The sequence below is a fragment of the Bufo gargarizans genome, chromosome 3 (assembly GCF_014858855.1).
Source record: "Bufo gargarizans isolate SCDJY-AF-19 chromosome 3, ASM1485885v1, whole genome shotgun sequence".
Taxonomy (NCBI): Eukaryota; Metazoa; Chordata; class Amphibia; order Anura; family Bufonidae; genus Bufo; species Bufo gargarizans.
In genome coordinates, this window is record NC_058082.1 from 153,570,154 (window position 1) to 154,146,869 (window position 576,716).

General features: G+C 43.0%; 1 protein-coding gene across 9 annotated transcripts; it reads right to left on the reverse strand.

The window, feature by feature from the left end:
* Nucleotides 1-106,674: 106,674 nt before the first annotated feature.
* On the reverse strand, nt 106,675-359,681 carry KLF12 (Kruppel like factor 12). Of its 9 annotated transcripts, none has more exons than XM_044284574.1 (7): nt 359,582-359,681; nt 333,784-333,870; nt 230,269-230,407; nt 169,756-170,296; nt 158,613-158,748; nt 144,474-144,631; nt 106,675-109,896 (listed from the first exon to the last, which is right to left on the reverse strand). In XM_044284574.1, exons 3-7 carry the CDS (start codon nt 230,383-230,385, stop codon nt 109,715-109,717), a joined length of 1,134 nt encoding a protein of 377 aa, XP_044140509.1. In that variant the 5' UTR covers nt 230,386-230,407; nt 333,784-333,870; nt 359,582-359,681; the 3' UTR covers nt 106,675-109,714. The 9 variants fall into 9 exon arrangements, with proteins under 9 accessions (XP_044140509.1, XP_044140507.1, XP_044140504.1 ...); XM_044284572.1 differs by having other exon boundaries at nt 333,779-333,870; XM_044284569.1 differs by lacking the exon at nt 359,582-359,681 and adding an exon at nt 359,410-359,538 and having other exon boundaries at nt 333,779-333,870.
* Nucleotides 359,682-576,716: the final 217,035 nt, after the last annotated feature.

Consider the following 576,716-nt stretch of genomic DNA (forward strand, 5'->3'; position numbering starts at 1 on the left):
TAATTAAGTTATACGTTTAGTGAGTGTTTGTGAGTAGGTATTGTGGTAAGGTGAACAGAAAAGTGTATGGTAGAGTCCTGGAAGGGGTGTATATCCCACCCAGCCTCCTCAACTGGGTGAGGTAAATAAAATCCAGAAGGTTAAAATGGTCTCAGCAATGTGTAGGTTGCTGAGACAGTTTTGTTAAGTTTATGGGATGTATTTTATTGGACAGGGAGAAGGTAGGATTGGTAGAGGGACCTCCCCAATCCACCCCATTCCGGTTTACCCCTAGCCTGAGGGATCCCCAGCTGAAGCCAGCTGGGATCGTCAAGGGGAAATAAAGCATAGTCCAGGCTGTCAGTCTAGGAGAGTGTGGCCTGGAGAAAGTCTGGGAAGCTGGCTGCCCTGTTGGCTAGATAAGCTGAGTTCTCTGTGTGAACTCTGTTCAATAGGTGAGTTAGGAACTTCACTGTATTAGCCAGAGCTCAGACGGGCAGGTGTTTATTTTGGTTTATGTTTTGTGGTGCTGGACCTTCAGCTTATCCAGTGAATTATAACTGGGGTTGCCTGTATTGCCGGAGTGTGATAAATAAAGCAACATTTGGACTTTAACCCTGCGGTCTGCAAGAGAATCTGTCATCGCCGCCCTACCTGAGAGTGTAACCCCTTACAGTATGTATATAGAAGAGTTGGCAACTCTCCTGAAACATACAGGAGGCTCCCAAAAAGGGAAGACCTCCTGAATTCCCAGAGGGCTTTGTAAATCCCCACACAGGGAATGAAGGACACATCATGAAAGGGGTGGGGGCATACATGGAAGGTGGTGGAGTCTTAGGAAAAGGAGTGTGTCCACAATTTTCTAAAATTTCAGGGTGCAACCACTTATTAATACTGGCAGATATGGTAGTGTATGGTGCACGCTGCATTAACAAATCCTCCTAAATTATTTTAAAGTAGTGTATAAGTCCATATGTCCCTCAGTGTGTGGTGGAGGAAAGCTTTGCTTTAGTGGGCCCCAAGTAAATGGAGTACTTCGTACTTCTGTAACCCTTAATCTGGCACTACCTCCATATGAAATGTCATTTGCCAGCTGCATCCTGATCCGGAAACCATTCTTCTACTGAACATCTTATGTCCCACACTCTCCTTTGATATACTTTCAAGTGTGAAAAAATATCATGTAAAACAGGCGGGTGGTCAATGATTCTGCTCCACTCAAATGAGTTCAAAACTTAGTGGAGGACTAAGGAGCATACTGAACCAATGAGGATATGGAGCAATTTGAAACATAGCTTTTACTAGTTCCAAAAATAAAATAAATGAGGCTCAAACGATTAACCATAAATTAGTAATAAGGAAATCATATAAAATCTTACCACTTCTGGCGTGTGTTGCTGATTCTTTCTTTCCAAGTCCAAAGGGGTAGTAATTATCTTGAAAATCCTGGATCTTTCTGTCCGTAAATAATAATATCTTGGCGGGACGCTGTGATTGTTACATAGGGACAATAACTATCTTACCCTTAAAAAAAGCTATGTGTAAGTAGGGAAGGGGGCTATATGTCCCTGCCTCACAAAAACAGAGCACCTGCCCCATGGGAATAGAGTGAGGGCTTTTTAGGGATACGGTCACTGAAGGACAGGTTCCAGACAAGGTTACCCCTATCAGAGCGGGTGCTCTGTGTTTGTGATGCAAGATTTGCAGGATAATTACTACCCCTTTGGACTTGGAAAGAAAGAATCATCAACACACGCCAGAGGTGGTAATAATCCATTTTCTTCCTTATCACCAATTTATGGTTAATCGTTTGAGCCTCATTTATTTTATTTTTGGAACTAGTAAAAGTTATGTTTTAAATTACTCCATATCCTCATTGGTTCAGTATATTGTATGGTTTTGAGGAGATATTGCTGTTGTAATACTTACCAGCTTGTGTGATAACATGAAGACTAAGGAGCAGCACAACACTGGCAGGGCCGGATTTGCATTAAAAAATCAACTCTGCCACAAAAAAAAAAACACCAGCCCTTGTCCCCCTCCCCTAAGATATAGTGTAAAAATAAATGCCTACAACCTCAATCTCTGGCTTTATATTAGGAGTAATTTGGATAGGAGAGCATCAGGGGTGGATTGACCATAGACCTTACACGGAAATTTCCTGGTGGACCGATGCCCAGAGGGCCAGCCAGTGGAAGTTTTGGGGGATGCATTTTGTACTTCTGGCAGTATTTTGTGATGTACTGTGGTATTTTGCTCTGTTGGGGTGGTATAATGTGCCACAATATAGTATTGCTGCTCCTGCCTTCCATCAATTTGGACCCATTTACAAAACGGGGCCACTTTTCTTATTTTTTCCAGTCTGCCTCTGGAGAGCGGAGATGAGACAGGTAACAATTTCACCCCCAGTGCCATCTGCAGAACCCAGATACCTTCATGGTGCCTTCATTTACTAAATGGAAGAGGCAGAGGGGCAGATATGGCAGCAGGGTTGTCACCTAGTGATATGGTAGTGTGTGATCTGTCATTGTATAACTAAGAGATTCTGCCATTTATAAAGTATATAATAATGAGGACCAATCATATTCAGGCATGTGTGATGATGACACAACATCGATGACATCACAGCAGAAACTAGTGAGGAGCCTGAGGACCAATCAGATTCAATCATATGCGATGACATCACAGAAGCTAGTGACATCACCAAGTTCTGAGCCTAGGAAAACCACTGGCTGACTTTACTTTGGCCAAATTAACTGTGAATACACAGAGAGACAGATTGGCTTTTGCTTTTGCTGAGCAAATCTTTTCTTTGCATAATGGAGATAAAGGGTTTGGCATTCTTGCCTTTCTTCTTGTCCATATGGATGCTATTAGGTCTCTGTTCCACGACCACCATTACTGTCATCTTAGGCCATTCAAAATATCCATACATCAGGTAAGAGGGGACGGGGGCCAGATTCCTGATTGCGTAGTATAATTATTAGTATTACTGCGGTATCATTCCTGGGAGGGTATTATTACATTAGAATTACTATTAGTGGAATATTAATAAGCTCCATCTTATTGTTCATGTGGGAAATATCACAATGACTATAAGTCCATATAACATAAATGTGTCCACTATAAATGTAATAATAATAATAATGGTGGTGATGATAGTGATAATTATTCATTTCTTAACGAGTTTTACCCAGTTCCTCTGCTTCTCCCTAGGGACCATATCACTGGGTGTACTGGGGAAGTAATAGATATATAGCAGGGCAGGTAAAAGTGCATAAATTCTCCTCTGCTCTTGATGAAACATTTCTGACTCATGTCCTAGTAGCTTCCAATATTTTGCTTTATTTCACAGTAACACGGGAGAAGAGTTCCCCGAATCGGTGGTCTTCACAGTCGTCTTCATGGTTATATCCATAGTAGGTAAGTGGATGCAGCTTCCTATAGGGAGACTACATGATGAAGATCTCAGTGACTCCAGATCTATGATCACTATCCAGCACTGAGCCGTGGCCATCACTAGATATTGTAATCATCATTGACTCCTGAAGGTTATTGCAAGTGTTTATAGAAATGACCTATGGAAATCTCTGACTGACAACATGTATTGTCTATTTCAGGAGCTGGCATCGCTTCCGTCAAATACAGGTTCATGATCATTCATTCTGAGCCATCAGAGAAGCGACATATCATCGGCCAGAGAATCCTCTATGCCATGGGATGGCTGGCATGTATTGGGACAGCCTTGACCGGCGCATTTTCGGTTAGTCAGATTTTAGATAAAGTATAAATACACAGAGGAATCAGAACAATTACATGTAGAGTGGTCAATGCTTGGGCTCGGTGTTACATATATACTGGGCTGGGGCCCCATTTAGTGTTTGTTCCATAGAAAATATAGGGGCGGAAATTCTATTTGAAAATGTGCATTTTGCACCAAAAAACTGGTGTCCATGTGTAGCATGACATTGTTTTACAAACTTTGCTAAGCTTTTTATGCCTTGTCCGATAAGGAGGAGTGTTGCCTAAAGGAAAGGGGTGTGGCCTAAATGCATCTTCATGTGCGACAAAACGCACCAAAATCTTGATAAATTTTTTAAGTAAAGCTATAAAGTATAAGACACATTTCTGTCCTGAATCTGGGTCCATACACCAGAATAGTAAATTTGTCTAATAACAAGACTGTAATTCGCATTCTTAGTGTAAATTGTGACACTATTAGTAAATCTCCCCCATAGTGTCTGATGCTCAGTGGCATAGTGCCAAATGAAGCATGCATTACCATGATACCCCCTGGTAACTATCCTTAGGTATTACTGCCCCTGTGTAATTGCACTCCACCTGCAGACTCTGCTCTTCTGCATTCTAACATCTCCATAACAAGCTCATTGTGACATTTATATCTCTCTCTACATTCTAGCTGAAGACCAATCCCCTCGTCCACAGGATCAGCGCAGGAGTGGCATTTTTCAGTTTTGCCATATACAACCTGTGTCAATCTATATGCCTGTACAAGAGATCCCTCAGCAGTCGTTGCATGTGCCACATTAGACTGGCATCAACCTTGGTGACCATTGTGGCACTGATAATCTGTATCCTTTTATAGCCAGCTGGTACAATTATTTGTGTAGATATATTTGCATTTTAAGTTATTAAGAAATACAAGTTACATTTTAATAACATTTTGGTTGGTCCTAAGCGGGAGTTTTTTGGCGTTTTGGCCTTAGTATATCTATATTGATTTCCCTAAGACCTTCCAAGTGGATAACAATATACGTCTTAATGTTGTGTGCTGGATACACTGGTGATTATCTGCTTCCAGTGACTTCATTGCAGCATAGATGAAACATGACAGTATAGAAAACACAATATTAATAGACTTCTGTTACTTCTCCTTAACATCTCCTTCCAGTTGCTGTAGGTTTGGGCAGCTTCTTCCTTCTATGTACCACTGATAGCTGTAAAGAGGTGAGTTTATGTCTCTATTTGCCATCTTAAGTAACCACATGTGTCCTATGTAATAGTGATATAGAAACTCTTGGTGGATATGTGATCCTCCCACCCAACTCCATACCAAAACCACTGGTGAGTACTGCTGGGCACTAATAACTTCTATCCCATCCCGTTCTCTTCTGCAGATCTTCTCTATAACAGGCCTGGTGGGTGAGTGGACAGGATTCTTCGGCTTGACAGTTTACCCTGTCATGAATTATACAGATTTCCAGGTGAGTGGATTATACATGAAGGTCTCATGCACCCAGTAAGTTGTTTAATGATAATATATTGAAGAAAGCCATTTCAAGATAAATTTCCCTTTTCTTTTATTCTCAGTGTTTGTCATTAGAGTTGTCCCGAGAAGGCATCTCCATCGTTCTGAGGAAAAAGACCCAGGACCCAGAAAACCCCCAATAAAATCTAAGGTTAAGAACCAGGGGCGGAGTGCCAGGAAGACAACTAAAACCTGGACATTGCTGGATTTAATACCGAACATGGCATTTACCGGACTTTCCGCAGTTAGATATATATTTTATCTGCTGCATCAAGAGACAGATTCCAGGCTTGGTCTCTGTTCTCACCACTGGACATGGCATTTACCGGACTTTCCGCAGTCAGATACATATATTTTATCTGCTGCATCAAGAGACAGATTCCAGGCTTGGTCTCTGTTCTCACCACTGGACGTGGCAATTACCGGACTTTCCGCAGTTAGATATATATTTTATCTGCTGCATCAAGAGACAGATTCCAGGCTTGGTCTCTGTTCTCGCTACTGGATATGACACTTACCGGACTTTCCGCAGTCAGATGAATATTTAATCTGCTGCATCAAGAGGCAGATTCCGGGCTCGGTCTCTGTTCTCAATTCTGGACATGGCATTTACCTGATTGTCCAGAGCTACTTCACATAAAATGTTGACTTTTTACCCCTTTGCCCAGGGGAGGGGCAGTCCTTCAGCCATGGCTCCCTAGAGGTTTCCTCCACTGGGGGTTTTTCCTCTCCTGAGTGTTGAAGGACGACTCTTTGTGAGTTAGGGGTTTTCCATCAACAGGGTCATTTCAAAATTTCTGCCCTTTTAATAAATAAAAGTCACCAGATGAGGTAGCAAACAATGTGTCTGTGTCTCTTTATCATTCATTGTAGGCAACTTATTATAACTAATATTAGATAATAGAGGATGGAAAACTTCTTGGTGGTGACCAGACCATTCTCTGGAAGTGACACGAAGAGCGTGGTAATGGCAAGGTTAGATTTTTATATATAAGTAAACAGCATGTAAGCAGTGGTTGTCATTTTATGGGCATTATAAATGACATCTTTTTGGAAAAAATATAAAGACATATCAAAAATACCCAGATTTTACACTTCTGATCTGTCAGAAGAACTGAAAAATGAAAAACACAGCAGATTCTGTCTTTGGAGCATCCATAAGGCCTCTATCACACGGTCAGTATTTTGCATCAGGATTTGCTCATGATTTGGAAGCTAAAAGCAGGAGTGGGTACAAAACACAGAAGACATGCAAATATTCCAATCACAAGTCATCTCTGTTTTGGACCCACTCCTGTTTTCTTTTGGCCTTAGCAATACTGATCAATTACTGACCAAATGCTGGAAAAATAAACAGTGACGTCAACACAAACTTACTGCTGACACCCTCTCCACTCTGTCATGGGGGTCATACTTGTATTATCAGCGTGTAACAGAACTGGTTCTCTAGCAATCTATATGGAATCAGCAGACGGTGTAAAAAGATAGGGCTCTTTCACTCTATAGTAGAATCTTGGGCCACTGTAGGTTACGTCCTTGACATGTAAGGCTGATTCTAAGTGTGAACTGATTCTAAGAGTGACGCCTGTCAACTGCCTGTCATACGAATGCACAATAATTATTTCACTACCACAGCGGACTAGCTATGAATGTTTCTGCAATGCACAGTGATGTACACCCATATACACGCACCCTGCAGCCGGCAAATAGCTGATTTTTAACGCGCTTCATCACTAATTAATTCAAATTGAATTTGTTGGAAAAATTCGGTGAAGCGTCCGAATAAAATTTTTGAAAACTTCACTCATCTCTAGTAAAAACATATACATGGATAATTTAATATGACCTATTCTAAGGGAGCATTCACACGACCGTATCCATTTTGCAAACCTCAAATCGTAGATCCGCAAAACATGAATACCAGCCTTGTGCATTCGCATTTGTGGATCAGCACGTCTTGCCCTTTGTTAGAAATGCTTATTCCTGTCTGCTAAACGGATAAGAATAGGACATGCTCTATTTTTATTTTTTTGCAGGGCCCACTGTAATGAATGGGTCCCCATCTTATCCGCAAAAAATGCTGATCCGATGTGGACCGAAAATACGGTCGTGTGAATGCTCTTTCAGTGTTTCAATGGAGCCTCATAGTTACTTCTGCTGTTTGCAATATCTCTTTTGTTAAGCTTTACTTTTTGCATATTTTTGCTCTGTGACAGCATATGTGCTTCATTCTTAGGTGTGACATCACAGTTCATATACTTTGTGCCGCATTTTTTGATTTGGCACACATAAGAGGATATTTTTGTACTGTAATGGGATTGAGCTACAAAAAGGCCATGTGACCAATGGATATGATATCAAAAGATGAGGACGTGGCTGAGATTCTGGAAGTAAGACTCCTGCAGATCACATATTGATGACTTTATAGATAATTTAATTTTGGTGCTGTATTTCTGTAGTGAGCTTGGTTCTGGCACTGTATTTGACTTATAGGCTTAATTCTAGGGCTGCATTTATGTAGTGCACTTGGTTATGGTGTAGTATGTGTGTTATGAGCTTTGTTCTAGTGCTGTATCTACATTCTGTGCTTATTTTCAGCGTTGTAATTATGTAGTTCTAGCACTGCATTTGTGTGCTAAATATGCATCTGATGCTATACTTTGATCTGATACTATCTATCCACATCTGCGTTGTCGGGTCCTCTGTCACAGATTCTGTCAAAAAGACCAGACAAAAAAGTCCTGCATGCTGGATTTTTTTTGTGTCTGGTAAAGAAGCAGCATCCTGAGCAGACCCCGTTATAGTTAATGGCGCCTGCTCCGTTCTTTTACTTTAAGATTTGTGCTCAATTTAGCACTTCCATTATACTTGTTCTTCTGCTCCAGTGAAAGCAGAAGACCAGAGTGTGATAACGCTCTTGTGAACCCAACCTAACAGCAATAGTCCTGTGCCCTCTGTATATCTTTTACCCTTCTCTCAGTGCTTAGTTAACGCCATCATGTCCCAATATTTATGGACCTGACTGTAACTGAATCCTTCACTGGAATGAGACAGAAATCATAGTAGAACCTCCAGCAGCGTCTCTGTGTGTCTGTATCTCTGTTTCCCTCCAGCGGCTCACTCCTCTTCCCACCTTTCCTCTCCATAGACTTTTATAGTTAACTTGTAACCTGATCCCTTAATGAAGTGATACTCTTTCTCATCTCTCAATATGGATTTTAGTTGTGAATTGAGAGTGAGTGATCTGTTTAAGAGGCGACGAGGGAGAAGTGGATCATACGAGTAAAAACATGCATTATTCTCTAATAAGACACATTACGAAGTTTTGTATCTTCACTTGTAATATTGATTTAACCCTTTAAAGGGGTTATCAGGGATTTTGGCATTGATGGCCTATTCTCAGGATAGGTAGATAGGCTGTGGTACCCCCACCAATCAGCTGTTCAAAGAGGCAGCTATGCAACCCTGCAGATAAGCTGCACTTCAATAGATCCACCACTAGAAGTTTGGGCCACTCTATAAAGCTCCATCCATTGTGTAGTGGATGGAGGGGAGTTGGTTACTACAGGATGAGCTGCTCACATTTACTTCAATGAAATAAGAGTAGCGCTGCAGTGACTAGCTCTATCAACCAGAGACAATGGATGGAGCTATGTCGTTTCAGTGCTGACTTCTGGAACTGGAGCTACACCAAAACAATAATAGCCAGTGGGGCATGAGTTGTACCCCCAATGATCAGGTATTGATGGCCTATCATGAGGATAGGACATCAATATAACCACTTTCAGGCTGCAGTGCTTTTTTTAATTTCCTTTATATTTTTCACCTCCACATTGCAAAAGCCATAACTTTTTTTTTTCTGTCAACATAGTCGTATTTATTCTTGTTTATTGTGGAACAAGTTGTACCCAGTGGCGTAACTACCGGGGAAGCAGCTGCTTCGGGGCCCGGCGCCTCGGCAGCGTGTGTGACAGTTTATTTTCAAGTTAGTTAATATCGTGTTCAGGGCCCCTTCACAGCAGCCGCTAGTGTGATCTAATTTTACTGTCTGCTAAAGTCTCCTGGTCTGGGATTCGAACCCACAATCTAGCAGTGTATCAGTGGCAAAGCATTTACCCTCACAGCCATAAAGGCTACATTACAACTCATTGAAAAAATATGAGACTTCTACTGTTATAGCTGGCTAATTGTACATCTATACACATGACAGCTGCCCAAACACACCTAGCACTGCTATATCTCTATATGACAGCTGTCCCTGCAAACCCAGCTCTACTACATCTATACACATGACAGCTATCGAAACACAGCCAGCTCTGCTACATCTATACACATGACAGCTGCCCCAACACACTCAGCTCTGCTATATCTCTATATATGACAGCTGCACCAGCAAACCCAGCTCTACTACATCTATACACATGACAGCTGCCGAAACACAGTCAGCCTGCTACATCTATACACATGACAGCTGCCCCCAACACACCCAGCACTGCTATATCTCTATATGACAGCTGTCCCAGCACAATCAGCTCTGCTATATCTCTATATATGACAGCTGCCCCAGCAAACCCAGCTCTACTACATCTATACACATGACAGCTGCCGAAACACAGTCAGCTCTGCTACATCTATACACATGACAGCTGCCCCAACACACCCAGCACTGCTATATCTCTATATGACAGCTGCACCAGCACACTCAGCTCTGCTATATCTCTATATATGACCGCTGCCCCAGCAAACCCAGCTCTACTACATCTATACACATGACAGATGCCCAAACACACCCAGCTCTGCTACATCTATACACATGACAGCTGCCCCAACACACCCAGCACTGCTATATCTCTATATGACAGCTGTCCCAGCACAATCAGCTCTGCTATATCTCTATATATGACCGCTGCCCCAGCAAACCCAGCTCTACTACATCTATACACATGACAGATGCCCAAACACACCCAGCTCTGCTACATCTATACACATGACAGCTGCACCAGCACACTCAGCTCTGCTATATCTCTATATATGACCGCTGCCCCAGCAAACCCAGCTCTACTACATCTATACACATGACAGATGCCCAAACACACCCAGCTCTGCTACATCTATACACATGACAGCTGCACCAGCACACTCAGCTCTGCTATATCTCTATATATGACAGCTGTATGTAGTAGAGCTGGGTTTGCTGGTGCAGCTGTCATATATAGAGATATAGCAGAGCTGAGTGTGTTGGGGGCAGCTGTCATGTGCATAGATGTACACTTAGCCAGCTATAACAGTAGAAGTCTCATATTTTTTCAATCAGCATCAAGGCAGCTGGTATAGTCTAGTGGTTAGCTGCTTTGCCTCTGAAGCAGAAGGTCGTGGGTTTGAATCCCGGCAGAATCTTTTCTGAAATACAAGCACTGACTCCATATATGGACATACAAGGCGGGGCACAGGAAGAGGCTGCATCGCATCGCTGACATGGAGGTAAGTAGAAGTGTTTATTATTATTTTTTTTTATACCCGACTGTTACTGCCATGGGGGAGCAGGAGGCACCTGATACTGGCAGTGGCACCTGATACTGGCACATGGGGGGAGGGGGGTTGGCACCTGATACTGGAACCTGGGGGGGGAGGGGGGTTGGCACCTGATACTGGCACATGGGGGGGAAGAGGCACCTGATACTGGCACATGGGGGGGAGAGGGGTTGGCACCTGATACTGGCATAGGGGGGGAGGGAGAGTGGCACCTGATACTGGCATAGGGGGGGAGGGAGAGTGGCACCTGATACTGGCATATGGGGGGGAGAGTGGCACCTGATACTGGCACCTGGGGGGGGAGGGGGGGTTGGCACCTGATACTTGCACATGGGGGGGAAGAGGCACCTGATACTGGCACATGGGGGGGGAGAGGGGTTGGCACCTGATACTAGCATATGGGGTGGGGGGGGGGAGAGAGGCACTTGATACTGGCACTTTTTTTGTGTGTGGGGGGGGGAGATGGCACTATGATACTGGGACATGGGGGGGGGGGGAGAGGCACCTGATACTGGCACCTGGAGGGGAGGGGGGGTTGGCACTTGATACTGGCACATGGGGGGGGAGAGAGGAACCTGATACTGGCACATGGGGAGGGGGAGGGAGAGAGGCACTTGATATTGGCACTTTTTTGTGGGGGGGGGGTGGCACTATGATACTGGGACATGGGGGGGAGGAGAGAGGCACTTGATACTGGCATGTGGGGGGGGTTGGCACTATGATACTGGCACATGGGGGGAGAGGTACTTAATACTGGCACTTTTTTGGGGGGGAGATGGCACTATGATAATAGGACATGGGGGGGAAGAGAGAGGCACTTGATACTGGCACATGGGGGGGTTTGGCACTATGATACTGGCACATGGGGGGTGGGAAGGAGAGAGGCACTTGATACTGGCACATGGGGGGAGATGGCACTATGATACTGGGACATGTGCGGGGGGGAGAGGCACTTGATACTGGCACATGATGGGGGGGCATCTATGGGGACACTTACTGGCACATTCGTGGGGGGCATTATGGGGGACACTAGGCCGGCAGCCTATCAGAGGCCGGACATTGAGGGGCATCTACTGGGGCACTATATATGGGGCATTTTATACTGGTACATTATGGGGGGCACTAGCAGGAAGGGGGGAGAGGAGCACAATGGGGGAATTTACTGGGGGCACTATATAGGGGTATTTTATACTGGCACATTATGGGGGCACTATGGGGACATTAGCTCAACTGGGGGCATTACAAGGGGATATTTTTGCACTGTCACATTATAAGGAGAATTATTACTACTGGGTGGGCATTATGGTGGGCTTTATTACTCCCCATGGTATGACCCCCTAGTAGCAGCACCAGCCTCTCCCTGCTCTGCTATCCCTCTGCCCCTTCTCCAAATCCTTATTATAAAATCTTTCTCATTAGGATAAAACACAACATCAGCTCCGCCAAGCCCCCGGCCAAAGTGTGGAAGTGGCGTCCGAGATCCCCAAGGGCCAAGTCAAGAAATTGTAAGTGTTCATATAAAATATGTTTATGTTATACACATATAGCCTACACTGTGCCACACAATATACAGTATACCTCTACACTGTGCCCCACAATATACAGTATACCTCTACACTGTGCCACACAATATACAGTATACCTCTACACTGTGCCCCACAATATACAGCATACCTCTACACTGTGCCCCACAATGTACAGTATACCTCTATATTGTGCCCCACAATGTACAGTATACTGCTACACTGTGCCCCACAATATACAGTATACCTCTACACTGTGCCACACAATATACAGTATACCTCTACACTGTGCCTCACAATATACAGTATACCTCTACACTGTGCCCCACAATGTACAGTATACCGCTACACTGTGCCCCACAATATACAGTATACCTCTACACTGTGCCTCACAATATACAGTATACCTCTACACTGTGCCCCACAATGTACAGTATACCGCTACACTGTGCCACACAATATACAGTATACCTCTACACTGTGCCTCACAATATACAGTATACCTCTACACTGTGCCCCACAATATACAGTATACCGCTACACTGTGCCAAAGGAGTGGGGTTTACAAAGGAGGAGGGAGATGCGAAGCGCGCTGGGGGGGCCCTTACAAATATTTGCTGTGGGGCCCAGTCACTTCTAGTTACGCCCCTGGTTGTACCCTTCTCTCAGTGCTTAGTTAACGCCCTGCCAGTGGCGTAACTTGAAATTACTGGGCCCCACAGCATATTTTTGAATGGGGCCCCCCTCCCCCAGTAATTTTTTCACAACCCCTTCCTTTCATGCTGCCCCCATTCCTGTGGCTAGTAAAGATCGCTCTCTCAGACCAGGCCCGGCAGCTGTTCCATCTATTTTGTACACTGTCTATACTGTCACTGTATATAATTTCTTTGTAATACTGTTGAGGGGGCCCTGACAAAATCTTTTAGTCCTCCTCCTGAAGGGGCCAGGGCCCCAAAGCAGCCGCTTCTCCTGCTTCCCCTATAGTTACTCCCCTGCGCCCTGCCCATTCAAATAATGGACATATAGGTCTGTAATTAAGTTATACGTTTAGTGAGTGTTTGTGAGTAGGTATTGTGGTAAGGTGAACAGAAAAGTGTATGGTAGAGTCCTGGAAGGGGTGTATATCCCACCCAGCTTCCTCAACTGGGTGAGGTAAATAAAATCCAGAAGGTTAAAATGGTCTCAGCAATGTGTAGGTTGCTGAGACAGTTTTGTTAAGTTTATGGGCTGTATTTTATTGGACTGGGAGAAGGTAGGATTGGTAGAGGGACCTCCCCAGTCCACCCCATTCCGGGACAGGTTTACCCCTAGCCTGAGGGATCCCCAGCTGAAGCCAGCTGGGATCGTCAAGGGGAAATAAAGAATAGTCCAGGATGTCAGTCTAGGAGAGTGAGGCCTGGAGAAAGCTGGCTGCCCTGCTGGCTAGAGAAGCCGAGTTCTCTGTGTGAACTCTGTTCAATAGGTGAGTTAGGAACTTCACTTTATTAGCAGGAGCCCAGAAGGGCAGGTGTTTATTTTTATTTATGTTTTGTGGTGCTGGACCTTCAGCTTATTCAGTGAATTATAACTGGGGTTGCCTGTATTGCCGGAGTGTGATAAATAAAGCAACATTTGGACTTTAACCCTGCGGTCTGCAAGAGAATCTGTCATCGCCGCCCTACCTGAGAGTGTAACCCCTTACAGTATGTATATAGAAGAGTTGGCAACTCTCCTGAAACATACAGGAGGCTCCCAAAAAGGGAAGACCTCCTGAATTCCCAGAGGGCTTTGTAAATCCCCACACAGGGAATGAAGGACACATTATGAAAGGGGTGGGGGCATACATGGAAGGTGGTGGAGTCTTAGAAAAAGGAGTGTGTCCACAATTTTCAAAAATTTCAGGGTGCAACCACTTATTAATACTGGCAGATATGGTAGTGTATGGTGCACGCTGCATTAACAAATCCTCCTAAATTATTTTAAAGTAGTGTATAAGTCCATATGTCCCTCAGTGTGTGGTGGAGGAAAGCTTTGCTTTAGTGGGCCCCAAATAAATGGAGTACTTCGTACTTCTGTAACCCTTAATCTGGCACTACCTCCATATGAAATGTCATTTGCCAGCTGCATCCTGATCCGGAAACCATTCTTCTACTGAACATCTTATGTCCCACACTCTCCTTTGATATACTTTCAAGTGTGAAAAAATATCATGTAAAACAGACGGGTGGTCAATGATTCTGCTCCACTCAAATGAGTTCAAAACTTAGTGGAGGACTAAGGAGCATACTGAACCAATGAGGATATGGAGCAATTTGAAACATAGCTTTTACTAGTTCCAAAAATAAAATAAATGAGGCTCAAACGATTAACCATAAATTAGTAATAAGGAAATCATATAAAATCTTACCACTTCTGGCGTGTGTTGCTGATTCTTTCTTTCCAAGTCCAAAGGGGTAGTAATTATCTTGAAAATCCTGGATCTTTCTGTCCGTAAATAATAATATCTTGGCGGGACGCTGTGATTGTTACATAGGACAATAACTATCTTACCCTTAAAAAAAGCTATGTGTAAGTAGGGAAGGGGGCTATATGTCCCTGCCTCACAAAAACAGAGCACCTGCCCCATGGGAATAGAGTGAGGGCTTTTTAGGGATACGGTCACTGAAGGACAGGTTCCAGACAAGGTTACCCCTATCGGAGCGGGTGCTCTGTGTTTGTGACGCAAGATTTGCAGGATAATTACTACCCCTTTGGACTTGGAAAGAAAGAATCATCAACACACGCCAGAGGTGGTAAGAATCCATTTTCTTCCTTATCACCAATTTATGGTTAATCGTTTGAGCCTCATTTATTTAATTTTTGGAACTTGTAAAAGTTATGTTTTAAATTACTCCATATCCTCATTGGTTCAGTATATTGTATGGTTTTGAGGAGATATTGCTGTTGTAATACTTACCAGCTTGTGTGATAACATGAAGACTAAGGAGCAGCACAACACTGGCAGGGCCGGATTTGCATTAAAAAATCAACTCTGCCACAAAAAAAAAAACACCAGCCCTTGTCCCCCTCCCCTAAGATATAGTGTAAAAATAAATGCCTACAACCTCAATCTCTGGCTTTATATTAGGAGTAATTTGGATAGGAGAGCATCAGGGGTGGATTGACCATAGACCTTACACGGAAATTTCCTGGTGGACCGATGCCCAGAGGGCCAGCCAGTGGAAGTTTTTGGGGATGCATTTTGTGCTTCTGGCAGTATTTTGTAATGGACTGTGGTATTTTGCTCTGTTGGGGTGGTATAATGTGCCACAATATAGTATTGCTGCTCCTGCCTTCCATCAATTTGGCCACTTTTCTTATTTTTTCCAGTCTGCCTCTGGAGAGCGGAGATGAGACAGGTAACAATTTCACCCCCAGTGCCATCTGCAGAACCCAGATACCTTCATGGTGCCTTCATTTACTAAATGGAAGAGGCAGAGGGGCAGATATGGCAGCAGGGTTGTCACCTAGTGATATGGTAGTGTGTGATCTGTCATTGTATAACTAAGAGATTCTGCCATTTATAAAGTATATAATAATAAGGACCAATCATATTCAGGCATGTGTGATGATGACACAACATCGATGACATCACAGCAGAAACTAGTGAGGAGCCTGAGGACCAATCAGATTCAAGCATATGTGATGACATCACAGAAGCTAGTGACATCACCAAGTTCTGAGCCTAGGAAAACCACTGGCTGACTTTACTTTGGCCAAATTAACTGTGAATACACAGAGAGACAGATTGGCTTTTGCTTTTGCTGAGCAAATCTTTTCTTTGCATAATGGAGATAAAGGGTTTGGCATTCTTGCCTTTCTTCTTGTCCATATGGATGCTATTAGGTCTCTGTTCCACGACCACCATTACTGTCATCTTAGGCCATTCAAAATATCCATACATCAGGTAAGAGGGGACGGGGGCCAGATTCCTGATTGCGTAGTATAATTATTAGTATTACTGAGGTATCATTCCTGGGAGGGCATTATTACATTAGAATTACTATTAGTGGATTATTAATAAGCTCCATCTTATTGTTCATGTGGGAAATATCACAATGACTATAAGTCCATAGAACATAAATGTGTCCACTATAAATGTCATAATAATAATAATGGTGGAGATGATAGTAATAATTATTCATTTCTTAACGAGTTTTACCCAGTTCCTCTGCTTCTCCGCAGGGACCATATCACTGGGTGTACTGGGGAAGTAATAGATATATAGCAGGGCAGGTAAAAGTGTATAAATTCTCCTCTGCTCTTGATGAAACATTTCTGACTCATGTCCTAGTAGCTTCCAATATTTTGCTTTATTTCACAGTAACACGGGAGAAGAGTTCCCCGAATCGGTGGTCTTCACAGTCGTCTTCATGGTTATATCCATAGTAGGTAAGTGGATGCAGCTTCCTATAGGGAGACTACATGATGAAGATCTCAGTGACTCCAGATCTATGATCACTATCCAGCACTAAGCGGTGGCCATCACTAGAGATTGTAATCATCATTGACTCCTGAAGGTTATTGCAAGTGTTTATAGAAATGACCTATGGAAATCTCTGACTGACAACATGTATTGTCTATTTCAGGAGCTGGCATCGCTTCCGTCAAATACAGGTTCATGATCATTCATTCTGAGCCATCAGAGAAGCGACATATCATCGGCCAGAGAATCCTCTATGCCATGGGATGGCTGGCATGTATTGGGACAGCCTTGACCGGCGCATTTTCGGTTAGTCAGATTTTAGATAAAGTATAAATACACAGAGGAATCAGAACAATTACATGTAGAGTGGTCAATGCTTGGGCCCGGTGTTACATATATACTGGGCTGGGGCCCCATTTAGTGTTTGTTCCATAGAAAATATAGGGGAGGAAATTATATTTGGAAATGTGCATTTTGCACCAAAAAACTGGTGTCCATGTGTAGCATGACATTGTTTTACAAACTTTGCTAAGCTTTTTATGCCTTGTCCGATAAGGAGGAGTGTCGCCTAAAGGAAAGGGGTGTGGCCTAAATGCATCTTCATGTGTGACAAAACGCACCAAAATCTTGATAAATTTTTAAAGTAAAACTATAAAGTATAAGACACATTTCTGTCCTGAATCTGGGTCCATACACCAGAATAGTAAATTTGTCTAATAACAAGACTGTAATTCGCATTCTTAGTGTAAATTGTGACACTATTAGTAAATCTCCCCCATAGTGTCTGATGCTCAGTGGCATAGTGCCAAATGAAGCATACATTACCATGATACCCCCTGGTAACTATCCTTAGGTATTACTGCCCCTGTGTAATTGCACTCCACCTGCAGACTCTGCTCTTCTGCAATCTAAGATCTCCATAACGAGCTCATTGTGACATTTATATCTCTCTCTACATTCTAGCTGAAGACCAATCCCCTAGTCCACAGGATCAGCGCAGGAGTGGCATTTTTCAGTTTTGCCGTATACAACCTGTGTCAGTCTATATGCCTGTACAAGAGATCCCTCAGCAGTCGTTGCATGTGCCACATTAGACTGGCATCAACCTTGGTGACCATTGTGGCACTGATAATCTGTATCCTTTTATAGCCAGCTGGTACAATTATTTGTGTAGATATATTTGCATTTTAAGTTATTAAGAAATACAAGTTACATTTTAATAACATTTTGGTTGGTCCTAAGCGGGAGTTTTTTGGCGTTTTGGCCTTAGTATATCTATATTGATTTCCCTAAGACCTTCCAAGTGGATAACAATATACATCTTAATGTTGTGTGCTGGATACACTGGTGATTATCTGCTTCCAGTGACTTCATTGCAGCATAGATGAAACATGACAGTATAGAAAACACAATATTAATAGACTTCTGTTACTTCTCCTTAACATCTCCTTCCAGTTGCTGTAGGTTTGGGCAGCTTCTTCCTTCTATGTACCACTGATAGCTGTAAAGAGGTGAGTTTATGTCTCTATTTGCCATCTTAAGTAACCACATGTGTCCTATGTAATAGTGATATAGAAACTCTTGGTGGATATGTGATCCTCCCACCCAACTCCATACCAAAACCACTGGTGAGTACCGCTGGGCACTAATATCTTCTATCCCATCCCTCTCTCTTCTGCAGATCTTCTCTATAACAGGCCTGGTGGGTGAGTGGACAGGATTCTTCGGCTTGACAGTTTACCCTGTCATGAATTATACAGATTTCCAGGTGAGTGGATTATACATGAAGGTCTCATGCACCTAGTAAGCTGTTTAATGATAATATATTGAAGAAAGCCATTTCAAGATAAATTTCCCTTTTCTTTTATTCTCAGTGTTTGTCATTAGAGTTGTCCCGAGAAGGCATCTCCATCGTTCTGAGGAAAAAGACCCAGGACCCAGAAAACCCCCAATAAAATCTAAGGTTAAGAACCAGGGGCGGAGTGCCAGGAAGACAACTAAAACCTGGACATTGCTGGATTTAATACCGAACATGGCATTTACCGGACTTTCCGCAGTTAGATATATATTTTATCTGCTGCATCAAGAGACAGATTCCAGGCTTGGTCTCTGTTCTCACCACTGGACATGGCATTTACCGGACTTTCCGCAGTCAGATATATATATTTTATCTGCTGCATCAAGAGACAGATTCCAGGCTTGGTCTCTGTTCTCGCTACTGGATATGACACTTACCGGACTTTCCGCAGTCAGATGAATATTTAATCTGCTGCATCAAGAGGCAGATTCCAGGCTCGGTCTCTGTTCTCAATTCTGGACATGGCATTTACCTGATTGTCCAGAGCTACTTCACATAAAATGTTGACTTTTTACCCCTTTGCCCAGGGGAGGGGCAGTCCTTCAGCCATGGCTCCCTAGAGGTTTCCTCCACTGGGGTTTTTTCCTCTCCTGAGTGTTGAAGGACGACTCTTTGTGAGTTAGGGGTTTTCCATCAACAGGGCCATTTCAAAATTTCTGCCCTTTTAATAAATAAAAGTCACCAGATGAGGTAGCAAACAAAGTGTCTGTGTCTCTTTATCATTCATTGTAGGCAACTTATTATAACAAATATTAGATCATAGAGCAGGGCTGGCCAACCTGTGGCTCTCCAGCTGTTGTAAAACTACAACTCCCACCATGCTTTGCTGTAGGCTGATACCTGTAGGCAGTCTGGGCATGCTGGGGGTTGTATTTTTGCAACAGCTGGAGAGCCTCAGGTTGGCCAGCCCTGTCATAGAGGATGGGAAACTTCTTGGTGGTGACCAGACCATTCTCTAGAAGTGACACGAAGAGCGTGGTAATGGCAAGGTTAGATTTTTATATATAAGTAAACAGCATGTAAGCAGTGGTTGTCATTTTATGGGCATTATAAATGACATCTTTTTGGAAAAAAATATAAAGACATATCAAAAATACCCAGATTTTACACTTCTGATCTGTCAGAAGAACTTAAAAAGGAAAAACACAACAGATTCTGTCTTTGGAGCATCCATAAGGCCTCTATCACACGGTCAGTATTTTGCATCAGGATTTGCTCATGATTTGGAAGCTAAAAGCAGGAGTGGGTTCAAAACACAGAAGACATGCAAATATTCCAATCACAAGTCATCTCTGTTTTGGACCCACTCCTGTTTTCTTTTGGCCTTAGCAATACTGATCAATTACTGACCAAATGCTGGAAAAATAAACAGTGACGTCAACACAAACTTACTGCTGACACCCTCTCCACTCTGTCATGGGGGTCATACTTGTATTATCAGCGTGTAACAGAACTGGTTCTCTAGCAATCTATATGGAATCAGCAGACGGTGTAAAAAGATAGGGCTCTTTCACTCTATAGTAGAATCTTGGGCCACTGTAGGTTACGTCCTTGACATGTAAGGCTGATTCTAAGTGTGAACTGATTCTAAGAGTGACGCCTGTCAACTGCCTGTCATACGAATGCACAATAATTATTTCACTACCACAGCGGACTAGCTATGAATGTTTCTGCAATGCACAGTGATGTACACCCATATACACGCACCCTGCAGCCGGCAAATAGCTGATTTTTAACGCGCTTCATCACTAATTAATTCAAATTGAATTTGTTGGAAAAATTCGGTGAAGCGTCCGAATAAAATTTTTGAAAACTTCACTCATCTCTAGTAAAAACATATACATGGATAATTTAATATGACCTATTCTAAGGGAGCATTCACACGACCGTATCCATTTTGCAAACCTCAAATCGTAGATCCGCAAAACATGAATACCAGCCTTGTGCATTCGCATTTGTGGATCAGCACGTCTTGCCCTTTGTTAGAAATGCTTATTCCTGTCTGCTAAACGGATAAGAATAGGACATGCTCTATTTTTATTTTTTTGCAGGGCCCACTGTAATGAATGGGTCCCCATCTTATCCGCAAAAAATGCTGATCCGATGTGGACCGAAAATACGGTCGTGTGAATGCTCTTTCAGTGTTTCAATGGAGCCTCATAGTTACTTCTGCTGTTTGCAATATCTCTTTTGTTAAGCTTTACTTTTTGCATATTTTTGCTCTGTGACAGCATATGTGCTTCATTCTTAGGTGTGACATCACAGTTCATATACTTTGTGCCGCATTTTTTGATTTGGCACACATAAGAGGATATTTTTGTACTGTAATGGGATTGAGCTACAAAAAGGCCATGTGACCAATGGATATGATATCAAAAGATGAGGACGTGGCTGAGATTCTGGAAGTAAGACTCCTGCAGATCACATATTGATGACTTTATAGATAATTTAATTTTGGTGCTGTATTTCTGTAGTGAGCTTGGTTCTGGCACTGTATTTGACTTATAGGCTTAATTCTAGGGCTGCATTTATGTAGTGCACTTGGTTATGGTGTAGTATGTGTGTTATGAGCTTTGTTCTAGTGCTGTATCTACATTCTGTGCTTATTTTCAGCGTTGTAATTATGTAGTTCTAGCACTGCATTTGTGTGCTAAATATGCATCTGATGCTATACTTTGATCTGATACTATCTATCCACATCTGCGTTGTCGGGTCCTCTGTCACAGATTCTGTCAAAAAGACCAGACAAAAAAGTCCTGCATGCTGGATTTTTTTTGTGTCTGGTAAAGAAGCAGCATCCTGAGCAGACCCCGTTATAGTTAATGGCGCCTGCTCCGTTCTTTTACTTTAAGATTTGTGCTCAATTTAGCACTTCCATTATACTTGTTCTTCTGCTCCAGTGAAAGCAGAAGACCAGAGTGTGATAACGCTCTTGTGAACCCAACCTAACAGCAATAGTCCTGTGCCCTCTGTATATCTTTTACCCTTCTCTCAGTGCTTAGTTAACGCCATCATGTCCCAATATTTATGGACCTGACTGTAACTGAATCCTTCACTGGAATGAGACAGAAATCATAGTAGAACCTCCAGCAGCGTCTCTGTGTGTCTGTATCTCTGTTTCCCTCCAGCGGCTCACTCCTCTTCCCACCTTTCCTCTCCATAGACTTTTATAGTTAACTTGTAACCTGATCCCTTAATGAAGTGATACTCTTTCTCATCTCTCAATATGGATTTTAGTTGTGAATTGAGGGTGAGTGATCTGTTCAAGAGGCGACGAGGGAGAAGTGGATCATACGAGTAAAAACATGCATTATTCTCTAATAAGACACATTACGAAGTTTTGTATCTTCACTTGTAATATTGATTTAACCCTTTAAAGGGGTTATCAGGGATTTTGGCATTGATGGCCTATTCTCAGGATAGGTAGATAGGCTGTGGTACCCCCACCAATCAGCTGTTCAAAGAGGCAGCTATGCAACCCTGCAGATAAGCTGCACTTCAATAGATCCACCACTAGAAGTTTGGGCCACTCTATAAAGCTCCATCCATTGTGTAGTGGATGGAGGGGAGTTGGTTACTACAGGATGAGCTGCTCACATTTACTTCAATGAAATAAGAGTAGCGCTGCAGTGACTAGCTCTATCAACCAGAGACAATGGATGGAGCTATGTCGTTTCAGTGCTGACTTCTGGAACTGGAGCTACACCAAAACAATTAATAGCCAGTGGGGCATGAGTTGTACCCCCAATGATCAGGTATTAATGGCCTATCATGAGGATAGGACATCAATATAACCCCTTTCAGGCTGCAGTGCTTTTTTTTAATTTCCTTTATATTTTTCACCTCCACATTGCAAAAGCCATAACTTTTTTTGTCTGTCAACATAGTCGTATTTATTCTTGTTTATTGTGGAACAAGTTGTATTTTTTTTTATCATTTTGGGTTATTGTGTTTTAGAAGTTTTAAAAATTAGTTTGTGTTTGTTGGTTGACTATGAAAAAACAATGCAATTCCACTATTGTTGTCAGGGTTTTGTTTTCACAGTGTTCACTGTGGGTCTATGGGTCAGAGTGTTTTGCTACTTTAAAACATTTTAAAAGTTTACAAAAAATATTGTTTTGTGTCACCATATTCAGAGACCCATAACTTTTTTATTTTTTTGCTGACCGAGCTCTGTAAGAGCACATTTTTTGGGAGGCACACTGTAGTTTTTATTGATACCATTTTGGGACACATTCAACTTTTTGATAATTCCCCTTAGGCCGCATGAACACAACCCTATTTTTTGTCCGCATCTGATTTGCCATTTTTGCAGATCAGATGCAGACCCATTTATTTCATTGGGGCTGCAAATTTTGCAGACAGCACACGTTTCTGCGGCCCCACAAAAGGATAGACCATGTCTACAATAATACGGAATGTGCAGAAAGGAAAAGTATGGGGCACACACAATCGGTATCTGTGTTTTGCGGATCCACAGTTTGCTAACTGCAAAACAGGTACGGTCATGTGCATCAGGCCCTAGGTGACTTGGACCTACGATCGCCTGATGGCTTATTCCATATACTGTAATACTTCTGGATTACAGTGTCTGGGGATTTTTTACCGACCAAACTCTATGAGGGCTCATTTTTTGGGAGGTTTTCTTGATTTTTTTTTGTTGACAACAGTTTAGGACACAGTTATAATTAGTCACTTCTATAGCGCTGACACATTCCACCAGCACTTTACAGACCTTATCATTCCTTGCAGTCCTTAATGGAGCTCACAACCTTAATTCCCTATCAGTATATCTTTGGAGTTTGTTAGGAAACTGTAGTACCCGGAGGAAACCCAAGCAAACACAAACTCCATGCAGATGTTGTCCATGGTCAGATTTAAACCTAGGACGCCCCTTAGGTGACCTGAACCTGTGATCATCTGATTGCTTGTTCTATATACCATAATACTTATGAATTACAGTGTATAGGTGTCATGCCCTGAGGGTGTTCTTAGGAGATCTGTCAGAGTTGCTGCACGTGACTCAATCTGACAGTTTGTTTTGTTGTTGGTTAGAACTGAATCCCACCTCCTCCCATGTGTTGTTCTTTAGGTAATTGGTGAGGCTATTTATTCCACCCTCTCCCTATAACCTTTGCGGGTTATAGTTCTGCCTTGTGTGAGCTCTGAAGGTTTGGTGGATCGTTTGCTCCAACACATCTCTAGATAAGTCCTTTTTCCTTCTGTGTCTGTTTTTACTAGGCCTCTAGGGTGACGCTAGCTCATTCAGTTGTTGAAGGAGCTGGGTGTCTCTTTCCCTCTTCCTACAGCTGAGGGTTTCGTTTAGTGTGTTACACTCTTAGGACAGGGGCATGTGCATATCTACCATCGAGATATGCACATGGGCATAGCAGCTTAGGGAAAGTGTTGTAGGGATTGCTAGGAGGTTACCCCTTTGGGGCCTAGTCAGTTGTTTTGTTTTCCTTGTCGTGTTCTGTTTCCTTCCCTTATCTTACCTACTGTGACAATAGGGGGTTTCAGGCACTATGCCAGCAACAGGCTGTAGTAGGGGCCAGAACATGGAATGCCTGAGGGCCTTCAGAAGGCCCCTGGCTGCCATGATACCCCATAGCTAGCACCTGCTAGTGAAAGTAGGGGCCCAGCTCTTGAGTCTGCACATCACAGCTAAAGCTATTATGGCACTGTTCATTAACTCAGTATACTTATTAACAGTACAGCGCTGAGTGAGAAGGGGTTAATCGATGAATGTATAGTGCCTATTAATGAATTATTGTGGTTTGCTTTATTTGGACAACTGAGAATTGGAAAATTTCCCAAACTAATTATGTATATATTTCAGATATTTAATAAGCATTGATTTTTACCACATTGCATACATATTTCTATATGCCTCAGACATAGGATTTATATATCTAGTCTTCAGTAGCACTATAACGGATAATATAAAAGATAACAAAACTTAGTTATTCATATATTAATTTAGGTAGAGAAGGCATTCCCAAAAATGCCATTCAACATACTTCATAGATAAAGATGTTTGAACTTATACATATAAACCTTCACTGCAATATCAAATGCATATACTTGTTATGAAATTCTGTGAAACAGATGGCAAGTGTTTGTTTTACTCCCCATTATTGTCCTTAGCTCCAGGTAGTGTTTCTACAGCAGTGTAGAATTGAGTAATGGGGCCACCGCTCAGAGTTTCTGCACTGGTTATCAGTTTGGAAGGTAAGCATAAAACACTTAGGTTCAAATTACTTAATATGTCTTGTCACTGGAATATCAATAATAAATTATGTGCATAAACTGTGGCCGTTGAAAGTAGAGATGTGCAGATAATAAAAGATATGCTTTGCCTTGGATCCACCACATTAAGCAGTGCAATTATGAATCTATTATAAATGGAAAGTATGAGAAGAGGCAGCAGAGGGCTCTTGTGCAGGTGTAAGATGTTGACCTAGCTATGCTGGTGAATCCTTTGCATTGTTCGTTGCATTTGAATATACCTGTTTTAAATCTTTCCTTGGATTACTGGAATATATCAGCCAAGGTCTTTAATTTTGACCATAACATGTCTTTAACCCTTTTTGTTTTTCAGCTAAAGACTTTTAAATGTTATTGCATTGCATATGTTCTTTTGATGCTATTGTGTTATATGTCTCAGGACCTGAGTTCACATGACCATTCTGTACTGGTCCTCAAGTCAGTAAGAATTCACTGTTCTGTGAGGACAGTGATATAAATGACATACTGTGATTGCCAGTCTGATTGGTGGTTCTCCCTCATGATATGCAGATTCAAAACCACATCTTATTTGAATGGCGGCAGCAAAATGTATCTCAAGATACCATCTCTGACAGGACTCAGCTTAGTAGTACAAAACCTATTCTAAGGGGGCCCTGTAGGAAACATAGAAAAGACAGAGGCATGAGAAAGCCATGTTCTCACATTCTTACATGGCCAGAGCCGGTTATAAAAGTGTCCCTAGAGCCAAGGGCTATTGTGTGTATCCCTGTGGTGGAGAAAAGTTCCTCCTGCTGCTAGATGGATCCTAGCACTAACATAGATGTAAAAGGAGAGTTGCAGACAGAGACAGTGTGAGAGACTCTAAAGGAATCTTCTATCAAAGTAATATTGAGTAGATGTAGAGAGGATCTGGAGCCATTGTGAAAGAAAGTCGAAACTCTTGGCTGTGTAGGCTTGCTTAGAGAAGAGGATCTAAGTGAAATTTAACAGAGAAGAGTGTGACTGCCCCAGCTTACCCAGAGGAGGCTTACACCTTCCTCTGATGCCCTGGTGTGTGCCCCCTGACAGAGGTTTAGATACCAATGTAGTTGCCATAAGGAGGATACTGATAAAGAGGTGAGTGGGGAGAGGAGTCTTCCTACAGGTGAGCTACAGCAGAGGTGCTGGAAGATTGATAGCTAATAAGCTGTGGCAGTGTCAGGGCAATATGATCCTTAGCGATAAGAAGCAGGAGACACCACACCAAACCGCTGTAATAAGTTGTGCAAGAGAGACTGTTTCTGTGTTAAAGCAACAATTCTATGTATACTGTGACTCTCTTTGAGAATATCTGTGTGCATATTAATGTTGATTGGCAAAACTGGAGGCCCTGATTCATTATTTCTGGATAGTTCCCCAACTGTTCTGGTCTACAAACAGGATTCAAATCGTGAATAAAAACTGAATGCAATGATGTGGAGGTGCCAACTTCGAATATTTTATTCAGAATAGAACATAAATCACGGAACAAAAGTTTAAACTGAGAAAATGTACAATTTTAAGGGAAAAATATGTTGAATCAGAATTTCATGGTGTCAACAAATCCCCAAAAAGTTGGGACAAGGCCATTTTCACCACTGTGTGGCATCTCCCCTTCTTCTTACAACACTCAACAGACGCCTGGGGACCAAGGAAACCAGTTTCTCAAGTTTAGAAATAGGAATACTCTCCCATTCTTGTCTAATACAGGCCTCTAACTGTTCAATCGTCTTGGGCCTTCTTTGTTGCACCTTCCTCTTTATGATGCGCCAAATGTTCTCTATAGGTGAAAGATCTGGACTGCAGACTGGCCATTTCAGTACCCGGATCCTTCTCCTACGCAGCCATGATGTTGTGATTGATGCAGAATGTGGTCTGGCATTATCTTGTTGAAAAATGCAGGGTCTTCCCTGAAAGAGATGACGTCTGGATGGGAGCATATGTTGTTCTAGAACCGGAATATATTTTTCTGAATTGATGGAGCCTTTGCAGACATGCAAGCTGCCCATGCCACACGCACTCATGCAACCCCATACTATCAGAGATGCAGGCTTCTGAACTGAGCGTTGATAACAACTTGGGTTGTCCTTGTCCTCTTTGGTCCGGATGACATGGCGTCCCAGATTTCCAAAAAGAACTTTGAATCGTGACTCGTCTGACCACAGAACAGTCTTCCATTTTGCCACACTCCATTTTAAATGATCCCTGGCCCAGTGAAAATGCCTGAGCTTGTGGATCTTGCTTAGAAATGGCTTCTTCTTTGCACTGTAGAGTTTCAGCTGGCAACGGCGGATGGCACGGTGGATTGTGTTCACTGACAATGGTTTCTGGAAGTATTCCTGAGCCCATTCTGTGATTTCCTTTACAGTTTGTGGTGCAGTGTCGTTTAAGGGCCCAGAGATCACGGGCATCCAGTATGGTTTTACTGCCTTGACCCTTACGCACAGGGATTGTTCCAGATTCTCTGAATCTTCGGATGATGTTATGCACAGTTGATGATGATAGATGCAAAGTCTTTGCAATTTTTCGCTGGGTAACACCTTTCTGATATTGCTCCACTATCTTTCTGCGCAACATTGTGGGAATTGGTGATCCTCTACCCATCTTGGCATCTGAGAGACACTGCCACTCTGAGAAGCTCTTTTTATACCCAATCATGTTGCCAATTGACCTAATTAGTGTTAATTGGTCTTCCAGCTCTTCGTTATGCTCAAATTTACTTTTTCCAGCCTCTTATTGCTACTCGTCACAACTTTTTGGGGATTTGTTGACACCGTGAAAATTTGAATCAACGTATTTTTCCTTTAAAATGATATGTTTACTCGGATTAAATGTTTGATCTGTCATCTACGTTCTATTACAAATAAAAATTGACATTTGCCATCTCCACATTATTGCATTCAGTTTTTATTCACAATTTGTTTAGTGTCCCAACTTTTTGGGAATCCGGTTTGTATTATACAAGAGCAGTATGCAGGCCCTATGCTCTGAAACCCACTATGAACTATAAAATAATTAATTTAGTCATTTACATGCAATCTAATAGGCAGTAACACGCTGCTTTTAATATGGCAGTGCCCAATACACCTACTAGGTACCAGTGCGAACAAGGTGTGCATAACCCTGATTGGACAAATCTGATATACTGTAAAAAAAAAACTGGAAGAGGCGGGACATGACAGAGAGATTTAAAGTGTCCTTACACATTAGACAGAGGTAGTTTATTGGTTGAACAATCATTTATAAAAGGTTGTTTTGCAGACACAGCCATACAAATTTTGGTTCGTCGACGGACGAGCCATCTTTCTGGGAATCAAATATAACGAAACCACGGCACTCCAATAGTTAATAAAAATAGATGTCAGTAATTTATTAATTCCATCCAAAGTAGTGCATAGACAATGGCCAACGTTTCGGTCTAACCTAAACCTTGTTCACGGCCTAAATGTCATGATCAGGATAAATTAGATGTTCATGACATTAAGGCCATGAACAAGGTCTAGGTTAGACTGAAACGTCGGCCATTGTCTATGCACTACTTTGGATGGAATTAATAAATTACTGATGCCTATATTAATAACTATTGGAGTGCCGTGGTTTCGATATATTTGATTTACTGAAATATTTACCACTGAGCACCACCATATCGACTAGGAGTGCCGACCAACCCTTTATCTATCTTTCTGGGAATGTTCTTGCAAACAATCTAATAACTATGTATAAATATATCACGGGTCAGTCCAGAGATTTTTCCTATTAATTATTTATACCCAGGACATCATGTGACCATGACAAGGGGACATCCTCTACATCTAGAGGAGAGAAGGTTTCTTCATCAACATAGAAGAGGATTCTTTACTGTAAGAGCAGTGAGACTATAGAACTCTCTGCCTGAGGGGTTGGTGATGGTGAATTTAAACAAGTTTAAAAGGGGCCTGGATGCGTTTCTGGAGTGTAATAATGTAGTTTCTGTCCGGCAGCAGTATTTAGTTAAGTGCTTTAGCCTGTGATGTTACATCCATTGGTCACGTGGCCTTTATGCAGCTCAGTGCCATTTATGTGATTGGGACTGAGCTGCAATTTCAAGCACAGCTGCTATATAATGTATGGCACTATGCTTTGGTTTTGGCTGAATATATTCAATATTCATCAGTGCCATAACACTACTATTATAACAATCAGCCACAACCCTTCTCTGCTCCTACCACCACTCCGCACCTTTGAGACTACAGGGGAAAGAAAATAAAATTATCTATATGATGTTCCCAGTGATGCAGCATTGGAGGGTATGTAGCTTTCCAATATTTTTAGATAGATCTACGGACTAATAATAACCCCCTCAGGAACTATTAGCCCTAAGGTCATTAATATTTAACTCCCGGAAAACCGCTTTATCATCTTAGAAATGCCAACATACCACCAGCTCAGTGTGACTTTTTGAGTACATGCTATTCGTACTTAACATGAGACTTACTGAGCCTTTTGTTGTGGAATATACATTTTGGAGAGCCTTTAATGAATAATGATAATTATCTTGATCTTGTTGAAGAATCATAGAATTGTACACTTAGTATCTGGTGCCAGGCTTTAACACAAAAGGCATCAGTGTGTGGAAAACAGAAAGAGACCCACCACTTACCAAACAATAATAAAGAAAAGTTAACAGAAATGTAATATAATACATCAAAGGAACACTTGAGGCAATTAAGTAAGTAACACAGCCATAGCTATTTATAAGGATTTACTTTGTAAAGCTGTGACTACGTTTACAAAGAATGTAAAATATGAATTAATAAGTCTTATGGTAAATTAACATGTATAGACATTAGTATAGTGAAGATAACAAGCAGCAACAATGCAAAATGAATTATGTGTAAGGAACAGAGATGATCAGCTAGTGTCTAGTTAGGGTTGCATTTGTCTATAAGAGCTGTAAGAGTAAGAAAGTTATAAGCCAATGACAATTTCAGCAAGGATGACTTCTCACTTTGGACTGAGAGAAAGTGTGTCCAAGTGTGTCCAAAATTGATTTCTTGTTCCATTTGGTTGGATCAACATCAAATTTGAATTCAGCCCTGTATGACAAATGAAGTTGCAAATGAAGTGTGCACCGGTAGAGATGTACAGTATATGAGATGTATACAAGCATTTAGCAAGCTAAAAAAAAAATGCATAAATATTATTTCATACATCCACTACCATCTAATTGGTAATTTTTTACCACTGTTCTTTTATGAGTATTACTCTAAGCATTTTATAAGAAGTAAGAGGGGCATTAGGCTACCTTGACTGTGTTTGCAATAAGCATATGGTGTATGCGCGGTGTAAGTGTCATATGTATCCACAGGCTTCCATTCATCCAACAGAGACAGTTTGCCAGTGTGCCTCAATAAAACTGCCACAAAAACCAATGTGTGAACCCACCCCTAAGTGGTAGGTCTTGCGTCTACTTCTAGAGGTCAGGGGAACCAAATTAAAATAACATCAGAGTTTAGTGGAACTCTGGCTGGGAAGACACTGGTGTAATATAATAGCAATTTAATTATCTGCTAGGTGAATAAAAAGAATGTTCATTTTGAATATCTGAGAATCATTATTTGCCCTACCTCTGTTTTGTCATATACTGTATGCCACGGAAATGCGTTGTCACAGCAAATGTCACTCTAGTGACATCTAGACAGTGTGTGACTCAGTCTTGCAAGAGAATAAGCAAAACGATGTCATTCAAACAGGCTTGCACAGTACCGTTGTGGGAATGTCTTGCTGGCTGGTCTAGAGCCAAAGATGTACAGAAAATCATTTATCTTTTTCAGTTTATTGAGCAGCTTCAATGTGGTGCTCTTCTATATGGTTTTATTTCCTTCACCATGACAAAGGAAGGTCTACATTATGTCGATCTACTGTAATTCTTCCCTTTATGCTGGGCTCTCTTCATACAAAGAGCAGCATTAACAATAGTCAGCAATAGCCTCCGTGTTTACTTTGATCTGTAAGTAAATCCATTGTAGATGGCCAGTAGTGATGTCATCCCAACAAACACATAAAACATTTCTCAGCATTGTTCCCACAGTAGAAACATTCACTCACTATAGTTACAAAGGACGGCAATTTATTTCATTACTAATACGTTCAATAAAGAGGGAATTGTTTTCTCATCTCCCCTAATAATAATGGAAATACAACCGTTACAGAGTGAAGTGGTTGATCTTCACCTGGTTTCAGGAATGTCTTCCTTGAAATTACTTCTTTATAAGTTTGTGAAGGTTAAGTGGTTTCCATTCTTTAAGTGATGTGGTTACATGTATTTACAACCCTGACGATAGCTGGTTCAACTACAAAGTTACCTGCCTTTCAAAGAATATTTATGCTGGAGCTAGTACAAGGCTCTGGAGTCCCACAGTGCAGAGACAGCGGTTGGAAGGATGTAGCTAGTTGCATCAGTATACACCATTTTTTTTTTTTTTTCTTTTAGTTTCAAATAGAATGTCTTGAAGATTAAATTTTCTTTTATTTAATTAGGTGCAGGTCTGTAGAAAAACAATTATGGGAGTCACTTATTAAGACCAGCAATTTGTACGTTGGTCTTAATACCCCTGCGCTGGCGGTGGTGCACCTAAGTTGCCACGCCCCCTTTTCCATCACCTCGGAAAAGTGGCACGAGCAGGGAAAAGGCATAGATTTTACTGTAAAACCCCTTTGTGACCAAATCTGTGCCTATAATACACCAAAAAGTGGCATATATTTCTTCATAAATGACCCCCTATGTGTTCATTATTTTCTAAGTGGCATGAAAAAAAATGTTTTATTATTTTTAAAAACTTCCCTGGGTGGTGGCTGTATTGGATGAACTGTCCTCCTCAATTGTCTGTATAGACAGTACAACTGAGAATGTCTGTTCATGTGCACTTTATGGCATCTGCATTTGAAGGGGTTATCCAACATTATATCAGACTTCCCAGAGTGGCCCCGGCAGACGTGATTTTAAATGCTCTTGAAAATGTATTTGCACATAATAATATGTCCCATAGAAAAGGACGCGTTTCGGCTCATTTGCCTTTTTCAACAGGTAGATGTACATAGCTAGTAGCTCGTATATATATACACACATCAATGAGTAAGGAAAGGGACCTCCCTGTGATGTCAACGCCCAAAAAGGGGCGGTACATGCAGGTTAACATAGTAACAAAATAGACAATCAAAAAAGGCGGAACAAATATCAAAACATAATTATTTGCTAAATACCAGTGCAGCTGAGATATTCCTTCATTATGTAGTCGATGTCTAGAAAATAATAACAATATAGAAAAATTATAATACAGAAAAAGAAATTTTATGAAAATTTTTGAAATTTATATTGGATGATAGTTAGAAGGCACTGATTAAGTTCAAATATGCATAATTTCGTAGTCTCTATTAAGACCCCTTGGATGCAGGGTGTCAAGGGTGTGAATCCAATAGGCCTCGCGGCGCAAAAGAAGTTTTTTGATGTCACCACCCCGCCTAGGTCTAGTGATCTGCTCTATGACTTGAAATTTTAGTTGTGCTATTGTATGATGATGTTTTTCAAAATGAGAAGGAACAGGTAAAAGAAGATTCTTGGTCCTAATAGTAGATTTATGTTTTCCAATGCGATCTTTTACGCTCTGTATTGTTTCTCCAATATATAGCAGCCCACAAGGACACTTCAATAAGTATATAACATTGGCTGATTCACATGTGAAAAAGCCATTAACTGGGTATGTCTGTCCAGTATGTGGGTGGCAGATATTGGGCTCTTTGATTACGTTTGAGCACTGGAAACAATGCAGACACGGAAAAGTGCCCTTCCGCTGTGTAGCCAGTACTCCCTGTTTGTGGGCTGCTATATATTGGAGAAACAATACAGAGCGTAAAAGATCGCATTGGAAAACATAAATCTACCATTAGGACCAAGAATCTTCTTTTACCTGTTCCTTCTCATTTTGAAAAACATCATCATACAATAGCACAACTAAAATTTCAAGTCATAGAGCAGATCACTAGACCTAGGCGGGGTGGTGACATCAAAAAACTTCTTTTGCGCCGCGAGGCCTATTGGATTCACACCCTTGACACCCTGCATCCAAGGGGTCTTAATAGAGACTACGAAATTATGCATATTTGAACTTAATCAGTGCCTTCTAACTATCATCCAATATAAATTTCAAAAATTTTCATAAAATTTCTTTTTCTGTATTATAATTTTTCTATATTGTTATTATTTTCTAGACATCGACTACATAATGAAGGAATATCTCAGCTGCACTGGTATTTAGCAAATAATTATGTGTTTTGATATTTGTTCCGCCTTTTTTGATTGTCTATTTTGTTACTATGTTAACCTGCATGTACCGCCCCTTTTTGGGCGTTGACATCACAGGGAGGTCCCTTTCCTTACTCATTGATGTGTGTATATATATACGAGCTACTAGCTATGTACATCTACCTGTTGAAAAAGGCAAATGAGCCGAAACGCGTCCTTTTCTATGGGACATATTATTATGTGCAAATAAATTTTCAAGAGCATTGAAAGTCACGTCTGCCGGGATCTTTCTTCAACTACACGTGGAATCAACCCTATCCCTGAGCGGCGTGCATTGTAGCGTGTGCCGGCCGACTTCTCTCTACACTCGTCCATAGGAACGTGCACCGCTCTCAACAGATGGTCTTCCGACGCTTCAACATTGAGTTTTGCAGACATCGATGCTGAAAGGATACTCTCCCAAGTGACATCCACTTCTGAATTCCTGAATATTCCCACTAGCGAATTTCAAAAACGGCACTGGGAACGTGAATGCCGGAGACTTATTTCATATGAGCTACATGCAACGACTCTGGCAGAGTATTTTAAGGTCAAAAGGATCCCCAGAGGTTTAAGGGTCCATCTACGTCCCACTTTCTTCTCCAACGATCCTGAATATACCAGTGACTTTGAGAAAACTATCAATAAATGTTCTTATGACCTTATTCTGCTGACAATCAGACGTCTACATACGGCGATTAACGAACTACAGACACAGAATACAGCCACCGAACAACAGCTGAGAGACTCCTTACCGTCAGAAGAATTCGGCAAACTGAAGGAGACCGTGGAAAATTACATCGCTAAATATCGGAAGGAAACTGAGATAAAGAAAAGGTCCAAGTTCTTGCGAAGATAACGAAGACTATCATCTGAATCGTGTCTACAAATGGCAAGACCCGTCGTGGTACCAGAAACCAGGTTACAGACGTCCTCCAAGGCCCGGATCTTTTACCTCCAGCTCCGGAAGCGAGTCCATGGATTCCCGGTCTGCCCCGTCTTCTTCTTTTTCTCAGAGAGGTCAGCGTCCACGCGGAGGAGGAGGCGCACGGGACGCAAGCACCGCAGCCGCCGCGCCGATGTCGGGACCGAGTCAGGCTGTTCAAACCCGCTCGCAGGTAAGAACCAGTCGCTCCTGATTAATCTCTCTTCACAGATATTGAGTCCCATTCAGATGTCGGCCCTCCAGAAAGGACTGTCATTTAGCCCTTCAACTTATTTTGACACTTTTCAGTTTGATATTGATTTAAATCATTTTTTCCGTAAACTTCGAGTGAAAGCTCATTTTTTGGATCATGGTGGTGGCTGTATTGGATGAACTGTCCTCCTCAATTGTCTGTATAGACAGTACAACTGAGAATGTCTGTTCATGTGCACTTTATGGCATCTGCATTTGAAGGGGTTATCCAGCATAAAACCTTAATTGACCCCCCAGGTCGCCCCATTGTGGCCTCCGTGGGATCCATTTTGTCTCCATTGGCAATAGTGCTCGAGAAGATCCTTACACCATTAATAAAAAATATTCCATCTTATTTGGCAGATACACAAGATTTTTTAGGCACTATTGCACAATTGGGCCCAGTTCCACCAGAAAGTCTGCTGGTGACAATTGACGTGGTCAGCCTGTATACCTCCATAGAACACAATGGAGGTATACAGGCTGTGAAGTCATTCTTGGAAAAAAGTAATTATTCCATTTTAGAACGTGAATTCTTTGTACAACTGCTTCACCTGGTACTGTATGAGAACTATTTCATGTTTGAAGACTCTTACTATTTGCAGAAGCGGGGGACCGCGATGGGGTCGAATGTGGCCCCGCCCTATGCAAATGCATATATGTCAAGCTTTGAAGATGACTTTGTATACAACAGTGATTGGTATCACAACCACATCTTATTGTGGAAAAGATTTATCGACGACATTTTTTGCATATGGGCGGGGCCACATGAGACCCTCATGTCTTTCGTTACACATCTGAACCATGCACGCACTGGTCTACAGTTCACAGTCACAAGTGATAATTACACGGTTAGCTTCCTGGACACAAGGGTAATCAAAGATTCAAATGGTAACCTTTCCATTGATTTATTCCGTAAGGAGACAGATAGGAATAGTATCCTCCACTATACCAGTGCCCACCCACCGTCTCTAAAACGATCTATCCCTAAGTCCCAATACCAGAGAGTTAGACGGATTGTGTCTAATCCTTCAATACGGGAATGTAGAATACAGGAGATGACCAAGAGATTTGAGGAAAGAGGGTATCCATCATCTATCCTAACAAAAACCCTTCAGGAATTAAAAACCCCTTGTAGCCCTGATAAAGAAAAAGAACACGATAAAGGCTCACGAGTGGCGTTGGTTCACAAGTACCATCCATTTAATTCCAAACTAGATAATATTGTAAAGAAACATTGGTATTTGTTAGGAAAAGCATATCCCCAGATTGAAGAATTCCAGAATCCACCCCTTATTTGTAACAAGAAAAATCAAAGTTATAGAGACAAGCTAGTACGGGCGGATATTGGAAGTAATCGTGGCACCCTCAAACAGGGAGTACTGGCTACACAGCGGAAGGGCACTTTTCCGTGTCTGCATTGTTTCCAGTGCTCAAACGTAATCAAAGGGCCCAATATCTACCACCCACATACTGGACAGACATACCCAGTTAATGGCTTTTTCACATGTGAATCAGCCAATGTTATATACTTATTGAAGTGTCCTTGTGGGCTGCTATATATTGGAGAAACAATACAGAGCGTAAAAGATCGCATTGGAAAACATAAATCTACCATTAGGACCAAGAATCTTCTTTTACCTGTTCCTTCTCATTTTGAAAAACATCATCGTACAATAGCACAACTAAAATTTCAAGTCATAGAGCAGATCACTAGACCTAGGCGGGGTGGTGACATCAAAAAACTTATTTTGCGCCGCGAGGCCTATTGGATTCACACCCTTAACACCCTGCATCCAAGGGGTCTTAATAGAGACTACAAAATTATGCATATTTGAACTTAATCAGTGCCTTCTAACTATCATCCAATATAAATTTCAAAAATTTTCATAAAATTTCTTTTTCTGTATTATAATTTTTCTATATTGTTATTATTTTCTAGACATCGACTACATAATAAAGGAATATCTCAGCTGCACTGGTATTTAGCAAATAATTATGTGTTTTGATATTTGTTCCGCCTTTTTTGATTGTCTATTTTGTTACTATGTTAACCTGCATGTACCGCCCCTTTTTGGGCGTTGACATCACAGGGAGGTCCCTTTCCTTACTCATTGATATGTGTATATATATACGAGCTACTAGCTATGTACATCTACCTGTTGAAAAAGGCAAATGAGCCGAAACGCTGTCCTTTTCTATGGGACATATTATTATGTGCAAATAAATTTTCAAGAGCATTGAAAGTCACGTCTGCCGGGATCTTTCTTCAACTACACGTGGAATCAACCCTATCCCTGAGCGGCGTGCATTGTAGCGTGTGCCGGCCGACTTCTCTCTACACTCTTCCCAGAGTGGCCAACCGGCTGCTGGGTCTAGTCCCACTGCTTGGTTTGGTATCTATCTAAGCATCTCCTTAGTGCGCTGATATCAAAATCCTGTTCGTGTGGGAGGAGTTTGCACATGACCACTGCAGCCAATCTCTGGCTTTATCGGTGACCTGCTCCTCTTGTGTCACAACAAATGGTCACATAATGCAAGGGGAACAGGTCACGCTGAGGCCAGCGATTGGCTGCAGTGGTCACGTGTCCCCCCATCAGGATGTTGATATCATAGCATCACGGAGATGAAGAGCCAGCCAGGCAGTGATAGAGGCTGAATGCTGCGGCAGTGACCAACTAAGTATGATCTCCAACACTGGTCTACCACTATGTGAGGTCTGATATAATGTTAGATAACCCCTTTAATTATTATTATTATTATTTTTTTAACGAACACACCTTAATAGCTTGTCCTTAGGATAGGTCAATATCTGATCAGTTATGGTCTGACACCTGGGACCCCTCACCACTCGACAGAATGAAGGAGTCTTGGTGCTGTATTAAGTGCCACAGCCTCTTATATGATTTAGTGGCTCATCAGCAGATGTGGCCATGCCTGGTACTAGGACACAGCTATAATTTTTCTTCGACTGGTAGATTGGTTTCCCACAATTCACACATTGTTGGCCTAAGGTAAGGACACACCAGCTATATGAAGTTATAGAAAATCATGAATACAGTGATAGTCTCCAAATATAGAGTACAGTCCACTCAGTGGCGTAACTACCGGGGAAGCGGCTGCTTCGGGGCCCGGCGCCCAGGCACATAATGCGTGTGTGACAGTTTATTTTCAAGTTAGTTAAATATGATCGATTCTTGTCTTAATGTTCATTTTTTTTAAATACCCGACTGTTACGGCCATGGGGGGAGCGGGAGGCACTTGATACTGGCACATGGGGAGGGGGGTTGGCACCTGATACTGGCACATGGGGGGAGGAGAGGCAATTGATACTGCCACTTTTTTGGGGGGGAGATGGCACTATGATACTGGGACATGGGGGACGAAGAGAGAGGCACTTGATACTGGCACATGGGGGGTTTGGCACTATGATACTGGCACATGGGGGGTGGGAAGGAGAGAGGCACTTGATACTGTCACATTGCTGGGGAGATGGCACTATGATACTGGGACATGTGGGGGGGGAGAGAGGCACTTGATACTGGCACATGATTGGGGGGGCATCTATGGGGACACTTACTGGCACATTATTGGAGGGCATTATGGGGGACACTAGGCCGGCAGCCTATCAGAGGCCGGACACTGAGGGGCATCTACTGGGGCACTATATATGGGGCATTTTATACTGGTACATTATGGGGGGAACTAGCAGGAAGGGGGGAGAGGAGCACTATGGGGGAATTTACTGGGGGCACTATATAGGGGTATTTTATACTGGCACATTATGGGGGCACTATGGGGACATTAGCTCAACTGAGGTCATTACAAAGGGGTATTTTTGCACTGTCACATTATAAGGAGAATTATTACTACGGGGGGGCATTATGGTGGGCTTTATTACTCCCCCTTGGTATGAGCCCCCTAGTAGCAGCACCAGCCTCTCCCGGCTCTGCTATCCCTCTGCCCCTTCTCCAAATCCTTATTATGAAATCTTTCTCATTAGGATAAAGCACAACATCATCTCCACCGAGCCCCCCAGCCAAAGTGTTGAAGTGGCGTCTGAGATCCCCAAGGGCCAAACCAAGTAATTGTAAGTTTTCATATGAAATATGTTTATGTTATATGTAGCCTACACTGTGCCACACAATATACAGTATACCTCTACACTGTGCCAAAGGAGTGGGGTTTACACAGGAGGAGGGAGGTGCGAAGCGCGCTGGAGGGGCCCTTACAAATATTTGCTGTGGGGCCCAGTCACTTCTAGTTACGCCCCTGAGTCCACTCCCATACATCCCACCATTTGAAAACCAACCAGCAAGTCATTTTAATCCACAATAAAAATGCCCCAAAACTTGGGGACACTTTCAAAGTTTTCCCAATTTTTCTGACTGACTGACCTTCATTTCTTAAAGTTATGATGGCCATTCGTTTTTCTTTACTTAGCTGATTTTTTCTTGCCATAATACAAATTCTAACAGTCTATTCAGTAGGACTATCAGCTGTGTATCCACCTGACTTCTCCACAATGCAACTGATGGTCCCAACCCCATTTATAAGGCAAGAAATCCCACTTATTAAACCTGACAGGGCACACCTGTGAAGTGTGCCCTGTCCTCCAAACTTTACTAACTTATACACAAGTAGTGCATATGACTGCTTTATCAAACCAAACCAAAGTGAATATAGACCCCTGGCCAAATCCCAAAGTGTGCTCAGATGCAAACTCCAGAGTAAATACAGACCTCAAACCTGAAAATAAGTACAATCATTGAAATGAATACAGACCCCAGACCAGGCCATAGTCCAGGTTCAACAACCCATTTATTTCTGAAAAAATGAAACAAAAATCATGGATTACCCAATTTTTTTTGCAAACACCTGACCTGTTTTAAAGACCTCGACCCCACATCACACCATCAGTGTAATGCCCTTGAATCGCAAAGATCCCAAAATTAAAAATGCTATCCATTATTTTATTTTTTAAACTGACAGCACCATGTAAAATAAAACCCTTTAATTAAAACCTCTTGCATCGGCCGGGTTTGTTGTGGCCCCAACGCTGTTGAGATGTCACAACATGTTGATGCTCTCCTGAAGGGATGGTAAGGCGTGCTGCATCCCAAAGGGAAATAAGTGCAGAAAGTCAGGGTTTGCTATAAACCAGTGTGCTTTTTTACCAGAAGACCTTAAGTGCAAAACATTACAGGCAAATCCTTGAACTGGCTTCTCCAGAATCTTCCCTGGTAGAAGTTTTCGGGCTGGAGAAATGCCTAAGTTAGATGTCCCTTTCTCTCAGAAGGATGGCTCCGTGTTGGAAGGCTGGTGGCCCTGGGTATGTGGTAGTGTATCCCCATCTCAGTGTCTTCTTCTGTTCACTCATTTACTCACGTAGTCTGGCAGAGTATCTCCTACTAAGCACTGGTCCCTACCTGCAAATAATTATGGGCTCTTACTGCTCTCGTTATATATAGTTTCTAGCTGAACTAGAACCTTCTAGTGGAGGGGTGGAGTGGAGAAGCACAACCTAAACAGAAACATTATTACAATTTCTATCTATCAGTGACTTGTATATAGCTTCAATGCAAGTCTATGCGAATGAATAAGCAGTTGTTCCAGACATAAACAACAGAGCTAAACCAGACAGTCAGAAGGTAACTGTGTCTGGTTTTTTTCCCCTCTAAAACTTTGCATGGGTAGAGTCATAAAGTCTCTCAATATTAGTTGGCTGTGCATTAACCCTTTTCACAGTGCAGTGCAGTTATAGTGTAATAACAGGAACAGGATATATTACAATAAACATATAAATGCAGTGCACATATCAGCATAAATCACAGTGCAGATTAAACCTTTAAAGTTCAATAAAGTAGGAAGTTGATGGCTTTGTACAGTATGCCCATAGTCCAAAGTACTGTTGCACTTGACAATATATATATCTATATATATATATAGAGAGAGAGAGAGAGAGAGATATTCACGCTGAATAAGAGTAGATACAGTCCAGATCAAAAGTTTAAGACCACTTGAAAAATGGCAAAAAATCATATTTAGCAAATGTTTTTCTCGCTCTCATTTCTTCTTGTTGCATGTTGAAGCTCTACTTGGAACCTTGTTAAGATCCAGCCATGCAAAATATGATTGTTTGCAATTTTTCAAGTGGTCTTAAACTTTTGATCAGGACTGTACTAAGAATTGCACTAAATATAAAGGACAAGAGAAGAGGTACTGTGCAGCGTCCATATATACAGAATAAGGGCAGATACTGAGGATTACACCTAGTATACAGGACAAGAAAAGTGGTACTATGCAGTGTCCATATTTACAGAAAAAGAGTAGATACTAAGAATTCCATCCAGTATATTTATTTATTTTATGCATTTATACTATATTTCACAGCGATTTACAGACATTAGCATCACACTGTCCCCAATGGGGCTCACAATTTAAGTTCCCTACCAGTATGTCTTTGGAAACCAGAGTACCTAGAGGAAACCAACGCAACATATAAACTCCATGCAGATCATACCGTGATATGTCATTATGGACTCCTTGGGCCCCCTCCCGATTACCTTTCTATGTATTTACCCAAATGCCACTGTTACCATGGCTACTACTGTCCCTACTGCTATCACCAGGGCTACAAGTACCTCTGCTACTACCACCACTACCAACACAGCTAGGCATTGGGTCCCCTGCCTCCACCTGGATCTCCTCCTTATGGCAGTCCAAACGTGGACAACATAAAGACTATCTTGAGTATCTTACCAAGCACATGGGGTTTCGTTGCCTCTTGTTAGGGAAAACGCACCTCCCCAGGAGGAGGCAGTGTAAACAATAATAATCATAATAATCTGGTGCTTAATGGAAGCAAGGGAGAATTGTGGTCTGCTTATGCTACAACTTGCCGGACGTGTGGTAACAAGTGTGCTGCTATTGCCTTTTGCAGTACTAAAGTCAATCTCATTCTCATTCACGGATGATGAGTCATGGGTCTTTTGTCTTTCACTTTGTCATTTACCAGAGATTTTATTATGGGGCCTATTTGAACAATGGCAAGTGTTACATTTACATTGGCATATTGACACACTAAAATTCACTGAATTAAACTGGTTCCCATATTGATGCACTAAAATATTCTGAATAAAACTGGTATATTGACACACTAAAGTGCACTGAATTCAACTGTTTGGTACATTGTTGCACTAAAATGCTCTGAATTAAACTGGTATTTGACACAAAATATGCACTGAACTTACACTGGAATATTGACACTCTATGTGCAGAACTGTGCAGTTATAAACAGTAGAAAAACTGCAACAGGTTTAGTTTTTTTGGGTAATTAACAGAGATGTCCCTTTCTACGAACACACTGGTATTGACACACTTAAAAGCCCTGAACTGCACAGTTATAAATAGTAGCAAAATTGAAACTGTTTTTTGGAAAGAAAAAGGCACAATTTTGAAGTACTGTATATGCTGCTGGATGTGCCAGTAATATGCCTTTAAAACAGTTGAACTATAGAAGCTTGAGGTTTTAGAAAGGGGGGGGGGGGGGGGGGGATGGCTGCTTATGCAGAAAAAAAAAAGATCTTTGCACAAGTACTGAAGGATTTTTGTGCCTGCAGTACATGATATGAACAACTTTCCAGCAGCTACCCTCACTGTAAGGCCTCATGCACACAGACGTTTTTTTTTGCGGTCCGCAAAAACGGTTTCTGTTGTTCCGCGATCCGTGGCCGTTTTTTCTTCCGTGGGTCTTCCTTGATTTTTGGATGATCCACGGACATGAAAAATGAAAAACAAATCTAAGTCAAGTTTGCCTTTGAAATGATAGGAAAAAACAGACACGGATCACGGACGCGGATGAAAATCTTGTGTGCATCCGTGATTTTTCACAGACCCATTGACTTGAATGGGTCCGTGAACCGTTGTCCGTGAAAAAAATAGGACAGGTTTTTTTGTGAAACTTGTGACAAATCTAATTGGTTTGGAATCAATTTGCTCATCTCTAAAAGTGAGTTTGTCTGCTTTGTAGGGCTAGAGATCAGGTGATTGTAATGGCATCTTTCATTTAGCGATTTGTTGCTTCAATCTGGAGAAAAACTACTTTTAATCAATATGCCAATAAGCAGTTATGAACACTAAGAATTAAGCTACCGTACATATCGCTGAGTCAAAGGCTGCTTTTTTATTAAGCTGAGCTAGCTCCACAAAGCAGTGTGCCTGGTTTAACAGTGAATTTCTGGGTGACAATTAAACTTTATATCATATGTAATTTTGCAATAACACATTCTCTACTACATGGCTCCCAAGTTTTCCATTGCTTGGTGCATAAACTACATACAGTAGTTAACAGTAGTGATGGACGAACATCGGCCCGCAACGATTCGCGAACGCGATCAAATGTTTGCAAACCGAAAGTTTGCGGAGGGCCCCATTCACTTTAATGGCAGGCGAACCTAAAAAACCTTCAGGTCATATTTGCAGCCACCAAATACTTACTAGAAGTGCACAAATAGTCCCACAACATGGGCAGTGAGATACTAGAGGGGGATCAATGACAAAAATTCCCACGGAAAATATGTAATTTAATCAGGGGCCAATTGTATGCGTCTTAAAAGAAAATTCTCAAAAATGTGCCCTGCTGGAGCCCAGAAAAGTTTTATTATAGGCCACAAGAGTACAGGCCCTAAAAATTAGGCATTCACCTGACATAAAAGAAATTGTGATTATATGGCTCGAAGTACATTATGCAGTCACTGACTAAAAATTTTACTGTAGCCCACTGGAGTACAGGCCCCAAACATTAGGCAATCACCATACAGAAAAGATCAAGTGATTATGTGGCTGGAGGTATATTAGACGGTCATTAGATATTAATTTTACTGCAGGCCAGTACAAATACATGTCAAATACATATGTTTAAAAGAACTAAAAATATAAAATTGGTTTAAAACCATGGGTAACGAAATCCCTCCTCTTGAATAAACCCCAACTGATAATAGGTGAAATTCAATAACACGCGGTCATCACAGGTTTTGAATTCCTCCGAGGCCCCAACAATTAGGCATTCACCGTACAGAAAAGATCAAATGATTATGTGGCTGGAGGTATATTAGATGGTCATTGGATATCAATTTTACTGCAGGCCAGTGGAGTACAGGGCCCAAACATTAGGCAATCACAGAAAACAGAAAATATCAAGTGATTATGTGGCTGGAGGCACATTAGGCGGTCACCGTATAGCAATTTTACTGTTAGCCAGTTAGATTATATGACCCAAAAGTGATGCATTCATCGTACAGAAAAGATCAAGTGATTATGTAGCTGGAGGTATATTAGACGGTCATTGGATAACAATTTTAATGCAGGCCAGTGGAGTATAGGCCCCAAACATTAGGCATTCACCGGACAGAAAAGATCAAGTGATTATGTGGCTGGAAGTATATTAGACGTTCATTAGATAACAATTTTACTGCAGGCCAGTGGAGTACAGGGCCCAAATATTGGGCTCATCGCCCAGGAGAATGTGGTCCTCGGTCTCCCCCCCCCCCATCCACGGACAACACCAGGGATCCCATAAAAGTTTCAAGCCTGCTCTTCTTGCTCCTCCACTTCCCCCCAGGGGCACCATCCTCCTCTGACTCCTCTTCAGACTCCTGCTGACTTGTCTCAGATGGAGTAGCCTACCCTGGGAATTCATTCAGCATTGCGACGGTGAAAAGAAACCAAGCTCCACAGAACCTGTCCTGCTGCAGAGTTTGTACAGGTAGTCGTTAACAGCACGTTTCTGCTGGAGCAGCCTATCAAGCATATACAAGGTGGAGTTCCAACGTGTCGGGCTGTCACAAATCAGACGTCTAACGGGCAGGTGGTGTTGCCACTGAACGTCAGCAAGGCGAGCCATGGCCGTGTAAGAATTAAAATGGGCAAAGATTTTCCTGGCCTGCCGCAAGACGTCCTGGCAACAAATCGCTGCACGACTATGTTCAGGACGCAAGCCATGCACGGCACATGTGTCATTTTGCCCTGTTCTCGCACGCCTTTTTACCAACTGTCAAATTTACGTTCGAACATTTGGGCCATGGAAGCCTGCCTATTGCCAGATGAACGCGACGACGGCATGGTGGAAGGTGGAGTGGAGGACAAATGGGAGGAGAGAGGAGAAGGAGAAGAGTCAGGACGTGGAGTGCCGGGAGAGTGGCTTTGTAGGGTTCTGACAGTGTTGCTTCCACTGGGCTCGGTGATGGGAGGCCAGGTGCCTTATTAAGGCGGTCGTCCCTAGGTGAGTGCTAGGCTTACTGCGACTTATGCGTTTACAGCACAGACTGCAGATGGCAACACTATTGTCAGCAGCTGACACGTTATAAAAAGCCCACACTGCGGAGTCATGTGCCGGCGTCCTGGGAGTGCCATGTGTAACCGTGGTGGATGGCTCGCTCCAGATACATTTCACACGTCATCATCGTAATCTTCATCACCACTGACATTTGAGATCTCGGAGTAGGCAACAACAGCAGGGACCTCCATCCTTGGGCTGATCTGGGTACTGTCATCAGACCGCTGGGTGGCAGCCGTTGCTACCTCCTCTTCCTGATCCGATGCCAAGAATGGCTGCGCATTGGTAAGGTCTGTAAATGGATGGGAAAATAATTCCTCTGACTCGAGTGGAGGGGCTATAGTGGTGGTGAGAGGTGGGCGTGAGAGTGAGGAGGGTGCAGATACAGAGGATGAGGAGGGTGCAGAAGCTGAAGGCGGAGTGAGCCACTCAACCAACTCGGGTGCGTACTTTGACGTAATCGCACACACCTTCTCCAACTTCCCACTTAGGCTCTGGCCTGGTGCACCTGCCCGACCCCTACCACCCCTGCGCAATGGCCTGCCTCTGCCTGTCATGTCACCCCTTGAAAAAGCTAAACGCGAAAAGTGCGTTGGGGAGCGGACCGGTGGTGTTCCTGTGTGGTATACTAAAGCTGGTTGGTCAGTATTTTCTATGTGCCTACTATAATTCTAGTCCCCATATTGCCTCAGTTAGCCTTTGTGGTGTGTATCTCCACCCCCAAATTTTGGTAACTGTTGTACAATATATTCATATGGGTTGTATTATGTAGTTTGGAGCCATAGTGGTTAGGTGTAATACACCTTTGTACTGATGACCAATCAAGATTATTGCACGTGCACTTTATTAATATATACCAGCAGTCCACCATCGGTCCTCTTGGTTTTTAATACGTTCATGTATTGTGACCTGTGTTAAATGTCTTTTTGTTACTTGTGTCTATCATGTCTTGTTGTGATTTTCTAATAAAATTATGTTATTTTTGGATTACCTCGGTACTATAAGTGTTTTTGTACTCTATTGACCTACTCCTTCTGGTCGGTTTTCATGCTATAATCAGGGGTGGGCCCTGAACTTGTTTTGGGCTATATACAGTGGGATGCGAAAGTTTGGGCAACCTTGTTAATCGTCATGATTTTCCTGTATAAATCGTTGGTTGTAACGATAAAAAATGTCAGTTAAATATATCATATAGGAGACACACACAGTGATATTTGAGAAGTGAAATTAAGTTTATTGGATTTACAGAAAGTGTGCTATAATTGTTTAAACAAAATTAGGCAGGTGCATAAATTTGGGCACTGTTGTCATTTTATTGATTCCAAAACCTTTAGAACTAATTATTGGAACTCAAATTGACGATTAAAAAGGTTGCCCAAACTTTCGCATCCCACTGTATAGGTTCCTCAATCGATATTGGGTGGAAGCCGGTATATCAATCCCCTCTATCAGTATTTTGTGGAAACAGGTATATAGAATCCCTTAATGAGTATTCGCTGAACGTTGGTAAATCAAACCCCTTTATCAATATTTGGTGGAAGCCGGTGTATCGCAGGCCTCAATCAATATTTAATGGAAGCCAGTATATCAATCCCTCAGAGGGAATTGTCCCACGGAGGTATCAGTAGGAACGAGTGTGATGTCACATGCTTTCCAGGTACACAACGGCTCCTGCGTGCGCGTCTGCCACCAGCTGGGGCGGCACGTGAAACAGCAGTTGAGCTGAAGATTAAAACAGCCCGCAACAAGCTCCCTGGCGCGTGCCCACACAGAAGAATATGGAATCACAACAAGAAATCGCTACACTGTAAGGTAGGAAGTGACATGATTGTACATGCATATTTAGAGGAGCTTGTGAGGGAGGTTATACACTGCCTCAATTAATAAGAGCCTGCGCGGATATACCATTAATATATACACTCACCTAAAGAATTATTAGGAACACCATACTAATATAGTGTTGGACCCCCTTTTGCCTCAGAACTGCCTTAATTCTACGTGGCATTGATTCAACAAGGTGCTGATAGCCTTCTTTAGAAATGTTGGCCCATATTGATAGGATAGCATCTTGCAGTTGATGGAGATTTGAGGGATGCACATCCAGGGCACGAAGCTCCTGTTCCACCACATCCCAAAGATGCTCTATTGAGTTGAGATCTGGTGACTGTGGGGGCCATTTTAGTACAGTGAACTTATTGTCATGTTCAAGAAACCAATTTGAAATGATTCGAGCTTTGTGACATGGTGCATTATCCTGCTGGAATTAGCCATCAGAGGATGGGTACATGGTGGTCATGAAGGGATGGACATGGTCAGAAACAATGCTCAGGTAGCCAGTGGCATTTAAACGATGGCCAATTGGCACTAAGGGGCCTAAAGTGTGCCCAGAAAACATCCCCCACAACCACTACACCACCACCACCAGCCTGCACAGTGGTAACAAGGCATGATGGATACATGTTCTCATTCTGTTTACGCCAAATTCGGACTCTACCATTTAAAGGTCTCAACAGAAATTGAGACTCATCAAACCAGGCAACATTTTTCCAGTCTTTAACAGTCCAATTTTGGTGAGCTCGTGCAAATTGTAGCCTCTTTTTCCTATTTGTAGTGGAGATGAGTGGTACCCAGTGGGGTCTTCTGCTGTTGTAGCCCACCTTTCTTTCCCATTCTGACATTCAGTTTGGAGTTCAGGAGATTGTCTTGACCAGGACCACAACCCTACATGCATTGAAGCAACTGCCATGTGATTGGTTGACTAGATAATCGCATTAATGAGAAATAGAACAGGTGTTCCTAATAATTCTTTAGGTGAGTATGGATATATATATATATATATATATATATATATATATCTACAATTAGTTATTCCAATAGCGTTTGTCCCTCTATCTAGCTGCAGTATCGCAGCAGAACCGCACACAACTGCAGCACAATACAAATGCACCATAATATATTTTCTATGTTAGAAAGTTATTATAAGTATATTACGCCCCTCAGTATATCACACTTATCAATAGCACACCTATACCAGTCCTTAAAAGGACTTTTGTGGCCCTATTAGCTAGCGTTTGGTGTCCTTAACAGTCTGTCCCTGCTCCACACAGCAACTTCTCCCTACACTGGCAAAAAACAGAATGTTAAATGACTGCCATATCGGGTTTATTTATAGGGTAGGGGGTATGTCCATGTGCTGAAATATCTCAATTGGCTGTCCTGCCCCACCTGATGGATGTGTCATGGATCAAAGTTCGGCACTATGCAAAAAAAAAAAAAGGGCGCATGCGAATATCGCCGTTTGTTCGCTGAATCGCGAACGAGCAAAGTTTGCCGTAAAACGACCGCCGGGCGAACCGCAAGGCCATCTCTAGTTAACAGTTATCTTTGTGTAGAACTTCTACATGCAGAGACATGCAAATGGGCAACAGAACATGCTTTCTGTCTTGTCTCTACCAGCTTAATAAGAAACCCCTAGGCATGAAGTAAGAGCACAGCTGTCGATACCATTACTCAATTCAATGGAATTTTCATTAAACTCACGTATTCTAGTTTACACCAATAATCAGCGCTATGAAGTGATTCTTACAGGAAGTCATATAAACACACATAACATAAAGATACATATAAGTGACAGTAATGCATGCATAAACTCTTGGAGAACAACTGGAAAAAAACAAGTTGTTTGATCCTTGTCGGAATCAACAGGCAAAGCCCAAAGCTTTGTCAGAGCTGAGCTGCATCAGTTTTCAACTGATATTATATAACTTTGGCCTTAAAAAAGATCAACATTAAACACTTTTTAAAGAATCTAAATAATATGAATAACATTTGTATGCTGATTTATTTCTGTGTACCGCTTTATTGAGCTCAAAACAGCAAATGTTTGTAGAATGCCTCCTATGGAGAATCACATTGTGTTACTACATATGAAAAAATATGATTATTGATATTTCCATGTAACTTCCTGCTTCTACATAGTGGTGATACTTCAGTCACTAAGGTCTTAAATTGTCAGTGTGATTGCATATTTTACTACATAACTGACTGACCCAATCTACAAAGATTTAATTATTGTTTTCACAATCTGTGGCTGTTGCTGGATGATAAATTTGGTGCATTTTTAGACTGTCTGGTTAAAGTTTACACCGCCTATTAGGTGGTACACTTTGCACCAGAATTTTGTGCCAACATTTTGGCACACATTATTGCATCTTAAAGGGGTTATCCCATGACCAATGTGAAAAATGAAGTTGAGACATCATATAGTACATGGCAATCTCTTTCTAAGATAGCTAGGCCAGCCCTGTATCTCACATGGATCCAGCTCTGCTATATTTACAGTCAGGTCCATAAATATTGGGACATCAACACAATTCTAAAATTTTTGGCTCTATACACCACCACAATGGATTTGAAATAAAACAAACAAGATGTGCTTTAACTGCAGACGGTTAACTTTAATTTGAGGGTATTTACATCCAAATCAGGTGAACGATGTAGGAATTACAACAGTTTGCATATGTGCCTCCCACTTGTTAAGGGACCAAAAGTAATGGGACAGAATAATAATCATAAATAAAACTTTCACTTTTTAATACTTGGTTGAAAATCTATTGCAGTCAATTACAGCCTGAAGTCTGTAACGCATAGACATTACCAGACGCTGGGTTTCATCCCTGGTGAGGCTCTGTCAGGCCTCTACTGCAACTGTCTTCAGGGCCGTCTTTACCAAGGGGCAAAAGGGGCAGCTGCCCCGGGCCCAGTTGCTCCTGGGGGGCCCAAGGCAGCTGCCTCTTGAGCCCTGCTAGCTACTGCCCCGGGTGTCAAGCTGTCTGTGTACTTTAACGTTGTGATCTAGGACCTTAGATGACATCATCACCATGTGACCAGTAACCTAGCAATTACTGGTCACATGGCTATGAGGTCATCACAGGTCCTAGCAGGAGTGTTGCAGAGGTTAACTGTGGAGCTTTTTTTGTGTGAAGATTACATCAGAAAAAGGTGACAGGGGCTGTTATGTTAATATACTGTAAACTACTGTATATTGGGGTGCTGTATATTGTGTGGGGGTCTGTATACTGTGGGGGGCTGTATATTGTGTGGGACTGTATACTGTGTGGTGGGCTGTATACTGTGTGGGGCTGTATACTGTGGGGGGCCTGTATACTGTGGGGGCTGTATACTGTGTGGTGGGCTGTATACTGTGTGGTGGGCTTTATACTGTGTGGGGGCCTGTATACTGTGGGGGGCCTTATACTGTGTGGTGGGCTGTATACTGTGTGGTGGGCTGTATACTGTGTGGGGGGCTGTATACTGTGTGGGGGCCTGTATACTGTGTGGGGGCCTGTATACTGTGGGGGGGACTTATACTGTGTGGTGGGCTGTATACTGTGTGGTGGGCTGTATACTGTGTGGGGGGGCTGTATACTTTTGGTTGGGCAGGGGCTGTATATTGTGTGGGGGACTGTATACTGTGGGGGGCTGTATACTGTGTGGGGGCCGGTATACTGTGTGGGGGGTTGTATACTGTGGGGGGCCTGTATAGTGTGGGGGGCCTGTATAGTGTGGGGGGCTGTATATTGTGGAGTTCTATACTGCTGTACTGTATACTGTGGGGGTCTGTATACTGTGGGTGCGGTATAGTGTGGAGTGCTATACTGCTGTACTGTATAGTGTGGGGGGCTGTATCGTGTATAGTTAGGGGTGCTGTATACAGTGAGGTGTTGTATACTGTGGGGTGCTGTATACTGTGGGCTGCTATACTGCTCTACTATATACTGTGGGGTACTGTATAGTGTGGGGTGCTATACTGCATACTGTGTGGTGCTGTACACTATAGGGTGCTATACTGCATACTGTGGGTTGCTGTATACTATAGGGTGCTATACTGCATACTGTGGGGTGCTGGGGTGCACTGTAACACTAGGGTGAGCCGAGCCCTGGTCTCCTTCCTGCAGAGCGGTGCCGCCCACTTCCAGCCTGAGCCCAGCTGCCCAGAACACTGATCCTGAGCCGCTGCAGTCTTCAGAACTGGAAGTATTTACAGTCATTCACTGTACTCTACCAGATGTGTGGATTGTTTGTGTGTTGTGGTGGAGGGCGTGATTGCCTGCTAAGGTGTGGGAAGGCGGGATCCAGGGGGCCCAAGTAAATTTTTGCCCAGGGTCCAATCAATATTAAAGACGGCCCTGACTGTCTTCAGTTCCTGCTTGTTCTTGGGGCATTTTACCTTCAGTTTTGTCTTCAGCAAGTGAAATGCATGCTCAATCGGATTCAGGTCAGGCGATTGACTTGGCCATTGCATAACATTACACTTCTTTCCCTTAAAAACTCTTTGGTTGCTTTTGCAGTATGCTTTGGGTCATTCTCCATCTGCACTGTTAAGCGCTATCCAATGAGTTCTGAAGCATTTGGCTGAATATGAGCAGATAATATTGCACGAAACACTTCAGAATTCATCCTGCTGCTTTTGTCAGCAGTCACATCATCAATAAATACAAGAGAACCAGTTCCATTGGCAGCAATACATGCCCACACCATGACACTACCACCACCATACTTCACTGATGGTATGCTTAGGATCATGAGCAGTTCCTTTTCGTCTCCATACTCTTCTCTTCCCATCACTCTGGTACAAGTTGATCTTGGTCTCATCTATCCATAGGATGTTGTTCCAGAACTGTGAAGGATTTTTTAGATGTTGTTTGGCAAACTCTAATCTGGCCTTCCTGTTTTTGAGGCTCACCAATGGTTTACATCTTGTGTTGAACCCTCTGTATTCACTCTGGTGAAGTCTTCTCTTGATTGTTGACTTTGACACCTACCTCCTGGAGAGTGTTCTTGATCTGGCCAACTGTTGTGAAGGGTGTTTTCTTCACCAGGGAAATAATTCTTCTGTCATCCACCACAGATTTCTGTGGTCTTCCGGGTGTTTTGGTGTTGCTGAGCTCACCACTGCGTTCCTTCTTTTAAAAAATGTTCCAAACAGTTGTTTTGGCCACGCCTACTGTTTTTGCTATCTCTCTGATGGGTTTGTTTTGTTTTATCAGCCTAATGATGGCTTGCTTCACTGATAGTGATAGCTCTTTTGATCTCATCTTGAGAGTTGACAGCAACAGATTCCAAATGCAAATAGCACACTTGAGATGAACTCTGGACCTTTTATCTGCTCATTGTAATTGGGATAATGAGGTGTAACAAACTTCCTGGCACCCTGACTGGGTACCTCCGTTGATGGATGTTCCTACTGCTTCCCGAGAGCTCCAAGCATTCCACTTGACATTGTAAGCACTGCAGACCCCACGAACCGCCGCAGCTTGGTTGGGGTCTCACCATCTCCTACCCACCCTGGCTCCAGGCTCCAGTGGGTGAACCTCTCTTCCTTCAGAGAGCGATGCAGGAACAAAGAACAGGAACAGCTCTTTCAAGAGCTAGGAATTATTGCCAGGGGAGTATACAGCGTATAGCATTCCCCACACACGAGACAAGGCTCTATTTTGAATAGTGTTGATTATGAATATTCAAATTGCGAATTTTATCACAAATATAGGTACTTTAAAAATTTGTGAATATTTAGAATATAGTGATATACAGGGAGTGCAGAATTATTAGGCAAATGAGTATTTTGACCACATCATCCTCTTTATGCATGTTGTCTTACTCCAAGCTGTATAGGCTCGAAAGCCTACTACCAATTAAGCATATTAGCTGATGTGCATTTCTGTAATGAGAAGGGGTGTGGTCTAATGACATCAACACCCTATATCAGGTGTGCATAATTATTAGGCAACTTCCTTTCCTTTGGCAAAATGGGTCAAAAGAAGGACTTGACAGGCTCAGAAAAGTCAAAAATAGTGAGATATCTTGCAGAGGGATGCAGCATGAATTGCAAAGCTTCTGAAGCGTGATCATCGAACAATCAAGCGTTTCATTCAAAATAGTCAACAGGGTCGCAAGAAGCGTGTGGAAAAACCAAGGTGCAAAATAACTGCCCGTGAACTGAGAAAAGTCAAGCGTGCAGCTGCCAAGATGCCACTTGCCACCAGTTTGGCCATATTTCAGAGCTGCAACATCACTGGAGTGCCCAAAAGCACAAGGTGTGCAACACTCAGAGACATGGGCAAGGTAAGAAAGGCTGAAAGACGACCACCACTGAACAAGACACACAAGCTGAAACGTCAAGACTGGGCCAAGAAATATCTCAAGACTGATTTTTCTAAGGTTTTATGGACTGATGAAATGAGAGTGAGTCTTGATGGGCCAGATGGATGGGCCCGTGGCTGGATTGGTAAAGGGCAGAGAGCTCCAGTCCGACTCAGACGCCAGCAAGGTGGAGGTGGAGTACTGGTTTGGGCTGGTATCATCAAAGATGAGCTTGTGGGGCCTTTTCGGGTTGAGGATGGAGTCAAGCTCAACTCCCAGTCCTACTGCCAGTTTCTGGAAGACACCTTCTTCAAGCAGTGGTACAGGAAGAAGTCTGCATCCTTCAAGAAAAACATGATTTTCATGCAGGACAATGCTCCATCACACGCGTCCAAGTACTCCACAGCGTGGCTGGCAAGAAAGGGTATAAAAGAAGAAAATCTAATGACATGGCCTCCTTGTTCACCTGATCTGAACCCCATTGAGAACCTGTGGTCCATCATCAAATGTGAGATTTACAAGGAGGGAAAACAGTACACCTCTCTGAACAGTGTCTGGGAGGCTGTGGTTGCTGCTGCACGCAATGAACAGATCAAAACACTGACAGAATCCATGGATGGCAGGCTTTTGAGTGTCCTTGCAAAGAAAGGTGGCTATATTGGTCACTGATTTGTTTTTGTTTTGTTTTTGAATGTCAGAAATGTATATTTGTGAATGTTGAGATGTTATATTGGTTTCACTGGTAAAAATAAATAATTGAAATGGGTATATATTTGTTTTTTGTTAAGTTGCCTAATAATTATGCACAGTAATAGTCACCTGCACACACAGATATCCCCCTAAAATAGCTAAAACTAAAAACAAACTAAAAACTACTTCCAAAAATATTCAGCTTTGATATTAATGATTTTTTGGGTTCATTGAGAACATGGTTGTTGTTCAATAATAAAATTAATCCTCAAAAATACAACTTGCCTAATAATTCTGCACTCCCTGTATATTCGTAATTTCGAATATTCGAGATTTTTTTCATTGCGAATTTTCATAATACGAATTTTCGTAATGCAAATTTTTATCGCAAATTTTTTAATTGCCGAGTAAAAACATGATTCCTCCCTGCTTCTTGCTTGTGGGCCAATGACTCATTGGCCCACAAGCAAGAAGTAGGGATGAATTATGACTTTAAATGGGAAAAATTATGAATATTTAAAAAAAACTAATATATAGCACTATATTGAATATATTTGTTTTTTCGAATATTCGTAATATTCTAAAACAAGAATATATATCAATATAGCGAATATTCGGAAAAAAAAACAAATATAGAGCAATTTAGCTAATATAACGCTATAATCTTTGTCCAATAGTTGTCATTTTTCTCTCATCTGAAGTTCAGATTGGAAAAAAATTACAACTATAAAAAAATTATAGCACTATCTTAGTTAAATTGCTCTACATTCAATTTTTTTCGAATAGTCACTATATTGCCATATATTCTTGTTTTAGAATATTACGAATATTCAAAAAAACAAATATATTCGATATAGTGCTATGACTCATTGGCCCACAAGCAAGAAGCAGGGAGAAATCATGTTTTTGCTCGGCAATTGAAAAATTCGAGATAAAAATTAGGATTACGAAAAATTAGCATTACGAAAATTAGCATATTACGCAATCATTACCTTGTCGATGTTTAGGAAGTAAAAAATTTGTAGACTATAACGAATATTCGAATTCGCGAATATTCGCCAAATATTCTACAAAATATTCGCGAAACATCACTAATTTTGAAGCTAAAACAGGAACTGACTTTAATAATGACCAACTCAGTATATATACAGTTCAAGAAGTCTAATAACAGAAATCAATCAACCATGAACAACATGCAAACAGACATCTTCACCCCCTCCCTAATGTATGAATAGGGAGAGAGGAGACACATGTGATGGGATTATCTCCTGAGTGTATTATAGGGTGATCTACTCATCTACACTGGAGTCGGCTACTCCTAGAGTCAGCTATCTTAATCCCATCACTAACACAATCAGTGGGCATCTCAGTGCAGAGTTAACCCTTTTTGTGTTGCTGGATTCACACCCTGCACCTTTAGTGGTCAATAGGAAATATGTGGCATATAAACTCCACACATAAATCAGTGTTCCTAGTTCAGGGTTCATAGTTCTGGGTTCATAGTCTGTAGGAAGGAGGCTGGCCCTCAAGCTTCTTTGGCAGCCCCAGTGACGGTTCAGTCCGTCACATTTCTCCCCTCCCAACAGTAGACTAACCAGGTACCTGACCTCCTGTCAGTCGGTGCTTGAGTTAGTCAAGTAGCCCACCCATAAACAAACACTGGTCCTGTTGAACTCTGGGGCCTGGCTCTGTTCTGTATGTCCCCAGCTGTTGAGTGTGCGTCTGTTACTCCTTGCTGCATTGTTGTTCTCTAGCTTGGAGCTGTGGATACTTGGTGGACAGAGGCCGACTGCGCTCTGCCCAGATCCCAGCTCTTCCGCTGGGGTAGCCTGTGGAAAGTCAGGCTCTGGACAAGAGAATAGGGGAGGGCAGAGGCCGACTGCGCTCTGCCCAGATGCCAGCTCTTCTTCTGGGGTAGCCTGTGGGGAGTCAGCCTCTGGATCAAGGGAAAGGGTAGGGCAGAGGCCAGCAGTGTTCTGCCTGGATGCCAGCTCTTTTGCTGGAAGGGGATCAGTGGATATTAACGTCTCCTCCACTACCCTCAGGCTGCTGCTTGAAAGGGGGACCGATTGTCCCCTCTCTCTGTAACGTACACGGCTGCTGGGTCATGGGACCAGGAGTCTCCACTCCCTGTAGGACACACTGCCGCTGGGGAGAGAGGCTGGTTGTCTTTTCTCCATTTACAAAATACTGCTGCTGGGATGAGGCACCAACAATCTCCTCTCCCTGAAATCCTGTCTGCCACTGGGAAGAGAGACCAGTTGTCCCCACTCCCTGTAAGGTAAGCTGCCGCTGGGGAGCCAGAGCGACTGTTTGGGCTCCGGGTAACACTGACTGTAGCTGGGGATCTGGGCCGGCTGCCCAGCATCCCTGTAAGGCCCGTGGAGAGACTTCGGTCCCATCTCTACCTGCCATCGCGAGGTCTTCCCAGAACCAGTCGATGAAGTTCCCTACTTTGGGAGCTGGTAGGGAAGCAGGGGGTATCGCCGCCCAGTCTTTCCAGTTGTAGGATGGCAGATCTGGCTCTGCTTGTCGGGTAGGTTGGGGATGAACGGAGCTGAGCAGGTGTTGGTAGGTCTGCTCCAGCTCCCACTCCCTTGTTACCAGGTGGGTCATGTCTTTGCTTACCTCCCATCCGTCAGCATAAACATGCATGCCCATCCGGTAGTCGTAGATGTCCCAAAACCTAGACTCCTCTGTGCTGCCGAGATCAATGTCATCCTCCAAAGCCTCCCATAGTAACCCAGGCCCGTCATAATCCTTCACATAATCCTTCACATAATCCTCCTCTGTGCTGCCAAGATCAATGTCATCCTCCAAGGCCTCCCATAGTAACCCAGGCCCATCATAATCCTTCACTTCGGGTAAGTCGTGCTCGGCCGTCCAGGGGGTATGTTGAATGACATGCCACCTTAGGGCCCGGTAAGCGTCCTCTAGCCAAAGCTCCTTACATACCAGGCTCTGGAGCTCTGTTACACATTCGTCCAGGGGCTGCTCTCCCAAGAGACCCATCCGCATCGCCACACGCTTCTGTAGTCGCTGCTCATAACTGGGGAGAGTCTCACCTTGCTGCCGCTGGGCATTTTCCAGGGCATCATCCCAGACTTTCTTTCTGTCTGCATCCCTGTAGTCCACGGCCGCCTCCTCCTCATCATCATGGAATGCTGTCCGAAGACTAGCCGATTCCATCCTGCTGTATCCAGGGGTGCTATACGGATACTAGCGTTGCCCTCAATATACTCCACACGTCACCGGTGTCTCCGAGCTGCTTCTTCTGCACTAGGACACTATCCCACTGCTGCCACAAATGTAACGGACCTTCTGGCACCCTGACTGGGTACCTCCATTGATGGATGCTCCTAGTGCTTCCTGAGGACTCCAAGCACTCCACTTGACACGATAAGCACTGCAGACCCCACAAACCGCCGCTTGGTTCCATAGTCCGTAGGAAGGAGGCTGGCCCTCAGGCTTCTCTAGCAGCCCCAGTGACGGTTCAGTCCGTCACATGAGGGAATAACACACACCTGGCCATGGAACAGCTGAGAAGCCAATTGTCCCATTTCTTTTGCTTCCTTAACAAGTGGGAGGCACATATGCGAACTGTTGTAATTCCTACACCGTTCACCTGATTTGAATGTAAATACCATCTAATTAAAGCTGACAGTCTGCAGTTAAAGCACATCTTGTTCGTTTAATTTCAAATCCATTGTGGTGGTGTATAGAGTCAAAAATGTTAGAATTGTGTTGATGTCACAATATTTATGGACCTGACTGTATGTCAAGCTGAAAGCTCAACTACAGTAGTATGAGATGTGGAGGGTCCAAAGCACCATGGGGGACTGAGAGCAGTCAGCCTCAGTTGAGCCCTGTGTCACAAAAGCCCTGGATCAAGAGTGAATGCCACATCCTAGTTGTGTCATATTTTGTTCAAGAACTGTTCCCTCAGACTTAAATTAGAGACTTCTAACCAGTATGCTTAAAGCCTCTTCACAGGTATTCTACAAGTATGTGAAATTCTAAATGCAAATTGTGGCAACATTTAGGTGCATTACAATTGCCCCTATTTTTTTTATATTCCAGTGCATCAAAATATTAGCCAACTTATTTTATTTTGTGTATACAGCACATATGCAGATCTACATGTCTCCATGCTTACAGATAAATACAGTATGTAGTCTGTTTTTGCAGTCATATGTTGCTCCTTTCCATATGCCCTATTTCTTACTGTCTGTTGGGTAGCAAGGAGGGGCTGAGGAAGTGAAATAACACATATTGCAAAATTAGGCAACACACTGGCTTTGTGTATAGTCTAATATAAACATGTTATAGTACTATTATAGTACAAATTGTTTTTCACCTATCCATTGCATAGGCTATTGTCACGGTCTCTCCCGTGACAGGGGTCAGAAGATCTAAGAGACTGGCTGCATGTGATGTGATCTGACAGCCTTTTTAGTTTCTCTTGTTTCTGTGTTGTTGCTGGTTATGACCACACCTCTTGTCTCAGGTGTAGCTTTAGTGGTCATTCCAACTCCTGTATTTAGTCTGGTCTCACCCATAATGCTATGCAGTTGATAGCTCCTTTCTGGTTGTGGAAATATTGGTGTTTGGTTCTCCTCTGAATTTCTGCTCGTCCATGTACTTTGGAGTAAGGGTCTTTTTCCTATTTCTTTTTTTTTTTTTCATGCTTACTTTTATTTTATTTTTTTCCTTCATCATATATAAAAAGTTCAGAAACAAGACATAACAATAAACAATAATTCATCAGGACATAAACAAAGATAGTTCCTGTATGTACCCGTACATTTGTTGTTCATTTATCCTTAGACATCAGGAGTATATCCCTGTCCTGTTTCTTTCCTCGTGTCATATAAAAAAGAGAGAACCAATATAACCCCTCCCCTTCCCCCCCCTTCCCCCCCCGCCCCCCCCCCCCCATGGTTGTCTTGATGGGTACCGCAAATAGAGAGACAAGGGAAAAAAACAAAATAAGGAAAATAAATAAATAAGTAGCAGAGAAGAGATTGATTTCATGATCTCACATCAGGGTTCTTTCCTTTTCTTTTTCTCTTTCCTCCCTCCCCTCCTTCCTTCCTCTTACCTTCCCTCCCCTCTCTCTTTCCTTCCTTCTTCCACTTCCTCCATTTATTTGTGGGTACCGGCATATTCGTATCTACGTACCCTCCCACATAGGTTCTTCCATGCTTCGATGTTTTTTCCTATTTCTAGTTTGATGTATTCCCCTATCTTTTGGTATTAGGCCTGAGGGAGTCTTTTGCTCCTTCAGCTGGGAAGGAACAGGTCATCTTTTGTCCTGACACTATTTCCAGGGGACTTTAGGGTCAGATAGGGCTATAGGTACCTGCGTATGAACATTCCTACCATTGAGGTCTGTTCATACTGATAGTAGTCAGGGCTCGGTTTTAGGGATTCACTAGGTGGTGACCTTTCCCTAGTTTCCAGGCCTAGCACCTCTTCCCTTCCCTCCTGTGTTCGGTGTGGATTTTACCATAGCGTGACAGCTATAAATATCAAATTGTGATGATGCAGTCCCGAGATCACTTTCTGAAGGGAGAAGTAATGCGCATGTCAGTCCACAATTCCATTCATTTCTATAGGACTAATGTAACAGTGTGGTAGACTGACATGTGCACCACTGACTGCTCCAATTGGTGAGGGAACTGGGGGATTTCTTTTTCAATGAATAGTGGCAGAGTATGACTCTCCCCCCTTCCCCCCCAATCCAATATTCACCTATGCTGTGGATTGGTAATAAATAATTTTTGATGGATAACCCCTTTAACGCATGGCCTAACACTTTCCTGTACCTGTGAGCTCCCCCCTTCAAACTTGAAAAGGTGGACTACACTGGGCTGCAAAAACGGTACTTCTTTGTCAGTATGTGTTGCAAGCAACAAGGATCTCCTGACTGTTTGTCAATACCTTGGCTCGAATTTCCATAAAACTGCCTTACATCTGAATCTGGTTGTGTTAACAACTTGCTCAGGCTAGTGTTTTCAAATTTTTGATTGTTAGGCCTTTAAATACCCTTAGTTTCTATGCCACTTCATGGAGTATAGAGAAAGCTTTGTTTCCAGGGTCTTGAATCTTTGTCCATTTGTTTTGTTTGAGTGTCGATTTTGTGTTCACTGACAGTGGGCACGGCCATTTAAGTGATCGTTCTGTATACATATATATACTTTTATTTATGGCTCCATTCTTAGGGTATCGATAGTCATTCCCTGTGTACTTATAGAGATATGCACTTGCACTTTTATATGATCTGGATACTTGTGATATTTATGTGATATTTCTATATATCAGTGTATTTAGTGTATATTCCAGCCAATTGTGGTTGTCTTATTGCCCTCTACCTACTGGTTTATTGTGTTATGTCCCCTCAGGTGCAGTCCATCTTTTTATCTGATGTATTGCATCATATATATATTTTTTATGAGAATTATTGCATTAAGTATATTTACATTTTGCTACTAAACCCGTTTAGTCTCAGTTTATCCTTTGTGCCTCTCCAGCACGTGAGTAGAGCAGAATTACATAACACCAAAAGTGGAACAGCAAGTCCCAGGATGCACTCAAACAAAACAAATGGACAAAGATTCAAGACTCTGGATCCCCCAGAGGAAGGCATTCTAGCCGAAACGCATCAGGGTACGTGGCTCTCCTGAGGTGGAAACTACTGTTTTATGGGTATGTTACTTTATGGTGTGAGGTCTTTTCTTGCATAAGTGGTTGGTGCCTGCATGTTACTTTTGGTACACTTGGCCATTCGCTATATGTTATAGGAAGATCGATTTTTATATTTACTTTTTGTGTTCACTGACAGTGGGCACGGCCATTTAAGTGATCGATCTGTATACATATATTTGTGGTCGGGGCTATCTAGGAAAGACGAGCCCCTGGACAACTCCCCCACCACCACCTACCTAATTTACTGGACTAAGCGGCTTGGTTTGTGTCATAACCGCTGAGTAGGAAGGACACCTGAAAGAAGGCATACCCTGGAGAATGTAACTAGTATAAGGGCGGGTTGGGAGGGAACGCCGCTCTGATGCAGAACGTGGGGAAGGACGCCTGGTCTGTTAATGAAGGCTCTAGGCGCCCCTCCCACAAACACAGGCCAATAAATCAGCCTTAACACTTGTGGTCGGGGCTATCTAGGAAAGATGAGACGAGCCCCTGGACAACCCCCCACCTACCTAACTAACTGGACCAAGAGGCTTGGTTTGTGCCATAACCGCTGCGTAGGAGGGACCACAACTGCGGAGTAGCTAGTTTATTACCAACAGTATCACATAACCAACTTCTGAAACGCTGACAACATCTCACGTTTAGGCTGCGGAATGTATCTATTAAAACAAGGGGAGCGCCATCGACCGAGCTTATGGATAACATGAGCCAGGACCTTGTTTCTGGAGGCAGCTGAATCAGCCCCTATCCTGAAAGAGTGCCCCGACACGGAAGTAGAATTTAAGCCTAAATTAGACACTAAAATGTGGACATGCACCACAAACTGAGAGTTAGTGAGAGGTGCAATGGGAAAAGGTAACAACTGACTTTTGGGGTCTCGGCCAGCTAAGGTGATCAGTAACTGTCGAAGAACCTGCACCGGGCACCAGAAATGGGAAGTCGGTTAAAAAGTAACCTGAGTGGGGGGACCTGTCTGAGAAGTCTTGGTAACTGGCAACGACAACACAAAACCGCCAGGAGTCTGACTCAACTGTCTGAGGCTGATGAACCTGCTATTAGTGGTAGTTCGAGTAAACTCGCCGGGTCTCATGAAGCCATAAAATGCAAGGTAGACAGCAGCTTTGAGCACCAGACTAGGGAGGACCCCAAAAGGGTCTCTATCCAACATATCGGACAAGTCTTGAAAGACATTACCGGTAATACCCTCTCTGCGCGGTAAGCATTCCGGGAGTGTCTTCTCTAAACCCCTCAAGGTGGCTTTCATGATATGGGTGGAAAACAAGGACCCCCTATCAGGATAACTAAGGTAGAAGTTACCCCATGACAACGCATCAGCCACCACGTTCTGTGAGCCTCGGACATGGGAGCAACAGTAATGAAAATGATGTAGCAGAGAGAGCTGAACTAGACATCTCGCGAGAAACATGCAGTGATTTAGACCTCCCTTTTGTTAAAATATCCACAGTGGATGAATTATCTGAAATAAACACGACTATGGAATTGGCCCACAAGCTACTCCACACATACGCAGTCGCCAAGATAGGGTATAATTCAAACAGAGCAGACATCTGCAGAAAATTCGGAAACCTGCCTAACTTCATTGGGCCAAGTACCCGCCAACCAGTGGGTGCCAAAAATGGCCGCAAAACCATAACCAGCTGCTGCGTCAGAAAAGATCATGGGAGACGAATACTGGTGGCGGGGATGAAAAAAGAAACCCCGTTCCAGTGGCTCAGAAATTGGTCCCACATGGCCAGGTCTGCCATGGCCTGTGCATCTAAGTGCACTGAGCTATCCTGATGCGCTGCCTCGGGAAGGTGGGCCAACAACAAATAAAGGACCTACCCTGGGGAATAATACGTATCGCAAAGTTTAACATGCCCAATAATGACTGTAAATCTGCCTTCTTTGTCACCCTCACTACGGTGAACTTGTGAATGACCTCCTTGATCCTGACTAACTTATATTCTGGCAGTCTGGATAACATATTGTCAGAGTCCAACACAATCCCTAGAAAAGTGATAACAGAGGAAGGGCCTTCAACCTTCTTAGGTGACACCGGCACACCTAGCTGAGAAAAAACAGCCAACAAAGTTTTGAGTCCCTGCGGTGTACCACCTGGGGATTCAATGAATAAAAAGTCATCCAGGTAGCAGGATAACATGCTCGCAGTGGAGCTTGGGCTCCAGGATCCAATGCAGGGCCTGCGCAAACTGATCAAATAACCAAGGGCTACTTTTGGAGCCGAAAGTTAACTTTGTGGCAAAATAATACAAATCCCTCCATTTAATGCATTGCCATTGCCAGAGTGCAGGCATGATGGGAAGGAGTTTAAAAGCTTTAGATATGTCAGCCTTGGATAGATGGGCGCCCGGACTTAACTGCATAATAGTTGCTATGGCCTGGTCTATAGTGGAATACTTCATGCTCACCTCTTCAGACGGGATAAAGAAGTTTAAACTAGCGATATGAGACCCGTGCAGGGCCGATAGATCACAAATCAGCCTTTCGTTCTTGCTAAACTTGCCGGTAACTACACCTATCAGGCTGATCCTCCCCCGTTCAAACAGCGACACTGTGAAGGGCCCTATAAGAAACCCCTTCTCGACCTCAGTCTGTAATAATTTGTCAACTGATTTTGGTGCTCTCTCGGCAGACTGCAAGTTTCTACACTCATGCGTGACCTCAGGCAGCGCGACCAGTCCCGTGTGGAAACCTGCCACGAAACCTGCGACCAGGAAGCTAACATAGAAACATAGAATGTGTCGGCAGATAAGAACCATTTGGCCCATCTAGTCTGCCCAATATACTGAATACTATGAATAGCCCCTGGCCCTATCTTATATGAAGGATGGCCTTATGCCTATCCCATGCATGCTTAAACTCCTTCACTGTATTTGCAGCTACCACTTCTGCAGGAAGGCTATTCCATGCATCCACTACTCTCTCAGTAAAGTAATACTTCCTGATATTACTTTTAAACCTTTGCCCCTCTAATTTAAAATGATATCCTCTTGTAGCAGTTTTTCTTCTTTCATATATTCTCTCCTCTTTTACCTTGTTGATTCCCTTTATGAATTTAAAAGTTTCTATCATATTCCCTCTGTCTCTTCTTTCTTCCAAGCAATACATGTTAAGGTCTTTTAATCTTTCCTGGTAAGTTGTATCCTGCAATCCATGTACTAGTTTAGTAGCCCTTCTCAGAACTCTCTCCAAAGTATCAATATCCTTCTGGAGATATGGTCTCCAGTACTGAGCACAATACTCCAAATGAGGTCTCACTAGTGCTCTGTAGAGCGGCATGAGCACCTCCCTCTTTCTACTGGTAATGCCTCTCCCTATACACCGAAGCATTCTGCTAGCATTTCCTGCTGCTCTATGACATTGTCTGCCTACCTTTAAGTCTTCTGAAATAATGACCCCTAAATCCCTTTCCTCAGATACTGAGGTTAGGACTGTATCACTGATTTTACATTCTGCTCTTGGGTTTTTACGCCCCAGGTGCATTATCTTGCATTATCTAGCACTTATTAACATTACATTTTAGTTGCCAGATTTTTGACCATTCCTCTAGTTTTCCTAAATCCTTTTCCATTTGGTGTATCCCTCCAGGAACATCAACCCTGTTACAAATCTTTGTGTCATCAGCAAAAAGACACACCTTACCACGAGGCCTTCTGCAATTTCGCTGATACAATATGGGTTCCAGAACAGATCCCTTAGGTACCCCACTGGTAACAAGACCATGGTCTGAATATACTCCATTGACTACAACCCTCCGTTGTCTGTCCCTCAGCCACTGCCTAATCCATTCAACAATATGAGAGTCCAAGCACAAAGACTGCAATTTAATGATAAACCTTCTATGTGGGACAGTATCAAAAGCCTTACTAAAGTCTAGATAAGCAATGTCTATTGCACATCCGCCATCTATTATTTTAGTCACCCAATCAAAAAAATCAATAAAATTAGTTTGACATGATCTACCTGAAGTAAACCCATGCTGTTTTTCATTTTTAAATCCGTGGGATTTTAAATTTTCCACAATCCTCTCCTTAAGTATGGTTTCCATTAATTTCCCCACTATTGATGTCAAGCTTACTGGCCTATAGTTGCCCGATTCCTCCCTACTACCTTTCTTGTGAATGGGCACAACATTTGCTAATTTCCAATCTTTTGGGACAACTCCTGTTACCAGTGATTGGTTAAATAAATCTGTTAATGGTTTTGCTAGTTCACCGCTAAGCTCTTTTAATAGCTTTGGGTGTATCCCATCAGGCCCCTGTGACTTATTTGTATTAATTTTAGACAGCTGACTTAGAACCTCTTCCTCAGTAAAGACACATGTATCAAATGATTCAGTAGTCTTCCTTCCTAACCGAGGTCCTTTTCCTTCATTTTCTTTTGTAAAAACTGAACAGAAGTATTTATTGAGGCAGTCAATCTTCTTTTGTTTTTAATTTGGTAATTCCTTGTTTTAGTTTCCTTTTTTCATTTATGTATCTGAAGAATGTCTTATTGCCTTTTTTCACTGACTGAGCTAATTTCCCTTCTGCCTGTGCTTTAGAAGCTCTTATAACTTGCTTGGCCTCTCTCTGCCTAATCTTATACATTTCCCTGTCATCCTTGTTTAGTTTTTTTAAATAATTACTAAATGCTATTGTTTTGTTTTTAATGATTTAAAACAGTGGTTTATTCCTTTTTTTACTTTTACTGACAAGCCTAATGCAATTATCTGTTGCCTTCAATAGTGCCACTTTTTAGTAGTCCCATTTCTCCTGGACTCCATTAAAACTGTTCCAATCTGATAGGGACTCGTATACCTCTAATCTAATTTTAGAAATATCAGTTTTTCTAAAATCTAAAACTTTTGTTTTTGTGTGGTGTGACTCAGTCACTGTACTTATAGTAAACCACACTGACTGGTAATCACTAGATCCCAAGCTTTCCCCTACAGTAATATCAGATACCAAATTCCCATTTGTGAATAGTAAATCTAAAATGGCCTCCTTCTGGGTTGGCTCCTCTACTACTTGCTGTAGAGATAATCCCAGTAGGGAATTTAGAATATCTGTACTCCTGGTAGAACTAGCTATTTTGGTTTTCCAGTTTACATCAGGAAAATTAAAGTTTCCCATAATGATAAATTCAACTTTAAATGTCATTTTAGCTATTTCCTCAACTAGTAGATCCTCTAATTCTTTGACTTAGCTAGGTGGTCTATATATCACACCTACACGAGATACCTTATGATTATCAAGCTGCAACGTAACCCAAACTGACTCTAAATTGGTCTCGCTAACTTGTATTCAATTATATTTTATGCTATCTTTCACACACAGGGCCACCCCTCCCCCTTTCTTACCTTCTCTGTCTTTTCTATACAGAGAGAACCCTGGTATTGTTACATCCCAGTCATTGCTCCCATTGAACCATGTCTCAGTAACAGCCACTAAATCTATATTCTCAGATGCCATTGTAGACTCAGGTTCATTGATCTTTTTCCCTAAACCTATGTGCTACTGGCATCTTCTGGCATTGTTCCAGGGGGCAGTCGGACTGCTGGATTATCACTCTTTTGCCCCCCTTTCTTAGTTTAAATGCTCCTTAGCAAATACTTTAAACTGTTCACTGAGGATATTTGTTCCCTTGAGAAAAAGATGAAAACCATCTTTCTTGAGACACAAAGCCAAACCCTTGGTTCAGACACCATTTACCAAGCCATACATTGAATTCCTTAATGTGCATCTTCCTGTCATGCTGAAGGTTTTGCACAGGCCAAACTGCAGAGAATGAAACAGTCGATGCAACCTCCTGTGTATCATTACCAAGTGTGTGAAAAGCGTCCTTCACCTTTGAAACCTCATTGCAAGCCAGATCATTTGCCCCAAGATGCTTTGCTTGCCTAACAATATTAAGGATGCGTAATCTGTCCCTGCTAGCGGTAGCACCAGGGAGAAATCTCACAAAACCATTTTCCTCAAACTTCACACTTCTTATGATAGAATCGCCCACCAACAGCTTCTTACTATCAGTCCTCACCTTATCCTTTTTGTCTTTGGCTGCAGTCTTGCATACTTTAGGCATAGGAAATGACTGCTCCTCACCCACTGTGCCTGAGCCATCATCCATGTTGCTCTTGTGCTCTGAAAGTGCTGCAAATGAATTATGGAGAGCCACAGACTGTGGGACATGTCTTCTATCAACAACTCTAAGTCTACCAGAACCTGCAGTAACCCATCTTCCATTTCTAGGGGGCCTCTGTGGCCTGAGTTTGTTTAACAGTTAATTTACAAATCTCAGATTTCAAAAATTCTATTTTCTGCTGCATTACGGAGAGCTGTCTACAGATCAGACAGCATCCAAACCTCCGAAGAATGTAACCTGAAATAAAACCACAACAATAAACAAACTCGGGTCATGATGACCTAGCAGACATGACTGTAAATAATCAGTGTTAATGACACGCATGCACGCTTTGTCTGACTTTAATGTACACGCTACCTTAGGATGAGCTCTGAAACCATTGATACACACATGGAGCAGATGGCATTGACCGTAGTTGCAAGCTGCGAAGTTGAACTTGTTACAAATCTGAGATCTCCCTAAAAATTTGATAGGGCGACCTAATTTATCAACCGCACCAGTACCTTTGAGAGCATCCGACGGGCCAGCTGAAGGGGCTCTGGGGGCTGTCTCTGCACCGACGGCAGAAAGATGACACCACTCGGCCGTATGTAATATAGATTGGCACAAAGAACATGCTTTAAGCCCTGCGAAATGTCTGCAGAAGAGCTCAGTATCAATATTAGCCCAATTTGTAGTAAATTGAAACTGACTGAGTGCTGCTGCAGCCTTTGCAGAAAAAGAACAATGATAATCATAGAACGCAGCATCGCCATACTTATGCCCCAAATCAGTAACCCTATAAAGATTCAGATCCAACTCTTCTCTCCTATCTGGGCGGACAGAACAGATGACATCTCTATACAGGCTCAATGCCAGAACGAATCCAAGAATTGATAACTTCTTATTAAGCTTGGGATCGTGGCTCCTAAGAACCATGGAAACATCACCACATGCAATAACTTTGTTATCAGATATGTCTCTGTTAGCAATAAGCAAGGATGCCAGATTCACATCTCTGCCCTCAAGAATGTCCTTCTTGACATTTGCCGGAATAAAATGCGCCGGAGTGATGTTGGGAATGGAGGACACGATACCTGAGGAACCTGCAGCGGACATGGCAGCGACTGGAATATCCTGGGCAAGATTAGCAGCAGTAGTACCTTGAGACTCTACAGTCTGCAGCCTGGCCAGAATATTGTTAATTGACGATGTCAAGTTGTTGACCATCACATTGCAGTTGGGTGAGAGAAGTCTGCAACGTAGCCATCGACACCTCGTCCTGAAAAGCATTACAGTTCTGCCTTTCTCGCCGAGGCAGAGAAAGGTATGCCCCTTTTTAACAGCTCCGATGTGAGCCTAGGAATGGTCCAACTCCGGAGTGATGGAACACTGCCCCCCTCCGACATCTATGGTGACGTTCTCATTCACGGACGCTTCAACGATATCGGACGCGTGTGACATCTATAAACGGGGACAACAACAGAAATCAGGACAACTGCAGGTGCGTGAACCACCACCACCGATAGAACGATCATCAAGGTGGCTGGGGAAACCGAGAGTTATGCATGCACCCCGAAGGCGACTGTGGAGACCAAAACCTCAACAGAGGGCCTCGAGGAGGTGGAAACGTGCAAACCTAGGCCAGCCCTGTGACCATGCAGCTGAACCATGACCCACCCCTGAGCGTGACATTTAGCTTGTGCGAATCACAAATAATATAATTAATATTTTCTGTTTTTTTTGTTATTTTTTATTTATATTTTGTCAGGTGCACTCAATGAAAGAAGTGCCAATGCATGGCAACCGCCAGCTGGCGAATAAATTTACCAGAACCCTGGTGAAAAACAAACTAAATACGATGGAAATAGAGGGTCCAAACCTGCCAATGATTTATACAAGATTGTTTAAGTAACGATGACACGAAACCTTAGCTTAACGTCCACCAAGCTAATAAACAAAAAAATATATGTCCTCCTGTATTTACTACCTGGTCCCATGGAAATAGCTGACAAAGGGAGGGAAAGCTGACCTACAACAAGAAAATGGCTATTATAGCCCCATTGCAGCATGACCATGTAACGGAACCGCTACAAAAACCAAGCAAACCTAAGTGTCTCTACTAAATTAAACTGAACATAGTAAGTGCCCCCTGGAAGCTGTTGCAGCACAAGGACGCAGACCTATGCCAGGAGCATGCCCACCAGAACACACAGAAAACCAGTGAAGACCAGCATTAATCTTAACAAGCTCCCCTCCCCCCATCCCACACCCTACCTCTCTAGGAGCACGACGGCCTGCACGACACTGCCACGTGGGGAGCCGACCGGCTGCCAGGCAGGAAGGTTCTGGTGCTGTGCTGCTCCTCCTCACCTAAGGAGCCGGGCACCGCCAACCGGACTGGACTGTACTGAAGCTGCCAAATGTAGCAGCAACATACCTGAACCAAGCAGCAGCAGTAGAGGACGACTTTTAAGGTCAGAGCCACTGATGACTCGCTAAGCTCCTGAGTTCAGCTGTCACACATCAACACCGCTCTGATGCAGAGCGTAGGGGAAGACGCCTGATTCTTAATGAAGGCTCCAGGCGCCCATCCCACAAACACAGGCCAATAAATTTATGGCTCCATTCTTAGGGTATCGATAGTCATTCCCTAGAGATATGCACTTGCACTTTTCTATGATCTGGATACTTGTGATATTTAGATATTTATGTGGCATTTCTATATATCAGTGTATTTAGTGTATATTCCAGCCAATTGTGGTTGCATTATTGCCCTCTACCTACTGGTTTATTGTGTTATGTCCCCTCAGGTGCAGTCCTTTTTATCTGATGTATTACATCATATATATTTCTTTTATGAGAATTATTGAATAAAGTATATTTACATTTTGCTACTAAACCCGTTTAGTCTCAGTTTATCCTTTGTTTGTGTATGTTGATGTACACTGAGTGGGTACGTTACTGTAGGGTGTTCTTTTTCGCATAGGATTACTATATGTGAACGCAAATCTATGTGTATTTTGTGACTGATATTGTTTAATCAAGTCCTGGAGGTATCTGAGTACCAAGACCCATAGTCTCTACTTAGGAAAGGTGACTGCTGTAAGTGAAGTCAATTTCTGCAGTCTTAAAAACAATTAGCGCCGGAACAGGCTGCCAGATACTAAGCGCTAGTGTGAAAGTAGCCTTAGGGCTCATGCACACGAACTTATCTTCTTTCCATGTCCGTTACGGTTTTTTTTTTGTCTACCATATACAGAACTATTCATTTCAATGGGTCTGCAAAAAAAATGGAAGTTACTCTGTGTGCATTCCGTTTCAGTATGTCCGTATTTCCTTTGCGCAAAAAAAATAGAACATGTCCTATTATTGTCCGCATTACAGGCAAGGATAGTACTGTTCTATTAGGGGCCAGCTGTTCCGTTTGGCAAAATATAGAATGCACACCGACGTCATCCGTATTTTTTATGGATCCATGTTTTGCAGACCGCAAAATACATACGGTTGTGTGCATTAGCCCTTACAGTGAGGTTGAGAAGGTTAACCAGATACTGGAGCAATATCTCTAGTATTTTATTTCAGAACTACATGATAATTGGTCTCGGTTCCCGAGCAGATTTTGCATACAATAATTTGTTTTATTAATCTACTAATGTCTCTCCATTTTTCTGTAGTTATGGTTTTCATCCAAAAACATCTTCATTTATTGGTAGTCTAGTTTTTAAATTCCATTGCTTAGACAGAGCATTGAGATACTAAAGTCAGTGGTGACTAAGGTCCATGGGGCTGCGGGCAGAACTGCTCTATGAGCTACAGTTAGGTCCATATATATTTGGACAGATACAACATTTTTCAAATTTTTGTTCTGTACATTACCACAACGGATTTTGAACAAAGCAATTCAGATGCAGTTTAAGTTCAGACTTTCAGCTTTAATTCAGTGAGTTGAACAAAATGATTGCATAACAATGTGAAGGAACTAACAAATTTATTTAAACTCAATCCCTTCATTTCAGGGTCTCAAAAGTAATTGGACAAATTAAATAATTGTAAATAAAATATTCATTTCTAATACTTGGTTGAAAACCCTTTGTTGGCAATGACTCCCTGAAGTCTTGAACTCATGGACATCACCAGATGCTGTGTTTCCTCCTTTTTAATGCTCTGCCAGGCCTTTACTGCAGCGGTTTTCAGTTGCCGTTTGTTTGAGGGGCTTTCTGCCTGAAGTTTAGTCTTTAAAAAGTGAAATGCTCTATTGGGTTCAGATCTGGTGACTGACTTGGCCATTCAAGAATAGTCCACTCCTTTGCTTTAATAAACTCCTGGGTTGCTTTGGCTTTATGCTTTGGGTCATTGTCCATCTATATTATGAAACGCTGACCAATCAGTTTGGCTGCATTTAGCTAGATTTGAGCACACGGTATGTCTCTGAAAACCCCAGAATTCATCCGGCTGCTTCTGTCCTGTGTCACATCATCAATAAACACTTAGGGACCCAGTGCCACTGGCAGCCATGCATGCACAAGCCATCACTTCTGCTGTGTTTTACAGATGATGTGGTATACTTTGGATCATGAGCTGTACCATGCCTTCGCCATACTTTTTTCTTTCCATCATTCTGGTAGAGGTTGATCTTGGTTTCATCTGTCCAAAGAATGTTCTTCCAGAAGTGTGCTGGTTGTTCCAAATCCAGCCTTCTTATTCTTGAGGCTTATGAGTGGCTTGCACCGTGCAGTGAACCCTCTGTATTTACTCGCATGTGTCTTCGCTTAATGGTAGATTTGGATATTGATACGCCTATATCCTGGATAGTGTTGTTCACTTGGTTGGCTGTTGTGAAGGGGTTTCTCTTCAACATGGTAATTATTCTGCGATTATCCACCACTGTTGTCTTCCAGGTCTTTTTGCATTGTTGAGGTCACCAGTGCTTTCTTTCTTTCCCAGGATGTACCAAACTGTAGATTTTGCCACTCCTAATAGTGTAGCAATTTCTTGGATGTTTTTTTTCTGTTTTCGCAGATGGAGGATAGCTTGTTTCAACTGCATGGAGAGCTCCTTTGACCGCATGTTTACTTCTCAGCAAAATCTTTAGAAAGCAAGCACCACACCTCAAATCAACTCCAGGCCTATTATGTGTTTAATTGAGAATGAAATAATGAAGGAATTGCCCACACCTGCCCATGAAACAGCCGCCTATGAGTCAATTGTACAATTACTTGTGGTCCCTTTAAAAACAGGGTGCCACGTGTAAAATTGTTGAAACTTCTAAACCCTTCATCCAATTTTAATAATACCCTCAAATGAAAGCTAAAAGTCTGGCCTTTATGTCTATGTCCATTATATAACTATAACTTGAATATGTTTTAGTAAACAGGTAATAAAAAGAAAATTTGTGTCAGTGTCCAAATATACATGGACCTAACTGTAAATGCAAGTTCTGCACTGCAGGTCACACAAGTTTGAGGTAGGGGATAGAGTGTGGTTGTCAATTAAGAACATCTGCATGGAAACGGAACAAATCCATCACTAAAAATCATGTAAGTCAATGGACTCCGTTTTGATTTCACACAACTCCGTCCTAACAGAACGGATATATACTGATGTGCAAAATCAAAACTGATCCGTTTAATTCCGGTTTTGAGCTCCTCTGCTGGATCTCAAAACCGGTATTAACAATGCGTGAAACAGGTAGACAGCTTTATGTTGTTGATTGGTTGGGTTATGGCCCAGAGGAAAGGTCCTGGGAACCAGTTTATAAAAGCCCTTCATATGCCTAATCCAGATAAACTCACTCAGTATTAAAGGGAACCTGTCACCAGTTTTATGGTGTCCTAACTAAGGGCAACATAAATAAGTGACTGATTCGCTTAGCAAAATGCTGGGTCACTTTCTTTAATTGACCCAGTCAATCTGCCAACATCTTGTATTGAAAAGCTCCAGCTCATAATGATGAGTCCTGAATATTCATGAGCTCCTGACTCTCCCCGCCCACCTGCTGCTGAATGACAGTTTGTTTCCATATGAAGCAGCAGGTGGGCAAATCCTGGGGGTAGCTGAGAAGCAAGAGCTGGGGATGCAGCTGCTGGGATCTCCACCAATGGAATCCCGTGTGTGAATTGAGTGGTAGTGCTCATGCTAGACCAGTGATCCATTCAATTTCTGCTTGGCAATCCCCAGCAGTCCAATCAAAGTCAATGGTATTATGGTCATGCATGTGTATTACTGCTCCATTCACATAGGGAACTCAGCTACCCAGTTCTTGTGATCAGTGAGGCTCACAGCTAGTGATGATTGACGCGAGCTTCGTACCCTAGATCCGAAGTTGCTTCAGTCAAAATTTCATTCGAATACTGTACGGAGATTTGTCTCCATACAGTATTCAAATGCATGGGCTCTTTGATTTTTTTAAAATTGTAAACCATTTTAACTCCTTAAGTACCAAGCCATTAGTTTTGCAAATCTGACCAGTTTCACTTTATGTGGTGATAACTTTAAAACGCTTTGACTTATCCAGGCCATTCTGAGACAGTTTTTTCATCACATATTGTACTTCATGACACTGGTAAAATGGATTAAAAATGTTTATTTTTATTTATAAAAAAAATACCAAATTTGCCCAAAAATTGGAAAAATTTACAAATTTCCAAGTTTCAATTTCTCTACTTCTATAATACATAGTAATACCTACAAACATAGTTATTACTTTACATTCCCCATATGTCTACTTCATGTTTGGATCATTTTGGGAATGACATTTTATTTTTTGGGATGTTACAAGGCTTAGAAGTTTAGAAGCAAATCTTGACATTTTTCAGAAATTTTCAAAAACCCACTTTTCAAGGACCAGTTCAGATCTGAAGTCACTTTGTGAGGCTTACATAATAGAAACCACCCAAAAATGACCACATTCTATAAACTACACCCCTCAAGGTATTCAAAACTGATTTTACAAACTTAACCCTTTAGGTGTTCCACAAGAATTAATGGAAAATAGAGATACAATTTCAAAATTTAACCTTTTTGGCAGATTTCCCATTTTAATATTTTTTTTCCAGTTACAAAGCAAGGGTTAACAACCAAACAAAACTCAATATTTAGGACTCTGATTCTGTAGTTTACAGAAACACCCCATTTGTGGTCGTAAACCGCTGTACGGGCACACGGCAGGGCGCAGAAGGAATGGAATGTCATACGTTTTTTTGAAGGCAGATTTTGCTGGACTGTTTTTTTGACACCATGTCCCATTTAAATCCCCCCTGATGCACCCCTTGAGTAGAAACTCCAAAAAAATGACCCCATTCTAGAAACTACACCCCTCAAGGTATTCAAAACTGATTTTACAAACTTTGTTAACCCTTTAGGTGTTCCACAAGAATTAATGGAAAATAGAGATACAATTTCAAAATTTCACTTTTTTGGCAGATTTTACATTTTAATATTTTTTTTCCAGTTACAAAGCAAGGGTTAAGAGTCAAACCAAACTCAATATTTATGGCTCTGATTCTGTAGTTTACAGAAACACCCCATATGAGGTCCTAAAATGCTGTTTGGGCACACGGCAGGGCACAGAAGGAAAGGAATGCCATACGGTTTTTGGAAGGCAGATTTTGCTGAACTGTTTTTTTTTTTTACACAATGTCCCATTTGAAGCCCCCCTGATGCACCACTAGAGTAGAAACTCCAAAAAAGTGACCCCATTTTAGAAACTACAGGATAGAGTGGCAGTTTTGTTGGTACTATTTTAGGGTATATATGATTTTTGGTTGCTCTATATTACACTTTTTGTGAGGCAAGGTAACAAGAAATAGCTGTTTTGGCACAGTTTTTATTTTTTGCTATTTACAACATTCATCTGACAGGTTATATCATGTGGTAGTTTTATAGACCAGGTTGTCACGGATGCGGAGATACCTAATATGTATACTTTTTATTTTATTTATGTAAGTTTTACACAATGATTTTTTTATTGAAACAAAAAAAAAACATGTTTTAGTGTTTCTATAGTCTGAGAGCCATAGTTTTTTCAGTTTTTGGGAGATTTTCTTGGGAAGGGTATGATTTTTGCGGGATGAGATGACGGTTTGATTGGCACTATTTTGGGGTGCATGTGACTGTAGCTTGCTACCACACTTTTTATATTTTATTTTTTACGGTGTTCATCTGAGGGGTTAGGTCATGGGATATTTTTATAGTGCCGGTTGATACGGATGCGGCGATACCTAATATGTATACTTTTTATTTATTTATGTAAGTTTTACACAATAACAGCTTTTTTAAAACAAAAAAAATTATGTTTTAGCGTCTCCATATTCTGATCCATATTTTTTATTTCTTTTTGGTGATTGTCTCAGGTAGAGGCTCATTTTTTGCGGGATGAGGTGACGGTTAGATTGGTACTATTTTGGGGGGGTTAGGTCATGTGATATGTTTATAGAGCCAGTCGATACGGACGCGCCGATACCTATTTTTTACCAATTTCTTTTTAACTTTATTTGGGGAAAATGATGTTTTTGTTTATTTTTACTTGAAACTTAATTTTTTGGGGGAAAAACTTAATTTTTTTAACTTTTTTCTAACTGTATTTTTTGTCCCACTTTGGGACTTCAACTTTTGGGGGTCTAATCCTTTACAATGCATTCAAATACTTCTGTTAGACAAAACAAGGAATGTAACAGCTCACTGCAAACCAAATAAAGTACAAATTGCATCATAATATCAAATGCTAAACTAATAAGTTAGAGATACTTGGCAAATCGTTTTGTACAAAATTATTTGAGCCCGTCTGCCGAACGTCAAGGCAATCTCTAGTTAGACGGGTTCCTAACACTAAATATATCTGTTATCTGTTAAAAATTTGAGCAGGAATCGGGTTCCAATCACCGCCCGCCGAGCGGCGGTGATCGGAAATACACAGGACGTACCGGTACGCCCTGTGTCCTTAAGTACCGGGACATCAGGGCGTACCGGTACACCCTGTGTCCTTAAGAGGTTAAACAGGAATCCGAAGTCGGATTCCATACCGGCTGGTGCCTCGGTACCGAAGCTGACTTTGGAACCAAGTTCTAAAATGTTTTTCAAGACTTTGGTGATAACGAATTTTCCTTTCCGGAGCCCATACATTTTAATGCTGTATGGAGACGGATCTCCATACAGCATTAAAACAAACTTTTGAGTGAATCAACTTCGGATCTTGGATCAGAAGCTTTATTCGCTCATCCCTTGTCCCAGCGGTCAGGCTCCCCAGGAATCATGCATTTATGCCCTATCCTGTGGTTACGTGATAAATGCTCTTCATGGGCCAGATTCTTTAAGGTTTATTTTTGGATTTAGTTGTTGTAAAGGGGTGCAAGCTATATATGCATTTCTTTTACAGTATTTGAATTTGAATTTAATATCGCATGAACTTAAAAGAGTCATAGTAAGTTGGGCAGAAAACTGTACAAACAGAAGAGATAACATAACAAAATTTCTCTTTTGTAGAACATCACCTGGACTTCATTAAAATGCAGTTATTTTGACAGAAGCAGCATAGATTCAGGATAAATAATCTGATTAAATTCCTGGGTGACTGCCCAAACAGCACAAAAATAATTTTGAGCTTACAAGACCCTTTTTGCATCTTTTTCATTGCAGGCAACTTCTCTGGAGGTCTGTTTGCTGTTGTGAATGTAGCATGGAAAGAATCTTCGCAGGTGTAGATTGCATGGAGGTGTGTTTCCAAGCAATATGTTTGTTGTGTTGAAATATGTGCCAAATTGGGCTTACCTCCTTGTATTTAGTCATAAGAAAATAATTACTAGATCTGAATAATGCATCCAGTCATAAAAATGTTCCCTTTTTTTTCTCAGTATCTTCGATAAATAAATAAAAAAGCAAAAATTTTCCAAATAAGTTGTGTTCAACATACAGGGCTGGACTAGTCCCCCAGAGTATCACAGCATCACAATAATGGGACACAATATTAATATTGTTGGTCGGTACTCTCACTTATTGGCAGCTTAAAAATAATATTACCATTAGTATTAATTTATGACCAGGCGATTTTTTGTTTTTAATTTTAGTTTTTTACTTCCAGCTATAACTTTTTTATTTTTCCATTCACATAGATGTATGAGGGCTTGTTTTTTGTGAGACACGTTGCACTTTGTAATGCCACTATTCACAGTCGCATACAATGTAGTGGGAAGCAGTAAAAAAAAAATCTAATGGAGTAGAATTATAAAAAAAATAATAATAATATTTCGCTACAGTTTTATGGGTTTTGTTATTATAGCATTTCCTATGCTGTAAAATTGACCTGTTACTTTTATTGTTGGGTCAGTATGATTGCAACAATACCACATATGTATAGTTTTTCTTGCATTTCAATACTGAAAAAAAATAAAAATAAAAATTTTCTTTGCATCATCATATTCTGTCCTCCATAACTTTTTATTTTTACGTGTATGTGTACAAGAGCTGTGTGAGAGATTATTTTTTGCGAGGCAACCTGTACTTTTCATTGATACTATTTTGGAATGTGTATGACTTTTTGATAATTTTTATTAAATTTGTTGTGGGAGGTGAAGTTAAGTGGCCATTTTCACTTTTTTTTCTCTTTCGCCGTTTGCTCTATGGGATAAATATTTTTATATTTTAATAGTACGGGCATTTTTGCATGCGGCGACGCCCATTCTTTTTTTATTGTTTATGTATTTTATTTTCATTTTGGGGAAAGAGGGGTGATTTGAATTTTAATATATATTTTTTTACACTTTTTTTTATAGTTTTTAAGTGAACTTGAACAAGCAATCATCAGATTGCTTCTCTCATAAACTTCAATGCATTAGCATTCAGGAGGACTGAGGCTGCTGCACACACCATCTGGCTCCCCCGATCCTCGCTAGGGGGAGCTGATGCATGGCCGGGAACGCATGCTCCTTTTTTTTTACCTCCCAGATGTGACCACAGCATCCAAGGGGTTAAATGTGTGTGATCTACAGTACAGACCAAAAGTTTGGGCACACCTTCTCATTCAAAGAGTTTTCTTTATTTTCATGACTATGAAAATTGTAGATTCACACTGAAGGCATCAAAACTATGAATTAACACATATGGAATTATATACATAACAAAAAATTGTGAAACAACTGAAAATATGTCATATTCTAGGTTCTTCAAAGTAGCCACCTTTTGCTTTGATTACTGCTTTGCACACTCTTGATGAGCTTCAAGAGGTAGTCACCTGAAATGGTTTTCCCTTCACAGGTGTGCCCTGTCAGGTTTAATAAGTGGGATTTCTTGCCTTATAAATGGGGTTGGGACCATCAGTTGCATTGTGGAGAAGTCAGGTGGATACACAGCTGATAGTCCTACTGAATAGACTGTTAGAATTTGTATTATGGCAAGAAAAAAGCAGCTAAGTAAAGAAAAACAAGTGGCCATCATTACTTTAAGAAATGAAGGTCAGTCAGTCCGAAAAATTGGGAAAACTTTGAAAGTGTCCCCAAGTGCAGTCACAAAAACCATCAAGCGCTACAAAGAAACTGGCTCACATGCGGACCGCCCCAGGAAAGGAAGACCAAGAGTCACCTCTGCTGCGGAGGATAAGTTCATCCGAGTCACCAGCCTCAGAAATCGCAGGTTAACAGCAGCTCAGATTAGAGAGCAGGTCAATGCCACACAAAGCAGCAGACACATCTCTAGAACAACTGTTAAGAGGAGAATGTGTGAATCAGGCCTTCATGGTAGAATATCTGCTAGGAAACCACTGCTAAGGACAGGCAACACGCAGAAGAGACTTGTTTGGGCTAAAGAACACAAGAAATGGACATTAGACCAGTGGAAATCTGTGCTTTGGTCTGATGAGTCCAAATTTGAGATCTTTGGTTCCAACCACCGTGTCTTTGTGCGATGCAGAAAAGGTGAATGGATGAACTCTACATGCCTGGTTCCCACCGTGAAGCATGGAGGAGAAGGTGTGATGGTGTGGGGGTGCTTTGCTTGTGACACTGTTGGGGATTTATTCAAAATTGAAGGCATACTGAACCAGCATGGCTACCACAGCATCTTGCAGCGGCATGCTATTCCATCCGGTTTGTGTTTAGTTGGACCATCATTTATTTTTCAACAGGACAATGACCCCAAACACACCTCCAGGCTGTGTAAGGGCTATTTGACCATGAAGGAGAGTGATGGGGTGCTGCAAAAGATACCTGGCCTCCACAGTCACCGGACCTGAACCCAATCGAGATGGTTTGGGGTGAGCTGGACCGCAGAGTGAAGGCAAAAGGGCCAACAAGTGCTAAGCATCTCTGGGAACTCCTTCAAGACTGTTGGAAGACCATTTCAGGTGACTACCTCTTGAAGCTCATCAAGAGAATGCCAAGAGTGTGCAAAGCAGTAATCAAAGCAAAAGGTGGCTACTTTGAAGAACCTAGAATATGACATATTTTCAGTTGTTTCACACTTTTTTGTTATGTATATAATTCCACATGTGTTAATTCATAGTTTTGATGCCTTCAGTGTGAATCTACAATTTTCATAGTCATGAAAATAAAGAAAACTGAATGAGAAGGTGTGTCCAAACTTTTGGTCTGTACTGTACATTATCGTTGATTGCATATATTAGCCCCAGGTGCCTGCTGTTTAAAACAACACCATATTTAAATACCCAACCACAGAACTACATATACGTTAGGTGGTCGGAAGCGGCCTAAAAAATCCAACTAAAATTCACCCACATACAGACGTGGACAAAATTGTTGGTACCCTTTGGTCAATGAAAGAAAAAGTCACAATGGTCACAGAAATAACTTTAATCTGACAAAAGTAATAATAAATTAAAATTCTATAAATGTTAACCAATGAAAGTCAGACATTGTTTTTCAACCATGCTTCAACAGAATTATGTAAAAAAATAAACTCATGAAACAGGCATGGACAAAAATGATGGTACCCCTAGAAAACACAGAACATAATGTGACCAAAGGGACATGTTAATTCAAGGTGTGTCCACTAATTAGCATCACAGGTGTCTACAACCTTGTAATCAGCCATTGGGCCTATATATATGGCTCCAGGTAATCACTGTGTTGTTTGGTGATATGGTGTGTACCACACTCGACATGGACCAGAGGAAGCAAAGGAAAGAGCTGTCTCAAGAGATCAGAAAGAAAATTATAGACAAGCATGTTAAAGGTAAAGGCTATAAGACCATCTCCAAGCAACTAGATGTTCCTGTGAGTACAGTTGCACATATTATTCATAAGTTTAAGATCCATGGGACTGTAGCCAACCTCCCTGGACGTGGCCGCAGGAGGAAAATTGATGACAAATCTAAGAGACGGATAATCCGAATGGTAACAAAAGAGCCTAGAAAGACTTCTAAAGAGATTCAAGGTGAACTTCATGCTCAAGGAACATCAGTGTCAGATCGCACCATCCGTCGTTGTTTGAGCCAAAGTGGACTACATGGGAGACGACCAAGGAGGACACCATTGTTGAAAACGAATCATAAAAAAGCAAGACTGGAATATGCCAAACTACATGTTGACAAGCCACAAAGCTTCTGGGAGAATGTCCTGTGGACAGATGAGACAAAAATCGAAGTTTTTGCCAAGGCACATCAGCTGTATGTTCACAGACGAAAAAATGAAGCATATCAAGAAAAGAACACTGTCCCTACTGTGAAACATGGAGGAGGCTCTGTTATGTTCTGGGGCTGCTTTGCTGCGTCTGGCACAGGGTGTCTTGAATCTGTGCAGGGTACAATGAAATCTCAAGACTATCAAGGAATTCTAGAGAGAAATGTACTAGCCAGTGTCAGAAAGCTTGGTCTCAGTCGCAGGTCATGGGTCTTGCAACAGGACAATGACCCAAAACACACCGCTAAAAACACCCAAGAATGGCTAAGAGGAAAAAATTGGACTATTCTAAAGTGGCCTTCTATGAGCCCTGACCTCAATCCTATTGAGCATCTTTGGAAGGAGCTGAAACATGCAGTCTGGAAAAGGCACCCTTCAAACCGGACACAACTGGAGCAGTTTGCTCATGAGGAGTGGGCCAAAATACCTGCTGAGAGGTGCAGATGTCTCATTGACAGTTACAGGAAGCGTTTGATTGCAGTGATTGCCTCAAAAGGTTGCGCAACAAAATATTAAGTTAGGGGTACCATCATTTTTGTCCATGCCTGTTTCATGAGTTTATTTTTTTACATAATTCTGTTGAAGCATGGTTGAAAAACAATGTCTGACTTTCATTGGTTAACATTTATAGAATTTTAATTTATTATTACTTTTGTCAGATTAAAGTTATTTCTGTGACCATTGTGACTTTTTCTTTCATTGACCAAAGGGTACCAACAATTTTGTCCACGTCTGTATATATGTATAGTTACATACAGATTTAATTAATTAAACTCATAGGATAAAACTTTACTGATAAACAACAATTGCAGTATAATTAATAGTGGACTGGCAATCCCTCAATATAGTACTTAATTGTCCTTGTGTGCACACATAATATGTTAAAATTTTTTAAAATAAATAAAAAAAGAATGAAAAAATTGAGACAAAAAATATTGATAATATTCACCATATGGTTTCTGCAATAGAATTAGTTGAGGTTAATTGAGTTTGAGGTTAATGACAATATTTTATCCCTCTTATATTGAACAAAATCCAGTTTTCTATCCAGATACTACAGCCAGTTGTTCACATGCAAGTTGTTTTTTCTTTTTCTTTTTTAAATTTTTTTATTGAGAAATCAGGTCGGTGGAGTTTCATCACATGCCTCCTTTGGTGTGTATACAGCAGTTATTAAGATACGGACACCAGACAGTGGCCCGGGTATATTGGTATTATTAAATACAGCGTTAAATGTCACCATCGGATATAGATATCTTCCAGTTGCTGTTGTACTGTTCCTATTTGATACGAGCACACTAAGAATTACAGCTGAGAACAACTCCATTTGAAGTGAAATATTGGAACAGTTCAATAGGTCTAATTCACGGATTGATTCACAAATATACTATTGATTCCAACAAGATTACAATACAATAAAAAATGGGTATGCTTATATGTTGTATATCAGTAGTATGGACCCTCAGACTAATTTCTACTGATGGACCCAGTTACCACATTGTAATACTGTCAACACAGATAGAATCTAGACTTGCAATTAGGGTCCATTTATTATGAATTAATTCACAAATTATATTAACCCTTACATGCACCACGATTGGTGCCCCAGTAGTAAAATTGCCAGACTCCGATCCATACCTATGACAGCCTGGGACATTTAATAGTAGACTGCTATAGTATTCTACGGTAAAAGTGACCAGAAGGGGGACTTAAAATGAAAAATTAGAGCAAAGGTAAAAAAATATTATAATAATTGTTAAAAGTACGTAAAAAAAAATATATATATTCTAATCACCCCCTTTCCCAAGTTTACATGTAAAAATGAATAAACGGTAGGAAAAAAACATCATGGGTATCACTGTGTGCATATTTTTGAGGAGGAGGAACATTATAAAATTGCCAATTTAGTGTTTTTTGTTCACCCCCCAAAGAAAAGACCTCACAAAACCCTGTAGACAGAAAAATATGGTGATGCAAAGAAAAAGAGCAAAACAGAATAAAAACTATACACATTTGGTATCTCCATAATCTGGCAGAACTACAATTCTTTTTCCAATTTCACAAAGACTTCTTTCTATTTTCCAGTACAAGCTATGGTAAATTTAATGGTGCCATTAAAAATACAATTGTCCCCCAAAAACAAGCCCTCATACAAACAGAAAGTTAGAAATGTCTGGCTCTTGGAAAGCGAGGAGGATAAACCGAAAATATGCAGTGTCCTGAAAGGGTTAATAAATTATCTCTTATTGCTCATATAACATACAGTAATGCTATAGTAATAGCAGGAAAAAGAAGTTACTAAGAAGTGGATGGTCACATTTTCAAACTTTTTGCCCCCATTGATGCAGAAAATGAGCCATTCTGCCCTGAAAGCACCACCTCATGAAAACAAAACAGGTTAGTCTGACCACTTATGTCCTTAGTAAAGCCGTGTTGGCTACTAAACCTGTGCTAAAACCATGACTTAGGTGTGCAGTGATAACATCAAAGTGTATGATGCAGGTAACGCTGGATGTGCACATTTTATGGATTGATGATACTTGGGTCCTCAGAATGATTGCCTGTGGTGGACCTCAGGAGCTCCAGTCCAACACTCTGCAGAGTAAGGGCACGTTCACACGAACGTTTTTTGCGTTCTGTATACGGAACCATTCATTTCAATGGTTCTGCAAAAAAAAAAAAACGGAATGTACTACGCATGCATTCCGTTTCCGTATTTCCGTTCCGCTGAAAGATAGAACATGTCCTATTACTGCCCACAAATCACGTTCTGTGGCTCAATTCAAGTCAATGGGTCCGCAAAAAAATGGAACACATACGGAAATGCATCCGTATATCTTCCATATGCGTTCCGTTTTTGCGGAACCAGCTATTGAAAATGTTATGCTCAGCCTAATTTTTTCTATGTAATTACTGTATACGCCATACGGAAAAACGGAACAGAAACGGAAACACAAAGGAAATGGATCCGTGAAAAACGGCCCGCAAAAAAATTATAAAGACGTACGGTCGTGTGAACGAGCCCTAACTGTATACCAGTGAACATGCACATGTCGCCGATCATGCACATGTCCATGTCCATTTTATATGGATGTGGTCCGTGTGCTGTCCGCATTTTTTTTTTTGAAGACCTGTTGAAATCAATGGTCCAAATTTTGCAGAGATATTCTTTTTATGGAATGGAGACACAGATGAGAAAATCACATGGATGATCTGTGTGCTTTCTGAACCTGTATGTCCCTTCTGCAAAAAGATAGCACATATCCTATGCTTGGCCCCAAAATGCAAACCACAAAACCATTAAAGTTTACACTGGACCAATTCAAACCACAAAATACATACAGGCCTTACGTGATCCATTTTAAGTCTTGTTTTAAAATACTGTAAGAACCACTATTTTTTTTTGTAATATAGGAAGGGGGGGAGGGCATTAAAACCAATAAAAGAATCAATCCAATTACAAAATTATTTTTATAGGTTTATTGCTGTGAAATGGTGAAAAGTTTATAACCAAAAACAATGAAGTTAAGAGAAAGAACAGGACCACTCATAAATAGTGAAGCAAATATTATAAGTATTCTCATGTGTTCACATGTGTATCAGTGTCCATAAAAGATCATTAAGCTGTAAGATTTTAAGACATGTTAGCACCATTAAAATGAGACCGAGTGGACATAGCGCAGTTTATAGAAGACTGTAAAACCACACACAATCATACTCCTACAGGACTAAATTATGTGAGAATCATTCCCAACTGTTAATCAAGGAGGTGGTGACAGCTTGGATAAAAACAGAGTATGGAATTACGGATGTTGTTTCTGCCCTTAGCAGAACTTGAATTGGAGAATTGGTTTATTATAATCATATATCTCTCCACAACTTCTTCCTCTTTTTATTTTCATAGCATTTTATATAGAGATTAGATAGACAGACTGGGGTTGCCAGTCTAATAGAGAGTGCTCCGCTTTGCCAGTGGTAGGCAGTATCCAGTGTGCAGCACTTTTGCTAGGGTCAGCTAAACGTTCCCTAATCTCAACATAAATATTTACTATACCAAACCCATGTATATACTTTCATTTATTTTTCATGATTATTTTAAGAGTAACAAATAAAAGTTAACGGGGTTGTCCGAGTTATTTTTATGTTCTTTGTATGCTTCTAACTAATCAAATGTAACAGCTTTACCATGCACTTACTGCATCTGTAGTTGCTCCTTTCTCAGATTTCGCTGAGGGTCACATGACCTGTGATGTCAGCTTCTCTCCCTGCTCTGATGATGTTTCATGCACAAGCCTGAGAGAGCAGATATGAGTCTGTACACGAGACATCACAGTGCTGGCCACACCCCCCTGCACTGGCTGAGCTGCTGCTCTCTGCCCTGTGTCTCCCTCCCACTGGATATTTCAGGAAAGATTAACCCCTTCAGGAGCATAGACTCAGGGCTGAAGGCTTTACTGAGTAACTGCAGGCAGTAAGGAGACAAATGCTGGGCACAGGAGCTCACAGACTAGAGGAGTTCTGCAGAGCATTGCACAAGAACAGGTAGGGGGAAGATCCTGTGTGTATAAGCAGTGTCATTGTACAGTTGGGACTTGTAGTCCTACACATATAACATGCTGTTGAGTATCCCAGTAGTCAGACATGTCACTCAGGGCAGACTTAGGCTTTGTTCACATCACTGTTCAGCCTTTCCGTTCTCCTGCTCCGTTTAGGAGCAGGAGAACGGAAAGGACGGAAAAGGCACATAACTGACGCCAAACTGAGTCAAAAGGAGCCCTTAGGACCCCATAGACTATAATGGGGTCCGTTATGTTTCCGCTCAGAAGATGATTTTTAAGCGGAGACAAAAGTTGTGCATGCAGGACTTTTTTTTGTCTCCGCTTAAAAATCATCTTCTGAGCGGAAACATAACGGAGAGAAATGCTTGTGAGAGAAATGCATCTAGCTTTGCAGCTGAAACAGGGAATAATTGTACAAAAAAGCACAGCAATTATACAACCTTTTTTTTTTTTTGGAAAACTCAGGTACACTTTAAATATGTTAAGGCATAAATAAGGTTCAGGAGGAAAGTGTTTCTAATTTAAAAAAAAAACGACAACTGAAGACTTGCCTGAATGCCGGATCTGGCATTTTATTTCCATAGGAATGTTTTAGTGCCAGATCCGGTATTCAAAATACCGGAGTGCCCGATCCGTCCGCAGACCGAAAAAAAGGTGAAAAAAATAAATGCCGGATTTTACAAATGCCATTAGTTGGCATACGTTTTGCTGAATCCGGCAGGCAGTTCCGGCGAATGAACTGCTTGCAAGATCACTCTGCCGCAAGTGTGAAAGTAGCCTAAACCCTTTTCCACAAATATCTGCACCAGTGAAGTGCATATATTTTTTTATTTCTATAATGAAACAGGCCACTGAATGCTTTTACCACAAATAAGTGCACCAGTGAAGTGTGTATATTTTTTTTCTTTCAATAATGAAATAGGTCCCTAAACCCTTTTGCTACAAATAACTGCACCAGTGAAGTGTGCCGACGTGAACTGAGAATATATTTTTCTTTTTGTACTAAAATAAGCCAGTAAATGCTTTCAACACATATAACTGCAGTAGTGAACTGAGAATATATTTTTCTTTTTTGTACTGAAAAAGGCAAGTAAACGTTTTTAGCAGGAAAAAATGCACTAGTGAAGTGCGTATATATTTTTCATTCTGTACTGAAATAGGCCACTAAACCCTTTTGCCACAAATAACTGCACCAGTGAAGTGCGTATATTTTTTTATTTCTATAATGAAACAGGCCCCTGAATGCTTTTACCACAAATAAGTGCACCAGTGAAGTGCGTATATTTTTTTCTTTCTATAATGAAATAGGCCACTAAACGCTTTTGCCACAAATAAGCGCACCAATTTTTTTTTTCTGTACACTTTCAACACATATAACCGCCGACGTGAACTGAGAATATATTTTTCTTTTTGTACTAAAATAAGCTAGTAAATGCTTTCAACACATATAACTGCAGTAGTGAACTGAGAATATATTTTTCTTTTTTGTACTGAAAAAGGCCAGTAAACATTTTTAGCAGAAAAAAATGCACCAGTGAAGTGCGTATATATTTTTCATTCTGTACTGAAATAGGCCACTAAACCCTTTTGCCACAAATAACTGCACCAGTGAAGTGCGTATATTTTTATATTTTTTTCTTGTTCTAAAAGATATGTCACTAAAGGTTTTTCAACATAGCACTTGCACCCCAAGAACAAATTGATGGAATGACAGAGCCGTATAATCGCTATTTGGATCCCCAAATAATTTTCCCCTGCACTTGTAAATCGCTTTTCTAGCACTGTCCCTAGCGCCTTCTGATGACGCTCCCTGCACTAAGATGCTATGAAATGATTCCTCCCTATCCTTTCCATGCACTTATTAATTGTTTTTCAGTTTTTTTTCACAATCATGTTTTTCTAATTGCTGTCCCTAGTGCCGTCTCACGTCTGTCCCTGCACTCAGAACGCTTGAAAATGTCTGATGGCCACCGTATTTATAGGGCTGTGAGATCACAGGGCTGGCTGGCTGCTGATTGGCTGTATGCATGGCATTATGGGTCAGCCCACCTTCCCAGAGTTCCTTGCCCCATATCCTCACACGTGTATCCGCCTTTGTAGAAAATATTGCGATTAATTACCACAAAGCGCAAGGAAATTCGCATTCGTTGCAAATCAAATTTTTACTGAAATTCAGACTTCGTCTGATTTGATTCACTCATCTCTAGTAATAATATAAAGGTAGATTAGATTGACCTTGTGGTCTTTTTCTACAGTCAATCTTCTATGTTTCTATGTTATGTTGCAACATTGTGCTAAAATAAAAAAAAAGTTCCCTTCATCTGCAGAATTAAAAAAAAAATTGGAAAATATATTTAAAGAAAAACTAAATTTGACCAGGATATAAGTATTTAGACCCTTTGCTATAACACTTAAAATTTAGCTCTGGGAACAATGATTTGAAAAGACACACCCCTGTCTATTTAAGGTCTCAAAGCTGACAGTGCATATCAGAGCAAAAACCAAGCCACGAGGAGGAAAGAGCTACCTGTAGAGATCAGAGGTATGGAGGCACAGATCTGGAGAAGGCTACAAAAACATTTCTACTGCACTGAAAGTTCCCAAGAGCAGAGTGGCCTCCATAACTTTCAACCAGGACTAAACTAAGTAACTGGGGGGAAAGAGTGACGGTGGCTGTGCAGGTGGAACAAATCTTCCAGAAGGTCAATCATCACTGCAACATTCCTCCAATCGGGGCTTTATGGCAGAATGGCCATAAAAAAAAGCCTCTCTTCAGTAAAAGACACATGTACGTTTGAAAAAAAAAAAAAAAAACACCTAAAGGCTGGTTTCACACGGGCGTTGCGTATTGAGGCCGGATGCGTTCAGAGTGCGTTCAGTGAAACTCGCACTATTTTGCAAGCAAGTTCAGTCAGTTTGTCTGCGATTGCGTTTAGTTGTTCAGTTTTTTCTGCGCGGGTGCAATGCGTTTTGATGTGTTTTTCACGCGTGTGATAAAAAACTGAATGTTTACAAACAACATCTCTTAGCAACCATCAGTGAAAAATGCATCGCACCCGTACTTGCTTGCGGATGCAATGCGTTTTTCATGCAGCCCCATTCACTTCTATGGGGCCAGTGCTGCGTGAAAAACGCTGAATATAGAACATGCTGCAGAACTGATGCGTGAAAAACAACGCTCATGTACACTGTCCATTGAAATGAATGGGTCAGGATTCAGTGCGGGTGCTATGCGTTCACGTCACGCATTGCACCCACGCGGAAAACTCGCTCGTGTGAAAGGGACCAAAGGACTCTCAGACTGTGAGAAACAATATTCTCTGGTCTGATGGAAAATAGGTAGAAGAAACCAGATACTGCCCAATACCATCCCTACAGTGAAGCATGGTGGTGGCAGCATCATGTCTTGGCTTTGTTTTTCAGCAGCTGGGACAGGGAGACCGGTCAGAGTTGAGGGAAAGCTGAATGGAGAAAAATATAGAGATATTCTTAATGACAACCTGAGCTGTAATGCTCTGGACCTCAGAATGGGTCAAAGGTTTACCTTCCAACAAGACAATGAACCTAAGCCCACAGCCAAAGCAACACAGAAGTGGTTTGATGACAACTCTGTGAATGTCCTTGAGTGGCCCAGGCCCTGACTTGAACCTAATTGATTAACAATGGAGAGACCTGAAAATGGCTGTCTACTGACGGTCCCTATAAAACCTTACAGAGCTGAAGAGGACCTACAGAAAAAATGTCAGAAAATCCCCAAATCCAGGTGTGCAAAGTACTGAATAAAGGATCTGAATACTTAAGCAACTAATCGGATTCCACCTTTAATTTTGGACTGCTCTTTTTGAAAATAAAAGGTAGAATCTGATTTGTTGCCATGGGCAACTGAGCCAGTTCTACTTTTCACTAGTTTGATAAATGACCCCATTTATTTTTATTTTAGCACAAGGTTGCAACATAAAATGAGAAACAGTGAAAGAATCTGAAGATTTTCTGAATGCACCATATATGTCCTGGTTTCCGTTTATGGTAATGGTGGAGGATGGCGAGTTTCTGGCGGCAGAAAATAACTACAAAATTGAATATTTGTCCCACATGCAGAAAAGCTTAGCTATGCCTCTTATGGAAAGTACGCACTTAACCCAACCAGTCCTGAGAAAGATATAAAAAGCTACTAAGAGACAAATGGATTTAGGGGGTCATTTGCTAAAAGAAATTCACCTATTTTTGGCATATTTCTGCCGCAGACTGCAGTGCATCGGTTATTGGCACCACAATCCGCATCTTTTCCCCCACTTACTCCAGGTCTAAAAACGGGGGCGTGGCATGGACGGAAAAGGGGACGGGCCAGGAGGCCCGTCTGATTTATCATTTTCTAACATAGTAACATAGTTGATAAGGCTGAAATAGGCATCTGTCCATCCAATTCAGCCTGTTATCCTGCAAGTTGATCTAGAGGAAGGCAAAAAAAAACTGTGAGGTAGAAGTAAAATCTCCTCACTTTAGGGGAAACAAGTCCTTCCTGACTCCAATTAGGCAATCAGAATAACTCCCTAGATCAACGAACCCTCTCTAGTAACTATGACCTGTAATATTACACTCCAGAAATACATCCAGGCCCCTCTTGAACTCTTTTAGTGAACTCACCATCACCACCTCCTCAGGCAGAGAGTTCCATAGTCTCACTGCTCTTACCGTAAAGAATCCTCTTCTATGTTTGTGTACAGAGAGTGTCCCCACGTCACAGTCACAGTCCTGGGGATAAATACTGTAGATGATGGGAGAGATCTCTATATTGACTAGGGTTGTAGCGGGTATCAAATTATCAATATCCATTCGATACTTTTGTACTCGGATCGATTCGATACCGGGATTTTACATTTACCTATACTAGGCTGCGCTACTGCGCAGCCTAGTATCAGAGAACATGGCACACACTGCTCTTAGCGCGCTCCATGTTCTCCCCTTGTGCTCCTGCTGCCAATAATAAGAGAGAGGTGTAGAGGAGGGGAGTGGCTGTGGCCTCTGCACCACCAATGATGATAACTCACCCATTAATAAGAATACAGGAGGCAGGTGCCGGTGGCAGAATCACATAGCCGGCACCCGACCACTATGACAGGGAGCTGCGATCAGCGGCAGTTAACTCATTCCCCAGTACTAAAAACATTGGTGGCGCAGTGCGCCCTCCCAACTACCCCAGTATTAAAGTTGTTGGTGGCAGTGGCCAAAGGGTCCCCTCCCCTCCTCCTCATTGGTGGTGCAGTGGCAGCTTCTGATCAGAGCCCCAGCAATGTAATCCGGGGGCTCCGATGGGTTACCATGGCAGCCAGGACACTACTGAAGCCCTGGCTGCGATGGTAAGCTCCCTGATGCTGTGTGTACTATGCACAGGGCAGCAGGGAGAATGTGAGATCCGATTTACCCTGATAGAGCTCTATTAGGGTAAACAGGACAAGGGATGAAAAAAATCCCAGGTTCTAGCGCCTAAGGGGGCTAATAGTTATTAAATAAAAAGAAAAAAAAAGTTAAAAAAAACAACAAATATTAAAGTTTAGATCACCCCTTTCCCAATTTTGCATTTAAAATATATAAACAAATAAATAAACATATTACATATTGCCACGCCCCAAAAAGTGCAAACTATTAAAATATAAAAAATATCTCCTATGCGGTGAACGCTGTAACATAAAAAAATGTATGAAAAACGCGCGATTCGCCATTTTTTTGACACCTTGTCCCCCCCCCCAAAAATAAATCGGACTGTTCGATTAATGGCCAGACGTTCCATAAAATGCGGAATGCAGGCTGGTATCGAGTATCGCAATACTTTTTTATGGTATCGAAATCGAATAAAAATTTTGCAACAACCCTAGTACTGGCCCCTGATATATTTATACATAGTTATTAGATCTCCCCTCAGTCGTCTTTTTTCTAAAGTGAATAACCCTAATTTTGATAATCTTTCAGGGTACTGTAGTCCACCCATTCCAGTTATTACTTTAGTTGCCCTTCTCTGAACCCTCTTGTTCTAGGCATTAAAAATGGTCTAAATTTAAGACGGCTAGGAAGCTGGCGTAGATTTAGACCAGCGGTGGATGCGCCGAAGTTATGTAGAAGTCGGCGCCTCTTCATAACTTCGGCGGATCCACCACCAGCGCACTGGGTTATTAAGATTGGTGTCTAAAATGCTGTTCTTAATAAATGACCCCATAGTTCTCAGCCCAGCAATTCCCAATGATTTTTTATGTTCAGATTACATTTCTATATTTCCATTTTGTTCGGGAATGATATTTTCTTATATATTTAAAGCCTTTTACCGACTTAAAACTGGCTAGTGCACTGTAGCAACATTACTATCATCAGCTGATGATATATAGTACATGATATTCAAAAACCACATGTTACAGAAGATGCACTGTATGTATTTTACTATTGCTGGGTAAATCCCACTAAATTAATTTAAGGACATGTTCTGAGGTGTTTGATTGCCACTGCAAAGGAAGAAAAAGGGGGTTAGCCAGCACATCCCAATGCGCAGGTGCACGTCGCCAGGGCTGAAAGCAAAAAGTAAAATCTATCTACACATTATTTATTACGCATATAGCATGCATTATATATAGACACACACAGTTTTAGTATATTGTAAAAGTGTGGGAAATAGAGCTGCTGATAGTAAAAATTTAACAAAAAAAAAAAAGGAAAGTGATATCACATGGTGTGGTGGGCGAGATTATTAAATCTGTACAAAATCCCTACAGTGCAAGAGCTTTTAGAACATGAAGAGAGTAACTAATCATTTGAGGGCTGTTTAACTTGCATCAAATGTGCACATAAGGAAAGCATTAAATACTTCACTTGGTTGCTGTTTCAGTCATATCTTTGCATGTCAGATAAGTGCCTAGAGATGTTTTCCATGTTTAGTGTGTAGGTTGGGATCCCACCACTTGTGAAATAAAAAGTAGGTTCACACAGTAAAAGTATTTGGTAACCAAGATGAAAACCATACATACTGGGAAAGAAAAGTCCAAAGAGCACCATACAGGCAAGATATAACTGAACGATAAGCAATTATTGATGCTCACAATATTTCATTATGGTTATTAGGTTGTTTCAGCTTACAACTCAGAGCTGGCCGGCCTCATGGGAAAAAAAGAGACTTTCTTTACGCATGAAATCCTGTAAGTAGAAACAGTTTAGTAATTAGGAAAAAATGCTTGCAAATTATTTTTTTAAAATAGGTAGTCCGTTTTAGAGAGGTTTTGTGAGGGCAAAATGCTGTATAAAATATTGAAATAAACATTACTCACTCTGTAAGGCTAGGTCTACGCAGTCGCAGCATGTCGCATGTTGCAGTGCGACACCATAGACTGCCATTATAAAAATTGTCGCACGGCATTGGTGCGACAAATGTTGCAGTGTAGTTGTGCCCTGTCACGTGACAAATGTCGTTGTGTAGACCTAGCCTAAATGTCCTGACGCTTCAGCAATGCCACGACAGTCCCCATTGCTCTAGCAGAGATGACGCTAACTTCACTTACCTCAGTGATCAGGTGTGCATGAATTAGAGCTGCACCGGGTATTAAAGTATCGATACCCAAATAATACTTTTAGACCCGGATCGATACAATACTGGGTCTTACTTCTTACTTACTATTTAACGATACTAGGCTGCTCTACTGCGCAGCCTAGTATCAGTTAGAGAACATGGCATGCGCAGCTCTCTGCGTGTTCTCCTCAGCAGCACAGTGGAGAAGGAGGCAGTCCCTCCCTCCCTTCCCACTGTGCCGCTTCTGCCAATGGGAGTTTAGTACCGAGGAGGATGGGAGGGACTGTGGCCACTGCGCCACCAATGATTATAATAGTAAGAATACCGGGGTTGGGGAGGGGCGCACTGCACCATCAATAAATGTAATTAACACATTAATTCAAGTGTATTCAGCGGGTGGTGGCGGCGGTATCACATACCCGGCCTCTATGACAGGGCACAGCGATCCCGAGAACTGCGACAATTAATCCCTCAGGTGCAGCATCTGAGGGGTTAATTGACGGGGATCGCAGCTCCCTGTCATAGAGGCTAGGTGCCGGGTATGCGATACCGTCACTGGTACCCGCTGCCTACACTTGAACTTAATGTGTTAGTTACATTCATTGGTGGTACAGTGCGCCCCCTCCAACCCCAGTATTGTAACTATTATAATAATTGGTGGCGAAGTGCACCCCCCTCCCCCTCCCCCCCCAGTATTAAAGTCATTAGTGGCAATGGCCACAAGGTCCCTCCTCATTGGTGGCAGTGGCATTTCCAACTGGAGCCCCAGCAGTGTAATCGCAGGGCTCTGATTGGGTTACCATGGCAGCCAGGATGCTACTGAAGCTCTGGCTGCCATGGTAAGCTTCCTGCTGCAGTGTGCATAAAGTACAGGGCAGCATGGAGAGCATAAAGTCCTATTCACCCTAAGGGTCCATTCAGACGTCCCTTGTTGTTTTGCGGTCTGCAAATTGCGAATATGCAAAACACCGGCAATGTGCGTACCGCATTTTGCAGACCGCATATCACCGGCACTATAATAGAAAATGCCTTTTTTCCCCGCAGTTGCAGACAAGAATAGGACATTACAAAAAACAAGATGGCTGCACACTGTTATACAGTCAGGTCCATAAATATTGGGACAGACACAATTCTAACATTTTTGGCTCTATACACCACAATGCATTTGAAATGAAACGAACAAGATGTGCTTTAACTGCAGACTGTCAGCTTTAATTTGAGGCTATTCTCATCCAAATCAGGTGAACGGTGTAGGAATTACAACAGTTTGCATATGTGCCTCCCACTTGTTAAGGAACCAAAAGTAATGGGACAATTGGCTTCTCAGCTGTTCCATGGCCAGGTGTGTGTTATTTCCTCATTATCCTAATTACAATGGGCAGATAAAAAGTCCAGAGTTCATTTCAAGTGTGCTATTTGCATTTGCAATCTGTTGCTGTCAACTCCCAAGATGAGATCCAAAGAGCTATCACTATCAGTGAAGTAAGCCATCATTAGGCTGAAAAAACACAACAAACCCATCAGAAGTATAGCAAAAACATTAGGCGTGGCCAAAACAACTGTTTGGAACATTCTTAAAAAGAAGGAACGCATCGGTGAGCTCAGCAACACCAAAAGACCTGGAAGACCACGGAAAACTGTGGTGGATGACCGAAGAATTATTTCTCTGGTGAAGAAAACACCCTTCAAAACAGTTATCCAGATCAAGAACACTCTCCAGGAGGTAGGTGTATGTGTGTGTCAAAGTCAACAACCAAGAGAAGACTTCACCAGAGTGAATACAGAGGGTTAACCACAAGATGTAAACCATTGGTGAGCCTCAAAAACAGTAAGGCCAGATTAGTTTGCCAAACTACATCTACAAAAGCCTTCACAGTTCTGGAACAACATCCTATAGACAGATGAGACCAAGATCAACTTGTACCACATTGATGGGAAGAGAAGAGTATGTAGAATGAAAGGAACTCCTCATGATCCTAAGCATACCACCTCATCAGTGAAGCATGGTGGTGGTAGTGTGCATGTTTTGCTGCCAAAGGAACTGGTTCACTTGTATTTATTGATGATGTGACTGCTGACAAAAGCAGCAGGATGAATTCTGGAGTGTTTCGGGCAAATTTATCTACTCATATTCAGCCAAATGCTTCAGAACTCATTGGACAGCGCTTCACAGTGCAGATGGACAATGACCCAAAGCATACTGCGAAAGCAACCAAAGAGTTTTTTAAGGGAAAGAAGTGGAATGTTATGCCATGGTCAAGTCAATCACCTGACCTGAATCCGATTGAGCATACATTTCACTTGCTGAAGACAAAACTGAAGGGAAAATGCCCCAAGCAGGAACTGAAGACAGTTGCAGTAGATGCCTGGCAGAGCATCACCAGGGATGAAACCCAGTGTCTGGTGATGTCTATACATTCCAGACTTCAGACTGTAACTGACTGCAAAGGATTTGCAACCAAGTATTAAAAAGTGAAAGTTTAATTTATGATTATTCTGTCCCATTACTTTTGGTTCCTTACCAAGTGGGAGGCACATATGCAAATTGTTCTAATTCCTACACCGTTCACCTGATTTGGATGTAAATGCCCTCAAATTAAAGCTGACAGTGTGTAGTTAAAGCACTTCTTGTTTGTTTCATTTCAAATCCATTGTGGTGATGTAAAGAGCCAAAAGTGTTAGAATTGTGTCGATGTCCCAATATTTATGGACCTGACTGTATATACAAACAATAAAGCTAAGAAATGGGGGTCATTCTAGATAAAAGTGGTACAATACCGACTATAAATTAGTAATGGAAGCTCTTAGCGCACATACGTGTCGGGCCCATCTACCAGGCGTCAAGGTGGCTTCCGCAGATGGGTCTCTAACACTAAATATACTGCCTCACTTTGGACTTACTTAAGCCTACAATATTCAGGGCAGTGTAGGAACCAGCTACAAACGTACTCTGCTCAGAAGTCCCAGGTAGATGGGCGTGTTCAGTCTAAAAGAGGTGCTACCCTCAATATATTGCAATAAAATTTAGACTAGAACCTTCAGAATCACAGGTGCAGACAGCATTAAGAGAAGGGAGAATAAACCCAGCTGTTGCCCATTCAGCCCGATGGCAGACACAAGAAAACAAGTGATTAGGGACAATTGGGAGATCCTATTGAGAGATGATTTGTTGAGGGACTTGATCGATGATAGACCATTAGTGACTTTTAGGAGAACTTGCACATTGAGGGATAAATTGGTTAAAAGCTGTTTTTTGGAAGATGAACCACACACTTGGTTGAGGAATTTTGTACCAAGAGGAAACCGCAGATCCGCTAATTGTTCTTATTGTACATATAACAGTCAACAGACAGTTTTGAATGTCAGGGGCATAAATCATAAAGTAAATAACCTGATAACCTGTAAGAGTAAATATCTAGTATGTACATAGGGAAGGGTTGCCCCCGCTTAATAGAACACATCAGGTCTGCACATGCAGGAAATCCGAAAGTGTTGAGATTTGCTGGATTAGTTAGTCCCATGGCAACCGCAAGGGGGCGATAGACATCACACCTTATTAAGGAGAGAGGCTAAGTGGATCATGCGCTCTGATGCTTTGGGCTCGTTGGGCTTGAATGAAAAAATATGACACCAGTGTGTTTTTATAAGCTTCAGGTATTATATATGTTTGATTAATGCTTGAATCTTTTAAAATTTTATGTTCAATTCACTTTTTGAGTGTATTGTGGCTCTTTAAGTGCGTTTATGGTATAAAAGTTAGGACGTATGTGTGTCCAGACGTCAGTGGCCTGCGGTCAGGCCAGGTCCACTGTTGTGAGGTACGCTAGTCTGCCCTTCATGCTGCACATTTGTATGTAACCTACCTGGATTAATAAAAGAAGATTCCATGAGTATGGTGAGTGCCGCCTTTTTCGTCAGAAGATCAACTGTTACACAGTCTTACTCATAACTAGAGTAAGACTGTGTAACAGTTGAAACGCGTTGACGAATTATAGCAAAGCGGTATGCCCTGGAATGTTTTTAACATGTATCCTCAATAAAGCTGGAAATACTTTTTAACCCTTCAGTGCTGGATAAACTGTTTACTGGATTTCACACACAACTGGAGCGCCGTCCTGTGCACAGAGGGTTCACACTGCTATAGAAGCTGGTGTTTTCTCTTTTGTCCTTTGTGCAGAAATGACGCATGAACTGTGATTCTAGTGACTAGCTGCAGCACTGACATGAATGATCAACGGGATGCATGTCCCAATTATTAACACCTTAATTATGCAGCCTAGTTTGATAGTTAATGAAGCAGCTATTTTTTATTTTATTGTTTGCTTTTCATGTCCTAATTTCCAAAGCTATAACCTTTTTATTTCCCATCAACATAACTTAAAATTTTTGCAGGAGTCGTCCCACTTTTAAATGGTACAATTTTATTTTTATTTTTGGGGGGGGGATGCAATTCCACCAATTGTTGTTTTCACCCTTTTTATTGCGTTTGCCATGCAGTATAAAGGTTACATAATAACTTTATTCTATGGGTCAGTATGATTATGGCAATACCAAATGTATGTTGCACTTTATTTTTATTTTTTTACCTTGCAACCATTGTTTGGTTCCAGGACCACCACAGGAACCATCCGCACTCTGTGAACAGGTTGCTCTGGGTGTCCTGGGGTGAGGTGAGCCCCCTTCCTCTCTCTAACCAGTACAGACCACAGCATCTAAGGGTTTAAACTGCCGAGATCATGTTACCTATGATAGCGGCAGTTGGGGTCCCAGCTTTATAGGACAGCCAGCCAGGGGCTTAACTAACTACCATAGCGGCAGACCAGGTGACTGCTATGGGGCCCAGGGCAAGACGGGGCCCAGTTGGGAACATCTCCTCTTCTACTGGGGGTGAAAGCTTGGTAAGGACTCTACCCTCTAAAGATACAACTTTTAGCAAATGAGGCAGTGGGAAAAATGTCCCAAAGGTAATTGAAAAGGGTTTAGGCAGAAACCCTTCTGTCCTCTGTGGGGAGCCTGGTTTGATCCTTGCTATGGGGCCCTTGCTTCTCTATGTATGCCACTGCAGCCAGCAACAGCAAGTGATGGCATGGGCACAGCTCATGAGCATTGTTTAAGATCAGGCCACATGTGGCCAGAATGTCTAATGGTATTCAGCAACAGCCAAATTTGCACTTCTGCTAAGCTACGCCCCTGTCTAAGTCTCACACCATGCCATGGGAGGGGGCAAAAAGGGCATAATAAACATGGGGGAAAGCGTATCAGGTGAAAGTTAAATGAAGGTTCAAAATAGTGTAGCAAAAATATGCCAACGTTTTGAAGCAAAATTCTGGTGCTAAGTATACCTAGGTGGTGTAAAGTTAGACAAGTGATACATTTTTTTTACATCTTTACACTGTCTGAGTTTACAGTGTCTTTCCCTTACACAAAATTAGTAAATTTGCCTAAATGTATGACATGTTTGTATGTACTGTATATGCAATGATAGCCACTTATAATACTAAACACAAAGCACTGCATAGTTTTACATAAAAAACAATAGAATTATTAATATAGACCTATGGATGCTGCACAGTCAAATTGAAATCATACATATGTAATATGCCCCAAAGTGTACACAAAAATGCAATGAAATCCTTCAACGAAGTAAATTTTATTCAATACAAAATGATGTTTTACCTTCATGCCTCCATTCAAATAATTATACAAATGCATACATTTAAAGTGTTTAAACTAGATTTCAGATCACAGCTCAATCCATAGGAAAGTTGAATACAGAAAAGCAAAGCACCAACATAATAGGTCTGAGACACTATGTAAAACGATAACACTTGTTTATCAAAGTCTCAGAGTAGAGACTGGAATTTTCATCCTCTGACAGAATTTTAATAGGTGTCCCTTTTACAGTGACATAGGGCAAAATCACCATAATACAGTAAAAGAAAGAGAAGTCTTATCCTATTTACAATACGTACACTTTACATAAATACAAGAACAACACGTACATCATATTATAACTTAGAGCAAAGGTATTGCCTAAATTCTACTTAGTATATGATAAGCAGTGAAAACACAAGGGGCCAAAACTTAGGTGATTTCCATTGTGGGACAGGTTAGAATTCTTGTAGAATAAATGTTTGTCATGCTGTCCACATATATGTTTCAGATAAGATCCAATAACTGTACTCTTAATAGACCTGTACACAAAAATGTATACTTTGTTAAATGTTAAACTTCTAAAATTAAGTAAAATCACATATGGGTTTCCTTTATTTAAAAAAAAAAGTTAAACCTTTGGTAAGATTTATTTTATATATTATTTCAATGTCATATTAACCACATTTATAGTAAACAATGCCTTTTCATAGTCATTTATAATATACTGGATTCTGATAAATGTAGTTTTGCTAGCCATTAAATAATTATCTTACATATATAAAGTTAAAAGTTTTATTTTTTTCTCCTGGAAGGTGGCTGCAGTATTTCTGATTGATGACATCTGAAGTTAAAGTCTCTTAAAATTTGACACCAAATATACAATAGGCTTTTTTTTTTATTCATTGGTGTAAAAAGTTGTTAAATTGATGAATTATATAAGATGTCCAATTGCACATTAAAGGGGTTGTCCCCATTTATTTAAGTAACCCACACACCCAGCAGTACCTGTCAAGGGAAGCTCAGTTATAGCCTGTGGGTCCACAACTGTTTTCAATGTGCTTCGTCCCCACATGTAAACAGATACGGATGGGGGTCATGTGTGCCACTGCAGCCAATGACTGGCCACAGCAGTGACATGTCTCCCAAAAGGAATGCCACAGTGCTCCTGTGCTGCTTCGGGGACACCTCACCACTGTGGCCAGTCATTAGCTGCAGAGGCACACTTTGTCCATGCCAGACAGAAGCGCAGTGGAGCCACAAGCTAGAACTGTGCATCAGGGAGCAAGTAAGTATGCTTCCTTTGACAGGTCCTGATAAGTTGGACAACCACTTTAAGGCCTCGGTTCACACCTGAGCGTTTTACAGCGCGTTCCTACTCGCTGTAAAATGCTCAACAGGTGAAAACACATGTTTCCCTATGGGCATGGTTCTCACCTGCAAGTACAGGAGCTTCTTTGGGGCGTATTGTCGCGTGTTCTGTACATAAACACTGTTCATTGGACGCCTCTGTGGTCAATCGTAAGAACTCGCTGTAATACGCCCCGAAAACGTCAGACAAAAACGCGCGTAAAATGCGCGTATCAAGTGTGAACCAGGCCTAAGTGTCAACAGATCCAGAGATTCATCTCCAGATCATTTCTGGTATCAGTGGAGCAGTTCAGTGTACTCACCACTAGAGAAAAGACTAACATTTAGAGAGAATTTGCTTACCTTTGGCAGATTCTCTTTAAGGGGTTGTCCACTATCAGAACATATCCCTTAGGGCTCATGCACATGAACGTATTTTCTTTCTGCTTCCGTTCCTTTTTTTTTTATGGACAGTATGCAGAACCATTCACTTCAATGGGGCTGTAGAAAATACAGAAGTTACTCCATGTGCATTCCCTTTGTTTGTCCACATGGCTGTTCTGCAAAAAAGTAGTCCATGTCCTATTATTGTCCGCAAATCGCGGTCCGAGGTCCCATTCAAGTCAGTGGGTCCGCAAAAAATACGGAACACATCTGTATGTCATCCGTATATCATCCGTATTTTGCAGCTCCATACTGTAGAAATGCAATGCCCAGACCATATTGCTCATGTATTTGGTGATTAATAAGTTATTGTTTCTGTATACGATCCGCAAAAAAACGGATCAAATACGGAAACCATACGGATATGTTTTGTGCAATAACAGAACGGAAGAGGACTTAAATCAGAGAGAAAAAGAAATCAGATACGGAACAACGGATCAGTTAAAAAACGGACCGTAGAATAACAACGGTCGTGTGCATGAGCCCATAGCCACACAATATGCTACATCAGTGGGGGGTCCCAGCAGTCGGATACTTATACGCTAGATATACTTGTATTCTATGCTGTGGATAAGATCTTATGTTGGGACAACCCCCTTAAAGACTATGTAGACCTTTGGGAGCAATTATTTTTATCATTGCATTGTACTTATTTTGAGCTAAAAATTATTTTTTTAATTGTTCTTTATTGAAAATATGGCGTCCTTTTTTCTGTACAGAGCATATATGCTCTAGTAGCAGCCATTGGATTTTCTGTCTTTCCCATCAGACTCCTTATCTCTGATCTTATAAACACATCTTAGTTCTTATCTTACTGATAAGAATGTGGCTTTAAGAAGTGTTTATGACCTCTCAGTAGTTTAGAGATAAGGGTTATTAGATGACCAGCACAAAATGAAACTAAAAGTACCATTCGCACAGCTAGAAAAACAGTTGACCCTTTGTGACAGAACAGCTCAATATTTTTAATAAAGTCCAATTGAGAAAATGTTTTTTTTTTTGCCAAAAATGAGTAACATGCAATCATTAAGAAATTGCCACCAAAGGTGTACATAGCTTTTGAGTTTAAGGGACAAGAATTAGGTGCTGAAATCCCTAGAATGAATGGAGCGACGGTAAAACATGTGCACTGTCGACTGCGGGAAACAGCAGAGCACTGTACTTGGCTTCCCTCCAGCTGGCCAGTAGAGTTGAATAGAGTTGCAGTGCACATGTGTGACTACTGCCCCACTCACTCAAGGAAAGCCGGCATTTCATTCTTGTCATCAGTGGGTGAAAAATTTAGATTTTACTGTACTGTGAGAGTTTGCATTTTTGTGGACTAAATCTTTTCTACAAAGAAATGTATTCCCTAATATATTAGTATCAGACATGACTGTACTTTAATGCAAATAATTTGATTGCATTTGTACTGTCTAATGGCAGTATCATCATTTATAGATGACAATTCTTTGCAATATATGTTCCTATAAAGCATCTATGCCTCCGGGTCCTGTTACATGGGTCGATGCCGGGAATAAGGAGCACTGATCAGTGATATACAAGTTCATTGGCGCTTGTGTAAAGGACCTTTCACGTGGTTCAATGCAAAGCGAATGATAGAAGAACAAGCATTATTATGATCATTCACCCCCACTCAGTTTGCATATTGTCTGCAGAACATCCCCTGTTTACAATGTAGATAATGTGCTGCAGATAAATTAGAATTTTTGGCGTCACCCAAGAAAGATGCAGCTACTTGAAAAAACAAGCATTTGCACATGTGTCAGGTGATCCTTTACACAGCTCTCAATAGCTGGCCAGATAAACTGCGCCCTTAAGAGTTAAGGCAGCAGAATATGACCTGGAGTGAAAATACCATTAAATCAGCCAGGGGAAAGGGGTTAAGGGATAATCTAGAGAGAAGATAGTGGGTATATCAGGACATAAGCAGGGGAGAAATGACTAGGTTATCACTATACAGGAAGATGCTAGTGCATAAGCATTTTTTTCTGGGAAGAAGGTTCCTGGACATGACCTCAAGAGAACATTATCTTGAAAGAAAATACCAGATAAAGATCCAGATCATCAACAGATAGGGAAATTATCTAATAAAAGTAGTATGCAGGCAAGATTTATTTTTTTAATTCAAATATCCCTGTTCAATTTCTTAAGTATTTACTTCCTAAATGCAATACTTGCTGCCTTACACTTATTTTGCCAGACCAAGCTGTCACACATGCCTAGAGATTACTAGAGAGTTAGAGATTGCTGGAGAGTTATTAACAATAGGGTTATCAAACTAACATGACATTTTCTACACCTTCAGACAAAAGTTTCTACTATGGTTCATGTAACTGTGAGGGCTCATGCACATGACCATATGCCCTCCGAGACATACGGTCTGTGAGTGCGCCATGTGTCCCGGAGCTGCATACATCGTGCGCATGGGAGCGCACAGCATCATAGATTACTGTGATACTGTGCGCATAGGGCCGCCTTTGTCCTGCACTCATACGATCATATGATGCACAATAGCCTGACAACTGAAATTTACAACGTCCTAAATACATATCACAGTTTCAAATTTAAGTCCATAAACTGGTTGTAAATATTCCTATGGTGTTTATTGCATCAATATCTTAATATGTGTGTATACAATATGGGACAACACTTCTTTCAATATTTCACAAGGAATAAAAAGGCCAAATACTTTCATTAGTATAAAATAAGAATTATTGAATTAATTCTCCCATACCTGTAGTTCAATCCGAAGCAATCTAATGTGCTTATTTAAATAGGACAAGTCGTTTGTGCTAAATTGATTTTGTGCTTTGCTTACTGTCATGTCAAGAAATAATTTTCTACAGAAATTCATTCATATCCACTTTTAAAATGTAGTGTTAGATGGTTGATAAGTAGTTGTATACTGTATTTTCAGTGGTACACATTAAAAAAGTCATTTTTCAAAAAAATAAATAAAAATACACTAATACATTATTGGTCTTGATGATTTTTGCTCTATTAATCTGTTGTAGCCCTATTATTTGTATTTTGCTTTTGATTGTATAGATTTTAATTTTAACATTTTCCAATCTGTAAAATAGAATAATTTTTAAACAGCTCTACTGGCCAATATTATGTGTGTATGGTAAATATACAGCTGATTTCTATTTATTTTTTAAGGATTCCAAGTCAAAGCCTGATGCCCATGGCTGTATTGCATCTATGTCCAACCTCCCAGTAGGCTTCTATGGGCCCTCCTGGACATCCCCATGCCATTAACATCATTTAGAGGTATACAGAGTTCTTCCTGTCAGATTCTGTACAAAGGTGTATTATGGAGGTATAATCCTATAAGAGCAGTGACTCTAGGGGAGAATATCTTGCTGCAGTCAGCTATCTGCTGTTCCATTCAATCAGGGAAACATGGAGCCCCTCATTTTGTGGTCAGGCCCCAACAAGCATATCCCCTACTCTAGGGGATAGAGGAGTAGGGGATAAGTGTTGCGTATGAAATAACCCCTTTATCACAACAATTCAATTTTTTTTTTATTGCTAGCTACTGTAATAAGAAGTGAAAGCTCTAGAACAGTGATGGCTAACCTTGGCACTCCAGCTGTGGTAAAACTACAACTTCCAAGATGCCCCCCTTGCTTGGCTGCTCTCAGAACTCTATAGAAATAAATGGAGCATGCGGGGAGTCGTAGTTTCACCACAGCTGGAGTGCCAAGGTTAGCCATCAGTGCTCTAGAACAATGGCATAAGTAATACTTAACAAAAAATTTAAGGGTACCTGCCCCGACAAGATGCAGTGAGCATGTTATAGAGCAGAAAGAGCTGAGCAGATTGATATATAATTTTGGTGGTAAAATAGTCAGTGAAATTTGTAATTTACACATTTATATCTCTGCTCTGAGTTCAGTTGTAAACAGGGACTGCCATACAAGTGACTGACAGATATGCATACACACTAACACAGAGAACGCTGTCACTAATAAAATGGCCCCAATGGATAACTGACTTTAGAGATTAAAGTGTATAAATCATAGTTTTTTTTAATCTTTCCAGATAAAACTATATCAATCTGCTCTGCTCCTCTTGCGCTATAACATGCTGTCTGCAGATTGTACTGCAGTTTGTGGGGACAGGTCTTCTTTAAGGGCTGGAGATGAAGAAATGTAGAAGGCTTGCTTATCTAGGAACCACAGATACGTAAGTACACAGTGCATGACTTAATATAGAACTGTATTACTATCACTGTAGGTCACTATAAGTAATATTTATTTTTTGCTAGGGTGTGCCACGTATAACAATAGAAAGCAACCCAGTTTAAAGTTTAATTTGTAAGCATGAGTGACTTTTTTTGGAAGTCCAGCAACACATATATCACCTGTTTTCATTCAACAGTAAGACCAGGGCATTCCGGTTTGACTGGTAGCTAATCATTGATGGAGAAATGCCTCTAAACCAGCTAAAATAGACCACTCAATGTTTGTTGCCACACACTCAGAACAATGACTTAAGGGAGCAACGGATGACATACAAATCATATCTGTCATAATATTTCTACTACCAATGACAAGCCAATTTCTAAAGCATAATCCTAGAATTTCTTGCATTTAAAAATCATATATGTTCATAATAACAATGAGCAAGGCAGAAGATCCCCACTAATCCTAGAAATACCTAGCTACAAGATGTCCCTTGTCCTGCTGGCCATTCACCCTTGTCCTGCTGAGTGAATGGAGAGGTGGCTGCACACATGCATGGCTCTCGCTATGCTAGTTACAGCTCAGTTCTTTTTGGCTTTTTCCATGACTCCCATAAAATTAGAAACCCTAAATGTCTAAGATAGAAATAGCCATTTAGGGTGGCCAAATAACATCGGTGGGGGATCTTCCAATGTTACCTACAATCGGTTTGGATTTGATTCGTTTGGACATGTTAGTTGATGAAAGGGTAATCAGGAGACATAATCACTGGGTAAAAGTGGGAGAAAAGAGTTGGAATGCAAATCTGTTGGATGGCATTATAAACTTTTTAAAGAGGGAGCATTCATTTATTATGTAAAGTGCTAAACCGTATGAATTATTCTTGTAAATTACAATTACAGCTACAAAACAGTAAAGGGTTGTCAGGGATTTTCAAAGCTCAGGTTAGAGTAGGCAATGTGAGAGAATAAACACTAGTTCAATCCCCCTCCACTCCAGTGCCACCGCTTCAATTCTGTATATTATTCACATGACCATGGCAGTCAGACTACTGGCCTCAGCAGTCCCATGCCATACCTGCAGGTATCACTGCAGCAGTCATGTGAATGATCAGCTGCAGGACTGGCATAGGCTACCTGAATGGCAGCACTGGAGCAGTGGGGGATTGCAGCAGTATTAGTTAATTTTCCATTTTATCACATTGCCTATTCATGGTCGGCTCTCCATTCTCTTCATTCACTGTTATGGGACTTCTGAAAATAGCAATGTATGCGTGCTTGGCTATTTTAAGAAGTCCCATAGCAGTGAAAAGAGCGATTCTGCACCTCTCCATAGCAGTACAAGACTGGGTCCAATTCTTGAGATCGGGGTCAGTGGTGAGGATCTGCACCTATCGGACATTTATGGTATATCATGTGGATATAATATTTGTCCTAATCAAATATTGTTAATAATATAGACACTATAGCCAGGGATTAATTCAGTATCTGAATGAATACATATGTTTTAAACCCTAAGGCGTGTCATATACAGTGGTGTGCATGATTCATACTAACGGTAAAAGAGTACTTTAAGTTCTCTCAGTACAGTGTTCTGTTGGTACCTCTTAACATTTATTGCTATGTAGAACACAAGCTATAAGTAGACAAATATTTGATTCTGGGGTCACAATAAAAATATATATATCAACGTACAAAGGAATGATCTCCTACATTAATGACAGTGGATGAGAAAATGGTTCTATGTTATACATGCTAATCCTAGACAGCTATAAGTATAAAACTGATTCCTGTCACACAGTACCATATGCTAACTGTAAAATGTGCCTTTATTAATAAAATCGGTCATATCTGTGCTTTCACATCAAAATACTTCAAATCCAGCAATGTCATGGGATAGGGCCACCAGCAGCACACTTTTACACGAAAATTCAACTCTAAGCACACTCTGATCTCATTTCCAGCTACTCAAGATATGCAAGTTAATGCTTTTTGATTTTTTTCAGTTGTTAGCAAATTGTATATATTAGCTGTCCTCCGAGAGACAATCCACCCACACACTATATATCAATTTGCAGTTCCAGTCTTCATTTATACTGGGAGTTGTCCTGTGTGGGCTAAAATCCATAGCCAGGCATTTTGGTCAAAAGGCTTCTATCACAAACATATGTGGTCGCTTTCCAAATCTGGAATTGTTTTACTGCACAGGGATATTAGAATTTCTACATAAAATACACAATATTCACATTTGTAAATGTCTCCTACGGCACATAACATATCATGTTAATTAGTTGACTTTGTAGGTAAAAAAAATAAAATAAAAAATTAACAACAGTACTGCAGCTTAAAAATGTTTTTCCCACCATTAGAAGGGCTAGCATATCGCTAGGATATGCCATCACTTTCTGATCATTGAGGTTTGCCTGTCTGGACGTCAATGATCCGGATAAAGGGGCTCCTTTCTACAGCAATGTCCGTAGACCACCACTATACAGGAAACTGGAAAATTCCTGCACATCCGGTAGGAATGCCAGAGTGCAAGAGAAATGTCTATGGGACTTCAATTAATTTGTTCTTGAGATTGATGGTGGTGCCAGAGGTCAGACCCCCACCAATTAGAATGTTCTAGCATTTCCTTGCAACTTGTCATACAATCCTAGGATGGGTATCCCCATTAATATGTAGGCTTCTATACTACTAAAATGGCAAATACATGTCAGTACTTTATTTCTGCATGGAGATGTTACAGACTATACTATCCCTGATAACATTCCTGATCCTATGATCAGGATTTGGATACTGATGTGGCTCATGATTTGCATTTACATAATATTCTCAATGTCAACACTGACAAGAGGAAGCACAAGACCAGGAGCACTTTAATAAGGGAAGGGGTTTCTGGAACAAAAATAATGTAACGATAAAAGGGAACTCTGTTCGGGAAAACACTTGATTGTTCCCTTTTAATATAAACACAGTCATGATTTGTACATAATTAACCATCTCACAATCTACCTTGTAGACTGCATATTCTGGATATACCACAGGCTTTCGTATACAGTGTACTGGGTATGCTTTAGGAGTCACTATTATTAAAGTGGATGTCTTGCAATTAAGAAACAGTACAAAATGTGTTTCACAAACATTTAGCAATATTCAACAATATCCCATAAAACATTTCCTATAGTTTCTAAAATCATCTCTTGTGCTTTATTTTTTTTAAATATTAGGTAAATACATACGAGATTTCATACTAAAGTTTTCATACAAAGTCTTGTATTCTTCGTGCCCCAATAGAGAGAAACTGATATTGAGCGTATTAATTCTTCCTTTCTACTGATGCAGAAGAAAAGAGCTGAATTTATCATTTAACACAAGAGGGAACATTTATTAAATATTTTTTTGTATTTTATATAATTTTCCACCTGCACAGATAGGTTATTGATAGAATCTGGCATATAAGTACCAGAAAATCAATCACTGATATTCAGAACATAGGGTATTACAATAGCTTTAACACCCAAAGGTATTGAATAACTGTCCCAATAACTACGGTAAATATAGCTGAACCTTTGCTTGAGCAAAATACAACTGCTATGTATTTTTGGTGCAAAATATTCTCATAAGGGTATGGATCACACATTCAGGTTTCTTCATGCAGTTTTGGAAGCCAAAATCAGGAGTGGATCAGGATCGGGAGTTATAAGGAGAGAAAGTATAATGGACAGATACGACTTCTCTTTTCTAAAGTCATTCCTTGTTTTGGCTTCCAAAACTGCACCAGGAAACCTGACTTTGCGGTTGTAATCCAATAAATAAATAGATGCACCCACAGAGTACGCTACCTCTCACCTGATATGACAGGTTTATACCACATGTACCTGCAACATTTTTGAACAAGCTCACAAATAAAGAGGATCGTTCAGGTGGCTTGTACTGCCACCAAGTTTTCTTAATAGTCCCCATGGTTTCAAATGATAAGCTCAGCTCTGCTACACCTGTAGATATTTGCCTTCGTTAGAATTCATATCTGATTAGTAATACACTGTGTGCAAATATTTTCGTAAAATCTTTTTTTTTTTTTCTTTTTTCTTTTAGCTATTCTGAGTTACAGATAATATCAAGAGGCAGGAAAACATAAAACACAAAACTTCATCTCAGGAACATCACTGAACACAAGTTAAAAAAAATAAAATAAAATAAATCACACAAAAACTTTAAAACACATGTATCCCATCAGTTATAAAACAAGTTGTATATACCGACATATACCGTACATGCTTAAAACTTTTCATCAATTATTTTATCTAGGATCTTAACCCTTTCCCTTCCTGTGTTTAACGGGACAGGCTAGCTGTATGTTACAATACAAAACCTGTAAGTAAAGCTTGACAGGGTCATCAGTACTTGCATGGGCTATTATGTGGTTGTCAGTAATATAGATCAAACAACTGATGCCAACATAACCATATTGCTTGACACTAAAACAATACTAGAATTAGCAAGGAGTGTGCTTAATAGTGGATAAGGCTACAATCTTCAATTTAGGGGTAAACAGAGAATTTATGATATGGCATTTCCGATACTAAATAGTCTATAGCTATATAACACTAAAAACAGACCTTAATGCATATGATCATGCATTTATTTGCAATTAATACTGGCATTGATCACCATTTTATGAATCAGTTTACTCAGATCCTATATTGCTTTCTTTCTTACAGACGCAGCGCAAACTGCTGAATAATAGAGATGCACTGTGAAGCAAATAACACATTGCTCCCTAGGTAAAAGCTGGTGAATATTCCCTTATCTTACACAAAAATTCTGATATGCAGAACGACAAAATATATTTGATCTCAAGGCTAGATTCTGACTGACTTCCATGGGATAATGTTGCATCTATACATTTTATTCACATTTGAAATTGTCAAATCTTTACCATAAGCAGCCTTTTAATCTTGTGTTAGGGTTTTAATATCTAATATACTATATTTAGACAAAGGCCTCCTGTGATGTGGTAAAAAATGCAGTTTAAGTACTTGATCTATAGTAAATCCTTATAAGACAGTCATTATTGCTAATTAGCAGCAAGAAGTGCAACTGTTCCAGTTTGTGCTATCTGATTTCCCCCATATTCCTATTCTGGATGGGGCCAAACTCTGCCATAATACCTCAAATTGTGTTTTTTTTTTAAAACAGAATAATACTGAGAGCCTGTGCATGGTTTTGGATATTTATGTATAAATGTGAAGGAAATATAAGAAGGCTTTAGGCAAGGCCAAGTCAATTCACAAACACAAACAGTACTTTACTTAAGATACCGGCCTATATACTTTCACAGACAACAACGAAAGAGAATAAAAAAAATAATTCAGAATACTCAAAGAAGGAGTAGGATATTGTTATGTCCGCTTTGCTTGATAGAGGGATATCTCATTACCATTGCAGTTATTGCAAAATCCCATGTTCTGATGAAGGAACTTGCTGTCAGTCCATTCTATACATGTACCTGTAGTCAATAGTCCACTATTTCATGGTTACTTTACAAAAAAAAATTCCCAAAAGAGAAAAAAACAAAGTATCAATCAATTGAATGTTTTTCATGATCTGCAAAACAGTCTATGATACATCATTTTTGAAAATTAGGAGAGAATCTTTCAAAAACATCAGTCCATATATAAGGGAAATGTACAATAGATGCTGTGTAAAATGATGCAGGTCATGGCCCATAAAAAGAGCCTGAGTCCTCAGTGTGAAATTGTCTGCGTCTGAGGTATGGACATGTACTGGAGATTCCATGCTTGGACTTGATATTTCAGAAACTTGGGAAGCATGGCACTTCCTGTTATATTCCTTCACTTTGGATCACTTGTGAGCATCCTTGCTTTCATAACACTGTAGGTGGATTCAGCCCAGCTGAATAGATTCATAAGAAAAGAACCCGCTTTTCCGCACGTTTGAAAGATGACCTAGACCAGCATGTGCCTCCGTCGATGCAACGCTAAGTGATCCGAACGAGAGAAACTGCGATCACAGTCTGCACATTTAAATGGCTTCACTCCTGTATGTTTGCGGTAATGCCTTGTTAGTTCATCTGAGCGTGCAAACTTCCAGGTGCATCCTTCCCATGTACACATGTAAGGTTTCTCACCTTTTCAAAAACATAAAAAAAGAACGTTACTTGCATTCACCTTATTCTTTATATCAAGTATATAACATGTCAACACTTTCATTGAAGAGGACCTTGTACACTGTCTGCTGGTTTAGCAATTCTGGATATTTTTTTCCTATAATACTATGATGTGCTCTGTTATTCCCCCTAAAACTTATATAGTGGGGAATACAATTATTTACTCTTTAATTAGACCATTTTAACATGTCCAAAAATTATCAAAGCTTTGCAGAGAGTATAACATTTTGCACTAATCCATCCTGTAACTCTGTCTGTCTGTTCACATAGCCCGTTTGTTTTTTGTTAAAGATTAAATCTAGCAACTCTTTCCAATATAAATCTTCTTGTTTCTAAGCTTTAACAGGACCAGAATCACAGCTTTATCTTCGCTACATCAGCAACAACAGCCTTAAAAAACTGGGTCGGGAGTGACATCAGCTGAAAGTGAAAGAAGATTTCTAAAGGCTTCTTAGATTGCCAGCTTTTAAACAAAACCAGGCGCATATCTCTGTCTTCTACAGAGCCTGAGATATGAAGGCTTAAAGCAGCTCCCCCTTCCGCTGGCTGTGATCTCAGGAGGGGGTAGTAAGAGAGCTCACAGCCTGCAAGGAGAAAAAAATACAATGGTCCTGATTTATCACACCCGCACCCCAGAATGTAAAAAAAAAAAAATCATAAAAATAGGACTTTTGAGACTTTTTGCACTCGATTGTGCTAAAATGTGCTACTTTTTGCATTTTTACACCACTTATTCCAGATCTGTCTCCGTACAGTATTAAAATGTATGAACTCCGATGAGCTGAAGTCAGTTATTCGCAAATTCGTACAAGACTTCATTGAATAACTTAGGCAGTTGATTTTTTAAATCGAAAACCACATTAAAACTTGGAAATGAACTCGGCTTCGGTTCCAACGGTTACCTCGAAACCAAAGCACAGTTTGGTTCAAAGTTTTAAAGTGGTTTTAAAAATCAACTGCCTAAGTTATTCAACTAAATCTCGGGTAACTTTGTGAATAACTAACCTTGGCTCATCGGAGCCCATACTTTTTAAATACTTTACAGAGACTGATATCTGTACAGTATTAATCTGAAGTTTCGAACAAAGCAACTTTGGATGTAGCATCCAAAGCTCGCTTTGGTCATCAGTTATTAGGCCCTCACACAGTTATGTCGTCAGAAAATACATTATTGCTTGCCATACATAAACAATAGGATAACACCTTCAACAATATTCAGCACTGTTACTTCATGTACCATCATTCATTTTTTTTCTTTTGCGTTTATTGCATGAGAGTCTTTAAAGGCTATGGATGTCTTTGCACAGATTTTTTATTTATTTGCTTCCTTAATGCAAACATTAAGCAGCTTCCTAAATAGTCTTCCTAACTTTTTGCATCTGCAAAGTGTGTGCAAATCCTTCACCTAGCTGCTGCTGGTGCTGCTGAACTCGACCTAAATCTGTCAGAGCTCTGCTCCTGTTTCTGATGACTCTCCCTTTCTGCTCTTCCCTCCCTTTCAGCATTAGTAATAGCAGCTGTGGGTTGTACAGGGCAGATGTTTGTATAAAGGGAGAGAAGATGATCTAAAAAGAGCAGCTCAGACAAGCTGTAAGTAGATAGAGAGGAAAGCACATACAGAACAGCATCTTGGACACACAGATCCAGTATATACCGTATAATGGGAGTGAGACACCCACATGAGAAAAGTCTGAAAGGTTGCAAACAGACTATCTGAAAATGAAGGAACTAATGGCCATTTCAAACTGAAACACAGTGCAACTCGCAACTAAAAATCTATTTTTTCCATGTGAAAGGTGTCTATAAAAGTACTTGAATTTATTAGGCATGAGATCCCGTCTGTCAGATGCTTTTATAGCAACCAATAAAAGAGGAAAGGGTTATTCAAAACTTTGCAAAAAGCCACCGTCTTGTTCTACAATAAAGATTTGGTTTCGGTTGCATTAAACACATTAGCTTTGTTTAACATATGTGCGGTTACTGTGTAATAAAAGGAAAGCAAACACGGACTGTTTTTTTAAACCTGTCCCAGCATGGAAGTATACAACTCAACTTTAAAAATCATTCTAAAACGCCTAACAAGCAACTCAAACATTACAGTCAACTTTACCCTGGCACAAGTTTGTATACGGACTCATTAAAAAACAGGAAAAAATGCTGAGCGTCTCATGCCTGTTAACAGAAAAATATAATATTTCTAACAAAGTAGCTCTATAGAAGTCACACATCTTAGATGACTGACACGTTTTAATGATGTTCTAGGTAGTAAAAGCTAGTCACACACAAAGATTTGGCTCTTGGGCAGGGAGTCACATAACTATAGAGCATAAAAACAATGTTAATTAAACTTTGGGCCTATGCCGAAGAAACATGCAGTCCTGAAGTGTACAGAAATACCTGCAGGTCAAAATAGACTATCATATAATTAGTGAACTTTGGCAATTAATGAGGAAGAATAGAAATTACAGTTCTCGAACATGTAATGAAATGTTTTAGCTGCTTTATATGGGCTCAAAATGGAGAGCAGTAACTCCAGGTTTCTAGGAGACACTGGACCTTTATCCTTTATAAATGGAGAAATAACAAAAGTGAAGATTGCAAATGTGAAGGTAAATTAAGGTAAAGGGGGGGGGGGGGGGGCGTGGCTGGGCTGGCAATGTAAGAGAGCCATGGGCGAACTGGTCAGGACTGCAGAGAAGCTTCCTGGTGGGCTAATGGCCACAGGGCTGCCCAAGCCGTCCTTTTGGCCTCCAGCCAGGTAATAAAACTTTGATGCTCTCAGCATTAATTAATGTAGGTAGTATTTTGTTCTGCACTGTGATATTTGATTCTGCTGGGGCAGAACATTGTTCTGCACTACAGTATTGTTTGCCCTGCCTTTTGTCAATTTGGACCCGACTACAAGATGGGGCCACTTCAAGGTTTTTTTCCAGGTCCACTTTAAGTTCTCAGTCCACCTCTGAAGAGAGTAGAGTAGGAGCTCCTGCACAATTTTGCCATACCCTATGCCCAGGCACTAATTATCACTGAAATACAAAGGCATCTCTCTACCTAATATGATCATCTGCCAGTGTGACCGGGAGCAGAGTGCCGACCATAACCATGACTAGAAAGAACAAACTTTGTGCCTGGGACTCATTTCTATCGATTACAATTGTATCAAATTCTTTCCAGAGAGCCATCAGGCCCCTACCTCCTAGAGTTGTCCCAGAGTAGTTGACAGATGACCCACGTCATGGGCCACACCTGTGACAAGTACCGAGGGACAAAGAACATAGTCAGGCACAGGCAGCAAAGGGTCAATACAGTAATCAGACACAAGTCAAGCAGCGAAAAATCAGAGACAGAACAGCACACCTTTTTAGGGAACTAGCAAGATAGATAACTTATTTCTCAGGCACATCTTCCTAGGAAAATGTGCCTTAAGTACCCCCAGGTGCCCAGCCAATGACAGGTGAGTTGAGGTGTGAGTTATGTAGCCAACACAGATGGCTGGATGGAGACGGGCACAAAGCACCGCCATGGGAAGCATAAAGACCAGACTGTTTATCCCAGTGGATTAGTGTTATAATGGTGCTTTGCCTAAGGTGATTGTGTTGAGTAGAGGCACATGGCAGCGTTGCGGCAGTCTCCCCTGCTTTTCGCAATTGCCACTGAACTGCTTGCAGCCTGCATTAGAGCACATGCTCAGAGCTCATTAAGGGCCATCGGCATGGGGACCTGAAAAGGGAGACTTGGTGCAAGTTATTACTGTCAATAGTGGGTCACACCAATCTTATTAAAATATATGGATGCCCCAGTTTTGCACATCCTACATAACTCACCTGTGTGGATATGTTGCAGGGGAGTTGCTAGAATTGAATTAGAACTCTGTAAGTGAAGCATGGATTAGGTGGTCTGGGAGTCCCAGATCCTGATATTTATTATGTAGTAGTCCACCTACAGCACATCTCAGGGGTTTAAAAATAACAAGATAGTGACTCAAGTAAGGCTATGATCTGTAAACGCTCAGCCACTGAGGCGCAAATTCCAAACAAAGTACCTACATTATATATGATCCAAAAGATATGGTGGTGGGCACAAAACATCTTGAATATAGTAAAAACTAGAAAGTCTGGAGGGCTTTAGATGATGGAAATGTAAGTGTAGATGTCACATATTATTGTACATGGAGAAATCAAGCAATATACATGCATTTAACAAACTGAAAATGCAATAAGTGATAAATTATTAGTGACTTGCAATGAGATATTAAACATTCTTGGAAGTGCGGACAGTTTGGCTGGTCTCAATTCTAAGTTATACAAGCATCTTCTCTTTAAGCTACTAGAGGGGTCACCATGGAAAAAAAAGAGAGCATAAGTCCAAGATGAACAGTGGCAGGATATAATAGATAAGCTACCCCAAATGTCTCTTTAGTGATGGCCAGGGGCTTCATACAATATATAAGACAACACTACTTTTTCTTTACATTGGACAAATATCAGATTTGTTAAGGCAATTATTGAGAGCAAATAAATATCAACAATTGCCTGATCATGAGGGCAGTTGAGAACTGCTGTATGCTACTGCGATCTCTCAACCCCTGTTTACACAGCATGAACTGCTACCCAGAAACAAAGATTTTGGCTGCCACATCAACAATACTTTCATCCGATGAACGAGTGTTTGCTCAGGGCAATTATTGAGAACAAGCATTTGTAGGAATGTTCCTGCCTGATAATTGCTCCAATTGTCAGCCTGTGTACATGATTATATCCAAAATTGTAACAATTTTGGGAAGGGGTGGTGAACCTGGAGAACTCTATAGAATGTCTCGCTACTAATCATACACCATACGTATATATCCTTGAATACATGGAGAATTTGTCTGCCTCAAAGCCTGGAAAGGTAGCAGTAGCAAGGATATTATATATGGCCAGAAAAAGAATTGCACAGCACTGGCTATAGGGATCCCCGCTTACAAGACAGAGACAACTAGAGACAGAATTCTTCCCATACAAAATGATGTGGGAGGAATGCCGGTAACACCTCACCCAAAGATATATACATATTCCTGGAACCATGCAAAAAATTATTTTAATGTATGTGATTGCTTGGAATAGACAGTATATTTACAGGAAAAGGACTGTGCTGTCTGGAGCATGAGTAAAGAATTTGTGCTTGTACATAGATGACTAACTGTTGTACCATGTTCACTGGGGAAGGAGGGAGACAGGAATGGGGGGTATGTTGTGTATGTATCTAAAAGCTACATTTTAATAAATACAAATATTTGATATAAAAAAATTAAGGTAAGGTGAAGAGGGTAAGGGTATAGGGTGTACTTTTGTAAATGTGAAGATTATAGTACTTTTGTGGGCCTATTCCATATATGTGCCCTTTAACACTGAAAATATTTGTGTCCATGCTGCATTAACAATAAAATCCAGAGGGCTTTATATGTTTGGCACACCACTTTCTCCAATTGTAAAGCATTAAGGATATATTGACGATGTATCAATTCCAAGTTATACAAGCATCTTGTCTTTAAGCCACAGGAAAGATCACCATGGGTCTTAAAAGAGAAAATCGGAGGGGGACATAAGTCTAATAGATGAGCAGTGGAATGATACATTAAGCACCATAAACTCTGAGGTGTTTACAGGTCTTGGTGTCACCAATGGTGAATTACAATCAGGGTGGATTGGGTGGGCGACCAAAACACTTTATGCAAATTGCTTTGGGGAATGATCTCTAGACCATATGGGCTCCTGGGAGGTTTAGGTCGCATGAATAGGTCATATGACTCAATTTTTCTCATTACACCCACAAACTTAAATGTATTTTATTGGGATTTTATATGATAGACAAACACAAAGTAGCAAGTATGTGTGAAGTGAAACGAAAATGATACATGGTTTTCAAAATGTTTAATAAATAAAAATCTGGAAAGTGTGGCTTTCATTTGTTTGCCCTATATTTAGCTCCATCCATCTTCCTATCAACTCTGACCAGCTTCCTTGTCACTGCTGAAGAAAAATGCTGCCACCACCATGGCATAAAATTGTGAAGAACATATATCACTTTCTTTTCACTTCATGCATACTTTGTGTTGTTTAAGTTTGTGGGTGTAACGTGAAAATAATGTAGAAAAATTCAAGGGGTATGAACACTTTTTCAAGGCACTTTTTCAAAATTAGCAATGTGTTTTCAGAGGCTGTGGGCCTTATATTCAAAGTATTCTGTGTGGTCTGTTGTGCGCCTTAGGATTATGGTTTGGTTTAGTGTAAGGGTAATTTTGTTGGTGGACCCGAGTTCTGAGGATTATGATTATTTTATGGTGGGGTTGCTTAGGGGGCCCATAAACTCTAAGCACAAGTGAACTTAAGATGATCACACAACCTCAGTCTTCAAGCTACAGATGGCAGCAAAGAGGCAGAGGAGGAGCTGATGGGTAAGTGTCAGGGGTATGGCATCTATTTTTAGAGGTTCTGGGGCCTGAATTTATTTAGGTGATCTGCTTTTAGGCCTCATTCACAAATACGTGGACAACGGTCCGTGAAAACCTGGCCTGCCTGGATCTGGTCTAGATCTTTATTTATTAAGTTTATCTAGTTTGGGGGTCTGTATTTATTTAAAGGGCCTGGTTGGGGTCTGCTCTTGGGTCTGTATTTATTAATGGAAAGGTATGGCCTGGGGATTGTAAGGGTAGATCCAAATGGAGCATGTATCCGGTGAATTGCTAGTCATCATTCATGTAGAAAAAAAGTTGGAGGAATACTGTTAAGAACATAGGGCTAAATTGCTTGCATTAGATACCATTGCATTGCGGTGCTTAAGAAAAGACTCTGCATGCTTTGTCCACACTTTAGTTTTGCCTACCAATCATATCTATTTTTAGTAAAATACATTACTAGGTGTATATTGTAAAAGGCTACTGTGATGAATGCCTGCTGACGTCAACCACGTCGAGCTCACGAGACCCGATATGATCACAGGGTTTACCAAAAACGTGAAGTTATGCCCTCCAGAGGAGCACGTAAGGTCAGGCTGGTATAGTTTACACACACACCTCCTGTCCACGCGGGCACAGAGAGGCAACAAGCTGGGAGAGCCTTTTCACTGCCACAGTGAAAACAGCCCACACTCAGCCCGGGTAACTGCCACCAGTTTCTCGTTTGATATAAGCCCGGTCCGCTAACGGGATTCTATAGGGTCAGAAACCAACCCGCGGTAGCTTATAACTAGGCCAAAACACGGGCGTGGGGATTCGTGATCGAGATACAAGATAGCACAAGATTAAATTATAGATTTAATCGCTGTAGGAGCACACTAGATATGACACAATATACACAGACAATATATACAGTGGTCTGAGGTTACAGATACAGATTATATGGGTACAACAGGGTGAAGCAGTGTAAAAGTAAGTTACCAAGTATGATGAAAGTTCCTTGTGATGTCCTGAGCTGGAGGCCACACGAAGGGCTGTGATCTCCTGCTATTTCCTGGGTCCCTCTAAACACATGTGTAGGATGTGACCGCTCTTCAGAGAAAGACCGCGCCTACTTGCTGGCACCAGGGTTTTAACCTGTAGCCGGCCCATCCCCTCCCTGCCTCAGGGAGGGGTCAACTCCCCCTCTTCTGGGCTGACGGTGAATGACCCACAAAACCCTTTAGGGTTCATAGCTCCAGACCAGAGGGTCACAGGGAGATGGTTCTGGGACTAATGGACCTGCCTGGGTTCCGGCTACAAGTAGAGCCCAAACCTGGTACCGGTAGGTGGTTTCTATGGGGAGATATGGGTATCTCCCTACCCCGACTGGGTACGAGTAAACAAAGACCATGGGACCGTACCTCGTGGCCACCGGGACACAAATATGTATCCGGTTTGCGCCTGCGATGGCCGGGCGCTTCATAATTCCTTATGAGAGGTAGGTGCCAATATGTCTGGGAAGTCTCATTGATCCGGGCAAGAGCAGATACCCCCTGCTAAGAGAGTTTTCCTGCCGGATTCAGGTGGCTCCAAACTGGTGCCTGGAGGTGTGAACTTCTCCTTGAAGCTTGGACCCCCTGGGGCGTCTTCCTGGCCCACTGACACTCAGATGGCTGGGGGGGAACTGGAAACTTATTTTGCATATACACTGAATCATGCCAAGAGGTGCATAAAATTACAATCAGGGCTGGGGGCTTTGAAGCAGGGAAATCCTGTGGATTTCCCTACCTCTGCTGTCTGTCAGCAAATGGGGGGTGTGAGGACATGGCTGACAGTAAATATTAATCCATATTCCTCACACCTCCCCCTTTTAGAGGGCGCCAGGGGGCAGCACATTCCTGTGCTCCCCCGTGCGCCCATCCGCCCCCTCCCTGGTGGTTAATGGCAAAGTGGTACGGCCGGAGAGCCAGGCTCCTGCGTACCAACCTCCCATTCGTTCCTGACCCAGGGAGTCACCTGGATTGAGCCTGACCCTGAGGCCACAATGGCTGGCATCAGACAGTACCATAAACAGCCGCGTGCAGTCGGCTGCCTGTAGTACCGGGAAGCTAGAAAGGGCATGCTCCAGCGCCTGGAAGGCCGTCTCGCACCTTCTTCCTGGTGCGGTCCGTCAGGGGCCTCGCCAAGCTACTATAGTGGGGTGCGAACTCCCTATAGTACCCGGCGGAGCCCAGGAAGGACATCGCCTGGTGCTTGTCCCGGAGGGTGATCCAGGATGAGCTGGCATCCCCTCTCCCAGGTTCCGGTTCCGAGGCTTCCCTGCCTGCCCGGGGCCCCTCTCTTATGCCCAGCTGGCACTTTCCTGGCGTAAGGGTCAAGCCTGCCTGGCAGATCTGCCCGAGCATCTGCGCCAGATGCTCTCGGGGATCCTCCCATGTAGGACCGAAGACGGCAATGACCTCCAGGTACGCAGCCGCGTACCCTTCAAGTCCCTTAAGCAGCTTGACCATCCGCTTAGAAGTGGCAGGGGCATACTCCATGCCCAAGGGCATTTTGGTGGACGCAGTCCTTCCATGCGTGTTTGCTAACATTTCCTGGAAGGGGTGGCCTTCTGGGAGGGCACCTGCCTCCCGTGCCTTCTGCCTTCCCCGGGCGTGGTCCAGGGTGACCAGGTACATCCTGGCATTGAGCTGCTGGTGCGCGAGGTACGGTCCCTCCCAGGCCGCCTGAAGCTTAGTCTGAGGTACTGGACCCAGTATCCATGCTTGCGGACCCACGTGATGGGTCCTCTCACAAGCTAACTGGTCGTACCCCTGCTTCTGGACGGTCTGGGCCTGCCCCATGCTGTCGTGCACCAACCGCGACAAGGCCGGCGCTTTTTCCTGGAAGCGCACGACACACTCGATGACCGATGCCCCAGGGGTGGCTATGTCTCCACTCCAAGCCTCTGCCTTAGCGGCCCCTGGGCATCCGGTTACCGGAATCTCATGCACAGCCCACAGAAATTCCGCCCGGTACGGATAGGATACCACAAACTGTCGGTCCCTAGGCCACGCCTCTGGTGAGCCCTGTTGGACTGTTTCCTGGCACAACCTTCCGTGGTCCCAGACCGCCCTCTGGAGGTCTGAATCCAAGGGAGGCCGTGCCACATGCTCTGTGAGAGCTTTCAAGCTGGCGCTAGCCCCTAACGCCACCTGAAACCCCTGGTGGGACGTGGTCAGAATGGATGAGACTGCCACGTCCCCTGTCAATTCTACTAACTGCTGGTCCCTAGGCCACTCCTCCGGTGAGCCCTGCTGGACTGTGACACGGCACAGCCGTCCTTGGTCCCAGACCCCCTGCTTGAGGTCTGAGTCCGAGGGAGGCAGTGCCGCTGGCTCCCTGAGAGCGTTCAGGCTGGCGTCAGCCACTAGCGCCACCTGAAACCCCTGACTGGACGTGGTCAGAATAGATGAGACTGCCACGTCCTCTGTCAGGTCCCTGGGACCTGTCTCTGGGCCTCCATCTGACTTGGCAGCCACTTGGTCAGAAGGGGGAAAGCCCTCAGACCCCTGAGGGGCCCCTAGGGCCCCAGCACTCCCACCGCGCGTGACAGCCGCTGCCACCTCTGGTAGTGCCTGCTTCCCCTCAGCTCCCAACCAAGTCGCCAGTCCAGACGCACTAACCTAGCCCTCTGACATCCCAGTGGTGGAGGAATACTGCACTGAGGCTTTACCTGGGAGCCCTACTTCTCCTGGGACAGCCCTGACCTCATTTGCATCCTCCTCCCCTGCAGCTGTCTGCCCCCTGCTTGTCCCCCCAGTCACCACACTGGAGGACAACAGGTCCCAGCATGCTTGTTGGCTACACCCTGGGGCTTCAGCCCAGCTGACAGGAATGACCCCCTCCCCACTGAGGGGAGAGGCACACATTACATCCCCCACATCCCCATCAACATGCATAATAGGTACATTCACAGTATTATCAGGGGGGGACATTACATCACATTCTGGGGAATTCGGACCTCGGGGTGTCAGCGGCCACGTACTTAGACACAAGCCGCCCCAGGTCCGTCCCCAGCAAAACACTGGCAGGGATATTTGCGGATACCCCCACCTCCCTTACTCCTCGACCGACGCCCCAGTCCAGATAGACCTTGGCGACGGGCAGCGCCGGTTCCACTCCTCCAATCCCGGAGACAGTGAGGGATCTCCCGGGCAGTAAATCAAGGGGGTGCCACCAGTTCAGGCCGTACCAGTGTCATTTCAGCGCCGGTGTCTCTAAGTCCCATGGCCACTGCCTGGCCCACGGTGACCGGTTGAACATTGTCAAGGGACCTCCCACCACCCCCACCCTCACACAACACAGTGGACGATTTCCGGGTTGATGACTGGGACGGATCCCTCGGGCGCTGGGGACACATGGCTTTGAAGTGTCCTGGCTGCTTACACAGGTGACAAAGTCGGGGTTCCCCCACCGACGTGGAAAGTGCAACAGGGGCCGGTGCCCACTTGGGCCTAGGGGTAGCAGGTGCAGCGTGCGTCTTACCCCCTCTCCAGCCGACAGGTTTCCGGGCCTCTGAAGTCCTGTTGTTGGTGCATTCATCGGCCAGGGCTGCTGTTGCGGAGGCCCCCTTTGGCTTCCGGTCACGGAGGTACTGCTGGAGATCCTCTGGGCAGTTCCACAAGAACTGTTCTGTGGCGATGAGCTCCTTCAGCTGCTGGACGGTGCTGAGCTCCAATCCTGTGGTCCATTGGCGACCGCTCTCAGCAAGGCCCGCATGTGATCGACCCAGCTCTGGGTAGAACCCCGGTGCAAATTCCTGAGCCTTTTCCGGTACGACTCAGGGGTTAAGTTATACTGCCTGACCAGAGCCTGTTTGATGTCCTCATAGCTCAGGATGGTCTCGCTGGGCAGGTACCCGAAGATTTCAAGGGCTTTTCCCCTGAGCCGTGGCGTGAGGAATCTGACCCACTGGTCCTCTGGCAGCTGGTATTGATGGCAGGCTGTCTCAAATGCCAACAAAAAGGTGTCCAGGTCCCCATCTTTGTCCAGTAGGGGAAAGTCCTCCGCCCGCAGTTTCGGAATCCGGACCTCTGGAGACTCACATTGGGCTGTGGAGGGCTGCTGGAATTGAAGCTTCAGCTGGAGCATTTCTAGCTGGTGCTCACGCTCGGCCTGGGCTTGCTCGCGACGTTCTGCAGCCTTCTCACGGCGCTCTGCAGCCTCTGCTTGCTCGCGACGCTCTGCAGCCGCCAGTAGGAGCTCAGAGGCGGCCTGGTCTCCAGCCTGGAGACGGTCCATGGCAGCTTGTAGGAGAGCAGCTGAGCCAGCTTGGCTGGGGGGATGGGCAGGTGGAGGGAGGCCCACTGCGGACCTCACTTCTGGCGACTGGCTCCTTGGGGAGCTTTGGCTGTGCTCCCCCTCGCCTTCCACCTCCTCTCCGCCCCCAATTAAAGCATCGGCCATCTCCTTCGATTTGCTCCTTGTGATACTGGCCGGCATTGCAACGGATGGTCACTGACACCACTGCAACCTGATGCACACACACCCTATTGTATCTGCACTCAGACTGTCTAGTGTTGAGCTGATCTTAAGACTCCAGCAGCAAGAGCTACTGCTGGTCGTCTTTAGTGTCTGGAAGTATGGGTCTCACACTCACACAAACTAGTATCTCGATCCCACTTTGCTGCCACCAATATGTGATGAATACCACCCCTCGTGCCTGCTGACGTCAACCACGTCGAGCTCACGAGACCCGGTATGATCACAGGGTTTACCAAAAACGTGAAGTTACGCCCTCCAGAGGAGCACGTAAGGTCAGGCTGGTATAGTTTACACACACACCTCCTGTCCACGCGGGCACAGAGAGGCAACAAGCTGGGAGAGCCTTTTCACTGCCACAGTGAAAACAGCCCACACTCAGCCCGGGTAACTGCCACCAGTTTCTCGTTTGATATAAGCCCGTTCCGCTAACGGGATTCTATAGGGTCAGAAACCAACCCGCGGTAGCTTATAACTAGGCCAAAACACGGACGTGGGGATTCGTGATCGAGATACAAGATAGCACAAGATTAAATTATAGATTTAATCGCTGTAAGAGCACACTAGATATGACACAATATACACAGACAATATATACAGTGGTCTGAGGTTACAGATACAGATTATATGGGTACAACAGGGTGAAGCAGTGTAAAAGTAAGTTACCAAGTATGATGAAAGTTCCTTGTGATGTCCTGAGCTGGAGGCCACACGAAGGGCTGTGATCTCCTGCTATTTCCTGGGTCCCTCTAAACACATGTGTAGGATGTGACCCCTCTTCAGAGAAAGACCGCGCCTACTTGCTGGCACCAGGCTTTTAACCTGTAGCCGGCCCATCCCCTCCCTGCCTCAGGGAGGGGTCAACTCCCCCTCTTCTGGGCTGACGGTGAACGACCCACAAAACCCTTTAGGGTTCATAGCTCCAGACCAGAGGGTCACAGGGAGATGGTTCTGGGACTAATGGACCTGCCTGGGTTCCGGCTACAAGTAGAGCCCAAACCTGGTACCGGTAGGTGGTTTCTATGGGGAGATATGGGTATCTCCCTACCCCGACTGAGTACGAGTAAACAAAGACCATGAGACCGTACCTCGTGGCCACCGGGACACAAATATGTATCCGGTTTGCGCCTGCGATGGCCGGGCGCTTCATAATTCCTTATGAGAGGTAGGTGCCAATATGTCTGGGGAGTCTCATTGATCCGGGCAAGAGCAGATACCCCCTGTTAAGAGAGTTTTCCTGCCGGATTCAGGTGGCTCCAAACTGGTGCCTGGAGGTGTGAACTTCTCCTTGAAGCTTGGACCCCCTGGGGCGTCTTCCTGGTCCACTGACACTCAGATGGCTGGGGGGGGGGGGGGGGGGGGGGCGGTGGAAACTTATTTTGCATATACACTGAATCATGCCAAGAGGTGCATAAAATTACAATCAGGGCTGGGGGCTTTGAAGCAGGGAAATTAATCCACACCTCTGCTGTCTGTCAGCAAATGGGGGGTGTGAGGACATGGCTGACAGTAAATATTAATCCATATTCCTCACAGCTACAGTTAATGATTGATCTGCTCTGCTGTTGTACGTGACCTTAGTAATATTTGTGTACAGAGTCATCTACATGGAATGGATTATCATTGTTATAGACGCTGATAATCTAGCATTTCTTATTTTCAGTCCTCAAGAAACCCCACCAGATCATGCGTTGAGGATTTACTGAACACAAGTAATACAATTCACATTGCAACACCAATAACTACCAAAGGTGTGGCATGTTTCAATAAGAGATCCTCAAGACATGTATCAGGGACGTAATGATCGCGGTCCAGATGGTGCGACCGAGCCTGGCGGGAGGGGGGGGGGCCCCGTCGCCATCGGGGCCTACTTAATTTGCTGGCTGCACTACTGCGCACATCCCCAACAAAACCGGCGCCACAGAGAACACATGACGGGATTGCGCAGAGTCTGACACCTCACTGAAGGCCACAGCCAACAGAATGCGAGTACAGACCGACGGGTGGAGCGTAACAGAGTAGGCAAGTATTTTTTATTTTTAACATATGTCCACACTAGCTTCATACTGGGGGAGAGGGGGCACCTGGCAGTGGCAGCATATAATTAACTAACTAACCCTGGATTCAGAAAGGGGGGTCAAATGAAGGCGGGACACTGGAAGTCTGGCAGCAAATCATTCATTACTCAGGGGCCAAAATGAAATATATAGGGAGCAAAAAAATGAAATCTATAAATTGAGAGAGGGGGCAAAAAATGAAATATATACATTGAGGGAAGGGCCGAAAAGTGAAATATAACATTGAGGGGGGGAACGGTAAAAGGGGGCGGGGTAATGGGGGTGGGGGGCCCCAATCCAAAGTTACACCACTGCATGTACTATTGGGTTCTATGAGAACTGAGAAAGACTTGCACTAAATTATTAAATTTACCTTCATTACTGGATCAAAAGGAATTGTAAAACTGTATAGAACAGTTAATAGCACATACCGTACAGTACGTAAACTTTCATTAGATTTACCTGTAAATGTCATGTAACAAAAACATTGATAAGTCCTCTTGCAGACGAATGGAATTACACTCCGTGTGTGAGCGTGATTTCCTGTTATGGACGCTGCTCATTTTGCAGGCAAGTACGGCATTATAATACTGCTGTCAGTATAATTCTGTAGAAGTAAGGTCATGCAGAGAAACACAGCATTGCACTCCTGCAAAACGAGCAGTGTCCATGATGGGAAATCACTCTCACACACGGAGTGTGATTTCCGCACAGGACATGCTCGTGTGAAAGACATGAAGTGAAAAAAGGTGTGTGCAAGTAGTATGAAAGTCACTCACAAGCAGTGTGACACTGCTATTCAATCAGACATAAACAAGGCACGCTAGCCTTAAAGGACATGTTCTCCTTTGAACATCATTTTACAGTTTAAATACTTTGGTTTCTAATGTTGCATTGGTTCTGATTTAATAATCAGTTACATGTGGGAAAAATGGGATGTGTTTTTGCCATGGAGGACACAGCAGAAATCCTGTTTTGTCATTTTCACGCCAGGGATTGCCACGTGTGGATACTCAACAGGGTTACTATGCAGAAACTGCACGGAAAGCCACATCTTGCTTTTTCTAAAAACAACATGATGGAAACATCTGCATTGTATAACCTATGAGGCAAATTTCCAATTGAAAACAATGGGAGGTGGATTCTGCGTGGATTCCACCATAGACTAAGAGGCAAAATTATCAAGGAAAAGACCACGTAAACATGCCCTTATATACCAGAGATGCACTTACTATAAACTGGTTGTCACTGGAAAGAGTAAGGCTACTTCCACATATGGGTTTTTGCTGGATCTGTCACAGATCAGCAAAAACGCTTCCATCATGATAATACAACCGCCTGCATCAGTTATGGATGGATCTGGTTGCATTACCTTTAAAATAGCCATGACGGATCTGTCATGAACACCATTGAAAGTCAATGGGGGATGGATCCGTTTTCTATTGTGTCAGAGAAAACTGATCCGTAACCATTAACTTAAATTGTGAGTCATGACGGATTCATCTTGATCAGTTTCCCAGGACGCACTCAAACGCTGCTTGCAGCGCTTTTGTGTGCATCATGGGAACGCAATGAAACAGAATGGAATGCATTCTGGTGCACTCCGTTCCCTTCAGTTCCGTTTTGTCCCCATTGACAACGAATGGGGACAAAACTGAAGCGTTTTCTCTCACTATTGAGATCCTATGACGGATCTCAACAGCGGAAAGGGAAATCTCAGATGTGAAAGTAGCCTAAACTAGATCAAGCTCTATGCAGACACTCAGCCATCAAAAAAATGCTTTGAGTTTCAGCTCTGCAGCATTTAGAATTGTGAATGCCCCTCTTGTCTATAATACAAAAGCCGTCCATTCACATTCGATATATGTAAGGTAAAACTGCAGAGCATCAAAGATGTATGGTGGCCCCCCTGATTTTCCATGATGACAGATACTGTACTTCAATATGCCTGATTTTTCTGCTCTCAGGAGATAAGCCATCACCAGAACTCTGCCAACAGCTTACTCTACTGTTTGAGTACACATGGATAAGCTGAGCAGGCATGTAGGTGTCCATGAAAGATCGCCAACTCGCTCAGGCGACAGGTATCTATTATGAATAATCAGCCTAAGGATCAATGTAAGATAAGAAATTCAAAGTATTTACAAAGTTAACAAACTAAAATGGTGATCGAGGGTGGATTAATGTATTAACTTGTGATAGGAACACGTAAAGTCTACGGAACAATGAGTCCTACAGAAACATAAATGTTACATAATGGGTGTGGAACCACTGTATCAGCCAACAATTTGACTTAGTGCTACTCTTATGGACATTATTCTGGCGGTCCCCTGGTATTCACCTTTTAACCCCTGTCAGTGATCTGAACTTCGCTGCAGAGGAACCGCCAAGCCACTACCTCCTGAAGTAGTCTCTGTATGATTGACAGCTGACCCACTGAATTTAACAGACACTAGTGCAGAGCACTGAGGGTTCAGGCAAAACCATAGTCAGGGACTGGCATGGCAGGTGCAATACGGAAAACAGTCTGAGGTCAGGGCGGGCAGCAAGTGTCAGATACGTAAAACAGAAAGTCAGGACACGGGCAGACAAATGTAAACAGCACAGCAAGTAGGAAAATAGGAAGCTATCCAACCTGCTGGTCAGGCAACCACCCATAGAGGAAGGTGCCTTAAGTACGCCAGGGTGACCAGCCATCAGTTGGTGTGAATTACGGTGCACGTGCGCTGGCACTTTAGAAGCTGGAGGGGGCATGCACTCCACAGGCAGAGAAGAAGAGGATGAGCCGGCAAGCAGGGAGAGATAGACCTATCCTGGCCAGGAAGAGGAGAAAAGTTGGATGTGGGCCTGCGCCACCAAGCATCGTTGCAACAACTAATAATTAGTGTAAGGCCAAATGCACACGGCCGTGAGCGGTCCGTGGAACAACTGGCTGAATTCCTGCTGAGAGCAGGAGCGCACGGCGTCATTGGTTGCTATGACGCCGTGCGCTCCCTGCTGCCGCCGCAATACAGTAATACACTGGTATGATCTATACCACTGTATTACTGTACTGTGGCGGCAGCAGGGAGCGCACAGCGTCATAGCAACCAATGACGCCGTGCGCTCATGCTGTCAGGAGGGGTTTCCGCGGTCCGCTCTCAGCCGCGGAACACGGCTGTGTGCATGAGGCCTTAAGCAAATCTGGTTTGGAGTGCTCTATCTGATAACTTTGTTTATAATATGCTCTGGGTACCAAAGTAAAATGTAGGGGCTTCTCCTAGCAACAAGTAACACGTAACTTGCTTAGTCTCGTGCCTGTGACGTTAGTTAGGTTCTGCACATAAATTACTGTTTCAAATGTGTTTGTGCCTCAACGAAACCAAGCTTCGGATTTTGAAATAGTAATGTATGTGCAGAACCGAACTGTAACGTCATAGGCACAAGCAAGTCTTGTGTTACTTGTGGCTAGAAGAAGGCGGCATCAGGAGGACCCATACATTTTACTGCCATTCGGAGCACGCATTATAAATGAAGTTTTGAGACGGATTGGGTTCAGATAGAGCAGTCTGAACCTGATTCGCTCAATGCTACTAAAAATAAATAAAATCTTTTTATTGCACCAAATCTATTGTTAAAGGGGTTCTCCAGTCCCGTAATGATTTTTTACATCTGCTTTCAGTACCCCAAACATGGCATACAGTGCATTCGGAAAGTCTTCAGACTCTTTCACTTTTTCACATTTTGTTATGTTGCAGCATTGTGCTAAAATAAAAAAATAAAACATTTTCCCCTCATTCTGCACTCAAAACCCTATAAGGACAAAGAATGTTTGAAATCTTTGCTAATTTATAGAAAAGGAAAAACTAAAATATTGCATTGACATAAGTATTCAAACCCTTTACTTAGTTGAAGCACCTTTGGCAGTGATTAAAGCACCCAGTCTTCTTGGGTACGATGCCACAAAGTTTGTCTTCATGGCTTGGTTTTTGCTCCGATATGCATTGTCAGCTGTGAGACCTCATATAGACAGGGGTGCATCTTTCCAAATAATGTCCAATGAACTGAATTTATCACAGGTGGACTCCAATCAAGGTGCAGAAACATCTCAAAGATGATCAAGAGAAATCCTCCAAATACCAGCCCTTCATGTCAGCATTTTCTTTCCCCTGTTCTCATCACTGCATTCTGGCAGGATGTTTACATGCAGAACTTCCTGCTTTGCTCAGCTTCCTGTCGGTATTGCTAACCACACCCAGTATGCCTCCTTCTATAATGTTTCTCAGGGTTTTTTCTGTCTGTCGCACTGTTCCAGGTGCAGTAGTTACACCCATACACCACCCCTTTCCATTTTACTTAGAGAAAGCCCTGTGATACAATACAACATGGTGTGTTTGGTTAGAAGGAAGACAGGACGTAAGCCGTGCAAACATCCTGCCAGGATGCAGTGATACCAAGAACATGGCTGAGGGAAAACAGGTACTTTTGCCATAAATATGCAGTGTTTGGGGTAATGAATGCAGATAACAAAAATCATTATGGGAAATAGAGAACCCCTTTAAAAGCATAATCTTCAGTGGATGACATGGACCCTTAATGACAGTTGTACTGATATGACTTTTTGTGCCCTGACACTCATTCAATATGACTGGTCAGCTTTACGGATATGTTTTCAAATACATCTATAAATAATAATGTGCATTCCTCTGTTATTCTTCCTTGAAATGTATCACTACATTGACAATGGGCTGTTACCATGCTCTGTCACTATGGAGAAGGGACATGTAAACACTAATAAAAAAATATAAAAAAAAGGGCAGTAGGTGTACTGAATGGGTTAACAATAAATAACTTAACTTGAGCAATGCATTAGTCAGTGTGCTGCAATCTGCTTTATAGTTATAAAAACATTGCTAATGGATCCTTTAGAAAAGAGAGCAGAAATAAAAGGTTTTCATCGGTAGCACTTCTATCCTTTTAGAGCATTATGAATGCTCATCTTAATTGTGTCTTTTTGAATGAACAAAAGGAATGTGATTAAATGGTAAGGCACACCCTATTTCTAATTTTATATTTAATGCCTTCATACCACTTCTGCTACAAGACATGAGCCTTCACTATGCATTTAGGTCTGTCCCTACAAAAGTCATTTCAGTCCATTGTCTTCTTACTCTGGCTTTATGTCAATGGGCCCAATGTTGAAAGATTGAGAGGATGCCCATTATAGAAGGCAAGGGAGGTGTATAATGTAGTGATAAATCATATGAAGACATGTAAATTATGGTCTTTTATTCCCTGCTCTCTTATAATCACAACTAAAAGTATTGTAACTATTGACTACATTGTCAACAAAACCAGGACATATGAGAAACTGATAGGAGCTTTCACATATTTTCTAGTGTGCAAAAGAATGTGATCTTAAAGGCTAAGAAAAGCACCTTTGGGGGCAATGTTTTTATCATTGCATTTTACTCATTTTGAGCTAAACCAAATTTTTCAATAGGTCTTTTCAACAGTTTTTATTCTACAGTCTTCACTTTCAGTATATCTGCAGACTGGCTTTCTTTCTTTTTTTTTTTACACTGAATCCATCAGATAGCAGCTCTGACAGCTCCATGTGTAGCCCTTATCTCAGAATTCCTGACGGCTCATAAACACTTATTTAAGCCATATTCTTAATTAAACTGGTAGATGTTTAGCTATAATGACTATTTATTAACTGTCAGGGGTTAAAGGGGTATTCCCATCTCATACAATGGGTGCATATTGCTAGGATATGCCCCCATTGTCTGATGTCTGCGGGTCCCACCTCTGGGACCCGCACCTACAACGAGAACAGAGTAGGGAGATTTGTGGCTGGAGGACCCTGTCCACCACCAGGCTCTGCTCCCATAGAAGTGAATGGGAGCGCACGCGCGGCCCCTGCTCCCATTCATTTCTATGGGGCAGACGGAAATAGCCGAGCCAGCGCTTGGCTATTTTTGGTGGCCCCATAGAAACTAATGGAGGGGGGCTGCGCATGCGCAGTGCGCCCTCCGTTCATGTCCCCGCTCTGTTCTCATTGTAGGTGCAGGTCCCAGAGGTGGGACCCGCACCTATCAGACAATGGGGGCATATCCTAGCGATATGCCCCCATTGTCTGAGATGGCAAAACCCCTTTAAGAGATAATGGCTCTGAGCAGTTCTGATGGGATTCACGGTGAAGACAGAACCTGCTAGTCTGCAAATACAGAGAAAATCAAAGCTGTACAGGAAATGTTGTACAGGATTATTTTTATTTTTTTATAAAGACAAACTAAAAAAACCTGATTATATGACAACTTGGAGAACACCTTGGCGCCAATAATCTGGTTAAACAAATCGGGAATCAAAGGAAGCGGGTAAGGATCACGGACAGTAATCTGATTAAGTTCACAGAAATCCAGACATGGCCGAAGACCTCTGTCTTTCTTTTTAACAAAAAAGAACACTGCTGCCACTGGAGACTTGGAAGGTCTTATATGTCCTTTGGCCAAACTCTTTGTAATATACTCTCTCATGGCCTGTCTTTCAGATTCAGAAAGGTTATACAACCTAGATTTAGGCAATTTAGCTTTGAGAATAAGATTGACAGGACAATCATATTCCTAATGTGGAGGTAACTCCTGGCATCCACTCACAGAAAACACATTGGCAAAGTCAGATATAAAACAGGGTAAATTCTTGGGAGTTTCAACAGAAAAAGATGTATTAAGACAATTGTCAATGCAATAATCCCCCCAATCCAGAATCTGCCTAGCCTGCCAATCGATAGTTAGATTGTGCTTACTTAACCACGGTAAACCCAGAACCACCAGAGCAGTGAGACCTTCCAACACAACACACAAGATAAATTCTTGATGAAAGTCAGGTACACCCCTGCCCCACTGTGGATAAACACCTCAATCCCCACATTCTTGGACTCTAGCGCCACCTCGGCAGTCAGGAGAAATCGAGTACTACCAGTAAAAAAGACAAATGCACATTTTCTGTCTCTCCTCTCCAAGAGTCAAATGAGAATTAAATGTCTTTTTTCTCTCCTTTTGCCATTGCATGTCTGGACAAACATTGATAAAATGTCCCTTTTTCCTCAGAAAAAAACTAAATTCCCTTACTATTACTAGTGGATACAGGGGTAGCTCCCCCTAACTGCATGGGTTAGTCTCCCGACCCAAACCCAGGAATAGCTTCACCCCAAGTTTCAGAGGAAGATGATATGTTATGTAATAGAAGATCCTGATAGAGTGGGCCCTTCGATCTCTCTCTCTCTCTAAGGCGTCTATCAATACGTACAGCAAGAGACAGAGGCTTCCAAAGACTCAGGATTCTTATGAAAGGCCAAAGCGTCCTTCAGCCTCTCAGATAATCCCTGAGAGAACTGACTATGGAGAGCCGGATCATATCACTCAGTATTCGTAGCCCACCTCCTAAACTCAGAGCAATAGATCTCCGCAGAACGCTCTGCCTGACGCAGGCCGTGTAACTTGGTCTCGGCCAGGGAGGTCCTATCTGGGTCATCATAGATGAGACCTAAATCTCAGAAAAATTAATCTACCAAGGAACTGTGATCCGGTCGGCAGAGAAAAATCCCAAGACTGGGCGTCCCCTTTAACCTCTTAAGGACATAGGGCGTACAGGTACGCCCTTGTGCCCTGGTACTTAAGGACACAGGGCGTACATGTACGCCCTGTGTATTTCTAATCACTGCCGTGCGGCTGGCAGTGATCGGAACCCGGTGCCTGCTCAAATCATTGAGCAGGCACCTAGGCTAAATGCGCCGGGGGGGTCCCGTGACCCCCCCATGTCGGCGATCGCGGCAAACCGCAGGTCAATTCAGACCTGCGGTTTGCTGCGATTTCTGCAGTTTCTGATCCACGCGGTCCCTGACCGCGGGGATCAGAAACTTTAGTATTCCTAAAATGCATCTGTATCCCCCCCCCTGCACCCCTTAGTGATTTTTGCCGGGTGGGAGGTGCAGGGGGAGGGTTGCGGGCGGTGCGGGAGGCGGGCGGTGCGGCAGGCGGGATCGCAATCCCCCGCCCGCCTCCCATTGCGTAATCGTTGGCGTCTAGTGGGTATACCAGGGTGCCAGCACATTGCTGGCACCCTGGTATAAACGGCTAACATCGGTGATGCGATGTCAGCCGTTTAACCCTTTCCATACAGCGGTCCGTACGGACCGCTGTATGGAAAAGGTTAACAGCACAGGGAGCTCCCTCCCTCTCCCATCGGGGGGCTGCTGTGCCTTTGCAGCCCCTCCGAATGGAGAGGGAGAGAGCTCCCAGACAGCCCCCCAAGCCCCGTCCTTACCCTTCCCCGTCTGCGCAGTTCTGACCATAACTGAGCAGACGGGGAAGGTTCCCATGGCAACAGGACGCCTTCTCAGGCGAAAGGCTGAGAAGGCATAGATCTGTTCAGACAAAGTGTAAAATACAGTACAGTACTATATATTGTACTGTACTGTATTATACAGACATCAGACCCACTGGATCTTCAAGAACCAAGTGGGTCTGGGTCAAAAAGAAAGTGAAAAAAAGTGAAAATAAAGTAAAAATCAAAAAACACATTTATCACTGATTAAAAATAAAAAAAAGGAAATTCCCTACACATGTTTGGTATCGCCGCGTCCGTAACGACCTGATCTATAAAACGGTCATGTTACTTTACCCAAACGGTGAACGCCATAAAAATAAAAAATTTAAAACTATGATGAAATTGAAATTTTGCCCACCTTACTTCCCCAAAAAGTTAATAAAAGTGATCAAAAAAGTTGTATGTACTCCAAAATTGTAACAATCAAACCGTCAACTCATCCCGCAAAAATCATACCCTACCCAAGATAATCGCCCCAAAACTGAAAAAACTATGGCTCTTAGACTATGGAAACACTAAAACATGATTTTTTTTGTTTCAAAAATGAAATCATTGTGTAAAACTTACATAAATAAAAAAAAGTATACATATTGGGTATCGCCGCGTCCGTATCGACCGGCTCTATAAAAATATCACATGACCTAACCCCTCAGGTGACCACCGTAAAAAAAAAAAAAAAAAGAAACGGTGTAAAAAAAGCAATTTTTTGTCATCTTACTTCACAAAAAGTGCAACAGCAAGCGATCAAAAAGTCATATGCACCCCAAAATAGTGCCAATAAAACCGTAATCTCATCCCGCAAAAAATGAGACCCTACTTGAGATAATCGCCCAAAAACTAAAAAAAACTATGGCTCTTAGACTATGGAGACACTAAAACTTTTTTTTGTTTTAAAAATTAATTCATTGTGTAAAACTTACATAAATAAAAAAAATTGTATACATATTAGGTATCGCCGCGTCCGTGACAACCTGCTCTATAAAATTACCACATGATCTAACCTGTCAGATGAATGTTGTAAATAACAAAAAAAAAACGGTGCCAAAAAAGCTATTTCTTGTTACCTTGCCGCACAAAAAGTGTAATATAGAGCAACCAAAAATCATATGTACCCTAAACTAGTACCAACAAAACTGCCACCTTATCCCGTAGTTTCTAAAATGGGGTCACTTTTTTGGAGTTTCTACTCTAGGGGTGCATCAGGGGGGCTTCAAATGGGACATGGTGTCAATAAAACCAGTCCAGCAAAATCTGCCTTTCAAAAACCGTATGGCATTCCTTTCCTTCTGCGTCCTGTCGTGTGCCCGTACAGCAGTTTACGACCACATATGGGGTGTTTCTGTAAACTACAGAATTAGGGCCATAAATAATGAGTTTTGTTTGGCTGTTAACCCTTGCTTTGTAACTGGAAAAAAAATATTAAAATGGAAAATCTGCCAAAAAAGTGAAATTTTGAAATTGTATCTCTATTTTCCATTAAATCTCGTGCAACACCTAAAGGGTTAACAAACTTTGTAAAATCAGTTTTGAATACCTTGAGGGGTGTAGTTTCTTAGATGGGGTCACTTTTTTGGAGTTTCTACTCTAGGGGTGCATCAGGGGGGCTTCAAATGGGACATGGTGTCAAAAAAACTGTCCAGCAAAACCTGCCTTCCAAAAACCATACGGCGCACCTTTCACTCTACGCCCCGCTGTGTGGCCGTACAGTAGTTTACGGCCACATATGGGGTGTTTCTGTAAACGGCAGAGTCAGGGCAATAAAGATACAGTCTTGTTTGGCTGTTAACCCTTGCTTTGTTAGTGGAAAAAATGGGTTAAAATGGAAAATTAGGCAAAAAAAAGAAATTCTCAAATTTCATCCCCATTTGCCAATAACTCTTGTGCAACACCTAAAGGGTTAATGAAGTTAGTAAAATCAGTTTTGAATACCTTGAGGGGTGTAGTTTCTTAGATGGGGTCACTTTTATGGAGTTTCTACTCTAGGGGTGCATCAGGGGGCTTCAAATGGGACATGTTGTCAAAAAAACAGTCCAGCAAAACCTGCCTTCCAAAAACCATATGGCGCACCTTTCACTCTACGCCCCGCTGTCTGGCCGTACAGTAGTTTACGGCCACATATGGGGTGTTTCTGTAAACGGCAGAGTCAGGGCAATAAAGATACAGTCTTGTTTGGCTGTTAACCCTTGCTTTGTTAGTGGAAAAAATGGGTTAAAATGGAAAATTAGCCAAAAAAATGAAATTCTCAAATTTCATCCCCATTTGCCAATAACTCTTGTGCAACACCTAAAGGGTTAACGAAGTTTGTAAAATCAGTTTTGAATACCTTGAGGGGTGTAGTTTATAGAATGGGGTCATTTTTGGGTGGTTTCTATTATGTAAGCCTCGCAAAGTGACTTCAGAGCTGTAGTGGTCCCTAAAAATTGGGTTTTTGTAAATTTCAGAAAAATTTCAAGATTTGCTTCTAAACTTCTAAGCCTTGTAACATCCCCAAAAAATAAAATATCATTCCCAAAATAATTCAAACATGAAGTAGACATATGGGGAATGTAAAGGCATCACAATTTTTAGGGGTATTACTATGTATTACAGAAGTAGAGAAACTGAAACTTTGAAATTTGCTAATTTTTCCAAATTTTTGTTAAATTAGGTATTTTTTGGTGCAAAAAAAATATTTTTTTTAACTTCATTTTACCAGTGTCATGAAGTACAATATGTGACGAAAAAACAATCTCAGAACGGCCTGGATAAGTCAAAGCGTTTTAAAGTTATCAGCACTTATAGTGACACTGGTCAGATTTGCAAAAAATGGCCTGGTCCTAAGGTGTAAAAAGGCTGTGTCCTTAAGGGGTTAAGAAACTAAATAATCACACCCACTCTCTGACTCTCAGGAGTGTGGCCATAGCTTAAAATACAATTTGCACGCTTTCCTGAATCGAATGAAATGATCACTTCCCCCCCCCCCCGAGAATCTATTCAGGAGGGCAACCTTAGGTTCAGGACAGGCCTGGTAACGACCACTAGGATCAGCCGCCTGTGGTCTCTGAATCTTTGAGACGGTCGTGCGGAGGTCAGCTATTTCCAGAAACAGCCCCTGCAGCTTTCCGTCCAGTGCAGCGATCGCATCCATGGCTGAACTGATACAGACAAACAAAAATGACGGTTATTCAGCTGTTTATAATGTCATGGATGCGGTGTGGGTGGAAAACTCCACACCGAGCACAGGAGGAAAGGAACTAGGCCTGGAAACTAGGGTAGAGGAGAAGGTCACCTCCTAGAACAACCCTAATCCAAGTCCTGACTAACTATCAGTATGAACTTACCTTGGTGGTAGGAAAGTTCATACACAGGAACCTAGAGCCCTAACACACCCTGTAGGGCCCTGTTATAGTGACAGGACTTGAGACAACTTATTCATCCCCCAGAAGGATGAACAGGAGTCTCCCTCAGGCCGAGATCCAAAAGACAGGGAAATACAACAAACAAAATACAAATAGGGAAGACGACACTTAACTTCATGTGGAGCAAAGGCAATGCCAGGAGCTCAACAGAGATCCAACAACCAGCTAGCCCAGAGTCCATAAACTGAAGCTATAAACCGCACCCCCAGAAGGGGTAAGTTGAAATAAATAGGGGAAGTTAAGTGACCAAACAAACAACACTTGCAAAAGGTGTGGTCATTACCAAAACAACATAGACACAAATGATCCACAAGGAACCAATCAGATTAACCGACGTGTTGCCAGTCTCTCTGATCTCCTGGCACCTGTCACAGAAGTGTCCGTGACAATATGACTGTACACCAATAATGACCGTATAATCACTAGATATGATTGAACTGTCAGACCCATCCACCACATTATTGCAACTACCTAGAATGAGAACACTTCTCACTATTAAAGGTAGCGTGTTTAAAACCGGGGGAGCAATTCCTCCGCATGTGATCCGTTGCTAGCGGCAATCCCCAGCCAAAAATGCATACAATTGAGGATGTCGGCAGTGGACCACATGCACCACAACGGCATCCTACACAAAATGGAGTAGTGTGTGGATGAAAATATACAAATACATAACTCACTGCAAAAGGTGCACCACAATGATATGCAGCTGACAATACTGGCTAATCCCTCAGGCTGATGTTAAAAACTGAGACTTTAGCCAATATATTCCAGTCAGGAACACAACAGAGCCCTTTTGCACAACAGTCAAGGTATATCAGTGTGGCATGGGTCCTACCACTAGACTACCTATGGTGTGTGAACACAGTCTGAATGGTGCTAAGATCTAACTCACAGCCAAGCTCCCACATACCTCCATAGTGAGATCACTCTTGCACATCATTGTGGTGCACCTTTTGCAGTGATTGATGTATTCTGTGCTGCTGCTTTATTTTGCGATGGACTGTGATATTTGGCTCTGTTGGGGTGGTATAATGTGCCACTATATATGGTATTGTTGGTCCCGTCTTCCATCAATTTGGACACAACTGCAAAACAGGGCCACTTTTTGTATTTTTTCCAGGGCCACTAAGTTCCCAGTCCGCCCCTGCACACCGCACATGAGTGGTCACCCTACTTTCATTCCTATGGAAGAGCATAAAATAACCGAGCTGCGCACTCGCCTATTGTTGGCAATCCTATTGAAATGAAAGGGAAACAAACTGTGCAAGAGCGGCCACTGCTCCATTCACTTCTATGGGGCTGATGGAAATAGCAGAGCCAGCGCTCCTCAATTTACGGCATTCCCCTGGGAGCGAATAGAGGGAGGCCACGCAAGTATGGTGTGCCTTCCTTCACTTTGCAGGCTCCATTTTAAAGATAGGTGCAGGTCCCAGAGGTGGAACCCACACCTATCACACATTGGGGGCATATCCTAGAGATTTGCCTCCAATGTCTGAGGTGAGAAAACCCCTTTAAGTTATACTTCCAGTCAGTGCATTTAAACTGTAATATTTCCATCCAGGGCCAGTCACTCTGCACTGAACTGACTGATGAAACACGTTGCCATGTGGAGCAACACATATTGGACAGGGTATCTTGTAGCTTCTCACAGTAGCATAGGGAATATCCATAGGATATGGAAACGTTGGGACCATATGGCTTAACAGTTTGTAAATTCCTTTCCTGAGTAGCATATTGTCAACACCCCTTGGGGGCCTGCACACACGTTTGATGCCTTGGAATTTGATCACTGAGGCCTAGCCTCCATGTTTTTCCATCAAATGACGTGCTATTAGGGTATCCTCTTGTCTTCTAACATCCCCCAAATACTGTCTAACATTGAGAAAGTGCAAACTTAGACTAGACAGTTTTAAACCGTGCCAGATTTGTTACAGCGAATGACAAATTTTTAACCACATCCCTTTCCCATAAAGTCACATCTCCTTTTGACAAAGTTACAGTTCTTGTTGGGTGAGGTGTAAAAATGTCTAACATAATCTGAAACAGTAAACGTGGTGCAAGGCACGTACACCAGTTTGTATTTACACAAACTGCACTAGACGTTTGGCACATTTTCAATAGTAAATCTACCTCATTGTGTATTTGGGTCCCGACAGCAAGTGTGACATATACTATCTTTATATTTAGAGAAATGTATTTTACTTGCCCACTGGTGGATCCTTTAGTGGGCCCACATTCTTAGACATCAATATACATCTGCCTACTGCATATAGATTATTTATTGTCTCTGACCAATTAGTACAAAGTGGCTTTCAAATGATAGCTGCTTTGACTTCACCCTTATGGGCTTATCACAAAGATACAGTTAAAGGAACATTCAAAGTTCTGGACATCAAGGCCAAACAGATTTGACAAAACCCAAGCACCAGGGACACACTTAGACAAGAAACCATAAAGCCGCCCATACACATTCAATAGCGGCCAGCCAAATGTTTGTTTGGCTGACAGCTATATCTCCAGGCTCCCTCCTGGTTTCACCATACACATTTGGTATGTATATTCTATAGGGAGAGCAGAGAAACCCGCTGCCAAACACTTCTGGTGGCAGCTTATTTCACTGGAGAGCAAAAGGATCGGGCAAAAATATTCATTTCACCCAACATCATATCAGGGGTCAAACCTGCCCTTCTTGATGGGTTCGCCTAACAAAAGACTGTTGTGTATGGCCACCTTAAGACTCTAGACTGAAGAAAAAGAGTTATCTAGTCTCATGATACTGATGACCTGTCCTCAGGATAGGTCATCAATACCAGATCGGTGGGAGTCCAACGCCTGGAACTCCGGTGAACAGCTCTTTCAAAGGGCCACTGCGCTTGTGTGAGTGATGCGTCCTCTTCAATGTTTACCTGCGTCTATTTTATAGTGGCAAATGGCAATGCAGTGTAATCACAGCTGTTCATCCCATCCATTCTTTTAAACAGCTGATTGGCGGGGGTGCCAGGAATCAGACCCCCACAGATCTGATGTTGGTAACCTATGCAGAAGACAGGTCATCAATACCATGAAACCGGACAACCCCTTCAAACCAAGTGTCACCAAGGCATGGGGCACAAAGCCACTGAACATCAAGAACTCAGGTGCTAACCCATGGAAAATGCAGTAGATTCATTGGCAAGCTCGTAAGTGCTCTGCTGTGGGAATGCTTTATAATGTTAACTTCACTCTTGGTATATCAAAAACATGATTAACACTGTTTCTTCACAAAGCTCTCTAGATTTTCATGTCCAGTGCTCCATGTGCAGTAGTTGCATAACTCCAGATTGAGAAGGGAAGCCATTCAAGAAATGATTTCTTATCTATAAAATAGCTAGCAAATGCTAAATTATGTTACTCTGTATAATTATTCTCTCTTTCCATTCTAAAGTGACACAAATTATCCTATATCAAATCACAGACACTAAATACGGACAATTTAGCTCAATATATGGTTTGAGGGGTAAAAACTGAAACTATTACTTTGATTCAATTTGACTTTGATGGATACATTGTTGTCAGGATATATACCAGTTCACCGCTTGGGAATTACTTCTTTGTGGATTGCTGTTATTTCATCAGTCTTTGCCCATCGCCACCCAACGTCAGACTGAAGTCCATCGGGCCCACCAGAGGAAATTATTCTGAGGGCCCACCCTCTGCGCATACAGGACTTTAAGGGCTCTGTTTTATTAGAGGTCCATCATTGTCAGAGTTTGGGCCCACCAGTGGATCCCCTGGCACTCTGGTGGGCCAATCCGACACTGCTACCATCTCACTCTTCCTGGTGTGCACGTAAGGTGTCCAGACATCCGGTTTTAGACCGGATAGTCGGGTTTTTAGACTCCTGGTTCTCTGTCCGGCACAAGGCCAGGACGGACGGCCAAAAGTCCTCCCTTTTTGTGGTTATCGGCAAGTACGGGGCATACTGGTCTGACTCCGTGCTGTGGGAATTGCTGAAAGGGGGGGGAAATAAGTTACAAGAAAGTAACTACTGTGAAAGGCTACCGTCCGTGGCTGGCTGCTGATTTTGAAAGGGGTTAATAACTACTGTGGGAACCGCTGAAAGGGGAATAAATAACTACTGTGAAGAGGGGACTGCTGAAAGGAGTTAATAAATACTGTGAAGGGGGGACTGGCTGCTGAAAGGGGGCAATAAGTTATAACTACTGTGAATGGGCCTGCCCCTATGATATACATGCCAGCCATTCAAAGGTGCACTTCTAGTCTTGTTTGCTCTCCCATGCATTGACTTCTGCCTGCCTCTGTATTTGACTATGTTGCCTGATCTGGCCTCTTCCTGATCTCTGTACTGACCCTGAACTGCCTGCCCTGACCCTTGGACTAACTATGGATTTCTCAAACTCTGTCTGCTCTGACGTTTGCTTGTTAAATGACTATGGTTTTGCCTAACCCCTCAGTGTTTCGCACCAGTGTCTCTTGAACCCTGTGGGTCAGAAGTATACTGAAAAAAAGACTACTCCAAAAGGAAGCCGTCTGGTGGTTCCCCTGCAGCAGAGTCCAGAATCTTATATACAGTTGCAAGAAAAAGTATGTGAACCCTTTGGAATTATATAGATTTCTGCACAAATTGGTCATAAAATCTGATCTGATCTTCATCTAAGTCATAACAATAGACAATCACAGTCTGCTTAAACTAATAACACACAAAGAATTAAATGTTACCATGTTTTTATTGAACACACCATGTAAACATTCACAGTGCAGGTGGAAAAAGTATGTGAACCCTTGGATTTATTAACTGGTTGAACCTCCTTTGGCAGCAATAACTTCAACCAAACGTTTCCTGTAGTTGCAGATCAGACGTGCACAACGGTCAGGAGTAATTCTTGACCATTCCTCTTTACAGAACTGTTTCAGTTCAGCAATATTCTTGGGATGTCTGGTGTGAATTGCTTTCTTGAGGTCATGTCACAGCATCTCAATCGGGTTAAGGTCAGGACTCTGACTGGGCCACTCCAGAAGGCGCATTTTCTTCTGTTTAAGCCATTCTGTTGTTGATTTACTTCTATGCTTTGGGTCATTGTCCTGTTGCAATACCCATCTTCTGTTGAGCTTCAGCTGGTGGACAGATGGCCTTAAGTTTGCCTGCAAAATGTCTTGATAAACTTGGAAATTCATTTTTCCTTCGATGATAGCAATCCGTACAGGCCCTGATGCAGCAAAGCAGCCCCAAACCATGATGCCCCCACCACCATACTTCACAGTTGGGATGAGGTTTTGATGTTGGTGTGCTGTGCCTCTTTTTCTCCACACATAGTGTTGTGTGTTTCTTCCAAACAACTCAACTTTGGTTTCATCTGTCCACAGAATATTTTGCCAGTACTGCTGTGGAACATCCAGGTGCTCTTGTGCAAACTGTAAATGTGCAGCAATGTTGTTTTTGGACATCAGTGGCTTCCTCTGTGGTATCCTCCCATAAAATCCATTCTTGTTTAGTGTTTTACTTATCGTAGATTCGCTAACAGGGATGTTAGCATATGCCAGAGACTTTTGTAAGTATTTAGCTGACACTCTAGGATTCTTCTTCACCTCATTGAGCAGTTTGCGCTGTGCTGTTGAAGTCATCCTTACAGGACGGCCACTCCTAGGGAGAGTAGCAGCAGTGCTGAACTTTCTCCATTTATAGACGATTTGTCTTATCGTGGACTGATGAACAGCAAGGCTTTTGGAGATACTTTTATAACCCTTTCCAGCTTTATGCAAGTCAACAATTCTTAATCGTAGGTCTTCTGAGAGCTCTTTTGTGCAAGTCATCATTCACATCAGGCAATGCTTCTTGTGAAAAGCAAACCCAGAACTGGTGTGTGTTTTTTATAGGGCAGGGCAGCTGTAACCAACATCTCCAATCTCATCTCATTGATTAGACTCCAGTTGGCTGACACCTCACTCCAAATAGCTCTTGGAGATGTCATTAGTCTAGGGGTTCACATACTTTTTCCACCTACACTGTGAATGTTTACATGGTGTGTTCAATAAAAACATAGTAACATTTAATTATTTGTGTGTTATTAGTTTAAGCAGACTGTGATTGTCTATTGTTGTGACTTAGATGAAGATCAGATCACATTTTATGACCAATTTGTGCAGAAATCCATATAATTCCAAAAGGTTCACATACTTTTTCTTGCAACTGTAGATGCTAATGTATGAAGACCGGGGGGAAGGGGGGGGGGGGGGGGGGCACTTATATAGCACCCTTAGCAGTAGCCCCAATCAAATCTGTTCAGTGGCACAGTTTATCCACATTCACGTCCTGCTACTTCACCAATCATCTTATATGGCTCATGAACTGTATATTCCTCAAGTCAAAATAATGTCCAATGACTTTGCATGATATACCATGTATCTACATAATGTCTTTGCCATTATGATTTCATTTGTACTACCTTTTAATATCTGTCCTGCCCTTTATATTCTGACATGTCTATATGTAGCATGTACTCTTTGCATTCTTACATGCCAACACACAGAGGAATTACCTCCACTTAAAAAATGTATTATTAAAGTACCAGTGCCTGCTACGTTCCCCTCACAATAGCTCTTGTTGTGTTGGCTACCATTTAGGGTGGAGTACCGCATAGTGTTTATTTTGCCAAGTCTTGAATATGGTTTTGATCTTTTTATAAAACATTATTATTGGAGAATCCATCGATAACTCACCTAAAATATTCATAGTCATAAGATTAGAAATTTATCAGCACAAAATGTAGGACCTATTTAGATTAAAAAATAAATAAAAGAACGTGGGCAATGGTGGGTTTAAAAAAGGTGGTCATTCACTTGGCTACTGTACTGTCATGATGAAAAGCTAGTCAGTGTTAATGGCACAATAGAATCACACATTTACCATAGACACAGACTAGAACAAATGTCATTGTGAAGCCCGGATTTGTTTATGGCATTTTGTGGATCCTGATATTTTACTTCATTACTTGGAAAGGAATTTGAAGCATTTAAGCTGTATAAAATAAAATAATGAGGTGAAGTTACAATAAAAATTGTGAATGGACAAAAGCTCTTCTTATTCAAGAACTGTGTTTTTCTTGTGCTCTCTTAAATTCATCTCAATTAGCAAGTTATTGATTTCTTTTTTATTTTTCATTATGGACTTGAAGAACAGGCAAGGAGAAGAAACACGTGAGTTGAAGAGATCATTCTCATTGACTGGTAAGGAATTTATAACCTCAAAATGACTATATAACCCCAGGCATTCACAGCATTATGTATTTGCCTATTCGCGTTTGATGTTTTCAGTAAAAATAGCGATGATGTAAGAAAATTAGATCAAACAAAATAATTAAAATAAAAAACCCTATTGTTTCATTATCAAAATAAACCTCTTGTAAAAGACATTACACGGCCATACACAATTCTATTTCACCATCTAGTGGCAGAAGAAGTCATTGCAACATTTCAACAAAACTTCAATCTGAGCTTCCTCAGGGCACCACCAATTACACTTTCATAATCAGTGTCATGGCAGTGCTCTGTGCCAACCACCATCCTGCCATCCAGGGCAGACATGGGTACTGCATCACTCACCCTGCTGCTGCCTGGAGGCCCAGCTCCGCTGAGTCCTTCCTGTTCTCCAGTAGCTGGGGTGGCCTCCAGCATTGGAGGTCATAGGCTAGAACTTCATTCTTTGTGGGCAGCAGATTCCCGCTAACACAGCTGCCCTGAAACAATGATTGAGGTGTCTGCACCTTCTGCGCCCCTTCACATGGGCTAATTATCTAGAATGAGCGTTTGTATGAGCGTTCATAATAATCATCCTGCACATGGTGCAGTGTAAACCTGCCATTATAAATGTGTTCTTATATCTCCAGCAGAGGTATGGCGGGTTTACAATGCCCGATTGTCAGGCAGACTATCAGGAATGAATGTTACTACAAACGCTCATTCCCGTTACTCTGCCAGTATAACAGTGTTGCAGATCACACGATGAACAAGCAAAATGTTCGCTCATTGGGTGAATTCATCTTTCATGCGGACACCTGAATCATCATTTGTGGCCAGCAGATGGTGCTGTGTGAGCAGCACTCTGCTGCCCAGAAACAATGCTGCATATAAATGCAGTTTATTACGTCCACTGACAATTGGGAAGTAAATCCCCATTACTTCCCTGAAGCCAATTTGGCAACCTCAGAGTAAGCAGTAATGCAAACAGCAGTTAGGACAGGACAGTTAGGTTTTTAAAGATGACCTGTCACTTCTCCTGACATGCCTGTTATAAAATAGCTATATGCATTCCCCATGTAACAATAGTTATACACAGTCTAACAATGGCAGCACTGACTGGATAAAGCGAGTTTGTGCAGGTACGCACCCCAACTGGTTAACACCCTCTGTACCCTTACTGCAGACTGCTAGGAATTCAATGATAACTTCTAGTAGAAATAATAAAGGAATGGCACAACATAGAGCAATAAGAATAGAGGATCCAGAATTGGTATTACACGGGGAATGCATGGAGCTATTAAAACAGACATGTCAGCAGTGGTGACAAGTCCTCTTTAAGCTGTAGGAGGGAAATGACTGGTGACCTGAGATATGTGTAGATGAACTATTTTTGCATGTCTTTTCTACATTGACTGTTAGTTCACTGTCAGAGCTAAAACAGCATTGAATGCTTTTACTGAACACTTTGCCTAACATTAGCTAAAAGTTTATCGTTCCTGGAGAAATGTGAAACTGATTGTGAAGATGGCACTCTACCTGTATGAGTTCTTCTATGCGCCTTTAGGTGAGAACTTTTTGTGTAGACCTTGTTACATCCTTCAAAATCACACCTGTGTATTCTTCTCCTCCTGGAGTCCGGAGATTCTGACCTTTGCTGGCGTCTTGTGCTTTCAATAATAAATGGTGAGGTCGAGCTGCAAAAAAGCAAAAACAAAAACTCAAAAGTTCCACAAAAGAAAGTACAAACTGAATCTATGCTGAGAAATACCGTAAAAGCTGCAAATGGATCCTCTCTATCCTATGGACCAGTTCAACAGCTCTTTGCTTAAAGTGCTGTGGACATACAATGAGAATAAAAGTCATCATCCAGGAGGGCTCATCCTTGGGATGTCATACAGAGTTGTGATGATATATGTAGGATGTAAAGGTAGATGATTTTCAAAAAAACTAATCAGAAGCCAGCTAACACATCATATTTAGTAAATAGCACACATCACTGTGAGTACCCACCAACACCACACTTAGCCCCCAGATCACCCTCCATCACTCCAATTAACCCCTTGATCACCCCTTCTTGCCCCTGTCACTAGTGAAAGGGAAAAAAGTGATCAGTGTAAACTGTCACTTTTTTTTTTCACTGGTATTGACTGATAGGTTTTAGGATAGTTTAGGTCTCTTGGTTAGGTAGTTTAGCGATCATTTAGCGCCCAGCCCACCGCACCGCACCGCAGTCACTGATTCGCTGTTAGCGTATCGCTAATCAGCATTTGTACTTTTGTAGTATCTGTAAGTGTTAAAAACTGATCACAGTCAGATCTATAATAGTATTAGTGTCACCTTAGTTCGCCCTCCACCCAAAACGCAGTGTTTGCCCGATCAGGCCTGATCGGTCGCCCACACGTGCGTTCACCCACGCCCGCCCCACCTCAGTGACAAAAAATATATATATTTTTTTATCACTGCACATTCACTTTACAAGCGCTGCGGCGATAAAAAAATCAGTTTTGATATTTTTTTATCAATCGCAGCGGCCTCCGGTACTTCGCTAGCCTCCCATTTGTAAGACAGGCTTGCTTTTTTTCTATAGTAGTCTCAGGGAATACCCCTAAATTTAGTTGCCCAAATGTCAAACAGGGGGTATTCTTCTGAAGAGGCCTACAGGCTTCTGACCCAGTCGGATGAGGAATGGGAACCCTCATCTGATGAATCTAGCGGGTCAGAATATGAACCTGTAGAAAGCAGTGGCAGTCTGACCCAAAGTTCAGACGAGGAGGTTGAGGTCCCTGATAGCACCAGGCGTACCCGGCCCCGTGTCGCTAGACCACAGGTTGCGCAGGATCCGTTTCAAGGGCAGCAGAGTGGGGCTGGCGCTGTCGGATTACGTGAGGCATACACCAGCAGCGCAGCCCATCCTGGACCTAGTACCAGCACTGCCGTACAACATGGTTAAGTGGCGAGCACCAGAAGGGCAGTTGAAGCTGATACGGTGCAACGTGCAATAGTTACCCCGTCGCAGCCACCACACAGACGGGCCCGTAGACCCCCTAGAATCCCTGAGGTGCTGGCAAACCCTGATTGGCAGTCCCCAACTTCAGCCGCACCTGTAGTTCCCCCTTTCACCGCGCAGTCTGGAGTTCGGGTTGAGACAGCTCAGATCGGTTCGGCCTTGGGATTTTTTGAGCTGTTCTTGACTGCGGAGCTCTTGCACTTAGTCGTGGCAGAAACAAATCGGTATGCCACTCAATTTATATCCGCCAACCCGGGAAGCTCTTATGCCCAATCTTTCCGGGGGAAACCAGTCCAAGTTTCCGAATTTAAAATTTTTCTGGGCCTTCTCCTCAACATGGGTCTAACCAAAAAGCATGAATTGCGGTCATATTGGTCCACGAACCTGATTCATCACATGCCCATGTTCTCTGCTGCTATGTCCAGGACACGTTTTGAGACCATCCTGCGTTTCCTGCACTTTAGCGACAACACCACCTCCCGTCCCAGAGGCCACCCAGCTTTTGACCGGCTCCACAAAATTCGGCCCCTCATAGACCACTTCAACCAGAAATTTGCAGATTTGTATACCCCTGAGCAAAACATCTGCGTAGACGAGTCCCTTATACATTTTACCGGGCGCCTTGGCTTCAAACAATACATCCCAAGCAAGCGCGCCCGGTATGGGGTCAAATTGTATAAGCTCTGTGAAAGGGCCACAGGCTATACCCACAAATTTCGGATCTATGAGGGAAAAGATCAGACCCTGGAGCCGGTCGGTTGCCCTGACTACCTGGGGAGCAGTGGGAAGACAGTCTGGGACTTGGTGTCACCCTTATTTGGCAAGGGGTACCATCTTTATGTGGACAATTTCTATAAGTGTGGCCCTCTTCAGGCATTTGTTTCTAGAACAGATTGGCTGCTGTGGCACCGCGCGAACTAGTCGCGCGGGCTTCCCCCAACGGCTCGTTACCACCCGTCTTGCAAGGGGGGAGAGGGCTGCCTTGTGTAACGAAGAACTGCTCGCGGTGAAATGGAGAGACAAGCGTGACATTTACATGCTCTCCTCCATTCACGCAGACACGACAATCCAAATTGAATGGGCAACCAGAGTCATTGAAAAGCCCCTCTCGGTTCACGACTATAATTTGCTCATGGAAGGGGTGGACTTCAATGACCAGATGTTGTCTCCGTATTTAGTGTCCCGCCGCACCAGACGCTGGTATAAGAAGGTGTCTGTATACCTAATTCAATTGGCTCTGTATAATAGCTTTGTTCTGTACAGTAAGGCTGAGAGAACAGGATCCTTCCTCAAATTTCAGGAAGAGATCATCGCGAACCTCCTGTACCCAGGAGGTTCCGTGGCCCCATCCACCAGTGTAGTTAGCCGTCTACACGAGCGACATTTCCCCAGTGTCGTTGCTGGTACCTCAAACCGACCGCCACCCCGAAAAAAATGTTGTGTCTGTAGCAGGAGTGGAATAAGACATGACACCCGCCATTTCTGTCCTGACTGCCCTGACCACCCTGCCCTATGCTTTGGAGAGTGTTTCCGGAAGTACCACACACAGGTACACTTAGCATAGGGATTGCATCTCACAGGACAGGTACACAGGGCTATTAGGGCCCTTTCACTCACAGCTGCTGCAAACCTCTCCTTTCACCTAGGATAAAGTGCATAATGTACTTCGCCACATCTTTGGGCGATTTGTGCTTTGCACATTGTCCCATGGGGAAGGAGAGGTTTGTCCTATAAAAGGTAAAAAATAAAAAAAATAAAAAAAAATCACCGGTAAGCAAAAAAGTTAACGTTCAGTTTCAAAAGTTAAATAAAGTTTATATGTTCTGTTCTAAAGTTATTATAAAGTTAATAAAATTTATTGCGTTGCGGCCTGGTTTTTTCTTTCTTTCTTTTTTTTTTTTACCTTCCAGGTGGACCAACCGATCGACTAGCTGCAGCACTGATGTGCATTCTGACAGAAGCATTGCGCTGCTGTCAGATTACACACAAGTCAGTGTATGCGGCGCTGCAAGACGAGATTTCTCCTCTGCAGTAAAAGATACGTTTGCTGAGGCATATGAGCTGAGGAGGTGGCGGTGTTCATATGCTTTGGCAAACACTTTGTATATAAAAAAAATAAAAAATCCCGGCAATGATTTATTCATCCACATCGATTGATGTGAATGGAGAAATCGGGTTTGCCAGGGCATACTAGCTAAGTGGGTATGGATGTTGGGCGGAGCTCCTATATCCTGGCAGACGCCTTTCCCCTCCTTTTTTTTTTGGCAGAGATTTTTTCATCCACATTGATCGATGCGAATGAAGAAATCTGTGCCGTTCATTTTTTCTTTCAGCCCAGAGGCTGAACGGAAAAAAAAAAATCTCATTACCTGTATGCTCAATATAAGGAGAATAGCAGAAACTCCTAATGCTGGCCATACATGTAATGATTGCGGAGACCCTCAAATGCCAGGGCAGTACAAACACCCCACAAATAACACCAAGAAGACACCCCATGGTATTCGCTGAGGGGCATATTGAGTCCATGAAAGACTGAAATTTTGGTCTCAAGTTAGCGGAAAGGGAGATTTTGTGAGAAAAAAAAAAAATCAATTTCTGCTAACTTGTGCCAATTTTTTTTTTTTTCTATGAACTCGGCATGCCACTCATTGAATACCTTGGGGGTGTCTTCTTTCCAAAATGGGGTCACATGTGGGGTATTTATACTGCCCTGGCTTTTTAGGGACCCTAAAGCGTGAGAAGAAGTCTGGGATCCAAATGTCTAAAAATGCCCTCCTAAAAGGAATTTGGGCCCCTTTGCGCCCCTAGGCTGCAAAAAAGTGTCACACATGTGGTATCGCCGTACTCAGGAGAAGTTGGGGAATGTGTTTTGGGGTGTATTTTTACATATAACCATGCTGGGTGAGAGAAATATCTTGGTCAAATGCCAACTTTGTATAAAAAAAGGGAAAAGTTGACTTTTGCCGAGATATTTATCTCACCCAGCATGGGTATATGTAAAATGACACCCCAAAACACATTCCCTAACTTCTCCTGAGTACGGCGATACCACATGTGTGACACTTTTTTGCAGCCAAGGTGGGCAAAGGGGCACACATTCCAAAGAGCACCTTTCGGATTTCACCGGTCATTTTTTACAGATTTTGATTGCAAACTACTTCTCACGCATATGGGCCCCTAAAATGCCAGGGCAGTATAACTACCCCACAAGTGACCCCATTTTGGAAAGAAGACACCCCAAGGTATTCTGTGAGGGGCATGGCAAGTTCCTAAAATTTTTTATTTTTTGTCACAATTTAGCGGAAAATGATGATTCTTTTTTTTTTTTTCCCCTTACAAAGTCTCATATTCCACTAACTTGTGACAAAAAATAAAAACTTCCATGAACTCACTAGGCCCATCATGAAATACCTTGGGGTGTCTTCTTTCCAAAATGGGGTCACTTGTTGGGTAGTTATACTGCCCTGGCATTTTAGGAGCCCATATGCGTGAGAAGTAGTTTGCAATCAAAATGTGTAAAAAATGGCCTGTGAAATCCAAAAGGTGCTCTTTGGAATGTGTGCCCCTTTACCCACCTTGGCTGCAAAAAAGTGTCACACATGTGGTATCGCCGTACTCAGGAGAAGTTGGGGAATGTGTTTTGGGGTGTCATTTTACATATACCCATGCTGGGTGAGATAAATATCTTGGTCAAATGCCAACTTTGTATAAAAAAATGGGAAATGTTGTCTTTTGCCAAGATATTTCTCTCACCCAGCATGGGTATATGTAAAATGACACGCCAAAACACATTCCCCAACTTCTCCTGAGTACGGCGATACCAGATGTGTGACACTTTTTTGCAGCCTAGGTGGGCAAAGGGGCACACATTCCAAAGAGCCCCTTTCGGATTTCACCTGTCATTTTTTACACATTTTGATTTCAAACTTCTTCTCACGCATCTGGGCAAAATGCCAGAGCAATATAACTACGCCACAAGTGACCCCATTTTGGAAAGAAGACACCCCAAGGTATTTTGTGATGGGCATAGTGAGTTCATGGAAGTTTTTATTTTTTGTCACAAGTTAGTGGAATATGAGACTTTGTAAGAAAAAAAATCATCATTTTCCGCTAACTTGTGACAAAAAATAAAAAGTTCTATGAACTCACTATGCCCATCAGCGAATACCTTAGGGTGTCTACTTACCGAAATGGGGTCATTTGTGGGGTGTTTGTACTGTCTGGGCATTGTAGAACCTCAGGAAACATGACAGGTGCTCAGAAAGTCAGAGCTGCTTCAAAAAGCGGAAATTCACATTTTTGTACCATAGTTTGTAAACGCTATAACTTTTACCCAAACCATTTTATCTTTTTTACCCAAACATTTTTTTTTTTTATCAAAGACATGTAGAACAATAGATTTAGCGAAAAATCTATATATGGATGTCGTTTTTTTTGCAAAATTTTACAACTGAAAGTGAAAAATGTCATTTAAAAAAAAAATCGTTAAATTTCGATTAATAACAAAAAAAGTTAAAATGTCAGCAGCAATAAAATACCACCAAATAAAAGCTCTATTAGTGAGTAGAAAAGGAGGTAAAATTCATTTGGGTGGTAAGTTGCATGACCGAGCAATAAACGGTGAAAGTAGTGTAGTGCAGAAGTGTAAAAAGTGGCCTGGTCATTAAGGGGGTTTCAGTTAGGGGGGCTGAGGTGGTTAATGACAGCACGCTTACCAAGACTGGCGTAGAAAACAATCTTAATAAGTATCCCCCTTAGTTTATAACCCTTTTACAGCTGAGTTACTGAGAGAGACCACCCATTAATATCGCTAGGAATTAGATTATATGTTTGATGTACCGTTCGCCAAAAATTTCACATTATTAGATTTTCTTGAAGTGATGCCAATAGAACCTTCTGTTCCCGGCAGAGCAGGTCTAAGATTCATGGTGTCATAAATTCTAAATCTGGGCTCCATATCTCCACATTATATAATTTATTTCAGGATAAATTTCCTTTCCCTTCAGTTATATCTAATGAGAACAGAACATATATAGCAATAATTCACACATTACATATATCATTAAATAGAAAACATTTACATAGATTTTATATACCATATATGTCAACCAATTTCTTAAAAAAAAAAAAATCTGTCACCAGCGAGCTCCTTATTCAGCATTTTGCATAGACACCTAGCTGTGGTTCATCTGATTAAATTGCTGTTTTTCTCTTGTTGATCTGAGTTCTGATACAGTTTCATAATATGTAAATTAGGCTTTTAGTGCAATGAGGGTGCCGCCACTGCTCTTGTTGCACCCACGCTCCACTTCTTTCCGAGGCCAGCCACTTCCTGGAAGCTTTGATTGACAGGACCAGACAGTGGAGCATGGATTCAACAAAAGCAATGGTGATGCCCTCATTGCACCAAAAACTAAAATTGCATATTAAGAAGCTTAACTCCGGAAAGGAGCCTCAGATCAACAAAAGAAAAACATCACTTTAAGGATCCACGACTAAGTGGCGGTCTGCAAACTGCAGATCCACAAAACAGATACCGGACACATGCGTTTCACATTTTGAGGAATGCACATGGCCGGCCCTATGACAGAAATGCCTACTTTTGTCCGCGGACAAGAATAGGACATGCTCTATCCTTTTCGTGGGGCCAGCGGAACGGAACAATGGATGCGGACAGCACACCCGATCATGAAAGACAAGGACATTTTCTTATATGAAGCAGACTCTGTAAGGGCTTTGTAAATGTAGGCCAGATTTTCCAGCTTTAATAAATAATGCAAATTAAACATTTGTTCAAATTAACATATTTATATTTTTGTTTCCTAATATTTATAATTCAGGAGCCTGGAAAAGCTTTGCGGCAAACATTGTAGAAGCTGCCATATTGCTTATTATACATCTTTCCCAGAAAAAAAGGACTTTTATTAAAAATATCTTGAATGTATTTTCCAAGGGAAATGAATTACCTAAATGCGGTTGCGATGGATTATTTTCAGAGCTTTGATTTACAATATAATGTAGTTTGCTCTCTGCATTCATAAATATGTCCACAAGGGGGAGCAATTGCTATACAGAACCATGTGCTTCTTGCATCTGTTTATATGGGTGTTAAATACTATTTGTCGGGATAATCTAATATAAGCTGTGATGAATATGTATGTAATGCGATGTTGATATTCTATAGAATATTCAGTATTCATTAACTTTTAAATGTCATTATATGCAGAGGTAATGCAGTTCGAAAGTGCAAATCCTCTTGAATCCCACCTGACACAGTCAGTAAGTTGCAAAAAATACATGCAATTATTGTACAGACCTTTACAATGTTTACAATTAGTGTTCAATCAATGAGGCTATAGGACCACATATGAACTATTCAGGAATCTGGACATGTTCCTTCCTCTGGCTCACTATTAGGAGGGGCAGTGCCCCCATTTGAATGGGCACCGTGTATTAATACAAGGGCAGTCGCTGGCAGTTTGTTTCTTCCTGGGGAAAAGGGGCGGCAAGGTGGTTCTGGCATCTAGACCTTCATCAATCAGCTGAATCAAGGCGATGATTTGATTTAAGGAGGGCTATCGATGTGGGACAATCCCTTTAACCTTTAAAGTGTCACTAACTTTTCACACAACTTTTGAAATGTCTTGAGATTGGTGGGGGTCTCAGCACTCAGACAACACCAATCACAACGTTTGATCTGTCTCTATAACAGCAAAAGTTGCATGAAGTTAGTGACAATTTACAGTAAGTCATGCCTTGGACCTCTTCACATAGTGTTTAGCTGTATTTCAGATAATGAGATTAATTATCAAAAGTTTATTAGTTAACCAGAAGGAAGCTAAAGTAGAGCTCAGGCATTAGTTTCCTGGCAAAATGGGAACTATATACCAGGAGTCAGAAAAATGTCTCTCTTTACGGCCACCATTTCGGTCAACGTCTCACCCTTTATAGAGTACTTGCCTTTCTCAGATATTAGCTAATGTGAAGTACCCATCTGTGCACACACCTGTTTCCAGGTAAAAGGGAAAGACAACTCCCTATTAATATACCTTTTTAGGGAATATGGATATATATACAGCAGGGGTTCCTCATCGGCCATCATCCACAACAGAGAACCACTGTTAATTTAAGAGTGGCTCTTTTTTTAAACCAGTTTGTCCAGGAATTACATACTGTACACAGACCTCTGATTTCAATGGGCTCTGTACAATGGTTTCATAATAAGCACAGTGCCGTATAGAATAGGTGCCCTCCAACATAACCATACTTTTCTTGAGAAAATCCGGAGAAGTACTTCTGTTTCTATGCAAATAAGTTTGCAGTGCACAGTGGACGTGGCTGCTCCATTTGGTGCACCATTAATCCACCATAACACCGCCTAGCACCTCACCCTTTTTGAGGTTTCAGAGCGGATAGTGATGGCTCTGGAGAAGCAAGGTGCACTGAATGGATCAGCCCCCTACATGGTGCACAAAAACATTTATTTCCATAAAAGAAGCATTTTTCAGGATTAGAAGACCAGATATGAACAAGAAAAGGTATGGTTATGTTTTTGGTCACCAATCCTACATGTTTACTTTTAAACCGTTTTTGGAGGTGACACACTCTCTTTAATTCCTCTGAGGTGAAATTAGGTTATATGGATGTAATAGAGCAAGGTTCTGGTCAAGACCTTACTATCATTAAAGGGGTCATCCTATCTCAGACATTGGTGGCATATCCTAGAGATATGTCAGATAGGTGAAGCTCCCATCTCTGAGAACTAGCCTAATGTAGGAGGGTCTTAAAAGGGCTTTCTCATCTCAGACAATGGGGGCATATCGCTAGGATATGCCCCCCTTGTCTTATAGGCGCGGGTCCCTATACCTATATATCGAGAACGGAGCCCCGAAAGTGAAGGAGAGCGCACTGCGCATGTGCAGCCGCACTCCATTCATTTCTATAGGGTCGCCGAAAATAGCCGAGCGCTGGCTCGGCTATTGCCGTCTGCCCTATAGAAACGAATGGGAGCATGGGCTGTGCATGTGCGGCACGCTCCCATTTACTTCTATGGGAGAGGTGGGGATTAGCGCTTGGTAGTGGACGGACCCCTGGTCCTCCAGCCACAGCACTCCCTGCTCCGTTCTCTATATAGATGCGGGTCCCAGCAGTGGGACCCGCACCTATCAGACAATGGGGGCATATCCTAGCGATATGCCCCCATTGTCTAAGATGGGAATACCCCTTTAAGATGATATCTATATACACACCTACATTTTGTATTAAACTCCTAATCCCTGACACTATTGGTGTTCTCTTGAGGAAGTTAAATCCATAGTGTATTTTAGGGAGAGTAACATGTGGCTGTCATCTGATGTTTGGGTACTAGAAACTCTGCCTTTCCACTGCTGATTAACCCATTCGCCAACGTTTTATCAATGATATGTTTTAAATACGAAGTGTAATTATCCAAAGGGTTGGAGGAGAATTTCTAATAGCAGCTTAAGGCCTCATGCACACGACTTTTTCATGGTCCGCAAAACTGGGTTCCTTTGTTTCGTGATCCGTGTCCGTTTTTTCTTCCATGTGTCTTCCGTGATTTTTGGAGGATCACCAGACATGAAGGAAAATTTCAAAAAAAGAGTCGTTTTGGTGTCCGCCTGGCCGTGCGGGGCCAAACGGATCCGTCCTGACTTACAATGCAAGTCAATGGGGACGGATCCGTTTGACGTTGACACAATATGGTGCAATTGCAAACGGATCCGTCCCCCATTGACTTTCAATGTAAAGTCAGGAGTCCCTATCGGAGTTTTCTCCAATCTGATGGTATATTTTAACTTGAAGCATCCCCATCACCATGGGAACGCCTCTATGTTAGAATATACCATCGGATTTGAGTTACATCGTGAAAACTCAGATCCGACAGTATATTCTAACACAGAGGCGTTCGCATGGTGATGGGGACGCTTCAAGTTAGAATATACTAAGAACTGTGGCCATAACTGCCCCCTGCTGCCTGGCAGCATCCGATCTCTTACAGGGGGCTGTAATCCGCACAATTAACCCCTCAGGTGCTGCACCTGAGGGGTTAATTGTGCATATCATAGCCCCCTGTAAGAGATCAGGTGCTGCCAGGCAGCAGGGGGCCAGACCCCCCTCCCTCCCCAGTTTTAAATTCATTGGTGGCCAGTGCGGCCCCCCCACTAATTAAAATCCCCCCCATCATTGGTGGCAGCGGACAGTTCCGATCGGAGTCCCAGTTTAATCGCTGGGGCTCCGATTGGTTACCATGGCAACCAGGACACTACTGCAGTCCTGGCTGCCTGGCAGCACCTGATCTCTTACAGGGGGCTATGATACGCACAATTAACCTGAGGGGTTAATTGTGTGGATTACAGCCCCCTCTAAGAGATCGGATGCTGCCAGGCAGCAGGGGGCAGTCATGTACACAGTTCTTAGTATATTCTAACTTGAAGTGTCCCCATCACCATGGGAACGCCTCTGTGTTAGAATATACTGTCGGATCTGAGTTTTCACAATGTGAAAACTCAGCTCTGAAAAAGCTGTATGCAGACGGATCTGCGGATCCGTCTGTGCTAAAGTAGCCTACAGACATGGATCACAGACGCGGATGGCAATCTTGTGTGCCTTCGTGTTTTTTCATGGACCCATTGACTTGAAAGTCAATGGGTCCGCAGAAAATCACGGAAAACGGAACAACGGACACGGATGCACACAACGGTCGTGTGCATGAGGCCTAAGTCGGATAGCAGTGAAAGGCAGAGGTTTTTGTATTGTTCTGTGTCTACTATAACAATGTTCTCTCCTTTGTCAGATGGTTTGATAGTTATGGTTTCAACATTTTGTAGATTACGTTGTGCTGTATTCTCCTGTCTGGTAAGGTTATACCTCAGTGTTCCCATTTTTCAGTTTCCCCAAATTCCTCTAGAACCAATATTTCAATATTCGGATACCGTAATTTAGTGATGGTGGAGTGTGAGTAATACCGCACCTCGCTGCCGCCGGATGTCAAATACGTAGAGCCAGCTACATACGGTATAGTCACTGGTTACCAAGGAGTGGCGTTACGCCGTCCATGAGGAGCAGGTAAGCTCAGCTTGGTACAGTGTTCGCAGACTCCTCCTGTCCACACGGGCACAGAAAGGCAATAAGCTGAGGGAGCCTTTTCAATGCCCCAGTGAAACAGCGCTTCCTCAGCCCGGGTATACTGCCACCAGTTTCTTGTTTGATATAAGCCCGGTCCGCTAACAGGATTATATAGGGTGAGAAATCAACCCGCAGGAGCACATAACTAGGCCAAAACACGGATGTGGGGATTCGTGATCGAGACAGACACAAGACAGCACAAGATTCAATTATATATTTAATCGCCTTAAAGGGCTCACTAGAAATAACACTATATACACACAAAGAATATATACAGTGGTCTAAGGTTGCAAATACAGGTAGTATGGTACAAACAGAGCAAAAAGTCAGTTTATCAGATGGATGAGTCCTTTGGGTTGTGAGGAGTACTTAGCTGTAGTCACATGGGAGGCAGTCCAAGCATGGTACCGTTATTTGGTTTCTGTGGGGAGATATGTATATCTCTCCTCCCTGGCATCCCACCACTAAACTATGACCACAGGCCTGTTCCTCGTGGCCACAGGGACACAAATATGTATCTGGTTTATGTCTGTTATGGACGGGCGATTCATAATTCCTTATGAATCGCCGGTTCCATGATGTCTGATAATGTTCATTGAACTAGGGAATGGCCTAGACCCCCTGCAGGGATTCTTTCCAGGATTCATGCTATCTGAACGGAGGTGAGAAATTGTAAACAAAGGTGGCCTGCTAGAAGTTCTCTGCCATTTGGCTGGGCTTTGAAGCAGGCCCCCCCTGTGGAGTTCACTACCTCTGCTATCTGACAGCAGATGTCTGGTGTGGAAACATGGCTGACATTAAATAATAATCCATATTCCTCACAGGAGATTTTGTACTTTAGTTTTTTAATGACGTGAATAAAAGGTCCATTCCCAATTTCTTTACATACTTCCAGAGTACTTTCTTCAATGTTTTAACTGCATTAAGATCACTTACTTCAATCAAATGTTCTTTGTAGAGTTTTCTATCTTCGATCTGAAAATGTTTGCCCCATTGTAGTTTGCATAGGAATAATGATATATCCTTATTCCACACGAAGGAATCATTTCTTAGTAAGGTAAAATGAGGACTGTCATGTCGCTAGATGTCAGTACACATGGTAAGTTTATTATTCTCATGTTGGTCGGGATCTAACTCCCTAGAGGGTTTGTGTTTCAAAGTTAGTATAGGCTGGGGGTTGGCCTTGTTGTGGAGGTTGGGATAAAAAAAAAAAAAGAGTTCTTATTAGGCTAGCATTCCTAATCCTTTTAGCCAGTGTCAGTGGCTAAAAGGATTTCAGTACAATGTTGTGGGTAATATAATTCTCCAATGATTTGCTCTCCAACCATTTTGCGATAAAATCTTTGTACATTTTTGTTAGTTCTTTAGATACAGTCTTAATGTTAAAAATTGGGATTTTCTGTGTGTACCCTTTCCCAGAAAAAAACAAACAAAAAAAAAACGAACATTTTTGGCTTCAGTGGTCCATGCTTCCAGGTTTGAAGAACCTGGCCATACTTTCTGTAGTGCATAGAGTGAAGAAGATTTCGAAATATACACTAGGGTATGGTCTATGTCAGGAATGCTCAAACTCTGGCCCTCCACAAAACTACAACTCCTATCACGCCCTTCTGAAAAAAACTGAATAGGTAAAATGTTCATGAACACATTAAATATCTTAAAAAGAAAGATACCCGGATCACAAAACATATTTGGGAATCTGTCCATGGTGGTAATATTGGTTCATCACAAGCGTGAGGATAACAAAAATACCTCAAAATATAAGAGGAGGTGACTGGGATCCTTTACTCCTACCAGTGGTTTTTAGGCTCAGATCATGTGCACCCTCTGGACTGAATGAAAATCTAAACTTCAACGGCTTTATTTAAAGGGAATGTGTCATCAAAAATGATTTATTGTATAAATCATGTTTTTAATGTTACATTTTTTTGTTTTGTTTTTCTTTTAGGGTGCTTTTGTTTTATTTTCCACGTTACTATCTATATTTAAATATGTATAACATCCTAGCCACTAGGTCTAATAGGTCATGATTCCTGCTCTGTACAGGTAACTCCTCAGTAGCTATTAATGGATATCAATACGGGGTTTAAAAGGAATGGCAGAGCGGAGGCAGCTAGTCACTGCCATTTACTCTAGCAAAACATGTCTGAAGCAGAGAATAGGCTCCTGTGCCAAACGGGGACACTCAGCCAGAAAACAGGATGAAAGCAGACCCCAGAGATTGTCACAGTAGACGCCTATTACCATGTTTTAATACTTACATGCATAACACATGCATACCAGGAAATCAGCCATTTTTTGTAAAAGGCATGTCTTTATAAGACAATCCTTTAAATACAAATGGCACTTTTTCATGCGGAGACACCAACAACTATTTTTATTTGAAATTCTGAACAGAAAATGATTATCTAGTGACAGTATCAAATGCAGTTATGGTTACTCTCTGTTCAGTAGAGTCTCCAATTCCCAAAGCTTCAGAAAGCATGGTCTTCAATGTCTCTGTATGAGAATATGATACTCACTCTTGTACTGCTCGCGCTATGGAAAGAGCTGTAGATCCAGTTTCATTGACACTATCTAAGGTCACATTTGGCAGATCGTCATCGTCACTATCACTTTTTATCTGTCTAGGAGACAATCCCCGGGGATCCACATGTGCTGAGAAAAATAAAAAATAGTAAATATAAGGTGCACTGCAAATACAATATAAAGTACAGACAGGTACTCAAGGTCAAGGCTGTATTTTGCAGACTTACCCAGTTACATATTGCCAGATGGAGATTAAAAGAGGTATTTTGTTATATTAACACAAAATTGCAATAACAAAAAGGAAATAATATATGCTATAGGGGTTGTTTAGGACAGGCATCAGCAACCTCTAGTACTCCAACTGTTTTGAAAGTAGAGCTCCCAGAATATTCCTTTTATTTCTATGGGGGTTACAAGAACAACTAAGTGTGCATGTTGGGTGGAGTAGTTTCACAGCCGCTGGAGTGCTGAAGGTTGTTTAGACCTGATCTATTATATCAAGTGTCCTATCAGCAGAAAACTGTAAAACAAAAAAAATCATCATTACTCACTTGCCAATTACTGATCTCACTGGTCACAAGCTGTACATGACATTATCTCTGCAGAGCTGGCAGGAACCACCAGAGTGGCAATGCTGGAGCAGCAGGGAATTTAAGGGAAGTCTTGCAGCAGTTTTGAACATGCTAAACTGCTGACACTAATTAATGCTGAAGAAAGAAGTACACATACGTTTGTGCAGCTTTTATTATTAGGAGTAGTTTGAATATGAAGTTTTATTCTGCCAGGTTATGCTCCGGCAAGTGTCCAGGAGGTGGTTCTTCACAGTGTTCTCTTCTGCATGAACTGCTTCAAAATTCTTGCCATCTGTTCTGAGTGACAGCTCTAGAATCCAAACAGGAGACCGCAAAAACAGTCATTCGGAGTATAAGGGGTGGGGCTGTGAAGCAATGCACTTGCAGGAGCAGAACCTGGTAGAATAAAATTTCATATTTACTCTACCCCTGATGATAAAAACCCCACAAAAGGACTGCTCTCCTCAGCCCCTACCTAGTACTGTCAGCAGTTTAGCATTGTCAAAACTACCTACAACCTCCCTTTAACAGGTAATGGTTAATTTTTTTTATGTTATACCATTTCTTGCTCTTAAAAAAAAAAAGTTTGTTAAAATCTTGGATAACCTCCTTTCACATCACAATTCAGCAACGTATCAAATTTACCCAGCTCCTAGCCTGTATTGGCCTATCTCCATAATATGAATTACTAGAAGTTTCAGACAATGTAGAGAACATTGTCATATATACTGCATCTTCTAGGTTCCATAGAGTTGTTACTTTTTAGCTGTGGACTGAAGATCTGGAGAACACCTGCATCGACAGTCACTGTATCACTGCTTGATGTGCACCTGATAATAATTTCAAATGGAAATCCATCTTACCACAATCAATATTAGTAGTAAAATCTTTTCTTCTGCCGGTTCCTTTGGCTTAGACAAACAATACCTATTCCAAAAGTCAACTGATGCAGAGTGCCTTCAATAGGATGTCCATATAATGTAGGGCTGATATGATTACTCGATTAAATCAAGTAATTCAACACAAAAAAATCCTTTATGCAAATGTTTTGCATCGAGGATTCGTTTGTGTCATGTGACCACAGAGCGGAAAGGAAGACCTTGCTATTACTCACTGCTCTGTGGTCACCCACCGGCCCGCACCGCTCTGCACTATATCCGGACACATTGTCAGGTCATAGTGCACGTAAGCGTGCACTATGACCCGACGCTGTCTGACGTCAGGACGACAGTGCAGCACGTGGAGAAGAAGATGGAGGAGCTGTGGAGCGGCGCCCCTACAGGAGAGGTAAGTATTTTATTTCACTGGCGCTGGGGACATGGCTAGCAGGGGGAGATGGTGGTACTGGGGGGCAAGCTGGTGGCACCGGGGGGTCAAGCTGATGACACCGGGGGGCGGGGGGGATTTATTTTTAAATCACGATATAGAAATTAAAAAATAAAAGGAATTCACAATAGTATAACAGGCAGTTATATAGGCATTGGTGTTGGTCAATTGATAATAGGGTGATACTCTGTCAAAGCCGGCACATTTATTTTGATGCCTCTAATGTGCATATCTGAGGAGGTTAATTACCCGCACAGTGTATATGAATGATTGATGTGGGGTATCTGTAAACATTATTTGATGGTTTGTGTAAGGCAGCACATCTATTTTGATATCTGTAATGTACATATGATGGGGGAGATACCCACAATGTTATTTATAAACCATTAACCGTGTCTTTAAGTTTGACCTATACCTATTTTTTAGTGTTTTTGTTTGTCCCCTGATGAGCCCTAGATTGAGTCGGGCGAAACGCGTTGGTGCAGAGATAAGAAGGGACTGATATATGAAACCTTATAGAATACCTATCATTGTATCAACAACTGACCGGGTATGTGAGTTAATGGTGTCGCATTTGGAGTACTGATAGTATTTTATTCATTCACTCTGGGATATCACTCGTGGTGTATTATTTGGAAGAAGCGTGATGGAAAACGTGCGTCGGGATGTCTGATCACTGGTCGGTAATATGTTTGCTTATAGGTTTAGACTTTAATCAAATGTGACTCTCTACCGCTTGATTGAGCGTGATTTTAGAGGCAATATGCACTTTTTATGTAATGTTACCATATAATAGAGCGGTTCAGAGATTTGGGATCCTCTTATTATGTGTTAAAATTGAGCTAACAGGGATTTCCTATTGTTACTACTGACGGTGTATTTTATGTATGTGTGTATGGTCGTCATCGCTATCTACTGTTTTTTTACATATTTGTGTGAATAAATAAAGGTTATACAGGTTTCTGACATTTATGCCGCACTGCGTTGTTGTTCTCTTATTGGCGTTTCAATAGTTGTGGTTTGAGATGCGGTGTATACTGCATTGGAGCCCTGTTTTGTATTGGGGTTTTAAATGGGTAGTAGTCTGAAAATTGGTCGCCAATGTACTATCCGCAGTAATTGCACCCTCTGACAAGTTATTGTCTTAGCTGTGAATTCTAATGGCACTGGAGGGAGCCTGATGGCACTGAGGGGGCAGCTGATGGCACTGAGCGGGCAGCTAATGAGTTTTTATAACAAAAAAATGTTCTTTTAATTCGTTTTTTGCTATTAAAGTACTCGATTAAACGTTGGATTCATCGCTAGAATACTCAATTACAAAAATAGTCGATTGCTGCAGCCCTAATAGAATGCTTGGTAAGTCTCTAGAGGAAGAGCTGCTCTGCACATACAGTAAGGTCTCAGGAAGGTTCATTATTTAAAGGATTTTTTTCAGTAAAAGTGGCATACCACTAGAATATGCCTATTCTTACTGACCTGTAGGGGCTAAACACCTTGAACACAATCGATCCCTAAAACTAAAGGGCTGGTAAGACATAGTGGTTTCTTCAGATTATCTGCATGCAGAGTGCAATCCTCGACCTGAACTTTATAGGTAAATCAACAGAGAAGAGAGAAACCTGAATGTGCAGAAGCCCTTTCCTTTGAGGTAGTGTTAAGGTACCAGGTAGGACACAGATACAAAAATGAATAAAAATGGTAAAAGTCTATTACCAGTAAATATTGCTGTGCCTGTGTCTGCAGAGTACAGCGATAAATAGGTCAATAGGGGGCTATTTAACAGGTTTTCCCATGTAATACATGCATAGGTGTCTGGCAAGTAAACTCTACAATTTTGTGTCTTTGTGGTAAGAGGTTGTTGACTGCAAAATTATTATTTTATGAGGCATATATATTCTTGTTACTTATTTAATGGTGATCTTATAGAGCTGCTAAGAAAAGCAACATATAAATTACTACTGCCTGGTGGAAATGTGCAAACAGTGCCATTATCAATAAGAGATAGTGGTATAACAAGAAAATAGGAAGCTGTGTTTTCCCTTGTGGCTGCATTTAATGTCTTGGTTTAAATGTACATACTAACTATACATTATCCATACAAGCATGTTAAATGAAATACTCAGTGACCCAATGCAACTTAATGGAGTGTGTTTATGCATTATCATAAAGAACTGAAAGAGTTGGAAAAGCTTTTAAAATCCTGCCACTTAGGGTAATGCATGAATTAGTGTAAAATGGTTTGTTTTGAATAAAAATTAGCCTCAGCAAGCTGACTGGCACAAAATACCGCCGCCATTCATGGGCTAAATTTCAGAGTGAATTCCTACACACTGTTACGCACCCTGAACTGCATGATAGGAACAAATACCCTCGTCCCTCAGACTTTATTCTATTGAGCCGTTTCCAATTTTAATTGGCTCCCTACACAGCAAAAGCTGACAACTATTATTGGTAACCATTACAGTACCCACAGGGGATGTCACCCAACTCAAGTCAATGGGGATCCAGCGATGCCAGATATGGTGAACTCTGGCAGGATATTTCTTTTCCAGAGATAGTCTGCTGGATTTCACAACAGAGGTATGAGCTTAGGGTGAGTTCTGAGTTGCATAGAGCAGTTATACAGCACCCATAGAAGTGAAAATGCAGTGCAATCTGCAGGTAGCATATTATATAGCAGAAAGAGAGGAGTAGGTTTATACAGTACAGACCAAAAGTTTGGACACACCTTCTCATTCAAAGAGTTTTCCTTATTTTCATGACTATGAAAATTGTAGATTCACACTGAAGGCATCAAAACTATGAATTAACACATGTGGAATTATATACATAACAAAAAAGTGTGAAACAACTGAAAAGATGTAATTTTCTAGGTTCTTCAAAGTAGCCACCTTTTGCTTTGATTACTGCTTTGCACACTCTTGGCATTCTCTTGATGAGCTTCAAGAGGTAGTCACCTCAAATGGTCTTCCAACAGTCTTGAAGGAGTTCCCAGAGATGCTTAGCACTTGTTGGCCCTTTTGCCTTCACTCTGTGGTCCAGCTCAACCTAAACCATCTTGATTGGGTTCAGGTCCGGTGACTGTGGAGGCCAGGTTATCTGGCGCAGCACCCCATCACTCTCCTTCATGGTCAAATAGCCCTTACACAGCCTGGAGGTGTTTTTGGGGTCATTGTCCTGTTAAAAAATAAATGATGGTCGAACTAAATGCAAATTGGATGGAATAGCATGCCGCTGCAAGATGCTGTGGTAGCCATGCAGTATGCCTTCAATTTTGAATAAATCCCCAACAGTGTCACCAGCAAAGCACCCCCACACCATCACACCTCCTCCATGCTTCACGGTGGGAACCAGGCATGTAGAGTCCATCCGTTCACCTTTTCTGCGTCGCACAAAGACATGGTGGTTGGAACCAAAGATCTCAAATTTGGACTCATCAGACCAAAGCACAGATTTCCACTGGTCTAATGTCCATTCCTTGTGTTCTTTAGCCCAAACAAGTCTCTTCTGCTTGTTGCCTGTCCTTAGCAGTGGTTTCCTAGAAGATATTCTACCATGAAATTCTAACAGTCTATTCAGTAGGACTATCAGCTGTGTATCCACCTGACTTCTCCACAACGCAACTGATGGTCCCAACCCCATTTATAAGGCAAGAAATCCCACTTATTAAACCTGACAGGGCACACCTGTGAAGTGAAAACCATTTCAGGTGACTACCTCTTGAAGCTCATCAAGAGAATGCCAAGAGTGTGCAAAGCAGTAATCAAAGCAAAAGGCGGCTACTTTGAAGAACCTGGAATATGACATTTTCAGTTGTTTCACACTTTTTTGTTATGTATATAATTCCACATGTGTTAATTCATAGTTTTGATGCCTTCAGTGTGAATCTACAATTTTCATAGTCATGAAAATAAAGAAAACTCTTTGAATGAGAAGGTGTGTCCAAACTTTTGGTCTGTACTGTATATTGGCCAGCATTGGAATATACTAGTAAATCGGCCTGGGAGCCTTGTACAGGCTCAGGCCTTTTATTAGCACAGACCTCTTTCCCAGATCTCAGCCAGTGCGTAGCTCCCAGTTTTAGCGTTCCCAGATTCCATGGTCACATTTGATCACTCCAGAATTACCACCAATCGCAGCAATTAGCCCCGGGCCTCTGCTGTTGAAAACAGCAGAAACCCAGCGATCATGGTGCCCACTGTGCTTGCAGGAAGGCGCCTTCTTTAATCCTTTCAGGACCCTGCCATTTTTCACCTTAAGGACCAGGCTCTTTTTTGCAAATCTGACATGACATTTTATGTGGTGATAACTTTAAAACGCTTTTACTTATCCAAGCCATTCTGAGATTGTTTTCTCGTCACATATTGTGCTTCATGACACTGGTAAATTTTTGTCAAAATATTCAATTTTTATTAAAAATACCAAAATTTACCCAAAATTTTGAAAAATTCGCAATTTTGAAAAATTTAATTTCACTTCTTTTAAAAAAAAAGATAGTGATACCGCCTAAAATAGTTATTAATTTACATTTCCCATATGTCTACTTCATGTTTGGATTATTTTGTAAATTATATTTTCTTTTTTTGGGAAGAAAATCTTAACATTTTTAAGAAAATTTCCAAAACCCAATTTTTAAGGACCAGTTCAGGTCTGAAGTCACTTTGTGGGGCTTACATAATAGAAACCACCAATAAATGGCCCCATTTATAAACTACACCCCTCATTCAAAACTGATTTTCCAAACTTTGTTAACCCTTTAGGTGTTCAACAAGAATTAAAGGAAAATGTAGATGTAATATTAGAATATCATTTTTTTGGCAGATTTTAAATTTTTATTACCCCGATTCAGTAGTTTACAGAAACACCCCATTTGTGATCGTAAACTGCTGTATGGGCACACGGCAGGGAGCAGAAGGAAAGGAACGCCATGTGGTTTTTGGAGGTCAGATTTCACTGGGATAATTTTAAGTTGTCATGTCACATTTGAAGACCCCCTGATGCACCCTTCGAGTAGAAACTCCAAAAAAGTGAACCCATGTTGGAAACTATGGGATAAGGTGGCAGTTTTGTTGGTATTATTTTAGGGTACATATGATTTTTGGTTGCTCAATATTACACTTTTTGTGAGGTAAGGTAAAAAATTGCTGTTTTGGCACGGGTTTTATTTTTAGTTTTTTTACAGGTTGTTACGGACGTGAAAATACATTTTTTTTTGGGTTGTTTTCTTCAGCTTTACATACTAAAGCATTTTTGAAAAAAATCATGTTTTAGTGTCTCAATATTCTGAAAGCCATAGTTTTTATTTTTTGGCGACTGTCTTATGTAGGGGCTAATTTTTTTTTATATGAGATGACGGTTTGATTGGTACTATTTCAGGGTGCATATAACTTTTTGATCACTTGGTATTACATTTTGTGATATAAAAGGTGAAAACAATTTTAACTTTTTTTTTTTTATGGTGTTCACCTGAGGTCACGTGATATTTTAATAGACCCGGTTGTTAGGCTACTTTCACACTAGCGCTTGATCGGATCCGTCCTGAACGGATCCGATCATATTAATGCAGACGGAGGCTCCGTTCAGTACGGATCCGTCTGCATTAATAACTTAGAAAATTTTCTAAGTGCGCAAGATGCCTGAGCGGATCCGTTCAGACTTTCAATGTAAAGTCAATGGGGGACGGATCCGCTTGAAGATTGAGCCATTTGGTGACCTCTTCAAGCGGATCCGTTCCCATTGACTTACATTGTAAGTCTGAACGGATCCGCTCGCCTCCGCACGGCCAGGCGGACAGCTGAACGCTGCAAGCAGCGTTCAGCTGTCCGCCTGTCCGTCCGGAGGCGAGCGGAGCGGAGGCTGAACGCCACCAGACTGATGCAGTCTGAGCGGATCCGCTCCATTCAGACTGCATCAGGGCTGGACGGAGGCGTTCGGGTCCGCTCGTGAGCTCCTTCAAACGGAGCTCACGAGCGGACCGACGAACGCTAGTGTGAAACTAGCCTTACATACACGGCGATACCTAATATGTCTACTTTAAAAAAAAATCACTTTTAACACAATAAAAGCAATTTTTAATCAAAAAATAATAATGTTTTAGTATCTCCATATTCTGAGATGCCATAGTGTTTATTTTTTATTTTTTTGCCCAATTGTTTTATGTAGGGGCTCATATTTTGCAGTATGAGCTGATGGTTTGATTGGTACTATTTTGGGGGGCATACACCTTTTTGATCGCTTGGTGTTACACTTTTCGTGATGTAAGGTGATGGTTGTTTTAGCACAGTTTTTTTTTTTTACAGCGTTCAGGTGAGGGGATGTATCATGTGATATTTTTATACAGCCGGTCATTACGGATGTGGCAAGACCAAATATGTCAGTTTTAAATTTTTTAAATTTTATGTGTTTTTATTTATTTTTTACTTTTTTTTTTTTCAACTTCTGGGGTCTGATCCCCTCTGCAATGCAACCTGTATAGTAATGCATTAGCTATCAGCTTTTATGCTGACAGCCTGCCTGTGAGACCTAGCCTAAGGGCTGGATCTCACAGGCTTCCGTCTCTGCCATCAGGTCCCCGCCACTGCAGCGCGGGGACCCGATGGGGAAGCGGAGGGCACCCGTACCCTCTGCATGCCGCGGTCAGCTTTGGGGCTTGGGTGTCAGTGACTGCAGGGTCCGTGCCGCTGATCGGGCGGGTGCAGCTCCTGCACCCAGCCAATCAGCCCACCATACAAGTACGGCGCTGGTCCTTAAGTGGCGTCCACCAGCATCGTACATGTACGACGGGGGTCCTTAAGGGGTTAAAATCTGGACTTCCGCCGTACATGTACAGAAGGCGTTAAAGGGTTCCTGTCAGATGACTTTAGCCCCTCTGAACTGTACACGACCACTTGTATCATATTCAAATGAGCCATGAGTCAAGGAGATGGTGACCTTGCGACTTAAAGTCAAGCTTGCTGTTCCAAATGCCACCTCATCAGTTTTGACCAACATCCCTGAGGACACGGAACATTATCTGCAATACAACACAACAACATGCTTGTGAGAAATCTCATGAGGGTTGCAGAAGACAATACCTGTCCTCAGGGATATCAATCAAGAAAGATGAAGTGGGATTTGCGTGTGCCAAGCCACACTTCTAGTCTTGTCTTAAGGTCTACATGATTAACTGTAAATAGCAAATTTTAATACAGCATAAGCAATGATTGAAGTGGCTTTTCTGTGAAATCCACCATTTTATCAGGCAAATAAGGACACTATTGTGATGTGAGGGCAGAATGGTCAAGTACAGTTTGAGAGGCTGTATGCAACTGATAGGTTCCCTTGCTCACTGCTTGTAGTCATTGTCAGATGGTTCTGAAGCCTTCTGTGGGCCTATCAGTTGTACAATGTCTTCTAGTTCATCAAGGGAAGCCAAGAATAGTAAGGAGAATAAGTGTCCCAAGGCTGCGGTTTTCTTTCTACAATTGGATTAGTGTACAGAAGGTACAGAAAGTCAGGGATTTATCCTTCTTTACATCTAGCGCAAATCAGCAGTTCATTGAATGGAGCTAATGGAGATTTTTTTTCTTCTTCTCAATGGATTGTTCAGTGCACAGAACACATTTTTCTGCAAGGCTTCATACCATAAATACCTATTTTGTCACATCTCAATTTACAGTTTTCCCTTCTACTGTTGCCTGTCACTATAAATCAATGGTATCTGTAAATGTACCAGCTAATAACTGATTCACTAGACAAACTGATTAAGTATCATATATGGATATCAAAATACAACTAGGAAATGGTAATGCTGTAAATGTTCTAAAGTAACACCAAAACAAAGAATTGCAGTTGAAGCAATTTATGGAGCACATCAAAACGAGTGCACTATACCACTGGAGAAATACAAACATAAAAGCCATTCTATGACAAAGATAGCCTTGGGGCTATATACTCCAATCATGTTTCCAGTAACCTCTCAAATGTAAAGAAAAATGCAGACAAGTATTGGGCTATATATCAGATCTTGTAAAATATTGAAATCACTAGAAAAATGTTTTTGCATTTGAAAAAACTTTTTTGTTTTTATTTAGGGGTTGGTCACTTTAAACATACATTTCAAAAAATGCTTCAAACTTCAGATCAAGGCAGAATGTCCAGTAAAAACTTTGGGAAGAGCTGCAGAACTCACAGGTTAAAACAGGACTTGAACAATTTTAAAAACTGAACAATAGAAATCTCAACATCTGCAATTTTTGTTGACTACAGAACTGTTGCATTAAGAATAAAGTTATGACATGGCCAAAGAAAACCCGCTGAAGTCTGCAAGAGAACTGAGACTAAGCAGAAGATCTATTCTACAGCCACATCACATATAGTACACTCAAAGCTACATAGGAATTGCTATCCCTTGCAAAGAAATTTGTATTTATTTTAAAACTATACAGTATTTGTGTTGATCAGTTAAAAAAAGAAAAGTATGGAAAATATCAACTCCATGCCCTCTGCTCGCTACGTCAACTTTGTAAATACAATGTTCCGTCAAGACAAGTTCTTCATGTCAGAAACACAACATTACATGGAAATTGCTACTCGCATTAGTTTTCTCTAACACTCTAGTTTCTAAAACATATCCTAACATCGCATCTTATGCATGTTTTCTTTAGAAAAACACTTAGCAGTTGTCACAGGTTACTTCCCTAGAAGTAGAGATGAGCTAATCGAATCGTACATATCGATTTGTTCATCAAACAGAGTTTGTCCCCACTGCTCAAGAGGCCCTTCCCCCCCTGCCGCTTGACTTACAGGGCTGGACATCTCACCATACAATCTAGTGCCATGCCTGTGCCACACTCTGAGTAGCAGTGCCAAGCACAGAGGCTCTGCTACTGCCACTGTAGCAGCAACTGTGCAGGCGCCATTACCCAGAAGTGGAAGTGTAGCGACGCATGCAAAGTTCCTGCCACAGTGGCAGCAGCAGATCTTCTAGGTTGCAAAGCATAGGCAGGAGATAGAACTCATGCATAACTCTGATGAACGCATCTTTTTGTAAAAATCAAGTGGCTCATCTGTACCCAGTACGTATGTCTTTAATGTGACAATTTCTTTTTATTATGAAATTTGCTAAATTTATTATGAAAGATGGCTTGTCTTACCGCAGTCTGATAGTTTCTTTACACAACACACTATACAATATAAAGATGATAAAAGTGAAAAAGAAAATAAATTCCTATATAAAAAGTTTGCATACAGTATTTACCTTTAAGATGGCTTCTTCCATCCTCCAACAGAGGTACCACAATGGTAGAATTCATGCTCCCTGGTGACCTCACAGCCGTATAAACAACAGGAACGGACTGTACAACCACTGGTATTCTGTGAACATGACTCAGTTTGTTAGACTGCAAGTTTAGAGGACTAGAAGATGGGACGGGGTGAATAATGTGCAAAAACTGCTGTCCACTAACTCCAGATGCTGAAGCTACAAGAGGCCCTGGAGTCAATACTGTTGGCACAGATGCTGTGGATGGTATAGATGTTATCACAGTTGGTGAAGAAGCTGGACGGCTAGATGAAGATGAAGAATTAGAAGAAGGTGAGGCGACTGAAGTAGTAATAAATAGAGGGGAAGAAGACACTCCTCTTGGTGAGGATCGGGCTTTGTTTATGGACAAGTCCACCGGTTCTGTTTGTGTTTGAAAATGGTCTGTTGCTAACAAGTCCTCTGGAGGTTCTTCCTTCACACTGTTGAGGAGGAGGGGGACAGCTTCCATATCCTGGTAGCCGTGGACTTTTGGAGACTGTGGTAAAGGAAAAAAAAAAAAGGCTATTAATTTTTAAAATCCATTGTTCCAATAAAACATTGTGAAATACTAACTGAAGACCAATGAAACAGTTATTTTAGTATTTTTGGTCTGCAGGAAAATAGTTGTTCTAATAAAAATTTCATTAATTTTGATTTATACGACATGCAATTAAAGTGATATAACTGTTCTCTAGGTAACCTATTAGAAAAACCTATAAAACCTGTAGGTTTGTATTATGTGTAGTATAATATGACAGTTATATGGAAAACTGACTTCATAATCACTTTAATTTTATTTAAAAACACAATAAAAACAGTATCACAAGCCCAATATAAAAAAATTTATTAAAAAATTTAAAAGAATCACAGCAATTCCATTTATTTCTATGGGATTACCGATACTCTTCTCTCTTGGCCACGACACATGTCGTGCGACCATTGAAGCCATAATCTAAAAGGCATTTATCATTATGAATTTTTATCATATCAGCTACAGATAAACTGCTGCAAGCCAATTACCGTTCTTACATTGCACTGATATATTACAGATCAGCAGCTGACTTTGCACAGGCACTCTATATTGTGTCCATGGGTAAAACTGTAGTGCAAACTGTAATAATGTTCTGCCGTATAGGAGCTCAATCAAAGGATTAGGGGTATGCCAAATGAAATGCTGTTGATCAGCAATACTGTAAGTGCGGTTCTGGGGTATAAAGCAAGCTACAACCATAAAAATCCCAACATTTTAATCCCTATTAGTGGAGCCATACCATTAAAGCTATGCTCCCAATCCACCCACAAAAATTTGCAGAAAAAATAAATAAAAATCACTGTCTCTCATTTGCCTTTTGCAACCAATTTTGCAGGACAATCACACACACACAAAAAACAAACACAGGACACTTGAGAAGCATGCACCAGCATTTGCTAGTATTGTACATTTAAATCTAAATTTGAACCATGAAATCATAATCTAAGGAAAACCGTAGGTTTTCTATGATTAATGTATAAAGGAGTTGTCCAAATCATAAAAAAACCTCAGGCAACCCCTGCCTAAAATCATAAATTGGATATGGATACTCATCTGATTTCTCCACTGCTTCTTCCCATGCTGTGCTTCGGTCCTCACCGCTGCTCTTTGTTTTTCTGGCCGCAGCAGTAACATTCCGCGCACACAGGTCACCGCTGCAGACAATCACTGGCCTCAGCGGAGATGTCTTGTGCTTGGCTAAGGTCAGCGATTTGTGCATGGAATGTCACTACTGAAGCCAAGGAGATGATATCAACAGTGGATGGATCGAAGCGCAAGTGCTTGAAGAAACAGCGTTTGTAGGGGTTGTCTGGGTTTTCATATAGCTCGTACAACCCCTTTAATAATTATTTAAGTGAAAAGGTCTACAATTTTCCTTTTCCTTGAATAAATCACCACGTTCAAGATATTGGTTTGCTTTTTAAGAATAGGAACTTTGTCATTTACATTCAGAGGCATCAAACTGTTATACATGTATTTCGGCGCTCCCCAACTATGAGATGACGTAGGTCTGAGCTATAATTTACAGCAGTTTCTGGAGTAAACTGTATTAAATTTGCCAAGCGAAGGCAGCCCATGCCTTTTTTGCTAGGTCCATTCCACTCTTTGGAAAAGAGGCGAGTGTGGTGTAAAAGCCCTAAAAGTGGAACATTTGTGAATTTGATAAATGTCCTCTTTAACTTTGCAAAATATTTTAATTCAGTTAAAAGAACCATTTAGTAAATGGCTTCATTCAGGTGACTATAGCGGAGCAGTAATGCCAGATACTGCCAGTGAACAACAATGGTGATAAATAAGCTAACCTTTAAGGCCCCTTTCAGACTAGTTCCACGCTCCGGATTTGCAACGTGAGTATGCAGCAGCTCCCGTCCTGACACCCCAGCACTGACGGGGCCCACATAGCATTATATGATGTTATGTAACCTTTCGAGGTCTGGAATGTATTGGATAACACTGACATAATGCTGTGAGGGGGCCTAAGGCTGGTTGAAACGTTCATCAAATCCATGTTCAAAGGTTATTTTAATTAGGATAAATAGATGGATGCTGTTTTAAATTGCCATGAGCTCTCGTTACAATATCCCTTATTCCCATAAACAGTATATATCCTAGACTTGTGATACCGTTAAGGAGAAGATTGTATCACATTATGCTCATATTTATCATCCAGCTATGTGCTGAGATATAGCTTCGCATTATATTTATTTCTTAAAAGGCTATTGAAGTTTTATTGTGCCCAACCCCACTGTCTTTACTGCAGCCATGCCACAAGTTTTCACAATGTAAAAAGTTTAATAAAGCAAAACCTTTTGTTCCAAGTGAAGTGAAATATATATTGCTTTAATAATAGCAGAATACATATGATGAATAATGCAGGAAAACAAGGGAAAAATGCAGGTCCTGGCACATACCCTGCAGTTTAAATTTATTACAACATATATGGTCTAGCCTGAGTAAAAGGGGAGAAAAAAAATCTTCATACTGTAATGACCGGCGTCATGCAAAGGGAGGGAAAAGGGAAGGCCCTGCCCAAGGGAGAGGGAAAGGTGGTGACCCCTGACTCACCTTGCGGCTGGCACCTGACTGCCCTGACGTCCCTAGACGGGTTCCTCACCCGTACACCGATCACGTGCCTAAACCCTGGCTTTCCCTCAGATGAGCCTTAGGTAGTGAACGGGGCGGTGGGATCACTAGTCCGCACCAATGACACTAAGAGGAAAACACCAAGGAGAGGACAGACAATACAGACAAACATATAATCCCAGGTGGGCGACAACAGCAGACCACAAAGGCCCAACAGGGATCCGGAGGGTAACGTTCTGGAACAACAACCAGGGAACGTAGCAACACAGCTCCAGTGGGTCAGTATAGAAGTCCAGGCAGGAAGCTCTATATCTGGCAACCAGAGAAGTGGGAGAGGGGAATATAAGGAGGTTGGGAGTGCTGGACAAGGAACAGATGAGGAGAAGGAGCTACGGATCCCTGAGTGAGCCAAAAAAGGGTTGCAAAGCAAACCCAGAAAGCTACCATAAAGAAACAGCCCTATCTTTCTACATAGAGCGCGCAGCCAACTGCTGCGATTTCCTGACCCCGAGTATAACAGAGTCAGGCGTGGGTCTTGACACCCTCGTGACAGTACCCCCCTCTCTACGAGGGGCCTCCGGACACTCAGGACCAGGTCTCTCAGGATGAGAGGCATGAAAAGCCTGAACTAGCCTGTCGGCGTTTACTTCAGACGCAGGAACCCACATTCTTTCCTCCGGACCGTAACCTCTCCAATGCACCAGATATTGAAGAGAGTGGCGGACCCGACGAGAATTAACAATTTTTGATATCTGAAACTCTAGATTACTATCCACAACAACAGGAGGGGGTGGCAGCGGTGACGGTTCTAGAGGTGGAACATATTTCTTGAGTAACGACTTATGAAAAACTTTATGGATTTTAAAAGTCTGAGGTAGCTCCAGACGAAAAGCCACAGGGTTAATGATGGCTACAATTTTGTAAGAGCCAATGAACCTAGGATCCAGTTTCCAAGAGGGAACCTTTAATTTAATATTCCTAGTAGACAACCACACATAGTCATTAACTCCTAGGTCCGGACCTGGCGACCGTCTCTTATCAGCCATGCATTTGTATTTACCTCCCATATTTTTCAAGTTAGCTTGCACCTTCTGCCATACCGATGAAAGAGATGACGAAAACCGTTCCTCTTCGGGAACCCCAGAAGACCCCCCCTCTTTGAAAGTACAGAATTGGGGATGAAAACCATATGCACCAAGAAATGGTGACTTGCCAGTGGATTCCTGATTACGATTATTTATGGCAAACTCAGCTAACGGTAAATATGATGACCACAACTCTTGGTTTTCAGACACAAAACATCTTAGATATGTCTCAAGGTTTTGGTTGGTACGCTCAGTCTGTCCATTCAACTGAGGATGGAAAGCTGAGGAAAATGACAAGTGTACCCCCAAATGGGAATAACAAGCTTTCCAAAATTTAGAAATAAACTGGGTACCCCGATCCGAAACAACATCGGAAGGGACCCTGTGAAGCTTCACGATTTCACTGATGAATACCTGAGCAAGAGTCTTAGCATTAGGTAGTGCGGGTAACGCAATGAAGTGTACCATTTTGCTAAACCTGTCCACTACTACCAAAATAACTGCTTTACCCGCAGACAAAGGTAAGTCAGTGATAAAATCCATCGACAGATGTGTCCATGGCCTATTGGGAATGACAAGTGGTAATAAAGACCCTGCAGGACGTGTATGAGAGACTTTCGCGTGCGCACAAGTAGAACAAGAAGACACAAAATCCATTACATCCTGACGCAACCTTGGCCACCAAAAACGACGAGACAATAGCTCCAAAGGTTGCTTTACTACCCGGGTGCCCAGCAAGTGCAGAATTATGATGTTCCTTTAATAATTTGAAACGCAGGTTCAATGGTACAAACAATTTCTCTGAGGGGCAAGAGACCGGGGCGTCCCCCTGGGCCTCTAACACCTTCCCCTCCAGAGCAGAGTGTACTGCAGAGACAACCACTCCTCTTTGTAGAATGGCTACCGGATCACTCACATTACCCCCTCCAGGGAAACAACGAGATAATGCATCAGCCTTGGTAATTTTTGCCCCAGGACGATAGGTAATAACAAAGTTAAACCTGGTAAAAAATAGCGACCACCTAGCTTGTCTAGGGGTGAGACGCTTAGCTGATTCGAGGTACAGAAGGTTTTTGTGGTCCGTAATCGCAGTGACGGGGTGGATTGCCCCCTCTAAAAAGTGACGCCATTCTTCAAACGCTAGTTTAATAGCTAATAGTTCCCTATTTCCAATATCATAGTTCTTTTCTGCTGCAGATAGTTTTTTTAGAAAAGAAAGCACAAGGACGCCATTTGCCAGGAGACGGACCCTGAGACAGCACAGCCCCCACTCCCACCTCTAACGCATCGACTTCAACAATAAAAGGCTGGGAGACATCAGGTTGGACTAGTACAGGTGCCGAGGTAAACCTCTTTTAGAAAGGAAAAAGCAATTTTAGCGGCGTCAGACCATTTAGAAAAATCAGTCCCCTTCCTAGTCATGTCAGTAAGGCCTCTTTCACACTTCAGTGTTTGGTCAGTGATTTCCATCAGTGATTTGTGAGCCAAAACCATAAGTGGAGCCTCCACAGACATGAGGTAGAAGGGAAAGATCTGCTCCTGTTCTGTGTTTAGAGTTGCACCTGGTTTTGGCTCACAAATCACTGATGGAAATCACTGACCAAACACTGAAGTGTGAAAGTAGCCTAAGGGGTTTTACAATAACTGAATAATTTTTAATGAATTTCCTATAGAAATTAGCGAAGCCCAAGAACCGTTGCAGTGCTTTGAGGTTCTCAGGAAGATCCCAATCTAAAATTGCCTGGACCTTCCTTGGATCCATACGGAAACCTGGAGCAGATAATAAATAACCTAGGAATTGTATCTCCTGAACGGCGAAGACGCACTTTTCAATTTTAGCATATAATTTATTTGTCTGTAGGACCTGCAGTACCTGTCTGACATGCACCTCATGTGTTTTCAGATCAGACGAATAAATTAAAATATCATCTAGGTATATTACCACAAACCTGCCGATAAGATGACTAAAAATGTCATTAACGAAATGTTTGAAGACAGCAGGAGCATTGGTCAGACCGAAAGGCATGACTAGATTTTCATAATGCCCCTCAGGGGTGTTAAAAGCTGTCTTCCACTCATCCCCTTCCTTGATACGAATCAGATTGTAGGCCCCCCTAGGATCAAGTTTGGAGAACCACCTAGCACCCGCAATCTGATTAAACAAGTCAGGAATGAGAGGAAGAGGGTATGGGTCTCGGATGGTTATCTGGTTTCATTTGCGAAAATCTAGGCAAGGACGCAGGCCCCCATCTTTCTTTTTAACGAAGAAAAACCCTGCAGCCACGGGTGAAGAAGAGGGTCTGATGTGTCCCTTAGCCAAGCTCTCGGAGATATAATCTTTCATGGCTTGTCTCTCCGGACTCGAAAGATTATATAACCTGGTCTTGGGTAATTTTGCGCCGGGAATAAGGTTAACCGGGCAATCATAAGGACGGTGAGGTGGTAACTTCTGACAACCCTTTTCAGAAAAAACGTCCTCAAAGTCCGAAACAAATGTTGGTAGGGTAGCTATGGAGGCGACTAAGCAATTGCTATTTAAGCAATTTTCTCTACAATGCTCACTCCACTCCAATATCTCCCTGGCCTGCCAATCCACCACTGGATTGTGCGCTACCAACCAGGGAAGGCCCAGCACCACCGGGGTGGGAAGCCCCTCCAGAACATAACATGAAAGCATCTCGTTATGGTGGTCCCCTAGGTGTAAGTTATGGACAATGTGGGTGAGGTTTCTCTGAGACAGAGGAGCAGAATCAATAGCGAAAATGGGAATAGGTCTCTGTAGCGTACAGAGAGACCAACCCAAAGTGTGGGCAAAATGGGCATCTATCAAATTTACTCCTGCTCCACTGTCTAGAAAAAAAGAAATAGTCTGTCTTAACGCCAAAAACAACAACTGCTGGCAACACAAATTGCGATGTTCGTATGGAGGAAACATATACCCCCCGGCTGACATCCTCCACACAGCCTGGGGTTAGTAGTTTTCCGACGGTCTTTTGTTTTTGAGGAAAGAAGGACAGACATTAATGAAATGACCCCTCTCCCCACAGAAAAAACAAACCCCACGCCTACGGCGAACCTCCAAAGGATGGACCTGACGAGTAGTTCCTCCTAGCTGCATAGGCTCGTCTAAGTCCGTACAAACCAACTGCTGCTTGGGAGGGGTTACCAATTGCTCCGGGTCTTTCAACTTGTCCCTAAGGCGTCTCTCTATTCGAATAGAAAGGGACAAAACCGCATCAAGGAAAAAGGGTGTCTCATATAGCGCAAGCGCATCCTTAACCCTTTCGGATAACCCAGAGCAGAACTGACTCCTGAGAGCCGGGTCGTTCCACTGGGTATCTGTAGCCCACCTACGGAACTCAGAGCAATACTCCTCTACTGGCCGCTCTCCCTGTAGGAGTCTCCGTAATTTTGATTCAGCCAGTGCGACTCGTCAGGGTCGTCATATATGAGACCCAAGGCCCCAAAAAATTCATCCACTGACCGGAGAGCCTGGGAATCAGTGGGTAAAGAGAACGCCCAGGATTGTGGGTCCCCCTGCAGCAGGGAAATAACAACCCCCACCCGCCGTTCTTCATTACCAGAGGAGTAATGGCGCAGCTTAAAATATAATTTACAGGCCTCACGGAATGTCACAAACTTGCCCCTTCCCCCAGAAAATCTGTCAGGAAGAGCAACCTTGGGTTCCGCAACAACCTGGTTACCTGTAGCAACCGCTGGGCTTGCGGTCAGTTGTAATTGCTGCTGTTGCTGGAGGACCGACGCCTTCAATCCTGCCACCTCCAAAGACATGCCATGAAATTGCTTTGACAAAGCAGCAATTGGATCCATACTGGATTCTAAGTAGGTAAAAAAAAGTTTTGTTTTTTTTTTGTTTGTTTTTTACCTACACAAAATAAGGGCCAGATATAATGTAATGACTGGCGTCACGCAAAGGGAGGGAAAAGGGAAGGCCCTGCCCAAGGGAGAGGGAAAGGTGGTGACCCCTGACTCACCTTGCGGCTGGCACCTGACTGCCCCGACGTCCCTAGACGGGTTCCTCACCCGTACGCCGATCACGTGCCTAAACCCTGGCTTTCCCTCAGATGAGCCCTAGGTAGTGAACGGGGTGGTGGGATCACTAGTCCGCACCACTAACACTAAAGGAAAACACCAAGGAGAGGACAGACAATACAGACAAACATATAATCCCAGATGGGCGACAACAGCAGACCACAAAGGCCCAACAGGGATCCGGAGGGTAACGTTCTGGAACAACAACCAGGGAACGTAGCAACACAGCTCCAGTGGGTCAGTATAGAAGTCCAGGCAGGAAGCTCTATATCTGGCAACCAGAGAAGTGGGAGAGGGGAATATAAGGAGGTTGGGAGTGCTGGACAAGGAACAACTGAGGAGAAGGAGCTACGGATCCCTGAGTGAGCCAAAAAGGGTTGCAAAGAAAACCCAGAAAGCTACCATAAAGAAACAGCCCTATCTTTCTACATAGAGTACGCAGCCAACCGATGCGACTTCCTGACCCTGGGTATAACGGAGTCAGGCGTGGTTCTTGACACCCTCGTGACACATACTATAAAAACATAAACATAAAATTTACATAAAACAAATATATTTTGTAAATGACAACATGCTCTAATAAAAACACACAAAAAAAAATTGTGCCCATGATGCGGACAATTCAGCAAAATGATGACGCCTAAAATACAACAGCACAGAGCAATATACTGTGTCCTAATATTGGGATTATTCTGTTTCATTTGCACATCTCATTTTCTGTTTGGTCCACTTGCAGTGAATTGTTCTTTACGGTAATAAAATATATTAACATGACGCAAGCAGTCAAACACATCTACAGCTCTCTTTATTTATAAGGTATTAGCTCAGTCATCTGGCTAGCAGAGAAAATTGATTTTATGACATGTTGTAGCACCACTAAGTCACCACTTGATGGAGCTACAACACATCACTTTCAGATGCTAAGCAGACTAATCCAATATTGCAGCTAAATCACCACTCTGTGTTGGAAAAGGTGCAAAATGTTCATCATAAAAGTAGAACACAAAAAAATAACATTTTTGCAATTTAATGATTCATGTTTTATGGATGTAAAGTCACTTAATGTAAAATTAACAACTTGATAACTGACTTAAAGGGAATGTGTCATCAGAAAATTACGGATGCAAAAGATCTCTTCACAAGCTCTGCCTCTAATGCCACCAGATGTAAGGCAACTTTCCTATATGTCAATGTTCAACCCTTTTTTAGGCCTTGAGACATGATTCGGATATTAAATAAGTCAGCAGCTCATCTGCAGACAGCTGTTTTAGGGTGTTTGCCCCTCATCAGTGCAGACCAGAGAGTACTGGCTTAACTGGGTGAGAGGCCTGAGTCAGGATTTGGGGGGTACCACCTCTCCTTGGGGAGAGAGTGCCTTAATCGGCGTTAGGAGACTTATAGGCCATACATGCTCCTCTGGAATCAGTGCACAAAAGAGAGTCATGTCTCAAGGCCCATTTAAAGGGTCGAACATTGACTTATAGAATAGCTGACTTACATCTATTGGCAGTAGAGGCAGAGCTTATTAAGAGCTCAGTTGCATCCCTTTCTTCCCAGAATTCCAGGAGCATGTAAGGCCTATAAGTCTCCTCACTCCGATTAAGAAGCTCTCTCCCCAAGGAGAGATAGTACCCCCCAAATCAGAACGTTACCTATTGGCATAATAGCATAGTGTATACTTCGGTTTCCATGCCTCTATTATAAGATTAAAATCCAGAAATTTTCACACTGGCCATTGAGCCTCATATAAGACTGCCTGTACTGTACAGGTCACTTTTCATCTCATTATCATCACAGGCAGGATTACCATGACAGTTATCACAAGTGGTTTCAAATTCAATACAAACTGCCACTTTTAGTTCCACCCACTGCAGTAGTCATTAACATGTCATTTTGTGTTGAATTTGTGTCATAATATACACCAGTTTCCGGCCTAAATTATAATAAATCTGCTGGGGCATGGGAGCTGCCGACGCACCCACCCGCAGCGTAAAAAACAAAAGTCACAAAATTTGGTACAAATTATGCTTGCTTAAACATCTGCGACTTTTTTTTCCCCCATAAAGGCTATGATAAATTTCCCCTAATAAGTCGTCTACAGGTTCCTATAGTCCATGTGGCTGTTGTAAATCAAGTCTGTAAAGGCGGTTAACAGCAGCTTAGACAACATGGCAGCCCCATAATCACAAAGAAAACCAAATAAAAATATAATCTACAATCAGAAAATAAAAAGAGATTAAAAAAAAATAATGATGTGTTAAAACCTGGTTTGAATATGTTAAGGGGAACCTGTTGGGGCATCTGTCACCAATTTAGGCTGACTGCTGAAACCAATATGAGGTAACATCAGTGCTGCAGCCCCGCAGACAAAGACCAGCAAAAAAAACCTGAAAGAAAACACTGGAGAGGTGGGTGATTATTTTATGCCATCCCCTGCCTGTGCACCAATTTCCCTCTCTCTCTTGAGTTGAATTTTGGAATTAATTTGCTCATCTGTCAGTTACCACAGTCCAGATATAAGTCTGTGACTTATAGCACTGTAATGGCATACAGTTATATATGTTACCCATTGGGGAAAAAGGCTATAGCACATGGAATATATTTTCACTGTATACATCTGTATAGGAAAGTGCAGCAGACTGTAAAAAATTAAAAAAAATTATATATATATATATATATATATATATATATATATATATATCTATCTATATCTGTCTATCTCAAAAGTACGGAGCCATACCAGCCCAGTATATGCGAAAATGTCAGACTTTTTGTATAAGCTGTGGTCATACGGCTTTATGGATGCATTTGGCAGTTGAACTAGAAGCTTTCCCAGTGCAAGATCTAAGCATACCAAATAATATGTGACCAGAGCTTTACATTTCTGCTTATTGGAAAAGTTTATTAGAAATAATATTTTGAAAGCCATTATATACTTGGTACAGTAGATCTCAATATATGATATACATTGTATATTACTATGGCTGAAGTGTTAAAACATGTTGTACAACATCAGCTAAATTCAGATACAAATATCCGCTGGCTTGTTCTGTGCAGCAATTGCTTAGCCATGGATTTCCAGCTATTTCTAGAATCCAGGAAATCCTACGGTACATTGAAATGGAAGGTTGATATTTCAATAACGAAGAGTCATTTCGACAATATTAAAAAAATTAACAAAATAAAAACAGCTGCCATTGTTTCTTTGCTCAGCAACTGCCATGGTGCAGTTCACCATGACAGTTTTGGTCGTATAAGCTGGCTGCATGCTCTCTTGCGTACTGGCTGCAGGCTGAAACCTGTGTATGGTTGCTTGGGGCCGCGTGCTGGCTGCAGTGTCTTGTGAGAACTATGCCTGTGTTTGGGTGTACTCCCTGTGTCTGCATCTCTATGCAGCTCTTGTCTCTGTTGCCGTGTACTGGCTGCAGGCTGACACCGGTGTATGCTGGTTGCTTGGGACTGCGTGCTGGCTGCGGTGTAGTGTCTAATCTGTGGCCTGTGTTTGTGGATTCCCGTGTCTGCATCTCTGTGGCTCCTGTTTCAGATGCCGTGCCGGCTGGCTGCATGTGCTTTGTGCACTGGCTGTGGGTGTTCCTATGTATGCTGGCTCCGCGATGCGTGCTGGTTGTGGCCTTGTGTGTGAACAGGTTCTGAATATAGATGCTTTTCTGTTTGTCACTGTGACACGGGTTGTTTGTGTCATGGCGTACTGGCTGCGGTGGACTCGGTGTATGCTGGTTGCCAGGGGCAACATCCTGTACTGTAGCCTGTGTTCTATGGTTCTGGTACTCCTGTTCTGATGGGGTTAACGTCCCCTGATCTGTTCCTGGGTGTGGCTTATCAAGTGCCCTCGTTATCACATCTATATCGGCTGTGAGCTGTGGGGATTGTGGTCAGTCTATCTTCTGCCTTACTGGGTGTAGCCCCTTTCTGCTGACCCAGGGGGCTTTGCTATCTGCCTTTGTTTGGTGTCACCTGGCAATGTATTGATGTTATGTACCTGTCCTGTATGATGTGTTATCCTTGTCAATGCCTTGCCTGTTCTTCTGTACCTGTTCTCTGTCTGGATCCACTCTGTTCATTGTGTAGCCTAGCAGTATTCTACAGTATTATACTGCATCTGATAGCCTGGCATTGCTACACTGCTTCTGATGTAGTCTGTACCATGTCCTGCCTGGCAGTGCCTACTGCTTCTGATCCTTGTCTGCCTGTAGTTCCTTTCTGCTTCTGTTCCTATCCCATGTTTGTCCTTCCTTTGTGAGAGGGCCCCTGGGTTTTCCGGAGATCTGATCTCTAGTCTGTATGCAGCTCTGCCTGTGACCGCCATGCTTCCATTCCACATGGGGTACAAGCATCTGCTTCTGTGCTGGTTCCCGTTTGTCTTGTTGTCTGATCCATTTCCTGTGTTTGTATGGGTTCCTGTTATTGTTTTTCCGCTGGTTGTTTCACCAGCCTGGTTCTCTGCAGGTAGGGGCCAAGTGTACCGGGATTTTCCTGAGATCATTTCAGTAATCGTCTTGTTAACTCAGGTTAAAAGGAGGGTGATGCTTGAAACCATTGTTCTTCCATTGTTAACCATGGTGACCTGCAAAGAAACACGTGCAGCCATCATCGCGTTGCATAAAAATGGCTTCACAGGCAAGGATATTGTGGCTACTAAGATTGCACCTCAATCAACAATTTATAGGATCATCAAGAACTTCAAGGAAAGAGGTTCAATTCTTGTTAAGGCTTCAGGGCGTCCAAGAAAGTCCAGCAAGCACCAGGATCGTCTCCTAAAGAGGATTCAGCTGCGGGATCGGAGTGCCACCAGTGCAGAGCTTGCTCAAGAAAGGCAGCAGGCAGGTGTGAGCGCATCTGCACGCACAGTGAGGAAGACTTTTGGAAGATGGCCTGGTTTCATGTGTGGGGTTGCTTCTCATCCAAGGGAGTGGGCTCACTCACAATTTTGCCCAAAAACACAGCCATGAATAAAGAATGGTACCAAAACACCCTCCAACAGCAACTTCTTCCAACAATCCAACAACAGTTTGGTGAAGAACAATGCATTTTCCAGCACGATGGAGCACCGTGCCATAAGGCAAAAGTGATAACTAAGTGGCTTGGGGACTAAAACGTTCACATTTTGGGTCCATGGCCTGGAAACTTCCCAAATCTTAATCCCATTAAGAACTTGTGGTCAATCCTCAAGAGGCGGGTGGACAAACAAAAACCCACTAATTCTGACAAACTCTAAGAAGTGATTATGAAAGAATGGGTTGCTATCAGTCAGGAATTGGCCCAGAAGTTGATTGAGAGCATGCCCACTCGAATTGCAGAGGTCCTGAAAAAGAAGGGCCAAGACTGCAAATACTGACTCTGCATAAATGTCATGTAATTGTCGATAAAAGCCTTTGAAACGTTTGAAGTGCGTGTAATTATATTTCACTACATCACAGAAACAACTAAAACAAAGATCTAAAAGCAGTTTAGCAGCAAACTTTGTGAAAACTAATATTTGTGTCATTCTCAAAACTTTTGGCCACGACTGTAGATGTGTCATTTGTGAGAGTTTGCAAACACATATGAGGAGCGTGAAATATGTTCAGGGCTTCTATAAGGGTGGATTCACAACCAGCATTGTTTCAGGAAAAAACATCGCAGTTTTAGTGCTAGTTTTTGCATGAAGTTGTGTGAGCCAAAGTCAGGAATGGTTTCAAAAGTATGGCTTTGGCTACAAACTCTACAAAAACGGCAGTGTCTCAAGCCAGGTTTCAACCTGTCTTAAACCTGTTTTGCGACATCTTAAGCAAAGTTCAAGCAGTTATAAAAAAGATTCTAAAATGCTGTCCTATCATAACTGCAACACCCATACACCATTCAGGCATCTCAAATTGACTCATGGCTGTGTTTTTGTCTAGCCATTTTTGCTAAATTCAGAATATAGCCTTACATGTAAAGGAGCAGAGCAACAGTTTCCATCATATTAAACCATTATATATTCTGAAAGAGAACCAATTCCAGCTCTATTGTGCTTATACCTATGATTTGGTACATAGACAGGTAAGATGATGGCCTCAATTAAATATTTTTTGTGATAAATTAATTTAAGGCACAAGGGTATAAGTAATCCCATCTTGGAAACATAACTAGCTGCTAACAAATTAACCTGTTTTTTTTGAGTAGTCTCCAAGGCATTGCTCCTGGTTAACCAGAATCAAACTCCATACTGATGAGGGGCAACACCCTGAAACAGCTGTCTGTGGATGGATAACTGGCTTAGGTTTTCCCCTGTCACATCCTTAAGGCTTGTAACAGAGCTTAATCTTGACATAGGGGCCACTTAATATGGCGCATCTGGTGATCTCTATAATGGGGACTCCCCTTGGCTTGTTTTTCCTTCTCTGGAAGGATTTTTGGCTTTCACTGTGTTGAAGACCCATAACTGGGGCTCCATGGTTATTTAGCATATTTCTGTTTCCCGGGGAACTTTGCACTTTAGGTTACTGTGTTGAGACTCTCTAATGAGGCTCTGCAGTGTTTTTTTTAGTTGGTCTGCCCAAGATAAGCTATTGTTTTGAGAAGAAGAAATCATTGTAGATAATGGGTTGGGAAAAATTAAGGACTCAGTCCCTAGTTGCTGTTGATGTGCATAGAGGTCTTAAAAAACTGCATTTGGCAGCAATAGTTATATGTTGCAAAAACCACAGAAGAAACGAATACCTCTAGAAAGCTCCTTAAACAGACAATCTTAACCTGCAAAGCCACAATGATATAAATCAGCATCATAGATTGGCCTGTATTAGACCACCAGGACACAGTTACGTGATGATGAGGACACAAGATCTGAGATCGAGGGTGGGCGGCATTGATGACAGCTGGGATCCCACTATAATGGTTGGGATCAGCAATAAATCCAATCCCAGCTGTTTAACTGGCTAGATCCTATAGTCACTGCATCTAAGCAGTTTAAACAGAGGGAGGGGTCTGGGTAAGTAGAAGAATAAGTCAGAGAAAGCGTGACCTAGAGGCTACAATAGGTGGTAGGAACACGGTCAGGAAACAAGCCAGCCACTGAAGAATCAGGTCCATGGTGAGTAGAATGCTGAAGTTTATTGAAATCTCATCAAACAACGGGTTTCGGAGCTCCCGGGCCCCTTTTTCAAGTTGTCCTCAGCGTTACTTACTCATATTGTGGCCTCTGGGTCTCTCTACTTAGTGCGATATAGGGGAGGAATGGTTAACGAGCTTCAAGAGAAAAGCTACTAATATTATTCTTTGGAATTAGCATTTGAAAGGCTGGCTAAACAAATCAGTCAAAAATATACCAGCCAAACAGTCCACCCCCGTTCACCACCTTCTTTTTTTTACCTGATGATAATTACAGATTGGAGAACAAGCAACCTATAATAACCCGCTAAAAGTTTAGGAATCGAGGCATTGGTAAACATCTTCATGTTGCTATGGAAATATCTTCAGACAGCATTGTTTAAAAATTCCCTAAAATTGTGAACTCATTTATCTCTACGAGTGCAGGGAGTATCTAAATGGGAAGGTATTATTATTTAAATCATTCTGGTAACAATTTGGTTATTTATAGTACATTACGCATTCTGATAGGGGCCTGTTTTTCGATTTCAACCATTTAAAGAAGAAGCAACACATAATTTCTAGTTAAGGTTAATTTTTATTTTATTTTTTCAATAAATAAACTGTGATGTCGATAACCATGACTGAACGTTTTTAGGACTGGCTACACACAGACTTTTATTAGCCCAACAGTTCCAATTTAAACACTGCCCAAGGACTATATATAATACAGTCCTGATCAAAAGTTTAAGACAGTTTAAAATATGGCAAAAAATCATATTTAGCATGGCTGGATCTTAACAAGGTTCAAAGTAGAGCTTCAACATGCAACAAGAAAAAATGGGAGTGAGACAAAAAAAAATTTGAGCAATTAAATAAAAAAAACAAATAAAACTGAAACAGGCTGTTTTTCAGCTGATCAAAGTTTAGGACCACATCTCCAAAAAGAACTTAATCCCCCCCCAAAACAGAAATCCAACTTCCAAACATGAACTCAGTAATGAGTAGCTCCGCCGTTATTGTTAAATCACTTCAAAAATTCGTTTTGGCAAGCTTGATGCAAGCGTTTCCATGAGGTGAGTGGGAACATTTCTCTAAGTGGTGAAGACGGCCGCACAACGGCCATCTACTGTCTGGAACTGTTGTCCATTTTTGTAAACTTCCCTTGCCATCCATCCACAAAGGTTCTCAATTGCATTTAGACCAGGGGAACACGCAGGATGGGCCAAAACAGTGATGTTATTCTAATGGAAGGAGTCCCTTGTCCTGCGGGCATTGTGTACTGTAGCGTTGTCCTGTTGAAAAACCCAGTCGTTACCACACAGACGAGGGCCCTCAGTCATGAGGAATGCTCTCAGCAACATCTGGACATAGCTAGCGGCCGTTTGACGCCCCTGCACTTCCTGAAGCTCCATTGTTCCACTGAAGTAAAAAGCACCCCAGATCATTATGGCACCCCCTCCACTGTGGCACGTAGAAAACATCTCAGGTGGGATCTGCTTGTCATGCCAGTAACGTTGGAAACCATCAGGGTAAAAAAAATTCTCATCAGAGAATAAAACTTTCTTCCACCTTTGAATGTCCCATGTTTGGTGCTCTCTTGCAAAGTCCAAACGAGCAGTTCTGTGGCATTCAAGGAGACGAGGTCTTTAAAGACGTTTTTTGTTTTTGAAGCCCTTCAGTCTCAGATGCCGTCTGATGGTTATGGGGCTGCAGTCAGCACCAGTAAGGGCATTCATTTGGGTCGAGGACCGTCCAGTGTCTTGACGGACAGCCAATTGGATCCTCCGGCTCAGTGCTGGTAAAAAAAAATTGGGTCTTCCACTTGACTCTTTTGTTCCATAACCCTCAGGATCATTTAAGAAATTCCATATGACTGTCTCACTGCGTCCCACCTCAGCAGCGATGGCGTGCTGTGAGAGACCCTGCTTATGTAGTTCAACAAACCGACCAAGTTCAAAAAGGGAGAGTTTTTTTGCCTTTGCCATCACAACGTGTGACTACCTGACAGAAAATGAAAATGAATCCACATCTTTTCACAGATTTGGCATTTTAAAAAGGCATGTGGACCTAAAATTTGGATCAGCTGAAAAACAGCCTGCTTCAGTTTAATCGTTATTTTCAATTAATTGAATGCTCAAAATTTTTGGGGTCTCACTCATTTTTCTTGTTGCATGTTGAAGCTCTACTTGGAACCTTGTTAAGATCCAGCCATGCTAAATATGATTTTTTGCCATTTTTCAAGTGGTCTAAAACTTTTGATCAGGACTGTATAAGACAGACATGGACTGAAAGATAAGTTGCAAGAAATTGTGTACAAACTGGAGCTCCTGCGCTACAAAAAGTTTGTGTAACTATAGGCCCCAGTGACTTTATGCAGTACAATGGCTTAAAATTTCACAAAAGTTGCAGTCCAGGAGTAGACCATCAAGTTGCATGTGCAAGCAACTTTTAGGAGAATTATAGACAACTGTCAAACGGAAAGTATGTTAATAAGGAAGGCTTACAAAAATTGCACACAAGTTGCATGAAATTTGCATGATTTGCTGCAATAAACGATTATTTTAGAAATAGAGTACTCTATCGATTATTTTTTTACTATTAATCGAGTACTCCAATAACAAAAAACTAATTGAAAGAATGTTTTTCTTTATAAAAACTCAATTCAACAGCTCACCCCCCCCCCCCCCTCCAGTGCCACCAGCTTGCCAACAGATTCCTAGTCACCAACATTATATAATCGGTAAAAAAAACATCTCTATATACATGTTACATCTGTCAGCGTATACACATTATACTCTCAGTACTTTCCATAATGCAACAGTTCTCTCCGAGAGGTCACTTTCCCGACTAATGTATACAACATAAACATACACACGTAGATCCTGTCATATATATTACAATACATACCATACCAGCAGTGACTGGGAGACATTACAAGGACATGGTGTAGGAGGTCTCATCATAGGGGAACTCTCCAGTCAGTATGGGGGATCATGGACACTGAGGGCACCCCTGTCTACATGACATATAAAGCAATAATATCATTTCCATATATTTTGCTGGGGGTCCTATGGCAATCTAACATAGGGGCCCCGTGTACATGACAAAATATATTTTCCATATAGTTTTCAGGGGGCCCTAAGGCGATCTAACACAGGGGCTCCTAGAATGTAGGATGTGGAATATAAAGGAATAATTTGCATACATTAATTTGGGGACCCCTAACATTAAACAGGGATTCCCCCCAGTCCCTGTGGAATGTAAACCAGTTTGCACACCAGTACATTGGGGGGGAGCTGGGGACCCCACAGCTGACATGACCCAGGGGCTCCCCCCAGTCTATGTGGAACCTAATGTACTGTCTCAGGAGACACCTTGTGTACATCGGGGCCCCTGCAGATGAGGGCCCCCATGATTCAGTGTGCACATATAACTGCCAAGGGCTCACCAGTCGGTGTGGGGGTCATCTACCACCAGCAGGATACGGGACTTGCTCCCGGGGCCCCCTGCACTCTGCTTCCCCAGACCCGCCGAGGTCGCCGTCTGTTTGAACACATTGGTGATGGAAGAGAAGAAGCCCCCCTGCGCCCCGCTCCTGCCCGGTGGGTGGGGGTGGCTAGGGGGATTGGGGGCACTACAGATCGGTCATGTGGCCATTAGGGAGGTTGGAGATGAAGCGCTGTCCGACAGCCGGCGGGGGCAGTGTGGTACGGGACGGCGGGTGACCACGGAGCGGTGAGTAATAGCAATCGCTTCACTTCTGCTCTGTGGTCACATGACACAAACGAATACTCGATGCAAAAAAAATTTGCATCAAGGATTTTTTTGTGTTGAATTACTCAATTCAATCGAGTAATTCGACACAAAAAAAATTCAGCCCTAATCTATAGTGTACAAGTTGGATGACCATTGAAGTTGGAGGGCATGCACTATAAAAAGCTGAATGGGAAACTGGATCCAACAGGAAGGAGAAGGACAAGAAATTCCTTTATAGGTCTCGTTTTGAATCCACTTTTGGCTCTGGCTCAAAAGACTCCAAGAAAAACTGCAGCATTTTTGTGAAACCAACCTTGGTCCCCTTACACACATGAATTTGACACTGGCATTTTTTACCAGTAAAATAATCCAGAACATGCTCAGTTCATTTTTTTTGGACTTTTTTTTTTGCTTTAGTTATTGTGGCTTTTTAGTGGCCTTTTTCCCAGCATGGTGCATTTAAAAAAAAAAAAACATAAAACACAACCTAATAAACAAAAATTCCAGTAGCAAAAAATGTGTTTCACACTTCCCATAGACCTTCACCTAACATCTGGAGCTGGCATGTGTACCACAAAAAAAATAAAAAAATGAAAATACGCAACTCAAAATGTAAATGTGATGAAAAACACCATAAAAAACCTGTCTAAAACCAACCTTAAAAAGAAACATTACTGGTATCTCCTCCTGCTTACCCCCCACCAGCTTCCTTTATCCCTGAAGGTAAGTAAAGCAATTGTCCAAAACTTTATGTAGGATCCGCATTAGGATTGCACAGCCCCCCCCCCAAAAGATGGAGCCCACCAACTAATGCTGTCAGTGGGATCCAGTGGGGCCAGACAAATCTATACACCAAAAAGAATGAATGTCCTCCCACTAATAAAGAACAAATACCAAAAATCCATATCTTTATTCAAATTATGCAAATCGTGAACATATAAAAACAGTCACAACAGCGGCATACATGTGCAAGCAAAGAGGATACATTGGTACAACAGTAAATGGTTATATATATTCAATGAGCTACATTCATCTCAATATAGCATCCCAGTCTACCTCAGGATCACAAAATTTGTTAAAAAATACTTCTAAAGTGCATAGTGATTTTGTGATCTTGAGATGGGATGCTATAATGAGATGGATGTAGCTCATTGACATTATATATATATATATACACACACACACACACACAAATATACACACACCCACATACAGTAACCATTTACTGCTGTACCAATGTGGTGGGCGGACATTCATTCTTTTTGGTGTATAGATTAGGATTGCACAGCAAGCCAAAATTAAATACAAACCGGATCGTGAATAAAAACTGAATGCAATGATGTGGAGGTGCCAACTTCTAATATTTTATTCAGAATAGAACATAAATCACAGAACAAAAGTTTAAACTGAGAAAATGTACCATTTTAAGGGAAAAATATGTTGAATCAGAATTTCATGGTGTCAACAAATCCCCAAAAAGTTGGGACAAGGCCATTTTCACCACTGTGTGGCATCTCCCCTTCTTCTTACAACACTCAACAGACGTCTGGGGACCGAGGAGACCAGTTTCTCAAGTTTAGAAATAGGAATGCTCTCCCATTCTTGTCTAATACAGGCCTCTAACTGTTCAATCGTCTTGGGCCTTCTTTGTTGCACCTTCCTCTTTATGATGCGCCAAATGTTCTCTATAGGTGAAAGATCTGGACTGCAGACTGGCCATTTCCGTACCCGGATCCTTCTCCTATGCAGCCATGATGTTGTGATTGATGCAGAATGTGGTCTGGCATTATCTTGTTGAAAAATGCAGGGTCTTCCCTGAAAGAGATGACGTCTGGATGGGAGCATATGTTGTTCTAGAACCTGAATATATTTTTCTGCATTGATGGTGCCTTTCCAGACATGCAAGCTGCCCATGCCACACGCACTCATGTAACCCCATACCATCAGAGATGCAGGCTTCTGAACTGAGCGTTGATAACAACTTGGGTTGTCCTTGTCCTCTTTGGTCCAGATGACATGGCGTCCCAGATTTCCAAAAAGAACTTTGAATCGTGACTCGTCTGACCACAGAAGTGTCTTCCATTTTGCCACACTCCATTTTAAATGATCCCTGGCCCAGTGAAAAGCCCAGTGAAAACGCCTGAGCTTGTGGATCTTGCTTAGAAATGGTGTCGGGATTCGAACCCGTGACCAGCCACATCCCAGGCAGTAGCCCTGCTTACTAGGCTACCATCCTCTCTGGACATTCCTCCCTGAAACCTATTAGTTAACCTCAGTCTTGCCAAGCCTTGCTCATCACCCTTGATTCCCCACACCTGGTACTTCCCTATATAAGTCCAGCCCCTTGCACTCTAGCTTGCTGATTATTGAGCTCCTGAGCCTTGATCAAGCTTCTCCTCATCTGCTGCTCTTGCTACTTGCTACTACCGCTACTACCACTGCTGACCAGGAATTGCCTACCGACTACTCTTCTGCTTTGCCCCTACCTGCTGAACTGCTACCACCGTTGCCATCCGGATTGTCTGACCACACTTACTGCCGCCTGCCCTGACCTACCGCCTGCCTACCGACTACTCTTCTGCTTTGCCCCTACCTGCTGAACTGCTACCACCGTTGCCATCCGGATTGTCTGACCACGCTTACTACCTGCCTGCGGTCCTTGCCACTGGGCTCCACTCCTACCTCCAGCCAGCTGTCCTCTGACTCAGGTGAGCCTGTAGGACTGTTACAGAATAATCAGCCACACTATGGAGTCCGCAATGGCCACTCTGCGTAAGCAGGTCTCTGAACTTCAAGAATTTGGTACTACATATCAGGAGAAATTTGCCCAGCTCCAAGTCGTAGTCCAAAGCCAACAGAGCGAGATTATTGAACTACAGAGGCAACTCCTGGACGTCCGCGGCACGGCTGCAGACACCCGCATGCCACTCCCATCAAGATTCGGCGGTGACAGACGCCAGTATCGGGGGTTTCTAAACCAATGCCGCATCTATTTTCAGATGTACCCGGCCCCCTTCACCACCGAGAAAAAGAAGGTGCTATTCATGGTCAATCTCCTGACGGATGAAGCATTAGCATGGGCATCACCATACGTGGAGACTAACAGTCAGCTCCTGAACAACCTAAACAACTTCATCACCGCAATGAGCCAAGTCTTCGACGACCCCAACCGCTGTGCGACAGCCGAGGCGCGACTACATAGTCTGCGGCAAGGGAGACGCTCCGTCGCCGAATACACCGCTGAGTTTCGCCGTTGGGTCACGGACACCACCTGGAACCCAGCGGCACAGAGGAGCCAATTCCGGCGAGGCCTGTCCGAATTAATAAAGGACGAACTCGCCAGAGTTGAGGCCCCGGACGATCTGGACGACTTCATTCAGTTATGCATCCGGATAGATCAAAGACTCGCCGAGAGGAAGAAAGAAAGACTCTGGTCCTTGGACCACAGACCCACTTATTCCTTCTCTTCCACCGCCCAGCGCGACCCCCGGTCAGCAACTGAACCTATGCAGATCGACGCTCTTCGTAGGTCTCTATCCACAGCTGAGAAGGAGAGACGGCTGGCCGAAAACCTCTGCCTCTACTGTGGGGAGCCGGGTCATTTTGCCATCAAATGTCCTCATAAGATCCGAAAGACTATTGCCATCACGGAACTAAAGGAGCAACCACAGACTCCAACCCCACCAGCAGCCCCTGAAAATAACAACACGGCGGCTCATGGATCCCACTTCATCGTCCCCATCCTCATCGAAATTTAGGGGCGACAACTCCCCTGTTCAGCGATGTTAGATTCCGGGGCGGGAGGCAACTTCATGGACCTAACCTTCGCCCGCGAAAAGAATATTCCACTGACAATCAAGGCAGCCCCCGTTGACCTGGAAACCGTCGACGGATCCCCACTCTCCTCGGGGCCGGCCACTCACGAGACCACCGAACTACAACTCCTCATAGAACCAGATCACCCTGAAAAGATCCACTTCTCTCTGATCGCCTCCCCGAAGTTCCCAGTGATCTTGGGCATCCCATGGTCGGCCACCCACAACCCCTCGGTGGACTGGGAAACCCGCTGCATACGATTCCCGTCCGAGTTCTGCACGCTAAATTGCTCCCACAAACCCGTCCTTCCACCCGAAGACACCACCATCTCAAAACTATCTGTCAAGGATCTGCTACCCCCTCAATACAGCGAGTTCCAGGATGTCTGCGACAAGAAAAACGCAGACAAGCTGCCACCACACCGACCCTACGACTGCCCTATAGAACTGTTGCCCGGGGCCGAAATACCCTTTGGCAGTATCTACTCCCTCTCAGAGCCTGAACTCAAGGCTCTGAAAGAGTACCTGGACGAGGACCTGAGGAAGGGGTTCATCCGGCCCTCCACCTCTCCCGCGGGAGCCCCCTTTTTCTTCGTAGAGAAAAAAGACTCCTCCCTGCGTCCCTGCATAGACTACAGAAAGCTTAATGACATAACCGTAAAAAAACGGTACCCACTCCCACTGATTTCCGAACTCCTTGAGAGACTCCGGGAAGCGAAGATCTTCACCAAACTCGACCTTCGAGGGGCCTACAACCTCGTCCGAATCCGCCCTGGGGACGAATGGAAGACCGCCTTCCGGACACTTTATGGTCATTTCGAGTACCTGGTCATGCCTTTAGGACTCTGCAATGCTCCTGCCACCTTCCAGCACTTCATTAACGACGTCCTCAGGGACATGCTGGATCTGTTTGTAGTCGTTTACCTGGACGACATCTTGATCTTCTCTGAAGACCTCGAGCAGCACCGCGAACACGTCCGCAGGGTACTGCAGAGGCTCAGACAGAACTCTCTCTATATCAAGCTAGAGAAATGCGAGTTTGAGCGAACCACCACTCAGTTCCTCGGATACATCATCTCCCCAGAGGGCCTAAGTATGGACCCGGGGAAGGTCCAAGCTGTGATGAACTGGCCCGTTCCGAAAAACGAGAAGGAGATACAAAGATTCATTGGCTTCGCCAACTTCTATCGGAAGTTTGTCCGGAACTTTTCCAAGGTCATAGCACCAATCACCCAACTCACCAAGAAGGCAGTCCCCTTCTCCTGGACACCCGAGGCCCAGGAGGCCTTCACCAAGTTGAAACTCCTCTTCACTTCTGCCCCAATCCTAATCCACCCGAACCCCGAGCTCCCATTTACAGTCGAAGTGGATGCATCAGACTCTGCGGTGGGGGCAGTTTTGTCACAACGGACAGGGGAGAGGATGCTATTACACCCGTGCGCATATTTCTCCCGCCAGATGTCCCCCTCTGAGAAGAACTATGACATCGGGAACAAAGAACTACTGGCGATCAAGGATGCCTTCTCCGAGTGGAGACACCTGCTGGAGGGAGCCACCAACCCCATAATCGTACTAACTGACCACAAGAACCTCGAGTTCATCCGCAGCGCTAAGAGACTCTCAGCCAGACAGGCCAGATGGAGCCTATTCTTTTCCCGCTTCAACTATCTCATCACCTATCGCCCTGGATCAAAAAACGGCAAGGCTGACGCCCTTTCCAGAATGCTTTCCGAGCCCTCACAGAGTAACAAGGGCCAAAATAACATCTTGCCCGAGAGAAGGGTCGTAGGGGCCACCTACTCTAAAGAACTCCTGGGCACAATCAAAGAAGGATATGAAAATGACCCCTTCCTCTCCCACCCCACAGGCAATGTCAGCCTTACGTTTAAGAACGGTCATTGGTTTCATCAGGACCTACAACTATATGTACCAGAAATCGCACGGCTCGAAGTGCTCAAACTCAACCATGACTCCAAGGTGGCCGGCCATTTTGGCACAAGAAAGACCCAGGAGCTTCTCTCCCGCTCCTTCTGGTGGCCAACATACAAGGAGGACATCAAGAGGTACATCTCCTCGTGCACGGTCTGTGCCCGCAATAAGACTCCTCGTTCCTCTCCTGTGGGTCTGTTACAACCTCTCCCGATTCCCTCCCGCCCCTGGGGCTCGATCTCCATGGACTTTGTGGTAGACCTTCCTCCTTCAAAAGGGATGAACACCATCCTGGTCGTGGTCGACCGTCTCACCAAGATGGCCCATTTCATCCCCTACAAAGGCCTACCCACAGCCAAACAGACGGCCGATCTTATTCTCAGAGAGGTCTTCAGGCTGCATGGGATCCCGGACGACGTGGTCTCCGACCGAGGTGTACAATTTGCCTCAAAGTTCTGGAAGAACTTCTGCCTGGCGCTCGGGGTTAAAGTGAACCTGTCCTCTGCTTTCCACCCTCAGTCAAACGGGCAGACGGAGAGAACTAATCAGACCCTAGAGCAATACCTACGCTGTTTCAGTTCCCACCTGCAGGATGACTGGCTTGATCATCTCCCCACGGCCGAGTTCGCCTACAACAATGCTGAGCACAGCTCAACCAAGCACAGCCCCTTCTTTGCTAACACAGGCTCGCACCCGGTGTTCATTCCCCACCTACCCGTTGCCTCCACCCTCCCAGCAGTGGCCGAACGCCTAACAACCCTACAGGAGGCACAAGAGAACATTATATTATAGACAACCTCCAGCTTGCCCAGAGGCGCTTTAAACAGGGAGCAGACAGACGTCGCAAACCCACCCCGGGCTTCCATGTGGGAGACAAGGTATGGCTGTCCACCAGGAACCTCAGATTGAAGGTCCCCTCCAAAAAATTTGCCCAAAGATACATGGGTCCGTTCCGGATCACCGCACAAATCAACGAGGTCACGTTCCGGCTCGACCTTCCGGACTCCATTAGGGTGCACCCTGTCTTCCATTGCTCTCTCCTCAAGCCTTACGTGGAGAACACCTTCACAGGCCGCCACTCGCCCCCACCACCACCCGTGAGGGTACAGGGTGAAGAAGAATACGTTGTCGCAAAGATCCTCGACTCCAGGATCCACCGGGGAAGACTACAATACCTAATTGGGTGGGAGGGTTACCCTCCCGAGGATAACTCCTGGGAGCCAGAAGAGAATGTCCACGCCCCCAGACTGGTAAAAGAGTTCCACCAACGGCACCCCGGTAAGCCTGCCCCTGCAGTGCCCGGAGGTCACCTTGGAAGGGGGGGAGTACTGTCAGGATTCGAACCCGTGACCAGCCACATCCCAGGCAGTAGCCCTGCTTACTAGGCTACCATCCTCTCTGGACATTCCTCCCTGAAACCTATTAGTTAACCTCAGTCTTGCCAAGCCTTGCTCATCACCCTTGATTCCCCACACCTGGTACTTCCCTATATAAGTCCAGCCTCTTGCACTCTAGCTTGCTGATTATTGAGCTCCTCATCTGCTGCTCTTTCTACTTGCTACTACCGCTACTACCACTGCTGACCAGGAATTGCCTACCGACTACTCTTCTGCTTTGCCCCTACCTGCTGAACTGCTACCACCGTTGCCATCCGGATTGTCTGACCACGCTTACTGCCGCCTGCCCTGACCTACCACCTGCCTACCGACTACTCTTCTGCTTTGCCCCTACCTGCTGAACTGCTACCACCGTTGCCATCCGGATTGTCTGACCACGCTTACTACCTGCCTGCGGTCCTTGCCACTGGGCTCCACTCCTACCTCCAGCCAGCTGTCCTCTGACTCAGGTGAGCCTGTAGGACTGTTACAAATGGCTTCTTATTTGCACTGTAGAGTTTCAGCTGGCAACGGCGGATGGCACGGTGGATTGTGTTCACTGACAATGGTTTCTTGAAGTATTCCTGAGCCCATTCTGTGATTTCCTTTACAGTAGCTTTCCTGTTTGTGGTGCAGTGTATTTTAAGGGCCCGGAGATCACGGGAATCCAGTATGGTTTTACGGCCTTGACCCTTACGCACAGAGATTGTTCCAGATTCTCTGAATCTTCGGATGATGTTATGCACAGTTGATGATGATAGATGCAAAGTCTTTGCAATTTTTCGCTGGGTAACACCTTTCTGATATTGCTCCACTATCTTTCTGCGCAACATTGTGGGAATTGGTGATCCTCTACCCATCTTGGCTTCTGAGAGACACTGCCACTCTGAGAAGCTCTTTTTATACCCAATAATGTTGCCAATTGACCTAATTAGTGTTAATTGGTCTTCCAGGTCTTCGTTATGCTCAAATTTACTTTTTTCAGCCTCTTATTGCTACTTGTCCCAACTTTTGGGGGATTTGTTGACACCATGAAAATTTGACTCAACGTATTTTTCCTTTAAAATGATACATTTACTCGGATTAAACGTTTGATCTGTCATCTACGTTCTATTACGAATAAAATATTGACATTTGCCATCTCCACATTATTGCATTCAGTTTTTATTCACAATTTGTTTAGTGTCCCAACTTTTTGGGAATCCGGTTTGTAGCAGGAATATATTTCTCAGAGCTGGACACAATTTTCGGCAGCTTGACATCTCCAGTGTCAACTGTTGCACAATAGTTGCAGTGCACAGGAATACCCTGAATTACATGTAATGTCAGAAAATATTTTACGCAATCGCTGCACATCACAAACAATAAGAAAGGCGTCCTTAAAGAGGACCTTTCACTATAAACTGTGAACTGAGTATGCTGCCATATAGAGCGGCGCCCGGGGATCTCACTGCACTTACTATTATCCCCGGGTGCAGCTCCGTTCTCCCGTTATAGGCTCCGGTACCATTGCTCCTTAAGTTATAGTAGGCGGGTCTTCCCTTGTCCTGTGGGCGTCTCCTTCTCCTAGGCTGCAGTGCTGGCCAATCGCAGCGCACAGCTCACAGCCTGGGAGAAAAAAACCTCCCAGGCTGTGAGCTGTGCGCTGCGATTGGCCAGCACTGCAGCTTAGGAGAAGGAGACGCCCACAGGACAAGGGAAGACCCGCCTACTATAACTTAAGGAGCAAAGGTATCGGAGCCTATAAGGGGAGAACGGAGCGGCGCCCGGGGATAATAGTAAGTGCAGTGAGATCCCCGGGCGCCGCTCTATATGGCAGCATACTCAGTTCACATAGTTTATACAAGTGAAAGGTCCTCTTTAACACTAAAAGGTCTGTGTGCCGCACCTAGCCATATTCACCCACAAACACCAGAAATGTGTAAAATTAGGGCATATGGACATCACAGGGGGGGGGGGGGGTGCCATAGACTTCATAGTCCAGGGAGACATTCAGCTGACCACCAATGGTGAGAGAAGTTGGCTTCTTTTTCAAAAAGAGTTGTCTTCATGCCATAATCCCTTTAAGCCCTAATAATTGTCCCTTTAAATGAAGAGCTGTTCAGTCTGAAATTATTTTGAATGCGTCGTACAGTTAAACGATCTTCAAAGACCTTTTTTAATAAAAAAACTGATATCCACAAATAGCGACTAAATGTAAAGGCTAGAAAGTATTGTAGTATACAATCCAAAAAACAGGCATGCAAGTTCTACAAAAATATTTCTTTTCTAAGCCAATTACAGCAGGACCTCCAGATTTATGTATAATGATGAAGCAACATACATCATAGTAAATAGCATTTTATCTCCATTTACTGAATGGAGCACGCATGGAGTTTATCCTGCTGACATATGCCAGACAACATTGCTAGTCTGTTTGTTGCTTTGTCTTGTAAGGCTAAGTGTAAAAACAGATGTAAGAGAAAACTCCAGGCATATGTGTTCCCCGGGTTTGCCAGCCTTCTCACTTCATTCCAAACCACTCTCGCAAATAAATTATTAAAAGGACATAAACACTTTCCAATGTTCCTTTCATAATTTTTTTTCTCAAATGCTTTTTAATTTTTGATGAACTGAGTTAAAGTACTGAGATTTTCATACATGAGATTTATGGAGAAACTGTGCTTTAAATCACAAAGGAAATGCAGATTATTAAAACCGTGTGCTTCCCTTTCCCTTACAAGATATGATTTTATTTAATTGCTTCCCACCCTTTTCGTCATTGCAGATTTTCTCTAGCTAAAGAACTGCTTTGTTTCTATGGGAACGCAATCCCACCCTATAGCTGCTCACGTACATTATGCCTCTGACTCCTCAATACCAACTCTGAAGCTGATGGAACTTCAACTGCAGTCATATCCAAGGTAAAACAGGGACAGCAAGAACGTCTACAACCAAAGGAGTTGAGCAGAATCTCACCTTTTCAGGAGGGAAATGCACAGGCACTTTAAAAATATATGGCGGAATACATAACTATAAATTCCCTAATATAAGGTTATTTTAACCACATAATACTTAGAATATGAACATAAAGGGTAAGCAGGAAATCCACATTTGCAGTTTAAACAGTCTAATGACTACATGAAAATGGTGGTCTAAACTCTGTAGAGGGGGACCTGCTGAAGTTACAGATTACATAGCTGTGTATGGATTTGAGAGTTATGGAATTTTAGTATTTAAAGTGGTTCAAACAGCTTTAATTTAAGCACAGATAGGTAATCAAGGAAATGAATGTTATCTACAGTAAACTTTAATAATAATAAATAACTTCCACTGGTCCAGAAACTCTTCTAATCCTTACTGCAATAAAATAATTTGGCACTGATGGCAGCAGCTATCGGGGTCTAGCTGGGGTAGGTCATGTCTGTTGGCTGCTGGTATCCAATAACCATTTCAGTCCTGGATGGTTTTTAGGGGTTTTCATTTTTCACTGCCGGTCTTTCCGGGACCCTAACTTTTTTACTTTTCCATTCACATAGGGAGCTGTAAAAAATTTCCACATGGGGTGAAAATGGAAAAAAATGCCGTTTTTACAGCGTTCCCTATACGGTAAAAATTACCTGTTACTGTCATTCTCCAGGTCCATATAATTACGGCGATACCACATATGTATAGTTTTTCTTGCGTTTTATACGGGTTATTCACGGCTGCGGGGAAGCGGGGGGGGGGGGGACACACAGGTCACCGTCATGGCCTGTTATTGCCAGCATCCCCTGTCGCCAGATGTGTGATTTGGACGACGGGGAGATACAGCGACGGCCGTGGATGGATCCGGAAAAACACAGTCGTTGGGGACCAGGAAAGTATTCTCTGTATGAGGGGACTGGCCATTGTGGGGAGGTTTACAGCTTTGGATAACCCATTTAATACAAAAAAAAAAAAACTTGAAAAAAAAATATTCTGAGCCCTATAACTTTTTGTAGTCATGTGTATGGCAAATTTTTTTTGTGGGAGGTGAAGTGACTGGCCATTTTGTCTTTTTTTCCAGTCTCACCATATAGGATAAATATTTATTATATTTTAATTGTGTAGGGGTTTTCACATACAGTGATGCCCATGATAGTTATTTTTGTTATTGTTTATTTTTATTTACATATTTTTTTTATTACTTTCAAAAACACATTTTTTTTTTTACACTTTTTTATAGTTCCCATAAGGAACTCTAAAAATAAATCATTAACTTGTTTCTCTCATAACACTCTAATGCATTAGCATTAGAGTGTATGAGAAATACACTATGGGGAACATTTATTATGAATTATACACCACTTTTTTGGCATATTACTGTTGCAGATTTTGTCTCAATCGTTTTTTGCGGTAAAACCTGCAACTTTTTACCACTCATGCCACTTTTTCTGAGTGCCGAGAAAAAGAGGCGTGGCTTGGGTGGGGAAGAGGGAGGGCTGGCTGTCCCTCCAGTGACAGAGGTTAGAAGATCTGAGAGACTGGCTGCACATTAGGTCATCTGACAGCATGTTTTCATTTGTTTCAATGTTGTTGTTTGTAATGACCACACCTCTTGTCTCAGGTGTAACTTGTGGTCATTCCTGCTCCTCTATTTAGTCTGGGGGACAGTCCTATCTCCCACAGCTTTACTATACCAGAAAGCTATTCCAGAGAAGCAGCTTAGGTTGCTGCAACTAAATAGGTATTTCATAGACACTTATGACATTAAAGGGGTTCTCTGGGAATTAGGAAAATGAAAATACTTAAATATTACTTTATTATAAATATATTCCCAAATACCTTTCATTAGAAAAAAATGGCAGCTGTCCTATTAGTACACAGAAAACCTGTCCTAATCACAGAGGAGGACATGCTACTTCAGAGCAGTGAGCCAAAGAGCTGCCTCATCTTCTTCTATGACCCTGAATACAGTTTAATATGATCTTCAGCTAAATCTCTGTAGAAATGGACTTCATTAGGAGGCATAAAGTACACAGAGGAGGGTGGGTATGTGGCTAATAAGCAGCAGCACTTGTGTCTATTACAATAGTCTGTCTTGTCCATGCTCTCTGTACTTCATGTTTCCTCATGAACTCGATTCCCACAGAGATTCAGTTAAAGTTCTTATAACCTGTATTCAGGATCATAACCCCTGACAAGAAGGAGAGGAGGATGAGGCAGAACTTTAGCTCAGTGCTCAGAAGTAACATGTCCTCCTGTAGGATTATGACAGGTTTTGTGTGTATTAGGATGGCGGCTATTTTGTTTCTCCTAATGATGGCTCCTTAAACAAAATGAGCCCTTTAAGTGGCTCCCTGGTCTGTGGGATCTCTTAATTCATTTCTATAGGAATTACAGAAACAGTTTGCCAGGACCTGTAACCAAAAAATTTAACCTGAAAGCACTATGTTATAAAGCAGGAGAAGCTGAGCAGATTAATATATTTTTGTAGGAAAAGATTCAGTAAAACTTGCAATTTACACATTTATATCTTTGCATTTGTGCAGCCATGTAAATGGCTATTGGTACAGGAGGGAGGTGTTATCAGTGATTGACAGCACAGTGTGCATATGAGATTGCTGTCAGGCACTGGTAACCCCTCCTCTCTGTACTGATAGGTATTCAAAGGGCTGCAGATGTAAATGTAACAACTGCAAGTTTTACTGAAACTTTTCCCACAAATGTATACAAATCGATCTTCTCGGCTTCTCCTCCTCTATAACATGGTGCTTTCAGATTGTATTCAGATTGACATATCCTCTTTAGATTGACAGGTCGTCTTTAATGAAGGCAGGATCTCTTTAGTGAAAAAATGACCATAAACTCATATCCTGCACCCCCTACACATCCCAACCTAACTGTACCCACCAGCCCTCTAGCAATGCTACTGTATAAGAAAACACAATTCTAAGCTGTAGGAAAAACCTCAATTAATACATTTACAGTCATAATGTTCACAAATATGCGTACAGTTCTTGAATTTCGTTGTAGAGTACAAGATATTGTTCTCTGTTAGTTTAGACTTTGAACTATTCACTGTGCTAGTAATAGGCTTAAACATAGGAAATAGCATATACATAGAATTCAATGTTCCCCCGTTTGCTAAAAACCCTTATCTGAATATGTTAATTTCAGTAAGCTGCTTTTAAGACAAGGAAGGAAGGCAAAAGACATGAATAAGGGAATACAAGTGTAATATATATTACTGTGTCATCTGTAAAGTCAGCATATTACCCCAAAATTGGTATACCTACCATGTGCTTGTAAATCTGAGAATGTGTTACAGATGTCCCTGCCACGCTAGACCATCTACTAGAATTGTAGCCAATCTTTTGTAAGCAATTGCACAATCTCTAGTGTAGTACTTCTGTATATGTATAAGTATATTCTATGTAACATGGGAATGGTAAAATATGTCTGTATCAAAGCGGGTGAGTGGGGGTGCAACAACCCCTGACAGTTGGTACCACTTGGATTTTATTTTGGCACTCGCAAAATAAGTTAAAAACCATTCTTTGTTTCATCTTGCGAAAAATACAGAGTTATGCACAACCTCCAGAAATACATCTGTGTTTAGTGCTGAAATACAATTGTAACTTTTGTCAATGCAAGCTTGTGACCTGTCTTCCACCATGGAACCTTTTATCCAGAAGCCCTACAAACAAGTTTATATTTGGGGAGTTTATTAACTTATTCAAAACAGGGTGAGCAAATCTCTTATTTATTTTTTTACCATAGAGAAATAATACATAGTATTCTGCCATCATTAGGGGGAGCTCCGCATCTAACTGCAAACTGTTTAAACTCAATAATAAAAACATGCTGTAATACCCAGTAAGCTTTTAAGCTCCGTCTAGTGGTGGCAGAATTTTATTGAACTCTATGGCTACGCAAGGGATATGGAGCTTTGCACCAGAAAACAGAGCTGCAACCACTATTGAGATATATTAACAAATAATTTAGCAATGATGTTCTGGATTAGAGAGTGTGAACCCCAGGGATGCACCTACCCTTTCTGCTGCCGTATTTAGGAGAAAATGGGTAACAAATTATGTGGTCCATTTGCTCCTGTTATTCCTTGTTAAAATAGAAAAATTGTCCTTAACCACCTCCGGACCGCCTAACGCACATGTGCGTTCCGGAGGTGGCAGCGCTGCGCACAGTCACGCATATACGCGTCATCTCGCGAGACGCGAGATGACGCGAATATGCGCGCGCGCATGCGCAGTTCGCGCCGGCATTTCGCACAGCAGTATTTCGTCAGCAACCTGCCAGCCAATGATCGTGGCTGGCAGGTTGCTGATTTTTAAAAAATCCAATCAAAGTGCCAGATAGCAGATCATATTTGTAAATATGATCTGTTATATGGCTGCCTGCTCCTCTGCTGGTTCTTTTCGTCGGTTGGATCCAGCAGAGGAGCAGGCTTCACAGTGAGTACACCAACACTACACTATAGCCCCTGATCACCCCCCTGAACCCCAATTAACCCTTTGATCACCCCTTTGATCACCCCTGTCAATCACAAGTGAAAAGAAAAAAGTGATCAGTGCAAACTGTCACTTTTTTTTTTCACTGTTATTGACCGTTAGGTTTTAGGTATAGTTTAGGCCCCTTGGTTAGGTAGTTAGCGATCAGTTAGCGCCCAGCCCACCGCACCGCAGTCCGTTATTCGCTGATTAGCGTATCGCTAATCAGCATTTGTACTTTTATAGTATCTGGAAGTGATCAAAACTGATCACGGTCAGATCTATAATTGTATTAGTGTCACTTTAGTTCGCCCTCCACCCAAAACGCAGCGTTTGCCCGATCAGGCCTGATCGGTCGCCCACACGTGCGTTCGCCCACACCCGCCCCACCGCAGTGACAAAAAAAAAATTTTTTTTTGATCACTGCACATTCACTTTACACGCACTGCAGCGATAAAAAAATCAGTTTTGATATTTTTTATCAACCGCAGCGGCCTCCGGTACTTCGCTAGCCTCCCCTTTGTAAGACAGGCTTGCTTTTTTTTTCTTGGGTAGTCTCAGGGAATACCCCTAAATTTAGTTGCCCACATGTCTAACAGGGGGTATTCCTCTGAAGAGGCCTACAGGCTTCTGACCCAGTCGGATGAGGAGTGGGAACCCTCATCTGATGAATCCAGCGGGTCAGAATACGAACCTGTAGAAAGCAGTGGCTCTCTGACCCAAAGTTCGGACGAGGAGGCTGAGGTCCCCGATACCACCAGGCGTACCCGGCCCCGTGTCGCTAGACCGCAGGTTGCGCAGGATCCGCTTCAAGAGCAGCAGAGTGGGGCTGGTGCTGTCGGATTACGTGGTGAGGCATACACCAGCAGCCCAGCCCTCCCTGGACCTAGTACCAGCACTGCCGTACAACCTGGTGAAGTAGCGAGCACCAGAAGGGCAGTTGAAGCTGGTACGGTGGCACGTGCAGTAGTGACCCCGTCGCAGCCACCGCAAAGACGTGCCCGTAGAGCCCCTAGAATCCCAGAGGTGCTGGCAAACCCTGATTGGCAGTCCCCAACTTCAGCCGCACCTGTAGTTTTCCCTTTCACTGCCCAGTCTGGAGTTCGGGTTGAGACGGCTCAGATCGGTTCGGCCCTGGGATTTTTTGTGCTGTTCTTGACTGCGGAGCTCTTGGACTTAGTCGTGGCCGAAACAAATCGGTATGCCACACAATTTATCACCGCCAACCCGGGAAGCTTTTATGCCCAGCCTTTCCGGTGGAAACCAGTCCAAGTTTCCGAACTTAAAACTTTTCTGGGCCTCCTCCTCAACATGGGCCTGACAAAAAAGCATGAATTGCGGTCATATTGGTCCACGAACCCGATTCACCACATGCCCATGTTCTCTGCTGCCATGTCCAGGGCACGTTTTGAGGCCATCCTGCGGTTCCTGCACTTTAGTGACAACACCGCCTCCCGTCCCAGGGGCCACCCTGCTTTTGACCGGCTCCACAAAATTCGGCCCCTCATAGACCATTTCAACCAGAAATTTGCAGATATTTATACCCCAGAGCAAAACATCTGCATAGACGAGTCCCTGATACATTTTACCGGGCGCCTTGGCTTCAAACAATACATCCCAAGCAAGCGCGCCCGGTATGGGGTCAAATTGTATAAGCTCTGTGAAAGGGCCACAGGCTATACCCACAAATTTCGGGTCTATGAGGGAAAAGATCAGACCTTGGAGCCGGTCGGTTGCCCTGACTACCTGGGGAGCAGTGGGAAGACAGTTTGGGACTTGGTGTCACCCTTATTCGGCAAGGGGTACCATCTTTATGTGGACAATTTTTACACAAGTGTGGCCCTCTTTAGGCATTTGTTTCTAGAACGGATTGGCGCCTGTGGTACCGCACGAACTAGTCGCGCGGGCTTCCCCCAACGGCTCGTTACCACCCGTCTTGCAAGGGGGCAGAGGGCCGCACTGTGTAACGAAGAACTGCTCGCGGTGAAATGGAGAGACAAGCGTGACGTTTACATGCTCTCCCCCATTCACGCAGACACGACAATACAAATTGAGCGAGCAACCCGTGTCATTGAAAAGCCCCTCTCAGTCCACGACTATAACCTCCACATGGGAGGGGTCGACTTCAATGACCAGATGTTGTCTCCGTATTTAGTTTCCCGACGCACCAGACGCTGGTATAAGAAGGTGTCTGTATATGTAATTCAATTGGCTCTGTACAATAGTTTAGTTCTCTACAGTAAGGCTGGGAGAACTGGATCCTTCCTCAAATTTCAGGAAGAGATCATCGAGAACCTCCTGTATCCAGGAGGTTCCGTGGCCCCAACCACCAGTGTAGTTAGCCGTCTACACGAGCGACATTTCCCCAATGTCGTTCCTGGTACCTCAACCCAACAGTCACCCCGAAAAAGATGTCGTGTCTGTAGCAGGAGTGGAATAAGGCGTGACACCCGCTATTTCTGTCCTGACTGTCCGGACCACCCTGCCCTATGCTTTGGAGAGTGTTTCCGGAAGTACCACTCACAGGTACACTATTAGCATAGGGATCATCTCACCAGGACAGGCACACAGGGCTATTAGGGCCCATTCACCTACTGCTGCTGCAAACGTCTCCTTTAACATGGGACAAAGTGCATAACGCACTTCGCCACATCTTTGGGCGATTTGCGCTTTGCACATTGACCCATGGGGAAGGAGAGGTTTGTTCTATAAAGGTAAAAAAACAAAAAAAAAAACAGGTAAGCAAACAGGTTAATGTTTAGTTCCAAAAGTTAAAGTTACATGTTCTGTTCCAAAGTTAATAAAATTATTGCGTTGTGGCCTGGTTTTTTTTTATTTTATTTTTTTTGGTTTTTTACCTTCCAGGTGGACCAACCGATCTACTAGCTGCAGCACCGATGTGCATTCTGACAGAAGCATTGCGCTGCTGTCAGATTACACGCAAGTCGGTGTATGCGGCGCTGCAAGACGGGATTTTCTCCTCTGCAGTGACAGATAAGTTTGCCGAGGCATACGAGCTGAGGAGGAGGCGGCGTTCCTATGCTTTGGCAAACACTTTGTATGTATATATATATATATATATATATAAAAAAAAATATCCCGGCAATGATTTATTCATCCACATCGATTGATGCGAATGGAGAAATCTGGTTTGCCAGGGCATACGAGCTAAGTGGGTATGGATGTAGGGCGGAGCTCCTATGTCCTGGCAGACGCCTTTCCCCTCCATTTTTTTTTTTGGGCAGAGATTTTTTCATCCACATTGATCGATGCGAATGAAGAAATCTGTGCCGTTCATTTTTTTCTTTCAGCCCAGAGGCTGAACGGAAAAAAAAATCTCATTACCTGTATGCTCAATATAAGGAGAATAGCAGAAACTCCTAATGCTGGCCATACATGTAATGATTGCGGAGACCCTCAAATGCCAGGGCAGTACAAACACCCCACAACTGACCCCATTTTGGAAAGAAGACACCCCAAGGTATTTGCTGAGGGGCATATTGAGTCCATGAAAGATTTAAATTTTTGTCCTAAGTTAGCGGAAAGTGAGACTTTGTGAGAAAAAAACAAAAAAAAAATCAATTTCCGCTAACTTATGCAAAAAAAAAATAATTTCTATGAACTTGCCAGGCCCCTCATTGGATACCTTGGGGTGTCTTCTTTCCAAAGTGGGGTCACATGTGGGGTATTTATACTGCCCTGGCTTTTTAGGGGCCCTAAAGCGTGAGAAGAAGTCTGGGATCCAAATGTCTAAAAATGCCCTCCTAAAAGGAATTTGGGCACCTTTGCCCACCTTGGCAGCAAAAAAGTGTGACACATCTGGTATCGCCGTACTCAGGAGAAGTTGTGGAATGTGTTTTGGGGTGTCATTTTACATATACCCATGCTGGGTGAGAAAAATATCTTGGTCAAATGCCAACTTTGTATAAAAAAATGGGAAAAGTTGTCGTTTGCCAAGATATTTCTCTCACCCAGCATGGGTATATGTAAAATGACACCCCAAAACACATTTCCCAACTTCTCCTGAGTACGGCGATACCAGATGTGTGACACTTTTTTGATGCCAAGGTGGGCAAAGGGGCGCATATTCCAAAGTGCACCTTTCGGATTTCACCGGTCATTTTTTACAGATTTTGATTGCAAAGTACTTCTCACACATATGGGCCCCTAAATTGCCAGGGCAGTATAACTACGCCACAAGTGACCCCATTTTGGAAAGAAGACACCCCAAGGTATTCCGTGAGGGGCACGGCGAGTTCCTAGAATTTTTTATTTTTTGTCGCAAGTTAGTGGAATATGAGACTTTGTAAGGAAAAAAGAGAAAAAAATAAATCATCATTTTCCGCTAACTTGTGACAAAAATAAATAAATTCTAGGAACTCGCAGTGCCCCTCACGGAATACCTTGGGGTGTCTTCTTTCCAAAATGGGGTCACTTGTGGCGTAGTTATACTGCCCTGGCAATTTAGGGGCCCAAATGTGTGAGAAGTACCTTGCAATCAAAATGTGTAAAAAAATGACCGGCGAAACCCGAAAGGTGCACTTTGGAATATGTGCCCCTTTGCCCACCTAGGCTGCAATAAAGTGTCACACATGTGGTATCGCCGTACTCAGGAGAAGTTGGGGAATGTGTTTTGGGGTGTCATTTTACATATACCCATGCTGGGTGAGAAAAATATCTTGGTCAAATGCCAACTTTGTATAAAAAAATGGGAAAAGTTGTCTTTTGCCAAGATATTTCTCTCACCCAGCATGGGTATATGTAAAATGACACCCCAAAACACATTCCCCAACTTCTCCTGAGTACGGCGATACCACATGTGTGACACTTTTTTGCTGCCAAGGTGGGCAAAGGGGCGCATATTCCAAAGTGCACCTTTCGGATTTCACCGGTCATTTCTTACACATTTTGATTGCAAAGTTCTTCTCACACATTTGGGCCCCTAAATTGCCAGGGCAGTATAACTACCCCACAAGTGACCCCATTTTGGAAAGAAGACACCCCAAGGTATTCAGTTTTTTTGTCGCAAGTTAGTGCAATATGAGACTTTGTAAGAAAAAAAAAAAAAAATCATCATCATTTTCCGCTAACTTGTGACAAAAAATAAAAAGTTCTATGAACTCACTATGCCCATCAGCGAATACCTTAGGGTGTCTACTTTCCGAAATGGGGTCATTTGTGGGGTTTTCTACTGTTTGGGCATTGTAGAACCTCAGGAAACATGACAGGTGCTCAGAAAATCAGAGCCGTTTCAAAAAGCGGAAATTCACATTTTTGTACCATAGTTTGTAAATGCTATAACTTTTACCCAAACCATTTTTTTTTTTTTGCCCAAACATTTTTTTTTTATCAAAGACATGTAGAACTATAAATTTAGCGAAAAATTTATATATGGATGTCGTTTTTTTTGCAAAATTTCACAGCTGAAAGTGAAAAATGTCATTTTTTTGCAAAAAAATCATTACATTTTGATTAATAACAAAAAAAGTAAAAATGTCAGCAGCAATAAAATACCACCAAATGAAAGCTCTATTAGTGAGAAGAAAAGGAGGTAAAATTCATTTGGGTGGTAAGTTGCATGACCGAGCGATAAACGGTGAAAGGAGTGTAGTGCCGAAGTGTAAAAAGTGGCCTGGTCATGAAGGGGGTTTCACCTAGCGGGGCTGAAGTGGTTAAGGGACTTTTTCTTGCCAAGTTTACACGACCATTGTTTTATTCCGTGTCCGTTGTACCGTTTTTCGTGATTTTCTGCGGACCCATTGACTTTCAATGGGTCCGTTGAAAACTCGGCTAATGCACTGTTTGCCATCCGCGTCCGTGATCCGTGGTTCCAGTCCGTCAAAAAAATATAACCTGTCCTATTATTTTCACGGAAAACGGTTCACAGACCCATTCAAGTCAATGGGACCACTAAAAAACGTGGAGGCAAACAGGATTGTCATCCGCGTCCGTTTTTTTTCCTATCATTTGCATGGCAAACCTGTCTTAGACTTTTTTTTACTTTCCTTTATGTCTAGTGGTCCTCCAAAAATAAAGGAAGACACACGGAAACAAAAACGGTTGTGTGCATGAGGCCTAACTTGTAGATTTTTCTATCAATGTAGCTGTGTGAGAGTGTGCAAAGCAGTAATCAAAGCAAAAGGTGGCTACTTTGAAGAACCTAGAATATGACATATTTTCAGTTGTTTCACACTTTTTCTGTTATGTATATAATTCATAGTTTTGATGCCTTCAGTGTGAATCTAAAATTTTCATAGTCATGAAAATAAAGAAAACTCTTTGAATGAGAAAGTGTGTCCAAACTTTTGGTCTGTACTGTATATGAATTACCGCAAAATTTGTACTCCTCCTCGGTTAAAAATACTCCTCAAAATTGTTAGGAGGACTAACCAATTGTAGCAATCGTCGACAAGGGACCACTCTGATTGGTCCCTTGCCAGCATTACTGCACTCTGCACTGTCCATTACATCGACAGTGCAGAGGCAGAAGCTTTAAACCAAGCTGCTGATTAAAGCGCTGCCATAACGTTTATATACGTGCTATCTGCACAGAGTATGTGCAGATATGACGTATATAGCCATATGGCAGTCGTGAAGGGGTTAAAGTAAATGTCCACTTTTTATGTAGTTTGTAAGGTAGACTCTATATACCACTCAAGCCTGGAGTAAAACTTGCCTACAATAGACAACATAAAATCATGCTTATGAATTTCAATAAAATTAACACCATTGTACCATGTTTTATTTGATGAAAATAATTTCTGTTTATGCAAAAGGAAATTCACCACAAAACTCTGTTCAATAATCTAAATGTGGCTATGTTCTGGAACATTTCTTCCTCTATTATTTGTAAAAGAATATAACTTTCCTCCCTACATCACAATAAAATTCAATAGATGTTACTGTGTAATGAGCTTACTCAGTGGTACAACCAGGATTGCTTCTACTGTGCATTCTGAAATATATATTTACTGCACAGAAAATTGAAATAGATGGGCTTTTTATTGAGGAAATTATTTGGAATTTTCTAATATGCCTATAGTGTAATAGGGCGAGAGGGAAACCCATCAAGGCAGTCAGCTTTAAATAATGGCTTATTACAACACTTATTTCCGCTTGTAATGAATAGCAATTCAGGCACAGTTAAGTTGCCTCCATAAAGTACCACAGTGAAATACTTTACACCACACAACCATGATGACAATAACCTTATTAAGTATGCATGATCCTTATTTCCTTTCTAGCTACACAATAATACCTTGGAAAAAAGAGTTCTAGTGGAAATCCTATTTATGAAATGCAAAGAAATATAAACTTGTTAGCAGTTTCCTGATTCTGAGTGAGTATTTATATGCACGATATAAATTTTTTTTATATATATATATATAGATATTTATATATTTATATACATACATACACAGTTCGCTTGATATATATTTGGACACTGACAAATGTTTTTATTACCCGTTTACTAAAACATATTCAAGTTATAGTTAGGGTCCATTCACACGTCCGGCACCCCCCATAATAGAACTGCCTATTCTTGTCCGCAATATTTTTTTCCGGAGCAGTGGACCGGAAGATCGGGGGCACGCTCCGGAAATGAGTATGCGGACAGCACACTGTGTGATTATTTATATACACCGTATTTTTCGCCCTATAAGGTGCACCTAGGTTTTTGAGGAGGAAATTAAGAAAAAAAATATTTTGAACCAAAAGGTGTGCTTTTGGTGGCCTTTGAACTTATGGTAGCCTCTGAATGACACTATTATAGGGGATCTGTGGATGACAATATTATGGGGGAGATCTGTGGCTGACACTGTTATGGGGGTCTGTGCATGACACTGTTATGGGGCATCTGTGGATGGCATGACACTGCTATGGGGGGATCTGTGGATGACAGATAAATAGCATTTTATGCTATGTGTCATCCACAGATCCCCCCCCATAACACTGTCCCTGTGTATTGTGAATGACCCCCAATACAGGGGGTGGGGGCTGACCGTTCCGCAGGGATGGTAGGGGTCAGGCAGGTGCACTAGGCCAGAGCCTAAGTGGGAAGTTAGAGAAGGAGCGTGCGATAACTTCAAAGGTCGCACCAGAGTTGGTTGAGTGGCTCACTGCACCCTCCTCACTCTCTGCATCTGCACCCTCCTCACTCTCTGCTGTGTGCACCCCCAAAGACACCACCACCATAGCCCCTCCACTCGAGTCATAGGAATTATTTTCCCATCCATTCCCAGACCTTACTGATGCGCAGCCATTCTTGACATCTGATGAGGAATAGGAGGTGAAGTAGCAATGGCAGCCACCCAGCTGTCTGAAGACAGTACCCAGATCAGCCCAAGGAGGGTGGTCCCCGCTGTTGCTGCCTACTCAGAGATCTCTAATGTCAGTGGTGGTGAAGGTTACGATGATGACGTGTCGATGTATGTCACGTAGGTGCCCACAAGAAAGGAAGAGTAGGGGAGTTCAGAGGGAGAGATGGAGCAGCAGATAGGGAGGAGAAGGAGAAGCACGCAGAACTCGCAGTGCACAGGAGGCAAAAAGCAGACTGCAAATGTATCTGGAGCAAGCCATCCACCATGCACGGTCACATCTTGCGCTCCCAGGACACCGGCACATGGTTCTGCTTTTTTAACGTGTCAGCTGCTGACAATAGTGCTGCCATCTGCAGCCTGTGCTGTCAATGTCAAGTCGCAGTAAACCCAACACTTACCTAGGGACGACTGCCTTAGGCCGCTTTCACACGGGCGTCAGTTTTTTTGCCCGGATAAGAGCCGGGTGCGTTGCGGGAAAATGCGCGATTTTCCCGCGCGAGTGCAAAACACTCCCGCGCGAGTGCACAGCGTGAGAAAAATCGCGCATGTTTCGTACCCAAACCCGAACTTCTTCACAGAAGTTCGGGCTTGGGATTGATGTTCTGAAGATTGTATTATTTTCCCTTATAACATGGTTATAAGGGAAAATAATAGCATTCTGAATACAGAATGCATAGTAAAACAGCGTTAGAGGGGTTAAAAAAAAATAAAAAATAATTTAACTCACCTTAGTCCACTTGATCGCGAAGCCCGGCATCTCCTTGTGTCTCCTCTGCGCTGAACAGGACCTGGGGTGAGCTGCTCCATTAAATACTGGTTAAGGACCTTCGATGACGTCACTCCGGTCATCACATGGTACGTTACATGATCTTTTACCATGGTGATTCACCATGGTAAAAGACCATGTGATGACCGGAGTGACGTCATCAAAGGTCCTTAACCGGTATTTAATGGAGCAGCTCACCCCAGGTCCTGTTCAGCGCAGAGGAGACACAAGGAGATGCCGGGCTTCGCGATCAAGTGGACTAAGGTGAGTTAAATTTTATTTTATTTTTTTTAACCCCTCTAGCGCTGTTTTACTATGCATTCTGTATTCAGAGTGCTATTATTTTCCCTTATAACCATGTTATAAAGGGAAAATAATAATGATTGGGTCTCCATCCCGATAGTCTCCTAGCAACCGTGCGTGAAAATCGCACCGCATCCGTACTTGCTTGCGGATGCTATGCGATTTTCACGCACCCCATTCACTTCTATGGGGCCTGCGTCACGTCAAAATCGGACAACATAGAGCATGCTGCGATTTCAACTGAACGCACAAGGGATACGTGAAAAACAACGCTCATGTGCACAGCCCCATAGAAATGAATGGGTCAGGATTTAGTGCGGGTGCTATACGTTCGCCGCACGGATCGCACCCGCACGGAAAACTCGCCCGTGTGAAAGGGGCCTTAAGAAGGCACCTGGCCTCCCATCACCGAGCCCAATGGAAGCAATGCCGTCAGAACCCACAAAGCCACACTCCCGGCGCTCCACGTCCTGCCTCTTTGCCTCTCTCCTCCCATTTGTCCTCCACTCTACCTTCCACCGTGCCGTTGTTGCGTTCATCTGGCACAAGGCAGGCTTCCGTGGCCCAAATGTTTAAACAGAAAAAAAATACCGCTGGCTTGTCGGAACTGCTAGCCCGCCAACTACTGCCATATAAAATTGGTGGACTCGGAGGCCTTTAGAAAATTTGTGGCCATTGGCACTGGAAGGTTCCCGGAAGGAAATATTTCTCCCAGAAGGGCATCCCTGAACTATATGGCCACGTTCAGTGGCAAGTTAATATATCTCTGGCACACAGTGTTGGTGCCAAGATACATCTGAACACAGAAACGTGGTCTAGCAAACACAGGCAGGAAGGTACATAACTTTTACTGCCCACTAGGAAAACCTTCTGACAGCCGTCAAGCATGTAACCCATGTGAATTTGGTATTACCGCCACGGATTGCAGCGATTCGTTGTCAAATACCCCAGAGTCCAGGACGTCTTGCTGCAGGTCAGGAAAATATTTGGCCATTTTAGAAGTACTTAAACAGCCATGGCTCGCCTTGCTGATGTTCAGTGGCGACACCACTTGCCCGTCAGACATCTGATTTGTGACTGCCCGAATGCGCTGGAACTCCACCTTGTATATGCTCGATAGGCTGCTCCAGCAGAAACGTACCATTAACGACTACCTGTGCGAACTCTGCGGCAGGACAGGTTCTGGGGAGCTTTTTTTTTTTTTTGCTGCGCCAGTGGCTGCTCACGCGTGACGCATGCAGACTTCTACAGCCATTTGATGAGATCACCATACTGGTCAGTCGCAGACAGGGCGACATCAATGACATCATACCTTATGCCTTCTTTCTGGAGCGTGCATTGCGTTGTGTCATTGATCAAGCTGTCGAGGAGCAGGAGCTGGAAGATGAGGAAGTCACAATGCTGAATGAATTTCCAGGGGGGTTACTCCATCTGAGACAAGTAAGCAGGAGTCTGAAGAGGAGTCAGAGGAGGATGAGGAGGAGGAGCAAGAAGAGCAGGCTTTAAACTTTTCGGGGATCCCTGGTGTTGTCCGTGGCTGGGGGGAGGAGACCGAGGACTACATTCTCCTGGGCGATGAGCAGGAGCCAGGGCACTCCAACGCGGCCTTCATGCTCCAGTGTTTGAAGAGGGACCACCGTATAAAAAGCATAAAGGGCAAGGACCAGTACTGAGTGGCAATCTACTTAGACCCCTGTTACAAACATAAAATGGCGGACATGTTACTAGCATCACAGTGGGCTGTCAGAATGCAGCATTTCCAGACCTTGCTGTGAGAGATGCTGCAATCTGCTGTTGCGGGCACTGGCAGAGGAATTTCCACCCACAGCAAAATAGGTGCGGGTACCAATCCTATCGTGCCTGAAAAAAGATGGCGGTTTGAAGATGTGTTGGTCACTTCGGATATAAGTTAATTCTTGCAGCCAACCTATCGACAGCCGCCCTCCACATCCAGCCTCAGAGAACGTCTAGACCGACAGGTGTCCGACTACATCGGGTTAACGGCCGATGTGGACGCTCTGAGAAGCGAAGAACCCCTTGACTACTGGGTGTGGAGGCTAGACCTGTTGCCAGAGCTGCCCCAATTTGCCATGGAACTCTTGGCTTGCCCCTCGTCGAGTGTCCTGTCCAAAGGGACGTTCAGCGCAGTAGGGGGGGTATCATGACCGATAAGCGCACTCACGTAGCTCACTACAGTGTGGACTACCTCACATTTCTAAAAATGAATGAGGCATGGATCTTGGAATAATTCAACACCTGTGATGACCATGTGTAATCGAATTTCACCTATTATCATTTGGGGTTTATTTAAGAGGGGGGATTTTGTTAGCCATGTTTTTAATCCAAATTTATATTTTTAGTTATTTTAAACATCTGTATTTGACATGTATTTGTACTGGCCTACATTATTTTTTTATCCTGTGACCGCCTAACGTACCTCCAGCCACAGAATCCTACAAAGTTCTTGGCTGTCAGGTGAATGCCTATTGCCTAATTTTTGGGGCCTGTATTGGCCGAAAGTTAATTTTTTTTATCCTAGCCACATAATCATACTCCTGTCTCACTACTCTGCCTCTCATTATGGTGGCATGTGAACCGCATTCACCATAAGGACCTTCTAATGTCACAGGATCATGTGACTGTGCCCCCCACGCCATTCTGTGCCCCTCACCCCGTAATGAGCCCCCTTATACTCTGCATTGTGCCCTCTTACCACACCCTGTGTAGTGCTCCTAGTCATTTCCTGTACAGTCCCCTTTATACCCTTTTATCCAGTCACGGTTGGTCACTGTACAGAGGTGTTATCCGGTCAATGTATGCCGGTGATATCCAATAACTGGATGGCCATAACTGTATCCCTTTCCCTGCCCATGCCATCCTTTTTTTAGACCTGCCAAGAGCGGGAAAAATATGCAGATTGCAGTGCTAAGGACCTTTGCACCACAATCTGCGTCAGAAATACGCCTAACAAACATATTTCTATATAATAAATGACAACCAAATTGTATTAATATTCGGGGGTAGTGAGAATATCTTTATATTATATAGATTCTAGTGCATTATACTGTGCCCTGTATTTTCCAGTAGAAAATGATCCTTGGAAAACACAGTCCTCATCCCTGACCACCAGGACCAGGTACATGGCGGCCTCCCCTCTCCTTCACGCTGCTCCTCTGTGTACTGGTGCTTATCCGGAAACTAAGGCTGGCCAGAGGAAGCACTTTGGGCGACGGCCGTTTCGCACCTTTCAGCTGGTTACATTCTTGTACTTGTTGTCCGCTGTCCACTGCCAATAAAAGAAGTTCGTATCCGCGCAAAAAAGGGGTGAGTGCCCTCCCTTTTTTTTACATTTGCCTACTAAGGCTGGGTTCACATCTTATTTTTGCAATGCATTTAATGCATACCAAAAATGTATGCGTTAACAGATGCCTCAGACTGATGCCGAAAACTGATGCCGAAAAAATAAATAAAAAAAATGATGTTAACGTTTGCTGAAAAAGGGCAGTTGTAAGCCCTGAATGTATCGTTGAGCTGTTAGTGTCTCTTGTATCACTAGAAGGGGTGACCGACTGTTTTATGGGATGGCAGGATTGAAGCGCTCACCACCATTCCTCCATATTTCAACCCAGCCGTCATCAGATCCCAAACAGACCCTAGATTTGTTGCTAATGATGATACAGTTCTAGTCGGTAGCAGTCCAGGTTTTTCATTCTCGTGCAAATGAAGGCGACGGTGGCTGGCTGTCAATGGTAGGACATGTAATAGGTACAGTGACAACAATTTATCTTCTGCTAAGCACTTGGAAATGGTCCAAGCAGAGATAGGGGTGTGTAACGAACGTGCCACCTGTGTCTGGATGGTGGACAAAGAAATTGTGGGAGCTAATCATGCTTGTATGTGATTCAAACAATCCTCTCTACTGGTGGTCTGTCTGGGCAATCCAGAGCCTGATCGCCATCATGTATGTGTGCCCTCACACAACCAAAGCTCCCAATACCTCCTTAAAGCAAGGTCAGAAAGGCGAAGTGTGCCATAGAAGCATGCCTTGCAGTCAAACCCTTCACCAAGAGGTACACTACCCAAAAATGGCCTCTGAGAGCCTTCTTATCAGTCAGCAGGGGCACTTTTAAGCCATCAAGTCAAGACAGAGTCTAAATCAGACCACACCTATAATCACTTACTGTATATATCTGCTGAGACATAACTGCAAGCCTTTTTTGAAGCAATCTGACATTTCTATCGGGGTGCGTTATTTTGTTTGCCAATCAGTGTGTAGACAGACAAATAGAATACAGAATTACATCAGTAGATAAATGGGAGCATTGGAAATGGCAGAGTACGATTCTCGGACAGTCATAAAAAGGGTCATATGAGGATAAATATGGGTTATTGTCTGAAAATCATTTTAAGTCCTAAGACTTCCTTCTCCATCTGCTCCCTGTATGTGAAGCTTTGGGAAGGCATATACTCAGTGCTATGTTTATTAGATACAATTCAACCTTTTTTTCACTGTAGATACAAATCCTGCCATGGATACACATGGAAAGTCTCTGAAAGAGTCCAACCATCTCCACTTGACACAATGTTTTGATGGACTCCTCCTCCTTATTCATGCATGCTGGGGAGAATTTCTAAGAGGTTCAAATACCAATTAAGGAACACAATACCCTACCCCTATAGCTTGATCACATAAACCATCCATGTGAACATACACAATAGTCACCTGTAAAGTAAACTTAATGTGACCTTCTCTAAACTTCTCAATGCATATATCTGTAAAGAATAAATCAAGGCAACTGGACGTACTGTAGATTTCTTGAAAACGTTTCACTCGTTCTTCCAACGAGCTTTCTCAATTCTGAGTGATTGTACAAAAATTCTGGGAATAAATATGTAACTGAATCCACATCTGGTAATTATACCCAGCATTGGGTCAAAGGTGTTGATTCCATTATCCTAATTGGAGTCAGTAGGTGATAAAGACTTCCCAGAAAAGGGTGTCAAGACAGCATTATACGTGGCAGACAATAGATGTCTAACCCCCCCACCTCTATTCAAGCTTGGCTTCTCCATTTTTACGTAGATGGCCTCCTTCACGCCTCGTTTGTACCAATCGGCCTCCTTATCCAAAACACGTACTTGACTGTCTTCAAAGGTGTGACCTGTTCCTTTTGAAGACAGTCAAGTACACCTTTGAAGACAGTCAAGTACGTGTTTTGGATAAGGAGGCCGATTGGTACAAACGTTCTTTTAATTAACTAACCTCCCCCTTTTTTTTTTTTGGGAACCAGGCCGTATGTACGGGCCCGGTCGGTTGGACTAACTGCTTGGACTAAATTGTTGATAATATATTAACATTGATAACGCACTAATAATTTCAAACAGTGTCCATAGGTTGGTGATAAGAGAATTTGTAAGAACTGTTGGAAAACACTTGAAAATAATTGAAATAGTTGTGAGAAAGGGAGGGGGGGGGGAAGAGTAGCAGAGGAGGGAGGGAGGAGAGTAGGAGCAAAGAAAAGGGAAAATAACATCAAAAGTATAAGATGCCCCCAAAGAAGAAAGAGGAACAACGCGCTCCTAGCAGCGTCAGTAGTAGGAGATCAATACCAGGGCTAGAGACTGGGCAAAAACAGTACAATTTAAGTAAATATTTGACGCCAAATTCCCCAGTCTCTACCCCTTTACAGAAAGAAAAGATTGGACATACAGAGGCACATACCCTGACACAGGAGAATGGGACCGCAGGCATCACGGGGGATTTAGGAACCCCCGAAGTAGCTCCAGAGATGGATATTAAAATGATGAAAGATATATTTCTGACTGTGTCTAGGACTGAAAATATAGTGGGGAGCATAGTGACACAGATTGGGGCAGTACAAATGGATGTTAGTATAATACGAGGAGATATGGAGAAATTAAGAGAGCGACTACACGAGATGGAAAAAAGGATTCCCTCCTTGGAATATTCGGTAGAGAAGTTAGAGAAAGAGGTGGTAAGTTTAAAAGAGATAAATAATAAAATGGAACAAAAATTAATAAATCAAGAAGATAGATCGAGGAGAGCAAATATAAGATGTGTAGGGATTCCAGAATGGGAAGAAGGGAATAACAGCGTAGACTTTATGGAGCGGTGGATAAAGGAGAATTGTAAGGAGGGAGTTCTTTCGCCCACTTCTGCCATTGAAAGAGCACACAGGGTCCCAGTGAAAAAGAGGGTCCCAGGGGATTATCCCAGACATATGTTGGTGAAATGTGTATTTTCTAAGGACCGGGACACAATACTGTCGGACGCTAGAGTTTCTGACAAATATCAGATTCATGGGGTAAAGATAAGACTATTCCCAGATTACTCGGCAGACACTAATATACGCAGGAAGGAGTTTATCAGTGTAAAGAGGAGATTAAGGGAGGTGGGTTTGAAGTATAGCCTACTTTTTCCTGCAAAGTTAAGGGTGGAGTATAAAGGAAAGGTTGAATTCTTTCAGACACCCATTGAGGTGTTGGTTGGATACGATCGACAGCTGAGGGGGCTGGGGGTGTGAGGGGGGGGGGGGGGTTGGGGAGCCATAATGCTGAGTTATGGAGCTGCCCTGTCTGCTGACCAGCAGAGGGGGGGCATTTCAGAGAGGGGAGAGAGAGGGGTTCCCTTTTTTTTTGTTTCTCTTTCTCTTCTTTTCCTTTCTTTTCTTCTTTTTGTTCTCTTCCCCCTCTGCTAGATGGTTAGGTTTGTCTCGCTGAACGTGAGAGGTTTGCGGGAAAGGATTAAGAGATATGCTGTCTTTGAGTGGATTAGGAGGTTTTTGCCGGCCATCGTCTGCCTCCAAGAGACACACTTAGTTAAAGATTCCCTCATATGGATGGAGAAGGGATGGAGTGCGGAAGGGTATCATTCGGTATATACTACCTATTCTATAGGGGTTTCAATCTTGGTACATAAAAAGATTAAATTTGAGTGTGTTAAATACGAGGCGGACGATTGTGGCAGGTACCTCTTTCTACATTGTAATGTGGAAGGGGTTGGAATGGTAATTGCAAATGTATATATTCCTCCTCCATATAAGTCAGATGTGTTGTACGAGTTGCATAGATTTATGTTGAATAAACAGGAATGTATAATGATTGCGACAGGAGATTTTAATGCTGTAATGGATCCACTCAGAGACAGGGTGTCTGGCGGAGGGGGAAGAGTGCAAAATGTAGATTTTTGTAAAACGGTCCTGGAGTTCAATTGGACTGACGTCTGGCGTTATTTAAATCCAGAGGAAATAATGTACTCTTGTTATTCTAAAACACACCAAACGTGGTCAAGAATAGATATGGTTCTAGGAAATAAAAATTTAATGACCCAAAATAGGATAATGATTAAGTATTTGCCCATGGTTTTATCTGATCATAGTGCTGTTATAATGGATTTGGATTTGAACAAGAGGCAAAATCTGCCACTGTTTAAGTTCAATCCTCATTGGTTAATGTATATTCCAGATAAAGAGAGTATAGGACTGGATTAAAAAAAAAACTTTTTTTTTTTAGAAAATAACGGCTCTGCTAAAAGATCTATAGTGTGGGACACGGCTAAGGCATACTTGAGAGGATGTCTGTTTAAAAAGGTGAACTATTTAAAAAAAAACTACTAAAGAAAAGGGTAAATTATTGGAAAAGAACTTAGAAGAAGCCAGAGTCATATGTATAAGGAATCCAACCGGAAACAATAAGAAGAAATGGGAGCAAGAACAAGAAAATTTAAAAACATATTATATGGATAAAACAAGGAAGGAATTGCTATTCCAGGGGTTTCAGTTTGCATCGGAGGGAGAAAAGGTTGGAAAAATTCTAGCAGGTATAGTGAAAAATCAGAAAGGGAAAACATGGATAGGGGCAGTTAAGGACAATAGAGATGAAATAGTTAGTTCACCCGAGGGAATTAAAAAGGTCTTCGTTGATTATTTTGAGGAACTTTATAAGTCTAGGGTACAATATAACAAAAAAGACCTGGACAATTATTTAGATCAGATTGCTATCCCCGAGATATCTAAAATACAAAAAGAATACCTGGATAAAGAAATTTCTAATTTAGAGATAGAGGAGGTTCTGGGTCAGTTGAAACCACTAAAATCACCGGGGTGTGATAGACTCCCTTTTGAAATATACAAAACTTATTCACAGGTGCCAATACGGGAATTAAGTGCGACATTGCGTGAGGCCCAAAAAACTGGTGAGTTACCAGAGTCAATGAGAGAAGCAATAATAACTTTGATCCCAAAAAAGAGTAAAGATCAATTAGATCTCGGCTCATATAGGCCAATATCCTTGTTGAATACGGATGTGAAAATATTAGAAAAGGTTCTGGCTGGTAGGCTCTCTAAGGTGATTAAAGGTATAATTCATGAAGATCAGACAGGTTTTATACCGGGGAGGACAATATAATCAAATATTAGAAGGTTGTACCTTAATATTGAAGCTAATAAAACAGAAGCTGGCGAAAAAGCTATACTCTCACTGGATGCACAAAAGGCTTTCGATTGCATCGAGTGGGAGTATTTATGGGCAGTATTAAAAAGGGTTGGTATAGGGGAGGGATTTATAAGATGGATCCAACTCATATATTCCAATCCTAGGTCCAGGGTGATGGTGGACGGGAGCTTGTCCCTGCCTTTTGCCCTTCATAGGGGCACCAGGCAGGGATGTCCTCTCTCCCCACTATTATTCGCCATTGCAATAGAACCTTTGGCATGCTTGATAAGAAATAATAAGGAGTATATTGGTTTTCAGTATAAGGATGGAAAGGAAAAATTTATAATGTACGCCGATGATATTTTATTATTTTTGCACAATACGGGGGATGACTTCAATAGAGCTATAGATATAATAGATACGTTTGGATTCTATTCGGGATTAAATATAAATTGGGAGAAATCCCATATGATGTTATTAGGTAAGGGGTCATCACAGAATTCTGCTATGGTGCACGTACTTGAGCAACACGAGAGTTTTAAATATTTAGGCATACAGATTTCCACAAATATTCAAGATTATGAGAAACTAAATGTACTTCCTTTAATAAAAGAACCTAGAACCAAAATACACATCTGGAAAAAATTGCCATTATCAATTCAGGGTCGGGTGAACTTAATAAAAATGATTTTCCTTCCCAAAATTCTATATGTTTTACAAAACTCCCCAATGTGGCTGCCTAGAAAACTTTTTGGGCTGCTAGATAGTTTAATGGGGGATTTTATTTGGAAAGGTGACACTCCCAGGTTAAGGAGAGAGGTCCTTCAACTTGCAGTAAGAGATGGTGGTTTAGCAGTTCCAAATGGCTTTTTTTATTATTTGATAACACAATATACTCAGATAAATGGAACTTTAAAAAGGAATGGTGGGGAGGGATGAGTTAATAAAGATGGGGTGGATAGGGGAAACAAACTATTTAGAGGTTTTGGAGTCAGGAACACTAGGGAAAGATAACATAGGAAATAAGTTAATGAATTTAATGGGAAACACATGGGCGGAACTTAAAAAAATTATGGATATTAAGGGTTTTCTACATTACACACATATTTGGAAAAATATAAACCTAAAGGAAGTGCAAAAGATCAAATCCTATATAGATTGGGAAAAAAAGGGGGTCAAATATTTAGTGCAAATATTTGAGGAAGATAAACTGAAGGACTTCTCCACCTTGGTAACTGAGTTCGGGATTCATCAAAAGGACAGTTTTAAATATCTCCAGTTAAAAAACGCGGTTAGGATACCAGCTAATCCAAATAAATGCAGAAAAGAACAATCAAATAGAATACATAGATTTACTAACGGAGAGGAAAAAAAGGGACTCACAAAAAAAAAAGATATGGAATTTTGATGGAGGAAAAAAAAGAAGGGATCATAATATCAGCTAGAGGAAACTGGGAAAAGGAGCTTCTATCTTTTTCGGAAGAAAAGTGGAACGATGCCCTTAGAAGTTATTCTAGGGTCTCAGAAAGGGCTTCACATAAAATTTCGCAATTTTTTATACTCCATAGGCTACATCGATCTCCCTGGGTGTTAAAGAAAATGGGGGTTAGAACCTCGGATAAGTGTCCAAAATGTAGGGGTGAGAGGGCGGATCTTATACATTGTTTTTGGAGATGCCCAAAATTGATTAGATATTGGAAAGAGATTGTAGAGATTACAGCATTATTTTGGGGTATTCAAGCTCTAAAGGATCCTGTGGTCTGTATACTGGGGGCTACCGCACACATTAAGTTAAATAGAGAGCTACAGTTGGTTTTGAATAAGGTACTGTTTCAGGCCAGAGTGTTGATACTTCGGAAATGGATAAATAAAGACCCCCCTACAGTAGGACAGTGGCAGGAAGCTGTACTCGATTTGATTAGACTGGAACAGGGCTTGGAGAGGTCGAGTGATAGACGGAAAAATTGATAAAATTTGGAAGAAATGGTTGAACCAGGGCCAAGGTGTTTGAATAGAAGGGGAAGGGGGAAAGGAGGAGTCTTCAAATGCTTTCAGTACACTTGCGTTTTTCCGGATCCGGCGTGTAATTCCGGCAAGTGGAGTACACGCCGGATCCGGACAACGCAAGTGTGAAAGAGGCCTAAGACTTACCACTATAAATACATTGTTGCTTTCATATAACTACTCAGATGGTTATGAGCATTCAGCCATATAGCAAAGTGACTATATAGAACTGTCAAATAATAACATCATTGGAACCTTATACTATATTATACTATACTATATTGTAGGGTTCTTTCGATACCAAAATTTTGATTCGGTTTCGATACCATAAAATAGTATTGCGATACTCTATACCACGCAAAAAAAAATATATATATAAAAAACCCCATAAAGCTGCGTGCATTCCACATTTTTTGGAACGTCTGGCCCATAATAGAACAGTCCGATCCTATTTTTTGGGGGGACAAGGTGACAAAAAACAGCGTTCACTGCATAGGAGATTTTTTAAATATATGAGGGGTTAAACTGCCGCTAATCGCAGCTCCCCGCCAGCACCCGCCTCCAGGATTTGTATTAAACAGGACCTTTCATCTGGCAAAAGATTCTGAAGTATCATGATATGTACAGTGGCACCCAGAGATCTCACTGCACTTACTATTATCCCTGGGCACTGCTCCGTTCTCCCGCTATGTCCTCTGGTATCTTCGGGGACTTTGTTATACTGGGCGGAGACTGCCATTGTTCTCCTGGCCAATCGCAGCACGGACCTCACAGCCTGGGAGAAAAAAAAAACTCCCTGGCTTCGAGCTCTGCGCTGCGATTGGCCAGCGCTACAGCCTGGGAGAAGAAGACGCCCAGGAGAACAAGGGCAGTCTCCCTCAGTATATAAAAAAGTCCCCGAAGATACCGACGGACATAGCGGGAGAACAGAGCAGCGCCCAGGAATAATAGTAAGTGCAGTGAGATCTCTGGGCGCTGCTGTACATGAATTCTTTGCCAGATGTAAGATCCTACATTTACTTTCATTGGTGGCGCAGTGCACCCGCCCTCTCTCCTCATTGATGGCAGCAGCAGCACAGGGGGAGGGAGAGTGCTTTCAGTATCATTCATGTTGCTTTAAATGTGTGTTGGATATTTAGCTGGAATAGACCAATACAGGACCACCAGCGGGACATCTACTATTCACATGTTGGTATTATTATTCATGTTATGTTGATGTTTCTAATAGATTACAGGTTTTATATTAATTGACCATTTACATTAATAGAATACTCATTTCCATACAGCGCCGAATAGCTGAGTGCCCCCTAAAACATTTTTACTATATATTCCTCTCTTTACCAACATTGGGTGTGTCGTGGGGAGTGCACCGAACCATTATTTCTCAGATCGGTAGAGCCACTGTATACTATAGTTTCCAAAATTCTGATCCCTGGTCTAGTCAATACAGAGCTGACCTACACTTTGTGAATGGTACAGTGACAAGCCCATTCACCCAAATGCCAAATATCCCCAACTTTTTGTGAGTAGTGTATATATGCTATATTAAAATACCCAATTAAAATGCCCAAACGTGAGTTTATAAACTATCTTCTAATACATTATCAATAATACATAGATCCTACATCATTAGAATACATTGCAACTGCTGGTTTCATTCAGTCCAGTAGGTTCTACTGTTTCCTACATTGTTATACATAACCTCTTTATGTAACAATCTCTTATTCTCACCTTTATTCCTTCCTACCTCGACCTGCTCTAAAACTTGCCATTTCAGTTCACTGACCTGATGAATTAATGCAGAAAAGTGCAGTGCTACATCTGTTTTTATAGACTCTTTCTTCTCTATTTCTTTTTCACTTCCCACCCGCTTCTTTTTCTCCGCCTCACTACCTTTCTGCAGTTTTTTTTTTACATTCCGACATTAGATCAGCGTTCATTTAATCGTGTCTTTATCTGTCTAACAGTCTGTCGCACATACATTTCTTCACATGGACATTTCAATAAATAACATTACTTGTGTCGCATGTGTAGTATAGGAGGTAAAACCTGACAAAATTAAAATGAAAAACAGAAAATTAAAATGCAAATCCTGATTTGACATTTCATTTTCAACCCATGTGTGCAAAATGAGTGCAGAAGCATTGTAACAGTATTTTAAAACCCTTCACAGGGTGATGGGCATAATCTCCCTTAAAGGGTAACTGTCGTGTTTTCATTAAAAAAAATCTGTTTTAGCATATGTTACTGCTGCAGCAGCATTATGCATAAAGCAATCTTTAGTTTCTTCACATACCACCGTTTTCCTTGAGTTTTTCCCTTAGTTACAGCTGTTTAAACATTTACAATATGAGGACCTTCTCAAGATGGCTCCTCTGCTACTTTCCCTCACTTCCGATACACACTTGCTGTAGTCAGCAGCTCCCTGCCAGCCAATCATATTGGATTACTGAGAGACACGCCTCCTCACTCTGAAGCCTAATGCAGGCATGCATTGTGAAGGACCGCCCCTCTGTCTTCTGTTTATACTAAAGGGAAGACAGACAAGCCGTTGCAACATTCTTTTAAGGGAGCAGTGGAATGGGACAGGGGACATTAATGAAAGCTGTTATTATAAAGGTAATTACAGATCTTTTGACGATCATTGACAGACTAACTCAGGTATACATGCCTAGCTCTAATAAACTAGCAAATAAATAAAAAAAATATGACACAGTTACCCTGTAATAGCAATAGCACACCAGTTTTAACAATGTAAACATGCAACAGTGCCCTTCCATTGTGTCACCCAAAAAGTATTTTTACTTACTTTCTTCGACCTAATGTCATTTGTGATCAAGATATTGATAATATATTTACCCTTACCAGAAGCAAAAGGTTGTTCTCGAAACAGGGTTTTAAACTTATGGTCCCACTTAAAGGGAATCCGTCATCTATTTTGACCATATAAAACCGTTAACCTAGCAATGTGCAATAAAGTAAATTCATTCCTGCATGGGTCTTCTTTCTTTTATTCCACTTTTCATTCAGATGAAAAAGCGATTTTTCTGATATGCAAATTAAGTCTCAAGGTGCCCAGAGGGGCGTTATTACTCTGCTCTAGTGCCCTTTCTTCCAAGCCCAGCACGCCTCCTAAGAAATAAATGTACTCCCACATACTTGCCGAACGGCGCCGCCACCTCCCCACTACGTCATTTAATTTATTCACTGCACCGTCCTGGCTTCCTCCTCTCTTTGTCTACGGCTCCGCCCCCTCCACTACGTCATTTAATGTATTCACTGCACCTTCCTTGCTTCCTCCTCTCTTGGCCTCCGAAATCCCGCGCAGGCGCGGTATCGCTCAGTGCCTGCGCCTGTAAGATACTCCTGCTCCTGAGGGAAACAGCGCTCAGATTACGTCACTGGGCTCGGCGCATGCCCAGTGACACTATTGAGGATGTTGCCCTGTGGAGCAGGAGTATAGTACTGGCGCAGGCACTCAGCGATACTGCGCCTGCGTGGGATTTCGGAGGCCAAGAGAGGAGGAAGCAAGGAAGGTGCAGTGAATACATTAAATGACGTAGTGGAGGGGGCGGAGCTGTAGACAAAGAGAGGAGGAAGCAACGACGGTGCAGTGAATAAATTAAATTACGTAGTGGGGAGGTGGTGGCGCCGTTCGGCAAGTATGTGGGAGTACATTTATTTCTTAGGAGGCGTGCTGGGCTTGGAAGAAAGGCGGGATGGGCACTGCAGAGGGGCGTTACTGGACGCTAGATCAGAATAATAACGCCCCTCTGGGCACCTTGAGACTTAATTTGCATATCAGAAATATTGGTTTTTCATCTGAATGAAAAGTGGAATAAAAGAAAGAGGACACATGCAGGAATGAAGGTACTTTATTGCACATTGCTATGTTAACAGTTTTATATGGTCAAAATAGGTGACATATTCCCTTTAAGGATGTCACAAAAAAATATGATTTATTTATTTTTAACTAGTAACACATGTCTATTGTAGGCAGAAATCTACACCATATGATTTTTCTTACTTTGTCTTATTTTTTTTCTCTCTCAATGACACTGTTCATATTCTTCCCATCTCCTGTCCAACTTTCTCAACATCAATTCTTGAATATCCTCTCTGTGTGAACTTCTCTATAATCCTACTCCTGTTTTTGATATACTCCTCACCAACTGACATGCTGCTTGGGGGACACGTCACAGCTGCAGCCAGTCATTGGCTCATCACATGACCTCATCTGTGCTGGAAGTTTACACAAAGGGGGTAGATATATAGGGGGATAGATAATATAGCCTTTGTTGAAATTCTGTTGAAATTTTCTTTATTTCAAAGGTGTGCCCCCTTGTTTGCCATGTCTTCTATGCTGTTCATACCGAGGTCCTGTCTGTAAAGAGGCTGCTGAAGGAGGGTAAGGTGACCCGGTAAATCATCTCTATGTGATGTCTTCTCCATTCATATACACTGTTGGGAGTCTAGTGCAGGTGCAATGTGTCTGAATGGAGGAGGCTGAGTGATGTGTCTGAGCACTTGACTCTCCACTAGCAGCCACCTTATGGACAGAACCTCTATGTGGACAGCACAGAAGATTTGTCTAATAAGGGGAACATGGCTTATGTTACATACACATAGGTCAACAGTAGCCAGAAAGTGACCAACCCTTTTAAATCCAAACAGGAGGATAAAGGAATCCTTTTCCTATGGAAAATAATTATCCCCTGAAGCGGATATTGAATTCTACAAAGAATAATTACAGTTTAGGCCTCATGCACACGACCGTTTAGTTTCTTGCGGTCCCCAAATTGCGGATCCGCAAAACACAGAAGCCGCCTGTGTGCCTTCCGCAATTTGCGGAACTGAACAGGCGGCCCATTGTAGAAATGCCCATTCTTGTCCGCAAAACGGACAAGAATAGGACATGTTCTATTTTTTGGGCGGGGCTACGGAACGGAGCAACTGAATGGGTCCGCACCCAAGCCACAAAAACTGCGGCTCGGATGTGGACCAGAACAACGGTCGTGTGCATGAGGCCTTATTAATAGTACAGTAAACGGATTTGCTGTCGTTTTTCGATACCTTCCATATTTTTTCTATATAAACTTTCGTCCAATAGCAAATTTTGAATGGGCCCAATCCCCCATGACCACCTTGAGCAGCGAGTTCTAAATGTGAAAAGCCTATGATTATTTTGGTCTACCCAATGCATAAGGATAATGCAGAAAAAGTCACTTTGTACACTTTTCATATGGAAAAAAATATATATACACAATGCACATGCAGGTATAATCAATCCTCCAGATGGCGACTGAAATTACGTCATCACACCCGCCTTTGCCAGGATGTAGTGCAGTGACGTGTGTGCATCTTGCCATCTGTGTCCCACCATCCTAGGCCCTTGGACCACAAGAGGTTAGGGTCTGCATCGTGAACAGCCGGCGAACAGGACAAAAGTTAAGTATTGTTTTTTTTTGCTTATTTTTTTTCTTTCACTTGGGGACATAAATACTGAAGGGCATTACTGAGCGACATTACTAGATGGCAATGTGGGGGATATTACTGAAGAGAGAAGGAGAGCACTGTGAGGCTCACTACTAGTGGTGCACTGTGGCAGAAACTACTATCAGACGGGCACTGTGGGGGACATTAATACTGGAGGGGCACTATGGGGGACATTGCTATTGGGGGGGCGGGGCACTAAGGGGGACCCAACTACTGGAGAAGCACTGTGGGGAACATTACTAATGAAGAAGTACTGTGGGAATATTACTACTGGAGGGGCACTGTAAGGGATATTACTACTGGGGGGGGACATAACTGGCAGCATTATTGGGGGCACACTAGGGAAATTTTTTAACTGGGGACAGTATAAGGAGCATTACTGATGGCACTGGGGACTTTTAATACTTAGGCACTATAGGTGGAATTACAGAGACATTTTTTAATACAAAGGCACTATATGGGGCATTACTGGAGGCACTGGGGGCATTTTAATACTGAGGCTCTATAGCAGTATTTTTTGTACAGGGGCATTATTACTGGGGGCAAATAGGGGATATTAATGCTGGAGGCACTGTATGGGCATTTCTATTACAAAGGCATATTAGGAGACATTATTTTGGGGGGACACTATACAGGTATTACTGGGAGCACAATGTAGGGTTTTATTATTACTTCTTGGGCATTTAAGCGGACATTATTATTACTGGGGAACACTCTAGGGGCATAATAATTACGGAGGCACTAAAGGAACACTTATAATTATTATTACTGGCGGCATTTGCAGACATAATTTCTACTGGGCTCAGTATCTTATCAGCAGTATAGTATTTGGGGGATTTGGAGAGTACAGTGGGCACAGTATTGGGAGTGGCAGCAGAATGTCATTGTCAGGACACCAGGCTGGGGAGTTTGATGGAAAAATTTGGAAATCTAACATGTCTGTGTAACAAACTCTACAGAGACGAGACACAGATGAAAGAATTTGTCATAGCGGTTTGGGTCAAACAGAGGAGATGAGGAAAGAGAACATCTACATCACAGTAGATGTCACTGGATGTAAGAGGTGCTGTAGTCTCCTATATGTTTCGCAGAGCTGACTCACTCCTACTTTTTTTTTTAATTATAATTGTATGTATTTTAAATTTGCCGACTAAAAATGAAATTTCGCTCCTAAATTTTTCAGTTTAGGAGCCAATATATCCTTTTTTATTTTTAGTCTGGAGTATTGATAATGCATACTAGATGTCCCAACAAATGGATAATACAGTGATGTCACAACAAAGGAATGATGCAAAAAAAGAATGGCACAGATTATGGCAAAGGAATAATGCAATCAGCAGGGGTAACCATGTGGTAGCCACTTTAATACTCATCACTAAAGGCACTTCTAGGTGAGTACAAGTGGGCCCCCTTAGCAACTGCTATGCCTGCTATCCTGGTAGTTTCTCCCACGATATCTAATAGTCTGCTTACCACTTGCTCAGAATCCAATAACTCTGTTTTGACTCTTGCTGCCGGCATTCCGTCCAGCTCAGATTCCAATGGTTCGGTTTTTACTCTTGCTGCCGGCATCCCGTCCAGCATTAACATTCTGCTTTCAAAGACGTCTGTTCTACAAAAGAATAAAGACTAGTGTGAACCAATGTGCTTTTTGTGTGTTAAATATTTTATATTTCATGTGAAATTCTATTAAACATTTTAGGACAACAGATTTTTAATACCTTACAGGTAGAAAAATAATTTGAAGTAACTGCAATATAAGATGCTTGTAAAACAGAGAATAAGGCTCTATTCACACCACATTTATGAGCTACACCTGAATGACACCATAGGGCACACATACTATTGAGAATGTGCCAGTTTTTGACACAGTTTGCACCACAAAACTGGCATACATGCTTTGTACTGAATGTACCATTTGTTTTGGACACTTTTGCTAACTTTTTTTTATGCCACATCTGACAAGGGGCATGGCTTACTGGGAAGGGATGTGGCTTCTCAGAAAAGGTCATGGCCTAAATGCGCTGGCAAGTTTTTGGCGTATTTTTGTAAAACTAATCTAACTTATTGGTGGTGTAAATGTAGACTAAACAGTCTAAACATGTGACAAATGTATCATCTAGCATCAGCCACTTAATTGCAGATCTGGTGTAGTTTAAAGTATAACTGTCGTATTATTATTTTTTTTTTTGTGGAGTACTGGATTGTGGTGATTAATATCACCTTGGTGGCCCTATTTCAACTTTTCACTGTGTATTCAATTACCTCTTAATTCCATAGTTTTGTTCCCTGTACTGCCTACTTTTACCTGTGCTTAAAATAGGGTTGCTAGGCATAGTCCGTCTATGTGTTGAAGGACAGAGGACGCAGAAGCAGGCTGCGTGCAAGGTCAGATTACTGACAGCCAGGGACTGTAAGTAAATGATTAGAGCCAGGTCCTCCCCAGCGGCTGATAACAGTGCCTGGGCTGTGTGCACTTCTCCCTGTCCCTGCGCTTGGCAGACGCTCCCTCACTCAGCAGAGCTGGACAATGCAGAGTCGAAGCAGCGCAGAGCAGGGAAGGGAGATCTGCCGTCTGCTCAGTGTATAAATGAAAGTAACATGTGGTAAAAGGACCCCTTTGTGCTGCAGGAGATTAACCCTTTAGGGGGGAGGGCTTTGGTTACTGACACTTTTGGGGGGCTATTGTTACTGGCTAGTGAGGGCAGGCGGGATTAGCCTCAGGGTGAGGGCAGTGGCGGCCATCTTAACTGAATAGTGAAATTGCAGTTTTATGCAGACTGGTTGCTAAGGGCTGAATCTTATTAAATATGGGGTAAGTCAGTCTAATAGTAACTGAGTAACTGATTCTTGAATATCATGTTATTAGTAACTACATATATGAAAATTGAAATTAGGGTCTAAGTGTGACAGTTATCCTTTAAGGGCCCGTTTACACAGAGTTTTGCTGATTTTTGGAGCTGGATGTTCAAAATTCATGTGAACATACCGTAAGACCATCTCTAAGTTTTAACTTTTAGACAGTATTAGTAGGTCTGCCCCATAGCATGTTTACTTTGCAAAAAGAAAAAAACACTCCAAACTTATCTTATAAAGTATCCCTTGATAAATATAGGTATACATACATACATACATACACAAAATTCATTAAAGGGTTTGTTTCACTTTAGCAGATGACATTTATCATGTAGACACAGTTAAAAGAAAGCACTTACTAATGTATTGTGATTGTCCATATTGCCTCCTTTGCTGGTTTAATTCATTTTTCCATCACATTATACACTGCAAAGGAGGCAATATGGACAGTGCCTTGTAGTACGGTAACTTTCTCTACATGATAAATGCCATTTTCTGAAGTGAGACAAACCCTTTAAAATACACATTCTCTTGCGGTAAGCAGATCAAAAGGCACCATAAATTGATGCCTCCTGCACTATGGCACTATGCTGGGGGTTGTCAAAATATAACTTCATCAGAGAAGCAAAATGTTGAAAAACCCAGTACAATACACAATCATAGGAATAGATGACAATTGTTAATACGTTACGCAAGTAGTTAAAAAAAACAGACATGTCAGGAGAGGTTAGGTTCTGCAAAGGGTTAGGTGGCACTCCAACTTAAACTTCGAAGCTAGCAGGAGAAGGTTCCCAGGCCAAACGTAATAAATAAAAGATACTCCTGTATTCCATTTGATTGCTTTAAAGTGCTGTATTAATTTATTAGGCGAGTATCCAGTAAATAACTGAACGTTTCCTTCTTCAGAGTACTACAATATATACATAAGGAGTAGTGTTGATCGAGCACCAAAGTGCTTGCGTGCTCGAGTAGAACACTTTGCGATGTTCGGGTGTTCTTCCAAACACAACGAAAGTCAATGGGAGAACCCTAAGCACCCCCTGCTCTGAAGAGGGGAGGGTGTTGGGACTCTAGTTCGGCTTAGGAGTCCCTGCTCTGACTCCATATATAGCTATGTCCATATATGGAGTCAGTGCTTGGGGACACCCCAGTGTATTTAAAGCTAATTTAGCCTTTATTTCAGAAAAGTTTCTGCCGGGATTCGAACTCACGACCTTCTGTATGAGAGGCAAGGCACTTAACCACTCAGCTAAAATAGCTGCATAGTTACTACTAAAAAATAATAAGAGCCTTCCACTGTACTGTACTGTACTTCTACTAAGACCTATAGAATAGATGTCCTTTTTTTTTTTTTTGTCTGGCTATGTAGTGGATAAAGTTCTGGGCTGTGACGCAGAAGCTGCAAGTTCAAATCCTAGTAACATAGTACATAAGGCCGAAAAAAGACATTTGTCCATCCAGTTCGGCCTGTCATCCTGCAAGTTGATCCAGAGGAAGGCAAAAAAAAACTGAGGTAGAAGCCAATTTTCCTTACTTTAGGGGATTAAAAATTCCTTCCCGACTCCAATCAGGCAATCAGAATAAATCCCTGGATCAACAATCTCTCTCTAGTAGCTATAGCCTGTCAAACTTTTTCAGAAATAGAGGTTAAATTAGATTTATATACTTTATATTTTCTTTTATATATAGTCATACTTCTGATATATATGAATGCATAATACAGCACAGCAGTATTATGTGATAACGGGTGATGAAGCGATCCAGACTTCCAATGACAATCCCAGAAAATCCACGACTCTTCCTTAAGTAAAAGCGTGTAGTTTCGGTTTAACCTGCTTGAAAAAGGTTCGAACCGAAACGTTGCTATTGGTGAATAAACGACACGCTTTTACTTAAGGAAGTGCCGTGGATTTTCAGGGATTATATATAATTTTTTAATTTTTTTTTGTAATTACACATTTATTTTGTACGTCATACATTATTTACAATTACAAAAAAATATATAAAATATATAAATCTAATTTAACCTCTATTACTGAAAAAGTTTGTGACGGGATTTGAAATCACAGCTTCTGCATCATAGCCCAGTACTTTAACCACTACACTATATAGCTGCATAGCCAGTCACAAAAAATAAAATATGAGACTTATACTGTATAGGTCTCAGTAGAAGTACAGTAGAAGGATTTTTTTTTTTTGTTTTTTTGTTTTTTAGTGGCTGGCTATGCAGCCATTATAGCCGAGTGGTTAAGTACCTTGCCTTTAATGTAAAAGGTTGTGAGTTCGAATACCGGCAGAAACTTTTCTGAAATACAGGCTAAATTAGATTTAAATACACTGGGGTGTCCCCAAGCACTGACTCCATATATGGACATAGCTTTATATGGAGTCAGGGCAGGGACTCCTAAACTGCAGACTCACACTGAGTGATTCCCTCACTGTACAGCGATCTTCTGCATAAAAAATAGAGGCTAAATTAGATTTAAAATACACTGACTCGAGCATCGCGCTCACGTGGTGTTCGGCCGAGCATGCTCGCTCAACACTAATAAGGAGCAATCAACCCGACAGGTATTTCTTCATGTATCCCTGTATTTTGTAGCTTTTTCTTCCTTTTCTACTCTCTGGTCTTCTTTTCATTTCTGTCTCTCCCCTTCTTCTCACTTCTATTTCTCCTCTTTCTTCGCTGATCGCCCCCTTATCCCTCTGTTGTTTTTTTATAACTATTTTTCTCTTCATTCTGTATTCCCCCACCCAGTAAAACTTGCCCCAGCCTTGTTCTCTGTTATATTCATGTTGCCACATTCTATATTGTGCTGACAACATAACTCCCAGCACCTTGCTTAGATATTACATTGAACAGCGATGTACGGACCTCACGCACTAGCTGCGGCAACCATTTTGTTCACCCTAAGCTTTCCCGGTGGATAGGCCCGAGCTCTCCCTGCCTCTGTGGCCGCCCCTATTCCTCACTCGTTCCAGCACATGGCAATATCTAAATGCCAGATACCCTGCTACCACCAGTGCCATACCTATAGAGCTGTTGCCCATAACTATTAAGCATTGCATTCTATTAGGGCCCATGTGCCCCACTCTACGCTGTTCTTCCCCTCCATCCAGGTAATCTTGACGTAGGGGGGCACTTAATATAGTGGATCTGGTGATCTCTATAATGGGGACTCCCCTTGGCTTGGTTTTTCTTCCCTTGAGGGATATCTGGCTTTCACTTTGTTAAAGACCCATAACTGGGGCACCACGGTTATTTTGCATATTACTGTTTCCCAGGGAGCTTTGCACTTTGGATTGCAGTGTTGAGACTCTTAAATGAGGCTCTACAGCGGTTTTTGTAGTTGGTCTCTCTAACATCAGCTATCGTTTTGTTTGAGTAGTCTCTTATTTATGTCAGGAGAGGGGAAAGGTCCTCTTTAACCGTTTCGCTCTCACATGTCTGGTGTTGGGAGGGTATGTAAGCATTGTGCCCGCTAGCATGTGCAGCTGTAGCTGGCACCATAGCTGGTGGGTCTCTGCCGTTTTAAACAGGAGAAGCGTGTAGCTAATGCCTGTGACCCGCAATGCCGATCACAGGCATTTTAGCCTTTAGGTGCTGTGGTCAAGCATGACCACAGCATCTAAATAGTGTGCTGATCAGGGAAGGGTACTTTCACACTAGTGTTAAAGTTTTCCGGTATTGAGTTCAGTCATAGGGTCTCAATACCGGAAAAAAAATTGTTCAGTTTTGTCCTAATGCATGGAAAGCAATCCCTTCAGTATGCATCAGGATGTCTTCCGTTCCGTCCCTTTTACGGTATTTTGCCGGAGAAAATACCACAGTTCCGAATCCGGCATTCATTTCTATTGAAATGTATTAATGCCGGATCCAGTACAAAGTGTTCAGAAACTTGCCGCATTGACGGATCCAGTTTTCCGGTCTGCACATGTGCAGACCTTTAAAAATGTGAAAAGAAGTAATAACCGGATCAGTTTTTCAAGATGGCACCGGAGAGACGGATCTGATATTTCAATAGATATGTCAGATGAATCCGCATCCAGAAACAAATGATCTCAGTTTGCTCGCGGATTTCAGGATTCGGCAGGTAGTTCCGGCAACAGAACTGCCTGTCGGAATCCAACAACGCTAGTGTGAAAGTAGCCAAAGTCAGTCAATAATTCTAATACGCTGGGTCTCTCTGAAGAGACCTAGCATATTACAGCTGCAGCCTGCCACCTGCTGGCCAAAATAGGATAACAGCAATTGGAGCTTATACTGTAGAACTATGGAAATACAGTATAAGCCATAAAAATACAAATTAGTGGATACTATAGCCTCCTAGAGGGGCTACAAAAAAGAAAAAAAATTAATAAATGTAAATCACCCCCTTATCCCTAGGATAAAATAAAGACATAAAACAATAAAAATTATAAACATCATAAGCATTACCGCATCCGAAAATGCCCGTACTAATAAAATATCAAAATATTTATCCCGTATGGCGAATGGTGTAATAAAAAAAAAAATCAAATTTGCCCATTTGCCATTTTTTCATCATTTCTCTTACCCTTAAAAACTAAATAAAATGTGATCAAAAAGTCACACACTCCCAAATGGTATCAATAAAAACTACACAGATTGTACAGAAAAAATTGATCCCCACACAACTCAGTAGACATAACTACAAAAAAGTTATGGGGGTCAGAATATGGCAATGTAAAAAAAAGTTTTCAAAGTTTTTTTTTATCTTTTCAGTATTAAAACACCAAAAAGCCTACACATGTGATATTGTTGTAATTGTACTGACCCAGAGAAAAATCCGTAGGGACAAAACCCATAAAACTGTGGCAGAATTGCCTGTTTCCAATTCCACCCCAATTGGAATTTTTTTCCTGCTTCCCACCACATTGTATGCCATATTTAATGGTGGCATTTTGTCCCACAAAAAGCAAGCTCTCACATGTGCACGGAAAAATAAAAAAGTTATGTCTCTGGGAAGACATCTTGGTATCCAAATGGTTAAGGACATCTTTCCAGCTATTTTAGGATTAACAGAAGCATGCATCAGAGATGCATTTCAAATACCTGCCAAGGGACTATGGAAACTTCCACAGTAAGTCAGCACTGCAACTCTAACTCCATGGGGAGTTTTCCATTATGCATATTAAAGTATGCTTTACAATGTTTACTTGAGGATCTCTGACTAGATCGTGTTACATCAATACCAGAGTTAAAATAGGATTCTCTAAATGTCTGTTTAACTTGCTAAAATGAATCATAACTACAACTTCATCCAAGTACAAAAGGAACATCAACTTTTACCATTCTGAACATAACCATGCTGCATTGTTTCTGCTCTGTTATAGTGCAATGCACTCTCAGTCCTGTGCCAAATCTTTCTATGTCACTCAATCAATATCTGTATATGTATAAGTGACATAAAGGTTAATATGATTTCTTCTACATTTTTCTTTTAATATTAATTTAAAACAAATAACATACAAATGAAACAGAGGGGCAGATGTTCTAAAACAATTTTTAGACTGTAAAATAGACAGTCTAAAAATGCTATACGAATCCGGCGTCTGACACTGGATGATAACCCTAGCATACCTTTAGACTGGCTAGTCTAAGCTTATACCATTTATCAGCTGCCTTACTTTGCACCAGAATTTGCACCAAATTTTGGCTCTTTGGCTGGCATTTTTGGAGCAAACTACATCACACTCTGTTTCAAGCAGACTGCACCCCTTTCCCGATTGGCCACTCTCCATTGTCAGACAAAGTGCAAAGCATGTACCCAAGTTTTTTGAAGGGGGGGGGGGGGGGGTTGTGTAAAATATGCTAGAGTTCTGGCAGATTTTGATTAGTAAGTTAATTTAAAATGTCCCTATTCTAGTATACAATTACAAAAGATATTACATATCCTCCTGGCTTAACTATATCTTACTATGGAGTACTCTGCCCCTCATCAGTGCAGAGCAGAATCACCCCAAAACAGTTGTCCGCAGATGACATGCTGGTACTCTTTGCCCTGCACTGATGAGGGGCAATCACCCCGGAACAGGTGTCTGCAGATGAGGTGACGGCTTAATTGTTATCCAAGTTATATGTCAAGGTCTGCTTAAAAGGTCGAATATTGACTTATAGGATAGCTACCTTACATCTGGTGGCTAGAGGTGGCGCTTGCTAAGAGCTCATTTGCATACTCTCTTCTGGAGATCAGCAACCTTCGGCACTCCAGCTGTTATGAAACAACTCCCAGCATGCACACTTACTTGGCAGTTCTTCTGCTGACCCTTCCCAGATACTAAGTTATATAACCCTAATAACCTACATGGTTTTCAGAGCAGTTCTCTTGCATCACATATGCCATTCTGGAAGAAGTATTGCATAAATACTCAGGAGAAGACTCTTAAAGGTGTTTTCCGAGATATTTTTATTGATGACTTCTCCTCAGGATAGCTCATCAATATCAGATCAGCGAGGGTCCAACACACGGGACCTCTGATCAGCTGGTTAATGAGAAGGCTACGCACCGTGCCAGCTCAGCCTTCCTTCATTGTTTACCTGCTCACCGTCAACATTGTAACGGCGAGCAGGTGTAATTACAAGAAGCCTACCCATTCACTTCAGTGGGATGGCTCATTCTTCTACACTTGAATAGGAAGGAGCCATCCTATAGAAGTGAGTGGGATGGCTTCTTGTAATTATACCTGCTCACAGCTGCAATGTCAATGGCAAGCAGGGAGGGGGGGTTATCAATAAAAAGTCTCTTGGGAAAACTCCTTTAGGAGGTAAATAAAAAACAAAAACAAAACAAAAAACTATACTAAAACTGAAGTGAGACTACTATGAACATATAATGACATGAGACTTCCCATTTCTTATATATATATATATATATATATATATATATATATGTAAAAATACGTTTCTCTCTGTCTGCCCTTTATGCGCGACCAAACGACTGGACCGATCTTCACCAAATTTGGCACTCAGGTACATATCCCAAGTGCCATACATACGGTCACAAACACACAGTTTTACTCCAGATTTCCATAACAACCCAGCAATTTTTCTTCACTGCTGTAGGTCAGCTTTAGGCTAGGGCTACACGACGACAATGAATCGCACGACACTTAAGGCACAACTACACTGCTATATGTGTTGCGCAACAATTTTTATAATGATAGTCTATGGTGTTGCACTGTGACATGCTGTGACGTGACAGTCGAAGAAAAATCCATCTTGGATGGATTTTTTGCGACTGTCGTGTCGCAGTCGCAGCATGTTGCAGTGTCATGTCATTATAAACGGTCACTGTCAAAGGGACGGGTGCTGTGAAGGTCTCTGTTAAGGGGGCAGGGAACAGTGGAGGTCACAGATAAGAGGACAGTCCCCTATGGAAGTCAGTGTTAAGGGGGCGAGGTGCTGTATAGGTCACTTAAGGCGGCAGGCCCCTGAGGAGGTCACTGTCAAGGGAGTGGGGTGCTGTGAAATTCACTGTTAAAAGGGGCGGGCTGCTGTGAAGGTCAAAGTTAAGAGGGTGGGCTGCTGTGGAGGTCCCATTTTAAGGTCGCGGGGCACTGTTGAGTTCACTGTTAAGGGGGCGGGTGCTGTAAAGGTCACTGTTATGGGGGATACTGTCGATATCTTTTAACACACAAACATTAAATAAAATATTATGAAATATCCCCGTGCGAAGCTGGGTCCTTCTGCTACTAGGTTTATAAAGGTAATATAAGCGATAGGCAAGAGCAAAATGACACTAAGAGGCCCAGTCTTACAGCCCAAATGCACTTAGGCCTCTTTCACACGGGCGTCATATTTTTGGCCCGGATAAGAGGCGGGTGCGTTGCGGGAAAATGCACAATTTTTCTGAGCGAGTGCAAAAACATTGTAATGCATTTTGCACGCGCGTGAGAAAAGTCGGCCTGTTTGGTACCCAAACCTGAACTTCTTCACAGAAGTTCGGGTTTGGGATCGGGGTTGTGTAGATTGTATTATTTTCCCTTATAACATGGTTATAAGCGAAAATAATAGCATTCTGAATACAGAATGCATAGTACAATAGTACTGGAGGGGTTAAAAAAATAAATACAATAATTTAACTCACCTTAATCCACTTGCTCGCGCAGCCCGGCATCTCTTCTGTCTTCTTCTTTGCTGATTGCAGGAAAAGGACCTGTGGTGACATCACTCCGGTCATCACACGGTCCATCACATGATCTTTTACCAAGGTGATGGATCATGTGATGACCGGAGTGACGTCACCACAGGTCCTTTTCCTGCAATCAGCAAAGAAGAAGACAGAAGCGATGCCGGCTGCGCGAGCAAGTGTATTAAGGCGAGTTTAATTATTTTTTTAACCCCTCCAGCACTATTGTACTATACATTCTGTATTCAGAATGCTATTATTTTCCCTTATAACCATGTTATAAGGGAAAATAATAAAATGATCGGGTCCCCATCCCGATAGTCTCCTAGCAATAGTGCGTGAAAATCGCACCGCATCCGCACTTGCTTGCGGATGCTTGTGATTTTCACACAGCCCCATTCACTTCTATGGGGCCTGTGTTGCGTGGAAATTGCACAATATAGAACATGCTGCGATTTACACGCAACACAGAAGTAATGTGTGAAAATCAACGCTCATGTGCACAGCACCATAAAAATGAATGGGTCCGGATTCAGTGCGGGTGCAATGCGTTCACCTCACGCATTGCACCCGCGCAGAATACTCGCCCGTGTGAAAGGGGCCTTAGAGGCCAATAATGCAAACCCATATTGACTTTGTGCCATCACAAAGTGGTCATTAGCTGTCCCTGCCACCATACAATAGCAGCAGGGACAGCTAATGATAAAGAAAAAAAAAAGTGACGCGGTTAAGATGATGGTGGAATATATTTCAGAAACTTAACCTCTTAAGGACATAGGGGACACAGGGCGTACATGTACGCCCTGTGCATTTTCGATCACCGCCGCACGGCGGGCGGTGATCGGAACACCGTGCCTGCTCAAATCATTGAGCAGGCACTTGGAGCAAATGCGCCGGGGGGTCCGGTGACCCCCCCATGTATGCGATCGCAGAAAACCGCAGGTCAATTCAGACCTGCGGTTTTCTGCGTTTCCGGGTTATTCGGGTCTCTGAAGTCCCGATAACCCGGAACAGGATGGTGATGGTGGTGTGATTTCACTCCACCAATCACCATCCAGCGATCCTGAGTGGTGATGGTGACATCACCACTCAGGATCGCTTTCTGATTGGTCTGTGGGCGGTCCGGCGGCAGATTCAAAAGAGGCAGGCGCTCCTCTCCTCCTCCTTTTGTGTTCCGGAGCCGGAGGAGAGAGGAGCTGCCTGCACGTGTCTGCTGCACCCGATCTGTGCCCCCCAGGACCCGATCTGTGCCCCCCAGGACCCCATCAGGTACATAGGGACAGCTAGGGAAAGTTTGGTTTAGGCAGGGAAAAAAAAAGGGAAAGTTAGTTTTTGAACTTTGATTGCATCACCCTAGTTAGGGTGTCTGGGGTCCACAGCACAGCTGTGTGACCCTAGACCCCCCAGGGGTGCTGCCACTTGCCCCCCCCCCCCCTGCCCCCCCCCCCCCCCCACACCTTTTTTGGGGTGCATTTTTTTTTTTTCGTGTACGCTGACTGTGGCCGGCACTTAGTGTCCGGCCACTGTTAGCGCATCGCACACCCCACCGCTGATCAACTTCGGACGGTTGATCAGCGGTTTTGAATTTTTTTCCCCACATTTTTTGCCCTTTTTTTAGTTAGTTTATTTTATTTTTTTTCTGTTAGTTTTAGGGTGAGTTCGTGAACACCCGTGCCCCCACACACACGCACACAAAATAAAGAGTTACACACACGCACATATACACGCAGACACACACTCCCCTATGGCCCGCCGGACGTTCTCGGCCGAGGAGGCATACGCCCAGATTGCCTCTGACTCCGAGAGTCCCAGTGAGGATGAGGATGACCCCACATTCCTGTTGTCATCCGCATCCTCCTCATCATCTAGCGATGATGATGAGCCCCCAAGGCGGCGGAGACGCCGCCAGGCGGAGCAAGGGGACCGCCATGTTAGGGACCCTGTGGCCCACACTAGTACGAGCAGCTCTGGGGCTCGTACTGGTTTCCCGGCCCACCAGTTAAATCCACCGGAGCCCCCTGCCGGTGAACTTGTCTGGTGTAGCCCAGAGCGATACGAGCCTGTGATTCCTGATTTTGTAGGCCAATCAGGAATCCAGATTTCCACAGTGGGCTACACTGAATATGACTTTTTTTGTCATTTTTTCAGTGACCCACTGGTAAATCTGATGGTGGAGCAGACGAATCTGTACGCCCAACAGTTCGTCGCTCAACACCCGGGCTCCTTTTTGGCCAGGCCCGGTGGCTGGACGCCGGTCAGTGCAGCCGAAATGAGGACATTTTGGGGCCTCGTGCTGCATATGGGCCTGGTCAAAAAACCCAGTGTCAGGCTGTACTGGAGTGGGGACGTCCTATACCAGGCCCCACTTTACAGTACAGCCATGACACGCTCCCGGTTTGAGGCCATCCGGAAATGTCTGCATTATTCCGATAATGCAGCATGTCCCCCCCGAGGTGATCCTGCCCATGACCGTCTGTACAAGATACGGCCGGTCATCGATCACTTTGGGGCCAAATTCATGGAGGCCTATGTACCTGGAAGAGAGGTCGCGGTTGATGAGTCTCTCATTGCGTTCAAGGGGAGACTCATTTTCCGCCAGTATGTGCCCTCCAAGCGGGCGAGGTATGGCGTGAAGCTATACAAAATTTGTGAGAGTACCTCAGGGTACACTTACAAATTTCGTGTATACGAGGGGCGAGATTCCCGGATTCAACCCCCAGAATGTCCCCCCACTCTGGGTGTTACCGGGAAACTTGTGTGGGACCTTATGTACCCACTGCTGGATAAGGGTTACCACCTTTACGTGGATAACTTTTATACCAGTATCCCCTTGTTCCAGTCCCTTGCCGCCAGATCCACGTCCGCTTGTGGGACCGTGCGGAAAAATCAACGCGGCCTCCCTGCCCACCCCCTCCAGGTACCTATCCCCAGGGGTGAGACCCGTGCCCTTACCACTGGAAACCTGTTGCTGGTCAGGTATAAGGACAAGAGGGATGTCCTTATGCTGTCCACAATTCATGGTAACGGCATCACCCCTGTCCCTGTGCGAGGTACCGCGGCAACGGTCCTCAAGCCCGATTGTATCGTCGCTTACAATCGGTATATGGGAGGAGTTGATCTCTCTGATCAAGTCCTCAAGCCATATAACGCCATGCGCAAAACCCGGGCATGGTACAAAAAAGTTGCGGTCTACTTGGTGCAGGTTGCCATGTACAACTCTTTTGTACTATCCCGAAGCGCTGGCAGCAGAGGGACATTCCTCCAGTTCTATGAGGCAGTCCTCAAGGCCCTGATCTTTTCGGACCGGGAAAGAGCAGGCCGGAGTACCTCGGGAACTGTAGGTGCCCGGATCGTCCCTGGCCAACACTTTCCAGGTGTGGTCCCCCATACTGGAAAGAAGGGACGAACCCAAAAAAAGTGCAGAGTGTGTCGCAGGAGGGGGATACGGAAGGACACGACTACTCAGTGCGACACTTGCCCCGATCATCCGGGCCTCTGCATTGACGGTTGCTTCAGGGAGTATCACACTTCCATGGAGTACTAAATTTATATCCCAATTTAGCACTGACATCGGATAAAAAAGAAATGGTTCTCAGACTTGAGACACCCAAAAAAACTAAAATAATTTATTAAAAGTAGACATAGGTATTGCCGCGTCGGTAATAATCTCCTCTATAAAAATGCCCCATTACCTAACACCCCAGATTAACACAGTAAAAAAAAAAAAAAAAAATAGGTGCAAAAAAATATTTTTTTTGTCACCTTACATAACAAAAAGTTTAATAGCAAGCGATCAAAAAGTCATATAGCCCCCAAAATAGTGCCAATAAAACCGTCCGCTCATCCCGCAAAAAATGAGCCCCCACATAAGATAATTGGCTAAAAGAAAATAAAAAAAATGACACTTAGACTTTAGAGATACCCAAAAAAAATGTTGTATCAAAAAAGATAATATAGTCAAAAACCTAAATAATTGTAAAAAAAAAGTAGACTTATTAGATATTGCCGCGTCCGTAAGAATCTCCTCTATAACAATATCCCATGACCTAACTACCCAGATTAACACGGTTAAAAAATAAATAAAAAAAACGGTGCCAAAACCGCTATTTTTGGCACTTTTCCATTTCAGTCCGTTTTTTCCGGTAACAAAACAAGGGTTAACAACCAAACAAAAGTTAAAATTTATTACCCTGATACTGCAGTTTACAGAAACGCCACATTTGTGGTCGTAAACTGCTGTATCCGTAAAAGGGAGGCCGCAAAAGGAAAGGACCGACATGGTTTCTGGAAGGCCGATTTTGATGGCCTTTTTTATTGACACCATATCCCTTTTGAAGCCCCCCTGATGCCCCCCTAGAGTAAAAACTCCCTAAAATTGACCCCATCTAAGAAACTACACCCCTCAAGGTATTCAAAAATGATTATACAAACTTTATTAACCCTTTAGGTGTTCCTCAACAGTTAATGGCAAATGGAGATGAAATATCAGAATTTCTATTTTTGGTAACCTTGCCTCACAAAAATGTAATATAGAGCAACCAAAAATTATATTTGCCCTAAAAATACTCCCCCAAAAAATGCCACCTTATCCCGTAGTTTCCAAAATGGGGTCACTTTTAGGGAGTTTCGACTCCAGGGGTGCATCAGGGGGGTTGAAACAGGACACGGTGTAAATAAACCGGTCCATAAAAATCAGCCCTCCAAAAACCAAACGGCGCACCTTTCACTCTACGCCCCGCTGTGTGGCCGTACAGTAGTGTACGGCCACATATTGGGTGTTTCTGTAAACGGCAGAGTCAGGGTAATAAAGATACAGTCTTGTTTGGCTGTTAACCCTTGCTTTGTTAGTAGAAAACATGGGTTAAAATGGAAAATAAGGCAAAAAAATGAAATTTTCCAATTTCATCCCCATTTGCCAATAACTCTTGTGCAACACCTAAAGGGTTAACGACGTATGTAAAACCAGTTTTGAATACCTTGAGGGGTGTAGTTTCTTAGATGGGGTCACTTTTAGGGAGTTTCTACTCCAGGGGTGCATCAGGGGGCTTCAAATGGGACATGGTGTAAATAAACCAGTCCATAAAAATCAGCCCTCCAAAAACCATACGGCGCACCTTTCACTCTACGCCCCGCTGTGTGGCCGTACAGTAGTTTGCGGCCACATATTGGGTGTTTCTGTAAACGGCAGAGTCAGGGCAATAAAGATACAGTCTTGTTTGGCTGTTAACCCTTGATTTGTTAGTGGAAAACATGGGTTAAAATGGAAAATAAGGCAAAAAAAGAAATTTTCTAATTTCATCCCCATTTGCCAATAACTCTTGTGCAACACCTAAAGGGTTAACGACGTATGTAAAACCAGTTTTGAATACCTTGAGGGGTGTAGTTTCTTAGATGGGGTCACTTTTAGGGAGTTTCTACTCTAGGGGTGCATCAGGGGGCTTCAAATGGGACATGGTGTAAATAAACCAGTCCATAAAAATCAACCTTCCAAAAACCATACTGCGCACCTTTCACTCTACGCCCCTCTGTGTGGCCGTACAGTAGTTTACGGCCACATATTGGGTGTTTCTGTAAACTGCAGAGTCAGGGCAATAAAGATACAGTCTTGTTTGGCTGTTAACCCTTGCTTTGTTAGTGGAAAAAATGGGTAAAAATGAAATATTAGACAGAAAAATGAAATTCTCAAATTTCATCCCCATTTGCCAATAACTCTTGTGCAACACCTAAAGGGTTAACAACATATGTAAAATCACTTTTGAATACCTTGAGGGGTGTAGTTTCTTAGATGGGGTCATTTTTGGGTGGTTTCTATTATGTAAGCCTCGCAAAGCGACTTCAGACCTGAAATGGTCCCTAAAAATTTAGTTTTTGTAAATTTCAGAAAAATTTCAAGATTTGCTCCTAAACTTCTAAGCCTTATAACATCCCCAAAAAATAAAATATCATTCCCAAAATAATTCACACATGAAGTAGACATATGGGGAATGTAAAGTCATCACAATTTTTGGGGGTATTACTATGTATTACAGAAGTAGAGAAACTGAAACTTTGAAATTTGCTAATTTTTCAAAATTTTTGATAAATTTGGTATTTTTTGGTGCAAAAAAAAATATTTTTTTGACTTAATTTTACTAGTGTCATGAAGTACAATATGTGACGAAAAAACAATGTCAGAACGGCCTGGATAAGTCAAAGCGTTTTAAAGTTATCAGCACTTAAAGTGACACTGGTCAGATTTGCAAAAAATGGCCTGATCCTAAGGTGTAAAAAGGCTGTGTCCTTAAGGGGTTAAAAATCAAAATTCCTAAAACATGACAAGTAACATGAAAATCCACTCCTCTAATCCTAAAAAATGTTTCTTTGGAGCCAGCAGCACTGATGTACCGTAGGGGAAGCCAAGTGCACAGAATGGAGTGACCCCACCCATGGGGCACTTAAAACCTTATTTGCATAAGAATAAAACACATTTCTTAGGATTAGAGGACCTAATTTTGACATGAAAGGTATGGTTATTTTAGGGTAACTACTCTATATGGTGGCCAGCTTCGTCTGAAATATATTTTTAGGGCACCTATTCCCTTTAAGCACCATTGAGAAAATTATTATTAGATCTGAAGGTTCCTGTATGCACTGATGGAACTTTCCAGCCAAAAAAGCTGGAGCGGTTCTTAATGCATCAGAGTTTATCTAAGGTCATGTATATACTAAACCAGAATTTAGAATGATGGGTAATGCCGTCCTGGGGGGATGCTTGTGAAAGACGTCCTTTCTATTTTTGTGTTCCGATTCTGTTTCCTACTGGATGACCTTAGGTTATAGAATGTTCCTTCTTTAGAAACCCAAAAGCTCTTTCTTATCATTGCCCTCTTCGCAGTAGATATACAGCAGTACACTAATGCACAATAAGACTGAACACCCTTAAATGTCACAGTGAGAATGCTTCAAGCTGGCAATATAAAGCGAGAGAGCGGTATTATCTGCTATTTGTACTTAATGGGAGGTTGCAGTAATTTGTACCAGTGCATTTGAGTGTACAGCACCCATAATTCACAAAGCAGTGTGCTACAGAATGGCAATTATATATCTACTCGAGAGCAATCATGTCTTAGCGAGACTTTAATATCCCTGACAATGTGACAACTCAGCATTGCAAGTTTGGCTGGATTTCAGGGACTTGACCTGCTTCAGACTATCTCACCTCAATATTCTGGCATCACATCCTGTTCTCTACTTCTTCAATTAAGCCTTAAATGGGACACTTTATTTTGCAGTCATCTCGCAGGTTTTTTTTTTAGATTTTTATCTGCTTTAACTGTTGACCTTTCTAAATTTATCAGTCTACAGTTTTTAGAGTGAAGTAGGTCGGTGCTTATTTTAGGTCTGCTGTGCATAAGGAGGCAAATATGGCATTGGATCAGTGCTGGATGCAAGCAGAACAGATTCGTTATCTCCCAAAAGGATTTCCACTGTATCAAATTCTGTTATGTTAATGAAAAGCCACACAAATGAGCAGTTTACACAAGTTCTTTTTTTAACTAGTTGTTAGCTTAAAGTGGGATGGCGGTCAATCTTGGACCCTTTTTTGTACCGGGATTCCCATGTTACAGAAATGTAAGGCTGCTTCACTTGAATCATGACACCCTCAATGTTTGTAGCAAGGACCTAGCAGAGGGAGTATTTCTTTATACCTAGGTTGGGTTATTACAGGCCTTTAGTATAACTACTGAGAAAGTCAGGCTACAAAGGAAGGATGTAGAATGAACTCCCATGTACTCACTATGCTTGATCACAGTGGTATTTGGGGCTGAAGAGGACGGGTTCTGATTTTAATGTCATTAAACCTCTGCAATGGTGTTAAGTTCAGTACCAGAGTCAGGGGTAGCTAGGGGTAAGCTGCATTTAGGTAAAAATGTAGTTGTGCTGTTATGCTACTTACTCACTGCTCTTGGATTAAATTTTTTATAAAAACTCAATTGAAATTGTGCCAATCACAGAACCTCATGGTTCAGAATTTATGGGTTATAGGTCTGATGCAGCAACTGCACATTCATAGGGGATAAGGTAAGGTGAGTACAGAATTATCTGAATGCCCTGAGGCTTAAGGCTAGGGCTGCTCGACATTGACTACATTGTGACATTCATGTCTCATTAATCTCGCGTGACTTTTTTTATAATAATAGGTAGTGTTATCACAGACCTGAAGTTGCTTCAGGTCAAAGCTTTGTTTGACTTTTGTACAGAGATTTGCTTCCGAGATTTTCTCAAGCAAGGCAAATTAGTTAATCCCGAAGTCTTGCGGGAATTTGGTGAATAACTTCGGGATTTGCTTTTTAAACTTTAAAACCATTTTAAAACATGGAGCCTAAGTCTCCTTTAGTACCGAGGTACCAGGCGTTATGTGTCGCAGAAAAGTCGTGCAACATTTTTATAATGATGGTCAATGATGTCCATTGCGACACGACAGTCTCACAGTAATCCAACCTGGATGGATTTTTTGCGACTGTTATGTCCCGGACGCAGTATGTCGCAGTGCAACACCATTGACTATCATTATAAAAATGTTGCGCGACTTTTCTGCGACACATAACGTCTTGTTGTAGCAATATTTATTAGAGTACTGTAATACAATAAGGTTTCTAAATTTCGTGGTGTTGGCCGAGATTTTTATATTTATGGTTTATCCTCAGGAATGGTCAACAATATCAGATTGGTAGGGGTCCAAGCCCCAGAACTCCTAAAATCGGCTTTTGAAGAGGCTGCGGCAACCTGGTGAGTGCTGTTCTTCTTCATGGGGTATTACCAACACGTTCACTGTTACATGGCCTAGGCCAAGTGAATGGACGTGAGCTGCTGGGAGTCAGACCTACACAGATCAGATATTGATGACCTATCCTCAAAATAGGCTATCAAGATCAAGATCTCGGACAACCCCTTTAACAGGTTTAGCTTAAGAAATCTATATTTTATTTTTTCAATTTTTCAGACTGTAGTTATCTTCTATATTGTCTATAGTATGCCTAAAAGCAAACCTCTCTTATTCTGCTGAAGTCACTAGAATGAAAGCAAGAATTGTTCACATGCTGGACAACACAAAAGGTAACATAATCCATGTCATTTTACTTGGCGTTGCCTGTTACTAGGTGTTTCAATTTACAGCACCCTTTCACTTTGCCAGGTAATTGTAATACTGCCATTCGCTCGGTGCAGAAAGAATGGACTTTCTATCCAGCACAGTATTGTTTTCATGTCTCTGGTAATCTAGTTATCTGCAAACAAGCAGTGAAATACAAATATCATTTCTGTTACACGCTTTAGAAACAAAGTCTCACCCAGAATACCATGCCTCGATGATTCTGAAGCCGCACAAGAGCCGTTATAATACACAGTCATTTAATAGGTTCAGCTTAGTGGTCAATATGTGTCATGAGCAGGGCTGGCCAATTTTTATGGGCACTTTTACACCAGCTGAGCATCAGGTCAATTATCAGGAGCAAACGTTCTTACCAATGCTTGTTCCCAATAATTGCCACATGCGAAAGGTGCCACTAACCACCCGATCCAACCTAAAATCTTTCTCCGTAGGCCCATGTAAACAGGGAATCTGGTTGTGCAAAAGGAAATGTGAACGAGCCCTGGGCAGCTTTTATATAATCGATTAGCACTTGTTATTGGCCAAGCACTGGGCCATGTAAAAAGACCCCGAGAGCCAGCTAGAAAGTGCAGGTACAAATTTGTTTCTGCTGCCAGTGTCGGTCTGGTTTTAGGCCCACCAGAATAAACAATTCTGACAGACTAAAGGCACTATACAGAACAAAATTATGCGGTCAGTATGTTTATACACAGATCATAGTAATAACAGATGTGTGAATCAACCCAAAACGTCAGTCTTCAATCAGCTTTAAATGGTGTTGTCTTCTGCTGGACCTTTAGAGCCCAATGGTACTCCGGACTGCTGCTGAAACCTAAGGTCTCAAGCAGAAAAACGTATTGTGGGTCTGATTCTGTGTGTAATACTGTATCATGCACAGAGTTTTTAACTAGAAAACAGTGCTTCTGAGGTTTCCCATGCGTCCATACTCCAGGAAATCTGTGTACCAGTGTACATGTTTGTGCAGGTATGGCTCGTGAAGCCACAGGAAAAAAAAAAGTTTGGGAAGCTCTAATGTGCAGTAGATATTCTCAAATGTATTGAACAGTTGTTCGCTCATTTAATTTACCTGGTTTTCTATTAATTTATTAGTGTCTTCTAAGTATATAGGTGTGGTCCAGAACACTGGGCAATCACTGTTTGGTGGTTTGAAGTAAGTTTGCCAAATAGCATAGAGAATAGAAACCATGAGGATTTTTACATGTGATTTAAGAAGTACGGTGAAGTTTTACTGCATGATCACAGGCACAATGCAATAAAACATCCCTACGGCTGACTAGTTTGCAGACAAAGAAGGATGAGCAAAGGCTGCTATATGTCCCCGAGGAGGCCAAGGCTAGATAGCACACAGATTATCCTACCTTGTGCGGAAAGAATGAAGAGATAAAGTAGACACAAGGAACACTTCCGAAGAGGCAGGTTTAATGAACTGTTAGAATATGATTAGAGCTTAATGTGCCTTTTAGTATTTTGAGGCTATTTACCAAATATGAAGTTTAACTGTTCGTTCACTGTCATCTACTATAATTCCAGTCAGGTTAGAAAAAGAAATATGGGCCTTGAAGCAGAAAAGGCATATTTAATATATATTTTTTTTTTTTTTACTATTGTGCATATTCATTTTATATTGTACTTTCTTTTAGATCAGGCTTTTTTCACCTCCAGTGGAGGTTATTTTTAGATCCTCTGTTGCAGATCATGTTAATATAATGCTGTTCATCATATCCAGCATAGCTTGATAGGGCCGAAGCACCGCCAGACCCTATTGACTATAATGGAACTCGGCAAGGATCCGGCCTGTTTCTGCCAAGAGTGCTGGGATTCGTTCCGGTCCCTGATGGGTCCCATTATATTCAATGGGCTCCACCAGGGAAAGGCAGTATCCAGCTATGCCAGATATGATCACCTCCATCAAGCTGTTCCTCTGCCACACAGTTTTAACACTAGTAAGAAACTAGCCTTATAGTGTGGTGCATATGTTGCATATTAGGCCATGCTCCTTTTTTGGTACACCCATATGAAAAATACAAGATGGCACTGTGGCTTCCATTCTGAAAACTGTGTGTGTATATATATATATATATATATATATATATATATAAAAATTGTTTTACAGATACACTGTATTTTTCACTTTATGAGACGCAGGAGGAAAATAAGAAAAAAAAAATATTTTAAACCTAAAAGGTGTGCTAAATTATTTAATAAAATGACAAAATAATATTTCACAGTTATGAGTGATTTGCTTCTGACACACTGTTATGGGGGATCTGTGGATGAAACACTTATGTTATGTTACCATAACTCCCATCATCCTTAAGATTACACCCAGGCCCTGCAGTACATGAGTGCATTCCTATGGATGAGGGGGGTTATGGTCACATTTATTATAAACACTGTGCAGGGACTGCAACATCATTGGTCTAAGTGTTTATATTAAATGTGACTATGTGGCTCTCCTCTCTCCTCGTCTGGAACGGACCTCGGCTGCACAGCGAGGATGTGCGGGCTGGTGGCATTAAGCTTCACTGTACGCTTCACTGGTGCCGCCTGACCAACACTACAGAACATTTCACCGTCCCTGCCCACCCCACACTACTTCCTTCTAGGTGGCTGGCTCATTTATTACCGGTAATTAGCTTCTGCAATGCGCTGACCCCCATGATTTTGTCACATTCGCTTTATAAGATGCACTCATTTGTTTTATTTATAAAGGGCATCTTATAAAGTGAAAAATATGCATGTATAGATTTATTTTACACACACACACACACACACACACACACAATAAATGTGGGCATTCTTTTAATTAAGAACTAGGACAGAGAAGCCATTATAGAATGTGCTTCACTAAAAAACTGCATTCTCAAGTGTATTGGGACAGAGTAGGACAATGCACTGTAGCTAAGTGATACCTTTAATGCCTGAGTACATTAAAAATGCAAGACAATTTTGGTCTCAGTAGCATGTCAACTCAATGCCTGAAGAATTGACCTAAGCTGTCTTGAAGGTTTGCATCTTTAATCAATTCAGCTAGTCAATAAAACGTATCACTTAATTAGATTGTCCTCTTTCTACTCATTGATTACACAGTACAGCAACCTACTATTATGATGGGTTAGGGTACTTTCACACTAGCGTTGTTCGGATCCGGCAGGCAGTTCTGGCAATGGAACTACCTGCCGGATCCGGCAAACCGTATGCAAACGGAAATATGTTTTTTCCGGATCCGGTGATATTTCTGTCTGTCTCATCCGGAATAACGGATCCGGTAAGCAAAAAAAGACCATAAAAACAGATCAGGCAAGGTGCCAATTTCCGGAACACTCGGTACCGGATCCAGTATTATTAATACATCGCTATGAAAATTAATGATTGACTGATCCGGCAAGTGCGGTAGTGTCCTGGGATTTTGGCTGGAAAAAATACTGCAGCAAGCTGTGGTATTTTGTCTGGTCAAATACCGTACAAGAGACAGAACAGAGGACATCCTGACACATACTGAACAGATTGCTTTCCATTCAGAATGCATTGGGACAAAACGGATGCATTTTTCCGCTATGGAGACCCTTAACCGGATTTCAATACCGCAATAAAATAACGCTAGTGTGAAAGTATCCTTAGGGTATGGCTATAAAATGCCTACACTATACTGCAGATGCTTGAAGTGTAAAGATGGCCATATATCTTGAATTGTTGTCGGCTGCAGGCTCCTTCCATGGACAGCTATTTCTTCTTCCGATTCCTCCTGACACATACATGCTCAGCTCAGACAGGACATTGAAATTTAAATATAATTTACAAATCTGCATTATTTTATAAATTCCTTGAAGGACTCTACATTCATAGCTTTCAATCTTTTCAAATAATATATGCTTTAGGATAATGGGAATGCCATTACAAGGTGTATAATATGTACAAACATTAAAGTAAGGGATCTAAGTCACTGCTTAGGAAAACAGTAAAAAAGAAGCAACGTAGGCTTTGGTGCAGAATGACTTTGATAAACTGGAGAATTCACTATATTTTAACAAGGATTAACAAATATAGAAAATAATGAATTGCATGTCTTTATAAGTCTGCTCTGGTGGCATCCAACATATGCACAGTAAGGGAGACTTCCTGTCCTGGGCTTCATCTGTGCCCGACATCACAGGTAAAGCACACTGATTTAGAACTTCATTTTTATAGTGCTTGAAAAAAGCACTATATTGTAATTCCTCATATTTTATTCTTTGCCAGTTTTTCCCAATTAAGACAGGCTGAACCGATTAACGTACAGACTCCAAACTGTGTTTCCAACCTCTCGGTGCTGACAGCCGTGCAATTTTTTTGGGGGAGTTGATCGAATTTATTGTTTTCAATTAATTTAAGTTTAAATTTAAGAAGCCCCCATAGAAATGAATGGCAGAATGTTTAGTGAATGAAATTTTAACTGCCGTGGATGATGTCCCAAGTACAGTCTAACTACCAGCCAGTCTCACATACACCGCACACGTCTGTTCTCTCTCACCATCACACAAACTGTCAACTCTTTTCAAGCACTATGGGGAAGAGTTATCATCACCCTTGAACCTGAATGTGTTTGCAATTTATAACTGCAATTTTTTTTTAAAACAATCACATCTCCCACTTTTAAACAGGGGGCACAGCTAGGCTTGGGGCGATATCAAAAATATTTCCACATTGTGTGGGCTGAAACGTTGCCAGGGAATAAACAGGTCATCACCTTTCACCACAGTTGGAGTGCTGCCTTTTCTTTGGATATAATATATATTTATTTTATCACGATAAATACCCAGAAAAAAAAACAAAAAAAAACACCTGGGGCTACAAGTAGACATTATACTCTATGGCAGGAATGGCCAACCTGTGGCTCTCTAGCTGTTGTAAAACTACAATTCCCATCATGCCCTGCGGTAGGCTGATAGCGGTAGACCAGGGATCGTCAACCTGCGGCCCTCCAGCTGTTGTAAAACTACTGCTGTAGGACGATAGCTGTAGGCTTTCCGAGCATGCTCGGAGTTGTAGTTTTGCAACAGCTGGAGGGCCACAGGTTGGCCATCCCTGCACTATGGGGCCACAAGGAGACATTAAAATGTAACAAAGCAACAAAGAATCATCATACTGTAGTTATATACAGTATAATGTCACCTTGTTGCCCCCATACATTATGTCTCCTTGTTGCCCCCACGCAGTATACAGTAATGCCTCCTTATTTCCCTCATACATGATGTCTCTTTGTTGCACCCATACAGTATACATTAGGTCTCTTTGTAGCCTTTTTTGAGGGCCACAAGGAGACATTAAACTATATAAGGCTTACACAGTAAAATGTCTGTTTCTCCCATACATTATAGTAATGTGCCACACCATATAAATGAGACCTAGGCACATGGATTTAGAAATGAATCTGCAAAAAATGCAGATCGGATGTGGAATGGAAATACGGTTGTGTGCATGAGGCTTAAAGACTTATCTAGATGGACATTACATACAGTGCTGCTTAACATACAGGGTAATATAGCATCACATACCTCTGAGGGCTCATTCACACGACCGCGAATTTGTTCCACATCCGAGCCGCCGTTTTTTGTTGCTCGGATGCGGACCCATTCACTTCAATGGGGCCGCAAAAGATGCGAATAGCCCTCTGTGTGCTGTCCGCATCCGCTGCTCCATTTCGTGGCCCCGCAGTCATGTCCTATTCTTGCGCGTTTTGTGGACAAGAATAGTCATTTCTATAAAGGGCCGTCCGTTCTGTTCCGCAAATTGCAGAAAGCACACGGGCGGCATCCGTGTTTTGCGGATCCGAGTTTGAGTTCACATTTCAGTTATTTCCATTAGTTATAGTGAGATAAAACCAGTAGGGAAGCCAAGTCAGAGATAAGGTGTAATGATTTGATTTGCATCCCTTCTTGGTTTTGGCTCACAATAACTGATCAAATTAACTGACGCGTCATAAGTTAGGTGCATCCTACGACAGAAGCAGAAGCAGTGCAGGGGATAAAGCGGGATAAAGTGCAGAATGCGCCATCTTAATAAATCTCGCCCTATAAATTTCCTTCAGAAAATGCTAATCTAGCTTATTTTATGCTGCAAGGGTTGTTTCAGGCAGCGACGTCTTTAGAGGCCTATTATCATTCTGTTTAATGCTACGAGGGTGGTTTAAAGCCTAAAAATGTGAAAATAAGTTTCCCTTTTATGAACACACTGAACAAGATGGATTTCTAAGTAAAGTGTTTGTATTTATATATTAACTAGGGGAATGAGAAGAGGACACACAAGATGGTGTACAAGGAAGACGCCGAGGTGCTAGATGTTATGAGAAGTACCTCACAACGTTCTGCTTTTATGTAATAGTAGTCAAACATTTTGAAACCAGACATAAATGGCTGCTAACCATTCAACAAACTTTGCATAACTCAATAGTACAGGTGAGTTAGAGACAAGTGATTCTATTCCAAACCACTTAAATTCAACCCAAATTTTCAAAAAATTGAGGTAAAATATGAATTTTTGGCAATTAGATTTTGGTGAATTTAAAAAAATTGCATTATCCATTTTTCTGAGTACAAGACGGGAAAGATAAATATGAAGGATCACGTGACCCTCCCCAAACTGGTTGTGTGCATACACACACCAGAAGAATTTTGCTTCCCCAAAAAATGAGCATTTTTCTGAAAATTTTTCTTAAACATAAAGAATCCTACAGTTGAATTTTTTTTTAAAGAGACTGTTTGTGTCAAGGACTTCCCGGCGACAGTGAGAGGCAGAAGATCTGTGAGATTGGCAACACGTGGTTTGATCAGACAGTTTTCGTTGTGGATCAATAGGAGTCTGTCTGTGTTCTTTATGATACTGGCCACACCTCTTGCCTCCAGGTGTTGCTATTGTGGTCATTTTACCTTCCTTATTTATTGTTACTTCTCCCACAATTCTGTGCAGTTTATAGCTTCTGTTGGACCTGTGGATAGTTGGTTTTTGGCTCTTGGCTGAGTTCCTCGTACTTCAATAGCTCCTTTATAGTTAAGTCTTTCCTTTCCCTTTTGTATTTTGTTTTGGTTATATGTGTGTTGCATTTCCCTATTGTTTGAATTAGACCTGAGGGACACTCCTGTTCGTCCTTCCTTTTTTAAGGAACAGGTAGTCTTGCCCTTGCCATTAGTACCAGGGTCCTATAGGGCTAGATAGGACTCTAGGTATTCCTGCGTATGAAATTGATTATTATAGACAGGCACTCTTCATTAGGAACCAACCAGAAGCATAAATGTCTATTAAAATATTTAATATGTTCCTAAACAAAATATACTTTTAACAAAATCAAAAAAATAAAATCCCATTGAAGCATCATATGAAAAACTAATTAAGTCAATAAGGTTTCTTGCTATATCAACATCCTGTACGGCTGTATATAGGTCTGCTAATAATATGTACTTATCACTTATGGTATAGTGCAGTATATATATAGCAGTATATATCGCAACCCAAAAAACCTTATAGTTTTGTGCTCAAACGTATTAATGTTGTTTCAATTCATATAGTCCACATATAGCTGTCTCCCTCGGCTGTATACGGGCGCCGTCTATTGTATTGTAGTAGCACTCGCTGAATCGCGAAGACTCACGGGATCGCCACTCTAGCTCGCATCCCATGTGCTGCAGCAGGTTGTGCTTACTGGAGTATTCACAAGGTTCATAAGGTTGTACCAGTATTATCTGTGGAGCACTCCACATATATCCTTATTTTTCCAGCATAAGCAATCAATCAATCTTTTTGAGTGGGTCCTGAGTTTTAAAAGATATCCTGATTAAAACCAAACGTGTTTCGGAGTTAATCCAACTCCTTGTTCAGTGGCCATATTAGCCCAGAAGATCCAACCCATAGTTCAGGTCTCATTTAAAACCCAAAATGGACTTTCCACTTCCACCATTACTCCATATAGTTCTCTTTTCATCTTTGTGGCTATATATATATATATATATATATATATATATATATATATCCTGTTTATCATATAGCTTCACATTCTCACATAATCGTTTTTTCTCATTATCTATTGTTCACATATTGCCTTATAGCTTCCAAAAAAAACGCATTGTGGTTTCAATGCGTTTCCAATGCGTTTCTTAATCTATAAGTGCGTTTTTTTGGGCATGATTATATACCCCCATCAATTGAGATGGGAAGCAGTTACTTTCCTGATACAAGGTGTATAACATATAATAATAAACTGATTATAAATGTATGAAATAAAAAATGAAAATATAAATGAAAATAAGAATATTAAACTGTTTAGATATTGATGTTTTATCATCATCTACTAATTCTATACACATCCCATAATTTATCCTGAGTCATTTTCTTGTGCACCATTTTCTTCATATCCCTCGCTCTATATTTCCATAATCCTTTTATGTATGCTTTCTTACAGCTTTAAATATATAGACGTGTGGGATCGGAGTGCTGGTATAACAGCCTGAGTACGATTTCCCATCAGCGGAGGGCACCCATCCTGATTCTACAGAAATCCGAAGAGTTCTAATTCTGCATTGAGTCCCCCAGGTAAGAGAGTGTCTCCAAATCAAATAATTCTTCTTGATTCCTGCCGTGACATCCTGGCAATGTGATTTCCCCCTCTTCAAAGTTTTGTGACCTTCTCGAAGGCTGCAAATTTTAGGTATGTTAAATGTAATCTTGATTATGAAGCTGTTTAAAATGTTTTGATAGGGAGTCTTTTATAACCATGTTTTATATTTGTTATATGTTAAGATATTCTTTTTTAAAAAGCCCTTTTTCTCCTCCCTATATACTGCTTCTTACAAGGACATTCGATAATGTATAAGACATCAGTTGTACTGCATGTTAAAAATTCATTTATTTCATAAGAAAAATAGTTTAGTGTAGAACTGACCTTGCTCGTCTTCTTTGGAAGTGTAGTATTTTTATAATTGCTAAATTTTTCGCATTTATAGAAGCCTTTTAGATTGAGCCAATTTTGTATAGCGTGTTCCCCTTTTTTATTTGTCTTAATGGATGGAGCTATTTTCAAACCTAAATTTGGGACCTTCGTATAGGTTATCTGTGGGTTAGTAGTTCTCCAAGGGTCAATAGTTTTATCTTTCAGAATATAGTGCCAATGACGTCTTATACTCTTCTATTTATCTTATAACATCATCTTTTTCTCCCTCTCCCACATCAGCAGTGTCTCCTTCAAAAAAAAAGTTTGTCTGTCCATATTTCTCACTCTAGAGAGGGATGTGTCAATGACATCAGATGGATACTCTTATTATAAATTGTTCCCTCAGTTGTTCTGCCTCCTCCTCGAATTTTTGACTTTACAGTTGCGTTTTATCCGACGGAACTGCCCCACTGGTATATTTAAAAGCCATCTAAGTAGATGGCAACTTGAGTACAGAATATAACTGTAAAAACAGGGATCGACCAATATAGATTTTTTAGAGCCAATACCGATAACCTGTGAACTTTCAGGTCGATAACTTATACCGATATTGTGTGCATTTTCATTTTTGAAAAAAAATAAAAAATAATTCTGCTACGGCGTTCACCGCAAAGGAGATTTTTTTGGGACTTTTCGTACGTGGCAATATGTGATATGTTTATTTATTCTTAATATATTTTATATGTAAAATTGGGAAAGGGTGCGATTTTTTTTTTTTTTTTACTTTTTAGTTAATAACTATCACCCCCTTCCCCGGGGGCTAGATTATGGGATCTTTTGATCCCTTGACCTATTCACCCTAATAGAGTTCTATTAGGGTGAATAGGACTTCACACTCTCCCTGCTGCCCTGTGCATAGTACACACAGCAGCAGGGAGATTACCATGGACGGCTTCGGTAGCGTCCTGGCTGCCATGGTAACCGATCATACTGAAGCTCCACTGGACCATAAAAATCAAGTGGGCATGTGGACATGAGGCGCAGGATCACAACCAGGTGCTGAATGTCAAGATATTTATTAGAAGACAACGCATTTCAGGGTTCAGCAGACCCCTTTTTCAAGTCTGTGAGGCTGCAGAGAGAGTACCCCGATCACAGCCGTACGCTGCCGGCACGTGGGGAGTCTGTATCACTGTGCACACAGTGATACAGACGCCCCACGTGCCGGCAGAGTACGCTCTCTGCAGCCTCACAGACTTGAAAAAGGGGTCCACTGAACCCCCGAAACGCACTGTCTTCTAATAAATATCTTGACATTCAACACCTGGTTGTAATCCTGAGCCTCAAGTCCACACGCCCACGACTTTTATGGTCCAGTGGAGCTTCAGTACTATTGTTCACCCGGCTGGCCCCCGCCTAAAGAGATTTTGGACTCAAATCGGCAGCACCAACCAGCTACTTTTCCCAGTTGGCCTTTATTTTGGTTGCGCCCAATACTGGTGCAACCTGAACAGGTGAGTTTAATTAAACCCACCTTTGTCTGGAGGACACTGTTTATTTGACATACTCACCCTATGAGCGCCTTTCTCTCCCTGTGGCCATTTTATGGTAACCAATCGGAGCCCCAGGATTACACTGCTGGGGCTCTGATCAGAAGCTGCCACTGCCAACAATGAAGAGGAGGGGAGGGGACTCTGTGGCCACTGCCACCAATAATGCGGGAGGGGGGTTGGGGGGGCGCACTGTGCCACTAATTATTTTAATACTGGGGGGTTTGAGGACGCACTGCACCACCAATGATTTTTAATACTGGGGGGTGGGAGGGAGGGCGCAGTGCACCACAGATGTTTTTAATACTGGGGAGGGCGCCACCAAGGATAATTAACATTTAATACAGGAGACGCAGAATCACATAGCCGGCACCCTGCCTCTGACAGGGAGCTAGTATCAGGGGCAGAAGTTAACCCCTCAGGTGCGGCACCTGAGGGGTAACTGCTGCTAATTGCAGATTCCTGTCATATAGGCTGGGCACTGCTTCCTTTATTTGTATTAGACGTTAACTTTCATTGGTGGCGCAGTGCGTCCGCCCCTCCTCCTCCCGTCTCTCCTTATTGGCAGCTCAGCACAGGGGGGAGGGAGAGAGTGACTCCTTTTCCCCTGTGCTGCTGGGGGAACATGTGGCGCTCATGTTCTGTGATAGCGCGCTGGACGCATTATCAGCAAGGTTAGATGCCAATAACTTTGAAAATCATGAATATCGGCCGATAATAACGGTAACTCCGATAATCGGTTGATCTCTAGTGTTTAGTTACTGGTTTATTGTAAGTACTACAGGTTAATTTAAGATTCTGTACAGTAATTAGTAAATCCAAAAATTCAATCTGATGTTTACTTACATTTGAAGAGAAACATAGATTATTGGAATTATCATTTATTTCTTCTAAAAAAGGACTGAAGTTCTATTTCAGATTTTTGCCATATAAAAATAATGTCATTCCTGCGTATGAACTCCTCTACCTTTGTGGTCTGTTCATACTGGTAGTCAGTCAGGATTCTGGTTATGGCTTTCACTAGGAGGTGTCCATCTTTCTTCCCTAGTTCTCAGGCCTGATTCCTTGCGCCCCTCTCGCTAGCAACTCGCTCCTCTTTCCCCCACTTCTTTGGGTAACTGTAATCTGAACATTCAATGAGCTGAAAAGTCATCTTAGTCTCTCAAGATGGATTTAGCAGAGAATTTAGAGTGAAGAACCTGATAAGTGGAGAAAGAGGTGATTTTCTTTGATTAGCTATAGTATAAAGTTTCTTGGATAAGCCAAGTTGATGAGGAAGTCCATAAAGCCAAACAATCTGATCCTACTGTCTCCTGAGATGTAGAGGCAACACTGATCTTACTTTGAACACAAATGTTAACAATCTGAATGCACTACATCTGTAGTCAGCACACACTACAGCACAGCCATCTTTTACATTTCAAAGCCATAGTTCATGGGCGCCATAATATGTATTCCCTTTCCTCTATAAAGTGAAGGTGAGAGGAGTACAGGTTTTCTAAATCTGGTGTCACAAACACTGCTGGTAACCGATGTCTGACTGCAGCAGATCTCTAGGTGATTTATTACACTTGCACTGCTTGCCTATACTGTTTCACTGTATTACCTTAGGAATTCAGTCAGCAAGAGCCACTTATACAGATATCATACTGATATACCACATCTTTCTTCTTACAATCGGAAATGGTAAGTGAAGATTTCAACAATGGCCCATTGTACACATAGCATAAATGGTGGTGACATTATATAATTAAATGTTATTTTCTTTGGAGATATAGCCAGACGCTCACAAGTAGCTAGAAGGCCAAACTAGTAACCCTGCACGACAGGAGAGCAAAGTCGCAGCAGGATTAATATATACTTGCAGGTGCAAGGCTTGACAGATGAACCTATTATTGCTCTTTGTTTTCCAGTTCCAGAGGTGACTCACTAGAGGCCAAACAGCCATTTAGACTATTCAGCATGTTTTAACCATGTATGCAATTACAAGAGAGAAGCATAAAAAAAATGATTTATGGCATATATTAGCAGCTAAGGAAAAGGCCTTAAAGCAAAACTAAAGTTCTGTGTGTTTTTTACAACTTATAAATTTAAAAAGGGGTTGTCCAGGTTCAGACCTGAATCAGACATATGCCCTTCTTTACTCATTCAGCATTGGAGCATTTCATGCTCCGATGCTCCCCCTTGCCCTCCGGTGACGTACCGAGCTTTTATGGGTATGCTAGGCGGCGGCTTCCGCCTAGCACTGAGCCTGGTAATGTCACCGGCACTAAAGGGCTAGGGTTGCCAACCAGAATTTTTCTTTTTTCTAGACAATTTATCCCGAAATTACGGTCAGCCAACATTTTTTAAAGACAAATTGGAAAACCATAATGAATGAGATTTTCTAAGTAATACATGTCTTTAGCTCAATATACTGAAAAGAGCTCATTACCAGAATTTACTGTGACCTGCAAAATTATGATAATTACCACTAAAATAATCTAGTCAAGTATCATAAGCTTAAAAAAAAAAAAAAAAGCACGGATGCATCTATTTTCTTCCGTCTATTAGTGATGTTGATGTCACCGGGATCACTGCTAGTGAGAAGCCTACACCTAGCAATGTGACAATGTAAACAAAACAGCCCTTGCCCTGCACAAAGCAGCTCAGGGTAAGAGGGGGGGGGGGGGGGGCATGAAATGCTCCGATAGTCCACTTATTCATGCTGAATGAGTGAAGAAGGGGACATGTCCGGGTTCAGCACTGAACCAATTCCTTTAAGCCCTCAAAACACCAGTTGTATCTACAGTTCCAGGACATTCCCTAAAGTGTAGTAACATACTGTACACTACTGCTTTGCCAAGTATAGTTATTTATCCTGCCTTCCACAATCCTATGCACTGCAAAACATCCCTATCTGGGAGAAACCAAAGGCCCCATTCATGCAAAGCTTCCTATTTAATAAAATAAATATATATATTATATTATATACTCACCTAAAGAATTATTAGGAACACCTGTTCTATTTCTCATTAATGCGATTATCTAGTCAACCAATCACATGGCAGTTGCTTCAATGCATGTAGGGTTGTGGTCCTGGTCAAGACAATCTCCTGAACTCCAAACTGAATGTCAGAATGGGAAAGAAAGGTGATTAAAGCTATTTTGAGCGTGGCATGGTTGTTGGTGCCAGACGGGCCGGTCTGAGCATTTCACAATCTGCTCAGTTACTGGGATTTTCACGCACAACCATTTCTAGGGTTTACAAAGAATGGTGTGAAAAGGGAAAAACATCCAGTATGCGGCAGTCCTGTGGGCGAAAATGCCTTGTTGATGCTAGAGGTCAGAGGAGAATGGGCCGACTGATTCAAGCTGATAGAAGAGCAACGTTGACTGAAATAACCACTCGTTACAACCGAGGTATGCAGCAAAGCATTTGTGAAGCCACAACACGCACAACCTTGAGGCGGATGGGCTACAACAGCAGAAGACCCCACCGGGTACCACTCATCTCCACTACAAATCGGAAAAAGAGGCTACAATTTGCACAAGCTCACACAAATTGGACTGTTGAAGACTGGAAAAATGTTGCCTGGTCTGATGAGTCTCGATTTCTGTTGAGACATTCAAATGGTAGAGCTCGAATTTGGCCTAAACAGAATGAGAACATGTATCCATCATGCCTTGTTACCACTGTGCAGGCTGGTGGTGGTGTAATGGTGTGGGGGATGTTTTCTGGGCACATTTTAGGCCCCTTAGTGCCAATTGGCCATCGTTTAAATGCCACGGGCTACCTGTGCATTGTTTCTGACCATGTCCATCCATTCATGACCACCATGTACCCATCCTCTGATGGCTACTTCCAGCAGGATAATGCACCATGTCACAAAGCTCAAATCATTTCAAATTGGTTTCTTGAACATGACAATGAGTTCACTGTACTAAAATGGCCCCCACAGTCACCAGATCTCAACCCAATAGAGCATCTTTGGGATGTGGTGGAATGGGAGCTTCGTGCCCTGGATGTGCATCCCTCAAATCTCCATCAACTGCAAGATACTATCCTATCAATATGGGCCAACATTTCTAAAGAATGCTATCAGCACCTTGTTGAATCAATGCCACGTAGAATTAAGGCCGTTCTGAAGGCAAAAGGGGGTCCAACACTGTATTAGTATGGTGTTCCTAATAATTCTTTAGGCGAGTGTATATATACCTGGGCCTGTTAAAAACTAGCAACATCCCCTCTGGCACTGTAATACTGTAATTACCATGTGTCAGATCAAGATAGCACTAAGGTTTCATGCACACAAGCGTATGTATTTTGCGGGTCCATGTTGCACCCTTTTCTTTGCGGACCCATTAACTTCCATGGGTCTGTGCATCGCATTTTGCGGCCAGGAAAAGGATAGGTCCTCTCTTTTGCAGAATGGACACACAGATGTGGAAACTATGCGGATCCTCCATGTGCTTTCCACATCTGCGTGTTCGTTTGGCAAAAAGATAGAACATGTCATGTACTTGGCTGCAAAATGCAGACTACTGACCCATTGAAGTCAATGGGTCTGCAAAAAATGGATGCAACCCAGATGTCACACAAACGCAATACAATACAAATAATTGATTGCATGATGCTTAAAATGGATGCATTCAGATACTACAAGACTCACAATTAGTCAACCTAAGGACTTTATTTTCCATTTTTTTTTTTTTTATGTTAATACATGCTATTGTTTTATTAATTATATAGATTTATATTGCTGGGGCTCAAGTTGAGACACCCATTGATCCTAAGAATGAGGAGCATTCACACAACTATATCTGTTTGGCGGTCGTCATGGATCCACAAAATACAGATATGGTTTGCATGCATCCCGCACTTTTCATGGGCCCCATTGAAAAAAAGAATTCCTTTTCTTGTCCACAAAACGGACAAGAATAGGACATGTTCTATAATTTGTGGCTTGGCCACACGGATGTAGACAGGACGCGGATTACATCCGTGTGCTGTCCACTATTTTTTACGGCCCCTATAGAAATGAATGCAGATCGGACGTGGACCTGAAATATGGTTGTGTTAACGCACCCAGAATAAGCAGAAATGCTCAGCTTAGCGATGTGCCCTTTCAGGCTTTATTTCTATATCTCATCTGTGGAAAGCTGTCAATGTGCCACATAAAGGAGAAAGAAATGCCAATGGAAACCAAACGTTTCTGCCCCTTTGTTCCAGTGGTCAAGGAAGTCTCAGCAACCAGATATGTCTTTATTATATTTCAAAAGTTTTATTAAAATCAGAGGTATTGTTTATGGTAAGAGAGATATTTTGGAGTATCGGCTAATTAAGATGTGTTCCACAGAAAATAACCCTTAAAGCCAAAATACGAGAAAGGTTCATGCAGACATGCCCATGTCAATTCGTCCTTTGCAGGAATTCAATACCTGCCCGAGCACATTGTTATCTGACTCAATCCAGGCATCTATCTCTCAGCACGCTATTATGCTGTGGCTAACCACATATTTCCCAAGGCAAATAAATTATGTAAGCAATCATTATACAAATATATACGTTTACCAGCTTCATATGTGGCCTACAGTCCTAGAAGCAAAACCTCAAATGAAGTACCTGCCATGATGTTTATTGGTCCTATTTAGTGCACACTAGATATCCCTCTTGTACTGCAATATAAAAGGCATTATCTTTGAGGACTTACTGCTCTTTAATTATAAGTCAAGCAACAAAATAACGAGTTAACGTTGCAGTCTCCTGATCTGCATCACACAGTCATTCATGTCCTGCCTAGCAATCCAATAGGACACAGAGGTCGACAGTACTACCACCTAGTTTAGCCATCTACACTAACTTCCAGTGCATGACTTGTAGAAATCAAGATGAGACATACATATACTCCAATTTAAAGGGGTTATCCAACCCCTATAGTGACCCTTCACCCCCAATGCCTGGGCACCTCATATAGGTTATAATTATCCAGCTTTCCGGCACCAGTGTCACTCCGGATCCCCCCACGGCCACCGTTGCATCTCCCCATCGGAGGAAGATTGTTTTGACGGCGGTCAGGGTTAGGGCAGCCAATCGCAGGCCGCGACGGAGATGAGCCTCCCTAGCATCCCAATAGCAGGCTGGGAAGCCTCCCTAGAGTCACCCGCTCATTATATGTTTGGCAATATCCAATAAGCTTTTTCTAACTGGTGGTTTAGTCTGTACTTTATAATGATGCCCTTGTTGTAATAAAAGACAGCTCTTCATGCAGAGACTTCCAGGTGAGTATGTGCTGGGCCTGTGGTTATAGACAGCAGCCTATCAGAAGAGAAAGGGGGGCAGCCTGAATTTCAGATTACCCAAGACTCCCTGTAGACACTGTAACGAAGGCTACTTTCACACTCGCGCTTAGGACGGATCCGTCATGGATCTGCACAGACGGATCCGTTCAGATAATACAACCGTCTGCATCCGTTCAGAACGGATCCATGTGTATTATTTTTAACATAACCAAGATGGATCCGTTTGAACACCATTGAAAGTCAATGGAGGACGGATCAGTTTTCTATTGTGTCAGTGAAAACGGATCCATCTCTATGGACTTACATTGTGTGCCAGGACGGATCCGTTTGGCTCAGTTTCATCAGACGGACACCAAAATGTTTCAACAGCGTTTTGGTGTCCATCTCCAAAGCGGAATGGAGACAGAACGGAGGCAAACTGATGAATTCTGAGCAGATCCTTATTCATTCAGAATGCATTAGGGCAAACTGATCCCTTTGGACCACTTGTGAGAGCCCTGAACGGATCTCAGAAACAGAAAGCCAGAACGCGAGTGAAAGTAGACTAAGCTGTAGTCACATATCACAGCTCCTCTGTAAGGGCAGCGAATCTGGACTACCTAAGGAGAATACCGTAAATAGGAGGTAAGCTGACTTTTTGTCATATGCGGTATGCAATTTTTGATCTCACAAATGGATATTCCTTTTAAACTAACACCCCAGGTAAAACGGATACCCAGCATTATGGGTGGTGCCAGTAATGATGGCAGATGATTCAGCAATTGTGCCTTTGGTGTTCTTTGAAACCATTTGCTATGCACTGCCCTTTTAAACCCTGAACTAAATATACAGTAACAGAGTGCATGCATTTTAAACAGATTACTTCTTTAGACTACAGATGTAGCATTTCTCATCTTGATTCTTAACTAGTTAATTGAAAGAAACATTTATTTTTGAATGGATTGCAATGGCTTTTGTGATGTGATATCATCATGAGATGCGATATTCACATTCAAGTTTACAATTGCTGCATCTGTATTGATCAAAATGTAATGAATTGATTCCATTAATTGCACTGGTTGCCTGAACCTACAGGTGAAACTCGAATAATTTGAATATTGTGCAAAGTCCATTTATTTCAGTGATGCAACTTAAAAGGTGAAACTAACATATGAGATAGACTCATTACATGCAAAGCGAGATATTTCAAGCCTTTATTTGTTATAATTTGGATGATTACGGCTTACAGCTTATGAAACCCCAAAGTCACAATCTCAGGTACCCTTTGCTCAGGGGATATGGATTAATTAGCTGACTAGAGTGTGACACTTTGAGCCTAGAATATTGAACCTTTTCACAAAACTCTAATTTTAAGTTGCATTAATGCAATTCCTTTTCAGTTGTATTGCTGAAATAAATGAACTTTTGCACAATATTCTAATTTTTCGAGTTTCACCTGTACTTGAGTCCAACTTATGATCTAGTGACCAAGACTGTAGAAAATGCGATTTCTGGCCAGAGCTTTCTACATTATAAACCTAGGCCCCGTTTAACGCATCCAACAATTTTATTTGACTTATCACCAGCTGACTGGCACTGGTCGCTACAGTTAGGCCTCATGCACATAGTCCCCAAACCGCAGATCCGCAAAAGACGGAAGCCGCCCGTGTGCCTTCCGCAATTTGCAGAACGGAACAGGAGGCCCGTTGTAGAAATGCCCATCCTTGTCCGCAAAACTGACAAGAATAGGACATGCTATATATTTTTTGCAGGGCCACGGAACGGTGCAACGGATGCGGACAGCACACGGAGTGCTGTCCAAATCTTTTGCGGCTCCATTGAAGTGAATGGGTCCGCATCCGACCCGCAAAAACTGCGGCTCGGATGCGGACCCAGAAAAACGGTCGTGTGCATGAGGTCTTAGGGTGAGAGTCTACCAACATGCCCACGACTATTTCAATGACACTTGTATCCAGTGTTTTACCATTTTAGTACATCATTGGAGTTGTTTACATTTTTTTTTTGACACTTCTATACCAAATTCTCTAAACATTTATTTGAACAATTGTTTGGCCAATTATTGGTCTCCCAATCTTCCCATACATATGGATGCTCGGCCAAGTGTGCATATGTATTCAATAAGGAGAAAGCCGCTGCCAGATCACTCTGTCAGGGGCTTAACTCTTGAGAACAAAGGGAATGGGCAGATAGAATCCAACAGCTGTTGGGGGAGAGTCAGGAGGCCCCCTACATATTAATTATATGGTTGGCTGAACCAGTCCGCTCCAGGGAGAGACTAAGAACATGTCACTGCCCAACTGATCTGCCTGGGTCAGTGAGCAATGACCGAATCCAGCACCTGGCCCTGGTGCATGTGCATTCAGCTCTATAGACCCTGTGCTTGCACCAGGACTACTGGATTCAGTCACTGTCTGCTGACCCATGCAAATCAGTTAGGCTCTCAGAATCTTTCCCTGGACTGGAAGAGAGACAAGCTCAGTGATGGGCGTGATGTTGGCAGAGGTGCTTGAGTGGAGTAGTGGACAGGGTCACGTGATTGGAGTTTGGATCTTGTGAGACAGACATTGCAGGTAGATTAAGTATATTAAAAAGTTAAAAGTTGTGTACAAGGCAGGTTTCATGACCATAGGTTAGTTTCGAATGTGCAGCACCATTGCTGCAGAATGCATGGCAGAAATCAAATGCAGACATTTGGACTTCTGCTGCAGATATGTAGTTTGAATGTCAGATCTGCCTCAGTGGCGCTGATCCATGTGTGGACACCCTCTCTGGTTCTAGCTGATCGAAGGATGTATACATGGCATTGCTTTATTTCACATATATACGTGAAACAGATGTCTGATCTGTCCCTGCCTGACCCAACCATGCGCTGTCGGAATTCTGTAAATGGGAATGGACAGAATTCCGGCAGCACAAGGTTGAGTCCGGCAGGGACGGACCAGACAGGCCGTTTCCGGTCAGAACAGCCTGCCTGATCTGTTTTACGGATATGTGAAACAAGCCTAATGCCATTGAAAAAAGCAGGAGGCAGATTCCTTGCATGGAAAATCTGCTGTGTAAACCTATCCTAACTTCTCTAAATCTCTCGGCAATATAATATCATCATCTGTGTTTATTACTCTACAGAGCTTGGTATTATCTGCTAATATTGAAACTTTTCTCCTGTAAGCCATCATCAAGATGATTAAAAGTTAAGATATGATTCAGAGCCTCTTGCATATTGAAGGATTTGTAATCAGAGCAGTTCTCATTACATTATTAGTATTGGAATTTTTTGCTGCAGGGCTAAGTTATTTTAAATTGTCCATGGTTTCATCAGAAGACTTCAGTCACCTATCATGGTCAAGTCTGTGAATTGAGCTGCTCAGGATTGTGGTCATATTAGGCTACTTTCACACTTGCACCAAAGTGACCCGGCGAGCAGTTCAGTCACCGGAACTGCCTGCCGGCAAAACGTATGCCAACTGCCTGATCAGTCAGAAAAATGCATTGAAATGCCGGATCCGTCTTTCCGGTGTCATTCGGCAAAACGGATCCCGCATTTATTTTTTTCACTTGCGCAGACCGGAAGGACAGATCTGGCATTTTGAATGACACTAATACATTCCTATGGAAAAAAATTCAGGCAAGTCTTCCGTTTTTTGGGCCGGAGATAAAACGGCAGCATGCTACGGTTTTATCTTTTGCCTGATCAGTCAAAATGACTGAACTGAACTGAAGACATCCTGAATGGATTACTCTCCATTCAGAATGCATAGGGATATACCTAATCAGTTCTTCTCTGGCATCGAGCCCTTTTGATGGAACTCAGTGCCGGAAAAGAAAAACGCTAGTGTGAAAGTACCCTTACTAGATATACGATTTGGGATTTAAAAAAAATATATGTTTACCTTTTATAATTTAAAAGAATTTTCAAAGATTTTTATACCTCTGGATAGATATACCATCAGGATCTGATCGAAGGGCGTCCAATACCTGGGACCCCCATCAGTCAGATGTTTGGGAAGGCCTCGGCGCTCACAGCACCGTACACTGTATAGCGGCTATACTTGAAATCGCAGCTCAGCCTCATCCACTTCAATGCGCAGGACATGTGACCAATGAATTTGACGTCACTGGTCTAGGCTAAGCTGTGAGAAGGCTGCGGCGCTACTGCACATTTGTATGAACCAGTTTAGTAGTAAATAATGTTTGGTGCCAATATCTGGTAGTGAAGCAAAATTGAAAGCAGTAAAATGGGACTGGATAATCTGTGTTTTCTTTGTGAATTTGAAGCCCAGCACAAAGACTAAGATGTTAAATCATTTCTATAATAGCTACCTTCTATATAATAGGAGCTTTCTTTTACTACAGCAATCATTTAAATATAGGATATGTTAGATCAGAGAGGGTCTGACTGTGAGGCCAAGCATGCACGCCATACAAGTCCATGTTAGGCATAGAAACAGCTGTTGACCTAGTTTAGAGTTCTAAAATGTATCAATAAGTAAAAAAAAAAAATCTGAAGCACCATCTTCTATAGTATCTTGGAATTAAGAATTCTGTGGAATTTATTTTTAGCTAAAATCGAATGACTAGGCTGATTTTCCGTTCAAGAATGTGTAAAATGTGGGCGACAACCCTGACGGAGACAAACAGATTAGCGGTCATTTATCTTTGCCACAAGCAGATACATCTATGAAATGGCTTAGGTACGCACTATAGGTTTTTCCTATTAAATACATCGGTGTTTGATTTAGGCCGCATGCACACAACCGTGGTGTGTTTTGCAGTCCGCAAAACACGGATGGCGTCCGTGCGCGTTCCGCAATTTGCGGAACGGCACGGACAGCCTTCAATATAAATGCCTATTCTTGTCCGCAAAGTGCAGACAAGAATAGGACCGGTAATTTTTTTTTGCGGGGCGGTCCGTATCTTTTGCAGACCCAAACAACGGCCGTGTGCATGAGGTCTTAAAAAGAGTTTTCCTAGGCCAGTGATTGCCAACCTCTGGCACTCCAGCTGTGGTGAAACTACGACTCCCAGCATGTTTCATTCATTTCTATGGATTTTTGAGAACAGCCAAGCAAGTGCACATCTTGGGAGTTGTAGTTTTACCACAGCTGGAGAGGCAGAGGTTAGCCATCACAGCCCTAGGACTTCCTTGATCTAGAGCAAAGAAATTGTTTGGCCCCTTCCACCACAATTGCTGCCCCACGATTAATTCTGATATTGAACAACCATACAAAAAAGGCACGTACATATCAATACCAGGCATGGGATAGTGGCAAGGTCTTCTGAGGCCTAAGACAAACCTGACACTATAGGAAGCATTATGTGAGTAGCTTAATGTAACGTGTCTCCTCATGATCATCGGCAGCAATATAATAATATATCACCTTGGCAAGGAAACAAGGGGCATCCTAGGGCCCTTGGCTCAGGCCTACTTAAGTATTCTATTGGCTGGTTTGCATATTTGCAATAACAAAACTATTTCCGTTTCAGCAATATCTGGTTATAATGGTCATGAAGCATGTTGTGTTACAGGTCATAATCCATTTCACAGCTAATCAATCCAGTGTTCTCATCTTTCATAGATGCCCCAGAGACTGTTTTCTGTGAAGTGTGCAGACGGCTCCGAGGATCAAGAGCAAATGCTTTCCATTGTTGAGTCTGAATCACGGAGAGCACTTTTTATTATAACCGCTGTTCTTCTCCAATGAAAACAATATTCGATCCAAATATAAGTACGTTTTAAATGGCTAAATCTTCAACCGACCCCTTCATCTATGCATTACCATAACTTTTTGGTGCCCAAGGCCCAACATATTGTAAAACACATATTTCGCAAAAAAAAAAAAAAACTACAGAATATAACTAATTAGGTACTAGCTTTCTTAAGTACCGGTATATCAGCTCATGTTCAAAAATGTTCTAAGCATATTAAGTGGATAAATAGTGCACACATACATTATATGGCGAAAAGCATAGCGACAAATCACTGAATGTAGGCGATTCATTCAAAATTTTAATTTAGCACCAGCCATGCACTCTGCCTTTACAAACAATTGATAGAAAAGAATGGATCGTACTAGAGAGCTTATTGAATTCAAATGTGGTTCTGTGATAAGATGCCACCATTGTAAGGAGTCATTTTGTGAAATTTCCTTCTAGGTATTCCATGATCAGCAGTCAGTGGTAGTATTGCAAAGTAAAAGCGTTCAGGAACCATACCAACTCAGACCAGATAAAGCAGGGTCACCGAGTGCTGAGGCCTGTAGTGCATTAAAGTCTACAACATTTAACTGCAGACTTCCAAACCACCTCTGGTATTAACATCAGCATAAAAACTGTGCACCAAGAGCTTCAAGGCAGGGGTTTCCATGACGGAGCAGCTGCATGCAAGCCTTACATGACCAAGCATCAGATGGAGTGGAGTGAAGCTCTCTACCACTGGACTCTGGTAGAGTCCAATCACATTTCTCTATTTGCCAGTCTGATGGACGAGTCTGGGTTTGGCAAATTCCAGGAGAACGTTTCCCGCCTGACTGCATTGTTCCAACTGCAATGTTTGGTGAAGGACGGATAATGCTATGGGATTGTTGTTTAGGGGTTGATCTAGGCCCCTTAAAGGGGTTATCCAAGATCTATAACACCCCCCATATGCCCGAGCCCCTCACACAGATAGTACTTACCTCGTTCCCCGGCACCTGCATTGCTTCTCATACCGGCATAGTGGGTGATGCTAGGGAGACTCGTTACCTTTGAGACCTGCTATTGGCTGCCCCTCCCCAATGCTGGGTGTTTTCATCCGTGAAATGAGTAGATGCAGCGGTGGCCGTGCCGGCATGAAAAGTAGCGCAAGTGCCAGGGAGCGAGGCAAGTACATCCTCTGCGTGGGGCCGGGGCATATGGGTAGGCATTATAGATTTTGGATAACCCTTTAAAATGCAGGTAAGGGTAATCTTAAAGGGGTTGGCCAGTTTATATTACTAGTTGCAAATGTGTTGGGACCAGCACGTTAAATCTGCACTGGTGTCCAATAGTTCAATATGCATAATTCATCTTTACATGCAGTTCCCTTAATCTGTGTGTGATAGCACTGTGCTGGGAATATGGAATCCTCCATCAGCGTCCTCCATTCATTTATACTGGGGGCATGTGCAGTCAGTCCTCAGTGTAAATTATTGCAGGCCACTGATGTAGGATTCCATGTTCCCTGCATCTGAATCAGAGATTTTGTGGCCTAATTAATTCTGGCGAACATCTGAAAATATTTGCATGTAGCTGTAGACATCCGTGATGTGCATGAACTCCACACTGAAGGGGATGTGCATCTTAGGCTCTGCTCAAGTCAGACTTTTAGCCAAAAACATTGTATGCATTTTTTTATTTAAATGTTATCCTTTGATGCTGAATTGCATGAAGGTGGAGGTGAATATAAGGCGCTGAGTGCAATTTTTACAATGTCCCAGGCGTTTACTTTCTGGAAATATGAGTATTGGGGTATAATAATTTTTAAAAATGTGCGTCAAAAACTGTCCTAACAAAAGGGTTAATGTGCTTTGCACTAGGACACTGGGCTTTCTACCATGGAAACATTCAAATTCAAACCTTGAGTAACTCTGTCATGTATTCCACAAAATAAACACATGTTCATTCTGTAGTTCAGGCCGATAGTAATACCTTGAAATAAATATTTAACACAGACTAAATATTAACCCCTTCAGTATGGAGCCACTTTTCACCTTAAATCCCCCGCTGATTTTTGCAAATCTGACATGCGTCACTGTAGTAATATTTCTGGAATGCTTTTAATTATCCAAGCCCTTCTGGGAATGTTTTCTGGTGACACATTGTACTTCATGTTAGTGATACATTTGAACCAATATGTTTTACCTTTATATAGTAAAAAAAAAAAAAAAGGCCAACATTTACAGAAAATTTAGTTAACTCGTTGGTGGCCAGCCCCCCCCCTCCCCTGTAGTTAACTCATTGGTGGCCAGTGGGCGCCCCCTCCCTCCCCTGTAGTTAACGCGTTGGTGGCCAGTGGGCCCTCTCCCCTCCCTCCCCCTCCTAATTAAAATCTCCCCCCTATCATTGGTGGCAGTGGAGAGTACCGATCGGAGTCCCAGTTTAATCGCTGGGGCTCCGATCAGTAACCATAGCAACCGGGACGCTACTGCAGTCCCGGTTGCCATGGTTACTTAGCAATTTTTAGAAGCATCATACTTACCTGCGAGCTGCGATGTCTGTGTCCAGCCGGGAGCTTCTCCTACTGGTAAGTGACAGGTCTGTGCGGTGCATTGCCTAATGATCTGTCACTTACCAGTAGGAGGAGCTCCCGGCCGGACACAGACATCGCAGCTCGCAGGTAAGTATGATGCTTCTACAAATTGCTAAGTAACCATGGCAACCGGGACTGCAGTAGCGTCCCGGTTGCCATAGTTACCGATTGGAGCCCCAGCGATTAAACTGGGACTCTGATCGGTACTCTCCACTGCCACCAATGATAGGGGGGGGGGGGAGATTTTAATTAGGAGGGGGAGGGAGGGGAGAGGGCCCACTAGCCACCAACGAGTTAACTACAGGGGAGGGAGGGGGGCCCACTGGCCACCAATGAGTTAACTACAGGGGGGGGGGGGCGGCCGCACTGGCCACCAATGAGTTAACTACAGGGGGGAGGGGGTCTGCCAGGCAGCAGGGGGCAGTCATGTACACAGTTTTTTTGTATATTCTAACCTGAAGCGTCCCCATCACCATGGGAACGCCTCTGTGTTAGAATATACTGTCGGATCTGAGTTTCACAATGTAACTCATATCCAACAGTATATTCTAACATAGAGGCGTTCCCATGGTGATGGGGACGCTTCAAGTTAAAATATACCATCGGATTGGAGAAAACTCAGATCCGATGGTATAAGAGGGACTCCTGACTTTACATTAAAAGTCAATGAGGGACGGATCTGTTTGCAATTGCACCATATTGTGTCAACGTCAAACGGATCCGTCCCCATTGACTTACATTGTAATTCAGGACGGATCCGTTTGGCTCTGCTCGCCAGGCGGACACCAAAACGACTTTTTTTCCATGTCCGTGGATCCTCCAAAAATCAAGGAAGACCCACGGACGAAAAAACGGTCACGGATCACAGACCTACGGACCCCGTTTTTGCGGACCGTGAAAAAATACTGTCGTGTGCATGAGGCCTTAGGCAGATAGCGATACCTTATAAAATAATTACTTTACATTTCCCATATGTCTACTTCATGTTTGCATCATTTTTTTTTTTTTTAAGTACGTTAGGCTTAAAATTTTAGAAGCAATTCTTAACATTTTTAAGAAAATTTCCAAAACCCACTATTTTTAAGAATCAGTTCAATTATGAAGTCACTATATGGGGTTTATATAGTAGAAACCACCAATAAATAACCCCATATTAGAAACTATACCCCTAAAGTTATTCAAAACAGATTTTACAAACTTTGATCTGTTGGGGATGGGGAGGGTGCCTGTACCCTCCGCAAACCCTGTGTATTCCCAAGTCATCACTGACTGCAACATGCCGGCGTACACAGCAGGGGATCAGCTTTCAGGAACAGCCGAACCCCTGCTGCTAATCGAGAGGTCGCTACTTCGGCACCTGCCCGATCAGAGCTCCATACATGTATGACGCTGGTATCCTACTGGTTAACAATGGAAAGAAGAATATATTTTTCATTTTATGAAGACCTCCACACACACAAAAAAAAAAAAGTACAGCAGGAAATCTAAAAGGTTATTCCCTGTGAATACTGGTGTGATCACACAAGAAGAGAGGTATCACAGAGACATGATGTGGTTATAGGCGTTCTGCAACCATCTCTTCTTCTACAGATATATTTTAATCTTGAACTAACAAAATTTGTATGTACTGGTTGTGATGTTACTAGTGCGCTGTAGGCAAGATTTCACCTTTCAAAAACAGCATCTCTGAAAACAGGAATGTATTTTTGCTATTTTATGCTGTAATATTTCCTACATTTACTCAGCGTTTTTCTGTCTGCGATGCGGTGCGGAGCAAGATGGATCCGTCATGACACACAATGTAAGTCAATGGGGACGGATCAGTTTTCTATTGTCAACCTTCTGCATCCATTCTGAATGGATGCGGTTGTATTATCTTTAAAAATAGCCAAGACGGATCCGTCATGGATCAGAATGGATGCAGAAGGTTGTATTATTATGACAGAAGAGTTTTTGCTGATCCATGACGGATCGAGCAAAAACGCTGGTGTGAAAGTAGCCTAATAATGGTGCGCAGGTTTTCCATTGTATTCCAGTCTTGAGTTTCTATCACACGAGGAGGCTAACTCCTGTCAGCAATCTTAGCTACAATGGGGTTAATATCTTGGGGGGCCAACCAGGCACACTGGTGAAAATTTGCCAATCTTCTAGATGTGGTAAACTTAAAGTCCCTGTACACTGGCCAAACATCAACCAGATAATTGCTAACAAGCGTTCTTACAAACGCTTTTAGAGATCATCTACTGGTCTAAAAAGGTGCCACTGATTAACCAATAAACAAGTGAAATGCTCATTCATTGGGTAATATGATTGTTTGTGTGGTCACGAAAATCATCATCATTTGCTGACAGCATGCCATCTAAACACGCTCTGCTGTGGGCAAACAATGATTCTGTATGGGAACGAGAGATGGAAGGAGCGGTCACTCCTCCCAATACTGTGGAGATCGCTGCATGTACTTGGAGATCGCTGCAGGCGCACTGAGAAGATATCACTGGCTTTATAGACGATCTATCACCTCTCATGGTTTGTCTGCTACAATAAATAATTATATGCCACAAAAAGTCTCCATGTAGCCCAGGTCTATGGCCTGTATTACACAGGTCGATTAAGCAAGCAATTTTTGGCAGGGAAGCGTTCCCTCCAGGCACTTGCCTGCTAGCTAGCGAAGGAGAGCGCTGCTATTACATGAAGCGATCTCCTCCGCAGCATGGGGAGGAGCGATTGATATGCCACAGCTCGTCCTCAAAATGACAATTGCCTGCTGAACGAGCGTTTGTATGTTCACCTGGAACTTGGCGGTATTACACTGCAAGATGATCGCTAAGAAGCATTCATACAAGCGCTTGTTAGCGATCATCTGCTGAAATATGGGCAGGGGTAATACAGCCCTAACAGACAACTAGGTCACACAATCTGATCCTGCATGTAGGGACAAAGCAAATGGTAACAGTCAGTTCTAAATGCAAGCAAAGAAAGGAGGTGTTGACTATAAACGCAGCGTGCCTGATCCACAGTGGGAAAGGGGTGCAACTTTTGAGAAAAGCCCAGGGTCTATAGTCTACTTAATCCACCACTGCTAGTCAACAGTTAAATACATTTTTAAAAAAAAGCACATAATGCAAGTGTTAAAAGCACTAACTGGCTACTACAAAGACAGGTATCAATAGTTTTGCTGTGAATTACACAACCTCTAGATGTGCTTGATGGCCAGTGTAGTTCAGTGATGTCATCACTGATGGAGGACCTTACTGCATGCAAGACATTACATGTGCAGTGTATGTGCAGCCTAGTGGATAGGAAGTAGGTTTCATATTTTTAATAGCTAGTGTAACATCATATGATCCTCTCCAACGTATAAATCCACTACATCACTATAGACAAAATATATCACAGTGGTCGCTAGACAGGCAACGTCGCAGCCCTGTGAAGACACCATGGTGACTATTCTGACACTACTATGAGCACATTTTATTTTTTAAATCAGATCTTTTTTTATTGAAAATTTAGCAGTAACAAACCCCAAACAGCAAATATATTTCTCGCCACCACCCTTGGACAACCTAGTGGATGTATCACAGGCCTCTCATATATGTAAGTTGAGGCATACTTCACAGAAAGAAAATGCAGGTATTGTACCGTATCCTAAAGATACCTTTAAAGGGATTATCCCATGAAAAATACTCTACAGTCGTGGCCAAAAGTTTTGAGAATGACACAAATATTAGTTTTCACAAAGTTTGCTGCTTAACTGCTTTTAGATCTTTGTTTCAGTTGTTTCTGTGATGTAGTGGAATATAATTACACGCACTTCATACGTTTCAAAGGCTTTTATCGACAATTACATGACATTTATGCAAAGAGTCAGTATTTGCAGTGTTGGCCCTTCTTTTTCAGGACCTCTGCAATTCGACTGGGCATGCTCGCAATCAACTTCTGGGCCAATTCCTGACTGATAGCAACCCATTCTTTCATAATCACTTCTTGGAGTTTGTCAGAATTTGTGGGTTTTTGTTTGTCCACCCGCCTCTTGAGGATTGACCACAAGTTTTCAATGGGATTAAGATCTGGGGAGTTTCCATGGCCAGGTCAACGTTTTGGTCCCCGAGCCACTTAGTTATCACTTTTGCCTTATGGCACGGTTCTCCATCGTGCTGGAAAATGCCTTGTTTTTCACCAAACTGTTGTTGGAAGAAGTTGCTGTTGGAGGGTGTTTTGGTACCATTCTTTATTCATGGCTGTGTTTTTGGGCAAAATTGTGAGTGAGCCCACTCCCTTGGATGAGAAGCAACCCCACACATTAATGGTCTCAGGATGCTTTACTGTTGGCATGACACAGGACTGATGGTAGCGCTCACCTTTTCTTCTCCGGACAAGCCTTTTTCCTGATGCCCCAAACAATCGGAAAGAGGCTTCATCAGAGAATATGACTTTGCCCCAGTCCTCAGCAGTCCATTCATCAAATTTTCTGCAGAAGATCAATCTGTCCCTGATGTTTTTTTTGGAGAGAAGTGGTTTCTTTGCTGCCCTTCTTGACACCAGGCCATCTTCCAAAAGTCTTCGCCTCACTGTGCGTGCAGATGCGCTCACACCTGCCTGCTGCCATTCCTGAGCAAGCTCTGCACTGGTGGCACTCCGATCCCGCAGCTGAATCCTCTTTAGGTGACGATCCTGGCGCTTGCTGGACTTTCTTGGACGCATGAAGCCTTCTTAACAAGAATTGAACCTCTTTCCTTGAAATTCTTGATAATCCTATAAATTGTTGATTGAGGTGCAATCTTAGTAGCCACAATATCCTTGCCTGTGAAGCCATTTTTATGCAACGCAATGATGGCTGCACGCGTTTCTTTGCAGGTCACCATGGTTAACAATGGAATAACAATGATTTCAAGCATCACCCTCCTTCTAACAGGTCAAGTCTGCCATTTTAACCCAATCAGCCTGACAGAATGATCTCCAGCCTTGTGCTCGTCAACATTCTCACCTGAGTTAACAAGACGATTACTGAAATGATCTCAGCAGGTCCTTTAATGACAGCAATGAAATGCAGTGGAAAGGTTTTTTGGGGGATTAAGTTAATTTTCATGGCAAAGAAGGACTATGCAATTCATCTGATCACTCTTCATAACATTCTGGAGTATATGCAAATTGCTATTATAAAAACTTAAGCAGCAACTTTTCCAATATTTATGTAATTCTCAAAACTTTTGGCCACGACTGTACATTTTTCAAACCAGCACCTGAAGCTGAGTACTTTTGTAATTGCATGTAATTAAAAATGTGTTCTAGCTACCGAGTTATTCACTGAACTCTAACCGTATAGCACCACCTGCTGCCACCAACTGCAGCGGAGAAGACACACTCTCTGAGAAAGTACACACCTCCTGAACAGACAGCTTGAAATAAATCTAGCAGAAGGATTGAAGCAATAAATGGGGAGATCGTTGGATCCATGTGAGATACAGGACTGGTTCTAGCTTTGTTAAAAAATAATTTTTTTTAAAAAAAGAGAAGAGGTTGTAATCTACTGGATTCATTTTTTACATTAATCATGGGATAACCCCTGTAAGTACGAGACGCCATGGGGAGATCCAGTCCAGATAGTATTTCTTGCAGAACGGGAGGGTAGAGATTATAGCGCACCTTTGAGTCAGGGCAGTTTTCATTAGCATAGTGCTATGAACACATTTTCACTGAGGCCTAGCCCATGTACAGGTCCACAGGGGTCTAAAAGTGAGCCATAGGTCCAAAACAGAGGGGGTCATTTATTATACTGAAATACGTCTATTAAGAAAATAAACAAACTGCATTCGGGTTTTATCTAATTGACTCCCAAAGTCCACGGTCATTTGTTCAGCTCTATACATTATATTTATAGGTCATAGTTAGGCAGGACATTTCTGCACATCATTCTTCACTAATGGGAAAGGCAAATTATATAAGACTTAGGCCTATTTACTAACAGACCTGGGCACTGTAGTGTGTAGACTGCCACAATCCCGCTTATGAGGAAATAACGTCAAACTGCGCTGAAACAAATAACAGGCGGATCAATAAGATGCGACAGGTTCTCAGCTGAATGCTTGGCCTATGGTGACCTGTCACTGCCCTGTGCACAAAGAAGATTTAATGAATGGTCAGAAGCACATCAGATAACTGGTGATTCATTCTGGAAACCTGGATGTGCTAGGAATATAAAACAGATCTCTCCCTGGAGTCTCATTGAAAGCTGACCAATTTACAGATTGTTTCATATCTCATTTGTAGATCATGACGAGTAAAGATCACACCCGGACATTATTTAATAGGGCAGTCCTGATTTATAAGATGGTGTAACTATCAGCAAAGGTTCCTAGGTGCTTATATTTTTATGGGGGTAAGGATCACCGTGCTCCTCTAGTAGGCACCGAGCATACATGGTATCATTCCTTTACTGCTGTATTCATGACTTAAAAAGGAGCTGAGGTTTGGAGCTATATTAAAAGTTTATGTTATTGAACCAAGATATCAGAAATTTCCTAACATGATATTATCTGAATTACCCACTATATATAATCAGGAGTGAGCGAGATAACACCGCAGGCACTGTCAGCGGAGAACAGGCACAAGCCATGCGCAGAATATGGCAGCAATTGCAACGTGGAATTGCTTATAACACATTTCCATCCGGTCTCCCATACCTCTCTTTTTCATAAACGGTGGAGTGGATCTAAGCTTTGCTTCTTTGTACTAGAAGAGCAGATCTTGTGAAGGCAGCGCTAAGCTAGACATGCAATTCAGATCAAACACTCATTCAGCTGCCAGCTACACTCTCAACCCCATACCATATACATGCGTGCTTTGCTTAGCATGTATGTATACTGAATAGGGAGCAGGTAATCAGATACTACCAAACACCCAGGGGAGGACTGGCCATAGACCCTACAGGGAAATGTCCCAGTGGGCCAATGCCCAGGGAATTCGCCTGAGCCCTCCTCACAATCTGATCGTCTCAGCATTAATTAATGCTAGGAGCATCAGGTGCTTATGCACCTGGCCAGCAGTCGCAGGTGTCCTCCTGAATTCAACTGCATCCTCAGGATGGTGATATAGCTGAATACTTCATAGAGGGCTGCAGTATTATGTTCTGCACGGTGATATTTGATTCTGCTGAGGCAGCATTATGTGCTGCACTGTGGTATTTGGTTCTTCAGGGGCGGTACAGTATTGCTGCTGTGCCTACTTATACTGTTTCTACTTATGTTGGCCCGCCTTTAGTCAATTTGAACCTGCCTACAACATGGGGCACATTTTTGTTATTTTTATCAGTGCCACTTTAAGTTCTCAGTCCATACCTACAAACACCTAAAACAGTGGCTTACCTCTCCTGAGAGCCAAGGAGCACATTTATTAAGACCGGTCTTTTAAAGCCGTAAGCTGGCGGAGGATCCGCTGGAGGTATGTAGAGGCGCCGGCCTCATACCGGAGCTCGCTGCGGTTTGTATTTCCATCATGGCATGCGGAGCAAGACGGATCCATCAAAACCCACAATGCAAGTCAATGGGGACGGATCAGTTTTCTCTGACAAAATAGAAAACTGATCCGTCCCCCATTGACTTTCAATGGAGTTCATGACGGATCGGTCTTGGTTATGTTAAATATAATACAACTTGATCCGTTAACAACGGATGCAGATGGTTGTATTTAGGGATGAGCGAATCGACTTCAGATGAAACATCCGAAGTCTATTCGCATAAAACTTAGTTCTAATACTGTACGGAGCAGGAGCTTCGTACAGTATTAGAATGTATTGGCTCCGATGAGCCAAAGTTATTGCTTCGCGAAGTCTCGAGAGACTTCGCGCAATAACTTCACAAATTAATGTGTACTGTAAAAAAAACATTTCCTGAAATCGGGTTTGGTTCAAAGCAAGAACCTAAAGGGGTTATCCCGGGAACTATTTTCAGAACCAAGAGTTTAGAAATTATGTTACCTTGTGTTTTAAAGTAATTTGCAGTGTTCCTAGATTTCAAATCTATTTATCATCTCTTTTATACATCCCTGGAAACCATTGGTGCTGCTAATCTGCACTGCTGTAAGCAGAATCAGTCTCCTCCCCCTCTGGCAGCTAACAATACTATATAGTCCTTCCATTGCAGATTCATACTGTGACGTCCAGATTAGTGAAGCTATATACAGTGGGACATTCACATCGTTCACTAAGGAGGGAAGAAGGCAGAAAACCAGAACCTGGCTAAGGGGAAAGTCAGAATGCATTTTTGCTGGCACTCAGCTCATTAGGTAGTCATGCATACTATTATACACTTTGAACACCAGGTGGCGCCATGCTATGTATATAAATGGTTATAACTCTTAACTGGATCATATTTTTAACAGCATGTACACCGCAGACCTCCCAAGTGTCCCTCTTTAGGAGCGATCTAAAACCTAGATGCGCCCATAAGACGCATCTAGGTTTTAGAGGAGGAAAATAAGAAAAAAAATATTTTTCATTACACCTCGGGTCAGACCACCAATCAAACCCCCAATATTAATCAGACCTCAGCTCACAGCCCCAATAAGATCCCCAATGTTAATAAGACCTCAGATCAGAGCAAAATATAAAGAAGACCCCCAATCAGACCTCAGATCAGTCCTCCATGCCTCATATCAGCCCGCAGCCATAGGTTAATCAGCCCCCAGCCTCAGATTACAAAATAAATAAAGTACTTATCTGTCCTGCTCCAGGACGCCGCCGTTCCTCACCGCCCGCAATCATCTTCATTCGCCCATGTCGGCTGTGCTGTTAACTGGCGTGCACCACGTGAGGACACAGAGCGCCCTCACGCAGTGCGAAGCCTTCACAGCCGACAGCAGAGGACCAGGAAGCAGCGAGTACAGAGTCTTTACCGCTTCCTGGTCCTCCAGTACTAATGGAAGCGCTCATTAGTATTTGCCCCATAAGATGCAGGGGCATTTTTCCCCAGTTTGAGGGGGGGAGTGCATCTTATGAGGCGAAAAATACGGTAAGTTTGTTATTGAAGTTTTCAACAGTAATAAAAGATAAAATACAATATTTGCTTGTCTGGTTCCTCCATATATATTTGAGCACCATTTGTATATTAATTATTTAATTATTTGATGCAGTTGGGATTTTAGAAATTTCTATATTCAGATTATTTTGGCGCCATTTCTTAAGAGAAAACCAAGATATGCAGGAAAAATTAATCTTTCATACAATGAACCATAAATGTCCCTCTTTGACTGTCCAAAAAGTTGGGAGGTATGACACAGTAAACATTAACGGTGATGCAGCAGCCAAGTGGTTTTGTAGTAAATAGTTCACAGAGAGGCAAAGAACATTATCAATCATGTTACTGCTCTGTGTCTCTGCTGTCCGGAATGGGGCTTGGCTCTCTTTCATGCAGCGGATTCCACGCACGGCATCCGCTCGTGTGAAAGAGCTCTTAGGTTCTGTCTATATAACCGGTACAATCTTCTCAAATCCAGCTAAGGGGGTGCAATGTGTCTCTCAACCATTATGTTTCTCTCTGTGCGCAAATGTGTGGCACTACAATGCTCAGCACACTCAATAGGTATTTTTGCTGTACCCACTTAGGGGGGCAGATATTTAACAGGTGATCACGCTTAAGGGCAATTTTTTTTTAAATTATTGCATGGTACTTATTTTGAGTTAAAATAGTTTTTTCAATTGGTCTTTATAAAAAATATGGAATCCTTTTTTCTGTACAGAACGGACATGCTCTACTAGCTGCCTGTGGATTTTTATTTTCGGTCATCTGGGGAGCAGACCGACTTCTTATCTCTTCTCTCTCACAATATAAACACTCATTCAGTGGTGTACCTACCAGGAAAGCAGGGGAAGCAGCTGCTTCGGGGCCCGGAGCAGTAGTAAACAGTCAGACTGGCCACACCCCCCTCTACACTGCTGCTTTAGAATGTCCTCAGAGCAGAGCAGGGAGCTAAGCCCCGCCCATCAGCACGGACCATTAATAGAGGAGCCTGGCTGCTTAATAGTGCAGCCAGGGCTCAGTACAGTGTGCTACAGGGAGATCCTGTCCTAACTATTAGTACAGCCCAGCTTATCCTACAGAGACTGCTTTGTAGTCGGCAGTAACAGGAGGGAGAGGGGACACCAGTATGAGGCCAGAATGGGGACTGGAAGATAATGGAGCGGCGGGGAGCAGGCGAGTATGTTTTGTTTTCAACAACTGTACAATGCACCGCTAGTTCACATCACATTTTTGTCCCACATTTAAGACTGGGTTTACATCACTGTTTTTCCATTCGTTTAACGTATACAAAAAAAAACGTATTCGGATGCCTCATACTGATGGGTTCTCCATAGTGTTTCATTGTAAAAAAAAAAAAATGTATCAATTTTTTTTACCGGATTGTGCAGGCTACAAGAATGTGGAGTACTGCATTTTTGTATTGTGTATGTCATAGTCCAGTAAAAACAAATGTATGTTAAAGAATCAAATGCCACTGTATGACGCCTGCCTGCCCGTTTAAAAATTTGCTGTGGGGCCCAGTCATTTCTAGCTACTCCACTGGTTACCAGGGGCTCAGACCATGGGGACAGAGTACAGTCGGTGTCAGCCCTGCAGCAATACATAGAATGGGCGCCTATCCTACAGGAGGGGTCATACTGTGCTGTACATACAGTGTAGTGTTATGTCATGTTCACCTCTCCGGGTATATTACCCAGGAAAGCACAATTCTGCAAAAAGGACATGTTCTATCCTTTGGTGGAACGGAAGTGCGGAATGGAACTCCACGGTAGCACTGTGTAGTGCTTACGTAGTGTTCCTTTCAGTGATTTCGTTTCGCACCCTTCCGCATCTCCGGATTTGCGGACCCATTGAAGTGAATGGGTCCGCATTTGTGATGCGGAATGCACATGGAAGGGTGCCCATTTATTGCTGATCCGCATATGCTGTCCGCAATCCGGGAATGGCTGGCCCCTTTCACACAAACGATACGGGTTGGCTCCAGATGCGTTCAGGGTGCATTCAGTGAAACTCGCACCATTTTTCAAGCAAGTTCAGTCAGTTTTGTCTATGATTGCTGTCAGTTTTTTCTGCGTGGGTGCAATGCGTTTTGATGCGTTTTGCATGCACGTAATAAAAAAACAAAGTTTACAAACAATATCTCCTAGCAACCTGCAGGTGAGCGTGGTGAATGTCGGCGCAGGCTGAATGAAGATAGAAGATTTCATACAACCCCTATAATGCCCCCTAACATTACCAGGCCCCTTATACTGGTTATACTTACCCCGCTCCCCGGCATCCGCGTCTTTTCTGCTCCCCACAAGGTTGCTGCTGCATCATCCTGTTGCGCGGATGAAAACATCTGGCGACAGAGGACAGCCAATAACATGCCGCGGCAGGAGCGAGCGTCCCTAGCATCGTGGGTGACGCTAGGGAGGGTCATTCCTGTGGAGGCCCGCTATTGGCTGCCCCCCAACCTCCGAATGTTTTGATCCACGTGATGGGGAGATGCAATGGCGGCATCAGGAGAGATGCAGGTGCTGGGGAGCGGGGTAGATCAGGGTTCCTCAACTCCAGTCCTCAGGGCCCACCTGCCGATCAGGTTTTCAGGATTTCCTTAGTATTTAGATATAATTAGTGCCAATGCATCAGAACTTACCGCAGGTATTCATTCTGTGGGATATCCTCAAATCATGACCGGTAGGTGGACAGGAGTTGAGGAACACTGTAATAGATGATTAACACAAAGTTAAAGTACCAGTCACACAGTTAGAAAAACAGTTAACCCTTTGTTACAGAATGGCTCAATTTTTTAAAATAAAGGCCAATAGAATATGATTTTTAGCTAAAAATGAGTAAATTGCATTAATATACAAAAATTGCCTCCAAAAGGTGTACATAGCCTTTAAGCTTGGAGGGGTGTCTGAAACTTCACTCCCTGACCAGTGAAGTCCAAAACACACGTATATCTGTTACCTTTCACGGGCTATTTCTCTGCATTCTCCTAGGTCATGTCTGTCCAGTCTGAAACATACACTCTCCTTTTCTCTCAGACGCTGGTTCACTTTGCTAGATGCTCTTGGCATCCTGGACGATACTGCTGTGTCGCCCTCGCACAGCTCGCTCTCTGCTACACCCTGACCCAGCAGCTTCCTAGCTAGCAGGGTGGAGTCAGCCACACCTCGTTACTGTAGCCTGGGCCTGATAGTTAACCCTCTACTCTCCTCTACACACAACCCTTGAGATACACAGTGCACAAAGAAAAGGACACAAACCCCCTTTTTGCAGTGGGATGAGCCCTTTAACATCAGCAAAAAAAAACTTTTCTTACTGACGGGGCAGCAAGTCAGCACATACAATTCCTACATTTGTAAAAAGAAGACAAAAAGCCTATCCGATCCATGGTTATAGCGTTGTCCAAGACAGGGGTGGGCGATATAGCCTAAAATCTATATTGCAATATAATTTTAAGCATGTGCGATAAATATCGCAATATATTGTTTTCTATATTTGTGGAGGGGGGGAGGGGATGAAACTTTTTTTTTTTTTTACTTTTTATTTAATAACTATTAGCCTCCTTAAGGGCTAGAACCCTTGTCCTATTCACCCTAATAGAGCTCTATTAGGGTGAATAGGACTTTACATTCTCCCTTGCTGCCCTGTGTTTTTTGCACACAACAGTAGGGAGCTGACCAAGGCAGCCAGCCTCTCATGTGCCCCCCAGCCTCTGATCCGCCCCCCAGTCTCTGATCAGCCCCCCAGCCTCTCCCTCTTATCAGCCCCCTCTAGTAACTCAAAACCCACCCCCCCTCCCTCGCCAGTATTAATTATTGGTGGCAGTGGCCACAGGGTCCCCCCCCCCATCATTGGTGGCAGTGGGCAGAGCGACCCCCTCCCTCCCTAGTATTGATCATTGGTGGCAGGGGCCCCCTTCCCCCCCACATCATTGGTGGCAGCAGCAGTTCTGATCGGAGTCCCAGCAATGTAATGCTGGGGCTCCGATCGGTTACCATGGCAGCCAGGACACTACTGAAGTCCTGGCTGCCATGGTATGTCAGTGAGCAGCATTATACTGCCATGGTAACCGATCGGAGCCCTAGCATTACACTGCTGGGACTCGCCACTCCGTGGTCATATCGCAGTCCGGCGATATAGGCGATATGCACAAAATCCATATCGTGGCACAAATTTATATCGCATATCGCCTATACCGCCCACCCCTAGTCCAAGATATAGAATACCAAAGCTGAAGTTAAGAAGTTTAAAACTTTTAAATGTAAAAAAAGTCATACAGAAAACATAAGCTTGAGAAAAGATAAGACACTTCTGCTTGGAAGTCTATAAATGATTACATTTGCAGATGGAAATACGTTTCACACTAGGTTAAATTTGCAGATGGAAATACGTGTAACACTAGGTTAAATTTGTAGATGGAAATACGCGCAACACTAGGTTTTGGTCACTGCAATCACTGAACACATTCCAAAGTTCATCATTTTAATTTAGGACTAAAATTTGCACCTACCACAAAAATGAATAAATTTGATATCTATATAGGGATAGAAAAATTCATTAGAAAACTATGTTTTAAAAAGTATTTTTTTTTTTTCAAACCCCATTACATATGTCTCAGAAGATAAAAATGAAAAATACATACACACGGATCTAAAACAAAAATCAATGAAATTCCCTAGACAAGAAATAAGTCAAGAGATTGCTACTTTCCTCAAATGCATTGAAACTGATATAAGACAAATAAAAAATAACCATATTAGAAATAATCTCTCAAGTCATGAGATTCCAGCAATAAAACAATTACAAACACAAAGTAATATTACCATCCGACTGGCGGATAAGGGAGGAGCTATCATAAGTACAATCAGGAATGCAGGAGACAACTACATACAGAAAATTAACCAATGATCCCACCAAAAGATTTCAATCCGATTCTTTTAAAATTTTGTCAAAAAGATGTAGAAAATAATAACATTTTAGAACAGGAAGCCAAATTCATCTCAAATACAGAACTAAAACTACCAGTCTTCTATTATTTGCCAAAGGTACACAAGAGCCTAATTAATCCGCCTGGACGTCCAATCATTTCGGGCATCGGGTCTTTAACGTCCAATCTATCACAATATGTAGACAAATTACTTCAATCTATGGTCAAATATATACACTAAGGCTCCAAATCTAGGACTGAAGGTTGCACCTTCTATTAAATTGGGACTTAAAAAATAGGAACATTCAATAAAAGGCTGGCTAGGTTTGAAAGGGTTTTACAGATGCAATACATGTAGTAATTGTAAGGTGACTCTTTTGTCCATGCAAAAAACAATATATCGGAAGAACTTAAAGGACATTCAAAAAAATAATATCAAAACACATTAACATTAGGAATGGATAGGAAAAGCATTCACTGTCAAAACACTTTAAAACACACCATAATCAAGATCCAAAGGGTATATTCTTTGCAGCTATTGAACAGGTGGAGGAGCATTGGAGGGGAGGAGATCACATCATGAGAATGTCCCATGCAGAATCTAGATACATCTTTGATTTTAATACCCTTTTACCTAAAGGCCTTAATGCTGAACTTGAGCTATTTGGCTTCCTGTCGAATCGGGGTGGTGCGCCCTGGCCGACGGAGGATCGGTGTTTTATCAGTTACCCCAATCTTCCCGTGGCAGAAGGCCCCCACCCCTTGTCTCCTATTGTCCTCTACCATCTTCTAGTGTCTTAGGGTACTTTCACACTTGCGGCAGGACGGATCTGGCAGGCTGGTCTCCCTGTCGGATCCGTCCTTCCGCTGTTTCACCGCTCCGTCCCCATTGACTATAATGGGGACGGGAGCGGAGCTCCGACGCAGCACGGCGGTGCACGGCGAAAGCCGCCGGACAAAAAAGTCCGGCGGCTTTTGCCGTGCACCGCCGAGCTGCGCCGGAGCCCCGCCCCTGTCCCCATTATAGTCAATGGGGACGGTCCGGGGATACGGCGAAACAGCGGAAGGACGGATCCGACAGGGAGACCAGCCTGCCAGATCCGTCCTGCCGCAAGTGTGAAAGTACCCTTAGCAATATATGCAGTCTTTTAGTGACATATATATGTAGTATACATACCTGAAGAAAAAATACAACTGAATATAATAACACTTGTTATGTTTAATATATATAAGTTTTATATTTTTTATTTCTCTTATACAGGTCCTTCTCAAAAAATTAGCATATTGTGATAAAGTTCATTATTTTCTGTAATGTACTGATAAACATTAGACTTTCATATATTTTAGATTCATTACACACCAACTGAAGTAGTTCAAGCCTTTTATTGTTTTAATATTGATGATTTTGGCATACAGCTCATGAAAACCCAAAATTCCTATCTCAAAAAATTAGCATATCATGAAAAGGTTCTCTAAACAAGCTATTAACCTAATCATCTGAATCAACTAATTAACTCTAAACACCTGCAAAAGATTCCTGAGGCTTTTAAAAACTCCCAGCCTGGTTCATTACTCAAAACCGCAATCATGGGTAAGACCGCCGACCTGACTGCTGTCCAGAAGGCCATCATTGACACCCTCAAGCAAGAGGGTAAGACACAGAAAGAAATTTCTGAACGAATAGGCTGTTCCCAGAGTGCTGTATCAAGGCACCTCAGTGGGAAGTCTGTGGGAAGGAAAAAGTGTGGCAGAAAACGCTGCACAACGAGAAGAGGTGACCGGACCCTGAGGAAGATTGTGGAGAAGGACCGATTCCAGACCTTGGGGGACCTGCGGAAGCAGTGGACTGAGTCTGGAGTAGAAACATCCAGAGCCACCGTGTACAGGCGTGTGCAGGAAATGGGCTACAGGTGCCGCATTCCCCAGGTCAAGCCACTTTTGAACCAGAAACAGTGGCAGAAGCGCCTGACCTGGGCTACAGAGAAGCAGCACTGGACTGTTGCATGTCATTCGGAAATCAAGGTGCCAGAGTCTGTAGGAAGACTGGGGAGAGGGAAATGCCAAAATGCCTGAAGTCCAGTGTCAAGTACCCACAGTCAGTGATGGTCTGGGGTGCCATGTCAGCTGCTGGTGTTGGTCCACTGTGTTTTATCAAGGGCAGGGTCAATGCAGCTAGCTATCAGGAGATTTTGGAGCACTTTATGCTTCCATCTGCTGAAAAGCTTTATGGAGATGAAGATTTCATTTTTCAGCACGACCTGGCACCTGCTCACAGTGCCAAAACCACTGGTAAATGGTTTACTGACCATGGTATTACTGTGCTCAATTGGCCTGCCAACTCTCCTGACCTGAACCCCATAGAGAATCTGTGGGATATTGGGAAGAGAAAGTTGAGAGACGCAAGACCCAACACTCTGGATGAGCTTAAGGCCGCTATCGAAGCATCCTGGGCCTCCATAACACCTCAGCAGTGCCACAGGCTGATTGCCTCCATGCCACGCCGCATTGAAGCAGTCATTTCTGCAAAAGGATTCCCGACCAAGTATTGAGTGCATAACTGAACATAATTATTTGAAGGTTGACTTTTTTTGTATTAAAAACACTTTTCTTTTATTGGTCGGATGAAATATGCTAATTTTTTTAGATAGGAATTTTGGGTTTTCATGAGCTGTATGCCAAAATCATCAATATTAGAACAATAAAAGGCTTGAACTACTTCAGTTGTGTGTAATGAATCTAAAATATATGAAAGTCTAATGTTTATCAGTACATTACAGAAAATAATGAACTTTATCACAATATGCTAATTTTTTGAGAATGACCTGTATATGTTTTTGACCTAATACAAACTCCTGGCCGAAAATATATAAATTTTCTAATTTATGTGTATAAGGCCTCATGCACACGCGGTCCGCAAAAAGGGGTTCAGTTGTTCCATGATCTGTGTCAGTTTTTGTTTCCGTGTGTCTTCCTTTATTTTTGGAGGATCGCCAGACATGAAGGAAAGTAAAAAAAAGTCAAGTTTGCCATGCAAATGATAGGACAATCTTGTGTGCCTCCGTGTTTTTTCACGGACCCATTGACAGGTCCTATTTTTTTCACGGACTGGAAACACGGATCACAGATGCGGATGACAAACGGTGCATTAGTCGAGTTTTCCACGGACCTATTGACTTTCAATGGGTCCGCAGAAAATCACGGAAAACGAGACAACGGACCCGGGACACAACAACGGTCGTGTGCATGAGGCCTAAGGCTGATCTTGTAGCATACCTACACAAAAAGAATGCATGTATAAGAAAAAAAACGCAGTCATACAGCAACAAAAAAGCAATACGTGCAATATATGCACTTAGCTTTATGGATAAAAAGGACCAGTGACATAGGGATTCCAATCATTTAGACCGATAAGCTTTAATATGAATAGCCCAAATAAGAGAGAAAAGAAAAAAGGAAGGATCTTTACTCTCACCGAAAGGACAGTATAAAAGGGGTGAGATGGGTAAAATGCGGGTAACCACTGATGAAGGAGTCAGTTTCAGACTCCGAAATGCGTCTGATGAACTAGCAATGTACCCGCATGTGGAAGGAATATAGTTTAAATTACCTTGTCTGAAGCGCTTTACCTGCTGGCACCTGCTTTCACCGATCCGTATCCACGCAGCCCGCCAACTAGCACACGAGCACCCTACCATCACGTGGAACGCCAACAGCAAGATTCGGACAGAGGACCGGTCTTACACAGCAGGCTGCCAGAACGACGGGACAGGTAATCGCAGTCAGGATACAAATGCCACGTGGGATGCCACTGTAGGCATATCAGTACCTGACTGCCAACTTAACCCTTAAATGAACTGGGTATATATAAATTTTGCACCTGGATGAAATGGGCCCATGATTAACGGTCTCTGGAATAACGCAGCGCAATTCATTCTATGAGACACACACATACTATAGTGTGAACTGCACTTTTATCGGAACATAAGTTAAAAGGAGATTAGCCGATCCATTACATCCCTATACTGGATATTTATGAACTACCAGAAGTGATTTGCTCCACCACACTATGGTATTAAGTGTTGCCAAACTAAGGCTACTTTCACACTTGCGGCAGAGTGATCCGGCAAGCAGTTCCGTCGCTGGAACTGCCTGCTGGATCCGGCAATCTGCATGCAAAACGGACAGCATTTGTAGACTGATCCGGATGCGGATCAGTCTCACAAATGCATTGCAAGAACGGATCCATCTGTCTGGGTGTCATCCGGAGAAACCAATCAGTTATATATATTTTTTTTCACATTTTTACTGGTCTGCGCATTTTTAATGCTGGATCCGCCGGCACTAATACATTTCAATGTAAATTAATGCCAGATCCGGCATTCCGGAAACTGATCCAGATTTTTGGACGGAGATAATATAGCAGCATGCTGCGGTATTTCTTCTGTCCAATACGCCGTTCAGTGACTGAACTGAAGACCTCCTGGTGCATCCTGAACGGATTTCTCTCCATTCAGAATGGATGGGGATAAAACTGATTAGTTATTTTCCGGTATAGAGCCCCTATGACGGAACTCGGTGCCAGAAAAGAAAAACGCTAGTGTGAAAGTACCCTAATAGGAGCAACTTAAACTACATTGTTGGAACATAGTTTTACAAATACTATTTGTAATTGCGACTGCAATTAGGTAGAAGTATTCTCCTATCAACAGAGGTTGGATCCTTTATATGCATTTTTGTAAACTTCACACCAAAAATGTGATATGATCATTTTTATCCTATGTGGCTATTTACAGATCATCTACGTTATTTATCTATATAATTGTTTTTATCTTCATTTAATATTTTTTTGTGCACTTTACAGGTTCCTGTTTGACATTTTCTTTCATATCTTGCTATAATATTTTATACATTAAAAGGTTCTCTTCATCCGACACTACCTCTCCGAGTGTTTGTCTATACACCTATTAAGATTTCATTTTTTTCTGATAGGGCGAGTCAGTTAGACACTGAGCACCTTATACATGAGAGCAGACAGGTGAGCCGCCTCCATTTTGCACCATCATTTTAAATTTAGGTTTACGTTTTAAAGTCTATAAAAGGGCTTAAAAGAATTTTCTCTAGTTTAAAAAAATGATCACATCATACACATAAAATAAGATTTTTGCCAATTCAAATCATGGGGGGATTCTGGTTAGTAACATTGAACACAAAAAAGTGTAGTCAGCTTTTTCTATGTAGATTAATTATGCAAATGCTGTACACGCCACAGCACATTTGATGCAGATGTCAGACAGCACATCACCTGATCTAAAAATACATGAAAATGTGAATTCATAAGGAGAAAAATGGCTAAGAAGAAAAATTAGAAATCACTCCTTCCACCAATGACCTAAAGGGAACTGTGACCAGGAAAATGCAGTGTAATCTGCAGGCAGCAGGTTATAGAGCAGGAGGAGCTGAGCAGATTGATATATAATTATGGGAAAATATTTAGTATAACTTGTATTCATTTAAATTCCTGCTCATTCTGGGCTTTGCAGTCCAGGGTGCGGTCCTATCACTGATTATACAGAGATAGCTGTCACACAGTCATAGAGAGCAGGCTGCAGCTCAGACACTGTGACAGGTTCCCTTTAAAAGGGGTTTCCAACACCGACTTCTCTGTAGGTCCCAATCTGTCGGATATAAACTTCCTACATGGACAGGGTCATGTGTGCTGCAACTGGCCCCAGTAGTCACATGTCGCCAAGCAGCACGTGACCCAACAGTGACATGCTGATTGGGGGGGACACATCACCGCTGAAGTCAGTCATTGGCTGCAGCAGCCTATGTGACCCCGACTCTGCTGCAAGTTTAGTGTAGTAATCATGACTAACAATCAGATATCAAGAACGAATATGCATGCCAAGCTTAAGAAATCTGGTACATTGCCTCAAAACATAAAAATAAATTGGTGGGTCAAACTAAGGCTACTTTCACACTAGCGTTCGATCGGATCCGTTCTGAACGGATCCGATCATAATAATGCAGACGGAGGCTCCGTTCAGTACGGATCCGTCTGCATTAATAACTTAGAAAAAATTCTAAGTGTGAAAGTAGCCTGAGCGGATCCGTTCAGACTTTCAATGTAAAGTCAATGGGGGACGGATCCGCTTGAAGATTGAGCCATATGGTGACATCTTCAAGCGGATCCGTTCCCATTGACTTACATTGCTGAACGCTGCCAGACTGATGCAGTCTGAGCTGATCCGCTCCATTCAGACTGCATCAGGGCTGGACGGAGGCGTTCGGAGCTCACGAACGGACCTATGAACGCTAGTGTGAAAGTAGCCTAAGGGGTTTGGGGTCCACAGTTGATAACTTCATATATGGTTTGTGAAATGTTTTCTTGGCCTCTTACACAGGACCTGTCACTTCTCCTGACATGTTTTATATATTTTTTTAACTACTTGCAGCCCCCATGTGATAATTCTGGAGCATCTATTCTTTTGACTACGTCGTGCCATTCCTTTATTATACCTTGTAGAAGTTATGAATGAATTGCTAGCCGTGTGTAATAGAGGTCCAGCTGAGTGTTACCACTTGTAGGCTTTGCAGTAGTAATAATTCATAATGTTTCATTACTGTCAGAATTGTTCTGTGACGAGCAGACTGCTGATAGTAGGTCCTATAGCTAGACAGACACAGACAGACAGATGAACACTCTTGGAAAAAAATGACTATTTTAGGTGTAGCTCACAAAAGGCTTATATTGGGCGTCTAGCACATGACCGTCTGTATTGGGGTCCGCAAACCATGGTTCCACAAAGTATATGCATACCTTCCATGTGCAATCTTTATGTTTCTCACTCCCATCACTAGAAATGACTATTCTCGTTCACAACAAGGATAGGACTTGTTCTAGAAATGAAAGAATCCACACAAAAAAAAAAAAAGGGGGTCCATCTGCCAACCTCAAAAAATGCAGATTGAACACACGTGCAAAAGGCTTTAAGCCCTATTCACACGTCAGTGTTTGGTCAGTGATTTTCATCAGTGATTGTGAGCCAAAACCAAATGCGGCTCTAAACACAGAAACATAGAGCAGGAGCAGATCTTTTCCTTAGGTCTTTTCCCCATGCACACTGCTCTAATCACTTGAATGGGTCCTCAATCCGGAGATGCGGTGCAGAACGTAGGCACGGAACACCACGGAAGCATTCCAGCATTACGGAGTGCTTCCGTGGCATTTCTGTCCGTGCCTCCACACCGCAAAAAAAAAAAATAGAACATGTTCAATTTTTTTACGGTGCGGACAGATCACAGACCCATTCAAGTTGAATGGGTCTCGATCCATCCCAGCCGCCGCACAGACGTTGTCTGTGCATTGGGGACCGCAAATTGCTATCCCCAATGCATGGAACAGCCACACAACTGCCGTGTGTATGAGGCCTTATACCTGTTTGTGTAGCGTCCACACCAGTGTAGCGTCCATACTGATGGAAATCACTGACGTGTGAATGAGGCTTTATTGTTGCAAGGGTTTTTCTACTACATATCATATATTAAAGTATAGGTCATCAATATCTGGTCTGCGGGGGTCTGATACCCGACTGATCAGCTATTTGAAGAGGAGGCAGAGCTCCATGTGAGCGCTACTTCCTCTTTGTTAGGCCTCTTTCACTCGGGCGAGTTTTCCGCGTGGGTGCGATGCGTGAGGTGAACGCATTGCACCCGCACTGAATCCGGACCCATTCATTTCTAAGGGGCTGTGCACATGAGCAGTGATTTTCACGCATCACTTGTGCGTTGCGTTAAAATCGCAGCATGCTCTATATAGTGCATTTTTCAGGATGCTCTAGAATTCTTACTACGTGGTGAATGCAACCTATGTAAGTTGTTGCTAAAACAGACAAATTAGGAGAGATTATCGGTCCTCTTTCAATGGTTCTCCTGTTGTTGGCGACATTACATTTTTAAAGGACATGAATGCGTATATTCACATAGACTTTCAGCGTTCCATTCATGTGCATGAGGCTGAAATTCAGATGTATGGAAAAGACTTTCAGTTGCAGAAATTTCGGCAATGAGTCTTTGGTGTGTAAATTTAGTGACTTTTCTCATGTCTGCAGAGGCAATTTTGGTAAGATTGGGGTTTGCAGAACATCCCTTCAAATGAGTTTTCTGTTGATCAGTGTAAAGAAGACATTCAGACTGTAAGCTCTTACCTCTCTGCTCATTTGTTCTGATTACGTGTCAATTTACTTCCCCAATGGTAAAGCGCTCCACAATTTGCTAGCGTTATATATAGATTACTATTATTAAATCCACAGTGGTTCAATATTGTACAGAATAAAACAATTTTGCTTGTACAAGGAATATTAGAAACAGAGAAGGAACTTTGACGTGCCTAAAGGGAAGTATGCAACATTACACTGCACAGCTAAAAACAGAGGCAGGAGGAAGCTCCCAAATGAACATGGCATACCCCTCAGCTTCATCTATTTCCTGACTAGCGGAGACTCTCCTACTAATCCCTGTCAGATGAAGTTTCCGGATACGAAGGAATAGTCTAATGCTGGCACATCTAGGTCACATCAAAGGTCCTTGCAGTTGGTACACTAGTATTTTATTTGACCTTTCCTAAATAGAATTATACTACATTGGCTGCGACATCTCAGTAAAGTAGATTAGATGTTAAATTGTACTTGAGATAACAGACTGTGAAGAGCTCACTTCAAAGTATAGTCCTCAGTATGCAGTAATGTCTCCAGTAGGCAATGGAAAAAACAAACCTATATATATCTAATATATAAAGCTAAGTGTGTGTCTGTGTATAGATGTATGTCCGCTAAAGGAATCCGCACCATCGCATTTACAATCACGAAATTTGGCACACAGGTACATCAGGTGTCCAAGAAGGTTTTAGACCGGGTCTCAGCTCTCTAGCACATACCGTTCCTGAGATATGCCCAAAAAATGCATTAGCCAATAGAAGCCTGGTCACATGACCCATATCAGCAAATAGAAGCTCACAGGCCATTAGTCTCCACATACACACAGTTTTACACCAGGTTTCCATAACAACCGAGCCATTTTTCTTCACTGCTGTAGGTCAGCTTTAAAAGGGGCAGGGCGATATGGATGAGTGGAGTGCTGTGGAGCTCACAGTTCAGGGGCAGGTAGGGTGGCCATTAAGGCCACCCTCAAAAGATGTACTTAAGAAGTCTCGCTAAGCCACGCCCCAACCCAGTTAGGCCACTAATTAAAGGGGCAGGATGATGTGGAGGTCACTGGCTAAGTGGCAGGCACATAGTTATTTGAAAATATGTTGTAGAACTATTATTTTATGTGAAATGCAAGTAGGTATTAAAATAGACATGTCAGGTGACAGGTCCTCTTTAGTGACAACTGGAGGCAAGTCGACAGTGACGGAATGACTCATTTGCCTCCTGCCTGCAGCTTTCCTTGTTTATTGTGGTTCTAGACCTATTAAAAATGACAGATGCAATCTATTTGCTTGCTGTGGGGGGGGGGGGGGGGGGGCACTAGTTTCCTTAAGCAAGGATGGCTTGAGTGGAGGTCTCTGTCAAAGGGGCAGAGAATGGTGGAGGTCACAGTTAAGGGGACGGTCCGCTATGGAGGTCAGTGTTAAAGGGCAGGGTGCTGTAGAGGTCACTGTTAAGGGGGCGGGATATTGTGAAAATCACTGTTAAGGAGACGGGTACTGTGGAGGTCACTAATAAAGGGGCAGGCCGCTGTGGAGGTCACTGTTAACAGAGGAGGGGACTGTGGAGGTCACTATTAAAGGGGCAGCAGGATACTGGGAGGTCACTATTAAGGCAGCGGGGATACTGTGGCAGTCACTATTAAGGCAGCGGGGATACTGTGGCAGTCACTATTAAGGCAGCGGGGATACTGTGGCAGTCACTATTAAGGCAGCGGGATACTGTGGCAGTCACTGTTAAAGGGGCAGTCACTGTGGAGGTCTCTGTTAAGAGGGCCAGGAATAGTGGAGCTCACTGTAGAGATCATTGTTAAGGGGGCGGGCCCCTGTGGAGGTAACTGTCAAGGGGGTGGGGTGCTGTGGAACTCACTGTTAAAGGTTGCTGTGAAGGTCAAATTTAAGGGGGTGGGCTGCTGTGAAGGTTCCATTTTAAGGAGACGGGGCAATCCCAGGTTCTAGGCCAGCCCTAAGGACCTTTTCACAGAAACGAGCATTCTGCGCGGGTACAATGCGTCATACGAACGCATTGCGCCCGCATTAAATCCGGACCTATTCATTTCAAGGGGGCTGTGTAAATGAGCGTTGGTTTTCTCGCATCAGTTCTGAGTTTTGTGAAAATCGCAGCATGTTCTAGATTATGCGTTTTTCACGCAACGCTGGCCCCATAGAAGTGAATGGGGCTGCATGAAATTTGCATCACATCCACAAGCAAGTGCAGATGCGATGCATTTTTCACGGATGGTTGCTAAGAGATGTTGTTTGTATACCTTCAGTTTTTTATCACGCGCATGCAAAACGCATTAAATCGCATTGCACCCACGCAATAAAAACTGAACGGGATCGCATGATTGCGATCGCATGTACTCGCTTGTGAAATCGCTCATTTTTCACTAAACACATCCGCAACGCATCCGGACCTAATCAGCTCAAGCTCGTTTGCAAGGGGCCTTACGGGGGCTAAAAGTTATTGTTAAAAAATTTAAAAGTTTAAAGTTAAAATATTTTAAAAAGTTTAACGCATCCCCTATCCCAATTTTACATATAAAAATATATAAAACAATAAAAATAAACATATCAGGTATCACCGCGTCTGAAAAAGTATGAACAATTAAAATAAAACTCTGTAACGGAAAAAAAATTAAGTGAAAAAAAAAAAACGCACAAATTTGCTATTTTCTAGTCACCCTTTCCAATCAAGTCATACGTGCCACAGAAATGGTACTAATAACTACAGTTCGTCCCGCATACAGCTCTCTAGATCGAAATATAAAAAAAAGTTACGGCTGTCAGAAAATGCTAATGCGGTACCATTGACAGTAGTGGCCCCATGATCATGAGTAGGAAGGGTATCAGCAGCAGCGGCAGTTTATTTTTCAGTTCTTCTGATCCGTCAGAACAGAAAAACTAAAAAACAAAATAATGGATCCTGTATTTTGATCATCCGCTTTCACACAGTCAGTATTTGATCAGTAACTGTAAGCCAAAACCAGGAGTGGGTCCAAAACAGAGCTAAAATAAAATGGAAATATTTGCACCTCTTCTGTGTTTTGAAACCACTCCTGCTTTTGGCTTTCAAAACCAGCTGTTTATCATAAGTGCTCAGGTGATCTCTGCAGTGCCTACATTTTGAAAGGGGTTGTCTCATTGACAAAACCCCTTTAACCAATGCATTTTTAAGTGTGCCTAAACTATACAAAAAAGAAAATTGCTAACCATTTTTGTAGGTTGTGCTGCTGGAAACCAAAAATCAGTGTCTCAAATTTCTGAAAGTTCAGCTTTCGATGGAATAAGTGAGCTAATCAAGGAAAATTGTGACCATTAAAAAAGGTGTTTTCCGCGATCCTAAAGATTGTTAGGTTCCCTTAAAATATATATTCTTTTTACTATGACTCTGCTGGAGGAACAAAGAGGAGTCCATGGGCACACAGTCACACTGTAGATTCCCTTTCTACAGGTATAGATGACGATATATAAAGCCAGAGCTGTTTCTCTTATGGTAGCAAAAACTACAGCAGATAAAAGCCATCATTTAAGAACCTGTCTACACAAGCAAGTTCTCATCCTGTGCTCCAAATGTCATACTTTGCCACTGGTTTCATTCAGAGAGCAGTGAAATATACAGAGTAGATGATAATGTCGTCTGTGCTGTCTCTTGCTTCCTTGGCTCTGTCACCTTGTCACGTCTGTTTGGACAGCACACAAGGCACTGCATACAGTAAAGGTTATAAAATTCTATATTATATAGTATAAGACATTCCAGGGATGAATATCCAAGCAAGTTACATTTTATTTGCAGTGCTGGAGTATTCTGGGCTGTAACTTTTATGACCTTGCAGTTAGTGCAGATTTACAGTAGCATTGGAAGGCTGCATTAATACTTCCATTTTATTTAAGCAGAATTGGAAGGGAGCCCAGGAGAAGGAAAGCATACACAAACTTTTGCTTTGGGAATGTGTTTCCTGGATTATCTTTGGAAGGGGAAAATGAAACTCCTTTCTCCAAAGCCAATGAGAAGCTGCACTGAAAGAGGAAGGCATCTCAGACTTGTTTTATTGCATTTTACGATAACTTTAGGATGTTTTTTCTTTTTTGTTGTATAAATGTGTATATTCTGGTTATAAATAAAAGAGCTCTCCAATTCCTGAAATTGCAGAACCTATGATAAGCAGCCCCTGGAAGCTACCATTAATGGAAGAACTCAGATAAGCATGGTTTATTGGGGCTACCATAATAATAATATATGTTAAAGGGCTTCTGTCACCCCCCAAAAGTCATTTTTTATTTTTGGGCTAATTAAAATCCTTATAGTGCGATTATTCAATATATAATGCTCTTACATTTTTCAACCCATTTAAATGTCCAAAGTTGGGGTCATTTGCATCACCCAGGCACATACTGTATACAAATACACTGAAAACATAATGGAGCAGTATATTAGTTTAGATAGATAGCTAAACACCAAAAGGGCCCCTTTACAAAAGGTTGATGATGGGGACAATTCCAATAATTGCCTTGTGTAAAGGTGCCGTCGATGGAGACACAAAAATCCGAATTTCTGGGCAGCAGATTGTGCAATATAAACAAGAAACAATGATTCTCTATGGGAATGAGCAATCGTAGATAGGATGATTTTATGCTTTCCATTTTCAAATCTACTATTTGCTTATGCAACCTAGGACTAGAGAAGAGTGAACAGATTCTAAACTTATAAAGTTTTATAAAAATTCAAGGTGGATCTGAATTTTTGGTGATTTGATTCAGGTGAAAAAAAAATAAAAAATGAAATGAGTGTCATGCACAAATTTTAAGGCCAAATGGAACACTTTTGATTCGGGTAGAATCAATTCGGACCCGTATCGAATCAGTTGACTAAATCTAACCAGAATCAGATCTTGAGCAATTCACTCATCTCTACCTAGAACGTCACAAAATGTATAAAAACAATAAATTATACTTTTTAAAGGCACAATAAGAAAAAAAAAATGTTATCTGTAATGTGTGAAAAGAGAAATAAGATATTTCGAGAGGAGACCTACACGAGACAACTGTGAGCTGGCAGTTTTCAGTGTGCGAAGCTGCTTTCTGCTACTCATAATGAAAGCAGCCATGGAATTTTAACTCGAGACTGCGGTTATTTGACTTCTTGTAAACAAAGTAACTTCCTGTCGCTATATTCTCACCGCTCAGTCAGTTTTTATCATGACATGCAGTCATGACCCCTGCATGCACCCGCATGCTCTTGGCCTGTAACACGGTCTAGAAGTGATAACTGTTACGAGACCGCGCACACCCCCTCCATCATACGTACTGTATGTGACTCTCAGCAGACACGCTTCCTGCTACAGCACCAGTCTAATTTTACACTGTAACAGCCACAATTCTGAAAAATGAACTGTATGTTGAGCAGAGAGGGGTTTTAATATTATTTCAATGTATACCCTCACCCTCTTGTTTTCTTTTCCCTCCTGGATTATGATTCAATCTGCCGTCAAGAAAAAGTAATTATCATCAAACAATGTATATGTCCTCCAAAGCTGGATGGCAAACCCCTGAAGCTGATGGCTCTTTTTTTATGTTTCACAACTTGGAAATGGTTGGATCAAATATCCAGGCAATTTTTAGAAGGAGGCGCTTTTGACTACAGTCAATATCACAACAGAATGAAGACTAATACAAACTGGTGAAACATAGCATCACTTTAAATGGCATATGCAGATTAGCTCTTTGCATATCCTTTTTCCCAGGGAGCACTGACTGACCTAAGAAACTCCTACACCAACCATGGCACTCTCCACAAGGATAAACAGCATCCCACAAGTCCTCTGACTAACATAGAAACTATGTTATGGTTTGTTTTCGTGACAAAATCATACTGAAATACACCATACATATAACTTCTATGTTAAATGGGTCTGTTCTGATCTATTGAAATAGAAATCAAACATACAGACATTAATACACATAAGGATGTTTTTAAAAGGGAGGCAAAGTTGGCAACTGCCTAGAACCCCCATTTCCTGGAGACCCTATCTGAGGACTGGATGCCAAGATGCAACTTGAGAGTAGAGTGGAAAAATATTCCACTCAACTGTCAGTTCCAGTAGTCTCAGAGCGTTTATTTACACTGAATGCTTTGTCTGATAATAAATAAAATGAACCATAAAACGACCCATTATTTTGGGGAAGTGAAGTACAGTGTTATCTGTAAACTATATGGCTATATTATGTGGGTACATTACAAGTCATAATTATTTGAATACTGCATTTTATTTAGGCATTATATAGTGTGTTGGTGTGATGGACCCTATATGGATAAACAGACATTGTATGGCAGTATTACACAGTCAAGTCGCATTATTATGACCTCCATCTAGACAGGCTGGGAGTGACTCAATAAAAGGTCCTGGTAGGTTGTCACAGGTATCTGGGGGCATGTCGGGGAGGATCCATATAGCAAACACGACAATTAAAGGTGGTCACACAGGTGCTCAATTGTGTTCAGGTCTGGGGAATTAGGTGGCCAGGACAGTACTTGTAAGTCTTGGTCCTGCTCTTCCAACCAATGTCAGACATTTCGAGCTGTGTGATATGATGCATTGTCTTGCTAGAGGTTCCCATCCGCATATATGGCTGTACGTGATCCAATTTGGTTATGAATCCATCTGTGCAGTTGAGAGGGCCTTCCAAATGGATGAGGAGGTCCAGAGAATGCCACAAAAACGTTCCCCAGACCTTTATGCTGCCTCCACTAGCTTGTGTTCTTCCAGCAATGGTTGCAAGGTGTTTGATCTCTAATGTTTCTCATCTGACATGCCAAAGTCCATCTGTTTGATGAAGCAGAAAATAGGATTCATCGGAGAAGACAACCCTTTGCCAATCAGTGGAGATCCAATTCCAATACTGCCACAAAAATGTAAGCATTTTCTGCCAATAATACTTAGTTAGCATAGGTGCAGTGATCTGTCGGCACAGGAGAACCATACACAGGAGGGTTCGATTAACAGTTTTAGACATACATTTGGTAGCCCCTGGATCATTTGGAGGTGACCTACTCAACTGTAGCACCTTGGTCCGCCCTAATGCACCTTCCTAGGTGACGTTCACTTCTCACATCAATGATATGTGGATAGAGAGACGCAGATAGATGTGGACATTTCCACGTCCCTTATTCGCAATGGTGTCATTTGTCCACTCACGATACGTTTTCACCATGGCAGCCCAAGAACAGTTCACGAACTGCACAGTTTCAGAAATACTGCCATCCTTGGCCCAAAAGCCAACAACTGCCACTTTTACCCATGACAGCAAAGAGGAATGTGCGCAGACAGCTTATGGCACACATTATATACCCACTAGGCCAGTCCACTACACATGACTATGACTGTCTTCATGAGCTATGTACTGCCAATGTCAAAAGTATGAAGTGGTCATAATAGTGTAGTTGAACATTGAATAGAATCTCAGTTTGAATGGCAGGACTGTGTGGGCATTTGTGCACTATACGCCATCAAATGTATAGTACACAGCTTTGTGTGCAGTTGCTGTATCTCCATTCAGTCATGTGTAAAGTGTTCTGGCTCACTGATTTAGATTATCTATTAAAACTGCTCAACCTTTGTTCCAATGTACTGTCAGACTTCCCTGGACGTGTCAGCACATCAGCAGATTGCTGGGATTGATAGAAGATGAATATGCTGGCACTTTAAAACTGCAATTCTCACAATGAATCCTCATTTTTTTTATACATGGCTGACCTGTCATCTAGTGTTCAGAACACCCTACTACTGGACATTGAGCCACTGTACTTCACAGTTTTTATGAATCTTTATGTACAGTATATAAGGAGCACGTCAGACTGAATTCCATTGGGCCCACCAGAGGAAATGATTGTGAGGGACCACATTCTGTGAATGCAGGACATAGGCATGTTCACATTTAAGTAATTTTTATTAATAAATGTCCTCCCACATACTTGCCGAACGGCGCCATCCCATCCCAATTATGGGGGGCATGCGCCGGGCCCAGTGACACTATTGAGGCTGTTGCCCTCTGGAACAGGAGAATCGTGCAGGCGCAGGCACTCACAGATACTGCGCCTGCGCGGGATTTCGGAGGACAAGAAAGGAGGAAGGGAGGTCCGGTGCAATGAATAAAATAAATGACGTAATGGGGAGGGGGCGGGGCCGTAGGCCAAGAGAGGAATAGGTAACGCCCGATGAAGCGAATAAATTCAATGACATAATTCAGGAGGGTGTAGCGCCGTAGGCCAAGAGAGGAGGAAGCACGATGGTGCAATGAATAAATTAAATGACGTAGTGGGGAGGGGGTGGCGCCATTCGGCAAGTATGTGGGAGTACATTTATTTCTTAGGAGGCATGCTGGGCTTGGAAGAAAGGCGGGCTGGGCACTGCAGGGGGGCGTTACTGGGCACTAGAGCAGAGTAATAACGCCCCTCTGGGCAACTTAGAACCTCATTTGCATATCAGAAAAATCGTTTTTTTTATAAGAATGAAAAGTTGAATAAAAGAAAGAAGACACATGTAGGCAAGAAGGTACTTTATTGCACATTGCTATGTAAACGGTTTGTAGTGTACGGGAGAGTAATACCCCGTCACTACAGAAGGGTCACTTGGGTATTGTCGTTCCCCCTTTAAGGGGAGGTTGGTAAAAACATCTTGTAATGTCATGCTATGTATTTTCCTGTTACTGTGAAACGTGCTTATGCAGGCCGGCTAGGGTGTCATTCCAGCTCTGAGTCACTAGAGGGAGCTAGGGAGCCCTAGGTTATATAAGGCCCAGTCAGGAAGTAACAGGAGTGTGTTCAGACAGTGGGAGCAGAGGTCAGAAATGATCCTGTGTCTGAGAGAAGGCCAGGCTATGGGCCTGTGAGAGCATAGCAGGCCTGAAGCCTGTCGGCTAGGAGAGGGTAGTAAAGGCCCTGTAACCGGGTTCCGGATCCAAGGAAAAGGTTCCCCTCCTGAGTCATCATCCGTTTAGCTGAAGCAGCATAAACAAGCCACAAGCCAAGACACAGATTACCACAGAGGCCGATCAGATAAAGCGAGAGGTACTCAAGATAACAGAGGAGGTACTAGATAAGGACAGCTTCAAGGGTACGCCAGATAAAGGGCATTAGACCTTGGAGAGAAAGTCACATGTAGCAGGACCAGTCAGGAATAGTGAGCAATCCGCCTGTACTGCATCTCCTGAAATCAACACTCTGTATAATTCATCGCTAAGACCGGCCATTCTGTAATGTCAAGAACCACCTGTATTCTTCTAAAACCAACCGTCTTTTATGGAACTGTGCACTACCAGTGTCCGTGTATTATCCTGACTGATATTCAGTAAAAGTTCCAGTTTTTGTTGGCTATCCTGTGCTTGCTTCATTCTTCCACCATACTTTACACGGCGTGTCACCGTTTAATTGACACTGGCGTCACGAACTGTTAAATACCTGCCTGTTCCAGTATTTGCCCCAATTGAAGACGACAGTGGATCCCAGGTTAGTGGTCAATCTGCACTACAAAGCCCAGCATACACTACTGACCCCCTGGGACACTGCAGGTTTTATATGGTCAAAATAGGTGACAGATTCCCTTTAAGGGTTCTGTTTTATAAGGAGCCATGTTTTATAAAGGGGCCCATTATTTTGTTGCAGCTTGGGCCCACTGGAGGATCTTCTGGTACTCTGGAGGGCCAGTCCAACCCTACCTTTAGATTATATCCCTGATATTCTTATTTGCCCGAATGGAACCTATACAAGCAGGAGGTACACATTGAAATCATGACTGCTCCTTTATCCTCGCTACTAAATCATTGCCGGTATCATGAATTAATGAATTATAAAGAGAATTAGACATATATAATAAAAGACTTTCTGTAAATGGAATTCTCATTATAACAGGTGCCAAAGATCAGGAACATGGGGGTAGGGGCTGGCAGGGCATGTGCTCCCGTTACTGAGTCCTAAGGGGAAAGACCCCCAACAAGTCAATCTTCCCATTTCAGGGTACGTAAATGCAGGTGAAAGGCCTGGCTATGGTTCTACCTAGGACAAAAGGTTTTCTACAGCCTATGTCCATCTTGATATTAAATGTAACTTACTGTGAAATAGTGAGTGGTAATGAATTTATGTGTCACAACACTAGCCTAGGAAAAGGGAAAGGAACGTGAAGATCAAATGTGCTTAAAAATGATAACTACAAACTCATTAAAGCCAAAATATAAAGCATAAACCAGATTTAGGCTACTTTCACACTTGCGTTCGGGGTTCCGCTTGTGAGTTCCGTTTGAAGGCTCTCTCAAGCGGCCCCGAACGGATCCGTACAGCCCCAATGCATTCTGAGTGGATGCGGATCCGCTCAGAATGCATCAGTATGGCTCCGTTTGGCCTCCGTTCCGCTCAGCAGGCAGACAACTGAACACAGCTTGCAGCGTTTTCGTGTCTGCCTGGCCGTGCGGAGCCAAACGGATCCGTCCACTCTTACAATGCAAGTCAATGGGGGCGGATCTGTTTGACGTCGACACAATATGGTGCAATTGCAAACGGATCCGTCCCCCATTGACTTTCAATGTAATGTCAGGAGTCCCTATTAATATACCATCGGATCGGAGTTTTCTCCAATCCGATGGTATATTTTAACTTGAAGCGTCCCCATTACCATGGGAACGCCTCTATGTTAGAATATACCATCGGATTTGAGTTAGATCGTGAAAACTCAGATCCGACAGTATATTCTAACACAGAGGCGTTCCCATAGTGATGGGGACGCTTCAAGTTAGAATATACTGAGAACTGTGTACATGACTGCTCCCTGCTGCCTGGCAGTACCCGATCTCTTACAGGGGGCTGTGATCCGCACAATTAACCCCTCAGGTGCCGCACCTGAGGGGTTAATTGTGCAGATCTCAGCCCCCTGATCGGGTGCTGCCAGGCAGCAGGGGCCAGACCCCCCTCCCTCCCCAGTATTAAATTCATTGGTGGCCAGTGCGCGCCTCCCCAGTATTAAATTCATTGGTGGCCAGTGCGGCCCCCCTCCCTGCCTCCCCAGTATTAAATTCATTGGTGGCCAGTGCGGCCCCCCCTGTCCCCCCCCCCCTAATTAAAATCACTCCCCCCTTCAGCTGCAAAAGGGCACTCGACAGGGATGCCCACTGTCCCCACTCCTATTTAATTCAGCGCTAGAGCCACTAGCCAGGAGATTATGTGATTCTAGTGTCTTTGAGGGTATCAAAGTGGGGGGATGTCAGGCAAAAGCGGCATTGTTCGCTGATGACATAATTCTATTTCTGGCCCGCCCGGAACAACAAATAGGAAGGGTGATAGATTTACTTAGTGAATTTGGGAAATACTCGGGGTATTCAATAAATAGGACTACATGTGAAGTGCTCCCCTTGGCACGAGGAGATGATGGGAGAAATATTGACACTAGGAAATTTGGTATAGCCAAACCATCGACCCAAATTACCTATCTGGGGATCAAAATAGGGAAGTTGCCGCATTCCTTATATAGGTTGAACTATCCACCCTTGTTTGTCAAAATTAAAAAAGATTTGGATAGGTGGAAGGATTTGCCCTTGTCTTTAATGGGCAGGTGCCAATTGATAAAGATGATGGGGGCATCGAAGCTAATGTATCCCCTGCAAACGATTCCAGTCCTCCTACGTCACGCTGATATAATGGATCTGGAGAAGAAATTTACTCAATTCCTGTGGAGGGGTAGGAGGGCGAGAATAGCGCTAAAAAAAGTTAAAACTTAGGAAGGAACAGGGGGGTCTTAATTTTCCAGATCTGCGAGGCTATAATCTAGCATGCCTCAGTCGACACATACTGGATTGGGTCAACAAGACTGCATTTTATTCCAACATACGAGTGGAGAGTCAGTTAGCATCACCGTGGAATTTGGCAGCACTAATGCATACTAAAATATCGAAACTGCCAGTTATAGCAAAGAGGTCTCTTATTCTCAGGGACACAATTATTACATGGAAAAATGTGAGGAAATTGTGGAACCTGCCGTATTTGTTCTCCAAGCATCTACCTTTACAGGGTAATCCCAACTTCCCTCCTGGTTACAGTGAGAAATCCTTTCAAGAGTGGGCGCATGAAAGTGGGCGAGTGACTAAGGCAGGAGATTTGTTCCATGAGAAGGAAATTAGATGGGCATCGCTGGGTGAGCTAACAGAGAGGTGGAATCTTCAGAAACCGGCACAGTTACAATATATACAGGTTCTTAGCTATGTGAAGAGTGTTATCAGTGATTTGGCCAAGGAGGGGCAGAGAAACAAATTTGATTCCTTTTTAGGGCATAAGTGTAGAATGTCCATTTCAGAAATTTATATGACACTAAGGACAACCTGGGAAGAACAGTTAGCAGTCAATTTGTTTAAAAAATGGGAGAATCAGTTGGGGGTTGAGGAACTGGAATCGATTGCCAGAACAGGTATCCAGGCGCTCTATAAAGCGGTACCATGCGAACAGATGAGAGAAACCCACTTCAAGATTTTACATAGGGCTATCTATGGATTTAATTTACCGCACTCCCCAGCTAAACCTGATAGAATGACTGCGTGCCCAAAGTGCAACACGCCGGGGACAGACTTGTTCCACGGGATTTGGTCTTGCCCTAGTCTGAGGAGCTTCTGATCTCAAGTGCTTACAATTCTGAGAAAGCTAGGCAATAAACGCAGGGAATTATCCCCCCTTTTTGGTTATATTTCAGGCAGAGGGACAGCAATCATCTGAAGAGGGAAGGGACAGCGAGAGGAAGGGCCTGAATATTCTCGAACATAAGATGATGTTAGAGGCTAAGAGATGCATATTAACACAGTGGCTATCGGCAGACATCCCTAGTGTGGAGATGTGGTTGAATAGTGTGAGACGCTTATTTCATCTGGAGTGGTGCGAGGCTGTGACCAGGAAAGAATTGCTGGGGAAGAAATTGTACAAGGTATGGAGGGGGTTCATGCTACAGTTCATTCCCAATTCAGAATATCCCCAGTTGATGGGACCCTTCAAACTTACAGAGTGGTATCTGCAAGAGGACCTGAAGGGCCAGTTAGGGGATCTGAAAGTGTGAAAAACTGAAATAAAAAGGTTTTAAGTAAAGATAGTGAGATGTTCCTGGTGACCGAGATGTTCAGATTAGACAAAAAAGAGGATGGGGAAGGGGGAGGGGAAGGGGGATACAGGGGAGGGAATAAGGAGCCAGGGGGAAAGGAATCAGACAGTGTTAAAGCAAGTTTATGTGCTTTTGATTTGTTGAGACAAAGATTGGTTTCCAGCCGGAATGGCTATTTGTAAAACCAAAGTGCTTAAGGTTAAATGTTAGCTTTTATATATGTAGAATATTTTGGCTATTATGGGAGGGGGGGGGGGGGAGGGAGAAGGAATTAAAGGGAAAAAATGGGAGGAAAGAGAATACCTGCGTGTCATGATCAGAATGTCAAATATGTATGCATGTATTTAAAAAAAAAAAAATCACTCCCCCCAATCATTGGTGGCAGTGGAGAGTTCCGAATTTTAGAAGCATTATACTTACCTGCGCTGTCTGTGGTCGGCTGGTCGCTCCTCCTACTGGTAAGTGAAAGGTCTGTGCTATAAGCAATGAGCCGCAGAGACCTGTCACTTACCAGTAGGAGGAGCGCCCAGCCGGCCACAGACAGCGCAGGTAAGTATAATGCTTCTAAAATTGCTAAGTAACCATGGCAGCCAGAACTGCAGTAGCATTCAGGCTGCCATGGTAACCGATCGGAGCCCCAGCGATTAAACTGGGACTCCGATCGGAACTCTCCACTGCCACCAATGATGTGGGGGTGATTTGAAATTAGGGGGGGGGGGGGAAGAGGGGGGCCACACTGGCCACCAATGAATTTAATACTGGGTAGGGATGGAGGGGGCCGCATTGGCCACCAATGAATTTAATACAGGGGAGGGAGGGGGGCTGCACTGGCCACCAATGAATTTAATACTGGGGAGGGAGGGAGGGAGGGGGGGCCGCACTGGCCACCAATGAATTTAAAACTGGGGAGGGAGGGGGGTCTGGCCCCCTGCTGCCTGGCAGCACCTGATCTCTTACAGGGGGCTATGATACACACAATTAATTGTGCTGATCACAGTCCCCTGTAAGAGATCGGGTGCTGCCAGGCAGCAGTCATGTACACAGTTCTTAGTATAGTCTAACTTGAAGCGTCCCATCACCATGGGAACGCCTATGTGTTAGAATATACTGTCGTATCGGAGTTTTCACGATGTGAAAACTCAGATCTGAAAAAGATGTTATGCAGACGGATCCGTTCTGAACGGATGCAAGCGTTTGCATTATAGGTGTGGATCCGTCTGTGCAGACACCAGACGGATCCGCACCGAACGCAAGTGTGAAAGTAGCCTAAATGAAGTTTTATGTATTGGTCATGGAAACCTTTCTACTAAACAAGAAACATCAGCACTGATATGTCACAGGAATATGAATTAGAAGACAGGTGTCTTAGCCAATGTGTCACGAAAATGATAGGACAACCACAGACATCACATTTCCTTCCTGAGCTAAAGCGAAAACCCCCCAAACCCATCACTGTTTTTGCATGATCATCCTGTGCCAGAAACAATAACGAGTAAAAGTTATGTGACCGTAGCGGAATGGTCAGCCAATTAAGGAAAAGTATCCCAAGCCATTTTATTATTTGTATAGTAAGTGCTATCACTGACATAGTCAATATTTATACTGGCTACCAAAGATACATTTGATGGGATACATGTTAGGCTACTTTCACACTCGCATTTTGTACGGATCAGTCATGGACGGATCCGTTCAGATGATGCAACTGTCTGCATCTGTTCAGAACGGATCCGTTTGTATTATCTGTAACATAGCCAAGACGGATCCGTCTTGAACACCATTGAAAGTCAATTGAGGACAGATCAGTTTTCTATTGTGCCAGATTGTGTCATAGAAAACTGATCCGTCCCCATTGACTTACATTGTGTGCCAGGACGGATCCGTCTTGAACACCATTGAAAGTCAATGGAGGACAGATCAGTTTTCTATTGTGCCAGATTGTGTCATAGAAAACTGATCCGTCCCCATTGTGTGCCAGGACGGATCAGTATGGCTCAGTTTCATCAGACAGACACCAAAACACTGCAGTGTGGGAGTGAGTCATCAAGGAAGAGGGTAAGTATGATATTTTTTTCCCCATAAAGCTACAAAAAGGGGGCAACAACTAGAGTGAGGGGGCACAAAAGAGCATAACCACTGTCAGGGGCACATATCTGGGTATAACTGCTGTTAGGGGGCACAAGAAGGACATAACTATTTTGAAGGGACCATAAGGTGGGCATTAGTACTGTGAGGGGCCACAATGTGGGCATTAGTACTGTGTAGTAGCATTTAGGGGAAATGTCCTAGATTACCCTGCTATACATGGGCATGACTCATTCTTACAGGCCAGCACAGCGCCCCTGCTGGTGATTTCACAGGGGCAGTCACCAGCCCTTCCTTATGTGATTATTCATTTTTTCTCTATCACCACAGGGACCTTGGATGATGTAGAACTAGAGATTTTATTAGGACTGGGTGAGTGTAGCCATGCATTGGGCTTAGGGCTCTTTAACATGAGCGGATCCTGTGCGGGTAATCCAGTGTGTGAAAGCGAGCCAAGCACCATTCCGGATAGCAGAAAACGGAGCATTAACATGATTGATAATGGTCCGTGCCTCTCTCTGATCTTTTTACTACAAAATCACAGTGACCACTTTATCTCACAGTGATTTTGTAGTAAAAAGATCACAGAGAGGCATGGAGCGTTATCAATCATGTTAATACTCCTTGTCTCTGCTGTCCGGAACGGGGCCTGGCTCTCTTTCACGCAACAGTTTACCTGCACGGCATCCGCTCGTGTGAAAGAGCCCTTAGTGTAAAGAAAATCTGACGCCTCTTTGTAAAAATGGGGGGGGGGGGCATAACACTCTAGTTACGCCACTGAGAGGATGAGATTGTGGACTGGGTGGCTCACTAATACTCTCAGTCACAGCAGAATGATGTCGAGGTCACTTCCGAGTCTGACACTGTGCCTTGAAACTACAGCAGTGGTCACAGCATTCTTCCTGCTACTCCTCCCTCCTCTTACCACTTAGTTGTGGTAAATGTTTTGCAGTTCTGTGCCTTTCCCAAAATGTAATTCAGCAGGCATTACTAGTTTTGTCCAGCTGTACATAAAAATGGTCTCATGATATTGGTCATGTGGCGCACTTCCGTGCATTCATCCAAATTTAATTCAGCAGGCATTACCAGTTCCTGCAAACTGTCTGTTTAAACGGTCTCATCATTTTGGAAATGTGGAGCACTTTTGCCCATCACCCAAATTTTTATCTTCTATATGGCAGTAATACTTCTGGCCAGTTGACTGTAAAAACTGGCTCATTCCGGAAATATAGTGCACTTATATGCCTTCACCCAAATTTAAGTGACCACTCTCCCGCTGTCTCTGCTACAAGCAGCAGAAGCTGCAGCAGCCAGTTCACTTTGCTACTTGATGGAACAGTATTTTACCACTGCTGTGCCACCTGACGCACATCAGCAAATGGACCGGCACCACCTGAACAACTAGGTTTAGCCATAACTGTGCTCTTTGTCTGGCACATATTCTGTTCTGACCCCTTGGACTACTGGGGAGGCGCGTCAGGTGGAGTCATCACACCCAAAATGACAATCTTGTTTTCTGCCATTGTACAAAACTTCTCTTTATACAAGACATGGATCCGTGAGGATTTTCAAACACCACCAGCTGAGACCGATGAACAGATTTGCTAATTGTGGCCCCATCATGCCACTGCTGCGGTCTACCACAATGTTCTAGACTGCTGCCGCCTCAGCTGATACATTACCCCTACACAGTAGAACACACAGCTACGGTCTTGTCTGTTACAGGTTGTGCTGCCACTACTACTACACATATGTACTGCTTTGTCTGTTCCATGCCGTGCAGCTACTATTGCTGCCACACAGAAAAAAAACCTGAAATCCAGCACTTATGTAGATCTTTAGGTCTGGTCTTTATTTCCACCAATATAAAACATCCAGTGGCACCTTCTCCCACTTGCACACATTTACGCGTTTCGAACAATCCTGTTCTTAGTCATATGACTAAGTTATGACTAAGAACAGGATTGTTTACTTACTTGGGTCGTTCTGTGCACTTAGAGGAAAGCTATCGGTGAGCTGGACATTTCTTTTTATTACTATTGCTGCCACATGCCACTATTACTCCTACACACCACATGCACACTGTACAAGTGCTGCTGTTCCCAATTAAAATGGAAAACTTTTTTAAGGGCTCGTTCAGAACAAGCTGCTATTTCTTCTGACACACTAAGGGCTCATGCGCACGACGGTGTGCTGGCTGGGCCCATGCTGCAGTCCGCAATGCACGGGCACGACTGTGGGGCAGCGGCATGTGGATCGCAGACCCATTCATTTGCATGCACTACTTTTTAGCGGTGCAGAGGCACGGCCAGAAACACCATGGAAGCACTCCGTAGTGCTTATGTGGGGTTCCGATCCGTGCCTCTGTTCCGCATCTCTGTGATTGCCGACCCATTGAAGTGAATGGGTTCACGATCCGTGGTGCACACGGCCGATGCCCATGGTCGGGCAACGGTCGTGTGCATGAGCGTTAACACTTGTGTGTATAAACAGGGCTAGACATCTGCCTCAATAAAGACATAATTTTTGTTGAGAACAAACACCGTTTTTTTTACTGATAATGTGCGAATTTAAATACCATCTGTCCCAGTAAAGGACAATTTTTGTGAAAGTTTCTTAATTTAAAAAAGCATAACCAATGAGACAGAGCAGTGTGTTTTTAAGCAGGCTGTTTAACATAGTTAACCATGCATTTATCCACTTTTAAAGAATTGTTTTACAGCAGACCACATGGTCCATAGACACAATGGTCAGGAGCTGACCTAATTGACCTCTATGGGAGAGGTTTCTAGGCATGCTCTGTGACCTGTGCGGAGATCATTGTACAAGGAAAGAATAGATAAAGCTTTGACTATCACTAAGGCCTCTTGCACACAATCGTATGGCTTTTGCTGTATTTTGCGGTCCGTTTTAAACGGATCCGTTTATTTATTTTTTTGTTTTAGTAGGGTTTCCGCTTCCATTGCGTTTTTCCATTTGGTTTCTGTTTGTAATGGATCGCAAACGGAAGCATACAATAATGTTTACAAACAGTAAGTACATTGAAAAATTGGGCTGGGCATAACATTTTCAATAGATGGTTCTGCAAAAACAGAACGGATACAGAAGACATACGAATGCATTCTGTATGCATTGAGGTTTTTTTGCGGAACCACGGAAAGTGATTTGCGGGACATGTTCTATCTTTGAACGGAACAGAAACGGAATGCATATGGAGTACCTTCCGTTGTTTTTGCAGACCCATTGAAGTGAATGGTTCCGCATACGGACCGCAAAAACAGAACGAAAAAAAAATAAAAACAAACACATTCGTGCGCAAGAGGCCTTAGCCAGTGTTATCTTTACACAGAGGTGATATATGCCATTCTAAACCTGCCTGTAATCATAAGGAGATAACTGCAGTAAAGTGATCTGTACAAACCAAGAAGTGGCACCAATTACTAGGCTTAGTGGCCAGTGTGAAAACTGCAGGATTTTATGGTTTTTGCTTAAATATAAATATTGACAAAGAACATTAAAATTATTCCCCAAAAATTCTTTAAAAATGTGTTTAACATAAAAACGGGATTTAAACAATAGGCCTTTTTCTGACAACACATTCCCTTTAAAAGGGGGGGAGGGAGCAAACATTGGAAAAAATTGTGTTATATGCCAATATTAAGGGCATTTGGAGCACTTTTGATTTGGGTAGAAAGGATTTGACAAATTTGACACGAAAAGAATTTCAAGAAATTCACTCATCTATAATCTACAGCTAAAATTTTAAAAAAGAAGCAATCACAGTAATGCACAAGGATAGACACCTGAGCCATTTGTTTCCCTCATGTACTGCATTTTCTTCCTTGGCTTGATATTCTTCTCTATGGGAGTGATACACTTTTATAGACGATCAATGCAATGGAAGGGGAGATTATGTGGTTTCAATAAGACTGAATGTCTGAAAGTGAAGTCATTATTATGTTGTGTTTTTTCCCCTCATTTCCTCCCTGTCTTGATGTTATTCCGCATTATTTTGTCTTCCAGCATGAAGCACAAGCTGTCTCCGTGCACTGAGCTAGTGCCCTAAAATAGAGCTGTGCAATGACCTCACTCACACATGCTGCCATGTAGCAGAATGCGAATATTGTTCCCTGTACGGGAAGATGGACAGTGCATCTATATTATGCAGGAAATTCACTGATGCATTATTTGTTGGACAAGTGCTACATTTTGTGTAAATATTAAAAGAACAAAGTGAATAGATGGTAGATATAATAAATCTGATTTGTACCAGGGGAACAGTCTTGCATATGTACATGCTCGGCAATATTAAGAGTATAGTTAAAGGGCTTTCCAGATTTTTAAAACCCCCAAGGCATTGTTTAACCAAGACGATAGGCTATTCAAGATTCATCTCTGTTAACAGAAACCATCTAACTACAAACTATGAAGATGTGGTTATCCTGCTGACACTGAACTACTTTATTATAAAATAGGCTTTATTTATTGAAAAAGAATGACTGATGTTGCATTGATCTTTTTTGGATACGCTAGTTATCTATTACACTCAGGGATGGAATGATGTGTAGGACAAGTAGGAAGTAGTTTAGCATGGTTCTGAGGGGGTGTAAACTGTAGATGAGAAAAAACTAAGCAAACACTCAAAAAAAAAGTACCTGTATAGACAATAAAACACTTCTGAGAAGCTTATGTCAGGGTTCATGTACCAAAGCGTGGTGACAGCGGACCCTCAAACCACACTCCAAACAGGGCTAAGGTCAGGAATGCAATATCAGTTTAGTATAGTGCACAATAGCAAACAGACAAGAGCCAAGAAAAGTTTGTATCAGGCAATAGGTGTGACGACTACCTGGGTTAAACCACATCAGGACATCAGCTATACATGTATCGTGGATGAGCTGACTTTAAAGATGGTGCCCGCTCAGGAGCTGAGTGGACACTGTAGCTACTGGGTGCCTATTATTCTACTCAGCAGACACCCGGAGGCATTTTTCGAGATCAGCGATAATACTTATCATGGACATCTAACCCCTCAGATGATGTGGTAAATCCCCAGGAGCACTCATGGAGCCCAAACAGCTCTCTTGCACCAAGATCGAGGGAGACAATCTATTGCTATGGCAGCCTCAGGCCTTTTGAAGGCTCAGAGACCTGCCACAGCAAAGTTTCTACGGCGCTCTGCCTTTTTTGGTCACTTCCCCTCCCCCAAAAAATGAATAAAAAGTGATCAAAATGTTACACACAGCAAAATGGTATAAATAAACTACAGATCGGCTTGCAAAAAATGAGCCTTCACACAGCTCCATAGATGCATATGGAAAACCAGTAAAAATTAAGCCCATAAAACTACGGTTCCCCCCCCCCCCCCATTTGGAATTGTTTTTCCATATTCCATGCAATATAAAATGGCGTCATTAAAAAGTACAACTTGTCCCATTTAAAACAAGCGCTTACATGGCTACGTGAACAGGAAAATAAAGTTATGACCCTAGGAAGAAAACGCAAAAACACAAATTTATTAAGGGGTTGAATAACAAGCCAGGATGGCAACATAGAACCCAGAAGAAAGCACTATGTTGCACAGCAAAAGAGCACAAACCAAAATGAGAAAAAACAGTTTTGCTAAGGCAACAGGGTGTGCCAGAGCGAGAGAAAGAAATGTAACAATAAGGTTTCATACATATTCTGTGGTCCACAAACCGTGGATATGCAAAATATGGATACCGGCCATGTGCGTGCCTCATTTTCCTAACAGAACTGCCTATTCTTGTCCACGAATGATTCCATAATTTGTGGAATGGCTGCATGGATGTGGGCAGCTGTCCCCATTTTTTTACTGACCCATAAAAATGAATTGGTTTGTGTACGAGCCCCAAAAAATGCGGATTGGACATTTTCTGGAAAAATTTCAGGGGTGTCAACACTTTCAGCCATGACTTACAGTATATAGACAGACATTACACACAAATAACATGCATATTCAACAAATCCAAACGTGCATGCTACTAGGTGAATTAGAGCTGTTGTAGGCTGAAAAATTATCCATCCTGAGCTCATGCTGAGCATTAAGGCCCCTTGAAGACAAGCGTGTCCGGATTAGGTCCGGATGCGTTCAGTGAAAACTGCGCAATTTCACAAACAAAGTCATTCAGTTTTGTTTGCAATCAAGTGCAGTTGTTCTGTTTTTATCGATCGGGTGCAATACGATTTACTGCGTTTTGCACACGCGTGATAAAAACCGGAATGTTTACAAACAACATCTCGGAATATTTATAAACAACCATCCGTGGAAATCGCATCCGCACTTCTATGGGGCCAGCGTTTGCGTGAAAAAAATAATATATATATTTTTTTTTAAATGCAGAATATAGAACATACTGCGATTTTCACGCAACGCAAAAGTGATGCGTAAAAAACACCGCTCATGTACACAGACCCATTTAAATGAATGGGTCTGGATTCCATGCGGGCGCAATGCGCGGAATTCTCGCTCTTGTGAAAGGGGCCCACAGTGGAAGGGGAACAAAGACCTTTTGAAACCCTTGTCTTGGGTTCCAACACAGCCGGTGCCCCCACTGCTTATACTCCAAGAACACATTGGCAGGCTAATTGGCTTCCTGCAATGTTGCCCCTCCCATGTATGCCTGTGTAGTAGTTGAGTCTTGCACAGGCTAATCATTGGGTCAATTAACGAGGATGAGCCCTGTGTAAAGGTGCCACCCGATGGACGGACAAATGCTCACTAGATGATCATATCTTTTGTCCAGCAACCAAATTCATAGTTTCTAGACAGCAGATCATCTTGTGAAAAAAGGAGAACTGCTGCCCAAAAGCAATGCATCTTTATGGGATCTTTATGACCTATTGCAGTAGTGAACACCCTTCCCCATGTGGAGTAGATGAATGCTGCATGTAAATGTCTTCACCAATGTCCAGACGATTATTTAATTTTGCTAATTCACAATAATTGCTGAAGAAATCACCCTGTGTAAAAAGACCATGCATTACAGAGTTTCCAGCACTTAGATATTGATGGTCTATCCTCAGGAAAGGTCATTAGTACCAGATTGGTGGGGTCTGAGACCCAGCAACCCCACTGATCGGATGTTTCAGGCAGCTGCCACCCTGGAAACTATACAGTGGACAGAACCAGAAGCACAAGGTTCCATCCTCTGTCTGATGGCTGCGCCAGGGTACTGCAGCTCACCTCCCATTCTTGTGAATGGAAACTGAGCTACGGTACTCCAGTGCCTGAAACTACACTCTGGACAAAGCCTTCTGTCCACTTCATAGTTTCTAGGGCTGGCAACTGACTGAAGCAATTTATCTGGCACGTCCCAGATGTCAGACTGGCCAGATATTTATGACCTATCCTAGAGATAGGCCACCAGTATCTAAGTCCTGGAAACCCCTTTAAGATAGTAAGTTGCTCAGTGCATATGTATGAAAATACCTTATGACTATTAAAATAAGAACATGAACAATGCATGTTATTCTTAGGCATCCTTTCTGTATGCTGGGTTTTACAAATGATAGCCTATTCACAGGATAAAGCATCAATATCTGATTGGTGGGGGTCTGACACCACACACATCCTCATAGATCATCTCAGTCCATTGTGCAGTGGATGGAGCTGGTTACTGCAGTGCAGGTGCTGCTGAAGTAAACGGGCGTAGCGCTGCTGTAACCAGCTCCGCCCACGACACAATGGACTGCACTGTGCAGTTCTAGAGCTACTCTGAATCAGCCAGTAGTAGATACACAAGGTCCATCCTGAGGACCACAAATCCTGTACAACCCCTTTAATAAATTTGCATTAAAAAGAGACAGTTTCAGTGTATGTCATTTTAACTGCCTACTAATAGCAGTCTGCTCTAAAAAAAAATAAAAAAAAATAAAAAATGTTTCTCTTTTGTTTCGGTTTCAGTTTCACACATTTCTGTAATTTAAGTAACCTTATTGTCAACATGCTTCTGCTCTGGTGCACGCTATGAATATTGCCACATTTTGAGATGCATTACTTAAATTCTTATCACATAACTTCTGCTTTCCCACACAAAAAGGCTGAAAAAAAAATATATATATATATTTGTCAGCATCTGGTGACCCCACCCAAGTATTACAACAGTGTGGACCGCTCCTATAACAAATAAGGGTTGCTTGCTGTGTTCTGGTGTAATAAATAAGTTGTCAGGCGTAGAAGGGCGTAAAAAGAAGCATTCCTCACTTACGTTTGCAGATATGATGGATCTGTTTGACACTATGATCTGTTATGAGTTATAAGACACATCCACCACAAACCAATATCATCAGTTTTTTGTCTTCACTGACTTATAATGGGCGAGTCAGGTTTCTGTCTTCATACTGGATAGAATACAGTGGCACGCCATGCTATTCTGACTGTTATAAAAAAATAAATAAAAAAAACCTGGTGGAAACCAACTAACGTAAGTGTGAGTAGTGCCGATGTAAGGCCAGCAACAAATAAAAAGATCTCGCCAACTCCAGTTGTTGTGCTGGCTTACCATAGCTGAACGTCCGGCTAGAGCAGCGGGATTGTCCTTTGCTATATAACAAGAAACGTTGAGAGACGCTAAACACTTCCAGCTGTCAGAAGGGTGTGTATATGTGTTCATTCTTCTAGGCTTAGCATTGAAACATAAGGATAGCTGAAGCTGAAATGGTGTCTTCTGCAAGTCTTTCCACAGTTCAGATAAAGTGTCAAAAATTGGTAAGTAGCAGCAAAAAAACCATTTAGTGACCGTGCCCATTTCTTGAGAACGTATATAGGCATTTTCTGTAATTTTATAAAGTATACAGGGTCATGACCTTCACAGGGCTCTGATTGGGAATCACAACTGTAAGAAGAGGTTTGTATGGGTTTCCAGCCTCTGGGCACAAACAATGGAACAATGATGAATCGAATATAAATTATATTACAAAGTTGTCTTCATTACACAGTGATTATAAGCATTTACACAAAACTGAACACCTTCATTAAAAATGTATCTATCACTGTAATTTTTATAATTACCTGTAAGCTATGTCTAAGGCCCCCTGCACACAAACGTGTGCACCCCGTGGTCATGCTGCGGCCCGCAGCAGATCGGACTCATCACTTTAATGGGTCCGCGATCTGGCCGTTCCGCAAAAAGATAGGACATGTTCTATCTTTTTGCGGAACGGAAATACAGGACGAAACCCCACGGAAGCACGCAAATGCGGTCCGCAATACGGCAACGGGAAGCATACGTTCATGTGCAGGGGGCCTAAGGGTATTGCCACATGTTCAGGTTTTGTAATGCCGTTTTTTTAAGCCAAACCCAGGAGTAGATCATAAAAGGAGACACATTGAGGACAAATACAACTTCTCTCTCTTTTTTTATCCACAAAAAGTTCCAGTAGCCTCAGGAAAAAAAAAAAAAAAAACCAACTTCTACGCCTGCTCTGATCCAGTGATTTGCTGCTGTGATATACGGAACATCACTGCAGCAGCCAAACAATACGTCACTAGCAGCAGCCCACTGGATTGGAGCAGGTGTAGGACAGTAAGTTTTGACTGACATCAATAAAAATTAGTGGCTGGTTATAGTGGTGACGTGTGCATGAAGGACATGTGATCCCTGAGCCATTGTTTGCCCATCAGCAGTCAAGTAAGATATAGAACATCACCTGGCAGGGGACCAGTGGGGCTGGAAGTCAAGGCATTAGAAAGTTTGGCCAATAACAAAATTTAAAAACGTCCTTTTTTGTCTCAAATTTTTTTGTCAAATAACAGTATGCTCTGGGTGTGGCTTTTTTTAGGCATTTTCTTCTTTAGAGGAAAAACATGTCTAAATAAAATAAAACAAATGTAAAACTGTAGTGTGATGAAATACCAATACCCCTAAAAAATGTTTGGAAAGAATACAAAAATTTCACGCCATTTTTTAGAAGCCAAAAACAATGTCAAGCAGAAGACACAGTGTGGCAGCACCCTATACCTTTATAATGCTACCGGGAAATAATTGATAATATGCTGTTAAAAACAGCATACTATTAATTATTTCCAGTATTATAATATACTATATATAGGTATAGGGTGCTGCCACACTGTGGCTTGAAGAAGAGTACGTAAAATAATACAAATTAATAATGGAAAATACACTTTTTTTAATAAACATTTGAAACTGCAGCTGGCTTTTTTAGGGAATGCTTCATTTGTAGTGTTTGTAGAGAAAATATCCTTGAGGGGACTGTTTTTCTAAGCATTCCTGGCTTGTTTTTAGCTGCACCAGCTGTAAAGCAAATTGCTCTGAAACTAGAATATGTTGTTTCAACTGTGGCCACACAGAAGCTCTCTTTACTGCGTTTGAATGGCAAAATACGTGTTGGTAGTGCCAGGAGACATAATCATGTAGACCACTCAAATACATGTATTCAGTGCTTACCATACTGTGAAAAGCCAAAACTTGAAAGGGATATGGGTTTAAAAAAATAAATAAAATAAAAAACACAGCAGCAGCCACTAAAAATATTAAAGGCTCCTAAACTATACTAATACGTAGATAGCTGCGGAGAGATGTGTTCCAACGATGTAAATGATCATATCTGAACTTACTTTCACTCACCTGCACTAATCTCGCAAGGGCCTGCGCTGTGTTCTCTAATGACGCATCTAAGAGTCTGCTCTTTGTTGGATCTTAGGAGTCCAAGGGATGCATTTAAGAGGCTGACCCTTTTGGAAGACCCCCCCCCCCCCCCAGCATGGCTGGACCAGTGGTGGGAATCTTACTTCCTTGATCCCTGCTATGGGTTCCATTGCTCTCCCTTGGGCACCCCGGGTTTGAATGGCTGCAGCGGTAACATGTCACATGACCCAGAAAAATGATTGGTGAAAAGTCACCACTGTGGCCAGTCAACATCCAGGTTGACGCAGGGACACCCGAGACCCACAGCGCACAAGAGGGAGCGATGGAGCCAGAATCCAGTGGCAGGGATCATGTAAGCATGATTACCACAGGTCCAGCCATGCTTAGGGGGTCTGCAGAAAGGATCCCCATAACAGGGACCATTTACCAGCTTACTGTTGGGGAGTAAAAGTAAGTTCAGAGATAATAGGTACATCACTGGAATCTGTGTCTCTTCAGGTATCCACAAATGATAGTAATTCAGGACCAGTTTTCCTGTTTTTATCTAAAAAAAAAAGACAGGGTGATGAAAAAAGTCGATATGGACAAACTTTTATTTTTTTACGTTTAAATAAAATTTTGATTAGGAATAACACAAGATTATACCAATATGCATAAGCGTGGTAGTCTTAAAGTGCAGTACAGATGGTAACAATGAAATTCATATTACATTCTAGGGAAAGAGCTACAGTTATAGATTAGTGATTATCTTAGAAGACAAGATGACGTGGCTCATTGCTTGGAAATTTTCAGTAGCAAAAAGATAACTGGATCCACTACACATGCACATCAGCAAAGTAATTACTTTTAAAGCTGGTGAGAACAAGCTCCATTCAAGTGAATGGAGCTTAGCCGCGCCCACGCTAGTTGATACTAGTCGTGACGTCAGTGGGCGGGCGGCCCGGCGGTAAACAGTGAGAAGGCCGCGGCGCTACTTGAGCACCACTGCCTTCTCAAACAGCTGATTGGCGGGGGTCCCGGGTGTCGGACCCCCGCCGATCAGAAGCTGATGATCTATCCAGAGGATAGATCATCAGTTAAATGAAAGTGCAGAACTCCTTTAACTAATAACATAGGTTTGTACTAAAGGCAGGTAGCTACAAAAGTTTCTTAGGTCCACAGTAAACATTTATGTGCATCTACATGCTCACGTGATTATCCATAAATTTCATGAGCTATATGCATGAAAACATGCAGAAATTCACAGGGAACACAGTCCAAATAAGCATGAGGGTATGTATTGAAACTCTTTAGCAAAATCAGGAGGCTCCATTTCCTCAAGGACCAGAACAGAAAATGATATCTAATACATGGGTTTGTAATAATGTCCCCATAGTCATGCTCCATCAGACACAATAAGCTGTGGCACTGGCAGACAATGTTATGTGACGTCACAAAGATGAGGCTCTCATTTAATAGCTTAGTCCAAGGCAGGAACCTCTCCTGCTAATCTTCTGTCCCAGGCTGGTGACCTAAACTTAAAGTTTTAGAAAGGGCTTCTCAAACTTTTTCTCTCGTAACAGCACTCTTGGTCGTCATCCATGCCAAAAAGAGACCATGTAGATGTGGCGTGGATAGTGTGCTGTAACAGACCATCACAGTGCCCCCATAACAATGTCAACCACAGGGCTAGCCAGAATATCCCATGCAAGCCATTGTAATCCAGAATCAGCCATAGGTCTCCCAGTAACAGTCTATTCAAAAATCAGTTTACACATTTGTGAAATAAATAACAGGTTTTAATGGTGCAAAACACCTTTTAAAATGTATTGGTTTAAGAATGGAAGTAATAAAGCCATAGAAGAGGATATGTCAATCACCCTTTGGGAAGACACTATATTTCTTCTGCAAATACGCCAACATGCATCAACTCAAGAGAGTGTACATAGTGGCATTGGCTGCAAAAACGGATAAGAGTAGTAGTAGTAGTAGTAGTAGTAGTAGTATACATCAACTCCACCAAAGGTCAAACTTAACTTAAAGGGAACCTGTCACCTGGATTTTGGGTATAGAGCTGAGGACATGAGTTGCTAGATCGCCGCTAGCACATCCGCAATATCCAGTCCCCATAGCTCTGTGTGCTTTTATTGTGTAATAAAACCGATTTGATACATATGCAAATTAACCTGAGAGGAGTCCTGTCCCTGAGATGAGTCACGTACAGGACTCATCTCAGGTTAATTTGCATATGTATCAAATCGTTTTTTTTACACAATAAAAGCACACAGAGCTATGGGGACTGGGTATTGTGGATGTGCTAGCGGCCATCTAGCAGCCCATGTCCTCAGCTCTATACACAAAATCCCGGTGACAGGTTCCCTTTAAAAAGCCCTACTAAAAACATAACAAATAGGTACAGTACAATAAAATATATATTATGTAGAATGCCTTGACAATCCATACAGAGTACTGTATATTATAAAACATTTACATAAAATGGAAAACTCTTTCAAAAGCAATTGCCTGGGGAAAAAAAAAAAAAAAAAAAAAACGTTGCCTAACTAAAATGTTGGCGCAGAGCCCCCTGGGTTCTCTTCTTTGGCTTTTTTGATATATTAGTCAGCATCAATCCATTAAAGTCAATAAAATGCTATTTTAATCTCATTAAATGAGACATGATCCCAGATAAAACATAATTAAGGAATTAGCATACTCCTACTCTCACTTAAATGTGTGAGCTTATTGTCTACTTGTCACTGGTATAAATGGCAGGTTTAGGAAAGTGGTCATTTACAGTAAGTTCGCAGAAAATCATTTGCTGGGTTGTACAAAAGAATGCTGAGTGAATGTGAAGGAGCTGCCTTGTATAAAAGCTGGTACGGACAAAACACTATCTACTTTCATAAATATGCAGAACAAGGCATTAGGCTACCTTCACACTCGCGTTTGGTGCGGATCCGTCATGGATCTGCACAGATGGATCCGATAATACAACAGTCTGCATCCGTTCAGAACGGATCAGTTTGTATTATCTGTAACATAGGCATGACGTATCCGTCTTGAACACCAATGGAGAACGGATCAGTTTTCTATTGTGCCAGTGAAAACTGATCCGTCCCCACTGCCTTACATTGTGTGCCAGGACGGATCCGTTTGGCTCAGTTTCGTCAGACGGACACCAAAATGCTGCAAGCAGCGTTTTGGTGTCAGTCTCCAAAGCGGAATGGAGACAGAACGGAGGCAAACTGATGCATTCTGAGCGGATCCTTTTCCATTCAGAATGCATTAGGGCAAAACTGATCAGTTTTGGATTCTTGAACAGATCTCACAAACGGAAAGCCAAAACGCCAGTGTGAAAGTAGCCTTACAGTAATAACTAGCTAGCTATAATACTGGCCCTGTTTACACTTGTCTTAGGTAGGGTTGTTTCGGGTATCGAATTTTCAATACTTTTGTCTGGTATCGACCTCGATAGCCGGGAATTGCCTTTTTGATACTAGGCTTCGCTATTGCGCAGTCTAGTATCAGAGAACATGAGCGCGCTGCTCTCAGCGTGCTCCGTGTTCTCCTCAGCAGCACAGGGGAGAAGGAAGCAGTCTCTCCCTCCCCCTGTGCTGCTGCTGCCATTAATGAGGAGAGAGGGGCTGATGCACTGCGCCACCAATGAAAGTAAACGTTTAATATAAATCCAGGAGGCGGGGAGCTGCGATCAATGGCAGTTAACCCCTCAGATGCCGCACTCGCCTCCTGTATTAAATGTTAATTATTATTGGTGGCGCACTGCGCCCTCCCCCCCTCTCCTCCCCAGTATTAGAATCATTGGTGGCACAGTGGGCCCCCTCCCCGCAACCCCCCCAGTATTAAAATCATTGATGGTGCAGTGTGCCCCCCCAGTATTAAAATCATTGGTGGCAGTGGCCACAGGGTCCCCTCTCCCCTCCTCCTCATTGGTGGCAGTGGCCACAGGGTCCCCTCTCTTCTCCTCATTTGTGGTGCAGTGGCAGCTTCTGATCGGAGCCCCAGCAGTGTAAGCCTGGGGCTCCGGTCGGTTACCATGGCAGCCAGGATGCTACTGAAGCCCTGGCTGAAGAACACATAGTGCAACAGAACTCTACAAACCAAAAGTAGAGTACAAAAGTATATTACATTGCAAATGCTATGCTAATAACTTAGAGATGCTTAGCAAATACATTTTGTACAAAATCATTTGAGCCCGTCTGCCGAACACCAAGGCGACCTCTATAAGACGGGTCCTAACACTGCGCATTGGGATGTGCTGACCCCTCCCCCCTTTTTGTGTTTGTAGTATTGTGTATAGGAGTTGTAGCTAACTCCTATGGTCATGCACTCCTTTAGCCCCTCTTCTGCCTCACTGGCTGATTTTTAATTAGCATGAGTATATAGTCTGCTCAGCATGCATGCTGGTATTTGTAGTCCCTGGATTCAATGAAGGCTATTTTGGCTCCACACAGATATAAACCAAAAGGGGCCCAGCATGCATTTGGGACCTGCACCTCCTGGATTTCATGGTCGCTGTTATGGCACCCAACAGGTGAGCTTTAGTGTTAGGACCAGTCTTATAGAGATCGCCTTGGCGTGCGGCAGACGGGCTCAAATGATTTTGTACAAAATGTATTTGCTGAGCATCTCTGAGTTATTAGCATAGCGTTTGCAATGTAATATACTTTTGTACTCTACTTTTGGTTTGTAGAGTGCTGTTGCACTATGTGTTCTTCAGATGTATATTTGCAGCCACAAGCAACGTGCACCTGGCATTGGGATGTGCCGACCCCTCCCCTCCCCTTTTTGTGTTTGTAGTACCGAAGCCCTGGCAAGCTCCCTGCTGCTGTGTGTACTATGCACAGGGAGAGTGTGAAGTCTTATTCACCCTAAGGCTGGGTTCAGACCTGAGCAGTTTACAGCGCGTTCCTACGCGCTGTAAAACGCTCAACATGATTCCCTATGGGAATGGTTCTCACCTGAGCGTTTTACAGCGCGTACGATCGCGCTGTAAAACGCCCGACGCCCCAAGAAGTACATGAGCTTCTTTGGGGCGTCTTGTCGCACGTTCCCGTACATAGACTTCCGGGAACGCGCGACAATGGGCGTTCGCTTGTCTCTGTATGCGCGATTGCAAACGCCAGTACAATCGCGCATACAGAGCGCGACAGCCCGAACGCTCAGGTCTGAACCCAGCGTAAAGCCTCTTGCATACGTCCGTATGGCTTTTTCAGTATTTTGCGGTCCGCAAAAAATATGGATGACATCCATGTGCATTCTGTTTTTTGCGGAACGGAACAGCTGGCCTCTGATAGAAAAGTACTATCCTTGTTCGTTATGCGGACAATGATAGGACAATGATAGGACATGTTCCATCTTTGAATGGAAATATATGGTATACGGAGTACCTTCTGTTTTTTTTTTTTTTTTTGCGGATCCACTGAAATGAATGGTTCCATATATGGAACGCAAAAAACGGAACGTAAACTGAAAAAAAAAAAATGTGCAAGAGGCATAATAGAGCTCTATTAGGGTGACTAGGACAAGAGATTAAAAGATCCCAGGTTCTAGCCCCTAAGGGGGAAAATTGTTATTAAATAAAAAGTAAAAATAAAAAGTAAAAATAAAAATAAACACCAAAATATAAGTATAAATCACCCCCTTTCCTAATTTTACATAGAAAATATATAAACAATAAATAAACACATTACATATCGCCACGTCCGAAAAGTCCAAACTAGTAAAATAAAAAAATAAAATAAAAATGTCCTATGCAGTGAATGCCGTAAAAGAAAAATAAATAAATAAAAACTTTGCAATTCGCCATTTTTTGTAGCCACCTTGGATCGGACTGTTCTATTATGGGCCGGACGTTCCATAAAATGCACATGGCTTTTTTTGTCGTTTTATTTTTTTCACGTGATATTGAGTATCGCAATACTTTTTTATGGTATTGAAACAATCGAAATTTTGGTATCCAAACAACCCTAGTCTTAGAAGCTTTTAGTCAAGGCATCTAGAATTTTTGATATCTATAGAACTAGGATTTAGATTTTTGTATAGAAACTATTCTAAGGGCACTTTTCCAGAACAAAAAAAAAAGTTACATTTGCTGACTTCAGTACAATCATAAAAAATAAAATAAAAATAATTGCATGTGAATAGGATTCAGGGATCCGCATCTTTTTTGGTTGTGTGGACGTGGAACGGATTCTTAACACATAACATTGCAAAGTCTAAACCTCGCCTTATGACTAAATATCTTCTCTGTGATAGCAACAGACCTGGCACAGTGGCCTGGATGTTTCTTTCCTCAATTTCAGTTTTTGCTGATTTTTTTTTGTTCCTATTTTATCTGTTTAAAGAGCTTATTAGGAAGGGGTAGGTCAAAAGTTGTGGTTTACATCGAAAACCAAGTTGAGCTAGCCAGATCCAGATTGCATGGTGGCCCCACAAGGTGGTAAAAGGGTTTTCCAAATTATTCTTTTTTATTTTTATTTTACTGATGACCTATCCTCAGGGATAGATGATCAGTATCTGGTCGGTAGGGGTCTGACACCCGGGGAAGTTAGCGGTGCTTCTGTGAGCATCATGGCCTTCTCGCAGCTTACCAAGCACAGTTTTGCCTCACAAAGGAGCACGTAAAAACAAAACCCATAAAACTGTGGCGGAATTGTTTGTTGGGGTGGAATTGGAAAAAAAACAATGCAAGTCCTCACACATATCAGTCAAGAAAAATAAAAGAAAAAATATAGCGGTCTTTAAATATGGCGACAAAAACAAATGATTTTTAAAAAAAATTTGGTTTTATTTGGTATCTGAAATCAGACTGACCCTCAAACATAAAAAAACAAGGGCAGAATTGCATTACACATACTGAAAATGGTTCTATTTAACAGTACACCTCATTGCGCAAAAAAAAAAAAAAAAATCATATGGTTATGTTAATGGTAAAATAAATAAAAGTTATAGCGGTATTTGTCCTCCCTAAACCTGACATTTGTGCCAGAAAGTGGATCACATTATAGTCAATAGGAATCCCGTAGAATCTGAATCTGGCAATGCTGGGTCCAGTGAACACCAAGAGGCTGTTCTCTGCTGGAAACGTTCAGAGATGTGAACTCAGCCTATATTATAATATATGCCTTCTTACCACACTCCAAAGATATACAGATAGTGAATTTAGATTGCGAGCTCCTTTACGCTGGGTTCACACCGGAGCGTACCCGATAAGCGCCGTTTACAAGGGTGTTTATTGGTTTACATACGTGCGAGGAAACAAGCAAACGCCCATTGTCGCACGTTCCCGCTAAGTCTATGTCACGCGGTCCCGCACAATACGCCCCAAAGAAGCTCCTGTACTTCTTGGGGCGTAGGGCGTTTTACAGCGCGTTCGTACACGCTGTAAAACGCTCAGGTGAGAACCATGCCGATAGGGAAGCATTGGTTTTTGCCTGTTGATCGTTTTACAGCGCGTAGGAATGCGCTGTAAAACTCTCAGGTGTGAACCCAGCCTTAGAGACAGTGAGTGATGTGTACTGTGTTAAAAAAATAAAAATAATACATAGCGCTATATTCTAAATCTCGAAGTGCCGATATTTGCGATAAAAATTTGCTTTTAGAATATTCGCACTGAACACTAATAATGTCTGTAAGGCTCTATGGAATGTCAGTGAAATATTATATTTCTATATACAGTATATCGCTCCCTCTCTCTCATATACAGGGCTTTTTTTAATCAGAGAAAAGGTGGTGGAACTCCCCCCCCCCCCCTCCCCTGGCCATGCCTCTACCCACCCCTAGGACCACCCCCTAAAACCACCCCTTTAGAGAACAGTAAGTAAGCAGCCTAAGCAGCGGGCCGCAGTGGCGACTCTAGGAACAATATATAGGGGGGGGCACAAAGACACCACAGTCAAAAATGGGGGGGCAAAAACAAAATAAGTATATATAAATAAGATTACAAAATACGAGAGAATTGCAGTATGCAGGGATACATTTATAATAAAGCAATTTACTGTCTCTCGTCAGTGCGCAGGCGCACCGTTATGGTGGATCTGTGGAAGACACACTGTTATGGGGGCATCTGTGGGTGACACATTATTCCTCTCATATCAGCCTTTATGCCTCATTAGCCCCCATTGTGCCTCCTATTAGCCCCCATAGTGCCCCCAGCAGCCACATTTTTTATAAAATAAAAAAAACACTTACCTCTCCTGCTCCTGGACGGTAGCCGCCTGCAATTTTCTCCCTCCTCAGTTGACTGTGCGCTAAACTGGCACGCGCAGCGTGAGGTCACAGAGCGACCTCAGGCTGTGGGCAGCCCTGCACAGCCGACAGCCGAGAACCAGGAAGTGGTGAGTACAGAGCGTTCACCACTTCCTGGTCCTTCGGTACTAATGAGCGCTTCCATAATAGAAGCGCTCATTAGTATTCACCTGGGGGAATCATCAGGGGGGCACGGAACAACATGGGGGGGGTGGGGATTGCCCCCCCTCTAGCGACGCCACTACCGGGCCGGCTGGGCCAGTAACTAAAGGGGGGTGGGGCGAGCCGGAGAAAATAGGTGGCTGAACGCCGTTCCAAGGCGTCCAGCGAGAAAAAAAAAGCCCTGCTCATATATATAATATTTATATTTTATATTATACATATAGCGCACACATACTGTATTTACTTGAAAGGGAAGCTAGATTAAAGTTGCAGTGGGAATACAAAGGAGGAGGATGATTCAGTTTAAAGACGTGGTAACTAGTATCCCATGGGACTAATTAACAGTTTCTAGAATTGCTCCACATACATTTCACATTACAGGTCGTCTTACATGATTTTTAGGATACTCATTATGATAAGCAAGGATTTATCTCGAGATAGCCATATATTTTAATGTTTGTCAGTGCTGCATGCACAGTCACAAGTGGAGAATAACATTCATCAATGTAAACTGAAAAGCTGGTTGAAATACTTACAATGGATTTTAAATAAAATTTAAAAAGGGATGCAATATCTGTATTTTTTTTCTAATCGGTTTTATTTCCAGATTGTATTCTGATTTTATATTCAGATTTATTTATTTTTACAAACGATTATCTGGGCAGCTATCAGGGCTGTGGAGTCGGAGTCGAGGAGTCGGAGTCGGAGTCAATTTTGGGTACCTGGAGTCGGAGTCGGCAAAAAATGAACCGACTCCGACTCCTACTAAATTTAAATTGGAATAAAAAAAAAAAAAGCAAGTTTAAATGTCCGAATTCATAAACAGTTATAATTAATGACTTCTCTACTGTAAGAATAAAGGCCAATGCATGCAGTGCCTCACGTAACCGCAAAACAAACGCGTTCAGTGATGTGAAGAAGCATGCTTTTCATATGCTTCACTATATGGCACGCAATGCACAATTTGGAGTGGCAATACATATACTTTCCATTGTGTTGTGTTCTGATGTTACAGGGAACACAATGCCCATGGTTAGCCTAGCCTCTCACTGATAAGGGATTAAGTAAATATGTGTTTTGCAGGACTAGAGACACTTGTATAAGTGAAGGGAATGGAGGGTCAATAGTTCAAGACTGAAGCTGTAAACCATTGGAAAAACTGCTGTCATTCAGCTAAGGCCCCATGCACACGGCCGTGTTTCACGGCCGTGTGCGGGCCGTCGAACCGCGGCCTGGATCCCTCCTGAGAGCAGGAGCGCACGGCGTCACTGGTTGCTATGACGCTGTGCGCTCCCTGCTGCCGGCACAGTACAGTAATACACTGGTATGATCTATACCAGTGTATTACTGTACTGTGCCGGCAGCAGGGAGCGCACGGCGTCATAGCAACCAGTGACGCCGTGCGCTCCTGCTCTCAGGAGGGATCCAGGCCGCGGTTCCACGGCCCGCACACGGCCGTGAAACACGGCCGTGTGCATGGGGCCTAAGGCTATAAAACGTGTAAACTCAGAATGTTATCTTAAACTTTAAACATGACTATGGGATTCTTCTAGGGAAATCATGTTTTAAAATAAATGTCCCTTCCTGGATCCTCCCACTGCCCTATATTCAGCAGAAGATCAGCACACAAAGGAGAAGGCAGCAGCTTCTGCCCAACGACCTCTCTGTGCTAGAAGAGCTTAGAAGAACTTCTTTCTTTCCTTCAAGGAATGTATAAAATACATTTGCATATTAAATACAGAGGAGTCGGAGTCGGGGAGTCGGAGTCGGAGTCGGAGTCGGAAGTACAAAAAACTGAGGAGTCGGAGTCGGAGCATTTATCTACCGACTCCACAGCCCTGGCAGCTATCTTGCTCGAGTTGTTGTCATTCAATATGGCAGGAGCCACCATGGGTCGTAGACACAATAGACTTAATTTATCAAGCCCTATATGCCACAATTGTGGCGTAAAAAGAGCTGCACATTAAGGTGCACGGCATCTGTGCACCATAATGTGTGACTTTCTGAGCTTACCAGCACTTTCCAGAAATGCTGCGAAATAGGGGTATGTCTTAGAGGAAGGGGCGTGGCTTTGCACCACCCGCCGCATTTACTTGGCGGAAGTTATAGCTCAAGCCTACAATATCCTGTCGTTAGCATACACTTCACTTTCTGGTGCACAGCAGGGCAGAGATGCGTCCGATTTATTACAAGGCGTCTGCCTCTTAACAAAACGGGCGCACCTCACACTAGTGCAGGGAGGTCCTGGATGGATCCGCCAGTCTTGATATATCTCCCCCACTGACTTCTTTGGGAGAGTTTTCTGGCATGCCCTGTGACCTGTTAATTACCTATAGTGACTGGTGGATCCTGAGTTATTGATACAGGGGTGTTATGTGTCATGATAATAGGATGACTGATGAAAAGAGATCTGTACAGAACTGGAATTCTCAACAAATGACTAGACCTTTCTTTAAAACTATTGACATAGATAATAATAAAACAAAATAATTTATCAGTCTTAAAATGTCTAAAATAAAATCTCTTATGTAGACAGTAGGTCATTTTCTGATGATGCATTCCCTTTAAAGCACATATAAAATAAAATGTTGCAAAACAGGAACATTTAGGTAAAGACAACCTAGTGCCATGTTTGCAACAATTATATTTTGCATGTAATTTAGTTCATGCAAATAAGTTACTAGCAATATGTAATACGTTTATCTACTGTCAGCAGAATAACGGTGCAGTTTTTCTATGCTTTACAAAAATGAAAAACAGAAAAAAAGTAGTGTGTGTTCCATTCAGAAAAACTGCATGTCATAGTTTTATTCCAGCTGCCTCTCGGCATGTTTGCCGTGCTGCCACAGGACCTCCAGCCCATCCCATTATAGTCAATGGGTCCGGAGCGGACCTCCGGCGGCACGGCACACTAGCAGCAGCACCGTTAATGTGAAAGCTGCCTAAGGCAAATTTTGTGGAGCCCAATTTCCAAAGATTTTAATGGGAAATCATAACCCAAAAATGAAATGCGCATCACAATCTTCAATAAAATCTGTTGCAAAATCTGCATGAACCAATAAATATGCACTTTTTCAGTGCATATGCAACCTCAGAGTTGTAAAGCGACATAATACGACACCCACAGACCTCAAAAGCCCTACTGCACTGTATGTTTCCAATTTCAAAGAGGCAAAGGAAGCCAACGTAATATGCCCTGCTCCGTCAATACAGACACATTTTTCTATCTTTCCTAAATATCCCCCATAATACAGTATTGTATAGAAGCACCGCACAACAACACGCAGAATCTGACATTGCAGCATGGAATTCAAGTCAATGGGTTTGTTCTCTAACAACTTTAGTACACAGCCAAGCTGATGCACAGTACCGAATGTAGTTCACTCTATTACACTGTCACAACTGTGCTGATAAACATGTCCTTAAAGAGCAAAATACCTACCTTACCTCTCCAATACTTCCCAAGTCCCCCTCTCGAAATCTGATCACTCAGTTCACCTCTGTGGCCAGTGACTAGCGGAGAGGTCACATTTACTGTATGGAGAAGGACAAGGAAGTAGATATCAGACATTGGCTCGGGAAGCACTGGATCGCTAGGGCGAGTATTACTTTTTTTTTTATATACATTCTTAAGCCGATTTATTAAAAATTTTACACCAAGTCAAGTCCTTTTAATTTGTACTCAAGAATATTCAAGTACAAAAATGTGACAAAAGTCTGCAATAGAATATAGAGTGTGCAAAAGTGACTTTTTTTAACCAGAGCACAACATTAATAATTTGCATAGTACATACTGCAAATATATGCACCAGGAACTAATGAAGAAATCTAAAGGAGTGTCACATGGCATCATCTTGTCAGCCCATGTATACATTTCAACGAATTATATTCCCCAGCCAATGGATAACTTGACACTTTGGAGAAACCTTAGTTATTTGAGGGGCAGGACTCATTCACATACGAATTGTCCATGGGCAAACACCTCCTGCTCTGCAGACACAGAATCAGTGGCCCGAGACTGAACTGGTACTGACAAGAAGGGGCTCCTGCAGAACATCTTCCAGCCACTTTCATGGCTAGCTGTAGGTCCACAAGTGCCGTTGGCAGAAAATGAGCCCATGTGAACTGGCCACTCATCCTTATACATGTGTGCCGTTCGCATTGCTCAGCGGTAATTTGTGTGATTAGGATTACCGTACTCATTCACTGAGGACATTAAGACCAATACTTCCAGAAAGGAGGGTTCAGTGCTAATTGCTGGACATATCAGATGTTTTCATTAGAAGGAAGAGCCTAGAGGAGCTGCTCCACGACATCCATAAAAGAAGCTATGATTACAATATTTATCTTGTGTGAAGTAAATATATCAATTAAATATGATAACGTAAAACAGAACACCGTAAAACTGGACGGCATTTTCACTAATGCTCTGAACAGAGCCCAATTTAAAGGTACTCTAACCTTATATTTTAAAGTATCACTCTCAAATGAAGGGATAAAGAAATACACAGTCGTTCTCAATGAAGACTTTCTGAGGACACTAATAGGTAACTTGGGTGTGTAAACATATTGGGGGAGAGTTATCAAAACTGGTTTAGTTGCCCATAGCAACCAGTCAGATTCCACCTTTCATTTTTCAGAGCTCCATTGGAAAATGAAAGGTGAAAGCTGATTGGTTGCTATGGGTAACAAAGTTTTCCTTTACACCAGTTTGACAAATCTTCCCCATTACATTTGACTAAAATGATTTTCTGGTGGGAGCTGCACCAATCATCTATTTGCATAGGACACAGGCATATCCTGTGTACATGTGTAAAAAAGAAATACCTCCTTAAAGGCTCTAAACATTTTTGTCATTGTATGTTATCCATTCTGAGCAAAAAAATCATGTTTTTTATTTTCAATTTTTAAACAGTTCTTTCTCTACATATATTTCAGTTTCAGTGCATCTACAGATTCCTGCTCTCTGCCCCACACTGAACCGGCCGGGGAGCTGCTCTGACGGCTCAGTCTGCAGCCCTGGTCTCTGAACCCCTGACAGCTCATAACCACTCATTACAGCTAAATTCTTACCAAACTGATAAGAATATGGCTTAAATCATTATAAATGGTCAGGAGTTCAGAGACAAGGGCTGCAGACAGAGCAGGTCCCCGAAAGATTCAGTGTGAGAAAGGGAGGACTAGCCTGTAGGTGCACTGGTTTACTAAGGCCAATTTAAAAAAAACTTTGACCAAAATGAGTAAAATGCAATGATAAAAAATGCCCTCAAAAAAGGTGTTTATAGCTGTGGCAGGCCTCTCTGCCTTTGGATTACTATATAAAACCTGATTCGTTTTTTCGATATTTGTTCAGCGGTTGCCGGTTGTTCGCCCAGATCAGAGCTATCCAGGGAAGTGTAGTTTATGGAGAGATGCAGAGTTTTGGGGGGGTTTCTGTATTTTATGAAAGGTGTGCGTTTTCTGCCTGTGAGTGATTAAGTTAGCCCATTGTGTTTGTTAATTGTATCACAGGCATGGGAGGTTTGTGTACATTTGTTGGAAGACCTGCATAAAAGGACATTAAACAGTTCCTGCTCGACCCTCAATACAGAGCCTCGTCTCGTACTGGGGGGAGAATTCGTATGATTCCCGTTTGGCGCCTAGTGGTGTTCGGTAGCCGACTTCATATTTGGGAAAAATAACAGATTTGTCGGCGTTAACCCCTTTACCTACTCGGGGTGCAGTAACAATAGCTTTTAACTATATTAGTTATTTGAATTATGAGCAATCTATATAGTATATCATTTCAATCCCTTATTTTATTAGAGGATTCATTCAGCAGGATACAATCTCTATTGGTCTTATAACAAAGTGTCTCCAAACATTTTTTTTATAAATGTTCACTATTTTAATAGTCACTTTAACAGTAAGATCCTACTTTTAATGAAGCAACATCATTTTGGTTAGGCACCAATTAACAAAACTAGAACATCTGATGGCCATGCAGAGCTGGTGCAACATCACTGCAGCAGCTAACATGTCATTTTATACAAACATGAAATCTAAATCAGGGTCAGAGGACATGGAGTATTAGATCAGTCTGCATGGGAAGTAATCATAAGCCTGACAAGAATAGATTGTCACTTGAGCAAGTGCATAAGCCCCTAGCTTATTGAAAGTTTTTTTCCTTTAACAAACTACAGGTAGCTGACAAAGTTGGCTACTTTTCTGCACAGTGTTACCTACTACCAGGCATTGTGCAGACAACTGCAATAAAGCTGCATTCAAGCATACAGAACTGAAGTGGAGTTTCTGCACTGCGCTTGCTCAGTAGTAGCACTGTGTAAACAAGAAAGTAAAATTATGGCACAAAACTAGGATACAACAGAAATTATTCATCAGTGGGCCTCCACCCCTTTGGGACCCCCCCAATCAGTAAGTTAGGATATATGTTATAACTTATGGTATATCTTAATTAAAAAGGTGTTGTCCACAATCTTTTTTTTTTTTGCTAAAATGGTTCCTTCATAATAATCAGCTGCAATTTTGCCACAACAGTTCAGACCCCTACAGCGCCACAAGAGAAGTGTTGAATTTTCTTCTAGAGAATGAACCTATTATTTCAGAGGTTTTCTAATACTTATATATTGATAACCTAAGCTATCAATATCTGACTGATGGGGGTCCAAAACCCCACACCTCTATGATCAACTGATGTGCATTAGCTCTTGCACATGAAGTAGGCACTAGAACTACATGGCTACATCCATTGTGTAGTGGTATATAGTATGAGATCACTGAGTTGAGTGATGGGCTGCTGTGGTCCTGGGGTAGACGGGAATGGCATCCCTGCAGCCAAATAAAAGCATAACAAAGCAGACTGAAGCGGCAGGGGGTAAAATGGGTGAGTATAGTCTCTTTTCTTATTTTATTTTTTAACAACTCAAAGCTTTTGAGAGCCTTTAATTATTTGGAAGCCCCTTTAAACAAGAGAGCCATAATATTAGGTAGGGGCTTTACGGGTCAGACTTGTTTTTCCAGCAAATTCCACAGATCAATCAGATTGAGATCTGGCGAATTATAAGGCCAAGGTAATATCTTGAACTCTTTGACATGTTCCTCAAACTTTTCCTGAACAATTTTTGTAGTGTGGCAGGGTGCATCACCCTGCTGAAAAAGGTCACTGTCATTACAATTAAGGATTAAACATTGCAACAATGTTTAGGTGGGTGATACATGTCAAAGTAGCATCCATATGAATGCCAGGGCCCAGGGTTTCCCAGCAGAACAATGACCAGAGCATCACATTGCCTCCACCGGTTCGATTTCTTCCCATAGTGCATCCTGGTGCAATCTTTTCACCAGATAAGTAATGCACATGCACAGACATTACATGATGTAAAAGAAAAGTGATTCACCAGACCAGGTCGCAGTCTTTATTTATTGTCCAGCAGTCAGCATGGACAACTATGCAGCAAGCTGTGATGCCCTGTGTAATCTGGCACCTTTCAATCACAGCTAGCATTAACTTTTTTCCAACAATACAGGAGCTCTTATGTAGGCAGACCAGACAAGCCTTTACTCCATGATCCCATGGCCAGGTCACAAGTTGTCCTTTCTTGGACACCTTTTGGTAACCACTAATCACTTCACACAACACCATTTGGAGCAGTTCTAACTGCTTCCAATGCATCAGCTTCAAGAACGGAATGTTCACTTACTCACTAATAATACTCTACCCCTCAACAGGTGCCTTGTCAATGTTATGGCTGATCTGCGATTATAGATAGATATCTATTTTACAGGTATAAATACATGCCCACATGATTATTCAATTAGGTAACAATTCAAAATTAAAAAAGTGTAAATACCATACATGATTGTGTTTATAAAGTGAAAACTGTAGTCATAATTCATATAAACAATTGTGCCCAATTCATATACATGAAAAAACAGATGTAAAGTGTAAAAATATAGACAAAATACATAATAATTAAATTATTAAAATCATCTGTAAAGTGCCAGGTGGAAAAATTAAAAACAAGCTTAAAAGGGAGTCTGTCAGCAGATTTACCCCTTTTTAACAGTTGCCATACCGCTGTAGCCGCAAAACAGATGATTAACACAGTACCTTTATATGCTTTGGTGGACTTTTAAATATGCCAAAAACGAACTTTGATGAAGGCTCGCAAGTGCCCAGGGCGGAGTCCACCGGGTTGGAGCCCAGGCAGCTCTGCCTCTTCGGCTCTTATCCCCGCCCAGCCTCCTCCTCTGCCCGCCTATCTGTTGTCTCTCCCCCTCAGCGAGATCCCGCGCCGACGCGATGACTTCCTTGGTCGGGGCATGCGCATAAGCTACCGCGATGCCGTGTCAGCAATGGGCATGGCAGTGCGCATGCCCCGGCCAAGGAAGTTATCGCATCGGCGCGGGATCTCGCTGAGGGGGAGAGACAACAGATAGGCGGGCAGAGGAGGAGGCTGGGCGGGGATAAGAGCCGAAGAGGCAGAGCTGCCTGGGCTCCAACCCGGTGGACTCCGCCCTGGGCACTTGCGAGCCTTCATCAAAGTTCGTTTTTGGCATATTTAAAAGTCCACCAAAGCATATAAAGGTACTGTGTTAATCATCTGTTTTGCGGCTACAGCGGTATGGCAACTGTTAAAAAGGGGTAAATCTGCTGACAGACTCCCTTTAATGAATGAGGGAGATGGATCTGTTACTAACCAGCAAGGAAATATTTGTGCGCCGTTGGCATCTCCTATTGCGAATTGTGCATGTCAGGGAATTAGATAAAAAGGATGCAATAGCATATAGCCTAGATATCGTGAGACCACGCTATGTGGAACGCATATTGAAGAGCACACAGGCGCGCTCGTAATCCAAGTCATGTGACAACCAGTGTGTCACGACCTTGGTCATGGTCGTGACTCTTGTGGCCGCATGCAGTTGCCTGCGGTCTTGGTGTGGTTGCCGCTGGCAACATTAGGTATGTGGCAGCAGTGCAGCCTGAGCGGTGTTAGGCAGCTTGCTGCAGTAGGCATGCGGTTGCACCTGGCAACCTCTCCTATATGTGTGCCTTTTATCAGTGTGCACAGGGTGTTATATGTGTTGTGTGCACTTCCCCTTTAAGTTGATGTTTTCCCTTCCCTGGTGTTGGAAGGGTTAACTTCCTTCCTAGTGTGTGTGTGCACTGGGTGTGTCTGACTGTGGGTGTGGCTACTTGGCCCTATAAAGCCTCAGTGGAAGGCAGTAGTCAGAGAGGGTGCTTCAGAAATGCTTGCTGGAGACATCCTCCTGGTTATTTACCATATGCCAGTGAGGGCCACCCTGGTGGTCATAAACTTTATGTCTGGTGTTAGTTTACGGTTTACGTGTTATTGCAGCATATGGTTTACTGAGTTCCCGTGTGATGTCTGTTGTGTGCTGTGTTCTTGGTGTTGGTTGTGGATAACAGCACTTGCACGTGGGTTCCAGGTTGTGTGTCTGTGGCAGGTAAGTGTGGTACTAGTCTCACTTACCTGTCAATGCCATATGTCTGTTTATGTTCCCCTTTCTATGTAGCTTGGCCAGTGAGACTCCTGTTCCTCCGCGTCTAGGAGGAACAGGGCGTCTTACCCTGCTCCTAGTCCAGGGCCACCCTGAGGGCGAGCAGGAATATCAGGTTCCGGAGTATGAGCCCTCCTACCTTCAGGGTTGGCTCATACGGATAGGAGACAGAGTCAGAATTAGGGATGTGTAGGAGGTGACCAGCTCCCTAATTCTCTGTCCTGGCCTTGCAGCGACTCCATCTGCTGATACCGCACGGCTGGGGGTTTTCCCCATCCTCAACCGTGACAGTATGACCACCAGGGTGGCCCTCACTGGCAGATGGTAAATAACCAGGAGGATGTCTCCAGCAAGCATGGCTGAAGCACCCTCTCTGACTACTGCCTTCCACTGAGGCTTTATAGGGCCAAGTAGCCACACCCACAGTCAGACACACCCAGTGCACACACACACTAGGAACGAAGTTAACCCTTCCAACACCAGGGAAGGGAAAACATCAACTTAAAGGGGAAGTGCATACAACACATATAACACCCTGTGCACACTGATAAAAGGCACACCTATAGGAGAGGTTGCCAGGTGCAACCGCATGCCTACTGCAGCAAGCTGCCTAACACCGCTCAGGCTGCACTGCTGCCACATACCCAATGTTGCCAGCGGCAACCACACCAAGACCGCAGGCAACTGCATGCGGCCACAAGAGTCACGACCATGACCAAGGGTCGTGACAGTGTCACATGACCGAAATAGGCTAGAACGCAAAATAAAGCGCAAGCCAGCGCTTAACAACGTGATCTTGTTACACAAGACAACGCGATCATACTGCGGAGAGCTGGACTCTCTTTTTTGTTGATGTAGAATTTTATATGTTGTTTTGTTCTTTCCCTGACTTTCAATTAGTCATGTCCAGGTTATGTTGAAGAATTATTAATAATGCAGTAACTCTGGATACCATGTGTAAAATACTATATTCTACTATAGAAATAGTTACAAGTCATCTGAAGGCATGTATAAGAAATATAAAGGTATCATAACAAAAGAAAGAAGCCTGTTGTACTGTACATTTTGTAAAAAATAAACCCAAAGCATTTAAAAACAAGTAGGACAAAGAACAAGCTAAAACTTCAGAGTACATAGGTCAATTGGCCTAAAAATAGATCTCTTTCCAGCGGCCGGGTACAGAGAAGAAAGTGAACTGTATAACCTAGGAAGAATAGCACTGGTAATATAATACAGGAGATCTCCTCTCTCTCCTTTCTCTACTTACATCCTTGCAACTCATTATTTCTACTATCCGTGAAAAGAGTCATATAGAGAGATCAAAACATAGGAAATAAATGTATTGTAATGGTTTCCCTTAGCGGTGTGCCGCTACTTGTAGTTCTTGTTTGCTTTTGCATTGCAGCCATGGTAGCGTTAACCTGAATTTCCTTTATAAATAGTTTGGAGGTGCTGGTCTAACTTTTTTACGTTGTATATTTGGAGAAGAAACGTCCCCTATTAGGCTATGGACTCCCGCCTATAGCTAGATTCTACACCACCCTGAAATTTGTAGGCCAAAAGCCCAGGAGAGGCAAGACTGATAGTATACGTCTGATAGAAGCTACCTTGTCGCTGGTAGATGGGCTCACCATATTCTTGATCAAAAATATACGCAAAGAGTTTCTAATTTGCATATAGTAAGTATAGCAGTAATGCAGTTTACCTTTATTCATGTTTTCAATGTTTGCATGTGTCTTTGTGCATAAAGCAGTATGGTGCTACTTGTAGGCCTTGTTTGTTTTTGCATTGCAGCCATGGTGGTATGCACCTGCACTCTCTTTATATATAGTTTGAAGGTGCTAGTTTTACTCTCTTTTGCAAGGATTTCCCTCAGCTTGTTATAGTAAAAAGATGATGAACAGATATATACCAGGATGCATTATGATTCATTAAGTCATTAAGATGTGGAAGCTATGATAACGCCTGGTAAAATACTGCTTAGCTCTACACAGTACTGACCCTGAAGGCCTCAACTAATAGTACATGGCCTGATACAAGTAAAGTACTAGCCTGCAAAACAATGACTTTACTTTAGCTTGATATTTATTCACGTGCAACCATTTTGTTCTATTGCCCCAATTAATCCGAAATAAGTAATGAAGCATCTTTTTTAAGACTAAAAATAACCTACTGTCTATAACTTTCCCAACCTTCATGTTTTCATTTTCACTGTATCCATGGAAACACAGAGGCTTACACAACAGCTGTAGACATAAAACTGCAGGGGAATTATAATCAACAATATTTGAAAAGATGCATTGGAGTCAGAGGATTTCAACGGGCCAGTCCTTCTGTTGTCGAGAAGATAAGGCACTGCCATATTTGTCTATAAGCGGCTGCTTTCCTCTTCTCATTCAGCAAAAATGCATGCTGGGCTAAGAGAAATTGCTTGTGTATGGAGGGGACGAAAGACAGTGGGTGGCCAAACACTCAACGATCTAGTAGTGTGTGTGTGTGTGTGTGGTCAGCCTCATCATTCTCCAATATGACCTGTAACACATTAAATGGGTTCTCTGGGAATTAAAGGGAGTCTGTCACCTCCATATGGCCATATGCAGTGCTTACATGGCTCTGTAGCACACCTATACAGGATTGTAATGGCACCTTTGTTCTTTTCTTTAGACTTGCACCAGCAGGAAAAACTAAGTTTAATTCATATGCAAATGAGCACTCGCAAATGCCCAGGGGCGGCGTTCAGTGTGTAGGTGCCCAGGCTGCTCTGCCTTCTTTTCACTCCTCCCCAGTCTCTGCCTTTGCCCTATCGATGAGGCAAGAGACTTGGAGGGCGGGCAAAGGCAGAGACTGGGGAGGAGTAAAGTGAAAAGAAGGCAGAGCAGCCTGGGCTCCTACACAATGAACGCCGCCCCTGGGCACTTGCGAGTGCTCATTTGCATATGAATTAAACTTCATTTTTCCTGCTGGTGCAAGTCTAAAGAAAAGAACAAAGGTACCGTTACAATCCTGTATAGGTGTGCTACAGAGCCATGCAAGCACTGTATATGGCCATATGGAGGTGACAGACTCCCTTTAAGAGAATGAAAATACTTAAATATTACTTTACTATAAATATATTCCCAAAGACCTTTCATTGGTTACAATAGCTTGTTTTGTCTAGGGAGCACTTATTAGGATAAATAAAATGTCCGCCATCCTATTAGTCCACACAAAACCTGTCCTAATCACACAGGAAGACAAGTTACTTCACAACACTGAGATAAAGAGCTGCCTCATCCTCCTCTCTGCTCTGCTTGTCAAGGATTATGATCCTGTACACAGTTTAATATGATCTTCAGCTAAATCTCTGTAGGAATGGAGTTCATGAAGACCGACCAATAAGAGAACTCCAACAAAGTGCATACAATACACTGGGGTCTAGCGTAACTTACTATGACCAAAAGAACCAAATCAATAACACCACAAAAAATGAGGAAAACACTCATATAAAATATATGTAGTTTTATTAATACATGAGATAATTATACAATAACATAAGGCACATGATACCATGTGCCTTATGTTATTGTAGAATTATCTCATGTATTAATAAAAATACATATATTTTATGAGTGTTTTCCTAATTTTTTGTGGGGTTATTGGTTTGGTTCTTTTGGTCATGGAGTTCATGAGGAGACATGAAGTACAGAGAGAAGGTGGGGATGTGGCTAATGTGCAGCAGCACTAGTATGTAGTCTCCATTACCACAGTCTGTCCTGTCCCTCCTCTGTACTTCATGTCTCCTCATGTACTCCATTTCTACAGAGATTCAGCTGAAGTTCACATTAAACTGTATTCAGAATCATAATCCTTGACCAGCACAAGAGAGGATGAGGCAGCTCTTTAGCTCAGTGTTGTGAAGTAACTTGTTTCCTGTGTGATAAGGACAGGTTTTGTGTTGACTAATGGGACAGCAAACATTTTATTTCTTCTAAAGATTGCTCCCCAGACAAAATGAGCCATTATAACTAATAAAAAAAGGTATTTTGGAATATATTTAGAACAAAGTAATATTTAAGTACCGTATTTTTCGCCGTATAAGACGCACTTTTTCTTCCCCCAAAATGGGGGAGAAATGCCCCTGCGTCTTATACGGCGAATGCAGTCAGTTTTACATCGCTGGCAGCGATGTAAAGAGAGCGAGGACTCGGGGAGGGACTGGGAGGAGGAGCTGGGGCCGGCAATAGCGGCGGGGCGGTGCAGTCACTGTACTAAAGGCCCGCCCCGCCGCTCCGGTGTACTAATAAAATATGTCATATTCAATGAATGGTTATTAAATATGCCCCTTTATGCTTAATAGTACCTTAAATCCTTAGCGCTTCAGTAGTATGCAGGCTGGGCGGGCGGCAGCGTAACTCCCTGATGTCACGTGCCTGCGCCGCCTACTTTATGAATGAAGCAGGCGGCGCAGGCAAGTGACGTCAGTGAGTGACGCGCCGCGCCGGCTGCCCGGCCTGCCGGCATTGTACTGAAGCGCTTCGGATTTAAGGTACTTTTAGGAATAAAGAGGCATATTTAAAAACTATTAATTGAATAAGACATATGATATTAGTATACAGGAGCGGCGGGGGATCTGTGGATGGCACAGTTATGGGCTGGGAGGGTCTGTGGATGACACATGTATAACAGTGCCATCCACAGATCCCCCCCTGTAACAGTGCCAGCCACAGATCCCCCTGTAACAGTGAAAGCCACAGATCCCCCCATAACAGTGTCTGTCATCCACAGTTCCCCCCTAACAGTGTCCGTCATCCACAGTTCCCCCCATAACAGTGTCCGTCATCCACAGTTCCCCCCATAACAGTGTCCGTCATCCACAGATCCCCCCATAAGTGTCCGTCATCCACAGATCCCCCCATAACAGTGTCAGTCATCCACAGATCCCCCCATAACAGTGTCCGTCATCTACAGATCCCCCCATAACAGTGTCCGTCATCCACAGATCCCCCCATAACAGTGTCCGTCATCCACAGATCCCCAGTAATAGTGCCATCCACAGACCACCTAGTTCCAAACCCACAGCACACCTTTTGGTTAAAAATATTTTTTTTCTTATTTTCCTCCCCAAAAACCTAGGTGCGTCTTATACGCCGGTGCGTCTTATACGGCGAAAAATACGGTATTTTCATTTTCTTAATTCTCGGAGAACCCCTTTTATTTAAAGAGGCTATCTGTAATTTTGACATTGATGGCCTATCCCCAGGATGTCATCAATTTTAGATCGGCAGGGGTCAGACACCTGGCACCAGGGCCGTGAAGTTGGTAAACCAAAGCTCTGACTACAACTCTTTCATAAAACGCCCAATACTTTAGTAATAGCAAATTTACTATAATAAAATTATAACATCGGTCTCTCTCTCACCATCATGCAAATAATCAGGCTACTTAAAACATAAATCATATTTCTTGGAATACAATTTCTGAAATCCGTAAAATTTTCTACATTCCTGTAAGAAAATGTGTAATGCACTTTGCATTTAATGACTGGCAAACAGTTATAGACTTAATTTAATGAAATCATTAATTTTTTCTAAGAAAAAGTTAGAAAAGCTCTATATGTATGTCCTGGAAATGCAGATAATCATGTGAAAGTCTAAATGGAAATAAAAGAAAACACTTAAAAAGTGTAGCTGCTATATTCATTGCAGCCATAGAAGGGTTGTCTGGGAATAAATAACTTTTCACAGGTGCCGCTTGCCTCTGGTATAGAAAGATTCATACTTACCTACTATCCGCAGCTCCGGTCCTGCACACTGACTTCTGTGTGTATCTTCCGGTCGTTTACTTCTATACTGGTATGATCATCTGTTCCGCTGCAGCCTATGACTGGATTCAGAGGTGACATGTCCACAAGAGATACCTGACCACTGAAGCCAGTCATTCACTGAAGCAGAGCAAATGATCATGCCCGTGCCGTGGACGAATTAAACAAGCCATGGGCAACACCTTTAGTGCTGTCTTCCTGTTCTGTCTAGCAGGCATGCCCAGTAGGGAACTGATATGACTGCAGGCATGCCCAGTAGTGAACTTCCTCCTCTGATCTTCACTACTGAACATGTGCTGTTCAGGCAATGTAACTAAGGGCCTTGGAGCAGATACCAAGTATAAGGGACAAGGAGACAACACAGGAGATGAGAGGCCTTTTTCTCAGTGATTTTCTGTCACCACTAGAACACCCTGCTTCTTGCCGTTTATAGTATAATGGTCCAGTCACACGTCCGCAGATCCGCAAACCACCGGACCGGCACCCCAATAGAAATGCCTATTCTTGTCCGCAGCTGCAGACAAGAATAGGACATATTCTATTTTTTTGTGGAGCCGTGGACCAGAAGTGCAGATGCGGACAGCACACTGTGTGCTGTCCGCATCTTTTTCGTCCCCATTAAAAGTGAATGAGTCTGCACCTGTTCCGCATAATTGCAGAACGGATCCGGACCCAAAGTGCTGACGTGTGGTGAATGGACCCTAAGCGGCAGGTGAGAACACAGGAAAGGTCAGAACTGATTACCCATCACCACTAGAGCACTCTGCTTTTCACAGGAGAGAACATAAGAGGTGAGAACTGATTATCACTAGAACACCCTGCTCATCACTGTTTGGGGGAGGTGAGAGCTAAATTATCCATCACCAATAAAACACCATGTTTATCACTGATTATAGTAGGAGGACAGGAGAGAACACGGGCTTATCTATCATCATTATAACAGCCTGCTTACTACTGTGGTTTTACAAATAAGGCCCTTAGATTGATAATCATAAATATATTTTATGTTCTAACATTTCTAAACAGTTCTAAATTTATATGAAAGTTAATAAAATACACATTATACAATAATAATATTATACAATAATATTCTCTGTAAGCTGAAGTCAGAGTCGGTACATTTCTAGTTACTCCGACTCAGCTGTTTGAAGAGGCCATTGTGCTCACCAGAGCTCCGGCGAACGCTGAGGCCTATTCGCAGCTTACAAAGCACAGTGTTGTTCTTTGGATAGCAGGTTCACTTGAATGGGACTAAATTGTGTCTAGCCACATGACAGATATATGGTGACGTCGCTGGCCTTGTAAGAGGCTTCACTGGGTGCCAAGACCTCTTTGAACAGCCGACTGGCGGGAGTGCCGGAACTCATACCCCCACTGATCTGATATTGATAATCTATCCTGAGGATATGACATCAATATCAAAATCCCAGATAATCCCTTCAATTAATTTGTATAGAGTGTGGTAGGAAAAGTGAGCAATCAGAGGGAAGCCATGCAGTCACAGGTACCACGAGTAAGGAACTTCTACGGGGTAATAGTTGGTATTTTAAGGGGTTCATGTTTCAGGAGCAATAGTACCCTTTAATGCAAATTTAACACAACCCTTCAGACTCCCCATACTAAGGCTCATGTACTTCAATTATAATCATCTTTTTCTCACTGGCAGTTTGGTGATATGTACATTATAATGATTCTGCCAAGTTTTGTGGAAAAAGATTCAGGAAAACGCAATTTATTCATTCAAATCTCTGCTCTGATCTCATTGTTCACGAGGCGGCGGCGGTCGGGGGGGGGGGGGGGGGGGTCAGTCTTATCAGAGATTGATGGCATTCTCTGAGTAAAGGCTGCATTACACCTGTCCCCGATTGCCCGCTCGTACATCAGGCAATTGTGATTTTTAACCACTAGACAGCGTGATGATGAGCGATGGCAAAGCGATCGCTCCTCCCTATCCTGCGGAAAAGATCACTGAATCAAATAGCAGCGGTCTTCTCAGCTAGCAAGCAGGAGATTGCCAGGAGGCAATGGCTTCCCTCCCGACTAATCACTTGGTCAATTGTCCTGGGTAATACAGGCTTAAGTGTGTATACAACTGATAAGACCACCCACACGAACAATGAAATAGAAGTTAAAACTCTGTATCAATCTGCTCAGCTCCTTCTGCTGTATAACATCTTGCCTACAGATTTCCTTGCATTTCATGGTGATAAGTCTTTAATGTATTTACATTAGTAGATTTTCACTTTGTAGCCAGGTTTCCTCTCAAACTTAATAATCGTTATACAAATTCTATTTTTTTCTTAAAATAACATGTTTTGCTCCTATTTGTATAACTGTTTTATATTGTTTTCCCTTTAGAAAAAACTCAATAAAAATTGGACTATAAATAGGTAAACTGGTTAAAATAATCTCCTCTTGTTAAAAGGTTTCCTGAAAGATAGGTTAATCACAGGGTGTCCCATGTAGATCTGTAACAATCAGCTGTTATCTGCAAGAACATTTACAGCACCACCAGTAGTGGTGTTGTAAGAACCCGACACCAGTCAAGGTGCCCTGAGTTTTCAGGTCAATCTACTCTATATCTGCATCCTCTCCCTCCGCCAGTTCCCCATGGGGCCTCAGCTATTCTCCAAGTGTCACGGTGGGGAGTGGGGGAAACCCCCCACCGTACGATGACTGGGGGATAAGGAAAGCAACTAGGCCTGAACACAAGGATAAGGGAGTAGGTCACCTCCTAATGCATCCCTATACCTAGCCCTAACTCCTCACCGTCTGAGCGGACCTGGATGGTAGGACGGCTCATACCCTGGATACCTAAGGCCCTGAGAATCCTTCACAAAGGAGCTGAGGAGAGGCGCCATGTTCTTCCAGGACACGGAAGAACAGGAGTCTCAAAAGGCCTAGAAGCAGGGAAAGGAAAAGACAATATCCAGCAAGAGAATCGGCAGGTAAGAAAACAAGGCGACACACCCGCCGCTGCCACCACGACTGGAACCCGTGAATACGTACTGGAGTCCTAACACCAAACAGGACACCGTAACAGCAACTCACACAGGTATCCAGCACACCAGACTCCGCCAGGACCCCCATGCATCAAGGTGCATGGCAGCCCCAGGTGGCACTGCATACAGGCTAGGAAGTCTAGTAACCATGCTGGAAGATATCACCAAACATACCAGACAAGGAACACCAGCCTAGACATTACAACACACCAAATCATAACCCGACACCAAACATACAACACATGTAAAGGAGAGAAGACATCGCTGGAGACCTCGATGTCCCACTAGGAGGCCCTCACTCTGGGAAATGGAACATGAAGACCAGGAGCATAACTCCAACACACACCATGGCTGGAGTACCACTGACCCCTGGCCTCTAGCCACAGGTAAGATGAAGCACCTAGTGACCACGCCCAACAAGGTGGTTAACCCCTCCCCCACGTAACAGAGGAGAAAACAACTGAAAGGGGAAGTGCACACACCAGAATGAAAAGCTACACGTTGCCACAGACAACAACATGCAAGGCAACCATGTCACGGCACACACCACAATGGCCATGACACTGACCACGCATTCTGAAACAGCAACACGTTGCCACAGGCAACAGCAAGCATGGCATAAGTGTCACAGCGCACACCAAAGGCCGCGACACCAAGCTTGTCAACACACCAGTATATTACACAATACCCACTGAATTAATAGGCTCTGTATATGGATGTATAAATCTGCCTGGTCCTTCAGACCACGATAGGCTATCAGCTCTGGCTAAGGCTTCTTTCAAACCTGCGGCACAGACTTATAGAAGGTTGTTCTGGCATAGAATGCTGGGAATTTGCCAAACAAAAACCAATGCGTGCAAAACCAAACCTTATTATCCAGTGCTGGATCTGGAGAACTCTCAGCCGGAACAGCCTGCCGAAATGCTGTGCTGCAAATGTGAAACTACTCATACTGAATAGAGTACCCTTAAAAGGGATTGTCCGGGTTCAGAGCTGATCCCCATTTTAACCCAGGCAGCCCCCCTGACTTGAGAATCGGAGCAGTTCATGCTCCGATGCCCTCCTTTGCCTTGCACTGAATCGCGCAGGGCAAAGGCATTTTCTAGCATTCCGGTGATGAACCGATGCTCTCCTTAGGGCTGCCAGGCGGGGGCTTCCGCCCAGCAGTGCGCCCGGTACTGTAAAACGGCTAGGGCAGAACTAAAGCCCGCCCGTCAGAGCTGGTGACATCATCGAACACAGCACTAAAGCCTCCACCCGGCAGTGTGTTATGGTAAATAACACACTGGCTTGGCAAGGGAGCGCATCGGAGCATGAACTGCTCTGATTCTAATATCAGGGGGGCTGCCTGGGTGAAATTATGGGTATGTCCAGGTTCAGCTCTGAACCCGGACAACCCCTTTAACTCTGAATTCCTTAAAAGTTGATAATGTTACTTACATACAGAATTTAGTCGCCCGTTCCCCCTCACAGCAAAAATAGCACATTTTCTAGCCATGACAAATGAATGTCATTCAATGAAAAGTGTTTTCAGTGTGTCCAACCGATAGTCAATTTTCTAGGCTGTTTGTACACAGAATAAAAAGGAACAACTGGCAATTGGTGCAATATTATCCACAACACAGAGACCATACAGTGCAGCAATATTAGGAGGAAATCAAAGGGATGTCAAATGTCAGGTATGACAGATCTGATTGAAAATGGGGGCTTCAAAGGAGAAAAAAGAAAATATACAAACATGAACAATAATGAACATTCAGCAATAACTGTACTCTAGTCATTCACTATATTGTTCTCTTAGCTATAGAACAGGACTAGCTAGGTGCAAAGAGAATAGTAACTGCCCAAACCCAAGGAAAGTGAGCAGTGTAATCCCCATTTATAGATCATGATACTTGGGACACAAAGGACTTCCATGTGTCGACAATGCGTTCACACACCATTCATTTATTTTTACGTTTTAAAGAAACATTTTCAAACGGCAATAAACTTCATCATATCTGCCTCTGGTTAGCTGGTACTTCTACATGAAAATCTATGCAGAAATAGAAAAACGTAACTTCTGTAAGAACAGATACCCTGTATGTATATAGAGATAAAAACACATACCGAGCCTCATTCATAAAAATGTTCTCAATTGTCAATGTTTTCCAGAGCAACTCATCAGATCATGTCTTTTATTCAGATATTTGCTCCAGAAAGATAAAAGCAGTGATCTGATACGGCCGTTTACAGAGCAGCTCTCCATTCTTGCACCTAGAGGGGGATCCCCTCTCCTGTTTATGATGTCCATATGCCATAATAACAATAAAAAAAAAAAGTTGGATGGACAGACAGATTTAGTTATGTGTGTATGGGGTAGGGCCAATGCCCTGTGATATCTTTTGCCAGAAAGGTCAGACATTGGATATGTATCTCTAAGACAGGGCTGGCCAACCTGCGGCTTTCCAGGTGTTGCCAAACTACAACTCCCAGCATGCCCAGTCTGCCTACAGCTATCAGCCTACAGCAGGGAAGGGTGGGAGTTGTAGTTTTACTGCTTCATCATTCAGGGGGAGGTTGGGGGAAAGGGGAGGGGGGGAATTTCCCATGCAAATGAATATTCTGCTAGGGTTACTAAGTCATCTTCACCTAGTCCTTTGGCAGATGAGCAGTGTGCCCAGGATTTACATGGCCTGTCCTGTATATGAACTGCAGCATACTACTGTTATAATTTGGGAAACACTGAGTGGAGCGATCACACACAAGGCTTCGAGGACTTTGGAGAAATGCAGTCGGAAACGTTACATACTGTACATAGACAGATTAGTTAAACCAATGCAAGTTCCAACATGTCATTATTTCATCCCCTCATGGGAAAACCACAAATCTGATCCAATGTCTGCTCACAGTAATGTAACATTATTTAGTGGTACGTGTGTCACATCACTTCAATGCTTATTGATTTTCGTTAATGATGGATATTGTCAGTACCTTCCACAGCATTACCAATATATTACATTTTACCAGTAGAACGGTGTGAGATTAGGATGCTTTCATACAGACCCTAAAACGCAGCACTTATATGATGCTTTAAGGTGGATTAAGAGGTGCTAATAATCGGGAATGATCGTTCCTGCGAGCAGTCGTTCCCAATCATCTGGTTGTCTAAATGTGCCACTGATCACCTGATGAATGAGCGAAACACTCGTTCATCGGGTGATTCTGTCAGTCATGCTGGCACCACCGGTCATAGTTTCTGGCCAGCAGATTGTGCGGTCTAAACAGCGATCTGCTGCTCAGAAGCCATGGTTCTGTATGAGGACGAGGGATCACTATAGCAATCCCCCAGCCTCATACAGTGAAGGGGGAATTGCTGCATGTAAATGCAGTGGTCACCTTCACTGAACGAGCAGCCGCATTCCTTCCCGATAATTGGCCACTCAGTCAGTCCATCTATATCCACCTTTAGGTTTGGGACTGTGTACATTTGTGCAAAACTGGACTTAAAAGTGGTTGTCCTCTTTATATTGATCCTCAGGATAGATCATCAATATCAGATCAGTGGAGGTCCGACTCGAGGCACATCTGCCGATCAGCTATTTAAAGAGACCACAGCGCTCGTACGAGCGCTGCCTTCTCTTCACCGTTTACCTGCTTGCCGTCACAACAGCAGCGCTGAACAGGTGTACCTTCCCATTTACTTCAATGGGATATCTCCTTCCTGTTCAAGTGAATAGGAAGGAGATATCCCATTGAAGTGAATGAGGATGGTATAGTTGTAATTACACCTGCTCACTGCTGTAACATTGATGGTGAGCAGGTAGAGTGAAGAGAAGGCAAAAACAATCCATTTAAGAGCAGAGTAATATTCTCCCCAACCTCTCCCCATCCCACTTTCCTCCTCCTCCTCCTCCTCCTCCCCCGTCCCACTTTCCTACTCCTCCTCCTGTCGGAATTGTGTTCAAATGCATGAAACTGCCCAAAACAGGTATAAAGACAGATGTCACAAAGACTGCTGAAGTGCATATCTGATGAGAGCTCCTTGCAAACAGCACCACATATCTCAGTTTCCTGCATCCCTTAAGGCTGGGTTTATACGTGACTGATTAGCTGCAGATTTTCAGCAGCAGAAAAAAAAAAAAACGTACCAAAGGGCGCATACATATACTGTGGATTATGAAAAGCTGCAGTTTTATTCTCTGAACTGGAAAGGGTGAAACCCACATGAGAAATCCACTGTATAAATTGACATGCTGTAGGTTTCAAATCCACATTATCGCAGCTTTTCTATTTGTTTTTTGTTTTTTTTACGCAGCATGTGGATCAGAATTTGGATATTCTCATCCATTTTGCTGGTACTGTACAACGCTGTAGATTTGCCTCAAGAAAATCCGCAAGGGGAAATCCGCAGCTAATCAGTCATGTGAACCCAGCCTAGGACTACATGCACACGAACGTTGTTTGTTTCTTTGTCCATTCCGGTTTTTTTTGCGGATAGGATGCAAACCCATTCATTTCACTGTGTGCTGTCCGAATCGGTATGTCCCTTCTGTATCCCCGTAAAAAAAATAGTCCTATTATTGTCCATTTTAGGCCTCCTGCACACAACCGTATGGCTTTTTCAGTGTTTTTCGGTCCATTTTTCACTTATCCGTTGTTCCGTTTTTTTCGGATGGCATATACAGTATACAGTTATTACATAGGAAAAATGGGGCTGGGCATAACATTTTCAATAGATGGTTCCGCAAAAATGGAACGGATACGGAAGACATACGGAGTATATTCCGTATGTGTTCCTTTTTTTTGTGGACCCATTGACTTGAATGGAGCCACGGAACGTGATTTGCAGGCAATAATAGGACATGGTCTCTCTTTCAAAGGAACAGAAAAACGGAAATACGGAAACTGAATGCATACGGAGTACATTCTTTTTTTTTTTGCAGAACCATTGAAATGAATGGTTCTGAATACGGAATGCAAAAAATGACACATAAACGGAAAACAAAAACCGGTCTTAGGCCTCTTGCACACAAACTTTTTTTGCGTTCCGTATACAGAGCTATTCAGGTCAATGGTTCCGCCAAAAAAAATTATAAAAAAAAATAATGGAATGTACGCTGTATGCTTTCCGTTTAAAGATAGAACATGTCCTATTATTGTCCGCATAACGGACGAGGATAGTACTGTTCTATCAGGGGCCAGCTGTTCCGTTCCGCAAAAAACGGAATGCACACAGACATCATTCGTATTTTTTGCAGATCCGTTTTTTCGGGACCGCAAAATACTGAAAAAGCCATACAGTCATGTGCAAGAGGCCTTAGGCATTGTTACAATATATTCTCAAAAAATAAAAATAAAAAAAAAATTAAATTAAAAAAGGGGATGGCATACGGATGTCATCCGTTTTTTTTTTTGAAAACCGCAAAACACATACAGTCGTGTGCATGTAGCCTTAGAGCCATGTACCCCACCACAAGCCACATGTTGCTCTCAGGCTGGTTCACCGCTACTGATAATACTGATCTGAACGAATTGCAACAGCAGAACTTAGCACTAGGGTCATCATAAAAGAACCTGTGGATAAGGGCTTGCCTACACCACAACATTTAGGCCTCGCAACATTTTTTGTAATGATAGTCAATGGTGTCGCACTGCAACGCGTCAGCGCACAAAAATCCATCCAAGTTAGATTTTTGTGTGACTGTCGCGTTGTAGTATGTCACAGACAAAGGTCATCGTGTAGCCATACCCTAAAGGACTAGCGCAGGGCATTCCCATGGCTAACAGTTTACATAGATGCTTAATAGTGAACGTATCAAAATCTAACCAACATTTCTCTTTCCCAATATTTTGATTAAAATAGCTTTTCATTTCATATACATTTGCTTCCAAATATAATTTACTGCCCATAAAAAAATTCTACATTAAAAAAAGGGGCATAACAAGTAACAACTAACAGTACACTGCCCATTGTGGGCAGAGGCATTGTGATATGCAGCGCGCAGGTGCCCCCTAAGTAACCTCAAGACCCGGAGGTGGTGCGCGCAGACGCCGGATTTTGGCTGCAGAAAAAGAATTAGGTCACCAGTATACAGGGCAGGCCGGAGGATACACAGGGGCCGAGTTAGGCGCAACTAAGGCCTGGGGGGCCTGGGAACTTGCAGCAAACGGGCTGCCCCATGGCGCTTGCCAAGGCTCATTTGCATATCTTTCAAATTTGTTTTTTGGTGCTTTGGAAACTCTCAAACTACATTTAGCAGGACCTGCGCTGACGTCACCGCGTTCACCACGTGGTGAGCGCGATTACATCAAAGGTCCTTTTGCAGGTCCAGCGCGATCAATTGGATGAGGCGAGTTAATTTTTTAACCCCTTAATCCACATTTTAGTAAGCATTCTGTATAGAGATGAGCGAACTTCTGTTTTAAGTTCGGCGTTTGGATTAGCGGTGAATCCCGATATGGATTCCGACTTCCGTTGTGGTCCGTGGTAGCGGAATCAATAATCGGCCATTATTGATTCCGCTACCACGGACCACAACGGAAGTCGGAATCCATATCGGGAACCATATCGGGATTCTCCGCTAACCGGAAGCCGAACTTTAGACGCCGAACTTAAAACAGAAGTTCGCTCATCACTAATTCTGTATTAAGAATGCTATTATTTTCCCTTCTATCCATGTTATAAGGGAAAATAATAAAATTAATAGAACACCTAACCTAAACCCAAACTTCAGTGAAGAAGTCTGGGTTCGTGTCTGGGTACGACATTCAGTTTTTTTTTTCATGCGCATGAAAAACACATTGCACTCGCGCAAAATAAAAATGAACATCGGAACGCAATCGCAGTCAAAACTGACAGCAATTGCGTGCCTACTTGCACGGTATTCCCGCAATGCACACGCAACGCATCCGGAACAAATCCGGGACGCCCGTGTGAAAGAGGCCTAAGGGTACTTTCACACCTGCGGCAGAGGATTCTGGCAGGCAGTTCCATCTCCGGCAATCTGTACGCAAACGGATGCATTTGTTAGACGGATCCGGATGCAGATCGTCTCATAAATGCATTGCAATACCGGATCCATCTTTCCGGTTGTCATCCAGAAAAAAGGATCCGGTATTCATTTTCTTCTCATTTTTAAAGGATACGCATGCGCAGACCGCAAAACCGGATCCATTTTGCTGGAAAACTTGGGTCTGGATCCGGCATTAATGCATTTCAATTGAAATTAATGCCGGATCCAGCATTCCGGCAAGTGTTCAGGATTTTTGGCCGGAGAGAAAACTGCAGCCCCTAGGACGGAACTCAACACCGGAAAACAAAAACGCTAGTGTAAAAGTACCCTAATACATAAGGCTGAGGGCTGACCAATCATTGGTCAGATGGCCTATTACACACACAGATCTTTTGTTACATACACAGTACACACCAACTATTGGTCTGATTGGACAGAAATTGGTCAGATAATCTGTTGGTATAATACAGCCTTAGGGCCGCATTCTCATCTGCGGCAAGCTAATCCGGCTGTCTGATCCTGCACAAATGCTAGCTGTCAGCTGGAAAAAAAAACGTTGCATGCTATTTTTTTGTCCGGACAAAACACATAATTTATGCCAGAATGCAGACGGTTCATTGTTGGACCTCATTACAGTCAATAGGAATCCGGTGGTGAACTACAGAATCCAGCAATGCTGGATCCGGAGAAATCCAGGAGGCTGCTCTCTGCCGTTACAGCCTGCTGGAGATGTGAACGTGGCCTAATACACACATTCACGGTACAGGGATAATGCACATAGTGATGTCACAGCACAGGGATAATGCACATAGTGATGTCACAGCACAGGGATAATGCACATAGTGATGTCACAGCAGAGGGATAATGCCCATAGTGATGTCACAGCAGAGGGATAATGCCCATAGTGATGTCACAGCAGAGGGATAATGCCCATAGTGATGTCACAGCAGAGGGATAATGCACACATTCACGGTACAGGAATAATGCATACATTGAAGTCATAGTACAGGATAATACACATAGTGATGTCACAGCAGAGGGATAATGCACATAGTGATGTCACAGCAGAGGGATAATGCCCATAGTGATGTCACAGCAGAGGGATAATGCACACATTCACGGTACAGGAATAATGCATACATTGAAGTCATAGTACAGGATAATGCACATAGTGATATCACAGTACAGGCATAATCTGTGATGTTGCAATGCTGGAATTATACAAAACAGCGATGTCACAGCACGGGAATAATGCACACAGCGATGTCACAGCACAGGAATAATGCACACAGCGATGTCACAGCACGGGAATAATGCACACAGCGATGTCACAGCACGGGGATAATGCACACAGCGATGTCACAGCACGGGGATAATGCACACAGCGATGTCACAGCACGGGGATAATGCACACAGCGATGTCACAGCACGGGAATAATGCACACAGCGATGTCACAGCACGGGGATAATGCACACAGCGAAGTCACAGCACGGGGATAATGCACACAGCGAAGTCACAGCACGGGGATAATGCACATAGTGATGTCACAGTACGGGGATAATGCACATAGTGATGTCACAGTACAAAAACAAAAAAAGGAGCAGCAGCACAGTGAAAAAAAACATGGTTAGGGTGCAAGTCCTCTGAAAAGATAGGCAATCTTTCCTCCAATATAGTATATCCAAAGACTAGGCAGCACTCCAAATGTGATAAGAGGCGATGACCCGTTTATTCCCAGGCAACGTTTCAGCCCACTCAATGGGGCCTTTGTCACAGGACAGGCATAATGCAAGTAGTAATGTCACAGTACAGGGATAATGCACATAGTGATGTCACAGTACAGGCATAATCTGTGATGTTACAACGCTGGAATTATACAAACAGTGATGTCACATGCAAGTATAATGCACGTATGATGTCACAGCACAAGAAAAATGCTGCACAGGAGGGATAAGGCAAACAGAAGACGGAACCTTGAGATTCCAGAGTAAAGAATGGGTTGTACTACCTTTTCCATGGCACCTTCTATACATTGTATCACTGCACCTTATTTCTGCATGGAGATGGGCCCCGTAGCAGCTGCTATGAGAGACATGCTTCGTATACGTAGGGTTAAATATAAACAACCATCTCCATTAACATGCTTGTATGTAGATTCATTATTATAGGACTCCTGTAGTAAAGCAAAACGCCTTTCTATAAAGTCAGAAAACACCAACTGCTTAACATTGCAGAAACGTTTCCCCAACGATCTCTGGTATAAAAGGCGGCCGCATCCTGTCAACAAACACACGTTGTTACGAAATTCCGAGCAATTCCAGCACAAGGTTGGATTTTAACATTTCTGCAGCACATGCAATAGGACGTGTCAGCGTCACATGGCTCCGCACCGCATCCAGATATAGTAACAGATCCATGACGACATAGACCGGAGTAAAAAGCGGAATGCAGAAGTCACAATGGATTAGGCTGGTGACGTCCCCTGACTGACAGATGTCTGTGCTGGGACTAGCATTGCACATGCCTGTATTGTAAATGACAGGAGCACATGATGGAGGGGAAGCAATCTTATAACCAATGCTAAACAGATCATTAGTCAGGACTACTAAATACCCATCCAAGACGCAGGCTGCCCTTAAAGACCTCCAGCCAAGCAGCCATGCTAAATGTCCTTTTATCCAGATTACAGCTTTCTGCCTGTGTTAATGCTTCCAACTGAACCCAGCTTTTAGCAGCTGACTGTAAGCAGCTAACACTAAGGTGATCAGCCTCTACAAGGAGACTGCCCAGTGCCTGCTGATGGCTCTTTGTATGGTGGGGGGCTCAGTCACTCCCCAAAATGTCCAGGGCTTTTACACCTCTCTTGCCTTTGATCGCCCCCCCCCCCCCCCCCTTCTAAACTTTGCCATTACGTCAGTATTTACATGGCAAACGCAAACCCAACAACTTCCCGCACGTTGGATCAATATTAGAAATCATATTTGGGATGTCGCCACCAGGGTGAGGGAGTCCTGCAGATAAAGCTGTGGTCATTGCTATGGGCTAGCCTCCAGCCGCTGGGATGAACAGCCTGTATCGGTATATTAGGATAAAGTACCATCCGCATACATCTGCCTGGTGATCTAGTCATAAAATTGCTACAAACTGGACATAAATAAATACCGTACATATAAATAAATACCAAATACACACAATTTATGTATCCCCAAAACCAGGCGCAGACAAAGGAAGATGACAGCTCAAGATGCACCCCTGACCAGCGCCACCACCAACTAATGTCACCGGGTCACCCCTCAGTGGTCTCATTACAGGCCTTTGTATAGTGCTGGCTCCCCTAGAAGACCCTGCTAAATCAACATGCCAACTTAGAAGCTGTCACTGAAGGCTGCTCCATAGGCCAGCCCTCTGACTACTTTTATGAGGCAAGTGACAGTTCTACATCATTACCATGCAGACAATGATGAGTATGGGAGGGGGGGAGGGGTGCTCATGACAAGCAGGTCATCAGCACTTCCAAAACACAACAAGAAAGTCCCAAACCCTCCTGGATGACCTACACCACAGATGACAGGATGCGAAGGAGCAGATCTGCAAGTTGAGACTATGAATAGCAGCAGCAGCATCATGGCAGCATTAACCCTCGCCTCACCGAGCCCTGCAGTGATGACACAGGCATGGAGAAGACACACTGTATGACTGGCCTGGCCACAGATGGAAATGCACGGACTGATAAGAAATGGAAGAGTCACAGACCTGAGTAGAAGCTGCAGAGCAGTAGAATGGGCTTTCGTGTCCCTTACAGAGAATCCCCTGCCTGAGCCTGTTCTCACACATACACATACAGAGACTCCCTCAGCTGCTCAATGCAGTTCTCAGGAAATGAATGGGGGCACACAGAGAACTGTTGTACTTGCAAATGACTTACCGGGATCACGTGATCTGCTAAATCTAGGGTGGGCCGGTGGGTGGAGGCTTCATAAACAAGAGAGGACAATATACTGGGAGCATTAGCAGCGTGCATCGAGTTTCACGGGGAGCCCCAGCCTGGGGGGGTGCGGACAGCCGACGGCGCTGCGCCCGCCAGGCTAAGGGTGTTCTGCCTACCAGACGCCTCTAGAACGCGTTATATCCGGGTACCTCCTGGTAGGGAGCCGTAGGAGCCTTCTCCTACCAGCGGGACTACATGTATACGCGAATTTTACCTCAGGCGAGGCGTCGCTGCTGCGTCTGTTCGAAATCCCCTTTTTTTTCCTAGTGAACCCCTCCCTGCTCCCACCCTGAGGAGTAGGAGGCTACACCCACAGAATGCCCGTGTGCATGGACCCGCCTGGAGATGGCAGGGCTCTCCTGCCCCCATACAATACACAGTGCAGTTTTTACCTCACTATTTCTCTTAAAAGCGTATTTTGATACAGGAAAAGTGCATGTAATGAGGTGATAAAATGGCACGAAGTAAATCTAGCAGTGTACAGCGTTACCTGTACTATAAGAATCAATATCTGGGCATATGCAATTAGTGGAGGTACAAAATGGTGTAATTACTTCAATAAAATGTGCGCCATATGTGTGTGTGTCACAGACCACCATGACAGTTTTGGAAGGGGACCTGGCCGACGCTGGTTTATTATGGCGTTGATATAAGAACGAGCGGCTAGTCCGAATAGATCAATGTCCCTTCAGGCTTTTCTAGATAAGGGATCATGCACGCGGCCGTAGTTTTGGTCCGCATCTGATCTGTATTTTTTGCAGCCCATTCACGCAAAATATGCGGACAGCACTCTGTGTGCTGACCACATCGCGTCTGTTCCGTGGCTACGCAAAAAAATCATTTTCTTGTCCGTTTTTGGACAAAGATAGGACATTTGTGAAGGAATAACAAAAGGGCAGAAGGCTCTCGGCTGGTATCCGTGTTTGGCGGACCACAAAAACACCTACAGCCGCGTGCATGAGCCCAAAGATAGTTTCCAACTTTTTATGAAAATGGCTATTGTCACCAGCTTTATGACAAAAAGTTACATGGTGTGCAAGTGACGGCATTAGACCTCATGTTCATATTATACATAATGGCAGCCAAGACGCTGGTCTAGATCCAAATGGCACTCGACAGACCCCTATGGACATTTAGTAGGGCTTGTCGGGATTCAAACAAGGTTTCCGTCATTTTGACGCCAAGAAAAGTCCTGACGTAAATGCAGCCTGGGGCTACGATGCATGGCGGAAAAATCCACCACAAAATACTCGGCATAGAGACTTCCCCCATGTTATCATATGGGGTTGAAAAGTATCAATCTCTGCCCTCATCAAAATGCACACCATTGTAAAAATCTGTAGCTGAGCATTTTCTGGCGCATTTGTCCGCCACATGTGAAGGCACCTTTCACACGAGCGAGTTTTCCACGCGGGTGCAATGCGTGACGTGAACGCATAGCACCCACACCGAATCCTGGCCCATTCATTTCAATGGGTCTGTGTACATGAGAGGTTTTTGTTTTTGTTTTTTTTCACGCATCAGTTCTGCGTTGCGTGAAAAACGCAGCATGTTCTATATTCTGCGTTTTTCACGCAGCCTTGGTCCCATAGAAATGAATAGGGCTTCAGTGAAAATCGCATTGCATCCGCAAGCAAGTGCGGATACAATATGTTTTTCACTGATGGTTGCTAAGAGAGGTTTGTAAACCTTCAGTTTTTTTATCACGCGCGTGTAAAACGCATCAAAACGCATTGAACCTACGAGGGAAAAACTGAATGCAGTATCAGACAAAACTGACTGAACTCGCTTGCAAAATGGTGCAAGTTCCACTGAATGCATCCGGAGCTAATCTGTCACACTCGTGTGAAAGAGGCCTAACACTCCGAATGCAGGAGTGACCATACATGAAGTGACACTAATATTAGTCAATGCAGCAACTAACAAGTCCATGTTTCCAACATTGGTATTTCTAATCAATGGACTCTGAATGCAGACCCTCACTTACGCCAGTTTTTTATGTCTGTTTTGGTCCATGTTAGTGGGCAATGGCAGAGATTATACCTAAAGTGCCACTGAAGAAAACACTGGCATAACATGGATCTCAAAAATCTATATAATCATAAATATGGAGGATAACAGTAGCATAGCATAGGTCAGGGCTTGACAAATTTCCTTGGAATCTAGAAGCCAGCTAAAAAAGTTAGGAGCCAGGCGGAGCCGCGTCATAAAGCCCCTAGTAGGTGCCCCCATAGTGCTTCCCCCCCACACTTTTCCATAGAGCCCCCCCAATAATGCTGTATACCATGTTACATATACCGCAGCTCCGTCCCCGGACCCTATTGACTATAATGGGGACGGGGGTGGAGCTCCAGCGCAGCACGGCAGTTCGCGGTGAGAGGCCGCCGGACTAAAAAGTTGGACATGCAGTACTTTTAGTCCGGCGGCCTTTCACCATGCACAGCTGTGCTGCGCCGGAGCTCCGCCCCCATTATAGTCAATGGGGACGGAGCGGTGGTACGGCGAAACAGCGGAAGGATGGATCCGACAGGGTGAACAGCATGCCAGGTCCGTCCTGCCGCAAGTGTGAAAATAGCCTTATGCCTCTTTCACACTTGCGTTGTCCGGATCCAGCGTGTACTCCACTTGCCGGAATTACACACCGGATCCGGAAAAACGCAAGTGTACTGAAAGCATTTGAAGACGGATCCGTCTTCAAAATGCTTTCAGTGTTACTATGGCACCCAGGACGCTATTAAAGTCCTGGTTGCCATAGTAGGAGCGGGGGAGCGGTATACTTACAGTCCGCGCGGCTCCCGGGGCGCTCCAGAGTGTCGTCAGAGCGCCCCATGCGCATGGATGACGTGCCTTGCGATCACGTCATCCATGCAGGTGGGGCGCCCTGACGTCACTCTGGAGCGCCCCGGGAGCCGCACGGACGGTAAGTATGCTGCTCCCCGCTAAACTTTACCATGGCTGCCAGGACTTTAGCGTCCCGGCAGCCATGGTAACCACTCTAAAAAAGCTAAAAGTCGGATCCGGATCAATGCCTTTCAATGGGCGTTAATTCCGGATCCGGACTTGCGGCAAGTCTTCAGGATTTTTGGCCGGAGCAAAAAGCGCAGCATGCTGCGGTATTTTCTCCGGCCAAAAAACGTTCCGTTCCAGAACTGAAGACATCCTGATGCATCCTGAACGGATTTCACTCCATTCAGAATGCATTAGGATAAAACTGATCAGGATTCTTCCGGCATAGAGCCCCGACGACAGAACTCTTTGCCGGAAGAAAAGAACGCAGGTGTGAAAGAGCCCTAAGTTATATAGCTACTGAATGAGACAGAAGAAGGGATGCCGTTAACATATACAGGTCCTTCTAAAATAATTAGCATATTGTGATAAAGTTCATTATTTTCTGTAATGTACTGATAAACATTAGACTTTCATATATTTTAGATTCATTACACACCAACTGAAGTAGTTTAAGCCTTTTATTGTTTTAATATTGATTATTTTGGCATACAGCTCATGAAAACCCAAATTTCCTATCTAAAAAAATTAGCATATTTCATCCGACCAATAAAAGAAAAGTGTTTTTAATACAAAAAAAGTCAACCTTCAAATAATTATGTTCAGTTATGCACTCAATACTTGGTCGGGAATCCTTTTGCAGAAATGACTGCTTCAATGCGGCGTGGCATGGAGGCAATCAGCCTGTGGCACTGCTGAGGTGTTATGGAGGCCCAGGATGCTTCGATAGCGGCCTTAAGCTCATCCAGAGTGTTGGGTCTTGCATCTCTCAACTTTCTCTTCCCAATATCCCACAGATTCTCTATGGGGTTCAGGTCAGGAGAGTTGGCAGGCCAATAGAGCACAGTGATACCATGGTCAGTAAACCATTTACCAGTGGTTTTGGCACTGTGAGCAGGTGCCAGGTCGTGCTGAAAAATGAAATCTTCATCTCCATAAAGCTTTTCAGCAGATGGAAGCATGAAGTGCTCCAAAATCTCCTGATAGCTAGCTGCATTGACCCTGCCCTTGATAAAACACAGTGAACCAACACCAGCAGCTGACATGGCACCCCAGACCATCACTGTCTGTGGGTACTTGACACTGGACTTCAGGCATTTTGGCATTTCCCTCTCCCCAGTCTTCCTCCTGGCACCTTGATTTCCGAATGACATGCAAAATTTGCTTTCATCCGAAAAAAGTACTTTGGACCACTGAGCAACAGTCCAGTGCTGCTTCTCTGTAGCCCAGGTCAGGCGCTTCTGCCGCTGTTTCTGGTTCAAAAGTGGCTTGACCTGGGGAATGCGGCACCTGTAGCCCATTTCCTGCACGCGCCTGTACACGGTGGCTCTGGATGTTTCTACTCCAGACTCAGTCCACTGCTTCCGCAGGTCCCCCAAGGTCTGGAATCGGTCCTTCTCCACAATCTTCCTCAGGGTCCGGTCACCTCTTCTCGTTGTGCAGCGTTTTCTGCCACACTTTTTCCTTCCCACAGACTTCCCACTGAGGTGCCTTGATACAGCTCTCTGGGAACAGCCTATTCGTTCAGAAATGTCTTTCTGTGTCTTACCCTCTTGCTTGAGGGTGTCAATGATGGCCTTCTGGACAGCAGTCAGGTCGGCAGTCTTACCCATGATTGCGGTTTTGAGTAATGAACCAGGCTGGGAGTTTTTAAAAGCCTCAGGAATCTTTTGCAGGTGTTTAGAGTTAATTAGTTGATTCAGATGATTAGGTTAATAGCTCGTTTAGAGAACCTTTTCATGATATGCTAATTTTTTTAGATAGGAAATTTGGGTTTTCATGAGCTGTATGCCAAAATCATCAACATTAAAACAATAAAAGGCTTGAACTACTTCAGTTGGTGTGTAATGAATCTAAAATATATGAAAGTCTAATGTTTATCAGTACATTACAGAAAATAATGAACTTTATCACAATATGCTATTTTTTTTTAGAAGGACCTGTATATCTCCTTGAGAAGCCAATTTGATCCTAAAGAGTTAATTCAAACTGTAATCTAAACTCTGTCCTGTCACTTCTCTTATCTCTCTGCTCCTGTCCCTTTAATCTTATCACTGCTGCAACAAAAGCATCAGCCTCAGTGTAAACTGTTCTACATCTACAGTCTGACTCATGGTTCTTTTAACTCAAAGAATCGAATGAGTCTCTAAGTCGGATCTTTAGATTCTTTTAACCTGTGACTCATTCGATTCTTTCTTAGACTCCCTGTACAGTGTGTGACTCAGAGCTGCTAGTGCTTGCATTGCCTCAGCTCTGATTGGTTGGTGGGCGGGGAGGGGAGGGGCTGGCAGAAGATGACACTCCTCCCGAGTCCCTCCCCTCCATGTTGCCAGCGGCTCTGCTATTGTGTGCTGTGACGGAGCTGTTTCAAACGGTGCTGCCTCCGGACAGAACGGCAGCTCCGCACCCATCGCCCGAGCACCTTTAAAAACGGGCTGACAAATACCCAAGAGCCAGGACTAAATTCCTGGTCGCCATGGTGACCTGGCATAGGTTGCCAGCACCCAGGCCAAACCAAGTAGTGTGCCCCTAACCTGTTGATTCCCCCCAGTTTTTACCTACCTGCAGCCCTATGTAACACCACAGGTAACTACAGTGATAACTATCTGAGTACAGATAACGTGGTAGATGTCACCTGCAGTCCTATGTAACACCACAGATAACACAATGATAACTCTCCGAGTACAGATAATGTAGTAGATATCACCTGCAGTCCTATGTAACACCACAGATCCCAAAGTGATAACTCTCCGAGTATAGATAATGTAGTAGATATCACCTGCAGTCCTATGTAACACCACAGATAACACAGTGATAACTCTCTGAGTACAGATAACTTAGTAGATGTCACCTGCAGTCCTATGTAACACCACAGACAACACAGTGATAACTCTGAGTACAGATAACTTAGTAGATGTCACCTGTGGTCTTGTGTAAGGCTATTTTCACACTTGTGGGAGGGAACTCCAGCAGGCTGGTAAAGAACAGTGTGCTGAAGTTCTGCAGATTAGGCATTGCCAGATACTACCGCCTTCCTGTTGGACCCCATTGACTATAATGGGGTACGCAGAGATCCGGATGCTACCCAGGGATTATGCCGAGAATCGGCCAGACAATTGCTGCACACAGTGTGCATTGTCGGGTGGGCAGCCCTAGAATTCAGAACAAGCACAGTGTAACCTGAAGTCCAGGGCCAGGTTTGCAGGTGGCAGTAGTGAGTGGCCCTACTGAGACCCTTAGTGGCTTAAAGGAACACTACCACGCACCCCCCTTGTAGTTTGACACCTGAGGCTACTGTTCCTCCAGCCCACTCCACACTATGCCACTGAAGGGTAATCAGTCAAGACTTGTATTTCCCATGAAATACATTTCTGCGATCTGCTGTTCCTAGGTTATTCCTCCTGAATATTTCTAATACATTTACAGCTGGGCGTCATTATTTCCCTTGTCAAATGGGGGTGTCTGTACATAGTCTGGCACTGTCTGTGCTGATTGGACAGTGCAGAATAATTCTATCTGGAGACCTCACAGGACATATCTGCTATAGATTTTCTGCCACTAGAATTGCAGGGGGAAAATCCTTTGGGTCAAATTGATGAGAATTAAAAAAAATCTTATCCAAATGTTCCATAAAGAATCCCCTCAGAAGTTAGCCGGTGGTGCAGAGTTTAAATCCGCAACATATCAATCAGCATAGTCTGCAGATTTATATCTTCCATCCTACAGGGTGAAATTTGTGTCAAATAATCCACAACTAATTTGCGATGAATCCCTATGTGACTTGTGCCGATATTGCCTCAGATTTGTTTTGGGGCATGTTATGTATTCTGCACTCATGCTGTGTCTGTATTTCAATCTACAAAATACTGATATTTTCTACGTGTGTATTTTTCTCACTCCCATACATAGAAAAGGGTATTCCCATCCACAAATACAGACACAAATAAGGACCTCTGCTGAGACTTGCAGATTTAAAAAAAAAAGATGGATGCATTCATGGCCCCTTAGTTTGCCTTCACATGAAGCACATTTTCTGAGACCGAAAAGAAGTACCATTCACACGAAATTTGAGCAAAAAGACGTGATGCATGTAAAGGCACCCTTTGAAAAGAATGGGTCAGTGTGCTATCCATGAAAAAAACGCATATGCAGTACCTCAAGGCAGGGGGTATCGGCAAATGGCTTGTTCTTTAAAGGGATTGTCTGCTTTATTTTTATTGATGACCTATCCTCAGGACTGAGAAATAAAGATGGCTCCGGCAGCATCTCACATCATCCAGTATTTTTATTGCGACCTCAAGACAAATATAACAGCAACGTTTCGGCTGAAATTTAGCCTTTGTCAAGCCTAATGACATCAACATCAATAGGTGTATATATACCCCACATAAAACACACACCCCTTCAGATCACCAATCATTAAAACACTTCTATCCATGTATTAATTACCTTGCACCTGGTTGAAGATTTGCTATAGCCATGCTGTTCATGTCGGCGTTGTCTCATGTGAAGTGCGCAGCCGCGCACAGCTGCACTTACCGAATCGGATGTATCCAACGTATCCACGGCAACTGACGGCGCTCGTTCCTGTGGCCAATTACTCATGACGCCAGTAATCACGCGTCATGTCCACAGACGTCATCCATGCGCGCCCTTGTGCGTCGGATGATCACATCACGTGGACGCTCACGTGCGGCGTCAATACAGCGCAACGTCATTGTCATGGTTTTCAAAAGGCTTTCAATCTTAGACGCCTAAAAAACCTCTGGAGGTCTAGCTCAAATTCTTAGACAAGAATGGCAGATCTTGCAGAAAGGATTGCCTAATGTCACTGAATTCACAGTTCCCCCAATGATGGCGTACAAACGAAGTCCTAATTTGCGAGACAGAATTGTAAAAGCGGATATAGGGGGTAAAGATATGGAGAGACAGAAGAGGTTGGCACCATTAAAGGGTGGCAATTTCCCTTGCCTCTCATGCTGCAACTGCAGTGGCATCATGAGAGGCGACGGTTTTGCGCACCCATATAGTAGCAAACTGTTTAAAATCAGAGGACATTATACATGTAGATCCACGGATGTGGTATACATGATACAGTGCCCATGCAGTTTAATATACGTGGGGGAGACCACGATGGAATTGAGAGAGAGAATTAAAAAACACAAAGGTACAATAAGAAAGGGTGCACTAGATAAACCGGTTGCAAAACATTTTATTGAACATAACCATTCTATAAATCAATTAAGATTTCGTGCTATTGATAGTGTAGGATATTTGAGACGGGGTGGGGACAGAAAGAGAATCCTGAGAAGAATGGAGCTAAAATGGATTCATACCCTTAGGTCTCTTCAACCATTTGGCCTGAATATAGAATTTAATGTCACTTCCATTGACTAGGGTGAGAAACTAATTTGTCCTCTAGGTATTGGGACATCTTGTTTTTAATCAATATGTGAAAAATAATCCTTGAGGATCGATCCTCTATTGTATGGGGCAATCAGATATTCATTAATTCATTGACATGCTATAACTCTATGAATATGTGGTTTTATAGAATACATGCATAATATATAATATAGATACACATTATTTGTGTTGAATTATGTACCTTCTTCCCTAGTACAATCTGGGTTGGGTTATGTGATGTATTGTGTTATCCCTTGCAGATTATATGGCCATGCTAAGTATGCGATTATTGGTATTGAGATGTATCGGAATTGTCCCATGCGATTTTTAGCTATATGGATACCTGAGTGACAGGAAGATTTCCTGCGGATGCGTCCCCGTTACCATGACAATGACGTTGCGCTGTATTGACGCTGCACGTGAGCGTACACGTGATGTGATCATCCGACACACAAGGGCGCGCTTGGATGACGTCTGTGGACATGACGCGTGATTACTGGCGTCATGAGTATTTGGAGATGGAACGAGCTCCGTCAGTTGCCGTGGATACGTTGGATACATCCGATTCGGTAAGTGCAGCTGTGCGCGGCTGCGCACTTCACATGAGACAACGCCGACATGAACAGCATGGCTATAGCAAATCTTCAACCAGGTGCAAGGTAATTAATACATGGAGAGAAGTGTTTTAAGGATTGGTGATCTGAAGGGGTGTGTGTTTTATGTGGGGTATATATACACCTATTGATGTTGATGTCATTAGGCTTGACAAAGGCTGAATTTCAGCCGAAACGTTGCTGTTATATTTGTCTTGAGGTCGCAATAAAAATACTGGATGATGTGAGATGCTGCCAGAGCCATCTTTATTTCTTTGTTCATAATATGGCCTGTTGGATCAAGGGCCAACGGCGAGGCTGCTGCATTGAATATACGCATCGACGAAAGACCGCATAGTACTGCTTCTTTTATTACTATCCTCAGGACTGGTCATCAATATCAGGTCGGCGGGGGTCTGACTCCTGGCACCCCCTCCGATCGCTCTTGTACCAACGCTGCCTTCTCTTCATTGTTTACCTGCTCATCGTCACAACTTCAGAGGTGAACAGGTGTAATTACAGCTAATGGTACCGTCACACTTGCATTGTTGGATTCCGGAGGGCAGTTCCGTCGCCGGAACTGCCTTCCAGATCCGGATTCGGATCCGTCTCACAAATGCATTGCAATACCGGATCCGTCTCTCCGGTTGTCATCCACAAAAACATCTGGTATTTATCTTTTTCACATTTTTTAAGGTCTGCACATGCGCAGACCACAAAACCGGATCCGTTTTTCCGGAACACTTGGGGCTGGATCCGACATTAATGCATTTCAAGTGTTCCGGAATTTTGGATGGAGAAAATACTGCAGCATGCTGCAGAATTTTCTCCGTCCAAAAACCGTACAGTGACTGAACTGATGACATCCTGATGCATACTGAACGGATTGCTCTCCATTCAGAATGCATTAGGATAAAACTAATCAGTTTTTTTCTGGTATTGAGCCCCTAGGACGGAAATCCATACCGGAAACATTTAACGCAAGTGTGCAAGTACCCTAAGCCTTCCCGTTCATTTCAATGGGACAGCTCCTTCCTGTTCAAGTGAATAGGAAGGAGATATCCCATTGAAGTGAATGGGACGGCTTAGGTGTAAATACATCTGTTCACCTCTGCCGTTGTGACAGCGAGTCATTAAACAATGAAGAGAAGCGCGGCCTTCTCTTCAAACAGCTGATCAGCTGGGGGTGTCGGGAGTCGGACACAGCCTTTTGCAGGCAGTTGCTAGGTGTTGGCTGGCTCCACATCTACAAAATTCTAGAGATTCTGAGGTAGTAGTAGGGAGAGGAAGGAAGTATAAGTCTATGTGCTCCCTCTCCTTGGGCCTCATTATTCAGGGACTAAGGCCCCTTTCACACGAGTAAGTTTTCCGCGCGGGTGCAATGTGTGACGTGAACGCACAGCACCCGCACTGAATCCTGACCCATTTATTTCAATAGGTCTGTGTACATGAGCGTTTCTTTTCACCCATCAGTTCTGCGTTGCGTGAAAAACGCAGCATGTTCTATATTCTGCGTGTTTTTTTTTTTTTTTTTACACAGCCCTGGCTCCAATGAAGTAAATGGGGCTTCAGAGAAAAATGCATTGCATCCGCAAGCAGGTGCGGATGCAATGCGTTTTTCACTGATGGTTGCTAAGAGATGTTGTTTGTAAACCTTCAGTTTTTTTATCACGCGCGTGAAAAACGCATTGCACTCACGCTGAAAAAACTGAATGCAATCGCCGAAAAAAAACTGACTGAACTTGCTTGCAAAATAGTGCGAGTTTCACTGAATGCACCCTGAACGCATCCGCACCTAATCCAAATCATTTGTGTGAAAGAGTCCTAAGGCTAGTTTTACACATTCCATGTGAATTCTGGCAGGCTGTTCCAGCAGAGCACAGTCTGCCAGAATTCACGATATCCTGCACTGCCGAATGCAAATGGAATGTCCGCTGACCCCATTAAGTATAATGGGTTCCGGCGGAGATCCGTCTGCATTTCAGCAGACAATGCTGAGAATCCGCCAGACACATACCGCTGCATTCTGTGGTTTGTATCCAGCCTATTCCAGGCATTGCCTGCCGGAATTTCTACCAGAGGTGTTAAATAAGTCTAAGGCCTATTGCACACGACCGTATGGCTTTTTCAGTGTTTTGCGATCCGTTTTTCATGGATCCGCTGTTCCGTTTTTTGTTTCCGTTGTGTTTCCGTTTCTGTTCCGTTTTTCCGTTCCGTTTTTCCGTATGGCATATACAGTATACAGTAATTACATAGATAAAATTGGGTTGGCCATAACATTTTCAATAGATGGTTCAGGAAAAAACGGAACGGAAACGGAAGACATACGGCTGCATTTCCGTATGTGTTCCGTTTTTTTTGCGGATCCATTGACTTGAATGGAGCCACGGACTGTGATTTGCGGGCAATAATAGGACATGTTCTATGTTAAAACGGAACGGAAAAACGGAAATACGGAAACGGAATGCATACGGAGTACATTCCGTTTTTTTTGCGGAACCATTGAAATGAATGGTTCCGTATACGGACCGTATACGGAACGCAAAAAACGGCCAGTAAACGGGGAAAAAAAACGGCCGTGTGCAATAGGCCTAAGGCTGAGTTCACACGAGCGAGATTTCCGCGCTGGTGCAATGCGTGAGGTGAACGCATTGCACCCACACTGAATCCGGACCCATTCATTTCTATGGGGCTGTGCACATGAGCTGTGATTTTAACTTGTGCGTTGCGTGAAAAATCGCAGCATGCTCTATAATGTGGGTTTTACACGCAACGCAGGCCCCATAGAAGTGAATGGGGCTGCGTGAAAATCGCAAGCATCCGCAAGCAAGTGCGGATGCAGTGCGAATTTCACGCACGGTTGCTAGGAGACGATCAGGATGTGGACCCGATCATTTTTATTTTCCCTTATAACATGGTTATAAGGGAAAATAATAGCATTCTGAATACAGAATGCTTACTAAAATAGGGCTGGAGGGGTTAAAAAAAATATATATTTTTTTTTAACTCACCTTAATCCACTTGTTCGCGCAGCCGGCATCTCTTCTGTCTTCATCTGTGAGTTAAAGGACCTGTGATTACGTCACTGCGCTCATCACATGATCTTTTACCATGGTGATGTGTCATGTGATGGACCATGTGATGAGCGCAGTGACGTCATCGCAGGTCCTTTACTTCACAGATGAAGACAGAAGAGATGTTGGCTGAGCGAACAATTGGATTAAGGAGAGTTAAAAAAAATTTTTTAACCCCTCCAGCCCTATTTTAGTAAGCATTCTGTATTCAGAATGCTATTATTTTCCCTTATAACCATGTTATAAGGGAAAATAAAAATGATCGGGTCTGGGTACCACATTCATTTTTTTTATCACGCGCGTGCAAAACACATTGCACCCGCGCGATAAAAACTGAACAACGTAACGCAATCGCAGTCAAAACTGACTGCAATTGGGTACCTACTCGCGCTGGTTTTAATTTTGCAGAAGTCAGCATAGAAGTGGTCATTGACCTGTAGCTCCTGATAGCAATGGACATGTTGTGTTAGACAACTGTTCACATGGTGCAGTACTGCGTTGTGGCTTTTGTTTTTGTGGCGCTGTGCTGGTGGGTTGGTGGGACCCAGTGTCATGGGTGGCATTGTCGGACAGCAGGGTTGCTGTTTGACTCCTGGGTCCCGCCGCCTACTAGGGCAGTGCCACTTTGTCACCGTATTGTGCTGCGCCTTTTTGTCAGAGTAGGTCCCACTCATAGAGGCGACCTTGGCGTGGTGAGTGGGCTAATGCCTTTTGATCAAAATGTACACCAGCATGAAGTATGGGGGGGGGGGGGGGGCTGTACACTTGAATATAGTTTGATTAGATCAAAGCATAGCATTATGGATGTGCGATCCAGTTCTGGTTTTCTCCCCTGATATATTTTCTTTCCGCTTCAGTTTTTTTTGCAGGCCGTATGCGGAACCATTCACTTCAATGGGTTCGCAAAAACGTTTCCATATTTCCGTTCCGCAAAAAAGTAGTGCATGTCCTATTATTGTCCGCAAATCACGGTTCGTGGCCCCATTCAAGTCAATGGGTCCGCAAAAAATACGGAACGCACACGGAACACATCCATATGTCATCCATATTTCATCCGTATTTTGCGGATCCACACTGTAAAAATGCTATGCCCAATTCATATTGCTCATGTGTTTGGTGAATAAAAAGTTACTTTTTTCGTTTCCGATCTGCAAAAAAACTGATCGCATATGGAAACCATGCGGCTATGTTTTGTAGAATAACAGAATGGAATAGGACTTAACCCTTTCAGGACCAAGCTATTTTTCACCTTTCTGCCCAGGCCATTTTTAGCAAATCTGACATGTCACTTTATGTGGTAATAACTTTAAAACACTTTTACTTATCCAAGCCATTCTGAGATAATTTTCTCGTCACATATTCTACTCTATGATAGTGGTAAAATTGAGTAAAAAAAAGTCATTTTTATTTATAAAAAAAATACTAGAATAAAAAAAAAAAATTGAAACATTAGCACATTTCCAAATATCAATTTCTCTATGTTTATATTAGATAGTAATACTTCCAAAAATAGTTTTCACATTCCCCATATGTCTACTTCATGAAAATGAATTTCTTTCCCCAGAAAAAGTTGTTTTACACCCACATTTTTCACTTTCACAAGGGGTAACAGAACAGAATGCACCCTACATTTTGTTCCCCATTTCCCCCCGATTACACCAACACCCCATATGTGCTCAAAAAATGATGAAGGCTTCAGAATGGAAGGAGCACCATGGGGCATTAGGAGAGATGATTTAGCTGGAATGGTAATTGGGAGCTATGTCGCATGTCAAGACATCCTGAGGTGGCCCTACAGTGGAAAAAAAAAAAAAAGTGACCCCATTCTGGAAACTACACCCCTCAAGGAATATTTCAAGGTGTGTTGTGAGCACTTTGGCCCATCATGCATTTCACAGAATTAGGAAATGCTTGGCTGTGAAAAGGAAAAATACAATTTTTTTCCAGAAAAAGTTGCTTTACACCCACATTTTTCACTTTCACAAGGGGTAACAGGACAAAATGCAACCCACATTTTGTTCCCCATTTCCCGCCGAATACGCCAACACCCCATATGTGCTAAAAAAAATGATGTATGAGCTAATGGCAGGGCTCTAGAGTCAAACAGCTAAATATGGATTTTGCTGACCTGAATTGGCAGACATTTATTTTAGGCGCCATGTCGCTTTAAATAAATTCCTGAGGTCCCCAGAAATGGAAAAACCCCAAGAAGTGACCCCATTTTGGAAAGAGGACCCCCGTACGAACATTTTAAGTGGTGGAAAGCGTACGTTTCAGCAAACAGGTGTCTTACAGAAGACAGAAATACTTGTGAAAGTATTTCAAATCACACATTTGTAAAAATGAAAAATTACTAGCAGACCCCAATTTTAGTGTTGAGCGCGAATATTAATCGTGAATATCGCAACTTCGATAATTTGCGAATATAGTGCTATATATTCGTTATATCGAATATTCGTAATTTCCTCCATCTGAACACATGATTCCTTCCTGCTTAAAATTCTTGTGGGCCAATGACTCATTGGCCCACAAGCAAGAAGCAGGGTGGAATCAAGATGGTAAAAAATGACAAATATTCTAAAAAACAAATATTTATAGCACTATATCACATATATTCGTTTTATAGAATATTCCCCCCCAATTAGTACAGTTATTACCCTTCGGCATACTCCTCCCCGACAAGCGCCCCTGTCACCATGGGAACGCCTGGTGGTTAGACTATACCATCGGATCAGAGTTTTCACGATCTAACTCCGATCCGATGGTATATTCTAACCACCAGGCATGATGGGGACACTTGAAGTTAGAATATACCGCCAGGACGCTGTGATCCGCGCAATTAGTGCGGGTTAATTGCGCTGATCACAGCGCCCTGTGCGCCCTCCTCCCCAGTATTAAAATAATTGGTGGCCAGTGTGCCCTAACCCCCCTCCCCCCAGTATTAAAATCATTGGTGGCAGTGGCCACAGGGTCTGCCTCCCCCCCCCCCCTCCCCACTGTCATTGGTGGCAGCAGGCAGTTTCACTCAGCAGCATTTACTTACGTGCGGGGCTCTCCTCCTTCTGAGAACTCACAGGTCTATGCGCCGCATATGCCTTCAGCAATGCTCCGCATAGACCTATGAGTTCTCAGAAGGAGGAGAGCCCTGCAGGTAAGTAAATGCTGATGATGATTAACTAACAATGGCAGCCAGGACTTCAGTAGCGTCCTGGCTGCCATGGTAACTGATCGAAGACCGGCCATTACACTGGGACTCGATCGGAACTGCCTGCTGCCACCAATGACGGGGGGAAGGGGGACCCTGTGGTCACTGCCAGGGGGGAGGGGGACCCTGTGGCCACTGCCTTCAATGACTTTAATACTGGGGGGGTGGTTAGGGCGCACTGGCCACCCATTATGTTATTACTGGGGGAGAGGGGGGTTTAGGGCACACTGGCCACCAATTATTTTAATACTGGGGAGGTGAGGGGGAGGACGCACAGGGCGCTGTGATCCACGCAATTAACCCGCACCTGAGGGGTTAATTGCACAGATCACAGCGCCCTGGCGGTATATTCTAACTTCAAGCGTCCCCATCACGATGGGAACGCATGGCGACGGGGACGCTTGTCGGGGAGGAGTATGCCGAAGTGCAATAACTGTACTAATTGGGGGGGGGGGGAGAATATTCTAAAAAACGAATATATGTGATAGTGTATTTTGCGAATATTTGCTATATTGCTATAACTTCGTTTTTCAGCATATTCGTCATATTCGTCATATTCTAAAACAAGAATATATAGCAATATGGCGAATATTAATTAAATCGCATATTATTCGCGATAAATAGCATAATGACGAATATTCGATTTCAACAAATATAAGACGAATATTCAATCGAATATTTGCAAAATCTAATATGGCACCTCCCGCTCATCACTACCCAATTTATCACTTTCACAAGGGGTTAAAGGAGAAAATTCACCCCAGTATATCTTCCCCATTTACTACCCATCTCGCAAACACCCCATATGTGCTGGTAGACTGCTGTATGGGTGCACAGCAGGGCTCTAGAGGCAAAGTGCAAAATGTGTTTTTTGCATGCCTGAATAAACAGACATGGATTTTATCTGCCATGTTGCATTAAATAAATTCCTGAGGTCCCCAGAAATAAAAACCCAAAAAGTGACCCATTTCGGAAAGAGCACCTCTTGTCTTTGTACTTAACCACCAGCATGTTATCATGGAGGAGAGCCCTACTTTCACCCATTCTCAGTGGTTGCCCCACCAGGGATCTAGGGAGGCCGCAAGCCACAGTACCTCTGGCAGTTAGAGTCCTGAATAGGGGTATGCTGATATATTAGTTATACACATAGAGGTGGTTATACACTTAGGATGGGGGGGGGGGGGCATTCTGGGGGTTCTATCCGGGAATCTCTCCCTTCATAAATGCGGAACTTGTGGGTGTACCCGGAGCTACTCTCACAAAGTTTGTATTACTTTATGCCATACGCCATATGCCCGTTTGCTAGGCAGGTACTGGTGGACTCTAATTCTCCCTTTGAATAATAATAGGGACTCATCTACACATACATTTTTATCGGGGTTGTACACCTCACCAAACTTTGTGCTGAAGTGGTCAATGACTGGCCTAACTTTGAACAGATGGCCAAATGTTGGGTCGTTTTGGGGTGGGCACTGTGCATTGTCATTGTAGTGTAGGAATTTCCAAATTTAATCAAATCGATTCCGGGTCATAGTCTGACTGTAAATTGGAGTCTAGTAGAAAATGTCCGACTCCAATATTGCCTTGGTTGTTTTTTTTTCAACGCTCATATGCAGCACGAGTCCCCAAAATGTCTCTGGTGCACTTACTGAGGTCCAACCTAGGGGTCTAGCGTATGGCGAAGTAGGGTTCTGGGAAATAAATTGCTGGGCGTTGTGAGGCGGTGACAGGGGTCATCTATGAGGGCAGATATGTGTCACCCAGAATGTTGCAGTAAGCATTCTAATGTGGCTTGCTTACCAGAAATGTGCCACCAAGGTGCCCGGCCTTGGTGGAGTAAAGGCCCTAGTCTAGGTGTCCATTAAGTTAGCTGGTGGACATAGAAAATAGATAGCGTAGCTGGTTCTGCTAGTTCAGGGTGGGCTTTTACTGGGAACAGGCAATGTGTTGGGTGGGTGCCTGTTTCCCAGGTTCCATTTCGGGACTTGAAACATGCTCATGTCCAGGGATCCTATTTAATCCTGTTGCTGGATCTTAGGTGTGTCTCAGTCTGGAGGAAAGGCATACAGTGTGAGGTAACACTGTCAGAGTGTGCTACAACTGCTTGACCCGGCTGCCATCCGGATGTACTGGCTGTATTTTTTATGAAAAAGCCTAAATAAAAAGGACTTTTGTTGAACGTTTTGGTGTCCCTGCCTCTGTACACTGGTCAAGTGAGTACGGTTCCCCACAAGTGGTGTTGGATGCGGGCAAGTGACCAGAGAGGCAAACACTATTGTGCATGTCCTTCATAAAGCCAGCTAATGCCCAACAAGCCGAGTGCAATGCAGCAAGCAGCGAACGCCAAGCAACAACAGACAAATAGCCTGTTGATTCAACAGATGGCGGCCATGCAAGAGACCCTACGAGCATCCCAGCAAGGAACCGCACATCCAGTGACCCAGTTTCCGTCTGCTGCCAGAGATAAAGTCCAGTCAGCGCTGAGGAAAATGAGTCCTGAGGACGACGAGGAGGCCTTCCTCGCGGTATTTGAAAGAACGACGGAGCGGGAAAACCTGCTGTCTGAACAGTGGGTTGAGGTGGTGGCACTATTCCTGATAGGAGACGTCCAGAAAAGCCTATTTTGACCTATATATACTACAGTAACTACCACTAACTGCAGGTCTTTTTTCACACCAAAAAATAAAATAAAATAAATAAAAAATTTGCAGATGCCACTGAGCACACTACTGATCAGTGCTCTGCAGCACGCACGCACAGATCGTGCATGCAAGCAAAAACTGTAGTATAAAAATTCACTACAGTGCTCTGCAAAAACCTAAACTCGCACTAACTGAAATGTATATATATATATATATCTAACTAACTACCACTAACCACAGCTCTTTTTTCACACAAAAAAAAAATGTAAAAAACCCCCAGAACTTTAAAAATGTGCAGCTGCTACGGAGCACACTACTGATCGGTGCTCTGCAGCACACACGCACACAGATCGTGCAAAATAAAAGGACACTCTGAAATGTGCACACTTTTGCCCTACTGGGGAGGGGGGGGGCAGAAAACCAGTCATTATCTGGCGCGGGCACCATTTGCCTCACGCAGTGCAACACATTTCCGTCGCATAGAGTTGATCAGGTTGTCGATTGTGGCCTGTGGAATTTTGGTCCATTCCTCTTCAATAGCTGTGCGAGGTTGCAGAAACTGGAACATGCTGTTGTATACGCAGATCCAGAGCATTCCAAACATGCTCAATGGGTGACTTGTCCGGTGAGTATGCTGGCCATGCAAGAACTGGAATGTTTTCAGCTTCCAGGAATTGTGTACAGATCCTTGCAATATGGGTCCGTTCATTATCATGCTGCAACATGAGGTGATGGTCGTGGATGAATGGCACAACAATGGGCCTCAGGATCTCGTCACGGTATCTCTGTGCATTCAAAATGCCATCAGTAAAAAAATGCACCTGTGTTTGTTGTCCATAACATACGCCTGCCCATACCATAACCCCACTGCCACCATGGGCCACTCGATCCACAATGTTGACGTCAGCAAACCGCTCACCCACACGACGCCACACACACTGTCTGCCATCTGCCCTGAACAGTGAAAAACGGGACTCATCCATGAACAGAACGTCTCTCCAACGTGCCAGACGCAATCGAATGTGAGCATTTGCCCACTCAAGTCGGTTACGGCGACGAACTGCAGTCAGGTCCGGACCCTTATGAGGATGACGATCATGCAGATGAGCTTCCCTGAGACGGTTTCTGCTAGTTTGTGCAGAAATTCTTTGGTTATGCAAACCGATTGTTGCTGCAGCTGTCCGGGTGGCTGGTCTCAGAAGATCATGGACGTGAACATGCTGGATGTGGAGGTCCTGGTCTGGTGTGGTTACACGTGGTCTGCGTTTGTGAGGCCGGTTGGATATACTGCCAAATTCTCTGAAACACCTTTGGAGACGGCTTATGGTAAAGAAATGAACATTCATTGTACGGGCAAAATCTCTGGTAGACATTCCTGCAGTCAGCATGCCAATTGCACGCTCCCTCAGATGTTGCAACATCTGTGGCATTGTGCTGTGTGATCAAACTGCACATTTCAGATTGGCCTTTTATTGTGGGCAGTCTAAGGCACACCTGTGCAATATTCATGCTGTCTAATCAGCACCTTGATATGCCACACTTGTGAGGTAGGATGGATTATCTCGACAAAGGAGAAGTGCTCACTAACACAGATTTAGACAGATTTGTGAACAATATTTGAGAGTAATGGGTCTTTTGTGTATGTAAAACATTTTTTAGATCTTTGAGTTCAGCTTATGCAAAACGGGAGCAAAACCAAAAGTGTTGCATTTATATTTTTGTTCAGTGTATATAGAAATATAGAACTCTCTCTATATATATTTATATAAAGCCCTAACGACTTTTTTCTTCCTGTTTAACAAAAAAAAGAAAAATGTGCCAAAAAATCTGCACAAATAATCCGCAGGTGCTGATCGGGCAGGTACACACCGAACAGCAGTTGGCGGTCACAGCTCGCACAGAGGAAAAGTGGTGCAGAGCTGGAAAATGCTTAAAAATGTATTTAAAAAAGTGCACAAACCAAATGGCGTCCGTAAAACACTGGTGTCCCCTGCCTCACCTCGGACGTGACCGGTGCTGACTGCCACCTGCCACCTCCCCCTGACCTCCTCCTGACCCTCCCCGATGCCTCTGGCAGCTTCCTGCGCTGCGCTTGGAGATGCAGGGGGGCGGTGCAGCATCATGTTGCCCTTACCCGGCATGGCTGCCTGCCGGTAAGAACAGGCATGTTGCCGAGACTCCCCCTGATCGTTCCCCAGAGCTCTGCGGACCTTGTACCGTACATGTATGGCGCTGGGCATTAAGGGGTTAAATCAGATAAAATAAACCTCAGATATGGAACAACAGATCCGTGAAAAACGGACCGGAAAACAACAACAGTCGTGTGCATGAGCCCGAAATGTGGTTCTGTCCAAGGAACACCAGCAACTTGGCCAGGTGATGGCAATGCCACCTCTGCGTTTTAATCGTGGGATTTCTGCTCCAATGTCCTCCTTTGCCTCCTCATCCTCCACCTTGTCCTCACCCTCCACTGTAGGCACAGTTAAGATTGGTCCTTCAGCATACCACCTATGCAAAACACAGCATTGTCAGGCTGTTCTACAACTGGTCAGCCTGGGCAAAAGGAGTCACACAGGGGAGGAACTGCTCTGCGCCATCAACCAAATAATCGAATCCAGGCTATCTCCTCGCCAACTTGAGTTAAGAATCATGGTCACCAATAACGGGAAGAACATTCTGTCTGTGCTGCGTCAGGGAGGGCTGACCGATGCGCCCTGCATGGCTCACGTCTTCAAACTGGTTGTCACCCATTTCCTAAAGTCTTCCACCAAACTGCAAGACATCTTCAAAATGTCAAGGAAACTGTGCATGCACTTATGCCACTCTTATCATAGCACGCACTCCATGAGCTGCAAAGGCAGAATGGTGTTCCCCCTTTACCTCATATGCAACATTTCCACACATTAGAACTTCACGCTCCACATGTTGGACCCACTGTATAAGCAGCGGAAACCGTGACTGGTTTCTTGATGATGCAGACGGACAGGACTACTCCACGGTGTAACTTTAACGTTTACTCAGGCTCTTTGATGAGGCCACTTTGTCAGTCGCCAGTACTACAGGATAAATTATCTCATTCCACTTCTTCACGTTCTGGAAGGGGATGCTGATAAACCTGACTGGTGAGGGGACAGAAGACATGGAGCCTACATCTCATGGACACCTGACCCCCGTGGAGGCTGAACTGGCACAGGAGGAGGAGGAGGAAAACATGAACACCCAGGAATTCTATACAGGTAGGTGGTGGTTTATCTGCCCAAGCGACAGAAGAGGAGCAGGAGGAGCTAGAGAGCGACAACGAAGATGACACAGATGACCCTGACAGACTGTGGCAGTATGCAGTGGAGATGGATGCAGGGAGTCCCTCCAAGTCCTTTGCTCAAATGGCCAGATGCATGAGGAGTTGCTTGCGTAGTGACAGCCGCATTATCACCATTCGGCAAAGTGATGACTATTGGCTCTCCACAATGTTAGATCCTCGCTACTGGTCCAAAATGGGGGCATTTTTACACCTTATAAAAAGGAATGAAAAACTCAACTACTATCAAGGCATCCTTTGTAGTCTGTTGGTCGCTGCCTACGTGTGCCATCACCCATCCTCATGAAGGTCTAACCGGGGGGACCCTCTGAGCGCACTCTCCACTACCATGAATGCTGGAGGGGGAAGAGCAGGAGCAGCACCAGCTCCATCCGCTGCAACTTAAGTCTTGATTCTTTGATGAGACATTCAGCCACCTAAGAAGCCACCCAGCAGCAGCAGGACATAAAGCACAACCTGAACCAGCAGGTGGTGGCATACTTAGACTGCACCCTGTCACCCCAGATCCAAGATCCCCTGGACTGCTGGGCAGCCAAACTTAAATTGTAGGAGTAACTGGCTGATCTTGCCCATGGCAAGCTTTTCTGCCCAGCCAGTAGTGTGACATCAGAGCGGGTGTTTAGTTTGGCAGATGGCATAGTTACCCCAAAGAGAACTCGCCTTTCAACAAAAAATGTTGAGAGACTAACCTTTATAAAGATGAATCAGGTATAGATCAACCATGATTTCCAGAAACCAGTCACCAGACTCCTGATCTGTAGTGTGCTGCCACACTGGAACATTGTGACAAATAACGTAGTAACATAGTACATAAGGCCGAAAAAAGACATTTGTCCATCCAGTTCGGCCTGTCATCCTGCAAGTTGATCCAGAGGAAGGCAAAAATGGGCCATTACCCACGTGCTGCAGCCACTGTTCTGATGCTTCCACCCACCTGATGCCACACAGCTGCTGCCTTTACTGCCATCTGCTCCTACTGTGATCTGCCACCATCTTGTGCTGTTACTGTCACTACTGTTCTGGGGCCACTTTTGTGACTCTTCATGCTGTTGCCACCCTCACCACTCTGTTCCGGGGCCACTATTGTGACTCTCCAAAATGTTGCCACCCTCACCACTCTGTTTTAGGGCCACTATTATGACTATTCATGCTGTAGCCACCCTGATCACTCTGTTACAGGGCCACTCTTGTGACTCTTCATGCTGTTGCCACCCTCACCACTCTGTTATAGGTCCACTATTGTGACTCTTCATGCCACCCTCATTAGTCTATTACGGGGACACTAGTGACCCTGTTTGGCCATGTTGACATCCCCATCTATTTTTCTGTTCTGATCCCTCAGAAGAACAGAAAAATAACAAAACGGGTCCTGACTTTTGAGCATCCATAAGGCCTCTGTAACAAGGTCAGTATTTTGCATCAGGATTTGATCATGATTTTTTTTTTAAAATATCTTTTATATTCTATCATACAAAAAGCATATACAACATCAGACCATCAAAAGGGTCCGTATTACAGTAATCAACCTTGTAATAGCATTTTACCCCAAATACCCCCCCCCCCAACCCATTTGGAGAGAGAGAGAGAGAGGAAAAAAATAAAAAATAAAAAGTTATTTTCCAAACACCTAAACACATCAGTCCTTGGTTCAACCATTTCTTCCATATTTTATCGTTTTTTTCAGCCCTGCCATCGTATCTCTCGGACGCCCGTTCCAATTTAATCAAATTGAGCACTGCTTCCTGCCACTGTCCCACTGTAGGGGGATCTTTTTTTACCCATTTCCGCAGTATAAGCAGTCTAGCCTGAAATAATACTTTGCTCAAGACCGATTTGTATTTCTTTGTTTAGTTTAAGATATGCAGTGGCCCCCAAAATACAGACTACAGGGTCTTCCATCACTTGGATACCCAAAAATACTGATGTAATCTCTACAATCTCTTTCCAGTACCTTAACAGTTTAGGACATTTCCAATAACAATGTATAAGATCCGCCTTCTCACCCCTACATTTTGGGCACTTATTTGAGGTTCTAACCCCCATTTTCTTTAACGCCCAGGGAGATCGATGTAACCTATGAACTATAAAGAACTGGGAGATTTTATGTGAGGCCCTTTCCGACACCTTAATATAACTTCTGAGGGCATCATTCCATTTTTGTTCTGTGAAAGATGAGAGCTCTGTTTCCCACTTTCCTCTAGCTAGTAATATAATTCGTTCTTTTTTTACCTCCATCAAAATCCCGTATCTTTTTGCCGTAATTCCTCTTTTTTCTCCACCGTTAGTAAATTTATGTATTCATGATTTTGAAGCCAAAAGCAGGAGTGGGTCCAAAACATAGAACAAATGCAAATATTTCCATCACCTGTTATCTCTGTTTCGGACCCACTCCTGTTTTTGCCTTACCAATACTGATCAAATACTGACTGTGTGATAGAGGCCATTAAAGTCCTGCATGCAGGGCTTCTTTTCCATCTGAATAAAACCTATTTTAGATGCAAATAGCCAAAACACATGCAAATTGAACATGAGGCATCTATCACACAGTCAGGATTTGTTCATGATTTGGAAGCTAAATGCAGGAACGGGTCCAAAACACAGAACAGATGCAAATACTGTATTTCCATCACATTTTATCTCTGCTTTGGACCCACTCTGTTTTTGCCTTACAAACACTGATCAAATGCTGACCAAATACTGACAGTTTGAAGGCAGATGTCACCACCAGACATCTGAGAAGCTCTGACAGATGCCTTTCAGAACCTTCTCCTTGAGCTTCCTTTGTTTTGGTTTTCAGTTCCTCATCTCGTTAGCCTCTCTCAGCTGTCTTGTAGTTGGACTGATTGCTTCCCTTTAAATTCCTCCCCATAATGCATTAGTGTGCGGTTTATACAACTTCCTGGAGTGTGTGTGCATGCTGATCCTATTTCCCAGTCTTCTTCAAGATAAGTGTTGTACATTCATTTGTGATTTTCTGTTTTCTGGATCTCAGGTGACCCTGACTCCCTCCGTGTCTAGTGTAGGGAGCCGGTGGTCATGTCCCCTCACTATTGTAGGGTGTTCAGGTGTTATACAGTCGAGGTACGAGGATATGCAATCATCTACCATTGGGATGTTTGCATAGGCTGAGCAGTCAGGGAGAGTGCCAGGTCTTATGCAGGGGTCTCCCTTTTTGTTCCTTAGTTTTGGATCCAGTGAGTCATATATTCATTTTGTATTGTCTTGTTTCCTGTACACCGTCCGTGACATTATAAACCGCCAAAACCGTCTCAAGCATGGATCCGGTTTCACTTTTGACTGAACGCTTGCAGGGTCTTTCATTGGAGATAGCAGATCTCCGTAAGACTTTTTCTCAGTTTCAAGTGACCAGTTCAGCTTGCGTTCATGGAGTTTGTTCTGAGCCTAAGATCTCACTCCCGGATATGTTATCCGGGGGTAGTGAGAATTTTGTGCGTTTTAGAGAGGCTTGCAAACTCAATTTTCGCCTTCTTCCCCATTCCTCTGGTGATGAGGAACGTAGGGTGGGGATCATTATATCGCTGCTCAGGGGTAACGCTCAGTCGTGGGCCTTTTCGCTGCCGGTGGGGGCACGGCCCCTCCGTTCAGTGGATGAATTCTTTTTAGCCCTGGGTCAGATATATGATGATCCGGATCGTATTGCTTTGGCTGAGTCTAGACTACGCCTGTTGTGCCAGGGTAAACAATCCGCAGAGATATACTGCTCAGAATTTTGGAGATGGGCAGCTGATACTGGTTGGAATGATGCTGCACTCCGAAGTCAATTTTGCCGTGGTCTTTCAGAGGGATTGAAAGATGCATTTGCCTTTCATGAGAGGCCTATCTCCTTGGACTCTGCTATGTCTCGGGCCGTTCGTATTGACAGGCGTGAGAGGAGAGATCTCTCCTTCCTGTCATACTCAATCCCAGCACAGTGCAGCGGTCTCATTCTGTGCGCAGGGGTATCAGTCGCTGTCAACCCCTTCTGAGCAGGAGCCCATGCAGCTGGGGTTGATTGCCTCTGACAATAGAAGATTCAGCCCGCATGGGAAGGTTTGTTTTTGTTGTGGAGGTATAAATCATTTGGCAAATGTTTGTCCCTCTAGGAGATTCAGGCAGTTTGTTGGGAGTAATAAAGAAACAAAAAGGAAAAAATCTTTTAAAAATGTTCCATCTGTTACTATTGGCAGGGTTGAGGCGGAAATTGAAGTTTTTCCGTTTGCTTGTAGTTTCCGTTTTGTCCTGCCTGCCAGGGTGGCGCTAGAGAGCAAGAACATTTTTTGTGAGATTTTGTAGATAGTGGAGCAGCTGTCAATCTCATTGATAATCAATTTTCGATAACTCATGGTTTCCAGGTGTGCACTTTGGGAAAGGATATTCCTGTTTTTGCTATTGATTCCGCTCCACTTTCTCAGAAATCATTAAAGGGCATAGTTCACAATATCCGTTTAATTGTGAGTGATGCTCATGTTGAGGATGTGTCATGTTTCGTCCTTAGCGGATTACCTACTCCTCTTGTGTTGGGGCTACCCTGGCTCACTAAACATAACCCCACCATTGATTGGCAAGCGAGGCAAATAAATGGTTGGAGTGACTTTTGCAGAGAGAATTGCCTCACGACATCTGTTTCTGAGGTTTCTACTAAGACTGTACCACCTTTTCTCTCTGAATTTTCAGATGTCTTCTCTGAGAGTGGAGTTCAGGATTTGCCCCCGCACAGGGAGTACGATTGCCCTATTAATCTCATCCCAGGCGCCAAGCTGCCTAAATCTCGTTTATACAATCTTTCCCAACCTGAAAGGGTCGCTATGCGTGCTTATATCTCTGAGAGTCTGAGAAAAGGACACATACGACCCTCAAAGTCACCTGTTGTCGCTGGTTTTTTCTTTGTTAAGAAAAAAGATGGTTCTTTAAGACCTTGTCTGGATTTCAGGGAGCGGAACAGTATCACAATTCGTGACCCTTATCCGCTTCCTCTGATCCCGGACCTGTTTAACCAGATTGTTGGGGCTAAAGTCTTTTCCAAATTAGATCTAAGAGGGGCATACAACCTGGTCAGAGAAGGAGACGAATGGAAGACGGCCTTCAATACCCCTGAGGGCCATTTTGAGAATTTGGTTATGCCTTTTGGTTTGATGAATGCCCCAGCCGTTTTTCAGCATTTCGTGAACAGCATTTTTTATCATTTAATGGGAAAATTTGTATTAGTGTATTTGGATGACATTTAGATTTTTTCTCCTGATTTCAAAACTCATAAGGAACACTTACGTCAGGTCTTGCTCATCCTGCGGGAGAATAAATTATACACGAAACTGGAAAAATGTGTGTTTGCGGTTCCAGAAATTCAATTTCTGGGGTTTCTTCTCTCCGCTTCTGGTTTTCGCATGGACCCCGAGAAGGTCCACTCTGTGCTTGAGTGGGAGCTTCCTGAGAATCAGAAGGCGCTGATGCGTTTTTTGGGTTTTGCCAATTATTACAGGAAGTTTATTTTGAATCATTCCTCTGTTGTTAAACCACTCACTGATATGACCAGAAAGGGGGTAGATTTTTCTTCCTGGTCGGTAGAGGCGCGTAAGGCCTTTTCTAATATCAAGGAGAGTTTTGCTTCCGCTCCCATCTTGGTACAACCTGATATTTCTCTACCCTTCATAGTTGAGGTTGATGCTTCTGAGGTGGGTGTAGGTGCGGTCTTGTCTCAGGGTTCCTCTCCTGCCAAATGGCAACCGTGTGCCTTTTTCTCGAAGAAACTCTCCTCCGCAGAGAGAAATTACGATGTGGGCGATAGGGAGTTGTTGGCCATCAAGTTGGCTTTTGAGGAATGGCGCCATTGGCTAGAGGGAGCCAGACACCCTATTACCGTGTTTACTGACCATAAAAATCTGGCCTACTTTGAGTCAGCCAAGCGTCTGAACCCGAGACAGGCCAGATGGTCTTTGTTCTTTTCAAGGTTTAATTTTGTTGTCACGTTCCGCCCTGGGGTTAAGAATGTGAAGGCAGATGCCCTGTCACGTTGTTTTCCGGGAGGTGGGAATTTTGAAGACCCGGGTCCCATTTTGGCTGAAGGTGTGGTGGTCTCTTTTTCCTGAATTGGAGGCAGAGGTGCAGGTAGCCCAGTCAGAGGCTCCTGATCTTTGTCCTCCTGGGAGGTTGTTTGTGCCTCTCGCTTTAAGACACAAGATTTTTAAGGAACACCACGATACTGTCCTTGCTGGGCACCCGGGGGCAAGAGCCACAGTGGATCTCATTGCTCGGAGATTCTGGTGGCCTGCGCTTCGTAAGTCGGTTGAGGGTTTTGTGGCAGCCTGCGAGACTTGCGCTCGTGCCAAAGTCCCTCATTCACAGCCATCAGGTCCTCTCCTTCCCTTACTCATTCCTTCCCGTCCTTGGACACATCTGTCCATGGACTTTATAACGGACCTGCCTCGTTCCTCGGGGAAGACTGTGATTCTGGTGGTGGTGGACCGTTTTAGCAAAATGGTGCATTTCATCCCTTTTCCTGGTTTGCCCAATGCTAAGATGCTGGCGCAGGCATTTATTGATCACATTGCATGGTATTCCTTCAGACATAGTCTCTGATAGGGGCACGCAGTTTGTTTCCAGATTCTGGAAGGCTTTCTGTTCTCGCTTGGGGGTTCGGTTGTCATTCTCTTCTGCTTTCCACCCGCAGTCGAATGGCCAGACAGAGCGCGTCAATCAGAATCTGGAGACATATCTGCGCTGTTTTGTGGCAGAGAATCAGGAGGATTGGTGTTCTTTTTTGTCCCTTGCTGAGTTTGCTTTAAATAACCGTCGTCAGGAGTTCTCTGATAAGTCACCATTTTTTGGTGCATATGGGTTTCATCCGCAGTTTGGGACATTCTCGGGAGAGGGGTCTTCTGGTTTACCTGATGAGGACAGATTCTCCTCGTCTTTGTCTTCTATTTGGCAAAAGATTCAGGATAATCTAAAGAGCATGAGTGAGAGATATAAGCGTGTGGCAGATAAGAGACGTGTGCCTGGTCTGGACCTGAATGTTGGTGATCTGGTGTGGTTGTCTACCAAGAATATCAAATTGAAGGTTCCCTCCTGGAAGTTGGGGCCTAAGTTTATTGGGCCTTACAAAATCCTGCCTGTCATCAATCCTGTTGCCTACCGTCTTGAACTTCCTCAGATTTGGAAGATCCATAATGTTTTTCATAAGTCCTTATTAAAACCTTATGTTCAACCCATTGTACCCTCGCCTTTGCCTCCTCCTCCGATAATGGTAATCTTGAATTTCAGGTCTCTAGGATTGTGGAATCTCGTGTTGTCCGCAGTTCTCTCCAGTACCTCGTTCATTGGGAGGGTTATGGTCCTGAGGAGAGGATGTGGGTCCCAGTGACGGACATTAAGGCCACTCATCTCATCAGGGCTTTCCATAGGTCTCATCCTGAGAAGGTGGGCTCTGAGTGTCCGGAGTCCACTCGTAGAGGGAGGGGTACTGTCACCACCAGACATCTGAGAAGCTCTGACAGATGCCTTTCAGAACCTCCTCCTTGAGCTTCCTTTGTTATGGTTTTCAGTTCCTCATCTCGTTAGCCTCTCTCAGCTGTCTTGTAGTTGGACTGATTGCTTCCCTTTAAATTCCTCCCCATAATGCATTAGTGTGCGGTTTATACAACTTCCTGGAGTGTGTGTGCATGCTGATCCTATTTCTCAGTCTTCTACAAGATAAGTGTTGTACATTCATTTGTGATTTTCTGTTTGCTGGATCCCAGGTGACCCTGACTCCCTCCGTGTCTAGTGTAGGGAGCCGGTGGTCGTGTCCCCTCACTATTGTAGGGTGTTCAGGTGGTGTTATACAGTGGAGGTACGAGGATATGCGATCATCTACCATTGGGATGTTCGCATAGGCTGAGCAGTCAGGGAGAGTGCCAGGTCTTATGTAGGGGTCTCCCTTTTTGTTCCTTAGTTTTGTATCCAGTGAGTCATATATTCATTTTGTATTGTCTTGTTTCCTGTACACCGTCCGTGACAGCAGATGCTCAAAATACAGGATCTTCTTTTTTTGGGGGCTGTTCTTCTGATGGATCAGAAGAACAGAAAAATAAACAGAGATGTGGACACAACCTCCCCACTTTCATGGGACCACTAGTTGAATCTTCGGACACTGCACAGTTCAGTCCACACCAATAAATTAGACCTGACACTAACATTGACCTGTAAGGCTCACACTTGATGAGAATAACTGACTAAGTGAAGTGTAAACTAAGCCTAATAGTGCCGTACAGTTATTCTATAGCTAACAGAAGGGATTCAAATAGATGTTTGCACTATTACAACATGGATTAAAAGGACCTTTTTTCTCTCTACTACTTTATTGGTGTGCTTATTTTGTTCCACTAAAGAGTCCTTAGGACAACTGCAGGGGCGCACAGTGTTTTTTTTTTTTTTTTTTGCTTTACTGAAGGCTGTTACCTAGGGGTTAGCTAGGAATGTTGGTGGCCTGCATGATGATGCGCATGGCTATATACGTGTACCGTTCAGTGTACCGTGCCATACAAAGTGATAGGGATGACCGAATCGACTTCGGATGAAACATCCAAAGTCGATTTGTGTAAAACTTCGTTCTAATACTGCGGAGCAGGAGCTCTGTACGGTATTAGAATGTATTGGCTCCGATGAGCTGAATGTTTTGCTTTGCGAAGTTTCGCGAGACTTTGCGTAATAACTTCATAAATTAATTTGTACTGTAAAAAAACATTTCCCGGACTCTGGTTCGGTTCCAAGGTACCATTTACAACCGAACCCTAGTTAGGGAAATTGTTTTTTACAGTACAAATTAATTTATGAAGTTCGCAAAGCAATAACTTTGGCTCATCGGAGCCAATACATTTTAATACTGTACAGAGCTCCTGCTCCGAACAGTATTAGAACGAAGTTTATGCGAATCGACTTTGGATGTTTCATCTGAAGTCAATTCACTCATCCCTAGATATTACTCTAGCATGAGACAGAAACCAGGTATTCATTAGCAACATCCCAAAATTCTCAACAATACTGCCTGACTTGCACAGTTTAAAGACGTTTCCAGCTTTTTCAAAAAAATATATGGATAATAAAGAAAAAGATAATAATAAAAATAAATATATGGATAATAAAGCATGTCACTTCTTATATGAATCTGAGCAGCTGTCATTCATTTTAATTGACTGAGGGCTGCCCTCCCCCACCACTGTCTGCCATACACTGATGCCCCATATACTGGTCACCCCCACAATAATAACAATCAGAGCTCTTCCCCATGGACCAATCACATCCAGATCTCACTCCCCACACAGAGTAATTACATTCATGCTTACCAACCCGACCACCCCCCATCCCCAAGTAGTCAAAGAGCTTGTTCTCAATCCCCCGAGCAATTATTTTCAGGCTCACTACTCCAATCCACCATAGTAGTCAGAAAGCAGTTTTTTTTTTCATCATAACCAGCCCCCCTCCCCCCCAGCAATCACGTTAAGGCTCACCATACTCCCGCCACCACCTTCCCCCCAAGAATCACATGCAGGCTTATCATCCCCTCTACCTCCCAAGTAGTCAGATGTCTCCTCATCATCACCAGCAAGTACGCGCAGACTCACCATCCTCCCACCACACCCAAACTAGTCACAGTGTTCATTCTCTCATTTCACCATGCTCCACGTCCTCCTGGGTCAGACAGGGCGCTTTTAAAGGGGAATTAGCTTTTACACTCTGCATTTTATCTGACAGTTTATTTTCCTCAGTGGAGAAATAAAATATTTAATAGCTTTGCTTCCTCCTCATCGCTGTCTGTAACCCCCCCCCCCCCTTTATCACTCTGTAAAGGGCCGACACCTTCAGATTTATACTTTTTTACCATTTATATAACTGAAGAACATTTTTGGGTTAGTTTTACTCCCTTTGGCAATGAATATCTCTAGTTTGGCTGCTTTTCAGTATGACCTTGTGTGGACAAGGGAAGAGGGGCATCTAAGTCAATTTTGGGGTCTGGTCAGGGATCTAAATTGATTTTTGGATCTGTCTGGGGCGTTAATTCAGTTTGCATTAGCGCCCATTGCTGTTTGATTGCCAAAGGCAGGCAGTTGCAGAGAGAGCAAAGACTCTAGGAGTAAGGCAACGCCCCCATTGCTCCTAGAGGCTGATTTGCATATTAAAAGATCATTTTCCTCAGCAATGTGGGCACATATGAAATAGGACCAACAACAGATGCCTTCTGCTGCCAAACGCACATGTAACAGGTCAGCCAGTGTCATAGGTACAAATCTGACGACAGATGCCCTTTAAAGGTGCACCTACCCGTTAGATTAGAATTCCATATAATTTTTGTTCTCTTTTATGGCTCCATTAAGCGCATAGATACATCCAGAAAATGGAATGCACTTTACTGATATCCTGAAAAGCTAAACAGGTGGCAGACCAGAACACACCAGTAAACGAAGGCCACGCAGGAAAGTTACATTATTTGACAGTTGATATAGATCTGCATTCCACAGATCTGCACTTTGGCCGTAGTACCCGGGTCTATTTCCTGCAAGTCTTTTGGGGGCTACGCTCATTACCATTCAACTGGCTTATTCACTCCTTGTCCTAACTCGGGAGCCGGCATATGTCTGACCCAGTTGGGGCCCTGACATTCCTAACACAATATTGGCTTTCCGCCCAGAACCACCAAGGAAACGGGGCAAGCAGGAGTCATTTCAAGTATCCCGAGCGACTGCACAGCGCACGCTGTGTTATATACTGCATTTATGGGTGTAGGTAGCTATATCTTACATAACCTCCAGCAGAGGGACATGACATATTAATAAACTGCTCTAGTCCCTGCCACAGTCCCTGTCCTGCTAATTGCACAGCCTGTTCTGCTGCCCTGAAGATTCCTATACTAATCGCAGGCATTTACATTTAAGGGATTACTGCAACAAATCTTTTAAGACAGAATATTAATGCAGCTAAGAATCCTAACTTCTCATTTTAAGAATATGATTTTCTGCTTTGTGATTTTTATTTTTTTACAAGCGGCCATCGAATACATCCCTATGCGTTTGGTTAACCGACAGTGCGGCATCTTTTTAACACAGCAAAGTGATGTGTCTAATGAATTCCAAAATTAGAAGAGCCATAATACCGCTCAGCCTTTCCCTTGAGGCAATTTCCATTCCGGGGAAGACTAATGGTTGCTTCAAGAGAGGCCACTGCTGCATTTGGAAGTGAGAGAAGCCAGTGTGCTGCACTTCAGACGTTCTGCAGCTGCAGAGGAGTATGACAGAAAGGCTGCGGTTGCTATGGGAACTCAGGATGCTGAGCACAGTAGCACACACTCAGGATGTTCCTTCCCAGCTCTGCAATTATTTAACCCTGTGTGGATCCGAGATCTGTGGAATTCACTCACATCTTTTTTATGTTTCACAGCCATTGGATTTCTCTGTTCCCATAAAGGCATACTGGGAACACTTCACACACGAACTATGTAGTTTTTTTTTCAAGATCTCTGCTTTCTGTCATTAAACAGGACCCTACATTGTTTACTTACTGAGGGATAAAAATGTAGCCTAGTCATGTAGGCCGGGCTCACAGGTACATAGTGCATTATAAGATGGGGCTGTGATAGATGCAGTGTGATAAGCAGTCCGCCTGTCTGATCATATCAGCATCACACCATTTCCTTTGTAAATAATCATTCAAGGTTCCCATTCCATGACTATAACTAGAGATGAGCGAGATATTTGAAAATTCGATTCGGCTGCGTCTCCGAATTTTACAAAAAAATTTGGTTTCCGACCAATTGTGATTGCGCCGGTCCCCATCATTGCACACCTCAGATGCCGCGTTCATACATGATCGTGGCATCTGATGTACATAACACGGTGTAAATGGAAAAAAAAAAATCATATTTACCTGCTCCATTTGCTTGCTACAGGCTGGCTGCTACCATCTTGCTTGAAGAGCTGGCGCATTATATGTCACCGCGTATGGAGCAGGTATGATTTTTTAGTTTTTTTGCACTATTTTAGGTGAAATGGATTCGCTACAACAAAGCACGTGGAAATTCAGCTTTGCGGCGAATCAAACTTATCCTGAATTCGAATCAAACACTAATTACCACAGATCTTGAAAACTATGAGGACCTGATACAAAAAAAATCCATTTAAAAATCATGAAACTTTTTACTATATACTGTATTGATTAGCGAACTTCTTGACATTTATATTTGGATTCAAGCCATTTTGAAAGTGCTCCAATTGAACTAAAAAGGTGTGGATGACATTCTGGGGTCTCCTAGGAGTTTATGCAATTTCAAGCTATTTAAAGGGCAGCAGATTTCTACCTATGAAACCCCTCGTTGCTGCTAGGGTCTCATGAAGGCTATACTAAAACATTTTTTCAGCAATGCAGACAAGTATGAACATAGGACCAACACAGATGCCTTCAGCTGCCAAGCGCACATGTAACAGGTCTGTATTTGCTGACAGATGCCCTTTAACATCAAGCCAGCATTAGTAACAGTGACATATATGGCTATGGGTAAACTGATGACGTAATGATCATGTACTCATTCTTGTTCATCTTTATTGTCGTCTGATCTGAAAAATAGCTGGTGCCATTTTGAGAAATTTGAGTTAAATTGCAAAAAATTTGGATTGACCTCAGTATTTGGAAAAATTTTGAATCGTGGTAGTCTAGAATCAATTCGTTCATCTCTAATCAATACATTTTTTTATTTTTTATTTTTTTTATTTGCTGAATCTGAAATATGTCTTAAAGCAAGAATGATTATTCAGGGCAAGACTTAGCTCTTTACAGCAGCGTTCCACGATTGTCTGTCCCTGGTGGAGAACATTCAACTTTGAGTTATTGTCGGGAACTGAAATGATCTCAGACATGGGAGGAGAGAAATTTTACACTTGTACAAAGAAAAAATTGTAATTGCTGATATATAGTTCAGTATGATAGCATACAAATTGTCAGTGTTTTGTGTTATGGTGGTATGTCTGCAATAATGTCATTTGACTGTACATGTGGTCATAGCTCAGGACTTCTATGGTGAGTTACAGGGCAAGAGGTTTGGTCAATTAGTGTATATACAACACAGTCGAGTCACATTATTCTGACCACCATTTAATATCCAGAGTGACCGTTGTATGCAGCACAGACAGCATCTAGACAGGCTGGGAGTGACTCAATAAGGTTCTGGTAAGTTGTCACAGGTATCTGGAGCCATACTGATTTCAGTGCATCCTAAGTCTGCTGGAGGGTGGGTGGGGGAGGATCCATAGAGCAAACGCGACGATTGAGATGGTCCCATAGATACTCAATTGGGTTAAAGTCTGGGGAAATAGGTGGCTAGGACTTATAAGTCTTAGTCATGTTCTTTTAACCAATGTTGGACATTTCTAGTCTTGTGACATGTTGCATTGCCTTGCCAGAAGATCCCATCCGCCCCAGGGAAGACTATCAGCATGTATGGGTGTATGTAATCTGCAAGGATGGATTCGTACCCTAAGTGGTTGAGAGTGTCTTCCACATCGATGAGTGGATCAATAGAATGCCACAAAAAACATTCCCCAGACCATAACACTGCCACCACCAGCAGTTCTTCTGGTTGCAGGATGTTTGCTCTCTGGTGTTTGGTGCCAGACATGCCAATATCCATCCATTCCATGAAGCACAAAATGTAACTTATCAGAGAAGGCAACACTTCGGAGGTCCACAATCATCGGAGGTCCAATTATGTAATCCTTTTCTGCCAATGCAACTTTGTTAGCAGAGGTGCAAGCTCCCTGCACAGTAGGGTTCGCTGAGCTGCTGTTGGAGACACACGTCTGGTAGTCCCATGGTTCATTTTGGCGGTGAGCTACCCCACAGTGACATGTCGGTATGTCCCCATTTACCTTCATAGCCAACATTTACCTCTCACATCAATGGCACGTGATGCTGTGCAGTTTCGATATCACTTCGCAATGGTGTCATTTGTCCACTCATGATACACTTTCACCACAGCAGCAGTAGAATAGTTCACAAACAGTGCAGTTTCAGAAATATTGCCACTCTTGGAACGAAATCCAATAGTCATCTATTTTTGCAACTGTGATAAATCGATCACAACAGCAATAAGGGATATGAGTGCAGACAGCCTATCACACATCTTGTATACCCACCAAGCCAGCTCACAACACGCTGCCGACGTCGAGAGTACAAAGTGGTCATAATGATTAGACTAGACTATGTAGTATTATTGCAGTATGTGCTGGATGAGCAAGGCTTTGAAATAATGCTCAGATGACTTGTCACCTCCATTCCGCCACTTGTCTGATTTAGATTTTATTGTGCCAATTTTATAACATTTATATCATTCATTGATAGTTGCACATTTATTTGCCATACGATGAGTCGGTATATTAATAGTGCTTTAAACCTTAAATAACTGTAAATTATAAAAAATGTGCCGGTCCTTTAAAAAGTTAATTTATGTTTATATTAGCTAAAGTGCCACAGTGGTGAGGGGAGTAAACCTCTGAGTGATGGTATAAGCTACTACAATACCTCATAATGGTATTTTCCTAATACCTGTCTCACACGTTTTGCAATCCTCCTGTGTGTCTCCTGTCTATATCTGGGTAGTGTCTGGTTGTTTCCCAGCTCTGTGCCTTCTTTTTGTGTCTAAATCAGTTGTTAATGTCACTGTTTGGTGTATAATAATTCCAATAGCTTTCTCTTTGGAAAATAAAATAGTGAAAAAGTAACAGGTAAGAATACTCCATGGAGAGAGTCAATTAACCACTTTGTAGAGAAACTTCTATAGTCGCAACAAATGTAAAAATACGTACCTGCTGCTCCTCCTATGCTGAGGACAGGGAGATGCGGGGGTCTTCCTAAGACAAATCCAAACAAGGGTGGGTGGTAGTTAGCATTACACCGAACCTTCTGCTGACTGAAGGGGAACTATCTGATCTCTACAGGGGTACTGAAATCCAGCATTGTCACCAAGTGCAGGTTGTGCTTGTTGCTAGGTAACACCATATTTCATTTAGTTATATCAAATACAAAGTACAAATGTATTTTTTAGAAGGCTTTAGAAATAATGGCAATGGGAAACTTCAGTATTTATCAAAGTTTTATTTTAAAAGGTTTATGCCACAATGAAATACACGTAGTGGCAAAAAAAAAGACCACACCCAGATAGAAATGTTGAATTGCTGCAAAACCTGGCATGCAGTTACAGGCAGATATGTAAATGATTACAGATGTGGTCTGATTAGACAATGGGAGTTGCCACAAGAAGGTGTAAAAGTGCTCCCTTCAATGGCCTATAAAAAGGCTCTTAGAGGCTACTTTTGGGTAGTGTACCTATTGGTGACTGGTAGACTTGCTTGTATGATGCATTTTAAGACATTTTGCTGAGTTGACAGACTTTGTTGGGAGGCTCATCTTGAACTGAGAGAAGCAGGATGGTCTTTTCGATGAATTGCCCACCATCTAGGAGCTGTTGAGAGCAGTGGTTACATGAAGGCGCACACACACATGGCGAACAGTTTCCGGATGACCCAGACAGACCATCAGTAGAGAAAATCATTTGATCTGCCGACATGCATGAACAGCTCCCACAATTTCATTTTGCACCATCCAGACCAGACGCAGGTGGCACCATCATTAGCCAACCCTGTCTCTGCCCGGACTATTTCAAGATGCTTGGCAGAAGACCTGCCATTGACAGCCAGCTATTGCGGCTTTCATTTGTAGTGGTGTCGTGAATGAGAAACCTGGACTGCTACAGACTGAAACTGTATTGTCTTTAGCAACGAATCCAATGACGTAGAACTTTTGGTAAGCGTTTCAATATTGACTTTGCTGTGAGGCGACACACTGGCCATATTGCTGGTGTGATGAACTGGGGAGCTATCACATACAATAGTTGGTCACCCCTAGACCCCTAGTAGTGATGCGAGCTCAGCTCAGCGATATGTGCAGGTCACCCCCCTGCCACATGTGTTGCCTTTCTTGGCAAAGCTTCCATTTGGCATTTTTCAGTAGGATAATATTTGCCCCCAAGGGTTTCCCAGGAATATATCTGACAGATTTTATCACTTCCTTGGACTGCCCAGTTGCCAGATTTATCGCCAGTTGAGCATTTATGGGACCAACTGGAATGCCAGCTTCAGCTACATACAAGTGTGCAAGATCTATAGGCCCAGCTGCAATATCTGTGGGCAAATATGCGGTAGGATACCATATGCAACCTCTATGTCTCCATGCCCATCCGTATCCGGGCCAGAGGAAGTCAAGCAGGGTATTAGAGCCTCCTTTTTAATTTTACAGTTTTTCCCAATAAACATATCCTTTTGCTGTAATATTGTAATCACTTACATATATCATTACATTCACACATATAAAGTTTCATTTGATGCCAACACCTCCTTCTTGGTGCGTTTTTTTGTTTTTGTTTTATTGAGTGTATTAATGCTCTTAGATCATGCAGTTATTTCGGATCTATTATAATCAATTATTATAGTATATGACATATATAAGAAATCTAGAGTCAACCATGTATCTCACATGAATCCAGTGCTTCCCCCTTCCATTACTCCAATTACACTGTTAGATTTATTTCAATCTGGCAGCTCAGAGGTGTGTCCTTTCTGCAGTAGTTTTCTCCTTGTAACTTTTACAGCTTCTAATACTAGAAGCTAGTGGCAGTTGAAGGATACAACCTAGCATGTGCATCCACCTCAGCAGTTTTCATCTTGTCACATGCACCACTCCAGCCAATGATTGAAGTGACATGCTGCTTGTGGCTAGTCACACCTTCAATTTTTTTTTTTTTTTTAATTATTTATTTTATACCTTCAATTTGATCTGCAGGTGTGTTTATATCTCCTTGTATGAAGTTCTGCCCAAGTCTTGTCTTAGGTGGTCTACTTTTGAGAAGACTGTTGAGCAGTGGCTGCTGGTAGAGTTCCAATGTCTTGAAAGGTGACTAGGAGCAATTTTACAACAGGGTAGTGCGTTCTTAATATCACACTGTTATTGCCTAAAGGGCTTTTTCAGTAATATTGACTTTTAAGTATCTGCTTACCTGCTCCATGCTGCTCCAGTCCTCTTTGTTGCCTCCACTTCCTCCATCTTCCAGTCCCCCACTGTTTACATCTGGCAGTGCATGGGCATCCAGCCAATGTCTGGCTTTAGCGGTGATGTGGCCACAAGCAGCACGAGACCACTGAAGCCAGTCACTGCCAGATGTGAACAGTGCAGTGCAGACCGGAAGATGGAGACCGCACGGTGGACAGGAGCAGATTGGAGCAGGTAAGTATGAGTCCTCTGTTTCACTGTTGCCTAGACACACTCGAATACACATGCCCCTGTATAATTATTAGACCCTCAAAAACATAGGGCTGTTGGGTGTTCGTAATATACACGAAATAATCAAGGAATAACACTGTGTGTGCCTTTATTATATATTTTATCTTGGTACATTTGCATGTACATAGGGTTGGATAGCTAGATACAATCAATTTATGTCAGCTAAAAGTGTATATAGTATATTAAGATAAGCACACACGCTAGTGGTATTTATGTGTGTGCTTAATTTGCTTGCATCTATGTAGTAGGTCTAGATTTTTGTTCATGGATGTATCTGGAAAGCAAATATGTAATATATGTGTTGCAATAAGCCTGTATATACATTGGTGCTTGAAAGTTTGTGAACTCATAAATACACATTTAAAGAATACCTGTCACCTCTCCTGACATGTCAGTTTTAGGAACTACTTGCACTCCCTATGTAATATGAATTCTGGAGCATCTAATGTTATGACTCTATGTTGTGCCATTCCTGTACTATTCATGCTAGAAGTTTACAAATAAATTGCCACCAGCAATAGCGGGTGTATCTGACTCTATCCAATCACTGCTACTGGTGTCAAACTATACAGTGACACCCCCCCAACTGGTAACACCCATCTGCATTACCACAGTCTGTCCTGTCCATCCTCTCTGTACTCCATGTCTCCTCATGGACACCATCCCTACAGAGATTCAGCTGAAGATCTTAGCTGTATTCAGGATCATAATCCCTGACGAGTAGAACAGAGGGGATGATGCGCAGCTCTTTAGCTCAGTGTTCTGAAGTAACTTGTCCTGCAGGACAGGTTTAATGGGCAGCAGCCATTTTATGTATCCTGATTATTGCTCTGAAGACAATATGAGCCATTATAACTAATGAAAGGTAATTAAGAATATATTTATAATAAAGTAATATTTAAGTATTTTGATTTTCTTAATTCCCAGAGAACCCCTTTAAGCTTGGATCTGTTAACGTAATCTGTTAATCTGTTCTGGCGGTGTACAACAAGCCAAAAACTGGCATAGAAAAATGATAAATGAGGCAGGCAGGTGGGCCGCCTCTTGTCCGCCCACACCACACCCCTTTCTCCACCACCTCGGGAAAGTGGTGCGAGTGGGGAAGAGTCACAGATTCAGCCACAAATCCCCTTTTCAAAAGAATCTGCGACAAAGTTACCCCAAAAAGTGGCATACTTTGCATCATACGTGACCCACTAAGTTCGGTTCTAATACTGTATCAATGCACAAAGCTTAGGTTTGATATCATATTCAGAGCTGTCAACCATTTTTGAATCCGGGGCATATTAAACTACAAATCTGCTATTTGTCCCAATAAGTATAGAATTTTTCAGGTTGAAAAATCTGTCGTCTGAACATTCTCTTACATTTATGAAGAAAAGGTAGGGTACACAAGGGTTCGCTGTAACAACCACATATACATTAGAGTCTGCCCTTGTTGACAGCTTTTGGTTTTGTTTTGTTTTTTAGGAAACAGGTCTAGTACATTTTTTCTTAAATGATGGCTACACTGTGTTTTCTGTCCTCCCAAATAAGTATATCACAAAATAGTCCAAAAAATGTTTTCAGCATTGACAAGTATCTAAAATATAAAACACTGAGCAGTTCAACAGCACAACTGAGCTCTGGGTTTTGACATATGCTTCAAATGATCTTCATCTAATTGTCTTTTTATTAGTAAATAATGAAATTAATTCATTTTTGTTTCATTATTTCACTTTCCGTCTAAAATGCATGTGGCTTCCTTAATATGAACAGTGTCCTTGATAAATATTCAACTCAGATTAAATCAGTGAGCATAATGATTTGATTAGCTACTTGCTTAGCTTACTTAGAGGAGATGTTTAACTGCATTGATATTATTCATCATAATGCATGTCATTCTAAATAGAGCTTGCATTTTAAGAATGTCCTCAAGAGTGAATTTGGAACATGAAATTGCTTGGAATGAATGTGAAAGCATTTCAGAGATGTATGATAAAGTAATTAATGTATACAAATCTTTGTGATCCAAAGTCCCAATGTTTATGCAATTATTAGTCTCTTCAACACTTTTATCCCTCTTGGTCTGTTGGGATCTGAATAAAAATACATTTGTATATTATCCTTCTATTTTTCTGGCTGTTGTACTGCTCAATATAATTAACATTATAGTTGCTTTTTAGACCTATGTTAATTGGGCTTGGTTGTATTAATTATGATCTTGGTGTAACAAATCTGGCTGAAGCATGTCTAATGATTAATTTCTAACCAGGCCTGTAAAGGTGGGCTTACATGTTGCGTTGCAGCAGAAGTGAGGTTTTTCACTTGTTTTTCTAAGGCTACTTTCACACTTGCGCTTGATCGGATCCATTCTGAACGGATCCGATCATATTAATGCAGACGGAGGCTCCGTTCAGTACGGATCCGTCTGCATTAATAACGTAGAAAAAATTCTAAGTGTGAAAGCAGCCTGAGCGGATCCGTTCAGACTTTCAATGTAAAGTCAATAGGGGACGGATCCGCTTGAAGATTGAGCCATATGGTGACATCTTCAAGCGGATCCGTTCCCATTGACTTACATTGTAAGTCTGAACGGATCCGCTCGCCTCCGCACGGCCAGGCGGACAGCTGAACGCTGCAAGCAGCGTTCAGCTGTCCGCCTGTCCGTGCGGAGGCGAGCGGAGCGGAGGCTGAACGCCGCCAGACTGATGCAGTCTGAGCGGATCCGCTCCATTCAGACTGCATCAGGGCTGGACGGAGGCGTTTGGGTCCGCTCGTGAGCTCCTTCAAACGGAGCTCACGAACGGACCCATGAACGCTAGTGTGAAAGTAGCCTTAAACTGCTAAAAACACTGCATTATTTTCATGACTGTATTGATAATTCCAGGCAATAGACATTTTATTCATCACGCAAAATTGAAATCACGTTTAAATCACAATAAGCGAGTTAATTGTTGGAAATTGTTTTAACATTCCCAGCAGGGATTTAGCCACAAATGCTACAAAACTCATGCTACAACATATTGCCATAGGACAACATGTAAATCTCTGTTACAAGATTGTTACAAGGTTGTAACAGCGATTTCTGTATGATTTTGTACCACAATTTTGATGTCACTTCTTGAGCCTGCCTTGAGTAACTGAGTGATCTACTTACTGCTGAAATGTCCAGGGTCCCTGTGGCCTTAGTAGCCTACTCAAGCTAGCTCTACATACGCCTAGACTGTGCTGGAGCAATTTATTAGCATCAGTGCTAATCAGTGAGCCACCATGTTGTATCACAGTGATTTTCTAACAGTGATATCACAGTGATTTATCTCCAGCAATAAATCACTAAAGCACTATCTAGGTCTTGCCCCAGCCTAAGCCTACATGCACACGAACATTTGTGTTTTGCGGTCCGCAAATTGCCAATCCGCCCAAAAAAATGGATGACTTCTGTGTAGCATCCTTTTTTTGCGGATCCATTATAGCAATGCCTATCCTTGTCTGCAAAACAGACAAGAATAGGACATGTTCTATTTTTTTTTTGCGGGGCACTGAGTGCTGTCCGCATCTTTTGAGGCCTCATTGGAAGTGAATGGGTCCGCACCCGAGCGGCAAAAAATGCGTCTCGGATGCAGAACCAAACCATGTTTGTGTGCATGTAGGCTAATAATGAGACATCAATATAAAAGGTGATTTTTTTTACTTTAAAAGAAGTGTGACACTTACAGGCTATACCATGGAGGGGCCTGACTAAGTAACTACCTGGTCTTCACTAAAGCCTCTGATAGTGAGGATAGGCTTGGGCTGTTAGGGTAGTCACCAGGTACCATTCTACAGCAGTCCCTGGGTCAGTGGCAGCTGACCTGGGGTTCAGAGATACCGGTGCAAAGCACCAAGGAGAAAGACATTGTCAGGAAGTCCAGAATCAGGGCAGGCAGTGATCAAGCAAAGTCCGTAATTAAAGTCCAAGGACAGAGGCAGACGCAATCAAGATTGCTCAGGCGTGTAGGTTGAGCAGCGCAGGCAACGCTGGGATAACAGGGTAATTTATTGAAAGAGTTTGAAAGTACCCTGGAGGTCTTTGTTAAAGTTAAAGCCACCCTCCCGTTCAAGAAAAACAAAATCACATTAACTGTGAAGCAAACAGAACACTTACCTGGTGACCTTCTTTTAAGTTTTTTTCTGCAGATCCTTAAGTTCCCAGGTTCCTTTTCTTCAACCCAAGATGGCCACACAGCTTCTCAGACTACTGGATGAATACTATGCATTTTTTTGTCCAAGACATTTATTGCTCCGCTCGTATTGGTCAACACTAGTAATGAGCGGCAGGGGCAATATTCGAATTCTCAATATTTGGGCAAATATTCGTCATATATTCTTGAATTCGCAATTATTTTCTTGATTGTGAAAATCGGCAATGTAATATGCGCATATTGCACGCGTAATACAGGCGTGGGTCACTGTTACTACATTTTTCAAGCTGCTAGAAGTTTCCTGAGACTGGAGAAAATGGTTGGCATGGCAGAACATTACAATAGCTTTATATGCAGATAGAGTGCTCCAATATATTTGCGATTGCGCAAATCGGCAATTAATGATGCACATATTTTTGCGCAATACATGCAACTTAACATTTTAGCAGGTCTGACTACATATTACTGATTGGTGCACTAAGTATTGTTGTGAACTTTTGACATCACAGCACTATGTCTGTAGCATGTATGTATGGACAGCAGAACCTCAGCTACACTATATCAGGATATAACCTACACTGACTATCTCCCACTAACTATCTGTATTATGTATACAGTGTATAAGCTAACTATCTAATGTAATTAAACAGTAAGGCCTCTTGCACACGAGCGTGACGAATTAGGTCCGGATGCGTTCAGGGTGCGTTCAGTGAAACTCGCACCATTTTGCAAATAAGTTCAGTCAGTTTTGTCTGTGATTGCGTTCAATTGTTCAATTGTTCTGTTTTTTCCGCGCAGGTGCAACGCGTTTTGATGTTTTTTTCACGCGCGTGATAAAAAGCTGAAGGTTTACAAACAACATCTCTTAGCAACCATCAGTGAAAAACATATCGCATCCGCACTTGCTTGTGGATGCAATGCGTTTTTCACGCAGCCCCATTCGCTTCTATGGGGCCAGGGCGTGAAAAACGCAGAATATAGAACATGCTGCAGAAATGATGCGTGAAAAACAATGCTCATGTACATAGACCCATTGAATTGAATGGGTCAGGGTTCAAGGCGGGTGCAATGCGTTCACGTTGCGCATTGCAACCGCGTGGAAAACTCGCTCGTGTGAAAGGGGCCTAAAGCACAGAGCATGACACTGCTGTCTCTCTCATGACTCCATAAAACTACAGAAAATGGCTGCTGGGGAGTTTCTTATATAGTAAGGGGTAGGCAACTTTCCTATCGGTTACTAAGGATGTTGATAAGCTCAGACAAAGACATTGCAGCCTTCTCATTGGCCCACAAGCAAGAAGGGAGGTTACTGATAAAAAATAAATCTAGAATATTTGAGAATACAAATATATAGCACTATGTTCTAAATCTTTGCGAATTCTCGAAGTGGCGATATTTGCAATTCGAATATTCACGCCCAACACTAGTCAGCACTGCACACATGAGCAGTGCTGTCCAATTCAAGACCAGGTCTGGACAAGCAGGAAGTGTCTTGGACTACCAAACGCACAGTGTACATCAAGTATTGTTAGCAGTGCAGCCATCTTGGATTGCAGAAGAGGAGCTTGGCAACTCCTGGATTTGAAGCTGAAAAGCTGAAAAATGAAAAGGATGCCAGGTTAATGTTCTGTTTGTTCTCCAGTTAATGTGATTATTTTTTTTCTTGAACAAGAAGGTCACTTTAATAATATTGTACATTCCAAGTTACTGAAGATAGGTCATTGATCTAGCTAGTTATTTATTCCTTATCTTACGTTATTTAGAGTCAGGTAGGAACCTTTCCCCTAAGGTGATGAAAATAGGGTTCTGCCTCATGGGGAAGAGGGGGGGGGGGGTGCTTTGCCTTCCTCTGGGTAAAAATTACAGGAGAATATTGAGGTATGTTTTTTTCAACCTCACTATGTTATTACAGTATACTGTATGAGGACCAGGACAACAGTCAACTAATCATAATAGAGCATTATAATTTAATCTAAGTAGTTTTCCCTCCATGATACCCATAGACCAAGTTCTGGTAAATATGTCAACAATAAATAGTCTGCAGTGTTCTTTTGTACATTGGAATACTTAATGTGTCAATGGTATAGAAGGATATTTTGATGCCATCAAGAAAGGCTTAGGCTTGTATTACACCTAACAATAGTCAGCTCATCACTAACAAACTTTGGTAGGAACACTCGTTAGCAATGATCAGCCTGTGTAATAGTGCCTCGAATTACCCAATGAATGAGCAAACGCTTGTTTATTGGGCAATTGCAATTTGTAAGCAGGCTTTGTGAAAATAGCACATGATCTACCCTGTCAGATGAATGTTGTAAAAAATAAAAACAGTGCCAAAACAAATCATATGTACCCCAAAATAGTACCAATAAAACTAGCACCTTATCCCCTAGTTTCCAAAATGGGGTTACTTTTTTTGAGTTTCTACTGTAAGGGTGCATCGGGGGGGCTTCAAATGGGACATGGCATCTAAAAACCAGTTCAGCAAAATCTGCCTTCCAAAAACCATATGACACTCCTTTTCTTCTGCGCCCTGCCGTGTGCCCTTACATCAGTTTACCACCACATGTGGGGTGTTTCTGTAAACCTGAACTGATCCTTAAAAAGTGGGTTTTGGTAATTTTCCTAAAAATTTTAGGAATTGCTTCTAAAATTCTAAGTCTTCTAACTTCCTAAAAAATAAAATAACATTTACAAAATGATGCCAATATAAAGTAGACATATGGGCAAATGTTAAGTAATAAATATTTTATGAGGTATCACTTTCTGTTTTAAAAGCAGAGAAATTGAAATGTAGAAAATTAAAATTGCGAATTTGAAGTGGTTAAAGGCAGATTGGTGCTTGCATTCTTCTGAATCAACAGTGGCAAACAAAGTTCTAAGATTTGCTTCCCCTACATCCATGTCCTCCACCATCCCCTGGCTGAATTTGATGGGCATACATTTTTACAACCTTACTTTTGCAAGGTTTGTAGGTTTCAATATTAAAAGGGTTCTGTAATGAGAAACACCTTTTATTTTCCTCCCAGACACACACTGATGTTCCCTTGGAAAGAATGAACAGATGGCTCACTATGAGTAATCACGCTAGGTGCTCTGGACAAAAAGAGCCCCCCTTTGCTCTTGTTGAAATAAATTGGTGAGTGAAATTGGACCAGCACTCAAAACACCCAGAGAAATGTGGATCCAAACTTATTTATTTAAGTACAATAAAATAAATCGAGTGTGTATATTGGCATCAGAAATACAATTTTATCGATAGAATATCGATTATAAAAAATCGACTACAATGAATCGATCCAATAAAATTGAATAGGTTAAAATACATACATAAAAATACAAATAAAAAGCAATATCCTTAATCGATAGATACTCAATGTTTCTGGAGATCTAAGTATTTTTCAGTTAAAGTCCCAGTGCAATAAACCCATGATATATGGGTGAATCCCAGTGGAAATTGTCAAAGCTGTGTCCCAGTGGAAGTAATCAAAGCTGTGTCCTCAGAACTTTATATAAGAAACATGGTTTTGCCTTTTTTAGGCCTGCATAGTTAATAAATGCAACCAGCTTTCACGATTAAGCGTATAATTTTTAGTTACTCACAACCTTTGGCGCTGATCGAGAGGTTCTTTGCAGGGGAATTATTTCAGGTGGCGTCCCACCATTCACATCCCAGTCCAGCAGTGTTGGTTTCCCTCTGCAGCAGCTCTCAAGATCTCGTCACAGAGTATCACAGGACTTGGTCCGTCTGTAGGTTTTCGTGAGTCAAACTGAAACTTTTTCTTGTATAGTTGGTTTCAGTACATGGCCATGTAAGAATAGCAGTCGAGTTCACGAACCGGTACTCCGGCCAGACGCGTTTCGAGATAGCTTAACTCTTCCTCAGTGGGTAACCTGTGGTCTGAGAACCTCGACTTTTAAGCTCTCCACATCATTCCTTAATTGTCCACACTGGATTTCAACAGGTGTTAGTGATTGGATTGGGTGGTTACAATGCCTAATTGTTTCAAAACGAGGGTCTTTGAATTTTCAGAAATAATCTGATCTATTCTTATTGATTTTCTGTACTTACAAACATTTTGCCAGAATTATCGAGTATAAAGAAGGATGTATCACATATAAAAGAAAAGGAAAGCAAAGCAAGATACATTCATATATATATATATATATATATATATATATCTTGAGGATTATAATCACACATTGACTGCTACAGTATCTAGCTCTTCATTACAATATTCTCTATTTTATTTATTTTGAAATCGGTCCCTACTTGATTGATGTTTCATTAATTCGAACCCAATCGATATTTTTCTTATTCTATTTTTCAGCTTGTTCAATTATTCAGTTTTTTTCATTTTCTGACTCATAGTGTGTAGGTGCGTTTTTAGTGCGTTTTTTTTCTGATATGTGTGCGTTTTTTATGCTATATGTGCAAAAGCTTATGTTTACTATTCTCTATGCGGGATTTTGTCAAAAAGGCTTTATAAGTCCATTTATCCCGTTTTAAGTGAATAAAAATGGGCTCTTTTTAATTGTGAATGAAAATTATTATTATTCTATGTGCCTGACAGTGTATCGTGTAATACTGTGATTACCTTATCACTATTTTGTGAAAAATTATGAGTCATTTCAAAAATATGGGTCCAGTTTTTAATTGAACTCAAAAATCTCTAAGTCAGAGTTTAAGCCTGCTGGGAGGAGGCTGCCAAAGTCATAAATTCTCCTAGACCCAGCCCGCGACTTTTTCATGATATGATTACCTCCCCTCCAGTGTACGTCCACCTTCTCCAGCGCCACATAGGAGATACCCCTGAAGTCGCTATTGTGTACAGTCTTAAAGTGCTTTGATAGCGAATGGTTCTCAAAGCCCTTTTTTATGTTGTTGAGATGCTCTGAGATCCTCACCCTCAGGGATCTCTTGGTTCTGCCAATATATTGTTTTTGGCAGGGGCACTGGATCAGGTAGACGACACTGGAGGAGTCACATGTCAGACAGCCCTTGATATCTAAGGAAAAACTGTTCTGAGTGGATTGTACTTTGGTTGTTTTTCTCGGGAATGTCGTACTCCTACATCCTAGACATTTCCCACACCTGTAGAAGCAATTCATGTTTAACCATTTCTGGAGAGTGGTACCATCTTTTTTCGCATGGTTTCTAATGGAGGGTGCGATCTTTAGCCCTAAGTTGGGTACCTTAGAAAATGTAATCCTCCTTACCCTGGGTCCTGTTTTGTTTCATATTACAATGAAAACCGTATAGAAAAATCTTCTGTGTCTCAGGAAATCGGTCATGTTCCCTCTCCTCTTCACTATCTTGTGGCTTGCTGTAAGACAAATGGCGGAGCAGCAGCTGTGTCCAGTCTGTGATAGGAGAAAAATATTGTTAGGCTCTGTCTATTTGCTATTCCCCACCCTTCAACTAGCCACCAAAGATGACAGGGAATAGCAGGAGGGGTCTGTTAGTCCCTAGGACATACAGCCACTTTAAGAGCATCCACATAGTAGGCAATGAGCCTTACTATCCTGTCTTAGGATAGGGGAGTGTGGTGACATATAATAGCTTTAAAAGCATGGGATGGTTTGATTTTTTTTGTTATTGAGTTTAGCCGTTCTGTCATCCCCACAACCCTTGCAACAGGCAGATCTTTTAGCTCTTTGCTCATAAAAATTGTTCCTCTATAGAAAACCAATCCAACTGCAATATATAGAAGCACAATAAAATAATACTTTAGGCAGTAAATCAAGCAACTGCTTGTACTACAGGTGCATGACTTATTCCAGTCTTTAATTTTAGATTGCACTTGCTGTCAGTTTTTATTCGATTTCATTGTATTATGTCCTATTTATTCTCCATGTAAATCAATATGAGCACTCTTTCTACTTTATTAAAAAGAATAAAACTTCACAAATGCAAAATCGATAGAGCAAAACAATGGAGCTAACCATGAACATCATCATAAAATGTAAATAAATATGATCAAGTTGAATTGAAAAGAGCCAAGATGCAATAGGCAGGGTAATCACAGTGCACATTTGTCTCTTTTATTTCAGCAAGTACCTAATAAATAGTAACATGCCTGATCTGTGTTAGATATGCCATAAATTTGAATGTGATCATTTAAAACCTTGAAAAATGTACTGAAGGAAATACAGGAAAATGTACCAGTCATAAATACAAATGCTAGTCATTCTATCTCACGTCTAAACTGAAGTCTTATTAGCATTTGGGCTGTCAGTTTATATTGCATTAAATAAGAATACACTTCAAAGGTAATGAATATTTCTATTCATATGCACTCCCAGAGCAAAATATCGTTCTGCTTTTGTGCAGGAAGACAAATGGGAGTTGTTATTATTTGTTGTGCAGAATAAAGCAAACTGCTTCTCACATACTCAGCTGTAAATACATTGATTAAAATATAATAACAATGTACTTCCCCACATACTTGGTGTATATTTCATCATTCTGCTGCTTGCTTGACATTTTATGCTTCTCTATAAAACTATTCATGTTTAGAAATTTAATATTCAGAAATCTTGTTAAAGGATGAACCACATCTGGTTGGTTTTCAGTCACAGGACGACATGGTGGGGTTACATGAGATATCTATCTTATAAAAAAATATATATACATTTGTCCCATATTTTACTAGGACCCTCACTGGTCTGCTTATTGAAGCAGATAATTTAGAATCTTCAATTGTACATTACATAAAAGAAATTGTGATCTCAATGCCACACTATCTTATGTTGCTTGAAATAAATACAAACTCTGTGAGCTGACTTTGCTAATGGCATACTCCTACTACAGAGCATTCATTGTTTTCCAAGCACTATAATAAGGTATTCACAAAACATGATTGTTACTCAACCATCCCAGCTCCAGCCCCACTCCTCCAGCGTTCCTCTCCTTCATGCCATGGCTGTATGGTGACCGGGATGGGCAGTTGCTAAGCAACCAGCACATCCATATTCTCTTCTTGATGAAAGCACTGTTCTGGCTCTTTGTGGCATAGACTTCCTATAGTGCCTGGCACCTGTGGACGATGTCATGGCCATAATATTTAAACTCAGGCTTTGTCCATAGTCACTTCCTAAGTATAGGTTGTTCCGGCATTAAACTAAATATCATTTTGACTTCTTGTAACAGTTTCAGATGTTTCTGCACCAGAAGCCATGAAAAGAGGCAGGAGAGAGCATAGACTGTGAGCTGTGACGAGCCAACCTGTTGTAGCTCATGAGATGGAACAGAGTGGCAGGAGGGGGCTAGGCTTCAGAGGCAATGAGTTATATCTACTTAAAGTAAATATGTCACCAGAAACCTCCCTATCCATCTGCTTGCATACACACATAGCTGTGGTTCATCTGATTAAAACACAGTTTTTCTTTAGTTGATCTGAGGCTCCATTCATAAGTTATGATACGTTTCCCTAACATGCAAATTAGACCTTTGGTACAATAAGTGTGTCACCGATGCTATCATTGAACCCAAGCTCCATTCATTTCTGTGGTCAGCCCTATCTTGCTGCTTTGATTGACAGGGCCTGGCAGTGACAATTCAGTGAGGGAGGGGCTGATTGCAGAAAGGAGTAAAACTTGGGTGCAATGAGAGCATTGGCGATGCCCTCATTGCACCAAAGGCCAAATTTGCATATTAAGAAAACATATAACTCTGGAAAAAAGATTCAGGTCACCAAAATAAAAACTGCATTTTAATCAGGTGAACCACAGCTATGTGTCTGTGCAAATAGTTAGACAGGGAGGTCACTAGTGGCAGATTACCTTAAAAACCTGCTGTCCTTTTGCTCAATGCCCATTATTATTCATTACCCTGGTTTGTCTCTCTGTGCATTTTGTAAGTATACATGTGTTTATTGACCCAGCTCATTTACCTGACTACTCTTTGCAACAATGTATGATCTCATACCGTTTCCTGACTTAGCTTTCCTCTGTACTCTGTACTCCCATTCACTGCCCACAGAAAGTAGAGGACAATCTGCTTCATAACTTTTTCTTACTTAGGCTACTTTCACATCTGTGTTTTCAATTCAGCTATTGAGATCCCTCATAGGATCTCAATAGCGGAAGACAACGCTTCAGTTTTGTTCCCATTCATTATCAATAGGGACAAAACTGTACTGAGCGAAAAAGAATGCATCAAAATGCATTCCATTCCGTTTGGTTGCGTCCCCATCGTGGACAGAAAAACACTGCGGAACAAGATGGAGCCGTTCTCACACACAATGTAAGTCAATGGGGACGGATCTGTTTTCTTTGACACAACAGAAAACGGATCCGTCCCCGATTGACTTTCAATGGTGTTCATGACGGATCCATCATGACTATAGAAGACATATTACAACCGGATCCGTTCATGACGGATGGATGCGATTGTATTATTATAACGGAAGCGTATTTGTAGATCCTTGACTAATCCGCAAAAAACGCTAATGTGAAAGTAGCCTAACTCATATGTAGCCCCAGGTTCATAGAGGACATTACAGAGAAGTACTGACATGTATAGTTGTGAATATAACACTTGGACTGAAACTGAAAATATCTGTGCAATCTATCTTGCTGTGCGTGTGTGTGTCACTAGTGTCTTCCTTAGTTCCTTCTCACTCCTCCCCCTCCCCTCTCTATAGGCTTGTATAGGATGATGTATTGTGATCCTTCAATGAGCATCTGCCATCCAAGACAGATTTCTCATGATTTTCAAAGATAGAGCCATTTTAGAAAAGGAAGGGAAGATGGGAAGAAAAAGCTGATAACTCTAGAACAAGACATTTATCTCTGATGAGATACAATACATTCGGAAATTGCTCAGACCATTTGAATTTTTCACATTTTTTTAATGTGTAATCTTATTTTATTCATTTTTGTTTTTCATAAGCAAATGACTCAGTACATCACAAGCAGTGAAACAAGTAATGTGGACAAAGTCCAACACAGGGACACGCAGGACCCTAACAAAAGCTGTTGTAACATCATAATGGTAATGGTCAGTAGCGGGACACAATCGTCCCCACCAAACACAGAACCCCAATCAGGGAGAGCTAACATTATGCAGACGAATTATCTACGTTCTAACCCCGGAAAGGGCAAGTGATCGCCCAAAGAAAGTAAACTTGAATGGGGGACCCAACCACACAATAGACATAAAGGACACAAAAGGGAAGAGGAAAGGGAATGGGAAAAGGGAAGGGTACTAAGGGGGATACGTCTGACAAAAACCCTACACGGGAACAATTCAGGGACGCACCAAGTCACCAAATCTCTGAGAGTCTAAAAAGAGAATCAGAGGATTGTATCTTTTCTGGTAAATCCCACCTCTTTCCTGGCTATCTGCAATCAACTCTTCCATCCTAAGGATGTGCTTTAATTCCTTGGCCCATTCAGACAACGTGGGCGGGGCAGTGGATTTCCAGTGCCTTGGAATCACCATGCGCGCCGCTGCCAAGAAGAGGCGTAGAGCGCCTTTCTTAACCTGCGAGATAGAGCCAGGAAGTAAAGACAGCAATGTAATCTGGGGTGTGTTAGCTACGGACTGGTTCGAAAAGCTGGTATAGATGCTCAAAACTTTCTCCCAGAACGGTTTTATCAGCTGGCAGTCCCACCAGATATGCAGCATGGAACCTCTCTCCCTTTCACAGCGCCAACAGTGATCGGGAACCGACGGGAACATTTGGTGCAGGACAGTTGGGCAATAGTACCACCTAGATACAATTTTGTAATTCTTCTCTTTAATTTGAGATGCCATGGACATCCCATGGGAGAGTGTACATATCTTCTCCACCTCCTCCGCCGAGAAAGTAACCTGCAAATCTCTTTCCCATTTTGCGAAGCAGGGGGCTCTGTCACCATTTTGGGATTGTAGCAAAACCTGATACATGGATGATAGAATGTACCGCGAACGTCGATGGAGGCCAGGTAAAGTTTATCGAAATCAGACAACTGACCCACTGCCCTGCCCTGAAACGTCTGAGCCATATAAGATCTAACCTGAGCATACCCTAACCATGAAACTTGTGCAAACGCCGCATTCTGTCTAAGGCAATCAATGGAGGATAAGAGCCCCGAGGTGACTAAGTCCCTAACTCTCAGAATCCCATCCCCTACGGTCTCAATGAGAAAAGCAGATGGTCGAAGACCCGGTAAAAATGCAGGATTGCCATGCAGTGGGGTCATGGGGCCCGGTCTAGCTGACACCTGTGACATGGAGATCCATTTATCCCAGATGGATAGAGCGTGTCTCACCAGGTATGGCCATTCCTCAGGGATCGGACGTTTATCTAGTTCAAGCCAAGGTAGCGCTTGAAGAGGGAGAGGAGACAAAGACTGCTCCAAACCTATCCACAACTTCTGAGAACCCTTATGTAGCCAGTCCTTGAGTCTGGCTAGCACAGAGGCGCTATGATAGATGAGCATGTCTGGGAGGCCAAACCCGCCAAGGGTTTTCTGTTTAGTCAGGACTTGCCTCCCCAACCTAGGCTTGCTAGCTTGCCAGATGAACTTATTCAAACCCTTCTGCAACTCTTGGAAGTACGACCGTGGTACATAAATCGGGACAGTTTGAAAGAGGTAAAGAAACCTCGGTAGGATATCCATCTTGAAGGCAGACATGCGGCCAAACCAAGATAGCTTTTTGAGGGAGTATTTCTGCATGTCCTCCAACGTTCTCCTCTGCAGAGGCAAGTAATTGAGAGAATAAAGCGAATGTAGCTGCGCAGGGATCTGGACACCCAGATACACCAAACTCTGCTCTTTCCATTTGAAAGAAAAGTTAGTCCTAAGGGCGCTTACATCCGCATCAGACAGAGAAATGTTAAGTAGCTCCGTTTTAGAGAGATTCACCTTAAAATTACTCAGGTGGCCAAACCTATCAAACTCCCTGAGCAAAGATGGGATTGAGATATGAGGGGATGACACATATAGGAGCAAATCGTCCGCATACAACGCCAATTTCTGATGTCCGTTCCCAACAGTAACACCTGGAATATCGGGATTGAGGCGGATAGCTTGAGCAAGATGTTCCATTTGCAGTACATATAGGAGAGGGGAGAGTGGACAGCCCTGACGGGTTCCATTATGGATCTCAAAAGGAGGTGCTAGAACCCCGTTAACCCTAACTCTAGCTGTGGGGTTAGTGTATAAGGCTGACACATACTCCATGAATCTATCTCCCAATCCAAGATGTCGCAAGGAGGCTAGCATAAATCGCCAATGGACCCTGTCAAATGCCTTTTCGGCATCTACAGACATCAAACCAACAGGGATCCGATGCTCTTGGACATGGTGAATCAATGTGATAGTGCGTATGGTATTGTCCCTGGCTTCTCTGCCCGGGACAAAGCCCACCTGATCCAGGCTAATACATTGCGGTAGAATACGCCGCAACCTATTAGCCAGAATCTTGGAATAGACCTTAATGTCGCAATTTATTAAAGATATCGGCCTATAGTTACCACAGACCGTACTATCTTTATTGGGCTTGGGAATGACAACGACATGAGCCTCTAAGGATTGTTTAGGGAAGGGACAAGCAGGAGAGATGCAATTAAACGCCTTTGCCATTAGAGGGCTAAGAAGATCAAGGAATCTTTTATAGAAAGCACCAGTAAATCCATCCGGCCCCGGGCTCTTATGACCTTTAAGAGATTTAATCACCAGCTTTACCTCAGTCTCAGAGAAGGGTAGATCTAGATCAGCTTGCTGTTCAGGCGTGATCACGGGCAGGGCCGTCTCAGCTAGATAGGAAGATATACGACCATCCAGATCCGAGGGCCGCATGTCCGCGAACTGGCCTCTGATATTATACAAAGATGCATAGTATTCTCTGAAAGCTTCAGCAATATGAAGAGGATGATGCAATGTCTTACCATGCGAATCCCTAATCTCAGGGATATAGGATTGCAATGATTTAGGATGGAGAAGTTTGGCAAGGGCCGAGCCACATTTATCGGCATTCTCAAACAAGAAACCCTGATATCGTTCCCTAGCGTGCGCATGTCTCCTGCTGATCTCCTCCCTCAATTTATCCCTCACTGAGGACAATTCTGACAACAGATCTGGAGTGCGAGAACCCTTGTGAAGGGACTCAAGGCGAAGTAACTCGTCCGATAGGCTCCTAATGCGTGTCTCCTTTTCTTTTTTCAGTCTCGAACCGTGTTGGATGAAAACCCCCCTTAAAACACACTTAAGTGCTTCCCACTGCAGAGGAGGAGCTGTGGAGTCATTGGCATGAGTGACCATGAAGTCTGAAATGGATTTCTCTATGGCATGTCTACAAACCATATCCTTCAATAGATGTGCGTTGAGCCGCCAAGTCCACTCTTTAGCTACTAAATCAGGTAGAGCCAGGGTAAGAAAAACTGGGGCATGGTCTGACCACAATATCGATCCCATATCCACCTTAGGCTGATAGGACAAAGCGTGATGGGAGATAACAAACAGATCAATCCTACTATAGGAGTCATGAGCTGGAGAGTAGTATGTGTAATCGCGGCTCGTCGGGTTTAGCACCCTCCATACATCCACCAACCTGTTGGATCGCAAAACAGAGCGGACCCTAGTAAGGGTCGAGTGCGGAATTAGTGATCTACCTAGAGAGGTGTCCATCAACGGATCAAGAGGTAAGTTAAAGTCCCCTCCCAGCAGTACAATACCATCCAAGAAAGGTTCCATCTTTGACATAATAGCGGCAAATGCCTTACCTTGACCCGAATTCGGGAGATATATATTACCTACTGTGTACACTCTCCCATGTATGACCAGCTTGACAAAGACGTATCGTCCAATACTGCAAGATCTAGAATCCAAAACAGAACATGGTAAATTCTTGTTCAACGCTATCGAGACACCTTTTGCCTTAGCATCTGGGTTAGTACTATGGAACCAAGTGGTATACATCTTGGATCTGAAATTTGGTACATGGTGCGTCCTAAAATGTGTCTCCTGAAGAAGCAGAATCTGAGCCTTTTCTTTTTGTAACCCAGCTAGGATCATTGCCCGTTTGTCCGGAACATTAAAGCCCCTAACATTCAGGGAGACCAATTTGACCTCCGCTCTCTGGTTAGTCGGAGGCGCCATGACCAAATTACAGGGAGACCCTAACAGGATAAGGGACAGGAACGGGGGTGGGAAATTACACACCGGTAAAACCACACAACAGAGAATCCCACAAAGACACAACGATACACAACGGAGGGGAACGGAAAGGGAAATCAGACAAGACAAGACCACAGAAAGAACAAAGGACAAAAACTACAGACAGACACAAACCCAGACAGGGGAGACACCCTAAGGTGCCAAAAAACCTCGGGACTGAGGTGAAGAAACGAATAAACGTTAAATAGGGAACTGTCTTCCAACAGCAGGTATAGAGACCTGCCTGAGAATATAGTTGGCTAACTTTACACTCCAGCACGCCTCAGATAGATGGCGGACAGGGAATGGCGGACAGGGAAGGCAGCCCCCTAAGAAAGCACACAACCCCGGCACAAACACATGAAACATGAAGTAACCAGAGATAAGATTGCAGGGAAGGAGTGCTTGGTGAGATGGGATGCTTCTATCTAGAGGAAGAGAACCCCGACTCTAGAACATATGGAAGAGACAGGTATTTAAGGGCTGGGTTTAAGCCAGTAAAGGCTTCGTAGGGAAACAATGAAGAAGGGCACATCCCGCACCCCAAAACAGAGATAAGAGTCACAATCAGAAAGGCTGTCTCCTGTCATCCGCCTCTCTGCCCCGTCTTGGAGAGGCAGCCTTCCAAACCGAGAATCTCGACGGAATCGGGGGGGTAATGGACCAGTCAGGGAGTTCAATATCAGGGAGGCCCAGCGCTGCTAAAAAATCGGCTAATTCAGATGGATCTCGCAGTTCATAGTGCTTGCCCCCCTTCTGACCACCAGCTGGAACGGATAACCCCACATGTAGGGGATGTCCCTTTCCCGGAGGCATTCCAACAAGGGACGGAGAGCTCTTCTCTGCTGTAGTGTGGAGCGAGCCAGGTCCTGCAAAAGAGAGACATGAGCACCCCTGAACTCGATCGTAGCGGTGTTGCGCGCCTTCCGCATAATCTCCTCTTTGATGGAATAGTAATGGAGGCGGCATATCACATCCCTGGGTCTGGCAGGATCCGGATTTGGGGGGCCGAGTGTCCTGTGCGCTCTGTCAATCTCTAGGTCATCCGAAATCTGCCTATTCAGGATCAACTTGAACAGTTCTTGCAGAGTACGAATAAGATCAGCAGAGGGAATAGCTTCAGGGAGGCCCCGTAGCCTAATATTGTTGCGCCTACTGCGGTTTTCCACATCTTCGTGCAGGCGATAAAGCTGGCTGATGTGTAAATCTCTCTGCACACCTCTATCCTCCAGCGTATCTAGGCGGGAGGACAGTTCAGCCTGATGGGAAGACACATCGTCCACCCTCTCCTCCACCACTTGCAGATTTGTGGACAGGGTATGGAGTTCCTGTTTGTAAGAGGCTTCTAGGCGTGCAATAAACTGTTCCATCTCTTGCTTGGTCGGCAGTTGTCGGACATGGGCTCTCCAGTCTTTCACTTTTTTTTTTATGTTGCGGCCTTGTGCTAAAAAAAAATTATAATTAAGTTTCCACTCATCATTCTGACATCCGTACACCTAATGAGCAAGTAAAACCGAATTTTAGACATTTTTGCTAATTTATTAAAAAGGAAAAACTAAAATTTTGCATAAATATAAGTATTAGGACCTTTTATCACGACACTTGAAATTTAACTTTGGGGGCCTCCCATTTCTCTGGACATGATTTGGAGAGACACACCACTGTCTACACAAGGTTTAACAGCTGAAAATGCATATCAGATCAAAACCCAAGCCATGAGGAGGAAAGAACTGCCCGTAGAACTCATAGACATGATTGTTTGGAGGTAAAGATATGGAGAAGCGGATAAAAACATTTCTACTGCACTGAATGTCCCATGTGTACAAAAACCTCCATAATTATTACATTGAAGAAGTTTTGCAACATCCAGAATTCTTACTAGAGCTGGGTACCCTACCAAACTAAGTAATCAATGGAGAAGGGCCTTGGTAAGAGAGGTGACCAAGAACCCAATGGTCACTCTGTCTGAACTCCAAAGATCCTGTGTGCAGATGGAAGAAAATTCTTGAAGATCAGCCGTCCACCAATCTGGGCTATATGGTAGAGTAATCAGAAAGAAGCCTCTCTTTAGTAAAACATGAAAGCCCACATTGAGTTTGCAAAAAAAAAAAAAAGTACCTAAAGGACTCTCAGACTGTGAGAAATAAGATTCCTTGGTCTAATGAAATGTAGATTTAACTTTTTTTGGCCTTGGGGGAAAATTTTATTGGATGGGTCAGAATGCTATACAACGGCCCAGTGGCCAGAATTAACATCAACGGGGTGATCTCCCCTGCCATCTGCCTGCAGCATGGTACCCAGCAGGGCTGCCCACTCTCTCCATTGCTTTTTGCAATCTTCATGGAGCCCCTGGCCTGTAGGATCAGAGCTGATGAGGGAATTGTGGGATTCGGAGGAAGGGGGGTGGGGGACAAGATCAGTCTATATGCAGACGACATATTGCTTTACTTAAATGATCGGTGGAGAAATGTTCCACGTGTTATGCAAATTATAGACGAGTTCAGCCGGGTGGCCGGGTATGAGATAAACCGGTCCAAATCGGTCCTCTTTTCTCTGAATTGCTCACCCCCACAAAACGAGCTAAGGGTAAAAGTAATATCTCCACTGGACCATTTGGAATATTTAGGGATAAAGATTGGTAACTCCCCCTCTCCCAGATTAACAGAATCGCATTGATTAAAATGATTATGCTGCCCTGGATACTGTATGTGATCGGCCCCTGCCCCATATGGATCGAGGATGGTCTTTTCAACTGGATTCATAGACTGATCAACCATCTGATATGGGGCAGGAAAAGGGTTCGCATCAAGTTACGATACCTGTGTTTGGCTGAAATTGAGGGCGGCCTTGGCCTTCCATATATTCAAGGGTATTACCTGTGCTCTCAATTACAATGGTGTATCAATGAAGGGGATGGGTTACTGATATCTTATCTGACTAAGCAACAGAAGTGTCCTATACTGAACATATTTAGTACATTGGAGACCGGACTTGTAGGTCGTAGTGAGTATACCTGCCCTATAAGTTCAATGATATAGAAAGTATGGAATAAGACCAAATCTATCCTGCAGGTCATGTACGCCCAGGAGTTCACCCCGTTATGGGATAACCCTTTTCTAAACGAATTTCTAGCTCTAAATGACAATAACTATTGGACCCGGAGAGGGATCACGATGCTTTCACATATTTGCACGGTTGGTAAATTAAAACCTATAGGGGAAATATTTCATGAGACACCAATTACGGCACTAAATTACTATAGATATGCTCAACTTAAGCACGCACTCTCATACATGCAAAATAAAATTTCTCAAATACCAGTTATGAAGGCACTGTTAGGGTTTCATAAATCTACACTAAACTTAGAAAGGAATTAAGCACTGTTCTTAAATTTAAAAGTGTTGGTAAATGGGAAGCGGATTTAGGGGTAGATAACCCACTGCAGTGGCGGGAGGCATATCAAAATATAAAGAAGGCCTCCCTCTCGCGCCAGCATCGGCTGACACAATTTAAAATAGTACATCGGTTATATCTCACTTCGGGCCCTTTGTCCAAAATATACGGAAATAAAGAAAAATAATTTTGCTGTCTGAAATGCCTTTGCCCTGACGCTGGATATGTTCATATGTTATGGAGTTGTCCGGCTATAAAATTTTTGGGGGAAAGTATATTCCAGGGCATGGAGTTAAGCACTGAGAATAGCCCCCCCTTTAACTATCGAATTTGCCATACTTGGGATAATCCCCTCGGAGCTTAAATCTAAAGTATTAAAAAGTGAACAGAGACACTGGTTGAAGTGATTTCTGGTGGCCAAGGTATTCATTCTGAGGAATTGGGTGAAGGATAGGGCCCCTACTTTACTAGAGTGGGGAAGATTAATGAATAGAGTAAAGTAATTTGAGCATATTAAATGTAAAGGGGAGAAACACTGAACATAATTGGAAGATGAATGGCTGGAGTGGAATTGGTAAACAATAAAAACTGGGGAAGCCCAGGCGGAAACATTCTCGTACATATGGTGACAATGGCATGTTCTACAGCGTACTATGAGACAGTAGGAAAGAATCTGGAAAATGGTGGGAGTCGCCCGCCGCCCCTGCGACAGCCGTGGCCTGGCTTGGGAGCGTGGGAATGGGGGGGGGAGGTTGGATAGTGTTTGTCTGCTATGGAAGGAGGGAGATGTGTATCCATTCTGGGGGTTTCTTATACGCTGATCGGACCGGCAGGCCAATGAGCCATGCCAGAAGCCCACCAATATGTATACCATTTAGATTACACACTTGAAGATGTAATATGTATACGCATTGTGGTCTTCCCTTTTTTTTATATATATATATATATATATATATATATATATATACACAGACGTGGACAAAATTGTTGGTACCCTTTGGTCAATGAAAGAAAAAGTCACAATGGTCACAGAAATAACTTTAATCTGACAAAAGTAATAATAAATTAAAATTCTATAAATGTTAACCAATGAAAGTCAGACATTGTTTTTCAACCATGCTTCAACAGAATTATGTAAAAAAATAAACTCATGAAACAGGCATGGACAAAAATGATGGTACCCCTAACTTAATATTTTGTTGCGCAACCTTTTGAGGCAATCACTGCAATCAAACGCTTCCTGTAACTGTCAATGAGACATCTGCACCTCTCAGCAGGTATTTTGGCCCACTCCTCATGAGCAAACTGCTCCAGTTGTGTCCGGTTTGAAGGGTGCCTTTTCCAGACTGCATGTTTCAGCTCCTTCCAAAGATGCTCAATAGGATTGAGGTCAGGGCTCATAGAAGGCCACTTTAGAATAGTCCAATTTTTTCCTCTTAGCCATTCTTGGGTGTTTTTAGCGGTGTGTTTTGGGTCATTGTCCTGTTGCAAGACCCATGACCTGCGACTGAGACCAAGCTTTCTGACACTGGCTAGTACATTTCTCTCTAGAATTCCTTGATAGTCTTGAGATTTCATTGTACCCTGCACAGATTCAAGACACCCTGTGCCAGACGCAGCAAAGCAGCCCCAGAACATAACAGAGCCTCCTCCATGTTTCACAGTAGGGACAGTGTTCTTTTCTTGATATGCTTCATTTTTTCGTCTGTGAACATACAGCTGATGTGCCTTGGCAAAAACTTCGATTTTTGTCTCATCTGTCCACAGGACATTCTCCCAGAAGCTTTGTGGCTTGTCAACATGTAGTTTGGCATATTCCAGTCTTGCTTTTTTATGATTCGTTTTCAACAATGGTGTCCTCCTTGGTCGTCTCCCATGTAGTCCACTTTGGCTCAAACAACGACGGATGGTGCGATCTGACACTGATGTTCCTTGAGCATGAAGTTCACCTTGAATCTCTTTAGAAGTCTTTCTAGGCTCTTTTGTTACCATTCGGATTATCCGTCTCTTAGATTTGTCATCAATTTTCCTCCTGCGGCCACGTCCAGGGAGGTTGGCTACAGTCCCATGGATCTTAAACTTATGAATAATATGTGCAACTGTACTCACAGGAACATCTAGTTGCTTGGAGATGGTCTTATAGCCTTTACCTTTAACATGCTTGTCTATAATTTTCTTTCTGATCTCTTGAGACAGCTCTTTCCTTTGCTTCCTCTGGTCCATGTCGAGTGTGGTACACACCATATCACCAAACAACACAGTGATTACCTGGAGCCATATATATAGGCCCAATGGCTGATTACAAGGTTGTAGACACCTGTGATGCTAATTAGTGGACACACCTTGAATTAACATGTCCCTTTGGTCACATTATGTTCTGTGTTTTCTAGGGGTACCATCATTTTTGTCCATGCCTGTTTCATGAGTTTATTTTTTTACATAATTCTGTTGAAGCATGGTTGAAAAACAATGTCTGACTTTCATTGGTTAACATTTATAGAATTTTAATTTATTATTACTTTTGTCAGATTAAAGTTATTTCTGTGACCATTGTGACTTTTTCTTTCATTGACCAAAGGGTACCAACAATTTTGTCCACGTCTGTATATATATTTGTATATTGCTTTGTTTCAGAGAAAATCAATAAAGAAAAAAAAAGAAAAAAACTTTTGGGCCTTAATTCTAACAGTCATGCCTGGAGGAAACCAGGCACTGCTCATCACCTGCCCAATCTCATTGCTACAGTGAAGCATGGTAGTGGCAGCACTATGCTGTAGGGGTGTTTTTCAGTAGCTGGGACAGGGCAACTGCTTAGGGTCGAGGGAAAGTAGAGTAAAGTACAGAGATATTCTTAATGAAAACCTGCTCCAGAGTGCTGTGGGCTGGGCCAAAGGTTAACCTTTCAACAAGACAATGGCTCTAAGCACACAGCCAGGACAACACAGGAGTGGCCTAGAGACAAGTTTGTGAATGTCGTTGAGTGGCCCAGTTAGAGCCCTAACTTAAACTCAATTGCACATATCTGAAGAGACCTGAAAATAGCTTTTGACCAACCGTCTCCATCCAACCTGACTTGATAGGATCTGCAAAGAATGGCAGAAAATCCTCAAATTCAGGTGTGCAAACCTTGTGGCATCATACCCAAGAAAACTGGAGGCTGTAGTCATTGTGTCACAACCGGTAGGAATAAGTGCAGCCCTGAGCTCCACCCACACCACTATCCCTACCTACTTGCATGGTCCGTCTTAACCGAAGGTGCACAACTGGACAACGGCAGTCCCTGGCTTAAGTACGTGCAGGGGCCTACAGGAAGGGAACAAAGAGGAAGAAAACAAGAGAGACTAAAGGCAGAAAGGTAAGCTACCAGGCTGGGTAGAAACCAAACAAGGAAATAACAAACCATAAGCAAAACCAGAACACAATTGAAGCCAAGGTCAAGCGCCAGGAGGTCACGTCAGTACAAAGGAATAACACAGGATCAAGGTCAAATAAAATCGAGGTCAAGTTCACAAAATAACACATGCAGGAAAACGCTAGTGAGTAGTAAGACCAATCACAGGCAACTTGTGGCCAGAAAGTTGCCTGTTAAATAGGCCAGATTAAATGGTCACGTGACCTGGCCAGTGTCACGTGACCCTGTGTCAGCCCCAGCCAAAGCTCTGAGTCCCTGCCCCTGCTCGTTACCTAGAGGATGGAGGACGCCGGCCACGCTGAGGAAGCGTGCGCCGCCGGGTCCTCCCCACCCCGACCACATCCGACGCCGGCTCCTTCTCCCTCTATCAACAGGACACCGGCAGCGCTGCAAGGAGTGAGTGCACCGCTGGCTCCCTCTTACAGTACACCCCCTTCCACGAGGGGCCACTGGACCTTTACTGACCGGAGCCTGTTTTTCAGGGTGTGCCAGATGAAATTTTCTAATCAAGCTAGTAGCATGCATTTTATTAGCTGGCACCCAAGACCTCTCTTCCGGACCAAAACCTCTCCAGTGAACCAAATACCTTAAAGAATTACGAATTTCTTACATTAAGGATTCTAGAAACCTTGTATTCTAGTTGACCGGCAACCTCCACTGGCTGCAGAGATTCCTGTGCAGGAGATACAGACGGCAAATATTTACACCTTTGTGAAACACATTATGAATACGAAAGGAGTCAGGTAACAGTAACTTAAAGGACACAGGGTTAATGATCTAGATAATCTCATACGGACAAATAAATCGAGGTGCAAATTTACCCGAAGGTACTTTAAGATGCAAATTCTTGGTGGACAACTACATCCCGTCTCCCAACCCACAATTTACACCTCGAAAACGTCTTTTGTCCACATTAAATAAACTTCTGAACCTTCTGGGCTTTCTTCGCGTTCGACTGAACCTGAGCCCAGACCGTGCACAGTTCTTTAACTACAAAATAAGCCTCCGGAACCTGGGAAGAAGACGGCGAGAATGAACAAAATTGCGGATGAAACCCCACATTACAAAAGAAAGGAGACATACCGGTAGATGAGTTAATCTGATTGTTAATGGCAAATTCCGCCACGGACAAGTATTTCACGCAACTATGTTGGTTGTCAGAGACATAACACCTTAAATATTGTTCCAGGGACTGATTTAGACGTTCAGTTTGACCGTTGGTTTTGGGATGGAAGGCCAAAGAGAAAGACAGAGAAACATAAAATGTATGACAAAAGACCCTCCAAAATTTTGAAACAAACTTAAAGCCTCTATCAAAAACAATATTCTCTGGAATACCGTGTAAACGAACTATGTGGTCAACAAAAATAGAGGCTAAAGTTTTAGCATTGGGCAACTTTGGCAGGGGAATAAAATGACACATTTTGCTAAACCTATCAACCACCACCCACACAACTGTCTTACCCTCAGACATCGGAAGATGGGTAATAAAGTCCATGGATACATGAGACCAAGGCCTGCTAGGGATAGATAGAGGTCGTAACTCACCCACCGGACGAGATCTAGGAGTCTTGGAGCTGGCACAAACCTCACAAGAAGATAAATGTGAATGGACATCTCTGGACAAAGTGGGCCACCAATAAAACCTGGAAACTAGTTCCTTGGCGGCGTTAATGCCCGGATGACCACTAAATACAGCATTATGACACTCGCCTAATAGCCGGAGGCACAAATGACCAGGGATAAACAACTTATCTGCTCCCAGCACGGGAGCCAAATGTTGTCCCGCCGTAATCTCGGTTGTCAAATCAGAGGAGACTGAAGCCACAATGATATCTGCTGGCAATATAGGTTCTAGTAGAGCATCAGGAGATTGAAAGGCACAAAAAATTTGGGATAGGGCATTAGCTTTGACATTTTTACTTCCTGGCCAGAAAGTAATGCAGAAGTTAAAACGAGTAAAGAACAATGCCCACCTAGCCTGTCTGGGAATCAAACAATTAGCAGATTCCAAAAACATTAAGTTCTTATGATCCCTTGTTACCAGGGAGATGAAGACGCCGGCCGTGTTCGACGCCGGCTCCTCCTCTCTATCAACGGGATGCCGGCGGTGCTGCAAGGAGGGAGCGCACCGCCGGCTCCCTGTTACACATTGTCAAAGGTGCTTCAACTAAGGACTGTAGAGTAAAGTATCTGAATGCTTTTGTTGATGCAATATTTTTGTCTTTCCTTTTCAATAAATTAGCAAAGATTTCTAACATTCTGTTTCAGTTTGTCATTATGGGGCATTGATGGCACAATGATCTGGAAAATGCTTTGTTTATTTTATTTTAGCACAAGGCCATAACATAACAAAAAAATTTAAAAAAGGGGAAGGGACTGAAGACTGTATATTACAAAGTTTCTTATGGTCGCTTGTATTATTGATTTATGCAAAGTTTTGGGAAAAGTTAGTGACCATTTAATTTTAAGTTCTTGTTTTGTTGTGATGTCAGTTTATAGAGAAAAAAAAGGATTTTGCATTTATTCAAATTTCCTGACTCAAAAATCTAAGATATATAATATGGATTATAGTTATTTTAAGAAAGAAAATATAGGCTAGTAAAACGTTTGCTTGTTGCAGCTGAGAACTGTATTTGCCCATAGTTGTAAGCCATTAGACATGCTGTCATGTTCTAATTAACTTTAAAGGTACAGTTCATGTAGCTTGCAAAAAGCAAAATCAAGTTTCTCACCTGAGGAATTATTATAATATGCTTAAAACGTGACAAACTAAATCTTGTGCAAGGCACATTAAATTACATGTAATGAGAATAAGCATAACACAAATAACATTTATTCTTATTTAATGCAGTTTTTTTGTCATTTAATTGGATGAACTTCAAAAGAATTTACTACAGAACCAAAAGATTAGGGTATTTTTTTGTGTCACAAAGTCTTCTTGGTTTACATTGTTGGTATCTTTTGATCAGTCATTTCTTTCAGTGTATTTAAAGGAGTATTCTGGGATTTTATTATTGATGACCTATCCTCAGAATAGGTGGTCATTATCAGATCGGCGGGAGTCTGACACCCAGCACCCCTGCCAATCAGCTGTTTGAATAGAAGGCTACGCTCATGCGAGAGCTGCCTTCCCTTCATTGCTTACCTGCTCGCTGTCGACATCAGGTGTAATTACAAGAAGCCGTCCCAAGTGTATAGGAACAAGCCATTCCATAGAAGTGAATGGGAAGGCATCTTGTAATTACACCGGCTCACCGTTGCGATGTCAATGGCGATCAGGTAAACAATTAAGGGAACGCAGTGCTCACACGAGTGCAGCCTTCTCTTCAAACAGCTGATTGACAGGGGTGCTGGATGTCGGACCCCCATTGATCTGATATTAATGACCTGTCCTGAGGATAGCTCATAAATATTAAAATCCCAGAAAACCCCTATAAGGTAAAAAAAAAAATGCTACCTCCAGGCTTTGGCTGTAAGTCTTTGGGAATTACCAAATGTTTTCTGTGGCGTTTTTCTTCACTTGAGTTGTGTTTTTTAGGTCAATTGTTTTTTTATATCTCACCTATGCTGTTATACTGCTTCAGTTTTTGGCAGTTTTGTCCATAGACCAAAAACGCAAGTGTCAATGTTTTTATAGCATTTTTAAACAGTTTTTTCTTAAAAAGAGGACCTTTCACCATTCCTAACATACCTGTTTTAATAGCTCCATGCATTCCCTATGTAATAACAATTCTGGAGCATCTATTCTTATGACTCTATGTTGTGCCATTCCTTTATTATTTCTACTATAAGTTATGAATGAATTACTAGCAGTCTTCAGAAAGGGTACAGAGGGGTGGTAACCAGTTGGGGGGGGGGGGGGGGTGTACCTGCACAGAATCACTCTTTCCAATCAGTGCTGCCATTTTCAGACTGTGCAGGTACAACCCAACTGGTTGCCTCCCCTCTGTACCCTTACTGAAGGCTAATACAAATTAATTCATAACTTCTAGTAGAAATAATAAAGGAATGGCACAACATAGAGTCATAAGAATAGATGCTCCAGAATTGTTATTACATAGGGAATGCATGGAGCTATTAAAACAGGTATGTTAGGAATGGTGAAAGGTCCTCTTTTTAAGAAAAAACTGTTTAAAAATGCTATAAAAACATTGACACTTGCGTTTTTGGTCTATGGACAAAACTGCCAAAAACTGAAGCAGTATAACAGCATAGGTGAGATATAAAAAAAACTATTGACCTAAAAAACACAACTCAAGTGAAAAAAAAATGGCACAACATAGAGCCATAAGAATAGATGCTCCAGAACTGATATTACATGGGGAATACATGAAGCTATTAAAACAGGCATGTCAAGAGGGGTAAAATGTCCTCTATAAATCATGGCTTTTTCATACTGTCCTACAGACAAAGTGACATCAGAGGAAAGTACCATATTTTTTTTCCATAAAATGCACTTTTTTCCCCTAGAAAAGTGGGAGGGGTATAGCAGTGTGCCTTATGAAGCAAATACTAATGAGTGTTTCCATTATGAAAGCACTCATTGGTACACAGTAGGACCAGGGATCGCTGAATATACAGCTCCTGGCTTTACTCACTGCTCCCTGGTCTTCTGCTGGTGCTACGCTGTTCTGTTTCCTGACTGCATACAGCGTCAGGACATAGTGCACATAAGTGTGTACTATGACCTTACTCACTGCAGGAAGAGCGTGCTGGAGTGGTGGTGCCGTCCGGAGCAGGAGAGGTAAGTTATTTTATCTGATCTGATCTGCAGTCTGATGAAGATTGGGGGTCTGATCTGAGGTCTAGTGCGGATTGGGAGTCTGATTTGAGGGTCTCATCTGAGGTCTGATAAGGATCGGTATTCTGATGATGATTTGGGATCTGATCTGAGGTCTAATGAAGAGTGGGGGTTTGATCTCGGGTCTCATGAAGATTGGGGGTTCTGATTTGGGGGTCTGATGACAAGTGGGGGTCTGATCTGAGGTCTGATAAAGATTGGGAGTCTGATCCGGGGTGTGATGAAGATCGGGGACCTGTTTTGGGGTCTGATGAAGATTGGGGGTCCAATTTGAGGTCTGATAAAAAAAAAATATGTTTTCTTATTTTCCTCCTCTAAAACTTAGGACGGTGTGTCTTATGTTCAGGTCCATCCCTGGTTATAGAGTGAAAAATACATTAACAAATTAAAATAATAAAATATGTTCCTATAGAAAAACACATGCAAAAGCACCCTATAAATAAACACAATAGACTGGGGCATATATACAGACGTGGACAAAATTGTTGGTACCCTTTGGTCAATGAAAGAAAAAGTCACAATGGTCACAGAAATAACTTTAATCTGACAAAAGTAATAATAAATTAAAATTCTATAAATGTTAACCAATGAAAGTCAGACATTGTTTTTCAACCATGCTTCAACAGAATTATGTAAAAAAATAAACTCATGAAACAGGCATGGACAAAAATGATGGTACCCCTAGAAAACACAGAACATAATGTGACCAAAGGGACATGTTAATTCAAGGTGTGTCCACTAATTAGCATCACAGGTGTCTACAACCTTGTAATCAGCCATTGGGCCTATATATATGGCTCCAGGTAATCACTGTGTTGTTTGGTGATATGGTGTGTACCACACTCGACATGGACCAGAGGAAGCAAAGGAAAGAGCTGTCTCAAGAGATCAGAAAGAAAATTATAGACAAGCATGTTAAAGGTAAAGGCTATAAGACCATCTCCAAGCAACTAGATGTTCCTGTGAGTACAGTTGCACATATTATTCATAAGTTTAAGATCCATGGGACTGTAGCCAACCTCCCTGGACGTGGCCGCAGGAGGAAAATTGATGACAAATCTAAGAGACGGATAATCCGAATGGTAACAAAAGAGCCTAGAAAGACTTCTAAAGAGATTCAAGGTGAACTTCATGCTCAAGGAACATCAGTGTCAGATCGCACCATCCGTCGTTGTTTGAGCCAAAGTGGACTACATGGGAGACGACCAAGGAGGACACCATTGTTGAAAACGAATCATAAAAAAGCAAGACTGGAATATGCCAAACTACATGTTGACAAGCCACAAAGCTTCTGGGAGAATGTCCTGTGGACAGATGAGACAAAAATCGAAGTTTTTGCCAAGGCACATCAGCTGTATGTTCACAGACGAAAAAATGAAGCATATCAAGAAAAGAACACTGTCCCTACTGTGAAACATGGAGGAGGCTCTGTTATGTTCTGGGGCTGCTTTGCTGCGTCTGGCACAGGGTGTCTTGAATCTGTGCAGGGTACAATGAAATCTCAAGACTATCAAGGAATTCTAGAGAGAAATGTACTAGCCAGTGTCAGAAAGCTTGGTCTCAGTCGCAGGTCATGGGTCTTGCAACAGGACAATGACCCAAAACACACCGCTAAAAACACCCAAGAATGGCTAAGAGGAAAAAATTGGACTATTCTAAAGTGGCCTTCTATGAGCCCTGACCTCAATCCTATTGAGCATCTTTGGAAGGAGCTGAAACATGCAGTCTGGAAAAGGCACCCTTCAAACCGGACACAACTGGAGCAGTTTGCTCATGAGGAGTGGGCCAAAATACCTGCTGAGAGGTGCAGATGTCTCATTGACAGTTACAGGAAGCGTTTGATTGCAGTGATTGCCTCAAAAGGTTGCGCAACAAAATATTAAGTTAGGGGTACCATCATTTTTGTCCATGCCTGTTTCATGAGTTTATTTTTTTACACAATTCTGTTGAAGCATGGTTGAAAAACAATGTCTGACTTTCATTGGTTAACATTTATAGAATTTTAATTTATTATTACTTTTGTCAGATTAAAGTTATTTCTGTGACCATTGTGACTTTTTCTTTCATTGACCAAAGGGTACCAACAATTTTGTCCACGTCTGTATTTAGAAAGATTTATTTGTGCAAGAGTAATGTGCCTGTACCATTTTAATTTTTCCCCAAATTTATGATTTGGGTTGTTAAATGTGTCTAATACTGGGGTATTGTTTTATAAAGTGATGAAGGTAAGATGTGACACAATGTGCCACAAAAATCCTTATTTGCAACACAATGGGGGAGATTTATCAAAATGATGCAAAGTAAAACTGTCTTGGTGGCTCATAGCAACCAATCAGATTAATACTTTCATTTTCCAAAGGATCAATCTGATTTGTTGCTAAGGGCAACTGAGCCAGTTTTTGTTTGCATCAGTTTTGATAAATCTCCCCCATTGTTTTATAGGTCTTTATACTATCAGAATATTACACCTTTTTATCACACACTTTTTACACTACCTTGAAGCTGGTATAGTTTTTGTCCAAAACATGCACCAAAAGCTGTTGAAGACTATGGAGCATATACTTCATATCCTTGTACAAATGTTAAGGCAAATGAAAACACAATATATGCACAGTGGGATAGATCTATTTAAAAAAAAAAAAAAAAAAAAAAAAACGCAAGTAAAAATGACAAAAAAAGGCTGACATTTTTGGATGTTAAAAAACAACACATTTTTGTATTACAATCTAAAAAAAAAAAGTGAATCAACTGTACCGCAGGTGCACGTGACCTTATATACAGTACTTGGGAGGTCTATTCAATTATTAGACAAATATACTGTATTTTTAAATACTATAGTTAGAAATGTTTTAGCCAAGCTTTAGCTGTTGAATAGATGGCCTCACATTTGACTAAAAAATACATTAGAATTTAGGGGAATTCATAGTTGACTCAATGACTGCAAGGTAACCAGGTCCTGTTGCTGCAAAACAAGCCCAAATTATCACCCCTCCACCACCAAGATTGACAGTTGGTATGAGATGTCTGCTGATATGCTGTGTTTGGTTTTCACCAAACATGGCGCTGTGCATTATGACCAAATATTTCTACTTTTGGTTATTAAACTGGTGTAAAGCTGAACTGGCTTAGTTGCCCCACTTTTCATTTTTACATCTACTTTGGAAAATAAAAGGTGGAATCTGATTGGTTGTTATGGGCAACTAAGCCAGTTCTACTTTACACAGGTTTAATAAATCTACCCCATTATTCAAGAAATCAGATTCAACTTTGCAAAAGTAAGCCATGGTGCCATGTTCTTTTTAGAAGAGGAGGCTTTCTTCTGGCAACCCTTTCATGCAAAACATACTTGTTCAGTCTTTTTCTAATTGTACAGTCATGAACTTGAACACACTTAGGCCTGTGTAGTTGCTATGTACATTCACATTACATGATTATTATCCACCATGAATCACTAGCGTTCAAGTCATAATGATTGTCTACTCATCTAGATGAGCCTTAAGATGTAGCGCTTGGGATTTTTGAAATTTCCTTGAGCATTGCAGGGTCTGACCTTGGGATGAGGTTGCTGGACATCCATTCCAGGGAAGATTTTCAGTTATTTTGAATGTTTTCCACTTGTGAATAATTTTTCTCACTGTAGAATGATGGACTTCAAATTGTTTAGAAATGGCCTTATAACACCTCCCAGTAAGATGGACAGCAACAATTGCTTCTCTAAGATCATTGCTGATGCCTTTCCTCTTAGGCATTCCTCCTGAATGCTCCAAACCAGAAAATTGCCCAAACTTTTGCTTTTTATAAAGCTGGTCACATTTGTTGATGATCAATTAATATTAATTAGCAGCACCTGGCTGTTACTTACCCTATTAATTCCTTTGGAAGCAGTAAGAATGTACTTAATTTTTCACTCATCTTCTGCATTTTGGTCTACTTTTTGTTAAATAAATGTTGTGGACAATGGATGTGGATCCACTATGCCAACCAACTTGATTGACTTTGGGCTAGTCCTGAGGGCATTATTCTGGCGGCCCCCTGGTTTTCACCCTTTAACCACTATACAGAGATGTGGCCTTCACTGCAGGGAATCCGCCAGGCCGCTACCTCTTGAAATAGTCACAGTGTTGGTTGCTGACCCGAAGGAACAGGCAATCACATAGTCAGTAACACCCCAAGGTCAGGGTGGGCAGAGTTTGTATGAATCCTTAAAACAGTCAGGGCTGGACAGGATCAGTACAGTGAGCAGGCATAAATCAGGCAGCAGAGAGTCAGGATACAGAAAACAGGCAGCAATTAGTACACTTGTAGAGTTCAATTGCTCACACATGGAAGTGAGGTCAGCAGCACAGCCATATAAGAGAGTTGATAAGCTCATTAGTAAAGGAGCTGAGCACAGGACCAGAAAGGTAAATAATTCCTGCAGTGCTTCAAGGAAAGGTCTCTCTAATACATTCACAGAAAGAGGCCTTGCAGCCCGCCGTCATACGTTGGTCGAAATCTTCAATCAAGATGTCGGTGGCTGGCCCGTCACGAGCAAATGGAGGAGGTTAAATCGATTCACTGCCACGAAGCATGAAGAAAATCGGCTTTGCGGCGAATCAAATTTATCCTGAAATTCAGATCAAATTCCACTTCATTGGATTTGATTCACTCATCTCTAGAGGAGATTTCTCCTCCACTGATAAGCAGGCACTTGCCAGGAAGGAACACTTCCCTCCCGACAATCGCCTGCTGTATTGTCCTGTGTAAAGAGACAATTAGCCAGCACATCTTGTAAAATGAAGGGAATGTGCAGGCTGAAGATACAAAAGTAAAAGCAAAGACTAATGATGCGGTGGATGGGCACAAATGATTTTCATCAATATATATTTGCTAAGTACCTCATGCTTTTGCATTGTGCTTGCTTTTACTTTTACACATCAACAGCCCTTTTACACAGACTGTTAGAGTAGGCAATACTTGGGAATGAACATGCATAGGAAGTTCATTCCCGACTAATGTCTGCTTATCAGCTGCCTATAAATGCAGGAATGTTTGGGGATGTAAGGGTGTGTGTGAAAGATGATTACTACAATCATTCACCCCTAGGAGCAAATGGGCCATAGACCTTACAGGGAAATTTCCTGGTGGGCCAATGCCCATTGGGGCCATCTGAGCCATCCTACTGAACAAGTAAATAACAATCTGATCCTTTCTGTGTTAATTAGGTATCTTGCGGGTGGCTGCAGGTGCTCTCCTAAATGTAATTGTACAATTGAATACTGCTGCAGGTCACAGGAGCCCATGACTCTCTGCCCTGCCATTTACCCTCATAGGCCACAGGCCACTGTGTAAGGCAGTGTACAAATGGTGCAGGGACATAGACGTGCACTTCAGATAGGGGCTTGGAATGGAAAATCTGCACCGTAGGTCATGTACATTGTATTCTAGGAGAATTTGAAATTCTCAATGCACACGATGCAGATTTTTTCCGCGCAGATTTTGACCTGCGGTGTGGATTTTAAAATCCACAGCATGTCAATTTATTTTATTTTTCCTGACCGGATTTTCTTCATTAACTTAGATAAAATAATACAAAACCCCAGACTTATATATATTAAAGGTAAATAAGATAACCTATGTCTGATGCCTGCACTGAAGATACAGTCAGTGTAGTACAATATTTTACAATATCAGCAGAGAAAAGTAACCAGCCAAATCTGAATGCAAATCCGCACCAATTGATGCTGATTGACCCCACGTATTTGCCTGCCAGCACCTGCGGATTCTCGCACATGAATCCCACACGTGTGCATGTACCCTGAATGATACATTAGCAGTAATATATCTATATAAAAAAAAAAAGTCTGTTACACTTTTGGTTTTGAATTTAGCTAATCACACCTCATGGGCACACAGTGACTCCACTAAGACAATATTCAGGTACATTTTATAAGTAGTTTCCCCCCCCCCCCCCCCCCCACAAAAATACACAATGAACTTCAAGAAAATCAGCTTAGGAGCCATGGCAGTGTGACCAGTGTGCACATGTGATTAGCTCAATAAGGCTTTTCTGGTTAACCCAGCACCAGAGGGTCTTTAAACATGGCGCCCACTTGAGCGTGCGGCAGGCGCCATAGCCAGCGGGTCTCTGCTGTTTCAAACTGCAGAGGTCCACAGCTAATGTCTGCGACTGGTAATAATGACATTCTGAGGCGTTAAACCCTTTTGATTGGCAATTGGGGAAGCCAGTCCTTCATTCTAACACACTAAATCTCTTTGAAAAGATACAGCATATTAGAGCTGCACTTTTACAATACTATAAAAGTGATATAGGCCAAAATAGTATAACCGCAAATTCAGCCTAATCTGTAGCTCTATTAAACTATAGTATAAAAATAAAAAACATCTGACTAGTCAATATTGTATCCTTCTAGAGGGGCTAAAAAAGTTAAAGGATAACTGTCACGCTTAGACCCTAATTTCAATTTTCATATATGTAGTTACTAATAACATGATATTCCAGAATCAGTTACTATTAGACTGACTTACCCCATATTTAATAAGATTCAGCCCTTAGCAACCAGTCTACATAAAACTGCAATTTCACTATTCACCAGTTAAGATGGCCGCCACTGCCGTCACCCTGAGGCTAATCCCGCCTGCCCTCACTAGCCAGTAACAATAGCCCCCAAAAGTGTTGGTAACCAGAGCCCTCACTCCTAAAGGGTTAATCTCCTGCAGCACAAAGGGGTCCTCTTACCACATGTTGCTTTCATTTATACACTGAGCACATAGCAAATCTTCCTTCCTTGGTCTGCGCTGCTTCAACTCTGCATTCTCCAGCTCTGCTGAGTGAGGGAGCGTCTGCCAAGCGCAGGGACAGGGAGAAGTGCACACAGCCCAGGCACTGTTATCAGCTGCTGGGGAGGACCTGGCTTTAATCATTTACTTACAGTCCCTGGCTGTCTGTAATCTGACCTTGCATGCAGCTTGCTTCTGCGTCCTCCGTCCTTCAACAGATAGACGTAACATGCCTAGCAACCCTATTTTAAGCACAGGTAAAAGTAGGCAGTACAGGGGACAAAACTGTGGAATTAAGGGGTAATTGAATACACAGTAAAAAGTTGAAAAGCTTGCTTCTGCGTCCTCCGTCCTTCAACAGATAGACGTAACATGCCTAGCAACCCTATTTTAAGCACAGGTAAAAGTAGGCAGTACAGGGGACAAAACTGTGGAATTAAGGGGTAATTGAATACACAGTAAAAAGTTGAAATAGAGCCACCAAGGAGATATTAATCACCACAATCCAATACTCCCCAAAAAATATATAAAAAATATGACAGTTGTACTTTAAAAGTAAAAAAAGTAAAAAAATATAAAAAAAATATAAAAATTTAAGTCACCCCTCTTTCCCTAGAATAAAAATAAAAATATATAAACAATAAAAATATAAACCACATGGGCATCACTGTGTCAGAAAACTCCCATACTATTAAAATAATAACATATTTATTCCAAAAAATGCTATAACAGAAAAAAAACAAAATGGCTGATTTGCCTTTTTTTCATCGCTTCACTTACCAAAAAAAGTAATAAAATGTGATAAAAAAAATGTAAAACACACTCCAAAATGGTATCAATAAAAACTAAAGATCATCCTGCAAAAAAATAGCCCCCAAATAGCTCAGTAGACATAACTATAAAAAAGTTATGGGGGTTAGTATATGGCGATGTAAAAAGTTTTTATTTTTATTTCAGTATTTAAAGGGCTTCTGTCACCCCCAACTTTCAGATTTTGACTTATTATATTTGTTAATGTAAGCAGATTCCATATATGCCCCTCTTACCTCGGGCAGTGCAGTAATTACAGTAAAAAACATACTTTTATTATATGTAAATTTCTTCATTACCAGCAAGTTGGGTAGACTTGCTGGTAGCCGCCGCATCCGCTGTTTGAAAATACGCCCCCTCCTCCACTTGATTGACAGGGCCAGCGACCGCTCTCCTCCTTGGGCTGGCCCTGCCTGCAGCCTCAAATCCCGCGCCTGTGCCGTACCGGTAGTCATTCGGCGCAGGTGCTCTGAGAGAAGGACGGGCGCTCCTTCCTCAGTGCGCCTGCGCCGATGGCGTCAGCCCTACACCCGGAAGAGAAGACCTCTCTGCAAATTAGGCAGTAAGGTGCCCAGAGGGGCATTATTTTCTTTCAATGGTGCTCAGGCCCGCCCTCCAGCAGAGCCCAAGCGTGCCTCTCCTGGGGGTTCTGGGTGTTAGACCCCCAAAATCAGATACTAATGACCTATCCAGAAGATAGGTTATCAGTTAAAAAGTGTAAAAAAAAACTTTAAATCAGATCAATTTTATTTGCAGAGCAATATGAAATGCTAAATGATGGAGCACTATATATGTGTCACGCTTCGGTGTGGGAGGAACACACCACACCGTGCATAGGAGGTAAGTGGTAAACAGGGAATCAGGCCTGAGAACTAAGGAAGGAAGATGGACACCTTCTAGTAAAAAGTAAAAATAATTAATCCCATGAGACAAAAGCACAGGACCTGAGGATATAAAGCGCTTCAAGAAAGGGATCGGTGATTTTTCGCTTTGTTACAAAGAAAAGCTGGATACCTGCTGCCCTTTGTTGAGATCATTTTCCCTGGTGTAAACTAATCTTGCGGACTCGAATCAAACCGCATTGAAGATATCTGTTACCAGGTGATCTCCAGAACAGCACAGCGACATACGACCACCGAGGATCCCGAAAGTTTGCTCACCATTACCGCAGCAAGTTAAATTGCATTGCACCGCAGCCTACAAAGATCTTCACTATACGTGGGACGCCACGAGTGAGAAAACAAAACCGGTATCACCTGAAACAGTGAGTAAAATCATTCCGGTTCATGTCTGTAAATAGGCAGCGATATTACAGCGGTACTGTTGCGATTCTGGCAAGTGGTAATAAAAACCACACATGACTCAAGTGACTATCCTCTAAACAATCTCACCCGATTAATCTCTTTACCCCTGCCAGAGACATTGTTTGGGTTAATTAACCCTTAAGAGAGACTGCTTCTTATAATATTTCATTTAAATTCACTATTGGATGATATATGTTTTAAGGATGTTATATGTTTTAAGGATTTTATAGTAATAATTTTAAGTATTTTAGTGTGTTTAATAATATTATGTTACAACGATCAGGAATAAACATTTTATATACCAATTCTCCGTGTGGTATCAAGTGGTGGTGTGCCCTACTACTTTATACCTTCTAGTAAAAACCCTAACCAAAATCCTGACTGACTACCAGTATGAACAGACCACAGAGGTAGGTGAGTTCATACACAGGAATACCTAGAGTCCTATCTAGCCCTATAGGACCCTGGTACTAATGGCAGGGACGAGACTACCTGTTCCTCAAAAAGGAAGAACAAACAGTCTACTTCAGGCCTAATACAAACAATAGGGAAATGCAACACACAGAACACAAACAAAATACAAAAAGGGAAAGGAAAGACTTAACTTCAAAGAGGCTATGGAAGCATCGGGAACTCAGCCGAGATCCAACCACAAACAATCCACAGGCACAGAAGCTATAAACCGCACAGCATAGTGGGAGAGGCAACTATAAATAAGGAAGGTTAAATGACCACATAAGCAACACCTGGACGCAAGGGGTGTGGCCATTACCAGAAACCAAAGACACCTATTAATCCACAAGGAAAACCTGTCAGATCAAACCACGTGTTGCCAATCTCACAGATCTCCTGCCACTCACTGTTGCCAGGATGTTCGTATGTCTCGGTACGTCCATGACAATATGTTGCAGAGTGCATATGTAGACTATGTAGTGAGTGAGGAAATAAGTGGGTCTCAGAGGGATTTTAAAGTGACACAATGTGCATTGCTGTGACTTTGTTGATGAAAATAATTGTGTCACCCTGTAGAGGAAGTGCCCTTTGACTTGCTAGGCTTAGTTATGTGCAAGCGTCTTCAGTACTTAGACAGCAATGCTGTAAGTGGTTTTGCATATTAACTAAGTGCAAAGTAACCTTGCTTTACCTCCTCCCAGCCCAGAGTCCTCCACCCAGCCTCAGGAATCAACACCAGGGCTCAGTATGAAATGCATTTAGAAGGCTGCCAGAGAGTTGTCATGGTAACTGTTCTGCTTTCAGCAGCAACTTTTCTGGCTAAGGAAAAAAAAAAACTGATATCACAAGACGCCCTTCATATTATAATCATGGGAAAAAAAAGGAAAAAAAATGGTTGCATTAATGACATTAATATATCTGTCAATGTATATATTCTTTTTAAATGCTGTTGTGCTACAAACAATTTAACCCTCTGATCTGCCCATGCCACAAGTATGAAGTCCATTGTGCAAATAAAGCTGAAGTGTTAGGCTCCTACAGCACTCACAGAATCTTGTATTCAGAAGATTACATTTTATTTATGTTTTTATTGTAAACATTCATCTTTTTTCATGTAGGGTGGCGTCACACATACCTTTTTTGGGGGGCAATTGTTGACATTTTTCTGTCAATGTTTTTTTAAAGACTTTATTAGAGTTTATATGTACTCAGATGTTGCATTATGAAAGCACGTTTGGGATGTTTTTGCTTTGCTTTTGAGGTTTTGCCTTTTTTTTTCTAAATCACAGCATGCTATAAGTATGACATTTTTGGGGTGTTTTTTCCAAAAGACTTTTCTATAGGGCTTGAAAACCAGCAGAAAAAAAACATGTAGAAAATGTTACAAAAAAAAAAAAACACCATTAAAAAGCCAGCCAAAAAAAATGCTGTAAAAAGTAAAAACAAAATCCCCATAAAAGCTATTTTTGAAGGAAACTTTATAGTGTCTTGTTATGCTACTATATATATATGTAAAATAAATGGAACACGTGATTGGGAGACATTTTTCATAGCTCACTTGCTCCATAGCTGTTTGTGGTTCTCACTTTGTGCTAAGGGTCATAGTCCTACCGGAACAGTAAATGCTCTCCCTCAATCTATTGATACAAAGAGGCAGATTTACTAATACTAAGTGTAAACTGAGACAGTGTTAAACTGTACCAAATGTATCATAGTGGATGATGGCGACTGATTAATCTGTTGCATCTTTAGACTGTCTGTCTACACCACTTTTAAGTTTGCTTAGGTCAGTGATAGGCAAACTGCGGCTCTCCAGATGTTGCAGCACTACAACTCCCAGCATGCAAAGGCTGCCTACAGCTTTCAGCCTACAGCAGGGCATGGTGGGAGTTGTAGTTTTGCAACAGCTGGAGAGCCGCAGTTTGCCTATCACTGGCTTAGGTTAAAGGAGTTCTTCGGGAATTAAGATAGTGGAAATGCTTAAATATTACTTTATTATAAATATATTCCCAAATACCTCTCGTTAGTTATAATGGCTCATTTTGTCTAGGGGGCAATCAGGTAAATAAAATGTCCACCATCCATCCATACATAAAACCTGTCCTAATCACACAGCAGGACAAGTTACTTCTCAACACTGAGCTAAAGAGCTGCCTCATCCTCCTCTCTGCTCTGCTTGTCAGGGATTATAATCCTGAGGAGTTAAAGGGGTTCTCTAAGAAAATAAAATATTTAATATTACTTTATTATATTTGCAAATAACTATCATTAGTTATAATGGCTTGTTTTGTCTGGATAACAATCATTAGGAGAAATAAAATGGCCACTGTCCTATTAGTACACACAAAACCTGTCCTAATCACACAGGAGGGCAAGTTACTTTACAACACTGCGCTAAAGAGCAGCCTCATCCTCCTCTCTGCTCTGCTTGTCAGGCACTATGATCCTGAATACAGCTGATAAAATCTTCCGCTGAATCTCTGTGGGAATGGAGTTCATGAGTATTTTACAAAGCAAGCCATTCTAACTAATGAAAGGTATTTAGGAATATATTTATAATAACGTAATAGTTTAGTATTTTCATTTTCCTAATTCCTGGATAACCTCTTTAAGTCCACTAAATCAATCATTTGTCCCCATAAAGATTCAGTGCTTGCTAGGAGCAAGCACTGTTTACACAAGATGATCTACTGCTGCTGACAATGATTGTGCTGCATTTATGATGTGATTACTAGAGATTAGCTAATTTTTTAAAAGCTCGATTCGGCTGATTCGCCGAATTTCACAAAAAATTAGCTTTGTGACGACTTACTTTGTCACAAAGCGCATTTTTTTTGTAAGTAGCGAGTGCAACAACAGGGAGCTGCAATAGCACCGCCCCTGTCATTGTACTCCTCACATGCCACATTCATAGATGATCGCGGCATTTGAGTGTAAAATTAACAATAAAATTTAATTAAAATCAAACTTTCCGCCTCCATTTGCTTGCAACGGGCCGGCCGCCACCATCTTGTTTTAAGATCTCGGCCGAAATCCCGTGTGGAGAAAGATTACGTCATCATGCAGGGATTTCAGCCGAGATCTTCAAGCAAGATGGAGGCTGGGAGTGTGTCGCAAGCAAATGGAGGAGGCAAGTTTGAATTTTTTTGTTTGAAATAGTATAAAAGGTTAAATCGATGGAAAGAGAAAAAAAGAAAGGGACACTCCCTAAAGCAATAACCTTTGGAACCTGAATGATAAGTAAAGAGAAAAATCAAAGCAATCAGTTAAAGTTATCAGAAACATGTTCCCAGTATTTGAGCTGTGTTACTATGCTGTCAATCACCTGATAAACAAGCAAACCTCATTCATAGGGTAACCACTAGAGATAAGCGAATTGAATCCCACGATAAATTCAATTCACCATGCATAACCTGAAATAGTATAAAAAAAAAACTAAAAAAATCAAACTTGCCTCCCCCATTTGCTCGCGATGGACTGCCAGCCTCCATTTTGCTTGAAGATCTTGTCAGAAATCCCGTGCGGAGCGAGATTGCATCATTACGCCGACTGGTGTGGTGACATATGACGTCATCACGCCAGCCGGCATGATGATGTAATCTTGCGCCGCATGGGATTTCGGCTGAGATCTTCAAGCAAGGGAACTGCGATAGCACCGCCCCCGTCATTGTACCCCTCACATGCCGCTTTCATACCTGATTGCGGCATCTGAGTGTAAAATCTAATATATAAAGCTGAGTCTATGTGTGTCCGCATCGTCGCATTTACATTCATGAAATTTGGCACACAGGTTCATCAGGTGTCCGGGAAGATTTTAGAGCAGGTCTCGGCTCTCTAGGACGTACCGTTCCTGAGATAGTCCCAAAAGAAGCTTGGTCACATGACCCTTATCAGCCAATAGAAGCTTGCAGGTCCTTCAGCCTCCACATACACAGTTTTACTCCAGGTTTCCATAACAACCCAGCCATTTATCTTCACTGCTGTAGGTCAGTTTTAAAGGAAATCTGTGACAAGGATAATCGCTATTGAAGTAAAGCTATGGCCTAATAGCACTTAGTACCTTATTTCAAGATGTGCCTTTGTTTCAGCAATAGATGTTTTTATCCTCTGAAAATCCAGTTTATTTGGTATGCAAATGAGCCAGTAAGGTGCCCTGAGGGGCTTCACTCTTGCAGGAGGGAGCCCAGACACGCCCCCTGCTACAATGTGTCCTCCCTCAAAAGACTTAAAACCCAGCCCCCAGGTCCCGCTAAGCCACGCGCCTGATCCGTTTAGGCCATGCCCCCTCACAATCCTCAGCCAGCAGGGATTGAATAAATGAAGGTAAAAATCTACTTCTGTCAGCTGCAGGGGTGGGAGGGAGGGTGACTTTCTCCCTGCAGCTTACACTCAGACAGAACAGTGCTGCGGTCTTAGAGTGAGCTGTTCAAAAGGACATCATGCCCCCGATCTGGTTAGGCCACGTCCCCTCTAACTCCTCAGTCGGCAGATTGAAAAATTTAAGTTAAAAATCAACTTCTAGGTCCTGCTAAGCCACGCCCAGATCTGGTTAGGCCACCCCCCTCCCACTCCTCAGCTGACAGGGGTTGAAAAAATGAAGGTAAAAATCAACTTCTGTCAGCTGCAGCGGTGGGAGTGTCATGGAACCATGAACCAGACGTACAACAAGAGATAAGTGGAAAATAAGAAGGCTTTATTGAAAAGCAAGCCGTAAGCAAAAGTCCAAATGGATGGCTAAACCGAAGCAGGGTCTTGCGTAGACAGAGGTCAGGAACCAGAAGGGTAGTCAGACGAAGCCAGGATCAGGAACCAACGGGGTAGTCAGACGAAGCCAGGATCAGGAACCAACGGGGTAGTCAGACGAAGCCAGGATCAGGAACCAACGGGGTAGTCAGACGAGGCCAGGATCAGGAACCAGAAGCAGCAGCAGTCTTAGAAGCATGTGAACACAGAAGGACCAAGCAAGGAACTGAAGCCACAGACCTCCTATATACACTACGTGCAGAATTATTAGGCAAATGAGTATTTGGACCACATCATCCTCTTTATGCATGTTGTCTTACTCCAAGCTGTATAGGCTCGAAAGCCTACTACCAATTAAGCATATTAGGTGATGTGCATCTCTGTAATGAGAAGGGGTGTGGTCTAATGACATCAACACCCTATATCAGGTGTGCATAATTATTAGGCAACTTCCTTTCCTTTGGCAAAATGGGTCAAAAGAAGGACTTGACAGGCTCAGAAAAGTCAAAAATAGTGAGATATCTTGCAGAGGGATGCAGCACTCTTAAAATTGCAAAGCTTCTGAAGCGTGATCATCGAACAATCAAGCGTTTCATTCAAAATAGTCAACAGGGTCGCAAGAAGCGTGTGGAAAAACCAAGGCGCAAAATAACTGCCCATGAACTGAGAAAAGTCAAGCGTACAGCTGCCAAGATGCCACTTGCCACCAGTTTGGCCATATTTCAGAGCTGCAACATCACTGGAGTGCCCAAAAGCACAAGGTGTGCAATACTCAGAGACATGGCCAAGGTAAGAAAGGCTGAAAGACGACCACCACTGAACAAGACACACAAGCTGAAACGTCAAGACTGGGCCAAGAAATATCTCAAGACTGATTTTTCTAAGGTTTTATGGACTGATGAAATGAGAGTGAGTCTTGATGGGCCAGATGGCTGGATTGGTAAAGGGCAGAGAGCTCCAGTCCGACTCAGACGCCAGCAAGGTGGAGGTTGAGTACTGGTTTGGGCTGGTATCATCAAAGATGAGCTTGTGGGGCCTTTTCGGGTTGAGGATGGAGTCAAGCTCAACTCCCAGTCCTACTGCCAGTTTCTGGAAGACACCTTCTTCAAGCAGTGGTACAGGAAGAAGTCTGCAAGGTAAGAAAAACATGATTTTCATGCAGGACAATGCTCCATCACACGCGTCCAAGTACTCCACAACGTGGCTGGCAAGAAAGGGTATAAAAGAAGAAAATCTAATGACATGGCCTCCTTGTTCACCTGATCTGAACCCCATTGAGAACCTGTGGTCCATCATCAAATGTGAGATTTACAAGGAGGGAAAACAGTACACCTCTCTGAACAGTGTCTGGGAGGCTGTGGTTGCTGCTGCACGCAATGTTGATGGTGAACAGATCAAAACACTGACAGAATCCATGGATGGCAGGCTTTTGAGTGTCCTTGCAAAGAAAGGTGGCTATATTGGTCACTGATTTGTTTTTGTTTTGTTTTTGAATGTCAGAAATGTATATTTGTGAATGTTGAGATGTTATATTGGTTTCACTGGTAAAAATAAATAATTGAAATGGGTATATATTTGTTTTTTGTTAAGTTGCCTAATAATTATGTACAGTAATAGTCACCTGCACACACAGATATCCCCCTAAAATAGCTAAAACTAAAAACAAACTAAAAACTACTTCCAAAAATATTCAGCTTTGATATTAATGAGTTTTTTGGGTTCATTGAGAACATGGTTGTTGTTCAATAATAAAATTAATCCTCAAAAATACAACTTGCCTAATAATTCTGCACTCCCTGTATATGAGCTAGGCATCCAGCTCCTCCCAGTGGGAAGGAGAAGCCGCAGGGTGGGAGGCTACAAGAAACCCAGAAACCAAGATGGCCGCCAGCACATGTCAAATGAAGGAGAACAGTGAGAAGGTAAGACCATGACAGTACCTCCCCCTCAAGGGCCCCTCCTCCGCGGAGTAAGGAACGGTTTCTGAGGGAAGCGTGCGTGGAAGGCTCGGAGCAAAGCAGGAGCATGGACATCTGCGGAGGGAACCCAGGAACGCTCCTCTGGACCATAACCACGCCAATGGACCAAAAACTGCAACCGACCGCGGACCAGGCGTGAGTCCAGGATATTGCTCACCTCATATTCCTCACGATTGCCCACTTGGACCGGACGGGGCCGAGGAACCGAGGAAGTGAAACGATTATACATCAATGGCTTCAACAGGGAGACATGAAACACGTTGGAGATCCGCATGCCAGGAGGAAGCGCAAGGGCATAGGCTACCGGGTTTACCCTGCGAAGCACTCGGAAGGGACCAACAAAGCGAGGCGCCAGCTTGGGAGTGGGCACTCGAAGGTTGAGGTTGCGGGTGGACAACCATACACGGTCTCCGACCTGGTAGGAAGGAGCGGGCGCTCGTCTGCGATCAGCCTGGAGTCTCTGGCGCTGCGCAGAGACCTCAAGGGACCTCTGGATCTGTACCCAAGAAGCACGTAGGACGGAAAGGTGATCCTCCACAGCCGGAATATCCTGGGGAGAGAATACCTCCGGTAACACGGCAGGTTGGAACCCATAATTGGCCATGAAGGGAGACGTCCCAGAGGAAGAGTTCACTGCCGTGTTCCTGGCAAACTCAGCCCAAGGCAGGAGGTCAACCCAATTGTCTTGGTGATCGGAGACATAGCAACGAAGGAATTGCTCCAAGGCCTGATTGGATCGTTCTGCGGCCCCATTGGACTGAGGGTGGTAGGCCGAGGAGAAAGAGAGATGAATCCCCAACTGGGAGCAAAAGGCGCGCCAGAACCTGGACACAAACTGACTTCCCCGATCCGACACAATCTCCTTGGGCAAACCGTGCAACCGGAAGACCTCCCTGGCGAAAATCGTGGCCAACTCTTGTGCAGAGGGTAACTTCTTGAGAGGAACACAGTGGCACATTTTGGAAAACCGATCCACAATCATGAGAATGACCGTATGGCCTCGGGATGCAGGGAGGTCCACAATGAAATCCATCCCCAGGTGTGACCATGGGCGCTCCCCGGTGGCTATGGGTTGCAAAAGGCCCAACGGAAGGTGCCGAGGGGACTTACTCTGGGCACAAACGGAGCATGCCGCTACATATGCGGCGATGTCAGAACGTAGAGAAGGCCACCAGAACAGACGTGAAACAGCCCAGGACAGCTGATTCTTTCCAGGATGCCCCGCGGCCTTGGAGTTATGGTAGGTTCGCAACAACCGAATGCGCAACTCCTCAGGCACAAAACACCTGCCGTTGGGTCTCCCAGAGGGAGCACCAGATTGAGCCGCCAAAATCTGCTCACCCAGGGGAGAGGTCAGGCTGGTGCGAATGGCGGCCAGGATCTGATTCGGAGGTATGACCGAAGTCGGAATCGACTCCTCCCTGGACAGCTCGGAGTACTGCCGTGATAAGGCATCCGCTCTGATGTTCTTGGAACCGGGTAGGTAGGAGACCACGTAATTAAAACGTGACAAGAACAGAGCCCATCTGGCCTGACGTGGTGTCAATCTCTTGGCCTCAGAAAGGTAGGTCAGATTCTTGTGGTCCGTCAGGATGAGAACCGGAACCACCGAACCCTCGAGCAAGTGCCTCCATTCTTTAAGGGCCTGCACGATGGCCAATAGCTCCCTGTCACCAATCTGATAGTTGCACTCCGCGGAAGACAGTTTCCGGGAGTAAAACCCACAAGGAAGCAGAGGACCCTCTGGTGTTCTACGTTGAGACAGGAGGGCGCCTACTCCCGTCTCAGACGCGTCCACCTCGAGGACAAAGGGCAACCCAGGGTTGGGATGCGACAGAATCGGAGCCGACACAAAGGCGGACTTTAGAGCCTCAAACGCTCGGATGGCCTCGAGCGGCCAGACCTGGAAATTACTGCCCTTCCTGGTCAGATCCGTGAGCGGCTTGGCTAGCATAGAAAAGTCCCTGATGAACTTCCGATAATAATTGGCGAAGCCCAAAAAGCGCTGCAGGGCACGGAGACCACTGGGCTGGGGCCACTGTAAGACAGCCGAAACCTTCTCAGGATCCATGGAGAACCCCTCAGCGGAAATGATGTAACCTAAGAAGGTTACCTGGGATCGGTGAAATTCGCATTTCTCAAGCTTACCGAACAGCCTGTTCTCTCGTAACCGTTGCAACACTCGTCTGACATCCATAATGTGGGCCTCCATGGATTCAGAATATACCAAGATGTCATCCAAATAGACCACCACACACTGCTGCAACAGGTCACGGAAAACATCGTTGATGAATTCCTGGAAGACTGCGGGCGCATTGCACAACCCAAAGGGCATAACCAAGGATTCATAATGACCGGTCCTGGTGTTAAACGCGGTCTTCCACTCATCGCCCGCCTTGATCCTTACCAGGTTATATGCCGCCCTCAGGTCGAGTTTGGTAAAGACCGTGGCCCCTTTGAGGCGATCGAACAGCTCGGAAATCAAGGGTATCGGGTAAGCGTTCTTGATCGTGATGCGATTGAGACCCCTGTAATCGATGCAAGGCCTCAACTCACCGCCCTTCTTTTTCACAAAGAAAAATCCAGCCCCTGCCGGGGACGAGGATTTGCGAATGTGTCCGCGTGAAAGTGCCTCCCTCACGTACTCCTCCATGGCCTCATTCTCCGCTACCGACAGTGGATAGACTTTGCCACGAGGAGGAACGGCACCAGATTGTAACTCTATGGCACAATCGTATGGGCGGTGCGGAGGTAGGGCAACCGCGCGCACCTTATCGAATACATCCCGGTACTCTTCGTATTTAGGAGGCAACAGAGAGTCCGAGGAAGTACACAGCAACTTGACAGGCCCATGGATGCAACTAGCCCCACACTGCGGTGACCACGAGAGGATCTCGGCCGATCTCCAATCGAAAGTCGGATTATGCTTCTGGAGCCAGGGGTACCCCAAGACCACCGAGTAGTGTGGAGACGAAATCACCTGGAAACAGACCGACTCTCTGTGAACGGCACCAATGGCTATCCCCACTGGAAGGGTCTCATGAGTTACATGTGGCGGCAGAAGGGGTCTGCCGTCTATCGCCTCAAGAGCCAGTGGGGAACCTCGAGGCTGCAGAGGAATGGAATTGGCGGCAGCGAACACACTATCAATGAACAAACCACCAGCACCAGAGTCCACCAACGCCTGGGTCGTCACCGAGCCCCCGACCCAGGAGAGGACAACAGTGATCAGTGGTTTGTCAACACGGGAAACCGGGGACGAGGAGACTCCACCCAAGATCTGCCCCCGACAGGATCTCAGGTGCGAGCGTTTCCCGGACGGTTCGGACATGCCAACCGAAAATGCCCACCGAGACCACAGTACATGCATCGGCCCTCGCGTCTCCGGAGTACCCTCTCCCCCTCGGACAGGCGAGCAAACCCCAGCTGCATGGGTTCACCCCCAGACAAGTCATCCCCAGGAGGCAGTGGGAGGAGAGGGAGGCACGGGTGGGACAGCAAACGTAGGCGCCAATCTGTTAGAAGACCTCCGCAGGCTCTCCTTAAAGGAAGGTCTCTCCCTGAGTCTGGTGTCAATCAAAATCAGGAAAGAAATAAGAGACTCGAGCTCCACTGGTAGGTCCTTAGCTGCAACCTCATCCTTCAAGGCATCCGAAAGACCATGAGAGAAAGCAGCGACCAGAGCCTCATTATTCCAGCCCACCTCTGCTGCCAGGGTACGAAACTCAAATGGCGTATTCAGCTACGGATCGTGAACCCTGTCTGATGGACATAAGGAGCTTCGCAGCAGAGGCAGCACGAGCCGGGACATCGAATACCTTCCGAAGAGAAGCAACAAAACCGGAAAACTCGGCAACCACCGGATTGTTGTTCTCCCATAAAGGGCTGGACCAGGCCAAGGCCTTGTCCGAGAGCAGCGAGATCAAGAAGCCCACCTTTGATCTCTCAGTAGGAAAGGCATGTGGCAGCAACTCGAAATAAATGCCCACCTGGCACTGAGTTGGCTCTCCCCCAAAGCGCTGTGGAAGGGGGGCAGAACCGGTCATACCCCGAGACACCGCAGGCGCAGCAACAGGTGTCGGGGTAGACTCTGGCGCAACAACTGGAGCGGCAGTAGAAACGGGCCCAGGAGCGACAACCGACCCATCGGCAACGGAAGCGAAATGAGCCGTGCGTTCAAGCAGGGTTTGCAACGCCACAGCGAACCGACCCAACAGGTGATCCTGCTGATCAAGTCTGGCAACCAGCGTAGGTAGCGAGGATGGCCCTGTACCGTCAGAATTCATGGCTTGGTCCTAATGTCATGGAACCATGAACCAGACGTACAACAAGAGATAAGTGGAAAATAAGAAGGCTTTATTGAAAAGCAAGCCGTAAGCAAAAGTCCAAACGGATGGCTAAACCGAAGCAGGGTCTTGCGTAGACAGAGGTCAGGAACCAGAAGGGTAGTCAGACGAAGCCAGGATCAGGAACCAACGGGGTAGTCAGACGAAGCCAGGATCAGGAACCAACGGGGTAGTCAGACGAAGCCAGGATCAGGAACCAACGGGGTAGTCAGACGAAGCCAGGATCAGGAACCAACGGGGTAGTCAGACGAGGCCAGGATCAGGAACCAGAAGCAGCAGCAGTCTTAGAAGCATGTGAACACAGGAGGACCAAGCAAGGAACTGAAGCCACAGACCTCCTATATATATGAGCTAGGCATCCAGCTCCTCCCAGTGGGAAGGAGAAGCCGCAGGGTGGGAGGCTACAAGAAACCCAGAAACCAAGATGGCCGCCAGCACATGTCAAACGAAGGAGAACAGTGAGAAGGTAAGACCATGACAGGGAGGGAGGGTGACTTTCTCCCTGCAGCTCACACTCAGACAGCACAGTGCTGCTTTCTTAGAGTGAGCTGTTCAAAAGGACACGCCCACGATCCAGTAAAGGCCACTGTTAAGTGGGCTGGCCCCTGTGGAGGTCACTGTCAAGGGGGTGGTATGCTGTGAAAGTCCCTGTTAGGCTAAATGCACACGATCAGGATTGCGTGCGGATTTTCCGCACGGATTTGTATGCGGAAAATCCACACTGTAGGTCATGTACATTGTATTGTATGAGAATTTTAAATTCTCAATGCACACGATGCAGATTTTTTCCACGCAGATTTTGACCTGTGGTGCGGATTTTAAAATCCGCAGCATGTCAATTTATTTTATTTTTCCTGACTGGATTTTCTTCATTCACTATCCGCACCGAATCTGCACCAAATCCGAACGCAAATCCGCATGCAAATCCACACCAATTGATGCGGATTGATCACACAGATTTGCCTGCAAACACCTGCGGATTTCAGTGCGGATTCTCCACACATGCATCCTAAAAGTGTGCATGTACCCTTAAAGGGGAAGGCTGCTGTAAAGGTCAAAGTTAAGGGGGTGGGCTGCTGTGGAGGTCCAATTTTAAGGGACGGGGCACTGTGGGGGAGGTCAGTGTTAAGGAGTGTGGGGCTATGGAGTTCACTGTTAAGGGGACAGGGTGCTGTAGATGTCACTGTTATAGTGGATAGAGTTGATATCTTTTAACAACACAGAAACATTAAATGAAATAGATTAAATATACCCGAGTGAAGCCGGGTCCTTCAGCTAGTTAACAATAAAATTAAATTAAATCAAACAGCCATCTTGCTTTAAGATCTCGGCCGAAATCCCGTGCGGAGCAAGATTACGTCATCACGCCAGGATTTCGGCCGAGATCTTCAAGCAAGATGGAGGCTGGCAGCCCGTCGTGAGCAAATGGAGGAGGTAAGTTTAGAATTTTTTTGTGTTTTATACTACTTCAGGTTAAAAATCAATGGAAAAAGAAAGGGACACTCCCTAAAGCAATAACCTTTGGAACCTGAATGATAAGTAAAGAGAAAAACCAAAGCAATCAGTTAAAGTTATCAAAAACATGTTCCCAGTATTTGAGTTGTGTTACTATGCGGTCAATCACGTGATAAGCAAGCAAACCTCATGCATAGGGTATTCACTAGAGATGAGCGAATCGAATCCCACTAAGTGGAATTCGATCTGAATTTCAGGATAAATTCGATTCACCTAGAAGCCGAATTTCCTCGTGCTTCGTGTCGGCGAATCGATTTAACCTGAAATAGTATAAAAAATAAAATAAAATTAACTTACCCCCTCCATTTGCTTGCAACGGGCTGCCAGCCTCCATCTTGCTTGAAGATCTTGCCCGAAATCCCGTGCGGTGCGAAATTACATCATCACGCCGGCTGGCGTGGTGACGTATGACGGAATCTCTAGTGACTACCCTATGTATGAGGTTTGCTTGTTTAACAGGTGATTGACAGTATAGTAACACGGCTCAAATACTGGGAACATGTTTCTGACAACTTTGACTAATTGCTTTGGTTTTTCTCTTTACTTATCATTCAGGTTCCAAAGGTTATTGCTTTAGGGAGTGTCCCTTTCTTTTTTCTTTCTCCATTTTTCAACAAGTCCTCTAACAATGCCGTGTTTAACTGAGTTATTTAGTACTACTGATACTACTACTTATGTTTACATATTGAAATTGAACAGCTGTGTGCCTGTTTTTATACATCTGTCTGCAATGGGAGTGGCCGAAACACCTGAACTCATTTAATATGAGGTGTATCACATACAGTTGTGCTTTAAAGTTTGTGAACTCTTCAGAATTTTCTCTCTTTCTCTATGAATCTGACCTAAAGCTACATCAGATTGTCCTAGAAGTCCTGAAACTAGATAAAGATAAATAAAACAAATTAGTCAAAAATATCAGGATTATTTATTGAGGAAAATTATCCAATATCAAATGTCTGTGGGTGGCAAAAGTAGGTGAACCTTTAGGATTAGCATGAAATTTGAAGATGTTTTCAATGGGGAGACAATCGGGTGTTAGTGGGCAACCTGTTTTATTTTAAAGAACAGGGATCTATCAAAGTTAGATGTTCACATTTGTGAAAGTGTATCATGGTGAGAACAAATTAAATTTCTGAGGACCTCAGAAGAAGAGTTGTGGATGCCCATCAGGCATCAAAACATCTCTAAAGAGTGTGGACACAGACAGATTGTATACAAATGGAAGAAATTAAAGATCATTATTACCCTCCCTAGGCATGGTTGACCAACAAAGATCATGCCAAGAGCAAGGTATGAGGTCACAAAGGAACCCAAAGTAAGTTCAAGCAACTAAAGTCCTTTCTCACATTAGCTAATGTTAATGTTCATAAACCCACCATCCCAACAATGGTGTGCATGGCAGGACTGAAGTAGAAAGCCACTGCTCTCCCAAAAGAACATTGATGCCCACCTGCAGTTTGCTAAGCATCACCTGCACAAGCCAAAAACCATTGGAACAATGGTTTGTAGACAAATGAGAACAAAATCAAACTTTTTGGTTTAAATGAGTATTATATTTGGAAAATGGAAAACACGGCATTCCAGCATCAAACCCTCATATCATCTTTGAAACCATGGTTTGATCATGTTTTACTGCACCTGGGCCAGGAAGGCTTGCTATCATTAATAAAACAATTAATTCAGAATTATACCAGTAAATTGTAAAGGAGCATATGAGGACGTCTGTTTGTGAGCTAAATCTCATGAAAGTGTGGATCATGCAGCAAGACAACAACCCTAAGCACACAAGTCATTCTAGCAAAGAATGGTTAAATAAGAATAAAGTTAAAGTTTTGAATGGCCAAGTCAAAGTCCAGATCTTAATCCAATCGCAATGTTGTGGAAGAATCTGAAGCGAGCAGTCCATGGGGCGAAACCCACCAACATAACAGAATTAAAGGGGTTATCCAGTAATTAATATTGATGACCTATCTTCAGGACTCTTGGGATCCCGCGCTGATCAGCTGTTAGACTCTTCTTAGGCCATGTAACGTCACTGTACATCAGTCACATGGCCTAGTTGCAGCTCAGCCCCATTTAAGTCAATGGGGCTGAGCTACAGGCAAGCACAATCGCTATACGATGTATGCTTAGTCAGCGCCCAGGAGCCCACCACTCTCACCCAAGCTCCAGGGGGCGCAGCAGCTTCCTGAAACAGATGATCATTGGGGGTGCTGGGCTAGACCCCCCTGATGTGATGATGACCTATCCTGAGGATAGGTCATCATTATCATTTCGTGGATAACTCCTTTACAGTTATGTTGTACAGAGAGATGGGCTACAATTCTTCTAAGCTGATTTATAGGACTAATCAACGATTTTCAGAAATGTTTAGTTGCAGTTATTGCTGCACAAGGGGGTCACACCAGATACTGGAAGCAAAGGTTCACATACTTTTCCTACTCAAAGACGTGATATTGGATAATTTTGATAAATAAATAAATGACTAGGTCTAATATTTTTGACTCATTTGATTTGGTTATCTATCTCTACTTTTAGTTGTGCTAAAATGTATTGTAGTTTTAGATCAAATTTATTCAGAAATATAGAAAATTATGAAGGGTTCACAAGCTTTCAAACACCACTGTATTTTTGGGCATATATTGCATATGAAGTGCCTTCTCAAGGCTCAGACTCCTTCATGTTATTATACTCGTATTTCCATTGAAATAAAGTAAATTGTTTATGAAAAAATTATATATGGTCACAAGTAAAACCAGTCATCAGGTATGTGCCTTTTTATCAAACAAATTCAAAGTGTCTGTGGATCACTACAGCTGGGTAATTAAGATAAGTAACAAAACAATAAGGGTAAGTTCAGACCTGAGCGTTTTACAGCGCGTTCCTACACGCTGTAAAACGCTCAACAAGGAGAAACCAATGATTCCCTATGGGAATGGTTCTCACCTGGGCGTTTTACAGCGCGTACGATCGCGCTGTAAAACGCCCGACGCTCAAACAAGTTCTTGAGCTTTTTTGGGGCGTTTTGTCTTTCAGAACGCTCAGGTCTGAACCCAGGGTAAGACCAGGCACTAAAATATGTAGTCAAATTAGAAATATTTAATGGAGGTTGTACTCACTAAAAATGGCAATGATATATAGATGAATAAAATCAATACATGATCAGCAGCATAAAATTACATACAAATATAATCACATAAATAGCAGCAAAGGTAATCATCGAGATATAAAAATATGGGTAACCGCAGTTCTTGTATCTGGTTAATAGCAACAATAGAAAACAACGTGTGCCCAGTATAATAGCAGTGGATACAACGTATAGGAAACCGCAATCCATCTGTTTGATTCTTAATAAATAATCCCCTTGGATAATCGTGTGTCTCAATGACACTTTTGAATAGACGGCTTCTTTGATAATCACACTCTTGAATAATCGTAACTCCGTACAATATTACTGCTGACTTTCAGCAGCGCATAGATGAGTGTCACAAGTCCTTAAAAAGGCAAAGAGGCACAGTGCGGTATTGAACCAAGGTGGCGTCCCACCTGTTAACGCAACTGTGTTGATATTACCTCAGTCCAGCCGATGTCCTCTTATCCTTGTGCGAGCTTGGAAGGTTCGCAATGAGCCAGATATCAGCTGGCAATGCGCTCACGTAGCTTGTTGGAGCTTCGTATAATCAGAGCTTTCTCTAAAAGTCGCCTCTCTTTAACACAGTCGTCTCTACTTCAGAATCCAGGAAAAACTACTGTCCCAGCATACCGGTGCAAGGTATGACCCGTACGCGTTTCGGGGATATTAAAATTACCCCTTCCCCAGTGGTAACCTTGAGACGTTTCCCCATTTCCTTTTGTAGTCAATGACGGTAGGTGCTAAAGTCCGGACCGGAATCACACCATCCAAAAGAGATGTGGAAAACCCGGATTTGGCATGATGCGGTTTCTATGCGTCTGCTATGTGTGTTTTTTGGAAATTGCGTTTTATACGCCATTGCTGCTCAAATACAACATAAATCACAATCAATGTAAAATAAATGTAAAATTCATTTAATATTCATATAAAATTCAGTTTAAAACCAATAATTAGCCCATAAATGTCATTCAGGCATAAGTAGCATTTTACTAATACCGCCACTATTATTCGAATCCTGCAACTATTTCTAACATGTCACATACGGCACTTAAAAAAGCAAATTAACACAGGGAGGACAAAATAAATGTCCTACACTGTGACTCCCAGTCTGCATTTAACCCATTGAGGACCAATGAACCAAAATCGAATATAAACTTAGATTCTATCCTTGACATCTTTTTTTTATCAAATCACCACCTCTCCAGTCCGGTGTCACATTAGTCAATGCTGTATAAATCAAGCCCACAGGATCTTTATTGTGGCACAATTTAAAGTGCTTTGAGACAGTGTGGTTCTCATAACCTTTGTTGTTCTCCAACAAGCTACGTGAGCGCATAGCCAGCTGATATCTGGCTCATTGCGAACCTTCCAAGCTCGCACAAGGATAAGACTGGACTGAGGTAATATCAACACAGTTGCGTTAACAGGTGGGACGCCACCTTGGTTTAATACCGCACTGTGCTTCTTTGTCCTCTTTGCCTTTTTAAGGACTTGTGACACTCATCTATGCGCTGCTGAAAGTCAGCAGTAATATTGTACGGAGTTATGATTATTCAAGAGTGTGATTATCAAAGAAGCCGTCTATTCAAAAGTGTCATTGAGACACACGATTATCCAAGGGGATTATTTATTAAGAATCAAACAGATGGATTGCGGTTTCCTATACTTTGGATCCTGATCATCAATTGATTGTTGATTGATATGTTGTATCCACTGCTATTAACTAGGCACACGTTGTTTCTATTGCTGCTATTAACCAGATACAAGAACTGCGGTTACCCATATTTTTATATCTCGATGATTACCTTTGCTGCCATTTATGTGATTATATTTGTATGTAATTTTATGCTGCTGATCATGTATTGATTTTATTCATCTATATATCATTGCCATTTTAGGGAGTACAACCTCCATTAAATATTTCTCATTTGACTACATATTTGAGTGCCGGGTCTTATTGTTTTGTTATTTTTTTTTCAAACAAGATGACAACTCCCTGCTATGACTGCATTTTTCATTGCATTTATAAATGCTGAGGCAACCAGAATATTTACAGCATAGCCATGTACTCTAATGATATGTGCCAGTACCATTATGTACTAGGATATCAGTAAAATTACTATGCACTGCAATACAAATATGTTGCAGTTTATGGTACAAGTGATCAAATGATTGCAGGTTCATATTCCCTGTGGGGACTGTTTAATGGAGTGTTTAAAAATATAAAAAAATATATTAAATATTTAAACCATCCTTTCCTATTTATCAGCCATGTCCATAAATGTCCATACTGTTAAAATATCATGTTATTTTTCCATACAGTGAACCACACAAAAATAAAAACATTATGAGTGTCAGAATATGTAGATTTTTAATTTTTAAAGTACTAAACATAGCAAAAACTGTATCAAATCTGATATTACTGTATAAATAAAAACCAAAAAACTATTGCTATTTTTTCCATTCCACCCCAATGTATTATTATTTTTTTACATTTTCATCAAACAAACAAATGGTGCAATTAAAAACGTGTTCCCCAAAAAAGCAAGCCCTCATATGGGGATTTTGATTGAAAAATTAAATAAAAGTTATGGCTCTTGGAAGGTGGGCAAAAAAAAAAAAGATGAAAAGCTGAGACTGAACATGTCAGGAAGCGATTAAAACATACATGTATTTAGAGCTCACTTACCTTAACCCCTTCACTACCGAGCAACTTTTTACCTTAAATCCCAGGTCAATTTTTGCAAATCCGACATGTGTCACTTTATGTGGTAATAACTTTAAAACACTTTTACTTATCCAGGCCATTCTGAGATTTTTTTCTCGTCACATATTGTAATTCATGACACTGGTAAAATTGAGTCAAAACATTTTTTTTATTTATAAAAAACATACCAACTTTACCAAAAATTTTGAACAATTTCCAAATTTCTATTTCTTTACTCTTATAATAGATAGTAATAACTCCAAAAATAGTTACTACTTTACATTCCCCATATGTCTACTTCATGTTTGTATCATTTTGTGAATACCATTTTATTTTTTGGGGATGTTAGAAGCCTTAGAAGTTTAGAAGCAAATCTTGAAATTTTCCAGAAAATTTCCATAGCCCACTTTTTAAGGACCAGTTCAGGTCTGAAGTCACTTTGTGAGGCTTAAATAATAGAAACCACCCAAAATTGACCTCATTTTAGAAACTAAACCCCTCAAGGTATTCAAAACTGATTTTACAAACTTTGTTAACCCTTTAGGTGTTCCACAAGAATTAGGCCTCTTTCACACGGGCATTCCGGATTTGCTCCGGATGCGTTGGGTGTGCATTGCGTGAAACCCACACGATTAGGCACACAATTGCAAATTTTGACTGTGATTGCGTTACGATGTTCAGTTTTTTCACTTAAGTTCGGGTTTGGTTTCAGTGTTCTATTAATTTTATTATTTTCCATTATAACATGGTTATAAGAGAAAATAATAGCATTCTTAATACAGAATGTTTACTAAAATGTGGATTGAGGGGTTAGTTAAAAAAAATATAAAAAACTAACTCGCCTTATCTAATAGATTGCGCAACTGGCATCGTCTTCTTACTTCTTCTTTTAGGACCTACAAAAGGAACTTTGATGATGCAATCCACGTGGTGATGTCAGCGCAGGTCCTGCTGAATGAAGACAGAAATCAGGTGTGTTCATTTTTATTTTATTTTTTAACTCCTCACATTTTGGTAAGCATTCTGTATTAAGAATGCTATTATTTTCCCTTATAACCATGTTATAAGGGAAAATAATACAGCGAATACACTTTAATGGGGTCCGGGGTTGCTTTCATCCCTATCATCTAGCAACCATGCGTGAAAATCACACCGCATTCGCACTTGCTTACAGATGCTTGCGTTTTTCACGCAGACCCATTAATTTCTATGGGGCCTGTGTTGCGTGAAAAACGCAGAATATAGAACATGCTGCGATTTTCACGCAACGCACAAATCACCACTCATCTGAACAACCCCATTGAAGTGAATGGGTCCGGATTCAGTGCGGGTGCAATGCATTCACCTCACACATTGCACCCGCACAGAATTCTCACCCGTGTGAAAAGGGGCCTTAATGGAAAATGGAGATGAAACTTCAAAATTTTCCATTTTAATACATTTTTTTCCAACAAAGCAAGGGTTAACAGCCAAACAAAACTCAATATTGCCCTGATTCTGTAGTTAACAGAAACACCCCATATGTGGTCGTAAACTACTGTACGGGTAGATGGCATTCCTCAGAAGGAAAGGAATGCCATATAGTTTTTGGAAAGCAGATTTCACTGGGATAATTTTAAGATGCCATGTCACATTTGAAGACCCCCTGATGCACCCCTAGAGTAGAAACTCTAAAGACCCCATTTTGGAAACTAAAGGATACGATGGCAGTTTTGTTGGTACATATGGGGTACATATGATTTTTCGTTGCTCTATATTACACTTTTTGTGAGGCAAGGTGACCAAAAAATTGCTGTTTTGGCACAGTTTTTATTTATTTTTATTTATAGTGTTCATCTGACAGGTTAGATCATGTGCTATTTTTATAAAACAGGTTGTTACGGACGCGGCAATACCAAATATTTTGGTTGGTTGTTTCAGTTTAGCATAATAAAGCATCCATATTCTAAAAGCCATTATTATTATTTTTTTGCCGACTGTCTTATGTAGGGGCTCATTTTTTGCGGGATGAGGTGACGGTTTGATTGGTACTATTTTAGGGTGCATATGACTTTTTGATCGCTTGCTTTTGCACTTTTTGTGATTTTTATGGTGTTCCCCTGAGGGGTTAGTTCATGTGATATTTTTATACAGCAGGTTCTTAGCGATACCCTTAAGTTTTATACAATAACAGCATTTTTGAATAAAAAAAATCGTGTTTCAGTGTCTCCATATTCTGAGAGCCATATTTATTTATTTTTTTGGGGGCAATTTTATTAGGGGCTAATTTTATGCGGGAAGAGATGACGGTATGAATGTTACTATTTTGAGGTGCATATGACTTTTTGATCGCTTGCTGTTACACTTTTTGTGATGTAAGGTGACAAAAAATGGCTTTTTTGGACAACATTTTTATTGTTTTAGTGTCTCCATAGTCTGAGAGCCATAGTTTTTTCAGTTTTTTGGCGATTGTCTTAGGTAGGATATAAATTTTTGCGGGATGAGATGAGGGTTTGATTGGTACTATTTTGGGCTGCATATTTTGGGGTGCGTATGACTTTTTGATCGCTTGGTATTACACTTTTTGTGATGTAAGGTGACAAAAAATGCCTTTTTTACACTTTTTTTACGGTGTTCATCTGAGGAGTTAGGTCATGTGATATTTTTATAGAGCAGGTTGTTACGGATGCGGCGATACCTAACACATATATATATATATATATATTTTTTTTTTTAATATATTTTATTGTTTTAATGCAAAATTAATAACCATATTACATATCTAATATTTTATAATCCATAAGTCCGTCTAATCTAGTCCATAGACGTAATTAACAATATTTGCATACAAATATCCATATTTATGTGGAGAATTTAAAAAAACCAAGTGGAGGACTCTGAGGAGAATGGCAGGATTCGCCCGGCATCCAAAGCCTAGTAAAGGAGTTGTGCGAGGTGGCTCATTTCATCCAAGTTCTCTATAATTGGCGTGGGCAGAGGCCCGGGGTCCGGACGACCCTCCCAGCAACGAGCACGCCCCGCGCACGCTCTCTCCCAGACACGGGCAGGCACGATCGGCAGAGTCAACACTCATGTGGCCGATCACTTGATACTCGCATGCTACATAGGAGACTACTGCATAGGAGATGAGCTTGCAGCAAGCTTTAGTCTCAATCTTTTTTATTAGACAAAAGGGCAAAGAGCAAAGAAGGGGGTCCAGCAGTCTTTGTCACCGTGGTGAATAACCCACTCGCATATTTTACTGCCTCGTCCCCATATGCTTGAATAAAATAACAGTGCAGTAGTTCACCATACCTCACAGAGATCTCATATGGTCGAAACTAAAATCGAATATCCCTCGACAGTCTCGAGGAATTAAAAAGGATGTAAGCAAGAGTCAGGGCCAAAGGCCCACTCTGTGTCGTTAAGAATGCACTCAGTAGCACGCCCACCACACGTGTCGTCTCATTGCCTGCTGTGAAGCCTCATGTCTGACGGGAGGAGCCGTACCCTGAGTCGCGCCCGGCGCCCGGACGCCCCCGGGTCCCCAGCCCCAATGCCCCGCCAATATATCACTCACTATTCTAAATACGAATTCCAACCTTTGTTTTACTGCCGGAAGGTCCTCCCATCCTCCAACATTCCTAGAGATCCTCGTGTACTCAAGTGTAACTTCACATTCTTCCCCGATAGTATACATATAAGCAAGCCGGACAAATGGAATTTCCCCCTAACTAACCCCAACCGCCCACCCTCCCACCTTGCAGGAAGAAAAAAAAAAAAAAAAAAACTCTGCAGTAGCGAAAATAAATAACCTCCTAATTAATTATCTATGTCCCATTCTTTCCATAAATTATTCCACTTTAAGTGAGCTCCTCTTTGTTTATAAAGAATCTTCTCGTAGCTTTTCACTTTCTCAACCAAGCTCAACCAGTTTTTACAGTCTGGGGCGACAGAGGAAAACCAGGCTTTAGAAATGAGTCTAGCTAAGAATATCACCTTAATCAACAGATGGGAGTTTATAGGCTGGTAATTAACCTCCGATAAGTCTCCCAGGACCCATATCCTGGGGGACAATGGAACAAAAATTTTGAGTTTACACGCCAGGTTCTTTTGGACTAAGCTCCAGTACCTACTCACCATTGGGCAATCCCAGAACATATGTAAATGATCTGCCTCAGATTCACCACAACATGGGCAGCTAGAGGAGGCCCTGAGTCCTCTTCTATGTAACCATATGGGTGTCACGTAAATTTTGTGCAGAATATTGAATTGTACCACAGTATGGTTAAAATTGTGTGAAACCAGCTTTAAGCTTTCCCCTATTTTCTCCCAATTTGGATGGCCCACCTCTGCAAGAAGAGAAGACCAAGCTCTCTGTCCTGGAGAGAGAACATCCAAAAAAAAATTATCCATTAAGTGTCTGTAGCAGTGTGATAGTTTAATTCTCGTGACAATTTTCTTACAAATTAAATCATGTAAAAATGCAGGAGTATCTATAATAAAGAAGTGACTATTTAAAGTGCTAGAAAGTGCGGACCTCAATTGAAAATATGCATACCAAGCCACCTCACCTAGCTTTGCCCTTAATTCCGTGATATATCTACTTTTCTTTTTTCCCCTATTCTTTACCTTTTTCTTTTCATTTTTTTTTATAAAAGGACACTTTTTTGATTTTTTTTGTCCCACTCTGGGACTTCAACTTTTCGGTCTGATTTCCTTTACAATGCATTACAATACTTCTGTATTGTAATGCATTGGCTGTAAGTGTATTACCACTGTAATACTGCTTATTGTCTGCTTGCCTGTGAGATCCAGGGGCCTGGATCACACAGGGTCTCCCGGAAGGCAGCTATGATGCTTAAGGAAGGCATCGGGATGCCTTCCCCACAATGGGGTCCCATCACAGCAGCGCGGGGACCCCATGGATACCGGCACCCGTGAGGATACCGCACATGCTGGGGTCAGCGCTGACCACGGCCGTACAAGGGTTAATGCACTGGCATTGGTGTTTTCACTGATGCCGGAGCATACAGCAGGGGTCCGGCTATCAGTGACAGCCGGACCCCTGCCTCTGATTGGGCAGGCACAGCACCTGCTCCTGCCCGATCAGCGTGCCGTACCTGTACTGCCAGGGGCGTAGCTATAGGGGGTGCAGAGGTAGCAGTCGCTACTGGGCCCAGGAGCCTAAGGTTGCCCAAAAACCCTTGTGCCACATAAGACACTGGCATTATACAGTGTCTATTTACACCTCTGGCTAGAGGGAAAGGGTTAGGTCAAGAATTTGGCATGAGGGGGTGCCCTTTCAATGTTTGCCTCTGGCAGCAGGAAGGCAATGTGCTACCTTGCCCCTTGCCAACAAGCACTAAGGGAATGGGGGCCCAAGCTGAACTCTTGCACCAGGGCCCGTGAGCCTTTAGCTACGCCCCTGTGTACTGCGCTGGTATTTCTGTCCCGCATTTCTGCGCCGTACATGAATCCTAAGGGTTAAAAAAAAACCTTATCTATTGTCCTACACATTTTGATCCTAAATAATACACACAAAAAGCATGAAGACAGATTTAGATCTTAATCATTTCATAGACATTTTGCATGATGGACCGCTCAAAATATAAGAATTTTGGCTTGTTCACCAGTTACTATTATGGATACCAGCAGAGCTAGAAATTCTCTCATATGAAACCGTATGTCAGATTGATGCCGTGTTGTGTGTTGGACATTTTTTAAGATCACTATTAAATGTCACTACTCAGCTTTCTCATGTGTTGTCTTTGATAATGTTTGCAAGTGAATGTGAATTATTGATTCTGAAAGTAAAGACCTGCATCATTTTCTACACACATAAATGTTTTGGACATTTTAACAAATACATTTTCTTTTTTTTTTCCTTGTGAAGCAATTGACTTCCTATCTTTTCTCATTGTAGCTGTCAATCTTGGTTAGTCCCCTGAGAGAAATTATGGCATCTAAATTAAACCACATGATATTCTCAGCAGGCCAAATAGTTCAGAGTAGCATGTTCAATTCCATAGGTAACATGTGCAAGATAATTGTCACATTTCAACATACATAGGAAAATATTGACATTTTGACTTTATATTGTTTAGACCTTCTTATGATGAAATACATGTTCAAAGATAATTTTGCACAGCAAATTCATATTTTGGGTAAGAATATATACTAACTAGGCAAGAGGCCTATAAGGAATACCTTCTAATATAAAACTTTTAATAATCTTCTAATATAAAGCTTTTAATAAAAAAATGTAAATAAATGTTCATAAATATTAACAAAGACAGAGTGGAATATTAGTATAGTTTCCCAGATCAAATAAAGAACAGTCTTACCACATTTCGTTTGGCCTCATGCACATGACCGTTCCGTTTTTTGCGGTCCGCAAATTGCGGATCCGCTAAACACGGAAGCCGCCTGTGTGCCTTCTGCAATTTGCGGAACGGAACAGGCGGCCCATTGTTAAAATGCCTATTCTTGTCCGCAAAACGGACAAGAATAGGACATGTTATATTTTTTTTTGCGGGGCCATGGAACGGAGCAACGGATGTGGACAGCACACGGAGTGCTGTCCACATAATTTGCGGCCCCATTGAAGTGAATGGGTCCGCACCAGAACCGCAAAAACAGCGGCTCGGATGCGGACCAGAACAACAGTCGTGTGCATGAGGCCTTTGAGGAAGAGGAGTAGAAAGGTTACTAGGGTGGGTCTGGGTAGAGCTAAATTACTGTTCTTAGTTTGTCCTTACTTGGCCTGAACTGATCTCCCTGTCCAGTTAGGCGACTCCTCTGGACCATCCCTAACCACTCACTAGGATACCCTACATAATCTCAATTGCACATGTTTCCATCTCTGCATCAGGTGGTAGTGCATATTAGAGGGCATCTAAAAAGAATGTCCGAACTTTTCCACTGGATAAGGATACCTCATTTAATCAGGGGACTATTAATGTAGTTGTAACCTCAAAACATCTAGCCCACAGTTGTCAGTTAAGTGGGCCAATGTGTTATGTTTACCATGTCCAAGAGCGTTTGGCGCCAAAGAGGAAAGGACCAAATACCCCCACCAATAAGGTAGTGATAGCCTATCCTGAGGATAGACATTGGGCTACCCCTTTTAAAGTGGGTTTCCTGGAGTTTAATATGGATAAACTATCCTTAGCACAGGTCATCAATATCCGATTATGGTGGTACAGCACCCTGCCAATCAGCTGTTCAGTATAGCTCTGCCGCTGGAAGTCACTGCGGAAGCTTCAGAGCTGTCTATATTGTAGCGCCCACTGACTTAAGCACCCCTGCTGATCATCTATTTGAAAAAGATGCTGCACCACAGCCTCTTCCTAGGCCTATGACGTTACGTTCCTCATTCAAATGGCCTAAGCACAGCTCAGTCCCATTCAGATGAATAGGCCTTGCCTACAATACCAAGCATGCGAGCTATACAACGAACGGTGCTCTAATTGATAATGAATGCCACAACCTCTTCAAACAGCTGATCACTGCTAGTGCCAGCTTTTGTAACCCCACCAGTCAGATATTGATGTCCTATCCTGAGGATAGGTCATCAGTATTTTCCTCCTGGAAAACCCCTTTAGAATCTACATAGGCATGATGATCATGAAAATTAATAAAGTAATCATGTCATGGAAGACCCACTCCTCCACTATAAGGTGGCTGTGACCATAAAGTAAGTCCAATGCTTAGCATATACTTAGCAGAAGGGGCTTAGTTATAGCCATAACAACCATAGCAATTGCTATGGGTCCCAGAGATTGGGGGATCAGGTGCAAGGACATTGTACCTTTTTGTGGGCAAAAACAACTTTTTGCTATAATGTGAGTTTTCTGATATATGATATTATTTATACCTTTAATTATTGCTACTTACACTGCTGTATTAATTTTCTAACACTGTGGTAGGGTCCATCCTATTTTACTATGAGGCACAATGAATTATAGTTATCTTCCTGCTGAGCAGTGATAAAGTCATTTGTCAGTTCACATGAATCTGGGCAGAAAATGTAGAGAAATCCACTTGGATTGAGTCGCTAACTTTGATGTGGATTGTTCCATCATTTTTATAGTAGGGATAGATATGTAGAAAGGGTGATCCTTCTTCTTTCTGAGTCAGCCCACTGGGAGGTCATTCCATTGCCTAGGCTTTAGCATATTTAGAAGCAACCTCTTTCCATCAGCAGTTATAAAATATTACATTATGCCACTCCAATATGGAACCAGTCATCCTTTTGCATTTCATACTACCTCTTAACAATCAGGTAGATACTTAACATTAATCATCAGAGAAATCACTTAATTTAGCTTCTGTGCAATGGAAATGAAACAAAGCCATGGATATGTGATTGAAGTGTAGACTCTCTACTTGAATTCAAGAGGTTTAACAAAAATATTTGTACTAACTATTTAGGAATGACACCCCTTTACATGGTCCCTCCATTTTCACAGGCTGGAAAATATATATACACAAAAATATCTATCTATCCATCAGACTTGCCTGACCTAAACCCCATAGAGAATCTATGGGGTATTGTCAAGAGTAAGATGAGAAACACCAGACCCAACAATGCAGACAAGCTGAAGGCTCACCTCACCAGTGCCACACGCTGATTGCCTCCATGCCACATTGCCGTATTGATGCAGTAATTCATGCAAAAGGAACACCAACCAAGTATTGAGATCGTATTCTGTACATACTGTTCAGTAGGCCAACATTTCTGTATAAAAAAAAAATCATTTTTTAAATTGGTCTTATTCAAATTTTCTGAGATGCTGACATTTGGGTTTTCATTAGCTGTAAGCCATAGTCATTAACAAAAAAAAAAAAAAAAACTCTTAAATTAGATCACTCTGTGTGTAATGAAGCTATAGAATAGATGAAAATCATTTTTAAAATTAAATTACTAAAAATAAATGCTTTTTTTTTAAATGAAACTCTAATTTATTGAGATGCACCTGTATTTGTTTTCCATGCTCTTCCAGGCCTATTTGGTAAATGCTTCAGTGCTTTGCTTCTAAGAATGTACCACTTTTTTATTATTTGGTCTCTCTTAAATATTTCTGTGATGTTGGTCTTGTTTTTTCTTCAGCCTGCAGATGTACTTCTTCATTTGCTTTCACACCTCTTTAGCTCAGATTTTAAGAGTTTCCATGAACAGCTCAGCTACCAAATGCAAATTCAACACTCAACTTCAGACCCTTTATCTCCTTAATTTGTTATGAAATAATGAGGTAAGGCTACTTTCACACTAGCGTTCGATCGGATCCGTTCTGAACGGATCCGATCATAATAATGCAGACGGAGGCTCCGTTCAGAACGGATCCGTCTGCATTATTTTTAGCATATAACAGCTAAGTGTGAAAATAGCCTCGTACGGATCCGTCCAGACTTTCAATGTAAAGTCAATGGGGGACGGATCCGCCTGAAGATTGAGCCATATTGTGGCATCTTCAAACGGATCCGTCCCCATTGACTTACATTGTAAGTCTGGACGGATCCGCACGGATCCGCACGCCTCCGCACGGCCAGGCGGACACCCGAACGCTGCAAGCAGCGTTCAGCTGTCCGCCTGTCCGTGCGGAGGCGAGCGGAGCGGAGGCTGAACGCCACCAGACTGATGCAGTCTGAGCGGATCCGCTCCATTCAGACTGCATCAGGGCTGGACGGCTGCGTTCGGGTCCGCTCGTGAGCTCCTTCAAACGGAGCTCACGAGCGGACCGACGAACGCTAGTGTGAAAGTAGCCTAAGAGGCCACACTGGACCATGAGACTGCATATCGTCAACTGTCCAATTACATGTGAACCTGTTAAAATAGAGATACTATGTAAAAAATGGCTGCAATCCCTAAACAGTTAATGCAATCTTTTTGTGAATTAAAGCTGAATGTCTACATATTGATGGATTTTATTCAGATTCATTTTGGTGGTATACACAAGGCCGGCGTCAGCACCTGGCATACCCGGGCAAGTGCTGGGCCCACAGCTCCTGCGGGGACCCACAGCACTGCTGCCAGAGGCCAGAAGCAATGAGCGTTTCCATCAATACAGATGAAAGCGCTCACTGCTGGAGTGCTGGTAGCTGCTGTCCTGTCACTCACCGCTCAGCTCCCAGCGCTCCTCCCCTCTCCTTCAGGTCGGCGGTGCACAAAATGGTGAAGCAGGAAGACTTCTCCCCCCTCCACCATTCAGCCTGCAGACACGGATCGCGCTGCCGGAATGTGTGGGCGGAGCCTGTAGCCCATAATCTGCAGAAGCTCTTCCCACACAGTGCTGCAGAGCGATCTGTGCCTGCAGGGAAGAGAGGTATGTAAGCTTCAGGAATGGGACAAGGTGAGTAGTTACTGTGTTTTTTTGTTTTTAATAGAGGGGTCACAGAGGACTTTTATTTCTATGGAGGGGTCATAGAGGACTTTGTTACTACGGATGGGGCACAGAGGTCTTTATTACTATGGAGGGGGCACAGAGGTCTATATTACTATGGAGGGGGCACAGAGGTCTTTATTACTATGGAGGGGGCACAGATGAGTTTATTACTGTGGAGGGGGCACAGATGACTTTATTACTATGGAGGGGACACAGAGTTAATTTCTACTATGGAGGGGGCACAGAGGGCATTACTATTCTGGAGGGGGCACAGAGGGCATTACTACTCTGGAGGGGGGCACAATGGGCATTTCTACTATGGAGGTGGCACAGAGCCAGATGGCATTACTACAATGAAGGGGGCACAGTGGGCATTATTACTGTGAAGAGGGCACAGTAGGCATTATTTCTACTATGGAGGTGGCACAGAGCCTGAGGGCATTACTACAATGAAGGGGGCACAATGGGGATTTCTACTATGAAGGGGGCACAATGGGGATTATTACTATAAATGGGGTACAATGAGGATTATTACTATGAAGGGGGCACAATGGGGATTATTACTGTGAGGGGGCACAATGGGGATTATTACTGTGAAAGTGGCACAGATAGGGCATTACAACTCTGAAAGGGGCACAGAGAGGGCATAACTACTGTGAGGGGGCACACATCTGTACAAAACTACTGTTAAGGTTGTACAATGAGGGCAATACTACTGTGAGAGGATACCATTTTTTTTTCAAAGTATTGTGGGGGGGGGGGGGGGGAGGGGGGGGCTGTGCCAGAGAAAGGACCCGCCCCGGGTGCCAAACACCATAGGCATGCCACTGAAGCAGGGAACTATTCGCTCCCCGCTCCACCATTGATCCGCCAGCGTCTTCACACATCGTCCTGCTAATCTGTGTTGGAGGAGGAGCGGGGCAGGCTGGGAATCAGCCTCTGCTTCTCCTACACAGCAGCGCGATGTGTCACAGTTGCCTGCTGCTGCTGATGGGGAGCGCAGATCATGGGAGGAGCCAGGTTACTGAGGCGAGGAGTATTTAGTTATTTCTTTTTTTCACTTCCTGTGAAAGGGGCACCTCTGGGCATAACCACTGTGAAGGGGCACTGTGCACATATATTGGCATATCCACCGTAAGAGGCACTCTTGGAATATCATCTGTGAAAGGGGCACATATTTGGGGATATCTACTGTGAAGGGGCACATATCTTGGCATATGTACTGTGAAGGGGCACATATCTTGGCATATTAACTGTGAGGGGGAACATAATTTGGGATATCTTCTGTAAGGGGGCATATTTCTTGGCATATGTACTATGAGGGGGCATATATCTTGGCATATCTACTGTGAGGGGGCACACATCTTGGCATATCTACTGTGAGGGGGCACACATCTTGGCATATCTACTGTGAGGGGGCACATATCTTGGTATATCTACTGTGAGGGGGGCACATATCTGTGAGTAGACCTGAGGGACTGAAACACTGGGTAGAAAATAAAAGTGGGCACATAAGGACTGATTTACATATATACGCTCTGTCGCATGCTCTGTGTAAGGTATTTAATCTATAATACATGCAGTTTCATTGCTGTAAGAGCTTTGCAAAATGCCACAAAGGGGCCCACTGAGACTTTATCACCCAAGGGCCCACATGAACCTGGAGAAGGCCCTGGGTATACAGGAGCTGAAAGATAAAAATGTTGTGTTTGTCCAAATACTTTTGTACCCAACTGTATTTTTTTAAAGGGGATTTTTTAATTTTTTATTTTAGGTGTAAATGCTCTATAAATGAGGCATCACATTCCAGCTGCAAATATGAGTGACAGCCCAATACACCAGTGCAATATACAATGTGGTTAAGAAACGCATACAGAGCACTGAGTCCTGGTACAAAATGTAGCATATGAATAGTGTTAAGCAAACTTGTGTTAAGTTCGGCATACAGGTTCAGGTTATCTAAGAATTCAATTATGGATTTGAGTACCATGGACCATAATGGAATTCTATGAAGGCATGCACCATGGAAGCCTATAAGAAGCATTCTGTATTGCATTCTGTCATAATAGAAATCTATTATTCTGTTATGGTCCGTGGTAGCGGAATCCATAACAGGATTCTTAGATAACCCGAACCTGTACGTCGAACTTGAAAACACAAGTTCGCTCAACTCTACATATGGAGGCTGTAGCACAAAACTTTAGAACACGGGTGCACAGGTGGCCCACAATGTCATTCTGTGTATCCCCAACCGTATGGTCACAGTCACGCTTGTCTGTGTCTGGTTGCTGCTCACATGTATTTTCCATGTCCCTAGAAGATCAGTGACAGGAACAGGGATGAGTAAGGATTAGTAGTGTACTGTATTACCATCTCTAGCAGAATGGGGGTCTCCTGACTCCTGTACGGCACTTCAGAAAAAAGTAGATGAGGTGGAGAGGTGCCATGCATACTGTAATCTTGATTGTAGTTTGTGGTTGCAGTGAAACACTCATTTCAGTAGCTCACATAAACTACAATGGAAAGAGATGCATGGTCTCTGCCATTCTGGAGTGCAAACAGGGAAGAAGAAGGGACCCCTCCTTTCTTCTACTAGGTGGAAATCTTGAAAGTGGAACCAGAGATGTTTGACATATACTTGTATTATGCCATAAATGTTTTGCATGGTAATACTCCCTAAAGTTTTATTGAGGCCCTTGGGAATAGTTCAGTCTGACATAGTAGTCCTCAGAGCTCAAAAGGCTGCTTTATAGTAACTGTCTGCCTGACTAAGGCCTCAATAACATTTCCATTTTTCACTGATGTGTGCCATCTGCATTTTCTGCAGACAGCAAACGTACCCATTGATTGTAATCTGTCTGCTCACACATTAGTCGTTTTTCACTGACCGTGGGTAAGTGGAAAAACCATGAAGAGATGCACTACCTTGTGGACCAGACATAACCATTGAAGTTTAGGGTCCATGAAAAATCACTGACACAACACAGATGGCTTCCCATTTTGATCTGTTTTTCACCGACCACTGTTAGGAGATGCTCTGGAAATACATTTTCAGCTGATTGGTATACAGATGATGCATACAGTGCAATAAATGGATCCTTCACAAACATCTTCACAGATGAAACATATACAGATTTTCAATGTCGTCAAACAGACACGGAAATATTAATGAGGCCTTATACATTGGATGACCATTAATGGTCATCACTGGCTTGCTAAGATTTAGATAGCAATATAGACTGATACTTTTTGCAAAAAATAACTAAAAAATCTGTGGTTCATTAGGCGGTTGGCACTGAAGTCGGCGGCAGAGCACTACAGGTGTGCTTTGTATAACTATGATCTTTGAACACACAATTAATCAGGGTAATGAGGAAAGCAGGCCGCTGTAGTAAAGTACAATCAGTAAAGCTGTACCAGATGGCAGAAATATCAGCATAACAAAGCTCAGAAAACGAGCTGCAATCAATGTCAGTAACCACCGGGTCACTATGCCTGTCTATAATCATACTTTATTAGATGTGTTATATTGTTACATATTGTATCCATGTTGTTCTGCAGTCAAATTTTAGTGCAGTATGCTAATAATATAAAAGATACATACTGTACATTGAAACAGATGGCGCTCAACCGTAGAAGTCACTACAAATGGGTAATGTTTACCTGCTATTTATTTCATTGCTGGCCACTTGGCAGCTTTTCAGTTCTGCTCCATAAGGCCAAGGCTATGATTAGTGAATTCAGCTTAGCTGCTTTGTCTGCTGGGAGTCTAAAAATCCACGTCTTGTCTCATCAGATGCTTATAGCACATTTGAACATGCTGGATATGCTGTGTTTTTCCGAATTGCAACATGTCTATATGTAGAGTTGAGCGGACACCTGGATGTTCGGGTTCGGCTGAACGTCACAAAAAAGTTCGTGTTCGGGGCCTGAACTTGACCCCAAACCCGAACTCCATTGAAGTCAATGGTGACCCAAACTTTTGAGTACTAAAATGGCTGTAAAAATGTCATGCAAAGGGCTAGAGGGCTGCAAATGGCATCAAAATGTGGTTAAGAGCATGGCAAGTGCTCTGCAAACAAATATATATATATAATCCTGATCTAGGAGGACGAGGTCCATATGGAGTAGGAGATTGAGGAGGCGGTGGAGGTGGAAGTGGCGGTGGAGGAGGAGGAGGAGGAGGTAGCCTACACTGCATTTTGGTTTTAAATGTATTTTTATTTTTTATTAGGGTACACCCCAAAACATTGGGAAATGTAACCTGTGATAACCCCCTCCAGTTGTGCTAAACACACGTTCAGACAATAAGCTGGCTGCAGGCCAGCACCTCCAAGGCGTAAAGGGCATGTTCAGGCCATATTTCCAATTTGGAGACCCAGAAGTTGCAGGGGGCAGACCCCTCAGTCAGTTCGTGTAGGCGTGTGCAAACATACTGTAGTGTCCCACTAGGTAAAGGTGGGCACTGCACAGGTTAATGTGTTGCATTGCATTAATTGTCATGTACTTGTTTTCCCTGTATTATCTGGGTGTCAGGCCTGTCAGGGTGTAGTTTAGCCTCCCAGACGTTAGAGGGAGCTGGAGAGCCCTAGTTATATATAGGAAGGCCCAGACAGGGAAGAGTTAGTTCATTCCAGGGGACTAGAGGAGTCACTTCGTCCACCTGAAGCTCCTGAGGCTAGGATTAGCTCAGTAGAGACACCCCAGTTGCAGGACCCAACCTCCTGGGAGAAACCCACAGTCATCCACTTTACAAGAGAGGGCGATCCAGGGTAAGCTAAGTGACCCTGATGGGCAGATGAAACTAGAAAGTGCAGCAAGAATCTAATACCTGAGGAAGATCGTAACCAAGGATTTAAGCCACCCTTTAGGCATCCGGGCCTTGGGATATAAAGCCAGAGCAGGAGTTCTAGAAAGGACAGTGTACATTGATTCTGAGGAAAGGTACAACCTGCTGCTGAGTGCTTGTGAATTTACCCTCTGCGTATCTTGCATGAATATTACCTGCCATTGTGTGATTAAGCCTACTTGTGGAACTGTGATTGAAAGACTGTACTACTACCTGCTGTACAAAGTTGGATTGTTCAGTAAAGTTACGTTTGGTTCACTATTCTACTTGTGTACCTCCATCATTCCAACCACCAACCGGCGTGCCACCGACCAAAGGCACTGGCGTCACGAATACAACAGGGACCTTGCCCCAGGCACTCTAAATACCTGTAACATCCAGGGCACCTCAATCCACCATCAGGCCTGGTCCCTATATACAGAGTGTGCCCCAGAGGAACCGTGTCTACCTCTCCTTCACTGCCACGCGCCTGCCCAGGGTTCTCCAATACAGTGAGTAACCCTCGATTGCCCATAACCGTGACCTCACTTCGTCATACCCTGCAGGTCTGGCATGTTGCAATACTGCCCCACCATGTCGCATGTCCCCGTGATGTTCACAATACAATTGGATATCAACTTTTGATGTTCTTTTCTGCGCCTACCATGTTGATCACGGGTAGTGGCGAATCAGGGTTCCACGCTGGAGAGGGAGCGTGAGAAAGAGGCCACATCCAAGAGAGATCAATGGTTGAAATTTAATTGTGATCGAGCGGAAATGTGGGACAAATTATTAAAGCAGAAGAAGTGAAGGAAAGGAGGGGGCGCGCAGCAATTACCCACTCCCGACTCTGGGAGGTAGTGACGATAAATAACAATACAGGACTCTTAAGATGCCCTGTTATTAGAATGATTAATAAAAAATTATAGGGAATGTCACTGTGGTATTTTGAATTTGGAAACGTTAGACAGGTGCCTCTTTGTTGACTTTTTAGATAACTTCTGCCTGATTGCACGTCCCCGTGACGTCCACGATCCATTTGGATATCTTCTCTATCAACTTTCGATGTTCTTTTCTGAGCCTACCATGTTGATCACGGTTATCGGCGAATCAGGGTTCCACGCCGGAGAGGGAGCGTGAGAAAGGGAGACCTCATCGAAGGGAGGTCAATGGCTGCAATGGGATGAAGCGGAAATGTGGGATAAGTTATTAAAGCAGAAGGATTGAATGAAAGGGCCAATTACAGACGAATTTTACAAATTTAATTCCCTGTCACCTATGCAGAGCAGGGGTTTTTCATCGCCAGAAATGGGTTAATCTCACCCACCAATGTAACAGATAATTTTAAAAAATTTCGGTCCCTGTCACCTATGCAGAGTAGGGGTTTATTCACGGCAAAAATTGTAAAATGTCACCCAAGAATGTAACAGAAAAATTTGTGAAATGTATTAACCTGTGTACTAGGTAGAGCAGGGGTATATCACAACCAAAAATCAGTGAATTGCACCCGAATATGTAACAGACAAATTCATGATTTTTTTTTTTACCTGTCTACTAGGTATAGCAGTGGTATATCACACCCAAAAATTGGTGAATTATACCCGAATATGTAACAGACAAATTAGTGACATGTTACCTGTCTACTAGGTAGATCAGGGGTATATCACACCCAAAAATTTGTGAATTTCACCAGAAAATTTAACAGACAAATTAGTGAAATGTTTTAACCTGTCTACTAGGTACAGCCAGGGTATATCACACCCAAAAAGTGGTGAATTTCACCCGAATATGTAACAGACAAATTAGTGAAATGACATAAAATAAAATACGTAGAAATAATAAAAAAAAAACTTTATTATGAGGTGGAGGTCCATATGGAGTAGGAGTTTGAGGAGGCGGTGGACGTAGCGGTGTAGGTGGCAGCGGCGGTGGAGGACGAGGTAGCCAACACGGTCGGCCCGCACCTTATGCAGCAGCTCTGACATATCGGGGTAATTTTTAAGGAACCTCTGCACCACCAAATTCAGCACATGTGCCAGGCAAGGGATGTGCGTCAAACCGGCTAGTCCTAGAGCTGCTACTAGATTTTGCCCATTATCGCACACCACCAGGCCGGGCTTGAGGCTCACTGGCACCAACCACTCATCGGTCTGTTGTTCAAGGCCCATCCACAGCTCCTGCGCGGTGTGGGGTTTGTCCCCCAAACAGATAAGTTTTAAAACTACCTACTGTCGTTTACCCCTGGCTGTCCTGAAGGTGTTACGCTGACCGGATGAGGAGCCAGTAGAGGATGAGAAAGCGGAGTAGGAGGAGGAAGCAACAGGAGGCAAGCTCCCTGCAATCCTCGGTGGTGGAAGGACATGCGCCAAACTGCTATCCGTCTCAGGCCCAGCTGCAACTGCATTTACCCAGTGTGCTGTTACGGAAATATAACGTCTTTGACCGTGCTTACTGGTCCAGGTATCCGTAGTTAGGTAGACCTTGCCACAGATGGCGTTGCGCAGTGCACACCTGATTTTGTCCCCCACTTGGTTGTGCAGGGAAGGGATGGCTCGCCTGGAAAAGTAGTGGCGGCTGGGCACGACGTACTGTGGGACAGCCACTGCCATAAGGCTTTTAAAACTCTCTGTCTCCACCAGACGGAATGACAGCATTTCAAAGGACAGTAATTTTGAAATGCTGGCATTCAGAGCCAGGGATCACGGGTGGGTAGGGGGGTACTTCCTCTAGTGTTTGGGAGATGGCGAGCTGAAGGCTTCCATGGGACATTGTGGAGATGTTTGGTGACCCAGGTGGTGGTGTTTCTGGCAGATCCTCTGTTTGCAGGGTAGCAGGTGCAGGGCTGGCCTTAGGTGTTCAGGCGCCCTGTGCAAGCTAATCTTGTGCCCCCCCACCCAGGTTCACCTAAACATAAACAAAGAGGAAAACATTCTTTGTAACAAACAGTTTTTTTTTTATTACAGATAATTTAAGTGCAAGCGCAAACAAGTACAATCATACCCAGTGCCACCCATAGCCAGTCTCCTGCCCCCTTTAATCATACCCTGTCACCTTTGCCCAGTCCCCTGCCCCCCTTAATCATACCCAGAGGCAACCAGAGCCAGTCCCCTGCCCCCCTTAATCATACCCTGTCACCTTTACCCAGTCCCCTACCCTCCTTAATCATACCCAGTGTCACCCTTACCCAGTCCTCTGCCTCCTTAATTAGACCCTGCCCCCCTTAAAATTAAGGGTTACAGCCACTGAGTATGATTAAGGGGGCAGGGAGCTGGATAAGCGTGACACTGGGTATGATTAAGGGGCAGGGGACTGGCTTTGGTTGACACTGGGTATAATTAAGGGGGGTAGGGGACTGGGTAAAGGTGACAAGGTATGATTAAGGGGGGCAGGGGACTGGCTATGGGTGACGAGCTCAGGTAATCACCGCACGACCGACCGTGGCATGAAAGGGGCAGAGGTGCACCCTGTTTGAAGTAATAAACACCTGGTGGGCAAGGGTAATCGTGACATTACTGATTATAGTACAGGAAGGATATCTACCTGACTAATATCACCCTATAATAGTAATAAACACCTTGGGGGGAGGGTAATAATCCTGCCATTACTGATTATAGTACAGTAAGGATATTTACCTGACTGATATCACCTATATTTTTAATAAACACCTGGGGGAGGGGGTATGGGTACTAATCCTGCTATTACTGATTATAGTACAGGAAGGATATTTACCTGACATCGCAGGCACCGAGGGATTTTATTATAGAGGATACTATAGCGAAGGAGGGCGGTATATAACAGAAGCTCTGTGTGAGTGCTCAAGGCTGCATGTCCGTGCGTGTGTGCCGATAATTGAACCGCGCATGTGATGTGTTCAATCAACACATGGCTCTCCACACACCGCCGCCAACACCAACATGCCACCCAATCACCGCCACCCACACCAGCACGCCGCCCAATCACCGCCGCACACCCAGCCCGCCGACCAATAATCACACGGCTCTACGCGCACCACCCACACCTGCGCATCGGACAATCACCGCCGACCCTTGCAGGTTATGGTATGCTCTCCACGTCGGAGCACTGCCATTACTGTTTGTGCATCACACAGCCGCACAGTCCCAGCACCCTCAGCCACAGACAGCAGCCACCAGTCACTGCCAGCCATCTCAGCCATCAGTCAGTGCCACCAGTCACAGTGCAAGCATTCTCAACCACCAGTCAGTGCCAGCCGTCTCATCCATCAGTAAGTGCCACCAGTCACAGTGTCAGCAGTCTCAGCCACCAGTCAGTGCCACCAGCCGCAGCCATCTCAGCCATCAGTCAGTGCCACTAGGCACCAGTCACAGTGCCAGCCGTCTCAGCCATAAGTCACTGCTAGTCACCTCAGCCATCAGTCAGTGCCACCAGTCACAGTGCCAGCAGTCTCAGCCACCAATCAGTGCCAGCAGTCTCAGCCATCAGTCAGTGCCACCAGTCTGAGCCACAGTCAGTGGCAGCCATCTTAGCCATCAGTCAGTGCCACCAGTCACAGTGCCACCAGCCACAGCCACCAGTCAGTGCCAGCCGTTTCAGCCATCAGTCAGTGCCACTAGGCACCAGTCACAGTGCCAGCTGTCTCAGCCAACAGTCAGTGCCAGCAGTCTCAGCCACAGTCAGTGCCAGCAGTCTCAGCCACAGTCAGTGCCAGCAGTCTCAGCCACAGTCAGTGCCAGCAGTCTCAGCCACAGTCAGTGCCAGCAGTCTCAGCCACAGTCAGTGCCAGCCGTCCCAGCCATTAGTCAGTGCCACCAGTCTGAGCCACAGTCAGTGGCAGCCATCAGTCAGTGCCACCAGTCACAGTGCCACCAGCCACAGCCACCAGTCAGTGCCAGCCGTCTCAGCCATCAGTCAGTGCCACTAGGCACCAGTCACAGTGCCAGCTGTCTCAGCCACAGTCAGTGCCAGCCGTCTCAGCCATCAGTCAATGCCACCAGTCACAGTGCCACCAGGCACAACCACCAGTCAGTGGCAGCCAACTCAGCTATCAGTCAGTGCCACTAGGCACCAGTTACAGTGCCAGCAGTCTCAACCAACAGTCAGTGCCAGCTGTCTCAGCCATCAGTCAGTGCCACCTGCCACAGTGCCAGCCGTCTCAGCCACCAGTCAGTGTCAGACACCAGTTACACTGCCAGAAGTCTCAGCCACCAGTCAGTGCCAGTAGTCTCAGCCACCAGTTGCTGCCAACAGTCTCAGCACTACCAGTCAGTGATACCAGCCACAGTCACCAGTTACAATGCCAGCAGTCTCAGCCACAGCCAACAGTCTTGGCCTCCAGCCACAGCCACCAGTCTCAGTCACCAGCCAGTGCCATTTAATATAGACTGTTCCTACTAATGTTTATGCACTACTGTTCTAGCACCCGTTATTGTAACAGACTTAATGTCTAGTGTTTTTTATAATCTTCGGCAGGAATGTCTGCCCCAGAAATCTATCACATAACATCTGAATGGGATTTTCAAAATTCTTATGCATATGCTACACAAATCCAACCTCATTCAGATGTATAAAATATATTTCTACCAAGGAAATTTCTGTAACAAATTGGAACACTTTGTATGTAGTGCACTTTATATTTTACTGTACACTTTAAAGTAAAATGTGGCCAAAAAAGTTAAGTTGCCAACAAAAATGCAGTGAAAAAAGCTGTGTGTAAATGTAAAGCCTCTTTCAGAAGAGCGTGTCCAGTGCAGAAAACATGCTTCATGTGGAAGCGTCATTTCCCTCTATGGACACTGCTCATTTCATAAGACCCCGCGAGTGCAAAGCGTTTTAATGCGTTTTGCACGCGCGTGAGAAAAATCGCCATGTTTGGTACCCAGACCCGAACCCGGACTTCTTCACAGAAGTTCGGGTTTGGGTTTAGTATTCTGTAAATTTTATTATTTTCCCTTATAACATGGTTATAAGGGGAAATAATAGCATTCTTTAAGATAGAATGCTTAGTAGAAGGTCAATTGAGGGTTAAAAAATAAAAAATTAAATTAACTCACCTCCTCCAATTGATCGCATAGCTGCTGGTCTCCTGTTCTTTCTTCAGGACCTGTCAAAGGACCTGTGGTGACGTCACTGAACTCATCACATGGTCCCTCACCATGGTGATTTATCATGTGATGTATCATGTGATGAGCACAGTGATGTCACCACAGGTCCTTTGACAGGTCTTGAAGAAATAACAGCGGACCGGCAGCTACGCGATCAATTGGAGGAGGGGAGTTATTTTTTTATATATTTTTTTAACCCTCAATTGACCCTTTACTAAGCATTCTGTATTAAAGAATGCTATTATTTTCCCTTATAACAAAATAATACAGTGAATAGACTTTCATCCTAGCAACCATGCGTGAAAATCGCACTGCATCCTCACTTGCTTGCGGATGCTTGTGATTTTCACGCACCCCTATTCACTTCTATGGGGCCTGCGTTGCGTCAAAAACACACAAAATAGAGCATGCTGCGATTTTCATGCAACGCACAAGTGATGCGTGAAAATCACAGCTCATGTGCACAGCCCCATAGAAATTAATGGGTCTGGATTCACCTCACGCATTGCACCCGCGCGAAATCTCGCCTGTGTGAAAGGGGCATAAGGGTTACATAGCATCAGAAATCAATATAATGGGTTATATAGCATCAGAAATCAATATAATGCTATGTGACCTGGTCAGTGCTGGGAGGTCAGGCCAGGAGCTGCGCAGCGGACTCGCAGTGGGACAAATGCTCGTCTGCAAGAGGCCTAAGGCTGGGTTCACACCTGAGCGTTTTACAGCGCGTTCCTACGCGCTGTAAAACGCTCAACAAGGAGAAACCAATGCTTCCCTATGGGAATGGTTCTCAACTGGGCATTTTACAGCGTGTACGATCGCGCTGTAAAACGCCCGACGCTCCAAGAAGTACATGAGCTTCTTTGGGGCGTCTTGTCGCGCGTTCCTGTACATAGACTTTCGGGAACGCGCGACAATGGGCGTTCGCTTGTCTCTGTATGCGCGATTGCAAACGCCGGTACAATCGCGCATACAGAGCGCTCCTTTCAGAACGCTCAGGTGTGAACCCAGCGTAAGGGTCTGGCTACACAGCAACATATACAAGATAAGACAAGTGTAGTGCCAGCTGTATGTTGGGCCAATGGCCCATTCTGTGCTAGTGATAAGTGCACTGGGAAGGTTGCTCATGTAAACAGTGGTATAAAAAAAGACTTTCTGGAACTCCCCCTAAGGCTGGTTTCACACGGGCGTTGCGGAAAAATGTGCGGGTGCGTTGCGGAAACACCCGCGATTTTTCCGCGCGAGTGCAAAACATTGTAATGCGTTTTGCACTCGCGTGAGAAAAATCGCGCATGTTTGGTACCCAAACCCGAACTTCTTCACAGAAGTTCGGGCTTGGGATTGATGTTCTGAAGATTCTATTATTTTCCCTTATAACATGGTTATAAGGGAAAATAATAGCATTCTGAATACAGAATGCTTAGTATAATAGCGCTGGAAGGGTTAAAAAAAAATAAAAACGTTAACTCACCTTATCCCCATGATCGTGTAGTTCCCGGTCGGTCTCTTCTTTAGCTGTGGGCTTGGGCTGAATGACCTTTGGTGATGTCAGATCACATGCTCCAATCACATGGTCCATCACCATTGTGATGGAGCATGTGATCTGACATCACCACAGGTCCTTTAGTCACAGCTAAAGAAGAGACCGACCGGGAACTAGGCGATCATGGGGATAAGGTGAGTTAACTTTTTTTTTTTTTTAACCCTCCCAGCACTATTATACTAAGCATTCTGTAGTCAGAATGCTATTATTTTCCCTTATAACCATGTTATAAGGGAAAATAATACAGTGAATAGACTGTCACCTAGAACCCATGCGTGAAAATCGCACCGCATCCGCACTTGCTTGCGGATGCTTGCGATTTTCACGCAACCCCATTCATTTCTATGGGACCTGCGTTACGTGAAAAACGCAGAATATAGAACATGCTGCGATTTTCACGCAACGCATAAGTGTTGCGTGAAAATCACCGCTCATGTGAACAGCCCCATAGAAATGAATGGGTCAGGATTCGGTGCGGGTGCAATGCGTTCAACTCACGCATCGCACCCGCACGGAAATCTCGCCCGTGTGAAAGGGGCCTAAGGGCTGTTGCACACGAGTGAGTCCATTGCGGGAATCACGCTCAGTGTGTGAGTGTGATCCTCCTTTCTGGAATTGCGGGAGAGCAGGTGTGCTTCTTGCTGAAAGTCCCATACATCTCTGGTGCAGATGGCTCTATGAAATTTATGGCAGATGAAATAACATAAAAAAACTGTCTGTTAAAGGAATATTCTAGTTATTATCCTGTTAAATGCACGGCTTTGGGAGGTGATATGTGACTTTTCTTTTTTTTTTTGCTGTTCTGCATTGTCTAATGGCTTATTCACACAGTGTTCAGTCAGTGATTTTGAGCCAAAGCTAGGTGTGGCTCTAAACAAAGAGCAGGTGCAGATCCTACTTATACCTTATCTCTGTGGCGGCTCACAATCACTGACGTGTGAATGAGGCTTGTAAGCAGGAGGATGACCACAGTACTCTCCCAGATGGCTTTCGGTGGGTGCACGTCCCCAGTATGGTTTCACTCCACCCGGATCACCGGATACAATTGTATACTTATTGAGGAGACAGCACACCAGGAATTTTGAGTAATGCTTCTTTAATTCATTAGTATTCAGAAACCAGTGGTAATTATCTTAACATCAGTGCAATGTTTTGGGCATTTTTATTTTAGTGCCCTTTTTCAAGCTGGTATGTGATTAAGCTGCAGGTCTGGCATGCATGTATACGCACACCAGACCTGCGGTTTAGGCTACATGCACACAACCGCAAATTGCGGATCCGCCCAAAAAAAAAACGTATAACATCCGCATGCCATCATATTTTTCCAAAAAAGATTTCGGATCCATTGTAACAATGCCTAAAATGGACAAGAATAGTACATGTTCTATTATTATTATTTTTTTTGTGGGGCTATGGAACGGACATACTGATGTGAACAGCACGGTGTGCTGTCCGCATTCTTTGCGGACTTATTGAAATGAATGGCTACTTTCACACTGGCGTTTTGAATTCCGTTTGTGAGATCCATTTCAGAATGCATCAGTTTGGCTCCATTTCAACTCCATTCCACTCTGGATGCGGACACCAAAACGCTGCCTGACGATGCGGAGCCAAACGGATCCGTCCTGACTTACATTGTAAGTCAATAGGAGCTGATCCGTTTTCACTGACACAATATGGTGCAATTGAAAACGGATCCGTCCACCATTGACCGCACACTGGCCACCAATGAGTTAATACAATATAGGGAGGGAGGGGGGCCACACACTGGTCACCAATGAGTTAATACAATAGAGGGAGGGAGAGGGGGCCGCACACTGGCCACCAATGAGTTAATACAATAGAGGGAGGGAGGGAGGGGGGTACCCCTGCTGACTGGCAGCCCCTGATCTATTACAAGGGGCTATGATACGCACAATTAACCCCTGAGGTGCGGCACCTGAGGGGTTAATTGTGCGGATCACAGCCCCCTGTAAGAGATCGGGTGCTGCGAGTCAGCAGGGGGCAATCATGTACACAGTTCATAGTATATTCTAACTAGAAGCGTCCCCATCACTATGGGGACGCCTCTGTGTTAGAATATACTGTCAGATATGAGTTTTCACAAAGTGAAAACTCAGCTCTAAAAAAGCTTTTATGCAGACAGATCTTCGGATCCGCCTGTATGAAAGTAGCCTATGGCCACGGATCACGGACGCGGATGCCAATCTTGTGTGCATCAGTGTTTTTTCACGGACCCATTGACTTGAATGGGTCCGTGAACTGTTGTCCGTAAAAAAAATAGGACAGGTCATATTTTTTAGGACGGACAGGAAACACGGATCACGGCCGCGGATGAACAACGGTGCATTTTCCAGGACGTCCTCCATGACAGCACTACATGGAGGTCGTCTCCCCCGCCCACTATTGGGACAGGAAACAGAGAGGTTAAAAGCACCAGTGTTTTTTCCTGTCCCAATAATGGACAGGGCAGAGAGAGGGTCTCTCTTCAGACCTTTTTTAAACCCTTTTTCTATTTTTTCTCGCCAGGCTAAAACCCTTAAGCTGGGGTCCCTTAGCCTCCCAGCCCCTCCAGTACCTGTGGGTCATGTGGCTCACTGCTGGGAAGGAGGTTCGCAGGGGCTGGGGAATGGTAGCCGCAACCCCGCTGGGGCTCTGGGCTGCAGGATGCTCTCTCCAGGGGAGACGCGGGAGCCGGAGCGCTTTTTTCTTTTACTTCCGGTTTCGGCGCTGATCCGGAAGTGACGTCGCGGCGCCGGTGAAGGAGTGCGCATGTGCGTACCCTCCGACACCGGATCCAGCATGGCGGCGCCCTGTGTTTGATCCCCGCGGCGAGGGACGCTAGAGGCCTAGCGTTTGGGCCTCGCGTCCCATCCGGAACCCCTGCGGTGACCGGAAGGAATGGGAGGAGCATCCACGCCAGGAGGGGTAAGTGCCAGTGGCATTTAAAGTCTGGTGGGGTTGAGTGTGAGTCCCTCAAGTCATGGAGTCATCCAGTATGAGAGAGCAGTCCCCAGACCCTCCTGCCCAGGGACATGTGAGTAAACCCAGCACTGCAGGGTGGTGTACGGTGATAGGTTTAGCAAGCATTATAGCCTGTTTCTATCATGTCTCCTAGGGGGAAAAAGATCCTACCTTAAAGGTGGATGCTAAAAAGAAGCCTAAGAGATGCGCTATCTGCAGCAAAAGGCTTCAGGAGTCGTATACAAAGAAACTTTGTGCGGATTGCATTAACAAAATGATGAAAGAGGAACAGTCGTCCCTTTTAACAGACCTTAGAGCCATCATTAAAGAAGAGGTTAAAGTGTCAGTTTCCTCCTTAATAACGCCTAAGGTGGCTGAGCAGACCACTGGGATAAAAAGACCTAGGGAAGCCTTGGAATCAGACCCAGAGGTTATTGAGATGGAATATTCAGGAGAGGAGGAGGAAGAAGAGTCTTTACCTTCCTCATCCCACGAGGAGAAACGCAAATACTGTTTCTCATCTGAGGATATGGATTCCCTTCTGACTGCGGTTAGACAGACCATGGATATCCCAGACAAACCATCTAAGAGGTCCATTCAGGAGGAAATGTTTGCAGGCCTGATTACTAAACGGAAAAAAGTTTTTCCTTTGAATTCCAGCCTAAAACAGATGATCCTGGATGAGTGGGAAGATGTGGAAAAGAGGCTTTTTATTCCCAGAGAATTCAAAAGTCGTCTATCCTTTGACAAAGAGGACACTAAACTATGGGAGGAAATCCCAAAGATAGACGCCCCGGTCGCCAGGGTAGCTAAGAAAACAGCAATCCCATTCGAGGACTCCTCCCAGCTGAAAGACCACATGGACCGCAAGGCCGACGGTCTCCTGAGAAAATCTTGGGAGGCTTCTGCGGCCTTGATTTCCACTAATGTTGCAGCCACATCTGTGGCTAGGTCCTTACTATTGTGGTTATCTCAGCTGGAGAATCACTTGTCAATGGGAACTCCCAGGGAGGACATCTTGGAGACTATCCCACTCCTGAAGATGGCAACGGCCTTTACAGCGGACGCCTCAGCTGAGTCAGTCAGGTTCGCAGCCAAAAGTGGGGCCCTTCTAAACACCGCAAGAAGAGCTTTGTGGTTAAAGAACTGGTCTGGTGATCTCACCTCAAAAAATAAACTATGTGCGATTCCATTTTCAGGATCATATGTGTTTGGCCCTAGCCTGGACAAAATTCTTGAAAAGGCCTCAGATAAAAAGATAGGGTTTCCTGAAACAAAAACTAGGAAGACACATTTTTTTCGGAAAAAATTTCAGCCAAAGAACCAAACGTATAAAGATAAGGGTAAATCGGGAAGATGGTCCTATCCTAAAGGGGGTAAGGGCAGAGGATTTCTGCTTAACCCCAACACTTCCCAAGACAAACAATGACGCCAGGCCAGTTGGGGGAAGATTAAAATCTTTTCTCCCAGCATGGAGCCAAATAACCCAGAACCCTTGGGTGCTCCAAATTATTCAGGAGGGATACAGGATAGAGTTTATGTCTGTTCCGCAACAAAAATTTGTGCTGACAGGGTACGGAGGAGGTACACCTCAGGAGAATCTTTTAAAAGAAGTCACAAAATTAAAGAAGCTGGGCGCAGTGACTCGCGTCCCTGCGGGTCAGGAAGGCAGGGGCTTCTATTCAAGGTTATTCCTGGTCAAAAAGCCAGACGGTTCATTCAGAACCATAATCAACTTAAAGCCCCTAAACGTCTTCATAAAAGTACAGTCGTTTCAAGATGGAATCGATAAGATCGACAACACCCCTCATTTCTCAGGGAGCGGTAATGTGCACCTTGGACTTAAAAGATGCATATTACCATGTACCAATACATCCGGACCACCAAAAATTCCTAAGGTTCGCGGTAAGGGAAGTAGGGAAAGTAAACCATTATCAGTTTCAGTGCCTGCCCTTTGGGATTTCAACAGCCCCCCGGGTGTTTACAAAGTTAGTCATAGAGATAGTGGCCTTTCTCACACTGAAGGGAATAAAGATTGTTCCCTATCTAGACGATCTTCTCCTAACCGCAGACTCTGCTCCAGTTCTAGCGGCACATACACAGACAACAATATCCCTCTTACAGGATCTCGGCTGGATCATAAATTGGGAAAAGTCGGACCTAGTACCAGAGACCAGAAAGATCTTCCTGGGAACGCTGCTAGATTCGAACCTACAGAGGTCTTTCCTTCCACCTCAAAAGCAGCAGAACCTTGTCAAAAAATTGAAAACGTTTCAGGGAAAATCCGTGTGCACCATCCGAAACGCCATGAGCGTCCTGGGCCTGATGACTTCTTGCATATTTACGGTACCGTGGAGTCAGCATCACACGAGGATCCTACAGAAGATGATCCTGTCTGTCTGGGACGGGGACCACCGATCCATAGACCGAAAGATCCTGATAAAGGAGAATGCTCGGAGATCCCTGGATTGGTGGCAGAAATCAAGCAACCTGTCAAAGGGCGTCTCCTGGAACCTAAGTCCATACGTGGTAGTAACTACAGATGCCAGCCAACAGGGTTGGGGTGCAAAGGTTGGAATCTACTACTACCACCAAGGAACTTGGAGTCAGACCATAAAGAACAGGTCTTCAAACTTCAGAGAGCTTCAGGCCGTGTGGGAGACTCTCAAACAGAGTCAGGATCTTTTAAGCGGACAAAACATACGAATCCTATCAGACAACATGACAGCGGTCTCTTTCCTCAAACATCAGGGGGGTACAAGATACCCTCTTCTCCAGAGTCTAACAAACAACATTTTTTCCTGGGCCGAGGAGAATGTGTTATCAATCTCTGCAGTACACCTACAGGGTTCAAAAAACCAGTCGGCAGATTTCCTCAGCAGACACCTTATAGATCCAAACGAGTGGACTCTGAACAGACAGGTGTTTCTAGAATTGACAGCTTCATGGGTGTACCCAGAAATCGACCTTCAAGGGAGAATGCTCAAACAACCTCCTTCTCCCGGAACCCTGCCGATCATCCCACAGCAGTAGACGCTTTATCCTAGTCCTGGGACATGAAGCTAGCGTATGCATTTCCTCCCTTTCCCCTGATTTCAGTAGCCCTAAGAAAAATCAGCAGGGAATCGTCCAAGGTGATCTTCATAGCTCCTTTTTAGCCGAAACAAGCCTGGTTCCCGGTCCTGTCCTCTCTGAGTCAAGAAGAACCGATTCCTCTCCCTCTCAGACCAGACCTGCTGCATCAGGGTCCAATCTGGAATCCGGAAATAAACAAGCTGAAGTTAACAGCGTGGCTTCTGAAAGGGACTTGTTAAAATTACAGGGGTTCTCGGACGAAGTAATAGCCACTATTCAGAGAGGCCATAAGCAGGTGACATCGGCGATTTATAATAAAATCTGGAAGAAATTCTGCTCCTGGATGACGCTGAGAGGGAAGAATCCCCTACTCCCGAGTCTGGGGGATATTCTTGATTTCCTCCAAGAAGGATTCAACATGGGTCTTAGGCCCAGTACCCTCAAGGTGCAAACTGCAGCCTTGAGTTGGTTTCTAAATTACTCTGTCAGAAAATTGATGGGTAAGCAGGTTCTTAAAGGCAACCACGCGGATTAGACCAACACTAAGATCTCCGGTTCCACCTTGGGACTTGTCGCTAGTGCTTAATGCCTCAACAAAACCACCCTTTGAACCCCTACACGAGAGTAGCTTGAGAAACCTAACCTTAAAAATGATGTTTTTAGTAGCTATCACATCAGCCCGTAGGCTAGGGGAGATCCAGGCCCTCACCATCCGTGAGCCGTACCTTACAATCTGTGAAGATAGGGTCATATTAAGGCTAGACCCGTCCTTTATACCTAAGGTAGTTTCTTCCTTTCACCGGAACCAGGAAATTGTACTACCAACCTTCTACACAGATCCAAAGACTGAAAGGGAGAAAGAGTTCCACCTCCTAGACGTCAGACGTTCCCTCCTTTCCTACTTAGACATTACCAGTACCTTTAGGCTGGACTCAAATCTCTTTGTTCAATTCTCAGGCCGCAATAAAGGCAAGAAAGCTTCTAAAGCGACATTGGCAAGATGGATTAAAATAGTCATTAAAGAAGCCTATCAGAGCCAGGAGCTCCCCTGTCCCCAAGAGGTTAGGGCTCATTCTACAAGAGCAGTCTCGGCTTCATGGGCCGAGCATGCGAATGCTTCTATCGAACAGATATGTAAGGCGGCCACCTGGGCAAGCTCCCAAACCTTTTGTAAGCATTACAGACTAAATGTGTCAGGGAATGTTGACCAGTCTTTTGGGCGGAAAGTTCTTCAGGCTGCGGTTCCTCCCTAGTTATTGGATTAATTTGGTATTCCTACTCCATGTAGTGCTGTCATGGAGGACGTCCTGGAAAGTAAGAATTAGTCTTACCGGTAATGATGTTTCCAGGAGTCCGATATGACAGCACTGGTAGTTCCCTCCCTATTAGTTAATTTGTTTCTTTTGTGCTATGATACCCATTATTGTGTGATAATCTATAAAACACTGGTGAAGGTGGGGGGGGGGGGAGCTTTTAACCTCTCTGTTTCCTGTCCCAATAGTGGGCGGGGGAGACAACCTCCATGTAGTGCTGTCATGTCGGACTCCTGGAAACATCATTACCGGTAAGACTAATTCTTACTTTCCAAGTTTTCAACTGACCCATTGAAAGTCAATGGGTCCGCAGAAAATTGCGGAAAATGGAACAACGGCCACGGATGCACACAACGGTCATGTGCATGAGGCCTTAATCACATACCAGCTTGAAAAAGGCCACTAAAATAAAATGCCTGAAATGTTGCACTGATGTAAAAATAATTACCACTGGTGTCTGAATACTAATGAATTAAAGAAGCATTACTCAAAATTCCTGGTGTGCTGTCTCCTCAATAAGTATACAAGTGTGAATGAGTCTTAACAGCCCCATAGGCCCAGTACTATACATATCATAGCATACCAGTTTTCCTGAGAGCAGTGTTATTTCTGTGTTTTAAAACACATGTAAAAAAAAAAAAAAAAATTGTAGCACCATGAAGCAGTTTCGTGTTTTTTTACAGATTTTTGGGGTGTTTTTTTTATTTTATCATGTGTTAATAGGTACATGGAGTTTTCCTGGAAAAAAAACCCATAATACTGTACCTAGATCATGCTATGTTTTGATAACCAAACCAAATGCTTTATATAGACACTCATATTTTGAAACAGACTTTCAACTAAGGCCTCATGCACATGACCGTTTTTCAGGTCCGCGTTTTTCATGGGTGCTGACCTGTTCACTTCAACTTGGCCGCAAATAATGCGGACAGCACTCCGTGTGCTGTCCGCATCTGTTGCTCCGTTCCGAGGCCCTGCAAAAAAAAATAAAAATAAATATAGCATGTCCTATTCTTGTCGATATTGTGGACAAGGATAGGCATGTCTGCAATGGGCCGCCCGTTCCGTTCCACATCTGTTGCTCCGTTCCGAGGCCCCGCAAAAAAATATAGCATGTCCTATTCTTGTCCATATTGCGGTTTGGTTTACAATAATTGGTTTTGGTTTACAATAACTGTTGGAAATAAGTGACCAAAACCAGGATTGGAGCCTCCACAGACATACAGCCAGGTCCATAAATATTGGGACATCGACTCAATACTTTAACTGCAGACTGTCAGCTTTAATTTGAGGGTATTTACATCCAAATCAGGTGAACAGTGTAGGAATTACAACAGTTTGCATATGTGCCTCCCACTTGTTACGGATTTAAAAGTAATGGGACAGAATTATCATCATAAATCAAACTTTCACTTTTTAATACTTGGTTGCAAATCCTTTGCAGTCAATAACAGCCTGAAGTCTGGAACGCATAGACATCACCAGACGCTGGGTTTCATCCCTGGTGACCAATATTTATTGACCTGACTAAGTTCTAATGGAAAAATCTGCTCCTGTTCTGTGTTTAGAGCCGCACCTGGTTTTGGCTCAAAATCACAGATGGAAATCATTGACCAAAACAATGACATGGGAATGAGGCACTACATGTACAGTCATTGGAAAAACAAAGTAAACCTTTGAATTCTATGGTTTTACTTATCGGGACATTAAAAAAATCTGGCCCATAAGAGGTCTTTAAATGATGGAAATATAACCTCAGATGAACAACAAAAGGGATTCCACCCTGTTATTATTTATTCCACAAAAATAAAGCCAAAATGGAAAAACCATATGTGAAAAACTAAGAACAGCCAATGAATTACTAGCTTGTAGAACCACCTTTAGGGCTCATGCACATGACCGTATGTATTTTGTGGTCCACAAAAAACGGATCTGCAAAAAATATGAATGACGCCTGTTTGCATTCCGTATTTTGCGGGACCAGGACAGATGGCCCCTAATAGAACAGTCCTATCCTTGTTCGTAATGCGGACAATAATAGGGCATGTTCTATTTTTTGGGGGAACGGACATACAAACATACGGAAACGGAATGCACAGAGTGACTTCTGCTTTTTTTTGCAGACCCATTGAAATGAATGGTTCCGCACGGAAACGGAAAAAAAAATACATTTATGTGCATGAGCCTTACAGCAGAGGTGCACAACCCACACCGTCCCGCTAGACAAACACACAGCTGATCTGACCAGAGCACCACTCTGCGCTTAATTAAAGGTCCTGCTCCTGGTAGGAGCAGGTCAGGTCCCCACTTGACAGTTACAGCTGAGAACCTACATAGAAGACTGAAGCAGTTTATTACCACCTCTGCATTTTCTTTAGATAGGTGGATAGAGCTCTAGCATTCGATGCAGTGAATACAGGAAGCGGTTATGACGCTTCGTCTATTGAACCCTGCAATCCAGGGGCGGACATACCGCCTGTGCAGTCGTTGACCAGAATCCATTCCCACAACTAGGTTGTGGAGCAATCCCTTGAAACTGAGCAAGTAGCCACCCGCTGCGACCTTCTGACCCCAGGCACAACAAAGTCAGAGATAGGTTGTGACACCAGAGATATTGATTTTCCATTGTCCAAGGTGTGCAACATACACTGATGAGCAAAAAGGTAACAATGTTTTGAACTTTTGACTTTCAGGCTCCATATGTCACCATCCACTATAGCTTCGAATGTGAGACTATCATCTTTTTATAGACAATCATCTTGGCTATCTCATACATAAATTGGACTTGCAACTATTTCACATAGTTTTTATTTAGAAATCAACAGTGTAGGTAGACATAACATTATACCATGATATATCACCATAAAAGTATAAGAACTCCAATGTGGAAGCATATATTTCTTGATTTAAGTTGAGAAGTGTCCATCAATGTAGGAGTTAAAGTCCGGTGTTATGGACACAAAAATCGGGGTAAAACAAAAGGGGGAATTAAATGAAAAGAGAAGGGACAGAAAGCAAAAACAGCCGAATAGGCATAACTAGCGCCAAAGAATCAGTTAAGTAGCCACCAACTCCACACTACAGGGAAGTCAATGGAAGTTGCTCTTACATAGTACTGCAAACATCCAGCAATAGATACAATACAATGCATTTTGGGAGGCCAATGAGAGGGTTAATACAGTCACAATTTCAAGTTTTTATTCATATTCGTGCAAAGGGGACCTAAGAGTTAGAAAGCATAGGGTATTTATCCCTCCGGATCTTCCAGTCTTCTAGGTATGATGAATATAGGTCTTTACAAGAGGCCATCATACCTTCCATCTCACAATTATACGGGTAACTGACTCATTATGATATCGGAGAGCTGGGAAATCTGGATGGATCTCTAGTGCTTAGCTATAAGTATTTTAGAAGCAGTTAAGACATGAAATAAAACAGTACAATTTCTCCTAGGGGTATTTTCTAGCCCAATAAGGAGTAGACAGAAAGATGGCGTGCAAAGTACATTCAAAAGAGTGGTTAACAGCACATGGATCTCCTTCCATAAAGCACTTTTCCTATTGCATTCCCAGAATGACTGAATACTACCAATAGACTGATCACATCTCCAGCAAATTCCGGGGACCTCCGAGTATATCAAGCATAAACGGTCAGGGGTCATGTACCATCTGTAAAGCACTTTTCTGGATGATTCTAGGTGTAATGAACATTTAGAGTATCGTTGAGGGGCTAGGAAAATTTGTTGCCAAGACACAGAGTCTTGTGATATATTCAAATTGGTTAACCATTTATCTAGACCAGAGATGTCTTCGGTAATACAAGCTTCTACTAATAGTTTATAGATCTTAGATAGTCCTTTGTTCCTCCTTGCGTCACCAAAAATTAAAGCTCAAAAGGAGATCTAACAAGGGCCTGGTCCTTAGGAAGAGAGTCCAAAAGGATCTCAGTCTAAGGCCTCATGCACACGGCTGTTGTCTGGGTCCGCATTCGAACCGTCGTTTTTGTGGCTCTAATGCAGACCCATTCACTTCAATGGGGCCGCAAAAGATGCGGACAGCACTCCGTGTGCTATCCGCATCCGTTGCTCCGTTCTGTGGCCCTGCAAAAAAAATAGAACATGTCCTATTCTTGTCCATTTTGTGGACAAGAATAGGCATTTCTACAATAAGCCGCCCGTTCCGTTCCGCAAATTGCGGAAGGCACACGAGCGCCTTCTGTTTTTTTAAGTATTTGAAAAAAGTATTTATTAGACAAATGGAATAAGTCTACTACCCTTGAGAAGTAATTTGTTTCCCTCCCATATTTGGCCAATTGATGTAAGCCCACTCTGGATCCACTCTTTAAAAGAGATGTAAATTGTGTAACGCACATGGGCCGGTGTCCATGTTTTGCAAAACACCACGTTCGTGTCAATGTAGCCTAACTGTCGCTATCCTCTCAACCCAATAAAGATCCACTGTCGAATATGACTTAAGATGATTTGTCACTGTGTTAAGGAGTGTAGTTTCAGTTAAATAAATCCTTACTGGGGAAGGTCAAAGTAATACCCAAGTAGGGGATGCCATCATTTGCCCATTTACACTGAACATTTTGCTTGAGCTGAACTCAAAGATCTGAAAAATGTTCTACATAAACAAAAGACCCATTACTCTCAAATATTGTTCACAAATTTGTCTGCCACAGATGTTGCAACGTTTGAGGGAGCAGCAAGCTGACTGCAGGTATGTCTACCAGAGCTGTTGCCCATGCAATGAATGTTCATTTATCTACCATAAGCCGTCCCAAAGGCGTTTCAGAGAATTTCGCAGTACATCCAACCGGCCTAACAACCGCAGACCATGTGTAACCACACTAGCCCAGGACCTCCACATCCAGCATGTTCACCTCCGTGATTGTCTGAGACCAGCCACCCAGATATCTGCAGCAACAATCGGTTTGCATAACCAAAGAATTTCTGCACAAACTGTCAGAAACCATCTCAGGGAAGCTCATCTGCATGCTCGTCGTCCTCATCGGAGTCTGGACCTGACTGCAGTTCGTCGTCGTAACCAACTTGAGTGGGCAAATGCTCACATTCGATAGCGACCTAGAGCTGGAGAGGGGGTGGCAGCGCCCTCCAGAATATGTCAGCCAATAGTCTATCCAGCATAGCCGGGGGACTCAGCACATCAGGCTGTAGCCACTTTTGCAAGAGGTGGAGTATGTCATAATACTGGGGTCTCTCAGGCTCAGCCGGCTTAAACTCCCACTGATGTACCCGCTGGGCCCGGACCAACACATTTACCCCCAGTCTTGCCAAAATCTCACCCCATACCTTCGGGTAGTCGGCAACTTGATTGTCTGGCAAGTTGAAATATACACGCTGGGACTCTGATGCCAGTAAAGGAGCGATGACTCAGCCCACTGGTCTTGGGGCAGCTTTTCACTGGTGGCCACTTTCTCGCATATCGCCAGGTTGGTTTCGATGTCGCCTGCGGGTGTCATCTTAGGGATCACTGCATGGACTGCTTTCCGGGCATTGTGGACGCTTGGTGTTGCTCCTGCTGTCTGCAAAGCCATTGCGTGTTGCTTCTGCTTATTAGCCTCCAATTGGTGCAGGTTGGTCTCTCACTGCTGTAGATTAGCTTCCACAAGGGCCTTCACAACAGCCTCCATTTTGTCATGGGGTATGGGTTGTAATACTGCAGTTTTGATATACAACATACAACAGTGCTCAAAAGTGCAAACCCAAAAAATATTTTGGCGTTCACGCCAGCCTCACTGCACTTGCACGCATCCTCCACCAAATGTGGGGATTCGCTCTGGTAGTTAGGATTAGCGGGTGCAGCACAGAGGCAAAGTACAAGTTCTTGGTTTAAAACATCAGTGTTTATTCACATGTGAAAGCAAAACAAAAATGCAAGTTGCTTGGTGATCGTTCACCAATGATTCCTTGTACCTTCTTACAATAAATTGAAATGTAAACAAAGCAACAAATGACAAAAAGAAAGCATTTAAATCACTAAAACAGGAGGGTAGCGAGGAAGCACTGAAAAACTATGAGGAAAAAAATTAAATATGTAAAAAACTAATAAAAGCACCCAAACTAGAGACCGAGAGATTAAATGCAGAGAGCAAAACTAACCCTAAATTGTTCTTCAATAACATAAATGGTAAAAAGTATAAATCTGAAGGTGTCAGCCCTTTACAGAGTAATGAGGGGGGAGTTGCAGAGAGCGATGAGGAGAAAGCAAAGCTATTAAATATTTTTCTCTCCACTGTATTCACTAAGGCAGCGGTCCCCAACCACCGGGCCGCAGCCCAGGACCGGGCCCTGGAAAATTGTTTGCCGTGCCGCTGCAATACAGAGGGGAGACGCCAGACAACTATGAAAATTGTAGATTCACACTGAAGGCATCAAAACTATGAATAAACACATGTGGAATTATATACGTAACAAAAAAGTGTGAAACAACTGAAAATATGTCATATTCTAGGTTCTTCAAAGTAGCCACCTTTTGCTTTGATTACTGCTTTGCACACTCTTGGCATTCTCTTGATGAGCTTTAAGAGGTAGTCACCTGAAATGGTCTTCCAACAGTCTTGAAGGAGTTCCCAGAGATGCTCAGCACTTGTTGGCCCTTTTGCTTTCACTCTGCGGTCCAGCTCAGCCCCAAACCATCTTCATTGGGTTCAGGTCTGGTGACTGTGGAGGCCAGGTCATCTGGCGCAGCACCCCATCACTCTCCTTCATGGTCAAATAGCCCTTACACAGTCTGGAGGTGTGTTTGGGGTCATTGTCCTGTTGAAAAATAAATGATTGTCCGACTAAATGCAAACCGGATGGAATAGCATGCCGCTGCCAGATGCTGTGGTAGCCATGCTGGTTCAGTATGCCTTCAATTTTGAATAAATCCCCAACAGTGTCACCAGCAAAGCACCCCCACACCATCACACCTCCTCCTCCATGCTTCACGGTGGGAACCAGGCATGTAGAGTCCATCCGTTCACCTTTTCTGCGTCACACAAAGACACGGTGGTTGGAACCAAAGATCTCAAATTTGGACTCAGACCAAAGCACAGATTTCCACTGGTCTAATGTCCATTCCTTGTGTTCTTTAGCCCAAACAAGTCTCTTCTGCTTGTTGCCTGTCCTTGGCAGTGGTTTCCTAGCAGATATTCTACCATGAAGGCCTGATTCACACAGTCTCCTCTTAACAGTTGTTCTAGAGATGTGTCTGCTGCTCGAACTCTGTGTGGCATTGACCTGGTCTCTAATCTGAGCTGCTGTTAACCTGCGATTTCTGAGGCTGGTGACTCGGATGAACTTATCCTCCGCAGCAGAGGTGACTCTGGTCTTCCTTATTAAACCTGACAGGGCACACCTATGAAGTAAAAACCATTTCAGGTGACTACCTCTTGAAGCTCATCAAGAGAATGCCAAGAGTGTGCAAAGCAGTTATCAAAGTTATCACAGTTATCAAAGCAAAAGGTGCCTTCAGTGTGAATCTACAATTTTCATAGTCATGAAAAACTCTTTGAATGAGAAGGTGTGTCCAAACTTTTGGTCTGTACTGTATAATGTCCATTGCTTTGTCATCTCTATGTTATCAGTAAACTACAGTATTTTTATATATAAGTATCTGTGAGGGCTGTGTGTTGCTCGTGGGGTATATGAAGGACTGGAAGAGGTGTAATTATACACAGAATAATTGGGTTGTATGGGTGTGAGATTGTGGATAAGCTCTGCCTGTATGATATTTATGTTTAAATTGTATTGGAGCTGTCATTTGGCATTCCGGGCACTAGAGGCCACTGTTTTGCAGCACAGTCAGCACACTCTGGAATCTGCATATGCAAAGCAGATGATTACTCATGCTTCTGTGTGAACCAGGAAGTGTTGATCTGACATGGTGGAAGAATTGTGCTGTGAGGGAATTAATCTGATTCCATCTTGGCTTGCGGATGTCCGGCAGTGAATGGACACTCAAAGGAAGGAGAGTATCTGCTGTTCCCTGTCTGGATCCAGCTCTTTGAAAGAGAGGTTGTCCCAGGAAGACCAGTTCCAGTGTATGGACAGAAAACCTTATCATCAAGCAAGGCCACACTGGTTGCTGAGAGCTTGGTGGCCATCCCGGGTAAGCGGCATCCTAGGGCCCAGAACAGACGCAGGTCCGTACACCTGATTACCAATTGTACTTTACTTTTTGGCGCCTAAAGTAACAGAGACTAGCCTAGGCCTTGTATTAGCTAGTTAGATAGGGTTATAGCTTTGTTAGGCCTTACTGTACTGGACTGCAGCGCAGTAATTGACTTGCAGGCTCTGCTGCGTCTGCCACCGGTTAGGTGTGTCCTCCATAGCGGCACAGTACGACTTGTAGGCCCTGCTGTGTACGCCAACGGGCTAGGCCTGTCCCTCGGACAGGGACGGTGACTGTGGGCCTGGGGTATTACTTATACTGTTTGTGTTAATACTGTTTCCAAAATAACTGTCAATGTAGGATTGGCACACTCAAAACATGCGGAGCCCACGGAATTATAACAATTTATTGTAACTACGTTTGATAAAATATAATAAAATACAATAAAATACATAAAATTGAATTAAACAATGGTTGTAGTTTTTGTAATATTCAGATCAACCTGTTGAAAAATAAATTGCCCTGGGTATTTTCAATAGTAAATGGGTCTGCAATGGCACATTATGGAATCTGTATATGTTCAATTGCAGATCCTGGCAACAGGTTGTTATCGTGCGAATATATCACACTCTATGTCACTGCAGTCCATACATATACAGGTTATGAGTATCCGAAAAAACTTCCTTAAATTTCGGGAGTTACCAGTCTCTCAAAAGACGGATCTCTCAAGGAAGATTTTTCGCATCAAGCGCCGATTATATTCATGTACGAATAACGCTAGAAGACTCCACATGTGTAAACGCATACAATGGTTTTCTATACAGACGCTATATTCCTATCTCATAGTTACTGCAGTCCATATATTCCAAAGTTGTTATAAACTCAATTTTTCGTAAGAGTTTTCTGCATGCGTCTATATTTGTATTTTTTCTCAAGGATTATCGGAGGTGCTATTCAAAAAAGATCCTCAGAGAAATTATTCCAAACAAAGTCCCGATTCCATTCACATGCGATATTCTCATACAGTTGTGCTCTGTATAAACACTATGTTATTATTTCGTTGTAAGGCTGTGTTCACACGGGCGAGATTTCCGCGCGGGTGCAATGCAGTAGGTGAACGCATTGCACCTGCACTGAATCCTGACCCATTCATTTCAATGGGGCTGTGCACATGAGCGTTTTTTTTCATGCATCACTTCTGCAATGCTTGAAAATCGCAGCATGTTCTATATTCTGCGTTTTTCACACAGCCCTGGCTCCATAGAAGTGAATGGGGCTGCGTTAATAACGCATTGCATCTGCAAGCAAGTGCGGATGCGATGCGTTTTTCACTGATGGTTGCTAGGAGATGTTGTTTGTAAACCTTCAGTTTTTTATCACGCGCTTGAAAAACGCATCAAAACGCATTGCACCCGCGCGGAAAAAACTGAACAACTAAACGCAATTGCAGCCAAAACTGACTGAACTTGCTTGCAAAATGGTGCGAGTTTCACTGAACGCACCCTGAACACATCCGGCCCCAATCCGCAACGCCCGTGTGAAACCAGCCTAAGAGGTAAGTTTGTACTGATAACCCACACTTGTGGGCTTACCTGTCCTTATTATTCAGCTAGTTCTTCTGGGTGGTTATCACCTCCGACTTCAGGCCGGCGTCCCGGTCTTTGCTGTATCAGCGGCTTGGTGTTCCCCAGTGATGACTTTCAGCTGATTGAAGGCAGGTTAATAGAGCGTCTTGTTTAAATCCTCAATGTCTTCTGGTTCCTTAACAGTGCACTGTTCTTTTAGGGTTCAAATCCTTCAGGGGTGAAACTCTTGCCAGACGCGTTTCGGGGATACTTTCCCCTTCCTCAGTGGCATCACCCCCTATAAGTGAATGGTGAGTTTTTATATCCCTCCATGGTTTTGTGTAGAAAAGTATCATGGGAAAAAAAGAAGGAATCATGGGAAAACAGTAATCTGGAAAAGAAGGAGTGCGGATTCTCCCAGTATGAGTCTTTCCCTACCATACTTCTTTTTCAAATCATAATAGTCTATGGTCATTCAGGAATTCATAGGTAATATGGTTTTGTTAATTGTCAGGTATTTTTATGCATGCGTTTTTTAATTGCGGTTTTTATGCGTTTTTTTCATTGATGCGTTTTTTGGATATTTGTTGCATTCTTTACTTCTAAATCTACTGTGTGCCATGTTTTTTCAAAATAACATTCATGGATAGTTCAAAGTCCATAAATCATATAATTTTGTTGATTTTTATACATGCAGTTCTTGATTGCAATTATTGTGCGTTTATTGTGCGTTTTTTCAAGATGCGTTTTTTTCTTTGATGCGTTTTTTTCACCATTGATGCGTTTTTTTGATATTTGTTTCATTCTTTACTTCTGAATATAATATACCCCATATTTTATTAAAATAACATTAGGTTTAAAATTATAAGGCAATTTTAGCAGCTTCAAAACAATGACCTCAAATTGGGCTGGATGGCGATGCATCCGACACATTCAGGGACTAACTCTTCCCTGAATGTGTCGGATGCATCGCCATCCAGCCCAATTAATAATTGCAATCAAGAACTGCATGTATAAAAATCAACAAAATTATATGATTTATGGACTTTGAACTATCCATGAATGTTATTTTGAAAAAACATGGCACACAGTAGATTTAGAAGTAAAGAATGCAACAAATATCAAAAAAACGCATCAATGAAAAAAACGCATAAAAACCGCAATTAAAAAACGCATGCATAAAAATACCTGAAAATTAACAAAACCATATTACCTATGAATTCCTGAATGACCATAGACCAGTGATGGCGAACCTATGGCACGGGTGCCAGAGGTGGCACCCAGAGCCCTCTCTGTGGGCACCCGCACCCTGGAAAAAGTCTATGGTGTACCATATACCTTAGACATTTCCTGCCATTCATCAGCGCAGGGAGCACTATGAACGCCACAGGCAGCGCAGTGAATGTAGGCAGGCTATTATAGCTAAATGATAAAGTACATGGAAGATATACTAGATTGGACTGCAGTATCCAGGTTACATTCCATGTTGGCACTTTGCGATAAATAAGTGGGTTTTGGGTTGCAGTTTGGGCACTCAGTCTGTAAAAGGTTCACCATCACTGCCATAGACTAATATGATTTGAAAAAGAAGTATGGTAGGGAAAGACTCATACTGGGAGAATCCGCACTCCTTCTTTCCAGATTACTGTTTTCCCATGATTCCTTCTTTTTCCCATGATACTTTTCTACACAAAACCATGGAGGGATATAAAAACTCACCATTCACTTATAGGGGGTGATGCCACTGAGGAAGGGGAAAGTATCCCCGAAACGCGTCTGGCGAGAGTTTCACCCCTGAAGGATTTGAACCCTAAAAGAACAGTGCACTGTTAAGGAACCAGAGGACATTGAGGATTTAAACAAGACGCTCTATTAACCTGCCTTCAATCAGCTGAAAGTCATCACTGGGGAACACCAAGCCGCTGATACAGCAAAGACCGGGACGCCGGCCTGAAGTCGGAGGTGATAACCACCCAGAAGAACTAGCTGAATAATAAGGACAGGTAAGCCCACAAGTGTGGGTTATCAGTACAAACTTACCTCTTACAACGAAATAATAACATAGTGTTTATACAGAGCACGACTGTATGAGAATATCGCATGTGAATGGAATCGGGACTTTGTGTGGAATAATTTCTCTGAGGATCTTTTTTGAATAGCACCTCCGATAATCCTTCAGAAAAAATATAAATATAGACGCATGCAGAAAACTCTTACGAAAAATTGAGTTTATAACAACTTTGGAATATATGGACTGCAGTAACTATGAGATAGGAATATAGCATCTGTATAGAAAACCATTGTATGCATTTACACATGTGGAGTCTTCTAGCGTTATTCGTACATGAATATAATCGGCGCTTGATGCGAAAAATCTTCCTTGAAGGATCCGTCTTTTGAGAGACTGGTAACTCCTGAAATTTAAGGAAGTTTTTTCGGATACTCATAACCTGTATATGTATGGACTGCAGTGACATAGAGTGTGATATATTCGCACGATAACAACCTGTTGCCAGGATCTGCAATTGAACATATACAGATTCCATAATGTGCCATTGCAGACCCATTTACTATTGAAAATACCCAGGGCAATTTATTTTTCAACAGGTTGATCTGAATATTACAAAAACTACAACCATTGTTTAATTCAATTTTATGTATTTTATTATATTTTATCAAACGTAGTTACAATAAATTGTTATAATTCCGTGGGCTCCGCATGTTTTGAGTGTGCCAATCCTACATTGACAGTTATTTTGGAAACAGTATTAACACAAACAGTATAAGTAATACCCCAGGCCCACAGTCACCGTCCCTGTCCGAGGGACAGGCCTAGCCCGTTGGCGTACACAGCAGGGCCTACAAGTCGTACTGTGCCGCTATGGAGGACACACCTAACCGGTGGCAGACGCAGCAGAGCCTGCAAGTCAATTACCATTGTTTAATTCAATTTTATGTATTTTATTGTATTTTATTATATTTTATCAAATGTAGTTACAATAAATTGTTATAATTCCGTGGGCTCCGCATGTTTTGAGTGTGCTAATCCTACATTGACAGTTACACAATTTGAAGGGTGAATCATCAGATTGTGCACCTCTTATGACTGGGGGGCCAGTGAGCTATTTCCAAGATATTTACTAAGTTTTGTTTCCAAAATAAAGTTTATATTCTTGCATATAAAGCTGGTGTAAGTGTCGCTTTCCTTGTCTGTGACTTTGCTGTATCCTGGGGAGCCCACCCCGGTACACGGCTTACATGGGAAACAAGGGTAACATTCTAGGAGTAGAATAGAACATAGTAACATAGTACATAAGGCCGAAAAAAGACATTTGTCCATCCATTCGGCCTGTCATCCTGCAAGTTGATCCAGAGGAAGGCAAAAAAAAAAAAAAACCCTGTGAGGTAGAAGCCAATTTTCCTCACTTTAGGGGAATAAAAAATTCCTTCCCGACTCCAATCAGGCAATCAGAATAACTCCCTGGATCAACGATCCCTCTCTAGTAGCTATATCCTGTAATATTATTACACTCAAGAAATACATCCAGGCCCCTCTTGAATTCCTTTATTGTACTCACCATCACCAGCTCCTCAGGCAGAGAGTTCCATAGTCTCACTGCTCTTACCGTAAAGAATCCTCTTCTATGTTTGTGTACAAACCTTCTTTCCTCTAGACGCAGAGGATGTCCCCTCGTCACAGTCACAGTCCTGGGGAGATGGAAAACGGAGATATACATAAATCTCCAATTTCCAAGAAGATAAAATCTCCTTATTAATGGCAAACCAGGTAGGAGACCATAACTGAGCTCTCACATCACAAAGATTTGCACTCAAAGCAAATTTGTGTTTTGAGTGCAAACAGGGGGACAGATAACAGTGAGACCGCTCCTATGGCTGCCTCCAATCAGACTGATACAACTCCAATAGCTGTACAAAGTGCTACTGGTGACACCATTCGTGGATTAGGAGGTGGCATGGGAAATTTACAGACCACTTCCAATTTACAGACATGTCACAGCAATGCAGCAGAATTGCATTCTTTCCATAACATGAAGAGGATGCAATTTCTGCTAAAGATATGTAAACTGATTCCTACATATGATCCAGATGCAGATCCTTTCACTTCCTGTGATATTTTTGAGGGACATTGCCAGAAATTTTCTGTCCCTCCAGAATATCGCATGGAACTGTTCAAGCTATGGTTGCCTACACATCTTTTTCAAAGATATGAGGTCATAGAAAAAATTGCCTCCAGGAATGGCCTATTTCATGATGAGGAAGACAGGCTTTCCGTCCTCATGAAATTGGTAACAGGGCATACGGATGTCAACCCAGAGGTCCTAAGTAACTTCAGGCTTACCATCCATGATGAGCCCTTGTTGCTTTGTGGAAGGTTTGAAGATAGGAAGGTGACAAAGGATCATGGTGTAGGAGCCCCACAAGGCATGATATGTATGTTTGTGGAGAAGCTTCCATATCTTGATACCACAATTCATTTAAATGCAGCTAAGGAGACATCACTGATTGAAGCAGCAATGGTAATAGAGCAGGCCAGGCAGGATTTGCTAAAGAGCTACAAATCTATAAAAATCAGGAAGAAGGTAGCATTTAATAAAAAAATGCAAGATGGCTGCATGTTAAAGGGGATGGCAGCTAACAAAATATCTGTGTATTCTAGTGCTCTTCAAATAAGAAAGTGGGAGAATATACAGTGTTTCCATTGTCTGCAATCTGGACACATAAAACGACCCTGTCCACACAGAGATGTAAGGCGGGGTGGCTTTCAACCACACATACAATTGCAAAGACAGAGACCTGTTTCATTTGTGAGCCAACAGGCTACACATGAAACAGGGCTGCAAAAATACACCATTACAACAGATATCCCTACTGGGAATCTGTTATAATAGATTTGTGGTGGGGATCCCTAAAGATCTGGCCATAATATGCAACTCAGGGGTCCCCCCGTATACTGGCCAGAGCATGCAATCAATGTAAACCTATAATAGCCCCAGTGCATGGGGACATGGTCACCAACACAGGGGGAGGTATTATGTTTACTTTTGCAGAACCTTTTGTTTGTCCTCAGTATGTAATGCAAATGTGATAGAGTTCTTGTCTTCAATCTCTACACCCAGGTGTCTGTTGGGGGAGCGGTTCTTATCCATACAGCTCACAGATGGTATTGTCCCTCAACCATGAGGAGACAATGGATTTTAGATGAGCTCTTTTCCTTGCATCAATTGACAATACTGTTGGTTCATAAAAGATAACTTCTTGTACAATAGGACAGTTCAGTCTGGGAGTGCTCTTTTCATGTTGGGCAGGTACCTTAAAACAAAAAAACTAAAAATAATGAAATAACAAAGTCTGGTTGTGAGGCAGCCCTTGCCTATATCACTAGGACGGCATATAATATATGGTTCTAATTTTTGGTGCCAAGGTCTGTTGCTCCCTAAACTTGGCTCAGAGTGTCATCATAAGGGCATGTCATTGCATATCTCCAGTGTGTCTTACTCAGGTAAACCCTGTACTGTCGGCTTCTGAATTGGGTCACTAAAGAGTATGGCGAAATGGCAGTCTATCTCCCTGTCTGTCACTGGCACTTATAAGTAGGTGTTCAGTCAGGCTAAAACTGACTGGTCCTATTAACGGTAGTAACTAATTACCATGGATACATGGCGTATAATTTGGGTGCTAGCCCACAAAGTACACGGCGCAGCCAGTAGGCTGTGGGGCATAGCTCTCCCTATTGGGGATTCTGTAAGGGAGTGGGTTGACCCCACAGTGATCCGCAGAGGCGCTCTGCATAAAATTGCGACTGTCCAGTCTGACGCGGAACTTTGTTTGTAATGTACCTACTAAGAGTGCCAAGTGCTATCTACAGATACTGTCAACAGGGGGAGGCCAAGATATCTCCTGATGGATTTTCAGAACTACAGCTGTTGAGGTGTGCTGCCCGAGGAGCAGACTGTTGTGTTTTTATATGATTTCAGGTGGAGAAATGCCCAGAGACACAATAGATGCCCTTTATCTAAGAAGATGACCAGACATCTGTACCGATTATGAAGGCACCAGATGAAATCCCAGATGAACATCAGAGCCACCCATGCACAAGAAGACAACCAATTGGCCAAAAATGCAGCATAAATGAGCTTATAATGTATTGTGTTTGTTCTTATTGTAAACACTTCCACACACAGACCAGGCTTCCATCATAGTGTGTCGGTATACCGACAACAGGGGGATATGTTAAGGGAAATGTGGCTTTCAGCCAGAACCTTATCCTGATGACCACACAAATATGCCTAATAATTGGACCCAGTGGTATTATGGCCAGTAGCATTGTGTCCCTTGTTAGCATATCTAAGGCAGGAAAGGCACATTGTAAATGCAGTTGAACAACATTCTCTTGTCCAAGAGATGGGAAGATATTTGGATGGTCACAGGGTGGAGTCTATGGTGGTGGGACTGGGACACAGGAACATATAGGTGAAAGTTGGGAGTGGGGCTTGCTCTTCTCTTCCTGGACAACCTTGGATGAACAGCATTACAGGATCAAGCTAAGTTATATGTGTGCTTATGTGGGTATGTATATAAGTATAATATCCTAGTAGACTTTATATGTGTACATATAGATATTTGCAGTATGCACGAGTCTCTATATGTACATGTACTAATGGTCAGGTACTGGATGTGAGTTGGTTAGAAGAGCAGATCCAGTAGACTGTATATTGGTGGACTCTGGATATACTGTATATACAGACACACTATTAGCCACATTTGCTTAGCATCCAGGGTGAACAGGAATGGAGGTGGCTGTGGGTGTTGGTGTCCTCTATGTATTGTGCTATCTGTATCTCTATGTATAATGTCCAATGCTTTGTCATCTCTATGTTTTCAGTAAACTATTTTTATATATAAGTATCTGCAAGGGTTGTGTGTTGTTCCTGAGGTATATGAAGGACTGGAAGAGGTGTAATTATACACAGAATAATCGGGTTGTATGGGAAACAAGGGTAACATGCTAGGAATAGAATAGAAGGAAAATGGAGATATACATAAATCTCCAATTTCCAAGAAGATAAAATCCCCTTATCAGTTAGGCTACTTTCACACCTGCATTCGGTGCGGCTCCATCTTGTATCTGCACAGACGGATCCGCACCGATAATGCAAATGCTTGTATCCGTTCAGAACGGATCCGTTTGCATTATTCTTTTTTTTTTTTTTAAGTCTGTCAAAACGATCCGTTTTGACTTAGACTTTTTTTTTCCCCAAGAATAATGCAAACTGATCCATTCTGAACGGATACAAGCATTTGCAATATTGTCTTGACTTACATTGAAAGTCAATGGGGCACGGATCCGTTTTCAATTGCACCATATTGTGTCAGTGAAAACGTATCCGTCCCCATTGACTTACATTGTAAGTCAGGATGGATCCGTTTGGCTCCGTATTGTCAGGCGGACACCAGAATGCTGCAAGATCCTTATCCATTCAGAATGCATTGGGGCTGAATTGATCCGTTTTGGGCCGCTTGTGAGAGCCTTGAAACGGATCTTCCAAGCGGACCCAGAAACGCCAGTGTGAAAGTAGCCTAAACTGTTTAAAGGTTTTCTAAGAGATGCAGAGGCGGACATACAGCCTGTGCAAACTGTGCGGCTGCACAGGGGCCCAGAGCAGGAGGGGGCCCCTTCTTACCGGCAGCAGGGGGAGATGAGCTCTTCCATTGTTGAAGCGCTCATCTCTATTCTCTTGTCTTCAAGACGGCGATATGGATGGATGCTGCGGCGGGGCAGGGGAGAGGCGTCTCCCTTCCCCAGTCCTCTCATAGGCTACAGGCACTAGGCCTGCAACCTATCAGAGGGCGGCGCAATGATGTCATCGCTGAAAGCAGCAAGTAGGTAAGTATATGAGTTTATTTAATTTTTTTATGTACACTTTACTAGGGGCCCTATCTGGCACTCATAGGGGCATCTACTGGGAACCCTATCTTATGTACTGGCACACATAGGGGGCACTATGGAGGAGTAGGAGCACTATGGGGGCCCTATTTTAAATACTGACACACATGGGGGGCACTATGGAGGGGGGGGGGAGTACTATTGGGGCCCTATTTTATATACTGGCACACATGGGGGGCACTATGGAGGGGGAGGAGCATTATGAGTGGCCCTTTTTTTAAATACTGACACACATGGGGGCACTATGGAGGGGGAGTACTATTGGGGCCCTGTTTTATATACTGGCACACATGGGGGGCACTATGGAGGAGTAGGAGAACTATGGGGTGCCCTATTTTAAATACTGACACACATGGGGGCACTATGGAGGGGACGAGTACTATTGGGACCCTGTTTTATATACTGGCACACATGGGGGGCATTCTGGAGGGGAAGGAGCACTATGGGGGCCTATCATAATTACTTGCACACATTGGGGGTACTATGGAGGGGGATGAGCACTATGGGGACCTTATGTTACTGGCACACATGGGGGGCACTATGGAGAAGGGAGGAGAGGAGCACTATGGGGGAATCTTCTGGGGCTCTATCTTATATATTGGCAGACATGGGGGGCACTATGGAGGGGGAGTAGCACTTTGGGGGCCCTATCTTATACGCTAGCACACATGGGGGGCACTATGGAGAAGGGGGGAGCACTATGGGGACATCTACTGGTGACCCCTATCTTATATACTGGCACACATTATGGGGGAATTTTATACTGGCACATTTTTATACTGGCACAGGCACCATGGGGACAAGTGGAGGCGCATGATATAGGAGTATTTTATACTGGCACAAATTATAGGGCACTATGGGGACCTTGGCTCATCTAGGGGCACTAAGAGGGTTTTTTGGGCAAACAGTAGGGGGCATTGGCAGACATTATGAGGGTACTATGGGGACATTGACTCTACAGGGGGCACTAAGAGGAGGTATTTTTTTATACTGCCACACAACAGGGCACTTTTATGTACTGGCGCACATTATAAGGGGGAATTTTTCTACTGTTACACATTATAAAGAGAATTATTACTACTGGGGCCATTATGGTGGGCTTTATTACAGTTGAGGGACTATGAGGAACTTGAATACTAGTATGAGCACTATGGAAGCATTATTACCTCTGGGACACAGTGGGGACATTATTACTGTAAGGGCACTATTACTACTACGTGTTGTCTGGTAGATAATTATTTCTATTGGTGGGATTTTGGGGAGCACTGTCACTTTGGTGGGCACCCTGTCACAGTATCAGCTTAGTACACTTATTTTTGGGGAACATTATGTTTACACTATTAGTGTCAGGGATACTGTCTCCTGGGCGCAGTTATTTTTTAGGACACTGTGTGCCAATAATTATTTAATGGGAACTATCTGTGTGTAACTTGTATAGGGAGCACAGCAGGCACAGTATTAGAGGGGTGTTGATTGGGTGGGAGGATGATGGAAAACTAGGAAACTAAGATGTCAAATCCTGCAGAGAGAAGAGATGACTGAAATAAATCATCATGGCGGTGTGCTCGGAAAGGAGAAGATGAGGACAGAGAACATCTACATCAACTAAGACGTCCCTGGATGTAAGAGGTATGTGGACCTGTATTAGGCCACCTTCACATCTGAGTTAGTGATTCTGGCAGGCTATTCCAGCAGAGAACAGCCTGCTGGAATGCTCCAGCACTGCTGAATGTAGATAGAATGTCCACCGGCCACATTAACTATAATGGGGTCTGGCAGAGATCGGCCACAATCTGGCAAAAATGTAGAGAATCAGTGGGACACAAACCGCTGCATGCCTGAGTTTGTGTCCGGCCAATTCCATGCATTCTCTGCTAGATCAGGTGGCCGGAGCGTAGTGCTGCAGGTGTGAAAGTAGCCTTACCCTGTATGTTTTGTATTGCTATAAGTAATGTTAGGACGGAATAGGTTATGTTGAGAATTTGGCTGGGCGGGGTACATACTCAGATTGGGTCACTAGTGGACTACCTCAGGGGTAATATTGGGCCCTATTCTCTTCAATATATTTATTAATGATCTTGTAGAAGGCTTGCACAGTAAAATATAAATATTTGCAGATGGCACTAAACTGTGTAAAGTAATAAACACGGAAGAGGACAGTATACTACTACAAAGGGATCTGGATAGATTGGAGGCTTGGGCAGAGAAGTGGAAGATGAGGTTTAACACTGACAAATGTAAGGTTATGCACATGGGAAGGAATAATGCAAGTCACCAGTACATACTAAATGGTAAAACACTGGGTAACACTGACATGGAAAAGGACCTAGGAGTTTTGGTGAACAGCAAACTAAGCTGTAGAAACCAGCGTCAGGCAGCTGCTGCCAAGGCCAATAAGATAATGGGTTGCATCAAAATGGGCATAGATGCCTGTGATAAGAACATAGTGTTACCATTCTACAAATCGTTAGTCAGACCACACATGGAATACTGTGTACAGTTCTAGGCTCCTGTGAACAAGGCAGACATAGCAGAGCTAGAGAGGGTTCAGAGGAAAGCAACTAAAGTAATAACTGGAATGGATGGACTACAGTACCCTGAAAGATTATCAAAATTGGGGTTATTCACTTTAGAAAAAAGATGACTGAGGGGTAGAGTTGAGCGAACCCGAACTGCAAAGTTCGGGTTCGTACCGTACTTTGCGAGTTCGGGTACCCGGACCCGATCCCGAACTTTTTCACTTAAGTTCGGGTTTGGTGTTCGGGTGATTTTATTATTTTCCGTTATAACATGGTTATAATGGAAAATAATAGCATTCTTAAAACAGAATGCTAAATAAAATGTCTATTGAGGGGTTAGAAATAAAACAACTGACCTCATCCACTTGATTGCGCAGCAGATATCTTCGTTTCTTCAGGACCTGCAAAAGGACCTGCGGTGATGTCACCCCGCTTACCACGTTCATTCAGCAGGACTTGCAGTGACATCACCGTGCCGAACCCGGCGTACCCAAACTTCCATGGATTTGCTCAACCCTACTGAGGGGAGAGCTAATAACTATGTATAAATATATGAGGGGGTCAGTACACAGATCTCTCCCATCATCTATTCATCCCCAGGACTGTGACAAGGGGACATCCTCTGCATCTGGAGGAAAGAAGGTTTGTGCACAAACATAGAAGGGGATTATTTACGGTAAGAGCAGTGAGACTATGGAACTCTCTGCCTGAGGAGATGGTGATGGTGAGTTCACTAAAAGAGTTCAAGAGTGGCCTGGATGTATTTCTGGAGTATAATAATATTACAGGCTATAGCTACTAGAGATGGGTCGTTGATCCAGGGAGTTATTCTGATTGCCTGATTGGAGTCGGGAAGGAGTTTTTTCCCCTTAAGTGGAGAAAACTGTCTTCTACCTCAAAGGTTTTTTTTGTCTTCCTCTGGATCAACTTGCAGGATAACAGGCTGAACTGGATGGACAGATATCTTTTTTTCGGCCTTATAAACTACTAGCTGAAGAAACCGCTCGGGTATATTTAATCTATTTCATTTAATGTTTGTGTATGTTGTTAAAAGATATCAACACTATCAACTATAACGGTGACCTCTACAGCACCCCACCCCCTTAACAGTGACCTCCAAAGGGAGGGAGTTGTTTATTAAGGGGGGGAGAAAATTGAAAATTCGGATTAGGCACGTATTACTTACATGCTGGACAGATATATATTGTGATGTGAGAATGTATCCATGCCTGCGAGCATGAGCTGTTGAGATCTGTATACTTGTACACTGCCTTTTTATTCCGAAATAAAAATTGTTTTAATAAAAAAAAATAAAAGTGACCTCCACAGCCCCCCACCCCTTAACATTGCCCCCCCAACAGTGCCCCATCCCTTAAAGCTGGTCCTCCACAGCAGCCCATCCCCTTCACTTTTGACCTTTACAGCAGCCTGCCTCTTTAACAGTGAGTTTCACAGCACACCACCCCCTTGACAATAACCTCCACAGGGGCCCGCCCCCTTAACAGTGGCCTTTCCAGAAATGTTCCCCTTAACACTGATCTCCATAGCGGACCATCCCCGTAAACGTGACCCATTCAGCAGCCTGTCCCTAGGGCGGCCAGAGGTCAAGTTTTAGGCCGGACAGTCCGGCTTTCAGACTCCCTGTCCTCCATCTGGTGCAGGGCCTGGACGGATACAGGGATGTCCTTTTGAACAGCTCACTCTCATACAGCAGCACTGTGCTGTCTGAGCGTGAGCTGCAGGGAGAAAGTCACCCTCACTCTCACCTCTGCAGCAGCTGACAGAAGTTGATTTTTTAGCTTAATGTTTCAATCCCTGTCGGCTGAGGAGTGGTAGGGGGCATGGCGTAAGAGGATCGGGGGCATGTCCTTTTGAACAGCTCACTCTAAGACAGCAGCACTGTGCTGTCTGAGTGTGAGCTGCAGGGAGAAAGTCACCGACCCTTCCACCTCTGCAGCTGACAGAAGTTGATTTTTTAACTTCATTTTTTCAATCCCTGTCAGCTGAGGAGTGTAAGGGGCGTGGCCTAACCCAGTCAGGAGCGTGAATTAGCGGGACCAGGGGGCATAGTTTTAAGTTCGTCTAGTTTTAAGTTTCGTGATTGTAAATGCTACGGTGCGGATTCCTTTAGCGGACAAACACACACACACACATACATTCAGCTTTATATATTAGAGATGTTACTATGTTACTATGTTAATTTGTTTGGGTAAAATATTTTATGACCCTGAGTCACACAAAAGGGGATTTTCCTCTTAGATTGCTTAGCTTTTAATCTAGAGGCCAGAAGCAAGCCTGCTTTACTGTCATGCCCATATTGGTATTTTCACAGAATTTTTTAATACATATTTTGGGTAGGTATATAACTGAAGTTTCACTGAGAGATTAAACCTACTTTAAAAATTAACTTTTAATGAATATTTTTTAAGATAAATCCCAAATAACAATACATTTTACATATATACAGTACAGACCAAAAGTTTGGACACACCTTCTCATTCAAAGAGTTTTCTTTATTTTCATGACTATGAAAATTGTAGATTCACACTGAAGGCATCAAAACTATGAATTAACACATGTGGAATTATATACATAACAAAAAAGTGTGAAACAACTGAAAATGTGTCATATTCTAGGTTCTTCAAAGTAGCCACCTTTTGCTTTGATTACTGCTTTGCACACTCTTGGCATTCTCTTGGTGAGCTTCAAGAGGTAGTCACCTGAAATGGTTTTCACTTCACAGGTGTGCCCTGTCAGGTTTAATAAGTGGGATTTCTTGCCTTATAAATGTGGTTATTGCGTTGTGGAGAAGTCAGGTGGATACACAGCTGATAGTCCTACTGAAAAGACTGTTAGAATTTGTATTATGGCAAGAAAAAAGCAGCTAAGTAAAGAAAAAGGAGTGGCCATCATTACTTTAAGAAATGAAGGTCAGTCAGTCCAAAAAATTGGGAAAACTTTTAAACTGTCCCCAAGTGCAGTCACAAAAACCATCAAGCGCTACAAAGAAACTGGCTCACATGCGGACCGCCCCAGGAAAGGAAGACCAAGAGTCACCTCTGCTGCGGAGGACAAGTTCATCCGAGTCACCAGCCTCAGAAATCGCAGGTTAACAGCAGCTCAGAGTAGAGGCCAGGTCAATGCCACACAGAGTTCTAACACATCTCTAGAACAACTGTTAAGAGGAGACCGTGTGAATTAGGCCTTCATGGTAGAATATCTGCTAGGAAACCACTGCTAAGGACGGGCAACAAGCAGAAGAGACTTGTTTGGGCTAAAGAACACAAGGAATGGACATTAGACCAGTGCAAATCTGTGCTTTGGTCTGATGAGTCCAAATTTGAGATCTTTGGTTCCAACCACCGTGTCTTTGTGCGATGCAGAAAAGGTGAACGGATGGACTCTACATGCCTGGTTCCCACCGTGAAGCATGGAGGAGGTGTGATGGTGTGGGGGTGCTTTGCTGGTGACACTGTTGGGGATTTATTCAAAATTGAAGGCATACTGAACCAGCATGGCTACCACAGCATCTTGCAGCGGCATGCTATCCCATCCGGTTTGCGTTTAGTTGGACCATCATTTATTTTTCAACAGGACAATGACTATTTGACCATGAAGGAGAGTGATGGGGTGCTGCGCCAGATGACCTGGCCTCCACAGTCACCGGATCTGAACCCAATCGAGATGGCTTGGGGTGAGCTGGACCGCAGAGTGAAGGCAAAAGGGCCAACAAGTACTAAGCATCTCTGGGAATTCCTTCAAGACTGTTGGAAGACCATTTCAGGTGACTACCTCTTGAAGCTCATCAAGAGAATGCCAAGAGTGTGCAAAGCAGTAATCAAAGCAAAAGGTGGCTACTTTGAAGAACCTAGAATATGACATATTTTCAGTTGTTTCACACTTTTTTGTTATGTATATAATTCCACATGTGTTAATTCATAGTTTTGATGCCTTCAGTGTGAATCTACAATTTTCATAGTCATGAAAATAAAGAAAACTCTTTCAATGAGAAGGTGTGTCCAAACCTTTGGTCTGTACTGTATACATTTTATAATGACTGCAGTATATATATTATACTGATTGCAGTTTGATATCTAGCATGGAGTATTTACAGGGTTTTCAGTATTTCAGATATATGTATCACAATAAATAGAAAAAATTATCACCACTCACGGTTACCGATATGTAGTATTCGGTGATTTACAGTGGGTCCCAGACCAGGTTTACAATAAGTGACTTGATTGTAAACCTGGTCTGGGACCCACTGTGAATCGCTGAATACTACATATCGGTAACTGTGAGTGGTAATAATTTTTTCTATTTATTGTGATACATATATCTGAAATACTGAAAACCCTGTGAATACTCCATGCTAGATATCAAACTGCAGTCAGTATAATATATATACTGCAGTCATTATAAAATTTATATATATGTAAAATGTATTGTTATTTGGGATTTATCTTAAAAAATATTCATTAAAAGTTAATTTTTAAAGTAGGTTTAATCTCTCAGTGAAACCTCATGCCCATATTGGGCTTTAAGGCATCTCAGTGCCAAATCATATTTATAAAGATTTAAATTATGTAGTCTGTGATGAATGTCCTTTAGTTCTTGTTCTCTAATTGGACAGAAAGTGTGTTTATTCAAGTTACTGAGTCTGGTAATGGAGTTAGTAAGTTGTACTATAAGCGCTTTTCTTTCTTTCTTTCTTGTCCCTAGAGGCTATACCCATATAGTGTCTTCTTGCAAAATCCTTATGGGCACACCAAAAAGACTTAATATCAACCTCACCAGTGTCATTGAGAGCAAAAATATTCCCTAATGATTCTAGTGGAGCTAGGAAGGTATTTAGCAGAGTGCAAGGGACATCCATTTATCCTTCATGAAGTTCATGGGGCAGAGTTATTTTGCTCAATTTAGGTGATATGTATAGGGGCACGGTCAGACCAACATATAGCTTGCTGATTTTACCAAGTGCTGATTTAAATAAGTGCATTGGAGATATTCAGGAGATTAACTTAGTCTAACTCAGAGTTTTGTCCACTGTAGCAGAACTTCAGTGGTGATTGTGGTGGATTCTCAGACACTGTTTCAAAAGAGCAGAACTTAAGTGGTGTTTGTGGTGGATTCTCAGACATTGTGTTTCAAAAGAGCAGAACTTCAGTGGTGTTTGTGGTCGATTCTCAGACATTGTCTTTCAAAAGAGCAGAACTTCAGTGGTGTTTGTGGTGGATTCTCAGACACTGTTTGAAAAGAGCAGAACTTCAGTGGTGTTTGCGGTGGATTCTCAGACACTGTTTGAAAAGAGCAGAACTTCAGTGGTGTTTGCGGTGGATTCTCAGATACTGTGTTTCAAAAGAGCAGAACTTCAGTGGTGTTTGTGGTGGATTCTCAGACATTGTGTTTCAAAAGAGCAGAACTTCAGTGGTGTTTGTGGTCGATTCTCAGACATTGTCTTTCAAAAGAGCAGAACTTCAGTGGTGTTTGTGGTGGATTCTCAGACACTGTTTGAAAAGAGCAGAACTTCAGTGGTGTTTGCGGTGGATTCTCAGACACTGTTTGAAAAGAGCAGAACTTCAGTGGTGTTTGCGGTGGATTCTCAGATACTGTGTTTCAAAAGAGCAGAACTTCAGTGGTGTTTGTGGTGGATTCTCAGACATTGTGTTTCAAAAGAGCAGAACTTCAGTGGTGTTTGTGGTCGATTCTCAGACACTGTCTTTCAAAAGAGCAGAACTTCAGTGGTGTTTGTGGTGGATTCTCAGACACTGTTTCAAAAGAGCAGAACTTCAGTGGTGTTTGTGGTGGATTCTCAGACACTGTTTCAAAAGAGCAGAACTTCAGTGGTGTTTGCGGTGGATTCTCAGATACTGTGTTTCAAAAGAGCAGAACTTCAGTGGTGTTTGTGGTGGATTCTCAGACATTGTGTTTCAAAAGAGCAGAACTTCAGTGGTGTTTGTGGTGGATTCTCAGACACTGTTTGAAAAGAGGTAAGGAATTTGCTAGACACCGTATCTCTATTGTCTGATTGCAAATGAGTTTAGGCGAGTAAGGTGTTAATTTGCTGTTGGGGGAGGAGCCTTTGTGGGAGTGTGTTTATATAGAGCCACACAGTATTAGCTTGCTAATTATAACTTGCTAATTTTACCAAGTGCTGATTTAAATAAGTGCATTGGAGATATTCAGGAGATACTCAGGAGGTAATCTGGAGGTGGATACAATCTAAACAAGTAAGATTTGTTTGTTTAAAATCTTTCCCCTCTTTACAATGGCAGACCTGGTTCTGTGCAGGAATTGTTGTGCTTTTATTTTAGGTTCCACTCTTCAGAGGTTTGGATACTGTCTGATCTGTAGACAGCTCTCCATAATGCAGCAGGAAATTACCTTTTTGAAATATGAGATTTGTAAATTAACCATTAAACAAACTCAGGCTGAGAACATTGCAATGCCACTGCCACTGCCACAGAGGCCCCCTAGACATGGAAGATGGGTTACTGTAGGTTCTGGTAGACAGAGTTGTGGATAGAAGATATGTCCCATAGTCTGTGGCTCTCCATAATTCATTTGCAGCACTTTCAAAGTGCAAGAGTACATGGAGGATGGCTCAAGCACAGAGGGTGAGGAACAATCATCTCCCATGCCTAAAGTATGCAAAACTGCAGCCAAAGACAAAAAGGAGAAGGTGAAGACTGATGGTAAGCAGCTATTGGTGGGCGATTTCATCATAAGAGGTGTGAAGTTTGAGGAGAATGGTGTTGTGAGATGTCTCCCTGGTGCTACCGCTAGCAGGGATAGACGACAGATCCTCAATATTGTTAGGCAAGCAAAGCAGGAAAGGGAAGTGGATGTTATTGTCCATCTTGGGACAAACAATCTGGCTTGCAATGAGGTTTCAAAGGTGAAAGAAGCTTTTCACACACTTGGAAAGGATATACGGGAGGTTGCATCAACTGTTTCATTCTCTGCAGTTTTGCCTGTGCATAACCTTCAGCATGACAGGAAGATGCGCATTAAGAAATTCAATGTATGGCTTGGTGAATGGTGTCTGAACCAAGGGTTTGGCTTTGTGTCTCATGTTAGCTCTTGTTGGAATGGAAAAGAACTGTACAAGAAAGATGGTTTGCATCTTTCTCTCAAGGGAACGAATGTCCTCGGTGAACAGTTCCAAGTATTTGCTAAGGAGCATTTAAACTAGGAAAGGGGGGCAAAAGAGTGATAATCCAGCAGTCCAACTGCCCCCCGAAACAATGCCAGAAGATGCCAGTAGCACAAAGGTTAAGAAACAACAAGCTCAGATTCTTGTCTACAAATGCTTGCAGTTTAGGGAATAAGATCAATGAACTTGAGGCTATAATGGCATCTGAGAATATAGATGTAGTGGCTGTTACTGAGATGTGGTTCAAGGGGATATATCAATACCAGGGTTCTCTCTATACAGGAAAGACAGAGAAGGCAAGAAGGGGGAGGGATGGCCCTGTATAGGAAAGATAACATAAAATCAAATTTGATACAAGTTAGAGAGAAAAATTTAGAGTCAGTTTGGGTTACCTTGCAGCTTGATAATCATAAGGTAACTCGTGTAGGTATGATATATAGACCACATAGCCAAGTCAAAGAATTAGATGATCTACTAGTTGAGGAAATAGCTAAAATGACATTGAAGGGGGAAGTTATCATTATGGGAGACTTCAATCTTCCAGATGTAAACTGGAAAACCAAAATAGCTAGTTCTGCCAGGAGTACAGATATTCTAAAGTCACACCACACAAAAACAAAAGTTTTAGATTTTAGAAAAACTGACATTTCTAAAATTAGATTAGTGGTATACGAGTCCCTATCAGACTGGAACAGTTTCATTGGAGTCCAGGAGAAATGGGACTACTTAAAAGTGACACTATTGAAGGCAACAGAAAATTGCATTAGGCTTGTCAGTAAAAGCAAAAAAAGGAAGAGACCACTGTGGCACTCAGCAGAAATGGCCAAAATCATTAAAAACAAAAAGATAGCATTTAGGAATTCTAAAGAAAAACTAACGATGACAGGCAAATTTATAAGATTAGGCAGAGAGAGGCCAAAAAAGTTAAAAGAGCTTCTAAAGCACAGGCAGAAGAGAAATTAGCTCAGGCAGGGAAAAAAGGCAATAAGGCATTCTTCAGATACATAAATGAAAAAAGTAAACTAAAACAAGGAATTACCAAATTAAAAACAAATGAAGGAAGGTATATGTAAGAAGATAAAGAACTAGCTGACTGCCTCAATGAATACTTCTGTTCAGTTTTTACCAAGTAAAATGAAGGAAAAGGACCTCAGTTAGGAAAGAAGATTTATGAATCTTTTGATGCATGTGTCTTTACAGAGGAAGAGGTTCTAAGTCAGCTGTCTAAAATTAATACAAATAAGTCACAGGGGCCTGAGGGGATACACCCAAAGCTATTAAAAGAGCTCAGCGGTGAACTAGCAAAACCATTAACAGATTTATTTAACCAATCACTGGCAACAGGAGTCATCCCAGAAGATTGGAAATTAGCAAATGTTGTGCCCATTCACAAAAAAGGTAGTAGGAAGGAATCGGGCAACTATAGGCCAGTAAGCCTGACATCAATAGTGGGGAAATTAATGGAAACCATACTTAAGGAGAGGATTGTGGAACATCTAAAATCCCATGGATTGAAAGATGAAAAACAGCAAGAGTTTACTTCAGGGAGAGGGCAGTAGACATCGCTTATCTAGACATGAGTAAGGATTTTGATACTGTCCTACATAGAAGGCTTATCAATAAATTGCAGTCATTGGGCTTGGACTCCTATATTGTTGAATGGATTAGGCAGTGGCTGAGGGACAGGCAACAGAGGGTTGTAGTCAATTGAGTATATTCAGACCAAGGTCTTGTTACCATTGGGGTACCTCAGGGATCTGTTCTGGGGCCCATATTGTTTAATATCTTTATCAGCGAAACTGCAGAAGGCCTCGATGGTAAGGTGCTCTGTGCAATTTATTGTCACACCCGATATGAGTGGTATTTTCTGTAGTACTATTCTCATCAGTTAAATCCCTGTATGGTCCCCAATCTGGGATCCATTTATTAAATAGATTTTACGAACGGGGAGATGGTTAAAAAACCGCTGGCTCCCTCCCCTTTGTTTTAATCCACGCCACTGTCACTGCGTCTGCGCTGTGCAATTTACTGTCACACCCGATATGAGTGGTATTTTCTATAGTACTATTCTCATCAGTTAAATCCCTATATGGTCCCCAATCTGGGATCCATTTATTAAATTGATTTTTCGAATGGGGAGATGGTTAAAAAAGCTCTGGCTCCCTCCCCTTTGTTTGAATCCACGCCACGGTTACTGCGTCTGCGCAGTGCAACTTACTGGCACACCTGATATGAGTGGTATTTTCTGTAGTAACAATCCCTGTTACGTCCCATATCAGGGATTGCCTTTTGTGAAAAAAAATTTAGGCCGGGTACCTTCGACTGCCTTCACAGTGACAGACCAAACTCTGATATACCAAACTGAATTGATTTTAGGAACCGGGAGATGGAAAAAGCAGCTTGGTCGGTCCTCTTACTCCCAACTTGGGGCACTGCGCGTGCACGGAGCAATGTGCTGTGACACCCTATATGAGTGGTGTCTTAACTAGTACTACAATATCTGAACTTTCCCTTTAAGTGCTAGGATACGGTGTGTTACAACAATTTACTACCACTCATGTCCTTTAGGACTACTTCACACCTATTAATCCTGCACCTACCAAGATCCTAAGACTTAAACTTTTAATGATTATTCTTACTAAAAATTATATACGTGACAAATGGTGATTTAAAACTGATATGGCCTTTAATTATCACTTAGGGCATATTGTCAGTATAATCGTCTGACTAAATATGCATACTAGTAGATTCAAACACACTGCTGCCGTAACAGGCTGCGCGCCTGCCTGTATTATATCGGCACTGTGTTTTTCTTCATTCCTATATCAGTGGGCCACAGTGATTAACTGTTTAAAATCAGAGTTTACACGCTGCCCCCCACCTGATATAGGAATGAAGAAAAACGCAGTGCCGATATAATACAGGCAGGCGCGCAGCCTGTTACGGCAGCAGTGTGTTTGAATCTACTAGTAGGCATATTTGGTCAGACGATTATACTGACAATATGCTCTATGTGATAATTAAAGGCCAGTGATACTGGGAATTTTAAATCACCATTTGTCACGTATATAATTTTTAGTAAGAATAATCATTAAAAGTTAAGTCTTAGGATCTTGGTTGGTGCAGGATTAACTAGTACTATTCCTATCAGTTTAATCCCTGTTACATCCCCTATCCTGGGACGTGTGTCGAATTGATTAACCATTGTAGAATTAACAAACCATTACGACATCCTGAAATAATTTAGATTTAGTTCTGAGCTCTGTACTTGCTTTGTATTGGAATTGATGGGGATTTTTTTAATTGTCTGCATTATTTCTAATAAACTATTAAGAGACTTTATTATGATTTTTTTTATTTTATGTATTAAAAACCCATATAACTCCAAAAAAATTATGTTTTTTCTATGAAAAATTATCCAGCCGATCGCTTTTGGTCTGATCATAATGAAGCAATGGCCTTATCATCTGGGGTGTGGCAACATTGCCAACACACTCATAGAGGTGATGATCGCTTCATTGTGATACGCAAGCCCCTTCACCACAACAAGGTAATGATCATGAAGAGGAATTGACACTTGTATGTGCCTTTTTTTTTTTTGCAGCCACAGTGCAGCACCAGAGGCCAGAAAAATTAGGCATGTACACATGCCTGAAAAACAATGTTGTTGTTGCAGCCGCTGTTGTAACAGCGGCCGGAAAAATTGATGTTTTCAATGCAGAAAGGTGACTAAAACATTACGGCTTGAACCCTAGTTGGTGGCGGAGAATTCACGAAAGTCATCTGGTATGCAGACATTAAATACAGCAGAGTGGGGACCATTTTGAGGCCAAGGCATGTCATCAGGCCTTTTTTTATAGTCAAACGTATCCCCCACTGTCAGTCCCTTCGGGATCCATGCCTCATTCATCTTAATGAAGGTGAGGTAATCAACACTTTTTTGACCGAGGAGACTTCTTTTGTCAGTGACAATGCCTCCTGCTGCACTGAAGGTCCTTTCTGACAGGACACTTGAAGCGGGGCAGGCCAGAAGTTCTATCGCAAACTGGGATAGTTCAGGCCACAGGTCAAGCCTGCACACCCAGTAGTCAAGGGGTTCATCGCTCCTCAGAGTGTCGATATCTGCAGTTAAGGCGAGGTAGTCTGCTACCTGTCGGTCGAGTCGTTCTCTAAGGCTGGATCCCGAAGGGCTGTGGCGATGTCTAGGACTGAAAAAGCTCTGCATGTCCTCCATCAACAACACATCTGTAAAGCGTCTTGTCCTTGCCGCCGTGGTCGTGGTAGGAGGAGGATTACTTTCACCTCTTCCCCTGTTAGATTCCTGTTGTGCTGTGACATCCCCCTTATAAGCTGTGTAAAGCATATTTTTTAGTTTGGTTTTGAACACCCTGGGATGCCTGCCGTGGTTGGTCTTCCTCCTCCTCAAAGACACATTCCTCCTCTGACTCCTCTTCCTCATACTCCTCTTCCAGCGCTGCCGCAGGTCCGGCAAGCGATGATGACAAGGCTGTTTCTGGTGGTGATGGTGACCACAACTCTTCCTCTTCACGCTCATCTACAGCCTGATCCAGCACTCTTCGCAGGGCACGCTCCAGGAAGAAAACAAATGGGATGAGGTCGCTGATGGTGCCTTCGGTGAGACTGACTAGGTTTGTCACCTCCTCAAAAGGATGCATGAGCCTACAGGCATTGTGCATGAGCGTCCAGTAACGTGGCAAAAAATTTCCCAGCTCCGCAGACGCTGTCCTAGCACCCCGGTCATACAAATACTCGTTGACTGCTTTTTCTTGTTGGAGCAGGCGGTCGAACATTAGGAGTGTTGAATTCCAACGTGTCGGGCTGTCGCAAATCAAGCGCCTCACTGGCATGTTGTTTCGGCGTTGAATGTCTGAAAAGTGCGCCATGGCCGTGTAGGAACGCCTGAAATGACCACACACCTTTCCTGGCCTGCTTGAGGACGTCCTGCAAGCCTGGGTACTTAGACACAAAGCGTTGTACGATCAGAGTCAACACATGTGCCATGCACGGCACATGTGACAACTTGCCCAAATTCAATGCCGCCAACAAATTGCTTCCACTGTCACACACCACTTTGCCGATCTCCAGTTGGTGCGGGGTCATCCACTGATCCACCTGTGTGTTCAGGGCAGACAGGAGTGCTGGTCCGGTGTGGCTCTCTGCTTTCAGGCTAGTCAACCCCAAGACAGCGTGACACTGTCGTATCCGGGATGTGGAATAGCCCCTGGGGAGCTGGGGGGATTCAGTTGATGTGCAGCCAGACACCGCAGCAGAAGAGGACACAGCCGAGGAGGTTATGGAAGAGGATGGAGTAGGAGGAGTAGAGGAGGTGGCAGTAGGCCTGCCTGTAAGTCATGGCGGTGTCACCAACTCCGCTGCAGAGCCACGCATTCCATGCTTGGCAGCCATCAGCAGGTTGACCCAATGCGCAGTGTAGGTGATATACCTGCCCTGACCGTGCTTTGCAGACCAGGTATCAGTGGTCAGATGGACCCTTGCCCCAACACTGTATGCCAGAGATGCCATAACTTCCTTTTCTATCACTGAGTAGAGGTTTGGGATTGCCTTTTTTGAAAAAAAAATTAGTCCAGGTACCTTCCACTGTGGTGCCCAAATAGCTACACATTTTTTGAAGGCTTCAGACTCCACCAGCTGGTATGGTAAAAGCTGGCGGGCTAAGAGTTCCATCAAGCCAGCTGTCAGACGCCGGGCAAGGGGGTGACTGTGACATTGGCTTCTTATGCTCAAACATTTCCTTTACAGACACCTGACTGTGGGCAGATGAGATGGAACTGCTGAAGGTGAGAGGCGGAGTGGCGGGTGGTTGAGAGGGGGCAAGGAGGACAGCAGTGGAGGATGGTGGCTTTGAGTTTGTGTGCTGCTTGTACTCATGTGTTGATCCCATTGGCGTTTGTGATGTGAGATCATTTGCCTTCGCAAAGCAGTTGTACCGAGGTGGGTGTTGGACTTCCCACGACTCTTTCTTTGGCACAGGTTGCAAATGGCATTGCTGTTATCAGAGGCAGACACACAAAAAAAATGCCACACTGCTGAGCTTTGCAATGACGGCATTCTGGTGGTGGCAACAGCATGCGTTGATTGGCGTGCTGTCTGGCTGAGCCCGGGTGCCGATACATGCTGTCTGACTGTGCCACTAGCTCCTTGCGATGACCTCCCCCTGCTTCCAACTCGTCTCCTCCTTCTCTCTGTCTCCCCTTGTGAACTTTCCCCCTCTTCTTCTCTTCGAGCAGGCACCTACGTGGCATACACAGACACATCGTCATCATCAACCACTTCACTTGTATCTGACACCTCAGCAAAGGAAGCAGCAGCGGGTACAACATCATCATCATCATCACACTGTACCTCCATGTGTGTAATGCTGCCTGACTGAGACATATCCCTGTTATCTACATCCTCTGGCAACAATGGTTGTGCATCACTAATTTCATCCAACTGATGTGTAAATAACTCCTCTGAGGGATCAAGTGAAGCGGCTGTGGTGGTAGTGGTGGCAGCGGGCGGGAGAGTGGTAACTTGAGAGCAGGTGACCAAAGCTGAGCTGGAGGAGGATGGTGCGTCAAGGTTCTTAGCAGAAGCTGTTGAAGATTGGGTGTCCTGTGTAAGCCAGTCAACTATTTTCTCAGATTTTTGGGGGTTCAGGGTACGTGGCCTCTGAACACTGGGCATTATTCCAGGGCCAGTGGAAATCACAGCACCATGACCACGACGGTCCCTGCGGGGTGGCCTGCCTCTGCCTGTCATTTTATTTTTAGATAAGTGGTACTATGCGTGCAAGGTATTGTGCCACCCTATATAAGTGGTGGCAGTGGGCACAGTACAGTCTGTGTGGGCCTGACACACACTGGCTTGCAACTGTAATTATATCACAGAAAAATATTAAATATATATTTTTTATTTGCAAGGTATTTGAGTGAGTGACACCCTGTAACGGTATGAGTGGAGGCCTAGCCACTAGCCAGTGGCCACAATACAGTCTGTGTGGGCCTGACACACACTGGCTTGCAACCGTGATTATATCACAGAAAAATATTAAATATAATTTTTTTTATTTGCAAGGTATTTGAGTGAGTGACACCCTGTAACGGTATGAGTGGAGGCCTAGCCACTAGCCACAATACAGTCTGTGTATATATATATATATATATATATATATATATATATATATATATATATATATATAAAAGGGCTTTTTGGGGTGCTGTCTGGACGCTGTCCTTACGGCAGATAAGTCTGTGGACACAGAACACTGCCCTAGCTAACGCTTTCCCTATTGAATCAGCAGCAGCACTGTGCCTCCTCTCACTGAGAATGCAGCTTCCGAATGAATCTAAAATGGATGCTGTCCAGGAGGTGGGAGGGTCTGGGAGGGAGGGTCTGCTGCTGATTGGCTGGAATGTGTCTGCTGACTGTGAGGTACAGGGTCAAAGTTTACTCAACGATGATGTATAGGGGGCTGACCTGAACATCGCATATGTTCACCCGCCGCGGCGAACGCGAACAAGCTATGTTCGCCGGGAACTGTTTGCTGGCGAATAGTTTGGGACATCACTAGTGCAGAGTAGTTTAATGCTGACCACATTAGAGAATTAAAATTCCCCATGATCACGAGTGACCCCTTCCTGACAATCGAGACTAGTTTAAACAGCTTGTTCAAAAACCTAAGTGGGCCTTTGTTGGGTGCGTATAGTGCTACCAAATTAAAGAGAGCATTATTGATTTCACAAATCAAAATTATATATCTCCCCCCATCATCAAACTTAGAATCCAGTTACTTAAAGGCCAAGGAATCCTTTATAGCTATTGAAACTCCTGTTTTCTTCTTGTCTGATAATACAGCAGAATATATATGTGGAAAGCGCTTATGCTTTAATCTAGAGGTGTCAGCTCTGAGCAAATGCGTCTCCTGAATACATAGTATATCAGACCCAACTTTAAAGGCTGATTTCCAAAGTTGTGTTCTCTTAAAAGGGCTATTTAGCCCCTTTGCATTAATGGAAGTGATTTTAAATACCATTATCTAGGATTACAATTAATGCTAAGAACCGATCTCTCCAGCCCCAGGTCATCCCCTTACACATCTCTCTCAACCTCCCATAGCATTGGTATGTGATAGCTGTAAAAGCACAATCTTACTTTGGTGGTATAGTGAAAAAAAACTAGGCAAACAAGAAAAAAAAAATTAAAAACGTATACCAGTCCACATCATACTCCAAAATGGGATGCATCAGATTAACTAGCGTCACCAGTTGGGTGTGTAAACATTTGCAAATCACTGCAGAAAATGTACCAAAATGATATATAATACTAGCTTAAAGGCTTAGAACTTTGCCAATATCTTCCAGTCAGGAACATATCCGAGCCCCTCATGTACCATGTCACGGTGTCTCAGCACGCATGGGGTCCTACCACTCAACTGCTCGTGGTGTGTGAACAGGGTCTGAACAGTGCTATAAACCAACTCACAGCCAGACTCTCACATGCCTCCATAGTGGTATCACCAATGCACTGTGAGGTAGAATAAAGATCACCATGTGACACAGAAGCTACCAGGTGCAAAAGAATGTTACCAACAAATTAAAGTGGCACATTCCATATACATAAAGAGAAAAACTCACTAAAACATGCACCGATATGTTCCTGACTGGAAGATATTGGCAAAGTTCTCTTTTAACATCGGCCTGAGGAATTAGCTAGTATTGTGTATCATTTTGGTGCATTTTTTGCAGTGATTTGTGTATGTATATTTTTTCATCTGCAATGTATCATTTTATATAAGATGTTCTTGTGGTACATGAGGTCCGCCCTGGCATCCTCCATTGTATGCATTTTTTGCTGGGTATTGCCGTTGTCTGCTGACCGCATGCAGAGGAATTGCTCCCCCAGTTATAGACACGCTACAGTGTCTTGGTTTGGAGCATTTTCACCCATTTAGGGTGAGTTTTTGGTGTAAACATTTGACCACAGCCGATCAAGCCTAAATGGAATAGAATGAAAAAAAAAATAATAAGAATATCACCAGCGTATAGGTCCTTCAGGTGTAAGGGATATTACTCCTTGGGACTTTTCCTCCATTTCAGGAAATAAGCAGCTTGGCTGGGAAACCCCATCTGTAGGGAGCGTAGGATTTTGGTGGCATCTTGAAATTCCCTCCTCTTGGCTAAGATAGCAGCAGAGAGATCTGTGTAGAGGGAAACCGTTTGGAACCGGTCAGGCAATACCGGATTCTTAAGGGCAGTGGCCATTAAGTTTTTCTTGACATGGTAGAAAGTAATACACACCAACACATTCCTAGTTACATCAGCCGGTAGGCATTTAAGTTTCGGGATTCTGTGTGCCCGGTCAATAAACAGCTGGCTTTGCGAAACCCCATGTAGCAATGCAGTGAATAAATCAATTAGAAAATCATGCAGGTCTTCTTGCTTGACTGTTTCGGTGATGTCGCGGAATAGAATATTAATTCGGCAGGAGAGGTCTTCTAAGTCGATTACTTTTGCCCTGAGAGTGGCTAACTCCTCATCTTTATAATCTGTAGAGTCAACCAGTTCATTATGCGCTTTAGCAAATTCCACCATTTTGTTTTCCAAATGGGAGGTTTTGTCACCTATTTCAGTGGTGTCCTTCAGGGATTAACATTTCTTTTATGTTAGTTTGAAGGGATTTCCTCAGTTCCCCCATTAAAGCTTTAAAAAATGCCTCAGTGACAGGTTTCTCTCCCTCTTCCTGCCTTTGTAAGAAGTGTTGGCACGAATGTGATGATGTCATATGATTCTTTCCATGTCCCTGTAAGCAACTACTGTGGCCCTGATACTGAAGTGGTTGAAGTCCTCTGTACATTGAACAGGCAAAATTCCTGAAAGAGAGGAGCTTCCAGGTCCTTGCAGGGCCCCGGTGTGAAGAGGTCAGGAGGCACAGTAATTAGAGGACGGCCTGGATCTCAAGTGTGGCAAAGATGTTGGTGAGGTGAGAGCCATGGCCGCAGGTTCACCAGCAGGGGTCATGACGCCACCGCCATCATCTTGAAGAGCATTTACCACCGGATAAAACTCAGTGAGTTTTGAGGATATTGGCTTCTCTTTAGTTTTCGCCATCTTCGGTGGGTCCCAGGATCAAGACTACAGGTGACCCAAGTCACTGGGAGGTCCTTACAGGTGACCCAAGTCACTGGGAAAGCGCTGTGAGACACTAATTAGGCTGATAGCACCAGAGCTCAGCTAAATTTCAGCATACTCCATGCGCCACCGGCCACGCCCCCTGGACTAGCAAATGATTAGTTATTCAGATTCTTGTCATATAACTGCATTGTTACTGTTTTGCCTCCTGGTTGTGGAACAATCTTTTTTTTTTGTATACTACAAATTACAACCTGTTCACACATTTCCTAATAGCTCAGTGTGTTATTAGGTTGATTCCCAAGCGAACAGTCACTGGTTCTAATCCAGGAGCAGCCATAAAAATAATTTCCCAAGAAAAGAGAAACTGCATCATCCAGCTCATCAATAGCAGTATCTGAATAATGTCAGTGCCATGACAGTTGGAAGAATACAAAATGAAGTCCATCTATAGTCTATCAGTTCTTGTGCGACAAACACGGCTGTGGAGGTTGCTCGTGTGCTTCGTAATAGTAAGATCACAGATGTCCATGCAAGCACCATGTGACGCACATTGCACAAGTCTGGAATGGTGGCCTGAAAAAAGGGTACTATGGGTATGAAAAGGATGACATAGTGTTACAGTAGGACAATAACTTGAAGCATATGTCGAGATTGGTGAAGAAATGGTTCAATGACAAAGAAGTCGAGGTGCTAAATTGGCCCCCACAGTGCCCAGACCTCAACCCAATTGAACACTTGTGGGTAGAGTTGACGAAAAAGCTGTATTCGTAGCCAAGTGAGTTGACCAGTATACACAAACAATCTGCATAACTAATCATATGCTAAATAGTTGCAAGTCCAATTTATGTATGAGATAGCCAAGATCATTGTCTATAAAATGATGGTAGTCTCATTTTCGAAGCTGTAGTGGATGGTGAGATATTGAGCCTGAAAGTCAAAAGTTCTAAACTTTGTTACTCTTTTTCTAGTCAGTGTAATCAAGAAGTTTACAACCCATGGCACTGCAGCTAATCTCCCTGGACAGAACAGACAAATTGCTGAAAGGGTGCAACGCAGGATAGTCCGGATGGTGGATAAGAAGCCCCACTCACGTTCCAAAGAAATTCAGGATGTCCTGCACGATCAGGGTGCACAAGTGTCAGCGCAAACTATCTGTCAATATTTGAATGAAATGAACGACTATGGCAGGAGACCCAAAAGGACCCCACCGCTGACACAGACATAAATCTTGAGATGCAGTTTGCCAAAATGTATGTGAGTAAGCCAAAATCCTTATGGAAAAACGTCTTGTGGAATAATAGGACCATGGTAGAGCTTTTTGGTATAGCACATAATTCTACTGTTCACCGAAAACGGAATGAGGCCTACAAAGAAAAAAACACAGTACCTACAGTCGAATATGGTGGAGGTTCAAAGATGTTTTGGGGTAGTGTTGCTGCCTCTGGCACTGGGTGCCTTGACTATGTGCAAGGCATAATGAAATCTGAAGATTACCAAAGGATTTTGGATCGCAAAATGGGCCCTACATTGTGACTAGGGATGAGCGAATTGACTTCGGATGAAACATCCAAAGTCGATTTGCATAAAACTTTTTTAGAATATTGTAAGGAGCAAGCGCTCCGCACAGTATTAGAATGTATTGGCTCCCATGAGCCAAAGTTATTAATTTGCGAAGTCTCGCGGCACTTCGGGTAATAACTTCAGAAATTAATTTCTACTTTTAAAAACCTTTTACCGAACTCAGTTTTGGTAAAGTTCGGTAAAAGGTTTTTTACAGTAGAAATTAATTTCTAAAGTTATTACCCCAAGTCCCACGAGACTTCGCAAAGTAATAACTTCGGCTTATCGGAGCCAATACATTCTAATGCTATACGGAGTGCTCACGCTGTACAGTATTCTAATAAAGTTTTATGCGAATTGACTTTGGATGTTTCATCCTAAGTCGATTTGCTCATCCCTAGTCGCAATGTAGGGCCCAGTGTCAGAAAGCTGGGTTTGCGTCTTAGGTCATGGGTCTTCCAGCAGGACAGTGACTCTGAATATACTTAAAGAAGCAGTATCCAGATCTAAATCCCATTGAACACCTGTGGAGAGATCTTAAAATTGCTGTTGGGAGAAGGCACCCTTTAAATATGAGAGACCTGGAGCAGTTTGCAAAAGAAGAGTGGTCCAAAATTCCAGTTGGGAGGTGTAAGAAGCTTGTTAATGGTTATAGGAAGCGATTCATTTCAGTTATTTCTTCCAAAGGGTGTGCAACCAAATATTGTTTGAAGTTTACCCCTTAAGGACCCTGGGATTTATAATTTTTGAGTTTTCGTTTTTCACTCCCCGCCTTCCCATAGTCCTAACTTTTTTTTTTTTCCATTCACATAGGCTTATGAGGGATTATTTTTTGCATGGCAAGTTGTACTTTCTAATGGCACCATTTACGGTTGCATACCATGTAGTAGAAAGAGGGAAAAAAAATCCAAATGGGGTAGAATTAGGAAAATTATATTCTGATAAAGTTTTTTATTTATTTTTTACACTGTACACTATGTGGTAAAATTGACCTGTTATCCAGGTCAGTATGGTTAAAACAATACCACACTTGTAAATGAAAACCTTTGAAAAAAATAAATTTTTTATAACCATATTCTGACCCTATAGCTTTTTTGTAGTTATGTGTACAGGCCTACAGGACGATCTGTTCTTTTTAGTGATACCAATTTGAAGTGTGTGCGACTTTCTGATCACTTTTTATAAAAAAATATTGGGTAGTTTAAGTGACAAAAAATGGCAAATTGGCTGTTTTTATTTATTTTTCCCGTTATGCCATTTGCCATATGAGATTATTATTGTTATATTTTAATTGTATGGGCATTTTCGCACGCGGCGATGCTCATGATGTTTTTTATTAGGGGGTGATTTTTTATTGGGGGGGTGATTTGAACTTTTTATTTTTATTTTTTATATTTGTTATTTTTATATCTGGGTGACAATAACTGACAATCATTAGATTGCCTATTGTGTTCATTGATGTCTATATAGACATCATTGAACACTTCATTTGCAATGCTGCCACCTAGTGGTCTGTATTGGTATAGTCATCTATTAGGCTCTGAAGCCTGCTTAAGGCTTCAGCCTATTAGTGCAAGGTAACAGGTTCCCTGATCTCTGCCGGGGAACGCTGTTACTGGAACGGAAGTGCGCGACTTCCGCTTCTGGACTGCGCAGATGCTGTGGTCCCATTTGACCACGGCATCTGAATGGGAAAATGTATGCGATAAGCCTTATGGCTGATCGCATACATGTGCTGCGGGCACCCGCTGCACGTGCGAGCAGGCACCATGTTTGGGGATCGGACTTCCGCTGTACATGTACGGCGGAGGTCCCTATAGGGTTAAACAATATTGTTTGATTGTTTAAAATTGAGGGTGTCAGTAAATGTGTCGGGTCCAGTTTTGGAGTTTTGCCATTTGAAATGATATATTTTTGTCTTTTTTGTTTTGTTTTCTGTGTTGTTCCAAAACAAGAAAAACGAAATAAACATGTGTATAACAAAACATGTGTAACTGCAATAATTTTCTGGGGAAAAATTTCATTTTAGGAGTGACAACACTTTTGGCAATGACTGTGTGTGTGTGTGTGTGTATATATATATATATATATATATATTATATAAATATTACAATTGCAAGTAAATATACATTGGAGCAAAGCAAGTTATTACATGAAATTCTCTTCATACATATTGATAACTTAACTGGAGTTGTTACTAGTCATAACAATGTTTATAATATGGCACCCATACGTATTTGAAATATAGCTGATTAGTGGGGTAACCTTAAAAAAATCACTTTTAATGGCCACTAGTTAAAATAATAGGCCCAATAATTTGACTAGAAACGACATGCATCATTAGTCATACACCACCAATTGATATAAAATGGATGTAGGCACTTGCTAAGAGGGTGAGTTTCGAGACATAGGGATACAGATGCTGGGTCTCTTCCCCTAACTCATCCCTAGGTTCTAACTCAAAATAAAGCCCTCCCTGTATGTCTCTTGGTGTCCATTGCAAGCAGTAACAGTGACTGCCCAGCTTCGTCAGAATACATAGGTATCACTCACCAGGGAACATGCAGACCGTATAACAATTAGAACAGGCCCGACGCGTTTCACTGGCAGCCAGGTCATCAGGGGACCAATATACACAACAAGATACACTGATGTACACAATGGACAAACATTCAATCCACGGCGCTTCCAAGTATGCTGGAGCGAGCAAGGAATAGGCAGTATTATAGGTAAAACTAATACTTAGCTCTCTATGTGCACAAGTTCATGGTCCGCTCTTCTCCAGCGTATGGCAGTGATGGCCTCTCTTCATACATAGGTATTTATTTACCTTCTTTGGTTTACTTTGTGGGTGACTTTTACAATCAGAGGGGATATCCTTATTCCACAAATATAAGGTATTTTTTTGTAGGATATATTAAATTAATATCACTTATGTAATGTAGGAAGCCTGTAGGTGTTTTGTAGTATGTAATCTTGAACTGGCACACTGGACAAGATGGTTGGATCGTATACTATTTCATTATCTTAAAAGTGCCAGTAAAATGCCTTTATTTATAAGTCTGTTAACAGCCATACAGTTAGTTCCATCATAATATATACCACATGTTCCTTATGGAATTACTCATCCTGCACCAAACTCTGCAACTGCTGTGCTGAGAATACCGACTTGTCTTATGGTAGATTCATTTTCTGTAGCAAAATCCTAATGAAAAGTGTAACATAATGTTCTGTTGTCAAAAGAGCTCACAATTTATTTATGCCATCTTAAAATACACATATAACAGTTTGACCTAGTTGATATTTATAGTGCCTCGAAAAAGTATTCATATCCCTTGAATTTTTCCACATTTTTATAATGTTACACCCGCACATTTAAATGTATTTTATTGGGATGTTATGTGATAGACCAACACAAAGCAAGTATGTGTGAAATGAAAAGAAAATGATATATGGTTTTCAACATTTTTAATAAATAAAATTCTGAAAATTGTGGTGTGCATTTGTATTCAACCTCCTGTACTCTGATACCCCTAAATAAAATCCAGTGTTACCAATTGCCTTCAGACATCATCTAAATAGTTAATTCTCAGTATAACTGCAGCTGTTCTGTAAAGGCCTAAGAGGTTTGTTAGAGAATATTGGTGGTCAAACAGCATCATGAAAACCAAGGAACACACCCAACAGGTCAGGGATAAAGTTATGGAGAAGTGTATGGCAGGGTTAGGTTATAAAAAGATATCCTAAGCTCTGAACATCTCACAGAGCACTGTTCAATCCATCATCCAAAAATGGGGTATGGCACAACTGCAAACCTACCAAGACATCCACCTAAACTGACAGCCCAGGCAAGGAGAGCACTAATTATAGAAGCAGCCAAGAGGCCCATGGTTACTCTGGAGGAGCTACAGCGAACCACAGCTCAGTCAGTAGAATCTGTCCACAGGACAAATATTAGTTGTGTACTCCACAAATCTGGCCTTTATGGAAGAATACCAAGAAGACATTTTGAAAGCAAGCTATAACAAGTGCTGTGTACAGTAAGATTACATCCACTATCTCCTCCATCTGCTTCAGCATCTGCTTATCCTCATTCTTCTCTTTTTTTTTTACAAAAATACCTGTTTGCAGTTTGCCACAAGCCATGTGGGGGTAAAAAAATCCCAATGAGAATCTGTGGCAAAACTTGCAAATTGCTGTGCACAGACGCTCTCCATCCAAAATGGCTGAGCTTGAGCTATTTTGCAAAGAAAATTAGGCAAAAATGTTCTGCCTCTAGATGTGCAAAGCTGGTAGAGACATACCCCAAAAGACTTGCAGCTGTAATTGCAGCGAAAGGTGGTCCTACTGTACAAAGTAATTTTGAAAATGTGTAATTTGTTTTTCACAATATAAAAAGAAAGGAGTGTGCACTCCAAAATAAATAAAGTGCTGTGGGATGTGGAAATAGCAATTCCCAGATCTCCAATGTATAATAGTCCACAAGGACATTTCATTAGCTAGACAAGGAAGCTTGAGTTGCCCGTAAAAAAATCCTTAATAGGGAATGCCTTACCCGTGTGTGAGTGATGGAAGACATTGCCCTTCAATTTTCTCCGGCTAAATTCCGTAACACTTGCCGGATTGCCGGATCCGGCATTAATTTCCATTGAAATGCATTAATGCCGGATACGGTACCAAGTGTTCCGTAAAAACAGATCCGGTTTTAAATATGTGAAAAAGATAAATACCAGATCCTATTTTCTGGATGACACCGGAGACACGGATCCAGTATTGCATTGCATTTGTTAAACGGATCCGAATCTGGATCCGGAAACAAATTATATCCGTTTACATACGGATTTCCGAATCCGGCAGGCAGTTCCTGCAACGGAACTGCCTGTCGGATTCTTCTAACGCTAGTGTGAAAGTACCCTTACCTATATCAGGTCATTATTGCCATTACTATTGTTCTAAATTGTTATTTCTATCCACAGCAACCCGTTAAGAAAGGTCTGGTATAGACTGAAACGTCTGAATTCTCTGTCACAACTAAATGGATTGGCTGATAGATTACCCAACGGGATGTCTTCCCAATTTTACTTTATAATATATGCTGCATGCTGGATCATTTAATTCGTAATTTGTATTTATGGACACTTTTTTGGCACAATAAACTGGCACTGACTTTGCATAACAAAAAATTCCTGTGAGTGTGCGTGGGATCATTTTGTGATTCATTTTCTTTTCACTTTACACATACTTGCTACTTTGTGTTGGTCTATCACATAAAAACCCACTAAAATACATTTCAAGTGGAATAGAGAAATTGCAGGGGTGGCGCTCAGTGGGAGCTGTATGCCAGAAGCAGCGGTATCGCGGCAGGGACCACACAAATCTGCCGCACTGGAAAGGTAATCAAGTATATTGGAGATACTGCGCTGAATCATCGACCCATCCTGCAGCTGGATTACCCCATCTTGACCCAAAAGCATCGATAAATAACAAAGAAAAAGATAAAGAAAGAAAACACCAACTAATAACCAAAGAAGCCTCCTTACCGAACCTACAGGGACGCAGACAAAAGCACGCCAATTGAAGTCTTCACTACAGGTAAGCGGTTTTTTTAAAACAGCTAAAACACCTGTACAGTGACATACCTTCGCATGCCAGCCTGCACCCAGTTGCAAATACCTGTATAATAACATTGGTCTCTAAAAAAACTTGTCCTTCAGCGCAGTATCTCCAATATACTTAAAATACATTTCATTTTGTGGGTGTAAGGTGAAAAAATGTGCAAGTTCCAGGGGTATGAATACTTTTTTAAAGGAACTGTACAAATACTTTAGTTAATATTAGGCTAGGTTCACATATGCAGTACAGCCTTCCGGCACCCACAAAATTAAACATACTTTATTGGGATGTTATGTGATAGACCAACAAAGTAGCAAGAATGTGTGAATGATACCTGTTTTTTTAAAATAAAAATGGAAAGTGTGGCGTACATTTGTTTTCAGTCCTCCTGGGTCAAAACTTTGTAGGACCACCTCTTGCTGCAATTACAGCTGCAAGTCTTTTGGGGTATGTCTCTACCAGCTGAACATCTAGAGGCTGAAATTTTTCTCATTCTTCTTTCCAAAATAGCTCAATCTCAATCAGATTGGATGGAGAGCATCTGTGAACAGCAATTATGAATTTTTGCCACAGATTCACAATGGGATTCAGGTTTGGACTTTGACTAGGCCATTCTTACACATGAATATGCTTTGATCTAAACCATTCCATTGCAGCTCTGGCTGTATGTTTAGGGTCATTGTCCTGCTGGAAGGTGAACCTCCGCCCCAGTCTTAGGTCTTTTGCAGTCTCTAACAGGTTTTCTCCCAGGATTGCCCTGTATTTTACTCCATCCATTTTACCATCAACTCTGATCAGCTTTCCTGTCGCTGCTGAACAAAAGCATCCCCACAGCATTATCCTGCCACCACCATATTATACAGTGAGGATGGTACGTTCAGGGTGATGTGCAATTTTAGTTTTCAGCCACACATAGCGTTTTACATTTAGGCCAAAAGATTCATCTTTGGTCTTATCTGACCAGAGCACCTTCTTCCACATGTTTTCTGTATATCCTGCATGGATTGTGGCAAACTGCAAATGCAAACAGGACTTCTTATAGCTTGCTGTCAAAAATGGCTCTCTTAGGGCGGCGTGTCCGGACGCTGATGGCTGCCTGAAGGAGCTGCTCCTGCCTGCACCGCGAATTACTGGCCAGCGACACATCTCTCATGGATCATATGGGGAAGTAAGTGGCTCCAAAAAAGACCCCTATCCCTCCCCGATCCCCCTCACCTACTAGGACCCTTGAACAGTGCTGGGATTGCACTCCGGGTCCGGCACTTCCACCGCGCAGCACCAAGGCACAGAGGCCTGGGAGAAGGACACAGTGCTACTTACCCCTGTTGGATCTCTTCAGGGAACCGGGTCGCCATCTGCAGTTTCCACACGCGGATCCTCTGACCTGGGGCTCTCACCGGCCACCCCAGACTTTCGACCTGCTACTGCTGGAAGGAGGGATCCCGCCATGATGGCTCCTGGACCCACTTCTCAGGGGGCGACTGCAAGTAAAGGTTCTGTGGCTACTAGGGGACGGGATATTAAACCAGAGGACCCCGCATCTAGCCTTCCTGGGACCCCCCTGCTTGAGCTCTGGCGAAATAAGCAGCTCCCAGCCCCACCATTGCTGGACCAGGGGGACAGCAGCTCTCCTCTCCCTTCTGACATCTGGGCCAGATCCCCAAGCCCTCCAACACTGGCCGTTATGGACCCCCCATCCCTGCCTGAACCTCCACAGCCAGGGGTGAGCTATTTTAACCATTTTCCTACAAAAGAGTACTTTCAGGATCTTATTTCTGAAGTTACGGAAGCCTGCATAGCTAAAATTGTGGCAGTTCGCACTGACATTAAACATGTGGTGGACCGTGTTGATTCCCTGGAAAATGCCCATGACAATACCAGGCAATATATTTCCGCTCTTCTTGAATACATTTCTGCCCAAACGGCGGACTTGGATAATCGGGGGCGCCGGAATAACATCCGAGTACGGGGTCTTCCGGAGGCTACCGGTGACGAATCTCTCTTTGCTACGCTGGAAGACGCAAGATCAAGTTAGACAGGGCTCATAGAGCTCTCAAGCCTAAGGGATCTGCTACACGTCCCAGGGACGCAATTTGTTGTGTACACGATTTTTCCCTTAAAGAATCCATCATGGCTAAGGCGAGATCTCTACGCAATTTTGACTTTGATGGCACTCCAGTTCAATTGTTTCCTGACCTATCCTGGTTCACACTCCAGAAAAGGAGACATCTCTAGCCTCTCCTCACATTGCTCAGGTACCGCCAGATCGCCTACCACTGGGGATTCCCTTTTGCCCTGATTGTCCGTAATCAGGGATCTTCGCCCTTTCTGCAAATCACTTCAAATTCCTATCCCTGACATGTCGGACTGGGAATTTTAGTCTCCAGCGCTTCCACCGCCCCGCATTTGGTCTCCTGTAACCAGGAAAAGTAGGCCTGGTCCAAGTGCATCCTCTTCCCCGTGGTCTCCACCATTATCAGGACATCGACCATCTGCTTGACCGCCAACAGCTGGGTGGACTTGGTTGTCCAGAACTTGCCCTTAATCCTTTTCACCATCAGGATTGATGGTCCCTGAAGGGCCCCCATATTGATCAATTATTTCCTCTGTTAAGCCAGTTATTGTTTTCTTGTTGCTACATCACGGTGCAGGCTGTCTGAAGGCTCCACCTAGTTGTAACTTGTTTTCATTTCTCTCAGATAACTGTAGTTCCTTGGCCAGCCTTAATTTGTTGGTCTCCGATATTTACACCCCCAGAGCCCCTAGTCCTCCTGGGTAGGGATTTTAATGCAGTGTTCTCTGAATCAATGGATCGCCTGGCACTCCTGGGTAATACTGCCTGTATGACCTATGACGTCTCATTTATACCACTGATAGGTCCTTCTCCTTTTACTCTGCCCACCATGGCTCACACACCCGTATTGATTACCTCTTTGGTACCATTTCGACCCTCAGATTATTGGAGGGAGCGGACATGGGCCGAATCACCTGGTCAGACCATGCTCCTGTACTAGTTGACATTAGTAGTGAGTCGGGCCATCTTCGCCATTGCCACTGGAGACTTAATGACTCCCTCCTGAAACAACCTACCATTAGGGAGGAACTCCGCGAACATCTGAAAATGTATTTTGACCTAAATGAGGGATCAGTAGGGGGATGTCCCTCTTTTGTGGGAAGCACATAAAGCGGTCATGAGGGGTCATTGTATTGCAATAAGCTCAAAATTAAAGAAGGACTCGACTGCCTTAGTCAACACCCTTACGTCCCGCCTACAATCACTAGAAGACAAGATGGCTGCTCATCCCTCACCCTGCACACTGAGACGAATTGTAGATACTAGGGCCCAATTGAAGAGTCTAGCTTTAGGTCGTGTCAGCAAGTTATAACTTTACACACAACAGTGTTATTATGCTTGGGGGAACAAGCCCCACACTTTGCTGGTCAGACAACTCAGGAATCATAGCTCCCAAATCGGTCTGAGTGCTATTAGGGGGGCTGACGGAACAATCCACTATGACCCCCGGGTGATAGCGGAGGTTTTCTCGGCCTATTACTCTTCCCTGTATAACTTACCCTCCGATCTTCCCACAGATGAGAGACTGAGAAATAGTAGACTCCAGTCTTATTTGGCATCCTGTCACCTTCCTACCCTATCGACTTCCGCCCTTGCCGCCCTTAATAGTCCGAGGAGATTGGAGAGGTTGTGGAACACCTACCTGAGGGTAAATCCCCAGGGCCTGATGGCTTTCCGTACAAAATTTTATAAGACCTTTAAGACTGAACTAATTCCCCACTTAGTAAACCTATTCAATAATTTTCTAGCTGGTAACATGGTACCTCCCCCAATGTCTCACTCGTATCTCACGATGATTCCGAAACCTGGGAAGGATCCGCGCGAATGCCCTAACTATAGGCCCATTGCCCTACTTAACTCAGATCTTAAGATTTTCACCAAAACCCTGGCTACCCGACTAAACGTCTTCCTCCCCTCCCTGATTCATAAAGACCAAGTGGGATTTGTCCCGGGCCATCAGGGGGCCGCCAACACACGAAGAAACATTGACTTGATAGATGACTTATCTTGTTCGGGTGAGGAGGCATTACTTCCTAGTTTAGATGCAGAAAAGGCATTCGACCATTTAGGTTGGCCTTTCCTCTTTGCTACCTACAGGCTTACGGCCTTTCTGGTCCCTTTGTTAGAGCCATTCATAGTCTATACTCCTCCCCCACAGTGACGATCAGATTACCTCATGCTCAATCTCGATCCATAAGCATTGCTAATGGGACGAGGCAGGGTTGCCCCCTATCTCCCCTACTCTTTGCCATGTGTATCGAACCCCTGGCGGCCAAGATCAGGGCCTGCCCGGACATCAGAGGTGTTATGTCAAGGACAGGGAGTTTAAGCTATCGCTATATGCTGACGATATCCTCCTTACCCTTACCAAGCTTCACATTTCCCACCTAACCTCCACTCCATCCTACGGGAGTTTGGTCACCTCTCGGGGTATAAGGTCAACACCCATAAAACTGAGGCCCTCCCTCTTAATATTTCTCAGATGGCCCTGTGCTCTCTCAGGGTTAACTTTTCTTTCCATTGGAAGACGGACTCACTGCGATATTTGGGTGTTGACCTCACTCCCCGATATGGAGAGCTTTACAAAGCTAATTTCCCACGTATATATGCTGAGATTAGGGGTCTTCTAGAGAGGTGGCATCCTCTCCCACTCTCTCTCATGGGGCGTATTGCTGCAACTAAAATGACGATCTTGCCCAAGCTGCTGTACCTTTTTGAGACCTTACTGATTAAAGTCCCCCTTAAGAATCTGACTCAATCTCACCTCCTTAGATTCATATAAGCGGGAAGGCGGCACAGAATCCCATGGTCGGTCCTCCTATCTAGTAGGAACCAGGGCGGTCTAGGGGTCCCGGATCTGTCCAAATATTACTGGGCGGCCCAGCTGCGTTCTGTCACAGCCTGGGCTTCCTTGCACCCATATTCTGTCTGGATGCAGATAGAATTACTCTGGCTGGCTCCTGTGCATCCTAACTCCATGCTATGGTCCGGACCAGACGGGACTCTGCCAGCCAAGGATCTCCTAGAGCCCATTGCTTGTACCAGATGCATCTGGCAGCAGTGCAGTAGCAGATTCCCTCTGGAGTCCATTCACTCCACCATGACCTCCTTCTTATATCACCCCACGCCCTCTGCTAGTCTTATCACTATGGTTTAAGTGGGGGGGGGGGGGTGTGTGTTTCGGTTTGCTGATATTGTGGACCCCTTCACTAGGGTCCTTCTGCCGTTTCTTACCCTGCAGGCCAAATATGATCTCCCCCCATCCTCCAACTTCTTTTATATCCAGATTAGGCACTTCGCCCAGTCCATTTTCTCAGGGATCACAGTTTCCCTTCTGACTCCCTTTGAACACCTTTGCAGGGAAGGGATACATGTGAAAGGTTTGATTTTTGAGATTTACTCCATATTGCTGACTCCCTTCCCTGATCGGGTCCAAAGGCATTCCTATATGGTGCGGTGGGAGAAATATCTGGGGAGGGCCTTGCCGGACTCACTCTGGCACCTTATATGGAGGAGGGCAGCAAAATCATCTATGTCGGTACTTCATAAGGAGAACCAATGTAAAATCTTAATGTACTGGTATCACACTCCTGACCTTCTCCATAGAATGAATCCAGTAGTCCTGGGTGATTGTTGGAGATGTGGCTTACATAGGGGTACATTGCCCCACATTTTTGGGGACTGTCCTAAGATATGCCCCTACTGGATCAGAGTAGGTGCCCTCCTGAGTGATGTCTTTGGATTTGAAATCCGACCGGATCCTATGTCCTTCCTGCTCAATGTGGTCCCCATACAAGTTAAAAAACATGCACTCAAGCTACTGATACTAACAGCAACTCGTTGTCTAGTCTCCCGAGCTTGGAAATGCCCCAAACCACCATGGGTCTCTGATTTATATGCTAGGGTGATGGAGGTCCAAACAATGGAGTACTCCACTGCTATGCTTCAGGACAAAATGGCACTCTTCAACGCTATATGGGACCTATGGGATAATTACTGGGCCACTAGACAACCTTTATGATCTCATGTGAAAGGAATGTCGTCTCCCCCCCCCCCCCCATTATGTCTTTGTCTATGTCATTTGTCTTGTCTGTTGGTTATTTGTTGGGTTAGGCATTATTGGCTGAGAAGCTCCGGGCTTTTGGGTCTTTAAGGCTCTCCTGCTCCTTCCTGATGTCTTTTTGTTTAAGATACATTACATAGTAGTCCTTGGTCGGACTGGTTTCAGACAGACAGACACAGTCTCAGTTAGTCCATGTTATTGCTTTATTTTTGATTGGTCTTCCATTCTTCATCACTGACTATCATCAAGTGTTACATATGACCATTCAACAAGTATGTGATGTATTTAGTGTATCACCCTTATTTTGTACTTCTGTGCATTATTCTACTATAAAAGTGTATTTTCATCTTTGTTTACTTAATATACAATTATAAAAAAAAAAAAAATGGCTCTCTTCTTCCCACTCTTCCATAAAGGCCAGATTTGTGAGGTACATGACAAATAGTTGTCCTGTGGACAGATTCTTCTACCTGAGCTTTGGGTTTCTGCAGCTTCGCCAGAGTGACCATGGGCCTCTTGAAATTGCTTCTCTAATTACATTTCTCCATGCCTGGGCTATCAGTTTAAGTAGAATGCCATGTATTGGTAGGTTTGTAGTTGTGCCATACGCCTTCCATTTTCAGTTGATGAATTTAACAGTGTTCTGTGAGATGTTCAGAGCTTGGGATATTTTTTGTTTTATAACCTAATTGTTCACTGACAAACCTGTGAGGCCTTCACAGAACAGCTGTGGTTATACTGAAAATAAATGACACACAGGTGGACTCTATTTACTAATTTGGTGACTTCTGAAGGCAATTGGTCCCACTGGATTTTATTTAAGGGTATCAGAATGCCTGGCTGCAATTTTCCATGTGTACCTTGTACTGTTGACATCTTTTTGAACTAGCAAAGAATCATTTTTTAACCTACTCTTTGGGAGACATTTATGAAAGCTGGTTGCAAAGGAAACCTGACTTAGTTGCCCATATACCCCAATCAAATTGATCCTTTCATTTCCCAAATAAACTCTGAAAAATGAAACGTGGAATCTGATTGGTTGCTATGAACAGCTAAGGCCAAATCCACATGTCAGTTATTTGGTCAGTTATTGTGAGCCAAAGCGTGTGGGTCAAAACCATAGAACAGGTGAAAATCTTTCTATTACACCTTCTCTGATTAGGCTTTACTACTGGTTTTGGCTCCTAATAACTGATGGAAATAACGGACTAAATAACGGAAGTGTGAGCTTGGAATAAGCTAGTTTTCCTTTGAACCAGTTTTCATAAATGTCCCCCTTTGTGAGAAATAAATCTCGTCTGGATTCTTCATACATGTCATTCAGTGGAGTTGAAGCTGTCGGAAATATGAGATGAAATTGGTTAATACAGACAACATAGACATAATGTCTCACAAGTTCACATTTCAGCCTATTCAGTTAGTATTAAGTCAAAATGGCAACAATATATTGCACGGGTAGACAAATTTAACATTCATGAAGCTAAGATAGTTGGGTGACAAATCCTAGACATACCTTAGTGATATGCCATGCAGAAATCCTTTGGGCATTGAAATTGTGCCCATACTGGCCAGCACATTGGTGCACTCTCCTTCACTCCCAGGGGGCGTTCTGGAGATAGAAGTTGGTTCCAGAGGTGGGACCTGCACCTATTGGACATCCCTATGTACAGTGAGGAACATAAGCATTTGAACACCCTCCGATTTTGCAAGTTCTCCCAGAAATCATTGAGGGGTCTGAAATTCACATTGTAGTTGCATTCCCACTCTGAGAGACAGAATAAAAAATAAATAAATCAGGAAATCACATTGTATGATTTTTAAGAATGTATTTGTCTTACACTGCTGAACATAAGTATTTGAACACCTGAGAAACAGCAAAAATTCTGTCTCTCAAACACATGTTACTGTGTCTTTAAAAAGTCCACCTCTACTCCACTCATTAATCTAACTTAGTAGCACCTGTCTGAGCTCTTTATAGACACCTGTCCACCCCACAGTCAGTCAGACGCCAACTACTAGCATGGGCAAGACCAAAGAGCTGTCAAAAGACACTAGAGACAAAACTGGACCTCCACAAGGCTGAAAAGGGCTACAGGGCAATTGCCAAGCAGAGTGGTAAAAATAGTTGGAGCAATTGTTAGAAAATGGAAGAGGGTAAAGACGACTGTCAGTCTCCCTCGGACTGGGGCTCCATGCAATATCTCACTCCGTGGGGTATCACTGATGATAAGAAAGGTGAGGAATCAGCCCAGGGAGGAGCTGGTCAATGACATGAAGAGAGCTGGGACCACAGTTTCAAAGGTCACTGTCACGAGTTGGAGGTCCCAGGAGAGACTTCCGCGTCGTCAAGCAAAAACATACATTAATACAGTACAGTCACAACAGAGTTTATTGCACAAACAGAATCCAAGGAGGGAAACACAGGGAAATTGAGAGCTCTATGTACCGTCCGCACAGTGGGAGGAAAACCCCCACTTCGCCACTGTCTAGTAATACTCCAGAGGGGCGTGACTAAGCAACTCCTGGTATTCACTAGGGCCCCAGATGGTAGGGTTAGGCTTTGCCGCAGGGAGTTGTCAGGGTCCACTCTGGAGCGTGAGCTAGACCGTGACAACAGGAGCAAACGGACAACAGGTACCAGAAGGTACCGACGGTACATAGGCAAATACAAGCAGGCAACTAAAAACACAGGCAGGAGTTCACGCAAGGGAACAGGAGTGACAATGAGCAGAGAAGGACTAGCTCCACCAGTGGTATACTGCGTGGCCTTGCCCATAGCACGCTGCAGCAAGGGCTTGCTGAACAGAGATATATAAATACACAAAAGGTGACTCAAACATAACTGGCAGAACAGATAACAGAAACACAGGAGGACGGCAATGAACAAGTAGGAAACCCACAGAGCACAGGCAGACACGGATCCCATGGGTCAGCAGCATGGGAGAGTGAGTACAAACAAGGAGCAGGACAAGATAACAAACACCAGGAGAGCTGCCACAGAACTGAGGAAACCTCAGCCTTATATACAGGTTCCATGGGTGCAGCATAGAGGCCACACCCATGGAGAAGACAGAGAGGATTAACTTCAGATAAGAACACAGGGGAGTTAACCCATAAAGAATCACAAAGAACACACAGAAACGAAACTGCAGCAAGGAGCGCTAAAAGAGCAAGGACGGAAGGTCACAGCCAGAGATAGTGGCTGCGACAGTCACTGTCGGTAAAACACTATGCCATCATGGTTTCAAATCATGCATTGCACAAAAGGTTCCCCTGCTCAAGTCATCAGATTTTCAGGCCCGTCTGAAGTTAGCCAATGACCATCTGGATTATCCAGAGGACGCATGGGAGAAAGTCACGTGGTCAGATGAGACCAAAGTAGAACTTGTTGGTCTAAACTTCACTCATCATGTTTTGGAGGAAAAAGAAGGATGAGTTGCATCCCAAGAAGCTTTGGGGGTGCTTTTCTGTGAAGGGGACAGGACAACTGAACTGTATTAAGAAGAGGATAAATGGGGCCATTTATTGGGAGATTTTGAGCAACAACCTCCTTCCCTCAGTCGGAGCATTGAAGATGGGTCGTGGCTGGGTCAACATGACAATGACCAGAAGCACACAGCCAGGAGAGCCAGAATTCTTGCTGTTTCTCATTCTCAGGTGTTCAAATACTTATGTTCAGCAGTGCAAGACAAATTAATTATTTTAAAAAAATCATACAATGTGATTTCCTGAATTTTTTTTATTTTTATTCTGTCTCTCAGAGTGGGAAGGCACCTACATTGTGAATTTTAGACCCCTCCATGATTTTTTAGTGGGAGAACTTGCAAAATTGCAGGGTGTTCAAATACTTCTGTTCCTCACTGTAGGTACCCATGATGGACCTAGTATATATATGCAGATATGAACATGCTGCAGAAGAAATTACATGTATGGGACTAACCTTAAAGGGGCAGTCTCATCTCAGACATTGGTGGCATAATGCAATGTCAGATAGGAGCAGGTCTGGCTTCTGGGAAATGCTCCTCTTTCCAGAATGCACCCCTGAAAGTGAAAGAGAGTGCACTGCGCAAATGCAGCCACACCTCATTCACTGCTATATGAGTTTGGCCTCATGCACACGGCCGTGTTCCGCGGATGAGAGCGGACCGTGGAAACCCGGCCGGGATTCCTGATGACAGCATGAGCGCACGGCGTCATTGGTTGCTATGATGCCGTGCACTTCATGCAGCCGCTGTACAGTAATACACTTTTGAAAATAGCTAAGTGCCAGCTCAGCTATTTCTGGCAATAGCCTAGAGGTTAATAGAGAGGCGGGCATGCAGCACTCTTCATTTACTTCTATGGGAAGTCTGAAAATATTCAAGCACACTCACTCGGCTGTTTTCTGAACCCCCACTGAAGTTGAGGGAGCGCACAAGCACATGTGTTGTGCACTCTCCTTAACTCCCATAGACCCGTTCTGGAGATAGAAGTTGGTCCCAGAGGTGGGACCCGCACCTATCTGACATTTCGCCCAGACCGCATGGGAGTACAAGTCGGCGGTCGAGGAATGGGTGAAGCAGGTGATTGATGATCCCCAACCAGGAGACCCCAAGTTAGCTAGGAGGACCGAAACAGTTCTATGGTTCTCGGTGCAACGAGGTGTGGGGTTCCTCCAGGACAATTATTCCGGGACTGAGGTATTTGTGGGCCGAAGATCAGTGAAACGCCACTATCTGCTCCAATTAAGGCATAATCTATATGTGGGGGATCAAGTGGAGTATACCCCCATGCAGTCCATGCAAGGACTGTTTGCAGCAGGAGTCACCCTACTGCAGAAGCCACTCTCCCCTGCCATCACCCCAGAGACCTGGCAGGAGGATCCAGGCTCTGCGGGCAGGACCCGATGTCTGCAGGAAACCCCGGATGGCCGTCTACTCTTCAAAGAAAAGGTTCAACCAGCCCCTGCACCTTTGATACCGGACTTATCACCGCCACCAACCCTGAAGGTAGGGCAGATTAATAACAGTGTCCTAACTTTCAACCCCAAGGTGCAGCCGTGTTTCATGCCTCCTTATGTGCTCCCTTGGAAGCAACCACAACAGCCCCTGGCCGCTGTTCCAGCTCTCCCTGAGCCCCTGCAGCCAGAAGTATTGCCACTACCTGCACCTGCTGTGGATCCCGGTTTGCAGCGTGTCACTACAGCTTTGTCCAGGCTGTCTACACAGTCAATTCCTACTGTCACCGGTAGATGGCGGTGGCCTACCACTACCAACGCTACCACCAGAGGCAGGAGTTACCTCTAATGAGGTTCAGCAGCTCCATTAGTGACGAGGAGCTGGACACCTACCTGTAAGGTGTCCCCACTACAGAAAATAAATCTAACAGTGACATTGTTTGGGAGCCACTCCATGAACTGATTGCTTGACGGGTGAGGACCTGTTTTTGTGTGTTTTTAACAGTTTTGTTCCAGGTTGCCTGTTTGTCCTCATCCAGATGGTCATGTCAGTAAGGACTCCCACCAACAGCACTTTAACCCCCTCATCTCCAAGTTCACCATTTTAGCCCCTTTCTCAGGTTACATGATAGCCTTTGCTGCTATCATTATATTAACTTTTAACCCTTTGGATTACAATTTACTCCTTTGCCCTGTGGATTGCAGGGAACTTTTATCAGATTCCAGAGGACTCTACAACTTAAAGTACTTTCAGGAAAAAGGACTCAAGTTATTGTTGAGCCTCAACTGACATTGACATTTTCACTAATAAATTTGCACTATTTTATAAAAAACTTTTTATTGCAACATAAAAGCTTGCATACAATTTTCATGCTATTTAATAATTTATGCTATTGTAACCAGTTTACAAGTTTGTAACGTTCAAGATAACATGCCCATTGTGTGTATTATCCTTATAGATGCCGCAATGTGAATTTATGTAGTGTTTACCATGATTGCACTTACCATTGCACTTAACAAAAATTGTAGCAACTTACTTAAGTGTGCCTCTTTTACAGCTCTTGTTCTCTCCCCCCCTTGTACGGACTGTCATCATATGGACATTGTATGCTAATGGCCTACATCCGGTGATATATACCCATAGGTACCCAGGGTAGGACCAAGTGGTAAGTCCAGGCAGATCCAGTTACACAGGTACCCATGCTGCTTCGGGAATTTTTAGAAGCCCTAGGCTGCTCCTTCTTGCTTGATTTTGTGTTCTGGATTGTTCCCATCCGGAGGTGTCTCATTTCCAGGAGCGCATGGGATTAAAGACCCTCCTCCTGTGACTAGCCAGAAGACATGGAGACGATACATACCTCCCCTTCTGAGCCTTTTCTCTAAGGTACGTGCCCTCAAACCTTAGAGCCACTACTTAGCTTCCTCATAGACATCATAGTGATTGTGCTATAAGCCAAATTTCTTTAGGCTATGGTGCAGGGAAGGGAATACAGGATAAAGACACCCTTCTATTTGCGGGCTTTGCATTACACAATGGTGGGATTATGGAGTAAAGACACCCCCATGCTTTCTTTGATGTCTACCAAGCTCAGGACATCCGAAGTCAGTCAGTAATGTATGCTTTGTGCAGTATTAGGTTACCTGGTTATACCAACATAAGGAAACTGTGTTGGGCACCTTATTCTAGTGGGCAGGAACCTCGAGGAAACTGTTATATGTTTTGTCTTTGTATGTCATTATATGTAATTCATGCAGCACGTTGTATGTATTGGGTACCCAGAGCTTATTCCTCACCCGTCTATCTTGCGCCGAGGACGGCTTATCTTAAAGTAACGGGGTATGTAACATCCCAGAGTATCTCACTAAAGCTCTGTCACCCTGCTACATGATGTTGAAGTGTATATGTATTATCATCTGGTGTAATTTTATATTGCATTTTCCATTATCTGGATTTACTATGACTGTTTTATGTAAATTGCTGTAATTATTCATGTACACCAGTAGGTTGCGGCAATGTGCAGACAGTCTATAGAATAGTATATCTAGACCGGAATAGTCCATTCTAGTCTAGGCTCCCCTGTATGAGCATAAGTGGGACGTTCCCATGTCCTGTATCATGAGGAGGAGTAGGAAATCTAGTTAGTGTACCAGCCACCCCTGTTGGGGTAGGTTGTGTTGATAGGAGCTCCCAGAATCAGGGATCCCAACCCTGGATCCAACCTCGGCTGAGGTTCAAGATCCATCTTCCCAGCCCGAGTCATCTACCTCAGCTGGACGACCAGAGAAGCAGCATTCACAGAACCATAGATCTCCAGGAAGACACCACCATACCCTGCGAGCAGTCCTGTGAGTACAGATCCCAAGACCAGGAGAAGATAAGTACCTCCTCAGCTAGTCAGGCCCAAACTAAGGAGACCACAGACGGAGCAGAAGACTAATACCTGCCAGATCTACTAGGCGTATGTACCAGAAGCAGAATAGATATAAATTCCTGCCACATATTGCCAATACCTGCTGGGACCTAAAGACTAAAGCTGTAACTTGTACGGATTTAAAGCTGCCATTAAGTAAAGGTGAGTTGGACTATATCTCCTGTCTGGATCTTAATTATTCCATCAAGACTCCTATTAACAACACTCAATTTGTTGCATGTGAGCCAGGATACAGGAGTCCAGCCGTACCAAGGTAGGAGACACCGTTGACACTACACAGAGACATTATCCCCCTCTGGCATTCCTCACCTGGTATGAGCTATACCATCTTAAAGGGCCCTGCTACAGTACCTGTGCAAGCTGCAACTGGCGTCACAAACTATTACCTATATAAACTGACCCACTGCATAGCAACCCCACTGACCCAGTGTCCTGCTCATTGCAGCGGCATATACTAGTGATATGTAACGCAGAAATCTATGGAACAAATCTGCAACATGTGAGCATACTATTATTGCTGACCTTTACTCTGACTGAATAAAAGTCTGCAATGCCATAAGCCAATATTAGAACTGCATGGCTACTGTTTTGATAATCAATGGAAGAAATGACCTAGTGATCACACTGTTCCCTCTCTGTCAGTGCTGCAGGCACTAGGCCAAGCTAAACAAGCTTGATATTGAAAAGGCTCTGCAAGCAGTATCAGAGCTTAGCTTCCTGGACCCTTGTGAACATGACAAGTAGGAAGGAGTTTGGAAAGCATTTTCCATATGTTTTATTAACAAAATGCTACTGAAGATCCAATATTCATTGTCTTCTTTAGGGCTCATGAACATGAACGCGTGCAGCCTGTGTATGTACTGCGGTGTGCAATCCACAAGATACAGAGCAGTGCAGAGCTGAGGCATGGAGCGGAAGTCCACAGAAGCACTACAGAGCGCTTCTGTGGGATTTTGGCCTGTGCTTCTGTACTGCAAAAACAATTGAACATGTTCTATTTTTTTCAGTTCAGACTGAATCTTGCGGATAGTGGACCAATTCAAGTGCATGGGTCCGCATCAGCAAACGATGGACACACGGCCCATGCCCATGCATTGCGGACTGCTACTTGTGGTCCGCAGCACAGGCAAGGGGCACACACAATTATGTGCATGAGCCCATAACCTGTTAATACAACTGGATGTACTATGGTGGGAATTTCTGAATCCCTGCACTCCAGAATTCTGTCTTTAAAAAAAAAAAAAATCGCTACATTTTTGTGACTTTTTGTATTTTTACACCAGTCCAGATTTATGATTTTCACTCCAGATTTAAAGCCACTCCAGTAAGGGGGTAGTGCAGAAAACTGGAGTAGCATTTCTAGACAAAGTGTTAGGTTTAAAGATGTATCAAATATAACAAATAATGTGTGCTATTTGACAAATGTGGGCAAAGTACTCTTGCACAGACTCAAGGAAACCTGACTTCAAATATTAACCTCTTGATAAATTCCCCCCGATTTGTTCAAAGTGGAACGTAGTTCTTACCTTTGTATCTTGGTGATTGTGCAAGACAACTGTGATTGACAGCCAAAATCTCTCACTAATCTTGGTGTTAACTTTGTCAACAAAGTATAAACCTCATATCCTGATCTTCAGGGTTCACATTTATGTACAGACAGTCTGTTTACTTGTGTTAATGCCTGTTCAGATGACTATACACACAGAAGTTGGTTGATCAACAATCGAGCAAAAAGTCATCTAGTAAATGTTTTTTTCCACAGAAACTACCATGCACATTTTAGTCCATATTGGCCATTCTTTCAAAGAAAGAGTGACAGATCTACCATTTGATAAACCTTTAAACTTATTTTCAGATAATAATTGTCTGTAATTAGTTGGCTAAAATGATCATTTGTTGTTAAATTTCACCCACAGAACAATTGTTTTGGTTGAAATTGTCCATTTTGATCAACCTTAGAGTGATGTACTGTATATGGCCAGCTTTAGCAATCAACAGCCTCCATTTACTTACAGGGGAACTAGTGCATGTGCAGTCTGTCCCCAGTGTAAATGAATGGTGGCCACTGATGGACAAGACCCTTCATCAGCCACCATTTTCAGAGCACAGTGCTTTGAAGCAGGGGAGTAGACCTGTATGTAACATTAATTATTCGTATTAAACCATTGGACATCAGTGCCAATGGTTTAATAACTCCTATTACTAGCTTCATGTATGTGCCATTTCCAGAACATGTGTAGCTAGACAGTGGCAAAGCCTTTTTCGATTGGGTTTACATGTTGCTTTTTTTAAAAAAAAAAGAATCAAAAACACACTGCAAAAACTACATAAAACACATATTTTTACCAAGATTACAAAAAATCGTCTGGTAATTGCATATGCAATGAGATATTTTGATTTAAAGGGGTAATTCCATCTCAGACAATGGAGGCATATCGCTAGGAGGAGTGAAATTAATTGAAGATGGCTGGGCAGTGCGCCCTCCACCACTTTCAGGGCTTCATTCTCGGTGTAGACAATAGGGGCACATCGTAGCAATATGCTCCTATTGTCTGAGATGGGAAAACCCCTTTAACACGTTTAACCTGTAAAAAATCTAATTGTGGCAAAACCACCTGTGTTTTTGCACACTGTGTTTTTATGCATTTTTAGAAAGCAAGCAATGTGAACGGCACTGTGTCCTGATGTAGTGCGTGTAGGAGAGCACTATAACCTGACACTGCAACGTTAGTTCATGGTGCAGCACTGATGCCCAGACAGTGCTTAAAGGGTTTCTGTCACCAAATTTAACCCTATTAAGCTAGCTGACATTAGCGATGTGCTAATGTCAGCTAAACCTAACTAGCCTATTCCTAGCCAAAATCTAATTTCTGGTGTAACTGGGGCATAGATAAAAGTAGGAATAGTCTAGTTAGGTTTAGCTGACGTCAGCACATCGCTAATGTCAGCTAGCTTAATAGGGTTAAATCTGGTGACAGAATCTCTTTAAGCAGGAGGCCAGTGCTGGTAGCACCCAGAGAGGTGAATTTTTATTTTATTTTATTTCTGGCTGGTCTGAGGTCTGCAATTTGGGGTCTGTATTTATTTTTGGGTCTGATCTGGAAGTCTATTCAATTTGGGGTCTCATCTTTAGTCTGTATTAAGCATGGGTGGTAGATAGAATAGACACGGCACTCACCAGGGTCTGGATGTCTTCAAAAGGCTTTAATGCTTACACGATAGCATGGCTGCACAGACTGGGGAGCGGGATAGCCACGGTGAAGGAGGTTAAAGAAGGAATAAGGTGTTCAACAGGGACCACCCCAGATGGGACATCCAGAAACAGACAAAGGGGCTGTGACGGAGCTCGTCAATGATACAAAGGCCGAAAGGCCTAAAGAAATACAGCCATGTCATTTTTATCGTTCAAACCATGGGATCTCATGGCACCCGTTTTGATGATCCATCGAGCCTCCCGCTGCAACAAGAGGCGGTGGCGGTCCCCACCCCTGGGTATGGGTCCCACAGCCTCAATGCCAGTAAAGGAGATACTGGATGGATCACCATTATGGGCAGAACGAATATGATCAATCAAGCGGGGCGAACCTCGACCAGTCCTGATCGAGCTGAGATGCTCCCGTACTCTCTCAAACAAAGTGCTGCACCTAGTGCAAAACCTACTACAAAACCTACTACAGGTGCATAGTACAACATAGACCACATAAGAGGTGCGACAGGTGATAAACTCTGTGACCTTGTGTCTTAAACCCCCCAGTGATAGTACCTTTCCCTGTGAATTATGAGAACAAAAGGAACATGTTCCACATTTGTAGTTACCCTGAGGTCTTCTACTCTGCAGCCAATTAGACTGCTTTGGATTCCTCAAAACACTGTGAACCAATCTGCCTTTTAAGGTATGGCACTTTTTGAAGGTGATCAGGGGTCTTCTTGAGACAAAGTCCCCCAAAGAGGATTCACCTTTCAAAAGGTCCCAAATGGGACAGCATCCTTTACTGCCGGGGGTAGAAGCTGGTCTGGTGGAGTAGCGAATTGGTTGCGGTGGGTTTGCGAAAACCTGTAGTGCGCAAGACCCCATCAACGACGGTGACCTTTACATCCAGAAAATCTAGATTGTTGCCACCGAAGTTGAGGGTGAACTTCATGTTCATTTTATTGGTCTCATTCAGGTACTGCACAAACTGCCCACACAACATTCACTGCCCGACCAGATCAGGAACACATCATCCACATAACGCAGATAAAGGTGGACATACATAAGGAAGGGGTTTTCCACGGAAAAGACATGCATCTCCTCAAACACCGCCAGATACAGGTTAGCGAAGGTGCACGACACTGGTGTGCCCATCGCTGTACCTAGTATTTAGCGGTACCACTGACGATTGAACTGAAGGACGTTATTAGTAAGTATCAGATCTAGGGACTCTTGTATGAACTGAGAGAAAACAGCACTTTTGTCTGAACGACTGAGGACAGACGCTATGGCTCTCAACCCTACCTCATGGGGAATGCGTGTATAAAGACTCTCCACATCTAAGGACACAAGGTGGAAGTCCTCCAGCCACTCAACGTTGCTGACGGCGCAGAGGAAGTCCCCGGTGTCCTTTAGATACGTGGGAGTGCCTCGTAGCAAAGGCCTCAGCAGCCAATCCGTATATATCTCGAGATAGGTTCAGTTGCTGATCCCATCCTGGAGACGATAGGTCGTCCTGGGAGATGGGATAGCAATTTGTGCACTTTAGGGACTAAGTACCAGGCCGGGTTCTTGGGGAACTTGGGGATCAATTTATCTAGAATGCTTTTGGGCAGAAACTGTATGTCGACATACTTAGAAAGAAGTGACTGAACCCTGGCCAGTATGGACGGGACAGGGTTGTCACCAAGCTTCTGGTACACACTGCTGTCTTCCAATTGTCTAGAGGCTTCCTCCAAGTAATAGGCCTTGGTCATCAGGACCACGTTGCCCCCTTTGTTGGCGGTCTTGATGACGACATCATCAAGACACACAGAGCCATTGTAAGGCAGCCCGTTCCTCATGAGTAATGTTAGGGGGTGCAACCGGATAAATCAGTGCACGTACATCCCTAAGTACTCTTGTGGAAGAGGTCAATGGGGGAGCCCGCCGGCATTGGGGGCAGAAACGTGGACCTGATGCCGCCCGAGAATGATGTCTGAGGCTCGGGCGCAGTGTTGTTCTCACTCTCAGGACCTGCTAGAAACTGAATACATAAGATCTCCTCAGTGTCAAATCTATGCTGCAAATGAAAATCGGCACATGTCATGTGAGCTGGGACCTCACCAGGCAGTGGTGGGGGACGTGTGGAGCTACTCTCTGCAAACATTTTCCTCAAGAACAGTTTGCGTACTGCCCTATATAGATCCACTTCAAAATCAAGAGGATTGAATTGTTCCACTAAGCTGTATCCCAGTCCTCTCTGGAGGAGGGAGATTGTTACAATCCTACAGGCTCACCTGAATCAGAGGACAGCTGGCTGGAGGTGGGAGCCCAGTGGCAAGGACCGCAGGCAGGCTGTAGTTGCAGGAAGTCAGGCAGAGGTGTAATCGGTTGGCAGGCGGTGGGTCAGGGCAGGCGGCAGTGAGCGTGGTCAGACAATCCGGATCGGGTACGGTGGTAGCAGTTCAGTTGGTAGGGACAAGCAGAAGAGTAGTCGGGGACAATTCCCAGGTCGGCAGCAGTCGAGTTGGTAGCAGTAGCAACAGAGGAACAGCAGTAGATGCAGCAGGATCAAGTCCAGAAGAACAATAACCAGCAGGGATCTGGTGCAAGAGGCTGGGCTTATAAAGAGGAAGTAGCAGGTGCAAGGAATCACAGAGATTAACAAGGCAAGGCTGGAACAAGGTAGATCAAAGAGTTCAGTAGAAGGAAAAGTCCAGAAGGGTTGGTAGTCTAGTGGCTAGAGCTACCGCCTGGGACATGGCCGGTCATGGGTTCGAATCCCTTGACAGCTGTGGCGGTCATATTAAAATCAATGGTGGGGAGAGAATACTGGAAAACAGCAGCACTGCTCATGTAGGTAAGTCACCTTAACCCCTTATAATATTGGAAATCCTTAGACCAGAGGCTCCACTAACAGACCCAGATTGTGGTGCTCATCGTATGTAGAGATACAATGCATGGACGGTAGATAGAAAAGACGCGGCACTCACCAGGGTCTGGATGTCTTTAAAAGGTTTTAATGCTTACATGATAGCATGGCTGCACAGGCTGGGGAGCGGGAGGTGTATGTTAAAGCACCAATGCTAGTAATAAGAAGGAGGTGAAAGAAGGAATAAGGTGTTCAACAGGGCGGCCGTTTCGCGCGGATGTCGTGCTTCCTCAGACCGCCTATGACGCTCAGGCGTACAAACCTTTGCTGGCATTGAGGCTGTGGGACCCATCCCCAGGGGTGGGGACCGCCACCGCCTCTTGTTGCAGCGGGAGGCTCGATGGAACATCAGAACGGGTGCCATGGGATCCCATGGTTTGAACGATAAAAATGACATGGCTGTATTTCTTTAGGCCTTTCGGCCTTTGTATCATTGACGGCTCCGTCACAGCCCCTTTGTCTGTTTCTGGATGTCCCGTATGGGGTGGTCCCTGTTGAACACCTTATTCCTTCTTTCACCTCCTTCTTATTACTAGCATTGGCGCTTTAACATACACCCCTTTGGGAAGGTTTGCCTGCAGTTTCTGGGAGGTTACCCTGAACAACGGGGTGTGCTATTGGTCTGTATGGGCTTAACTATGCCATTTGAGACCTTTTTTCTCTATGTACTATTTGTATTGCATCCCCCCATTATTATGTCATGCTTTTGGAATCTGTCGCCTCCTGGACAGATATTGTGTTGCCATGTTTTGCTTCAGCGCTATTTTGTATGCGCTTGTAATGTTTCCATGTTTCCTTTCTGTATTTGCTACAGCTGCGCACCTGTGGAGCGTCCGTGGTCACCATGGTGATGACCGGCGGCCGCTCTTAAATGTACGTTTGCGCGCCTGAGCATCATAGGCGGTCTGAGGAAGCGCGACATCCGCGCGAAACGGCCGTCACCGCCGATCCACACCGTGGCCATCCTGCTCCCCAGCCTGTGCAGCCATGCTATCGTGTAAGCATTAAAGCCTTTTAAAGACATCCAGACCCTGGTGAGTGCCGAGTCTTTTCTATCTACCGTCCATGCATTGTATTTCTACATACGCTGAGCACCACGATCCGGGTCTGTTAGTGGAGCCGCTGGTCTAAGGATTTCCAATATTATAAGGGGTTAAGGTGACTTGCATACGTGAGCAGTGCCGCTGTATTCTACTATTATCTCCCCACCATTTAGTATGTATTAATATGGGGGTCTGTGTTAATTTAGGGGTCTTTATCTGGGATCTCATTTAGAGTCTGTATTAAAAAGCCATGTAAAATTGATTTTATTAAACTGTTTAGAATGTGATAAAATAATAAAAGTTGTGATACCTTTCTGATCGCTCGCCATCCTCCTTCAGCTATTTCCCATGTCCCTAATAGGTATTTCCAAGTCCCTCTTAACTTGGACATGTGACCTCTGGGACCAAAGATTGTAAAGCGAGCGGCAGGTACCAGTACAGTATCAATACTTTTATTATTTTATCACATTCTAAGCAATTTGAAAAAACTACATGGCTGATCCACCCTGTTTCTTTTTTTTTCTTTTTTATGTAATCTGGGGTTTGAATTTATTTTGGGTTTGGTCTAGGGTTTGATGCCTAATGTCTGCTTTAGGGCCCATGATTTTCTAGCTCTGCATCTGCATCCTTGGGTACTTTTATTTTGTGAGTACAGTATTTGAGGTCATTGGGTAGTACTTTTGTTTTCACATTTTCATCTTTCACTTCCTGCCTTACTTGAGCCATAACTTTTTTTTTTTATCTGTTTACATAGCCATATGAGGGCTTGTTTTTTGTGTAATAAGTTGTACTTTGTAATGATACCATTTAATATAGCATATGATGCAGTGGGAAGCTAGAAAAAAATTCCAAATAGGGTGGAATTGGAAAAAAAAAACGCAATTCCACCAGTTTTATGGGTTCCATTTTAATGGCATTCCCTATGTGGTAAAACGGACCTGTTACCTTCATTCACTAGGTTAGTATGATTACAACAAAATGATATAGTTTTTTTCTTGTGTTTTAATACCTAAAAACAAGAAAAACTGTGAAAATATTTTTGCATTGCCACATTCTTTCTTATAGTTACATCTACGGAGCAGTATGAGAGCTTATTTTTTGCTGGGTGATCTGCACTTTTCATCAATACTATTTTGGAGTGTGTATGACTTTTTACTCGTTTTCTAAATTTTTTAGGGGAGGTGGAGTGACAAAAAAACTGCGATTCAGACAGTTTGATTTTTTTTTTCAGTTTTGTTGTATGCCATAAATGTTTATTTTACTGTTTATTTTAATTTTAATTTGGGGAAAGGAGCTTGATTTGAATTTTAATATTTTTTATTTTTGTTATATTTAAAAAAAACTTTTTTTTTAGGCTCCTAGGGCCTTACAACATGCAATTGCATCAGATTGCCATTTCTATTTAATAATGGCATTTACCGGTATACCATTACTGAACAGAAAAATTCATCTTGTTATTCCAAAGCAATACTGGCACTTGCAGGCCTGCCTTGCAATATACCAATACTATGCCTGGAAACCCTGAACAAGCTTAGAAATAGAAGAAGATAACGAGGCGGCAATCACCCAGCAGTAAATTCAAAGATCCTTTATTTTATCTGGGATGCGAGTAACACTTTACTATCAGAGTATGCAGGGGCGGACAGCAATTCTTACATGCACAGCTGCAACTGCTGTTTCGCTCACAAATGCGCCTCTTCAGGCCACTGACGTAAGCACGTGCAAACACGCTGCCTCTTAACAACCCAGGGGGAGGTTGCAACTCATGACGCCATATCCCCCTTCTGGTAAAAAATACAATAAAAAGAAAAATCGTCTATCATTAATAACAGTACAGTGCAACTTTAGGGACATCACAGAAATACACTGAGATCATTACGGTCATTCAGTCCGAGTTTACCTAGGGCATTCGCACGCAGAATCCACCTAGCTTCTCTCTGTAGTAATAACCTATGTCTATCTCCTCCTGCAGGGGGATTAGGTACTAGTTTGATACCAGCAAACTCGAGAGTTCTACACTCACCATTATGTGTCTCCCTCATATGCTTTATAAGTCTTGGGCAGCCCTTACCTGATTGGGCTGAGCACGCTGTTTGTCTAACCCTGACCCTGAGATCGTGAACATTACACATTATTAAAGAATGTTGGAAGAAAATGCACCCAGAAAAGGGGCGGATGCATTCTTCATACAGTGCAACAGTAAGAATACGTTATAGAATCTGAGTACTAAGGCGTTGGAACTTAAAGTATCGCAACTTGCAGATAGGGAGGTCCACCTCTTCTGCCCTGTCATTTCTCTGAAATCGTATAAAGAGAGAGGCAGGTTTCCTAGAGGACTTAGAGCCTACAAGGAACCCATGGAATATGATCCCGACCGGGTACCTCCGTTGATGGATGCTTCCAGTGCTTCCCGAGGACTCCAAGCACTCCGCTCTACACCAAAACCACCACAGGAGCCAGGAACAGCTCTTACAAGAGCTAGTAGTTATAGCCAGGGGAGTATAGCAAATCTTCAGCGTATAGCAATCCCCACACACATGAGACGAGGCTCTATGTTGAATGTAAAACAGGAACTCTTTAATGGGGTTTTTTTCAGCCTTTTATGCAGGTCTCCTAGCAAGGGACACTCCCCCTGGGGCCCTTGTAAAAGACTGCGACAGTTTATATTTTAGCCAATCACATGCATTTACAGTATTGAAACCTTCCCAGCAATTGTACACAAAACCCCCTTCCCTCTGTCTGTAACGCAATCAACAAAATACAATGAGCATTGTCTTTGATGCAATTAACTAACACACTGGCATTGTGTGAGACGCAATCAACACAATACAATTACCAATAACACAAAGGCTACAACCCACATAGAATCCTTCCCTCTGCCTGTGATATAATCATGGTACACCATGGTTAACATAATCATCACAGGCAGGAGAATACACAATGTCCTCTGTCCTGGAGACTACCGAGTTGTAATTCAATTATCTCTCAGGACAGAGGGCAATCGCCAATACACACAGAGAGACAATTGAACAGACCTCACTACTCAATGTATACAATGTCACACCCTTTACAATACACATAGACATTTAACATCCCAACATAGCATGAATTAGTTGTAAAAGTCTCTTGGGCCTGGCTGTACTCATGGCTTTTCTGTCCAAAACAGTTCCACAGATTTAAGCTGTGCGGCCGGTCTGTCTTCTCCTTCAAAGTTAGTATGGGCCATAATCCTGGGGCAAGAGGCTGGCAACTAGGCCCCTCCAAAACCCAGTGGCGAGGTTGGTTTCGCCACAATCATGATCCTATTTTTATGAAGGAGTGGCAGGAGCTAAATGCGAGCTGCTCCTTACAGATACTGGATACAGTTTTGCGCAGAGATGAGACAGAGTATAACCTTATTAAAGAGGAATTGAAAAAAGCTAAAGATGAGCTGCAAACAAGATTGAATGAAAGCCAATTGTTTGATTTTAACAAAAGATTAAATAAAAAATTGATAGTCACCCAAGCAGAAGTGAAAGAAAGGAAAAAATATACGTTTTTGAGGGATAAGCAGGACTATGATATGGATCGAGTGTTTGACTGGAATAAGAGGAAACAACGTGGTAAGAAGAGGTATCAACAGTGCAGAAGAAGTAACTTTTGGACAACAGATTCAGATTCTAGCCTTTCAGAGGAATCCAGTGATCAGGCTACACCTGCAGGAATGGCCCACACTCAGAACCCTTTAGAAGGAGGATCAGAATAGGAAAGGGAAAGAAAAAGAGACATCAGCAAGTCATCCCGCAGGAGAAAGCAGGTCTCGTGGAGACGACGACACCGGTTATAGGAACTGAATATTCCTCTGGGACTGAGAACCTGGTTATTAATCTTACAGGCTGTGAGTTACCTCCTGGATGTATCCGGGTCCTTTCTTGGGGCCTAGGATACAGCCTTGTTGAACAATTTGATCCTATCACTTTTGAGATAGATATGTTCAAGGCGATACATTATTTATTTTTCAAAATGTTTAAGGATATACCCCAAAAAACGTGCATGATTAAACAAGGTGAGACTCACGTCACACCTAGCCCCTTCGCCTTCAACAGATCTACCAATTTTAGTGATATGGAAGTATCCTGTCTGGAATTTCTCACCAATAATGACCTTACTGAAGTGTTTCAGTTTGATGAAGGTGATGTTAGATTTGAAGGTGATGTTAAATCCACGTTCTGTCCCCCTATGCCCACTGGCAGTTCTGTCGAAAAAAAATTCCACCACGTCCTTAGAGACATAAAATCTCTCATTTAGGCCTCTTTGACACGGGCGTGTGCGCCCTGTGGTCGTGCTGCGGCCCACAAAATGCGGGCCGCAATGCACAAGCACAGTCTGTAGGGCAGCCGCAGTGGATCGTGGACCCATTTACTTGAATGGGTCTGCGATCCGGCTGTTACGCAAAAAGATAGGACATGTTCTATCTTTTTGCGGAACGGAAGTACAGGACGAAACCCCACTGAAGCACCTGTAGTGCTTCCGTAGGGTTCCGTTACATCCTTCCGTTCCGCATAATTGAATGGGTCCGCATCCGTGATGTGGAATGCCTACGGAACGGCACCTGTGTATTGTGCATCCGCAAATGCGGTCCGCAATATGGCAATGGGTCGCACACGCCTGTGTGAAAGAGGCCTTACCGAAAGAGGCCTTACTGTTACTTATGTGCCTTTGCGAGACTACCCATTACCCATTATACAACAACAATTGAGGAGTTTGGTGCAAAAATATGTGTCGCTGGATTTCATTTCCAGCAAAAAGGCTGAAAGCCTGATACCACTTTTTCCGACCAAGCCATGTTGGTATTTTTTGCCAAAGGTGCACAAGTCACTGAGCCGACCCCCGGGATGCCCCATTGTGGCAGGGATAGGCTCAGTGACTGAGCCCCTGTCAAAGTAATTAGATTGGCTATTGGGACCTGTGCTCACCAGTGCCCCTGCTTACTTACAGGATACCGGCGATTTCCTCCTGGCACTGAATGATTTTCAGTGGTAGCATGGGTATCAGTTCGTCTCCCTGGACGTCGAGAGCCTCTACACCCAGATCCCTCATGCTCTGGGTGTGGAGGCGGTTCTGGACGTCCTAAATAATTTGGGTAAGAGCATGTTATTTTGTAATTTTGTAAGCGAAACTTTGTATTTTATACTTACCAACAATGTGTTTATGTTTGGAAAAAACTGGTACAAACAGAAAGTAGGCACAGCGATGGGTACTCCTGCACATTTATAAATATTTATCTTTCTAGATTGGAGGACAGATGTGTGTTCACCACCACGAATCCCTACTTATGTCACATCAAACTATTCTTGAGATTTGTCAATGAGATCTTTATGATTTAGTCTGGTTCCAGGGAACAATGCACTGAGTTTGTTGCCTTTCTTAAAGGGAACCTGTCACCAGTTTTATGGTGTCCTAACTAAGGGCAACATATATAAGTGACTGATTCCCTTAGCAAAATGCTGGGTCACTTTCTTTAATTGACCCAGTCAATCTGCCAACATCTTGTATTGAAAAGCTCCAGCTGATAATGATCAGTCATGAATATTTATGAGCTCCTGACTCTTCCCGCCTACCTGCTGCTGATTAACAGTTATTTTCCATATGAATCAGCAGCAGGTGGGCAGGGGAGTGGCTATAGCTCTACATTAAATAAAGCTGGACTCAATGACATCACGCTGGACTCAAATAAGCTCATTAGCATGCCGCTTTGTGTGTATATTATGAGGTAACCATTTGTCACACCAGTAAGTGAATACATCTAAGGTACTTTTTAGTAGTTAATGGTTGTATATAATTTGTTAGATTATAATCAAATATCTTTACTTTGAACTTTGGAGGTTCTAAACTTGAGTTTTTGAATGTGACTGTCGGGGTGGTTGGCGACGAGTTGGTCACTAGTGGGCACCGTAAACCCACAGCGACCAACTCCTTGCTCCACCACGACAGTTTTCATCCGCATGCAGTGAAGAAGTCGGTCCCTTACGGGCAATTTATCAGACTTAGGCGCATTAATAGTACCTGTGAGGGCTTTGAGAAACAAGCCATGGAATTGGTAGAACGACTGAGTAAGAGGGGTTACCCTCAAGAGATGTTAGATGTAGACCTGGAAAGGGCGATGAAGTTCTCCTAGAGTGATCTTCTTACTAGTAGGAATAGAACTTAAGATGGAAGTAAATTCAGTAATGAAGGACAGATCAAGAAAAAGATGTTTGTGTTTTCCTTTATATTCAGCCCGATGGCGGAGGTTATAAGGAAGACTATATACAGACATTGGGAGATTGTCAGAAGGGATGATGCACTTGCAGAATATGCAGATAGACCATTAATCACTTTTAGAAAGAGTCACACCATTAGAGACAGGTTGGTGAGAAGCCGTTTTATCCAGGATGAAAACTGCAGATGGTTACATGAGAGAAGACCCAAAGGCAATTATAAATGTGGCAACTGCTCTTTTTGCAAGTATAATTCCCAGAAGGTATATGTATCAATCAATATTTTAGAGATAGCTCACCTACTCTCCAGCAATATAGAATGGGTGCTTCTACTAAAAAGATCCACCCAATCTTCAGAAGTATTGTAGTAAAATAAAAATAGTAGTAGGGCACACCTACATTCAACTACACATGGAGACTGACTGTATTACCAGTGTAAATTAATTAATTAATATATCACATCTAAAAACACTCTATAAAAACATTAAAATCTCTAAAATTGCTACAGTAGGCAGATGGTATATTGCACACAAATTGCAGTCCTGGTTTATAAGGTAGATGACATGGTATCGGCAGCAATGATATTGTAAAATGACACCACCACCCTATTTGTATAAAGATGTGGTGTAGTAATTACAATAAATGTACAATTTCCTTGTATAGAATAGTCTTTCAATGCCAGATCCCTCTTCTGTATTGTATTGGATGTACCGCTGAAGAGAGTATTTATAGTGAGGTCACTATTGAATTAAGTGTCCATACACTACGTGCAGAATTATTAGGCAAATGAGCATTTTGACCACATCATCCTCTTTATGCATGTTGTCTTACTCCAAGCTGTATAGGCTCGAAAGCCTACTACCAATTAAGCATATTAGGTGATGTGCATCTCTGTAATGAGAAGGGGTGTGGTCTAATGACATCAACACCCTATATCAGGTGTGCATAATTATTAGGCAACTTCCTTTCCTTTGGCAAAATGGGTCAAAAGAAGGACTTGACAGGCTCAGAAAAGTCAAAAATAGTGAGATATCTTGCAGAGGGATGCAGCACTCTTAAAATTGCAAAGCTTCTGAAGCGTGATCATCGAACAATCAAGCGTTTCATTCAAAATAGTCAACAGGGTCGCAAGAAGCGTGTGGAAAAACCAAGGCGCAAAATAACTGCCCATGAACTGAGAAAAGTCAAGCGTGCAGCTGCCAAGATGCCACTTGCCACCAGTTTGGCCATATTTCAGAGCTGCAACATCACTGGAGTGCCCAAAAGCACAAGGTGTGCAATACTCAGAGACATGGCCAAGGTAAGAAAGCCTGAAAGACGACCACCACTGAACAAGACACACAAGCTGAAATGTCAAGACTGGCCCAAGAAATATCTCAAGACTGATTTTTCTAAGGTTTTATGGACTGATGAAATGAGAGTGAGTCTTGATGGGCCAGATGGCTCGATTGGTAAAGGGCAGAGAGCTCCAGTCCGACTCAGACGCCAGCAAGGTGGAGGTGGAGTACTGGTTTGGACTGGTATCATCAAAGATGAGCTTGTGGGGCCTTTTCGGGTTGAGGATGGAGTCAAGCTCAACTCCCAGTCCTACTGCCAGTTTCTGAAAGACACCTTCTTCAAGTGGTACAGGAAGAAGTCTGCATCCTTCAAGAAAAACATGATTTTCATGCAGGACAATGCTCCATCACACGTGTCCAAGTACTCCACAACGTGGCTGGCAAGAAAGGGTATAAAAGAAGAAAATCTAATGACATGGCCTCCTTGTTCACCTGATCTGAACCCCATTGAGAACCTGTGGTCCATCATCAAATGTGAGATTTACAAGGAGGGAAAACAGTACACCTCTCTGAACAGTGTCTGGGAGGCTGTGGTTGCTGCTGCATGCAATGTTGATGGTTAACAGATCAAAACACTGACAGAATCCATGGATGGCAGGCTTTTGAGTGTCCTTGCAAAGAAAGGTGGCTATATTGGTCACTGATTTGTTTTTGTTTTGTTTTTAAATGTCAGAAATGTATATTTGTGAATGTTGAGATGTTATATTAGTTTTACTGGTAAAAATAAATAATTGAAATGGATATATATTTGTTTTTTGTTAAGTTGCCTAATAGTTATGCACAGTAATAGTCACCTGCACACATAGATATCCCCCTAAAATAGCTAAAACTAAAAACAAACTAAAAACTACTTCCAAAAATATTCAGCTTTGATATTAATGAGTTTTTTGGGTTCATTGAGAACATGGTTGTTGTTCAATAATAAAATTAATCCTCAAAAATACAACTTGCCTAATAATTCTGCACTCCCTGTATTATGTCTCCTCTCTGGATCCAAAAGGCAGGTTAGTAAATTGTCATTATGTGATCACATTCGTCTCGAATAATCTTTAGTGCCTTATTCAATTGTGCGGTATATATCGCTGTCACTATCTGTATTCATATAGATCATTTCATTTACTCACTGTTTTGCTGGGTTCACCGGAACTTGCTGCGTATGCCGTGGTGTCCCACGTGTTGCAGATTTGTGAGCTCTAGTGATCTCTGCAGTGAGTATGTCCTGTATCGGGTCTGGGGATCCTCGGTGAGTGGATATAGATGTGACGATACTGTGGGAAGCTGGCAACGATCTTGTAAATTCAATCGCTTGCGCATAAGCCAAACCTCACTGAGTTGTTATCTCCCAGCGTTCCACGTGTCTGTAAATTCGCCGATCCCTCTCCCCTTTAATTTTGGATATTACTGAAGCGCTCCAGTCTTTTAGGTTTTATTCAATAAAGTTGCCTGTTTATTTCATGGGAAATCTTTACCATACGCGTTTTGGAGTTAACTACTACTCCTTCCTCAGTGGTCATCTTTCTCATGAATGTGGTCAGTTTAAATACTCTCCCAGGATATGGTTCAATTTGAACTTTCTGCATTATATCAAATATGTGGAGTGGATTTATATTCCTGTTTGATCCTCATTGGGATAATGCTGTACAGAGTGGATCTATCTTCCTTTTAAACTTTTTCAAGGTTTTGTTGAGTAAAAAGAATACACTGTATGACATATACATAAAAATAGATATGGAAATATGGTGGGAAAAAATCTATATGGAAATACAGTGGGAAAAATTGATACTTGTATCAATGCTTTTCTAAAGATTTTTGTCGATGCATCACATTTATATATCATTGTGGTGCAACTGCGGCATTGATGCGTTTTTCTAACCAATTCATTATTGTTTGCAGCTGCAACATTTTTATTCCCAATTTATTGTTAACCCAGGTGTTCTTTTCTATTGGCATATGGACTTAGGGCTATTATCTCATATAGTACATTGTATATCACATTTATCACATATGGTTATTATACATACTGTTATTATCTTGTAATGGATATGGTATTATTGCGTTTTCCTAACCAATTCATTATTTTAGTGTTTTACTGTTGCGGTATTAGTGCGCAGTTCTTACCAATTTATTGTTATTCTAAGTGGTTTTTTTCCCCCCTCAGTATGTGACCTTAGGACTCTCATCTCGTATAGTATATTGTATATGTGATTATTATTCATACTATTACTTTCTTATAATGATGGTGTGCTTTGTGATAACAGTGTGTGATCGAGTTATACTTCTTTGTAATAGCGGTATACATGCAGTTATAGTGATATGTTTACAATGTTGTTTCGTTAGTTATTAGATCCTAATTTTCCATATGCTCTTACTGCTTACTGTGATAACCATATAATTTGTAACAATGGTATGTAATAATATGTTTTTTGTAATGGTGGTATGTGTGCGTCTATAGCAATATGTATGCGGTATTGTTGCGTTTTTCTTGTTAATTCTTTGATCTTTCCCCTTAAAAGTATCAGTAAAAGATAACTGTTGCGTAGATCTTTTTTACTTGTTCGTTTCATTTATTTATTTATTTTTATATTTATTATGTTTCTTATTATTTTTATCTTTATTTTTACATGGCCTATTTTATTTGGACTGTATTATCATAAGGGACCCCCATCAGTTGTTTGCCCCTCCAGGGAATTATCTCAATTTAGAATAATTGGTTAGTTTCTACACTGTTTGTTCATCACAGCAAATTTCGTATGGGCAACAGTCACCTATGTAGGTTGTTAGTGGTCTTTAAGTAGTGTCGGGAAGGGGGGGGGGGGCCTCCATCCAGGGGAGACCTGGACAAATGTTATAACTGTCCGGTCTCCCGTCGATGGGGACCCCCCTTCCCCGTCTAGGGAAACCCAAAGAGCTCCATCTTGGCATTAACTCCTGCCGGCAGGAGGGTATTGAATTCAAAAATGTTCTTCGATTCTATTCTCAACATTTTCCTTATGTGGTCTCCGCCTAGGGTGACCACGTGTCCCGGATCGCCTCGGAACAGTCCCGCATTTGGAGAGTCTGTCGCTGGTCCCGGCAGTGTCCCGGAATGACCTGGGGCACTTCCAGAAAGGGGGCGCCGGCAGGGCACAGCAGGAGATGAGCACTGCGCTTCCATTGTGGAAGCGCTCACTCATCTCTATAATCATCTGTATTGCCGTCCTCAGGATGGCGATACAAATGTCTGAGCTGCAGCAGCCGGCAGGGGAGGGAGAGGTGTGTCCCCTCCCTGTTCCTCTGATAGGCTGCCAGCACTAGACCGGCAGCCTATCAGAGGCCGGTGCAGGCAGCTCGATGACGTCATAGCGCCGCCTGAGCCAGCGAGGGACACAGGCCGGAAGAGGCCTGCATCACATCCTGGAGGAGGTAAGTTTACGTTTTTTTTTTTATATATATGTACAAATTACAATACTGGCACATAAGGGGGGCTGCTGGCACATAAGGGGGGCTACTGGCACAGACATAAGGGGGTCTACTGGCACATGATAGGGGCGGATACTGGCACATAAGGGGGACTGCTGGCACATAAGGGGGCTGCATGTTGTCATTTCCTCACTGATTCTCAGAAGACTGTCCTTAGTTTTGGAGGTACACAACATAGGGTTAAATATTTCATTACCTGCAGGAGTACCTTTGTATTGTATATGATCTCATGTGGCTGCGGTAATTTCTATATAGCCAAAACCATCAGATGCCTCTTTGAGAGGATTAGAGAACATATGAATTCCATACAATCAGGTAAGGGCTGCCCTAGACTTATAAAGCATATGAGGGAGACACAATGGTGATTGCAGAACTCTCGAGTTTGCTGGTATCGAACTAGTACCTAATCCCCCTGCCGGAGGAGATAGACATAGGTTATTATTACAGAGAGAAGCTAGGTGGATTCTGCGTGCAAATGCCCTAGGTAAACTCGGACTGAATGACCGTAATGATCTCAGTGTATTTCTGTGATGTCCCTAATGTTGCACTGTACTGTTATTAATGATAGACGATTTGCCTTTTAATAGTATTTTTCACCAGAAGGGGGTTAGGGCGTCATGTGTTGTCATGACAACCTCCCCCTGGGTTGTTTAAAGGCAGCGTTTTTGCACGCGCTTACATCAGCGTCCTGACGAGGGGCATTTGTGAGCGAAACGGCCGTCGCTGCTGTGCATGTAAGAATTGCTGTCCGCCCCTGCATACTCTAATAGTAAAGTGTTACTCGCATCCCAGATTAAATAAAGGATCTTTGGAGTTACTACTGCTGGGTGAGTGCCGCCTCGTTATCTTCTCTTATTTCTGGAATTTATAACTGTCTGTTTGAAGGCGTTGCACCACTGAATTGCAGTTTAACAAGGGTACGCTGGACGTCCGTGTCTGATTGATCTGTGCATAGGGGGTTATCAGGGAATGTGAGTTCTGCCGCCCGGCTTCTTTTTCATTTACACCTGTACAAGTTTAGGCCTATTATTAGGCCTAAGCAATGCCTTCCCTGATCTCAGTAGAGCACGGCAATGAAGTCGGAAATGGAGAGCAATCCTCTTCAGTAATGAGTCCCGCTTTTTTCTTGGACACAGTGATAGCCAGAGATGACCTGGTAACCACGTGGGCAACGCCATGAAGAGGCCTTCACAGGGGAACATCACACCAGTCCTACTCCTGGGATTATGGTGTGGGGTAGCATAATGTACGGTAGCCAGACCTATCTAGTCTTCATTTTTAGATACACTAACAGCTCGCTATTACATTGATTGTGTTGTTGAACCAGTTGTAATATCATTTCATCCAAGTGTCCCAGGAACCATTTTTAACAGAACAACACCAAGCCACATATTGCTTGAGCTACTATGAGCAGCCTGCAACCTTCCATGGTCTGCAGCGTCTCCAGACTTGTTTCCCATGGAGCACATCCGGGGCGGCATTAATTGGCAATTGCAAAGGGAACTGCCAGCAGCAGATGTTGATGAAGTGCAACCAGCATGCCACAACTACCTCACTTATAGCATGCAAAGGTGTGTGAGTGCATGTATTTCTGTGCATGGTCCACATACTCAATACTGAATAAATTGAATAATATTTTGAATATTTTATTTTTTGTTTCTATTTATTAACTTTTGCATGTCATTAACATATCTATTATGTGATTTCAATTATTCCACAACTTTTCTCCTTCTTGGTGTTACAAATTCAGTGTTAAGGAGGATAGATAGATAGATAGATAGATAGATAGATAGATAGATGGATAGAGTATGCAGAATCTGTTTTTTAGGGCTATTTACAGTTCAGAATTTTGATGCAGGGATTTTTGGGCCAAAAAAAGAAGCCTCAAAAATGCCTGACTTGATCAGTGCTTTTTGTTGCATTTTTTTTGCAGGATTGTTGCTCATATATAGGGGGACAATTATCAAACTGGTGTAAAGTAGAACTAGCTTACTTGCCCATAGCAACCAATCAGATTCCAACTTTCATTTTTCACAGCTCTTTTGGAAATTAAAGATGGACTCTGATTGGTTGCTATGGGCAACTGAGCCAGTTCTACTTTACACCAATTTAAAAAATCTCTCCCGTAGTGTTTTAGCGCCTGCCTTTTTTTTAATGGTGTTTATTTTATACCTGGTGTTTTTGTTTTTTACAGGAAAAATGTGCCTCCTGTAATGTTACTTCCTCTGTAAGGCTGTATGGGGAAAAAATATATATAGACAGTAAGTCCTGGAAGTACATATTTAATTCTGCAAGGGTATTTCTTTACACCCTTGCAGAGTTAGAAGCTGCATAGAGATTGTGTATTTTCAGTAAGCTCTGTTTATATAGACCTGGAGACAGCAGTGCAGGGGGGTGGATAACTGCAGAAGCTGCTGTCTCTTAGCAGACCCAGATCAGCTATGCAGTCAGGTCCAAAAGAGAAGGACATCTGTTTTGTGCCAATAGCTACAGAGCAGATTATGTCCAGGAGCGCTTTGTTTTGGCAGTGTCTAGTAACATGCAGAGGTTATTCCTAGTGGTGTTAAGGACCTATAGACACACGTTCAGACAATACACTGGCTGCAGGGCAGGCCAGCACCTCCAAGGGGTAAAGGGCATTCTCAGGCAATGTGCTCAGTTTGGTGACCCAGAAGTTGCAGGGGTTGACACCTGTCAGTCAGTTCGTGTAGGCGTGTGTACACTTACTACCCCACCATGTCGCACGTCCCAGTGTTGTTCATGATCCAATTTGATATCTGCTCTATCAACTTTCAATGTTCTTTTATGCACCTACCATGGTAATCACGGGTGGCGGGGAATCAGGGTTCCAGGACGGAGAGGAAGCTTGAGAAAAGGATACCACATGCAAGGGAGGTCAATGGATGAAATTAAATGTAATCGAGCGAAAATGTGGGACAAAGTATTGAAGCATAAGCTTCCAAGTTAAGGAGGGGGAGGTAGTGACGATAAATAACAATACAGGACTCTTAAGATGCCCTGTTATTGGAATGATTAATAAAAAATGATAGGGAATGTCACTGTGGTATTTTTGATAGCCAGGAGAGGCCCTGCTGCCGCTTTGTTGACTCTAGCTAACGTCTGCCTGTTCGCACGTACCTGTGACGTCCACCATCCATTTGGATATCTTCTCTATCAACTTTCGATGTTCTTTTCTGAGCCTACCATGTTGATCACGGTTATCGGCGAATCAGGGTTCCACGCCGGAGAGGGAGCGTGAGAGAGACCACATCCAAGCGAGCATTAATTGTTTCAAATTAAAAATGATAGAGCGTAAATATGGGGCAAAGTATTAAAGCGTAAATGTGGGACAACTTTTTAAAGTTTAAGCATTGAATGAAAGGATGTGGCGCGCATCAATTAAGGAATAATTTCTTTAATTTTATTCCCTGTCAACTATGCAGAGCAGGGATTTCTATCCAGCAAAATTTGAAAAATGTCACCTGACAATGTAACAGACGATTTTAAAAAAATTATGTTCCTGTCACCTATGCAGAGGTGACCCAGTGACATCCACCTTCAATTTGGATATCTTCTCTATCAACTTTCGATGTTCTTTTCTGAGCCTACCATGTTGATCACAGTTATTGGCGAATCAGGGTTCCACGCCGGAGAGGGAGCATGAGAAAGAGAGACCACATCCAAGGGAGATAAATGTATTCATTTTTTGGGGGATCGAGCAGAAATATGGGAAAAGTTATTGAGGAGCAAATGTAGAACAAATTACTGACGCGCAAATGTTGGAAAAGTTATTAAGGCGCAATTATGTGGGACAAATTACTGAAGCGCAAATGTGGGACAAATTACTGAAGCGCAAATGTGGGAACAATTAGTAAAGCGCAAATGTGGGACAAATTATTGTAGCGCAGATGTGGGACAACTTGTTCAAGTTTAAGCATTGAATAAAAGGTGGCAAGCATCAATTAAAGTAGAATTTCAGAAATGTTATTCCCTGTCACCTATGCAGAGCAGGCGTTTATTCACGTCCAAAATTGTAAAATGTCAACCCAAGAATGTAACAGAAAAATTACTGAAATGTATTAACCTGTCTACTTGGTAGAGCAGGGGTCTATGACAGAAAAGAAATGTTTATTGTCACCTAAAAATGTAAAAGAAAAATTATTGAAATTTATAAAGCTGTCAACTAGGCAGAGGAAGGGTATATTACACCCCAAAATTTGTGAATTTCAATTGAATTTCACCTGAAAATGTAACAGCCAATTTTATTTATTTTTTTAAACCTGTCTACTAGGTATAGCAGTGGTACATCACACCCTAAAATTGGTGAATTTCACCCGAAAATGAAACTGACAAATTTTTATTTTTGTTTAACCTGTCTAGAAGGTATAGCAGTGGTACATCACACCGAAAAATTGGTGAATTTCGACCGAAAAAATATAACTGACAATTTTTTTTCTTTTTTATACCTGTCTACTAGGTATAGCAGTGGTACATCACACCCAAAAATTGGTGAATTTCCCCCAAAAATGTAACTGCCAATTTATTTTTTACCTGTCTACTAGGTATAGCAGTGGTATATCACACCCAAAAATTGGTGAATTTCACCCGAAAATGTAAGTGACACTTTTTTTATCTTTTTTTTACCTGTCTACTAGGTATAGCAGTGGTACATCACACCCAAAAATTGTTGAATTTCACCCAAAAATGTAACTGACAATTTTATTTTATTTTTTTACCTGTCTACTAGGTATAGCAGTGGTACATCACACCTAAAAATTGGTGAATTTCACCCGAAAATGTAACTGGAAAAGTAGTGAAATGACCTAAAATAAAATACGTACAAATAAAAAAAAAATTGATTTATGAGGTGGAGTTCCATATGGAGTAGGAGTTTGAGGAGGCGGTGGACGTAGCGGTGTAGGTAGAAGCGGCGGTGGAGGAGGACGAGCTAGCCAACATTGGTTTGTTTGGTTTTAATTTAATTATTTTTTTAAAATTAGGGTAGACTCCAAAAGAGTGTGAAATATCCAAAATACAAGAATGAGCAATTGCGCTGTAGTATAACAATGGTTGGTTAAGGCCGGTATACATGTCTATTCTGCACAAGGTACGGACAAGTCCTGTGGGATCCATGCCTTGTTCATTTTAATGAACGTGAGCTTGTCCACATTGGCTGTGGACAGGCGGCTGCGCCTGTCTGTGATGACGCCCCCTGCTGTGCTAAACACACTTTCAGATAATACACTGGCTGGAGGGCAGGCCAGCACCTCCAAGGCTTAAAGGGCAAGCTCAGGTCATGTGCCCAATTTGGAGACCCAGAAGTTGAAGGCGGCAGACCCGTCATTCAGTACGTGTAGGCGTGTGCACACATACTGCTCCACCATGTTGGTGAAATGCTGCCTCCTGCTAAGACGTTCCATATCAGCTGGTGGTGCTGGTTGTTGTGGTGTGCTGACAAAGCTTTTCCACATTTCAGCCATGCTAACCCTGCCTTCTGAGGTGCTGCCGGTGCCCCAGCTGTGTTAGAGACTTCTTTATTTTCCTCTGCCCTCGCCTTGTGCTTCCACTGTGCCCCCACTGTCAGGTGGGAATGCCACCAGCAGCGCGTCTACCAGCATGCGCTTGTACTCGCGCATCTTGCAATCACGCTCCAGTGACTGAGTTAAGGATGGTACGTTGTCCTTGCAACGGGGATCCAGCAGCGTGGCCACCCAGTAATCAGCACAAGTTAGAATGTGGGCAACTCGACAGTCGTTGCTGAGACACTGCAGCATGTAATTGCTCATGTGTGCCAGGCTGCCCAGAGGCAACGAAAAGCTGTCCTCTGTGGGAGGTGTATCGTCTGTGTCCTCTGTATCCCCCCAGCCAAGCATCAGTGATGGCCATGAGCTGGTCTGGGTGCCACCCTGCTGTGAACATGGTTCCTGGCATTTGTGGGTGCAGGAACCCACCCTCGGAGCCACTTGTGAATGACTGGCCGGAAACCCTGTGAAATGATCTCTCTTCCTCCTCCTCCTGTGCCACATCCTCTTCCATCATCGCCAGCAGCGTTTTTTTCAAGGAGGTATAGAAGTGGGATAGTTACGCTTAGAACGGCGTTATCGGCACTGGCCATGTTAGTGGAGTACTCTAAACAGCTCAACAAGGAACACAGGTCTTGCATAGAGGCCCAGTCATTGGTGGTGAAGTGGTGCTGTTCCGCAGAGCGACTCACCCGTGCGTGCTGCAGCTGAAACTCCACTATCGCCTGCTGCTGCTCGCACAGTCTTGCCAGCATGTGCAAGGTGGAGTTCCACCTTGTGGGCACGTCGCATATGAGGCAGTGAGCGGGAAGGCTGAAGTTACGCTGCAGAGCTGACAGACGAGCAGCAGCAGGGTGAGAATGCTGAAAGCGCGCACAGACTGCCCGCACTTTATGCAGCACCTCTGACATATTGGGGTCATTTTTACGGAATCTCTGCACCACCAAATTCAGCACATGTGCCAGGCAAGGGAAGTGCGTCAAACCAGCTAGTCCCATAGCTGCTACGAGACTTTGCCCATTATCGCACACCACCAGGCCGGGCTTGAGGCTCATTGGCACCAACCACTCATCGGTCTGTTGTTCAAGGCCCGTCCACAGCTCCTGCGCAGTGTGAGGTTTGTCCCCCGAACAGATATGTTTTAAAACTGCCTGCTGTCGTTTACCCCTGGCTGTGGTGAAGGTGTTACGGTGACCAGATGAGGATCCAGTAGAGGATGAGGAAGCGGAGTAGGAGGAGTAAGGAACAGGAGGCAAACTGAAGCGCCCTGCAATCCCAGCAGCCTATCAGAGGAACAATGAAGGGAGACGCCTGAGGACAGTGATACAGATGAATGTAGGGAGATGAGCGCTTCCACAATGCAAGCGCTCATCTCCCGCCGCACCGAATCGGGATTCGGCTGGTTCTCTGATCAAGCTGTAATTTTAACAACCGGATCTGTAGAACCGAAGCAAACTGGCTGAATCCCATGCCTGGCTACGTCCCTTATTTGATGCTCTCCTCATATTTCTCAAATTTAGGATCTTGCCCTAAATGGGTGTTTTATTAATAGCAGAATAGAACCACAGTATGTAAAGGGTGTATCTCACACGCCCTGATCCAGACTAGGCCGCAATTAAAGATTTGTGCCCAAAATGTGTGTTTGTTTTTTAACTGAATAGAAGGACAGTATGCAAAAGCTGCAAAATAAACTTTTTTGCCCAAAACAGGTGTTTGTTTAATAACTGAATATGACGGCAGTACACTACGTGCAGAATTATTAGGCAAATGAGTATTTTGACCACATCATCCTCTTTTTGCATGTTGTCTTACTCCAAGCTGTATAGGCTCGAAAGCCTACTACCAATTAAGCATATTAGGTGATGTGCATCTCTGTAATGAGAAGGGGTGTGGTCTAATGACATCAACACCCTATATCAGGTGTGCATAATTATTAGGCAACTTCCTTTCCTTTGGCAAAATGGGTTAAAAGAAGGACTTGACAGGCTCAGAAAAGTAAAAAATAGTGAGATATCTTGCAGAGGGATGCAGCACTCTTAAAATTGCAAAGCTTCTGAAGCGTGATCATCGAACAATCAAGCGTTTCATTCAAAATAGTCAACAGGGTCGCAAGAAGCGTGTGGAAAAACCAAGGCGCAAAATAACTGCCCATGAACTGAGAAAAGTCAAGCGTGCAGCTGCCAAGATGCCACTTGCCACCAGTTTGGCCATATTTCAGAGCTGCAACATCACTGGAGTGCCCAAAAGCACAATGTGTGCAATACTCAGAGACATGGCCAAGGTAAGAAAGGCTGAAAGACGACCACCACTGAACAAGACACACAAGCTGAAACGTCAAGACTGGGCCAAGAAATATCTCAAGACTGATTTTTCTAAGGTTTTATGGACTGATGAAATGAGAGTGAGTCTTGATGGGCCAGATGGCTGGATTGGTAAAGGGCAGAGAGCTCCAGTCCGACTCAGACGCCAGCAAGGTGGAGGTGGAGTACTGGTTTGGGCTGGTATCATCAAAGATGAGCTTGTGGGGCCTTTTTGGGTTGAGGATGGAGTCAAGCTCAACTCCCAGTCCTACTGCCAGTTTCTGGAAGACACCTTCTTCAAGCAGTGGTACAGGAAGAAGTCTGCAAGGTAAGAAAAACATGATTTTCATGCAGGACAATGCTCCATCACACGCGTCCAAGTACTCCACAACGTGGCTGGCAAGAAAGGGTATAAAAGAAGAAAATCTAATGACATGGCCTCCTTGTTCACCTGATCTGAACCCCATTGAGAACCTGTGGTCCATCATCAAATGTGAGATTTACAAGGAGGGAAAACAGTACACCTCTCTGAACAGTGTCTGGGAGGCTGTGGTTGCTGCTGCACGCAATGTTGATGGTGAACAGATCAAAACACTGACAGAATCCATGGATGGCAGGCTTTTGAGTGTCCTTGCAAAGAAAGGTGGCTATATTGGTCACTGATTTGTTTTTGTTTTGTTTTTGAATGTCAGAAATGTATATTTGTGAATGTTGAGATGTTATATTGGTTTCACTGGTAAAAATAAATAATTGAAATGGGTATATATTTGTTTTTTGTTAAGTTGCCTAATAATTATGTACAGTAATAGTCACCTGCACACACAGATATCCCCCTAAAATAGCTAAAACTAAAAACAAACTAAAAACTACTTCCAAAAATATTGAGCTTTGATATTAATGAGTTTTTTGGGTTCATTGAGAACATGGTTGTTGTTCAATAATAAAATTAATCCTCAAAAATACAACTTGCCTAATAATTCTGCACTCCCTGTATATAACCCTTGAATTTCGCATGTGCTGATGCTGCAAGGCCAGAAAAATGGTGTATTTTGTTTTATTAATAGAAGAATATAACCACTGTATCTAAATGGTGTATCTCACACTGTCACGACCATGTTTATGGCCGTGACTCTTTGGGAGCCGCATACAGTTGCCCGCGGTTTGGGTTGTAGTGTCAACCGCAGCTGGAGGCATATGTTGTTAGCCTCAAGTGCGGTTGCCGCGGACAACAGCTATGTGTGCGGTTCCCTTGGAGTTGTCTGCGTGTTTGTATGCACTTTGGTATGTCTGTGTGCACTCTGTGTTATGTGTGGTGTGCACTCACATCTTCCCCTCACTGTGGTTGCCCGTGGCAACGTTTGGTCGTTGTGTACATGTGGTGGCAGTGTCCCGGCCTTCGGGCTGACTCCCAGGACATGAGTGCCACCCATGTCGTTGCCGGCGGCCACAGCCACAGTGTGTGCTGGTTTTGGACACTTCCCCTTTAAGTTGTGTTTTCCCTTCTGTGGTATTGGAAGGGTTAACTCCCTTTCTGTGTGTGTGAGTCACGGGGTGTGTCTGACCGTTGGGTGTGGCCTCTTGGCCCTATAAAGCCTCAGTTGTAGGCAGTAGCCAGAGAGGGTGCCTCAGCTGTGCTGGCTGGAGACATCCTCCTGGTTACTTACCAACTGCCAGTGGGGGCCATCCTTCTGGTCATAGCAAATATAATGTCGTTTGGTGTCTAGAAGATGTGTTTGGTTTTATGCTTGTTTTTTGCACCTATGGTCCTGGGTTCCCGTGTGTTGTGTGTTGTGTGCTGAGTCCTGTTGTCTGTGGGCTGTACTTCCACATGGGTTCCAGGCTTTGTGTCTGTGGCAGGTGAGAGTTATGTTTGTGGCAAGTACCTGCCATTGCCATAGGTTGTATTTGTTCTCCCTTCCTTGCAGCTTGGCCAGTGAGACTCCTGTTCCTCCGTATCCAGAAGGAACAGGTTGTCTTACCCTGACTCCTAGTCCAGGGACCGGTCGGAGGGTGAGTTAGGGCTCCGGGGTTCCTGAGCATGGGTCCTCCTACCTTAAAGGTCGGCCCATGCAGCTAGGAGTTAGGGTCAGGTTAGGGACGCGATAGGAGGTGACCTGCTCCCTAATCCTGTCGTCCTGGTCAAGCAGCGACCATCTTCCACCATCGCACGGCTGAGGGTTTTCCCCATCCTCAGCCGTGACACACACTTGACTGATCCAGACTTGGCCGCAATTAAAGATTTGTGCCTAAAATGGCTGTATTTCAAATAACTGAATAGAACCACAGTATGTAAAGGCTGTATCTCCCAATGACATATGCAGCAAAGGCTGCAAAATAAAAAAAAATTGACCAAAACGGGTGTTTGTTTACCGGTAATAACTGAATATGAGAACAGTATATAACCCTTGAATTTCACAGGTGCTGATGCTGCAAGGCCAGAAAAATTGTGTATTTTGCCCAAAAAAAGGTGTTTTATTAATAGAAGAATATAACCGCAGTATATAAATGGTGTATCTCACACCGACTGATCCAGACTAGTCCGCAATTACATTTGTTTGCCCTAAATGGCTGTATTTCAAATAACTGAATAGAACCACAGTATATAAAGGGTGGATCTCACACGCCCTGATCCAGACTAGGCCGCAATTAAAGATTTGTGCCCAAAATGGCTGTATTTCAAATAACTGAATAGAACCACAGTATGTAAAGGCTGTATCTCACAATGACATATGCAGCAAAGGCTGCAAAAAAAACTTTTTGGCCCAAAACGGGTGTTTGTTTAATAACTGAATATGACAGCAGTATATAACCCTTGAATGTCACACATGCTGATGCGGCAAGGCCCGAAAAATTGTGTATTTTGCTAAAAAAAGTGTGTTTTATTAATAGAAGAATATAACCACTGTATCTAAATGGTGTATCTCACACCGACTGATCCAGACTAGGCTGCAATTAAATTTGTTTGCCCAAAATGGTTGTATTTCAAATAACTGAATAGAACCACAGTATGTAAAGGCTGTATTTCACAATGACATATGCAGCAAAGGCTGCAAAATAAACTTTTTTGCTCAAAACGGGTGTTTGTTTAATAACTGAATATGACAGCAGTATATAACCCTTGAATGTCACACATGCTGATGCTGCAAGGCCAGAAAAATTGTGTATTTTGCTCAAAAAAGTGTGTTTTATTAATAGAAGAATATAACCACTGTATCTAAATAGTGTATCTCACACCGACTGATCCAGACTAGGCCGCAATTACGGTAAATGTGTTTGCCCAAAATGGCTGTATTTTAAATAACTGAATAGAACCACAGTATGTAAAGTCTGTATCTCACACGTACTGATCCAGACTAGGCCGCCATTTAAATTTTTTGCCCAAACTGGATGTTTGTTTAATAACTGAATATGACAGCAGTATATAACCCTTTAATTTCACACATGCTGATGCTGCAAGGGCTGTAAAATAGTGGATTTTGCTGAAAAAGTGTGTTTTTAAAAACCCAGAAAATTATGGCTGTATTTCTAGCTTAAATTGCACACTGACTAATCCAGGTGTTGGATATTGCCAAAAAAGTGTGTTTTTTTTTTACTAAAAGAATATGAAAGCTATTTATAACCCTTGAATTTCACACGTGCTGATGCTGCAAGGGCTGTAAAATAGTGGATTTTGGCTAAAAAGTGTGTTTTTAAAAACCCTGAAAATTATGTCTGTATTTCTAGCTTAAATTGCACACTGGCTAATCCAGATGTTGGATATTGCCAAAAAAGTGTGTTTTTTTACTAGCTCAATATGAATGCTTTAAATAACCCTTGAATTTCACACGTGTTAATGCTGCAAGGGCTGTAAAATTGGGTATTTTGGCAAAATAGTATGTTTTTAAAAATCCTGAAAATTATGGCTGTATTTATAGCTTAAATTGCACACTAACTAATCCTGCAAATGCACCAGATGATGTATATTGCCAAAAAAGGGTGTTTTAAAAAAAAAAAGATTATTATTGCAGTATTTCAAGCTTGGATTTCAATGTCACAAAAGCTCAGATGCAGTGCTGGTGCACTGAGCTTGCATAAAATGTCTGCCTCCGCCGCACACCTAACTAACAGACGGATATAAGTTATTTTTTTCTGTCACTGGGCTCAGGGCAGGGTAAAAAGATTGTGCCCTACACCCACACAACTAAATGTATGTAGATCACTGAGTTAGATTCCAGTTCTGAACCAAGATTCTCTCATATTCTCTCCCTGAAATCACCAGCAGCATCCTCTCCCTACACTAGTAACAGCAGAGTGACGTGCAGCGCTACATGACTCCAGCTTATATAGAGGCTGGGTCACATGCTGCACTGGCCAATCACAGCCATGCCATTAGTAGGCATGGCTGTGATGGCTTCTAAGGTCACACATTTAAACACTTGTTGATTGGCTGCTCTGCAGCATTTCGCTCAAGCCTAGTCATGAAGCCAAATTTCCTTGTGCTTCATAGTAACAAATCAATTTTTCCTAAAATGAAGGCTGAAAAAAAATGCTCACCTCCTCCACTTGCTTGCGGTGAGGCCATCCTCTCCTGTCGTGATTGAAGAAAACCTTACGGCGATCAATCAAGACGGAGCATGGATGGATGAGGTATTTTTTATTATTTTAACACCCGATTAACCCCTGAAAAGCTGAATGTGAGTTGCCGGAATCAGTGTTGAATGTGTCATCTAAGGGATTAAATGATGGGGGGGGGGCTTGATTGCCACTCCCCATCATTGCGTCCACTCCCTATAATGAAAAGCAATTTGTGACTAAGCAATTTCTAACAAATTTCTTGTAGAAGTTTGAAGCCGCCAAATTACATTTTTAAAAACTTTGCTCTTCTCTACTTCTGACGCCTGAAAACTCTCAGGTTATATACAAGTAAAAATATGTAATGGACTGGATCCACAAACTATTCACAAACCTTGATTAAAGACCACTTATTTTGTTTGGACGCTCACCTGTTTTATAAGTTGGAGATCACAGGTGAATTGGGGCTGGCTAGATTCCTTGTTCTTCATTCTACCCATCCCTAGGCAAGGAAGGTTGGACTTTGCTGCAGAGGAATCCCAGGTCACGACTGGCCAGATTAGTTGCCAGAAAAGTCATCTGCTGGTGCAAATAGGCAGTAGAATAGATCAGGTACAGTGTACAGATCAGACATCATCACCAAAAAGCAGTTCAGAAAGTCCAGACGTACCATCCAAGGACAAGACAAGAGAATAGTTAGAAGTTGCCAAGGGTCAGAGGCAGAAGTTGAACTTGATGTTTCAGGGAGATATCTGAACAGCAATGCAGGAGGTTCATTTTTTATTGCTATACAAGATATTTTAATGGATTTCCAAAAAAGGATGTTTTATGGTAGCGCTGGAGAAACAAGTTTTTTATTGCTACTTTATCATTTGATGCCTGTATGCAGTTCAGGATTTTGCAGGAGGGTAGACTTGTATAGCCTGGGTCAATAACCAGGTTGCAGAACTACAAGTCTCAGCAGGGTTATATCGGAGGCCCATGCTTTCCACTTTGCCACTTATTTGGGCAGGCTTGGGCACCACATTACCCATTCAGTCCATGTTGCTGGTCTGGCGGCACAGACCTGCTCCTTCTCCTTTGTCTTCCCGCAGCAGGGCCAGCTATCAGACTCCCATCTTCCAACTTCTGAGGCAAGCCTTGGCCAACCTCTTAACTCTACCTATGGGGCGTGTATGTGCTCCCCTGCTGCTATAGGGCCAGTGCACATGCAGCCTAACCTTCATCTGCCGATAGCTGGTTAACCTGGGGTACTTAAGGCATCTTTTCCTATGGGACTGTGCCTGAGCAATATATGTTCTAACGTGGTAATCACTGCAAAGGTATTGCACTCTGTTTGCTTGTGTACCAAACTTCAGCCCCATTTCTGACTCAGATCTGCCATTATCCGACCTGACCTTTGCATGATTACTGTTTGACTCTTAGCTGTGTGCTCTGCCTCCAGACCAGTTTCATAGATTCACACAAATACTGCCTACCCTGACTCCGGCCTGTGACTGATTGTGAGTTTAGCCTGATCTCTCGTTGCCCTGCACCGGTGTCTCTGACCCCCGTGGGTCAGTTGTCAACCACACCTGGCTACTCCAACAAGTAACAGCCTGATGGCTTTCCTGCAGCAAAGTCCAGATCCATGTATACTGGTTAAAGGGTGAATGCTAGGGGACTGCTGGGATAATGCCCTAAAGTTTAGTTCAAAGTCAAACCAGTTGGTTGACACAGTGGTTCCACACCCACTGCCATAACATGAGTTAAAGGGGTTATCCAACCCTTATAATTATAGGGGTTGGATAACCTCTTTAAGGAAAAACACACTAATAACTGGCACTAGTCCTCTGATTGCTGGCTGAGGTAAATTATAGCTACTTGATAGACATGGTAGAATACAGAAATGTAGCTGCTCACAATGGTGGGAGCTGCAAGTTCAGAATGGGGGAATTATGGATACAATATTTTTAAGTACATTTGCATGACAGTATGTCACTTTTGACTTCTGATTTTGTTCATTCTTTTTTTAGAAGTCAGAAAATGAAAAGATTGGGCAATATACTGAGGACAGCCATGAACATATAAAAAGTATATGTGGTGTTCATGTGCAGTCAGATCACACTTGGCCATGTTCTTGTTCTCGATTGTGCAGTTGATTACTTTCACATCACACAAGCTTATGTGAGTACAAATGAAGGTTTACAGAGCTGGGATGAAAAGAAGAATATTGAAATAAATTGATTTTCAGTCAGGTATCGTAGATCAGTCATATTTTCAATTGGTCACCTTTGGCCAAATGAGCTCTTCAGAAAGTTTCCAGAGCAAAGCAAGCAGCCCATGAGACAATCTGGAATGCAAACTGTAGTAATCACAACATCATCAACTCAATTCTCCAAGGTGGCTGGACAATAATGCTGTTCTAATTGAATAACTTAGCCACAGCAATTTCCCATGGGATAGACTCAGCTCAAACGTACAGCCGAAACAGATGGTGTGGAATTGACAATGAAAGTAGCACATTTTTACCAATGGAATTTTATTAACCTGATTTACTGCAGTGGCTTGATTCAACCATTCCTTATTTATTACTATACAAGAGCTAGAAAGCTTTTAGGTTGATCAAGGTTGATTGAGACTATAAATGTGTTTGACTACAGAGTCTGGAACACTTCATAACTTTTACTAAATACATAAAAACATGTACACATTTGTAACATTACCTGTCATATAGAATAGTCAGCTCTGCAATTGATTTCCGTGCTTTATTTTTGTGAACTTTACCATGTTGCAAGCATTTCCCTTAAAGTGGTTTTCTAGATATTCCATAAAAGTTGAATTGCTAGATGTCCAACCAAATTGATACAGACTGATTTCAAGTATGTGAGCATACAATCCCCACTCTTGAGTGACCATTCT

Bases quoted from the DNA above. Each gene is read 5' to 3' on its own strand.
- KLF12 (XM_044284575.1), bottom strand. From the start codon at position 230,385: ATGTTAATGCTGGACGGGATGCCGGCAGCAAGAGTAAAAACCGAACCA. The intron at 170,297-230,268 runs GTAAGCAGACTA...CCTTTACCACAG, and splicing joins TATTGGATTCTGAGCAAGTG to TCTCCAAAAGTCCACGGCTA. The intron at 144,632-158,612 runs GTGAGTATCATA...GCTTTTTTGCAG, and splicing joins ATAGCGCGAGCAGTACAAGA to CTCGACCTCACCATTTATTA.